This window comes from Tinamus guttatus, unplaced genomic scaffold (assembly GCF_059628265.1).
Source record: "Tinamus guttatus ecotype Peru unplaced genomic scaffold, ASM5962826v1 Tinamus_guttatus_pri_ptg000018l, whole genome shotgun sequence".
Lineage (NCBI taxonomy): Eukaryota > Metazoa > Chordata > Aves > Tinamiformes > Tinamidae > Tinamus > Tinamus guttatus.
Window position 1 is genome coordinate 2367656 of NW_028288552.1, and position 507479 is coordinate 2875134.

General features: G+C 36.4%; 2 protein-coding genes and 1 long non-coding RNA gene across 6 annotated transcripts; 1 reads left to right on the plus strand and 2 right to left on the minus strand.

Annotated features, from left to right (window-relative positions):
- Positions 1 to 173441: 173441 nt before the first annotated feature.
- LOC148596311 (uncharacterized) lies at positions 173442 to 181595 on the minus strand. Its single transcript, XR_015913303.1, has 2 exons — positions 181469 to 181595; positions 173442 to 173751 (listed from the first exon to the last, which is right to left on the minus strand). It is a non-coding gene; the product is annotated as an uncharacterized LOC148596311 (long non-coding RNA).
- A 286-nt stretch (positions 181596 to 181881) lies between these two features.
- On the plus strand, positions 181882 to 439617 carry KCND2 (potassium voltage-gated channel subfamily D member 2). 3 transcript variants are annotated; one of them, XM_088523860.1, is made up of 7 exons: positions 181882 to 181931; positions 183938 to 185111; positions 423815 to 423977; positions 431408 to 431506; positions 433080 to 433175; positions 437175 to 437422; positions 439159 to 439617. In XM_088523860.1, the coding sequence occupies exons 2-7, from the start codon at positions 183997 to 183999 to the stop codon at positions 439334 to 439336; spliced, it is 1899 nt and encodes a 632-aa protein (XP_088379986.1). In that variant the 5' UTR covers positions 181882 to 181931; positions 183938 to 183996; the 3' UTR covers positions 439337 to 439617. The 3 variants fall into 3 exon arrangements, with proteins under 3 accessions (XP_088379986.1, XP_010227018.1, XP_088379974.1); XM_010228716.2 differs by lacking the exon at positions 181882 to 181931 and adding an exon at positions 182561 to 182824; XM_088523848.1 differs by lacking the exon at positions 181882 to 181931 and having other exon boundaries at positions 183664 to 185111.
- A 7593-nt stretch (positions 439618 to 447210) lies between these two features.
- TSPAN12 (tetraspanin 12) lies at positions 447211 to 492913 on the minus strand. 2 transcript variants are annotated; one of them, XM_088523874.1, is made up of 7 exons: positions 492774 to 492913; positions 479949 to 480031; positions 479183 to 479318; positions 462632 to 462706; positions 458259 to 458366; positions 454994 to 455137; positions 447211 to 447556 (listed from the first exon to the last, which is right to left on the minus strand). In XM_088523874.1, the coding sequence occupies exons 1-7, from the start codon at positions 492837 to 492839 to the stop codon at positions 447251 to 447253; spliced, it is 918 nt and encodes a 305-aa protein (XP_088380000.1). In that variant the 5' UTR covers positions 492840 to 492913; the 3' UTR covers positions 447211 to 447250. The 2 variants fall into 2 exon arrangements, with proteins under 2 accessions (XP_088380000.1, XP_088380011.1); XM_088523885.1 differs by lacking the exon at positions 462632 to 462706.
- Positions 492914 to 507479: the final 14566 nt, after the last annotated feature.

Here is a 507479-nt window from a genome sequence, read left to right on the forward strand (position 1 = left end):
GACTATTCCCCAGTGTTTCTGTTTCATGTTTGCTTGAGGATTTCTTATCATAATCAATTATCTTATTGTTGGAGAACATGATAAATGATATCAACATGTGTCATTTGGTTTCAGGTCTCATTCACTCACAAAAGAATCAGAGTCAGATTTTTAGGTAGTACAAATAAATTTAACTCGAATATCTTTGCTAAAGCTGTTTTGTAAGGTTCCTGTATGTACTATGAAGAAAGTGTAAGTTCTATTAATGAGTTCATAATAAAGATAAAATCTATTAGCCTGCTTAAAGTTGAGGAAGCTCATGTGGAGAAGATTCGAAAGCTTATTCAGTGTTAACTAAGTCATTGCTCGCTTGTTTTTCTCCTCAGCTTTTTATTAATTGCTATTTCTACCTCTGTGCATGCATCCACAAGCACACTGGACTGTCCTGAAGGCCTTTGTGTCCTTAACCAACTTTCAGTGCCTCTACAGGACTCTATGAATGGGGTTCATCCCACATTGTTTTAGTTCATCTGCAAAGAGCTGATCATACTAGGCCCCTTTTGTGGTCAATGGAGAAAAATCAGTCCCATCAAGGATGTTAGGATGCAGTACATCTCACCCTTTTCAGACAGTTATCTTTGGTCGAAGTATTCCAAATGCTGCTCCCACTGATAAAGGAATTATGGTCACTTGCGAGATGTAAATATAGGCCTCTACTTCTAGTCAGCAGAACACTGAATGAATGTGACAGTATTTTGCATAAAATGAGAAAGTGATAAACAGATTTGTAAAAAATCACAAATCTTCCAATAATTAAAGAAACATTTTGATAATCAAATAATGACTGTAATCCAAACTACATTTATATAACTATTTGTTCTGGATGGGCGCGAAATTCGGCAATAATCATGCAGAATGAGGTGACTACATTGAGCATTTATTCAGGTGAAAGCACAAAAAGAAGCCAAGTATGGATAACTACTCATGAGGTGATACCTGCCAGCAGGATACTGGACCTGAACATGCTCTCCAGCTGGCAGATCAGAGAGAGAGAGTTGCTGACCAGCTCCCACGGAGACAGTTCAGGCCTCAGAATTAGGAGCTTCTCCTTCTCCCCCCTCCCCCCGCTCTCTCCTCACTGTCCTCTCCTTGCCCAGTGCATCCTGGCGCGTAGGGTCACTCCGACCCAGGAGGCAAGTCGGGGGACGGACAAACTCTGCGGACAAAGTTGCGCCTTCAGCCGCGCAACCCTTCCCCCCTGCCCCCGGGTGCGCAGGCGCGCACACCAGTCGGGGGTCCCAGCCCTCATTTTGAGGGTCCTGCCTTCCTCCTCTTCTTCCTCATTTGTTGTGTTTGACCCCCAAAGCTAGTTTGGAGGAAGTCTGCGGTTAAGTTGGCTACAAGCCCAGCCGAGCGGCCGGCTTCAACAGGTTTCCAGGGGGAGCTGCCTGTGAATTGGGCTGAGCAGCTGCATCCGTGCTCCTTGTTGCTCAGCCTAGGCAGGCAAACATCTTCTTTCTCAAGGTCTGGTCTCTGCTTCCCACAGGAGTTTTTTATGACTCTGCAGATCATAGAAATTTCCATCTCCAAAACACTGTTATATACCATAACTAATAGTATTTAACTAGCAAAATCTCATCAGAAAATGGATTAACCAGAAGACTGACAAGTTTCATTTGCAAAGCTACAAAGGATGAAAATAAAGGTATTTAATCTGAAGTGCCTCCGCTGGCCTTTTTAGTTGTGTATAATGAAAAATGGAGGGTATTTCAGTGAAAATATCAGATCCCAAACCATTGTGAAAACATTGGTTATAATTACCAAGAGAATGCAAAAAAAAAAAGTCTGTAAGATATGCGTGCAGTCATTTTACCTATCTAGTTTGGGTTGCTGCCTATATCCGTCTATTCAAATATTCTTAAGTTGTCTCTTAAAAATAAGTATACAATATATTTCATTGATTAACTTTGATTAACAGCAAATGTGAGGTCAGTCATTTTTTCAAAGGTAGTATTAGTCTTTTAGGCAATTTATGGTATAGAATTATACTAATAGCCCATCAAAGTTTTCAAATCTACTTATGAAAAAACAAATAAAACAGGTTCCTTTCCATCTGGCAGTTTTGAGGTTGTGTTTAGTAAGCTACAAATTCTTGAGCTATTGTTAGCCTGGAGAAGACTGAGGGGATCTGATCAATATATACAAATGCCTGAGGGGAGAATGTACGGAGGATGGGGGAGTAATGGGTATAAATTAAAACACAGAGAGTTCCATCATTATATGAGGAAGAACTTCTTTCTCTAGTCCTTCTGGCTACACTGTTCCTGATACAAGGCAGAATACTGTTGGCCTTCTTGGCCACCTGGGCACACTGCTAACTCACGTTCAGCCAGCTGTCAATCAACACCCCCAGATTCTTTTCTGCCACGCAGCTCTCCAGCCACTCTGCCCCAAGTGCTGCATGGGGTTGTTGTGACCGAAGTGCAGGACCCGGCACTTGGCCTTGTTGAACCTCATATGATTGGTCTCTATCCATCGATCCAACCTGTCCAGATCCCTCCACAGAGTCATCCTACCCTCAAGCAGATATACTCTTCCCCGCCATGGGAAGCATGGCAGCAAATTTGCTGAGAGTGCACTCAATCCCCTCATCCAGATTGTTGATAAAGATATTAAAGAGAACAGGCCCTAACACTGATTTCTGGGGAACACTGCTCATGACCAGTCACCTGCTGGATATAAGTCCACCACCAGTCTCTGGGCCTGGCCATCCAGCCAGTTTTTCATCCAGCGAAGAGTACACCTGTGTAAGACATGAGCTGCCAGGTTCTCCAGGAGAAGGCAGTGGGAAACTGTTGGAAAGGCCTTACCGAAGTCTAAGTAGGCAATACCTACAGCCTTTCCCTCATCCACTAGGCGGGTCATGTGGTCATAGAAGGAGATGCATTTGGTGGTGCAGGGCTTGCCTTTCATGAACCTATGTTGGCTGGGCCTGATCCTATATTTGTCATGCACATGCTGTGTGATCACCCTCAAGATGATCTGCTCCATAATTTTCCCTGATACTGAGGTCAGGCTGACAGCTTGTAGTTCCCCAGATTCTCCATCCAACCCTTCTTGTAGAAGGTTCAGGGTGCCAGTGTAGACACTGGCAAGTCTCCAGTCATCTGGGACCTCCCCTGTTGAGCAGGACCACTGGTAGATGATGGAGAGCTGCTTGACGAGCACTTCTACCAGCTCCCTCAAAACCCTCGTCTAGATACCATCTGGCCCCACAAACTTGTGAGAATTTCAGTGTCTGGGCCACAGAGGCAGGGCTTGTCAGGACCCATAGTCACTAGTCCACAGCCATACATTCCTCATCCCAGGGATCTGAATATCACACAACTCCTTCATCAAGCTCCAGCACCCACTAAACCCAGTGCCCGTTGCCATATGCCACACTGAGACAGAACAGGAAACAGAGACACCACAAAAATTTTAAGCAGGCCACCTGAGACACTTAACACGTCATATGACCCGAGAGACCTGTGATGTTACTGGAGCCGTCCAGTGATGCCTGTATCACCGCACCTATAAGGCAGCTGCAGAGTCAGGCTCTGCTCACTTTGCCCCATGCTTGTGTCCAGCTGGCCTGGGGGGACCAGCTGTGCCTAGGGGACCTCAAGGCTGTGCTTTAATGGACAGGGCATTCCTTTGCAGCCAGCAGCAGTTCAGCTTGGCTGAAGTGGTGGCTGCAGACCCCACTGCAGTGCTGTCCTGCACACAGGGTTCAAGGAGAGGGCCATTGAGCATTGGAGAGCCTTGAAGATTCACGGGTTGCTCCTCGTGCTGCAGCCAAGGCTTTTGTGGTGACCTGAGCAGCTCTGTGTGTGGCAGGTAGTGTGAGGAGAGCCTGCGTTCCTAGGGTAGTTTGGAGTTGCCAGCTCTTCTCTTTTTAGGGTCGCTGGGCCCATCTCTCCCTCGCGTCAGCAGAAGTAAAACTTCTGCTTCCCCTTGTTGGATGTGCGAGCATTTTGCCCAGGAGCCTCACTTGCCCAGGGGAAGACTTTCTGGAAGAAGCCTAGCACAGCAAGGCTTCAGGCGACCTTTTGCCCAGCCACCTTGCCAGTAGGGCTCCTGGGGATTTTCTCAGTGGAAAAGATTTGGGATCTTGGGAGAGCTCCAGTTGGGCAGATTCTCTCCTGCTTCTTTCTCTGCCTGCATGGTTGCTCACACATTTTGTTCCCTACTCATGATGTGTAGGACAGTCTAAAGAAACTGAGCTAGCAATCATAGGCATATTGATCTTCTCCCTGGCTGCATCATAGTTGTTACCCATTCTGTATAAAATCTTTGAAGATTTTCTATCCTGTGCTAAATTTTTGAAATTATTGGAATTTTGCTGGGCTCATTTTATTCACAGAATTCACTTCAATCTGTTTCCTGTAGCATAAAATGCTGCCACTTTTATTCAGATAAAAATATTAAAGAATATACTTCTTCGTCTTCCTGTTCTTGCTTTGAGCAGTCAAGAGTCACGCTTCCAGTTTTACTTAGTGAAACATAAAGAGCAAAATGATTTTCTCAGAGTTAAGGTGATAGCTTATTACAAAGGTGGTGCACCTGCAATTGCATCAAGCCAGAGATTAAAAGTTTCCCAGGTTAAATGTTCAAACAAATACTCAGTATAAATTACATAGCTAGTGTATATAGCTATAGTATGTAGCTAGTGATTCCCGATGTGTTTCACACAGAAAGACATTGGGGATTGTATTTTTGTAAGTATTGTAGATTTTGTGTGACTGTCTCTTTTTGTTAACTGAAATTTGTAGACAGTGTGTTCTACACCACCTTGAAAAAAAAAATTTAAAAGATGCACACCTCCCCCCCCCAAAAAAAGTGTGTATGATTTATTTTTTTGTTGTTTCAGTCAGTTTTATGGTTAGCAAAATAAGATAATGTTTTCTCAGTTGTCTTTCCAGCTTGCCTCTTTTTATTGCGTGTCACTGGGACACATGATCTGCCTGTCACTTGAACCTCAGTAAGCACCCTGGAAAAAAAATGGGTGTTCCAGCAGTGCCCTGTCTTTTCATATACTGTTGGGCTCTGAAACACATGATTAATCAGTTCACTGGGTCTGTGGCTTGCAGTTCCTTTTCTTGCAAAGTTTATCAGTGATTGTTTAGTATTAGATTTGCTATGAGAACCTTGCTGAAAGAAAAACATACCTTGCATCCATACACTTTTTCATCAAAATCAAAAATGATGGAAAAGATCCCCAAAACTGCTAAACTCATAGGTGTGTTCACATGACAAGTGTATGGCTAAACCTTGTTGCAGCAGTGCCAAAGTATTTTCTTTTCCTTGGATGCTGCTGACCGAAAGCCATCTTCTGAAAACCAGTAGGGTGTGTCCATCCTGCTGTTCTATGACATTTATGCCTACTGTCCTGCTGCAGTTAATATTGTTAAGTATTTCCTTCATGCACTGGGTGTGCTGATGAAATTAATCCAACTGAGAAGAAGCACCTGGTATTATAATTCCCATGCATATGCTGATAATTTAAATAAAATTTTATCTCAGCAGCAGCATCTCTCTCTCTCTTCAAAGAGATTACCCTCAAGTCAATGTATTTTCTTCCTTCCTTCCTTCCTTCCTTCCTTCCTTCCTTCCTTCCTTCCTTCCTTCCTTCCTTCCTTCCTTCCTTCCTTCCTTCCTTCCTTCCTTCCTTCCTTCCTTCCTTCCTTCCTTCCTTCCTTCCTTCCTTCCTTCCTTCCTTCCTTCCTTCCTTCCTTCCTTCCTTCCTTCCTTCCTTCCTTCCTTCCTTCCTTCCTTCCTCCCTTCCTCCCTTCCTCCCTTCCTCCCTTCCTCCCTTCCTCCCTTCCTCCCTTCCCCCCTTCCCCCCTTCCTCCCTTCCTCCCTTCCTCCCTTCCTTCCATATATTTTGTGCTGTTGTGACAGAGTGGGAATCCTGATCCATGAGTACTAGGTTCATGTTAGAATATATTTTCAAATATGCATTTTTTAGTAAATATTTATTTACTACATTTGGAATATCTAGCTGCAGCAGTACATTCAGAGGCTAAAATGTTTTCAGGGCTGTCTGTCTTTATCGTGTCTGACAAATTTGTGCTGCTGTATATTCTGCTATTCATATAGGTGCTATCTGCATTATTTAGAAATTCCTCATGTCATATTTTTGACTGCAATTCCATACATCATGTAACAGCTATCTAGCTTCTGATTTCAGGCTATGGGTACAGAGCTCTATATAACACTCATCAAGGAAACTGAAACGAAGGTTATCATTGTACCAAGAATTCAAGGACAGAGGGGTATTTTACCACCCTATCAGGCTACTGACAGAGTGGCTTGTCAGATAAACAGCATTTTTCCTGACTCCTGGCTGTCCAGAACAACAGTTATAGCAGAAAATGAGCACGATCACATCAAAGCAGAGGTAGCGGATCATAATGACCTTTAGCCTGTTCTTGCTTCATGCATACCTTCAATCTAAACATGAGAAGCAGAGAAGTTCCATGTTGCATCATGTCTTTGAGTTTTCCTCTTTGTAATGACTTGTTGCATCATTTATATGTGACAAGGGTCTTAGAACTTTAGATCTGGAAGAGAACTGGCAGTGACACAGTTTTTGAAATCTTTAAATTCTCTGCCAAAGGATAGGATTTGTATTGACAACAGAATTCAGAGTGGTCTTACTAGATGCTTTAAATCCGAATAATCACAAAAGTGAATGCTCATATTTTCATGCCAACTCTCAACCTCATGAGCTGCCAAAACTTACCAGATGTCTCCCTTGCTTGGCCTAAAAATTCCCTGTACACATGTCTTATCTGGAGACTTACACATCTGAAATTCACTGTAAGGAGGACTAACACATTAAAGAGACCATCAATATAGACTCCAGAGTGGAGCCAGATATCCCTTCCACAGTGCTGATTGCACAGTAGCTAATGATTTACGTAGTAAGGTTATGATGTCCCATTTGGAAGTTAGGAAAGTCCTCTGCAAAGTAGCAGGGTAAATTTGAGTCATTTCTGGTGAATATTAGAAGCGAGCTCCAAATTCCTGTTTTTGATAAGAATGCTTTAATTTTAAGGAGTTATTTAAAAATGAAGGGCCCTCCTCCTCCTATTTTAAAAGATTTACCCTGCCTATCAAGGTGACTGCTCATCTTGGCTACAAAATGATCCAAGGACTTAAAGCTCAAGTCCTGAGTCAGTCATCAAAGCTGTTATGAGATTTTGAATGTCTCAGTCACCACTGTATTTTGCATTTCCTGTTGCCCTGCTGATTGACTACCCCTTTCACATTCCCTGGATTAACTTTCCAGGGAATTTAGCTCTCTTATTGAACTGATAGGGATACATGTGCCTATCTTTCTGCAGCACTGTGAGTCATCCTGCTGGCCTGTACCCGACTGTGACACACTGTAGCATCAAAATTGGGGTTTTTAAATGATTCCTTTATTTCATTCTGTAACCCATTTACTCAAATTCATCTTTGAAATGGGTGATTTTCTCTATACTTAGTCATACAGGAAATTACTTAATCTGCATCATCTCATGATGAACCACAATGAAAGCAGAATCCCTTCAAGTCAACAATCCGTTTAAATCAGCAATGTCAAATTATGATATATTTCAGTGCCACCCCAAGACTGAAATATAAGTTTGCAGTCTTATGCCCAAGTTATGTGGATGGTAGGAAAAATAGAATTTCCTGGGATGCTCAAGAATTTCCTTTCTAGAAGTACCATTCCCATAAAAAATGGGCTCTGTTATGCTGTGGTAGGTGTCCTTAGCAGGCTGGATGTGCCATATTGCTATGGAAATGTCTCTAACATAAGGTAGCCATGCACTTCAATGAAGAAAATATGTAAGTGGAATAATACAGAATTATAAAACACTAGAGGACAAAACAATTAACTTTTGACCAAAAGACTGGAGATATCATCTCAATATAATGCAAAAAATCCTGAAATGAATCAAACTGGCATGTCCCATATCTTTAATACTCAGAATTAGAATACAGTGAAATGATTCATTCACCACTGTTGTGTGCTAAAAGTCACCCCAATTATTTTTTTCTTTTCTTTTTTTTTTTTTTTTTTTTCAGTGGTTGTCATCTTAAGATTCACATGCCAGGGTTAGTAATGCCAGATCTTAATATTCTACTCTGTCAGGCGGGTGATGTGTTTGATGACAAAATGAAGATAACATATATCGATGTTTAAGGCAACTCAGCAAGGAAAAACAAGCAAGACTTTTAAAGTCATCTGCATTCCATTTTTCCCTCTAACATGCAAGCCCTCCTGGGTGGTTTGTATTTGTTCTTTTTTTCAGGTCTTTTAAAAATTTTTTTTAGCCATTATTCATTAAATATTAAATTTAAAACATTTGATCAGGACACTCAGAACTGGCAATGAGTCAGATCTAAACATTATATCTTGCTGGTTGACCTCTGTTACTGTCATTTCTCTCTTAACTGCTAAATGAACTATGAAGATCACAGTAATGGAAAAAAGACCCTCTCAAAATAATCCATGGAAAAGGGGTATAAATCAGTGGGAAAGATATGGCCACAACAAACTTCGTATCTACATTTTAGATCAGTAAGATAAGAAACACATTCAAATAAAGTAGTCTGGAATAAGCCTTCATTTTTGCAATAGAAATCTCTGGGCTAGATGTAGCAGAAATATAATGTCTGTAAATAAAATCTGAGGAATATATGGTTTAAAGGTTATATAGAGTGAGTCGGTCATTCTTCAACAGGCAATTGTTAAGAAAAAGAAGCTATGTCATTTAACAAGCAGAAGTATAACAAAGTTTAAATTGTAGTTTAATTTTCAGATCAAGTATCTTCCATAGTTTCAAAAATTGCAATTTCCTCATATGCCTTTGAGAGCACAGTCTGGACAGCTGAGTCTGTATATTTTAATTTCCTGGCTATGGACTTACAGCAGAATTTAAAATCTCCTGAGACCATTTTGAGTTCCAGGTTATTTTAGTTTTCATAGAAAACAGGGGCTTTTTGTAGTTTTCATAGAAACAGGGCTGACCTGTCAAGCCAAACTGGGATGCTGAGTCCCTCTACCCCACTGTGCAGGGGGAAGGAGGATCAGACAGTGACATAGGAGTCAGGACTCACATTTGCCAACGTGCTTAAAAAGAACAGCAAGAAATATTCCTATCCTCCCTCTCCTAATAATCGCTACTATAAACTGGGCACTGATAAAATATTCCACAATAATTCAAAACTGTAAGAGATATAAAATATTTTGCCACTTGCATCTATTTTCTAAACAATTTTCATTTGCTTCTACTTTCCTGTGTAAGCTCTTCTACACATCCCAGTTTGAATATGGCTTATGAGTAAATCCATACAAGAAACAGATGTCATTTAAAAATTCTGTACATGCAAAGAAGTATCTTAGGGAAGATTTATCTGTCTTTGAACAACACAAAATTCCAGCACTTTAAAGTGTTTTCTTGTTCCCATCTTTTTCACAGGAATTAGAATAAAAGCACTTGTTTTCTCTCATAGTAGGCAAGCTAAGATAACACAATCATAGAATTTCACATTATAGCTCAGGCTGTTGTGCACAGGTCATTGTTACAAGAAACAAACAGCACACTTCAGAATTACTTTCCAAAGATAGACTTTACTATCCCTTTTTCATTTGGCTTCATTCTGTCCGTATGCTGAACGGAATTTTAAGGCCAAAGCAGAGCTATGTCCTTTTAAATAGACAAAAATTATAAAGAATCTAACCCATGGTGTTGAGCTATTTCTAGTGAAAATGAAAAGCTAGCAATACTGACACACTCATCTAATTATGTTGCTATTCATTCATTCATTCATTCATTCATTCATTCATTCATTCATTCATTCATATAAATAACTTGGGGCCCAATCCATGCCCTTGGACTCCTGTTCAGTAAGCTCCTGGTTTTCAACAGCCTTCAAAAACAGACTCTCTGCCAATTAAATTTCCTGCAGCAGACTGCAACAAATCTGTCTCTGCTCTAACTAGATACTCTAGCACAGTTTTAATGTATAATACATGGACAGACTTTTTTTTTTAATTAAAAAAACAAGAGAGATCTATTTTTTATTATTTGTTCTAACTTAACAAGCCATGTGGCCATATCTGAATGTACAGGAAATGGCTTCAAATGTCTAATACTGTTAGAATTATTGTTACTCATCAGTTGTCAAATGAGGAACATGAACTGCGTCAGCAACAGTAGCTTCCCTTGGCACACCTCTACTGCACCCTTAAGCAGAAACTCAATGCTAATGTGCAGAATGAAAAAGGAAGCTTTTTATGCACCTAGCTAGAGACCAGAACATGGCAGTTATTTTAGCAGCTTGAAGGCTGAACAAATTGGTCTTAATTACGTTTCTTTTTGCAGGCTGCTTCTAAGCCCTTGGTGTCTCTATACCCCGCCAGAAAAATAATGTCCTTAAAACGCAAAAGGCCAAAGAGTTCGGGTACTAATGCTGGCACCTTTTTCTGTATTCGCATCTTTTCTTTGACAAACTTTTAAACTGCATTTTTCTAAGATGTTCTTTTTCTTTCTGCTTGCAGCTATTATCCCCTCCAGCATAATAACTTAATGGTGAATTGGTAACTGTAGAAATTAGCACACTAATATCAACAATTATCAAAGCAAAGCCTATGAATATTGATACTTATACTGTGACCACTGACTTGCCCTGCTTTTTTTTTTTTTTCCATTTTTTTATTTGTTTGTTCGCTTTGGGTCAGTTGATGAGAAAGGCACAGGATGCTGGACATGAGATCTCTAGCTCAACCTCAGCTGAGTCCTAGCCATGCTTCCTCAGCTCTTGGAAGCTGATGCAGCATTTCTTAGAAGAGGAAATGATAGGGCTTTCCTAGAACCTCTCACTGAAAATCAATCCTTGTTAAATATCCCAGAGTTTACCAGGGAAGTTTCAAGCAAACCTAAAATCTTGCATGATGCAATCCTATAATGCAATGATATCTGCACAATTGCACTGCCCTTCACCTTATCTTCTCCCTCCTAGATTGCCCATGGGACTATCTTTAGTCTCAGAAGAATTAGAAAAAAATATAAGGTAAACAGGGAATTGATAACATTCATTAAAACTGCAGGTGAAAGAATTCTGTTCTGTGCCATTATCTAATTTAAATTAAAAAAAAATCTTCTTGAAGAATTAAAGTGGAACAGTTCCAGTCATCATGTTTGCCCTTTTATATCTCGACATCATCATCAAGTACCCTATCGAAGTGTTAACTGTATAAATAGGAAGTTAAAAATGATTGCTAAAATATTCAGTTAACTCTGTGACTTGAAAGGTGTAGGTACCGAGTCAGCTCTATAGTCACTCTGCTCATTATTTTAATGAAAATATCATCAGTTATCAGAAAGCATTTATATGCACATCTGCAAAGACTTCAGCTTCTGCCAAATAGTTATTTCATTTTTGCTTAGCACAAGTATAGCAAGATTTGATGATCATTACATTATTAGTAGAAAATTCATAGATTAAAATGACACCCTGTATTAAAAGTGGTCAGTTTAACCTTAGCAATTACTTTAGGGTTTTGAGCTGTGACTATTAGATTTTGATAATACCTAAATAATTCAGAAATATATAAAAATACTTGACTTTACGCATGTTAATAAAACACACATTCAAGAAAAGAACACAACCAGTTATTGTTTCAATATCAAAAATAAAAAATGTTCCAACAACATTCAGCAGTTGTTTGATTGGCAGTGATATAAAGATGCAGATAGATAAATCATTAATATTTCTCATGGCAAGATCACAAACCAGAGACTCAAATAACCCCTTTTAGATTTGAAAAATATTTTTAACACCTATATATTGTAGATACTATTATTACTACTTTTCAAGTTCTGTTTATTGCTGTGGTTACTGTAGATTTGATGTGTGAAAGGCTGAAAAAGATATGCAAGTGTAGAATACTTAGAAAATCAGGTGGAAAATGTCTTTCAAAACATCCTAGAATAAATCTGATACAAAATTAGTGTCCAAAGGAAATGAAGCCCATTGAAGCCAATAGGCAAGAAATATTTATAAACTTATTTTCGGCATGTTATTAGATTAGAGGTTAGTTTCTGTGTAAACAACTCCTCATTGCTTTACTTCTTGCTTATGTAACTTAACCCAAATATTAAATATTACACTCACAGAAATCAATGGCAATACTGATGTGTGGTTGCAGTTGTTTGGTATTTGACAATTGGAATGTCATTATTAGAAGCTAAAAAGACATCCAAAGCAAGTGTTCACTCTTATTTTTCTGTTTTAAAAAGCTGGGGATAAAAAGTTCATATTCTTATGAACAATGATTTTTAACATATTCACTCTTTCTCATCTGTTTTTTGCCTGTCTGAATTATGTTCTTTTGTGTTTTCTTCCAGATGTCATGATGTCATGATCAACTGTTGAAACCATGCATTTCAAGTTGTTATTTCAGGATATGAAAAGCAAGCAAATTTTATGTCTTTAATCATTTACATCGATGCCAGAAATCTCTGATTCTAAAAGATATTGTTGTAGACATAGAAAATATCCTATTTCTGTTCATCCAGTCAGAACATCTAGCATTTAAAACAATATTTTACATATACTACTACAAGAAAGCAAGTTCTCTAACAAAAAATATTTCCACAAATGATTTTAAGAAGTCTTTTTAATATAATAAGTTTATTTGACAAACCGTTGAGGAAGGAGATTCATTTGCACATGGAAAAGTAACCAAAAATAATGTAATTTATTAGCTGTGAAATATGATTATTTGACTTTTGGCTTTGTATACAAAGTTATGGTAGTGCTTTACCTCAAGTAATCAGTAGTAGAGCAACATGTCAGGAGCTTTGGACAAATTATTGATTTAGGAAATTCATGAATACAAAACATAATTAAAGGTAAGACCTAAAACTGCCATGTTTCCATTTGACTACACAAACAAAAGTCAATATCTACCTTCCTCATATTTTTGAATGTCTAACTATGAAGCCATGCAGCTTATCTCAACCTGAGTCATTCAACAAAAACAGAGAAATCAAGTGAATTATAGTCCTCTCTCATTGGTAAACGATGTTGGGAAATTTTCCTCTAAGCAATTTTTTTCTACCTGATCAGAAATAGTGTGTGCTGCAGTCAAAGTAAGTCAGTTGTCTGATTAAAATGGTGGATTTTCAAGCTTCTGAACAGATCATAACAAAGTAGTACACAATGGGTGCAGATAGTCAAGCTGGCATTACAAGAAACTAGCTCAGTTCTCTAGGATTTATTAGACCAGGCACAGTCCTCAAACTGAGGATTCAAGCTGAAGCAAAATAGCAATGTTATCGTGGCCTTGATCCTAAGCTAATAAACTCTGTCAAACTTGATTTGGCACCACAGAAAACCAACTCAGATATCTTGGCTCTCATCTCTAGGAAGACTCATTTGTTCAGGCAGTGGACAGGACATTATTTGTCTACCAGTATTTTTGGTACTGTGTCAGATCAGATAACCACGTTCAGTGAGGAGGGTACCGCAAGGGCTCTCAGCCTGTCTTAGTGGGCACCAGTTCAGATGTCACCACCTACAATACACCAGGACCATGCTTTCTGGATAAAGGAGACCAAGCTGCGTGTATTAAATTGCCTCTCTATTTTTTCCTAAGCAAAATCTCTGAAAATAAGGGCATTAATTCAGAGGACTGAAAATCACAGTGTTTTCTTTTTTTTTTCCTTTTTTTCCTTTTTTTCCTTTTTTTTTTTCCTTTTTTTTTTAAAAAAAAGAAAGTAATGCTGTGTCATTCTTAATAAGCATTCTGGAAATATATATGGATGTTAAAATACAAAAGCTGAAGAGATAAAAAAATTATAACACATGGTCAAAGACGAGTAGAAGATATGACAGTTAGATGGACTATATCCTCCACCTTTATTGGCATTACAGAAAAGCTTTGCAGCAACTTAGCTGCATCTTAGCTCCAGCTGAACAAACACATTTAAACCATTCATATTCAGCAAAGGGCCAGAGTTCATGTTTAATTATTAGCACTTTAACTGCTTACAGATATAATCAATGTGAAATAAGCATGTACTTAATTGCTTTGCTGAACAAAAAACAGAGTGCCTAACTGGCTCTCAAGAAACCCAAGAGGGGAAAAGTTACTCCAAACAGGATTCTTTCTTCAATGAAGAAACTTTCCCTACAACATCCACATTGCTTTTACATTTTTAAAAGCTGACATATGGTCCACAGATCTTACAAGCTTAAGTGTTACAAGCATAATTTTATAGAAATTTTATTGTTGTTGTTGTTCTTGTTATTGTTACGTTAATCCGTCTGCTATCATGGTCAAAGAAATATTTGTACTGGTTAATACTGTCATGGAAGTTCTCTTCTTTGTGCATATTTGTATATACGCTATCAAAGGAAGTTATTCTTTAAGAATATCATGAATGAGTTTGTATTTTTTCTATTTCTTTAAAAATTTTGAGATTCAAAATTGCACTTTATATGTTTAAGATTCTCTCTACAAACATGAGGAGATCATTAGAATCTGTATTTTTGAAAGCCAAGATTCTCACTAAATAATGCTACTCTTTATGTCTGTATTTCTGTTCTTCACTGTTTATACAGATTTTAAGTCTATGGCCATTACCATAACACTTGAGTAGTGCTTCTAGATAAGCTTTGGAAGAGACTAATCTTTTGTGACCTCTGGCAAGATCCCTCTGACTGATATCTTGGGCAGTCTGTCATCACTGGCTTCTCTCCCTGTTGTAACACATCAATTTGGGGTAATGACCTAGATAAACTAACTCTTTAGTAGTTTTCAACTTTTAAATGTACTATTTTCAAATTTTATTTTATCATCTGTACGCTATTATTCTTTCCTTGACAAAATAGGGAGTTCCTGTTCATAGTGAGCCCTGTACTATAAAGTCTTCATGGCATGAAGCTGTCTATCTACTGCACTGTATTCGAACAAAGTCTATGGTAGCAGTTTCAGTCTTTATTCTGGCCTACAACATCATTGTTATTACCTTAGTAATCTCAAGAAAAAAACATAAATGCATTAATTGTAGTATGTGGCACTGAGGATGGAGAAGGTTGCTTAAGGTCTCCTTAAGCTGTATTATAAAAATGCAAAGTATTTGCCTCCAAATAGGCCATGATTTTATTTTGGAAATCAGAGAATACATACCACTCCCAGGTTGCCAGGGAAGGCATACCACAGCCCTCCAAAAGGAAAGGCCAAACAAGAGCAAAACAAAGGGAGTAAAATGTGCAAATGATGCTGGATCTTGCTGCGAAGTGGGTTATCAGCAAATTCCCCCTCATTCTCATCATAATCCTGTCTAAAAAGTCTTTTATTTTGCTTCTCAAAAGACATCTTATTTATTGCAACAACACCTTGATATCTATAGATTTGGTTGATCATATTTCAAGGTAAAGGATTGCCAATTCTCAAACCGAAATACTAATCCATGAGATCGCAATATGTATTAAAAAATAATAAAAGCAAAATAGGGAATGACAAAGTCAATTACGAAGCTAACTTATCTCATGCAGTCTAGACTTTCTTGGATGTAAATCATGGTTTCAGACAGCTAACTAGTGCCAGGATAGGATGTATATTCTGCTGGGAAATTTTCTTTGTTTCTTTATGATATATTTCTTACATGGTGATGTGAAGAGAGCTTCCCCTCATGCAATAGCATAATATTTTGCCTAGTCATTTTAACAACTTACATTCATTTTTGGGGCTTAGAAATTGCCTTTCTTCTTTAACATCTTGTGTACATATGATCAAAATTTGTTATTAGATCCACTTTCTACAACCCAAGATGGAGATATTACCAGATTTCTCACAATACTGTTTTTCTTTCCTTATGAAAAAAAACCTCTCCAAATACTATTTTACTTCTTCCTCTTGTCAAACTTGATATCCTTTTCACCTCCTGTCTTTTGCCTGCATTGTTTGAGGTTTTTTGCTTGAGGTAGTGTTTTACGATTGGACTGTATCTTCATAATTTCCATTTTCTTGTAAATTTGTTCCCCTGAGATGTTGTTTACATGTCTTAGGTCCTTCCAATGTAGCTTTAAATTCAGAAGTTGCTTAGAGCTAGAGAATTTTGATTATACAAAGCTTAATTATATTGCAGAAAATCACTAGTGAGCTAATTGTCCTTCACGTCCATGAGTAGTATTCTCTGTGGAGTCTAAAGGTATTTCACCTGCATAGAGGGCAATTTTCCTCTCTAGGGACAATTCAGAATCACTTCAGCTGGTAAAGAAGGTTCTGTAAAGTTCTTGCATAAGGACATAAAACTTCAGATTTCTAACAGTTCCTAAGAAGACCTGCAACAAATAGGTTTAGAGAAAATTGAATCTTTTTGGTTTTATTTTTCCACAGATTTCATGATCATAATTCATAATGCAGTTGAAAGGGAATTACTACCATTGATGTTTAAACATGCAGGAAACATTCTCTGGCCCTGAGGTTATCTGGCATGGCATATTATCAAGTGTTCTTTTCCCCTACAACAGGATGTTCATATCCAAACTGCCTGTTGAGAGTGATCCCTGGCACATGCTGTTGCCTGAACACTGCCCAGGAATTGACCAGGAGATTGTTATTTGGCACAAATCATGTCAGGGACTGTGCTGATATTTAAATAGTACAGGCTTGAACAAGTAATTACAGGCTCACACCGTAGAACAGTTTTATTTACTCGAATAGATGTAACGAACGAAACAGCATGAGTCATCCGGTTCGACCTCTGGCAGTCACAGACAGCTTTGTCATTGAAGTTTATTTAAGAAGGATTCAGAGTTCTCCAACTGGCTTCACTCTCCAGATTGCTGTAAATCACAGAACACTTCTCAAATATCATACGGAACTTTGTAAGACCTTTAGAAGAAAAACAAGAAAATTCACATTTTATCTCCATGCTGAGGATAAATTCAACAGAAAACTGATGATTCAATGCCTATGAGTAAAAGAAAAGCATCTACAATTTGTATATCTACAACTGAGTTAATCATTGTTTCTAGCCAATTCCTGCACAGAAGATGGAGAGGAAAAAAAGCCCTTCACTTCACTCTAAATGAGATATTTCAAACAGGTTGTATAAGTAACACTTAAAATATTAATGTCCTTTCCTTTGGCCATAAAGACATTACAGAATATGGTGTAAACATGGGCATTTTTCAAGAAATAGAAAAATACCAGTTAATGGCATTTTTAGGAAACTCAAGAAAACTGAATCAATGATTTTGATTTTTCACTCAATAAGGACCACTTTCTGAGGTTCACCTTGCTGTCCCTAAACCTAGCACCTTACAAAAAGTAGAGAGACCAATACACTTGCTGGAAAAACAGGTGCCACTTTGTAGTAATTTCCTGTTTGGATAAAGTGAGGCTTCAGGAAGTTAAGTGATTTGTTTCCTTACAAATATCAACACCAAGTATTTTTGAAGTTCAAACATTTTTCATCTTGCAAACCTCAGAGAGACCATGATATCTTCCTTTAGACCTTGAAGGGTATTCTAAATTCATAAATTCAATTAACAGTTTAAATAAATATAACGAGTATGGTTTTTTTTCTACATTTTCTTAAATATCTTATATAACAGGTTCATGTACATGTTTTAATATAATAATTTGGATAAACCAAATTCAGCATAGTGTAGGAACTAAGCTATGCAATTGTGACAATATTAGAAAATGTTGACAGTGGTATTTTTAAGATGTCATCCTTTTTTCTGCTTTAAGTATACATAGGATAAGAATACATCTTTCTGTGCAGTTCCCCTTATTAAGATTAAAAATTGCTTGAAAAACGCTGTATTTTAAATCTTCTGTAAGGAAAAAGAAATATTAGCTCTATATTTTGAACTCTGCACTTCTCTATGAATGATCTGTTGTGAAAAACACTCTGCATGCAAGCTAGAGCATAAAAAGCCCTCAACTATCTAATAATGACCTTTACCAATCCCTTAGTACTCTGACACCAGCATTACTACTCATATAGGATCAATAAAGCTTTCTTTGAGTTTTTAAAAATAGGTCTTTTCTTTGGAATAGAAACTAGAAATTATTTAGGAGATAAGGAAAACTTTGCTAGCTATCTAAAAGGAGTTTCTCTTAATGCTGAAATGATGCCAAAACATATCATAGACATTTTGCAGCTTACACCCTATATTGTAGCATTTGATACTGGCCATTGCGGGAAACAGAAAGCAGAACACCTTTCTGGAGAAAGAAAGGCTACAAAAAGGATAGAGCAATATTATTGTGTTCATAAAAGTTAAGATATGAACTTGTTTGGGGGAGAGAGAGGTGCAGGGTTACAGAAAACTTAGTCAAAGAATTTTGCCAGAGGAAATCTTCTGTTAATGTGGGACTGAGCCTAAAGCAGGCCTTTTGCCTCTGCTATCTGGGATATCCACTCTGCAATTTTCAGTTTACCTTTCAGATCGATGATTTCCAAGGGCTTTTTTTTTTTTTTCCTTTGTTGCAACTAAGCATTTTGCCTGTGTCACGTTCTTCATGCTAAATTCTGTGTGTCCCTGACCTTGATAATAGCACAAGACTAAAATATAGTAAAGGCAGAATATTGATATGCAGATTTTGGAATTTGCAGCAAAGAAAGGAACACAGCCAAACTTGGATAGAAATGAGAGATAGTAACTGGTTATGTTATGTGAAATGAACTTAGGAGAAATGACAGAAAAGCTCAGACTGGAATATCCTACACTCTGTTTAGAGGGTCACTTTCTGGAAGCCAGAAATTCTGGTACTGCAGGGGGGGAATGTAACCCTCTGTGCTTTGGATAAAAGATGAGCTACTGTGTAAAAGTTGTACTAGCCTTCTTTTATTCATTCCTGCATTTATTCCATGAGTCTGGCCCTTCTTGCCAAAAAAAAAAAAAAAAGTAAATGTTTGGTGAATTTGATCCAAAATTCACCATTTTTCAGATCAGCTGAAACACTATCTTTCACTTACTAATTCATTTCCCGAACAACTTGTCCTAGCATTGTCATTGACCATTTTAAACACATTAAAGATGTCAAGCAAGGGCTTCAGTCCTTTAATCAAACATGCTAAAAAATGTGTCAATGTTATTTTAAAAGGCTTATATGAAAGTCTGAGTTATTTTTCTTTTCATTCATTTTGACTACAAAAAATAAGAGAGAAGTGCACACCTGTTTAAATCATGTATTTATGAGCACTTTCCTTCTGGGAGTTATCAGTCACTCTCAATATGAATGCCAACTGTATGACATATGCATGTGTTAAATCTCCATAACAAAAAGACTGAAAACCCAATTCAATCTAAGTGATAAAAATGTTTTTTTTTTTTTTTTTCTGCCAAAATGAAACATTAAACTTTGTAGGAGATTCCTAGATTTTTTTTTCCTAAAGAAGACATTCTGTTCCTCTACTCTTTGCTAATTATTGTATGTACTTGATTTTCTACATGGTTCTGTTATATAAAGCATTTATTAAACAGAGAATTTAAATACGCTTATAGTACATTCTTCTTATTCTCTGATCATTGTCATTTGTTGAAAACAGTATTTTCTCCTGAAAGAGAACAGTGCAGTCAACATTTAGTCTTCAAAAAATACTACAATACTAGAGTTCAAAAACTGGTAAATTATAATACTTCAATAATCTAATGACTGCCTGACAATAAAAAAATTAAGGGGATAATAATAACTTCACTGACATTTTTAGATACATTTTTAAAATTGTGTAGTGTAAACTTTTGTTTTCAGCAGAGATATTTTATTCCTCACTGAGTTCCTCCGTTTTTTCTTTTGGAGTACAAGTATGAGATATAAAAAGATAATTTCTGTAACTTGGCATTTGAACTACATTATTCGCCATTTTAAATCCGCTCACCCAACTTTCATATTTCCTTGTATTTCTGCTCCTAATTACTTTTCTAAATTTAGCACAGCACCTTTTTCATCATCACTCTGACAGAAGTGTCTGAGTTTCATTATATGTCCTGTGAGTGGTTTGGGGTGTCTTTAACTTACCAGGTAACTCTCAGACAGCACAGGGGTGATCAAAAGGGCCAGGTTCTCCTTTTTCAAAACCTTCTTTTTTACTAGAATAATTGCTATAAATAATCACACAAATGCTCAAGATTACATTTATTTATGCATCTAGACAATGTGAAATTAGTAGAGCTTGAACAAATTGGTCCTAACCAAACACTGACTAGATTTTGGAAGTTATCCACCCCACCAGGTTCTATAGGTCATCTGTTGACAAATCAGGATATGGCGGCCCAGGATCAGAATCACAAAGTGCCTGTCTCTTTCCACTGAAACTGGAGGGAGCTTAGAGCAACTTATTTCTTAACACAGGCACATGAGGTCTAACGTCAGGTAAGGCTAAGTAAAACCAGGGTATATCTTCTCTATCTTCTCTGATTCTCTACTTCCCTTAAAAATTGTTATGTTTCTTGTTTTAGGTCTGAGGTCTTTTGCAAAAAAAAAAAAAAAAAAAAAAAAAAAGAGAGAGCGAGAAAAAGATTTTCTATGCAACCCTCCATTTTAAAATATTAATTGAATGTGTAATATCAATGAGAAGAAAGCAGGATTCAAGAAGGAATGATAAAGGGACCTAGGTGCAGAAAGTCAATTGGGGTGATGTTTGCTAAATTACTAATAGCTTTTGAAAGCCTGTTCTAAAATGTAGGATTTTCATTTCCTTGTTGAACCGTTATTTTTATAGTCTCACATAGTAACAGCTACAGTAATTATAATAACAGTTATTACTGATAATAATAATTTAAAATGTAAGTCTTTCAAGCAATTTATTCTGGGCCAGTTTCTGATATCTCATCAATGACAAATGCACTTCTCTAAACCTACAAATTCTAATCACATGCTGTTTATAACAACTAACTTAAACCTCATTGTGCAAAGTCAAGTATTTTCAGAATCATCCCTCGGCAATGTATTTAAATCCTCTCATTTTCATTCAAATTATTATTTCCTTTCATTTATAAATTCTTGCTTTTTAAAAGTAAAGTTTATATAACCCAAATCACTTGAGAAGAGAGAAAAAAAAAGATTCAGATATGAATTGAAAGGGAAAAGTTGGTGTTGTAGATTTGAAAAGACTCATCACTAAGCTTAAAATTTATATTCACAATAGTTTTTCTGAAGACTTTTTTCTGACACTTTATGTTTTTATTTTTTGACTTTTCACTTAGAAATATTTTGCATTTTTACTTATGTAAATATTTGTTTATTTATTTGTAAAGTGAATTAATTCTCTCTGGCATATGCTACAGGTTTGCCTCATAACAGAACTCCTTTTAAAGTTTGAATTAACGTTCTGCTTGGAAAAGGTCTCAGAATTATTCCATCTATATTGACATGCGGAAGAAATATAAAATTTCATGCAACTGACATGTAGATGTCCAGATCCTCTGATGTCAACTGGAGCAAAATACATGCATGAAGGTAAAAGGGCTTCCAACAGTTCTCTGATCTCATTGCTTTAGGACAAAATATCCTGCAGGGCTAAAACTCAAGTAGTTGAGACTGTCTGTAGATTTGAGACTATCTGTAGACTAAGTCATGATTCTGTTTGAATAAAGCATGAGAAGGTGCCTAATATGAGATACTAAAAGTTCATCCGATCCCCTAAAGCAGAGTGGGATTAAAAAAAAATAGAATATTCTTATTCTTTTAGGCAATATAGCTTGCAAGAATAACATAATGCATTCATTGTTTAATCACAGAAATATCTGTAGTTTGAAACCTCTTTATATATATATATGCACATATGTAAAGCCACAGAACTGATTCTGTGATAATTTCTTCTAAGGTAGACACATATCTCCTTTTTCTTCCATCTGTATTTTTATTTAGATCTTCTATTTGTAATTCTGTATTTTAGATCTTCAATTTAAATTCTTAATATGACTCCATTATTAATTTAATACAGAGCTAATTATAAAGATAATGTGAAAAGGCTCTTTAATTTCCAAGGAGAATTTTCTACTTATTAACTTTATTTGAAATGAGACTGATGAAAGTCTCATGAAACTGTAGGAGTTTCTAAAATACTGCGAATTGTGCAGTTTCGTATGGAAATATAAGCTTAATTAAACTTGAAAAAAATAGCTGGAATGATTAGTAATGAATCTTATTGTAGTGGAACTGCTTGCCAGTCACCTGAGTGAATGTATAGACTTTTTTATTTAAATGATTCCACTTGTGAAATTCTGATGTATCTCTGAGAATAAAAAAGTCCTTGGAAATTCAGTGCTACCTTCATCAGTTTACAGTACTCTCCTAGCTATGGTCCAAAATAACCCAATTGTACTTACTGCAGATAATTCAACTTAGCAATTCAATGGGTACATCTCAGTATTTTACCCATGCCGTATGTGTTCTAAAACATCTGCAGGTTAATATCTCAGGAGTTAAAATAAGTTAAAGAACTTCTAGAAAGTCTGTGCACAAGCAAAATTGTTTTCCACAATTTCAAATGCCTTATTGGAACCAATGTGTGCTAGTATTGTTGTCAGTAATTTGCAAATCAATAATTCACACTCATGTACATACAAAACAACCCTTTCTTTAATGAGTCATTAGTGACAGAAGTAGCATGTTCTCTATCTATTTATAGTTTGAGATCTTACATGATGCTCCATTTTGGAAGAAATGGGTAATGTCTGACTGAAACATTATGCATAGTGGCCCAGAATTTCAACTTATCCTCAGTGCTACATTTATTCATTGTACAGCAGAACACCAACAAGTTTGATCAAGTTCCAGCTTTTACATATTGCAGTTTAGCAGATGACAAAAATTCAATGTCAGTGCATAAGAGCTCTCTAAGATTTGAAAAATTTCCAAACATAAGGCCAATTGATAGATTTTCTCTCTCAATTCATACTAACAATAGCATGAGGAAGCTTCTCTTGCACTTAAAGAGACTAAATACAGCTTTGAAAAGATACTAATGTATATGCATTGAAAATGACAGTCAAATAACATAGTAAAAGTACAACTATTGGACTGATATGAGCTGGATCTGAAGTTGGAGGAAAAACATGGACAAAAAGAATCATCTCCTTAAAATAGCAAGCTGCCTGTCAAAACGAATACAGCAAAACATTTGGTGGTTACTTTTCTTTTCTGCTCAGTTCCTTATTTAGAAGAATGAATTGTCTTGTTCTCCTTGCATTAATAGGTGCAAAAAGTCTGTGATTAAAGTAACATACAGCCTGACAAAACTGAACACCTTGAAGTCGTTAGATGGTGATGTTTCTTTGAATCTACCAAAATCAGGTTACAGTAAATGTCAATGACACAGGGAACAGTAGTCAGCTTCAGACCTCTTCATCTGAAAGGGCTGACCTCATTTCTCTATTCTTCTTCCTCCATGTTTATGAGTGGAGTTAGGAGAACCATTCTGAGTAACATACTGCAAAATGTTCATTTGGGAAAGCACTAAGAGAGTTTGTAATTATAAAACAATGCAAACAGTAAGTTTATTTATCACTTCTCCCTTTTAAAATTGAGGTCTCTTGCTTGAATTTCTCATCCATTCAGGCAATGAGATTTTCCTCTGATTTAAAAGGGATATGTCTAAAGATAACTTGACTAAATCTGAGTGCAAATAATGAAGACAAAGAGAGATTTAACAGTGAAGCAAGCATAGTTGGACACTTGGGATGAGATTTTGGTACTTCCTCAACCATAGACAGCACAAATCTGTTCAAAGACGTCTTTTGAGTCCAGAAAGATGACTCATGATATATGGTCATATTCATCACACTCTCTCATCTCCACTACAAAATGGAATGAAGATGAAGTTTTCTGTTTAGCTGCTAATCAGCACGGAACTGGCATTTCATTATTTGCTATCACAACCAGATCAGAAAAAGAGTGCATTTTACACAATTCCAAAATGTATGGATCCTTTCTTTTTTCCCTTAATTCATAATCATTGCTAATGACACGTTTGAAAAATTCCTTGTTATTCAGCAATTTGAATAAAATTTTATGAGCTCAGAACTATGAATTTAATCTCTTAAAACAATTTCCCTAGTTGTTATTATTCTGGAGACATGTTACTTTGTCTTGATAAATTGCTAAGCATTTCAAAGACTATTTGAATTTCTCTTTTTCCTAGAAACTGAAGAAAGTTACCAAATAATTTTCATGTTTTTGCTCTCTGGCTAATTTTTCCCTCTTAAATTGCATATCATCTTGTGCACTCTTTTTGGAGAAAATCACAACCTATCGTTTAGGCCAGAACTCGCTATTCTTTTTCTGACAGAACTTCACTTCCAAAGCTAAAGAGTGATGTTTTTGCAGTCATTTTATGATAATTTTATTTACCACTATTTTGACTTGATGCAGACTTGTTCTTATTTATATCTTAAAGTTTTTATTTCCTGTAAAAAAGAGGTCTTGTTACTAAGAATGATGTACAAGTTATGATCCAACAGTTATTGTAAGTAATTGTTAGTTATTCTTATTTGCTATAAAAAATAGAGTTTACTATTAGGAATAACATAAATTATATAGTACATCAACTATGTTTTTCTTCATAGTTTTTTTTTTTTTTTTTTTTTTTTTTTCTGTACTGGTAGACTCCAGAGGTTATCAACATTAGTTCCTTAGAGTAATGAGGCAATTTGCACACTTTGGTAATTTATAGTGGATGTGGTAGTAACTGTTGTAGTTCATGCACCTATTTCTTCCCATGTAGTCACACACAGATTTCTCACATTTTCATTTTCCCGGATATTTTCCAGCTTTGACCAATGCTTATGGATTTCTTTTTTTTTCTTCAAAAGACATGTTTCAGGGAACAGAAAGGAAAATAGGAAAAAGAAAAAAAAATTAAAAGCAACTAAAAAAAGTACTTGTATTATTAAAATAAAGCTTTAGGAGTGTTTCTTTTTTCATATCATAAGTAAGGAATGAAATCAATTGAGAAAATGGTCCATGTTGATGACTTATAGAGAAGAAAGAGAAAGACTCCTCTCTCAAATGCACATGGTGAAAGAAAAGTCAAGCACTGGAAGACACATCCCAAAGACCAGTTGAATCTCTCATCTGAGAGATCTTCAGTACTCAGCTGATCAAGGCAATCCAGCTTTGAGCAGTTTAGAGATGCACATACCACTTCCTCTCTTCTATTTACCCCATAGGCTAAAAAAGAAAACAACCCATGAGCTTTTCCACCAGTAACACAAAGAGCATTTTATCAGTCCTTTTTACTAGTCTTCTCTCTTTCCTTTCTAATATATTTTTGTCCATTGCAAAGCTAAATATCCTCCGCACTCCCACGACCAAAAGGGACGTAGGTTCGTACATGCATGAATTTTGAGTAAACAGTAAGTGTCAATTTTCACTATGGCCTCTACAAGTCTGAATACAGTCCCTGTCTTTCAGAACTGCCACTGAGGAAAATGGAAGAGAATCTTTAATCAAAAAGACAACCACAAACTAAAAGTGCAAATTGATTTCCAAAACTCCTAGAAACATTTCATTGCAGAAAAGGAAGACTATGATGTTTTAATATTTATTTTACAAACGTATAACAAAATGACAGAAAATAGATTTATTTTCTTTTTGCCTTTTTTATTTTATTTTCTTCTTTTTTTGGGAAGAAGAGATTCGATTTACAGAAGAGTGAGAGCAAATGAATAGTGAGACTTATCAGTAACACCACCAAGCATCCCCTGTAACACGCTTCTGAGGGTTTTCAGGACAACTATTTCACCTTGTTTGATTGTATTATAACATTAGTATTCAGCCCACATTGGAAGAAAGCGGAAAGGGCCATGTTGCAGTTTCCATTGTGCTTGTTTGTGAATTGAAGCGTAAGCTGACATCCTGTAGTAGAACCAGCAGCACAGTTCATAAACCTGCTTTTCTCAGTTTTCACCACTTTAGAATATAAATGCTTGAGGCATATTTTACTCAATAGGACTCTTGTTTTGCCCTCAATAAAATGACAACTTTCCTGTTTTTATTTGCTACCTTAAACATCATATTAATTTTAAAGTGAGTAGTGGCTTTGCAGATGTAACATTGGATAGAGAACAGCATGAACAGACACAGTATATTATAAATAGTATGCCTCAGAGAGTTGCAGTCAAAATAAGAGAATAATTAAGTGCAGAATAGTCAGTAAATATGGTAGTGTGATTCACCTTGGATACAAGAGGTGGAAGTTTAAATCTTCCGTCTTTCAGATTTAGATCAGGAATTAGGACTTGAATATTCCTAGATAAGTGTTTTAATCACCAGTTCATTGCTGATGTCTTTTTCTCCTGATCTTCCATTCAATATTCATAATATTTTCCATCAGATATGCCAAATAAAATGCTACCTTTGTCTGATTCCTGTACAGGTATGTGTATAAGGAAAATCTTGTACTTTTCCTCAGATGCAGTGTGTTCACTGAGATGCTGACTTTTAAAAGAAAGATTGTGATTTTATCAGTTCTAAAGTTTAATGAAAGCTTCTGTTGCTGAATACCAGTTCTTTATTAGATACCTGTGAATATTTTTGAATTCCTGAAGATCGTGCTGAAAGTATAAAGGTATCTCCATCAGTCCAACTCTTTTGTTTGCTGTCCTCATTTTACATTGAAGTCTGCATTCATGTTCACTTTGATAGCAGCATACCTAATTAACTTTATTCTGGTCTCAGTTACACCAGCTGAAGCACTGACTACAAATTAATTACCTCAGCATCATGGTGACATAAATGTGACTACAACTTCCTTCACCTGGTACCAAAAGCAAACCAAGTGGTTAGCAAGCAGTATGACATTATCATGCAATTGTTTCAAGTTCTTCATCATACTGAATAACTTTTTCCTTCACTGACCTGACGCCAGCATGATAAATGGAATGTGATTCTGGTTAAAAGTCACAAGTGCTTCAGCGACATTTCCCATGCCACAGTGGTGTCCTGTGCCTGGCAGCTGGGCTATGCTAGAAATGAGGCTGCTGGGCAATCCAGGTCTCCAGAAGAGGGAAAGGCTGCGACCCATATAACCAAAAAATCAAAGCCTGTATGCCTAAACTAACTCGCTGATGGGCCAGTGGAAAACCAAAGTGATCACTGTCACACCTCACTTGTGAGCTGTTCCCTGTGTGCTCCTGCCCTTGCGAAGTGCTTATAAAGAGTTTGGTGTGCTGTTTTGTCCATGCGAAGATATTATTCTAGAGTCCATAGTGTAAGAAGGACAATTCCCTATCAGGGTAAAACATTAAGCTATTTCTAAGGAGCACTGTTCCTTAGGTTCTCATGTCATCTGCGCTGTTTTTCTGCACTGGAATTAACCTTCAGAGTTTAAACCAAATCAAGATAAGCAGAATATCTGCCTTCTGCTTTTAAGTGCTATAAAGTCTTAAACACAAGAACAGAAGATGACAGCTGTGACCTACGGGTGAAAAAGTGAGTTTCCCTGATAAGTCAGAAGCAATAGAAAACTTACAATTTTTGAGTCTTAATTAGCTCATACACAATACACACACACACACAAACCAAAAAACAAACTTCTCAAAAAACAAGAAGAACTTCACGGTTCATTGTTAATACTTGTAGATGTTCTGTGCATCTGAAATGATTCATGCCTGAGCCTGTCTTCTTTTCAATACACTTTTTGATCTTATTTTTAAATTTTGAAGATGGAGAGCATAATTGGTAACATGATATGTTTTCAAGTAACTGCTTGCTTTTCTCTATTCTGTGGTTTAAAACAGAGAATACTTGAAGGCTGCTCCACAGCCTATGTCTGTAGAGAAGATGGTATTAAATCTGGCATGCAGGAAAATACTGATGAGTTGCTGATAAAACTACTTGCTCACTGGAGCAAGTAAGCTTTTAGTTTACTACTTCTTTCTGATATGATTAAGAATTATTATTTTAAAAGGTTCTTTAAAAAAAGAAGTATTTTGTAGGATAGTAAAAACAGTCATTAAGGCATCTTGCAGCTAGCTTGCCTAGTGCTCATAACATGCTGTATCATGTTGATGAATTCCTGAATAGTGTATTTTTCACTGACAATTTACACAAATAAAATTTAAATTCCATTTTCTTTGCTAGTATTTCTGTTTAGATATTTTTCCATGCTAGCTTCACAGAGATCTCTTCACTTTTACTAGTTTATACATAGAACTATCATGCATGTTAGAGAGAAACTGAAAACACAATTCATCTGATAAACTGACCTATGTCACTTCTACTTTACTATCTTATTCCAAAATAATTCTCACCTCAGCAATCTCACACCTTCACGGACACTTGAGTTTACATTGACAAAATGTTCCGAGTGTTTGCATTTCTGCTGTTCTGCATCTATTTTACAACCAAGGTCCTGAGAGCACCAAAGCATACAGGTGTCTCATCTGCTGCCATCCAGTTCTTCTCCAGTTTCCAAGGAATCCATTGGTCCCTGTATTCATCTGAAGTTATGAGAGACCCATCTTCAAGCCCATCCTAGACCCATCTTCATGACCATCATACTCCTAGATAATTTAAAGCAGGAATTTGAAATACAGTCTTATCCTGTGTGAGAGAATTGCTCAAGAAAGGGGAACTTACTTAGAGAAAAACTAGGACCCCAACAGAAGTTATAGCACTACACACGCTTGCTTGAGGTGAGAGACAGTTACTACTTCCAGGATGGTTGGTATGTGTGGAATCTACTTTTCCACAATTTCCTTGGCAACACAATCTGCCCTCCTAGCACACACTAATAAGAGTAAACGAAGAATAGAACAGAATGGAGACCATCATGACCAAACTTTGTCAGCTTCCCTGCGGAGATAATCTGATGGTGCCATGCAGACAACGAGTAAAAGGAGGGTGCAGAGGAGTGAAGGCACCGCAGCCAAACTCTGCTGGGCTCCCTGCACAGGTGGCAACCTGGTTGTACCACGCAGCTGATAAGCCACATAGTTCGATAAGATGTGTGGTGCTGGGCCAACAATGGTGGCAGATCATTCCCTTCCAATGGACTTTGCTCAAACTTCTGCTCATTCTAATCTCATTATAATACCAATACACAACCCCATCCTAGAAGTTACCAACTTCCAAGGGACGACCACGCCTCACTGAACATGCTCTCTAGATTTTCAATTAACTTGGGAGACTTTTTTAAATCAATAAATAATGAAAGTAAGTATGACTAGAGTCACTCAAGCTCCACCTAAATGTAGAAGAAAATATATAAAAGGTGAACTAAAGAGGGATATAGTAGGAAAGAAGAATGGGATGGTAAGAACAAGGAAGGAAGAATGGGGTGGCAAGAATGGAGGAATTAAGGAAGAAGGAAGAGGAGAGAGGGAAGATTCCATCGTAACTTCTGGATCAGTCAACAGGCTGAACCCTTTTTCTCCCCTCGGCTCAGGGCAGTGCCTGAGGAGACTGAAGATTGAGAGCCCTCTCCCATCTTCTGGGTGAGTGATGATTGTGTATTTGTACACTAGGCACTAGCTAAGAACCCCACACAGTAGTAGAGAATTTCCTATGCTGACATCCGAAACCTGTTTTCTAAATGTTGCATTTGAATAAATTGTGCTATTCGTGAACCCGACCACTTGTTTTGAAGACAATTGGACCTACAGTCAACAGACTGTTGGTGAATCTGGTACTGCCAGAGTCAAGCTTATAGTTGATGACACTATTTGGGAACTCGATTCACTCTTAGGAAGGCAATCGGACTTACAGTTGACAGACTGTAAATCTGATAATGCCAGAGTCGGGCATATAGCTAGCACAGTATTTGGTATCCCTATTAAGAGATGAGTCCAGCTGCCCTCAGTTCCTTTAACCTTTGAGGGTCATCTGGAATGCAAGGGGATTCATCTCTTACCAAATTTGCCCCCCCACCAAACCACACCATCCTATAAAGAGTGCTCTAACCAATGCTTCATAAGAGTTTCTGAAACAAATTCCTTTCAGTCTTTCTAAATGATATTATTCAATTTTCTATTTCTAATGTTCATCAGGACAGTCAAATACTAGCTTTACATTTTGCTACTGGCTATGAATCTGCATGTAATAATTAAAGTCTATGCCCCAAATCGACTTTCAGATTTTTATTTATGGTGAATCCTCATTTAGTACAAGGGAATGAGAACTAAAGCAGTTTCATGGGACACAAAAGCACTACAACCCCAGTTCCTGTGCAAATTCTACAAAGAAATGTTTGTGCAAGGGTCCGTTGTATTCCAGACATTCCCAGACCACTTGAATATCAGAGAAACAGTGAAAATACTGCTATTTCTTTTCCATTTCCTGTATACGCAATTACTGAATTTTAGAATGGAGTTTGTATTTGTGAAACTAGAGTGGAGACAAACATACCTGTTCAGCCTGGTCTGAGGGTGTTATTTATATTCTCCCACTCCTAGGAATTTCCTACCACTTACATTAAAAGCCTCCAAACATCACTGCTTAAAGCACTTGCTTTATAAAAAAGTGAAAAGGAAATTTCAGCAGGATATCAATTGGAATAAAGACCTTTAAATAAATAATGATATGAAATAATAGTAATTATAATAATCAAAATAATGCATTAGTCTTCAAAGTACTCAGATCTCAAGTATTTTATTGTAAGACACATTTATTGTTAAACTGAAGCTGTTGAAATTTAAGTTAGATATATGAAGGCTCTTCTCTTTAATAGATCAATACAGTAGCAAAATGAGCAGTGATTTTTTTAACCATATACATTACTAAAACAGAACCAGCAATGTAACAGAGCAAATGGGTCCTGAGGAAAACGGGCAGCGACACCCATACGTGTGATCTAGAGTAACTACAGTGTGTCTACAGGTTCTCAGGAGCCCTTTTATAAAATGGTCTGGCTTGTATTTTAGTAAAAATCGTAAAGCAAAGCTAGAGCTTGATAAATGAAAAGGAGCTTGTTTCTGATTATAATCTATTTGTAAACAGCTTAGCGAAAAGCACAGCTCACTTTCTACCAAGATGAGATATAATAAAAAGGAGAGACTTGCTTACGGCTCAGTATTTGTGCTCTTCTACTTTGTATTAAATGCCATCCTGATGCTGATAATAGGATTGGACAAATTTCTGGCTTCAGCTGTATTTATACAGAAAAAAAGTGAGCAGTACTGCTACGAAGGAGAAAAAAAAACATGCAGAAAGAAAATTTAGGGAAGACTATTTCCTAGTCTAACAGATCACAATGCTTTTCATGTGAACAGAGTATAAATGAAGATGTAAAATCACGCATGTCCTTACAAACACCCAAAGACAGGCTGACATTTCTGAGCTGTGGCATGGATTAACTTAGAACAAAGTTATTTGGGGTTATTTTCTTCTTTAGAATAACCAATGCTAACCAGGTGCCCTCTGGCTTGCAGGCAGAAAGTGGGAAGGTTATTGAATAAATAAGCTTTTCACATTGTCTCTGTTGCCAAAACATACTTTACCTCAGATCATCTGTCTTCACATTCTGGATCACACTCTAGCTCTAATTCAGAATAAGACAGAAGGTTTTCTAGTGAGGACACTTAGGCTCACTGAGGCCCAAAAATGGGCTGGCTTGCACAAAAAGCTATATTCCTACAGACAGCAACCAACTTGAGTCATGTGTGAGCACTACAGGTGTAGGCAACAGGGATGATTAAGCAAAATATGCTTTCAATGCAGATATATATAATGATGAATTAAATATTCATAACAAAGAGAAAAAAAAAGGCCGATAATAAATATCGGCTTAAACTGTTTTTTAAGGTAGTGTATTCGAAACAGAAAAAGAAATACAGTATTCATTGTTATGGAAAAAACAGTCTGGAAACTAGAATTTCTCACACCATCTTCAGACTATTTTAGATCTTTGTGCAAATATGTCTCTAAAATTTCATATCTCTTTTTAAACATTGAAACACGCAATTACAGTGCATGCTTGGTGGAAGTATCCCGTAATCATATTGGCTACAACTGTACTGCTAAACACACTTTAGCCCTAAGGCACAGCCTGACTGCACTTTTTTTGCATAATACTTTATCCTAGATTTTCTTTTAATTTCAGGTGATGACCTGTGGCTTTCACAAATTAATATTATTTTTCTCATACTTTTCCAGTTGATTGTGTAAATGGAATAGTGCTGAAAGATTGCCTAGGATAGAGGGAGCTAACTGCTTTCCATACTGTCTCTTGGTAATGGTCTTTGGCATGAATAATTTCACAAACTATGCATGAGAATGCCAATCTGTACAACCTCAAACTATTAAATCTGAGGCAGGATGGATAACCAATGTTCCAAAACTGAAACATGTTCCCTAATCTGATTTTTTTTAGGATTATAGGTTTGGTCATTGAAATTATGGGCTTAATTCTTTTCTGTCAGTAGAGTAAAGTAAAATCCAACTGCCAGAAATCAAATTTCCATCATTTCCTCGTTTAAAAAATATTATCTATAATGTTGTCCTATACTTGCAGCCAAGTCTTTCAGTCTTTTCTCAGCAAAATTCTTATTGGAATCTTCAAGCAATTAAAAAATAAGATGTAAAAAAATAGAAGGACAGACAGACAGTAAAATAATCCAGACAGTAAAATAATCCAGAGGGGCTTTAGCTAGTTACTTTTATTCACCAGTGCAAGATCTTTTCAATAACATCATCCACCACTAACTGGCACAATTCTTATAGGTATCAGCTGATGAATTAGTAAGCAGCAATTCTATAGAGAAGGCAAAGAAAAAAATAAAGTAAAATAAAATAATGCAAAAGTAAAATAAAATAGAATGCTATATTGTTGCTTGCAAGGAGTGAAAAATATGCTGGCGTTTCTACACCTTGAAAGTACAGGAGACACTCAATCTTATAAGCAGATGCAAATGAGCGCTCTTACATCCTGTATGTACAGGGGACACGCAGCCTCACAAAGAGTCACCTTAGCCCAGTGTCCAAGGTTAAGAGGAGTGAAGGGATGCAAACATCACGTTCCAGCTGGAGGAGTTGTTCTGGTATCCTTCCTGATCCCTGCCCAACTCATCACTGCTAGGTTCTGTCCTTTATATCCTTTGGAAGGAAGTACATTGCTGTGCTATGGTCATCCTCACAAGGTGGTACTTCCAGTATCTTCACGCTTTTTGGCCCCTTATCAGGTGCTTTGAAAGTCTATCAGTTCTTCAGTGAGCTGGGTCTTTCTTTGCAAATGTTAGCAAAGCGGGACCATCCTGCCTCTACAAGACTTCCCCCTTCCCTTTATTGTTGGGGAAAGCACCCAAAGTCTCACCACAGCTTTTCCGATAGGCTTTTCTGCCATCCATTTGGCAAGTCTGCAGAACTCAGCAGACTTCATGCATTTCAGCAGTTTTGTTGTTAACCTTCTACTCACCCATCAGGTACTTATCAGCTCCTTCAGGTCACTAGGATTTTGTTTGCTTGATTTAACTTTAATTCTTTCTATGTTAGTTATTGTCCAGGCAACATAAACATATGCTATAACATTGCAGTATTCCATATTTATGACTATAGAATAATTTAGTGCTAGCACTTTTCATCTTTTCACATAATCTGTTCCTCATTTCTCAATGTTTATTCTTTCTATTGATTTAATTCAGGAGAAATCCAAATGAAAATCTTCAGGCACCATCAAAATCTTTCATAGACTGCCTAACACTGATGATGACCAAGGAAGTAGATAGTAGACAGATAAACTGCACACACATTCAGAAGGATCAATGAGCTCCCCTTGCCTAGAGAAATTATTCTTACAGAAAAGAAACTGATTGCTCAAAAATGTAATTATTTCAACACCTAGTTTCTTAGAGCTCAGATTCTTTATTGCTTTTGTCAGCTATACTTTCCTTTTAGAAAAAAACCCTTGCAGATTCAATTTTTAAAGGCAATTGCTTTTCCTCTTTGCCTTTTGTCTTGCTTTTTTACATAACTACTGAACAAAAATATTGTAACTGACATCTTGTAGTGAACCATTTTTTGAGCAGGTGGAAATTGTATTAACATTTTTTATTAACAATGAATGTAATACTTAGAGTAAATTCAGTATTCATTTATTATTTTCATAATATTCTTTTTTTTTTTCTGGAGAAATCATACATAGCAATGCCTAAAGTAGAACTTAATTATTTAAATGACTCCTTAATCATACACTTCCTGAGCAAGAAACAAGCTGTGGATAATATTTTTGGATGAGCTAAATCTTTGTGATTGTGTCAGTACAATGCATTAGGTGAATAAAACAGTCAGTGTTTTAAAATGATTTGAATCTATTATCTTGCTCTCAGAACTGAAGCTAGAATCATTACATACAGTAATCTCGAGTTTAATAGCTTCATCTACAGTGGTCAGCTTGTGCTCACCTTTTTTAAAATCTGAGCACTCCTTAAACGCTCAGGATTCTTGCTTCAGAGAGGCGACTGCAAGGTCAAAATGACAGTTCTATTTTGGCCATTTTGCATTTAGAATGATTAAATTAATAGTTTACTTTTCAGGCTAAAGGAAAACTATAGATATCCTTGTAGCAAAAGGCAAGAGAAACTTTAAAATCATTAATTTCTATATTGAAGATTTCCTCTTAGATATAGACTAGAGGTAATTATCTTTCTCTTCCTGTTAGCTTTTTTTTTTTTGGTTTAAATTCCTATTATTTCATGTAAATCTCCCTTTTCCTGAGAACATCTGCCTATTGAATTGAGAACTTCATCTATTGTTCCATTCTTCAAAAACAGCTTTGTGATTCAGCAGTATTATCTAACCACAGGCTTATTACTCAATTATCTCTGTTGTTAAGTCATGGAACAGAAGTTTTTTAATCACTTGCAATATTTTTTCGAGAAATGTTAAGTGTGACTTTAGGGAAAAGTACAGGACAAAAGTACAGGAAGAACTTTACATTCTTTATAATTCAGTAAAAAATTCCTTTTATCTTAATAAAATGAACCTAAAGTTAATTGAGCCTTTTAACGATGCAAAGTGTTTTGGGTAGGTCAATGGAAATATCAGCAGTGATGCAATTAGTCAACCAATGCAGAATATCAGACATTTAAGCTCAAAACTTCCAATTTGCAGCAGACACATATAGTCCCTATAAGGCCTTACTGACTTCATTAATTGTTTATAACTTTCACTTTTATTAGAAATTAAGTAAGCTTTGTTTCTGCTTGCAAAATTTCAAGGGTGCAGTTAAGGTGTGTGGTAACACATGAAGAGTATGCCAGCAGTATCCAAGAATGGTTCCTCAGGGTGTTGAAAGTTTTAAGAGCTGTTGGATTCACATCAGACTGCAGATATCAAATCCAAGATCATGAGACCTTTATAAAGCATGCATGGTTCTGATTAATAAAATAAATCAAACTAAGTGCTGTTTTATGACCTTTACCCACTATTCAGAGAAAGTTAATGCTGTTGGCTGACAACAAGCCAATCTTTCCTGTAATGGCAGCTATTAAACCCATGAGGAATAACGTCGTTATCCAATTCCTATCAATTTATCAGATATCTTGAATAAACTGAACTAATGTCTTCCTACTTTGTTACCAGCACCCATAATAAAACATGACATTTATAAGGGTCAGTTAAGTAGTAAAATATGTTTTTTAAGCCCTAATTTCTTTGCTTTTCATTATTTGTATTCCTTTTTGATGTTAATCTAAAAGAACTCCCATGTTCTGATATTTTGTGATGTTAAAAAAAAAAAAGTGAATATCTTTTAGTATTGCATTTTCCACCATTTGAGGGATTAAGAGCACCTGATGCCTAACTCATGCAAATTATAACATTTCATTGTTCTCACAGACAGTTTTGTCAAAATTTTGCCCTGAAACAAGCTGTGGAAGGAACAGTCTAATAGCCTGCTCTTTAGGGCTGTGTCAGGACAATCCAAAGGGCCTCCACAATTTTAGATCCTTGGAGAATAAATCCTTGTCCAGCTTTCACTGATTGCAACATTTCAGTGTTAGCAAAGGTGAACTGAAGCTATTGGTGATTGGAGAGGTGTGACTTTTGAAGGATATATGAAGATTGAGATCCTAGAACTGAGTAAGAGTGTAACTTCTATAGTGTACTTCTAGATAGTAAGTCTAACATTTTTTAACATGTAGGTGAACAGAAGGAGGATAGTGTGGATACCTGGAAACTATACATAATTAGTCCTTAACATTCCCAGAGGACCGATCATGAGTTACCACTGTTCCCATGAGTAGTCATCTTATTGGCTTCTTTTGTAAGGAATTTTCTTTTCTGCTTTACCACAACACAGACATTTTGTTCTGATATTGTAATCCTTCTGAATAATTGTGCATCAACAATTGCACATCCTGCTGTAAATTTCTCCATTCTAATATATCTCAGCAAAACAGCATAATTCCTCCACAGGAAAATATATATATACATATTCTTTGGTTATATAATATATCTGGGCTTTTCCAAAGCTATAGAAGACAGGAAAAAAATCACAGGGAGTAGCTGAAGACCAATCACTTAAATTAGGCAGAGAATAAAACCTCAGGAGTTCCCTTACATTTAACACAGTCAAAATGGAATCCAGTGGGAACATAAAAGAGGCTTCAAGTATGAAGGATCCTGATGGAAATCAGTGCTATAGAGAATGTGCTGTGTCGGATCCTATTTTGCTTAAACGGTGCATGGAAGCACACATGCAATCTTCTACCCATGAAAGTCAATTGCAAAACTCTATTAATTCAATAATAGCAATACGACCAACATTAAAACATATAATTCAGCAAATACACAATTGCAATCATCTTGACTACAAGTGCACAAGTAAACTCAGTATGATTCAGCAAAATTTTAAGTTCTTGCTTAAGTCCCAAAGAAAATTTGATAACATTTATAGATACGTCTTTACACGCGGGTATCATAGCAATATTAGTTATAAGCAGACTGTAAGCAAGAAACTGAAACATATATGAGAGAAATTGTAGAGCTGGAAGTATTTGATATAAACTATTTCTTGCAACTGTTATTTATGTGAAATATCAGAAACAGAATTAATTGATATTGGTTATTTTTAACAATGGCAAGGCACAAAGCCTGAAATTTCTCAAAATGCAAGAATAATGTAAATCAAATATTTGGTCAGGTTCTTTTGGCACTAGTATAAGCAATCATCAGAACAAATAGTCTTAACATTTGTTCCCATAGGTTAAAGGGAATTATGCAATGTAAATTATTTTAATAGTTTGTCACAATGCTGGTTAACATAAATACTGTGCTGTATATAACCACTAAGGCATATTGTAATGGAACTATAAATGCAAGCACAGAATATTTTTTTCCTAAATAAATTATCATTAAAATTTAGTCAAATATGAGTTTTAGACAAGACAACTATTATAAGTATTTTAGAATAAATCTTCCAATAGATGATCCATTCTGCGAGTTTTTTCAGTTAATCATAGGGCAATGTACAGCGTGAAAGCAGCCCCACAGCTACAGTTACGAGGCACACAAACATAGATATTTTAGCTTATTAAACCACTGCATTCTACACACTGTCTGGGAAATCCATACCTGAATCAGTCATTAGTTTGTATGTGTTGTTACTCAGATAGTAACATCTTAAAAGATATCCATGCTTCTGCATTAGCCATCTGTACACTGACATAGAGGCTTGACTCAGCCCAATGTTTTAGTCTCAGTCCAGTTAACTTTAAAATGTAGTTAAAGTTGAGTAGCACCAATACATCAATTCAGCTCTACTGAACTGATGAGTACAGATGCGCAGATACATACTCAGAGTATTACTCACTCTCAGTTACCACTCTCTGCAATCAGAATTTGACATCTCTCTGTATGTGCCCTAAGTATAGCTTGCCTAGAAAGAGTCAAAGTACAGATTATACCTTATTCCTAAACTTCTGCATTTAATAGTATAAAATATTTTGCTAGAGAAATTTCTCAGGAAAGCTAAACTTTAGTCCAAAACAAAAGCCACCAGTATCCCCAACACGTACAGCTGAGTAACAAACCCAGGGAAGTATGGTGGTGTTACAATAGAAATGCTGATGCAGTGCTAACCATAGCTATGTGAACACAGCAAATTGTAATTGCTCCCATTATTAAAGACTTGAACGGTCTGCCTGTTTCACAGAATTGATTTTGCAATTTGGTTGTAACTTGTTTTTCAACTACTGTTTCAAAATGTTCCTGATTAAATGAAAAGAGAGCCCTCCCCGCTTTTTCTCTCTATGTAACACTGTATATATTTCCTATACTACAGCTTGGTCTGTTCATAATGCTGGCAATTATGCTATTGTTAATATTACAGACTGCTACTTCTTCTCTTTGATAAGGCAGTAGTTTAGTTATACTAATAATTTTCTCTTCTCCCACATTTTGAGATACAGATTCCCTGGTCACTTTTAGATAGGCGATGTTTCATTTCCATCTCTTGTACCTACTAAAAGGTGTAAAAGATCCCTCCCATTGCTTTCCCTCTAGCACCTGCTGCTTAACACAGGAATAGGCAAGTGGAGAAAAACTAGCATTTCCATGAGAGTCTATGACTCTCATGTGCATATACATGTGGTCAGATGGATCAGTAAAAGGAATGGGTCAAACTGAGCAAGAGCATCAATGCAGGGTCTGCAATGCTCTTTCAGCAATCTCACTGTGCCTAGTGTAAGGCAAATGCAGAATATTTCTCCCCTCCTTGTGCCTCAGAGAGAAAATAAATTGCATGTGTAGGACTTGTGTTCTGCCTCATGCTTTCCTCTAAGGAAATATAGCTATGTGTTTTGTAAAATCAAGTTTTCTAGCAGAGTCAAATTAGCTGCTTAATGTGTGAAAACACTAGTTCCTTTGATTTGTGAAATATCTAAGGTGGCGCATCAAGGATGACCTTTTTTCACATCAGTGAATACTCACTTAGGAGTGTGCTATGAGTTACCCAGTTTATTGCAGCAGCACTTTAGCACAAAATAAAAATGATGTGTTCTTCTCTTAAAATATTACTGCCAAATCATGTTTTGGGAGCATATTAGTTGTAAAACACTTTCAGCTCATTTCTTATGTTACAGTGATATTTTTTTCACTAGTCATAGCTCCCACCATATTATTAGAGGACATTTTTCTTTCCTGTTTATGATAGAGAGTTGATCCAACTCCATTGCACTTAATGTGCATCTGTCAGATTTAATCTGAGTAGATACATGCCCGCAAACAGCGATTCTGGTCACTGCTATCCAGCACTACACTGTAAGCAAGTGCATAATTTTCCTTCAGATAAGAGACTACCATGCAACACCACTGAAAACATGGAAGAAGAAACTAAAAAAATGAAACAGGTTGCATCAACTCTACAGCAAAATAAGTAACTATAATCTCATTAGCTAAGAATCTCACATAAGTTGTTCTTCAGTAACAGTAGATAGTTAGGAATTATTCATACATTTATCACAGAAAATCAGAGATGTCCAAAAGTTCTGGTCACCTCCCCACTCATACTCTTTATCAATGAGTAAACTGTGTCCACTATAAGGGACTTGCAGAAATGATGAAGGGATTTTCAGCTGAAGCATTTCCAGTGGAGATGTTGTTTCCATTCGAAATTTCACACATGTAAATTGCTAAATAGCTACAGAATCTTCTTTTCTTAGTTGCCTTTCACAGACATCCTGCAAGTAATAGAGTGTTACCCTGGAAGCCATGCATCACAGGCTGAAAAGTGTGGGATTCTAGATGCATTAACTTGTTTAATTTTGAAAGCCAGAGTGAATATGTAGACTTACACAGACATGCCACCATTAAAGACTATCTGAGTACTATTATCTGCTACATTTATACTCTATATGGAAGAATTCAGATTTTACTAAGACCTTAGTGAACCACCATACATTTTTAAAAATTTGACTTTGGTTAACTCAGATCATCAGTATACGTTAACATGTCTAGGAGACATAAGATCAAAACTTCATTTTATGAAGTCTCACAGGGAATGCCTGAACTGAGATAAGGGTAGAAATCTGGTTAAGTCAAAGTTTGGAAACTGGGCTCTTTTTAAATTCAAAATGGAGAACAGTTATAGAGCCTGTGACAAGGTTGTGCAGGAATTAATAGCTAATGACAAATTTTTAACAGATATGGTAATACTGTACTAGCTAGCAACAGATAAGTCGAGTAAAAGAAAAAAGTAGAGAAAGGTTTAATCAGCAAATGTTTATGTGGATAACTGTGGAGGCAATTCTTATCCGAAGGTTGATAAGAAAATGAGTGGCTCTTAAAAATCAAATTTTTGTTGTTGTTGAAAGATCCATGCAAGCCTTCTATCTTTTAAAATGAGTTTGGCTAGTCTGAGAAAGCTATATATACATTTACATATCTTATTTCTGAAAATCACTGCTCACAGATATATAAAGTTTATCATCTCTATGCTAATACTACACTTTTATTGTAACTTTGTAAAAGATCAAAATAAATCAATTTTCAAACAATACAACTTAATAGAAAAATGTAGTGCATGCAGCCATAAACCCTCCTCCTCACATAACTTCAGAACTGAAAAAGTAGTAATCTTGTACCTGATTGCAAAATACCAATGTGCCACACATTGGAAATGTAACACAAAATTATGAAATCAAAAGATCCAGAAATTGACACAAAACTTTTATATGACATGACTAATATCACAGAAATTATGTGGAAGTAATGTTCATCTGGAATAGAAAAAGTACTGTACTGTATGTTAAACTTACATGTTTTTGTCTAGAGTTCATTTGAGAGGCTAGTATTCTTTTCCATTGCAAAAGAGAAAACAATAGGGATGATATGATAGTGGTAGTCTCTATAGACCTTTCCTGCAGAAGAGGTAAATGAGGCGAGGCATATTTTTCAGCAACTATTAGAAGCAAATGAGACAAATCTTTTAGCAGTTATTCAAAAGTTAGAATTTGGTGTCAGTAAAGATATTTAACCAAATATTTGCTAGAGAAATATTACGACAGGCCATAGACTGTAAATCAAGACTAAGAACTTTTTTTTTTAGGATGTTAGAAAGGGACTGTCTAATTTAGGTTTAGTAAGGAGAGGATCATAAAGACTCTAAAAGATCAATTGTAGTGGGGGTGACAGCAATCATGAAATAATAAAGTGAATTATCTTAAGGGAGACAAAGTGTTACAAGAAAAGAATGAAAATGATGTACTTTAAGAAGACAAGATTTGACAAAAATTCAGGAAACTCATACGCCAGGTTATTTGGGAACATAATCTGGGTCATTTGGGAACATAATCTGGAAGATAAAGTAGCTAATCAGGCAGTTACTGCAAGAAACCACGCTAATTAAGGCACAATGAAAACTATCTAAGGAAAAAAGAAGATAGAAAGCATGGTTAGAGATAATTTTAACTATATCAGAGGATTTTCAGTGACCAGAAAGGCAAAGAGAAGTCATATAAAAAAGAGAATTATAGGTGATACAATTGAATAATATTATAAAGGAAGACATCATGCTTGTAAGGATAAATTCAGAAATTCCACAGTGGAAATGAATTTCAATTGTCAAGAGACATAAAATAAAATTTTAAATATAAGTAAAAGGATAGGATAGGATTCACCTGTGTGAAAAAAAAGATGAAATTAAAAGAAAACAAAAATGAAAGTCTGCTACTAACTGAAAAAGAGAAAATAACAGTTGATGCTGAAAGAGCTGAAGCTTTCAGTTCTTTCTCTAAAATCAACTTGTAAGTGTATTGTAAAAGTTGTGTTTAGCATGAAAATGGTGATGCAGGCCTTATTCTGGAAGAGGTCAAAGAATACTTTTGTGAGATAGTTGTACTCAAGCTAGAAGAGTTTAATGAAATTCACCTTACAGGGTCAATGGCACTTTGGAAAGAATTTGAACCATTAATGAGTACTTTTCAGAACACATGGAAAAAGAAAAAATGTAAAACCTATCTTCAGAACTGAAAAAAAAAAAAGAGAAGGGACAGGAAAGGTGTAAGCTAATCAGTGTAGCTGTAGTCCCAGAAAAGTACTAGAATATGTTATTAAACAATCATTACATCCAGATCATTTAAAAACGGTTAGAAGAAATATTATTTAAAGATTTATATCCTGACTTACGCTGTCAGTAAAAGCACATTTAAACTAAACTGAAGATACTTCTGAGTGGGTAAGATGTGAACACAATGTACCCTACAATAGACCATGATGGGGCACTGGAGCGAGGCAGACAATTGGATGCCAAGCACTATTTGACAGAACTTTTCTCTGAACCCTCTACAACAGGGAATACAATTATTCAGCTCTACTTAGCATTGGTTTCCTCCATTGCTATACTGCAGTCAGTTTTAGTCACCATAATTTAAGAAAAAAAATCTATATATATTAACATAAATATATATACTGTGGATGACAAGTTGACCATGAGGCAGCAGTGTGCTCTCATGGCCAAGAAGGCCAATGGGATCCTGGGGCGCGTTAAGAAGAGTGTCTCCAGCAGGTTGAGGGAGGTGATCCTGCCCCTCTACTCAGCCCTGGTGAGGCCACATCTGGAGTACTGTGTTCTGGGTCCCCCAGTACAAGAAGGACATGGAGCTATTGGAGAGAGTCCAGCGCAGGGCTGCAAAGATGATCTGGAACATCTGCCCTATGAGGAGAGACAGGGAGGGCTGGGCCTGTTCAGCCTGGAGAAGTGAAGGCTGAGAGGGGGCCTGATCAGTATTTATAAATACCTCAAGGGAGGGAGTGAATAGGATGGGGCCAGTCTCTTTTCAGTGCTGGCCACCGACAGAACTAGAGGTAATGGCCACAAACTGAAACACCAAAAGTTCCAAAAGAACTTAAGGAAACAATTCTTAACAGTGAGGGTTAAGAAGCACTGGCATACTGGAACAGGAGCACTGGAACAGGCTGCCCAGAGAGGTTGTGGAGTCTCCCTCTCAGGAGGTCTTCAAAACCCGCTTGGACGCAGTCCTGTGCCACGTGCTCTAGGTGACCCTGTATGTGCAGGGGGGTTGGACTAGATGATCTCTTGAGGTCCCTTTCAACCTTAATGATTCTATGATTCTATGATATGCATATATAAGGAGTCTAAGAGTCTGAGAGGACTAAGCATGAGAGAACTAGGAACTAAGTATTCCAAGCATGTTAAGAAATGCCTATCTTAATTCGATTTACTAGGGCAAGAAGTCGAAAGACATACAGAGGCTCCATAAAGAGCTGCCACAAAGAGGTAGTGAAGGTAAGAGGTAATAAAGAGAGCAAGAAAGGGCAAGGACAAATCAGCTCAACTTGTAGCAAGAAACTATAGATAAAGTATATGGTTTATTTATTTATTTTAGTTATACAGCAGAGGGACAGAATACTTCAGGATGCTACAAAACTACTTCATTGGTCATTTTCAAAAAAAACTTTGAAACATGTTTGTTAGGGCAATTTCACTGAAGGATGATAGCCTAGGTGATTTTGAGAAGGTTCTGTATAACCTTACATTTCTATGATTTTTATTCCATTTAATTTCATATTTTCATAAGTGGCATACATTTTATATCTAGAATACAATGGACTGAAACAGATGGTTTTATGCAATGCATTTTATGACACTGCTAACACCAATATTAGTGGCTGTTTATCACAGAGATAAAATGTTTAAAAAACAGTCTTCAGAACAGTAAATTTGAGACAACCTTCACTAAGAAATAATTATAGAATTATATAGGAATAAATTATATCCAGATTTAAAAAGGCATTTCACCAATGCCCTTTCTACATATCAGCTATTTTTGTCACATACACTGTTTGATTTGTGGTGCAAGTAGATTCAGAAATATTTTACATAGTAACTGTCTAAGTCTGATGCGAAAGAAGGCATTTTCCTGTACTGCAGGCTAAACTGTATTTTAAGAAAGTTGTTGTAGGTTTAATATTTTAGGGACTGTGTTGTCAAGAGATTAAAAAAAATATACAAAATAGCTGAGTGATTAAACAGAGGATCCTATATGAAGACTGTACAAAGACTTCTAAAAATTTCAAGTACTGCGACTCAACTATGTGACATATGTTCTTTTGTAATTATAGATCAACAGCATCACAGTGCTAAGCCAAACAGAAAAAAAAATCAAATTCCAACATGTTTCTGTCTTTAAACAAGTGTTTTAAAGCCTCCCTAAGCCCAGGCTCAAACCCATGACACAGACCAATTATATTTCTTATATCAGAGGATTATCTTCCCAATTAAAAGCAAGAGGAAAAAAAAGGTCAGGATATTTTCAGAAATCTGTTTAATTGATTAACCTGCTAGCTAGCTGCTGCATTTTTTTTTCAGTTCCTGTCAGTAAAGCTATCAACCTTTAATCACAACTCATTTATCTAAAGAGTTAGTATGTAACCGTCTTTGTAAAGATATTCTTCGTAACTGATCTCACGTACTGATAATGGCTGGCTACAACTTCATTTTGAGATCACATCACATGTATTGAAATATCAGACAAAAATTGACTTTCATGATACCAGTGGTAACAATGGCATTCTGGTAAACATAATGAAGTGCAAAAAGGTGATGTTGTAACCCTAACATGAAGACATGTATTAGGATTCCTTTTCGAAGGGGGAAAAAAAAAACGAAGCTGAGTATCTATGTGGTTAGCAGGAGTCTACACTCCCATTAAAATGTGTGGAAATTTTGGGAAGGGATTCTTGCAGTTGCCTGAATGTGGGTATCAATACCACTTTATATGTCCAAAAGTATCTTTCTTGGCCTCCAGCTGCAACTGCACAAGAGTGTGGGCTTGATATAGATCCTATGTCATTTGTTTCAGGTTTTTTAGGCAGAATAGGTATGCTGCGGCATATAAATAATGCTTAGTATTTTTGCAGTAGTATAGTGTTATAATTGCTTCTTAAAGCTCCATGTGAGCCTGGTAGTAAAACAATTATACAAGAGTAGGTTTGGCTTACTCCTTAACGGAATTTGATCCACTTCCAAAATTATTTTTCATAACTTTCTAACTTTTCAGCAAACATAGTTATTGGCTTTTGTTTGTTTGTTTTGTTTTGTTTTTGTTTGTTTGTTTGTGTTTAAGAGAGTGTCATGTGTTGAGTGTTATCTGTGATGAGAAATAAACTAATTTGTTTCACATATCCATGATCAACAGAGAACTAGAGACATAGGTGCTGTTCTGCTGTTTGACTTCAGCTACTGAACAGGGATTCATAGACTTAACAAGAAGTTTTTTTTCTGTTTTCAGATATCATAGCTACTTATGTTTTTTAAAGAGAATTTATATATGCTTATCCCTGAATGTACAAATATTGATTTCTTAGTGGCCGACTCTGTCCAGCAGTGATATCTTTAAAGTTCCCATGTTAACATTTAAATAAACTGATCAGATTTCCAAAGATTTGTGCTTGATTTGTTTAAAAGTCCTACAGCCCAGAGGGGAAGTATTGCTAGAATGCCTTTCCCTTTCTCCCCCGAATCCATCAGTTTCCCAGTTTCAATTTTTTATGTAATACATTTTTATAGAACAGAACAAATTTTAAACATGTTTCTAAAAATAATAAAAAAGAATTCCAGAATCCTAGAATCCCAGAATGGTTGAGGTTGAAAGGGACCTCTCGAGATCATCTAGTCCAACTCCCCTCCTATGTATCAGTTTGTGTTAATTGGAAAGATTGTCACACCATTCCATTGAGTAAACAAATTCTGCATGGCCAGGGATCCCCAAAACAGTCGCAAGATCCAAGAATGAAACATTTCTCCCCCTTCAAGCCTATGAGCAAAACTGAGCCACTCTCCTTCCTCTCTGCATCAACTTTCTTTGAAACTATTCATAAACGGCTAAATTATTATGAAACTTTCCAAATGTTGTTTTCTTTCAAGCTAATGTAGTAAACTAACTTTTTTTTTTCCATTTAGAAAACTTCTATTTTGTAGATCGGAGAGAGATTTAATTCTAGACAGAAATGCCGAACTTTGAAGTGGAATTGATAATGATTTATAATGTGTAAGATTCCTTACAGGTAAGCATTTTGAACATGAAACCTTGATATATGCTGATATGCTGAATAGGATGATTCACACACTTTCTAGCAAATAAATATACACATTTCCTTGCTTGACCCTCAAATTAAAAAACTTTCTTTTGAAACATTAAGCTATCATAATCAAGGAAGACTCAAATCACAGATTTTGATTACTGTACTTAATACTTTTTATTGGATCTAGTTGATCTCTGTATATCCTGTTTTTGTGATTAAATACCCTTGATCATTCATGAGCTCATGCTGAGCCATATTATCTCACACAAAGCATCACAGGGTAAAGCTATTCAGGGTCAACATTCATACACAAAGCATTTGCCCCAAATTTCCTGTATGTCCTATATGGATCTCTGGAGGCAATATATTTTCAAATCAAGACATAAAAAGCTATTTTTTTTTAACTTACTGCACTAGTAATCTGTAGAAACAAATACATTGCCTATGCTGAAAATATTTCAGTACAATGGTTTTGTCAAAGAACATGAGAAGTTCCTTATATAGCTTATAAACTATAACTTCTGGCTGAGTTTTACTTATATTTCTTCTCATTTGCCTCCACTTTGTTCCTTCTCAGCGAGACAGAAGGGAGAAGAACAGTGTCATGCAATCATTAATAGAAAGGGTGGCCTGAGATAGAAATGGACCGAAGCCCCAGGGTTACCCCTGCCCCCCGATTCTAACATTTCTGACAGGTAGCAATACAGCATCACCAGGGATGGAGTCTCTTTTTTTCCATGAGTGTGGCCTCATCAGTGATTGAGTGGACACTGAATAGCACTTTTTCCTCTCTTTCCTGGGAGTTTGAATTAATTCAGTTTTGTTGCTCTGCTTAGAAACACACTGCCTCTGTGGGAATTTAGGTAGAAAAATGTCTAAATTCTGGATTGCCATACAGTTAAAAAGGAGTTATAGGGGACCTATGTCTCCAGACCAGAATGTCTTTGGCATGTGTTAAGCACCTTAGGGTTATGGTCTAGAGAAGTTTCTGTGAGATTATGAATTCCTTCAGGTTTAGGTGCTCTTGGAGATCAAGCTTGATGTATCCCTCTTTCAAACATATGTTTTGATACACCCTAAGGCCATTCTAAGTAGAGCTCAAGTTGTCTGGATCATAGCGTTAGTGATGTTGTGCTTCAGAATGAGTAAAGTAAGGATGAATGTAATATTCCCCCATCTTATGTGTTTAGTCCATTAACTCTCGAAGAGATAGACTTTCTCTTATTCTTAATTTGTGCAGTGACAGTGACATTATAAAAAGTGAACACAAGAAGACCCAATAAAGTTGTCTGGTTTTGTACTTTATTGTTTTCATCTGGTTCCCGTGCAACAATTGAATTTATGGTGACTGCTGCTACAATTTATTTTTCCAGAAAATCAGTTGCTGTTTAGATCTTATGCCAGTTTTTACCATATGATGCTCCCAGGAGTCTGGATTGTTTTCCCAGTTTTCTGGATGGAGTGAATTATGCTTAAATGATTACATTTCTTTGATTTCATTGAGTTAGGAAGTTTCTCTTGGAGACTCACTTTTCTCACTTTGTAAAAACAAAATTTCTAGCTAAAATTAGTAAGAGGAGCACCAATTCATTTTACTATTCAGCAATTATTTTCACTGGCGCAGGAAAGAACAAAATATATTTGCATATTTTTTTCCATTTTAACATCTGAAGTGCTTAGATATGATAGTCAATATTTGCTCTGTGAACCATCTTTCTTTACCATAGATCTTTTTATAGCTTGCCTTTCTTAGACACTATTGTAGTAGTAATTTTTAATAACTTCATTTTCTAACACCATCTTCCTAAAATGACACACCTGCTCTCCATATCTGTATCCATTCGTCTTCACTAAAGTATTTTTCCTGCATGCTTTTCCTATACTATCACGAGAACACATTTTCTGTAGTGAGACTTTTTAATTTTTTAAATGGAACTCATAGTAGCCCATTATAGTTGCTCTAGAAGTTATACATCTTTATAGAATATTATGCCTTTAAAGCCCTTTTTTAAAAAAAAGCCCTATTATTTTTTTTGTAAGTAATGCAAATGGTGAAAACTATTTACTGATTTGTCCTCCAATTCAAATTCCATTTTGAATATACTTATAAATGCCCTCTTTTTCTCAGGATTCTAGCTTCTTTTTCACTAATTTAGGATTAAAATCCTCATTTTCTAATGGTAGTGAATAATGAGAAGGGAAACAGATGTTTTCTCTTTAAGTTGAAACCTCATTATCTTATAGTGAATGACCTTTGTAGAGAAGTGATGATATAACATTGACAGGCTTTCTGGTTTGCTTTGACTTGATTTGATTTTCAACCAGACACACTTCCTCATCATTATAACTGAGAAAATGCCTTTTCACTGATCATCCAAGACTCCGCAATAATATTTGGCACCGATAAATAAGCAGTTATATAGTTGTAGGAGACTATGGACAATCTGATAAAATATTTTAAAGATCAAGATAATATAATCTAGTCTTGGATTTTCAAAGTAACCTATGAAACTATCTATATTTCTAAGTCACCTTAAGCATTGAAGGTGCTGTTCCCTTTAAATTTAGAAATTTTAATTTTTAGACTTTAGGAGGTCAAACTTTTAGTCAAGTTTATAGCCTAGTTGACTAGTCAGTTGTAGTCGGCCCAAGTCATGAAGCCCCCAAACTTTCCTTTTAAAATTTATTTCACTATTAAGTAAGTAAATCAGATGAAAAATATATGTATCATTCGTCTTGGCAAAAACAAGCAAGCAAACAAGCAAACAAACAAAAAACACATTAAAAGATTGATACTAATCAACGAAAATGTTTAAACCATAAATTATTGTCTTTGGTTTTGAATTGAGGTTCCAGTAACATATCCAGATGTCAGGACAGTGCAAGCTTGCACAGAATTCTAGAGATAACATGCAATCATGGAATTTGAACATGCACTAAAACCACAGTAGGCATCAGAGGATTTCAAATCCAGGCTTTGTTCCCATCAGTGGGAACCTACAGTTCTAACTTCTGCATTCCTATTGCATTTGAATACAAATACAAATACATTAACAGCAAAATGCAAAATGGATACTAGTAAACAATTTGGAAATGTCTTTCCTTGGCTTGATTCACACAGCCCACAGCCTATATAATAGAAGACAAAAAAAAAAGACTGTATTTCTGAAGAAGAATTATTTAGCTATATTTAAACAATGTATATCTTTGTATTTCATCCAATTTACAAGCAGCTGACATTTTAATTGCAATTTAGATATTTAGTTCATATAATCTGGGAGCTGAAGCAAAGATCATAGGTTTATTTTTTTTTATTTGCACATACTCTCAATTTTTTTATACTCTCATTGAAGTAGCTGTTTCTCCAGCTTAGTCAGCTGCATTTTGCTGGTATGAATGGAATAAGGACATAAGGAATAAGAATGGCATGTAATATACTGTAGCAGTGGAATCTATTTAAACATAAGAAACAATACATTTGGCTGAGGTATTAACTAAAGGATCAAAATTAAATCTTTGAAAATCCTTACTTCTTAAAACATATTTTCTGCAATACTCATGGAATTCTGTATATAAAGATACATATAAAGTCATCCTGTAAACTCATTTTAGATCTATAATCTGAGTTTCTGAAGTGTATATAGTCCACAATATCAAGGACAAAATTTGGAGTGAAAAATATTTACATTTGCACATATGATTTCACCCATGCATGTACATATGTATAAATATGTACATAAATAGACAACTAAAAGGATTGTTTGTGATGAAAAAGCCATTTTGACCTCCTTTTTGATCTATAGTACAATATATATGACATAATGTGGACAATGCTAGAAAAATGCCCTGTACATTATAAACATATTAAAATCAGACCAATGTTATCTGTGTGCTGAAATACATTAACTCGGAAAGAATTATTTTTCTTTTCAGAATGTAGTAGCTTATTTAGAGTCATGATATTCTTACAAAAATGAAACTGAATTGCTTTACAAATGTATGTTAAAATTTTATTTTAAATAACATATTTTTGATTAAAAATAGTCCCTCTTTATGATTTATGAACCTGCCATATGTTATGAAATCATCATAAGAGAATATGGGCATGAAAATCCAAAAATGACATGGACTAATAAGGACATTTCCTTTTCTACCTGCTGTTTCTAAACAGAGGGAAATTACAAAAAAAAATGTAAACACATAAAGGTTCCCAAAATATATTGTAAATATGATAAGTAATATGTATTCTAAATTGCTTTTTAATATGAAGCTTTAAAAATCCAATCAAGGAAACTGTTATAAACACAGGTGAGGTTATGGAAAAGTTATTCCTGCTTTTCAGTCCTATGATTTGCGACTAGGCATCCAGTCACCCTCACAATATGATTTTTACCTGCCAAAGCTAAGCTCTTAATCTTTTGAATTCATTTCTATTTTTCAGTCACTGTGAGCTGTGATACTGTTAGCATCCATATTGCTAAGAGACTTCCTCCTCTGCCTTTCCTTCTTCATCTGCTCATTATCTTCAGGATTAAGTCTCCATACGCACTTTTTCATCTTTTTCTGTAATTTACTAGTCTTTTCTTGTTGGTTTGGTAGTCACTTAGTTTCTGGCTGAGGAGAGGAATGGAAATACATAACCTGACTTTTTTAAAAAATACTATTCTACCTATCTCAGATCATCTACCACATGTTTTCATCTCATGATTTTCCCTTCAACTTTTAAAACATAGCTGACATCCTCTGCTTTATATCTTACATATACCAGTAAAATAAACGCCAATGATGACTGGAACCTAAATAGCCCTCCTTCCTTTTCTCTACACACTCTACGCATACATTTGCATTTTTGCTCTTCATTTCAAATGTATGCATCACAGAAGAATTGTGGGGTGTTCATAGCCATCATTCAACTGAACAATTACACATCGCAGATGTAGGATATCACCTTTGCTTGTATACTTTACCTGTTACAATGAAGGATGAGGTGATCTTTAACAAGGTCATGTCCTCCACGATTTCTGCAGGCCTCGCTACCGCGGAACTCTGCCAAAATCCACAAGTATCATCCTGAGAATTATGACTGTGTAATTGTTCAGCCAAGCAGTCATGCCAGTAGTCAAACTGTTCCATCTCAGCATGTTTGGCTGTTGGCATGACTGCTTGGCTTAGCAATTGCACTGGTATCATGCACTGTACCATTCGCACTTTGATGTGTCATATGGAGCAAGAAAGAAATCCCACTGATTCATTCTTACTCTAATACCCAAAGACCTTAAAGTAAACAATCATATGATTGTACAAAAAAAACCCCAAAAACAAAAACAAAAAACCCCAAAACGCTCAAAATCTAAATGAAAAATCCCCAAATCCACTAAAATAGTTTTGACAGTCTAAACAGAGCGTCCTGTATACTGAAGAGACTGTCAGCTATACTTTTGTATGTGCTTTTTTAATGCATTTTGTTGACAAATTTCCTTAGCTTTATCAAGTAACTAGAAATCTAAAAATATGGTTGTTTAAGTGTCAATGTTTATCATCTCTATAATTTACAAGAAAGAAAAAATTCCAATATATTCTAGCTTTGCTGATTCACAGATTTTAATTTATGATTATGAAGAAGATGTACAACATTTAGTAGCGAATAAAGAGGACTTAATATTAAAGTAATTGCACTGTATACCATTTGGGAATACCCATAGTTGCTTATATATATAAAATACTAATATATATTTATCTTTTATATTTGATAAGGATTCCATTCTTTTTTCAATATCTCACCATCATTCTGTTCTTCACAGTTTTCATGTACTGCATTTAGAAATATGGATTTATTAAGTATATTTTTTTATTTTTAAGCACAGAAAGCTGTGCATCTAACTTCTCTTAGTGGGAATTCATGTCAGTAACACTGATATTAGACTGTTTAGTGAATAGAATGTAAAGGTTTGTGTACATGACACACTCTTTACTCAGGCAAAGTTTTTTTGAAGTCAGAGATTTGGATATGATAAGGACAACAGAATAAGAACTTCTCAAGGCAGTGAACGGTATGCAGATTTGCTTCTGGTGACTAAAGACTCAGTAGGTTCTTGGAAGAGAATGGAATTTTTTCATTTCCTTCAAAAAGATTTTGAGCAGATCTGGCTGATTATGCATTTGCATAAGCTGATATCCATTTTTAGGAGTTCTTACTATCTTTTTCTCTTTCTGCTAAGAAACATCAGCTTGAATATCTGCCCAAAGTGAAGGACATCTAAGTATTTGGCTGAACTTGAACATGTCCACAACATGATTTAATTTACAATGTACCCCTCTCATTCATGGTGGTAGGATGCATGCGGTTAAATGCATTATACCTTAGAGTCCTTCACTTCCTTGTTCACACAAGTTCATGAATAGACCCAAAGTAAGTCAAGTCCCCATGAAATCAGAGATGGAAAAAGGTGTATTTACAACCATGATTTACAGTGTACTTTCTAAAATTTTATTTTACAGTATTTTCACTTCATTTGGAAACTTTTTGTTCTTCCAACTAAAATGTTGGGTAGTGCATTTTGGATAAAATCAATAACAAATTAATGTTTATATGATACTCTTTTTTCATGGCTTTCAAAAAATGACAAAACTTCACTTCAAATTCGGGTCAGTATAAATTACATGCCTAGCTTCCAAGTCTTTTTCCTGCTAGAGCTATAAAACTATTTTAGCCAAAGGAATTACTAATGGGAAGAAAAACAGGGTACGTTACAGTTAGGAAATGAATGATAAAAAATATTGAAATGAGACAGGAAAATGTACCAAGTTTATGTCACACTTAGGTCATTCCCTTCTTACCTTCACAATTAAGCTTATTAACTCATTTTGGAACAGAATATATCTTTTTTTTTCTTCATGTACACTGCCTGGGCATTTCTCTTTCTCCAATAATACAGAGCAGAGGTTATCTTTTAACATCCAGTGAATGCTTCCAGTGGGACCAATTTCTAGAAAATGAAGGGCTTGGCTGTCAGTGGGGCATGATCCTCTCTCTCCTTCCAAAGTGTCAAATACCTAATAGCAACTTTCTTCTTTAAGTCAGACTATTCTTAAGCTTTTGCTAGTACTACAATTAGTCCTACACTTTCCTGCTGTCAAGGAAATTAATTTCTCTAGAGGAAGAGAGAATTATAATAATTATTATTACTATTATTGTATAGGTGTTTAGCAGCTGTAATAGGATTGCTGCTATTGAAAAAAATTTCAGAGACAAAAAAAAAAAAAAAAGCATTTGCTGTAGATGCGCAGAAGAGTAAAATTAAAGATCAAATATATGGTCTGAGAGCCAGACTATCCTTTCCATGGTTTGAGAGCTTTTATAAACCTTAAATTTCCCATGTTAGTTACAAATATTTAGCTGACACTCTGGGCCCAATTTATTCCTGTGGATGTCACATGAGAATTATTAGGACTTGGAAGAAAAACCTGGTTGCATTGGAGTTCCGTCAAAGCCTTGCAGTCACCACAAAAATATGTGTACACTTAAGAATATTACTTTGGAAATGCTTGTCGCTTCTTGAAAATAATTATAAATACCTTCTTCACACATTTTTCTCCATGATTGCCTAGACTTGCAGTGTGCTGGAGCACTGGAGTGTGAACCACAGTGCACAATGATAGCTGTGAGTTCTGTTTTAAATCGTGAGGGATGTTTCTGCCTTTGCTCTTAGATTATCCTCAATTTGATGCTTAAATTTCAGTAAGTCACATGAATGAATTTCCCATCAGAGAATGTAGCAAAAGAAGAGCTGGAAAAATAATGTTGCTGTAATAGCAGGGATGTAAAAGATGAGCTGAGACAGAATGATATCCTGAACAACATATTCAGATTTCTTCTTTTCCATTCTAACAATTAACACTATAATTTATGAGTACCCCTCACCACCTTTTCACTAAAATACCAGTGACATGTTTAAAATTAGCAAAGAACAAGTGACTTATGAAAAGGACCTTAACAGTGATATGCACTGAAGCCTTCTCTTTTATAAACAAATCTGTAAAGTATTCATACAGTGGGGAAAGAGGCTATTGCATTCTATGAGAGTCTATGTGACTGCAATATGCACAAATACCTATTTCTTTAATTGCTGCCCCTTTCAGATGCAGCTTGATGTATTGTTTCCAAGGGTTTAGAGTAACAGTCTTTGTACTGGTCACTACTCTGCTCATTCAGCCTGAGAGCGTTTAACTCAGCAGTGACAAAGACATTTCTGACTAAGAAATAATTTTTAACGGGAATGCAGACACATTCTGAAAGAAGTGTTCCAACTCTGTTACTCTGGTGTTTTCTCTAAATTTCAGACCTTACTCATATACTTCCCAGAGATACTAAAAGTTCAAAATAAGAGCATTTTTTCTACCTCCCATTTTAATTTGAAATGCTCTTTTTTTTTTTTTTCAGTTCTGAACTGAAATTCTACAGGAGTTTTGTTGCCTTTTCACTAACTTTTTAGAATTCTTTTCACTATAAATAAAAATTCAAGTTCCCCTATCTTGTCACTAAAATGTTGTAAAAATTAAACTGGATTCTAAACTCTCAAGCTCTTGATTTGTTTTAGATTCACAAAATATATCACATGTAAACTCAGACCTCTCTGCGCCTTTGTCACATTAGTTTTACCCTATCCCACTGCATCCTTCCTGGTAACCATTAGGCAACCAAGTGTTCCATTTATAGCTTTGTCACTATTAGATTTATGTTCTTTATAGGAGCATATATTTTCGTCCTGATGAAACTTGTCCATTTGTAAAAGGAAAGCCAGACTGTTTAACTAAATGTTTAACTAAATTTGTTTAATTTTGTATAGGATAAGGGACATGTCAGTAACAGTAGGGAGAAAAACTGTGAGAAAAGCATTCACACAGTGAGGGGATGCATTCAAACCTGCATCCAGTGAGTACAATGGAAAGACTTCATGTCTCCAGCAGAGGAAAGATTTCTCTTCAGGTTATTTATTGTTCAGAACATATCCAGATGGTTCCAGATGGTTTCCTCTGACTTTCTTATCCGTGACTTTCTATTAGGTCATCCTCAAATAGAATCACTCCTCTATTTTTAGTTCTTTAACTATTCCTTCTCACCTCTGTCTGTGGTGACAAAGGGACAAGTCTGGTGTCAGAGGAAGTAATTTGAAATTAATAGATATACTAGCTGACCCATTAACAGCCAGATCATGAGAAAATACGTAGTGCCACTGTTTGTGGTCTACACAAAGTATTCAAGCTCTTAAATGGTTTCAAGAAAAAAAAATGCCATTTGGAGATTAAATCACAGCCCAACCTACACTACTATCCATTAGACTAGAAAGTTACTTGTTAGTCATTACAAAATGGTTTTTGGTTTTCAACAATTGCAGAGCATAAGGAACAGTATTATTTTTAAGAGGGAAGTTTTTATCACAAAATATTTTCTCAAAAACTACTTAGAAAAGCAGTCTAATTCAAGCATATCTTTTGGCTTTGATAGCCACACTTAATTTACTTGATCTAATCTAATTTAATTAAATTTATGAGATATACTAGAATGAAATAATATTTGATATTCCATATTTATGGAAAAAATATTTCCAGTGCCACTATAACTAGGTCCACTAGTCATCTGAATTCATCAACAGAAGGTGTGAAGGTGTGTGAAAGCTCTAAATGCAATCTCTGTCTGTTGACCCATTTCTTTCAGAGTATGCATTCAATGAACTCTTCCTGAACTGTAAAGCCTAATATTTAGTAAAGATATGGTCTATTTTTGCTGTATTTTATTTGCTGTATTTCATTTGTTCAGATTGTCTGTTTGAATACATTTTTCCATTTATTTTATTCCCTTGTTTATCTTCTCAGAAGTTGGCAAAATCCTCTAAATGACTATTTTCTGTATTTGGTATGCTTTTTCTCAAGTTATATGTTAGCTAGGATCTGTAACCTTCATATTTGGTAGCTATCACAAAACAAACAAACAAACAAACAAACAACTTATATGCAAACTGAACATTGTGCCACCTGACCTACCTGACAGATAGTCTGAAAATTCTTTTTCTTTTCACCTGGGTTGCAGCCAGTCTACGTTAATACTGAGGAAGCATGTGAAGGTAAGGAGACAAACTCAGAGATGAATATGTGTATGCATATCTGAGTCACTGGTAAGAAACTCAGATAAACAAAAAGCTTGGTGAGACCCTCTTTTATCTTTTAAAGAAGAATTTACTAAGTAATTGAAGAATGCCTAAAATAGAAGTTATACCAGAACCAGGAGATTATATTTGAAAACTTCAGATATTTAAAAGTTAATCCTAAACTTAATCTATATTCAGTGAAAAGACACATATCTCCAGAAAGTGATTCCTCCTATCTCATCTAGGCAGTGATACATACAAGGCTCCATCCAGATTTGTTTATTGCTCTCTTTTGACAGTGTAGAAACCTCCTCTGTGAGGTCCAATTAAATATCCAGGTGGTAAAATAAAGTTAGAAGAATCATAGCCACTACAGCAATAAGCACAAGTCCAAGTCTGGCTAATATGAAGCGCACAGGAGAACTTGAAAAAAGTGTCATGGATACATAACTCCCTAAGCTTGACAGTGCCAGGAGGATTTGCTTGGAGGCATCAAAAAGGGCAGTATTAGTAGGGAAGGTACCTTTCCCCTCTCCCCATGCACTTTCATCTTCCTCCCTGTACTGAATAAAAGACATTGGTATGGAAAAAGACAAATTGACAGCTAACCTGAAAACAATAAGCTATTGCAGATTTTAAACTGATTTTTGGTGAATATGACCATATCCTACCTTATCATGACACTATTTTGTCTTCTAGCAGAGAAAGTAGTAAGTTTGCCATTTTGCCTGGAAGGATCTGTCAGCTAACGACTCCTGTAGCATATACTATCCAAGACATGGAACACTGAAATATTGGAATATATATACTTACTACTATGTTTTACTGATATTTCAAGGAAAACAAAACAAAAAAAAAAAAAACATGGATAATGAAAGATGGGTACATGGTTAGGGGAAAATACTGAAGTAACAATTTTTATTCATTTGTTTACAAGATTAAGTAAATGCATTTGAAAATGTATGTTTATATAAAACATTTGTTAGATTTGCTCGAGTAAAGAAAGTATAGAAACTCTATCATTAGGTTTTACTTTAAGCAGCAGAAGTTTGGGGTCAGAGGTGGGATGAAATAGAGTGAAGGATCTATGGTTAAACAGATTCCACTAGGTAACTAGTTGCAGGTAACTGCAACTGGAACTGAGACCTTTTTTAAGACTCACAGACTCAATGCAATTCCTGAATACCAAAGCTGATAAGACTCTTTTCTTTGTGCAGGGATTCAGAATTTTGTACTATCCAGTTAGTATAAAACTGGATTTTTTCAAGCAATATTTCTGCCATTCTTCTTTTGCTTTATACATACAAATATGAGAAGGGATTTTGTGTGGGTATAATTATATATAACAGTATTTTAATTGTATGATAACGCACACACGTCATTGATTCCATTTTGTCCCTTTAGCAGGGATTTTTGTCAGTTTGGTTAACACAAGAAGTTCTCACACCCTCTCAACTTAATTATAAGGTACTTTGTGAAGTCAGTTACCCATACGCGGTGCAGAAAGGGCTGAGACATAGAAAATCCTTATTCCCCACTACTTTGGTACTGAGGTGGGTAATATATACACCATTTCTTCTGCGGATAAAATGGCCTACACAAAATGAACATATTTTTTTTTCTGTACTATGATCATCAAAAGCCTACTAACAGCTTAGATCTGTAATCATAATTCAACTAGTAAGACCTCCTGGAACAGAAATGCTCTGGTATTCATTGAAAAGACAAGAAACGAGCAGCTTTGTAGCAGCCATGTCAAGCCCAGCAGTCCAAGATGACTCAAGCTAACTCTAAGCAATGCCACCAGCACTCAAGCACTGCAGTAGATACATCTAGATTGTTCTCATCTGGCATTGGACAAGCTCAGTGCCACACAAATGCAGCTATGCTCATTCAGATCTGAGCTGATTTTCAAAACTGGAGATGCCTATCAGCGCAGCAGTAGGATAATAAATACTGCCAGAAAGATGGTTGAAGATAGATCTAACCGGGTGTATCCAGGAGTATCTGTACGGCACAAGATTTATCTGAACAAACAAATTATTGGAGAACTGATACAATCCATGACTTATTTACATGCGGCATATTAGTTCATTAGAATAGTTTCTACTTATTTTCTCTTTCTTGAGGGTAAGAGGGGTTTCTCTTTTCTGGCTTAAAAAAAATCATTTGGGAATTATCATAAGATGGAACTTTATCATGTAACAGTAAAGAAAGATTATGCCCAGCTGTGCTTTGAATGTTACACAAATTTTGCATGTGCATAGTTTTGTGTCCCACCTGCTGCATTAATATAAACACAAAAAGAAAGTGCAAATAATGCAGAACTTCTAAAGATGAAACTATAAGAATAGATTATAGAGCATAAAACCAGAAAGAACAAAAGAGGATGCAACATTCCTTATCTGAAAAACACATACATTCAGCGTAGTAAAATAAGGTAATTAAACTGAGTGCACTGATTTCATTAAGATATATATTATGATCAATAAAACCACTTTTTTTTTCATGTAGAATAAATAGGAAGTTTATGCAAGACATAAAGACGGCAGTGTAGGTTTCAATTCATTTTTTGTTCCAAATCTGAATATTGCTAGGCAAAGAGTTTCAGAATTATCTAGCTACCACACAAAGAACATAATGTTTTTATATTAGCACATATTAATATCACTAGATGATCAAACCTTGTCCATTTTTATGGCACCATTCTGGATACAGATCAAGGTTTCCAATTTTCTTCACATTTACAGAATTTCTGAAACCTACACCTGTCTTTTCCATAAACTATATAACCAAGGATGAGTTTCTATTGCTGGTGATCTGTCTGATGAATAGTCTGCTCTTTGAAAGATGGACATCACAAAGTATATTTTAAACTTTATTTTACATAGTATTTCCCTATTGTTTCTATTTGTAATTAGTTCTCCTCTGCTTTACCATTGCTTTTTTTCTTGGGGGGAGGAGAGGCGGCAGGGGAGGTCCTTTTGATAACCGGTTTCTTTATTCCTTTCCCAAAGCATACAAAGCATAATGTCAGAGAATGATGTTATCGCGCAGTGAGATCAAGGCAATTTCTTTGTATCTAAAATATCCAAGGTATTCTTCAACTTACTTTATGATAGTCAGAAAGTTCAAAGAAACAGAAAGATCACCAAAGGAATTGATAATTATTCAAGTGATGACTTCCTAGGATACAAATGAAAGGATGTTGCAAGACTCTGATCCTTAAATCAGTGGAAAAAGAGAAGTAAATTGGGTGGTGCTTCTTTTGTTCCATAGAGGTCATATACCTATATATTTTTTGAATTACTGCTTTTCACTGCATGGTGCCGCCAGTTTTCAAAATGAGCTTGTTTTGCACGTGCAGGTGTGCTACTGATAAACCTAAGAAGTAGAAAGATGAAATCTTTGATTTTCTTTGTTAGCAAGATGCTTAAAGGCAGAGCTTTTGTTTAAATAGAAAGTAGAATTTAAAGGTGCTGGCTCAACTCTGCAATTTTTATTCATAGAAAAAGGAAATGACTAGAATGCAAACTTTTCTTGGGAATGCACCATGGCATGGATCCAACTTTCTTAATCTTAGCTTTCAAGATTTTCCTTATGTCGAAAAAAGGAGCATCTAAGCTGGTCACCAAAACTATCTTATAAAGCCAGTAGAAAAGGAGAGGATTTGAGGAAAGTTCATTTCTGGCTTGTTTGGCTTTGAAACAAATGAAAAGCACAGGGTCCTCCACAGCTTAACCTCAATGCTCTAAATCACTTCTTAGACTAGTTTCTACTTCATTGAGGATGTGGAATCCTCTGGGCTATTAGTCTCATTACAGAATATCTCCTGGGGCTTATCCATATATCACACTCTCATCCCTCTTACCTTAGCGTTCTGTCCTAAGACAGAATTTATTATCTGCTGGTGCTTTTCCCTCCACTGGGCAAAAAAAAAAAAAAAAAAAAAAAAGATCTGAGGGCAGCTACCTTAGGCTAGACATCTACCTTGTGGATGATGAGAACTTGAAAAAATCAGTCCCCCTTCACACTCACGCAATCTATACATGCTAAGGAGAGTCTGAACTGAACCTCATTTAAGCTGATAATTCAATTTCACAAGCAGATCCAGTTTATGATTTTAAATAAGAAAAATAGGACATCTGAATTTGTCTTTCAGTTAATTGCAGTATACTTTATGCTTCCACATCAGAAAATTTTACACAATTAATGCTTCAGCTTTTTCTCCTAAAATTCTACAAACCTGGAGTGAAAGAGATCTATGGAACTTGTTTATTAATTCACATGAAACTCTATTTAAATAATGTTTTTGAAGGTCATAAGAAAAAGGCACATGTTAATAGAAAATACTTATGAAATAGTAATGAAATTGCAGTAGTCAAGTATGGGGAATGCATACTTTTCTGTACGCTTTCTATGGTTCTATGATCTTTGTTTTCTCATAAGAGAAAACTCAAACTGAAGTTAAAAATCTGTCACACCTAGCTTTAATGCAGAAAGTACAGTTTATGCTATATAAAGGAGTTGAAGTTGCAGAGTTTGCCAAAAGCAAGACTTGCATATAATTTTAAAATAATTTTACTCTGTATATATGACCTCCTAGTCATTTTCAAAAGGAAATATTCCTGCTTGTATCTTTAATTTAGAGCTCACTGGTAGATATAATTCCATAATTTACCTGCTTTAATCGAGGAGAACAAGTTATTAGAACAATTGGTGCTAGTATTTATGAATGAGACCTAATTTTACTTTCTTTACAAATTAATTCATATAATTAATTTCTTAGAGCTAATGGAACTTTAAGGGTGAAACCCTAAAACTTATATCAACATGATGCATTATATTTTTAGTACTTCTGGGTTCATTAAACAGTTTATTCTTTAAACTGTCTTTTTAGTATTACATACTTAATACCATTTTGATCATCTGCCTTTGCAGATTCTACCTAAATCCAATACTCTTTAAAAGTTGCTGCTCCTGCTTGGGAGTCCATGGACTCTCTTATTTTAGTACAGCCTTAGTAAGGACACTGCCTCAGCAAGTCACTGTACACGCATCATACATTTTTTTGCATTTTACACATACATATTTATTTATTTATTTATTTTAAGATCATAACTATTTCTATGTTAGTAAGCATTAGATTAGTTCTATTAAATTCATGTGTTTGTTTTAAGTTCACTTTCACAATCTTATCCCATAAATCTGGGGATAGCCTGAGAAACCATTGAGCTCTCCTTGCATTGCAGTGGGCTGCATGTCAGGATCTCCCCTTGAGCAGGGATGCCTGCTCATTTGAGCATCTAGAGAGGGTCCAGTGTGGAGCGACCAAGATGATTAAGGGACAGGAGCATCTATCTTATGAGGAAAAACTAAGTGAGCTGGGCCTGTTTAGCCTGGAAAAGAGAAGACCGAGAGGAGATTGGATCAACACGCTCAAGTACCTGAGGGGTGATTGTAGGGAGGAGGGGGCCAGGCTCATCTCCATGATGGCTGGTGGCAGGACGAGGGGTAACGGGTGTAAGTGGAAACACAGGAAGTTCCACCTCCATACGAGGAAGAACTTCTTTCCTGTGAGGGTGACAGAGCCCTGGAACAGGCCGCCCAGAGAGGTTGTGGAGTCTCCTTCTCTGGAGATCTTCCAAACCCACCTGGATGCCACCCTGTGGCACGTGCTCTAGGTGTCCCTGCTGGAGCAGGGGAGTTCCAACCCCAAGCATTCTGTGATTCTGTGATTTTTTCAAATATCACAAGCTAGAGTTCCCTTTGGTGGAAACTCACTGTTTTAATTAGTTAAAATGAAAAATTAAGAATAATTTCATCTCTTTTCTTACCACTTCATACTCTCTATAGTGATCATTTATTTATCATTAAACTTCTGGGCAAGGGTAGGTGTTCATAAAAAAAAGTTCATTCACTTCTCATTTCTTACATAAAGTATAACCCTTCCTATGTAGGCCAAACAGGGTAATTTAATTACTTCTTAAATTTACTGCTCCCCTATTCACTTCACCTCTGTGCCCCACAGAGCAGTGTTGCCAGTTTGATATCTAGACTTCTCTACGTTTCTCTCTGTTGTTGCAGGAAACACACTTACCATGTGATCACAAAAAGTTATATCTCTAGTCACAGGAAGGGACAAATGGCTACTAAAATGAATGAGCATATCTAAAAATAAAAGCAGAGAAGAATATACACATTAAAAAACCAAACCAAAACAACAACAACAACAAAACAGGAGAGTAACAAATACATGGTTTGCATCTATTGAGAAGAAAAGAATTGTGGGACTTTCAGGTTGTCCTGCCATGATGGAAAAAGTATTTCAGGTATTATACTTATGAATTGTTTGGATTAGTTTAGATTGTATTAAATTAGATTAGATTGATAGTGCACAAAATTATTATTATTTCTTTCATTCTTATATCTATGCTGCTACAACTGGAGCTAAAGTCATGTTATGTTTTATGTTGTTTCTATCTATCTTATTTAGTTCCCATAGTCACTTATTTTACTCCTAAATCATTGTCATTACGATGAGACGAGGCAATGATTTGTTACTGTACAGATGACTCCTTAGACCTTGTCAGTTAGTGCATTTATCCTTTGTCCTTCACCAAAATTGAAAGTTCTTTCAATGCCTTGTGTTATGAAATATAAATGTTTTCCCACTGGATTTAGAAATGACGAGGATTACCTTTCCCAATATTCCAGATAAATTGTCTCAATAATTTGAACTATAATAAATTGTCTTATTTTATATTTATGACAACACAATAAATCTGCAGGATGTGACTGAAAGTACAATGCCTACAGTGGTTAATGCTTTCCTCTCCCTGTTCCCGAGGAACTGCTCACCAGTTCAGTGAGTACTTGATGTTGCACTAAGATGCAACATGGCAAAAATCATTACATATCAATGCAAAATTAATTCGTATTTGACAGTTGTTAAAGTTAGTGATAATGATTTGATCAGAATCTGTTAGAAGCACAAAGCTGTGTGGTCATGACTATTGCAGTATTGTGCAAAATCCTGTGTATCCTGGGCTGTGTTAGGAACAGCTTACCAGCAGGCCAAGGGAAGCAATACTTTGCTCTGCTCAGCCTTGGTGATGCCACACCTGGAGGACTGTGGAGAGGACTGCGTTTCCCAGGACAAGAGAGACAGGAACTTACTGGAACACTGGAACAAGTGCTGTGAAAGGTGATTAAGAGACCAGAGCTTTTTTTCATAAACGGAGAGTCTGTGAGAGTTGGGAATGCCCAGCACGTAGAGGAGAAGGCTTGGTGGGGGTGGGTCTTATCAATGTTTATAAATATCTGCTTTAAAGAAGACGGAGTGGAACCTAGGGACGGGACAAGAGGCCTCGTGCACCAGAACACATCTCAACTATTCTGTGATTCTGTGAATCATCTCTAAGTACGTGAATTTAGACTACATCATGGGAGCTATCCCAGGAAGCTTCCTAATGCTTTTCCGGATCAGCATTACATCTGTTGCACTTCCCCTTTTTTTAGAGGTGGGAAAAAATAGAAATCTTACTCTCCACCTGATGTTCAGATATCGATATTTTATAATCATAATTACATGTTAATGTAAAAAAAAAAAAGCATCTCCATTTTAGACAATCACATGTCAATCAAGAAAAAGTCCGGAGCTCATGGGGAGAAGTCACAAGGATTGTTTAGTGAGATAATGATAATGTGGGAAATGTCCTTCTTGTTCTATTCTTCTGTTCCCACAAATCTAAATTTAAAGAAAAGTATTAGGGCAGAACTTAAACTGGAAAGTCTGATGGAGATATATGAGGGTTTTTTGTATCAAGGGATAAGGACAATGGAGTGATATTCATGGGCAGTTAAGCAAGGCAGTTATGCTAGTCCCAGATTGTCTATTTTTTGCCATTGAACAAGAGCTGAAAATAAACACAATACCACCTTTCTAAATGCAAAAAGGAGATTAATTGTTTTAACCTACTACACTTTAAAAAGCATAGATTGTCAGGAAAGGTTATCATGTAGATTGTAATTTGTGGCTTCTGTTATAGGAAGGAAATCTTTTCAAAAGGTAGAATTCTATAGCCAGTTTTTATTTCTGAGAGAAAAGAAGAGAGAAGTAGGTAAGATTTTTTTTCTCCATAAAGAAGATTAAAGGACTATTCAGATAAAATCTTCTCTCATTCTCTGTCTTTGCTTTTTTTTCTGCCAGAAGAAGAAGAAAAAATAATGTAATGTAGAACAATCCTTTAAATCCTCATTATTCTTAAGATTACAAAGATTACAGGACCATACAGTATTTCCCCGAAACAGATGCATGGAAATTGCAAGGATGTATCTAAATAAGAGCTGAAATCCCTTTATCTCAAACACTGAAAGAAAAAGGGGAAAGGTCACATAGCATGAGCTGTCATCCTCTTTCTGCCATCCTCTCCTCAAAGCAGCATGGAAAAAATGAACATGTATCAGAGAGAATGTAATGAAAAGACTTCAATTAAGTCTCTTAACACAAAATATATTAATCTTTATATAACATATTCAGCTGTACTTTCTAAGGTTCTCTGTATAGAGAAGATATAAACCAAAAGCAGGTGAAAGTTAATAGCTTGCTTAGAAAAATAGATGTAGAAGGTGTACATTGCAAATACTCACTTGCTTTAAAACTCTGCTTTTTGCAGTCTTGCTTTTTGCAATTTATGACCATTTGAGATCAGTTTTTGTTTTTGTTTCACATAGCACAAAGCCTGGTAATCCACTTAGTATAGCGCAACACAATAGAATTTTTATAAAGGATAATTCAATACTGTTTCAAGTTATTTCCAAAGTTTGTTTTGAAAAAGTGATTTTGCAATCAGTTCTACCAATGTTTTCATTTGTACAACATGCTGCAACATTATTGGAGTAGTTTTCAGTAGTATTACATAAAGCAAGGAGTACAGATCGGATGATAACACTAGGTGAGTAAAGTTCTTGACCTTTAACACTGGAGCTGCGAGAGTAGAAATTAATTTGAAGGCAGTGAAGAAATGACCGTAGATTTTAAACTAGCCCATGTGCACTTTCCAATATATATGAGGGCTGACAGGCTATCCTGTTAAAAAATACCTGGCTTTGGAACATCTGGTCGCTTTCCATGTAACTCAGCTGGAAAGGTGCCAGTTGCAGGGGTTGTACTTTTAATTCGCTGCATTATGAAATAGTACAAAAGAGCTGTCCTGTTTGTTAGAGTTATCAAACAGCGATTTGTCCTTGGGATATTTTTTGTCAGCTTCTTGTTTGCAATTTAAAATTAGAGGCCCAAAATCCAAGATGTTTCAAGGAAGAACAGCTAGCATTATCTTGCTGCAGGATTTCATAACATTAGGTATGTGCACTGTACTCATGATGCCTATGTGTCTGTCCATACAATTTCTAATTCAGACAATTTCCAGACAAGGGGGTAGAAATTTGAGGGTTACAAAATTCTTATGTATTTTGTAAAAGTTTTGAGGCGAGTGGAGGATGGAGACGCCTGTCTCACCAAGGAAAAATGGGTATGAACTTGGCCTGGTGAATAATTCCAGGAAGAAAAGTAACATATATATAACTCTGAGCTAGCCATAATACAAGCTGACACTTGAACATCAAAAGATAAAAGACAAAGGTAGCCCAGCATTGCAGCAAGGGACTTATTAAGGGGACCTAAACACAGTCTGTAGGAAACCAACTGTCAGTCATTCTGCAGATCATGGAAATACTTTGCTTTAAAATATTTTTCTCCTTAAAAGTCTAAAAAATGGTTGTCATTCTTCCACTAGACTTTCTACTACCTTTTTCAGAAAAGACTTCTAATGATCAGGACTGTGTGTCTGTTACTATTCACAGTTGCTTTATATGTTTACAAAATCACTACACCAATGAGGTTAAAATGATTTCAAGATTCTAAAAATGCTGGGTATATGACAGTTGAAGTATGAAGTCAGTTTGTATTCCCCTGTGTTAAGTAACATGGTAGAGACATCAGAAATCTAAAAGTTTTTTCCTTCTCTGTATTTTTCCTTTTTTTTTTTTTTCCCAGCAATATGTTTTGCAGAAGTCCTGAAATCTGTGTTGTTTTTTTCTCATTTAGAGGTCCACTGGAAAACTACTGTTATAATAACTTAATACTAGTTATATCCTGGTAAATGTTCTATTTAGATTACACAAGACTCTATGCATACATTTCTGTATTTAACAATAAACTTCATTTTGTTTGGTGGATGCAATTTTTGTATAAAATGTTTTAATTTGGGGTATAAAATGATTTTCACTTATGTTGTTTGCTTGTTTACCAACATTCGTCACTGGGATTGGAAGTGATTATTATCAGAGAGCTAATAATAGAAGATTACTGTTACCTTTGCAATGGCAGCACCTTATTTCAGCAACTAAGCTGAAACCTAAAGACTGAGTTGTCTCAGAGAAGATTATGAGAAAGCAAAAGAACACCTGCTGAAGGATTTGAAGGATTTGAAGCCATTCAAATAATTAGTTGACTGAGGGATCCAGAGCTCTATGAAAGCAAAGACTTCACCTTGTTAGATATGAAGAGGAAGGGCTGTGCATGGACTCTGGAATTTAGAAAGGGCTTGATAAAACCTGAAGGACTTTCTGAGATCAAGTTTTAGGAGAATTTTAATTTATTTTTCGAAATGTTTGTGTACTTCCTGCATTTATCTGTGAGTAATCTGCAGTTGTAGAAATCCTTGGACTAGTCTGTTGCTACCTTGATTTCATTGCTGTCTTCTCCCTGAAAGTATTTAAGAAGTCTGAAGAATCACCATTTGCGACTCAGGCAAGAACTGCTTCCCACTATTTCTACTTTGTTGGAGAGATGGCTTTAAAAGGTTTAGAAGGATAGAGATGTAGATGGCAGAGTCCCTGTGTGCCTATAAGTTTCCAGTCTAGCCAGAGTAAGAACACGTGAGCTTCTGTGATTTAATTTTCATAAGCAAGCTGGATGAGGCATTTACTGAGATAGGGTATACTGAGGTAGTATTATTAGTCCAAATTTCTACATGGCAAATACATACCACCAATTTTTACTATAGTATTTCTTCATAAATACTATACAGATGAAATGGATAATAATCTTTCAGTAAAACACCTTTGTCTTTACTGACTCTTCAGATATATTGTATAATGTTTCTTCTACTCTTTGAAACACAGTTTATGGCTACAGTTTTATCCAGAAGTTGATTCCATCTTTTTCAAGGAATAACAGAACCCCTGTCTATGTGGATTCCTTACAGTGTTCTAGACAATTACACTCTTATGTCTTTTTCTTCAGCTGCATCATATCTACAGCTCTGCAGGAAGGAGTAAAGTGGTTATTTATTCTATTCCCTACTTATATTTAACCCTCCTTTGATAGAAATGAAACTTTGATTTGGTTTTAAGAGAATGACCAGGACAAATTCCTCTTGGGTACATGTTAAAAGTACCTGTGGAAGCAAAATGCAGAAACGTGGTAATAGAACTTAAACGATGACCATTTACCAAAAGAATACAAATTCTATGTATGGATAGCTATATCTAGCTTAACTGTATAATAGGCTCACCGAAACATATTTCCTTCTGTTGTCTTCCCAGAAATGAATATGAAACTGATACAAAGTGTTAAATTGACAGCACTGTAGTTAATTCTTTCTACCTACTAAACAAAGCATAACAACCAGGCAAGATTTCTTTATGTTTTTATTATCTTTGCTAGGTTTGGCTGTTTTTTTTTTTTCTCATTTGAAGTTAGTGAAAGCTTTTCCTTTTTATCAATAGACTCTTGATTCGATTCTCAAACACATCTGTACACACTAAGACTATTATTTCAGTTGTGTCAAAGTATAAGACTGTCAAAATAATTCCAAGTATGGAACACATAATTTTCAAACAGTAAGTTTAGTAGGTGACGGAAAGTATAATCCATAAAAAGGTAACTTGAGCCTTGCAACAGTGAGTAACAGAATAACTACTGATACTGACATTGAGAATGAGAAGTTTGTCTAAGGACACCTCCTAACATAGGTGTGAATAGAGAAAGTTTCTGGAATGACAAGTATCCTATTCTTTCCCTTTCTCAGGGAAGTCACTGAACTGTTTTAGACGTAGGAGCTCTCCCTGGAGAGCTAGCTAGCTCGCTAAGGGTAATTGGAAAGGAGTTAAAAAGAAGGAAAAGGGCTTACACTTTTTCCTCAAACTCTGTATGAAAAAGATACCTCACCTTCCAGTACTTTTGGAATGTGAATGAAAAGAGTAATATTTTTTGAACATGTTTTAAATAAGATTAAGATATATATTTTAGTTAAATAAAAATTTGAAAATATCAAAAAATTACAATTTCCAAACAGTTCAGAAGCACATCTAGTGACAAGTTCCACAGAGGATTGATGATCAGTCATTTCTCCCTCTCCATTAAATCCTCACCTGGATGGTTCTGCTGTACATTTCTTATGTCTTATTACATAGACCATTATAATTCTTATTTCCAAGGGAATATAATTAAGGTAGCATGAACAATTTTTATTTTGACTACCCTGATCGTACCTGATTAGACAAAATTAATCTTAACATACCTGATTAGACAAAATTAATCTTATCCAAAATAAGAATATATTTTTTATTTATTTTGTTTTACTTTACATTCTATTTAGAGTTGAAGAGCTGAAAAAGAGTAGAATCAGAAGTTAATACTCAAGTTGTGCTCGTATTCTCAACTGATGTTTAACTAACTCACTTGATATCCTGATAACATGATGATTCACTAGACACTGAAGGAACTAATGGATTTATCACAACTGGTTTATGCATTTATGCACCAAGAATTATATATGCAATGTACAGGAGCTCATGTATAGGCTATGCATGAACTACAAGAAGAGTTTAAGACAACTATGCTTCTTTCAACATGGCAAAAATACTCAGAGTTCAGAGATGATCCAACCTCTGCAACATACAACTATTTGAAGGGAAGTTACAAAGATGGTGGAACAAAACTCGTCTTGGTAATATCAGAAGATCAAAAAGGAGAAATGGGAAGTTGGGAGGGTTGCACTGAACATTTGGAAAAAATTTTGATGGAGAGGGTAATACAGGCCGGAACAGGTCAGCTAGATAGGCTATGCAATCTCCATCCATGGAGGTTTTCAAAAATTAAACAGTCAAAAAGCCACGACCAGCCTGATCAATAGATAAATCTTCTTTAGCTCAACTAGAAAGCATCCAATCGCCCTTCCAACCATTGTTTCTTTGATAGCTACGTATGTGTATAATTCCTTGTTAATTTTTTTTAATCCCTGTATCTGATTTTAGTATAGTTTTCACACTACAAGGAAAAGGTATGTAGCCAGTTATACTGAGAAAAGGGGAGAAAAATAATGCAAAAAAAATGTTGCCATAGAACCCTGTGGTCTGGAACTGAAGGCTATTATAAGCAAGTGCATTTTCTATGAGATTTAGTGGAAGTTACATTGTAATAAAACTATATTTACTACTCATATAGCACCAAATTTAGGTGCATTACTCTTGCTTAGCAAACCCAGCAACAGACAGATTGGTGTAAGATAAGTTATTTCACTTAAATACATATATTAACTCCATTATTTAAGCTACTGCTGAAGTCGATCTTGCATACAACATCTATCTTTTCTTCTTCAATACGGCTTCCAAAGAAGTTGTCTTTCAGTTGTGATTAAAGTCAGCATTAAGTTAGGTGAAAGCTTCATAGAATCATAAACAGATGTACAACAAACCTAGTAAATTACTGTATCCCTTTACAGCTCTAAATTTCATCATTGTCAAAGACATTTATTTGCCTTTATTTCACTGAACCTCTAGTGAGCTGTTTGAGTAAGCTGTTGAAAATTTACATACTGAAATACTCAAAAGGACCATATAGAATGTCTGAGGAACTTGCGTTTACCTTGAACTGCTTTAAATGCAATATAAAATAGCCCTTGAAATCAGAACAATTTACAGTCTGGGTTATGACATCTGTAATGATCTCAAAAACGCAAGAATTGGTTGAAGTAAGCCAACGTGTCCCTCTGAGCAAAAATATAGCTTTAAATATAAATGTGAAATATTTCAGAAGGGTACCAAAAGTAAAAAGCTATTTAGAATGAGGTAGAAAAATGGAAGATGTGTATCTAAAAGCTTCTGAAAACAGTAAATATAGTATTTGTCTTTAACGACTTTTCTGAGGGCATAACCCTAATCCTTTGCATCATATTTTCTCCTGCAATATGAGATTTTGTCATAAACATAGGAGAAGAGAGAGGCATATCTGCATGGAGAACAGAAATGGAGACCATCAGGCCAACGTTTCAAATGTTAGCAAGTGCTAACATAGCAGGTGCTCATTTACAGTGCTGAAGAGAGCTACAGTAGGTCGTTGGGCTAAGAGAAGCTTCAGTGATAAGAAAGCTGGGCAGGGAGGTGCTGGAGGGACAGACCAAAATGGCAGACAACTTCTCCCCCAATGTAAAACAAATCCCCTGTTAATGTCTATCATATAATTTCTCCTTTGGGCACATAGTCTGATGCACTAGATACCCAACCTCCTTTCTAAAATGAGTTAAACTGTGTTTGAGTTCTGGGACATTAGAAAGTCAGTAACAATTCTTAGTTCTGGTCCGTCTGTTTGTCTTCTTTAAATACATCATAACAAAATAAAATTGCTTTGAAACAGATTTACTCTATGTTATTGACAGATGAAATACAATCTAACTGTACTGTCATGAACAACAACAGAAAAAAATGTTTTTTATGGCTATATGTAACTACCTTTGATATGCCCTATGAAATAAGACTATATAAAAGTGCTGTTATTTATTGAGAATATATTTTAAGGAGATGCAGATAAACACTCAGACACCCACAGATTTTTGCAAACATTCCTACTCAGATTAATAAAGAAAATCCAATATATAACAGCAGATTTTTTTTTCAAGAAAAGATCTAACCAAAATACAGAAGCTAGTGTATGTTGTTTAAATACAATGCTGAGTAATGGCTTGAAAAATGAGCAACTAAGAGTCAAAAAATAGATTAGATACATGTACAGGGTATAAGATTGATATTGGATTTTTTGAACCAAGGAAACATAATTATAGGAGAATATATCCTGAAAAATTAGAATATTAACATATTCTGATATGACAGTAGCAACATGAAAAATAACAGAAAATGGTGTCAACTCTGACACCAATAAATATCTCTCCAGGTTAAGCCTAAATTTTGGAGGTTCATCCATAGAGCAAAATAAGATACTACATCAAATACCTGTTACATTGTTACGTACATTACAATGTTTTGGGGCAGATCTCAGGATCTTACTTTCAGTCACACAGTTTGGGTAGTTTGCATCTAAATTACCCTAGTCCAGAAGTTTTCAGCAATTCCCCCGGTAGTTTTTCCCTTGAGTCACTTTGTTCTGAATAGACAAACTTCTAAATGGATGATAGAAATCCAGAAAAAAAAAGAAAAAAAAACACAGAGCACTTTTATAGGTAGAAACTAGTCTACCAAATACACTCCATAAAGGAAGGAACCTGTTTAACTAGGCCCTTGCTAACATGAAAAGATTTATTTCTCACTGTCAATTTGAACTGACCCAAGACTGTCATTTCTGGCCTACCTCAATGACCATGTTAGCAAAAGTGTGCAAACTCTTGAAGCCCATCCCTTGCTGATTATGCCAAAGGCAAGGGCTAACAGTTTGTGGAAGGAGACATGAAACACATGGGATGGCTTCAGTTCCTTCAGACTGCTGAAATTTCACTACATATTCTCTCCCTGCGATGATGTCTATGGGTGTCAAACACCACCTTCAATGAATATACCAGCAACGGTAAGAATACCTGGTTCTCAGAGCCTTTGTTACAACATTGGTCCTCTCAGACTTCCAGATGATATTTGTGACATCCTTGGGACCGTGTGCTCAGAGCAGTACATTCATGTTGCTCTTCTCATACAATCTATTGTAATCACAGCATGTACAAATTACAGTGGCAACATAAATGATCAAAGTGACCTGGTATTTCACTTCCAGTGTGACATACTGGAGGTGTGAGGAATTTTCCTTCATCACCTGGAAAAAAATATTGGATCAAATAATATACATTGATTCAAAAACAATACATTTAAGAACATTAGAATCAGACAAATTTCCTTTGTCAAATTTCCTTTTACTTGACTTATATTAATTCTATAAAATATAGAAAACTAATGAGAATGGAGAATTGAGCAATGTATTTTTCCATCAGCACAAATCAAAGGAAAAAATAATCTTGTGTTTTCTCTTTCCATAAAAATTTACTACAAGTCATGCTGATTTATGAAGCCGAAAAATGGACTAAATGAAGAAGTGGTTCTCTCCTTCCTTGTTGCTACAAAGACATGGAAGATCTTTAAGATGCGCCTGAAGGAAATGGATTATATATTTTGCTAGAAGCCAATAACAGTTGCCTCCAAAAATTGCTGGTCTAGAAAAATAAAGAACAAGACAAAATTTAACAACTCTCTCCTAATGCAATTCCAAGGTTGAGACTTCATTATTTGAGCTACATTTGGTTCTTTTTTTTCTACTTTAAGGGACACGATGCTTAGACAAGCAATGTAATCACAATTAACTGACTTATTAAAAAGAAAAGCAATCTAAACAAGCATGCAATAAACAACATCATTTCATTACAATGCCTTCCTCTTTTTTTTTTTTTTTTTTTTTTTTTTGTAATACAAGGAGCATTTAAAAGAACTTTCATCTTTGAGAACAATTCTCCCTTTGGAAGAGATATGCTTATTAACAGATAATATTTCTGCATTAACTGATAGTATTGCACAATTTTTAGAGTGAAATGTGTTTAGTGTTGCTGAAAGCCTGATATCCATGCAATTTGTATTTTGGTGTGAGGAAGATATACCTTTAAACTACCATTAGAATGAATGTCCGTTAGCATTTGGAGTCCATAAAGCTCTCCAACTCTTGTTTAGTTGCACTCAAAACAAGCCCATTTCATGTAGTTCACGACTCCTCCGCAGTTTGAAGTGGAGGAGGTGGCAGAAGTTCTACCTTATAGCAGATGTATATGTATTGCTATATATCACTCACAGTCTCTATTAGAAAATTAATGTAGGTGAATCCATAACTGTGGTCAAGGTATTTTGTACCTAAAAAGAAAATGAGTGATATTACACACAGGTGACTGAATTTGTTAGTGAAATGGCAATTTTACATCCAGATTGGTGAGTTCTGTTGTTTGTAAGTAAGCGAAACACTATAAACACTACTCAACACTATGAAGTTAAAAAAAGTAATTTCAATGATAAACTACAATCTAGAAAACCTCTGTCCGGCTGCCATCAGCTCGATCAATATTTATTTTTCTTACTATAAAGCTCCCCAAATCCATACTCAGAACTATCTCTCTATGCACAATACATTTTCTTATCTCACACACAAACCTAATTAGAATTAAATCCACATACTAGGGTTTCAGACTCTGAGTTTCTTGAGGGTATTGACCTGTTACACATTGGCTCAACACACATAGTAAAACACAATTGCAACCAATGCATTCTACAAAAGTTGTTATTATGGCATCAACTTTTCACACATCTCCTTCATGGTTGGTTAAACCTCCTCAAGAAGCAGCAAACCCAGCAAACCCAGCTTTTCCTTCCAAGCATGAAAACTGAAAGTCCAGTCCTGTCCTATGGCTATAATAATAGCATTTAATCATCATTTCTCCTTTGCAATTTTGTGAACAAAGAAATAGATTTAAAAGTCAGTGTGCCAGAGATAGCATGAGTTGGTAAAATAGTTTAAAGTCTTGTGAAGGAATAGCGAATCCTAAATTCTTGTCTCTACACAACCTTATTTATGGATTTTGTCCAGTGACTAGTCAATGCAAAGTAAAATAATTTTAGGGACAGGAGTTGAAAAACAGGCTTTAGCTGCTCTGAAGGTTTTTATTATATCTAGCTCTTAATTCTCAGGATGAAAGTAAATATATCTCAATTCAGACATTTTTTGAAGAGTGTTCTGAGAAAGAAATTATATATAAGGAAGCTTTATGTCCACAGAGACATTTTGGAAAGCTCTTGATGTCTCTATCTGTCCTTCTAGCAGGCTAAGTTTCTGTCTGCACTATACGCTAGCAATCTATTTTCTAGTGATTACAGCACTTCTTGACTACCTTGGCATGTGCTGTATTACACTAAGCCCAGCCAGTCACCCTGCACCTGTATGAAGTGTCATATGTCTGCATCACTATATGACTGTGTCAGTTTTCCTATCCATTTCTCACTACTTTATCTTGGGACTTTGTGATTAACAATCTATAACACATACTTTTGGCTATTATTTCTTGTTTCAAATATAAGAATATTTTTTATATTGCATTCCCTGATGTATTATTCAAACTGCTTGCCTCTGAATAATCACCTGTTTTTTAAACTTTTCCTGACATTGTTAACATTTTTATTTATGATTAGCATTTTTAGTGGTGCATTGACTGTATGACAAATATATGAAAAATGCCAACATCAATTTTTAAATCATGTTTTGCTGCAGACTCTTTCCATATAGTAAATTTTAGAAAACAATTAAAATTTTGCAGTACTCTTCTCATTTCTACAACTTCCATCTTAAATAAATCTTTTCATTTTTCAAATTCCTCCTTCCTATGATCCTCTGTTAGCAGGGAATTTGTTTTGCGTCAGGTTCTGTAGAGGTCTGTTGTGAGTCCTGCTTTTTTATTAATGGCAGTGAAAAAAATGAAATAAAAATATATTGAATGAGTCTGCAGATTTAAACAGCTGTATGAATGTGGTGACCATCTGTTATTCCTAAAATAAGAAAATAAACAAACAAAAATTTAAAAAGGATCTGGGGAATTATAAATCTGTAGCTGAACTTTAATTCTTAGACAAATAATGAAAGTTTGGTAAGCCCTTGAAAGAACACAATGATATAAGTAAGAGTCTACATGGATCTGTCAGTAACCTAGAAAGTCACACCAATCTTACTTGCTTTTATGACAGAACAGAAAGCATTATGAATACAGACAGAGCAGTGGATGTCACATATCTTGATGTCAGCAAGGCTTTCGACATAGTTTTGCATAACATTTCATAAGCAAATTCAGAAAGCAGGATCTAGTTCTCAGAGAATGGGTGCAAAACTGATAGGAAAAGTACACCCAGTCAGTGATTATCAATGAGAATGGCAGGTTTCCATGGCAATTTGGTCTGATGCCTTACTTTTCAATAACACTTTTCAATATCCAAGTTTTAGATAACAAGAAATTAAGAAGAGTGAGAAATATGTTGGAGAACAGTATTAAAGAAGCAAGAATGCTAGAGAATAGGCTAGAATTCAAAATGCTCTTGACAAAAGGGTGATAGGATCTGAAAAAAAATGAATGCAGTTCAGATAAGGACAAGCACAAGATCATTTAGAAATAATGGAGAACAAGTCTGGGTATTCTGGTGGAGTAATACATAATGTGACTGAAAAAGAACAAAAAAAGGGATCACAGACTGCATTCAGGTAAGGTATTTTCAATAGAGGTAGGTAAAAAATGTTCTTTTTTAAAAGCACTGGTGATTTATTCAGTTCTGGTCACCCATATTTTTTTAAAAAAATATTTAAGCTGAAGTAGATATCATGCAAAAATGCTTCTAGGAGAATGTGGGGAACAGGATACCTAGAAATTGAAAAGTATTGTATTTTGTTTTTCCATATAAAACAAAGGGTAAGAAAAAGTATAACTGTAGAGTTAAATTGCTTCCCTATGACTCAGATCATATGCAACAACTTCAGGGAGCAACCTCCCCCACACACACCTTTTTTCAGGTAAGGGATATTGTTGGTACAAGAACATAATGAATATAAACTGCTCATAAATTAAATTATGTTGTAAATTATAACACTTTAATCATCAGAGTAGCGACACTCTGGGGGATAAAAATCCAAAATTAATAAGATGATTAATCTCTCTCTTGAAGCTAGTTATAGGAATTATGATGTTGTAGAAGCTGGGGCCGGCGTTTATGCATCAAAAGATCCCTACCAGTTCCAAATGCTTCTTCTTAAATCTAAATTAAAAACAAGCTTATACAGTATCTGATATATTTCTGCAACCAATATACACCTATTTGATCTCAGTAATGTGTATCTAGATACTCTGCCACTCCCAAGGGATGTACTTCCATGGACATGCAGTCTGGATTTAGGTCTCTCCCACACTGTTCGTGGCATAGGTGGTCTTTCCATGGGGGACAACATCCAGTGGCATATTTGTACCACCACTGTACTGACTCCAGCCACTTAAAGCTGTAACTATGCTCCTTCCAAAGCACCTTCCCATGCCAGTTCCCACATTAGCTTCCTTCCTTCTGCTTGCAAGTGCTGATTTCACCATTGCTGATCATATATGCTCCATGGGCATTAGTTAAGCAAGAAGCCAGACAGAGGAAACTACCTGTGAAATTCCTTCCCTGTGCAGGAGGCAAGTTGCTTACTGATAATAGGATGTAGGATAGGGTACTTTCTCTTGGTAGTTTTGCTGTGGAATTAGGCAAACAGATGAGAGGGTGGAAACAGTGCTGTTATTGTAAATAATGAAGAGAATTTTTATTCCTTAAAAACACAAATTTGATTTTCTTTAATTTGCCTTTTTTTTTCCCAAAGAGAAAGACATGCTATGAGTGATTTTTATTTTTTACAATTTAAAGAAAGAGGCATTGAATGTGTTTTGGATGGATAACACCTTTCTTCCGACGTTTGAGAAGAAATTTCTGAACATTACCGAATAACAAGTTTATCCATTAATATCACTTTCATATGAAAATGGATATTTACATTGCTACAGTAAAGAAAGTATTAACTGCCCATATTATATTAACATGAAAAACTTCTTACTAGACACAAAACTTACATAAGTGTAACTTGAAGATATATTCCCAAACATTTAAGAAGCCAATAGAATTCAGACAAGATTTGAGATAGCAAAAACATTTTCCTTCTACTCATGATATCTTTAGTATTAAATAGAGACTTTGAAATTATTTTCAATAAGATATTCTCTAAATATTTTACATGAACTTAAACTAAGATAATGAAAAGTGGAAGATTGTATTTATTGCTTCTGAAATGCCACTTAGACATTCTTACAGTCTTGTATATAATCTTCAAGCACTTTAAAGTGAGAGCTGAGGATTGATCAGTGTTTCATATTCACACTGTGTCATAGTAACAAAACAGATATATAATATTCATGTGTATATTTCTAAGCCATGGGATAAATGAAAATAAATATAAAGAATATCTAAACAAACTTGTTCCCAATATGCATTTGTGAAGCTCTGCAACTATGCTAAGTCTAGGTGTATAGACTATCAAATTATTTTTCTTGATATTCTGAGAATCTGCCATTTTGACTGAAAATAGAAGGCTCCAGGAAGGCCTACCATTAGGTCATTAGGACATTTTTATAGTTAAATAGGAAACTAAAATAATCACTAGAAGTTCCATTATCTTTAGAGATCATGTATATATATGTGCAATAAGAGAGAAATGGGGATATCTCTTTTTAAAATGTCAGTAAAGACAAAGGAAGTGTTGCAATATGTAACATTATAAAATATTAAATTATTTTTTTTCACATATTTATCTGCTACAGATATAGTGAACAACATGTACGCATTACAAGATTTAGTGAGGAATTCTCAGGTTTTTCAGAGCACTGTCAGAAATGATTATTTATCCTTTTGCTAGACACAAAGTACTCACATTTTGCAATCTAGTCTCTACCGCTGACTAGATCGAGCAAAAGTATTTTATAGGAATACAGTCTGGAACATCTGAGAACACTAGTTGCATTTCCCTGACAGAAATACAGTATGAATAAAATCTAGCTCCTTGCTAAAACTACAGATAATTAAAACTCCTGTTACTAATATGACCTGATGTTTAATTACTATACATTTTGTGCCAATTAGTTTAATGGAAAGCAGTTGGGAATTGATTCCTTTTTCATAAATGCAGGTATAAATCAAGAATTACTTTACTATAGACAGTGGATGTATCGCTTTCAAAATTGGTGCAAATGAGAGAAGAGTTAAGCCCAAAATAGTGTAACAAAGAAGGGTGTAGGTCTGAGGCACTGCACAGTTAAAACAGGTGGTAGACTTCAAAGGCAGGTGGTTTCAGGAATAAATCTATAGCTTAAAAAATTCTTTGATTCTCAAAACATCTGCAATATTAAGCCATTTCTGTCTTGATTCAACTCCCATTGAACCTGATGATAAGACCCCACTTAGAAGGAATTATTCTCAGATTGTTCTCTTGTTATTAGGAGCTGCGGAAGCTGGTGGCTTCAGATGTGAGGCTACTTAAGCCCCTTCTCCCAGCTTACATGTATCTTAGCACTTACATGCCTATATCTTATCTCTGAAATACCTTCCAATTTTTAACATCAGGAACTACCCAGGAACATCAGGAATTCCCCATTAGTTTTTGGAGATAGAGGAAACTCATACTATGATGATCAGTAATCGATAAGAAATATATATCAAATAGTAGTATTGTGTCTGAGTCTGCTAAATTAATGTCTGTAAAAAAAAAGGATCAAAGAGTATGAAAATGTAGTACGGCTAAATGAGCAAGTGAAGAGTCTCTAAAGCAAAGAATCCATGTAAATAATGCAAACAAATCTAAAGGAATAAAGACAAGGGAGGCTATACAAATAAGCAAAGAGGATGCAAAAAAGAAATTATGTGTAAGTCAGGAAACAAGAGAAAATCAGCATATGTAAATGACAAAGAATAGAGAACAAACAAAGTGTGTTATAAGTTATAGTAAGTTATAATTATTACAATAATGTGTTCAAATTACACAAAAATTTGACATGGTAATCAAAAATAACTCCATCGTAGAAGATACTAAAGCATATATATATAGCCAAATATAGATACATCAAAATATTGTCATTTGTTTCATGTTAAGCTACAACTGGAAAACAAATATAAGGATAACACTCCCTGCAGAGTAGAAGGATTGCTAGAACTATAATGATCAATTACTGAATCACAACCAAAAGTGAGATTTCTGTGTTTATAAGCCTGCAAACTGTTACGTAAGTCTGAAATGGGAAAATCAAAACAGTAATTAGAGTGAATTGGTAAATATCTGAGGGATAAATTCACTGGTTTGGTATTTGTAAGAAGTGGACATATGCTACTGAATATGAGCAAACTTCAGATACGCCGCTGAAGATAACTGAAATAGCTGCAAGAGCCCAAATTTTGAAACTTTCACCTTAAGAAATTGCTATACTTTAGAGATTTATCAAAGAAGAATAAAGTTAAACCCTCTTCCTTTCCTTTTGTAGAGGGCTCGTGTCACGGGACTGTAACACAAGTATGCGAAGAGGCACATGTAGAGTGAGCCGCCTACTAAGTCAAGACCGAGGAGTAGAAAACGAGACATGAAGACAGCATGGACAAGAGATGAGAAGGTGTCACTGGGCTAGTCACAAGACTACTGACAAATTGTGGCAGGCAGTTAGACACTCAGCTGTGACCCGCTAGTTCAATGAAATCAAGTCTTGTTTAAATTCTGATGTAAAAATAGAGTCTGAAATTAAGCATACAATTTAGAAAGATTCCAATCCATGCAGTTTTCCTAGTGTTTGTCTCCTTGTCTTCCTACCTACAAGCCCCCTATTCTATCTAAGCAATGTGCAGGTCACTTAATCTTCATTCAAGACTAAGTTTAGTCTTCCCTGCTGGTGAAAATGAGCTGCTAGTATATTGCATTACAGAGATGTGTATGTCAATTAACATTGTAGAATGGGTATGATAGATGAGAAATTTCAGAAATCAGCCCAATACAATGTCATTGCTCTCAATATGAAAGGAATGAGTAAAAGCTACAAAAAAAAAAGAAAAGAAAAACATTGAGAAAAAAAAAAGGAAGGAGAAACAATAAACTTTTATGAAAAAAGCATCTACATTTATTCCATAGCACTTTGTGAATCATTTACATTATAATGAGTGCTCTTTGGACCAAATCAAGAATATTTACAGGTATAACAGAGAGGAGATAAACTATGGATAGACAGTCTCACAATACGTCTCCCAGGACATCGATGGTAGGACTGATAGAACCTGCCTGCTTAACAGAAGCATTAAAGAACAGCACACTGAGCCTTTAATGCTCACACATAGCTATATGGAAGTGACTGTGAGCTATATGGAAAAGTTTTTGGAAGGGTGTGTTCCATTACTATATACCAATAGTTTCACAAGCTGCGTCATGACATAATCATTTAACCATTTTTTGTGGGTCTAAAGGCTCAAATTTTTTACCCTTCTCTCTTCCGGAAAGTACAGCTGTTTCTCAATAATGAGAAAAACTGACTTTTGAGCAAAATTCAGTTAAAAGTTCTTAATATAAATTAGGTTCTTCTTAATATAAATTAGGCACTGCAAATAGATATTTCACCTGGGAATGAAATAGAAACAATTGGCTAACACTTAGTGCAGCAGACTATAGCTGTATATGCATAGCTGTAAGAGAGATTCCAGTGCTGAATTGGCTTGATCAAATAGATTTATAAACAGAAAGTAAATTTAAAAGTAAAATAATTAATATTACAAAAGCTGGAGTGTTCTTTCTGAATGGCCTTAAAGAAACCTTAAAGCGCCTGTGCAAGGGAGAAATCGTTGGCATAGCTTAAAGTCCAATGACATTTTCTTTATTACTATTATTTTAAATTAGGTTAGTATTTCTTCAGTCTTCATGAGACTGAAATTTGTCAATTGTGGAGTTTTGAATAGCCGTATTTAGCTATTTGTCACTTTGATTTAGTAACTGGAAAACATTAAATTTTTGAGACTTCAGGCGCTTTTATGGCATCTTAATTTTGAAAAGTAAAATTTAGTAGACAGGCTCTAAAGTTTCAGTTGCTTTTCTAATTGTATTACTTTTCTAAACTGTGCAGCTGTACAAGAGGCTATCAAAAGAGTTCTTGAGCATGCAGTTAAAACTGCTTAGAATAACATTTGCCCACTGCATCTGTGGAGCGTCATTACCATTGCTAAACTCTATTAGGAGAAATATGCATTTTCAAAATTCATGGCTTGTTATGTACTGATCTAAAATCATTCCATAGGAGAGGAACATTTTTGCAGTTTATTTGAGGTAAATGTTGAAACTGCAGTTAAAATTCAGACCATATTAAGTTGGTGCCTGGCAGCAATGCTGTTGCACTATTTTGTGCACAGTAACCTGATTAATCCAGCCTTGGCAAAGTATTGAGGGGAAATTGCAGTAGGAAGCTATAATTTGTTTTAGGTTTTTTAAGTACATAAGAGATGGTATCAGCTACAAGACATGGTGAGAACAGAGCAAAGTACTTTTTGCTATCTTGTCAACTTGATTCAAGAGCAAACACTAAGCACTTCAAGTGCTTACCACAATACATAAATTTCCTTTTTGAGCAGCTTTGCACAAGTCTGTTCAGAGGGTTATCTTTAAGAAGCTTTTATGAACATTATATGGAATTGTTGGTTTTCTTGTGTAGCTGGCTGATCTCCCTAGTTTCAACTTATTGCTAAACAATGTTCAAAACTGCTCTAAAATGATGGGGTCTGACAGAGGTTAGTGAACTCTTAAAATATTGACACCCATAACATAAGTTGAAACTAAGGAGATGCAGAGGAGAAGCTTAAAGCCTCATCAGAGATGAGATGCTCTTGAAATACATAAAGTACATGAAGATTTAAAAAGGAGTGTTTTTTTTTTCTGCAAGCGTAAGTTACCAACAGAAAGGTTTATAGTCAGAAGATAGCTGACAATAACTGTTTTTTAAGTATTTGATCTAAAACGCTTTAACAATCTAGCAGAACCGAGGATGACTGCCTCAGTAACCTGACCTCTAAGGTACACAATCATGCTCGTATCATTCTTTCTCTATCATTCCGGTCGGCATGCTGGCTGGCTGAGCTACTATTGCAATACCACAGCTTCCTGTCGTATTTTGCTCTTTGTGAGTGACACAAATTCAGCAAAAGAATTGAAAGAGTGCAATCTGATAGTGTATTTTTTTAAGAAACAAAATAGAAGTTTGAATACCGAGAAAGTGGGTAAGTTATACCTGTGTTACATTCTCCCTGGACTTTTACCACTCAATAATATTGCAAAAGCATTTTTCTCAGTGTAATATCTCTTCCATTTTTTACAGGTTCTCAGGCTCAGGTGTGCTTTATGAATCACAAGTGGATGGAGACACATACGACCTGTTCAGATTAACCCCTATACCTATTATTTTCTCCCATTAATCTCAAGTTATCTCCTTACCACTGGGTTGACCCTCTGGAGCCCCTTTCTGAGACATCTGACTCTCCGCATATATTAGACACTGAGAGGCTTGATACTAAATTTTACTTTTATTTTGGGTGACTACCACAGAAGTCCTACAGCCAAGATACATGAATATTTAGGTAACTATTTATACATCTAGATCCTCCTGAAATCAGTAGGAGTTAAGATCAGGAGTATTTCCAGTTATTAAAAATCATACCGTGATGCCTCTCAGAAATTAGTATACACCTTGGAAGTTCCAAACCTATTCTGTTTTTTCATAATTCTTTCTTACTTACAAAGACTTTTAAAATTCTGCTAGTATTTTCTTCTTTCTCTGAAGTCCATCTCCTTCTTGGATCTACACGAAAGCTTATCCTATTACCTATATATTGTTTTCCCCTTTTACATCCCATCATCTAAACACATTTTAAAGTAATTATTTAGATGGGATTCCCAGTAAATCCACATTAAAAATTGTTTCCTTCTTCTCAGTTCAGCTCATTCTAAAACATATTTCACAGAATCTCACAATCACAGAATAACAGGGCTGGAAGAGACCTTTTAGGACATCTGGTCCAACCTCCCTGTACAAGCAGGGACACCTAGAGCAGGTTGCCCAGCACCACATGCGGTCAGGTTTTGTACGTCTCCATTGATGGAGACTTCAAACCCTCTCTGGACTACCTGTTCCAGTGCTCAACCACCCTAACGGTGATTTTTTTTTTTTATGTTCAGGAAGAATTTCTTGAGTTTCAGCTTGTGCCCTGTGCTTCTTGTCCTGTCCCTTGGCACCACTGAGAAGAGTCTGTCTCCATCTGAGAGAGCTTTCTCCTCCTCAGGTTGACCATCCCCAGCTCTCGCAACCTCTCCTTGTATGAGAAAAGCTCAAAGTCCCCTTTGTGGCCCTTTACAGCACTTGTTCCAGTAGGTCCATGCCTCTCTTGTCCTGGGGGACCCAGCCCTCCAGGTGTGGTGTCATCAGGGCCAAGCAGAAGGAAGGATCACTTCCCTTGACCTGGCAATAATGCTTTTCCTAATTCAAGCTGAGACCTTATTTGCTGCAAAGACACGTAGAAAGCTCATGTCCAACTTGTTGTCTAAGGACCCGCAGATCCTTCTCTGCAAAGCTGCTTTCCATCATCCTTGAGGCTGTACTAATGCGTGGAGGTCTCCAGGGACAAGACCTCCCTAAGGGACAAGACATGTTGTTTCCTTCCGCCCATTCCTCCAGCCTGTTGAGGTTGCTCTGAATGTCAATGAATGAATGCCATCTGTTGTATCAGCTGCTCATCACTGACTTGAACTCATCTGTGAATTCTATTATGGTGCCTTCAGAACTTCAAATATAGGACTGCACAAGGTTTTATTAGATTATGTGAAACTGGTTATGAATATGTTCAAATACTAAATCTGGGAGAAAAAAACAGAGATGTATAGCTGGATTTATCTTTCCCTATTGAAATTCTAAAAAATTCTGCTTGTTTCAATACATATATTAATTTGATGACAATTAGAGCAAGCTACATAAAGTTGGTGTATAACCACTCTTTAATTTGGATGTGTTAAAGAAACCTAACTTCCATCAACACTTGCTTATTTTTTAAATTCTTTACCTGAATATAATTTCCTTCTTTTAGTTAAGAATACTGAACAAAGTTAAAATTACTATCATCTAAAAAAAATCATTTTCCTACTTTTCTAGAGAAAAAGAAATTCCAAGGAGCTATAAGGACTATTACAATTTGGAAGAATCCCAAGATATGGACAAAGCTCTCCAAACATTTTGAGTAACCTATTGTGATGATTGTCAATAACACTGCATAAAATAATTTAATCTAGAAGTAATGCATGAGCAATTTTGGCCTCAAGTATAAAAGTTCTATTTTAAGAGTAGATATCAAATATGATGAGTTAAAGGGACTTGAATATGTATTTGAGTATCCTCCATCAATCCTGGCAATTACCTTCACATAACCTTACGTTATAAGATTTGAATAATGCTGGTACTGTTGCAAAATCGTATCAGCTCTTATTTTGCTATCAGGGCTGTAATTTTCCGCCATTATGCACTGGTTCAATTAGATCCCCACTACATATAATGACAGCCTCTACACAACTGAAAGGCATCGGGGAAACTAAGTGTAGGGCCCATATCCTTTGACAGTTGCATTGCAAATTGCTGATTGTTGAGCAGGGTTTGGTTTAACACTTAGCATTTGGAATTAGATTTAACTAGTGAGGGAGTATTATGCTTGGTGAAATCTGAATGAAGAACCATTTAGCCATATTTTAAAATAGAAAGTCAAGCAGTTAAGCTTTTGGAGGAATAAATTTTTCCAGACACTTCTATGTCCATATCAAAACTAAATGCAGCCCTGCCTAGTGCAGGAACCCATCCTGTTTCTGCTATACTTCTGAGTCAGACAATAGATATTCTGTAAAAAGATGCTCTTTACATCTTTCCATACAAAGAAAAAAACCCTATATCATAAATGAATGAAGTGTGAAAGCTGAATGAAAGGCAGTAAGGCATAGTCCCTTCAATCCCTAACATCATTTGCTCACTGATAGTCCCTGAAATGAACACCAGGCAAGAGAACTCTGCAGGAGTTATTTACTTACTTACAGTAAAAACACTGCTTTTGGTAGCAGAGTGACTGAGGAATCTTCCTAGGCATCTTGGAGTTCTATTCTGAATTTTCGCTGAAGCAACACAAATCAACTTCATTGCCAATAGATTTTTTGATATGATGTTAGATTTTGAGCAAATGAAACAGTTCACCTGCAATTTAATTTTTTTATGGATTCACCATTTCTATTATCTCATACACTTCCTACTCCCTCTTTTTTTTTTTTTCTCACTTACTTATTTCATCTTGTTCTATTCTCTGCCGGTATGACTCCTAAATCTGAGGGTGTTATTTGATAATCAGCTACTGAGCGGGTAGGGTTATCTTACCTTTTTGTCTCAATTTAAGAATATTGATTTTTTTTTTTAATTCTGAAAGTAAAAATTTATCGCAAAATATTACAATAAATCACATATTTAAGAATGCTGATATGCTGGTTTTTCTTCTCTTAATTCATTGCTTGGTTTAATTATGCTTGTTATGTATTTTAGGAGTCAGTTTCAATTGTCTTTTTCCCTTAAAAACAATCTATAGTTAGTATATAGAGGGCGTTAAAATAAATTCAGTAAAAATGCTCATGTTTTCTTCAAACCTCTTTCTTTTCTTAAAGCCAACTCTTCTGTGTAACTATTAACTTTTCAAACTTTTAAATAAGATCTATTGGACAATTATCACTGGTTAATTTTTAAAACACTACAAAGGAAACTGGAAGATTTGAGCTTGACCATATATATAGAAATTATCCACCTGCCTACCAAAAAGGCAACATCATATTGTTTATATAACATAAATAGGACTAATGAGTGGATTGGAGTTGCAAAGTGTTGGGCTGATGATTGCATATTTGGCTGAAGATATGTCTGGCAAATGCTCAGATGCAAAGAACAGATCTTAGCAGTTCTTGTTTGGCTTGACTGGAAATGCCTAACTGTAAAAATAAAAAGCCCATTTTTTTTTTTACAGGAAAAGAAAGGCAATGTAATATATAACCTATGATTTTTGGTCATTTTAAGTGTACCTCTTTTAAAACTAAGAGTATTTCTTCCTTAAATAAATCAAGAATGTTCATATAATTTAAAATAACTAAATAGCTAAAGAAACTATGGTATTCTGGGAGTGTTTTTCTCTTTTTCTCCTCTTGCAATGTCAATCATTCTTTTCTTGATATCGTATATATAACAATCTGAGTCAGAGATATTCAATTTATGGAGAAAGTTGCTCTCAGAATGCTACTCTCATCTCTCAGTCAAACACTGTCCTCTATTTCTGTGAAGTCAATCTTTTTTAGAAAACTGGGAGAATTAAAAAGGCCAAATGTCCTGTAAAAATATATCTATGCAGATGAAAGAACATCAGACTGATGTTTTTGCACTTAAAACCTGGCAGCTTGGTGCTTAATGAGATAACTAGGCACAAAATTTTTCTCATATTCACCACTCAAAACTTTGAAGAAAGATTTCTGGGTTAGATCCAAAAAAGGACCTGAAGTGGAGGTAAGTGATACTTAGCAATGAAATGTAAAGCAGCCATTGAAAAGCCTCTGTGTTCTTGCTATGCAGCCTCTAAAGGTTTGCTAGTTTTTCTAGGAATCTGTTTTCTGCAAGGTCCTTCTAGCCACAGAAGTGGCTCCTTTCAGAACTCCTGCTGTTCCTTTCCTACCTTGAATTATCTATAGAGGAAGCTCTCTTTCTATGGACTGTGCAAGAAATTCATGTAGGTTAATGAAATAAAGTTAGTTTTTGTGCCTAGAAGTTGTGATTTAGTAAATGCTCTGTACTCCTTACACCACCACAGTTCAGAGCTGGCTCAATCATAAATAGGTTCTATCATTATGCCGAAAAACCGGTACCTATAGCCAGAATAGGCTAACGTAAACTTAGCAGTTCAGTCTCTCCAATGATTTTCATTTCCTTTCTAGAAAGAAGTTGTACTCATCTTTTAAACAGCAGCCCAATACCTTGGAGCACCTGAATTCTATTTTCTTTTTAGTCTTTGGGCTTCTAAAAAATTCACCCATCTAGCCAGCTGCATACCTAACAACTAGACCATTTTTAAAAGATGTCATCACCATGATGTTAATTTATTTGTCTCTCTTTTCAAATAGCAAACCTTATTCCAGTCTTTGAAAGTCTAACTAAAAGCAGCTATTCACAGAGAAGGTCAGTTTCAGAAGGAACAAACTAAACTCGTTAATTCACATTCTAATTTATAGTCATTTCTGTCTCTAATTAGGCTACGAAATTGCCTACAGAAAATCCCTCTTAACCCATACTGGCTTAAAAGATAGCACAATGACCAGTCTTAACTGGACAGTCAACAGATTAAGGGTAATTAACTAACATTATTGAGGGAAGTAAAGCTAAGATAGAAATTATTAAAATTAATATTGGAGTTCCAGATTTAACATACATAGGATTTTTCTTGAAAATAATTAGTCAAACAAGCACTGAGTGCTGAGAAGAAGAATGCTTCTCGCCTAACTATATCCAAACTAGTCACCCCAGACAATGCAGAGATATAGCCATTTTTCTAATTAATTTAGTCTTCTTCAGAATATGAATGGTGTTTTGTAAATGCTTGATTTGACAATAAGAGGAGTCAGTGGAGACACTGACTATAAAGGGAATATAGCCTGTTGGCTCAGGCATAGATATTTGTATTGCAGTTGCCTGTAATAGCTCAGATGATTCCCATGCTGAGTGTACGAATGAGGTACCTTCAGCAAGTCAAACAATTCTTAAAACACCTGGAAGAAAAAGCAATGTTATAGTAAATGTACTTACAGGAATTAGAATAAAAGATATTCCTTAAGCCTTAATGGAAGATGGAAATGAATAATAGTACTTAGTTGGTCAAGGTACTCTATGTGATTGCACAAGTAGGACAGAAGTCATACAAAATTCCTTTTAAATCATCTGGTGAATTTAGTTTTCTAGAAGAGTTTAAATACATTTTTTTTTTTAAGTAGAAAGTGACCACTACCTAAGTAAAGTAAAGACAGCAAAGATGGTAAAATTAATATCATCATTAAAAACTGTGTCTTCTGACATATGCAAAAATATGCATTAACTCTCTTCGTAGAATCATGGAATGCTTAAGGTTCGAAGGGACCCCTAGTTCAACCCCCCTGCGCACACACAGGTCACCTAGAGCACGTGGCCCAGGACTTCATCCAAGCAGGTTTTCAAGATCTCCAGAGAGGGCAACCTGTTCCAGGACTCTGTCACCCTCACCGTTAAGAAATTTTTCCTTAAGTTCTTGTGGAACTTCTGATGCTTCAGTTTCCGGTGGTTTCCTCTAGTTCTGTCGGCGGCCACCACTGAAAAGAGGCCCTCCTGTTGAGATGGTTCCCATCAATCCCCGCTAACTGGTGGTCATAAAACAGAGTCCCATGGTCACAGAAGCCAAAACCCTGTTGCCAAACCCAGCAGCGCAGCCAGTTGTTAATCTGCCATATCTGCTTTCTCTTCCTTGAATCCATTCCCTTTGTTGGTAAGATAGAGGAGAACTCTACCTGGACTCCCATACCTATGACAGCCATTAATTCCTTTAATAAAGATATGTAAAATCAGTAACCTGTAAAATAACATCCTTAAGCTGGCTACTGCTCTTGGCTGCTCTTTCCAAACCGAACGCTTACCCTATGAGTATAGAGAAGGAATGAAAGAAGACATTACCCCCTCTTTCTTTAGGAGCATTGGACCCATATACAAACACAGAAATGCTATACTCTCAGTTCTGCTGCTTGCTATAATTTTGCTGCTGTTTAAAAACATTTCATATCCAAGTGCTTGCAATTTGCTAAATATTTGTTATTCTTCCATATGATTTACCCAGCACTTGACTATCTACAAATTACAGACAAAGCAGCTTTACAGTGTTAATAAGAGTTCACCCCATTTTTTTCACAGGGTCCATAGCTCTTTTCAAACTTTCCTAAGAAGAGATAGAATAGGTAAGAACATCTATATTCCAACAAATTAACAGCATTTTTACTGACTGAGATTCAGTGTTCTTTCCAGTGACATGTGGCTTCTTGTAACAGGAGAACCTAGTCTGTAACACTGAATATGGTAAATGGAGTGTAAGGAATATTTATAGTCAGCACTGAACGCTTGAGGAGTAATTTCAATGACAGTGAGTAATCATTACTATTGCAAGATACAGCAAACCATAGCAAATCTTCACTTAAATAATCATATTAATATACATATCATAATCATATCAATAACCTCTTTTATAATAAAAGCTGATATGCTTCTGCACTTCTCTTACAAGACATATTGAGGAAGTGACTAAATTTGTATATGGCATAATTTCACCAAAGTTGATTAATTTGCAGGAGGATAAGATTTTTGGAGGGATATGTCAATAATACCATGCAGAAAATGTTATTGTAGACAAGAATAAAAACTAGGAATATGAGTTTTAAAGCTGATATCATAGGTTATTTCCATTGTATGGTTAGTCTTTTTTTATCCCACTATTTTTAACAATATACAAAGCTACTGCCCCTAACAAATGAATCATGAATATTGCATGAGTACATACAAACATTGCATGACCACATGAAAAGGAGAGTCTGTACCTTCAGTTTCCTAATGTATTGCATTTTATTCTTGAATTAAAATAGCTTATTGCTTAATTGTAATGTTATTTATATTTTATTTATGGTCTTTTCAAAGGTAATTAAGGTTATTAATCATGACTACTCAAAATTTTTGTCTATGTTACTGATACAATAATAACAGCTCAATCACCTAAGGTATACTGAGATCTGGACTTGAAGTATAATCATCATTGTTTCATACTAAAGTTTAAATTTAATTTGAATGTTTAATGTAGTATTTCTCTTTAGATAAATTAAGGAGAATGGAATTTTCTGTTATGGCCTTTGGTTTTGGCATAAAATTTACTAAGTTATGCAGATAACTAAACACTTTTAAGGAAGGTTTTGCTTTAGAGATCTAGTGTTTTTTCCCCTTCCTTAGTATTTTAGCAGCTGTCATATCTCTCACAAATATGGGGACATACATATTCTACAGGTATGAAATATACATCCACAAGGATCTTGACACATTTGTGAGTTAAATACATATGTTCATAGTGAAGGGTCTATGGCAGACCTGAGTAGGAGGAGAACGGCTTGTTAACCTCTGACTATTGTGGGACAGGAGTCCTGGGACAGCTTTTCTGCAGCTGAACTAAAGTCTTTTGGAGGTAGTCTCTTCCACGTAGTAGATATGAAGGACTTCCCTCACTCGATCAGGGAAGGAAAGCTGCCTTGAGAAAGTTTCTAGTACTCTGTTTTCTCAGCACTGTTCTATTTTCTCTCTCAGATATCACAAGCGCTTCCTGTGCCTAGTGAATGAAATTGTTTCCTTTCATTTGCTCCTCTTTGTTGCCCATATTTTGTCCTTTCCCCCCCTACTGGGGAACGTATCCTTCCCCTATCACCACACTGAAGACAGAACACATATATTTTTAGTCCTTACATTATATATTAAAGCATATATTTCACATATACATGTACTTTAATGATGATAGTATATGTATGTTGCTAACTATTTGTATGCATGCACAAGGAAATCCACGCCCATACTGGCAAGATTCATACATAATTAGTAGAATCAAAAAAAAAGTGCTCTGGCATTTTTAAAATTAAACTAATGTAAGCCATGTTTGTGAATAGGATAGAGTAATAAAATCTGTCATAAAATATCTGGGCAAGGGAGAAAGATAGGATCTTCTTGCAAGAGAGTAGTAAATGTGAGCACAATATTCTAGACCATGAGTTAAAATATATTTAATATATTTGCAAACAGCTAGCCATGGGATAATGCATCCCTTAAAGAAGTGCAAGTTCATCATCAGCTTTTAGTTAAGGAATAAAAAGTCCCATGGGCTGTTCTGCAGTCTCTTAGTCTTTTCAAGTGAAGGCAAAGTCCCACTGTAATTACTGTGAGTAATTTAGATTCCAAACTACTCTTTTTTTTTTTTTCCTACATGATAAGCTCTGTAGAAAACAGATTGCTGCTTCATAAATATTAAAAATAAACTGAACTAAATTTCATTTACCAACACTTGATCCCAAAGGTCTAATCATAACTGTTTGCTATGTTTCTTTTCCTGGGATTGTCTGCAATACAAGTGTTAATTTATCAAAGGTTCATCTCAGCTGAAGAAAAAAGGATGGAAAAAAATATCCTATTGTAGTGAATAATAAAACTGCAAGGCACCGAACAGAACCAATATATTTTCTTTTAATAGTCAAAGACCAAACATTCATTGTAGGTAGCATTTTGGTTCAAAATAACATCCAGTTCAGAGAAGTAAATCAAGTTCCTTCAGTGTTTAGACTATAACTGGCTTGAAAATAATAAACTAAAATCCCTAGATATAAACAAAAGAAAGACAACACAGCTAGGCACAAACAGTCCTGAAGGTTCCTGCAGAGCATTAATTATATCATTTTTGGCACAGGTTGTGGAGGAGTCAAGGAGGAGAGGTGTGCTGCTTAGTCTGCTGCTAACAGATAAAGAGGAACTGGTGGTTACAAAAGACAGAAAAGTCAGAGTTACTGAATGCCTTCTTTGCTTCAGTCTTTACTAAGGCCAGTCCTCTGGACTCCCAGAGCCTAGAAACAAGAAAGGAAGAGTTGCCCTTGGTTGAGGAAGATCTGGTAAGAGATCACTTTTAGGCAAGCTTGTCACCCACAAATCCATGTGCCCTGATAGGATGCACCCAAGAGCTGTGGTTGCTGGCAGATGGTATTGCCACTCTCCATTATTTTTGAAAGGTCGTGGAGAACAGAGAAGGTATCTGAGGACCAGAAGAAAGCTAAGGTCACACCAGTCTTCATGGCTTCAAAGACGATCCAGGCAAGTAGAGACCAGATAGCCTCACCTCCATCCCTGGAAAGGTGATAGAACAGCTCATCCTGGATCTTTTCCCTAAGCATGTGGAGGACAACAAGGTGATCAGGAATAGTCAGAATGGATTCAACAAGAGTAAATCACACTTAAACAATCTGACAACCTTCTTTGATGGAATGAGGGGAGAGCAGGGATGTTGTCTTCCTTGACTTCAGCAAGGCTTTTGACACTGTTCTCCATAACAAATTCATGGGGAAGCTAAGGAAGTGTGAGTAAGGTGAGGAAGCAGTGAAGTGGATTGAAAACTGGCTGAATGGCAGAGCTCAGAGGAATGTAATCAGTGGCACAGAGCCTAGTTGGAAGCCTGTAGCTAGCAGTCTTCCCCAGGGGTTTGTATGGGGCCCAAATCTGTTCAATTTATTCATCAATGACTTGGATGAAGGGACAGAGTGCACCCTCATCAAGTTTGCAAGTGATACAGAACTGGAAGGCGTGGCTGATACCCCAGAGGGCTGTGCTGCCATTCAGAGGGACCTGGACAGGCTGGAGAGATGGGCAAAGAGGAACCTCATGAGGTTCAACAAGGCCAAGTGCAGGGTCCTGAACCTAAGGAGGAATAACCCCATGCACCGGTGCAGGCTGGGCATTGACCTTCTGGAGAATAGCTGTGCAGAGGAAGACCTGGAATTCTGGTGCAGGATAAGTTGATCATGAGCCAGCAATGTGCCATTATGACCAAGAAAGCCAACGGCAACCCAGGGTGCATTAGGAAGATCGTTGCCAGCAGGTTGAAGGAAGTGATCCTCCCGCTCAACTCATCCCTGGTGAGGAGAACACTACTTTTGTCCTGCCTGTTGTATAATGGGTTGAATGCGCCCTTTTTTTTGGGAGGGATTGGCTTTGATCAACTGGGAACGTATCAGGTGAGGAAGACAGGGACTAGGGATTAGGCTACAGAGTATTCTCAGTGATTAAGGAAAGAAGTGATCTGAGAGGGCTGAATAGAGTTTGATTGACTCAGTAAGTTACCACGATGTGCCAAAGAAAAAGCCAGGAAGAAGACTCCTGACTGTGCAGACATAATGAGCAGGACATAGACTCAGGAGGGAGGTGTGAATTTTCTTAATGAGAGTGATTACTTGGCTCTCTGAGAATAGCTTTAGAGCCCCCTGCAGTGGTCTTGGTGGATTTGGATTATGGAAGAGGTGTAAAAGTACTTATCAATCTGAGACATATTGCTGTTCCCTGGGCATCTAAATTGCTAGTTAGAGCTTAATTCATCGAGTCATGAGACTAACTTTTTTTGTAAATTTTAACTTGTCATCAGACAAATGGTTCTCCTGCCTGGATATTCATAGTATATAGCTCTATGCAGTTTCAAACCTTACCTAACACTTTCCTGTTGTACATTTTTTTTTATTTTGAAAAACGCCTCAGTGGAAGAAACAAAACATGAATTTCAGATTCACATCCAGCTTTAACATCTTTCTTTTTCTGAAATCACTGATATAAAATGCACTGATATTTTCTAAACTCTCTTTTCAGTCCCAGCTGAAATTCTCCATTGTCAATTTAGATGTAGAGTACCTAGGGAAATAAAGTCACACAAGCATTGAAAACCTACTGACTATAGTAAATAGTATAGCCTGATATATTTAGTGTATGATAACCCAAACTGCTAAAAAAATATAGAGCAAAGAAGAAAGTGCATTTCTAGAAGCTGATTGTCTGTGAATAAACAAGAAATAGAGAATTTAGAAAGCTAGCATCTTCTTACGTTCTTACAAGTAAGAAAATAGCAGTACTGAATGATCAGGCACAAATTTATTAAATGATAAATAGTTCTTTGTATCTTTGTTCGGTGATCCTCTAACTGTTCCGATTAAAGAAAATGAAAACAATATCTTTCAGATATTTTGAAATGAGTATAATACTTCCAATGCCATCCTGTAGAAAACATAAGTGAGATTCGAGATAATAAATAAATGTTATATATACTTACATGGGGGAGTTTTTCTTGCTCTTTGTATTGTGCTTTTCATTTTCCTCTATCATAAGACCTGGATTTTGGAAGGAGAGAAACAAGAAACTGAGATTTTTAATTAATTCTTGCGTAATCATAGGGCTCCCGCTAAAATTAGAAAATCTGAAAGGATAATGAGCTTTTGTCCATAGATTTAACTTTTATCAGTTTGTGGCACATACCTCAGTTGGAAGAAGGATATTGTTTCAGTGTAGCAGTGTTTCAGAGAGTACTTTGCTAATCTGACTTAATTCTGTTCAAATTTATGTGTAAAATATTAGGTTAAAAATACAAAGACTTAAGTATGCTCTATATAATCCACACCACCTACATACCAAGGATTGGGGAAATATAAAATCTGAGATTAAAGTAATCTGTTCACAGAAGAAAATTGACTTTCTTACACAGCAAGTTTGTGCATAGACTCTGGTAAGAGAATTATAAAATAACACGGCTATTTCATAAAACCTCAGGTATTGAGCAGAGAGCCAGATTTGTCTCATATGTGTATCCAAGAGGATGGAACCTTGCTGAACAAATGAGAAAGGAGAGGGTTATCTTTCTAGATAGTTAAAAAAATGTTAAATTGACTCTGAATTTACTGGGTTTGCTTTGTTTTTTATTTTCCCCCATCTTTTACAATAATGGAATAAGGCACAGAAGCATTATATTTTCAACTCCTTCTGTTGCAAGTGGCTTTGTTATATAAAATCTTCCTGTTATATAAAAAATGCTTATGTATTATGAAAACTACTTATGTTATATGAAAAATGTTTATTATAACTGTCAAGTTATAAAACTATCTTTTTGCAAAGTGCTTCACAATGAGTAGTTTACCATTTTGGTGTTAAAGATTACAGATTTTTAAATGTGAAAATTTATCCAGTCCTGCAGAGCTTTGCATACAAATATAAGCAAAAAAGCATTTGGAATTTTTTATGACCCCTCAAAAATAACTTTACAAGTTGACACTGGCAACAAAATCAACTAATGTCTTTGCCTAAAAATCTATATACTCTTCTGGGAGTATATTCCAACTCAGAAAGCACTCAGTCTCTAAGACTGTCCCCCATTCTAGCACTTTCTTCTTCTTTCCCTTTGTCACTTCAGCAGCTTGGAGACTTTTGATTGACTGACTGTATGCTGGAGGCAAAGACGAAACTTCCACTACTAAAGTACTGTACTCTTTCTCATCTAATTTTTCAAAACGAAAAGAAAAAAAAAAAAGAGGTTTCTTGATCACAAAAAGAGTCAGGAATTTTCAAGCTAATAAACCCAAACTGGAAACAGATTGTGCAAGTTTCTTTTAATTTGTGTTTAAAGCCTTGCTGAATCAAACAATGTCGTCATTATTGTAAGCTACATTTATGAGGTAGTTAGGTTACAATTTTCTCAGAGAATTTCCTATATGGCTAGAGAGGAATTAGCCTGACCTAATGTCACCTATCTAATTCTGTGTACTTAGCTAGGCTGTCTAAATTGGGAGTCTACTCACCTTTGGCTCCATTCACCATTAGTGCAAAGAGACATTAATTTCCAAAAAATGAGTCAGCTCATGTAAGATATGAATCATTGTGTCAAGATGTCTATTTCTCTCCACAAGGGAAGCGTTCAGTAACTAGACTTCTAATTTAACTGTCTCAGATAAGTATCTAATAGAAGGTCAGCTGAACTCAGCTCAATGGTTCGGGAACTTTAACAAAAAATGGAACATCTAGGCCTTGAAATTGGATTCTTGCAGCTGTAACATATATATGTTCATATATAAGTACAGATATACATATATGCATTTCTTTTTATAGCCTCAAACAAAATAGGCCACAATGCTGACTGCCCTTAATGTACTGCAGCTAAATAATGATGAATAAAATAACTACAAAGTCTATATAAAATATACAAATATAGTGTGGAGAAACAGGGATGCAAGAGATCACGTTAAATGTTTGGAGAGGTCTTGCCCAGCAAGTCAGACTGCCTGCTTTGGTTAAATTAAACTGTTTAGTAACAAGAGGCATAATTAAGTGGTCTTCTAATAAATTGTTGTTCAGGTCAGTATAGTGGAGTTTATAATATTAGGCACCAGTGACAATATCCTGAGTTATTTAAGACTTACCTAAATAGAAAAAAAAAAAAAAAAAAAAAAAAGTCTGCCTGGGAATACTATATATAATCCTTTCTCAGTCAGGTTCTCCTGAGGAATTCTACTTACCTCAGAGAGCAATTTCTTTGCTGAACTATTTCTTCTGATTCTGCAGAGAATCTACAATTCTTGTGGCTGCTGATGCAATTAATTACCTGTATAATTAAAAATAAAATCTCAATCTCCCAGACATTTGCTTCAAGCTACCAGCTCCTTCCAACAACCTTCATCCTACTTTCACTAAGTATTGTATTTCATTATTTTAAGGCATTAGATTTACTCCACCATATCAGACTAAAACTGAAAAGGGTAAAATTATTTAATTCCTCTAATCAATAATGGCTTTTAGTACATGAAAAATGAAACTAAGTGTCGCCATAGCATCATATCCTAAATAAATGCTAGATACAGTCCCTGAAATCTTTCTTCATATGACTGACACTTCTTTTTCTTTGCAGGAGGAGTGTGGGGGATTTTTGCATGATTAAAACTCCTCATTAATGAATTTTCCAGTTCAGTGTCTTGTATCTTATACATAAAAAGACAGCTAATATGATTGCATGCACACTTATCCTAGAAACAAGCACAGCTAACAGGAATTACTTTCATGAGGGTGCAACTGGAAGTTTTCTGTGATAGCTGTAATATGAATGGGTAGAAATTTTGATTCAGGATTATGGGAAAAAAAATTCTTTTTCACAAATTAAATACAGAGTAGAACAAGAAAACAAATATAGTTTTTAATATCTTAGTCGCTGAATCAGGTGGCTAAAAGATGTTTCTTTAGGATATTTAGCTTTTTTTCCCCATAAGATTCTCTACAGGAGCTGATGCTTGATTGCTACTTTTTTTTCTTTCACTTCAAATGCCTATAAAACATTCAAGGAGAAAATTAAAACTATAACACCCATAAGCATTCTATACACAAATGACATGTTTGTTAGATAAAACCTTCTCTTTCAGTTCAAGCACTGGTGAAGAAAAAATGTTCCTTTAGTCTTTGCAAGGGTTTCAGATTTTCTGGGTTGTGGGTTCCAACTAGTCCACTACAGAATGAAACAGAGCCGAAAGAAGGGAAAAACCTAAGGCACTAATAAACTTTTAATTGCTGCTTTATCTCAGTGCCTACTAAGTCCGAGGTGTATTGCAAGGAATTCCTTCTATTTTTGAGGCTCAACTAAAATGTAGTTCTTTTTTTCCTTTAAGTTGTATGCAGTTAAAATCATTTTCTAACTATTTCCTGGTGCAAAATAATCCCCAAAAATCATTTTACCATTATTCATTTTCTTAGCTTGTTCTTTTGTTTCCAATATCTCTAAATTCCTCCTTCAAGCTACATGAGAAGAACTGTGTGGTGTGCTGTCTTTACTCATCCGTAGAGGGAAGTGAGCAGACAGTGAGGTGGATTGAGTACTGGCTGGATGGCAGAGCTCAGAGGGTCATGATAAAGTAGGGCCAAATCTACCTGGAGGCCTGTGGCCAGTGGTCTCCCCTAGGGATCAATTCTGGACCCAGTGCTGTTCAATTTACCCATCAATGACGAGGGGACAGAGTGCACCCTGAGCAAGTTTGCAGATGATACAAAACTAGGTGGAGTGGCCGACACTCCAGAGGGCATTCAGAGGGACCTGGACAGCTTGGAGAGGAACATTATGAGGGTCAACAAGGACAAATGCAGGGTCCTGCACCTGGGGAGGAATAACCTCAGACACCAGTAGAGATTAGGGGTTGACCTGCTAGAAAGCAACTCTGTGGAGAGGGATTTGGGAATCCTCATTGACAACAGGTTAACCATGAGGCAGCAATGTGCCCTCGTGGCCAAGAAGGTCAATGGCCTGCATTAGGAGGCGTCTCCAGCAGGTGGAGGGAGGTGATCCTCCCCCTCTACTCAGCTCTGGTGAGGCTGCACATGCAGTATTGTGTGCAGTTCTGGCCTCCCAAGTGTAAGAGGGATGTGGAGCGACAAACATGATTAAGGGACTGGAGCATCTATCATATGAGGAAAGACTAAGCGAGCTGAGCCTGTTTAGCCTGGGGAAGAGTTGATAGGGAATCTGATCAATATATACAAATAGCTGAGCAGACAATATAAAGAGGATGGGGCCAAACTCTTCTCGGTGCTGACCAGTGACTGGACACGGGGTAAAGGGTATAAATTAAAACACAGGAAGTTTAATCTGCATATGAGGAAGAACTTCTTTACTGTGAGGGTGACAAAGCCCTGGAACAGGCTGCCCAGAGAGGTTATGGAGTCTCCTCCTCTGGAGATCTTCAAGACTTGTCTGGATGCCACCCTGTGCCACATGCTCTAGGTGTCCCTGCTGGAGTAGGGGGGTTAGACTACATGATCTCTCAACCATTCTGCGATTCTATGATTCTGTGATTCAGAATGTTCTTCAGCATCAAAGTTACTACCTTTTCAAAAAACATATTTCATTTTTTTCTTCTTTTCTTTTTCATGTTTCTTCGCTTATGGAGAGAAAAGCATTTGAAACTTAATAGTGAATCATTCTCTGATCTCTCATCTGCCTTGTCAGCAAAAAAAAAGTAGAAAAGGATTTGTCCCCAGATAGCTTGGACCATCATATTGGCAACACCTTTTTAGAGCAGAGACTGTGTTTGGATTATATTTCAAAGGTGTTTATAAAGACCCTTCAATTTTCAAAATTGCCAACAGTCTCAGGATCATTTTACACCCAGTATTCCTCCTTGACTCTCTAGCAAAGACAGAGCATCACCAGGTCTTGGTCCAAGCATCTGTATTTTTCTTTGTCAAGCTTGTAAATGATGCAGAGCCAAAAATATAACATTTAAAATTTTGGATTATAATGTTATTTGCAATGGAAAAAATAAAGCTAATCCTCTTAAGTGATGGCTTTCCACCTGTCGCTTATGTTTTAAATATGAAGTGTGATTTCTATATTAATCGCACACTAAAATTACCTGAAAATAGCATCAGAAATTTCTTTCAGTGCAGAATAAATGTGCTAAACCTTTGAAAGATGTGGTTAGGCATCCATACTGCAGTCATGCATCTGGATGGGCAGATGAGAATAGCTGCTGATGTTCTGGATTAATCTTTGGTATTCTATTAATTTTTGGAAATAGTAAGTCTTCAGATATCCAGGGTATTTCAATGCTGGTTTTCTTTTCAGACTGCAAAACTTCAGAATATAACATCAGAACCATTTATTTTGTGTTATGAATATCTGTTTCTGCCTATTACTTTGTTTAATTACTGTCCTGAATCACATGACTGCCCTGAGACAGATGCCGTGAAAATGAGTCAATTAATATAAATTACCATGGACCTTGCAAGTGATCTAGAATATTCGATGAGCAGACTGGTATAAAGTACCAACTGGCTTCTTTCTTACAGTTTATCTAAGGCTATTTTGAACTGTCCTTGCTGTTTATGTTTCTAGCTGAGCGATTATGTCCTTGTCCGTTGCATTGAGCAATGATTGATGCAGGAGTAACTATTTAAGCATGGCATCTGATAATTTGTAAACAGTATTAAACAATTTCAGGTTATTGACAACATAATTTAATTAGGAGATTTTATATTGCATTCATTTTTTTTTTCTCATCTTGTTTGAACAAGTAAATAAGCAAATTCTAGGGCAACTTTTTTAATGCAACTGGCTCTCTTTAAATCTCTGTTTTTCAGTGCTTAAGATCCTGTAACATATGACACAAGTAAAAATGTTCTCACTTATACTCTGTAAAATTAGAGTTAATGGATCTATTACATGTAATGTGTGAATTTGTTCTATCTTGCATAAAAGATGTGTTTTAGGGATTTTTATGTCCAGGCTCTACGTGGGCTAGGAAAATGTAAGACTTGTTAACTCTTTACAAATCTCATTCTACGCCAGTATTGGCTCTGGGTTAGTCAAGATATGACTTTGACATTACAGTACTTTCCACCTTTCCAACAAAAAAAAGACCAGTCAAGGCTGGTTGTTTACAGACCTGTCCCAGCACCCATCAGGCAGTGATCCTGTCACTGTGTCATCAGGGATTTTCTGCTCTGTTCTCTAAACAATGCAGATTTACATGAGATGATACAAATGGGATTTCAATAACAAGATTCTGAAAAAAACTCTGTTCAAAAACTCAGCTCAGCACATAGTAATCAAGAAGCAATGTATCTGAGTCATTTTCTGTCCCTTTCCTGTAGTTAGCAGGCCCTACTTTTTACAAGAAAGTAAATACCTCTGTCATCAATGGATTTTATTCCTGTGCTCTCTCTCCTGGATCTTTGGCACTTTTAGGAGATTGCTTTTCACCAGAGAAAGATCCACCTTGTTCCAGTTAATGAACTTGTGGAGGACACAAGTGAGCTACACGTGAACAACAATCACAAAAGTTGACAAGATTCAAATATCAAAAAAGGGATCAAGTGAAGTTAACTACTAGCTCTGTTTTTTCCTTTTTTTTCTTATGAATTGTGGAAAAATATTTTTGTCCCTATAGTTAAAATATATAATTTTATGATTAATTTAATTTTTATTTTAAGTGGCATTGTTAAAGTCATTGAATTTATCATACATATTTTGGTTTATCTATATTTTGGATCATCAGGATTTCTTGAAGTGAAAAATGTTGAAGAAACAAGATTCTTCTGAAAATCATTTCTCTATCTCTGTCCTTCACCTCCAATATCCTAAAACGGGGAGAATTTTACTTAATGTCTTCTCAATCAAAATGTATATGTTTTGCAAGTTATAAAGTTCTATATGTATCATTATTCCACTACAATTCTTTCTAAGGAGATAAATTTTTAATTTTCACACCAAAGATCTATATCTATCTATATGTGCCCCAGAAAAACAATTGATATCCACAGTGGTTTTATGTACTGAAACGAATGCTCACCATCACTACTCAAATTACCTCTGCATGTTTCAGAACATTTCTATCTTTCAAAGTATCATATTATTAAATCACTGTAGTTAAGTCTGCAAAAATAAAAGTTGCACTTACTTTAAGGAGGAAAAAATCCTTTGAGGTACGGTCAAATATCCATCACAAAATAATATTGAATGAGCCATAAAGTGAGCCTTTAATTAAGGCTCACATAAGGTCACTTTTTTTTTAATATCTTTTTTTTTCTGCATTATAAAAGGCAGAAGACCATGAAAAGAAACTAATATTTCAACTTGTCTTTTTTTTTTGACCTTTCATCCTGAATACAGCCTTTCACTGAAGCGAATATGAATGCCTAAGAAATACAATATTGCCAGAGATTCAGTTTGTAATAAATGTTCCATGAAAGAATTCTTCCAGCAAACAACAAAAACTTAAAAACCAAAAACAAACAAACCAAAAAAAAAACTTTAAATTCTCTAGAACCTCTAGAATCTTTCCTCTTAGCCCAAAATTCTGATGTTATCACTAAAGTCTTGCAATAATTTTTGGTTGTCTTTCAGCTAGATATGTATGTCTAATAGGGGCTTATGTTTACAATAGAAAAAATGCTTTTGATTTATTGATAGATATGTCATTCACTATTATGATTAACTGATTTGCATGAACTGATGTTTCTTAACCCTGTATTTTCTGGCTATGTTTAACATTTTTGGCTCTATTGTTAAACACTAACAGTTTCTAGCTTTTGATATTTACATAACTTTCTATGAGAGTTACTATTTGTATGATTTTTGATTTGCTCACTTCTCCAGTTTGCTTTTGAAAACCTCCCCAAATGTCTACACAATTTCAGTAAAGAGATTATTTGAGCAGTTCTGGGCTCCACAGTATAAGAGGGATGTGGAGCTGCTGGAGAGAGTCCAGCGCAGGTCTGCAAGGATGACCAGGGGCCTGGAACATCTGCCCTATGAGGAGAGACTGAGGGAGCTGGGCCTGTTCAGCCTGGAGAAGAGAAGGCTGAGAGGGGATCTGATCAGTGTCTATAAGTACCTCAAGGGAGGGAGTGAGGAGGATGATGCTGGTCTCTTTTCACTGGTGGCCACCGACAGAACTAGAGGAAACGGCCAGAAACTGAAGCATCAAAAAGTTCCACAGGAACTTAAGGAAAAATTTCTTAACAGTGAGGGTGACGGGGCACTGGAACAGGCTGCCCAGAGAGGTTGTGGAGTCTCCTTCTCTGGAGATCTTCAAAACCCGCTTGAATGCAGTCCAAGCACGTGCTGTAGGTGATCCTGTGTTTGCAGGGGGTTGGACTAGATGACCTCTAGAGGTCCCTTCCAATCTTAAGCATTCTATGATTCTATGAATCTGTTTGTAGAGCTGTATATCATTTTAACTCTACTGACTTCAGTGAATTTATGTATTTTTTGTTGTTGTTCTAATGTCACTGAGGAAACAACAATGAACAGTCTTTTTATCAGTGTTTATGGATTGTCATTAGTGTACTTAGACATCTTTAGCATTGAACCTCTTTTTGACAATTATATTTGAGTGCTATTATGTGGGTGTTTTAATGAAATGCTTGAAAAGACTTTTTGAATTAGGGAGTTTACTATTACAGTTACTATCCTTTATAGATAGTAACAGACAGTTGTAATTTTGACTTGAGACAGTATCTCAGAAAGTTTCAAATATCTAAACTGGAAGTATACCCAATTATAGACCTTTCCTATAAACCAAGAGACTATGCTAGATTGATATATACAGACATATGATCATTTCCCTGGGGAAATTCTGAGTCAGATACCTAGTACATGTTGACTTAAGCGGAGATACAATGATATGCCAGCTGCTGATCTGGGCCAAGAACTTTAAATAGCAGTCTGCATTCACTAGAACTTGTTATTCAAGGTTTTTTTAGAGTCTAGTTCATAAACAGTGCATCTCTTTAAGCATGAAGTTTGTTAATGCTGACAGGGAAGGAAAAATTAAAATGTGATTAAGATACTTTCATTTTGAGAGTTTTCTTTTCCTCCAAACAGTCTGGAGTACAGTAATGTTCACAGTTTCATTTTTGTATCTAACAGGTAGCTATTGTTACAATAATTTGTTTACTCCTTCTGGACATTTTTTAAACCTGATTTTGGTCATTTAGTTCTGAAATTATTCCTCATGCAGCTATTAAGTATTGTTCACTGGGTTCAGGTTGCTTTTTCAACCATCCTCGCTTTACAATAACTTGTAATAACAAGTTTTTGTGTTGCTATGTTTCTTTTTATTTCTTTTGGGGGCTATTTAGACCTTTTTGAATATATAAATCGATAATCATTGGCATGCAAAATGCATTAAGCACTATCTCATCATTAAGAAGGAAACTGAAAAAGAAAAACTACATTGTAATTAAACACTTTCAGATAGAGAGAAGACTTTGAGCTGAGAGGAGCTGATTAAAGTGATATTGTTTTTCTGAGACAAATTAGTGTAGTATAACTAGTTTTCATGTTGAAATAAAATTGGACCCTTGATCATCTACCTTATCAACATCTTGCTATTCCCTATTGTTTTTTCTCCTTCCTTTACAATCTGAATAAATGACATATTCCAGTTATTGCATCATATTCAAACTGTATGACTGCTTGGCTCAGTCACAGGTGATAACGTTGCCTACCTGTCCTAGCTATCTGATTTCCTGATTTTTGTTTACCAGTGGCCCATATGGGAGACCATGTTTGCCATCAGCACTTTCTATTTCATTATATTTAATTATATTCACTTTTGTCTTTTCTTTGGGTCCCTATTTTCTCTCATGTATTTCTCCAACTTGCCTTTGTTCTTTACAAATCAGTACATTAAAAGATTGCTATATTTATCACGTTTCACTGGGCCACTCAAAGGCTTCTTACTGTGAAGTATTTTGTTATTGCAGTATGAAGCAATTTGGATAAGCCTGATAAATGACAGCAGGTTTGGTTTATTAAGGTTAATAGCTTGATGATTTACAAGTAAAGACATATTAGAGTCAAAATTATTGCATTAATTGATCCATTAAACAATGTGAACTTTGAATATACTGTTTCAGAATGCCCTCAAGAGGTGTCATTACTATTCTTATTAATCACGACATAGCATTTATTTCAGATGTGCTAGCAATTTAGAAAAACTAAGTACTCCTGCTTGTAGCTGCCCAATAATTTTAAGGTTACTGTCATCCATCTGCTTCTAATGGCCAATCACAAACTGAAAGTTACCTCAGACAAAAAACAGACCAGACCAAGAGCAACACAGACTGTTGTAGCTCTCATGCCCTTGAACAATGTGAAAACCTGGGGAACTAGTGTTTGGAGGCAGTTGCCTGATCCTGTGAACCATGGTAATGCTAGTGGTGAACTGCTGCCATGGAAAGTCCTGGTCTTGGTCAGAATTGCTCCATAAAGAAGTTCCAGCTGCAATTTGTTGTTTTAGAAAGAACTAAAAGAAGAAAATGAGAAAGCAGTGGGAGGATCATCTGCATTTTATGGCATCAGAGACATCTTCTAAGTAGAACTCATTCCCAAGTGGTAGAGTTAATTAAAGTAGAGCCTTACTTTTGAAATTAATTCTTAGAAATTAGAATAAATGTTATGTAGCACTTTCTGGTATAAAGCACAGTCTCTCTAACAGTTGTTGATGGCAACTTCAGTGACTGCAAATCAGTAATTCACTAACCATTGACAATATATTGGTAAGTGACAATAATATTAAATCATTATTTTTACTTGTTCAAAAATTATATCTTCTGTTTGTCACTATTGCTATTTTCATTAATAAAACACAACAGTGAAGCCGGCTGATGAACACTCCCATCTCAAATTGTGATTCACCAGGGGTATATCAAGCTGCTGTCCTGCAATGTTGTTTACAGAAATAGGTTTTTCACAGTAATATTTTGAGTTTTTCATGGAAAAGATCAGAACAATTCAGAGGGGAAACAAAATGGTAAATGGCCCTTGAATATTTCCATACTCAGAAATACATTGTTATTCCATTTTTCACTATCATGAGCAAAGATGCCAGCTCATTCTTACTAGCTGTAAGCAGGTCAGTCTTCAGAGAACTCAGTAAAGCTGCATCTTTCTCCATTTGGATTAAGCTGATCAAATCTTCTTACATTTTAATACACAATTTCCTTCCCTCTTAGTACATGGCTGTAGAACAAGTGATTCTGCTAATTCTTTTCAAGACAATCTGGTATAAGATTACTTGCAAGTAAAGCAAACAATAATAAATTAGTTTACTTGATTAATAAATCATTTCCTAAGTAATGAGACAGTAGAATTTCAGGGGGATGGAAGATAGAGTTTAGTGAGGCAGCAAACAAAATATAATCTAATAGGAACTCTACCAATAGCTACTTTTCTTCCCTACTCTACTTTTTATTTGCTTTTAGCACTGCTGATTCTTATTTTCCTGTCTTTCCAACTCTTTTCCTGCTTTCTGGGTAATTTGTGAAAAAATCACATCAATGCACTTTTGGAAGCTGCTGCTGCTGCTACTGATGGAAAGACAGGACCTGATAACTAATTTCCCTTTAGTAGCAGATTATAAGGAAGGTTTTTACTTTAATGCAAGAGTAACTAACAAAACTCCCTGTTGAGGACTTTAGCTTAAATGTAGCTGTATCTTTGAAGAAGGGGATGTGAAGGGAGAGCTAGAATGACGGAGCAGAAGCCTCATTAGTCTTGGTTCTCCAAAGGACGTCTTGCAAAATTGGTAAAACACAAAGAAAACACTGCATGTAATTTTATATATTGTAAGAAATTGCAAGAAATGTTCTATGCTGTAGTTTTAAGAAGAGATTCAGGAAATTCCAGTGAGCTTTGTTGGGTAAACTTGTTCTATCTGTGCGTTTTGTAATCTATATTGTAATCTGTAGTCCCTGAGTATTAGTCTTGGGCACTACATTGTTTGATAAAGGAGGTAACACTCTCTGAACATCCCTTCACTGACTACAGGTCTTCAATGTAAACTAGTCCCATCTCTGAGTTTGAGCATTACATGAGGACAAATGGCATAAATGTGCAAAACAAAACAGTAGGGAACTTCAGCTGAACACATGGTTGCAAATATACATTTAATATTAATTAGTGGGGTGTTTGTGATTTCTTGCACTTCATACGGGAATCAGATTTTTTTAATATAAAGATAACACCTCCTTAGGTGCTAAACTTAATTTCTTAATGACAGCTTTGTGGGATGGGTGTACTTAGATTGTTTATGATTCTTTCTTATGAAACAAGAATTGAGCATTCTACCTTATATTGATGTGCTTTGTTTATTTCCTTGCTCAGAATTAAAAACTCATAAATGTCAACACATTCTGTCTCTGTTTATACTGCCTAATAGCCATTTGATTTTTTTTTTTTATTTATTTAAGGGTGTTAGTTAAAGAACCTAAAGTAAATACTGAATATTGAGATCCAGTGCATTTTGGATGTGGGCAAGAGAATCATATGGTCAATGTGTTGGAACACCCAGTTATACCCTATTTTATTGAAGTAGACAATTCACGAATGTGTTTGCTGTTTATTATTAGGGATGAACTCTGAGGTTAATAACTATCTGACACATCAGATAAAAGAATGCCTTTTCTTTATGCTACACGTTATTTAGTATTACAGTATTACAAATTGAAAATCTGGGTAAAAATTACTAGGAAGGATTCCATCATATCAGGAACATATGGTAACTTTGCATTAACTGAAATCTTTTGTAAATGTGACAGCAGAAGTGTATGTGGAAATGTTTTGCCGAAAATAAGATTTCAACAACTGTCAGAGTGTATATGATGGTTAACAGTGTTGATGTGCAAATGATTTGCTGAAAATTACAGACTGAATACAAGCCCTTGAATGCTCAAACTGAGAGGAAAGACAAAAGAAATGAAAACAGAACACCTGGGTTTTGCTTTACCACAATAACAACCAGTTCTTGACACAGTCCTCAACAGTGCCATTACTTCAAACTGGCAATCTACACATCACCAACACATGCAAATTCACACAGATCCTCTCTTTCAATGAAATATATCGTTGTCTTATACTTAACTTCAGCTGAGGAGAATAATTTATAAAAACTGGTGTGAAAATCCTATGTAGGAAGGACTGAATGTTTTATAAAAAGATAGTACAGATGATGGTGCTATGATGGTGCTTTACATAGGACAATGGGCTGCCTTTTTTTTTTTTTTTTTTTTTCTATGTGCCCTTATAAGCTTTATACATCTCTTCATGGGGGAAAATTCTTCAGAACAAAGATGTAAATAAGAAATGACAATTGTTAAATGCAGCAGGTAGGTGGCCTGTAGAGTAGAAATATGTTAGTGAGCATTCTTACAGTTCATTTTTATACTAGAAAAGAAAGTTATGTCACTGAGTCTGTCTATAAACACATATGATAAAAGAAGGGAAAAAGTATAACTTGTGAAAGTTGAAAATTGCAGAAAGATCAATTGAAGAAAAAGTCCAGATAGGGAAAACATGCTCTCCCTTCTATCCTTATAATGTCTTGTTCTTTCTGTTTCTCATCAGGCTGTTCTCATCACTTTTCATCACTTACAGAAGAATAAACTTCAAAAGGCTGAAGAGTGGAGTATAGTTTTCGTATTTGGCTAAATATTCAACTACTTATCCAAAACTTCAAGTTTTTTTTCCTTTGATTTTGTAAAACTGGCATAAAAATGACACGAGAAGAGCCTTCTTTTAACAAAGTTTCCAGGATTTAGACAGCCAAACCAGTCCAGAATAGAGAGTTTCAGTATTCCTTAAGTTGTTTCGCCTTTTAAAATCCAAACAGAAAATAATATTTCAGATTAAAACCCAAGTCAATCTAACTTCTAAAACTTCTTAAAAGTGTTCATTCTGCAAAGTAATTCAGAAGATTTTGTTTTACTTAAGCCCCCTTTTCTCAATACATTTTGGAGACAATCATTGAACTTCACAGTGAGGAAACCCTGCTCTGAAGTAATGTCTCGCTATTAGTACATTAGTACCAGATTGGTTTGCCTTGTGACTGAAAACTCCTGCATAATCAAGCCAATATTGATGTGTACAGTTATCGGTTACTAATTGAGTTTGTTGTTATAAATGCAAAACGCATATGTGACTGAAAAAAAAAAAGGCATCCCACACTGTTGCAGGTTGAAAGTGGTGGTGAGAGGGAAGGTGATATCAAATACTGCTAGCTATACACCCAAATCTGGCAGTATCAGATTCACGAACAGTCTGTCGACTGTATGTCCGATCGTCTTCCTAGGAACAAATTGAGTTCACAAATAGTATGATCTGATTCTGGCAGTATCAGATTCACAGTCAGTTAACAGTCTATCAGCTGTAAATCCGATCACCTTCCAAACAAGTAATCGAGTTCACAAATAGCATGATTTATTCAAATGCAACATTTACAAAGTAGGTTTCAGATGTCAGTACAGGAAATTCTCTACTACAGAGCGGAATTTTTAGCCAGCTCTGATGTACAAATGTACAATCATCACTCACTCCAGAAGATGGGAGAGGGCTCTCCCATCTTGAGGGAGATGAGAGGGTTCTCCCTCATCTCAAGGGCTCTCTGTCTCAGGTGGCACCCCAACCTGAGGGGAGGAAAGGGGCATCGCCTGTCGACTGATCCAGAAATTACCATGGAATCTTTCCTCTCACTTCTGAGTCTCCTCAGGCAGTGTCCCAACCCAAGGGGAGGAGAAGGGTTCAGCCCATTGACTGACCCAAAAGTTACGATGCATTCTTCCCTCTCCTCCTTTCCTAGGTAACTCACCTTTTATCCTTTTTCCTTACATTAAGGTGGAGCTTGAGTGACTACAATCATACTTGTTATTGATTGCTGAAAAAGTTTCTCGCTTTCATTTACAGCTATAGTCAATCAAAAATCTAGAGCGCACGCTCAGTGAGGAGTGGTTGTACCTCAGAGGTGGGTGACTTTTGGAATGGAGGTGCGTGTTGGCATTATAATGATCTTATAACGAGGAAGGTTCAAGCAGAGCTCATCCGAAAGGAGTGATTTGCCACCTTTGCTGGCTCAGCCCCAGACGTGTTATCGTATATCTCCCACTGGGCATCTTCTGTGCGGTTTCTCAGCAGCCCAGCACAGAGAGTGCAACAGAGTTTGGCCGCAGTGTCTTCACTCCACTCCATCCTCCGTTATTCCCCTTTGCAGCTGCGAGGAGGGCAGATTGTGTTGCCCAGGGAACCGTGGAGGAGCTGAGTCCGTGCGCACCAGCCATCCTGGAAGTGGCAACTCTTGTCACCCCAACCAGGCCTCTGTAATGCCAAAACTTCTCTTAGGCCCTAGTTTTTCTCTAATTTTCCCTTTTTAAGCAATTCTTCCACACAGACTACACTTGGAATTTAACTGTGAGTGATTCTTTCTTACAGATCATTTTTCCAGTGCATGAGGGTGTGTTTCAGTTTTCAAAAGAAAGGAGGTTGGCTGTGAATAATATCAGGAATTGAAAGCTGGATGTGACTGCTGTGGTTCAAGCCCTTAGAACCAGAGAGAGACAGAATGCTCATCCTGAATCTATTTTTTAGAAAGTACATTATTTAATGTTTATTCCTAATGATTGAAAATGAAATAAAAGTAAAATAACACTACCCTAATTGAGCAAAGATTAGCAGGCTAAACTTAGCAGGGTTGTATTTCATAAGACTAAATCACCATTTGTAGCTATTCCTATCCTAATCTAAAAAGGGTTACTGTCATTCATTTACATCAGAATTTTATCCACTGTGGGCAGCAGAGCATGGGAACCTGACACCTTATTTCTGCTGTTATGTAATATGAGCACTGTATATTAGAAAAAGCTCTAGGAATTGTTGTATACTCTTACACTGATGAGTATGAATGGCATCATCTTTAATGAAGTAAATTTTCTGCCAATAATTTTTATGAAGAAGCTGTTATCCTTACATGCAGTTTGATTACTTATAAGAAAAAAGAAAAAAAAAATAGCAAACAAACAAACAAACAAAAAAACCCACTTGAATGACAGAATTCTTTTCTGCCAATGCTATAATGTTATAATGACTGGTAACTATTTAAAAATCAGAATAACATCTCACTTGTGAAGTCACTCAACTTCCTAATTAAGTCTCAAATTTCTTGTTCGTTTCAGAAATTTTCGAAACATTCCTTTCTATCTTTCTATCTTTTTGACCAGCTATTTTCATCTCAACAGCTTAAAAACTATAGGGTACAACCCTACTATTAGTTAACTATTTGTTGCTTCAAATCATATTTTGGGAATAAATTTAGGCATTGGAAATGATATTCAAATGAGGCACAGAATCGAGTGCTTGAAGTTTCCTCTTCAAAAAGAATTTTTGTGATTTTTATGTTATGAAATTGTAGCTATTTGTCTGCCATGAATTCATTTCATATCAATAAGAACTTATATTGCTATAGAAATTCATTTTGAAAAAAAAAGTCTCCTCATCCTGATGAGGAGAGGGACTAGGTAGCTTAGCTCAGCTGTGTTTTTCATCAGTGTTTATGGAAGTAATAAATGAAAATAGGGCAGTTATGTAGTCACACAGGGCATTTAGATCTGAGATTTGGTTGCTGTTGACATTATGAGTAGTGGTAAAGTATTTCAGCATTTTCATTTGAATTCTGTGATTATTATGTTTAACTTAAAAAAAGGGCTACTATATCTAGACAGATGTTTTGATGATCTGTGCTTTATAAGTGGAAGTAAATCCTTTAGTTGTTGATATCAGCTATATATATCAACTTGCTGCATGATATGGTAAAATTATACTTCTAAACAATTTCTGATGTGTTGATGTTTACAGCCTAGCTGTTAGAAGTGTATGTGAAGAGATACAGGATACAAGAGAGAATTATGAATAATACACTACAAAGCCTTACAGACAGAAAAACCTGACCTGAAAAGTTAGCATCTAAATTTTCCTATTACGCAGGCTTATTTCTACATTTTTATTTGTGAAATTGATTGTGTAAATTCCCTTTCAATATTGATAAAGAATGAACATGCACCAAAGTGGCATATATAGGGACACTAAATTCTATTAGTTTTTGGTGATTAATTTCTGATGACAGCATTCTTCATGAATAAGAAAGTTGTATGTGCATTGCTTTTGCTCAGTTTTGTGTAGCAGTACTGATTATTCACATAATCCCATGAAAGCAGAAATGTTTCTGGAACATAGAAATATATCTTTAAAGTGAATTTGAACTGTAGTGATCTTAATTTGCTTTCAAAAGTGCTAAGAGCTTTGGGTTTTGACTGCACTTAAGGTGCCATATAAGATGTAACAAGAGATATGTATCTAAGAGTAGATTTCAGTGAGAAGATCAGAATGGGTCAGAACCTTTTAAGGAGGAAATGCCAAGGAAAAGCACTATGATTGACCCCATCTATCATAATTTGTTAAGCATGTTAATATATTAGTCCTTCCTAGAGGATATGTGGATAAGCTTAATGTTTAATTAGATCTGTTTTGTATAAATAAACATTTCTCTGGATCAGAGACTTAAATTTGACTCCACATATCCAAGACTTAATATATTACTACTGGAATTTGAAGGCACTCTCTTACTAATAAAAATAAATATTATTTCTACACATTAAAGTTTCTTCAGAAGTGAAAATTCATAGACACTTGCAACCAGTGTCTTCACTGTCAAGCAGTGACTTCATGTTCAGAAAGTATGCCACATTTCCTAGGCTTCTGCCAAAAATCAGTCAATGCTGAGATCTGAAATGGAATCTTCCACACTCTGGGATAACAATCAATTGATGAGGACCCTAAAAAGTTTTGTTCTTAGTTGTCTTTTTAGATATATTAAGATTGTCTAAGCCTGTGTCTAGCGCAATGTACTTCAATGTGCAGTCAACACCAATTCTGAAAATCCTGTTGTGGTTTTGCCATGGAAACTACCATCTGAAGAAGCCCAGTGGTGTTACTGTTTTCCTTCAAAGTCCATTATTTCACATGCCCACAAAAACTCGTGCATGTTTTAAGGCCTAAGGACTTTCCACATCTAAAGTGAGTCAAGAAGAGCAGGTAAACCAGTCTGTGAGTAACACTGGGGGCTGAAGAAGATGGGTGAAGTTGTCTCTTAGTTATGTGGTTCTCCAGAGTTCCCTTAGTTTTATAAAATAAAACTCTCTTATACTTCTCTTTGATAAAAGATCTTGCAATATTTTAATATTTGAATAATACAGTTACACTTAGAAGTTCCACTAAGCAAAATCAGAAACACAAAGAAAATGCAGAGATGGTCTTATCTTCTCAGCTGGGTCCCAGTTCCACAACAGGACAGGATCTGTGCAGGTACTATTTTCATAATCTCTGCTGCATTTCCTGCTCCCAATTTTTCTTTTCTATGCAAAAGAAACCCATCCGTTCAGGTGTAGAGGGAGCCACAATGTGGCCCAGTAGTCTATGAAATATGGACAGTCTGGGTATCTTATAGGTTATCTACACCTTAATACGTTGAAGGAAGAGGCTCTACTTTTTTCTAACGTAGAGTGATTTACTCTGCAAGAAGCAGTTCTGGAAGCACTTTAGTGATGATATAACGCCTTTTCTTAGAAGTTATCCCCACTAGAACTCAATAAGCTCATGGAAATCAGCTGATTTCAATATTCACTTGTAGATTAATTCCAAAAATTCATTTCTGTGAAAAAGTCTTAAATTTCTAATTCTTAATCTGATTTTCTCCAAGAGGATCCCTTAAAAAATGGCAATGGAGTCTTGTATGACTCCATTTTTCACCTGTGTAAGAATCAGTCTTTGCTCGTAGTATAGTAAATGTTGCATATTCTTCTTATTCACTGTTGCTTCTCTCTGGAAATTAAAAAAAAAAAAAAAATAGCTATTTCAGTCACAGCGCTATAGCTTGTTCAGAATTCAAAGACAGACATGCCACACCATACAACATATTGTGTGAAATTTCTATACAATACAGTCTGTTCCTTTTGCCAGGCCTGCCATAATTTTTCAGCATGGATGATGTCAAAACTAAGTTAGACAATATACTGTTTGATAAAACATCTTATTTCAAAACATAGCAAGCATATGCAGCTAAAACCACTGTAAATGGGTCTTGAGGAAGTGGCATTTTCTCCTCATGATAAGAAGGAATGAATGTTTTGATACATTTTTGGCAATGAATTCTAAAATCCAGACCAGGAGTGCTAAAAAGCTTGTCAGTTTGGGAGCTGATCCATATGCCAAGGAAGCATTAAACAAACATGTAGCTACTCACTTCAGGGATTGACCAGATATGAATAAAATTTTCACAAGGAAATCATGCCAAACTACTGAAGCGTAAGCTGAAATTTTAAATCACTTTTGACAAGGTGGAAAAGAAGATAGGGTCATAGTGCAACAGAGGTGCAGTGTGTATGATTTACTTACTGTGGACAAGTTTCCTGGCAGCAGAATATTACACAAACAGTTTTGTAGAAAAAAAAATCATTTAGAGAAATTAAAAAAAAAAAAACACCCACTGACCCACTGTGAGTGTGGCAAAGGGAATAGGTTCTTCAGAAAGGTTGTGGAGTCTCCTTTCTTGGGAATTCAAAGCTATCTGGGCAAGGTCTCGAGCAACATGCCCGAGTGACCCTGATTGAGCATGGAGGCTGGATTAAGTGATCTCCAGAGGCCCCTTCCTATCTCAACCATTTTGTTTAACAACAAAAGTTTTCTCCTCTATGTGGCCGAGACATATATTCAAACCTTTGATAGAATGTATTAGATAGATATTTGATATAATATATTAGAATATATTAGATATATCAGACTCTGATATAAGTCTGATCTAAGGATCAAACTAGTGGATGGTATAATATTTTAGTATTTCTTAAATTCAAGAAATCACAGGGGAAAAAAAAACACATTCTCCTCCAGTTGCCTTCAGTTTTCTCATTAATAGTTAAATAAGTTGTTTGGGAAGTAATATTCTACAGGGACGGATGGTGAATTAGCCCCTGCAGTCTCAGCAGAGTCTAATGGGTGGTCTGAAACTAACAGTATTCAATTCCTATTTTGCCATCTGTTCATAAGGACTGCTGCCTGTTCAGTGAGCCCCTTTGCTAAAAGAAATTTGGATGGCTAAAATGAACTGTGAATACCACCATCCAGCAGAACCTTCAATGCAGTAAATAACTGAAGATAGAAAAAGCACAAAAATTAGAGAAGTAAATTCATTTAGATTTTAGAGGATTGGTTCTATTTTCTCAAATGTTTTGTTTCATGGCAAGGACCTTAACCTTATTTACTCACTAAAACTCACAGTCCAATAAAAGTAGACATGTTTGCACACAATGAGCCCTAATTTCACAAATATGCTGTTGTTGTTTCATAAGTAATCTAAGTGATGTGTGGAAAGTTTGAAGCAACATATTACTACATATAGGTTGCTTTGAAATAGTAGTATGGTGCATTCTTGTTCTGCCTATTTTCTAAGAAATGTTTTGTTGTGTTATTCCTGGTCTCTAATAAAATAGGGAAAAATCATAATGCCAGATGTATGAATGAGCCAGTACTAAGAAAAGTGCACATTTACACTTGTATGAGAGTATAGTTACTTGCGTAAGAACTATTCTGGAAAAAAAGCATACAAATGAAAATATAGTTGCTTAAATATTTATTCAGAAAGCATAATGTGTGGAATAAAACAGGTTTTTGAAATTCAAAGAGCTAATTGCACTTAGTGTGTTGCAATATTTGACCGGCCACAGCTTTGTAGAAATATATTTTAGGTTAGTTTTGGAGGATGTAAATACAGTCAGGAAGCAAAGATAAGCAGTAAGGATAATCAGAAGCTAAGCATAACAAAAATCAAGGATATTTAGACAGATTGTTAATTATCTATCTACTTAAACATGAATTCCCTGAAGAACAGTCAGCGCTAAAGATATCCATGAGAAATGTGTCTACAGGAAGGAAAGGCTTTTTACTCTAAAAGTGTTTATTTTGATGTTCTAATTAGCCATTTAACTGTACTTTAGTTTGAAAAAATGCTACAAATTATATTGTTGTCAATAAGAAAATGTCTTTTAACACTGACCTTCATTGCTTCCATTTTTCCTTTTCTAATTAGACTCTGGGGAAACATCTATTCCAGACCAGTTTCTGCAGCAATGCTGAAGCAGAGTTAAATTGTTTTCAGTTCTTTTTACAAGATCTGAACAAGCTCTAGGCTACTATCTTGCCCTCCACTGCCCTCTTTTATTTACACTATATTTAGTTCTAGTTTATCCGTTTTTCTACTGAATTAGGAATTATATTAGCAAAGTTTTCAAAGAAAAGTGTAGGTTAGTGTTCAGCTATTGGTTATCATGGGCAAAGCTCATACTGTACTGAGCTTAAAAAAGGATTGCACAATGATCTTGCATCTGAAACATATCTGGACTCAAACTGGCCAGCACATAGCCTACAAGTATTTATGGCCATGCACCTACACTTGCAGAATGGAGTGATGAAATGTATACAGGAAAAAAATCTCAGAGGAATAAGGATGTAAAGGACTGTACTGTTCAGGTCACTAATCAAAGGCTTGAATGAGAATTTACTCTTCTTCTGTTGCCTGAGGGATTCTTGGTACCAAGCACCAGACTAGAAATGAGACAATTCCTTTGCTCACAGTTTGATGCACTTTGGAGACTGTAATTTTCTCACGTCAGAGGAATCCTTTCTCCTTCTTACCACTTCTGCTGCATTATTTGGCATATGATGGGGAGTGGTATTTTCTTAATGGTTTAATCCCATCTTTGTCAATGCTCTTTTGAAGCTGCTCTTTTATATATCTGTAAACCACAGACACCTTATTTCTAAATGGAGAAAGCATTCATATAGGCTGATCCAAAATGACAAGCTTATTTCTCATGAGTGAACAAGATTTTTTTGAGATAAAGTTCCATATTTAATACATGCAACTCACTTTTATGTTGATTTATCTGCAAAGAATCACCCAAGACTTTGCACTTTTATTTTCACGGGGATAGCAGTGAATTGCTTATGTAGATTTTTCCGTATCTAGTGATGTGGATTCTGCCGCTACCTGAGTTGTCGACTTTTAAAAATGTGGCCCTACCACTGCAAATTATAGACTTAGCAACTGCTGAAATTTCAAAGCAAAATGATATGCGTAATAACTAAGATTCTAGAAAATGAAACAAACTATGACAGCATTTAATACTATATGCAAGTGTTATGTTGATAATGCAAAATTTAACAAATAGGTTAGAGAAGGGACCTAACACATCTTGTAAGCTGGAATTTAGAAAAGGGAAGGGAAGGGAAGGGAAAGGAAGGGAAGGGAAGGGAAGGGAAGGGAAGGGAAGGGAAGGGAAGGGAAAGGAAGGGAAGGGAAGGGAAGGGAAGGGAAAGGAAGGGAAGGGAAAGGGAAGGGAAGGGAAGGGAAGGGAAGGGAAGGGAAGGGAAGGGAAGGGAAGGGAAGGGAAGGGAAGGGAAGGGAAGGGAAGGGAAGGGAAGGGAAGGGAAGGGAAGAGAAGGTAAAAAGCTACATTCCAGTGGTATGAAATGTACCTTGGCAGTCTGTGGAGAAATGGTACAGTGAGTTACTTCAGTACAGTACAATGATAATGTGAAAGCAGCAACTATAAATTCGAGTGTCTGTTGTGAAAATACAGACCAGCCTATATCCTCTAAAGGCCCTCCAAATATTATCCCTATTAGAATAGGAATGGTTTAAGGATAGGGGAGATTATGACTGTGTAGGTATAAGCCTTTATATTATATTATATTACATTATATTATATTATATTATATTATTATATAATTATTATATTATATTATTATATATTATATTATTATTATATTACATTTCCAAGTGTATTGTTTGGTAAGGTTCCTAAAGCACAAGGTAGAAGTCTGCAAAGGTTGCTACACATAAGAAAAAAAATGCAAGGAAAAATGATGAGACCACACTAATGAAGAAAAAGGAACTGCAGATGGTAATAAAAGCATGAACATTGATCACAAGAGCACAAGAACTCATGGGTATGCTCAATCTCCAGGCACTCAGCTCCCATGTAGGACTTCGTGTGCAACTTGGTTTCGGATCCTTGCCCCTCTTTATTTAGTAGCATAAAGTTAGTCTGTGCAGTTACTGTTGTAAATATAGTTTTCCAGATCCAGACTGACAGATTATTATCCAGAGTTTCTTTATCTATATCATATTATCTATATTTCAAAAATCGTATGATAATTTTGGAAAATACAGGAAGGAATGAGAGTTCTCTATTTGACTACCAATTTGCATTTTGAGAACAAGAAGTAGTGATGGTTACTACCAAGGAGTTGAACTTAAGACAAGCTCCATAACTCTAGCATTAAGGAAATGATAAATTTATCTTCTTTCTTATCATCAAGAGCCTAAGGAATATCTGCTGTGGCATTTTCTGAACTGGTACAAATCTTTTCAACATAAGGAATATCTAACTTCGTACCTTAAGCGCAATCTGAACTAAAAGGGCAATGCAGTAAGGACAACTTTCTTAAATGAACACGTAAACAAAATCTTCTGAAACAATCATTCCTTTTCCTAAAACTATTTCAAACATGGCATAACTATTTCTGAGCATCTGTTAGTTTTCTTATACGTTGTTTCTGATTTGAAATGATGATGAGTTTATGTATTCTGCAATAAAAATAATTATTTTTGATCTTTCCAGAATAACATACATTGATTAGGCAGGATTCTTGTCCCTTTTATAACCTACTGTCCTTATAATATATGAGTGACAGGACAAAGTAATCACTCAATCATATTCCCAAATCTCAGTATTGTTAGCTCTTATGAACAGTAAAATGTCAATAGTAGGTTAACTGAGTCCTCCTTTTTTTTTTTTTTTTTTTTCCTTACAAATGTTAAAAATGCTGTGAAATACTGGATATGGTAATCCTAATTTATGAACAATTTTGTAAACATTTTTTATTTCTCTATTTACTCCCCTTTGAAGGCTGCCTCTTTGGATACTCATTGTTCTTGCTACATATTCAAGATTCAAATCTACATTTTTACGGGAAAAAAATGCAATGTTTAAAAGAGAATATAACTCTTGCTACTTTTAAGTAAGAACCATGTTTCTGAACTTTGTTTCAGGGATAATAGCAGCTTACAAACTGTAGTGTTTCACTGTCCATTAAGAAAAGTATTTCACTAGTATGCAATCATAAAAAGATTATTGAATTCTTGCAAACAACATCTCTTTTTCAATTGAAAATACTAAAAATATTGAAAAAAATATTCATTATTCTGTTCTCTGTATCTTACCATAGTTTAAAATGGTTCATACTCACTCCAATGACTTGGGAGGTTATCTGCATCAAATATTCAAAGCCCTGTGCCTCTGTGCTATTTCTTCTTTTATTTGCTGTCTTCATGAATAATCCATAGGAAAGGACAAAAAGATCATAAATGAACAAATAATACAAAGGGCTCAATTGTTGGTATAATTGTCAAACACAGGTGTTTAGACAGCGTGTCAGTCCAATACACATGCATTTATGGCTTGGTACCTAAGTAAAATGTGAATTATTGACAATATTAACTAAATGATAGTGACAGTCAATAGGGCTTAACCTTATTTTCCTAAGTGGTTAAGTTCTATTCTTCTGTTCTATATTGCTTCCATATCACCCTTCAGAACAGGAGTTGAACCCATTCAGTAGTATTTTAAGCAACATGACTAGCAAATCTCCTGTAGTTTTTTTTTTTTCCTTTTTTTCTCTCTTTCCAGGTGAGGACAATATTTTCCTTTATTTGGGCTAATAATATTATGTCTTTAAGTTTTTTCATGGCAATGGATTTCTACTAAAGGAGAAAAGAAACTTACAGAAAAGTGCCTTTCCTGGAAAAAAAGGATCATGGAAAAAATATGGGAGGACACATTATTTCATTAGCAGTAAGGAACTTTATTCACATAACTTTTCCTTACTTTGTATATGACCAGGAAAAAATAATCTATATAACTATATTTTCATTTCATTAAATGTCTTCAGATTCATAAAATGTGGAGAAAGCTGCATGACTGACGACTGCCGTTAGCAATTTACTTCTGACATAAATTATAGGAATAGAGATATGCATTCCCTTCATCTTTATGCATTCGTCTTTGTAAGTTTATCTTAGGGGTTATTGTTTGTAAAAGGAATTATCTAAATGGAGTAAAAATAAACATAGTTCAATATTGTGACAACCAATAATCTGCTTATGCTGTTCCAGCATTCAGTTAAAAGAAGCCACATTAATGTTCACATGTTTTATGATCAGCCATTCCTTCTGTCAAAGGAGTACCAGCTTTAAGAACGTATGAATATACTAGTGACTTTAGAAGAGCAATAGCATAATACTTACACAAGATAAGTTCAAATACATCAGTCTAAATGTGTGTGTGTTTGTTCATGTGTGTGAGGCAAATTAAAAGGCAAGCACCTTATGTGCATCTACCCCATATTCTACAGTATTAAAAATCTAGATAGAAGTCTAGAAGTCTAAATAGAAAAAAAAAAAAAAAGTTTCTCCCAGAGGCAATTTCTTTCAGCAGAATCCACAGACAACTCAAAGACACAAGAAGTTTTCCTTTTTCCCCCTAGCATCATTTATAAATCAGAGAAAAGAAACCAAAGAGTAAAGCATCTAAATCTGAAACATCTTTATTCATCAATAAATAAATTATAACTACTTTTCTAATTTCCCCAAGAAAACAATTAAAAAGAATCTTAAAAATAAATTTTAAAAATCCTCTGTAGAAGGACAAACAAACAACAATTTTCAGGATCATTTCTGCAGCCCTTTTAAATAGGAAGGAAAAATAATGCTAGTTCACAATCTGTTGAGGCAATACTTGTAGTATTTGCATTACTAAGTAGTAATTAGTATTAGCAATTAACAGTTAGTATATTGGCCTCTCCAAAGTACCTCTATACTAATGCATGAAGCATGGATACAGACTGCTTAGGAAGGCTGCTGGGATGGGGAGAGGAAGAGTTGCCCTTTATGTGAGAGCATGATGAGACTGCATGGAGCTCTGCCTGGGGATAGGAAAAGACTCAGCTGAGAGTTTGTGAGTTAGGAAGAGTGAGCACACCAAAATGGGTGATGTTGTGGTCAATACCTGCTGCAGACCACTGATCATGAAGAAGTAGATAAGAACTTCTTCAGAAACTGGAGAAAGCCTCCACAGTCCCCCTTGTGGGGGACTTCAACAACTCCTCTGTGTGCTAGAGGGACGATGTATGCAAATCTGAAGGTTCTGGAGTGCACTGATGGCAAATTCCTGATTCAGGTGGTCGAGCAGCTGATGATAAGTTCTGCGCTTTACCTCATACTTACTAAAAAGGAAGAACTGTTTGTGGATCTGGAATAGCTTTGGCCATGAGATGGTGGAGACCCTGTAAGGAGGCAGCAGGGCAAAAATCAGGATCATGATCATGGACTTTAGGAGACCAAGGGAAATGAAGGTCAAGGGAAATGATCCTTTCCTCTGCTCAGCCCTGGTGAAGCCACACTTGGAGGGCTGGGCCTGGCTTCCCCAATATAGGAAACAGGGCCTTACTCGAGCAAGTGCTGAAAGGGGCACAAAGATGATTAAGGAACCGGAAATTTTCTCATACAAGCAGAAACTGTGGGAGCTGGGACTGGTCAATCTAAACAGGAGAAGACTCACGGGGATCTTAGCAATGCTTATGGATATCTGATATGAGACAGGGAGATGTAAAGAAGATGTTGACAGACTCTTCTCGGGGATGCCCAGGGACAGTACCAGAGACACTGGGCACAAGCTGAAACAAGGGAAATTCTCTCTCTGAACATAAGAAAGCACTTCTTCATGGTGAGGTTGGTTGAACACTGGAACAGGATGACCAGAGAGGGTTTAGAGTCTCTATCCATTGAGATATTTAAAATCTGATTGGACATGGTGCTGAAGAACCTGCACTAGCTGCCCTTGATTAAGTCAGGGGGTTAGACCAGATGGTTCCTCAAAGATCCTTTCCAATTCCAACTATTCTGTGATTCTGAGATTCTGTGAAAAAAATTTTTGGCAGAGCAGGAACAACCACATTAACGTGATTTTTTAAAAATCTTCATTTATTCTCAAGAAATATTGAAGTTTTAGAATGTTAAGGAAAATCTAATTTCTCTGATGCTGGCTGGTAAGATCTGTCAAGGAAATTTACAATAAAGAGTGAAAGACTGGATATTATTTAAAATAATTGAAAATATTAAACTTAACTTTTATTGCTGCAAACATGTTAATTAAAGGTTTTAAAATAATATTGTCTCACACAATGATTTAATGCAGAAAGAGAATAGACCTCTGTTGACACAGAATCCACATATAAAGGATTAAATGGCAGAGGTGCATATCCTATAAAGACTACTCTGATGCTTTCCTCCTTAAGGAACATGAACAATTTTAAGACATCATTCTCAGCAGCATCCTGATATTTCAGATAATGCAATATCTCAGTAGATCACTTCTGAAAACGGGACTTAGACATGTAAGTGGATGCTATTCTGAGCCTATTGTCAGCTTTCACCTCAAGGGAAATGCATCACCTCTGACCTCTTCATAGAAGATGGAGCTGGATGCAGTCAGACATTTTTGTGAAAAAAGAAACTCATTACATTTATTTTTAACATATTGCAACATGTCTTTCATACGAGAGACATATGGTTTTGCTGTGTACACATGAGCTTAACTTTGAAGCAAAAAAAACATATCACAACATAATAAAAAGAAATAAAAATATCTTTTTTTAACATAATTACTCACTGAGCTTCTGTTTATAAATCATAGAATCATAGAATCATAGAATGCTTAGGGTTGGAAGGGACCTCTAGAGATCATCTAGTCCAACCCCCCTGCATACGCAGGGACACCTAGAGCACGTGGCACAGGACTGCATCCAAGTGGGTTTTGAAGATCTCCAGAGAAGGAGACTCTACAACCTCTCTGGGCAGCCTGTTCCAGTGCTCTGTCACCCTCACTGTTAAGAAATTTTTCCTTAAGTTCCTATGGAATTTTTGATGTTTCAGTTTCCGGCCATTTCCTCTAGTCCTATCAGTGGCCACCACTGAAAAGAGACCATCCCCATCCTCTGCACTCCCTCCCTTGAGGTATTTATATACACTGATTAGATCCCCTCTCAGCCTTCTCTTCTCCAGGCTGAACAGGCCCAGCTCCCTCAGCCTCTCCTCATAGGGCAGATGTTCCAGGCCCCTGATCATCCTTGTAGCCCTGCTGGACTCTCTCCAGCAGCTCCACATCCCTCTTGTACTGTGGAGCCCAGAACTGGACACAGTACTCCAGATGCGGCCTCACCAGGGCTGAGTAGAGGGGCAGGATCACCTCCCTCGACCTGCTAGAGATGCTCTTCTTAATGCACCCCAGGATTCCATTGGCCTTCTTGGCCACGAGGGCACACTGCTGCCTCATAGTCAACTTATCATCCACCATGACACCCAGGTCTTTCTCCGCAGAGCTGCTCTCCAGAAGGTCGGTCCCCAGCCTGTACTGGTGTCTGGGGTTATTCCTCCCCAGGTGCAGGACCTTGCACTTGGCCTTGTTGAATTGCATGAGGTTTTTCACCGCCCAGTTGTCCAGTCTGTCCAAGTCCCTCTGGATGGCAGCACAGCCCTCTGGGGTATCGGCTACTCCTCCCAGTTTCGTGTCATCAGCAAACTTGCTGAGGGAGCACTCTGTGCCTTCATCCAGGTCATTGATGAATAAATTGAACAGGACTGGACCAAGGACTGACCCCTGGGGGACCCCACTAGCCACAGGCCTCCAACTAGACTCTGCACCGCTGATCACCACTCTCTGGGCCCTGCCATCCAGCCAGTTCCTAATCCATCTCACTGTCCACTCATCTATCCCACACTTCCGGAGCTTGCCCAGGAGGATGTTGTGAGGGATAGTGTCAAAAGCCTTGGTGAAGTCAAGATAGACGACATCCACCGCTTTCCCCTCGTCTATCCAGCCGGTCATTTCATCATAGAAGGCTATCAGGTTAGTCAGGCAAGATTTCCCCTTGGTGAATCCATGCTGACTACTCTTGAGCACCTTCTTGTCCTCCATGTGCCTGGATACAACAGCCAGTATGAGCCGTTCCATCACTTTTCCAGGGACGGAGGTGAGGCTGACTGGCCTGTAGTTGCCTGGGTCCTCCTTCTTGCCTTTTTTGAAGACTGGCGTGACACTGGCCTTCTTCCAGTCTTCCGGCACCTCCCCCGTTCTCCAGGATCTTTCAAAGATGATGGAGAGCGGCTTAGCTATGGCATCTGCCAGCTCCCGCAGCACTCTGGGGTGCATCCCATCAGGCCCATGGATTTGTGGGTATCGAGGTTCCTTAGGTGCTCTCTGACCCAATCTTCCTCTACCCAGGGCAAGTCTTCCTCTCCACCAGCTTCTTCTCTTGTCTCTAGGGCCTGGGGCTCTAAAGGGCTGCCCTTGGTAAACACCGAAGCAAAGAAGGCATTGAGCAACTCTGCTTTTTCTGTGTTATTTGTAACCAAGGTGCCCATCCCGTCCTCCAGCGGACCCACGTTTTCCCTGATCTTCCTTTTGCTGTTAATGTATTTGAAGAAATTTTTTTTGTTATTTTTAACGTCCCTTGCCAGCTTGCCTTCCAGACGTGCCTTAGCTTTCCTTGTCGCATCTCTGCACTCCCTAACTACGTTCCTGTATTTCTCCCAGGGGGCCTGTCCTTTTTTCCACGTTCTGTATACCGCTGCCTTCTGCTTGAGCATTGCCACAAGCTCCCGGCTCATCCACGCAGGTCGCCTGCCCCCTCTGCCTCCCTTCCTACACACAGGGATGCACTGTTGCTGGACGTGGAGGAAGTGCCGCTTGAAAACTAACCAGCTCTCTTGGGCCCCCCTTCCTTCTAGAGCACTAGCCCATGGGATTCTACCGAGGAGGTCTCTGAAGAGGCTAAAGTTGGCCCTCCTGAAGTCCATCGTCGCAAGGCTACTTACAGCCCTGCCTCCTCCTCGTTGAATCCTGAACTCCACCAACTCATGGTCACTGCAGCCGAGGGTACCCCCCACCTTAACATCTCCTACTAGGCCCTCCCTATTTGATAGCACGAGGTCCAGTAGCCCACCTCTCCTCGTCGGCTCCTCCACAACCTGCGTCAAAAAGTTATCGTCGACGCTCTGCAGGAACCTCCAGGACTGCTTATGCCTGGCTGTGTTGTCCTCCCAGTTGATGTCGGGGTAGTTGAAGTCCCCCATGAGAACCAGGGCCTGTGACCGTGAGGCAACATCCAGCTGCCTATAGAAGGCCTCATCAACCTCCTCGTCTTGGTCAGGTGGCCTGTAGCAGACACCCACCACAGTGTCTCCCACATTAGCCTGCCTTACCCACAATCCTTACCCACAAGCTCTCAACTCGCTCATCCTCGACTCCCAGGTTGAGCTCCATGCATTCCAGTTGCTCTCTCACATAAAGAGCAACTCCACCACCTCGCCTTCCTAGCCTGTCCTTCCTAAAGAGCACATAGCCTTCCATGGCAGCGCTCCAGTCGTGCGAGCTATCCCACCACGTCTCTGTGATTCCGATGAGATCATGACGCTGGGACCGCACACAGATCTCCAGTTCATCCTGCTTATTCCCCATGCTTCGCGCATTGGTATACAGGCATTTCAGGGAAGCAACAGAGGCCACAGGTTTCCCAGGAGGGGTGAAAGAGGACACTCCGGGATCATTTCCTATCCTCACTTCCCCACTACCATACTCCCGCTGGGCGCCATCTGACCTGGGCTGTGCGGTACTGCTTGCCGTGTCAGTGTGCCACTCCCCTTCCCCCTTTTTGCCTAGTTTAAAGCCCTCAAAAATATCTATTGTTCTCTCAAAACTTTGTCATTGAACTTTATTCAGAATGACAAAGACATATGTGAACTGAGACTCCAGCTGGAGAGCTACAGGATAAAGTTGCATGGTTGCATTAGAAAATATTATTGTAGGCAGACCTTCTGAAGTTGAGTACCTTTTATTAAAATTGCTCAACCCTTTCCATTATAGGGCTTTACTTTCAGTTGTTTGTGAGGTTACTGAACTTAAATTGTTTAAGGTTTTTTCATGACAGATATCTACCACAGTCTAATTTTATTTATTTATTTTTCTTGGCCATGTAAAAACATGTCCAATATTTTCCATAATGTAGGAACAGAAACTTAGAATATGGAAATGAGGAATGGATTTTTTTTTTTTGTTCTCATAAAAACTTTCCAAAATTTGTTACAGAAATCTCACATAATAATTTCCTAATAGGTGTTTTGTAATAGCTTCTTTAGAGGCTAAAATTGTCATGGAGTTCCTCCTCAGCTTAGTACCCTTTATTGAACATCTCTTCTGCTCTCAGTAACTCTGCTGAAGTACAAATACCTAGAAATAATCTACCTGGGTAGTTTTTAGTAACCAAATATAGATGCTGCAAGTTCTAAAACAGAGAGCAGGTAAGAAACAGATTTGGAAAGAAGAACCTGGACAGAAAAGACCTCAGGTCATGAAAGAATCAATTCTGAATAGAGGGCATGGGAACAATATGAACGTTAGCCAAAGGGCAGAGGTGACAGGTACTGAAGAGAAATGGAAAGCTGACAGAGAAGATAGGAAAAGGAAGGCAGGGAAATGGTAACATATGATGGAGATCACAGGGGTCACACAAAAAACTGTAGGGACAACGAAGGACTGATTTTACCTGAGCAAAGCCAATAGGATTGAGAACTGGTAATAAGTGGAAAAAATATGGAAGGAAATGCGAAATGAATTCAGATTTGGGAGAAAAAAGCACACAACAGAGGGGCTATGAAAAGGTTGATTAGGAATCAAAGAGCAGAGCAAAGAAGGACAAGCAGCTGAGGTGTTCAACGTGGCGAGGTTCGGCCAGCGCTGTGACTCCTGAAGTCTGAAAACATGGATGGAATGGACAGAAGGAAGCAACACTGCATGAGAGGATGAGTGAAAAGAGACTGGAAGTGGGGTGAAAAGCTGAGGAGAGGAGATGAAAATATGAAGACAAGAAGGCTGAGATAAAGCTTTAGGACTGTGACCTATTAAGCAAAGTCATACAGAAATGAAATTCAGCAGTGAAGTGGAACAGACAGCAACAGGTGGAACAGAACAGCTTTCTCTGTCCAAAAGCGCATTCTTCTGCACAAACTAAGTTAGAACCCATGTTTCTTGCATTTCAAATCGTCCTCTGGTGTAAACGAATACATTAAAAATCAGTTTGTCAAGGAAAGCCAAATCAAGCTACCTGAAATAGCTACAAGCTGTATCTTGTCTGCATGGAATCATGGATACAAAGGTAAGGAAACCAGCAGGTACAACAGCATGTTACTTTTGGTGTCTAGGGGGCTTTAAATAATGCTGGTAATGAAGATTCCACCATTTTGCTCGTAGTCTATTCCACTTAATAATGCTTTTCGTAAGATATTTTTATGACTCAAAATCTAAATTTTCCTTGCTGTATTTATGCACATTGATCATCAATGGACATGAAGAATGACTTCTTTCAGTAGTCATTTAACATATCTGAACATAATCATTCTGTGTCTCCTTTCTCTTTAAAGTATGCAATATAAATGCATTCAGTTAATCTTAGTAAGTCATGTTTTTCAAATCTTTATCATTCTTCTTCATGCTCTCTGGACTCTAATTGGGCCATATCTTTCTTAAAGTGCTGTGCCCATGATACTCCTGCTTTCCGAATTTTACATATTATAGAGTGCATGTTTTTGGTTATATCTCTTTATAATATTTCTCACAAGAGTATGACATTAATAGCCCATGTTCAGCTATATGATGGATCTTTTTTTTAGAACCACTTCTTAGCCAGCTCATGCCTTTCTTTTGAAATCAGATTTTTTTTCCTCAAAACTTTCTCTTTGCCTTATGAAATTAAATTCTATATTTTTTTCAAAACAGATATCCAATTCAACAAGACCAGACTGGACATTTATTCTGTCCTACACTGTACTTCCCAGTGTTCATAAGAATGATGCTTGTTTTATATCAAATTTGTTAATGAAAATACTGAACAACAAAGAGATCCAGGAGAAATTTTTGGCATAATCCTTCCACTTTGACATTTTAAAAAAATGTTATTTATTATATAAATATAGTATTCTTGTCAGTTTCATTCCAAGCTTGTAACAGTTTTTTCTAGAAAATCTTCTCTTGGTTGTTTAATAGAATATGGTTAAAGACTGTCAACAGACTATTGTTTCTCATCTGTATAACATTGCTGGCCTGGGACAGAAGCAATTAGATTAGGTTGACATGGTTTGCTCTTGGTAAGTCTGTACTGGAGATATATAGCTTTTTATTTTTATGTTTTTTTTCCCTTTCCTAATGTATGACAAGCTTTTCCTGACTCCCATTACTTCATAAACTCAAACAAGGAACATACCACTGCAATGTTGATACAAATACCATGAAAATTATTGGAATACCTACTTTCACACTTCTTTTTTCAAATGTAGAAAACACCATCAAAAATATCCATGCAGAATATTAAAGAAAAATAATAATAATAAAATATTCACAATGTAAGAATAGGCAGAAGTGAGATCCTTTGTGCTCTCCTAATTCTCCTGTCTAAGCATAATGATGCCAACTTTAATTTTAGGATAGAATTACATTGTGTGATGATGCTTCAGTATCCCTACTCTGCATGCAATCAGCGTTGTGCAGTGCAAAAATTAAGAAAGATGATCTTTAAACCCCATGTCAATTTTTGTCTTTTGATGATGTCTGCAAGAAGTAGATGCTCTTAGGATATACTACCAAGACTATCTTCTTACTATTTGTAAGAAGCAGCACAAATTTGATACCAATAAGATGAAGTTACAAGAAGCCTACAATCCCACTTGAAGTTGCAGTTGAGAAAGTGGTTTTTTTCCGCTCCTGCAAACAGTTTTTACTTTCTGCTGCTGTTTATTTCTTATCTGTGTCACGCCTAGAATATTGGGGTTCCACTTTCAGACATTATGCTTGGAAACTACGATAATTCAATATATAATTGTCACAATCAAACAGGAAACTTAAAATAGAGTTCTAAGGGATGTGTTTATCCAGATCGTTTTGGTCTTCTTTGTGACAAAAAGCTTTTCAATGTTTAAACTGATCTAGTTGTTGTATTAATACAGCAACATGAAAGTCCATGGTATGATATAGTACAAAAGAGTGACCTGTCTCCCTGCCAGCAGATGTACCTTATTTAAAAAACATTATTCTGTCTTATAAATATTCTTCTAATTAGAGGTAATGTTCAAAAGCATTAAATAATCAGCATTAGCCCTGATTTAAATAAGTATTGCTTTTACACAGACTCTTTTTCTCAAGTAATTGTATAAAAAATGAAAATCGCTTTTTTATATCTCTGTTGCTGATGCTTTTGTATTAAAAGCCTACTATACATTAACAAAGCAGAGAGAAAATGATCTGATAGATAGAATGTGGACGTGCTAACAATATTGATTTATGTTATGTTAAGTGAGGTAAAAAAATCAAAAACCCTGTTTATCAATAGCAATAGTTGTACTGAAACTGTAAGTATAACCTGGAGTTATATCTTCACTTATATTTTATGATAATTTATTTAATAGAGGTAAATTCAGCATTTTAATTACTCACATTGCATCTCACCCTCCACAGTGAACTGTTTCTGTATAAATTCCCCAAGCGGATTGTTCCTTCAGCTTCCCTTTTTGTCTTTAAATATTTGCTGAATTACCTGGATGTCCATTCTCAAAGGTGTCAGCTTTTCATGTCCACATCTTTCAGTTGATTCCTGACTGCATTCTTCATTTTTTTCTGACATCTTCTGGCTGCTGGTGTCACATTTCAGTTAGCTCTCTAGAATTCGCTCACTTTCATCAGTCATATTTTTAAATAGTCTCTTCAGCTAAAGTCCTATTATATACCTGCCTTATTCCAAAGACAATTGCTAGTTCCATATCTGTTTCCCTTTGCTTCTTAGAAACCTAGATCTCCAGACTCCAATGATGAAATAGGAACTATTTTCAAAACTTTATGGAATCTATAGCTATGACAAACACATCTGCATGACTGCAAATATATCTACTGAAACTAGATTCTCTCATGTAAAATGCACATGTAAATATGATCTTGGAATCTCTGAAGCCATATTTTCCCTGTGTTTCACCCTTACTCCATAGCAGCAGCTATTTTGGGTGTAATAGCTGCTGGTGAGTGCCGTTAAGATGACCGTTTATAGCTTAAGACAATATGTGACACCATTCATAAGATTGATAGGCCAATAGCATTACTGCTGACATGCACAGCAAAAGGCTCAGGGATGACACTGCGTTAAAGCTGTTATTTAGCACTGCCTGGATCAGCACCAGCAGTTCTCCTTACTTCTCCCTGCTCCCAAGCCTTAATTCCTGGTCATCATGAAGGTGAATAACATTTGGGATTGCAGAAGTAATTATTTTTTTCAGTTCAGCTACCCAGCTGAGGAATACCCATTGTAAACAATCTCTTGGATATTCTAAAAGACTTTTAAAATTTATCTTCCATTAAGTTAAGAAAGGAAGAAATGGTGGAGTCTAATGGAGGCTTTAAACATGAAATTGAATGTCTCCTTCTCATAAACTTGGATTTAGAGATACCAATTTTTGATGTGCAGTTCTGAATTATGTCATAATTGGGAGATAGTTTGGTATAGCTTAACATCAGTTAGCTTATGGTGGAGGAACTGAATTGAGTTCTTGTTTCTCTATGCAAAAACAGCACATTTTTTCTGCACAAGCTAAGTTAGAAATCAAGTTTCCTGAATTTCAGTTCTTCCTCTGCTGTTAACAGACCAAATTAGGTTACCTACTGCAGTGCTTGACTGCAAAGAACCATGGATGTAAAGGTAGGTGGAATTTTTTCCTATGCTAAATTAGTAAAAAGCAGGAAACACAAAAAAGTCCTTAGTAAAAACATATTTTATTAACACCATGATAGCTTCTGTTTTTTTGTGGTGCTAGCCAATGAATGTAACCTAATGAATCAAATATATACAAGCACATGGTTTGCTGACAACAAACATTTTTTTCACCTGCAACTAAGCAATAAACAGGAAGACTTACTAGAAAAAGACAACATTAAAGAAAACAAAAAATCTTTTGCTATCCCAGTATTCTCTAGTTATTTTGGCAATGGTCCAGTGTAGCTGCTATTCATTCAGCCTTTGAAGGCATTAACAGGTCTTTGTTAACTGGCAAGTATACATAGTACTTTATCAAAAAATAAATAAAAAACAGAGGAGGAGGATAGTTTGCAAAATGATAAAGGTGATAAGAAATGTTTCTAGTGTGCAGCTACATCATGGAATTGTGGAATTATGTCCCGAAATGGGACAAAATAAGATTTGGTGTTTCTTCACTGATGAAATTCCTTTTCATCAAATACATAACCAAAGTGATATAAAAAAATACATTACTGAAAAAATGCTATGCACAGTAGCTTTTTAAAACATTTTTTGCAACATTTATTTTAACTTGAGTACAACAAACACATTTCACTCTTCATGTACTGCTAGCTTTTGATGTTTTAAAGTTTTGCCTCTTTAGTCTCGGGAACTGTATCATTCTTCATTTTCTTGAAAATCAATTTAAAAGTGTCAATGAATGTAGAAGCTGGTGATATAGCAGTTACAATCAGACCTCAGAAACTTAGTCCTGAAATAAGGCAATTTGTGTGATTTCGGGGCATCTTAAATACTAAAATGAAGCATACAATGCTGTTGTAAGTCAGAAATTTGTTGTACCACCCTTTTGCAGACTTTTTTTTTTCACTCAGATGTTTTGCATATGAAAACACTTACTATGAGGGCCTGCATAGTCTTTTTTTTTTTTTTTTTCTCCATGGAATTGTGTACCACTGTTTCAATGTTTTAAATCTCTTGCAGTCTCATAATTTTCCCATTTCATTAGACAGGCTATATTCCATTCGCTGTCATCTCAAAAATTGTTCCTCGTATTTTCTGAACACCAATGAAAATTATGCAGATGCTTAAGGCTGTTCTTCTTACAGCTCTGGGGTGGAATCCAAAAATGTTTCTGCTTATTACTCCAGTAAATCAGTGAACTCCTGCAACTTCAAATGTCACCAACAGCATTCAAGAGCTTGAACCATTTTGACATGCTTATGTTCAAAAGTTAGGAAACTCATAAGATTCATCTCTTTCAACTCATTTCTTATTTTCTCAATTGACAGAAAGAAGCCAATACACCAGTTCCAAATTTTCCAATTCTAGTATGATCTGAAGAATGCTAACATTCATATATTGACTGTGCCATCTTGTGATGCAGTTCATTGACTTGAAATTTCAGGAATAAAGAGCACAGTAGCAGGCCTATGTACCTTCTGCTGCTAAATAAGACAAATTTGATGTCTATTATTTGTTTCCTTTTTTCAACAAAAGATATGAAAGGTTAATCAAGAGGCTAATAAAACTGTTAAAGGAAAGCTAGAACTCTGTGCTGTTCAACTTTTTGCTGTTAATGTGTTTTACAATGAGTCTAGATATGTGTAATTTGTATGTGAACAGTAGCTAACTATGAAACACAGCTAAAAGAACATATCTGTAGTCAATGGAAAATATATCGTATTGCACCAAAACTTTGGGGGTCAGTATTACCCATGATTTTGGTATCCAAGGCTATTTTTCTTCTTAAAGTTATTTCTAATGCTTTGCACTTAAAAAGCTTTAGCACACCAAGACTTCAATGTCTATGCTCCTCTATGTTTATGACTGCTATATATATACATATATATATATATATATACCAAAAAAGAAGGGACAATTGTCATCTGCATTCTGAATAATAGTTTTGTTTTCTGTTCTTTCTCACTCCTTTTTAGCTGGACTTGTCTGTGACTGATGTACATTGAAAGGGGAACTGCATTTGCCTTGTGCAACAGTGGCATATTTGTTACTGTTTTGTTTTTATGTAAAATCATTTCAATGGCAAACATTGCCTGGCACTTGAGGTGAGGATGTCAGATGACACACAACCCACAAGTAATCCATCTTAATATATCCTCCTCTAGAGACTGGAAAGCACTAAAGGAAATAATACTTTCTAGTAGGAAAGTAGAGCCTGGAGCCTCACCATCACTTAGGTATCAGTATAATCAAAACAACACCTAATTCTAAAAGTAGTGTATTGGTCCAAAACGCAAAAGAAAAATGCTAGTTCTATAGCACTGTATTTATCTCTATATTGAGCTAGTGTGGTATATCACTTGTGGGACCTGTATTACAGGAAAAAAAGGTTGTTCATGTTCTTTCCAACCTTTTTCTTTCTTTCTTTACAGTCATCAAAATAAGGTTAAGGGGAATTGCGACTATGTGTTTTGCTCATGGTACGTTTCAAATCCCTATTGGAAAAGATGCTACTGGTGATTTTGGCTGTTCACGATGAAAATTAAATTTCTGTTTCTTATAACAGCTTTCATCTATGACTTAAACCTTGGTCCTAAATATTTTTTTTCAAAATTTATCAGGCAGTATTCTGGACATGTAACACAAGCTGGACTTAAAATGTACATCAAGTATGCATCAGTAAACCTTAAGTTTCCCAAAGGTGTATTTAATAGTCATTGCGTGACTGCTGAGCAGAAAGTAAAGGGATTCTTGTGGTGATTGAGATGGTTGCTTGGCTATTTCATTAGTCAGAGAGAGAAAGGTCTGCTGAGTGGTAGGGAATTCTGTAAGCTTTAGTGACTGTCCTTTCCCGCTATCACCTCACCAACTCTTAAGGCAGAGGTCAGGGACACTCTCTAAACATACATTCTAGAACATTAAACTGTATTGATGTAATCCTTTCAAGGACCATGGAAACAAAACGTAATTTTCTCTGTGAATTGTAGTTTCAGAGAAGAGAAAAAGGAATGAGTTCATTCCCTAATGCACTCGTGGGTTTCACTGTAGACGCAGCCAGTCCAAACACCTCAAGGAATTCTCAAGATTTGCAATACACTGGCAAGGTCTTTTAATAGCCCAGTATCTACAACAAACCTTGGTGTTCAGTTTTGCTGTTGTAATATCCCTCAAGACCCTAAAAAATCAGCTATTCTTTTCTTTCCCTTTGTTTGGATAAGAGCTCTTCTAGTTTTTGAAAGTCAAACCTAGACATTACTATCTTTGAGTTTTTGTGTAACAGATATTGAAGTATCCCATGTAACTTAACAGATACTGAAGTATCCCATGTAACTTAACTAGAAACACACACAGCTAGATCTTGAGTGCTCTAGAGCACTGCACTGGTAAACGGGGTACCAATTCACATTCCCAGCAACCTGGTTCTAATGCTTTTACTTATAGGTACAGAATGATTTGTTGTCTCAGATAATTTATAGAAAGCATTATCTCAAGATAAAATCTAACGATAAAGCATAAAATGCACTTAAGAGCACAGATTTAACAATGAAACACAACTGAAAAGGATAAAAACACAGTACATTGGGAGGTGATAAGTAAATATGCTTCCAGATTATCTAAACTAGCTCCCATGTTTCCTTTGTCTTACTTAGGCTGCAATAACCTTTTCAAGTTTCTCCAAGAAAAAACATTGCTAAAATGTATGTATTATGGTATGGGACAACCAAATATATAGTGTTTTTATCTGAACCATAACTATTTTATTGCTGTGAAAGAGGTACAAATTTTAAATATAACACTTTCGATGGTACTTATATTGATTAAATATTTCTATGGCCCTTACAATTTGTTTTGTATAGATTGCTTCTGGGCAGTCTTTCATATTTATCTTTGTTAAACAATGGGTTTTAAACTGGAAGTTCATTAGAACTGAAGGATAATATATACCTTCATATACCTTCTAGACTATGTTTTTATTTTTACATTCCATTATATAACAGAGGGACATTGCGAATTGTTTAACATGTGATCATCTATTATTGCATATCTCTTTTAGCAGAATTGATATTTCTGCTACAGTTATTTCTCTTACTGAAGGTGTTTTATATTTGCTTTTTAACAGTCCTTTGGAACCTAGTTGTCCTGAGACTCTTTATGTACCTAAGCAAGACCAAGATTGCTTGAATATATCATCTTTTCTGAGGCACTTAGAATATTTATTTTCATTATGTAAGGTTTCACTTTTACTCCTTAGCTTTTAGTATGCAACTAATGTGAAAAATATTGCTAGTATATGATAACAATAATGCTTTTTGTTGAAGCCTGATATAAAGAGACCAGTTTTGTCCATCACTAATTAATAGTTTTCCTTCCAGAGTAGCAGATCAAGTCTTTCGTTGGTCCTTTGATTGTACCTGAGCACTAAAATTCTTGTCAAGTGGTTTTATGTAGCCTTTTCATATTCTTTTTTTATAGCTGTATCTCATTTTTTTCTATCATTTTTTTCTAATTTTATCTGCACACATTTGTGCTATTTTTAATTCATACTTAGTAACCTGACTTTAGTCCTATATTCTAGTGTATTCTAGTGTATTCTATACACTTCATACTCTTGTCTGAGATTCATGGATAGTGCATGATAGAGTCAAATTCCTGACAGACCCCTTTGCAATTCTAGTTCTGTTCAAGTCTCCAAATTACCTTCTACAATGGCTATCTTAAACAGATTATCTTTATTAGTTACAATCATATCTAGAAGAGTCTCCTACTCATTTATACCTTTCCTATAAGGAAAAAAAAAAAAAAAAAAAAAGAAAAAGAGAGAGTATCAGAATATTGGACTCTTTGCAATGTGGTATCACAGGTTCTCATTCCTGGGGGGAAAAGTCTTAAGTGGAAAGTCAAATATACTGAAGATAAACAGAAAACATTAAGAAAATTAAAGAGAATCCCAAATGTATTCACTATTTAAATGCCAAGATTTGGAGGGACCTGACATAAATCTTTTAAAGCTTAAGGTGCCAAATACTGAGTTATCAGTAGCAAATTTTAGAAAGATGTAGTAGGGTTTTGGTAGTTCTGAAGTAGGGGACAACTTACTTACTTACAAAATTAAAAACCTCTTTTAATATGCACTTATTACCCTAAGAATAAAACTCCTGGCATTTTTGTTTGCTTATTTTTAAAATAGCTGAGATGAGGTTTTAGCTTTCCAACACAGCATATGTTGCTCTATCTTTTCTAGAAGACTAAGTAGGATCATCTTAAATAGTATGAAAGCATATACTAAATCTTGAGATTTAACAGTATGATTTTACCCTTGTTGATGTATAAACACCTACAGAAACCCAAAAGACTCCCAAGAACCAGTATGTCAACAAGGTATGGAGCTATCGAATATTTTTGCATATGTAACCAAACAAACTGTGGAACTGTAATATTTTTATTGATAATAAATCCACAAATAAAACACCTGTTGTGAATTTCCTGTTCACATCCTGTGAATTTCTCTGATAATCTATTGTAGCTAAACTGAATGAGTGGAAATTTATTTCCATTCCTTGAACAGTAATGGCTTTATGGAGTTGATTTCAGTCCTGAGCTGCTGCAGGTGATCCAGGCCACCATCTCCAGGCAAGGCATTTTGTATATAGAAAGAAGTAAAATATGAAAATATTTAATAAGTTGTCTCTTTTCTTTTTAGTAAGATCTCCTAAGGGCGTTACCCAAACTGTATTAGGCTTGACAGCTTTATAACCTTACTGACATCCCTTTCCATGCACTGAAATCTGAAAGTTACAAATAAGATCATTACGAAAGGGTAGAAACAATTTCACAGAACAATGAGACAAAAGAGCAACAGTGGTTTAAAAGGGGAGATAAAAGTTTAGGCAACAAAAATTTAATGAACATTTGTATCCTAAGTAGGTAGATCTGACTTCTCTCGCAACAACCTTCCACTGCTCCCTGAGCAAGAAGAAATTCCTTTTTGCAGATGGAAAGATAAAAAGAAACTCTGTGGCTGAAATATCAAAATATTTTCATTTATCTTTCCTATATGATCTACTTTTTACTCAAGACTTTCAAATGATCAGAGGAAATTATTTAATTAATGTTATCTGCCACTGCAACATAAGAAACTAGGAGTTAAGCAACTGGACATTACACAAAAAGAAGGTAAACAAACAGGGAACAAAAGCTTGCTAAAATGGCTATCCTCTCCCTCCCTCTCTCTTCCTTCTACTCGTTCCTCTCTTCCTTCTTGTCTTCTTTCCTCTCTTCCTTTTTGCCTCTCTCTCTCTGTCTGCACCGTCTTCATGTTAGGGTCTGTAACTACCTGTCAGCAAGAATCTACGATATTTTAAAAATGATTACAGTAATGCAAGTAAAGTGAACAAATTCTCATCTATGTTAGTATCAGAAGGAAAACTCTCAGAAAACTGCATGCTATGTATAAAATGCCAATGTAATATATAATGTCCCAGGTGGAAAATAAAAATGCTGAGCTCAATTCTTGCCCTTTACTTACCTTTTATTTTTGACTACTACTACTGGGAAAGTAAGTCATAAACACTTCTGAATCTCATCTCACCTTCAGTGCACAGATAATGATGAAGTACTGAGATAGCTGGTTTCTCTATGAATGAAGAGAAAATGAAGATGCATAACAACTTATTTTATGAGCTCTGCATATTTTACAAAGGCTTTAGCTCGTATTGACTGGCAAAGAATTTACTTCTTTCAGCTCTCTTTTATTATTAATGTCTCTTGACTCTATCAACAGCTTCTTCTACTGCTAATATTAATAATGTAAACTTTCAATAAAAATTAGATTTGTTTTAATTTTCCTTGTGAAAATAAAATACTTACCCTGCTTTTCCTGTTATTATCTGTACACATTCCAGTTTAGTGTCCTGAAGTCCTTACTAAATCGTTGAGGATTTTGTTGTTGTGTTCTGTAAAAGGCTTGTGCCTTGTTGTGCTATCTACTTTTACTTCTGCTAAAGAATTCCCATTGGAGGGCCACAATTTCACACACAGTATACTATAACTTCACAAAATTTGCATGTTTTAGACTGATGTCTTTTTAACATCCTAGTCACCTACCTTAGTGCCAAACATCATATTGTTGGTTTTGCTGTTATTATTTTAGTTTATTTGGAACAGTCCAGGCTTTTCAAAAAGTAATGCATATTAAAAAAATATCTGGAGATCTTAAACTTGGACAGCCTTAATACTCTGTGGTTTGCCAAAGGCTTTAAAGTGGTGGAGGGGCTGCAGTGTGTCAAAGATTGCATTTTATACTCTTCAGGTGAAAATCTGCCTTGCTCTGCCTTTTTGAAAAATTACTAGTGCAGAAATCTTTGATGGTAGTTGGAAATGGCCTCTAATGATTCCATCCTCACTGACAGAGCCTCACCGAGCTGTAAAGTAAAAACCTGAAAGGCATGTTCTTTCCATCACAGAGCCACAGTAGAAAGAGCCAGATTTTTTTTTTTTTCAGGAATGGCTAAAGCCATCCACAGGTAGAATGGGGAAAGTTGACATCTTTGTGAACGTCCTTTATGATCAACCTAATGATTCCTCCTGGAAGAATGAGATATGAAAATGCAAAAGGGAGAAAATGCAGATAATTTGGAAAGAAAATAATGGATTTAACAAGTGTATTAAGACTAAAGAAATTGAGAGAAACTGTGGCGACAGTGCTGAGCCTGGTAGCTAACCATGCAGGAGATGAACTGAGGGCAATGGACATGGACAGGAAGAAGGCAAGACAGTTTGAAAGTAGATGAGGTACTGTCAGGAAACTGGGACTGGTTGAACAAAATGGGTTAAAAGGCTGTGTGAGGAAAAAGGAAAGAAAACACCAGGAGAGAAGGACATTGAGAAAAAGAAAAGACTGGTTCATATAGGGAAATTACATTGTTAAAAAAAAATCTGAATGAGGACCATGGAGGATGGCATGTGCAAATATCTAGGCAAAGGGACTGAACCAGGGTACCACAAACAGCTCATATGATAGCTCTCACGGCTCCATGCTTATTGGAGCAGCTCGGTAGGCTCCTTTTTTCCAGGACTATCATTAGTTCTATATAAGATTGACTCAAAGCTATGGATTGCATTTGGCATTAAGATGTCCAAATACCCTTCTTTGCAATGACCTTCCTTCAGCATTCCCACCAGTGCAACTGACTATTTTTCCTTTTTTCCACTCATATCTCCCACATCAGCATAGCCATCTGGTTAGTTGGAGAGTCGGTGTATTGTAATGGACAAATCTGGATTTTTCACCAAATCAGAACTAAGGGCTTGATCTTGTAATATTATATTTAAGCTCATTATTTGGGGGATGGCAGTAAAGGAATGTAGAGTTAGTTCTAAGTGCTAGGATAATCTATACATAGACTTTATATAATCTCTTTGTAATTATATTTGGCCTATATATATATATAAAAACAGAAGTCTCCTTGTTTGATCAGAATTCACCAGCTGATTGGGAATAATTACAACTGGATATGCCATAAAGCTGCTTTTGTTTTCAAGCCCAGAAGCTATTGGCCGATTTTAAACAGCAGCTCATCATTTAGTATCCTTTTCTCAAGATGTGGTCCTCAAGCGACTTAAAACTTATGAATAGGATTTGCTGTATCCATTAGACTGAAGAGAATGATGCTTATGCCAATCAGCTGGAACTGAAAAAAAAGAAGCATGTGCCTAAAAATCATTCTTTTTTGTCTTGCTGTGACCAAGCTGTGGCTTGCTGTGGCCAAGCTATAGCCCTGAAACATGCAGCAGGCTAAAAAGCACAGCTCCAGATGAGTTGTAGCTGACTGTCTTCACCGTACCTGACTGACTATGTGACAATTATTATCTCCATGGGAAGGACAATAACCCTCATAAAAATGTCTCACTGAATAGAAGCAGCCCCCCTAAAGTCATCAGCAGACTAGTCTAATTATGTTGCCAAAATAAGTTCAACTCCCTCCTTGGATTAGCCTTAAAAACCTTCTTTCAGATTTCAGCTGCTTCTAGAAAGACCTTTTAAAGCAAATACAGTTAATACTTTTTAAATGACAATCATGTATTTTTCCTTGTCTTGAAAATGATGGATGCACCATTGAACTACAAAACAAATAAATAAATACAGTTCCCTCTCCAACACAGACCAATATGAACACAGACCAATATGAAAATTTATACTACAGGGAACTATTTATTACACAGGAGGAAAAAGTAGGGGTTATATAAGAAATCATCCCTAACTATTGCATTAACCATTGCATTTGTTAGTATGGAATAAATGTATTAAGATCATTATCTATGTATTCTAATTCGGTGCATTTTACTGTAGCTGTAGGTAGTTCAGCTTATCCCTGCAGTTTTAATTTGATGAATTTTCACATAAGAAAGCAGAGAAAAGTTCTCATGTTTCCATACTGCTCTCATTTTATGTTTTCATATTGCTTTCATTTTTAGGTTTATGTACTTTTCTTTACTCTTACAAAATTTTTCTTGTTTGCTTTTTATATAACATATCTGAAAATTTTGACAAGACAATATGAAACTGGTTATTTATGAGAAAAGAGTTGCAATTTTCTATAGATCCTCAATTCATGTAATGAATTTAATAGAGGAAAGTGATCATTGTCTTATATCTTGTAATTAATGAAAAATTAAATTCTATCACTGGTAGATATCCACCCCAATGGCATTTTTTAGCTGAACACATAAGAATAGTTCTAACAATGTCCCAAGTGATGATGAAGAAACAGTAGTTGTCTCTGATTGGCAACTATTTTTTCTAATTTACCAAATCTTTCCAGGTTAAGCTTGGTGATTTAAATCCAAAATAATTTTAAAATGTCAACTGTGTCTACAGTCAGTACAATTAGTTTTTGTTTTTGTTTTTGGTTTTTTTTTTCTGATGTTAGTATAAAAGCTATCATTTTTTTAGTGATCAAATGTACATGTCTCATCTGTAGCTCTTCCATATTTGGTACTGCAAGATCTTGCTAAGTAATGCCATTGTTTTAAATAATGTACCTTGAAACCTAGGATGTTGTTGTTATTACCCTGACAAAGAGAGCTTCATACCATTGTGACATAAGACTGTAGCCTGGACAACTTGTTTCTGCAATGTTGTTGTTGCTATGGGAACAGATGTGGAATGGCTACTGCTGTACTATAACAAAATTAAGCATATTATGTCCTCTCTAATTGCATTCTTTAGGAGCCACTACGAAGAGAGAATATCTGCCTGGATGTCTCTCATCTATTTTCAAAATACAGTTCTGGTGGAATATTACAGAATATTCTTTAATAGATTTTTTTATCTGCTTCTTTCTCCTACAATTCTCATTACAAAGAAAAAAAAATCACTTTTCTAAAGATATCCAAATATTAATGCATTTAAAAGATGAAAAGACAAAAAGTTGGTCTTAGGGGCTTTCTGAGCCAGCAGATCTTGTTCAGTAGCTTTTGACGATTCCAAACTAGTGACCGAGGAGTATTCCTGAATAAAAGCATGCCAATTCCTCCTATGTCTTAGAATAGTTTATTGTAATAAACTGATGGCAAGTCTACAAGTAAATAATGCCCATAACTGTGATTATATCACCAGGTCTAAAGAGAATTGTCTCTTATTGGTATGTGTTACAAAAGCACCCTTTACCAATACCGACTCCCCTTTCCAATTTAGTTACTATGTGGTGGGGTACTGAGCTATTGTCTTCAAAAGAAAACTCCACTATCTTAGAGAAGAAAACAACAACAACTACCAACCCAACATTTTAAAAAGAGATGCAACACTTGTGAAGGAACAGAATAATGAAGGGAATTTCCAAGGCTCCATCCGCTAAGTTTATGCACACCATTGTTTTACAGTACTGATAATCTGTCATTTTCTATGGCATAATTCTTTCACGAATTTGTCATTTTTGTTACCTATCTCGTTCCAGGTTTCACTAAGGAAATTCTATCCGTGGAGAAAGAATTGCCTTGGAATTGTCAGAAAAAAAAAAAGGAGAAGAAAAAGGAAAAGGAAAAGAAAAAGAAAAAGAAAAAAAATTAAAAAGTTGGTGAAAAGAGTAATATTGAAGTTGGTAATTCTTGATATCTCTCAACAAGAGAAATCAGGGGATTTGTGATACTGTGCTAAACTGTACCAAATACAACTTTAAGGTAAGCAGGTCTATGCAACATAAACTTTTTCTGTGAAAATGAAGACCACTGCTTTTCAAAATATTATTAGTGTTATTGCTTTTATTATCACTGTTATTAATTATTCTTATCATTAACTATGTACCTACATGCTTTTGTATCCCTTCATTCCGGCAGGGCAGACAGCTGCTCTGACTTCTGTTGATCTTTGACAGGCAAAAAGACACCAGGTAGAAGCTATGACCACACCAAGTTTTTGGCTAAGGATAAGGAGACAGTAGGTACTATTCCAAGGCATTGGGCAAAAAAAAGTATGCTGTGATTTTACAGCTTGATTCCAAGCTCACATATAATGAACATCCAGTTCTCTGGTACCTCTAACTTCAGCAGAAACCCAGCAATTAAGCCTCCTCAAAGACTAATAAGAAGATTGGTATGGGTGTTCAGTTGATCGTCTGGACAGATGATCATCTGGATAGATTCCCTTTTTGAGGGTGGCCACCTGCATGAGTCACAAAGTAAATTCCAAATTCTGACCCAAAGCTTTAAGGAGACTCCATCAAAGTAGAAAACTAAAGAGGAGAAAACTTCTGAATTGAGGTTATCAATACATAATTCATGTCACAACAAGTTATTCAGTACAGATCCATGTTTGTTCACTTGAATTACTGCAAATTGGTAGGCCATCTACTAGAATGAGAAAAAAAAAAAGTGAAATTAGCAAAGAAAAGAAAAAAACAAGTTTGTATGTAATTGTTTTTCTGAATTGCTATATGATACATTTATATTTATTGTTTTTACTTCTTGCCTTCTGGAACAATGCAATACTCCTTTTAAAGGAAGACAGACATTTCAACTGGTATGTGACATGATTACAAAGGGACTTTTGTTAGGAGGAGGAGCTTCTAAATTCATCTTAACTGCTACTTTAGCTGCCTAAATCCAGAGCTCAGGTGCTAACATTTCATTTTCAACAATATGGACTGCCTTTAAATAAAAACTATAGATATATAGACAGACTATAGATATATCTGGATAGAGATGAAAAATTGTTTGTTCCTTTTTCCATCTAGTCACCTGGGTCAAATTCAGTAGAAATTTGTAGCACATGTGTTGGCTGTCACAGATATGTTACTTTCACAACAGGCTCTCTTGTATTTATCCATCTTTAATAGGTAAGAAAAGCACTTCTTCAATATAGAGGAGATCTTGCATGTAAAAAGGCATTCGATCTCTGCCTCCTACTCCCCATGAAAGTATGCTAAACACCAGGCTTATCTCTATTCTGCAGTTTGATGAAGGAAATTCAGACTCAGTCTCTTCTGGCTTGGTTAGCTCACTCAATAAAAAATGACTACATGTTCAATATTCAATATTTAAACATGACTTTATAACCTAGTCTACAGGGAAAGAATCTTTGATTATATACTCCACTGAATACTTAACATAGAGCAGCGGTCATTTATTGGCAAATATACTCTTCTCTTTGAAGGATTATACTGTTTACTGGGTTAGGAAATTGTTGTGTCTCTGGTCCAACAAATATGTTTTTACTTCCTTGGAAAAAAAATGCCAGTGGGCAAAGTGATGAAAACTTACCTCCTTATACTCAAGACATCATCAATGACAACATAAACAAGTTGTGAAAAATTAATGTTACTTTTATGCAGAGTGAAGATATAAACACAATCCCAAAACTTGGTGAACTACTGATCTATAACACAAACGTTTTGAAGGAACAGATGAGAACAAGAGGCACAGAAAACTGTCCTCTCATCATCTACCTGCCATATTTTGAGAAACAGGCTGGAATAAGCATCTAACATAAAAAACATTCTGAAATGTATCCCTTAATAGAGACTGGCATGTAATGTCATCGGTCCAGAACCTTTTTAACTGTTTCTTATTAGGTAGCTCAGAGACCTCTTTGAAATATGCTATCTTTTATAGATCTTAGCTTCATAAATGAGCTCCTACTTCTTTTATGGATCTTATTTCTAGGAACCTAATTTTCTCTATGCAATTTGTCTCTGACTAAGCACTTGAGTCAGGATGGAGGATTCCACTAGAGAAAAATAGTGTAAAAAGTACGTACGATGCTATTTGTTGCAAGGCTTAAATCCTTTCATGGTTCTAATCCCAGACTACTGTTCCTATGAAACAGTATGATTTACAGTAAAATGAGAATTTGAGAGAAGAGGAGGAGAATTTGTTTCTCATGTCTTCTTCATTTGTAAAATACAAGGATCAAAAAAAACCTGTTCTGAAAAACAACTATTAAAAAGACAAAGAGGATAGCTTCAAGATTTTCCCCTCATTATATAGTTTATCTCACAGGACCAGAATGCTGGTCTCGAGCAACTCAAGACCTCAGTTCTAGTGCCCACTCGCTGTCTGTATGTTAGTCTAGAGTATATATGTTCACACTGTTAGTGAAAAATATTTTTGAGTTCTGGTCATGGTATCTCAAATAATGAGCCAGATCAATGTGGTAAGTGTAGTCAGCAAAAAGCTGATGTTTATAAATGGAAACTGTTTCTTATTAGAAATCAATTACATTTTACAATGATTGCCATGCAAGAAAAAAAAAAAAAAAAAAGAGTGAAGTCTGAAATAGACCTAATATTTTTATGCATATTTTGAATTTTGATGTTTTCAGCATACATCCAGGTGATAGGGAAAGGTCTTACTTCTTTGACTGTATTGAATGATTGCAATCAGATCCACTTCTATGAAGGTAGGGCATAGTATGCTGTATGCTTTCCTTCAGAAGAATAGATTGGAGTATCATTTTTCATCTCCTTACCATCTTAATGTGTTTAGATAGGAGAATAGCATCTGTCGTATATACCTGAGTGGACTTTTCCTGCTTTTTTTTTTCCAAGAATAGACTTTTTTTTCAAAGAAAAGAGTTAAGGTGTTTGTGCATATTCTTCTGTGTTTATACAGGCAGTTAGACCTGATACGCGGATCTAGCTGTAGCACTTGTTCTGAGCCTAAGAGAAACTCTACTTCTTTCAATTGTTTCAGTTTAAGGCATTCAAGTGCCAGTGGATATTATTTAAAACAAATGTTCTTTATATATCCAATATAAAGAACAACATCAATTTGTGGAGCCATAAAAAAGAAAATGAGTGTATGCTGTCACCAGACATTATTGGTTGCTTTTATTTTACTGAAATAAATGTTTAGTTACAGTTATATTTCAAATAAAGTGGACAACCAATACTGATGTGAAATGAAACAATGGCGTTTATCCAGGTTGTTTGTTCATTTTCATTCTTTCTTCTTTTTTTTTTTCTGCTACAGTTGAAGAAGTTAATGCTGTTCTAAAATGCAGATTGCAATCATTCCTTTGATGCAGAAGCTTTGTTTGTTTTGTTTCTAACAGCTCACACGTTTTCACATCTGCGTTTTATCTTCTGTTAGAAATAATTATGCAGAAATTAATTTATAGGATCATACCAAAATAGAAAACTAAAGTAAATATTTTGACTTGCATACTGTATACTCATTTTTTTTTAAATATACATTTGTCTTTTTCTTATCACAGTGTTGAATCTGAAATCCATACCACAGATTTCGGTGATAAATACCATCTTCAGAATCTGCTTGCTCTAAGATTATTAGGCGGTGGCTATGGAGAGATCAATTGTTACTTTCTGTTGCTAGCACACAAATAGTCTAAGCAACCACATGCTTAGGAAGTATATGGAAGTCTCTAGCATTCTTTTCATATCTATGCCTCTGTCACAACTGGGAAAGGCAGCAAATGAAAAACAAACAAACAAACAAAAAAACAGTAATTGTGTCCTAGGAGCTCAGAGAGGATGTTCTTGAAAAGGTTCATCTTTCCTGCATCATAACAGATAGATTTTTTTATTTTAATTTTATTATTGGTTCTCCACTCCATATGATTATAGTGTCTCTGACTGTATCACATTTATTATATTTGTTTCTTATATAACAATCACTGCTTTAACTTCTTTGTTAACATATTTAGTCTTTGTTAACAGATGTTAGTATCACAAAGATTTTACTAAAACTAATTAATGGTAAATTAATTGGAAAACGAAAAACAAACAGATAAACCAAGAAACCAAAAAACACCCAGCTTATTTCCAGTATAGATGCACAGAATGAAACTTGAAAGACATAATGGCCTTTCAAAAAAAAAAGTGACTGCTCCAGGAAAAGAATCCACAACTGTGCTTCTGAGCTCATGACAGCAAGTACATGGTGGGATACCAAGAGGCATAACAGATAACTTGTAATGACCATTTATGCGTATCTTCTAACCAAGCTTCAGATATTTATAGTGTTTACCTCTGAATTAGTCATCCTATTACACTCAGTGGAGAGGAACTGCAAAAATGATGCTCTATTCACCCTAAACTAGACCTCCAAATCATGTCCTAGATTAGTGTCCTAGAGAAAGTTGATTTCCATGATTGCCTCATTTCCATATGATTGCCTCATATGTAGAAGTCTACATTGTACGTGCCTGAAATTAGGTGAGATATAGACTACACTGCATGCACTCCAGCACTGATTTAATATGTACTTTATTATTTGAACTGTAGTTTGTGCAGCATGAAAGCTTATTGACTTATTCAAATTAATGAAACATGGTATTTAAAATCCTGTGCAAGTGTCTGAGTAATGTTTGAGTACTTTAATCGTTCAAACTACTTGATCATTATCCCTTTTTATACACAAGAGCTTTATTTCCTTCTGCCTTAGCTTCAGATAATCACTGCACAAACTCGTTCGTATCAAATTGCCTGACACCGTCCCTCACAACATCCTCCTGGGCAAGCTCCGGAAGTGTGGGATAGATGAGCGCACAGTGAGGTGGATTAAGAATTGGCTGGATGGCAGAGATAAGAATGTGGTGATCAGCGGTGCCGAGTCTAGTTGGAGACCTGTAGCTAGTGGTGTCCCCCAGGGGTCAGTCCTTGGTCCAGTCCTGTTCAATTTATACATCAATGACCTGGATGAAGGCACAGAGTGCTCCCTCATCAAGTTTGCTCATGATACAAAACTGGGAGGAGTAGCTGATACCCCAGAGGGTTGGGTTGCCATCCAGAGGGACCTGGACAGACTGGACAACTGGGCGGTGAAAAACCTCATGCAATTCAACAAGGCCAAGTGCAAGGTCCTGCACCTGGGGAGGAATAACCCCAGACACCAGTACAGGCTGGGGACCAACCTTCTGGAGAGCAGCTCTGCGGAGAAAGACCTGGGTGTCATGGTGGATGATAAGTTGACCATGAGGCAGCAGTGTGCCCTCGTGGCCAAGAAGGCCAATGGGATCCTGGGCTGCATTAAGAAGAGCGTCTCCAGCAGGTCGAGGGAGGTGATCCTGCCCCTCTACTCAGCCCTAGTGAGGCCACATCTGGAGTATTGTGTCCAGTTCTGGGCTCCACAGTACAAGAGGGATGTGGAGCTGCTGGAGAGAGTCCAGTGCAGGGCTACAAGGATGATCAGGGGCCTGGAACATCTGCCCTGTGAGGAGAGACTGAGGGAGCTGGGCCTGTTCAGCCTGGGGAAGAGAAGGCTGAGAGGGGATCTGATCAGTGTCTATAAGTACCTCAAGGGAGGGAGTGAGGAGGATGGTGCTGGCCTCTTTTCACTGGTGGCCACAGACAGAACTAGAGGCAATGGCCACAAACTGAAGCACCAAAAGTTCCGCAAGAACTTAAGGAATTTTTTTTTAACAGTGAGGGTGACAGAGCACTGGAACAAGTTGCCAAGAGAGGTTGTGGAGTCTCCTTCTCTGGAGATCTTCAAAACCCACTTGGATGCAGTCCTGTGCCACGTGCTCTAGGTGACCCTGCGTGTGCAGGGGGGTTGGACTAGATGTCCCTTCCAACCTTAAGCATTCTATGATTCTATGATTCTATGGCAGCTTACCCACTCGAAGTCTCATGTCTGCATGTTGCATCCTGGTGCATACCTCGCAGTGTGTCCCTTCCTGTGACTTACTGGATTCTTTAGCTGTGCTTTGCTACTAGGATGACCTGATAGGTGTAGTCTGATATCAAACAGTTCAAACACGTGTGAATTCACCTCAATCTTGAAAATTTATATATCATACCAAAATATTTCTAGTGCAAAACATTCAAAAAGTCTATATAGAACATAAAAAAGGATAGAAGTGACAGTTTGTATGTGCATTGCATTATATGAGTTTTATGTAAAATTTGACTCAGCTGCCTTTACCATATTGGTATAAATTGGTACAAGTGCAGCGAGAAACATACAAATATTTTGTCTGTAATATCTTCAGCATCGTCAACTTTTCTGGAAAAGAATAAAAAGAGGAAAATAATCCCCAAGTAAAATGATTTCTGATTTTACAATGTCCTTTTCTTCTTAATTATGTAAATGTTTCAGTGCTACCTTTGACAGACTATCAGATGTTATTATTGTCATGGTGTAATGTATCTAATGAAAGGAGAATACCTTCTCAGATTCTCCTTAGGCCGTAAAGGTCTGGACAGACACACTAGGCTTATCTATTTAGTTAGCAGTTAGAAAAACATAAATAGTAATGCTTGCAGGAATGCTTTACTCCATCCACTTGCAGTGTTAGAGGAAAATAATGTAAATGTGCCAGCTCTCACAGGATTTAAAGTTGAAGAATGAAAAGCTGTACTGAAAGCAGTACAGGACTGAAGCAGTTTATGTCCTGTCATGGAACTGAAGAAGGCAGGGAGAAAAGTTAGCAGGCTCTGTGGAGCGAAGTGGGAAGGCCAGGAGCTGAGGAGTTTTGCTTGATGCTTGTGTAAACCTATTGACTTAATTTCCTGATACTGTTCTCATTCGAATTTCTGATTGTTGGATGCCCATATTAACTCTGCCCCGGTGGCAGCCTCATTGCCTAATTTAAAGATAAAAAGTATGGTAAACTTTCTCCATCTCACATATCAGACACTTTTTTCTTCAGAAAAGGACTCTCATTCTGTCTTTCTGCACACAGTGGTAATAAACAAAAGTTATTTCATTATTTCAGTTCGTGCAAGTATATTTTATACTATTCATAAACATTAAATTCATTTAAAATTGTGATGTTCTTTAATGCTTATCTCTATTATAGTATTTTAAATATTCATTCAAACATGAATTGTTTGAATTCTAAGCCTTTCACAAACAAAGCATTTTGTATGGAAAATTGTTCAGAAAGGATGTGCTGTCTCTCTCTACTGCTTTTGCCATGCATAAAAGCTACTCAAAAACGGAGTCACTCCCAAGATTTTAAACACACTGCAAAATTAACTGATTTGAACAACTTGTTTTTTTAGTAAAAATGTTACATACAAACCTATAATCGGCCAACCAATAAATGCATGTCTTATATTTCCTCATGCTTGAAGTAAGAAAGAGAGATAAAATGAAGTAAAATCCCAGCCTTAATCAATAACTAATTTCACTAAGAAGAGTAAACGGTAGTCTGGTACCTGTTTTTCAAGGTGATGTGCTTACTTTGGATAAATTGTCGCATTGAAGTTATATAACAATTGGCTGAACAGAATGAGTTAGCAAGAACAGAAGTATGATAGAGTTTCATTTATTTTGGAACTGGAAGACCATGATGAAAAGTGTAAATAATACAACCACCTTTACTGGTGGAAACACTGGAAAACAGTTTTAGATCTCAGGAAAAGGTTTCAAAAATGTTTATGATACAAAGACAGCTGAAAGATATAAATAAAAGAACAAGGAGATTATGATTGTCACTTCTTGCTTCATTAGGTTCTGATGTAGCATGTTTATATAATTAACCACTTGTACCTTCAACTAAGCAACAATACTGACAGGAGAACAAAGAGAAAATTTTCTAATTCTATTAACTATAGTAATATAGTTCCTGTCTTTATTAATAAGATATTCATAAAATAGAAGTTTTTTATTATGACAATTTAACTTCAAACACTTTATAGTGGCCTGCAGACCCTATGGCACCAGTGGATGGAAATATTCTCATTTTATTAAAGCAGAAGTTACTAATACACATTCTTGCAAAATATATATTTATACCACAAATAACTGTGCTACAAAGGATGTAGTGAAAGAACATAAATTCATCAGTGTTCCTAACCTAGTGAATGCTTCTGATGCAAAATTAGTTATGTAATGCATATAAATTGGGAAAAAAAATAAAAGAAAGGACAATGGGGGGTTCCAAATGCTGGTGAAATTAAAAATAAATATAGAGGTATAAAAAGTCCATTTTCCCATTTTCACTCTGAAATAAAACCCATGAAAATGCAGATAGCAAATTCATTTTACAATCAAAAATCTCTGCTCAAAGCCTTTCTTAGTTTCTTGTAGTTTGTACAGTATTTTTGAAAGACAAAATCAAATTGAGAAGTTGTGCCTGGGCTAAAATTAAGCAAGCTGATTTGTTTATTTATCCTGTACCTGAGACACAATGTTATCTGCTCTGATGTAAGCAACTAAAAAAAAAATGTTATACGAAATTGCTTTTCATGCCCAGAGGACTGCTGCATTCAGTGAGGCAAACCCCCGATCTGGACAAGTTCTGAAAGAAAAGAGTTAGTGAAAATATTATCAAGAATCAAGGGAAGCATCAGAGAGGTGGTTTCTGAGCTCTCACCCGCACTAGCCCCTTGCATGCTGGGTGCAGAGGCTGCAGTCCGTGTGTACGAGGCAGCACAGTGCACTCAAGTTACAGTGCTAAGCATACAGTCACAGATCCTGTGGATAACAGACCACATATATACAAGCAAATTAAATATGCCTGAGGGTGTGGAGATCGTGATTCCAGAATGGCTAACCTCTATCCTCATAAATTGCCAAGATTGAGTATCTGAAGTCAAACTGCCTAAGGGAAGCATTTCCTGCTCTCTTCTGTCTGATATGTGATACAAGGGAAATCAGACAAGGACAGTGATAGTGGAAACAGGCCAATATTTTTTCAAGGAATGTGCTGAGAGTTGACTTACATGGACAATCACATTCCCATGCCTGGAAACAGTCCTTGGTGCACTTGAATTTACTAGCAGCCAGAGAGATTGATATGAGCAGTATTACACAGAAACAGGGGCTCAGAGTCCTTAAGCAGTTCTAAGGCTTGATCTGGGAACCTGTCACAAACTTCTAAAACTGCTTCTTTAACCTAATTTAGAGCAGACTGTCATCATATAAAATATTTAATGGCAACATAGTTTTAAAATATTCCCACCTCCACATCTTGGTAGTCTGTGCCTTCTGTTGCCCAGCAGCCCAGCTGCTTACAGAGTCTTGCTCTGAACTCATCATAAATCTGACCCAGGTACTAACAAAGGAGCAGTTCTTATTTCCTCCTTATTGCAGGGTTCAGTGCAGAACTCTGGAACAGTCCAGATCGATACAGCTGTCTGATCTTAACCAGATCATGAAAATGATCTGGGTTATAGCCAAAACCGCAATACAAATGAGCAGCAAGCCATAGGACAGGACGAAGATCAAATGACAGGGGCATCAGAGGCAGGGATATCTGATTCTCATTATTACCAACATTTCTGCATCATGAAATTGCCTTCTCTGAGCTTCTTAAGTCTGTTTCATGCAAACGAAAGCTATTAACCTAAACTCTGTTTATTTTCATTTTACACTTATCTGGTTTAATTTCTCTAAAAGAAACTAGGAGCACTAGCACGACCATGAATAGCCAAAAGGCACTTCAGAAAGTTGTGTTATCTGAGTAGTTAGTTACTCTTATATACCTGCCTGCAACAAAGATGTCTGAAACAAATGGTAAAACATTAAAAGTGCTACAAATTCATTTCATGAAATTGTGTGTGTTGAGGTGGGAGACAAATATTCCGAACACTTGAAACTGATGAAAAATCCTCATCTTTGAAGTTTAGAAATCAATTGGAGCCCAGAATTTGGCATCCTCTGTGTAATACAATTCTTTCTGTGAGCAGGCCTTATTATCTTTAAAAGAGCAGAAAAGTGCCTATTTTTGTGAAGACAAGCACAATATTCAGGAAAAAATAGAATTACAGAGTTCTAGGCTTTCCTTATATAAAAGATATTTAATCTATTGTTTTTTATCTTTCAGGAGAGTGTCTGAGTAGAAGGATAATCTTTGTAAGTAAAAGCTCTACACTTGGCACCTCTGGTTGTGAGAGTCATGGGGTCCAATGTGAAGAAGATTGAGTTGAAATCTGAGGGAATATTTAGATGGAAAGGAGAAAATACACTTTTACTTCCCATCAGGATATCATTTCCAGTTCTGGTTGAGTGTTCCAGACTGTTTCCTAGCTATTTCTAAAATGATAACTTTTTTCCTAATAACAGAAAGAGGCCTGACTGTTTTTATTATACAGGCAGTCTCATCTATTTCATTTTATTATATTTTAAAATATTTTTGTTATGGTCATCCTTCTTTTGTTCCCAATGTCTTTGTTATAAGCAAAAATCATTAATATATTTCTGCTTTATGTTCCATGATCATGGATGGAGATGTTAAATGACATTGGTCCTGAGACCTTCCACTCACAGTGTGCCTCTAGCTTGCTCCATTTCTGTGTGCTCTTTGGCCTGTACCTGACTACTTTACAGTTCCTCCATTAATATTTATGTTCTCCAACTAAACTAATAGTTTATTAAGAAGTCATATAATCCCAGATAACTTACTGAATTGCAAGGGAATATATTTCTGTAGAATTACTATGCAATGCTGTTGCTCTGCAGTAGATATAATAATATGCAAAATTACAGTAGATTTACTTTATTTCTACCTCTTAGAAGATGATCTAGTATAACATTAGAAGATATGAACTTAGTCTGGTATCATTTCCTTTCAGCAAACACAATTTACATTTTTGAGTTTCATGTAAAGTACAGACCAAATCAGTAGTTAATCTTAGTATCTGCTCAAAGAACATGGTAACATTAGAGCTGTCTACAACAGCTGAGACAGCAACTCAGCTATAGCTATGGAACTGGAACAGAAAAAGCAGACATATATAATAAAATGAAGAGATAAATTCCTAATGTTTTCAGTAGTTTTATACCTGATAAATAATCTTTTCTACTGAGTAGATAATTGCCATATTATAAGTTTTTATGCTTTGGATGCCAGCTGAAGACAAGACATAAAGAAAAATTAACAAGAGGAGTAAGAAAAATGTTTATTTTATAAGAATATATATCTAAGAAAATATAGTGACATAAACTTATAAGTTTGTAAATTCATAGTTTAATACTAGCTAAAAAATTCCTTGGGATACGCACAAAGGTGCCTATGGAGGCAATGAATGGATTTACAACTGTTAAATATGTATATATATATATATAATATATATATATTTCTATATACATAAAAATATGTAAGGAAACACTTGTGAATTATATTTAAGATTTCATCAGATTTGGATGCTCGATATGAACAAAATAGCAATACTTATGACCAATGAGGGTCAAATTTATACTCTGTAGAAATCACCAATTTTTATAGCTCAGGTTTATATTAACTTTTTCTCCTTGTTCTAATTTTTTATTAATTTTTTATTTCTTTGCCTTTTTGTCTTCACCAAAAGTTTTGCTCATGATTCACTTCCATGAAGTAATGCTGAATTAATAAACATTTTAAATGAACTGAAAAGGTGTTTGCAAATCCATTGAACATAATTAAATTCAAATAATTCAAGTGTTTTTGACAAATTAAGGCACCCTAAGTGTGTGTATTTTCATCCTTTATTTCGTAACTGTTTTTCCATGTAATTTTACAAAATAATTTGAAAGCTCTGTAAACATTTGCTAATTTAAAGAAGTCATTAAAACATGAATACAATCCTTACATGCATAAAGTGAGCTTCAAACATGTGCCAATCAGCTGGTTTTCATAGCATTCTGAAATTCACAATATCAGTATGTGCACTAGCATAATGAGGTATTTTGGGGAAAACCTACATATCTTGAGGATCACTCCTGCATTTGCTTTAATTACTCCACAATTTGTCTTTAGTTTGGGAAGTAGCTTGAATTTACAAAAGTGAACAGTATGACTATATTCTGAATACTGTTTTCTTTCCAGAACATGCTAGTCTGTTTTAAGTTAAAAAAAAAAAAAAAAAAAAAAAACACTTTAGTATTTTCAGGGGTTTTTAGAGGAATCAAATCAAAGAATTAAAATACGAATGGAGTATGCTTTAGGACGTGCTTTGGCATCCTCAGATGAGATTTGAAAAAGAACATCTAATTATGATGCAGTTTTGTGCCCTATGCCATCTTTCAAATTTTTCTATGTCTTGCAGTGTGCATCTGACAGGATCTTATTTTGATATGTATATATGTGCATATACATACATATACATACATATGTATATATGCACATGTATGTGTGTGTGTGTATGTATATGTATTTATACATAAACAGAACCATACATATGTGTATATACATGTATATATGTATATTTTTGTGCATATGTTTGTTTGGACTTGAGTCCTAAGACTACCTGCAAAAGTTGATTATTATGTGTTATATGTGTTGATTATTATGTGAGTATTATAGTCACTGAAGCTCCTCAGAGTAAGTCAGCATGACACCATTCTTGTTTGTAGCATCCCACAGTGCAGATCTATATAAGATTACTCTGACTCCACAGTAGCTGCCTTGCTCTAGACAGTCACAAAACTCTGACTCTGTGCTCCTACTTTCCATTCAGCCATCAGAAATGAGAAAAAAGTCCATGAACAGTTGTTACTTCTTCCCTCCTTCAGCAATTTCACATGTGGAACCTGACAAAGTGAATCACTTTTACCCAAAATGTAAAGGACATCCATACATTTAATGATTTTCATGCAGGTATGTGTAGTAGGTTTCACAACTGAACACTAAAAAAATGAAATGCTGTTAACTGAGTTTAAAAAACATGTACTGTGTTTAAAAGAGTGTTTCTCTGGATATTAAGCAGAAGAGCTTTCATTGTTATTTCTAGACATTCAATCTGAATATTATTTCTAACCTGAGAAAATACGGAAAAATACAGCTAAATTCATCTTCCTTCTAGGACTTGAATGATATTTTGTTTTTAATTTTTTTATTGTTATTGTTTTAGTTTTTCATTAAAGTCATAGAATAACACCAAAAATATTTTCTTAAAAATATTTTTAAAATGATTTTTTTTCTTAAAATTATGTTTCAAAATACATTTTAAAATAATTTATCTTCAATATATCTCACTCTCTTTTTATTCATTAGCTAAAATAGCTAATGAATTAGCATACTCATTTTAGAAAACTGCAATTTTGGATATTAATTTACACATCATTTTGTAGAAAAACTATTTTCCAGATACAGCATTCTAACCAGCATAATCTGGTTACCTTCTGAAGCTGGTAAAAATGTGAAGAATGCTAATGATCCGGACTTGAATAACATATTATTATTATATACCATCAGGGCTATACAGCGCGCTATTCTCAAGTGTGCTCGTCTCAGAACAAATTAGCTTTCAGTATATTTCAGTATATTTTATTCAGAGAAAACAACTTTGTACAATAAAAGTCACAAATTCATGTATTAGTTTATATTATATTATATTATAATAGACTAATTACAAAGAGGTAATAAGTTAGATAAACTTTCTAGGGGACATATTCTCATTATTGGGTCAGGGAAATTAATTCCAAGTAGAGCAATTGATATAGTGGCAAGCTGTTGACAGAGATTTTGTAATTTAATTAAGAAACAGGCTATTATCAAGGTAATTTTTTAAGGTGCAGCTGTGGGTTCCTTCCTAATTATCATGTCTAAATTTATAATGACAAGAAAGCATGTTTCAACAGCTGGAGTAGTCTATTATTTCTTGTGACTTCTTTCCAGAACAGTATCACATAGGATCACTTGAAATGCTGGGACTAAAGAAAAACACAGCTTTTGTAACAGGAGTTTACACATTTGCTAAATACTATGGATATGTGGGCTTTCAAAAAGAAGTTACAAGAGAAAGAGCTGCGCATACATATGAAGCCAGGTACAGCAGACACTGTAACTCAGGTTCGAGTGCAGGCAGTTACTTGCCATTCTCAAGCCAAAAGTCCCATATCAAGTGGTCTTGATGCATGGAAGATGAACAAAACAGAACTGAAATAGCAACAGAGCATTCTCATAATAAAAAATAGTGCACAATAGAGACAAGGAGGACAATATATCTTCACAAGAGAAAAGAACAGTAAAGCTGTAGAGGACAAAGCAAGATACAAAGCAACAGCTGGAAACGATCAGCAGCCGAAAGACGGAGTGATAAATTATAAAATAGGTGTTTTTGGAACAACATATAGGCTGCCAGAAAAGCCAAAAATAACACAGCTGTCATCAGTGTATGGCACATGATGATTCCAGGTTTCAAAGGAAAAGATATGCAGGAAAAAAACATAGAGAAGTATCTTGAACTAACGGACCATATCTCACATTTAAAACTAACATGGGACAACTGCTTCAGCAGTGCCAGAACAGAACAAAAACAAATCAGACAGATGTTTATTCAAAGAAGCAGACGTGAGGATCTGGTAAAATACTGTATGAGCTCAGATAAACAATTTAAGACATTTATGTTTAGTCCTAATGTAGGTAGGAAAATAATTTTTTTCTGAGTAATTAAGAAACAAAGATAGATAGTATATCCCTTAAGTTACAGAAATAACAGAGAAGCCTGATTCATGTCCTTGATAAAAAAAAATGGCTTGGCAGAAGCTGTTTAAATAAATATTTATACGATGAGGAGGGTAGCTTAAACTGAGAACAAAAAATGATGTAATTAACAACTCCAGATGTACCATGATGTCTATATTTGGGAACCTCAGAAAACTGAAGAGAGTGTTTATACGGGAATAGATATTACTTGGGGGCAGGAACAGATCTAGCAAAAATGCTAAGCAAGCAACATTCTTTTTATCTTCTCCTCACCTCTCCTGCACAAGTCTTATACAGTGGGAGGAGGGGTAGATGTATGCATACTTGTGTATGGACTGCTTTTTGCTTCCAAAATAGATCAGGAATGGCAAAATGCTTTCTATTTTACATTCACAGAACAAAACCACTGCATGGGCAAAGATACATGTTTCACACAGCTGATTACACAATATTTCCAGTATCAGACATCAAAATATTCTGAAGATTAGTAGTATTAGCAGACCATGGAAAATTCCCTCTTGCAAACATCACCATGTTTGCAAACATCGCCATATTTGCAAGATACTACTGCATTTGTTTCCCTTTCTCCAACAAAGAAATGCTGTCAAAGGTTAAAAATGCCTCATTGTTACTTTATTTGCTTCTTTCTCATGCAATGCAGTGGTGTGGAAACCTTAACGGATTCTTGTATGCAACTTCACGATGTTTCCCAAAGGTTACGATCACCATATGAGTAGGCAAGGAGCAGATAATGCAGGAAGTGTATATGTAATCAAAGATTTATCAAGATCTATGCAAAAATAAGACATTATCTTCGTGCTAATACATTTGCAATACATTTGCATATCCATTTATTTTTGAAAGTATTATAAATATTAGGCCTATGTCATAAAAACATGAAGTTGCAACATATGGATGTTGAGGAATCAGCACATGATTCCTGAACAAAATGGGACAATTAGTATCCCTGTGCATTATGACAGCATAAAGTGTAGTCTCTATCTCCATTAGCAATAGGTACATCTCATAACCATTTTGGTTCAAGGCTCACATTGAGCAGCTAACCGTGAGCTAAGAACGTTTTCCTCTTTCATTTGTTGAATTTCATAGCTGACCACTATGCTCTTACACGTTACTAAGAACTGAAGACAGCCCTTCAGTTAGGATTCACAGCTGTTAATCTGTTCCTGGTGGTAGATAGCCAAGCCAGACATTTTTTCAGAGGTCTTCTTTTTCACTGGCTTCCTTTTATCCAATAACTGAGGAATCCAATAGCATACTACCTAGGATACCTTCAAATCCCTCCCTGATCAGGTAAATCTGAGCTAATATCCCTGCCCACTCAAAAGACTACTGCAGCAACAAGACTATGATGCTTTCCTTGCTCTGTAGAAAAGGCTTTTGTCTCTGTGAACTCTTAAAATGTAATCAGACAAGCGATTGACTCTAAGTCTTACAGTTTAGACAGGTTAGAGAAAGATTCCTGTCTCAGATAAAATGTTTGTTGTGCAGAGAAATAGATTTAAGAAATTTGAGAGACAGACCCAAAGAAACTCTCATAGTTAAATCACTCTCTTGGAAAATATGTATTCAAATGCTCTCAAGTTGAAGGAATGAGTGAAAGAGAACTGAGTGTATATCATCTGCTTCCACAGTGAATATTCTAACCAACCTTTTTTTTTTTTTTTGGCTGTACTTTATGCAGAACATAATCTGCACAGTGTGCAGTAAATGATTGCAAGATCAGACTGCAGGAAATCTAAGAGGGCTGCCTAGCCTGTGAATCCTAATGGGTACCAGTACAAGAGAACAATCGATCTACTCATTCCTATACAGAAGTGGTTGATTTTGGGAATTTACAGCAGAAACAGAACTCTTACAGCACCTTGGGAATCATTATGATATCAATAACATATAGGAAGCCATGTACTCGTGGTCTAAATTTGAGACTAAACTGGCAGATATGTTAGAAGAACTCCAGTTATTCGTAGCTGTTGCTCTTGGTATACTGAACTGGGTTTTATAACATGAATAAATAGAATTTTAAAAGAAATATTGAATTTTATAGACCACAAGCCCTCAGTTGTCACAGTTTGATGCATAACTAGCAGGTGACCTTCCACTACAGATGTAAATACTCTGAAAGAAGAAGCTACAATTTTATTTTTAAAAATGAGCACATCTCAGTCAGAATACCAGACACTGTATCAAGATCTTCAATTAAATAGTAACTAATGGAAGCTAAAAGCACAGTGGAAGTCAAAGTCTGTAATAACATTGTGAAAGCAACAATTTCAGTATTAGCCAGCTGATGCCAGTAAGTGAGATATATTCAGCTAAAGGATAGAACCAGAAACACACTCATATTTGTCATAAATATTTGCATCAAAGGGAATAAACTTATGACAGACCTGTTGTGATAAAGGCTAGATTGCACTTACCTATATGCAGTTGATTGCTTGCTCATGGAAGGAGGGCATATTTTATTAAAGAATTATGTCCCAAAAGAGATACTTCCAGAAAAATAGAGTCCAACAATCTGTTTAGCAGTCTGCACTGAGCAAGTAAATTCAGACTGTAATACAGAACTGTGAAATGTTTAATATGAAGATAAACTAATGTACAGCATAACCTGACAAATTTCACAATACGTACTTTTTGTTTATATGTTTGTTTTCTGGGTTTAAATATGCACATTTATTGCAATTGATCATTTTTCCTGATATGTGATGAGCAGTGTTTATAGACACAGCTGATACTCAGGCCATATAGAAATTAAAACTGATATCTGTGAATTATAATGGCTTTTTAATTTGATTTACTATACTCATTCTCAGTTTTAGATGCTCACAGTTTTTGCACATAGCTTTGACTATGGCTATTGTGTTAACTGAAGGGCTGCATTTTCCTAGCATTGTACTGGGGACATATAATGAGCAACACAGCCCTAGGAAGGCCTATATACTAAATCTGCAGAATGCCCATAGGATCTCCTTTACTTTCCAAGAAAACTCCTGGAAGAAGAAGATGCAGGACATATTTGCTAGAGTGATTAATTAAATATGAATTTAATTAGCTCAGTGTTCAAGGCAACACAGTGCCAGCCACACAAAACTTGGTGCTGTTCTGAAATGAGCAGAATTCAGTTTTCACAAGTCTTAAATTAAGCCTAAAAAATCAGCTCTCTCACAAAGCTAAGTTTCTACATCACAATGAAGGGTAGCAGAACTTAAGAGAGCTAAGCAGGTGCAGGTCACCAACCAATATGCAGCCAGTTACACTATTGAATTGTTAGAATAGCCCTGAAATGGCTTTTATATGTGCATATCTCACAATGTCCAAGCAACGTTCATAGAATAGGCATGGGATTGTTCCCACAGGCAGGATGCACAAGTCTGCTATGCTCTGGATGGGGAGAGAAAACTATGAATGCAAACCATGCTATGCAACTTGCTCCCATAGAAAGGTCCCTGGTCCGTTTTACTTCCTAACATACCTCTTGCCAGAAAATACTGTGGTGGGGAAATCACTCCCTTTATCAGAAACTCTCCAGAGAAACTTCAAAGCTTATACATGCACAGGAAGACTGTCAATCCTCAACAAAAAGCTTTGTGTTAGATCTTCATTTGACATGAATGGGCAGAGTCCTACTGATTTTGACTGAAGCCAGTAGTACTGTGCTGATTTCCAGGTGCTAGGGATTTGGCCCTCTGTTTCACAGTAAAGAAATATCTTCAGTTTAGGTCACAGTTTAAACAGTTCTAAGAGATTCCATTTGTCTGTGAAAAACTCTTCTAGACTGTGGTTGGTTTGTTAGTCTGCGTCCCTAGATAAAAAGGGATTACAGCTTCAAAGGCAGACAAAAGTAAATCTAAGTAAAGCTAAGTTAGAACTATAAAATATTTCATCCATTTTTTTTCCTATAAAGGGTCACTAAAAGCAGTAAATTAAATGTTGTTAATATTTTAGGGAAAATGGTTCAGAGAATTTCACTGGTTATTGGGAAACATGATGCCTTCCATATGGAGTAAAAAACAGAGAAAAGATGAAGGCTGGAGCTCTGAATAGAAGAACAAAATACACTGTTCCTTTGATAATCAGGACAGATATTTAAAAGTAACTATTTTGGTTTAAATTTTGAGATTTCTACAGTTTATACTAGGAACTTTTCTATCCCAGTCCGGGATTTTTTTTTTTTTTTTTTTTTTTTTTTTTTTTAGCTAATGACAGGAGAGGTGAAAATCATCACGATCTTCAGTTCCAGTGGCCAGTGATTAACTGTCAGGAAATACTTGACTCAGAAATTACTTTATTACTTAGGATTTTAAAAACCTCTGACATCATGAGCATGTTAGAAAATTAGTACATCTGGGCTCTCTGTGTATTGACTGTTGCTGCTATATAACTTCCCTATCATCCAACTACTCTACCATTTCTCATTTTTGTCTCTTATTCTTTCTGTCACACTTCGTCCTTTTCTATTCAAACTTATATTATTCCAAACAGATTGTTGCTTCTATGATATAAGTCTTTGGAAGGATAAGGAACTTCCAAGGAAAGCTAGCCCAAGTGAAAAAGGAAACAGATTTGCAGTCTGGGATAGGAAGAATATGTGTCTTTTCACGCACTGATAAAACACATTTTTCTGAGTAGGAATGACAAAAAAAGCATCAACAAAGCTGTCTTTACGCTGAAAAATAGCTTAAATGGGAAATTCACTCATTCTAGGCTAGCCAATAGCATAATTATCAAAGTCTTACTGGCATCTTTCTCTTTCCAGTTAAGGCAAAGTGAGTCTCAAATATCTGGGTTACCGTCAATTGAAAGTTGGAGCATCCACTTTGCCTGTCTCTCAGGATCAGGATGGATGGAGACTCTAGAGCTTTCTGGTTACAGTGCTCAGAGAATGGGGGATTTAATACTCTGTCTAACCGAATACTTAGAATTTGGACTTAATAACTGCAGCAGCCCCAAGTTGTCAGAACATACAAATTCATTGCCCGGGTTTGAATCAATCAGAAGAACTGACTGTCAGGCGTTTCCACTTGAAGTGATTTGGCTAGGGGTGTATAATCTTACATGGAGCAAGGAAGGAGGGGAAAGCTTTTGAATATCTTGAAAATGGCATGAAATTTGTTGGGAGAACATCATTCTCTTTCATCTTTATTTCTAAAAAACATACAAGTATACTTTGGAATAGAAAAAATTATTTTCACTTAGTTCTCTACAGGAGGGACAATGCAACCCTTACTGACATTCCCCCTACAAAAGTACCAGCTACATCTCTTAGGGGTTGCTCCCCTTGCAGTAGCTACCACAGACCTGCTTCACAGCATGGATAGATAGTGGGGGTTTTATATATATATATATATATATATAATCAAGAATCACCTTCATTCTGTCTAGATTGGTTAGTCAGATCAGGTTTGAACTTCTATTGATAACTGCATAAAGAAAATACATCCAAACGCTATCAGTAATCAGTGAGTTCTAACTCAGATTATCATTTTCTTAGGTAGATAAAAATCAGCTACAGGAGTTGGCTGCCTCCACTGCTAGCAGAAAACAGATGTAGTTCAATTCTTTAATGACTTATGTCCCCATCATTAGTTGAAGGACTTAGCTTAACTACACTAAAACACTACTGAAAAAATGCAAAGTCGCACAGCTACCAATGAGAATATATTTATAATGAATAAGAACAGATGCTTGTTTCAGTTATTGATCTTTCTTTGATTCCTCTATGATTAGTTTACCCTGAAGTACCTAAGAGGATTTGATGCCAAACATTTTTGTTTGTTTGTTTGTTTGTTTCCTTTACAAATAGGAAACTTGAACAGAAATCTCTTCTCTTCTGAATTATACATCTGTATAGATTATTTCAATACCTTATTTTAGCACTGTTTAACTTATGGCTAGTGAAGAGGTCAATGGTAACCTCAAAAACATGTCACATATTTAACGAGGACTCCAGTGAGCCAATATGGATGCTTGATTGAAACAGCTCAGCACTAAGTAGCTGGGAACTGATTGAGGCAGCTTAGTCCATTTAGGCCATTCACTTATAAAGGGTACTATACTCAAAAAGAGAAGCAAAGAGGATATTGCTGAACAAAAGATGAGTCACCATAAAGAGCTATGGGAAAACACAGCAGCAACCTTAAATACTTCAGGGTTTTTGTGTTCTGGGGGGGATTCTTTTTTGTCACACTGCAAGGAAGAAATAGGGCTAGAGACATTTACGTGTTTACTGTCAAGCTGGATAAATCCAAAATCCTTGCAATAAATCCCTAACTGGGAAATGAGTTCAAGTCTGAGCCTTAAATGAATTTTCCTCTCTTGTTCTGCTCCTGGGTTATGTGATATATGATAAATGTGGGGGGAAAAAGTCAGTGAAATCGAAATAAAGAGAAATAGGATAATACCAGAAGAATGAATATGTACATATAATAATAATTGAAAAAAAAGCTAAAAAAGACCTTAAAAAGCGTAGTGATATTTAGCTATGAAGTGACATCTTTGAGCTTTATACTGTCAGTTCAACAAAATATTTGCCAAAGGCCTAGTTCAAACTGCTTTGTACATTTCGTAATAGAGAGCATTTAGGATGAACAATTTTGCAAATGGACTGCAGGATGAGCTAGTGTGAGGGACATCAAAGATTGGTATGAAGTATGAAGCTCAAAGGCAGGTATGTTTTGAATTTACTTACATGTCTACTTTAGTATAGGGTACTTTAGGGTACTTTTAGGGTACTTTAATTTAAATTCATCCATTCTGTATACAGATTCACTGTGGAGATTTCAGTTAACAGGCAATTTCTGCTTTTCTGGCTGTCCTTTCCCTTTGTCTGACCTCCAGAAGAACAGCATCTAATCAGACTCATATATACCGCGCTGTGGGAACAGGCTCACTCTTCAGCACATGATGTAGCTGGTACATCCATCTGCTTTGTCACAGGAGTGAAGGACTTCAGCGTGTGGAATAAAGATTTGGAACCATTTCTCTTGCCTCATGAATGCTCAGGAAGCATTCAGAGCCAAGGCCATCTGACAGATGACTGATCCAACGTAAAAATGTGAGCAGTATTGTGCAATATGCGTTGCTGCATAGAGCTTCCATTTACTCACTGATTTAAAATGCGCTTGCAGGTAGATCATCTCATATTTCCTTTTCTAGTCAAACTATGGTTTTGGTTAACTACTAGCATCAGTATAATAAAGATTTTCAAAGTCTTCTAAATGTAAAATGCAAGTTTATATGTACAGTAATCTATATTATTAAATTATATTAAATATTTATGTTATGATTTAAATTTATAGAGAAGAAAGGGAATAAACATTGGAAGAAAACAGTCGATTGAAATTCCAGCCAAATTTTTTATGTTCATACAAATATTAAAGAAATTTCCAAAGTAAAAAGTTTTTTTTTGTTTTGTTTTGGTTTTTGGGTTTTTTTTTTTTTACTAAAATAACATTGTTGAATACTAAGGTGCAAGTTCCTGTTGACAGGAAAACAGCCAGCCAAAATATCTTATTCCATAACTGACTTAATGTGTACACTATGACATCCCTTGGCAGTTTCAAAACATGCCTGTGTTCTTCAGAGCTAATAAACTTCTATAACTGTCTATAGTATGTACAATTCTAACTATCCTGATTGACTTTTTGACTGCATTTCAGCCAATACTTCTGGTTAATAAAGAAAGAGTTTCCTTATTGCACTGAAAAAAAAATCCATACAAAATACATTTATTCAGAAACATAAATGCATGTAGGCATTCTCATAACCAAACAACACTTCTACCAAAGTATTTCATAAAACTAGTTTATTCTCTGGTCTCACCATTCTTTGTTCTAACAAAGATCACATTTTTCTCAAAAACAGGATGCTCCTGACTCTATATATTTCCTCGTATTTGGTAACATTCCTTTAGAAAATATTTGTTTTATTCTGGAATGAGTACCTATACAGATATATCTGTACACGGAGATAGAGATACCCAAGCAGACACTCTGGAAACACACTGACAAGCAGTCTGATGTCATTTTCTACATTTCCAAGACAGAGATAATGAGCTCTATTTTTGAAAGGATATGTAGTAAAAGAGCAAAATATTTTTGCCTTGACAAAATATTTTTGCCCTATATACTGTGCATGGTGTGGGACAAGTGTTTTGAGGCAATACATTAAGAAGCTTATTTTATCCCCCAAATATATGTTCCTTTGTTAAACTAATTTTAATTCAATAAAAATGCTCAGTTATGTAAGTAAAAGTTAAGATTTATTTATTAGCCAGCAAAACTTCTGTATCTTTTCACTTAAGTGTACCAAACTTACAGATTTTAGATTCTGTTCAGCTTTATGACCTCTGAAAAGTCGTGCTACTGAATCATGTTAAACTCCAATAAACAAGAAGCAAAAATGATTGATGTTGATACCCCTGGATCAAATATACATAGATGCTTTGTTGCTGGTTTATACACCTATACAGATCTTTTTATACCAGAGAAGTTGAAAGACCATTCTTCCTCTCCTTAAATCATAGAATCATAGAATGCTTAGGGTTGGAAGGGACCTCTAGAGATCATCTAGTCCAACCCCCCTGCATACGCAGGGACACCTAGAGCACGTGGCACAGGACTGCGTCCAAGCGGGTTTTGAAGATCTCCAGAGAAGGAGACTCCACAACCTCTCTGGGCAGCCTGTTCCAGTGCTCTGTCACCCTCACTGTTAAGAAATTTTTCCTTAAGTTCCTATGGAATTTTTGGTGTTTCAGTTTCCGGCCATTTCCTCTAGTCCTATCAGTGGCCACCACTGAAAAGAGACCATCCCCGTCCTCTGCACTCCCTCCCTTGAGGTACTTATAGACACTGATTAGATCCCCTCTCAGCCTTCTCTTCTCCAGGCTGAACAGGCCCAGCTCCCTCAGCCTCTCCTCATAGGGCAGATGTTCCAGGCCCCTGATCATCCTTGTAGTCCTGCGCTGGATTCTCTCCAGAAGCTCCACATCCCTCTTGTACTGTGGGGCCCAGAACTGGACACAATACTCCAGATGTGGCCTCACTAGGGCTGAGTAGAGGGGCAGGATTACCTCCCTCGACCTGCTGGAGACGCTCTTCTTAATGCACCCCAGGATCCCATTGGCCTTCTTGGCCACAAGAGCACACTGCTGCCTCATGGTCAACCTGTCGTCCAGGACACCCAGGTCCCTCTCTGCGGAGCTGCTCTCTAGAAGGTCAGTCCCCAGCCTGTACTGGTGTCTGGGGTTATTCCTCCCCAGGTGCAGAACCTTGCACTTGGCCTTGTTGAATTGCATGAGGTTTTTCACCGCCCAGTTGTCCAGTCTGTCCAGGTCCCTCTGGATGGCAACCCAACCCTCTGGGGTATCAGCCACTCCTCCCGGTTTCGTATCATCAGTAAACTTGCTGAGGGAGCACTCTGTGCCTTCATCCAGGTCATTGATGAATAAATTGAACAGGACTGGACCAACTTGTCACCAACTTTGCCAACTTGTTGGCAAATTTACTATTCCAGTCCAGAGAGCTAGAACAAGACTGTGAACAAATAAAACTGAGGAATTTGATATTCTATACAAAAAAAAAAAAAAAAAAAAAGCTAGCTCACAAGGCCCAATTCTGACTAGTCATCTGGCCAGTTTATGTCCAGGAAAGACTTTGAGGACAGGGCTGATACTTTTAAGTTTTTATGTGCAAGACAGAAAACTGGGGCAGTAATGACTGAGCTATGAAGCTGAGGGAATAAATCAGACTTAATAATTTATTTGCTGAATATAGTTTCTTTCCCTTTGAAAAGTTGTGAAAGTGTTATCTTCACAGCTGGCACACTGGGTCACTCAAGGTGAGGAACAGTCCATTAAATGCTTTGCACTTTCTTGCTAAAGCACAAATCTTTGCATGAAGAACCACCAATTGGTGTGCAGCCACTTGGATTTGGTGCTTTATGATCTGGTCTGCACTGACGTGGCCTACAGAGCACTGAGGAACTGTTCTGTCTGTGGGCAAGATGCACACGCCTGGATTTGGGGAACATAAGCATCAGCTGCATAAGATTCATAAATACTAAATGGTACTATTCTGAACAAAAGATTACAATTAGTTTAAAGATTATTAAATTATTGATTTACTCATTAATATTAGCTTCAGTCTGCCTGTAAATATGCTTGGTCTTAGTGTAGTTAGTAAGCAGTGTTCTGCAAGTATGGAATAGCTAGAGGCATTGAAGATTACTTGTTTAGACATTTATTATTTAAGCTAGTAATAAAGATAAATAGGTCTTTTGTTTGACACACTTTATAGTCTATGTGAATGTCTTGTCTAAAAAAGGCTAATTTTTTACAGTCCTTATTCTGTAATTCTTTCTGTCCATGTTTGGTCACATAAAAAGACAATTTTGAATACACCTAAAGTTAAAGATGCATAAATCACTTGCAGGATCAGTCTGTGTATTCGATGAGGAAGATGTGGAACTGCAACTGGAAAAGAAGAGCAGGAGATTACAAACAGATTATTGCAGTTAGCATAGAAGTAGCAGTCACACTTTCTTGTTTTGTTCTTTGCATGGCAGAGCAAAACTTAGAATAAATATCTTATTGTTCAATTTCAATAACTGCGTATTAGAATCCAAGCACGACTTTCAGTAGTATCATCCACTATTCAGTGGATGGAAACATTATTAGGAAACACTTTAGTAAATTATCTACAGGATTACAGAATTGTTGAGGTTGGAAGGGACCTCTAGAGATCATCTAGTCCAACCCTCCTGCTGAAGCAGGAACACCCAAAGCACGTGGCACAGGGTGGCTTCCAAGTGGGTTTCGAAGATCTCCAAAGAATTCTAGAAAAATTATTATAATTGAGTTCAAAACAAGTGAAAATTCAATGATCCATTTAAATGAATATTTGTAGATATTCCTCCTCCTTGCTTCGCTACTTTTGACTGAAAAAAAAAAAAGAGAGAAAGTTTATGTGTACTCCTTGTTTTGAAGAATAGAAGAACTGAACTTTTAGTTCAGATTTTTTAAGGGATAAAATTGATTCAGGAAAAGGAATGAGAAGAAGAGAACCATAAAAATCTAAATCAAAGATTTTCAAAGACTGGATTTTCTGAAACCCTTTCAAGTATATAATTGTAAACGTGTTTAAATGCACAGATATATTTATACGCATGCCTATACATATATATAGAGAGATATGTGTTTGTTTTACATATAAATATTTATCAACTGAAGAATAATAGAATTCTTACTGTATTCTAAAGAATCGGCTTGGAAATTTTTTTTGAGAGACAGTTTGAGAGACTTTTTTGAGGGACAGTTACAGAACAGCTGCAGTGAAGACCAAACTGTTGTTCAAGTCTTTAAATATAAAGACACAATAAGATCACAATGATCTCTTCACCAGAACATTATAAAACCAAGACAATGTCAAATGTTTATGGTAATAATATGCATATTGTTGTTCAGGCTATGAAATAATAGTAACAATAATAGCAACACCAAAAGGTTCAAATGAGAGTTTCATGTTTCATTTCATCGCTGAGGTTATTTGCTTCATCCTCAGACTATATCTGCATACTGATTTGCATGACAACTCACAAGCCCGAATAGAATGAACAATGTCTCTGATTGCTGTTTCATCCTTAAGGCAACTAGTATGAACGCCATTAGATGACAATTCTTGTTACTGACAAAATGGAGTTTGCATACTCAATCACATAAGCCAGATAGGAATTTTTATTTCAGGAAGGTAGTCCTTTATTTAATGGCTTCATTCAGATAATCAGAAGTTAATCAGAAGATACACACCTTTCACATAATATTATGTGACAGGTTTTCACAAAGTGGGTGATTGTTACCTCCTGACATATTTAAAAAGAAATGAGCACAACTGTATTTCCTTGAAGCTTGCAGAAGTTGAGTGGGGAAGGAGGGATACACTTCCCCACTAATTACACTGCTATAAATGCAAAAACTGAGGGGCATGCTTTTAATTCAAGTAAGGCATATCAGGTTTAGGAGAAGTTAGAAAATACAGTATACAACAGCAAAGGCTTTTATAAATTCTGTGATAAAAGGAGTGTTTGCATACCATACCTTCCTTCCTCTGGAGGATGGCTGCTATTTTTTACAGCAGAGATTCTTCGAGGGTGCTTTCATTAAACTGGCCTTCTGAAGGGCCTGTATTCCTCATAACTGCTCACTCACATCTGGGCACTTACTTTACCGTAGAACCTTTCTGTACCTGTCCTTCCCTTATCTCTATAGGATTATCTGCCTTTGAAGCCCATTCCTTTTCTTTTCTTCATCATTCCTCCCCAGTTATCTAAGAAAAACTGATATGGTCAGGAACTTCTTAGTAACAAAATTTTCAGTGCTTTTCTCCAAATGTTGGATATACTAAGCAACTAGCAGCTGTGGACACCAGAGATCTCTAGAAAGCTGCTTAGTTACCTTATAGCTGTGACTCTACTGTGAATATGGCAAATCACTGGTCAGCCACTGGATCTAAGAACTGAATGTAAAAATAAACTAAATCACAGCCACTTTGTCCCAAATGCAGCCAGAAACTTGCAGACACATGCACTATGCCACATTTAAAATCTCCTTTATATTTTACAGCAAAAAAAAATGATCCTCCCTGTGATCCACTAACACCTGAAGTATGAATATTTTAAATTTTGATTACGTTTTTAATTTGTTTCGTCACAAAATGTTCCTGTTTGACTAATGTTCTGTTTTGTCTTTTGTTTTAAATGAAGCTTAAATTATATAGCTTCTTTTTTTGGTCATTGTTTTTCACCATCATCATTGTTGATTTCATTAATGTCAGCACATCTCAGAAATGAGTTTTAGATGAGCTGGGTCCATTTTGCTGACAAAATTTGCAGTAGCAAAGCATAAAGCATTACAGGCTCTACAATACTGAAGACTTTTTATTATTTGCTTTCAAAAGATTTTAAAAACAAATACATAAATACAACTCAATGATCTCCCCATGCAGTGTATTGAGGGATAGGTGTGCAGTAGAAAATTAGCAGACTTTAAATAGGTTTTCGTAATTTGGCAAATACAAAGCATGCATAGTACCATATCCCTAAATTGTACAGCTGTTACAGTCACAAAACATCTCTATAATGCAAAAATACAATATATTCAAACTAGCTATATATTTTTATATATAGAAATATAAAGTATTTTAATATGAAAAAATAATTACTTTGCAGTAGGAGCTGAAGCATTTCATGACATGTGACAGTCATCTGTGTGAAATTAAATGTACATCACACTTTGTCTTTTCAGCTGCTGCATGTTGCCTAGTTTTCAGTTTGGCACTGTCTAGGTATGCAGTCACAGATGGAAAGCCAGTATGTGTGACATGCTTTTCACCTGCCATGAAATGCTGAACTCCCTCCATCACTTTGTATAAACAATTTGCAATTCATTTAGTTCTCACACAGGGCATTCCAAAACAACTTGGTAAAATGAGTACTACCAGCAATGTTGGTAAAAGCTACAAAAAAAAGAGAACTACTTCTAGAAACTCCTCTGTGCTATTATTTCTAGATCTATAACCTACAGCACAGGGTTAGGGATAAAAAATATGTATGAGATTCTGCATTTGAGTCTCTGACAAATCTAATAGAAATGTATTGACTTCTGGAACTAAATGGGGTAAATGCAAAATTTAATCTTGTCAAAGAAAATTTTACTTTCCGTTTTCTATACCATGTAAAACACAATGGTACTACATAACATCTACCGCATGACATGAAGGGATGTTGATTAAAGCTATATAATATAGAGACCTTTGCAGCACGTCAATAAAGGATTTAGGTGATGAGGTTATTTTTCCCTTTTGACTTTGTATGCTTTACAGAAGTATATTTTCATATTTGTCCTGCTCTCCCAAGAACACCATTGTTGCCATAGAGTTTACAGAGATATTGTCACCATCTCCTGTGAGTCCAAGGCTAATATTACCACATGAAAGACAGCAGTCAAAACATTACATAAGACTAAGCGAGCTGGGCCTGTTTAGCCTGGAGGAAAGAAGATTGAGAAGGGATCTGATCAGCATGTACAAGTACCTGAGAGGAGAATGTAGGGAGGATGGGGCCACGCTCTTCCAGGTGGTGGCCAGTGACAGAACAAGTTGAAACACAGGAGGTTCCACCTCCATGTAAGGAAGAACTTCTTTCCTGTGAGGGTGACAGAGCACTGGAACAGGCTGCCCAGAGAGGTTGTGGAGTCTCCTTCTCTGGAGATCTTCCAAACCCACCTGGATGCCACCCTGTGCCACGTGCTTTGGGTGTCCCTGCTGAAGCAGGGGGGTTGGACTAGATGATCTCTAGAGATCCCTTCCAACCTCAACCACTCTGTGACTCTGTGTGTGAATCTGCTTTCATGTATTATTCTTTTATGTAAAAGTATAAAAATATTAAGATAGACTATATGTATAAATGAGGTGCAATCTCTTGTTTTCTTTTATTGACAATAAAGTACATAATAATGATTTATTACATTATTAATATTAATTTTATCATTATTATTATATATTATGGCAAGCATTACCTAAAGGCTTGCTTTTTAAGTATTTAAGCCTATATGAGATACATCCCACCCTTGCAATATGCTTTTATAGGGCCTCTTCAAATCCTCTCTGGGACTAATTCTGCCGTCTTTCCTGACATTAATACTTCATGCTGCTAATATGCTTACTTAGAAGTACCACCAAATATATAGATGGCTTCTGAAGAATTGACTTTGGATTAGTAATCTTATGGAATTGTTAAAATTTATATACCTTAAATACCTGAAGCTCTGCTGAACAATAATTCAGCTGATGCACAAAATGTTAAATATCATTAGTTTTTCCTGTTGCTACTAGTAATAATATCTGTGCTTTTTTCCAATTTATATTAGTGAAACTGTTTTGTCTGTCATGTGTTTTCGCAAACAATAAAGAAGGCAATCACTTCTGTTAGATATTGGCATATCATTAATAGGAGGAAGCAGCATACGCACAAGAACAATTAGTTTTTAAAATATAAACCCAAATTGAACTAAAGACTCCACTTACTCAACTTACTTAGATCACTGTGGGAGACGTAAGTAAGCATATAAGATTACAAATTGACCTTACTTAAACAGTAGGAGAAAGGTTTTATGACAAGAAATAAGAGTTACAGGAGTATAATCAGAATTACCCTTTTTAAGGTATCATATATATTAGCATGACTGGAAAACATGAAACACTCAGCCAATACAAATGTAAATAGTAAAGTAGATAGCAGTAAATAGTGTCCTTAACATAGGCAATTTTTCACATTATCCCTCTGTAATTAATATGAAATGTACTAGATGGCTCATCAAGGTCAAAATGCCTATTCAAGAGACTTAAACATTTATGTAATTACTGGGAGGATCGAAGTCTAAAAAAATGCTAGCTTTTCCAGTAACTGATCAGCCCGGCATAAAGTTGCAAGGTATGTATATACATTCTGCTTCAAATAATTAAGCAGTGTCCAGCTGGGTACTCTATCTTGTAGGTTCCTTTCCAAAGACAATACACTGCAGTCATGTTCTTGTTTTACTTGTGTCTTTACCTGATGTAACTTGAAGTTGGGCATATGTACAATTGTTTCATTATGTTATTTTTGTTTTTCTTAGAGACATGATAGTTACATTGAACCAGTGGCAAAATAAGTGCTATTATTCAAATATAACATCAAATTTTGTTATTTAAAAAGTTGAATGCATTTAAATGAATACTACACTTGGGCTCTTCATATATGAGAAACATATTATGAGATTATATGAGTTCAGAAAACAGAAAGGCTCTACTGATCTGAAATTGTACAGTAAAAAAAAAGACATATTTTTTTTCTGCCCTTTATTATATACATAATCAAAAAAAGAGGGAGAGAAAAAAATACTTATATTAGAAAAGTGCTTATCTTATAGTAGAAAGACACATTAAATCATAAAAAGATATTAACTGTGAGTTCTACTTTTGAAATAATCACTTTTAATGACACATCAGCAAAAAAATCCAAGTAAATCTGTTTCCTTCAATGAATTTAATCAATCAATCAGATTTGCACCAGTGTAGACTAGAGTGAATACTGTTTACAATGGTAAAATCGCACCTTGTTGAATTTTCCTGATTAATATTATATGGAGAATATGATTTTTTTCTCAAATATTACACTGATTCAATTGAAACATTTAGAAAATGTATCACAGATCAGTACACTTTGATACTGACTAATAAAGTCCATCTGCACATAGGTAGCTACTATTCTGAGCTATAATTTTAACAGTGTGGCAGCATAAGAATAAATAAACAGACAATTCATCCAGGATCTTTTCCTGATGGTTCTAAGGTTAGCAGGAATGATACAAGGTTTTTAATTTAATAATTAGGACTTATTCTGATATCTTCTTGGGTGGTAAATATGACCTTGTTTTTGCAAGATGCTGAACATTCTTAGATCTCATTAATTTCATTACAAGCCAGAAGTGCACAGCATATTGCAGGAAGTGCTCATCATTACCTCAAATTTAGGTTCTTAATGCCCTGCAAGGAGAGTTTAAATTCTAGGCATATTTAAAATGGCTCATTCAGTCTCCAGTCTTTAAGACCTGGATGCATTTAAACATTTATGACAGTCACTGAAAATATGTCACTTAAAAAGTAAGAAAAGGAAAGTTGCTCAGTGGCCCCAAACACAAAGCGATATGGGAGGAAGAAGTAGAAAGTAAGTAACTGAAGAGTTTCTCTTGAATACTTTCAAAGAATAGGAGGGCTTAGGAAGTTGTGGTTTTTTTGAAAAGCACTACTGTCACAATTCTACAGATTACTAGGACTAATCCTAGTTAGCTTTTGTCTTAGGGACAGTGAGGTCCATGCCTGCCAGAGCTTTTTGAAAAAATAAAACCAAACAATTCTGTGTTAAAAGTGAGATGCAATGACAACATAATTAAACAATATCAAACAAAGCCAGACCCATATTTGTTATTCGTTACCAAGATAATACTAGCAAGGTAAGAATATTTAGTTATGCACTTGAAAACAGGGGAAAAATGTCTATTATCTAGTAAAAGATTTTATAGCTTCTTGTGACTTTTTTTTCACAATCGGACAGAGGTGGTACATGTCTGTCTCTGCCAGCTTGAGGATAATCAGAGAAATCCTCAATATGTCACAAGTTACAGCAAGTAGCAAGTTCCCATTGATAACATTTTTACTGTCATTTTTAGTGTAAGACACATTTTAAGTATCTTACTGAGCTTTAGTGGATTAGTTCACCTCAACAGCGTCAGTCCTTTACAATTAAAGGCCTTTGTTGGTTTGTTTTCCAGTGAGCAATAACTAAATAGCCCCTTGTAAATAATAATCTTGTTAGCATTACTATGATGATTAATAACCTGTACCGTGCTTGTGTTGTATCCTAAAGTTATCTTACATCCTTTTTGTGTTATGCATGCATATACATATGCTTACCTACAGGTGTATTATGCCTTTTGTTGTTGTAGTTGTTGAGATCTCCACCAGCTATAAAGTCTTAAAACTGACACTGACTGGGATCTAAATAGAGGATATGCTTCTATGAAGCCACTGTTCAAGGTCAACTGCTGATCTATAAGCACTTCCTGCTCGCAGCACCTTGAAGAGATGCCTGCAATTACTTACGACATTAGCAGCTGTGGAAAAACTGCACAAGGATTTAGTGCAGCCATTCACTTCTTGACCGCAATTCTTTGTTGAAGACCAGGGGCATGGCAACAAGGTAAGGGCAACCTTTGTTCTATTCCTTACAACTGCCTGATACAACCAGAGTTTCACCTATGTAGGAGGAAATGTGGAAGTCCACAGTAAAGAGAATGGATAAAAGTGTGTCCAAAACTCCCTTTTCCCCACAATAAACTGGCTAGAAAATCCCAGAATTAACATATCAAAATAAGACAATATAGCAATTTGTAGCTTTTCTATGTAATTGAGAAAAATTCCAAATAATTTAAAAAATGTAAATCATTTCCCATGTCAGTCTGTCTGTCAAACTCACAGTAGCTTTTGAACATCATTTTGAAAGGATGAAGCACTTAAGGACAAACAGTTCTTATAATTTTATGAAAACAGGCAGGTGGATGGAGAAGAGACACCCTATTTTTACCCCTTTAGAAACAGACTAATGAGATCATCCTTTCTCAGGTGTCAGAGACAGGAGGAAAAACAGACATCATTAATTCTGCTCCATATAGAAGTACTCATTTTTAAAAACCTTCCCATGTTTTGTTACCTTCTACTGATATAATTGCTATAACTGGGGATTGAATTGGAAGAATACGGCATGGGCCTTAAAAGAATCAGTGTCCCATCTAGACAATGCTTCCATTCTGTATAACAGATAAAATTGGATGACCAAACTCGATGTGAATATGACTAGTTTGCAGAGGCTGATGAGAGCAGACTTGAAGCCATAAGCTGACTTTGAACCATGAGATGACTCTCATTAATTCTAGGACTTCTTCTAACAGTTTTGCATTTACAGAAAAGTCTCTACTACTTGGTGTTTTACCCTTCTGCTTTCTATCGCTTAAGTGTGAATTAGATTGAATAGATTCATGATTTCTTTTTTTTTTTTTGTTCATTCATATGGTGTATGTCAAATATCTAGACTGTAATTGCTGTAGTCTTGAGGCTGTTTTATGTTGTGCTAGAGCGCAGTTCTTGCAAGTGAATGAGTAATACACAACCAGAAGGAAACTACAGTTTCTGACACTGTTAAGATTTTGTTCCTCCTGTTCCTTTAAGAAAATAGCAATTTGAGTTAAATACTTTGATGCTATTTGATTTTCAAACAATGATACTACAGCAAAATCATTATTTTAATTGGTAAATGGAAGTAGAGTGTCCTTATGAAGCAAATATGACTCCATTAAAATGTGTATTTGTTTTAAATTGGCGATAATTTTGTGCAAGGCTTCAGATTGTTTTAACAGCATAACTTATAGCTGAATAACCCATGCTGAAAAGTGCCCTTGAGATGTGAGATATTGTTCATCTGACGGTAAAATATTTAATGTAGTGATGAAGGTAAATGATGAGTAGGTCTAATGTATCTCTGTAACATATTTCTTTTGGAAACTTTTAGAGCACAAAGACCAGTAAATTTAGGGCAGTTCTCAACTGCAACCTCTTGATTTTGTGACTGCTTAGGTTCGGATACCACTAAACTCCCAACATCAAGTCTAACGTTTTTGTCAAGACTTCTTAATTTTCCAGTCTTGCACATTCTTTTATTTTTCAGGGAAGCAAAACAGTTTTTTACATGGTGAAGATAATGTTAGCTTTTTCTATTTTTATTATTTTATCTTGATATTTTTAATTAACCTCCTGCAATCATATGAGAAATGCTTCACTATAGTAGACAGAATGCACAACATTTTATTTCATCCTTTCTGCCTATTGGAAACTTGAATTCACTGCAGTAATGCCACCGAGGCAGCCACAAAAATTATTTCCTCCCAAAGTTGGAGAAGTGGCTTGCTATAAAGGACGGCTTTCTTACTGCAGTTTATGCAGTTAGAAGGCACTCATTATCATGAAAGGTTTCTATTTCCTACTCTGAACAGGGCTGAACGGGGGCTATTAGCAATTACTGGCAGAAAAAAATGCCCCTGCAGGCAGCTCTCCAGATATGCTCAGGTCTGAAGTGTTACTAGCTCCCTGCCAGGATGCCTGACCTCAGACTTCTTCCTTTCTTAAGAGCTGGCTGGACTAAGGAAGTCATTAACAATGCAAGATAATAACTTTATTCAATCACTACATTCTGAAAATTGTTCTATATTCATTTGTGCCAGTGGATGACACATTGTTTCTATTAACTATATTTTCAGACAAATTCATCTTTTTCATATAGGATTCCTATAGAGACACTGACACTCCAAATGGTGGAAGTTTTGGTGGAACAGAACCCAGTTATAAAAAAAAGGCGAGGGAGATAAGATGATTCCACCACTCCAAATCAAAATTGCATTATCTCTTTTTGGGTACCCTCAACATAAGGTACTGAACAGCATAGCAAATCTAGTAACAAAACAGTTTAGAAAGGAGGCACTGTGTAAGAGAGATGGGACTAATTAGGCAAGCAGCCATTGATCATTTCAAGGCTTTTGCAGGAACGGAAGAAAGTGGCTGACATCCAAACCCTACATTTCCTGGAATACAAAGAAAAAGGAGTATATATAAAATGATGAAGTTTGGATATAGCTTGAAAGATTGCCATGCGGTGAGTATGTTACAAAGTAGGGGGAGGGGAAGTGAACTTTTTTATTTTGTTTTGGTCAATAAATCATATTGTTATAAAATCTGTTATTTCTCCAGCTAAACAGCTCCTAAAGTGTGTAATACAGAGAAAATTCTGCTAGAAAATATTTTTGCTTCTGCTGGCAGTAAAAATACTTCTAAAAATACCATCTCCTTATAAAAAAGCCTACTATTGTTTTTTGGATATAACCCTCCAGAAATTGCCAAAATCCATTAAAAAGACAAGAGGTAAGAAAAATCAAATGAGGAACTCCTATAAAAAAAAGTATTAGTTTTACAAAATTTGTTTTGCTTATCCATGTTTTCCACAAATTTACCACAAATCCAAATATTTGTTCAATACTGTTGAATGCTAATATTGTTGCCATGATAATTACAGAACCTAACCTTTTTATACATTCTTTGAACAGAAATAGGCATCTATTCCATCTGATTTCATAAATTTACTAATCAGATATCTTTTTACAAGCATAAATATATATAAAAAGATAGTAGATCCATCTGTTACTTAGAATAAGGGAATGTCAGTTTAAAATTGAAAGCTGGAAAAAAAAAGGGAGAAGAATTTTTTTTTTCTGTGGAGTTTTTATACTTTTCAATGTGGAATCTACTGACATGCACTTTGAACTTTGTCTCAGCATATTTTAGGGGAGAAAAGTAATCCTAATGGAAAATGGAATGGCTCCATCTTTCAAAGTTTGTGCAAACATATTGTCTCCTCCAAGAGTTTTTCACCACGGCAGTGGAGTCTGTCTGAAATCAGTATGATTACACTGAAAACAGACCACTCATGTCCTTTTCATCATTAAGTCACTCCTTGTGAATCAGGTTTGTTTAGCAGGTCTTTCAATTCCCCTGGAAAAACATATTCCTAGGCAAGTTCCTTTTCCACTTAAACTGAGAGCACCATCCTATTTATCCTCTCCGGTACTATGAGATTGGAGCCCTTACTGAATAATTTCAGGCCTTAAAACAAATGGAACTCCCTAATTTTAAGTTTTGGACCATTTTGCTCATTCAGTTTAAACAAACTTTCCTCTGAGTCAGGAAGGAACATATGAAGGAAGAGACATGACTGAATCATAGATTAAGAATTTTGCAGATCCTGTCTGCCTGCTGTGATATAGCACTTATGTGTATTGGTTTTTGAGAGCCAGCTTAAATAAGGGAAATTCAATCACATTTTATGCATGTTTTACCCAACAGCTCAACCCACTTATGAGAGTAAAATTTTAGAGTAACTTATTGACTAAGTAAGTGGAGAAAAGGGGAAAATAAAGCAGCAAACTATCTAGAAAAGCATCATCCAGAAAAGAACAGGAAATGACTACAGGAAGTGGCATACTGTCATATAGTAAAATTGCCTGTATTGTGATATATTTAAATGCCACATAGTTAAATACATAGATTCATCAGAATTAAATACTTTATTACCTCACATTTTAGAATGAAAAGAGGATAAGATGCTTCTTATCCAAGAGTGCTTGTTTTTTTATTTTTTGGGAAGTGAAAGGTGAGTGCCCAATGATCCTGGAGATTGTGCGTGGGATTAGAAACGTGGCCACATGGAGAAGGAATAAATCTGGTGAGAGACATACTTTTCAAGGAAGACAGCCCACAATATTTTAATGTGGCTCGTTACACAAGCCACATATGAATATGAACTGAATATGAGCTGAAGCAATGAGTTAATTTTCCTGCTAATTTACTTTCTAAGCATGTGACCGTAAAATCAGTTAAGTGCAGGGTAGTTTGCCATTGACTTCAGCAGACTTTGGCTCAGGGTTTCAGCCTCAGGTTCATCCTGCCTGATATCAAATGTCTTCCTAAGACTATTAAACCAGGGAATACAGTTTTCCTTTTATAGCCAGAGGATACCTGCACATTACAGTCAGACTGTAGATGGGATGCATTACTCTCTGGAGTTGTTTCTGTTGACTCCAGGAAGTTAGGCTGAGCAAGCTCTTATTTGGATGCCTAAAGCTAAATAGATTGAAAGTGAGCCTAATTATATAGATGAAAAAACTATTCCTCTGATGATATATGATTTTAAAATTAGTGATATGCATTTATCTAAAGCAAAGTTTAAAAGTTTGTATTTACCATTTTACTGGTGGGTAAACTATCACTAATTTCAAGAGTAATTCCCAGTGCTTAGTATGACTAATACATAGTTATGTAGAAGCAATCTTTTCTATAATTTCCTGTGCATTAAGAAAAACATATACAATTATTAAAAGAGTACTTGTTGATTTAGTGCAGATAAAATATTTGTGATCAAACTGATCCCTTCTTTGGAAAACTGAGAAAATCTTCTTGAGATTCTTCCAAGTACCAGCTTAACCTCACCTTAAGCAGAAAAGAAACCACAGTACTTATAGCTCTGTCCTTATCTTCCATCTACTAGGTCTGTACTAAATTCATTAAAAAAGTTGTTTTCACAGAAATAAGGCACCTTAACTTTGGGCTAATTTTCAGGCTATATTAATTCTCAGACTGGTTTCATTTAAAAGAAATGATGTATGTTGTGCACTTCTCCCACAGTATGACTTAATCCTTGACCACTGGGAGGTCATTTTTTAAGGTCCAGAGATATCCATTTCTCCATATAGAAAGAAAGATGACAAGTGCAGGCACTGCAGAGCGACCTGAGCCTATTTTAGCAACCTTCAATAAAGATGACTTTTCTCTTTGAAAAAAAATATGCCCATATCAAAACCCTCTTGCTTATCTGCCTGGCTCACAGCACAAAACCCAGCTAGATTCAAACGAGACAAATCTACAAAGGCCAGGAAACTGTGGGCTATGAAAATATATTTTCTTATTAATCACATGTTTGACCAAAGCATGGTTTGTTTGACTTGTACTATAGAATCAAAGATTTTCCTCTGTGTATGAAACTCATTCTTAAGCTAGTAACTGGAGTCCTTGAGTGGAACTAGCATTATAGCAAGCATTATATCAATATTTTTCTATGTAGGAGGTCTCTCATGTTCCCTCCATTGCAGAATAAAATAAAATCCCTGCCCCTATCTAGGCTGAGCAACATTCAGGCCTACAAACAAGGACAGCGTGAAGTAAACGAGACAGATCAATTGAAAATTCTGTTAGTAGTAACCAGAGTGGCTCTGGGCTGAGACTGCTGCATTTGTAGATGACCAAGTAATTTTGGTTCCTATAAATTTAGAGAAAACCCCTTTCCATCTTTTCACCAAATATTACATAAATATGTGCTTTTTATGGAGACTATTCTTCTTAATCTTTGAGAGGGAAAATAGTTCATATCCTGAACCCAGCTGACTCTGAAGGATTTTATGCATTTGGTATTCACTGTACCAATATATCTTATTTTAAGAATGCAAGAATTGGGAAATTACCTTCTAGACTGAAAAAGGAAAGAAGTCAGAATTATAGCTGAACCTTAAGGTTGAGACTTAACATGGTGGCTCTAAATAATTGTGCTGTTCTTTCTTTCAAAATCCTATCTGTTAAGGAAAGCTTAGTCCTAAATGAATTAGGAAGAGTACAAGAATGTGCATGATTCAGTCTGTAAAGAACATTCTTGGTCTCAAATGTTCTAAATATTCCAGAAAAAAAAATACATTAATATGAGATTACGCATTATAGCTACTTAATCCTTAGAGAGTTATTTGCAGCTCATGACTTTGGAATGAATTTAGAAACAGCTCATATTAGACTGTATTGTTTCATTCCCCCTTAGTAAGAGTCTCTTCTCTTCTTACAATTACTAGGATTTATTTTCTTTGTTTAAAAATAGGACTTTTGTCTCACTTAAGTTCCAGCTATTTAATTCCTACTTCTAGTCAAAAATCCTCCCTGTCATATTACACCAGTCTCTTGGAGTCCCAGATGACCGACCTGTGATATCCCAGGAATGATTTTGACTTCAGAAGAAGAGACTATTTATTCTTACAAATACACTTTATATACTAGAATTTAACCTCTCAGAAATGTACAAAGCAAGGACAGACATTTTTCAAGGCACTAATCAGGCACAAGTTGCAAAAGTTTGAGATTCCTTGTTAGGTCTTCGCACTAGATCCAGGCTGTCCACAAAACTAAACTAAAATAAACTAAGCTAAAGATCATCTTTACAAATAGCCAGTGCTGTCAGAAAAGAAACTTTGAACTTGAACTGCTTTCAAACCTCTCTTTTAAAACAAGTATAGTATTATACTATTATTTCATCCATCCACTTATCCAAATGTATTGCTTTTTTTTTTCTTTTTCCTGAAGAAACATAGTGTTTGAAACAACAGTAAGATTTCAACAAGAATCAAAGTGATTCCTAATGAAATCCATTCTCACCTCTACAGATGAAAATAAAATCCTTTCTTGCAAGCATTGTTCTATAATAAGCTGCATATATAATCCAGCTGAGAGAACTGTTTGCTGTAATGTCAGTCAGATTAAAAAGTAAGAGTGCATATTGATTACAAAAGAATCTATAGCAGTGAAGGAAACCTCTTTTGACTATTTGTCAGGAAACAAAGTCCTCTATTATTGTCTTAGTGCTGAACTGACAGGACAATATATTGGGCTTTATTAATTGATATGGGGTTGTTGTTTTGTAACACCAAATCAAAAATTCTAATCTTTCCTTCCATATGAGAAAAGCATATCTTTATCATTGTAATATTTATTTCAAAATCTCAACCAATTTCAAAATAGTGGATTAATTTATAAGAAACACTGTATTGACTTTTAAGCTTGATTTTTTTTTTCATTGAAACTACAGAAAGCATTCTCTGTTTCATGTGATATTTTATTTCATGTGATTTGATGTATGTGATTGATTGTAGCCAATATAAGTCTTCTTTACTTTGGAACTACACTCAAACATTTTTTATTCTTTTTCTCTCCATGCTTTCAAGCATTCCTCAAGGGAGCAGCTTACAGACTATGGTATTGATGGTGTTCTTCATCTCTTTTATGAGAACTTAAACAGAAGCTAATATATATTGAAATTAAGCATACTATTGAAATTCAGAAAAGAGATAATTCCCAGGCAGCAGTATATATTTGCTCTTTTTTTTTTCTGATTTATCTTGCTTCTATGTTTTCTTTTGGATTTCTTCGTCATATGCCTAAAACTGGTTATCAGAGCAGGCTTGGCCAACAGATCTTCAAGTGTATTTACTTTAGGATTCCTCTGCAAGACCTCTGTGTTATTACTAAGATGAAACAAGTGTGTCTTAGGAGGAATAAATACCTCCCGATATCTTGATGCGAGCTCAGTGATGAAGATTCCGTGTGTTTTCAGCGTTTTAATCACAAAATACAAGGAGCTCGTTTTGCTCATCGGAGGCAGCAGAAGGGCTCCAGGCGTTATATCACCGTCTTCCCTCGAGGCCGCAGAGCTGCTCCGAGCTCATCCGATGCTGGCGAGGTGCGGAAGGCGGCGGAGCGGAGCGGGGCGGTGGGAGGCGCAGAGCCGGGACCGCGGGCAGCCAGCACGGTACGGCCCGGCCCGGCCGCGGCGGCCACCGCGCTCCTCGTCATCCACACGCCATCTAGCGACAAGAAAAGAAAAAAAAAGAAAAAAAAAAAGAAAAAAAAAAAAAAAAAAAAAGAACGAGAGCGAGAGAAAGGGGGCGGCTTCGCAAAGGAGCGGAAAGGACGGAGGGAGGAAAAGGCTCACATAGCCGTCCCAGCTCTTGGCTTTCTAAACGCGGGTAAGAGCCGTTTGGATATCGCAGCGAGCACTCCGGAGTAGCTCGCAGCGCGTGTTGAGAAGCCTCGCAACACTTCACTCCCAGGCATTTGATTTTTTTTTCTCCCCACCTTTCTCTCTTTCTTCCAGTAGGTCGTTCCCTTTCGCTGGAAAGGAGCTAGCACTTGAGAGCAATCCCCTTGATCGCTCACCTAAGCCATCTCCGCAGCCCCATCCCCACCCGAAACACCGCTAACTGTGCGCTGCGGGCGCAGGGGCTGCACGGCGCCATCCCCGCACCGACACACGGACACATGCACACGGACACGGACACATGCACACGGACACGCACATGGACACGGACACGCACATGGACGCGGACACGCGCCGGCGCTGCCGCCGCCCGCAGCCCCCTTTGTTCCGCGGGCGGAGCGCTGCCCTGCGCGCCCGCGCCGCTCCCCGCGCTCCGCCGGCGGCCGCCGCTGTGCTCCAGGGCCGCGGGCGGCGGCGGCGCGGACAGGGGCACGGGGATGGCCCGCCCGCCGCGGGGGAGGCCGCGGGGAGCCCCCCGCCCCCGGCCACGCCGCAGCCCCGCGGCAGCGGCCGCGCCTCACGGCGGCCCCGCGCCGCAGGATCCGCGCCGCGCAAGGACGCGCTCCGCCGAGTTGCCAGGCGCGATTACGTTGTTTTTTTTCCCCCCACCCACCCCTTGAACTTGTTGCTCGGCGCTCGGCGGTGGCGGAGGGGGTGGGGGTGGGGGAAAGCCTTATTATCGATGTCCCTTTGGATGCGATCAAGCTTTCTCAGGAGCAACTACTTGCCCGCCGTTCCCGGCGGGGCACGGAGATATAGCGGTAGAGCCTGTATTTCTAAAAAGTCTCTATGCAACTGAGCGCTCTCGCCATACTTTCCCAGGTAGGTGCCGCAGACCGGGCACGGCCGGAGGGATGCGAGAGCGGAGCCAGGGCGAGGGGCGCGGGGAAGGAGGCGGGAGGGGGGGGACCACCCGCGGCTGCTCGCCGAGCTGCACCGGGCCCCGTGTCGCCTCCCCGCGGCCCCCGCGGGCTCCGGGCAGCCCCTGCTCCCCTCGCTCTTCTGCTCCAGACTGCGCCTTTCGTCGCCCCCGAGGATGTCCTGCGTCCCCCGCATCCCACCCTCCGCGGGGGCCTCTGCTTCCCCCCTGTCCACCGCAGCGGGGCCCTGCTCGGTGCTATCCGCGCTCCTGATCGGCCGCTGTTCGCAGCCCCCGGCTCCCCACGCCGCGAGGGACTCGCCCCTCCGCCCGCCCCCCGCTCCGCTCGCTGCCTCCTCGCCTCTCTCCAGGCGCCCCCTCCCCTGCGCCCCTCTGCCCTTCAACGCATTTCCTGCAAGGAAAACTTGCCTTAAAGTTTAATGCCGCCGCCCGGAGCTCCTCCCCCTGCCCCGCCGGCTCCCCCGGCCTCAAACCTGGCTCGGGAGGAGCCCCCGGGGGGCAGCGATCAAGGTCAGGGAGCGGATTCGTCCCGCGGCTGCTCCAGGGCTGCGGCCGGGGGCGGGGGGCGGGCGGCGGCGGCCCTGCCTCGGCGAGCGGGCGGGCGGCGCCGGGCGGCCCCGCTGCAGCCCGCCCGGGAGGGCTCCGCCGCGGCCCGGCTCCGGCTCCGGCGGGCGGAGGAGGGGCGCGGGGCCAGGCTGCATCGCGCGTGGAGGAAAATCTCCTTCCAGGTGGCTGCGCGGATGCGCCAGGGCTGCTGCCAGCCGCGGGGGCGAGCGCTCGGGAGCGTCGCTTCCACCGAGGGGCCACGTACGGACCTCGCCTCCAGGGGATCCGGCTGCTGGGGAGCAGAAGGTGCTTTGAATATGTTGATTTCCCGGCGCCCTGATTTATTGCCCTGACTGGCTGATCAGCCCCTGGAAAGGATAGTCTCGGACGAGAAAGGGAAGGAAATAAGAAGGCAGCTCAGCTAATACGGAATCACAATAGCGTTCTGAAATTCTGTTGCCTCCAAAATGTGTGAGCATTTGTATTTTTCTTTTTTGTTTGTATTTTAGTGGCCATACCAGAAGTATCTCTAGACTGACTCACTCAGCTGTAGTAGCTGTTCAGGACCATGGCAGCAGGAGTGGCAGCATGGTTACCCTTTGCCAGGGCGGCCGCCATAGGATGGATGCCAGTGGCCACAGGTCCCATGCCAGCTGCGCCACGGCAGGAGAGGAAGCGAAGCCAGGACTCTCTGATTGTGCTGAATGTGAGTGGTATCCAGTTCCAGACATGGTTGGACACCTTAGAGCGCTACCCAGACACTCTGCTGGGCAGTTCAGAGCGGGACTTCTTCTACCACCCAGAGACCCAGCAGTACTTTTTTGACCGGGACCCTGACATTTTTCGCCACATTCTCAACTTCTACCGAACAGGGAAGCTTCATTACCCCCGCCAAGAGTGCATCTCTGCTTATGATGAGGAGCTGGCCTTCTTTGGCATCATCCCTGAGATCATTGGCGACTGCTGTTACGAGGAGTACAAGGATCGCCGACGTGAGAATGCTGAGCGCCTGCAGGATGACGCTGATCAGGATCATGCAGCTGAGAGCTCCCTGCCCTCAATGACAGCTCGGCAGAGGATGTGGCGGGCCTTTGAAAACCCACACACCAGTACACTGGCTCTGGTCTTCTACTATGTCACTGGTTTCTTCATTGCAGTCTCTGTTATTGCCAATGTGGTGGAGACAGTGCCCTGTGGGGTAAGCCCGGGCCGCATCAAGGAGCTGCCCTGTGGAGAACGCTACGCAGTGGCTTTCTTCTGTCTGGATACTGCCTGTGTCATGATCTTCACAGTTGAATATCTGTTACGCTTGCTGGCAGCCCCTAGTCGTTACAAGTTTGTGCGCAGTGTCATGAGCATCATTGACGTGGTTGCCATCATGCCGTATTACATTGGCCTGGTGATGACAGATAACGAGGATGTCAGTGGGGCTTTTGTGACACTGCGGGTCTTTCGTGTCTTCAGGATCTTTAAGTTTTCCCGCCACTCACAGGGGCTGCGCATCTTGGGTTACACCCTGAAAAGTTGTGCCTCGGAATTAGGCTTTCTCCTCTTCTCCCTCACCATGGCCATCATCATCTTCGCCACAGTCATGTACTATGCAGAGAAAGGTTCATCAGCCAGCAAGTTCACCAGCATCCCTGCTGCCTTCTGGTACACCATTGTCACCATGACAACTCTGGGGTAAGTACAGCTGGTATTTGGTTACAGCCAACATTTCAACAAGTGTGTTGCCAGGAATTGAAAATGTTCAATTTCAGAAATGTTAATAGAAAAAAAAAAAAAAAAGAGGGTAAGTTTCTCTTCTTCAACTTCATGAATACAAGTCAGCACTCCTTTTACATATGTGAATTTAAAGGGTTGATAAGGTTAAAACAGCCCAGATGCTCAAGAGGAGATAAATTAAAAATCCCAAGCAAATGTAATTCTTTTAAATATTTTTGGGTTCTTAGCTGTTTTCTCTGACAGTTTGTTTGGTTTGGATAATGAAATCAGAAGATATTCTAAATGTTTATGAGTTACTGGTGAATTTCTATTATTAGAAGAGTATACAATTTCTGAGAGGACTTGTTATAATATTGCTAAAGTAGTGATAATTATGAGAAAAAAATGCAATATTTTAATTTGACCATGCATAAAAATATGCGGACCTACCTTTTTGTTTGAATTGATGGATAGGGGGCTTCAGTATGGATTTTGGTACTATGAAGTGATTTATTTTCACAAAAGTACTTTAAAAAAGTCATAATCTTCACAGGAAAACAAAACAAAACAAACAATTACTTGTGTTATTTAAGACATTGAATAAACTATCTTTAATTTGTACAGAATTGTAACTTGGCCCCAGGTAAATAGAATGTGTCCAGCTATGCTTACTTATGACATGGTGTGGAAAAATGTTTGAGGAAGTGTGAGACACTTGTAGGACAGTTGAAGTAAATATCTGAAAACATAATTCTAATGACAACATAAATTCTTGCAGAGAATTAGGAGTTAAGAGATGCTATTTCTGGCACTAAACTCCAATAGATTTTAGTGTAAAGGTCTCTTACTGATACTAGAGTCACATTGGAGCAGTGGATTCATCAGGTTGTACCGTGTATTCATCTGTAATGCTAAGAGGGATTTAGAAAGGTTTGCTCATATGAGAAGACAATTTGTTGCCCTACTCTTCATTTTGGGCTTTATAGTTATCATCTTTGAAACTGAAAATTTGTTGATTCATTTTCCAGCTACTTAATAATTACATGTATTAATAAACAAAACTTTTCACTCTCATGAAGATCATCATTTTATTAGTCAAATGTTTTGCCAAATTTTATTGAAACTGTTGAGGTTTTTGAAACATATATAATTCTTAAACTTACCAAAATGAAAGTGTATTATGAAGCTATTATGAAAAACTTGATTTATTATGTGCAATCATGATTTAGCCAGGAAAACTGCATACAGAATATTGAACAAGATAAAGGGCCTGTATTATGCTACCATTTTTTAAAAAGGACTTTTATCTTCAGCATGATGTAACAAATGAAAATAAATATAGTACAGTGTAAATATTTTATAATACTTTATAAGGGCAAGTTATGCTAAGAAAGAATGACAAGAGCTTTGGGGATTTTAATCTGCTTTTTAGTTTGCTGGGGTTTTTTGGTTTTCACTTGCTTTTGGTAATGATAAACTAAAGAGACAAGTTAGCACAGAGACTAAGTTATGTATGATAACTAGTTCTACAGTCCTACACTTTCTGACACTATCTGATACTTTCACCACATATTTTTAATTTTTACTTGAACTGTAATGATTTAAGCAAGTTAAGTCATAAGATTTTCGATTCCCTCCTCTCCCCCCCCCCTTTTTAATAATATGCTTTTATTTATTTATTTATGAAAGATATTCTTTGGGTCAAGTCGAGTGCACTACTAGGGACTGTAGTGTTGGCAGTAGTTGTCCATGGTGCTGAACCCTCGTATTAACTAGTATAGCCACCTTACAATGGAATATGACACAGAGATGGTATTGATATGGTGTTGGTATGTTTATTCTTTCATTTTTTTTTAAAAAAAGAATATTATACCATAGTTACATGTTTTGAGGTATGTAAGTACAATTTCAAAAGTACAATTTCAAAAGTACTGATAGGATATGAATGTGAAAATCTTTTTGAATAGAGCCCCAAAACTATTTCCAAGTACGCAGACAGAAAATATTTAGGTACCCAGGGGAAGAAGAGAAGTTAAAAAGAATGAATTTGCTCAGTTTTGGAGATAGTTTGCACAAAGCAATTTTTGAGCAACTTTCACAGAGCTACAAAGTTTCAGCCTCACGAGTTCATGTATGATTTCATTCCAGATATTACAGATATCATAATTTACTGAGATTTTTCTGATCAATACACTGAATAGATGATATCCTTTTAATAATATTTTGATAACTGTGAACATATTATGCTTAAATGAATAAGAATAGTTTTACTTGAGTTAACATAATAAAACATTTGAACTCTCTTTAGTTGATGGAATCATTACAGAAAAAGAGAAGGAAGTTCCAAGGAACACCACCAAGGGCCAGTGAAAGCTGATTTCTGCTTCCTTCACTTCTGTGTCACATCCTCTTATCATTTGCTGTTGTGGAATTCCAGGGCTGTAGAACTGTTGTAAATTTATAACTTTAGTTTTTGTTGAACGAGGACTATACAACTGGGCTCTATATGAACAACTTTTTTTTCGTCTTTTTTTTTTTTTTTCTATTATGAACAAAGTTAGCTGAAATGCCTTATTTTTGAAAGGATAATAGCACACAGCAGGTTATTTGCACTATTATAAAAATACATGAAAACTAATAGTCTATGCTATGAATAATAGACTATTGGAATTTTTTGACTCTGGGTGTCATTCTCACATTTTTTAGATAGCAAGGGGATTGAGTAGTGACCTTTGCAATTTGGGGAGTTATTATCTTGGAAGCAGAGTTATATTTCTCAGTTCTGCATGATTGCTGAGCAATTAAAGCATCTTTAAAAAACATAGATTACATTTTTCTCTGTAGAGTGCCAGTGACTTCAAATATTGTTACATTTTAGCCTCCAAGGACATCCCAGCTATTAACTATTCCTGACTGCTCAATTCAAGTAATACATAACTGTACACAGAAATGTTATAAGAAAGAAATAGAATGAAAAAGAAAGAGAAGACTCCAGAACATTGGCATGTCCTCATCCAGAAAATGAGTTGTCTGATTTCAAATTTTGTATTGATATTTTTTCAGTATTAATTATATCAAAATCAAAAGTAAGATATAGAGAATGGGCAAGAGAATAAAATAGAAAGAGGTCACAAAGCAGTATGTGGAGACCCAAGATTACAACGAGGAGCAGAGAAGTTAGGGATATAAAAGCCAAGAAGCAGGGTAAGGTTAAACCTGCCAGGGAATAAAAAAGCTAAGGTTTATTGAATTGGGACTGACAGATTTACACGGGGGCCTATGAACGTCTAAAACCATAATGACACAGTTATGTCACTTTCTGCTGTCACCTCATAACGTGATAATCTAATAACTTTCCTTCTCCCTTGTCAGTAGCCAGCAAATGAGTTCAAGTAGCGGTAAAGTTTTGATGCTAATGTTTGTTCATAAATCAGGCAGAGCTCTACAGCAGCTTATATTTTATAAAGATATTGTGTCTTAAATAAGGAACACAGTGATCTTTTGTGACAAGTTCAAAAGAAAACACACTGCCATACTAAAACCTCTATATTTATGGGCTATACATTGTGTAGCTTTAGGTCATATAATACATGCGTAGATGAACATAATACCTTATGAAGGTAACATTAAGCAGAAGACTGTTTGCTTATTTGCTTTGGTTATATAAACTAGATATGTATCTTCCAAAAAATAGAAAACACCCATTCATTTTCATTATTTGTTCATGTAGCCCATAACGTAGAAGGAAACCCATTTAACAAGTATCAAATGCCCTCTGTTTATAATTAAACAGGTGACTGGCTGTGACAATAGAAAGTCTGAAATAGTGAACGGGGAATTAAGACAATAGACTTTATTCTCCTATACTTTCCATTCTCTCCTGTCATCACTACATCCCTAAGGATATTCCATCCTTTTTTCTTCTTCATTCTCCTTTCGAACCGCTACCTTCTGTAGTCCTCCTGCTTTGGAATTTGTCTGCTGGCTTGGGTCCTTTTCTCCCTTGTTCTGGACAAATGTCACATTAAGACTCTGATGGCTTTACTTCTCTTTGCCTCTTTGTTCCATATTCCTCATTCATCTTTCCTAGCTAGATCAAATTTTTCATTCATCATCATTGTCATTCAGTTGATCCGAACTTTTCTCAAAACTGTTTCTTTTCTGACCTTTGCTCAATAGACTTTTTTCCTTATGACTGTCATAAAAGTTCCACAGCATCACTTTCTTTTACCCAGATGCCATACACAGTAATTTGTTTTTCTTCTCTGACCATTATGAATGCCTCTAGTTTCTTGTGGTCTCTGCATGCTATTTTAGAGTCACCTATCTTTTCAGATCACTTTAAAAATGAGGAGTTAAATAAAATCTAACTAGAAAACAGAAACTTAGAAAACTTGATTTCATGAACAATTTAATTAATGCTTAAATATACTTTTGATGAATATCAGAATGTTACAAGAGTAAAGATAAACAGAATTGGAGTTTTTTTCTGTATTTTTGTTCACATATTGGTTCATACTTTTAGAACTGTTTCAAACAGCATTTTTCTATTTGTATAGCCCTGTATACAACCTAGTGAATATTTTATGTTTTGCTCTATTTTCTCTTCAAAACAGAGACTTTTCATCTGAATACTTAAAATAGGAAGGACAAAGTGTAATGTAACTATCTTCAGAGTTCATTACTAGATCTCCAGAGAGAATTTGATATATTGAAAAATAAGGATCATTTTGATGGCAGTGAAAAAAAAAAAAAACGTATTTTATTATTTAATAAAAATATACTCAAAATGCATTAGGCCATTGCTGGCTTGATTGAAAACAGGATCATTGTATTATCATTGAGTTCTCTGTACTGGGGACCAGAGAAAAAGAAAACTGTGAAGATATCTTAGAGGGAAAGAAGTTTACTTCACGCATTTTTGTTGAACATGAATTTTCTTACTGCAGAATGTGTATGAAGCTGATGCTTAATAAAAATATATTTTTACTTAGAATCTATTTGTTTCTTCGATGTAAATGGGTAGAATTTTGTCTTCCTGTAGTTGTTATGAATAATAATGAATAATAACAATGAGATTGGTGTGGACCAGAATGTAACATGCTTATTTAGTATAGTAGAACACAGGGGGAATAATTATGACTGGTACGTGATCTATAAATTATGACCTATCAATCACTCACCAGCTCCTCCGCCAGTGTTGTGATTATATTAAAAGATTGAATATAAGTTCAGTGATTGAATATAAGTTCAAACTGAGGGCTGAAAATCTGTACTTAACTTATGTCATTGTGCCTCAGACAAGAAGAAAAATCTGCAGTATTAAAGCTGTGTGAATCAAATAGTGTATTCAAAACAGTTCTAGTTTGAAAAAAAAAAATCTGGAAAAGGAACTCTATTCCTGAACAGAGAAACTTATAAATGCTGTGGAAATAAAATGTTTCTCCAAGATAAGCTGGTAACATTTTACAGCTTCAGGATAACAACCTCTCAGAAAAGAGGTCTGAAACAAATTCTAATAAGCTACTGCTATAACTTGTTTTTTACTCCACTGTAATCCATGGGATGACATATTTTAAATAATGGTAAAGTGAGAATAAGAGAATCTGTTTTATTAGGATTAAATTGATACACTGTTTAAAAAAGAGCATATAAATTACAAATTAAAAAAATTACATTCAGACTTTCCATATTTCATCAGTTACTTAACAATGGAGCTGACAGATGATGGGAAAGATTCTGTATATTTCTGTACCTACCATTTATTGAGCAGTAGGTGGAAGCATAATTTTTTTATGTAAGGCACAGTCTTTAAAACATTTTTTTTTCCTGAATTGGCTTTTGGAGAGTAGAGAAAAGGTTTTCAGATTCACAGACAGGACTTTAAAATGATAGCCTTGTGCTACATTTCCCTGGAACAGCAATTGCTACCATGCTTGGACTTTTACCCCTACTACAGCTTGTATACTACCTTTATTTATTAAGGTTTTGTTTGTTTGTTTGTTCTGTTTTTGTTGTTTTTATTAAGAATGATTCCCTGTTAAAAAGTCAATGGATACAAGTGGATGTATTTTTTGGCAAGAGAAAATCCGTTTGCTCCAGAGTACACAAAGTGATTTACATTATTGCCTCACAATAGATTTAAATAAATCTGAATTGATGTGAAATGCAAAATAACACCTTTAACTGGAGTTTCTGATGTGCAACAGATGTGTATATTCCATAGAAAAATGCTGAATAGATATATTTGTGCTTGTATCTGGTGTATGAAAGCTTAAATGTAAAAAAAAATGCAAGCATGAGCACCTATTAAAATTGTGTGACCAATATACAAGTCCTAAAATATTTTAGCTTCGATAAAAAGAACTTCCAACAAAATTCAGCCTTATTATAATTCAAGCAAGACTGTACTCTTCTCACAGCAGCATAGACACACTTTATGCATTAGTAGAAGGCCAATCTTAATGTCCTGAGTGAACAGTACAGCAATTCCTACCACAAGTTCAGATTCTAGCAGTTAAGTTTGCATTTACAAAAGTTGACAAAACTTTAAAAGACTGCTGTTGTGTAAATATTAAAGATACAGTGTCACTTTTCATGTGAGTAATGATATTCCTCGTGTATTTAGAAAAACTTTCCTTTTTTACATTCCTCTGCAGATTTTTGTTCCCTGCTTGCCTGCAGATCAGCATCCTGAAGATGCAAGCTTTTGAAGCTGCTGTGCAAATGTTTTTAAATTGGTCTTGATCCCACATTGATATAGAAAATAGGAGATTGCATTAAAAACTACAAAAAAAGGGCAAACATCCAAATTTCTACTTTTAAAATATTAAGGAGTGTAACATTTGTATTATTTCAGTGATTTTTCAGTTTCCAATATGTTACTGCTTCTTCATTCTGACTGGCTTACCAGCCAAGTCAGGTCACACAGAAACAGAGATCTCCTGAGTTTATTAGTTTATAGGAGTTGAATATGGCAAGAAAGATTTTTAAAGACATTTAGCTACCTAGAGATGCAGATAGTCAGGTAGCTTACGTACTACTCAGTAGGGGCTGAGGTGCTTAGAAACACAAAGACAGCACTCAAAAGCAAGTAAGCTGAGAAATATAACTGCTCGCCTTAGAAAGCATGGCCCTGTGTACACAAGAATAACCGCTAAGCTAAATAGAGAACCATTCAGAGACTCTGAGTTATGTCCTGTTTCTATCAAAATCAAATTGTCCTTAAAGATGTGTAGGTCTTATGAAAATTCAGTATGCCCTGTGTTCACATAAGACTGAAGAAGGAGATACAGACTGCTGTGTATGGCATTCTTAGGAAAGAGTACTATATAATTCAAACATCAAAAAAAAAAGTTAGGGGAGGATATAATTGTGAAAGAAACGTGAAGGATCAGGGGAAAATGTATTCTTTGGTATTCATTTTCTGTTCCTCTGTTCTTGAAACTAACAGTCCAGTATGAAAAGATATGGAAGAAAAGTGAGCTGCTAAATGCAGATATTCTTAAAACAGTGAAAATGTTTTCTGGGAACCAGATACATGATTACAAAATAATATCAGATAAAGGAGTTGATTTCTCAAATAAACAATTTTTTTTTCTGACTTTGATATATCTCATATTTGGGTTGTATACAGTCCATTCGGTAAGATGCTGGTAAGATGCACTCAGTAAGAGGAGGTAAATTCTGAGACTCAGTTTTGACTGCTGCAAATTTATCCCCTGCTCTGATGTTCTAGCAAGTATTTTTAGGTTGTCTTTACTTGCATCTTTTATGTATATGGTCAAATCTTTCATGTATATGGTCTGAAGATTATGCAAAATGTTTGAGGAGGAGTCTGTCTGCTTTTGTGGTAGTGTGATCTTTATAAGCCCTGTCTTTAGCTCTGATAATTGCATTTTGCCTTCTTCAGTGTTTCTAAATGAAACCTTCTTACACGTTACCTTGATTTTTCATGATTCTTTGTTAAAAGTTATTTTCTTGAAGTAAGCATCTTGTTTCACAAGGTCTTTGAGAAGGTGCTGTAACTTGTGAATTGGCTTTTAATTAGATGATCTCTAGCTCAACTTTATACTACCACTTGCAGTAAAGCCACAAATCAAAAACTAACATGCAAAGCAGAATGTACTAAGAAAATTTGCATATTTTTTCAATATGTAATCTAAAATAAGATTATTTGAACATTAAAACAAAAATATTATAAAAACTGTTTTTAAGTAACAACTTTGACTTTTTGATTGTTGGAGACTCAGTTTCCTTAGAGACATAGTTCTTCTCTTGGTGTGATAGACAACATAAACTTCTAGGAATTTATTTAATCAGACTAAATACTTTAGTAAATTAAAATAAAGTAAGTATATTGCACTATACTTTTAAATAACCTTGGATGTAAAATGATGGTATAATTTGTAAAGGTACTAATAATATTATCTAATATTATAATATACTGCAATGACTTTATTAATGATTACTTTGAAACAAATTATTTTGAAACACAAAACTTTTTCCTTAATTCAAAATGCACATTTAGAAACTTGTTTTTCTTATTTTATTGGCAGATTTCAAAAATATTTTGACTGATATATGTGAAACAGTCTTTCAAGTTATCACTTGCTAGCTTGGCAATTCAGGCGTTCTTTGTAAGTGGCTGAGAGTCAGGCTGCCAGGTTGTCAAGGACATAATGTAACATTATGTAATAGCTAGGATCCTGAAAGTGTCAGCATCCTAACTCACTTGCCTTCATTTAGTAAGATGAGCCAAAATACTTTTCCGTATGAGAACATGTGCAATGTGACAAGGGTCCTTAACTTTTTCTGGTTGCTGTTGATATTCCCCTTTTTTAACTAAAAAGAGGAATTTTACTACTGTGATAGAGGCTTTACTTTTAGTTTTTGCAACTTTCATCTCTTCCACTTGCAGCTAGTTAACAATTTCCTGTCCATCCTTATCAGCTATGGACAGCAACTACTGCTCTGTGCAGGGTTACTTAGGAACAAAATTGATGCTCTTTGACATGGTGGATTACAGTTGCAACATGCTGGTCCCCATATTCTCTACCTTCCCACAAAGAAGTGAAGATGCTTTCCAAATCTGAGTGAGAATTTTTTGTTTTAGCATATCTAATCAAGAGATAGCAAAAATTGCAGTTTAAGAATTATGACCTTTCTACTGAAAGTATACTAATACTCCCCAAAATGTTTTATTAACTCTTTTTAACTTTTTAAATTTACAGCTTCTTAATTTACATATCTAAGTATTTTAGATTGCTAAAATAACTGACAATTTTTAGTTTTTCTAAGCTTTTTGTTGGTTTAGTTTATTGATTTACTTGTTTATATCAGTTTACCAAATCCAATGAGAGACATGAATATCAAGGACTAGGGACCAGCAGAACTAGGCAAACGCCTGAGGAGAGCTAGAAAAGAAAAAGATGTTTCTAATATCTGATTTGTAAAAGGCATTTTTGGTGTTCTAGTGTTTATTTGATATATGCTTATTTGTATAAAATGTAAGTTTAAATGCTTCCATTGTAAAATCTACTGTGATAAAGAATTTAGTTGCCATCAAATTTAGTTGCCACTTTGTTTTGTTTCTGCGTTCTGATAACAAATTTAAAAGATACAAACTGAAGCTTCTCTATGGACAGGTGCCTTAGAACAAACCTTTTCTTGAATTTCTATCATGATTTGATGAAATAAGTGAGTATTTTTTATTTTCCAAGCAAAATGGAAAATAAAGTTCTTATCTAATTTGCATGTAAACATAATAATTGACCTGGATGTTAACTTGTGTCAAAAGGCACCGAGTTTAGAGGTAAAGATTATGAATAAAGTTCCTTGCTAAAAATGTGTAATCTGTGAGGTGTATGCTATGCCTGCAGACTATGTGCTATTTCTGGTAATTTTTGTCCTTTGGAATTATCCCTTTACCCTATATGTATTCAGATCGTTAAGGAAATGGTAACCATTGAAAAACTGCATTAAGGAACATGTTGCCGTTGATTTATTCAGCATCCAGTTTATTTCCTTTTGAGTTCCAGACTTCTGAAATTTACATCATTCATGGGAACGGCAATGTGCAGCAATGTGCATGGGTAAGAAAACAAAAACCTAGTAGCAGAAGATAGAGTTAGGAACTAGCTTTGTCTCAGGTCTCTGAGACCAGACAAGAAAGAGTGTCTGAAAGTAAGCTGCACAAATTGAGAGCAAACAAATCCAAATCCAATAGAAAGCTTTTCCTAAACAAGCCTTAATTACAGTCTCTAAATGGTCCCTTTTCAATTCCATAGGTTTGTGTGCAAGGACAAAGCAACAGAATTTATAGACCATACCTTAGGTATGGGGGCTTTTAAAGAAGACAATCAGGACATACAACTCTTTTAAAGGAGACAAGTAGGACATCGTTTTTATAAAGGAGACAATCAGGACATACCATAGAAAAGAATTATTATATAAGAATCTGGAGGTGGAACTCAACCTTGTTTCTCTGCCAGTTGCTTACTCCCATCTCTGGGAGGTATTTATAGACCCTCACTTACTCTTCCAAAAGTTAAATACTTCTGAGCAAGTCATCCTTGTCTCACTTAAGAGGCAATGAAGAGAAGCAGGCATCTGGAGGTGTTCATTTCTCTCCGCTGAGTACAAAGGAAGTTTATTATCAGCACAGACTTCAATATTTAAATTCCAGATGAACTGGATAAGATAAATCTCAACCTCAGCATCTAGCCAGCCTAATCTAGTTACTTTGCTAGAGGTTGTATAACTCTGAAAGGCACTTAACATATTCCTCATATTCCTCTCAAAGATCATGGCAGAATACATCCTTGGGATTTGATGAAAAATTCTCCTTTATCCAAAAAGTAGTGTGTCTGCTTCATTTCTTCTTTACCCAAAAAAAAAAAAAAAAGTGTCTGCTTCATTTAAACTCAAATATTCTTGTTTTGCATTTGCCCCAAAGCCACTTGTTTTGCCATTTTTTGGCCTTTCTCAAACAAGAACAACAAAAAAAATCTCAATTTGGAAAAAAATAATAAGGAGCTTTCCTGTTTTAAAATAAGCATCCAGAAAATGGAAAAAAAAATCCATCAATATTTTCTACAAGAAAGAAATTGTTCTCCAAATAGCAATAGTTTTCAAGTAATATATGGGGAGCTTGAATACAATAGCTTTCAAGAGAAGTAAACTATTCCTGTTCTTCTGAATGAGATGTCCAAAGACTGATTCATATGCTGAACTTGTTAACCATTTTGTCACTATCCATTTTTAAAGTGCCTCCAAACCTATGCTTGTCCCATAAAGGTAACCTGTCAAGCATGTTCCCACTTGCCATAACTCTAAGTGTCTTTCAAAAGGTGACAAATCTCTAGATTGCAGTTTTATGTTGCCAATGCACACCTCTGAAGCAGACTGGAAATTTGGGAGGCATACTGAAATAAAATGAGTTTCAGTATGGGCACTCTCTTTATTGCGATTTCATTTTCTTATTTAATTCAATTAAAAAATTTACAATTCTAATTTTACTTAAAGTTATCTCCAGATTGGAGCTGCAGAATCTTAAGGGTCATCAGAGAGTTTTCTGATCAAGACTCCTTCAGAGGATGTGTCTTGTTCATTTTCCTTCTGAACTTTGTCCACTTTTTTGCAAATTATTCTAAAACCTCTGGTGAGGAAATTTTGTAATTTGGTATGAAATCCTGTTATTGACAGTGACTTGGTTTTACTGATTTAATTTGTCTCCATGTTCTGATTTTTTTTCTCAAATTTGCTGGCCAATACAGTTCTGTACCAATGTGAAACAAACACATTTCCTTCAATATGTTTTACCTTTGTTGTAAGATTTGATCAAATTATGATCCCTTATGCCTTAAATGGTATATTAACATTTTTTTTCGTGAAAGAGAAATTTCAGGTAATATGATATATATTTTTTAAATTATCATGATCTCTGGACTTTTTAAATGTCTTTATTAACTTCTGTTGTATGTGTGTCTTATCTGGGCAGCTTTATCATAATTTCCAGATAAGTTCTAAATCAAGAGTACTATCCTTTGTCACTACAGAAATTTTGTTTCCTCTTTGAGTAGGATTTGAGAACACTAATTTTGATTTATTTAAAAAACAAAATGCTCCTCCCATCTGCTGACACAGCGAACGCTTTTTACAAACTTGAGGACGGATGGTGCTAAGAGGTAATATAGGCTCTTTCTTAAGCTATTTGTCTAATTCTAAATTGTCCATGGAAAAAGTTTCCATAAAAGAAATGAAACATTGATTTTTTTTTGATTTGAACTACTTTGGGATTTCACTTCAAGGCAATTTTGATTTTTCACCCATATGTGGAATAGTTTTTCTTTTTTAAGAAACAGTGACAGGGGAGAAAAATTTCATCTTATGATGAAAAATTATTTTAGGAAGCATTTATACTCCATCTTTTTTATTGACAAAAAATCAATTAGAAATAAAAATGGCAAAAATTTGTAAAAAAATCTGTAAAAAGTACTGCCAGCAGTGGATGTTCTTTACAGTATCAAAAGGTCAGAGGTTCAAGAGTCTCAAAAATGTGCAAATAGGAAAACAGCTGCTTTAAACTCACAGTTATTTCTACATCTCTATTTTGTTCAGTTATTTATATAATCAAAGGTCATAATCTACAAGGTGCTAAGAACTTATCTGAGCTTCAAAACACTTAAACTTAATAAACATTTCAATGGAAGATGAATAAATGCTACAGCACTGGAGGGTGCTAGATGCCTTGCAGGATTTAGTGCTATTCACTTGATCCAAAGCCCATTGAAATCAATTAAAGATTTGGATTTGACCTGGGAGGACTTTACATCAAGCTTCTGTATGAACATCTCTAGTAGCATATTGACTAGGACAACAGTTATTTATTTTCATTGTCTCAGACTCTAAGGCTTTAAACCGAACTTCATGAAATGTTGTCAATACAGCAGAGAAGTCTGTAAAACATGCATTGCTATACAGAGACATAGTGTAAAAAGCAAAGATAGTGTTCTATTTGTTGAAGCATAGTTTCACCATCAGTAAAATAATAAGATAACAGATTCCAACTTCTGACAGACTGATTCTGTCTGCAGATTACTGAGAGGGGACTCATTAGGGGCAGCAAATAGTATAGCATCTCCTCTGCTAATACAGAGATTGAGTCACACATCCTTCCCTGAGAACTTTACCAAAACTGGTTGTAATTAGCACTAGAGAAGGAGATTCATTCAGACTCCCTTACAGATAAAATGGGAAGAAGCTTGCATATTTTGCCCTTAGCTTGTCAAAGTCTTGTTAACTCACCAAAGCTTTCAGGCAACCTTAAAAGGATATCATACCTTAATAGCGTCAGAGAACATGACAGGCAGAGCCTGATGTAACTAATTTTGGCCTAGTATAAAAGTACTATTTAGTCTATAAAGATTTCATCTGTTGGTTGATCTGTTTACTCAGATAGTCAGGAAAAAAAATATGCCATGTAATACATCCATTATCATGCTAGTATAGAGGACTTTAAAATTGATAATTCTGCCTATATTTTGCATTTGTTCTGGTCAGCTGTATTAGGATAATGGATACTCCATAGCCTGTTCCAGTGTTTAACCAAGCTTACAGTGTAAAGTGTTTTCTTATTTTCAGATATAAGACAGTTGTGCTTATTGCTTCTTGTTCTTTCTCTGGGCACCGTTAAGAATCTTCATCCATCTTATTTCCAACCCTCAGTCAGACACACTGGTAAGATCCTACTGGAGGCTTATGTTCTCTAATCTAAACAATCTCTTACAGCTTCTCTGATGCTTCAAGCCCTTCATTGCCCTTTCATTAACTTGTCCCTGTAGATTTGTGCCCTCTTGTCCTGGAGAGCTGGATGCAACACACCAGATGTGGCCCTCTCCAGCGCTGAGGAGAGGGCAAGGCTCTCCTCTCTCAACTCATAGGCAACACTGCTCTTTATACAAGTTAAGATACCTTCCTTAAGGGTAAGGGGTCTTTGCTGCGTTATACTGAACTTGCTATCCACTGGGATGCCCAGGTCCTTTTCTGCAAAGGTGCTTTCTAGTTGGTTGGCCAATGTTGGTGCAGGAGGCTATTCCTCCCCAGGTGAAGGAAGTGCCTCCACTTAACATAAAGATGCTTCTATCTGCCCATAGATAAAGATCTGCCCATCTTTCTCTGGGCTGTCAAGGCCCCTGTGAATAGCAATACAACTATCTAGTGTATCAGCCACTCCTTTCACTTTTGTAGCATTTGCAAACTTGCTGAGGGTGCTCTCTGTCCTCTTGTTCAGGTGATTGATGAAAATGTTAAACAATTTCGTTCTCAGTATTGACCCTTGAGGAGCACCAACTGTCTTCCATCTGGACTTTTTGCCACTGATCACAACCCTCTTGAGCCTGGCTGTTCAGTGACCAGTTTTGACTTGTTCGCTTGTACCCACCATGAGTACAAGTCAAAACACAGGAAGTTCCATCTCCATGTGAAGAAGAACTTCTTTCCTATGAGGGTGACAGAGCACTGGAACAAGTTGCCCAGAGAGGTTGTGGAGTCTCCTTCTCTGGAGATCTTCCAAACCTGCCTGAATGCCACCCTGTGCCACGTGCTCTAGGTGCCCCTGCTGAAACAAGGGGATTGGACGAGATGATTTCTAGAGGTGCCTTCCAACCTTAACCATTATGTGATTCTTTGTCTGTTTATCTAGCCTATACTTCACCAGCTTGTCTATGAAAGTGTCATGGGACAGAGAAGTCAAAGACTTACTAAAATAAAAGGTAATCAGCAACCAATGCTCATACCCTGAGGCAGTCATCTCCTTCAGTAAGATTTTCAAGGCAGTGAAACAGGATTGTCCTTTTATATTCTGTGATAACTACACTTGATCTCTTTCTTGTCCTTCATGTATCTGGAAATGGTGTCCAGAATGAGCTGCTCCATCAACTTCCTAGGGTTACTAGGTGAGGCTGACCAGTTATCTTTCTTGCTTTCTTGAAGTTAGGAGTTGCATTTCCAGTCCTCAGGAACCTCTCCTAATGACCTTTCACAGATAATAATGACCTCACAATGACATCAGCTGGGTCTCTCATCTCTTGCAGGTGCATCCCATCAGGTTCTATAATTTCTACAGGAATTTGAGATGGGAGGTAAAGCCTACAAGAGCCAATGGAAAAACTTTTATTTTCTTCAGTGAGCTTTAGATTGGGATTCTACCTATGTTTTACAACATATAATTTAATGTTTCTATGTCATTGATTCATAACTTTGGAACACCTCATTCCAACGGGAACTGGAGTGTTGGACTACATGAACTTCAAATTTTGACCTGCTTTCCTTATTAGAAATGATAATGAGAGAAACAAAGACACTATTAGAACTTCTGTTTTTTAAATATTAAATGCTTCATGGACAGGTTTACCTTCTTTATGTAATCCACTCCAAAAACGTGTGTCTTGGCTGTCAGAATGGAACATATCAATGTGCAAAAAATGCAATTACTCTTCTGGATTGAGGCAAGCTCTAATAGTTAGATGCTGTGCAAGCTTCTGAGACTACATACCGTGACAATTTTGTAGGCATCTTATTAACAAATTGTAGTGCTACAGCATGCTCTGCTTTACTGATTTATTGAAGAGATAATAGGAAATAACGGGTTTCTTTGTGAAGTCATAAATAATACGATACAAGGATATTAAATGCACTGAGATGCGACAGAAAAGCTAAAACTTGTGGGGTTTAGTATTTTATGGTGCCAGTTTTCTTTTTCAAGTACATATAAAACCAACAGATATGTTTTAGCTGTTTTGCAAACAATTATCAATTTAGTGTGTTACTTCCTCGAATGTGGGCATCTGAAATCATAAACAGTACCTCAGTCTTCCTATTTTGCAGTAACACTCAGAAGTTACCAAATAATCTTTATTTTGTTTTCCCATTTAAGTCTTTCTCTATTTTTGTGATATACAGGGGAAGTCTTTTTCCATATCTAAATTCTGATACGATATACTGGTTCTAAACGTAAGAAGTCTAAAAGTTTTTGACATTCTTTCTGTGTATCATTTTTTCTGCATTATGTCTTGAAACTGTACACAAATTACACATAGATTCCACCATAGTTTCTCAGTATTTCACACACTTGATTAAAATAAAAACTGTTTTTCTTCTTTGTGTGTACACCTTTATGTTTGTGTGTTTGCGTGCATTTGTGTGCGTGGTTGAACAAGGGAGAGAAAAAAATGATTTCATTTAGCCGGTTAGCCATAATATTGAGGTCCAGGATGTGGTATCACTGTCTCCTACTGTCTTGATTCCTCTTCTCTTCACTAAGAGATCAATTGTGCTGTATATTGTGAAATTTCTTCATGGATTAAAGAAATTCTTTTCTCTAGTTTACAAGTTAGCCTTAGAAATAGTTCTGCATATCATGACCCCATGATTATTTATTGTGGGCTTGAATCAGCATTCACAGAGAAGCTAGTGAAGAAAACAGAGGCTCACAGTGATGCAGTTTATTCTAAAGTCTTCTATAACCTGCCCATCTTCATGTTTCTGAAGTCTGTATTGTTAACATGCTTCTACAAGTTGAACAAATTATTTTTCCTTGAGCAGTAGGAACTCTTTCAAGGTTGGTAGTTTAAATGTTGCTACAGAAGACAAGTGCTGAGGTCACAATTGTGTGTAATGTTGTTGCTATCCCAGTGTGAATTTTGTCTATGCAAAGTATTTTATGGTTTTATAGCATCCATTACCACAACATCAAAAGAGAAATCTCTTCTTCTGAAGCATAACCTTTTTATTGGAGAGGTTCCAAGCATTGTCATGTGGGGATGCTGACTCTTGCTGCTTGTTTCATGTAAATGGTATCATTTGCATCAGTTTTACAGCAGCGTAAATCCACTGTTTCAGCAGCTACCCTTAGTTTACAGTAATGGGAAAACAGAATGAGATCTGATCTGTCATGCTTAGGACTATCAGCAAAGTAGATTTTTAATTCTTTTTGAAACAGTGGGATGTAGAAAATAGGTGAAGCAAGTCTATTGTAATTCAAGAGATATATATCGAAAAAAATCTAATTTTCATCAACCGTTCCTATTGTTATGTGAAACATTAACTTAAATTTTTTCTTTGGGGCTAACAGTGTTATGATGACTAAAGTACATGGAGTGTTAGCTTTTCAGTGATCTAGGGAGTGGTGACAAGGAAGCAGTATAGAATACTGTACTGTGTTTGTAAAATAGTAGTTAAAGTGCCATTTAGCTCTGGAAGAAAATAGACTGTGGACACTTTTCTCATTGATTTTATAAAGCTTGTAAACACTCAGTTACAAACACAGAACAATGGAAATGAAGTTTTAGACACACTGATTTTATGACCATATGAAACAAAAAAGAGAGTATTCCTGAAGTACTTGTCCATTTTTGCTAACTGTTTTACAGGGAGTATTGTTCTAACCCTTAATTTTCCTTTTTCCCCTGAGTCTATTCTTTCCAATTCTTTTACAATATCAGTGTTTAACCTTTCATTTGTGCACACCTACAAAAAAAAAAAAAAAGGCAAAATAGCTAGCCTATACAACTTTCAGTACATCTTTATTCCCATAGGTATTTGATGTCTGTCATCAACCACAAAATGACTAAGGTTTTATATTTCACGTCATCCTTCAGGGAAAAAAGCAAAATGAATGGATCTCTTGAAATCCCTGTTCTCCAAGTGAGGCAGTTGTGAAGTTCTTTCATAAAATATTTCCCTTTTGCAAAGTTATCTCAAAATTAAATCTTGAATCTATTATTTCTGCAATAAATTAAAAATTAAGGATGCAACTTGGGGGCTTATTTCTGATTCTGTATATCAGCGCAGCTCTCGTTTGAACTGTCTGGACAGTCTCTGAGACACAGAGGCCTAAACAGATTATCAGCAATCTATCTCAATTAAGCAGCCATATGGGGATGAGGAGAATATATGGAAGTCTTTGATTGGAGTTTCAAGTAAAAGAGGTGATGGATTAGATCACTGTCATATTTGGCCACAAGAGGTTTGTGGTAGAATAATTACCTACTCATTACCCTCCATTTCATAATATTGTTAGACGATACCTCTACAACATTTCCAAATATTATGTTCCAGAAATAATATATCTAGTGTCTAAAGTTGAGAAAATTCTCATCAATTTTTCTTGACAATAATACTGGATCTATGTTCAAATGACATATAGTAGCACTAATTATCAAAAGCAGTAGATGTATGTCATTTATATCAACTATGTGATATATTTTTAATACAAATTTTGCTTCTTATTTCCTTTTGAGATAACAGTTATAAGATCTGTATAACCAGCATTACTCTGTAGCGCAATCGAATCTGAATAGTTATACATTTTACAAAAACTGAGTTAAAAAGAGATTTTTACATGGTATATTCTACTATGGCTTGCAGTACATCATAGCATCTCTTCTTCTGATTCTTTTTCAAAACAAGCAGAGGACTCTTTCTTCTTTCAACACACATGAAGCATTAAAAATGCAATAAACAATTTTCAGCCATGAACTACTTTGTTGGGAGAATTGTAAAATTATAGAGATTATTTTTAAAAGCTAAGAAAATTAAATGCTACATTAATGTTTTCTCACTTACATGTAGTATACAACTTGAGCAGCAAGTGTCTAACATTGTAATTAGATCATTCACCTCACCTGTGGGACCCCTCTGTTCTATTTGCATTCCTTGGGAAAGTTCTGATTCTCAGAGGGGATGTCCTTGTGAGTCCCTCAGGAAGGACACTGGAGACTGCTGTAACTTTTCACATTGTATAAATATTTATTAAAAGAGGCCCCTAAGTACTAAGGCTTCCTATTTCTCTCTCTAGTCACATAATTTCCTATAAAATACATAAAAGAACAGAACATTCCATCAAAAGAGCCTGACAGCCTTTATTCTAATGGGAGGAGGACACAGTCATATAATTTCACAGGTGCTTAGCTAAAAGGACGTTCACAACTTATGTTCTCAAATGGGGAGCTGCTTACTTACCACAGATACCTATTCCTTGCAAGGCAATTATGACTTTTGATGAATTTTTCTGAAATCTTTTAGTTTCCCATTTAACTGTCTTCAGAAGGCTATGTTGTTAGGTATTTTGTTCTTTCTAAGAAAAAGTATGCTATACTGTATTATATGCTATTTAGGACCCATTAAAAGTGTGCAATATAGAATTTGTTTATAGCATATATTTATATAGAGTGTATATACACTGTATGTATATGCATACAGAGTATATGCAGTGTGTGTGTGTATATATAAACACACAGAGACAAAAACAGTACATCTGTAGTACATATAATCATATAAATAAACATGCGTACAAATATACTATACATTTTTTCATCACACTATGTGTGATGAAACAACATGTATATGGGCATTCAAATATTGAAAAAATATCATCTCATTTTTCATCTATCTCATCTCATTTTTATCTATCTGAATCTTTTTTATATGTGTACAAAAACATCTCTTTCAGTGGCTTAATTATGCCATAAAATTTCGAAAGACTTCTTGCATATATGAGGATTCAAATTATAAGGGTGTCTTATTCCAGATTCAGACTTTGATACTAGTTAAATAGTAACGTCTTTACCTTTAATCTCTGACTTTTCCTTTATAATTGGCAGGGGGCCCAGAAGTTTTCTTCATCTAAGGCAAGTTCACAATTTTTAGCCTACTTTCATGCTAATTTGATCATGTAATCATAAAATTAATCAAAATCTCTCCCATTGTTTAAAACTAAAGATAATATTTTTACACAGTCATTTTAGAACATTTTGAATATGAATGAAATTGGCAATTAATGACACAAAAATAATTACAGTTAAAGTTATATCCTTCAGGCAAATGGTAAGTAAATTAGTGGCTGATCCAAAGCCCATTAAGGATCTTGTTGACTTCAGGAGTTATGGATTAGATCTCAATAAAGAATCTTCACTAGAGAAAGACCTGAGAAGATAGGAAAAGTAAGTAGGTAGCTTTAGAATTATAAATTGCATCATGGTTCATTCTTCAGCCATATTTATAATTAACTTTTGGCTAAATGTGTGGAAAAAATCTTCAAAATATTTGATAAGTGAGGATTTCTTGTTTTGCATATCTCTCTAAAGTAGTCTTGTTCTTGTGAATTTTGTATGCTGAAATGCAATTTTTTAGATTTTTTACTTCTAGTATTATGTCTTGAAGACATAATATATGTATTATTTCTTCCTGCTTTGATCTCCATTTTACTCCTTTTTATTATAATCAAAATTCAGAATTGTATAAAGGTGATGGAAATTCAGTTCTGGAAAATTCAAAATGAAAATCCTTAATGTTCCCAAATGGTGTGAAAAAGGACTAAGAAATTTCAAAAACAGAGTTCAATATCTGAATATGTGATTAAAAATTAAGATACCTGAAAAAGCTTCTTTTCATTAGGTTGTGAAAGATCCAAGGAGATTTTGAAAACTACTGATTCTCTCCTCACATCTTTGCAAGTTAAGGCTGAGACAAGGCCCAGTGTGCGGTACAGCATGGTGACCAAATGGAAGATGTCACCAGGTGGTGCTCTTGTCCGCTGTCATCCAAGTTTCTTTTTCCTTGTGTATGAGCATATGTTTAGTCTTAGGAAGACATCCAAAACCTTTAAGTTTTGGGCAACGCCTGTAGAAAGTTCCTGTTTTCCCTCAGTTTCTAATGGGAGAATATACATGAGAAGAACTAGCTTTATGGGAACTAGTCATCAGGTTTGAGGTTCTGCAAGGGGTGCACAATGCTCCATTATGTTTATTTCAAGAAGGAATCCACGTTTTACTTCAGTTAAATAAGGATAAATAAGTATTAAAGAATAGTGCTTTTTGGTTGTTTTGTTTTGTTTTTATTTGTTTGGTTGGTTGGTAGAAGGAAAAATGCAAAGCAAATTGATCTCGTTAAATATCTTCAAGGGCTGTTTGAATGATCTCTCTTTGAAACACTGTAATAAATATCCTTCCATTGAATGATCTGCAACAGGACAGAAGAAATTTCGGAATAATTTTTTTTATGTGTTAACTTTTTCAGGAATCATATGACTTCCATGATTGTCCTCAAACAGACATAGTTATGGTTAGGAAGACCTTAAATCAAAGAAAATATGGTGGAAATGTAGTCTAATGAAATGTTATGCTCATACAATAGAGTGAGAATGTATATAAGCTGAATATACATCAAACTACGTGTCAGATAAATGCAGACCAAGCTACAATGTCTAAGTGAAAAATTTAATGATTAATTTATGTATGATTTTATTCAAACATAGGAACTTTGAACATTTTGCCTGGTTCTAAATTTTCAGCCTATTCTGACACAAAATCTATGGAAAAAATAAATGTTTCACCATTTTCCCTGTCAGTTTTAAATATTATGGTTATTAATGCTTTAGTGCTTCTTCAACTGTTCTTTTCACCCAGTATTAAGGCAGTGTATAGGTTTAGAGTGTAACATTACATCATTACGAACTAAAATATGTCTCCCTTGAAATGGAAAAAAATCAGGCTTCTCTTCCTTAACTAGAACTATATGTTAATAGAGATGACCAGAAATTATGGTTCATAGAAATGTGTGTTTGGATTTTTCCTTAATTACTTTCATTTTTACTAGCTGAAACTTGACACCCTCTTTACCCCTACCCCCAAGATTTCCAGCAAGACTTTCCCCCCAAGACTTTCTGATTAGAAAGTCCCTGAAAGCTGTAGCTTCTCCCTGATTTAACCCCTTCTTTGTTTTGTTTTTGCTTTTATTATCAGAGTCAAGAATCTCAAGATATGATGAATTATATAGAAAGCTAGTTGAAAGTTATATAGAACTTATATAGAAGTTATATATTCAAGAACACATTTTCTTTTTTTTTGCCATTCTAACATTTGTTGTTTCATTGTTTGGATCTCATCGTTGCATCATTGTTTCTAGGAAAATTAGGCGCAGGTAAAACTCCTTATTTAAACTCCAGCAGTCTTTTTTCTGTTTGCTATGAAGACAGCTTCTTTCATATAAACTTGAGGTATAAGATATTTCACCATGCTGAGCACAAGCCATACAATGTTGTTTGGTGGTTTCCAGTAGCAATAGTTGCATTTATCATTGCGTTTTAGAAAAAGTATAACAGAACAAGTAAAATTTGATTCCCATCATTTTTTGGTCATTTGCCTATGTTTTGTAATTGTTTTCTTATTTGAGGGAATTTCTAACGCACACAGACATCTGTGCATTAAGGCTTATCTTTATCCCTTCTGAGATTCTGCTACATACTGTTTTCAAGCAGATGTAATTTTGGATTTGGATTGATTGAAATTGGATTCATAATTTGAACAGAGCTTTCCTGAAAGTTCAGACCAAGTTCAGTGTTTCTCCTTCAACTGGGAAGCTGATGAAATGGTCCCAAAATAGTGCAGAAAACATCCCTGTTTCAGTTCGTCTGCTGAACAGCATGATTTTCCTAAAGGAAAATATTACCTTTTCTCATAAACTGGTGTTTATTCTTTAGCACAAATAGTTTTAGAACAAAGAAAATTTGACTTCAAAAGAGCATGAGACCTTACACATTCATAAAAGTTAACCTTAGTCCTCAAATCTTGAAGCAATTCTTCATTTCTAAGAGTGGCACATTTCTAAGAATAACATCCTCTCCCTCTTTGAAAAAGGAGACCGCAAAACAAGAATCGCCCTCGTTGTTCTCCTCACCTTGTTCATTAATACCCTGAGGCAGAGATAGGGTAGGATACTCTTTTTGGAAAAAAATATCTGGGTTTAAATCTGAAAAACTGCATAGGAATCCCAGAAGGGTTTTCAAACTAATCAAGGGAATTGGAAAATTGGTCATCAATTCATTAATTTTTTCCTTTGTTCCCCACCTATTCATATTGAACTCAATGGAATATTTTACTTTCAACCCAGGTTATGTCCAATGCATGAATTTAAGAATGTGCATAGGACTTTGCAAACCAGAGAAAGCTCTGACTTTAGACAATATTGAGCACATAATTTTGTTTAAATAAATGTCAGAATATGAGACTGATACATTTCAAAAAATATCTTTTATTTGAAAAGGATGGGGAAAACCCTTTTTTTCTTATGAGGCATGGAAATGTGAGTTGCAGATGTAAACCTACTTTACATTTTTAGGCCTCATAAAAAAGTTATTATTAAATAAAGCCAATAGAAAACAGTGCAGAAGCCTAAAATATAAATGTATATCTATTTACTGATTTCTTCAATCTACTGTACCTCAAACTGGCAACTGTGTAGAAAATTTTGAAGAAACTTTACAGTTAATCAAATAGATTTCAGGACAGATGGACTACAAAAAGCATAAGCAACAATCTTGTTTTTATCTGTGGACTTGAAATTTGTGAACCTCAGATGGTTTGGTTTGCAGAAAACCGCAAAACAATTTGGTTTGCTTTAATGTTCTGAATTCAGTGTGAACAAGCATATGTCAGTATAATGACATTTATTTTTACTTGTCATAACATGACCCATTATGGAATACTTTTAGTGTCTAAATATGAAAATATTGGGAGCCAAAGTAATTTTTTAAAAATTTTGACTTGTTTCTTTGAAAGAAAGAATAGTTCAAAATGAATATTGCTACTGGGATTATATGGAAGTTTTAAAAGTTAACCTATAGTAACAAATTTCATTCTTATTTATTCAGTCATATTGTAGCTGAGCATTACAGCTCACCACTTCTGGTACTAGCTGATGGCCAAATTTGGATTCCAGAGCAGCCGTAATATTGCCATGTTAGCAAGAAACTGTTTTACATTGAGCTGTGGTCTGTCTGATCCTGCCTTTCAGATCTGTGGTTCTCAATGTGAAGGCATCAAAATTATTTCATTTCAAAATGAAATAATTTTGATGCCTTCACATTGAGAATCACAGATCATCACACACAAATTTAAAGGCAAGAACAACACTGAAAATTGATGAGATGCTGCAAACTTCCTTCCCGTCCTCTAAACTTAGAAAAAGCACAGAAAATTACTTAACATTTGTAAGTCAGTTAGAATGGCAGATTCTCAATACAGAGACAAAAGAAATGCAGGTAAGCAAAGTAATTTTAATAGTTTCTTTCGATCAAACTTCTTTCCTTTTAAAATTGATTTTGAAACTATTTTATGTGATTCTCATTGCTCATGATATTTAAACTTTCTATAACACAAAAATAGGTTATGGAAAGAAATAGGTATTTCTTATTGGCCATATATAGGTTACATACTGAAATGTGCCCAGAGCTAAACATGTCCCACATGATTGTAGGCAGAAGCTTATATTACTGCTTTGAAGTTGAGAGTATCTAAAGCACCTCTGGACCTGCTTGGCACTTATGAGCTTAAATCAGATACTCCCACACAACTACAAAAAAGTCGGATTTTCAATTTATAATGTAAAATTTTAAATGGTAGGTTTAAGACATAAAAACCTATACTTATATTGTGTTGCACTTACACTGTGTTTAAAAGTATATAATAAATCTTCTAAACTTGCAAGCTCAATAAAACATTGAGGAAAAAAGTTTTCAGAAAGCTAAAAGTTCAAAATAGAACTAAAAATTGAAACTAATGAATGAATGAAGAACTTAGAGGTTAAATATTTAACACTTTATTTTGCACTTATAATTTATAATTTAGTTGAAAACTTACTTGGTTTAATTTTTAGTGCATTTTTATGTTCTATGTTAGAACTCCTTTGGTATGAATACAGCTTGTACTAGGTCTTACATATAATGAATTATTTCAGCATTGAGTAGCTATTTTTGTAGGCACATAATAAAGGTTACTAAACAGACTAAGAAATCAAAAATGAAGACTAAATAAGAAGTTTGATTTTGAATTACATCTAACATGAAAAGAAAGCAGTGCAGTTCTCAGTTATGATTACATCTGGCACCAATATTATCTCTTATAATTTGCTTTCTAAGACTGAAGTGAAAACTTGTGTTTGGATGGATGAATAAATAATATTATCCAACTCATGAGAATACAAACACTGCTATCATGAAAGATTAAAAGGCTAATGCATCTGTGAAATGCAATTTCAAAAATTGTGAGAATACTAAGACTTGCAGTATTAAGGGTCTGGGAATAGCGTTAGGCATACAACTCTCCTGCCTTCTTGCAAAAGAATTATGCAAAAGATCCATAATAGGAGATCTAAGGTTGGTTGTGTGCAGCCTCACTTCATGGTAGTATTTCAAAGTTGAAAAATTAATTTGATGTAGGCATGTTTCTGGATTTTTTATTTGTTTGTTTTGAATCAATTTTATTCATAGAGTAAGATAAGCAAGACCATTGTGATCACTGTTTCAGACCTCCTAGCTGACATGAGGCATAGGAATATTCTGAATTATATCTGTTTTTAATTGGGAAATACTACATAAGAAATGCTTCTAATTCTATTGGAACCGTCTTCAACAAAGAGTTCCTCAAAGACTCTAAGTATCTATTGAAAAGTGTATCACTCGAGACAAAATTACAGATACTCCAACCAGAATAATTGTGATTCTTACACGTGTATTGGAAAATCACACCAGCTCTTTGCTCACAACAACTGTGAGCTATTCAGGCAATTATATTATCTCTATCCTTTTTGTTTATCTTCAGTAGTTAAGACAATAATTAAATGAAACCAGTATAAGAATGTTCATACAGTTGAGCTGGCCCTGTGAGAATATATTGTGGTTTCAGTAGACAAAACTGTGGAAGAATTCTGTCAATGTCTGGACCATAAATGCATTAAAATATCTTCTGTAATCTTATATGAGCTTTACAAAAGTTTTCAAGTAAGACAAGGAGAAAACATTTATATTGCACAAATGTGTCAAATAACAGAATATAATATGCAGTGAGGATAAGCATCACCCTTGTTAAACCAAAAAGTAGGGAGTCAGATGATATATTGTATATAAGACCGAGTAAACCAGATAATCTTTACTGAAACATTTACTCTGATATTCCCTGGAGTAATTTCTTAGTAAGGACTGCAGGACTTGTCACAGAGGGATATTTTTGAATAGGAAATGCATAATGGAATACAGAGAACTAGTAATCAATAGTAAATTCAAGATATAATCTATAGATGCTTCTATTCCTTTTAGCAAGGCATATACCCACTTTCCCAGAAATATCTGAATATTTTAATGAGATGATACAGCATTATATCTATCATGTCAAAGTACAGTACAGTAGTTACAGTCAGATTTACATTCAGCATTAAAGGAAAATAATGAAAAAGAAGGCTGAAAAAGTAGCAAAATGTGAATCAAGAATGTGATCAGGGACTGCATCGATAGAAGAATGGATCAGGATACTTGTCTGTGTAATACAGGAGTAAAACAGCAAAAAGCTCAGCTTCCTTTGTCATTTTCTCTGTCTCCTTTAGACAAGACAGGAGCTCCTCATAGGAGTTTGGCGTTTGTTCTTTTTTTTTTTGCCCCCCCTGCCTTTTCTGTTCTTTATTTCCTGCCTTTCTGAGCACTTCATGCTCATTACGTTTCATGCTTGGGAAGTTATTGTTTATTTGTTTAAGTGTTCATTATGACTGGCCAGTATTCAGAACTCTATCTCCTGCAGAGACCCTTCAGAAACCTCCACAGCTGGAGCTCATAAACACAGGCAAGATCCTAGCAAGTATTTATGTTCTGCATAAGCTGTGTTCCTCGTCTCTGAAGTATATTGTCGTAAAAGCCTCTTTGAGGAAGAAATGCCACAGGAAAATTCATCTAGACTAGCACATTTATTCTAAAAATAATAAGTAAAAAGTATGTATGTATATTTGTGGGTACCTCTGTGTCACTGTAGGTCAGGATGTCCGTCTTTCCTCACCTTACTGATCATATCCTGTTACATTTAAGAACAGAAAGTTACACAACTCAGAAAGCAGAAGGAATAACATGCTTTAAATTTGGCTTATGGATGAGAGATGAAAGCCAGTCCTTACATCTCAGACATCTGGATTGGCCATTTCACTGGTTGCCTAAACAGTTGTTGTGGCTCCTTATCTCTCCTATTATCTTACTTATTTGTGGGGTTTAAATGATTCCAAGCCCCTATACTTACACAGTTTCACTATCAGTCTTGACACTAAAAATTATTTTGAAAGACTGCCTATAAGCTCCATGATTGTTACCAGATAATAGCATTATTGTGGAGGCAGCAGTGCTGCAGAATGTACCTTTCCTTTTGGACAACAAAAGTTCTATGTGAATAAACCAGAGAGATGGTGTGTTCCTGATTGAAAGATTGAACATTAAGAAACACCAATCGTGATGATACCTTTGCCTTTAAGTTGAGATTATTGTAATTAACTAGCTAGAGTTTTAGCAGGTAAATAAGAGATGATCTTAAGAGATACTAATCTAAACCAGCTTACTTTTTTATCATTATAGCGACTACAATCAGATTTTGTCCTTGACAACTGTTTTCAAGAACTGAAGTAAGGCAATTACTAACTTATCCAGTCCTAACAATCCAATCTTGCTTGCTATTCTTCCCCAGGCAGACTTCATTGAAAGGAAACAACTATTTTCTGAAGAAATAGTGGTAATCAGCTCAAGGCCATCTAGAGTATATTGTCAGAAGTACTATCCATTGTACATTAATATGTGACTCCATTCTGGATGTCAGACTACAAGAAGATCTGTAACAGAAATGACATTGACACAATGCAGTACTTTGCCTCTAGTCATGTGGCATCCCTCCACTTCACTTCATAGAGAAGAATAGCTGCTCATATACAGCTGTCATGCAACAACAGAGTGAAGTAGTGACTGTTATTCTGTGATGAAATTAGGCTGTTCATTCTTTGCAATGGCATAAAGTTACAGGTCTGAGGAGCTAACATTTTCTGCCTGTTTTATGGTGCATGTAATTAAAGATTTCTCTGGATAAAGGACTTCCCCAAACAAATGTGCATTTTTTCCAGGCTTTTTAAATAAAGTGGGCCAGGCTTTTTTGGCATGAAGAACACCTGCTCATGGGTGTCAATTACTCTTCCTCCTTTACTGCCTTAAAAAAATGAACTATTCTATACTAAAAAAGCCTTTTAAATATAGTATTAATTAATATTTCATTGCTTTACACTGGAAAATGTATCGGCAAAAGGATTTTTTTGTTCATTGACATCTGGTTAAACAAAGCTAAGTGGAACCTTCTGACATGATCAGTGCAAGAATCTGAAAGGAAAGCTGTTCTATACAATAAACTCCATGTATTTCTGAATCTGTTCTGCTCCAGTTTGTTTCAAAAAAATATGTCTTGTGCTGTTTATTTTTTTATCTTTAAAAATAAGCTGTTGTTAAAGCATATAGGAGATATTTTTCTTCTTCTTAGAACTGACTACAATTAATTTGCCTGTGCTTATATGAGTTCTGAAGCCTTTGTGGAATGAACTGTTAGTCTGCTTACTGTGTTGATCAGTCTTGCACTTCTTTATGAATTCCACCCTAGTGAGTCATCATTTATTTCCATGCAAATACAGATATCATGACACAATGCTGAACTGAATCTAAAAACTTGTGTAAAAAACAAAAATTCTTAGCCCAATCTTAGCTTAAAGTTAGTATTCATGACACTTTTATGCATGCACTCATGCACACATGCAAAGTTGCATAAAATATTAACGCATTGCACTATGCAAAATAGCATTGCATTCTTATTTTTGTTACCATATTCTGAAACTTTCAAGAGCATGGATAAATTTTAAGCAATTAAACATCTCATGATGAGTTATTCCTATTAATCAGAGTAAGCCCAGAAGAAAATATCAAAAGCTATTTCTAAGGGAATCATTCTTATCATTTCTGTTGTGGAATTTTATACGAGGATGAGTGAACAAAGCTTGTAAATAAAAACTTGCATCAGTAGAAACAAAAATAAATTAGAAAAAAGAGGTTGCAAATCAGAACACGTTTTTTAATAAATCTCTTTATTATGCAATCTGAACAAAGTCCAACTGAAGTATTCTTGAGTTTTACTATGAAAGTAGTGAAAAAGGGTGATCATAATGCTAAGCACATTTTTTTTTTTGCTGCTAGAAAATCTGAGAAGTTCCACAGAATAAGGTCCATTGAAGCTCTATATTTTTAACTAAATAAAACATATATTTAACATACTGCAAGACAGTTGGTTTGGCTTCCTACAAAACATATGAGAGGTTACTGGTCATGCAATACTATATATCATAGATACTACATATACCAGAAATAATTATGAATATTTTTATATATTCCAGTGTTTGTTTTGGCAGTTTTTAAAATGATACATTTGGGGATGGAAATTCAGTTATTTGTTTTGTTACTTGTCATTTTCATCACTGAGTCTGTGAATTTCACATAAATTCTTACATGAAGTTAAATGTTTGAGTAGTCTTCATTGAATTAAAGATTCAGTTTATCTGCAAATATGTCCACTCATTAATAAATACTAGTCTGTTGCAGTTTAAATAAAAATAGCAAAATCAAATATATATATAAAAAACAGTAGGATCATGAAAATACAGCTAATATTGGTCTCTGAAAGATTAAAATCCCTTGACAGGCTTATGTAACTGTCCAGAATTTCAGTGTAGAATATTCTTAATGAGAAAAATAACTCACTGAAATAACTGAAGTCCTTATCACTCGTTATTAAGTGTGGATGTAACATGCGTCATCCTCTTTACACTGACAATCCAGGAAGGTACACTAGCTTGACCTAGTGTAAAACACAAGACATAGCACTCATACATTTTTAGATTGTTCATGATCAGGGTGTACACTACTGTCACTTTCCAACTTTTGTCATATACCACATTATATGCTGATGGCTGAACTGCAATATAGATAAGCTCCAAGTGACTCCTACATACCAATGGCATACATGCCATTGTGATATGCCTTCTTCTGGTATATTTTTCATATATTACATCCTCCAGTTCAGCAGACATAGTAAATGTATGGATTTTAGCAGCCTTGGCATAATACTTTTTCTGCTGCTGCAGGAGGTTTTGAAAGCCCTGCTGAATAGCACTGATATGGCAAATGTGACCAAACCATGCCAATTTGCTTTTATGGCTACAAAGAACTTTGAGGGAAATGGTCATTCAAATTCAAGGATATAGAGTTAGCTAATCTGGAATACCCCTTCTGTAGGCACTCTTCATGTTCATTCTATAAGCAAACATACATGGGGGGACCTTTCCTTCAACTCAGTTTAGTCTTGCCTCTTTGAAGTTTCAGTATGGCATTTGGCTCAATGGCAATACTGATGGTTATTTGGAGTCTGAATCTTTATATAATATTAAAACTATACTAAATATATACAATAGATCCCAGGTCTACACAGCTTACTTCACTGGTCAAAGTCACTAACTACAGATACCTACATGTATACATTTAAATTTAGTTTAATTTAGGTCAATATTATCCCAGGTCCCAGTGCTCTATCCCAGTTAGAGCACTTTAAACCCAGGTCAAGGTAGGACAAGAAAAAGAACAGATAGCTCTCAATTCAGTTTTCTAAATGCAGGCCTATATTGCTGTGTAAGACATTCTTGGTATTCCAAGACTTTCACACAAGACTAACAGGAAAGCATTGAGATATATATATATTTATATAAGCACTGTAATGACTCAATCATGAGGAGAATTAAAAGGAACTTGTGAAATTTTAGTGAGCCTATATACACATTCTAATGCGTTTGTGTTTAAATCTGCAGTCACCAACTTGTGTCATCAATATTTTACACGGAAGGAATTTATTTGAATTTTCAGTGTTAAGGTGTATTCTCCCTATCTCATATGAAATGAGACTAAATGGACTTGATTTCTATTATCAAAGTCCAAAATTGGAAACAATACCACTTTTATTTCAGCACTTCATAAGCTTACTTTCCATGGAGACATCCTCTCTGAAGCTGACGTTTTCTGATATTATTTATTGGTTATTCGTAGTGGGATTTCTGGACTGACAGTAATGATAGAACATTACTTTCCTTTGGCTAACAAGAAACTTGCTTTTTATTCTAGCCGTTCAACCTTAGAAAATAACTGCATACTCTTTTTTTTTTTGTATTATGCAGAGAGTGATTTGAATCATTTTCTATGTAGATATTAATTCTTGCATGTGAAATTATTTGCACTTGGTTTTCAAAACTGTTTTAGAAACTTGAATCAGAATAGATTTAGGAAAGAACTTTTCACATTGGGTAAAATCTTAGTAGTGCTTAAATCATTGGAAGTTTTGCTTCAGTGGGGCTAGAATTAAATGCTCTGAGTATTAGCATATAATAATATATTCCTCCTATTCCTTTCCAAAAAGCTGAGTCAAAAGGAAACAACAGCCTCCTTACCTAGGCCTGCAAACTAATATATCTTACTATCACTTTCTATCAATAACCTATGTGTTTAGTGTTAGTTTAATAGAATTATTTGTGATATTATTAATTACACAACTTCCCTACAGTCTTGGATGTACTTTAGAGATTTTGTTCTGTATGGATCACAGGGTTAAGAAACCAAAAAAAAATTCATGGTCTCTTTTTTAAAGAGCTTATGACCATATTGAACAAGAGAAATAGACAGTAGGAGGCAGATGTATATCCATTTTATAAAGCAGAATTTCTGGCTTACAGGGGAAGCTGCTTGCTGGCGTTTGCAGAATTTGTGGCAGGCCTGGGCACTGAATACAAAATCCGGCCCCTGTTCCCTGCTGTCTGGTGTCTTCTTGTAATCATGTATATGGTGAAAGTGCAGGTTCCATTTGGTCCAGGTTTCTGAATTGAATGTGGAGAATTCTTAAATCTGAAGAAATAATCAGAAGGTGTCTTATTTGAAAAAAAGCCTGCTTGATCTTTAATTAAAAAAAAAAAGAAAAAAAGAAGGAAAGAATATAAACCTCGTGCTATTTCGTATTTTTAAAGCATTTATTTTAAAACATTGTTTTACTAATTAGAAAAAAAAAAAAAAAAAAAAAAACTTGATAATCTTGTGATATGAAGCCCGGGGAAAGATAAATGTTAAATATTGTTGTAAGTGGAAGAAGACTCTAGCAGGCTTTTCTCAAGATTTTCTTTTAAGTATGGTACCTAGACCTTCATGGTCCTATGAGGCAGTGATTGATTTTTCACTCTCGTTACTTATTAAAGGAGTCTAAAGATGGTTCTCCCTTGCCCTTACCCTGAAATGCACAAGAATTTTCTTCATTTGTGGAAAAAATGCCATATAAGAACAAAATTTGCATTACTTTTTCAGTTAGTTTTTAGGCCTTGACAACTGTTAACTCCAGCAGACATTAGACTTATTCAATACCTTATATTACTGATTCCTCAGATATCACCTTACATGTACATTTTGCCGACAGCATAATATGCATAATATCAATAAACCATTCTCAGCTGAAAAAAACTGTAAAAGCAAACATACCTGACAAGACATTTTTTGTTAAAGTTGAAATAAAATCTTTTTTCATTTTTCTGCAGATATAGCATGCTTACCTTCAAACTATTTTTTTTTAAATCTTCATAAGTGAAATAATATATGTATAGCATTTTTTTTCTGTGTAGTTTCCATGAAATATCCACTTTGCATTTTGAAGATGGAAGTGATATTCGTTTGTTCTATCTGTCATACAGGTTATGCTACTCTTTTTTCTCTAACACAAAATAGCCACTCTTGGTTCTATAATGTTTATAAAGTATTGTTTATCGATAACATTTGAATGGGTAACATTAGTGCTTCTGGAGTAAGTCACTTAAGTGCTATGGCACATGATCAAGAATTGTAAATAAAGCATATTCTAAGGAAGATTTTCTGTTTAATTGCTGTTTAATACACACTTCCTACACAAGTGGATAAGGATAACTTTCCTTTTCTTTATGTACAAATAATCTGTATATTTTCAAATGTGAACAGCTGAGGATACCAAAGTTTGAACAATCACAGAAGAACTGATTGAGGTTAAGAAACAAGAAACATTGGAAGACAAGTCATTGTACAAGGCTATTCATAAAGAACAGGTAAATTACTGGTTTGTATATCCTCTTATCAACCTAAGACACATAATATTTCCAAAACTTCTGTAAAAATATTTCTAAACAGTAAGGACAGATATCTCTCAGAGGAAAAATCATATGTATTTCATTTTTCTGTTGTTTGTAGATTACCCTTAACGTGTATCTTTTCTCTTCCCTGAGCTTTAAACATCTGTGTTCTCTTTGTGAGAATATCTGTTTTTATCCATTTTATCATATCTGTTGCAGCTTTGAGTAGGAGGTATAGCCTATTTTCCATGATCTGTTTTGAAATGCACATCTTGTTTTTGTGCCATCTTTGAAATTCCCAAGCCCACTTATCTTTAGATGAAAGGAAATTGTTCATTTACGCAATAAGATATTATATTGAATATATTTGGGGATGGTAATTGCACATTTTCTTTGCACATTTTTGTCTTTGAAGACAAAAGACTGAAGGCCAATAAACTAATATTCCAATAAAAAGCTAATAGTATTCTGGCCACTCTAAATACATTTCTTTTATCTTGAACAGAAGTTTTTCTTTCTTCACAGAATTGAATCAAAATTAAATCAGAGCTGATATGGGAAAGAGCATTTCCAATCAAGCCGCAGAGTTCTCACTTTGTGAGTTTCTTTGCATCTGAACAAAACTGAGATCCTTTTGTTTTCTGAATTCTAAGGTAACTACCTCAGAAACATCCAAAGCAATGTGTCTGGAATGAATCATGTTCCCCAGACCAGTCACTGCTAGGAATGACAAAATATTGGAAAATATTTTCCTGAGAATCCTGAGAGTCCAGACATGTTCCTTGGATGCACTTGCTTTTCTGAGTAGGTCCTTCCCATGGCCATGTTCCCTGAATACACAATAGTCCTTGAACTGGTGAGCCTGTAACAGACATTTCTGTCAGACTCCATGGGCTATCTTGCTATGTAGTAGACATAAATATGCCTAACCCAAGAGATCTGCAGTGAAACACTTCAGGCTCAATCAATTTCTATTCCATTCCAACAACAACAACAAAAAACACTTTTTCAACTTCAAACTTAATCACCACCACTTTGTGGTACTTTTTGCTTGGTGATCTTTGTCCTGCAAAGGTGACTGCAGCTGCTGATGACCTATTTCCACTTGTGCTAACACAAATTGCTGATGCAGCTGAAAAAACCCCTAGAAGACATGGTTTACATTGCTTCTTTTTACCCTTTTCTAAGAGTGAGTCAAATTACACTAATACAAAGACTACAGTCTTCATTGCTTGATCCATGCATGCTATAAAATAGTGCAATTGCATGGATAATGGAAACCCACTATGGAAATCCATGATAGGAATCCTAATTCCAAATGTAGGCACTAGAAAGACAGGCTGATTAAAGTTACAAGGGTAAATAGGTAAGCTTAAAACTAAAGTCTGGGCAGTTTCTCCACCTAGAAAAAATACTGATGTATGAGTTGGCAATGTATACGAAGCTGAATACAGAATCTTTATAATCAGAAGTGTCAGGCAATGTAATACCAACCAGAGCTATTAGCCCTGCTTAAACTGCCCAGATCAGCCAGCTGTAAATAGCTGCAGCTGTCACTGAAGTTAACAGGAGCTGAATCCACTTATGGAAGGAGTGGATTAGGTTCCCACGGATAAAGCAATATTTACTCCTGCCTTTTTTTTTTCTCCTAGCTGAAAGAGCAAAAGGAGCAATAAGCTTTCTAAAATAATGATGACTGTGATAGAGTAAGATGAAAGCAGTGATGTTCAGAGGTAAATATGATGAAAGGTGAAAATATACTACAATATGAAAAGAGTAACTGAGCCACACAAATCATTGGAATTCATATCATAGGAGAGTCACTACTTCTATATATGCATGAATAATCCATCAAAGAAAACTAGAAGTTTTACCAGAACTACTCTGTGAGAATCCCAAGGCTTTAACTGACCATCAGCTCTTTAGTATCTAAACACTACAGATGCATCAAAAGAGACACTTAGCATTCACTTCAGTGCCATTATTTGATATACCTCACTTCTGATATAGATGAGTTTTCCATATAGTTGTACTCAAAAAGTCATATGTATACATTTAAGGCGGAAAAAGAGACATTCATTTTAGAGGCACTATTAACTTTCAATTTGCATTTCTGAATCAGTGAATACCTATGTCAGCTGTACTGTAACTTTTCCCCTAGTTTAAGAGTATAGAGTCCTAGAATGGTCCTTGATTCTAACTGAGGGATACATGTGAAATGGCATTTGCATGCTAATGCAGTGTTGCCTCCCATCCTATATAAGAGCAGTACAAAGAGTATCCACATATTCCTGTTTTATTGCAATTAAGTGTACTGAGAATTTGAAAAAAAAAAAAGTAAAAAAGGGGAAAAAATACAAATGTCCCTCTCAGAAAGATTCATTAGAAAACCTGTTCCCCTAAATTTCTTAAAAATGGTCATGGATAGGGACATGCTCCACTCTTTCCTAAACTAAATGAGTAAGGCTCAAATTTGTCTCATCTGCCATGGAGTATTTAACCGATGTGTTCAAATTAGCGTTTGCCTTATGCTGCTCACATAGTCAATGGAGAGAAACAGAAGCAGCTTGAAATATACTTTCTCTCTTTTGAATGAAGAGGGATGGTAAAATGACCGAGCTACTAATGTAAATGCCTAGAATAAATAAATGACTAAGGTTAAGGATTAAATGATTAATGGAGAGATTAATGGTGGTGCAGTTTCCTGGTTCTCATAAAAACAGAATTTTATGCCATTAAATTTTTTTTTTTTTGCTTGTTTTAGGACAAAGAAAGGGTGAGAAGGATTATATTTCCCTCTCTTTAAGACAACATTTTTATGGAGTTCTGTAGATTACATACCATCTACAGGCATTATGATGTACCTGTTTCTAAGACAGGATAAGATAAGGTTGTTATCTTATGCTGTCAAGCATGTCAGAATTTGTCATTTACAATGCAAAATGCAAAAATACAAAAATTTTTTGCAATGAAAAAAAGAAATACTATCATCATGGCTATCAAAAATATGATATCCATAAATATATTTAATTAGCATTATTTTAAAGCTTTGGGTTTTCAATAAGTGATTTTTTTAAGAAACAGTATGATTTTAGAATGGTCAAAAATTACTAAGCCCTTTCCTTTGGAACACTTTCAGTAACTTACAAAGTTGACATGCAGTAAGAGACAAAAAGAAATTTGAATACATTTTGACATGTTCATATACAATTGAGAGAAATACAGAAGTATAACATAAATAAGAATATTTCTTATTTAAAATATGTTACTGACTTTGCTAGTCGAGTTCTTAAACCATTAAATTTTTATATTGCCACAAAATTGAATATATTGTATTGTCATATATTTGATACTGAGATGCTTCCAGTGGTTCTCATTCAGTCCTCTGCTTTCAAGAATGCAAAATAGGGAAAAATAATAATAATTATTCCTCTAAGCATTTAAGCAAGCATTCTTGATCTCTTGCTCTATGGCACTGAAGAGTTTTATGGGAATGCACATGCATATATCTTTTCTGAATGTGCATGTGTGTGTGTATATATACATGTAAATGTAGCAGTTTCTGTATGTTTATATTTATATCTAATAAAAATATTCATTAATATGATTTACACTTTGACCCTACAATATTCATCATACTACCCATTAGGTTTACATAGCAAGAAGACTGCAAGATTAGAATAATAAGATACCAATGTTCCCATTTAGAGAAAACACATTCAAAAAGTAAGTGAATGTCATTAAAACAGACTTATAATATTGATTTAATAATGAAAATATTTCTTCAGTTTCTATATTTAAACCCATGAAGCCATTTAGCATTTCTGTCAGACTGTAGCTATTTTATTCTTTTTCTTAGTAGATTTCAATTGTTATCTAGCTTAAAAATATCTCCTCTCCTTATACTATTTTACCCAAATCTGATGAGAAAACATTTTCATCTCCATAAATCAAATTCCTTGTCATGAATGAGAGCACTCTCCTAGTAGAGGGAAATGAGAATTTAGCACTGTTGTTTTATTTATCACTCAGAGGTTTAGGTCTTCATGCTACCAGCTCAGATGTTGAAACAGATTAACAAAAGAGTGACAAAAGTTGTAAGGAAGGTTATTAAAGCAGCCATATCATTTTACGGTCACAGATTTCAGAAGAGTTTTATATTCATAGTATAGACTGGAAGACGCTAAAATTTTAGCTGTATTGTTGCAAAGGTTATGAAGTTCCCTGTTGAAACCATGTAAGAAGACTTTTACTGTGTGTTTTTTTTTTTTTAAGTAATTGCTTAGCTTTAAAAAAACGTCTGTTTTAATGAGAATATTGATGAGCAAAGAGCTATAACCCACAAGACAGAGGGCTCTTGCTAAGAAATACGATGACAAGCTGTGAATAGTGCTGATTGATTGATTAAAATATACCTTGGATGCAGACAAAAGATGCTGCCAACGCAGAGAGCCCTAGTGTACTCTAAGGTGTGTATTAATCAATACCTCCATGTTTGACTTAGATTACTATTTTGCGTTTTTATATCAAGATTTTTATATTTAAACAAGAAACTACCTTTTAAGCTAGAAGTAGACCCAAGAGACACTTTTATAGATAAGAAATGCTTTGACAGAATTGTTTTTTTAAATACTTAATTAACTATTTGTTAATTTTGTATCTTTTTTGTATCTATCATATATTTATGTATCTTTTTTATATCTGAGCATATTTTGTTTTTCCAGTCACCATTTATTTGGAGCACCAATAGCATAAGAAATAAACTCAATAAGTAAAATAACTCCAAATTTAGCCAGGGTCTTCTTATTTTTCTCACTACATGAAGAAATTAGGTTGGGTGAAGCATAACTGTCCATAAACTGTAAATTTCAAAAACTATAAGGAATAGGAGAATTTAATCTCTACCCATCTCACTGAGGCTATCACAAAGCTCAGTTAATGAATGCAAAGTACTTACCAACTAGGCTTACACTTTTGTCCCATGACACATCTTTAGGATTTCTTGTTAAGGTATATTAAGTATACTTTAAAGTACTTGTTGCCATTCCTTAAACTTGCCAGAGAATTTTGCCAAATTTTATCAAAGCATGTTTTTTTCAGAATAGTTTTTTATAGGAAATACCCTTTCCAGATTGTAAAGACATGGTTAATAATAACATAGAAAGATATTGTGTGGGAAGACAGTATCCCAAGCTGCTTGAGACATTGCTCATTTGCTTTGATCATTTGCCTTTAATCATTGCAGATTTACTGCTAATACTCATGGGCTTAATTCTCCATTTTAGCATTAAGATCTTGAAGTTATTTTTTTTTTGTCCCTCAAAGACTGAAAACCATGATGTTTTTGAAGGAGAAGAGCTAGATAAATACAAAATACAGAGACTTTTTTCTCCCTGTATTCTACCAGAAGTCTTTTTTCCTCTACTTCTTTTCTTCTTTCCCCTTCAACACTGTCAGACAGCATGCCCAGGCTGCTTCCTACTATCATCACATCTTTTCTGTCATGCAGTCAGACATGCCTGAGTATATACATCTCTTGCCATCTGACATAACTGCATGTGTCCATTCACATAATCCAATATGTGAGTCTCACAAATCTGGAATTAGAAAAGACATGTAGGAGGAACCTTCTGCATGCCAGTTTGGTGTCTTCCATAAATTAGCATCCAGATAGGCACTTTTATTGTGCCAAAGCTCTGAGCGAACAGATTTATTTCTATTAGAATTTCATCTAATAGATATAAATTAGAGACTGTAAGTTCCTCCACACCTAATACAAGGAAATTACCATTGCCACAAATCATCCCAAATTCAGGATAGATTCCATCTTTCTAGTAGAGTCATGCATTGCTCAGGCTTTACCAGCTAGATAAAATGAAGAATAGAAGTAATTATTATGTGTAGCATAAAGTTAATATAACATCCATGTCTTAGGTAGGAAAAAGAAGAAGGAAAAAAAAAGAGTTTATGACTACTACATTGTGTTTTCAAGGTGAGAGGGCACAAGCATCAAAAAAGAACCTTGCTTATTTTCATATTTTCGTGCCTGTAAGCCGGGAAGAATCCTAAACATTGCAATGTGATAATCTGTCTTGAGTTCATAAAACAACGGGGGGATGTGGGCTAACAGAAACCCTATGTATAATGCGCAGAATGAGGAGAGTATGTGCATCATTTCAGGTTCATTAGTGATCATGCTGAGGCTCTGACTCAATAACCTGCTATTATTTTTAACTAACTCAAAGAGATACAGTCTCATTAAATTAGTTTTAAATATCTTTCAGTTGAAAAAAATGGATGAAACATATCACTTCTGGTTCCACTCTAGCAACTAGACAGACACTAGAGCAAGAAAACAGTTCTTACTTTCCTACCCTGTTAAGGAGAAATGGACTAAAATCAGCTTCAGAAACTACATATGCTTCTGACACTTCTTGATGATTCTTTGAAGCTTGACAGTTAGAAGTTTAAAAATATTTTCTCTGCTCTATTGCTGTTTGAAAGACACCTGCAATAAGGGAAGTCTGACTAGAAAGTGTGTCATGACTCTTCTTTTCCAAAGCAAGCTGTGCAGATGTACACTTGTGCCCAGAGAGTCCTGTTGCAGTTAGAAGGGTTGTCTGCTGCAGTAGCTTTTGTTACAAGTACCAAAAAAAGACTATATTCTCTCTTTTTCTTGCTCATGGCTTCATTATGATTAAAAAAAAATGTAGAGGGATACAAAAGAGGCATTGCAAGGCTCAGTTTCAGCTCACTAGAAGGTTTAGCTAGATAATGCTAGAACTCTTCTAAAGATAACCTAACCTGCAGACAAGCAAACAGAATACATGCAGCTTTGAAGTACTGGGAGGCAGATAATGCACATCTGAGCCATTCCAGTTTGGTTCACAGGGTGAAATAAAGTTCTCCTCCTCCTCTTTTTCTCCTCTTCCTGCTCCTTCTACACTGAGCCACGTCGGGGGTTTGAGCACAGATCTGATTGTATGGCTCTCATGCTGCTTTCAGGGAGCGGAAGGATGGCAAAACTAAGGGCTTCCTTCCTCAATCACATCAGAAAGCCCAGTCTGTCATCACAAAAGCATGAGAACATCTAATAGAAGCCCTGTCAATTTGCATTCCACATGTTGCTTCAGAAAGCAAAGGTATTCAAGTAACTAAATAATGTGCCATATTTTGCCAGTAGAATTCAGGCTAGCTGGGATGTTTTGGATGTAAAAAATATGAATTGGAATGACAGTAGTTGCATTTATCAGACTGAACAAAATTACACTGTTGAAAATCTACTATTTAATGAAAAGCAAATACCTTTGAAAAATGCTAGATATTAAATTGAATCAATATGTAACCAATGCTAATAATAAGACTGATGTTCGACAACTCTTATCTCCAAAGATATCTACAAGAAAACCGAAATACGTGGGAACTGTGGTAAGATTAAAGGTAGAGTTCTGCCTTGAAAAATGTGTTATAGAAACCTGAACAGTCAGGTAGGGGGACCAGCTAAATGACAGCTTCCACCCAATATTGTTCCGAGAGAAGAGAACTTATGAACCAGAAAAGCACACAATGAATGTAATGCGGGGTTCCTGCTAGGCCATATTTGCACAGTTAGACATATTTGACCACATGAGAATGACTCTAATACGGATGTTAGTCTAAGTTTCAATTTATGTCCATGATGGGAATCAGTAGGTGCCATCACAGTTGACAATATCTCTTTAAATAAGACAAAAAAAAATCTTGGTAAGCAATTTTAGTATTCTATTATGAAATATTGATCCATACAAATCAGGATCTGTAACTTCACTGTATTTAATGTTTTCAATGTTTCCATAAATATAGCATGTCCTTATACTTTCAAAAATTAATTTTAGCAAATGTACAAATACATAACTATCTAAAGAAGGAGGAAAATTACTTTTCCTTTGGAAATAGCTTTTTTATATTGGATGATAAATTTATATACATACCCTGAAATTTTCTAATGCTCAGTACCAGCTGAAATATTCCAGCCTTTGGTTTGGCTACAGTGAGCAGACTGTTTCTTATATTTTATTTTAATTAAAACTTTCTGTTATGAAACACGTATGTCCATGTTTTTCTGTACACACTAAAAAAAAATGATTCTGTATTTCTTGCTCTAAATTCTCTTATGTGTAAGCTTTGAACCATCTAAAATTGCATGAACTGAAACAAAATCGATTACTGTAACTAGAAAACTGAATATTGATTTAGAGATAAATATAGCTACATTTTATTGCTAAAACTGTTGGGAAGATTAATTGGCACACTGGGGAGGCATCAATATTGGATCTCTTAAAGAAGATAGATACGATAAAATGTTGCTTGACAAGGTTGTCAAAAAGAAGGTAAAATGTTTGTGAAAGCTGTATTTAAGGCCAGACTATTCAGTTTTCCTGTGTGTTGATTTTGAGTCCTTCTGGTAGAATTCTTTCAGGAATATTCACTCAATATGTCATAATTTCAAAGGAAATTCTCTTTATTATGGACTTTAATTATATACAACATACTCTGGTTTAATAAATACATATTTATTATGTATTGGGCTGCAATAATTTTCTTCATGTTAGGAGCATCTTTATATAAAGAGATTAGATTAGATTAGATGTAACTGTTTTTATAGATGAATTTTTTATTGAAACCACTGCAAAATTTTAATGTGTATTGACCCCTGGGTTAGAACAAACTAGAAAGTGACACTTGGTCCCCAATCACCTTCATTTGCAGCACATCCAAAAGAAAATGGAAGGAAGTGCCTCCAAAATACAATACAGGACCCCCAAAGCATACTTCAATACTACTAACTCCTTTTAGTAAAATTAATAAACAGAATAAGTCGTTGACTTTCTCTTCCATGATGCAATCAGCCTATATAAAATTATTGCAAAATTTTGCAGTGGTTTCAATAAAAAATTCATCTATAAAAACAGTTACATCTAATCTAATCTAATCTCTTTATATAAAGATGCTCCTAACATGAAGAAAAGATTGAAGCTGGAACAAAAAAAAACAAGGTAGGACACTGACAGTTCAGGTCAGAACTTGTAATTCTTACATAACCTGCTTTGCATACATTTTTTGTAGTTTTATCATTATGTAACAGGAGTATTAAATCAGAAATAGACATGATGGACAACACCTAGGAGCATCATTGTAGGATCTCTGTAAAAATATTCATGAGAATGAATGCTGATGGAGATCTTTGTCTTGGTGTCTGCTTTTCCCCTCAGGCTTCAAAACGCTAACAAAAGTGATATCCCAGTTTAGTATATCATGGTGTGAGGTAAGGAGAGATCAAATTCCATCTCTTTACAAAATTTCTAAAGTCTCACTGAAATTTCTTCAAATTTTGAATTGTGTAAACAAAACATGTATGCATTGACAGCAAGAGATGATAAGCTCTACTCTGCTGCGAAATGGGCCCATTCATTTGCTGAATAAACCAGAGTAAGAAAAAAAAAGTGTCAACTCACTTCTTCTGGCTCATCTGTTGTCTACATATCCACAGTGAAAGTAGGATGATGTAGAAAAGAGGGAAAGGAAACAGCTTTTCTAGCTCTCCAACTGCCAGGGACTGTATCACGCTAAGAGTATCACCTGCTAGTGAGATGTTTTTCACTCCTCTCTACCACCTGGTTGAGAGGAGGAGATGAAACAATATAGATCACTAAGTGAAAACCTGTAAAATATTGTTCTCACTTTGAACATGTGCAGAGCATCAGGGAATTAGGCTTTATTTTAAGAAACTGAAGGAATTTTGTGTGAAAGGACTCTGTCGTTAAGTCTGGTGATAATTATATGCCGAATATATAAATTGTATTTCTAGAGCAACTTTTTGTCATTTCCATTGTAAATATGTCCAACTATGAAGTCTAGCTTACTGCAGAGAATTAGTATGTAATGACATACAGTATGCTGTGCAACATCTGGCTGCACACATCACATTTCACTCAGTAGCAGTAAGATAAATGGCATGTTTTTTTTTTTTTTTTTTCTAAGTATATTGAGGGATCGTAGCGTTTCTTCATCTGTTTTAAAGCATATTACTATTGAATGCCCAGGTACAAGTTTCAGCTATTCAACTATTAGTTTATCACTGAAGCAATACAAAGTCTTTTCAGTTATACAGCTATCAAAGCTACATACTCAGATTGCAGAGGCGATCACATGCTACATTAATGATTATATTATATGTTTCCCTATGAATTTAAAAGGGGGAGTATTTTTTAAGAGAGTACAATATGGTCATTTCCTTAACAACACTTGTTCTTATAGTAGATTGAACAGCCTATTCTTTGGAGTATATTCCTACAGCACTGGCATGGAAAAGAGAACCTCTTGCCTCTAACATATTGTTAAGTCTTGCTGTTATAGATGTGGACCAGTTATTGTTGCCAGGGCTCTTTGGAAATCTTTGAGGCTAATGGCTAAGCTTTCAGTTCACTTCCCAGTACAGACTAAGCACACAGGAATATACAAACACAATGAACATGATTGTGAGCAGCCTTGGCAGGAGATGAGATATAAATGTGAAAATGAAATGGGCATGAGAACACAGGACACAAAAACATTTTTCTTGAGCATTACAGTGCAGCAACTGTTGTGTGGCATTTTGTGTAGAAGTAGCTAGATTCTCAAAGACAGGTTTCTAATCAGTATCCTGATCAGCATTCTAATCATGCATTTCAAGCACCATTCTCTGCCCAATCAACATTTTCTCTTGGAAAGTTCTTTAACTTTCTTCTCCTTCCTTCCTTGACCTGAATATGGAGGGTTTTTTTAATGTATACAAAGTAGTGCACATTTGCACTTTAAAACCCCCTTAATTCCAATCTCCAACTTTATATGGCAAAAAAATATTGAAGATACAGTTCTAAATCACATTTTCCCTATTTTTATGAACTGGAACATAATAAAAATAATATTAATAATAATTCTTACCCATTTTGTTGTCAAAATTCCTTACTATTTGCCATATGCTTTAAAAACGTGAAATATTATTTACTGTAATTGAGATTTTAGTATAAAAAAGTTTGAGGAGCAGAACATTTACTATTTTATTCTTCTTTTATTAATTTTTTGACTGTAAATAGATTTCGCTGTACTTGATTTGTGTTCTTTCTCTTGTGCACAAAAATATTGTTTTCAATGCTTTTCTACAATGATACTGTAATACTGAATCAAGCATTCTTACTTCATGATATTTGTTTTTCTTGGTCTCCCATTGCTTACATTTTCTTGTTTCTCAAAATATACATGCCTTATATTTCAGGTCTGGCAAGTACTGCCAAGGTCAAAATCCCTTCATATAAGAGAGTGAATCCTTTCAAACCAATAGTTCGAGTATGAAAACCAAGGAATTAACAGATATACCTTCATGCCTGATCCCTGGTTCCTTTTAAGTTGTAGATGAGACATGACACTGAATTCAACAGGAGCAAAGTCTGAACTTTCATCATTATCAAACTCAGCATCTAATAACACTTCACTCTGATTTGATGGTGAATGGTCTAACGTGTAACTGCAAAATACTCTCCTAATTAGTTATCTTTAAAATTTTGCCTGTAGCACATTGCATTCAGCAGCTTCATGGAGTGTAAAAGATGCCACATGACTGGATAGTGTCTTGAGAGTTACTTTTTTCTAATACTAAAAAAAAATGCAACAGCTTGTGAGGGTCAATCTTTTAAAGTAGATGCTTCACTGGATGCAATTATTAATCATTTCCCTTCAGGAAAAATATTAAATTAAGTATTAAAGTACAGATCTAAACAGTGTTAGGAGTCCAGAGCTACTGAGTTCACAGTTTCAGCTATATTTCAGTGTAGGATAATTGACCTTCCATGATGCAAATGTGGAGCTGGCACTGACTGATACAAAATGACTCATCCTGTCTCAGTACTTTATCTCCTTACCTTTATTTATTTAGGGTCCAACCTCAACTGATATGGAGATCTTTCTGAGTATGCTTGGGGTACAGTCCTTAGTATGCTCCATTTTTAGTAAGCATATAGTCTGCACGATGATTTTCTCTAATATGACAGCTTCCTAGTAAAGATAGATGAAAATTGAGATAAATCATATGGTTGAGACCTTTTTATAATTTAACAACCCTCTGAGCCAGCTGAATTTACTGAGATATAAAACCCCATTTGTAAGCTATGGCTAAGATGATTTTCACAGGTAAACAAGAAAAATCCTCAAACTCTATCAATCAGGCTCACAAACAACAACAAAAGGGATCTTAGCATAAATCTTTTTCAAGCTGTTATGATGCTGACAAGAACCTCTAATGGTCACTGTACAGTTTTATTATTTATGTGCTGTAATTATTTTTAATGATGTGATTCCAAAGCAATACTAAATTCTGGAAGCCTTCTCAAAGTATCATGCTGATAACATCTAGGATGGGAAAGATGCCGCTAGTTTGCTGATAGGAAGGGGCAGACATGATAAGCAGTTGCACCTGAGAATCAAAGCTGGAGCAGTTGGTAGGACCTGAGAAGAGTAGCTCTCCTTTTTCCTACCTAAGATGTAGAGTCTTTGCATGTGTATGTATATAAAAAATGCACATGCACATGTCTATATAAAGTATGTATATATGTATGTACACAGCAGCATGTGTTTATTGTTGTTGAACTATCCTGAGAACTAGAGCTGCTTTGCTTTCCTGTTACTATCGCAATATGCTATCAAGTATTTACTCTATTCTGTATCCCAGGAAGCGTTTCACAAGGGAAGGAGTGTTGCTGAAGGAGAGTGATTTTGAAATGTGTGATTAAGAAAGAAAGACTGCTCTGGTGGGAAAGATTATGTCCTATGTGATCAGAGATCTGAGTTTGATTCATTATTCTTTCACAGGGCAGCTAAACTTAGACAAGTCAGTTATTCTTACCTTGCAGCAGTTGTGATTGGGCAAACAAATGCTTCATGTGAAAAAACCTCCTCTTATCCCAAATTGTAAGAGAAATCTAAAAATATCTGATCTTGTACATTCACTTTTTTTTTTCTTTTTTCGTTGATTCAAAGGTTTAATTCTAATGACTGATGTGGATTTTCCCTATACACGAATCTCCAGTATTCCATGGGCAAAAATAAAAACATGTGATTTAGATTCTTATCATCAAAAAAGATCTCCATGATGCTTTAAAAAGGAATGACTGCAAAAGGGAAGAGGCTGAAAGTAGAAACAGCTCAGGATCTTTGTTTCTTTAGTTTAGAGATTATCTTTCAAAACTTTTTTGATATCTAGGTCCTTACCTTCTTAGTGAAAACACATTCTAATGTAATCTTACAATACAGAAAGTGGGAACTGAAGGAGGTGAAAATAATACAACACACATCACAATATATCATCTGCTTCCACATCTCCTTCTATACAATAGCCAGTGGCAAAAGCACTTAAATTCAACATGAGACATTAGATTCTGCTCTCACAATTTTAGAGAGAGCAGGGCCTTCAGCCTCAATGTCCCACATTTATACCTGGGCTACAAAGGAGTGGAATCTCTGAGGTAATTATGCAAAATAGGAGAGTCCTAAGAAATGATCCTCTTTAGATCAACAACTTGAAAATGTTTTATCCATAGGTTAGCTTCACTGACAAGTAAATATTTGAGCATTCTGGGCTATTTTTGACTCTCATGTAACTATTCAATCTGAGGAACCTTTTCCTTTTCCTACAAGGAACCTTTTCAGTGAAAGCTAAAGCATACGAGTATACCCAAGCAAAAAGTTTCAGTTTTGGTAACTGACATTTTCATATGCTGAACTATTCTGTTCAGAAATATGTGTGAACAAATATAACCATTTTAAGTTTCTTAGATGTTAAATATTCCTGTCTTTCTCAGGAAAAAAATAGAAATGATAATCTACTATTCGTGGTATCTTCTGTACATTTTTAACTTGGCTTTGTTCCCCCATTACTGTCATAATTATTTGACTTTTCTTTAAACTTTTTAGAAGCCTTTGGTAAATCCCTGAATATATAACTCAAACTGTATTCTTTTACTCATTTGTGCCTTGTACAAGAAATGGTACCAAAATTTTCAGCAAAAGGTAGCTTGCTTTTAGATAACTAAATATTTTCAGCTGACAGTCTCTGTTAGGACAAAGTCAGAAACATACCACCAAATATCTCTGTCAAAAACTGTAGTCGTGTGGAAGAGCTCGCTCCCTCAGAATAAGTGACACTATGAAGCTGCATAATCCAGTATTATCAGAGTCAGCTGAGGATTCCAGATTTTTTTTTCTTATACAGAGGCTGTATGCAACTCCGAGAGAAGGGATAGATGTTTCTCCCTGAATACTGCTAGCTTTTAGCTGTAAATTCAGGGCAACTGCTTTCATCTTTTACACATCCACATCAACATTCATGCTGCTTCCTGCAGCTTCTTGCTCTACTCCTTCCCTCACTCTCTTGTCTGGTATTTTTCACAAGACACAACTCCAGAGGGAAAATAGGAACGAGTTCCTAGTACTGAAGCACACTGCTTTCCCTGAGCAAGTTGCTCCAAAGTCTCCATTCCTGGGGGGAATGATTTATAGGAAACTGTGCAACTTGACCTTCATACCTGGAGACTCTCTTTTCCTTCTCAGCTTGTGTTAGCTTCTGCAATGCATCTATTTATTACCTTTTCTAACTGAATTTATTTTAAACTAATCAAGAGGTGCTTATTGCTGTTTGAGAGCACAATGGAATATATCTGAACCCAGCTTCTGATTTAAAAGTATAAAAAGCACAAAATTAGTTATAGTGTAAAATGTATTGGGAGAGCTTGCTGGGAAAGTTAGCCCTATTTAATTTTACTCACACTTCGACTTGAGTTCATATTTTGTGTTCTTGCCTTGAAAGACCCTCACAGTTTTGCCCCAAGCCATCTCTCTTATCCTTATCCCCTACTGTGTTCCTCCTCTTTATGCCTCCAACACCTGTCTCAATGCTTCATTTGTCCCAGATAACCCTCCCCAGGCTTTTTTTCATGCCTGTACATTCAAGCTTGCATTTCATTGCCAACTCACGATCCTGGTTTCATTAAAGTCCCTTAACCAAAACTGAAATAAATACTTTATTATTATTATTATTTTGGATTCAAAATAAACGAATCAAATAAAAATACACACACCAATATTCTGAAGTGGTAAATGCTTTGGCTTGAGTCAAATCTGACTTGTCCAAGAACATGATCAGGTAGATAAAACTTTAGAACTTGGGAGTTGTTCCTTCCCACAAAAATCACCACCATGTATAAAAATTCTGCTACATTGCCCAGTCAGTAGATGTCACATCAATACTTGAAGTATTTTATTGTTTTATATTGGTATCTCTTTGATATTATTTCTATGATTCTTACAAAAAAAGGTGTCATAGAAGTCTAGTGAAGTTACTGTGCAGTGAAAACATCCATTTATATTAATGGTTCATGAACACAGCACTAATCAGTACTAGATTCTGCCATAGAGAAAGTTGATAGAGAAGTTAAAACTCCTCCTAGAACATATTTTATATGGTCTTAAGTTCGGTATTAAAAAGAGTCTGGCAAAGCAGTAATCTGCACTCCTCATTTCGCTAGAGTTAGATGCTCTGTTTTTGTTCCCTATAAAGTAGCCTAGTGCTCATCAACAATGAACCTGTATATCCTCCATATCCAGATGTGGATAGCATCTCTCACATGTCATCTGATGTCTGATCCTAACCCGAGGGTGAAGGGGAGATAGAGGGCAATGCAGTGCCCTATTTCAGTTTGTTTGAGTAACTCAAAAGAAAGAAAAGAAAATGCAAACAAATACAAAACTTTCTCTACCCACATTTATACCAGCTGCTGAATTTGAGCTAATGATGGAGGTTGGGTCTCCTTACCCCCTTTTTACCCACTAGAGGAGACCAGCAACAACAACACACAAAGAGCAGTTGTCTATCTGCTCAGGGTCCAAAAGGACTGGTGCAGCTCAGGTCACTTCATAGCCCATAATGCTTCTTAACACTTCATAGGGTGCAGTGCAAGGGCAACAAGCTAGTCTTTAAATATTTTATTTGTATGTGAATTATACAAATACAATATCATGGCATTTAAAGGCATGCTTTGCTGAACATCTGCCCTAAACTCTATTCACTCTAAGATGTGAAAGTGGACACATAATACTTAACCACTAAAAGATTGGAAAATGCTCACTGAATTTCACTAAGGTGATCTCTCTTGTCTTTTAATACATTAAGCAGAATGCTAAATAAAAAAGGTAGGCACCAGAAAGCTTTCTTTCCTAATTCTTTGACAGACCTATTTTTTTTCTCCAGTATTCTATTAAACAAAATGACAAACAAAAAAAAAAACAGATAATATAACTGCTAAACTTAGCACTGTCAGGCAGTACAAGATCAGAGCTGTATGTTGTGTTCCAGACTTGGAATTATCATCGAAGTCTTTTAACCAGCTCACTGCTTAAAACAGAAGATTCAAGAGGGAAATTGCTATTCTTTCTTTGCTTTTTAAAGTTAATTAGCCTACTGGACATTAAAATTTTATTATAAATTTTCTCTCAGGATGAGGTATAGTTAGTCTTTCAATTTTGAAAAAAAAAAAGAAAAAAAAAAACAATATTTCTAGAAGCCCTTCAAATTACCAGATTAGGATGACACATCGTTTTTTTAGACACTCGGGAAAGTTCAGAATTTTCCTGTTGTTTGCTGGTATTCCTTTAGGGATTTAGAGGAATGCTCACAGCTATTCCCGTTTCATCAGTTATTTTCTATCTTAATTTAATTTATATGTTTGAAGATTTCTTCTTCCTTTTATACAATATTCCTTTCACTCATTCTTCCATATATCCTTATTTCAGCTGATGATCATGATCATGAGAAAGGCAAGACAGTGCTGAAATCAGCGAAGCTGAGGGAAAGTTTTGTGCAGTTCCCTCACTAAAAACAGAAAGAAGAAAATGAAGACTGCCAAAGAAAATAAACAAGAATTTTGCATTTTTAAAGTAACATGCTTTGTTAAATTTCACTATTGAAACACATGTATATAGATGAATCTTAATATAAATGATGTGACCTGGATTGGCTTCAAAGGCACCTAGAAATTCTATAATTCTTCAATTCTCTGTAGTGCTGGCAGAAACTGAACAGCACAACCGCCAAACACAAATTCATTAGGAACATTCAGTCTGGGTCCTGCTGAAGTCAACTGGCAAAGAACAATTTTCACTTTCTCAGAGCACGAATGAAAGCCTTTTCAGTCTTTAAGAAAAAACAATCCCAAACAAAGGTTGCTAGTAGAAACAGTGCATATTCTATGTGAGGTTTAAATGGAACTATGACTCTAACAAAAATTTCAGAACTGTACATCTTAAGTGACAGAAATGCTTAGCATGTTGTTCAAGGCTTCCTCTTTTGAATATTTATATATAGGGGAAAGTGCATTATTCTACTATAGGTGTTCTGTGAATAGGAGTTTAACTGATTCCTCTTTTAATTTATATTCTACTCATTTATTTTATTTTCATGTACATCCTTATCTCTATACTTGTAAACTCTTAAGAAGATTACAAGTTTAAACATTATTTTTGTTTTAATTAAAAACAATGAACTTTTAGTTGTCACATTTGTGCCTTGTGTTCAGCTCTTCTCCTCTTTTACAACGCCCAGCAACTGGAATTCAGTTCAGTTCAGTAGAGCCTTTCTTTTTTAAAAAAAGAAATGAGGCTGAGGCTGTCAAATTCACCTTGGGAAAGTGAGTGCCTCACTATTTTAGAATATGAGTAGGAAGTGGACAATCAGAATCTCACTGAGAAGGTGAAATTTCTCAAAACCATGAGGGAAAAAAAAAAAAAGTTTCAGTAATAGTTCCATTAACCAGCTAGGATTTGATATTTTCTTACTACTTCACAGAAAAAAAAATAGGCCATATAGCAATATTTCAGCTACCTACAGCATTTTCTAAAACTTGAAATTCTCTGTTTTCTTTTTTAGTGGGGATGCACATAAGAAGAATGTTCACCATTCTCATGATTTTGCATAACTGAGAATAAAGTTGTTATATGTTCACTTTAGGAATCAGGTTTACATGTTTCTAAAGGTAATAGGAAAATTTACATATAAGCAGTTACACTAAAAACATTTTAGACTTCAAACAAGAAGGAAATGGTACATATGAACTGGAACACAGTAGGAAATTTTCAATTTCAGTTTTATGTTACTCCTTTATCAATATTCTGAGGAACAGATGGCAATGAAATTATAAAATGACGCTACACATATCATGTTGCAAACACCGTGAGGACTGGAACATGCAGCAGAATATTGCTAATTTCCACAATGGTAATATATGTATTCTATAATCCTCAAAAAAAGGCTCATCACTTTTGCTCCTTTTCTGGTAAACACTAAAAGCACAGTTAAATGGTGAAGTTTAATTCCTTTTTTTAAATGTGCTTTTATTGAGTTCCTTCTATTTTTTATTCATGATATATTACGGGGTCATAGAGATGGATACAAGATTTAGAGTCTGCTTTTAAAGTCTCCTGGAAGAGTTGAAGTTGGAAGGCACCACTGCTTAGTCTGACTTCCAAGATCTCTCCCAAGATCTAATCAAAGTTAACTAGAGCAGGTGACCCTAGACTGTATCCAGTTGGATGGAGACCCTAAAATATCCCTGGGCAAGTGTTCCAGGGTTCCAAACCCTTAAGCTTTTTCTTATGCTTAAATTTCTTTTATTTCACTTTGTGACCATTGAATCTTGCCCTTTTTTAGATACCACTGTGAAAAGTTTAGCACAGTCTTCTTTACATCTGCATATCAGATAGTTACACAAAAATAAGATTATTTTGAAACTTTCCTTTCTCAAATTAAACAATCCCAGCTCTCTCAGACTCTTCTTTTATGTCAAATGCTTGAAGTCTTTAGCTGCCTTTGTCACCCTGTACTGTGAAGCCAGGATACTCCCCAATACTCCAGATATAGTCTCATCACCGGTTAGGAGAGGGGAACAATCATTTCCCTTGACCTAGTGGCAACAGGCTGTTGGCCTTTGGCCTTTGCTGCAAGGGTTCATTGATGGCCCATAAACTACTTGACCATCTGGACACCCAGGTCTTTTCTGCTTTTCTGCAGAGCTGCTATACTCCAGCTGCAAAGCTGGGGATAGCTCCCCAGTCTGTGTTGATGCGTAGAAACATTCCTCCTCATATCATTACATTGTCATTTCATTTTATTGTATTTCATACAATGAAATGCCCTCCTTTTCTCCTGCCTGTCAAGATGCCTCTGAATGGCAATGCAACCATCTAGCATATCAGCCACTTCCACCCAGTTTTGTAGCATTTGCAAACATGCCAAGAGTGCACTCTGTCCTTGTCCAGGTGATTAATAAAATGTTAAACAGTATCAACCTTGGTATTGATCCTTGGGGGACACGTCTGTCTTCCATCTGGACTTTTTGCCACTGATCACAACCCTCTGACCCTGGCTGTTCAGTGGTCAATTTTTACTTATCTAGTCACTTGTCCACATTTTCCCTAGCCTTCCATTTGCTACTCATACTCGTAGAGCCTTTCTTGTTCACTTGCCTTACCAGTTTCAATTTCAGGTGGGCTCTGGCCCATCAGTCAGGGGCATGCTCAGTGCCTCTGTACTCCTCCTGTAAGAACCTGCTTCTTCCTCTTGTACAGTGCCTTCTTTGTTTGAGTTTTGTCAGGAGGTCCTAGAACCACGCAGGCCTCCTGCCACCCATGCTTGATTTCCTGTTGTTTGAGAGGACCATTCTTGATCTTAGAGGAAAGAATACTTGAGTATCAGCCAGCTCTCTTTCAACCCCTCTATCCTCCAGGGCTCCATCACAAGGGATTATTGAAGCAGATACCTTAAGCAGGTTCCTGCTGCTCTGGAGGGGCAAATTCCCCTCCTGTTTCCCTTATCCTTCCTAACAAGCCCGTATCTGTCTCTGACAGGAACCTCACTGAGTGAGCTATCCCAGCATTTCTCTCTGATCCCAAAGAGATCATAACCCTGCAACTGCATGCAGACATCTAATTTCTCCTGCTTATTATCCATGGTGTGTGCATTAGTGTACAGGCATCCAGCAGGCACCCAGTCGTGTTGATTTCCTGGACGAGCTAGATAGACGAGCTTTCTCCACAAAGATGTTCTGCAGGCACTTCCATAATTACATGTATTTGCTTGAGATAAAGCCCTTTCATCTCTCTTTTGATAATTATGAATTCCCTCCTGTTCACATCATTCTGCAAACTTTTCTTGCCAACTGGGTCTACCACCTCTTCACCTGATCATCACATCAGTGATCACTTAATCAAGTCTTCATCTCCCTCTCCCATCATTCCTAGGCTTTATTCCTTTTAATTCTTAATTGTACAGTTCCCATTGAAAATGTTAACACAGGTATTCCAAAGACATTTTACCACTTGCTTGTCTTCAAGCATGAGTTGGTGCACAAGGTAATACTCTCTACTTTGCAAACTGCACTTTGCAATTCACATGAGACATCAGACACACTGATTTTCTCCCTCAACTTTCTGTTTTTCTCTATCTAATAACCCAAAACAGAAGCAGAAAGATGTTAAGTGAAATATGAAATGGTCCAAACTCTTATACAGGAGCTCTTATACATTGTTTAGTAGTCTTATACTACCTTTACTATGGACAATCACTAATGTCTTGTAAAAAGTATAGCTTTTCTTAGCTATAATTTAGATGTGTATGTAGACTTAAAATATATATAGACAGAATGTTGGATTTCTCCAAGTTATTTTTAAAATGTTCTCCCACACCAGCCAAGTCTTCTTTATGTTAGTTTGCTTGAATAAGACCATTATTTTATTGTACTGTTTGCCCTTCATTTGTCTCCAGGATCCCAGACCTAGGCCTACATAGCTTCTTAAAACAAAATACCAGGTTTACTAAGGCAAGTATATCATTTTGTCAGCTTTGCCAATATAACTTAAGAAGCAATCAAATCACACATTTTGGTAACTTCATGCTGAACTGAATCACAGTCACAGCTTTCTGCTTTCCATTCCGTGCAATCTACTTCCCTCATCCCTGTCATTCCTTATTTTGTATCTCCATTTCATTCCTCATCCTCTGACTGATCTTTTGCCCGTACTTCTTGTTCAGTGTATTCTCTGTCAACCTCTCTTTTCATCTGGTCTTTCTTCCCTCCTCATTCTGCTTTAACCCTACATTTTCAGAGACAGCATAGTTAGCAAATAGGTCTCAGCTCAAATTCACATAATTACTGAATCACAGAACGGTTGAGGTTGGAAGGGACCTCTAGAGACCATCTAGTCCAACCCCTCTGCTCAAGCACCTAGAGCATGTTTCACCGGATTGCAACAAGGCAGATTTTGAATATCTTCAAAGAAGGAAACTCCACCCTCTGGACAACCTGTTCCAGTGCTCAATCACCCTAACAGTGAAGAAGTTCTTCCTCATATGGATATGAAATTTCCTGTGTTTCAATTTGTATCCTTTCTGTTCTATTGCAGGCCACCACAGAGAGTTTGGCCCCATCCTCTCTAAACCCTCCCCTCAGATATTTATACATGTTGATAAGATCTCCTCTCGGCTAGACAGGCCTACCTCTCTTAGGCTTTCCTCATAAGATGCTTCAGTCCCTTAATCATCTTTGTAGCTCTGCGCTGGACCCTCTCTTTTCTCTTTGTAAAAGTAACTAAGAAGAGGTGCAGAGTTAGCTATTTCAGCTATTTCAGTAGCTACTATGGCTACTCTATTTCCATGCACTTACTGTAATCATCTTAGCAAATGTCTCACATACACAGTTTTAGTCAATACAACACGTCCCCAAAATTTAGGTGCTATTTTGCTCTATATTTCTTGAAATCAAGGAAAGACGGTTCCTGGGTGGATCTGCATGTTACCATTCCTTACAATGTTCTGTACATATGGGAGAGTGCATTTATCATTGAAGTACAACATTGTCCATTCTAACAAGATTTCAGCTGGAAATTTGTTCTGTCTCACAGTAGTTTCATTCCCAAATGGGAATTTTCCATCTTTTCAGTCCTTTCACTACTGAAGTTGTTTAAAATATATAGTCAGAAACACAATCTTTTTCTCTAGCCAAAGGGGAGAATTTTTCTCCATGGTTCTCAAAACTGCAGATATATTTAAATCCCAGTTTGTCAGTGAAATAAAATATGACTCTTTTTCTCCCCTGCCCTCTTATGCACCACACTGTTTTATATAAAACACCAGCAACCAACATGATTCTATTCTATGCCCAATTTGCAACCCATTCTATACAAAGTGATTTTCTGCACAAAAAGCAAGGAATGAAAGATGAAACTCTGTGCCCAGATTATTTATTCTCAGAAGATGACAGATTGTTCAAAAGGCTTTCAGGAAATGGATGTTAGAAGAGAAACAATTATGTCATCTTTCCTAGAATGGCTGAACTTGATGTTGCAAGATTTAGAAGTTAGGGCTAGATTGTGAGCTGATACAAATCATTATAAATCTTCCTTAGTCAAAGCTGTTCTGAGATAAGGATCACCATCCATACTATTTGGCAGGATAAAAATGAGCTATCACATTAGGTCAGTCTTTTTAGTTTTGTAAATGTAAAGTCTTAGATGCACAGAGAGTTTTATCACAAGTTACACTAACCAGTGCCTTACGAAAGCCACTATCAAGGTGATGTGCCTACTCAAAACTTAACAACATATTTATAAATTCTCTTGAATATAGAAAATGCCAGAAAAAAAAACAAAGGAAAATAAGTCAATGCATTTTCACCTTGGTGTAGTGTCATAGGAAAGAATTAAAACAAAGTTAATCTTAAAATGAATTCAACCCAGCCTATCAATTAATCAAGTGTAGCATTGAATAGGCTCTTTACCTCACACAGTATATCCTATTTCTTGTGAGATTCTAAAATTAAATGCCCAATCATGTATTTTCAATAACAAACAAGTGGAATAAAGGCAAATCCTTGAATTGGGATTGAGATGTGAAAGCGAGTCTTATTCTGGAAGAAAACCCAGGGTACCTAAAGGGCTCTTTTTGTACTCCTTTATTTTCCCTCTTTTTGTTCCCCTATTGCAGTAACCTCACATCCTTTCCTCTCATTAACTGTGTCATTTCCTCCCTCTAGTGCTTGTGTAAAGCAAATCAGGGACTTGAGAAAAACCTGAGCCCAAACTTCTCTGAGTACTCCACCTTCCCAAACTAGGGACATCCTTATGCTTTAGTACCCCTTCCATCCTACTGCATTCTTCACCTCTCTTTAAACAAAACACTAAATTATTTTCTGTTCTTTTCTCATCTCATCTACAACACTGTCTGTGATATTCTCTTTGTTCCCTTCATCTCCTTTCCACGTTGTTGCCTAAAAGCTTGGAAATCGGTTTAAACTCATTACTATGTGGGATGATGACTGCTGACCGTCATGGGAAACATGTCTCACACAGGAGCAAGTTATATTAGATCAATTCTTTTAGACCAAATGCCTTGTCTGCGTACTTTAGTTCACAACTCAATTGAGATTTATTCAATCTCCTAATGAAAAAAGGCTTAAGTTATTTTATGCGAAGGCTTTTTAGTAACAGAAAACTCATAACAGGCTCAGTCACACAGTAATTTTATCCCTTGTGGTTACAAAGCTCCTGGAATTTCTCAGACTATTTGGACCTAAGATCAGCAGTTTTCTTCTAATCTGCATCTTTGGTCATAATGTCTCTTGCAAATTCATTCACTAGCATGACTTCAGGATGCACTTCTGTCACCAATAAGAAGAAAGGTCATTTTAAAAGCATATCAGTAGCACTATCAGGATATGAACATTCGTATTTTCGTATGTTCATCACTATCAGGATGTGAACATTCATTGTATGAATGAACTTTATGATACGAGCGATACTACATCCCTTTCTTTTATTTTTGTATCAGTGTACTTATATTTTAAGCTCTTTGGAACAGGCTGCGATAAATGTTTCAAAAGCATCGAGAGAAAAAGTTGCATTTTTTCAAGGTAACATAGACAGAGAGCTCATTTATTTCCATTGGCATTTGACTTTCATTGACATTTGCTAACATTCTGAGTTCACAATCCCTCAAGAGACTAAAGTACCAAGAATAACATCACTTAGGTACACATAATACACAGCTATTGCTTCATTCCCTTTTGTTGAAATTATTTTACCTTGTGTAACCTAAGGAGGTATCATAGACATCATCGATACTCATTGGAGCAGAGCCTTCTAGGTGACTACATTAATGGTCAACCCATTCTCACAAAGAATCACTAAGCATTTTCTATGAAAACGAACAGATTTGAGAGGAAGGATTAGGGCCAGAGATACACGTGTGGAGCTCAAGGCATTAACTATAACGAGCCATATTGCAAAAGCAGTGAACACACTGCAGATTGGAAGTATGAGAAGCCAAGTACATCATATGTTGAAAGAATTTCAGAAATTTCATGGCTTCATAATGGGCTATTTTTGTCACTACTGAAACATGTTCTTCTAAGGTAATGTGTCTTAATAATTTTTTAATTGTCAGAACTGTGTGGCTTACTGCACATAACACATTCACTTCTGTAGCAGTTCACTCTCCATTGCCTAGCAAAATTTTTTATAGGACAGCAAGATAAAACTGCTTACTGAAGATGAAAAAGAGGTAAACTTTTAACCTGAATATGCTCCCCAATTCCCTGGCATTGTAATTCTGCAACATTAAAATACATATTATTAATATCACCCCATTTCACTTGCTTGTTTTGCTAGAAGAAAGCTATGGTTTAAGAGCCTGATTTTAAAATCAACAAAAGTAAAAAAATGGAAATAATTCATAAAATTTATTTGAAGTATGAAAGTATGAAAGTATATGAAGTATGAAGTATGAAGTTTTTTTTGTTTTAATTCTAGAACTGAAAGTAAGAATGTGCCACTGCTATTCAGCATTTCATTTGCATCTGGATTTTATGACAGAAATAAGAAAATAAAATGTTTAATCCATAAACCTAAAATTACTAGCATAAGTTTTATCTAATGCCTGAAGGTTTTATTTCTAGAGCTAAAACATTGAAAGCTACATTTTTTTGTTGTAACAAGCTTTATACTGCAATATTCTGCAGTACTGCAGAATCCAGAATTATATCAAATTGGCCACCTAAACTGTTATATAGAGATAATATTCTATTAATATTGCCTCATCATGGGATGTTTTGAATTAGTGTTTATATATTAAAAATAGATTCTAAATAGAACATTGACTAGTGACTGAAGTTGCAATGGAAAAAAAGCAGGCTTTTCATGTGCACTCCAAAAAAAAAAAAAAAACCCTAAAATCATAAACAGTTATTTTCTCTACCTAGTAATTATACAGGCAAATCTTTTATTTATAAAAGTGTTCTATCCTTGAGTCCTTGAAGTGCTACATAAATGTTCAAAATAAAATCGTTGGAAAGAGGCCAGATGAAAAAGACAAAATGTCCATCAGAGCTAGAGCACACAAGAAGGATGCACTCTAAACTAATATTGCTCTAAATTCAAAAACTGAAGTTGCACCCAGGAGTACAGTTCTCCTTTATGGACCTGTTTGTGTTTTTGTTGTTGTTGTTTTTTAGCTTCTTTAGGGTTTTTTTTTAGCTTCTTTTACAATAAGCTCCCACTAGTTCTAAAGCAAAAATGCAAATTGTCAGGAGAAAATCATATTAAAAAGTTTATATTAACTTTTTCTTATTATTAAAAGAAAATTGAGTGTAAGTAAACTAGGTGTTGGGGACAAATTATACAGAAATTCTAGACAAGAAGCCATCACTGTGCTTTGAGAATGATTGTTTGGAGGCCTGGGGGTTGTTTGTTTGTTTGTTTGTTTTCTAACTACCTGAAAAAGAAGGTAATAAAAAATCAGAGGCATTTGGGAAGCTTACACTTACATTTAGTTCTATGCAAATCTTCAAGACCATTAAGTTATCTTTATACTAGTTACATTGCTGATAACTTACCTCATACTTGAGCCATTTCTTGCATTGCATAAACCAAGTATGATTCACAATTCAGTATATTTCTTTGGGATCATGTTTGTTAATGACTATTGGCCCAGGTGATTCACAGTCTTTACTCAAGAATGTGTCTTTTAGAATGGGAGTGTGAAACCAGGGGAGTGATTTTCCCTACAATAGAGTTTTTGAACTCTCTTGGGCAAATCTCTCAACTGTAATTTTCCCAAAGAAATCATATCATCTAGAGTCTATTTGCTGAAAGTGATATTTCATCCACTTTTTTTTTAAATGTAGTGCACTCAGTACTGCATTACATGGCTAGCTGCTGGTGATATTTGATATATTTGGATAAGCACAACATCACCACACTATCATCTAACTATGCCATGAAATTCTGAGCCTAGCAAAAACCACGTTAAGAGTTAGAGGCCTCAGAGTTCCGTGGAAAACAGCTTCAGCTATCTGGAATAAATGCAAATAAAAAAGGAGGAGGAATGCATGTAGCCAAGTCCTCTTTTCTCCAAACTAACTACCCATTGGATAAGAGGAAATTGCCTCAAGTTGTACGGGAGGCTTAAGTTAGGTATTAGGAAAAAAAATCTACATGAAAAGAGTAGAAAAACTTTGGAACAGGCTGCCCAGGGAAGTGCCAGAGTCACTATCCCTGCTAGTGTTCAAGAAGCGTGTAGATGAGGCTGTTAGGGACATGGTTTAAAGGACATGGTGGTGATGGGTTTACGGTTGGACTTGATGATCTCAAAGGTCTTTTCCATCCCTAGTGATTCAATGATTCAGATGCGCCTGTCTCCTCTGAACATCTTCAGAGAGCACCCTGTTCTTGAGTTAGGTGCTATCAGCAACCTAGCATCTGCAAGAAAGTTTTTGCAGGACTTGTAGGAGTGCTTACTGCCTTTCTAGATTAGCAGGGAGACATCAGCAGTTGTCTGAGTGGAACAGCTGAAACAGACACTACTAATAATGGTAATAATGTGGTTTTGAGAACATTTGTAACATCTGGACAAGAGGCTGGACAAAGGAAGCACATCTCAGAATCCAGTCCTTAAGATAAGATTTCATTAAATGTCAGTGGGACTTAGGTTCTAGTGGCAGAGATTTAAAAGTAAAAAGAATCTCCCCCTGATTTTCTTTGGATTAGGGGAATTGGTTTTCTTAGAGAATTTAAGCTTTAGCTGCAGCAAGACTCTAGCTGGAGACAAGATGACTTTGTAAAAATCTTAACCTGCTTTGCTTTTATTTTTACTTGTATTTTATCATTACTAATAAAGATCACTTAATAAAAATATATGTTTAGGAATCCACAATCAAATAAAAATATAAAAATCTTTTATGAGTCAATGTTTGTAATTAAATTCCGTTTAAAGATATTAATTATTAAATCCTTGGATTATTAAATTCAAAGGATTAATGATAACTGCTATGGGTAACTGTGTCATCCTATGTAGAATGCCTTTTCTGTCACTTTCTCTGTTACTTATATCATCAAAGAGCAGCTCTTTATTTGGAATTGTCTTTTAACTTTTAAAATTATACGATCACATCTCTTTTCTTTGAAATGCAGATTATCTACCATTATCAAAGTTTAGTTAACATATAACAGTATGACCCACTTATAAATCTTTAAGCATTGTTATTGTTGGCCTAAGACCAAGAAAACAAAAACGTGTTTCCATAGTGCTTCCTTTAGGAAATTTCCATGGAACTGACAAAAGAGTAACTGAAAAGTAGTGGAACTAAATTTTGTGTGTGGTAAGATTACCTCTTCTATGATGTTATTTGCCAGGCTTAACTATGGGCTACTGTGTGAAAATCCAGTTAACAAGCTTTTTGCCTTCAGAAGATTGTGCAGAGTTAATTAAATCACTTTCCTCTTTTTAATTGTACATGTACTGGAATTATTTGCAAATATTAGTGAATCATTTTGCCTTTAATGTTTGAGCCTATGCAACATATTCAAGGATTAACCTGCAATATATATATATATACATATATATATATGGATGGTATTCACTTAATCAAAATAAGATGTAAATTCTGACCAAATGCAACATTTGTAGGAGACACAGTTTCTTATACTAAACTTTCATATTAAATAATCTGTATATCTGCTATATTTTACCATATGTGTAGGATGTAGTTACACAGTTTTCAGATACTTCTCTGTATTGAATAGAATGGAAGGAATGTGTGTATTTTTTTGTTGTTTTGCTCTATGTATATTTTATATGACGTTAATCTCCATAATATAAAAGTATATTGTAAGACTACTTAAGTAGTCTTAATATACTTAAAGTATATTGTAAGACTATTTAAACTTAGATATGTATCATTTATAACATAAGTATAGTTCATTACTTCTCAAATTCTCTTTCAAGAAAGGCAGTTGTTTTCTGTCTAACCAGGACTTTTTACATTATAATAATCCATACGCTTGACCGTGTCTTCATGTCAATCCACGTCTTTCATACAGAAAACTTTACCCTTTGCATTTTTACCTTTCATATGATTTTATTTACTTTACTTTTTTTAGAAATTTTTGAACATTCATTTTGTCTGGAAACTACTACAGTCCTAAATTGCTGAGTAATCTAGTAGTATGTTGTGATCTACATAGATACATATATAACCAAGTTATCAGAGAAGCATCAGTCTAGAACCACACTGTGCTAAGCACTTTGTCCATAATTGTGTTCATCATTAGGGGAGATACCAACTGAAAACAGAGGGAACATTTGTCTCTATTTTACTTATTTCCCAGGTTACGCATGTTGGATAAACCCAATGCTGCCCTTTCTTAGATGCTTGGTGAAAGTCTGCTAAGTAATCTCACAGGTGCTCTTGACAAAAGCAAGAGAATCAATCCTCTTCCTCCCCCGAGAAGCTCTCCCAAAAGCCTTGGTGGATATTAGGTCATAAAATGGAAAGGACTTGAAAGAATTTAATAGGTTATATTGCAACTTATGACAAGAGGAATGAAATAAATAAGATTATAGAAAATTACAAACTGCAGGAAGATGAAAATTGTATACCCTACTATAACCTTAGTTTGACTTTATTCGAGACAATATAATCCCAAAAGTTAGTAAATAACTCAAATCTTTACTCGTCTAAATTATGCAAAGTAAAATGATTATGCAACCATCTAGCATGGGACTAGACCTTAATACAGAAAGAATATCTCCAAAATTATCATCATGTTCTAATAAAATATGTCTTCATAGAAATGCAGATTTTTATTAAAAATTATTTTCAGTCCTGCACACTTAACAAAATTAGCCTTATAGTACTGTATTTCAATTATTAACAAAAGTTATCCTTATAATATTATATTTCTATTATTAATGTTCAGGATCGATTTGAAACATGCAGAATTCCAGAGTTAAAGAGAAAAAAAATCACAGAAATTGTAAATCTGCATGCTTTACTGCGATAATTGCCTTTAATCAGTTTTGCATAAAAAGCAGTTTGGCTAACCATCTGTGGTAGTTGTATGTTCTAATCAGGACTGCAATTTTGCATGGTTAGGAGCTATTTATGATTTTAAAATCAGTTCTTCTCTTTTGCTTTATAATGTTCAAAAAATAATGTTTCTTTCAGCAAAAACATAAAAAAAAGATTTAGGGTTCACAATATACTATAGCACAATAGTACTGAAATAATTTAGTCATCTAACATGTAAACAGAATGCTAAGCACGGAAAAGTAATTCAGAGTAATAGAAAAAACACAAATTCAACCAAATAAATTGAGTAATAGTTATTCTTTTAACCTCTTTTACAGGTCCAAAGTCAAATTTCTTTTCTTTTTCATAACAATTCTGTTTGCAATAAAGAACCCAAGAATTAATGAGTTAGTGTCTCCCTGTCACTCTAAAGATCAAATCTAGTTTCAGCCTTTCATATCCTTAGAAACCTTGAAGTTAATTTTCACCTATCCCAAAATAGAAATTGCGACAGAAGTTTTTATCAAAGCCATCTCCATACAAGCAGACAGAACCAAACAGGAGTTCTTATGCCTGCAACTCAGGTTGAAGTAGCAGCTGCATGGCTTTTCAGCCTATACCCCCCACCTGTGTAAAAAGAGCTTTAAATAACTTAGCAATATACAATTCCAGGATATACTTAAGCAGTGCTATTTGGGTTTTATCTAGAGGTTCATCTCATTTAATTTTCATTGTTGTCGATAATAGAGGTGGGTGTAGATACTTGAGGCAAGTCATATAAGCATTCCAATACTGATAAAGAAAGAAGGTACCTCCTGAGCGTCGATACTCACCTTATCACCTTCTGGAATTGTCTGTGTCTCTTACTTGACTACAAAGGGAACATAGGTTTCTGCTGTTGATGAAACATTCAGATTTAAGATTATTAAAATGATGTGAAACCGGTCCAGCCCTTAGGGTCTGATAACCTCTTGTGGTGTTGCTCAGTAAGCTTTATATTGTAATCTGTTGTGGAGAAGTTCAATAAGAGCAATGGTCTCGTATCACCTTGTTTCCTATTTAGCAACCAGCATTTAAGTTTTGTGAATTACTGAGTATTGAACTTATGAAAACACAATGAAGTTATAATAAGCTGTGAAGACTCATTTCTTCAAGCATGCATTCAAACATCCATTAAACCAGAAGATGAAAACAAAATGAACAGATGGCCGATTTAAATCTTAATTGTTTTAATTTTATATCAGTGTTCTGAAAAAAAAAGTTCAGAATGTGGGAGTCAGAGACCAGTGGAGGTAAGAATTCTTGCCTTGTTCATCTGTTTTGCAATGGTTATTACTGCTGTACATAACACAGAAACAAATACCCTCAAGTATGATGTGTAACCAGATTTTAATGCTGGCCTTTCCATTTGAAAAGGTTAAGATTCATCAAAAAGATTTAATACATAGTACAGGCTTTTTTTAGATTTTTCCCTGAGTCCTTTAAAATGTGTTGGTGTTACCTATATTCTGTGTATTTGATTTGGACTGCAGCGTAAAGGACCTTTTAGTAATGAAAAAAAAATCTCTATTATACTCAGTCCTTTCATTTCTGTATACACTCATTCACAATTTCTGACAGAGTTTGAAAATGAGGCATTCATTGATCATATTTTTTCCCAAAAAAACAGTGCAAAGGGATTGAGGAACATCACAGTGTTTAGTCCAAGCTCCACTAAATGCTAACATGTTGTTTTGTTGAGGGATGTAACTTATTTGGTTAAGGGATTTTGCTACCTGAATTTGAGCACATCTTTGAGTATGGCATGTAAGTTTTGTCTACAGTGTACAATAAAACATTATGCACACAGCCACATATTAGAACTGCCTAGTGCAATTACCTCCATGCTACACAAACAAATAACTAACCAGCCCTGAGCTTCAAGACAAGTTAACTCTGTGGTACTGGTGTGTGCTGAAGCAGCACAGGACTGTCACTTTCTTGCACTTCTGTATGGTGCCATACTGAGCCACAGTCTTGCACAGTTTTTGGTCAAGCAGACTTTGCATGGTGTTGTGCATTGAAACATGAAAGAAAAATTAGAAATGTGGAAAAACTTAAATCTCATTCTAAATTAGGCACCTGTGTGGTTCAAAATTTACCATTCATGTGGTTCTATAAAAGCCTCTGATCCATTTGGGCAGATAATTGAATCACCTCCTTTTTAAAACTTCAGCACACACAAGAGAGGAGAAAATTGTGATTGCATTTCCTTATTGCTCTCGTTATGATCATCCAGCAATGGGATTTACAGACTCAAAGACTTCCTCCACCTTTATTTCTGTTTCCAGGTTGAGAAAAAAAAAAAAGTCTCTCCTTTAGCACAGGGAAATGCAGTGTTTCTAAAACTAGAGAAAGAGTGAATGCCAAGAATGTACATCTTCTGAGATGTTATGCTAAATCTGCTGTTAAGCACAGTAAAATCCAACTCAAATGCTCTTCTATCCAGGCAATTCTTTTTCCTTTTTTTTTTTTTTCCTTCTCAGTGACTGTGCTAGTTGATTGGTGTTTTGATAAACATGTGAACTTTTTAATAAATCTGGTATATTAAGAGGTCCTTTAGAGATGGAAAGGGTGATATAATCATAGTTGTAATATTACATTTCTCTGCAGTAAATGGTTCATGTCTTCCACTTTAATCTCTGCAGAAAATTTATGTCACTTTAAGTGAACAGCTCATTTGTAGCTGAAAGTGAAATAAAGCTGAAATAAATGACTAGTAAATTGTAATAGTCATTTAAAGAAAGTAAGGCAGACTTTTCTACATGCAAAATATTTAGTTCCATTACTATTCATAAGTTTCAGCACCATGGGGTTAAATGCTTTGCTAGAGGACAAAGAAGAGTCGAGCCAGGTTTATTTCATTGTAAACTGTATCATCTATGGTGTGATCCAGATGCATGATGGCAATATAGATTTGGGGATGCCCTAGTATTCATTATTCTGGTCAAGGACTCCTCTTGGTGTCACTCAGTTTTGTAGACTGTTAGTAGTACAACTGAGGCAAAACTGCAGTGGGAATAAGTGGTAAAAACTAATTTGCCTGATAATAAAAAGATGGACTCAAATGGATCTAAAGATCACCTGCAGCAAAATCTAGCTGTATTCCAGGGCATTGACCTCTGTAGTTCTAACTTGAAATGCCATTCTGAAGAGCTTGGTATATAAAAGCTCCACCAAGGCAACCGTTCAAGATATTCCTAAAGATACACTGATCTCCTGTGGACATCTGAAGCTGCAAAATTTATTTAAAAATGAGTAGCCAGGTCTACTGTTGATTATTAATCTATAGTGATTTTTTTTTATTCCTAATGTAGGTCAAGTATATTCACTGTGCTGTCCTAGTTGTCATAGTCCTTAATTAAATATAAATACCTGGAAAATATGGTCCCATCAGACTCCATGACAAAACTCTATTGATGTCAGTGAATCAGAACTTTGTGCTGCAGTCATTCAATTCCCTGCAGAGGTTTGGTTTAGCATGAAAAAGAAATATAGAGTGAGACCACAGAACAAAGTCATACATCAAATGATTTGCATTTGTCCCTCACACTCTGGAAGTCAGGCAAACAAATGATGAATTAAAATAAACAAACATTTAATGTAATATTACAGCCAAAACCCAGAGCTTTTTTGTTAGAAAAATTATTGAACAACTAAATGGTTTACTGTTCATGTCTGCTTGTCCACTTGTGTCCTGCTCCCAAATATCACTTCTGCACACTTCCATGTTAAGATATTAATTTTGTACCTGAAGTCCATAGATATGTTTTTTGATTGTGATCCAGTGCATCTCTTTAGCACTGAAACTATGATATGAAGAAAGAGAATTTTCTGCAATGAATTAGTGACTGTGCAAATTTAATAAGGATTCATTAAATACAAAACTTAACATGCAGTACTGGTGTTTTTAATTTCTCTATTTCTATACATTGAATCACAGAAGACTTTATATTGTTAGCTCACTATGGATCGGGTACTCAAAAATTAATTGTAAGAACAGCTTTTCAGTGTCTGAAAGCTACCTTGTAGATAAAAAGTACCGTAAGTGGCAAAACTAATGAACTCTGTTTTCCTATTTCTCTGTGCCTCATTCTTGCATTTTCTAACATCTTAAGCTCTAATCTCTAATTGAAGCTCTTTCTGTTTGGGGGCATTCATTTCTCTCCTGCATGGAATTTCTTGTGCCTAATTAGAGCTCAGCTCACACTCCAGTCACTTCCTCAATGGATATATTATTAATAGGCTGTTCACTTTTGGACAGTAGTCAATTAGCAGTTTTTAAGAACTTATTATATTTGATACTATCACATGTAGTATAATTTGGCCAATGTTAGGAATTGACAGATAGACTCAATATTTTTACAAGAAATGCCATTTCTTGAGAAAACTGTCATAGATATATAAAATTGAGAACGATGTGGAAATATCAGAAAGATTAGCATTTTATGCAGTGTTTGTCTAACTTGTCATTAATCTGAAAAACAAGTTTATGATACGCTTATCCAAAATGAGCAATCTCAACCTTTTGATTTGTTGGCCAGGGCATGTTGGCATGATGTCTACCTCAATGGTCCAATTGGTTTGCTGGCCTGAGAATCATGGATACCCTCTGATTTCATGCCATAACTTTGTCACATGCTTCAAATTGATTCCAATCACATATTTAAGACAACAGATGCATTCGGGTATGGGGCATCCCACCACACTCTAGCTCTGGCTCTGCCTATTGCCATAGTTGTGACAAAGCAAATGTAGTCTTCCACTAGACTTGAGGTTGCCCTCAAAAGATGCTGAAATCAGTGAGTCTACCGAAGCCACTAATTCCCTGCTATGAAATATTTAGATGTGTTCCAAATTACAGCTGATGCATTTCTGTATCTTTTCTACTTTTTCTTCCTTCGAGAAGCAGACTTTTTCAGATACTAAGGAAAATATTCAATATTTTTAAATATGCTTTGTATCTCACTGATATCTTAAAGTATGTAGGATGTAGGATGTAAGAATGTAGGAAAGCGGAGCTGAAAATACAATTATCATTTGAAGAATAATCTGAGCCTGGCCTTTTAAAAGGAAAAAAACAATACAGTTACTACCCACATCTCTCTACAACTGAATACATTTACAAAGCATATAGAACATAGCTCTGAATAAATTTATCACAAACTCTATTTTCCTACCATTTCCATGTTTATTTAAAATATGTACAACAAAAAATTGAAGGGCACCTGGTTTACTTTCCAAGGCATGTACACATTTCCTGAATGATTATAAAAGCCAGAAGTATTCAGGAGTAAGAAAGATCCTAAATGGCAAATCAAAGTTGGTAAATGAAAAATGGCAAATGGCAAATAAAATCAAAGGAAACTATGCAACAGACAGTTATCTCCAATTACCCTTATATACAAAAAATCATTAAACTTCTGATGCAAATTCTTAAATCTCCTTGAAAATTCAAAGTTGTATCCACAGCCTACTTACATAAAGAAATGAAAAATAAAGCACTTTCCTTATATTTTACAGGCACCGGTTTGCAAATAATTCATTTTTATTTCCTCCTTTTTTAAAAAAAAAACACTTTTGCACATGAGTTTTCTCCTCCAAAATGAGAAAAGATCACAAGTAATTCCAATTAAGTTATATTTTTGGAAAATAATATGTTATTAAGTTGATTTTATATAATCAGTAGATTATGGATTCAGAAACATTTTTCTCACCTTCACCTACCTGAGAGATAAATAAAGACAAATAGTTGCTTCTTTACAAAGGGAGAAATAAAATACAGAATAGAGAAGCATATTCCAGATTTGATGCTGAGCTTGTTTATCTCCTGATCTGCTACATCAGGCAATTATTTTTCAATTTTCTGTATATACAAAAATAAATCAAAAAGCAAGAAAAAAAAAAGAAAGAAGAATTACAATAGTGACTTTATTCTTGGCAAGTACCAGAAGTGGGAGGGAAGGACAGGATATACAGGCGTCTGAGAAACTGGCAGTCTATTTCTTATCCTACCCATTATAACGTATCTTCTGTAGAGCAGGAGAAACCATTCCTTTCAAGTGTAGCAACTGGGAAAAAGTGAATTCTGCGTAGGCACTCCCCCTCCATGCCGTTAATCACTTTATCCACTGAACAAAGGTTTTACACTTAGTGACCAAATGTTTGCTGTGCAGGGAGACCAGCACAAGCAATAGCTTGACATGTCTATCTCAGCTGCAGTGGTATGCAAGACTTGTCCAGCCTGTTAAGTCTGATGTAGCAACAGCCTTTATCATGCATAACTACTACTTAGGATAATGCACATAACATTTTTTTAAAAAATGGACACATGAAGCATCATTAACATTTCCTTTATTTGATTCAGTACTTATTGACCCTTTTCTTCTTTATAATCATGAAAACCACCTTTCTGCAGGGAGTCAACTTATATTAGTGTAATACAGCTTGAAGATGCAAATCAGACTTGTTTTCCATTTCTGGGAAATGACCTTTTTTTTTTTTTCTTCTCTAAATGAGTAGGAAAGGTTTTACACATTGATCCAAACTTCTGTAAATCTCACCTTTCAATAATACTGTATTTTAAAAATAGTCCTAATCTAAAAGGAATTGATGCAGAGCTGCCCATCTAAACTATGCACAATGCAAAAATAATTCTTTACTACAAAGCGCTATCATTCATCTCCCTTTGGTTATAACGGGCCCCAATTAGAGAGATGTCTGAAACCCTCTTCAGTTCCAGGGAGATAAATCATGCATGTGCAAAAGACTCTACCTCAAGTGTAAAGAAGAACAGTCCAGCTAAATCCATCATATAACATGACAGATTTTTTATGTAGGCTTTATGTGCAAGGAGATAACTACTACTTTTCTGGATTGGTGAACATCTGGAAAAGAAGAAGGTCACCACAGGTACATGGGAAAGAACAATCTTATATGTCTTTCATATAACACAGGTTTCAGCTGAGGAACATTACATAGGACTTCTGAACCTCAGCACCAGTAAGATAGAATAGGTTTGGGGGCTGCAGCCTGGCCCTTTTGGGCATAACTTTAAGTGTTATTGTCCATATCATCAGCAACTTCTGGCTGTTTCCAATATCCTCATTTGGGCTATTCATGTGAACAAAGTAAGCAGGCTCTCACCCTAAATTGATTAGTTTGCACCTTCAAGGTAATTAGCTCCTTATGTTCCTTTGCTAGAGGCAATTTACATTACATTCCAAGCAGCTACACGTTGTCTTCCCTTCTGTCAATACACTCCTTTGGTTACTGTGGAAGGTAAATTGTGCTCTAGAATTATTGTTTCTCTGCTCTGTACAGAAATAGGTTAATGAAAGGATGCTTTTAGGTGCATAAACAAGAGGTGTCTGAAGGCAACTAAGTATATCTATGAATTTGTTTGCTCCTGCCTATGTTGTCATTCTTCTAATTCCACAGACTACCTACTATGCTGGTAATAGCAGAGAAACAATACAAAAACTAGGTCAGTAAATATTAGGAATTCATTTTAGAATTTAGGACTTAATAATTTAGGACCTTGCTTCTGCTATCTTTCAACTTTGATTAAAAAATTACAAACTCAGTTACATAGCTTGTACATTTATTCTATTATATCCTCTGAAAGTATTCTATTGTATTCTCTAAAGGACTCTTACTTTATATTCTTCCAGATATTGAATGGTAAAAATTATTAGCAGGGTTATTAGAAAAACTGTTGTGCTCTTGTTTTCATGATGCAGAAATGGAGAAGTCTATTACGCTGCAAATAGATGGAGAAGGGCAGCTTTGTTTGCTTTCATGGTAAATAGCATGAGTAGGTCTCCTATAGATTCATAAAGCTAGCTTTTGAGTGTTAGCAATATTATAAGAGCTACTAGTTTACAATTTCTGAAAAATTACATTTAGGATCAAATTATGGGTGTCTTTTAAATTGTTATGATTTAATAAGATAAGCTATCTCAAAAAGAAGTCATCCTCATTGGGAATCGTAATACCAGTACATTAAAGGCAAGGTCACTTTTCTGTAATGATAATCACATAAATCCCTCAAATGTGACTGTTACAGTAAGTAAGGTATTTTATGGATCTTACGACCTTTATTTGTATTAGCATTATAACTAAAAAGGCATTAAAATATAAGACCATGAAAAGGTTGTTTTTTTTCTCTTCTTATTTTATCATTTTAAGGTTTATTTTTTGGTTGAATAATGAATACAATAAAATCACTGTAAAATACACCTTACAGTATATTTTCTTCATAAAATTGTCTCTCATAACAGAATCCACTAAGGAACAGAATTCCTAGAATTTGATTTTGTAATGCAAGAAACCTTTGTTTTCTTTAGTCATATTTTAATATATAAAAAAGGAAGATAACAGATAATGTTTACACAAGTATTATTACCTAAAGGACATTGTTTCACCAATAATTTGTTAATTTCTCCCCCAGTATTTCTAAGGAAAAACACTTAATTTCCTGATTGAATTTATTCCCATATCATGCCAAATGAACATAATGCACCTACTGCTAAAAACATTTTGAAAAGACCTTGCATCCTTCTATTCGTAAGGGTTTTTGTTATGGAAGCTGCTATAAAAACAGCATGAAAGCATAACCATATTGTATGAAATGACTAGAGAGATTTCTTTTTCCAAGATTACTTTTGTTGACATGGATAGGTAACTGTAGGTGCTCTTCAAAATCCTTTAAGATTTTAGAAAGAGCAAAAACCATTTAAATCATAATTTCGCACAAATTTTCTAGTACATTTTGGAGAAAAACACTCCAGATTTTTCAGAGAACAGATAGTCCAGAAGATGATAAAATGTTTTGACAGTAGAAGTTTAAAAGGGAAATGTAGGAAAATTACAGAAGACTCTCACCTAAACACTGGTGTAGAAAAATTACTGCACATTTTTGTATTTTGTCTTCTAGACACAAAAATATTTTTTTATCTTGAGTGAAAAATGGGTGAAACTATACAGTGCACATTTCTTTTTCTTTTTTTTTTCTTTTTTCTTTTTGTTCTGGTTGTGACAATATTCTCTAGAGGGTCACAGTTGTGATTTTTATTTTTTACAGTACATGCCAAGAAGATTGCTAGACAGCAAGAAGAAAACACAAGGTCTAGGCTTCATTGGTGCAATTGAGAAAGAAGTGCTCTTGAAATCAACGGATTTCCAACACTTCACACTATCTAAGAAACTGGCCCTCAATTCCTAATACTCAGGGAGTTCATAGCAGAAGACTGACAGAGCATAACATATTTTCATATATTCTCATAACAAATATCCCTACAGACTAGCAGAAACCAAAGACTATAACAATATTGTATCAGAGTTTACTACATAGTTAAATCAGAGTTACTACATAGTTAATGATCCTGGGAGCTGAAAGAAAATGTCATGATGGGTTTTAAGGTTTTTCTCACAAAAGCAAATTTCTCTTGCCCAGGACTTGCAAAAGATTCTTTAGTTAATTTAGTTTAATTATTTTTTCTTGAGATATAGGATTTTTTTCTATTGTTTTCAGTCTTTTTCTCTTGTTTCTTTGTAGCTTTATTTTATGCCTTATCTTTATCTCACTTCCTCTCTACACGTTTGTCTCTTTCCTCCTAATATCTGAGACTAACTAGAAGGGGTCAGTTGGCAGAGGAAGCATGCCAAGACTGCAGAGTGTTTTTCAAATACGATCCAGAGCTCAGTGTCTCTCATATCTGATATAGCTATTATAACTTCCTTTGTTTCTTCCTTATATGCAAAAATATATAGTGGTCATTTGTTATATTATTAATTTTTAGACATCATTTTAGATTATGCTTTCTCAGCAAGGTCCAGCACAAGTTTTTGCTATAAATACAAAGAATAAATCAGAGGTTCTAGCTGCTTATCCTCATAGTAGAACAAACAATAAGGCATAGAGCTTTTCCGCACTGTCCCCAAGATGAGGGGAACAACAGATGAGTTTTCAGGCTTGTAAGGTCATAAATCACCTAAATAGAAAACAAGAATTATGTTTTTTCTGATTTATCATATTGTTGTTTATTATAGATACCCTTTCATCCAACCTTTCATAGCACTATATCATGCTCATCTATGTAAGATCACTTGCTTGATCTCTGTTAGACATCTTACATATCTTGGCTCTACTTACATGTACTTCCCCAATTTTGTCATTCCCACAACTCATTCCCTGTCTCATCTCCTGTCTACTGCTACAGGATTTCCTTTTTACCAGTCTCAATTCAGGTTGAGTAATATCTTTCCCAAAACAGACTTTCAAATACCAAAAACGTGTGCCAGAGTGGATGTGTTAGCCAATGACAAATTCAGCCTTTCTGATCTTACCTGTCTTTGAAGTCAATACTAAATTATTTGTTATTCATGCAAATCACCTGTCACAACCTGTTTTCTTGCTTCTGTTTTTGTAGCTTTGTTTTCTCCTATGGATTGTTGAGCTATTTTGCTGGAGTAAAATTTACTTAGAACACTCATTTCATTTCTGATTATGTAGACATCTGAGGAAGATATAAAATTTCAAGTTGATTGCTTCATTTTATTTCAAGTTATTGATAAACAGAATTTCTCCATTTCTTGTTGGAATGGTTCCATAAAAAAATACTAAATGATTTCAAGTTGAAACAGAATTTCCGATTAAAAACTGATATATGACGCATTAAATCACATTAGACATGAGATAGATTGAATCTTAAAACAAATATTTAAATTAAATTTTAAACACTGAGGAAATTGATAGCTTTTGTATTTGTCAAGCTTGTTACTAAGAGATAATAGAAATACGCCTGTTTCTCCACAAACTGTATGGTAATAGTAATTTTAGTCACTATAAAATGAAAAAGTAAAATTAAAGTCTTCCTCTCTGAAAAAAAAATAAGCAGCAACATTCTTAATGTCAAAAAATGACTTCTTAAAAAGTAACCTACCAATAATTTGATAGCTTAATAATAATTAACAGTAATAATTAAGGCATCAATAATTGCATTCACTAAAACATAGTCCATTATTTAAAACTTTTATGTGTTCTGTAAGTAAGTCATTCAAAAAGTCACTGAAAATAGATTAATGTCAAAATATCACTTTAAAAAGTCAAAGAGAATTTCATGGAATGTTAACAGTGAGAGCAAACTTTTTTGGTTGTCATTGTTTGTTTGTTCTAAAAAAACTCTGTGAATGCTGCAAAACTAGGACAAATAAGTTTCTATAAATAGCTATCAGTCTCAGTGAAGCACAGCAACTTAATCCTCATTTGAAGCTATTCTGAGTACAAAGTTGGGTTGGAGGACATGACACTTGTGCTTGCTTCTCACAGTTCTCCCATCATACTGTTTTCACTCTAAGCATTTTCTTGTTCTCCACTTTGCTCCTACTCTCCTAATCCTTCTTCTCTGGTTCTTTAGTTTTTCTCACACTTAGATTTCTACTTTCCTTCCTCTGATGCTCAGCAGAATAGCTTTCCCCTTGAGTTTTCATTTTTCTCATCTTCTGAGAGGTAGGTCTATTGTCCTTAGCCTCCTTAAGAGAAGCACATAGAGAAAACTCCTTTTTTAAAGGCTAGTCATATCTCTCAGATTTGCTGAATATTCTTGAATAAAGTAAAATTTGTTAAGGCAGAATCACTAGTGTTTCTCTTTTATGATAGGACAGGTCTTTTATGGCACATAGGAACAAAAAAAGAGGAAAATAAATGAGTATATAGGATAGAGAATATAGGAGCAAAGCATATATAATAGTATAGAACATATATAATCTTTTATAATCATGTTAGATCAAACAGAGCTTCTTTATGACATATAAGAACAAAACATATTACCAGGTGTTTTCCAGCTTCGACCATTCTGTGATTCTGTGGTACATATAAATATATACGATACAGATTATAGCAGCATAGCCTATATAATAATATAGCACATAGAAACAAAAATTAAACATGTGATTTGGTGCCATTATGTCAAAAAGTTGTCCTTGATCAATATGTCTCTCATTTAATATCTCTAAATTATTTCATAGTTGGCAGAGTTTATTCTCAAAATAGACCTGACCAGAGTCCGCAGTTCAGACCTCATGAACACTCAGATATCTCTCAGAGCTTAATAACTCCTAGAATTTTAGTCTCTAGGGACTTTAGAATGATTCATTATTCTTTTTCACAATCACCTACTCAGCACCCTGAGGTAAGCTGTTGATATGTCTAATATCATACACAGAGGCAGTGTCAAAACTAGGATTCAAATTGTTTCCTGGTCAGATTTTTGATCCCTTCTGGCAGAGAGACTGGCAGTCTCAAAGACAGTTACTTGAAGTGACCATATCTCCACTGGTTGCTCAGCAAAAGTGATTGCTATAAGCATCCTACCAGATTTAGATAAACAGCTGAGCAGCCCTAATGGGATTAGTGGTAGCCCACAGCTACCTGGCACTGCATGTAAAGGCAGGGTGGATTTATTGTCATATTGCAAAATCTGGCTGGATACAATTTCTGTGCTGCCTTTTGATATCTTGCACTGATGTTCTTTTCTGAGGAATTCTTCAAGGCCAAGCACCCTTGAGAGTTCCCAGCTAGACATGGCAATACAGGGACTCTGCAGGTTGTCCTATGGTCAGAGATTGCACCATAGAGCACGTGAATTTTGTGCACGATTGCACTCACCTGCCCACTGCAGTGGAGACATAACTAACACCACCACAAATAATATAGATTTCTTTAACAGACTATTGTGCAGGAGTCCAGATCTGTATTTGGTTGCTTTTACATGCATCTAGAGCAGTAGATACCAACCTACAAACTTATCTGCATCACAGATAAGCCCTGGAATAGAAGATCAGCCTGCTTTGTTAGCTTGGAGCCCAGGCTATTGTACTTAGGGAGCACAAATGTTTAATCAATAGCAGATTTTTTTTTCCTGTATTTGTTCTTCAGTTTTACCTGTTTTTCCCTCATAGGAAACAGGCTGTAATTTGTATGGTACACTGGAAACATGACCTTGGTTCCTTATGTGTATTGATTAAGACCACAAGATCACTGACTATTTGAACTTTAGTAGGTCATTTCAGTATTAAGTCAATTTTAAACAGTTTTAATTTGATTTCTGTATAAATAACACATCACCAGACAATTTTTTTTTTCTTTCTGTCAGTTCAGTTTAGCCATACAGGACAGGTTGCAATTAGCTCATATGCACTGTGGAGCTCTAGGGGCACAGATGACATATGCAAACAATCTTTCTTTACCCACCCTCACCTTTTATAGCTGCATAAAGCTGGTTCTGCACATGAACTTCATACACTCTGCACTACCTTCTCCTCCCCTACCCTCTGAATATCTACTGGTGTATGAAGGGAAGCTATAGTTTTGCCTTCCATGTGCATCATGTAGTAGTGGTGGACTAATACTGGTTGGGCTGAAAACTCAATTATACAAGAAGGTATAGGAGCACAATCAGTCTTGGAAGGAAGAGACTTGACATGGACAGGGACATTGGTCTGATGTACAAAAATCCTGTTCGTCCTGCTGAGAAGCATTATTATAGTGATTCTGTAGTGGGTCAACATAGTTGCCTTCAGAATACACATGCAGGAGTAGGCTGAATAAGGAAGCAGGATTATTAATGCCCTTGACATCCTTGCATTGCTTGAAAGGGAGTGAGTGGCTGAGTTGAGCCTGGTGCCTTAGTATATTTTAAGACTGAGAGAGAGAAATTTGAGAGGAGAAAGGGGGAAGAAAACTGCTTCTAAATGTCTTTGCCCTGCCAAATACACAGGCATTCCAGAAGAACATGAGTCCCATAAACAGCCCTCTGGATTTTAGTGGGGCCACTGATGCTCAAAATTAAACAGGTCATTAAGGACATTTTAGAGTGTGTCCTATAGGAGTGACCTAAGAAGCACCATTTCCTACTGTATGTTGGTATTGCTCGCTTCCTCACTGTGTGTGCCTTCTGATACTGTACTGCAGATAAAATGCTTTCTGTGAAGCATTGATGTAATTCAGCCTCATAAAAGAACAGCCTATAAGAAAACAGCAGAATGATTTTATGTCACATAGAAGTGATATATGACAACCTCATCAGTCAATAATTTAACTTTCATTTACACCACCATTTTGCAGGAACTGTGAGGAATTTAAGCTTTAAAAATAAACTTAAAGGATGCTGTATCATATCATTAAAGCTGTCACTAAACTTTTGCTAAAATCATGCCTTTTTGTTATGTCTTTTTGAGTATACAAGGTGTATAAAGCAATGAACAGTAGATTAATAAAAGAAATAAAGAAAACCACAACAAAAAGAAGAGAGAGTGTTTATGTAAGGGAACTCTATACATCCCCTGAATTGGCCAGGTATCTAAGATACTGATCTGTGTCAGAATGTATGGGCTGACCTTGATCATTAGGTGAAGCTGAAATGGAAAATTGAACTGCAGCTCCATGATCACAGGGGCAGTCAAAGGTTATCTGACTCTGGAACTGTCTACCCATATTCCCTACTAGCCGTTAGCTGCTTTAAATCATCTACCTGCACTGCTGCAAAAACTGCACAGACTTTTATGAAAAAAATATGTTTTCTTTTGGTCACATCTTGCTTATTACTTAAATGATGAAGGGAAATAAAGTGTTTTGGACATTGAAGATGCTTTAATCATTTTACAAACAAGGTATACCTGAGTACATACTATATCAGATTCCCACTCAGAAGTAAATGCACCATGCCAACCAGACTTCAGACAAATAGTGACAGGATGAAGGTTTGGGGTTTGTGTTTTCTTTAGCTTCCTGCACTGATCATACCCTTAGTCACAAGATGAAAGCAAATCAAAAGCAGCTCTTTCCACAAAACTTTGAGATAGTTTAGATAGTCTGATTTATTTTCATCAGGCTGAATTGCTTCTCAAGAATATCCCAGGAATGGTCTGATTTGCTAATTGGAGAGAAAGGATTCTGACAATTAAAAATAAAACCTTTTGAAATCATATCTGCCCTAAGTGTAGGCAGTCTGTTCATCTAGGGAGCATACCCATTATATAGTTGCAGACATGTCAATAAAGAAAATAGAGATATATGGTATCCTTGTGTTTTCAGCGTTCCTGCCTTTTACCTTTACAGACTGTCAGTAATTTATCCCTTTGTGCGTCAAAAGGACTTGCATCTTTATAAACTGAAACCACACACACACACACATCGTTACACTTCTTTTTTTCTCGCATCCTATTTATATCCCTTGGATTCTTTGAAGTAAAAGGTCTGATCTTTTATTATATCAAGCATCAATGCATCTCCTATATTTAACACCCCGAAAAAAGCTATTTGCACAGGTGCATCCAGAAACACTCTGGCATGTAGCTATTGTTATCTGTTCTAGTTTCCCTCTAAATTATACAGCACTGCTTCATGAAGTAACTTGAATGTTTTTGTTTCTTATTTCTTTTCAGGTGAATTTAAGGAGATTCTTTAACATTAGAAGTGTGCTAACATTTCCTGTGTATCTTGATTAGAGCTGATTTTTTTTCATGTTCCAGCTTGCCCAGTCTGCTGCATTTTGTGTAATTCAATAATGTGTGCATAGCAATTGCAAAATTACTCTCAAAGTGTAAATGTTTGTATCTGTTGATAGCTATCAATAAATTATACTTTAATAACTCAGATCCCTATAGCACATGGAGGAAAGAGGCAGTCATCTCTGTAATTCTTGTACAAAATTCAAAACTCTTTGAAGTCAATAGTAGTCAAAGGTAGTTTCAGAAAAGAGGTCACAGCCTATCAGTCACCAGTATGAAATGAAAGCAGTTATATGTTTGTTTTGTCTCTGTATATATATATACATATATATATATACACAAATATTTATTTAATAATTCTAAACTTCTAAGCAATAGCAGGTAGGATTTTCTGTCACATGGAGATTTTACTTCATGAAGATGTACAAACTTCAAAGAGCTGGACTTTCAAAATATCTGAAGCTGGCTTGTATAGTTGCACAAAGAAAAAACATCAATTAGCATAAGAAATCAGGTCTGTAATTTCATTGTGGTACAGATGTGATTTCACAATATGCATTTTTCGAAACCGAAATAGCTAAGCATCAATACTAATTCTGAAGTAGCCACTAAGTTCACTGTGGGTTTTTTTGGTTTGTATTTGCCAAAAGATAAATGCTATAGTTAAATCACAGGATGAGGGAAACTATTTTCTGTTTCAACAGTAACTAAAGACGAGGTTAAACAACAGTTACTGAAGTAAAAGATTGTCAAACTAGCATCTGTGAATAACTTCCCTCTAAGTACCTTGAAGTCAAGGAGCGCTTCGGATTATTACAGCTGATTTTTGATCATTCTCAGAATAAGTAAGGAAGTAGAAGAAGAAAGGAAGTAAATAAATATTACACCATTCTTTAAGAAAAGGAGATTAACTCTACTGGAAATTATAAGTCTGTCATCCTGACATTAGCCCCAGAAAACATAATGAAACAGTGGCTACGGGCTCAGTTAAAGGGAAATCTAATGAGAATCAACCAGGTATATGGATAATGGTTCTTTTCAAACACAATATGTTTTTAGTAAGAAAATAATTTCTGCTGACAAAGAAATATGGTCCCTGTATTATATTTAAATTACTCTGTGAGTAATTTAACATTGTTAATTATTTTGTTTTGAAAAGTTGAGCAATACAAATTTACCATAAATTTAAGGGGATTAAGTACTACATAGATGACGTCATGGCTCAAAATCAATATGCAGAATAAAACTTTTGATACTCTGAAGAAGTTAGTCCTGTCTTATTTTAATTAATAATTATTAGAAAAATATAAAACTAAGTTTCCATTTGTCAAAGAATTTAGTATACTTATAAATAACAAACAGTAACTGTCATAGAAGGATCTGGATACTTGATCTTAGAAAGATCCTAATGTATAGAAAGATACCAGCATGCTAATTGAAGATAAAACATATGTATTTGATTATGGAAAAATGTAGCCTGTGATGGGTGTGATTACAGAATGGGGCTGTCTAGGAAGATGAGTTATGAAAAATGATGAATATCAAGTGAATAAAGCTGAACACGAGTGCCAGTTGACAAAACACAGTAAAAAAAAAAAAATGTTCCCCTGGTGCTCAAGCATGTGTCAAGCATAGATAAAGTCATTCCATTATTTCAACTGTAGTGTTGATTCCTCTCCCAGAGGTTCTATGTTCTTCTGATGTCAACAATGAACATAATGATACACGAAACAGAACAGAGAAATTGAAACTGAAAAACAAACCATAAATTAAAAAGAATGCAGAAACTGCATATTTAGCTTATTGAAGAAAAAATCAAGGAAGGTTGTTCATTGCCTATACTGACATAGTGAGTGAAGAGTAAAGACTATAATTTAACAGGCAGAATCTCCACTGTTTACATTGGAAGTTATAAAAACAATCTTCATTTTTACCATATTTGAAAGGCTGGGTGTTGGATGCTCTACTAGAATTACTTTTCGAATCAGGAATAGGGTTTTTTGTTTGTTTGTTTGTTTTCAGAAATATATGTATTTTTGATTATTACATGTATTCCCAGGAGTTCTGCAATCTGTTTTATACAAGCAGTAATGATTGCAGAGTGGTAATGATTGGCTTTAGAATCTAAGAATTTATAAAAACCTACCTTTTGCACAAAATACCATTATAGAAATCAATTTCAAGACCCAGCATCTAAAAGACCAGAAGGGTTTACTAAAGGATAGATAGGGATTAACTACTTATATTACTGAACACCGATAAGGAAAGAAAAAATATATTTTGAGTAGTTTAGTTCCTTGATGATCTCCTCACCTTTTGAGAAAGCTTGTATATCTTAAACTTTTTATTGTTCTGTTTCTGAGACTAGAACAATAAAAAGCAAAAATATCTAATTTATTTTCTAAAAGTCACTTTATTCTGAGAAATTGAGGACACAGAATCTAGATCCTCTTCAGAAGAGTGAATCATCACAGATTAGCATAGTTTAGAAACATAGTGCTACTTTATTAGAAGTATTCAGAAATTCATTTTTGGAAAATATGTAATAACACATAACACGAATAAAGCTGACTTACATTAAAATCATATTTTAATTTTTGATTAATTTTTATTTTAATTTTTGAAATTATTCCTTTCTATGATTTTCTATATGCTAAAATAATTTAAAAGTTATTTATATATGGATCTCAGAATACTTTACAAAAACATTCTCAAATATTATAGACATGCATTATTATCATCTCATTTTAAGGACATATATAGGGATAACAAGTGCAAGAGAAACTAAGTAGCTTTGTTGAAATTGTGGAGGAAGGCAATGACAAAAATAGGAATAAATAATCTTGTGTGTGATGCTGATGTGTGAACTGTTTCTGCTGATTGAATGTGCTATAGAAATAGCCAGTGCAACAGGGAATCCGTGGCTCCACAAGCTCTTCACAGATTTAGCTATTTGCTTTTACTCCTTCTGCTTAGCCAGAATGCAAGCCATTAGTTTCTTAGTTTAGTCCAAAAATGGATACACCAATTATGGACCTGTTCCTAGTTGAATTTTATTTTCCCTCTTCTAAGAAGAATCAAATTGGTTCTGGTGGTTATAGTCATTCTATAAGGCCTTCAATTCAACTAAAGATGTTCTATAACAGCAGTTCCTAAACATTGTAGTTGAAATCTACTTATAAAACGATAATTTCAAATGAATCCAAATAACAGGCCTCCAAAAATCTAGGAGAAATATTGCATTTAACTTAGGCTCATAATTCCTTTTGTAGTTGCTATGTCCCTCCTATGTCTGTGTATTTTTTTTGTGGAAATGAATGGCATAAGTAAACCTTTGAAACACTATTTATACAGTAGAAAATAATAACATAATCTACAGTAAATGCTCCAGTTTAACAGGAGAACATTATAAGTAGGCTGAATTGCACACTGTAATGAAAATTTAAAAACAGCAAGAATAAAAATATTTTTATTATACAAATGTTAGCTTAATTATTATATGAGTAATGGTATGGGTTTTAGATTTAAAAATTGAAAACAGTCTGTACTGCTGATGACAAAAGAGAGAGACAGTAACGATACTGTTAAAATGTGAATAAAAATAGCTGACATCCTTATTTGCTGTTGTTTTAATTCAAAAAAATATTTCATGATGATAAGTGAAGTCAAAATTGTAATCTTGCTAATAATGGCAAGAGATGCAGCAGGTATTTAGAAGCTAAAAATTCTAGAAATTTTTGTCTGGCCAATAAACCCTTTTTGCATTTAGCTTCCTGACAGTTTTAATGACAGATCCCTGGTGTCAGCTGGAGTAGTGTCTTCTCTTACTATACCTGTCAGCAGGAAGCAAGTAGTTCCAAAATTTACTAACAGCAGCATGATCGACATGACACCATAATGAAAGCTGGAGGAGTATAAGAATAATATATCAGACCAGAAAGTATTATTAATGCCATGGGTCTTAATGGTATATATCACTTTTCTAACACTTGTCTCACAGAATGCAGCCGAGTGCTTTGTTCCTCTAAGGACTGCTCATGCAACAGTGCAATCTTTTGATTCAAACCCTTACAAGCATGTTTAGAATGGCTTGCAGAATAAAGCACATTGATTAAATAGTTCGAAGTACTGTAGAGGGAAATGATGTGTAATCCCTGTTCTTGTAATAACCCTGTCTGAGATCAGGCAAGGCAGAGCACAGCAGTGGACAGAACTGCTTTATCATTTAAGGCCTGATCCTAGGAGGCAGAGAGGCTCTCTTGAAATTCTCAGTGAAGTTAAGAGCAGTGAGCATCTCTCAGGAGCAGGTTTTTGCTTGCCAAATATAGACTTACAGCTTTTTTGTTCAGGAGATTTATATTAAGCTGCACTATGTTCTATATATAGCTGCTGTTACTTTATATGGTTTGTTCTCAGAGGGGGGTAGTCACACTATCTAACTTTAGGATCTAACTTAGGCACCTAAATTAGGACTCTGGGCTCCATATATAGTCAGAGGAGACTCCAAAAGGCAATTTAGTTAACCCTAAATATCCACTGTTTTGATAAGGTGAAGAGCAACTAAAATAAATCATGGTAGAGAATCTCTCTATCAGTGTTAAAAAGACTGTAGTAAAATAATGTGTTAGAGTAAACATAAACATTTTAAACTTCCTGATGTTAAAAATTAGCTCTTCCTTGCAACAGAAAGATGATCAAAATATAAAAAAAGTGATAAATACCTGCATAGACAGCTAACTTATTTAAAGAAAGGCTGTAGTGGAATCCTAGAATCATAAAATCATTATGGTTGGAAAAGACCTTCAAGATCTTCTAGTCCAACTGTAAACCCATCATATCTATTTTATTTATATGTATATACATAAGTGATATTTAATATTCTTTAGCGTTTACTTTTTGCTCACTTTTAAACTGCCACTTTTTATGCCAGGAAATGAAGTTAAAATCAATTGAGTAATATTTTCATTCCTTTTAGCGATGTTGCTGGGCCTTTGAGGGCCACCACTTCTCATTTTTTTTAATATTTCCTCACGTGTGTGGCTTTAAAAGTGTCTTGTACACACTTTTAAACAAACTACACTGGAGTCAATGAGAACTTCCAGTGCCTCTAAAAATGAGTCCATTTTTATCCAAACTTTTAGGCCATGGGAGCTCAAGCTGCACGTCTTTTTATGCGCCTGTAGTTTATAATAAGCAGTGATCGTGGCCCTGTGGCATGTGTGACAGCATTAGCACCCAGTGTTGTTGTCAACAGCAGAGAAACAAAGCCCGGGGCCTTACCTGGGGCTGGCACTGCTGCTGCTCCTGCTCCTGGCGGGTGGCAAGCGGCAGGACATGACTGGGGGAGCAGGAACAGGCAATCACACAGAATCACAGAATGGTTAAGGTTGGAAGGGACCTCTGGAGATCACCTCGTCCAACCCCCCCGAATAAGGGATGAGAGGGAATTTGGGTGCCAAATTGGGGAAGACAGTGGCAGAAGAAATTAAAAAGAGTTCATATAAGTCCTATAAGTCACAAAGTGGAGTAAAATGCAATTTTCTACCATGTTGTAAAAGTTCTTATTAGCCTTGTTTCAGCTTCCTTGCATAAATGGCAGAGGATATTGTTTATCTAACCACTAGCTGCTCAAGGAAAGTTTCAGGCCAAATGGTAAGGTGCCTGGTGAGTTTAAGTGGCCTGGTTCCCATGTATCCCTACTGCCTCCAATTTCTAAAGGCAGAAATTAAAAAATCATGAGGTAAATTCCTTACCTCCCAAAGATAAAAATTTGAAAGATTAGGAGCATCTCTAGTATCCTGGTGATAACAACCCAGCAAAATAAATGATACAAATAAACACACAGAAAGGATATGAGCTAAGACAGTGTTCCTATACAACCCTTGAGTATTTGACTTTCCAAACACAATAACAATATCGTGAGGCAGCTTGAGGTCCTTTTGTTTCACTCAGGTTTTAAAAATAAAGTTTTTTTTTTTTTTAATTTTAATGTGGAAGCATACATATTCTAGATGACTTTGAATGTATCCAGGAAAAGGCCTCTTTGCTCAAGTTAACAGAAAGCAGAAGTAGTAATTTTCAGTTGGGTTAGCTGCTAGTAGCAGAAAAGTAAGAAAAGGGTTTCACATCTATTTGCTAACTGCACAGGAATGGTAGCATTGGTAAATCTAGATTCTCTAATAGAAACAGAAAGGTGATACTGCCTCAGTATGGATCTACCAGCACCAGAACTGTTACACTTGAACTCTCCCTCACCAAACCTCTATCCCAGCCCGTTCCATAGTGTATATTCTTTTCCAGACTATTCATCCTGATGAAGTCCAGGCAGTCAGCTTAGACAACACCTCTCTGTTCTCTTCCTCAAGTTCTGAGAAGCTGTTCTTGAATTATTCTCTTTACCAAACACCATGCTTACAAAAAGACACAAGTGATCTCTCCCTCTTAGGTTTTCTTCCAAAACAATCATTCTGAAGCAAACATACAGTGTAAAAACCTGTATTTTGATAATAATACCGGAGAGTATTCACAGTTTTTTTTGTAGGTGACAACTCTTTCAAAACGTTTACTGACCATACATTCAAGCAATATGACAACTCCTGACTTTGTCCTTTTAATATTAACTTTTTTAATTGTTTCTATATCTGAAAAATTAATTTCAGTGTGAATGGGCAAAGGTGCTGTGTTTTCCTATTTTCTTTCTTTAATCCTATTTACTGTGCATTGCTAGAATCCTAAATTTCAAAAGCCTGTTCCTCCAGATGAATCCCATTTGGCTTGTAATGGTTTCTCTGGATATTTTGGCAATGGTAACTTGTTAGTTTTTGTAGGTCAAGCTGCACTGAATGGGGAATTGAGTATTTTAATGTACTTGAAATAACAAGTAGTAAAAGTACACTTACAGTATTACTTCAGTTGGTTTCAAATGCTATAGTGATGTGAATACTTGATGAAAAAACATCTGCATAAATACGCACATACAACCTTCAGGATTTCCTTTTGCTGCATTTTAGAAATACATAATTCATAAAAATATGAGATAATGAAATGTTACCTTAAATCTGGTGTTTATATAGTTTATTTTGCTGGACTGCTATCATCAAGATAGATACTCTGTGTTCTAACTGTACCAGAAACACGTATCTATAACTGCAGCTTTGTAAATTTCCTATTTTAAATTTATACTGTGACAATCAATTAAAAGTATCAGAGCATCTGGACAAGCCTAAATTGCAACTGTACAAGAAAGCTTAAAATCATCCAACTTCCATCAGACAGTTACAAAAATTACTTGTCATCTTATGACTAATTTCTCTTTCCAGAGGTAGATTGTGACATATATTAAATGGAAAATGGAATAGGAGTATTCAATACATTTTCACTATAATATTTTAAATCTCAAGAAACAATCTCATGGGAAATGCTGTGTGATACAAGGAATATAAGTTGCATTGAACCCTTATGGGCTTCTTTCATAGTTTTGTAGATACTGAAAAAGAGCAAAGAGGGCACACACATTTGCTGTCTGTTTTCATTTTTCAATCACAGATGTGCTGTTGGATGCATTTGTTTTCTAAAAAATAAACGGGTTTGACACATCTGGCTGTCCCCCAATGAACTTCCCTTAAACAAAGGGAAAGGAGTCAAAGCCACAATGAGATATGCTACTACTAATCCCATTTTAATTACTGCAAAACTTGGAAGGAATGTGATGGCAGGGAGTACTATAAAATGTTAATACAGATGGATCCCACTGAAATTCCTTCAGAATCAACAGGCAACACTGACTTGCACAAACTCCCATCACTTTCAATACACTTCTTGAATAAACATTGGTAAAGTACTTAGTAGTTCCTAGATCTATTCAGATTTCTGACATTTTAAATTTGAATCAGAAAGGCATCAAATATACCCAGGATTTTATCTGCAGATTTTCAGGCTGGAAGGGCCCCTTGGATGTCCTATTCAATAAAGTAGGGAAATATTTCTGCCTGGTAATTTCTGCAACCCGCTTCTTGTAATTGAGATACTGTGATTGCAATGATAGAATATACGTTCTTTACTGCATCTGTACTTGCAAACACACAGGGGAAAGGAGGGTCCCCTTACTTGATGGAATTGGTGTACTCAATTAAATTTCCTTTTTTATTTCCTTAGGATGCAAATCTGATTTCTGTATTATCAGAATACTAGTGATCGTTGAGAAAAGAATGGTTTTGAAGTGTTCAACCCTCCACTTACTTACATATTCTAAGAATTTATATGGCCCAATTTCTCTCAGTGATCCTGATTTCTAGGGAGAGTCTTCCCACTCATCAACTATTACGTAAATCTCCCTGGTTAATCACCACCTGACATTCTGCCTTGGCAGAGCTGATGCCTTTGCTCAGCAAAATGTCTATAACCCTCCTTCTCTTCATCACTTTGTTTGGACAACTTTTATCAGGAACAAAGGCATTCTGCAAGAGGGATATGCACATCCAAAGTGTATAAAGCAGATATTTATTGGTTAGTATAGACTGTACCGACTGAACTAAGAAGAAAGCATAACTGTTAATATTTTCATCATCCCTGATAAGGCAGGCAATGAGTCTTTGCTTGCCAGAGTGCCACTCATCAGGTGAATTGTCTACAAGGAAGAATTGTCTGCATTCTTCCTTGGAACATGCTGGTCCTCGATGTTGTTGACTTGCCATCTTCCAAATCTTTTTTTTTTTTTTTCCCTTATAGATTTACATCTTTTCATGTCAGTATTTTTCTCCTGGGATCTTTGAGATGCCAACTATCCCTGTCTTAAAAAATTTCACCTCTGTCCATCATCTCACTGCTCTTTTCTAGCCTAGCACTTTTCCAAGCTCTTTCTCATGGCTTATTAATTTTCTCAGATGTTTGAAACAAGATTATACAAACATATCACAGTAAAAGGAGGGTTTGAATCATGGAAAGCTGTGAGAAGATGCCTAGAAAACAGTCATGTGCCAGTGGTAGAGGGCTAATAGCAATATTTAGTGAGGAATACTTCCATGTTTTTGAGTTGAAAGGATGAAGACCTATTTATTCCTGTCTGAATAATAATCAGACATGGATAAAATTAAAATGACCAAAACTTCAGCTCTGTCATGGCTGAACTTTAAGATGAAAGTGTAAACAGGAGGAAAAAAAGTCAAACCACCTCAAATCTTCCCCCCAAAACAGTGACTATTCCTTCAGCACGTCAAGTATCCCAGAGACTTCCATTTTCTCTCAAAATCACCCCCAAAGAATTTATCTATCACACTTTCAAGCCTCTTCTGCCTGGGAGATTACAAGACCATCTGCTCAGGTTTAGACAGCACAGTAGTTAAAATGCTGGCATCTTTTTTTCCTCCAGCACTTTCATGACTGTTGCCATTGAAGGAGGTGAATAAGAGATAGCACCTCTACGTGTGTGAGGTGAGAGGAGGAATGCTGAAAACAGACAACATGTTAACGAGTAGGAGAATGTGTAGATGGAGATGAAGCATAGATCTAGATGCTGTAGCAGAATGTGAAGTGAAAAGGAAAGCAAAATACTCCATCCAAAAATGAAAGGAAATGTGAATTCTGTAGGGAAAATAAATAGAAAAATGGAATAGGTCAAAAGAAAGAAAGGAAATGGACTGACTGCCCAAATGGTGTGGTTGTGCCAAGGGTTGCTCTGAGGGGGCCCAGAGGAATGAGCATGTTTATCCAGAAGAACTGTGATGTCCAAAGTGATATGGTCACAGATCCTGTAGAAAGGTTAGGTTAGAAAAAACAGGAAAAAAATATATATGTATAAGATTTGTATTATACCATCAATATAATTCCAGAAGAGTAGTCTTCCTATGCAGCACAACTAAAGAAAAAGAAATATAACTTTAAATATGTAGGTAGAAGCATACACACATCAGTGATTTAAATCATCAACATATATATACAGAAGGCAAAATTCATACGAGGCAAACCAGATGCCACTTGCCTCAGTCCAGTTTCCACAGGATGACTGGAAATATGTGTTGGAAAAATTCTGAGGGTTAACAAAAAAAAGCTTCTATTTGAATATTCAAAAATAGTATTTCATGGCTCTTGTAATCCACAGTGCAGTTCAGTTTTCTTGTATGTAGACATTCATTAGAAATACATCAGTATATTCTAAAGAGGCTTTGTGGCATAACAGTAAAGGGTTTGCTTTTATTTTGAAACTTATTTGTGGTGCTTCAAATCTTTCCTAAGGCAATTTCCTTTTTCTGAATACACAGTACACTAACCTATTAGTCTCGAGTCCTGTTTCTTTCCTTTTGCACTAAACTTGATGATGAGGCTGTAATTCTCCTTTGTTTCTAAGAGAAACAAAAAGTTAAAATAAAGAGGTTACCCTAAATAAAGTCTTCTACCTTTATGCAGAAACCAAGGAGAGAATCTGGAAAACAGTTTATCTGACTAATATCATACACATACACACACTCACACACACATAAACATTAGACAAATTACTTTGTTGTTTCTAGGTATGTGTAGTCAAAATGTGTAAACTGAAAGATGCTCTGCTTCCATAATGAGTTCCTATGCAGAAAAATCTTAGATTTTATCTATCCAATGCTGTGATCAAACTGATCTTTGCATGAGTTAATATGTGTGTATTGAACCGTAGAGTACTGCTTCATTTAGGTGGCCACTTTAAGCTTCATGACTGTATTTTTATGTTAAATAGCAGTTAATTCATAATCCACATGTATTGTGTGATTTGCTCATTCTTTAGCGATAATGAAAGTTATTAGAGATTTCACTATATTATTTTAGTAAAGAAACAATATATAACATGACACTTCTAACACAGTAAACTCAGAAAATCCTACTGAAAGCAGTTGCCATAAGACAGGAGTGTTGAGAACTAGATTTAAAATTTTATGCCCTCCTTAGAAAAAGAACAAGCAAGCAAACAAAAATAGGAAATATATAAAAAAAGGAAATAATAATGTTGTTGTACATTAATAATCACATTACTTTTCCTGCCTTTCTCTTTTAAATCTGATCCTATTACAATCTTTTGATAACCATAAGTGGATATTCATGCCTAAGAACTGCTCCTTCTTTACAATTCCTGTTTTATAAAAACAATAATTTATTGAACTAGTTTTCTATAAGTATGCTATGTACATATAGTTTATAATTATTTATATGAGAGGATATTTATATGAGAATTATTATATGAGAATAGAAGCTTCCTGAAACAGCCACCAGTATTAGGACTATTAGAAAGATGACAGAATTGAAAGGCTAGATGGCATAAACAAGAAAAGATTTTTCTAAGCAATGTGTCATTAACATCTAGTGGCATAAATTATCAACTGGTTTCCATGTAATGCCAAATTCATGAATGTGATTTTTATAATTTATAACATTTAAGAAATGGTTCCATTTTATTGTTCCACCAATTCCATATCTATCTTTTTTTCTGTAGGATGAGAGCCATCTTTAGCAAAGATATCTGCTCCTTTTGTCAGATAATTATTACTGAAATCTAATTGCACTTAAACATAACTGACAGTAAAGTTTTTATTCTGTCATTTTGTCATGGTGCTTGAGGCTAGTTAGAAAAAGCAAGTTTTTGGAAAGGATAGGCAACAATTTAGTGACAAGCCATAAGCTGAACCATGGTCAGCATCGTGATGGCACTCTTGCGTTGTTTGTTCCATTGAAATCAGAACAGTGATGGAAGCAAATTGCTTTTGCACATTTGGATAAAACCAAGGAAATAATAATGGTAGTGTGTGGATATTTGTTAAATTGCATATTAGTCTTCTGATTCTAAAATATTTGCCAGACATTCGGACAACACCAAAAAACTTTCATTCAGCTTCTGTTTGTTTTTCTAATCTAATGGCAATTTCCCTAATTGGAAAAAAAAAAAAAAGAGTCCATTTTCTTTACATATCTTCTTAGATATAGGTACTATTATCATGGGACAAGTTTTTGCCACCTCTAGAGAAGATGTCTTAAATGCACTTATGGTGGGTTACACTGAATAATGAAAGGTGAATAGTTCAGTGATTATTTGTTATTTTGAGTACTAGAAATCACAACTCCACAACTCACACTTTGTATGACATAATGTTGGCTTTGGTCACTAATGTACTAAATGATTTCTCTTTTTTGGAAGGAGACTTGCTGTCTCGGTTTTCACTGCTCTTTCCTTTCTGCCCTTCCTTACAGAGTGCAGACAGGTTCGACTGTTAAAGGTATTCTCGGTTTCTTCAAATGTAAACTGTATTTGGCTATGATAGTTTTTTTCCAAATCCTTTTTAAAGGAAGAAAAAAAAAGGGATTACCCAAATGTCATCTTGTTAATATAAAAAGATCAAAAAATCTCTTAGTATAAAGAGATCAAAGCCTAAACTTGAGCCTAATTTTTTTTTACCGAAGTATTGAAATAGAGGAAGGGGCAAGAGAACCTGAACTATCCAGCCTGAAGGTCTGATTTCTTCATAACCCATTGATTAATTTTTTTTTCTGTATAAAGGAATTCATTAGATGAAACTGTTATCCGGTGAGGGTAAATGCATTTTTATGAAACCATCATTGAAGCCTAACTAGTTCATTAGGGTATGACCGTGCATAGAGTAATAGCCTGTTGGAGAATCAGTATTAAATTTTGAAAGCCTGCAGAAGACACCCAGAGATTGAAATTATGTGAATTTTAATAGCCTTTCTCTGGAACTAAAGTATCTTAAACAATGCAGACACATGATAATCCCTGCACTAAATTAATGCAAACTCTTAAAACACACAAAAAACAAACTTTGAAAATATATAGGTACCTCTAGACTTATTAGAGAAATAAGAAGTTGCATTCCCCAAGTTCTGAACCCCCACCACTTCCACCTAATTCATTATTAGGAAAAATGGCTGAAGTCAAATTCTGACAAACTAAAGCTGTTAAGCAATTTCTTCCTGCTTCATATTGCAGTTCTATTTTACCATAAAATCATAGCTACCTCTTGCCAACACATCACACCCTATCATAACTCTACACAGCATGAGAGAACTGCAATTTCCAGCAACTGGCTATCACCTGCTGCACTTCGCCAAGCATATACCACTGTAGCATGTCCCTGGCTGACTGCCAAAGCACTTCAGCACTCCCCAACACTCTGTGTCCAGCTCGTAACTCAGCATACTAGTATCAGGACACCATAATGGACATCACTGTGAAGAAGGATTTAGCACAGCTGTAGAGCTATGCACCTGACACTCTCATACTGATACATCACTGTATAAAACCAGTAATGCAAGAGAGGAAATGGAATTGCTTGGTCAGATCAAAGTACAGCCAATTAGCCCACATCTTCTCCAAAGCCTCTGTATCAATCATACTACATTTCAAATTGGCTTTTGGAAGCTGAAAATGTAATGCAACGTTTTAACTATGAAATGCAAAACCAGGATAAAATTTTCAAGTCAAAGTCTGTCCTGCCTTATACTCATGTAATACTACTGAATTCACTGTGCATAGCTATTGGTGTGCTGATTTCACCTAAAAATTCCATGTCATTATATATCCCTCCATATGAGCTACAGTGTCAGGCTCTGTGGGAGGAGACAAAATGCACGGCAAAGTCTGGTATCTCAGCTAGATCTGCGATGAATAGGAAGTCTGTTAGGGGAAAAATAAAAAAAAGGTTATTTTAGATTTCTCTCTACATAAGAATTGAAAGAAAGGATTGTCAGGCAGGGAAAGTTGAATACCATTCAAGCAAGGGTATTAGCCAGTATGGCTTAACTAAGCAATTGGCACCCAGATTACTGGTTCTACAACTTCAATATAGTCAGATTCCTCTCTCTCACATAAGCAGCTCCCACCTCTCTTTGGCACAGGTACCGTGTTTTATGGTCTTCAAAACCCATCACATTAGTTGATTTTTGTAGGACAAACTAGCTTAACTAGCTTTTTGCTCTATCTTTTTTTTTTGCGGGGGGAGGAGCAGAATGGTTCTTGCATCTTTCTGAAAGCAGATATAGAGACTCTGGGAAATCGATCGAGTAAGGTACAGTCCACAAGGTGACATCATTCTTTCATACATAGACTTGTTTCCTGGCATCCATAATTAAAAATAGAGTTACGGAAGTCATCCTCCTAAGAGGAATGAAAAGGGGAAAATTTCTATGATGACTGCAAACTTTGCAGAAGGAGAAGCTGGTGTGGCCCTCAAAATTCTTACCTGAAAACAAGGATGAGGAATGAAAAGCGATATGTCCCTCTTCTTGTGCAGTGTTATACAAATATATTTATTATGTCTCTATATCTTTTGACACACATAGCTTGCTTCTCAGTGGATAGAACGAATGGAAGGAGGGAGAGAGGAGGAATACCTGCAGACTCACCTTAGCCCTTCCAGTTAATCTCTGCTGGAGCAGAGGAGGATTAGTAGGTCTTCTACAAAGTAGGGTTAAGGATGGATTCATGCTGTGTATGCTATTCATATCATTTTCAGGTGAATTAGAGTAAGTTGTTTTCAGCAAACCATATGCCTGGCTTCTTGTCTTTCTACTCACACATTAAAGAAAATCCTTCCCTTTCTCAGAACTGTGTCATGTTGTGCTCCAGCTGCTTCAAACCTCAGGACGTGATTAAAAGCTAGAAACCTGTTTGGATAGAGAACAACATTTTCCAGTACCACACCCTGAAGAGGTACATGCTATAAGGCTTAGTGAACAGTTAGGAGCCAGGTAGTCTATATAAGACTAAAAGCATAAGCATAATAAGACTTACTTATTGTAAGTAAGCGTTCAATATAGAGAAAGTCAGTTTTTCCTGCTGGAAGCATCCAGGTCATGATTCACTGAAGCATTTAAAAGGCTATTTAACTCAAAGTTTAGGCTTATATCCCATTAGTGAACAGACTTTAGGAGACTTCAGCTTTCATGAACAAATAAATCTCATAATATAATCTTGTGATTTACCTAACATATACGCTAGAAGTAATTTACTTTGAATTAGGGCACAAAATGGATGCTTTAGCAATTGCTGTTGTAATATGATATTTTGCAATGAACACAGCTTTTCCCAAACTTGTAACATGACTTTTCTTTCTTTAAATTTGTGTTTATGAAATTTTCCGGTAGTTTGAATGAAGAAAATGTCCAAATAAAATCCTGTATCGTATATAGAAATAGCAGCTTATAAAACTATCAAAATTGTCTTTCTTTATTTTGCCTTTCCTATAATATTTTCTACATTTTACTTTAGAAAGATCTTACCTTGCAAAATGCTGATGGGAATCTGTATAAGTTTAGACCTCATGTCTTATTTCAGATAGGACTTGAAGTTAGAATAAATGGAGTAATTATGGTTGTCTCTCTACATTTTGTAAGCAGTTAAACATTTGCTTAAGAACGATATTCAGTGTTGAAATCTAAAGGAATTAGGAAATCAATCATCCAGAAAATGATTGGAGGTGATACACATTTAGCCTCACTCTGCAGTGTTACCCTTTTTGATTTTCAAGCTGTTAAAAAAAGAAAAGCAATAAGCTGTGTCTCTTTTGCTGTTACTGATGCTCAGACTTTCAGATGGTATTTAAACAGATAGACTAACAGCTAAAATAGCAGCAAGACAGATTATATCCCCTTAATGGTCAAGATAATTACTCAAGATAAATACTATGTGATCATAGTTACATATCCTAAAGTAACCTCTCTAATTGTCTTCTATTTTCTGAGTGGAAAGGTTGAAAGGAAATAACGTGTTTGTTAAGGAAAGCTAAAAAGGATCATTTTGAAATAAAAGCTTTCTACTTGCATGGCAATTAATCCTAAAATTTTACCTCAGTGGTGCAGAGATATAGAGTTCTGAAGTCTTATAGAAAATAATTTCTCTGTCTGTCAAGTGGCAAGGAAATAGTGCTGATATTTGGGAAGATGACAATTGTAACGAAATAAGGCACTGTGCATAAATTATGAACACTCCCAAATCCTCCAGGTATTTGCTTTCAAGCTGAAGTGAAAGAGATCTTGACACAGGACATCCTGATTGATTCCCTTCCTTGGTAAACAGTCTTTTGTGTCCAAAAACAAATAAAGTAATGAGAAAATAAAACTTATAAGAAAAAATAAGTAGCATCCTTATTAATCCCACTTTTTGATATCAGTAATATGATGCCTGACTAACTCACAGTTTATATATGATAATCCCTGTCATAATCATGGAATATTTAGATATAAGAACAAAAGAAGTACAGTGAATTAGTATTAATATAGTTGGATAAATGATTTGATTTTCAGAAATATAAATGTCTGTTAAATATAATGTCTGGTCATAATGATAGAGAAAATCTAAATATCTATTATTGTTCCTTATTTTCATGCAGCTGATGTGGCTTCCATGTAAGAAAATTAGCTTGTAGTAATCAATATTGATATATATGTTTCGTAGGAAGCATATGACATAACCAAGTAAATAGTCATTTAAATAGCGCACTTATTAACAGAAGGGATTTTTTTTATTAAAAAATGCAGTAGAAATGCTTTGTTTTCTTAATATGTTTTTAATGAAAATATCTCCAGTAAAACAATGTAAGTATGAATAATAATCCTTATAGCTACAGGTGTTTGATTTTGAACAAGTGCATAATTAGGCTAGTTTGAGTAGATCTTCCATTATAAGTGTCACAGGTATTTCTCCTGGGAATGTGCTATTTAATACAATAATAAATGAGCAGAAAAAAAGTGGAAGGTGAAAGGGGCAGTACAGTGCTACTCATATTTTAAACTATTCAAGATAGATAAACCCACAGCTGATTACGAAGAGCTACAGACCAATTCCCGAACATCCATTGACTGGTCAATAAAAAGATAGAAGCAGCCTGACAATAGCAGGTGCAAACTGAACACACAAAGGAACCACTGCCATCCAGCCCTTACTGATCATTATACAGTCATGGGCTTAAAATTAATTTTTACTACTTAGAAAAAAAATGTATCACAATGTATAATTTTCTAAAAATATAGGTGCTTGGAAGTCACTAATGCCAAAGTATAATATTGCTATTGATTTGGAGAATTTTGAGAGCTAAATATGAAATATCATATAAAAGCATAGTGCATCTATAACTTGAATACTGCAGAAAGCTCTATATTTCAAAATTAAAATGAAAATATGACTTTTTATTTGAAATCGTTAATACATTTCACAGAAGATTTCACTAGTTTGGTATGATGTTGTGAACAGGAAACAGGAAGGCTGTGAAGAAGTTTTGGAACTCACATAAACAGGGCACTACAAAGATAAAGTTCTTTAGTAGTACTGTAAGGGGACATCAATAAGTATTATCAGAGAAAGGAACAGATTTAGAATGTAGAAAGACAGAATAGATTATGATTCTTCATCTTGAAAAAAAGAAATAATAGTTTTCTTTCATAGGAAAGAAAGAAAAGGAGGTAAAGGAGAAACTTTTCAGAATCTCTCGCATCATAAGAATTCTGAAATGTCTGAATAACATTATCGAGAAATAAATTAAAATTGAACAGAAAAAGGTGTCTTTTTCATCCACTGCATTATATAAATTGTGTGATTAGGAGACTGGTCGTATAGCAGTCATATGCTGAAACAGTAATTAGGTTAATGGCGATTACGCCTTAAGTTGATTATTAAACACAATAATTTGTGCCTCAGGCTGTGCCAAAGGTACACATTGCTGGAAACCAAAAAGATTCATCAGAAGGAAGCTCTATTCATAGGCTATTCTTATACTGTGCATCTGTCCTTTTACTTAAGCTGCTACTCTTCTTGGCAGCTATCAGGTTGGTGGGCTAAGCCAATCTTTGATCTCACCCATTATGACTATTCAAATACTGTTTGGGCCTCCTTATAGTGATATATTCCAAGGAACTTTGGAGGTACACCCGTTAATTCACATTTCATACTCTTGTTTTTCAAAATAACAATTGATTCTAGCACTGTAGAGGACTAGATACATATACAATAGAGTAAGGGCTTGTTTTATTGTTATGTTCTGTGAGTTTCCGCAGGGCTGTTAGAGCCAAAAAAAAAAAATCAAATTACTCTTAGAGAAGCAGGAACTTTGATGGTGTTCTCCAAGACCTATTGGTCACCATTCTGGTTGTCTTTTTCAAGTTCAACATAAAAAAGCTGCCTTTAAATGCAGTCTTTGTTGAATATAAGACACTTACTTTCTTATGTGGAACCTGTTGCTGCTAAATCCCTCTACTCAATGAGAATTTTCCATGCAAATTGGTCAGAACAAATAATTTTCCTTCCTACTTTTATGCTTCTGAAACTTCACATTTAATCTATCCTTGCTTTAGTTGAGGGCTTGTGGCCTTTCAGTCAAGTGCTTATATTCCAATTAATCTATTTCCAGTCGATCTATTTTTGATTCCAAATAGTAGAGTTGACTCACCTTATCAAACTGATGACCAGAAAGTTTGTACTTTTTGCCTTCCAACAAGTGGGAACAGCGCTTTATAGTAGCCGCCATGCTTGTTAGAAATACCTTATTTGCGTTTTTACTGCAAATGCATTCAACAAGAACAAGAGGTTGGTAATCTCCAATTTTGTTGATAACCTTCATATATTTGTGTGCTACTCATGTTGCAGCTGCTCAGTCTGTAAGACAGCTAGAGGTCAGGCAACCAAGGATCCTTGTCTGCCCTCTACTGCCTGGGTAAATAGGCAAAAATGCAGTATATTTCTTCTAGAAGAGAGTTAAATGTCATCACTTAAGTGTCCAAACCAAAGTATTATTGGACTCTGACAGAAAATGGAGTTGGTGACTCTTTGTTCCAATGTAGGGAAATTCTATTCTTGAATCAGTCACATCATCTCCAAATGCCACAGAAAGGAATGTATCACTTTTTGTAGTTAAACTATAGATTTTCTCCAATTTTATCCCTCCATGATCAGAATTGCATAACTTTCTGCAATGGATTTTTACAGCGCTTATATGATTTCTTGAGTATAACACTGCTCTATGAAGTCCTAAGGAAAGATTCTGCTATAGTTTGTAGTTGTCTAAGAACCTCTTTTCTACTATCCTCTTGAAAACTACCCAGAGTGAAAATACTTACTGGCTGTCAAAGTAGAAAGGTTTCTCAATCAGAAAGTTGTCTTTCTAAAGTCGCTTTACAACTGTCACACTTTTATCTTCATTCAGCATCTGTTTGGGGAAACTAGAGATGTTTGGAAGGGATCTTTACTTTCAAACACAGCGAAGACTCATGATTTCCTTTTTCACCATCTCTCCTTAAACAAACATGCTTTTCCCCAGGAAATTCTGTTACTTCCCCCAATGGCTGAAAATGCTTGGGGATGACTTTCAAAGAACAAGTGTGACTCAAACAGTGTTTATTTTAAGCATAACTTATTTATAGATCAATATGGATGGAATTCATTTCACTAATTTCAGACATCTATAACATGAATGTTTAGTTTTAATACTTGCCAGGGTATTTCTTTGGCAATCCCTCCAACCTGTTTTAGTCACTACTCTAGGATGAAATGAATAGGGCCCCAGAGGAAACATTACTCTTCACTGCCTAAAAAAGGAGTTTGGACGGCTAGCTTTGTTATAGATATCTGCACTGTAAACATAGACAGTTTGGTGGGAAGGATGCTATCTTGTATATCTAAATGAATTAATTTTTTGTGGTCTGGTAAGACGAAGCAAATGATTTAAGTAAATAGTTAATTTTATCAATGAAACATGGCAACTGCTGTCTGCAGTAGACATATCAGTCACAAACCATGCCTGAATAAAAGAATTGCTGCTAGCATGCAAGTTTGTATCGCTCCAAAATTGAACCTGTGCACAGAGTGTTTTGTTCATTCTGCTAAGGTCTCACACCTTAACGTTTTTAAATTAGATCTATGATTTTGATGATGTTAGAAAAGTTTAAAACTTTTCAATTAGTACTTCCTATTTTTTAAAAATAATACGTCCGCACTTGAATTTGATGAAGATGCTGTACATATTATTTCACTGCATCTAACCATTTTCCTTTCCTGTTACTTTGAATGTGTTTCTCCCTTCTTGTAGGAAACTCTGGCCCCATAAAACTGATAAGAAGTTTGCCATTTACTTTAGAAAATCTCTAACTTTGCTATAGATTATAGGTTTCATCATATCTATATGAAATCTTCACATGGTACATATCTCTGCACTTCCAGAGATGACATAAGTAGGATTTTTTAGCTGTAGATGTATATGGTGTTCAGAAGTAAAAATTAATAGCATTTACTATTAATTGACACCCACATTTGCAAAGTATGTTCAAAATTATGTAAGTACTGGGTAAAGAGATAGTTGGCAGTAGTAAAAGTGACACATTTAGATTCCTAAAAGAAGATTGAGAGATAACTTAGAGACAAGATGGTAGATTTCTTCACATGAAGAAGAAACTGTTGTCTGTTAAAGACCCATTTAATGTGCTAAAAGACCTAATAGGAACTGGAATATGGTAAAACTGAGTAGGAAACTGGACACAAAATTGCAAGAGGGAGTTTAACTAATTACTGGGAAAAACTGTAAGAAAGTACTGGAGCTTCAGTGGCCAGATGTCTTCAAATCTAGTTTGAATTCTTTTTTTAAATATATTCCTAACTAGAAGTAACCTGTACTTCAATGAAGCTTAAATCACTGGCCTCAGCACCTAGTAATTTGATTAAACATAGTAGTATGTAACATATAAAGTGATCAAGGTGTCCTTTTTTGGCTGTAAATTCTGTGACCATACGAATGGAAAGGATGGGACTGCACAGTCATATCATAATTCTTCAAGCACTCTAATAATTAACTTAGCAAAGTAGGTAGCATATGTGCTGTAATTGAATTATATTCTAATTCAGAGAAATAACACACCTATTTCAACCTCATCTACTAGAAATATTAATGAAAATGTTAGTAGAAAATATTTTAGGGAAGTTCAATGTTTATATGAGACAAGGTATGGGAGTAGATGCTCTTTCTTCAACAAAAATTCTTTGATATTAACAACAAATAGACTCTTCTCTCTTTCAGTCTAGTATCATTTGATTCATAAAGCAGCTATAGTTGTAAAAAATGAATAAATAGGAAATGCTGGATTTCTGTCTGACTTATCAGTTTTGTAATCCCAGTGATTATTATCAAGGGGTACATCCAGGAAATCAGTGCAGACTTTAATTCTGGATATATAAATATTCTGAGAATTTAAAAAGATCTTTCATGATCCTTTTAATGTAGCATAGAAATCTGATATTGCTAACAAATAGTCATTCTATTAAGTAAATTCTCATAATAATATTATTACAAAGAAGATCAGGCTATTATGGCATTGTTGATTCTGTTCTTGATTCTCTACTTTCACTGTAGCGATGCCATAATTTAAGCTGTCTTTTTTTGCTGATTCAGTTTTTAATGCTTCTGTAGGGTTCAAGAAGAAAAAGCTTAATTTTAGTACCCAAGAGTTACACTATAATTTCCGTTTGGAATTTGACTTCTGAAGTGGAATACTACAAAAAAAACCACATTGATTTCACTTTCTGTATGACTGTACTTGAATACAGCAAGCTGAACCTGAGAACATTAATACTGAACCTGAGAACAGTAATGAAAGCAGCAAAAAAATCTAGACAAATAGCCTGTTAAATATATACCTTTGAATCCCCACAAGCAGAGGAGAAAATTGAACCTTTATGTGTCTCAAGGGATGCCCTAATCCAGAAATGTGCATAGGAGTCATCAAAAATACAAGAAATCTTAGGAGAGATTTGGTGTTCTGTAAGGTACCACACTACACATAAAGACATAATAGTCAGTGAAACATCAGCTTCAAAATATGTCCTTAACTGCATCGCCTTTGCCAAAAAAAAAAAAAAAAAAAAAAAAAAAAACCAACAGGATGAAGTCTTTTTGGAAAAGTCAAAGTTAAAATAGTCATATATTATATCTTTAATAGAAAAAATGTATTCCACTATTCATTAGGCAAAAAATAACAGAGACAGTAATGTGGATTTGATTTCACCATTGAACATTTGGCAAAATGCTGTCTCTTCTGGTTTGTCATAAAAGTAATAGTTTTATTTTCTAGTTATCCTCTCATTTAACCTCCACTAAATAATATTTCTAATCACATGTTGTCCATTTTTAGACATATGATATGCTTTTCCACACTCTTATCTCAGAAATTTTATAGTACAGGTAAATATGTCAGGATACTTGCTCCAAGTTAAGATACTAGAATTTGAGACCACCAGATTCAAACACAAAGCTATAACTCTGCAACAAATGAGTCAGACTTGGTTGATCATTTTATTATTGCATGAAACTTCAAATTATGGAATAACTGGAAAATGTGAATAATCTTAATGAATAAATTATGCAAGATGGATGTTTTATTGTATTACTCAATATTTATATATGTAGCTTCCTTTATCCGGTCAGAACAGGTCCACAGCTTTCGGATGGGTATGTTCTTCAATATTTTAAACATACTTTGTATTATTTAAGTTCTGTTGTTATTAAGTTGAGAGGAGTGCCTTGAGGACCAAATAATGAGCTTTGAAGCATAGTAAAATATACAAGTGTGAAGATAATATATGAGCCATTTCCTTTTTAGAGAAGCACACCTCTGGAATGCTTTTCTGCAGATGGTGATGATAGTTTGACCTAGCTATAGATGACAGCAGACTCAGAACTGAATTCACACCCAAACTGATGTATCATATTCTACAGTTCTATAATTATCTGCATGCAAATGTATATGAGAAGAAAATAAAGTCCTTTGTTTAGAGAATACTACACTTTTTTATTCAGCTTTGACCCATTCTGCACTCACTGAGCAAATCAGTTAGATGTTAAGCAAGAGCAGAGCACAGGAGTAAATGAATTATAATTTCTCATTTGTGGAGCTCCGCATTTCAACTCTGTCATGCCACTGTTATGAAGTGGACATAGTTATTAATCTTCAAATAATTTATCAGATGTGTGTTTCATACTAAAACCCATTTAACTGCTTTATAATCACATTGTGGTTTCATTATTTCACCAATAGGATATGTTTCAATTCAGTTCTGTTAACAGCTCCTGTAGAATCAGACACAATTTCTCTCTTTCTCTCTCTCTCCTTTTGTTTTTTCAAGTATTTGAGTTGTAAAAGCTTACGGGCCCAGTATAGTTCCTACCAAAGTTATGGCAGTCTTTCAGTCAGGCTTTTTCATTAGTTACCTAATGCGAACAATAAATTTGACCACTTCAGTCATTATTTACAGGTTATATTGATACATCAAAGGCAGTTTTCATACATAGCATGAAAGTGTTTCATGGAGTTTAAATAATATTAGTTAAATAAAGCAGTATTAGATGTTATAGATATAGCCAGAGAATAAAACAAAAAGTATACAAATAAGGGAAAACCCTTGCAAATAAACATACATCACACAGGAATTTCTTATTTCATGAATATGTCTGTGGCATGCATTTAATGGTTAAATATGTTTGTAAATGATAGCTCAGTATCTATCATTACTTCTATAATATTTTTTTTCAGTCAAAGATATTAGAATTTCATAAATTTGAATATGAATATTAATACTCAATATAAATATAAATAGCTATAGCTGTTTTTTTTACTGTATTTTGAAAAAAGATGTATAGAACACTGGATAATAGAAAGAGAAACAGTCAACAAACAAAGTAAGACATGACTTTGGAAATATCAGCAAGCCAAATTCTATTCCCACATTCTATCAGAGACCATTGACTTTCCATTCATCCTATGGAGCTCTGGATTAGAAAGACAAAATCAAATTGTTGAGCACAGCATTTGTCCATAGACTCATTTCAGGTCATTTCAGGTGAGTTCTGAGTTATGTATATTGTGTTTATATACTTCTAATCTTTATTTTCCAAATGGCAATGCTGTACATAGAATAGGAAGAGGGAAAAGCACACAAGCTTGAAAGAAACAGCTAGGCATTAATTTTTAATTAGATTTGTCCAGATAAAACAGTAGGCCACTTTATTAATTTTGTTATTCCATTTAATATATATGTCCTCCATCTTGGTATAAGGTAAATTCTCTCTCTCTAATTAGCACTGTTGAAGGATCAATACAGCACTTCAAAGTATTATCTGTTGTCAGTCTACTTGCCATACTCTTGAAGAAATAAATCATTATTTTTCTTTTACAATGTGATTCAAAACAAGATAAAGGTATGGGATCTTGGCAGATGGACAAATTATCCATATTAATTGTCTTGACTGGAATATAAATTATGGCATTTAAAAAATATATGTATTTACCAGGAAATAAAATACTTTGCCAAATTAGTCCTCTCAAAACAGATTAAATCAGAAGATGGACAGCAGATTCTCCAGATTCTCAAAATGCTTTGTGTGCTCATTGACATAACAGTAGACGTTGAACTTAAATTAACCCAACCTATCCCCATTCTCTTTTGCATTCTTTTTCAAATGGTATCTAGAATTTAGGCCATAGTTACCTGAATTTCATTTGTTGTTAACTGGGAATAAAAAGATTCACAGCTCTCATTTGTACAATAAAGCTCTGTGGTTCTACAATGTAAAAAGAACATCTGAGACATAAAACACAAAATCTTATTCTGTTAAAGAGAATGAGAGCTTTTCCATTTATTCCTCAAAAGTCAGAATGTCAACCAGTGATGACTATGGAAAGCAGGTAGGTCACACATATGTCCATGTAATGGACCACGTCATTAGGGAGTATTGTCGGGTTTTTCCCTCTTCAGATTTGCATGGTTCATCTCCCCTCTCAGTTTTAATTGAAATGCCTTTGTAGCAGCACCTGTAGTAATTGGTGGAGGAGAAACATTGTAGAAAAGTATTTAATAAATTAATGTCTCTGCTTTCTACAGAATGGCCTGTTTATTTTTAAGAAAAGGGAAAGGGAAACATTCCCTTCAAATATTTCACAGACTTCTAGGCTCTTCTTTACAATTCAGGACATGAACACCAATACAAAAGCACTGTTTGAAAGACTCTTAGATAGATTAATTGGATATTTGATCATTGATTTGTGGCACTGGTCTTTCCCCACCTGCAATGATAACAGACAGAAGGATTTTTTAAGTTCAAGTATCTTCATCAACAAAAATGTGACATATATGTAGTCAGCTTGGTTATTTATATATAAACGTATAAGCATTTTAATCATTGTAAGCATTTCTATGATTTAATGTCAGAGGTTTGAAAATGAAATATTAGTGACTATGCTACCAATATTTTTGGTGTAAAAACTTTAATTCAGTTCATTTATCTCTGTATTTCCCTATCACCAAACTTCCTGTAAGATCTTCAAAACATTGTCTGCTTCCAGGCATGCTTAAGTTGACTGTTTCTTCACACTATACCACTTTTTTGCCTTCTACTCAGAGTTTTATTTCCATTTTTCACCTTGTGCACTCAATATGTTTTCCTCAAGGGAATCAGAGTGCTAGATTAATTATGTTTATTGGTCATGCATCTGACACAATTATGTCTAGTTAGCAAATTTGTTTACTTGTAATCCATAGTTTCCAGATATAGTATAATTCACATGATGAGCAGCGTGTATCACCATGTCTCCTAAATGTTTTACCTTTATATTCAATGTCAGTGAACTGTGTGCTAGTGCTTAAGAACAAATCACTTTCTCCAGCTAATCCCTTCACGACATTGAACAAACCACTATCAACACTAGCTAAAGCAATACACCTCAAATGTTAAACTCAAGTTCAGGAGTTAGCCTGGGTTCCCTACTCTCTCCTCCTTTTCTGAATTTGCTATACAAATGTTCGAGACCTATGATTAAAATGAGAATATAATTTTATTTAAGTAGCATTATGAACAGTATTGCTTAATGCATTTTGGATAATTAATCAGTATATTCTAGGCAGAATAATAAGATTGAGAATAACTAGAGTCATATGTGGTAATCAGTAGTAGTTAATGCATAATTAATTGTACAATTCAGTACATTTTTTTTTTCTGAGGATAGATCGTATGTTATGAGTTTTGGATCCTATGGGTAAATCCAAGATCTTGAAAGGCACCAGAAATTAGGAAAAAACTCCTTTAATGGGAATATTTGTTATTCAAAGCTATATTCAGTGATACAAATAATTAGAACCTTATTTTCCTAAAAATATTTCCTGATGCATGAGTATATGTCAGGGTATCACACCGATGTACTTCTGCACGCTTTTTATGTGACTCTGGGCAAGTTTCTTTGAGCAAGAGAATGTTACCTATCCTAGTACAGGTTTGGGCTTGGATAGCCACACCATTCCATGGGAAGCACTCACAGTAACATCCAGTTATATACTGATATACTTTACAGCACATGATATGGTCAGTTAAATGTTTCAGATTGGATATCCAGTGATATTTTTCAGTAAGAATGGTTTATTTCTGCATGCGGTATTTTGGCAAATATTTGAAGAAAAAGGTCAGATTTTAACCAATCTACTTATTAATGTGTGATGTTCCCATCTCCTATTGACTTAGTCTTCCCTTTTTTCATAGCTACATGCCCAAAAGAGTAAACAAGGAATAATTATTTGAGTCATCAATTCTATTTTCTCTATATATATAAAACACCATTCTCTCATTGAGTACAAAGCAACTGAGTAACTAAAAACAACTGAAATTGAACTCCTCTATCCAACCCAGATGCACCATTTAAGTTGCAGTTGCAGTCTACAGGCACGGTCATGGTGGTACACTTCAGCCTTTTTGCAATGAGTGTGATCAGGAATGAAATAATAATTCAATTCAGTTTTGCTTGAATTGTTAAAGTTGCAGCTGTTCCAGTTATGGTATTTGTAAAGATTGTTCGTCATGATAACTTTCACCATTCCAATGTCACTAAGTGTGATCCATAAGATCACAATATCACTGTATAAGTGCTTTCTAGTAAAGACTTTTCAAAAACATCATACAATCTGATTTCACACAGGGACTTCGGTGTCAAAAACTTGAAATTGCCATTCTTTTTCTAGCATTGTATTACATCGTCTGTTGTCTTACACTGTAAAAGAATGAGAAAAAAAAAGTTAAGAAAGTAATAATGTTTTACATTTAGAACACATAAGAAATCCTGCTGCGATTTGTGTCTGTTCTCTCTCTGCTGTGAGCTTGAAGCCATGCAGTTACTCTTTGTTTCAATATGTCACTCTGTCACTGCAGCACAGGCACAGGTCACAGCAATCAGTGTGTGCAGCCACTGAACTGTGGAAACGTTCATTCATGACTGTGGCCTGTAGTGCTGCAGCCACTCTTTTTTTTAACAAGCTAAATCTTCAAATGCCCTCTTGCTTTCCAACTCAATCAAAGCTTCAGGGATAAGCAACTGTTGAATGTAGCAGATTCCCAAGTAGATGCTAGGTTTTCTTTTCCCAGTTCCTTGCCTTGAACAAGAATATGCTTCTTTTTAAAAGAATTCTAGCCATATGTTCAGTAATTTACCTTTTAATTTCATTGACATGCTTACTCCAGAGAGAGCAATATATATTGACATTTAGCATCTAGTTACTTCCTTATTGATGGCAGGGCCAGTTGGCAGATATTACTCCCCTAAGAAATGCTAAACAAATACTGTGAAACTTATTCATGAGCATTTATTTGAATTAAAGAGAAAAAAAAATGACTGTGTCTGTGGCCCTGGTGGATTCTCTTTCTAGCAAACAATCTTAAAAACGGCATGTTCACTGAAGGGCTCAGCTGAGCTGCTCATACATATTCAAGAAAATGTTTAAGCATATGCTTAACTTTGAATGTCAAATTGTATTGAATTTCAGAGAGATTGAATCATGTGCTTAAAATTCTGCATGTTATTATTTACACCAAGAAACTTGCTATAGGGTTTTCTGAGTTAAAAACATATATATTAAAATCATACACACTGGACAGCTATCAAAGATCAATGGAGTCATAGAAACTTGTACAGTCAGATGACTTGCATTTTTCATAAAATCTTCTCATTACTGTATTTTTTCCTTATAAGCAGGCTTTTCAATTGCAAGAGTTGGCATAAAATCATAATGTTTTATCTTAATCTACTTCTCAAATGTATTGTTATTCCTTCACAAATGATAAGAACTTTTATGAATTTTATGAGCAGAAGAACAGCTGAATAATATATTTCTTTAGAAAGTATATACTAAAGTAGAGAGGCCATTGGATTTTTTTTTTTTTTTTTTTTTTTTTTGCTGTCTTGTTCAGTCTGTAGTCAGGAGAGTCCTTAGGTGACCTAATCATCTTCCAGGAATTCCTGTTTCTTTCATTAGAAACAGAAAACTTGAAGAACATAGGTTCTTAATTTCATTCAGATAGGATGAATCTTAACCTTATAATATGGATTAAAATGGGACTTTGGCAATATCATAGAATCATAGAATGCTTAAGGTTGGAAAGTACCTCTAGAGGTCATCTAGTCCAACCCCCCTGCACACGCAGGGTCACCTAGAGCACGTGGCACAGGACTGCATCCAAGCGGGTTTTGAAGATCTCCAGAGAAGAAGACCCTATGGCTTTTTTTTTTTTTAATCAAAATTATATTCCTTGACCTTTAGCAACCATTTAAGATTCCAACAAAAAATTTCGACACTTTTAAATGGAATTCACAGGCATAGACAAATAAGTTTAGTTTCCTACAAGACTGTGTATGCTTCCAGATAGAGTTTTTTTTTTGTAATGTCCTTGAAACTCAATTTTTCATTCCCCAGAAGAAACTATTTAAAATATTATCCAATCTGTCTGTCTTTGATGATGATTTGATGAACTCTGCTCTTCCACAGTTTTGATTATGTTTATATTATCTACCCTAATATACTGTTCTGTCTTGACTTTGATAGTCTGCTGTAATATGAAGATGTCACCAGTAGTTTACAACTCTTTAAAGTTGCTAGACAACATAATTCATCTTCAGCTGTTATAATAAACACTTGATAATGATCTTCTTTCCCTAATTGCTCTATTTATAGTTCCACTCCTTCTCTTTTGAATTTCCTTCTTGTGATAATCTGTTTTCCTTAATGGATTTATAGAAAGAAATAGAGCGAGTACTTCCTTCTCCTATCCTGGAGCTTTGATGAATTACTGCTTTTTATGCACCTATTTGGGGAGTATGGGTTGGGGTAAGTTTTTTTCTTCTTATATGTATATTCATTAAATTAATTCAGGCTTCATCCATCAAATTGTGCCATACAAAATAGATCACTCAGTTCAGTTAGAATCTCTAAGTATTCCAGAAATGATGATGATTATTATAATAACAATGCTATTTTTTACAACAGTTCATGTCATCATTGTCATCATCATTGCTACTGCAAAAATTAAATCACTATACTTGTCAAAAGAATTGTATCATTTTCTTGATTTAACAGTGTTTTGGTGTTCTACAGAGAAGACAGAAAAAGACATGCAAACCTCATGCAAACCCTGAAATTTATAAATGCATTCTCCTTGTTCAAAATTACAAATTGCTATAAAAAAAAACACAAAGAGAACCTGAAATTCTTGCCATTCATTAAAGTATTTTCTTCAGCTGCATGAACTAATGGCAAGTCCTTTAGCAGTTTATTTAGTAATGTCTGCGCTTCTTTCTCCCATAGCCATTTGAAAGTAGAAAATGTTACATCATGTTGACAAGTTGTCGATTAGAGTTAAATGTTGCTAGCAAATGCCACTGAGTGCCCTAATTAAAACTACCACAGCTCTTTCAAAAGTTAACAATATCTGTCTTTAGAAGTACATGTTAATATCACTCAGTACAGAAAAAATAAAGAAAGTGCAAAACTGGGTATGTGTTTTGTGTGTATTAAATTCCACAGGAAGAAAGTTGAAATAATTTTAAAATGTAATCAATGATTTGGAATAGATAAAACATATTTTGGAATAGATAAAACTGGAACAGTTTTCCCTTCTTTTAAACTAGTAGGGACAATATGTCTCACAAGTGATCACACATTCTATTGCACATACTACCAAACAAGCTTGTGAAGTGGGTGATCATCTTAAGAATGGCTGGGGAAACAGTTTTCTGTGCTATGTATGCAATAACTTAAGTCATGCTACTTACCATGGTCCCAAATGAGCATCACAACATTTTTACTGGAACAATCTGTAAGATTTTAAGGCAGAGAAATAACTTAATGAACAGATAGTCATTTTCCCTCCTTTTCAATAATCTAGATTCAATAGTACCCTTTGTTGTCCATAAGAGGAGGAGAATGCATTTTTAAGTTACCAAAGTCTTATCTCTAATAGAACACAGCCCATCTCCTAGCTGTATTGAGACTGAGGTCTATCCATCATGATAGCATTATCACGCCTGAAGTAAAAAATGATTGTTCCCTCTACAGTGGAAATTTCCAAATAATTTGTGAAATCTGGGTCCATCAAATATAGTAACTACTAAGCTTTCAGAAAAGCTTGGTTATTTTTAGTCTGGCAAAAGGAAGACAATCCCTTGGTGGAAGGAGTCAGTTTGGGCAACATACAAGCATAAGTGAAACTGGGTATACAGATGCCCAGGAGCCCTAGTGACATGCACCCAGTGTATACTAAAGAAGCTGGCAGATGTCAATGCAGGGCCACTCTTAAAGAATTTTGAAAGGTCCTGATGAGCAGGAGAGGTACCTGAGGACTAGAAGGATGACATGCGACAAATATCGCTCTGATCTTCAAAAAGGATAAGGAGGAGTGCTTCAGTCCTGGGCTCCACGGCACAACACAGATACTGAGTTACTGCAGTGAGTCCAGGAAAGGGCTGCTGAGGTGATAAGAGGCTGGAGCATTTGTCATATAAGGAAAGGCTGAGAGAGCTGGGACTGTTTAGCTTGGAGAAGAGACGCTCTTATCAATGTGAATAAATATCTGAAGGGAGGGTGTAAAGAGGAGAGGGCCAGACTCTTCTCAGTTGTGCCCAGGGAGAGAACAAGAAGCACAGGGCACAAAGTGAAACACACAAAGTTCTGTCTGAATCTGAGGAAGACTTTTTTTAGTTCTGTGGTGGTGTCTGAGCACTGGAACAAGTTGCTCAGTGAGGTTAGAGAGTCTTCATCCTTGGTGATATTCAAAAGCCTTCTGGACATGGTGATTAGATGATCTTCAGAGGCATCTCCCATCATCAGCCATTCTGTGTTTCTGTGACTTTTTTATGCTTTTCTATTAATAACTAAGTTCCAGAGTTGACTTATGATCTGCTTGAAATACTCATCTCTCTCATCCCAAACTAAAAATAGGGTAGAGAATCTGACAGGGGGAAAATGCACCACAAAGAACTGTAAATTACATTACACCTAACTGCGGTGTAATATTTGTGAGTTTGTTGTATGTTGGTATGTGGGATCCTTAGACATCTGGTGGAATAAGAGTTAATTACTTTTGAAATATTGATCAGGCACTTATCTTAATTGCATCCTTACTTTTGTGTTGTTGTTAGATTCTGAAAATAGAACATTCCAAGTAAGATAGCAAGAGATGGAAAGACAAGACAGAGATCAAATAGGATGATTCTTTATTCACAACATATGCTGACAAAGATGATGATAACCTTCAGTTTTTTAGGTATAGAACACTGTACCCAAGTTTTTTTAAAAAAAAAAAATCTCTGAGCTGTACTTTCTAGGTCCTTCGTGAACTGGTCCTTGAAGAGGAGACCTGTCTCAGGCTCCACACTCACAAGTTTCTATCAGCAGTGTTAACTTCCAATGTGAAATAAAAATAGATCATCCATATCTCCCTGGAAAAGTTTTTGACCTTAGCACAAAGGTGCTAAACAACCTTTCAGCTTTGATCTGGGGGAATATTTAAGAATCTTTTTAAGTTTAGCTCTGATTTATGGAGCAAGCTTTAGGGAGCTTTAAAAGGAAATTTTCCTGAGTCAGTACTTTAGTATGAGAGTTCTCTTTGGGGTAGAACATGAAAAGAGAGGAGAAAAGAACTAGAGAAATTGTGTGTATTCATTGCAGACACATGAAGAATAAATATCCAACTGTTCTTTCTGTTTTACTGCCAGGTTGCTTCTAATTTCATGTTGTTTTTATTTTGATAATCATTTGTCAGCTTCAGTCAATGTATTGCCTTCTATTTTGGCAATTGCTATAATGATATAATCAGCATAAATAGACAGAGTAATCATTAGAATGTTTGAATTGTATGAAACTTTATGTAAATCATATACTATAAAATCTTCAATGGCTAAAAAAAATGTAATTGGATTGTTTCAGTATGTTTCTTTCAAAATTATACTGTAAATTTTCCACAGTACAGTTCAGTGCTCATGCCTGCACTGCAGGTTGTGGCAGAAAAGCCAGCTAAGTACAGTTCTTTTCAAACAATATCCAGCAGCTTCTAGAAGTATGAGATGAAGGGACTTCTCCCAACTGCTTTGAACATGTAAATGTATATACCTGCATCGAAAAAATTAAACTGAAATATACAGAGACAGATCCTTAAACTCAGTTTTAGCAAACATATAAAGATATGTTTTTCATAAGTGCCAACTTGGTATTGTATTAACATCCGCTTGTTACTGAAACAGAACATTAGATAGAGACAAATAGACAAATACATATGTGTGCAGGAACATAAGATATTAGAAAATAGGACTAGAAGTCAAAACTGCTTGATGGAGATCCTCCAACTGTTTTATTCAAAATAGACACATCATATCTATTATTAAATCTTTTATATGTCTCGATGCATGAAAAAGAGGAAGTCATCTCTATATTGTGCTAGACCAAAAGTACTGCAGAAAGTAGTTACTTAGAGTAAGACCTGGTCTATAAAACAGTAGACAGATCAAAACAATTATTTGTCATTTCTTTAGTCGGCTTTGCTGAAAATTCTCTAATGAAGACTGCAGTGATAGCACCATGCAAGATTTAGGGTCACTATTAGTGAACCATGTTATATGAGCAAAGGATATATGTTAGAAAAATTGTGGATATTCTGAAAACTTTCCTTAAAATGTTTCTCAGAATTCTGGTACTTGACTGTGCACTCTTGGATAGGAACTATCAGATCTGTCTAAAAGGGTGCTGACCTCTGAAATTCTTTTCTGAACTGTGGCTGTTGATCATTTTTTATTGTTTGGATTATAAGATGTTGCACTATTATCTATTCAAGGTCTCTTTCAATTACTGTATTCATAGTGAGTGGCACTTCTTCCTAAGCAGCACCTGACAACATATCCTCAGCCATACTAGCTCATGCAAGACATTCCATTCACCCAAGTAAATTATGCTACCTAAGCATACAATAATAAGCACTACAATATTCACTTTACCTAATAATTCTCACCTATGGAGATATAGAAAAGGGTGAAAAACATTTACATTTACTAAACCTTGAAACTCTGAAACAGAAAAAGAGACCTGTAAATCAGTGGGAGTTTGATTATTTTAGACATGACATTTGAGTAAAATTATACCTTCTTTTCCATCTGTTTTTTTTTCCTTTTCTCTTAAAACTTTCTGTGATTTAAAGTCTTTCTTCCAGTTGAATATGAGTTTTGAATTAGACTTTACAAGAGTAATATAACACTGAAATTCTTACACAGGTTACGAGCCATTTTAGATATGAAGAAAAATAAGAGGAACATTATTCTCAGATTTCATATTTTTATTTCTGAACAGACTGCAGGACTGCAATTTTTTACCATTTTGCAGCTGTGTTAGTGGTATTACTTCATTATTCTGAGTATCCTCAGTCGTGGAGGAAGAAAATGATAGGGAATATTAAGGTTTACCCTTTTTAATGTGTATTCAATGTTTGAGAAGTGTTAGGATTAACCTTAAAACATGTTATGAGTTTGTGTAATGCTAAGGTTGTCACTTGCAATGGGCCTAGCCATGCTCTCTGCTGCACTTTCGGTTCTGTTGACAGCCTGGGAAGGATAGAGGATCTTGTGACAAGAAGGATGCAGACACACCCAGCTTCATTTAGAGGTTGAACATTCTTCATTTAGAGTCCAACATTTGATATTTAGCTCTACTTTGTAAGGTTATTTCAACTCATTTGTTCTTAATAAGTAACTAGTAAATAGAGTGCACTGTAGGCATCAGTAATCATGCTAAGCGTGTGAAGGAGTAGGGTTGCATTTAACACAATAGACAGTATTTTAAAATTAAGAAGAGATGCTTTATGTTCACCCTCTCTTCTCACATAACAGGTGTACTGGTCCCACTCATTTCTGAGGTAAGCTGCAGAAAAAATAACGGATAATTTTCAAGAGCAGATGTCAGTATGTTAATATTGGGGCTTCCTTTCTTCATATAGCTCATAAGAAAAAATCCTGATCACCATTTTGTATCTTGGAATTGATCCTTGTTGCTTCTGTTTGGTCTAGACTCTAGCCAGTCTTGTCACACACAACTTCTGGACCTCTGTTTCCCTGCTTGGCCTCTTGGAAACAGGAATGAGATGTGGCCTTCTTCATTCCTTCCTGACAGACTGTCTCTGATCATCACCTAAAAAGAGAGTAAAGGCACCATCATTCTGTTCTGTCTTAATATATGACCTAACTTAAATTTCTGGAAAGTGCAGAATATGGAACATGGAAAAGGTTCTGTTAATCCATGTCTTCTGTAACATCAAGGATTCAGCTGACTACCATTATCATGAGAATATTTCTGACTGTTGATGTCTATTTATTTGTATGTTTTTAGCTTTCCGTTGTTCCTGAGCCACTGACATTTTACACATAATCACCCTAAGGTACATATGAACTTATTACTGAGACTTTGCCTCTCCTTCCCAGACTTTCCTTTACAAGAGGCATGTGAGGCCTGATCCCGCACCAGAGGACAGCGTGGGTGCACAGGGACTTCTTTTGTGTCTGGCCGTTTGGTTTAGACTAATCATCACTGCATTTTTGCTCCCAAGGAGGACTCATTCATAAACAATCTGCAGATGTAGGCCTGTTTTCCCTCTGATCAGCAGTGTGCAAGACTCTACAAACAAGTTTTTTAAAAGTGCTATGGCATCTATCTCCCACTGATTTTGATGAGAGTAAAATGTCAAAATACCTTGAAAAATCTTGTTATAAATGACTTAGTAAAATCCAATTTTCCAAAGTGACTTAAGCAGATTTAGGAGCCTGAGAACTCAAATACAGAATTAGGTTACTCCGCTTAACATGTTGCCATTCAGCTTAGCTTGAACTTCAAGCATTTAAGGCTACACTAAACAAATTGCCACCATTTAAGACTGAGTGCACAAACGTTTAACATTGCTCAGCTAATTCAGAATATCTTGCTAAATCACAGTAGCATGAAAATGTTCCTGGATAATTTTTCTATTTGAAAATCAATGGAGTCTGGTATTTTGATAAAATAACGATTTTCTATGGTTAGTAATTTATTCCATGTCAGCTATTTAGTGTTGACTTCCCTGTCTTTATTCCATCCTCGTGGAGCAAGAAGGCAGAACATCTGCTCCTCTGTTGTGCCTTGTATTCATATGAGGCCCATGTGTTTACACAAATAGTTGTAATGCCTTTAGCTCATGCTAAAATTAAGTATGCATCACAACATTGAGGTTCTTAACTAATTTGTGTAGGTACATCTTGAATGTCAAAGGAAATTTCTGTTATGATCGACTACAACTTGTGCACATATAAGTTGGTATTAAATTAATTGCAGTGGTAACAATGAAACAGTGCTGTTCACTGTGAACTAACTGCATGTTTTCTCAGCTTGTCAAACACATGCATTTCATACTGTAATAGGTATAGTGAAAGTAGTTCCCAACCTAGCAAGTTAGGATTTGAAGTAAGAACAGGAAAATGTTCACACTAAATATCCATGCATTCTGGCATCTTATCTCTAATAGTGACTTGCACTATTATGGAAGAGTACTCTGCTATTTCCCATAGGATATCATCAAAAATTCCAGCAATCTGAGTCTCAGAAACTTGTTCTAGTAGCAATATTTTAATTTTTAATAGTCCTTATTACATTTTTATTTCTGAATCTACAATATTGCATGGCAATGAATTTATCAGCATTCCATCTGGAAAAACAGCAGCAATAAAATGTTTAAATTTATTTTGACTCACCAGAAAATTATATTTGAAATCCTCCAGCTATACTACCTGATTTAAATCCCTGGGGTCCAGCTTTACAAAGTTGTTTAGATATCTAAGTCCCACATAAGAATGAGGCTTAGGATTATACATTTTCTTCCAAAATAATACCTATTTAGTGTTAATAGCCTAGCAGTAAGTGACTTTCCCCAAGGTTACAGAGGGAGGCTGTGGTAGGAAAAAAGAACAGCATCTATGTTTTCCTGATTTTTGGCTTTTGACACAGCCAGCCTTCTCTTGTATATATGTTTCAACTATTTGGAATTCCTAATCTGAATCAAGTTGACTGGCAGGGAATAATTCTTTGCTACTTTAGGATAGATAAGATATAATATTATGAGAGAAACACTGCAGCTAAAACTGAAGTGTTCCAGAACACCTCTCATACATCAGGAGCCCAGGTGTTACTGTTTGGCTTGTATATATGCTTTATGTGTATTTTTTTCCTGTTATTCACAGTAATCACTGTATGTGCATTTTATTTACAGATCACTGAGCAGATGCTGTTTCTCCAAAATACTGTTGTCCTATTTGTTAACAGTAATATTTTTCAGCAATTCACAAACTCGGTTGTAAATTATTGTCATATGCTTAGGTGTCATAAGGAAATATGAGGTTTATTGCAATCCTGTGTTACGTGCCTGCAGTCATCTAAACCTACCTTAGTTCCCTTAACTTTTTTAAAAAAAACACTTTTGACTTCCTTTTTATGTGATAATTTTTAACTTTTTTACATTATGGCTAACGGTAATAAGTTGTTCCTCCCAATCAGATAATTGTTCCTTAGATGTACACTAGAACTTTCCTTCCTTTTCTTTCTCCTTGCATCTTCTTTTCCAGTTATTATCTGCAACTTTATAATTCTTCCAAAGAGTCAACACCTCTTTCCCCAAGACAAAATCAGACAATAAAACTTCATTGAATTAAAAAAAAAAATTCAAAGATAACTACTGCATTCACCAATGTCTCTTTGTTTTCTATAAATTTGTACATTAGTGACAGGATCAGGTGACCTGCAGTTTCTGTAATAGGCACAATATGTTGGGAGGAAAAGAGTTCATCTGTATGTTGCATCTTTAGGGCATAAGTCATGCTCTAAATGCCTTCTATTGGAATGTTTTTTGCTTTTATTTATTTATTTATTTTTCTCATTGTCATTGCTTTTTCACCTGTTGAAATAATTCTCCATCTACATGGTATTTCTGTTGGATGATTTCTCTTGTAAAGCAGTTTTACATAAAGCCATTTCTTAGCAATTGTTTTATAATGAAGTTGTTACAAAAATATTTTTTCCATAAGTTTTATTGTTTTTTTTTCTCTTGACATTTAAGGAAGATAAACAAGAGAAATCTATGAAAGACTTTTGTTCCATTTGCTTTTAGTATTATTTTTAACACCTAATGCAGAATAGGACATTTAAAGAGAAAAAAAATAACAAGCAATGGACAGAGAATCCTCATATATTGAAATAAACATAAAAAAACACTGTAAAAGCTGTCTTGTACTCAGATGAAGGCAACAGAAATTCTTAAAAGAAAATGTGTGCAATGAATTGCCCTCAATGCCGTTTTTTTTCTATTATTAATACTTTCACTAGCATATTATATGCTGATGCAGTGGTTTTGAGCTGAAGGTTTTTTTTTTTTTTTTTAACATATTTCCCTTACTGAGGTACCCAGAAATGATGCACAGATGCTTTTGTCAATACGCTGCATCCATCTGTCCCAGAACTGTTTTCAAATTTTAAATCTTCTTTCAGAGCACTGTGGCAAAATTCCTGGCAATGTTATAGACCAGCATTTATGAATTCTTTCTGTGTAGAAGTATTAGCTCTCTAGGTGTTATCAGCAAATAACAAACTTTTCATTAAAGGTGCCTTTGATACATTGTATGTTAAAGAAAAAAGCTTGCTTACTCTGGCAAATTTTTAAACCAATTTTGTTTTTTTCCTTTCATTCATCCGTCTCTGTATTTTGACATACTGTCTTTCCATGAAGGCTCCCAGAGCTGAGATGACCTTGCCAAAGACCAAGAGGTGTGTCTGGAAGAATTATAATTTCTTGGAAGACGATTTATGTGATTACTGTGTGAAAGAACACTTATTCTGAAGTGATTGATGGCAACACTGGCAGTATTGACTGATCATTAGAAATATTTATATGACAGGTCCTCTAAGGTGGTGATAGACTTGTAGGAAAGATTAAATGGATATCAAGACAAAAATGTTTGCTGTGTGTATAGAACCAGAGCTTGTGCTTCTTTTATAACAATTTTAATTACTTTTTATATGTTTGCTTTGCTTCACAGATGCAAACATACCAGATTGTCCATCAGATAACATGTCGACCTCACTGAATTAATAGTGCAGATGTCTCCACATAATTGTAAAGCAGTTAAATTTCATTTTTTGTAATTAATATTATCAATTGTGCTAGTAAAAAAAAACTTAGAGATTTAATATATTCATAAAAAGGTAGGAAAGATAAAAATACTGCACATATTGCCCAACTATTTATAAAGGTTTGCAACACAAATGGACTTTAAGAGAATAAAATATATGCATGCTTTATTTGTGACTGTGGCGTATTTTTAGACATTGAAGTTGTCTACTGTATTATTTACCAGTGTGTGTTGACACATTAATGAGTAACCTTTAGTAAGTGATATGCCAGTATTTTCAGCTATTTATAGTCATTAAAAATAGATGGTCATTAAGGTGGTAATTTAAATACAAATAGACCTGGCATTATTCTCAGTTTCACTAAGCAGAGTAACTCCATTAAAGACACCGATTCGGTAGCATTACTTTTGATTTACTTAGGTGCAAGTGAAAGCAAAATCTGTCTTCCTATATATACGATAAACAAAGATACACATACATACAAAAACATCCACCATCCCTATTTATACATGTATAGTGACAGTTTGTACATAGCATGAGAATCATCATGACTTGTCACAGTACATTTTATTAATTTCATTTATGAGAAAAATAGTGAATATATTTAAATACTGAGTATATATAAACTTTTTCTTCTTTCTTGATGATGCTGTGCTGTGAAAATGTTTTTAATTAAAAAATATGCTTTAAAAATCACCCCAAAATATTTCATGAAAAATACAGTTGCAGTACTTCTAATAGGTTGCATGCAGCACAAAGTCTGAAGCCCTGTGTGCTCATTAGAATGTACTGATTCCATTGTTTTCATGTGCTGAAGTAAAGAATGAGCTACAGTTTCAGATCATATCTTAGCATATTTACATATTGCCATGATCACCAAAACATTTAGATATTGTAACTCATCCTGTAACAACAAAAAAAAAATCTATTTATGGTATATATCTAAATTTATCAGGTCTGTCCCTCATGTTACATTTTATGGGAGTTAATTATTAGTTGTTTTAAATTATACATCATGGCCTTTGTCCTGGAGAGTATCCAAAAAGTAGATCATCTTGGTATGCAATTTAATGAAACAGCTTCCAGGCATTATGCCATCCTCAAAACCATGTGAAACAATTGTCATTAAAATTAGGAAAATATTAGCATGTATATTTAAATTGTGAATAATGGGAGATAAATTTTTGATGCTGTTCCACAGAGTCCTATTAATCTGATGAAATTTGGGGCTTCGTTTGGCTTTTAATATAATTCCTAACCATCTTTAAATTAAAAGTCTGAGAAGGGTTGGGTGTTGCTACTGTTGAGAGAACGCACAATGACTTTTTATCTTTCTGAATCTTTTTAAAGTTCAAGTGTAGATGTACAAAGGCTTGCCCTGCTTCTTTGGAAGCATCCGTTAGGCAGAATTTGTGCTCAGAAGAATATTATTTCCCAGCTGAGTGAGTCTAACACTTTAGATGAAAAAAATCTGGCCCAGATTGTAATTCAGACTGATGATATCAGTGAAGGACTTTTGGGAAAAGGGAATATTCTTGAGCTGCTAGGTCGTGCTGAAATCTATGCAGCTGCTTTTGTTTCCACAGTCATTTGTGCAGAATAGAATAAGTACAGAATAACTGTACTATAGTATTGGTACTGGAGGCACCTTGCAAATGCAATCAGCTAAGTATGAAGACTGTAAATGTCTATGTAGATACAGGTAGATATAGCATAACTATAGATTAGCTTAAGCCTCTCAGGGACTATTTATGACTTTGCAACAATATTTTCATACGTCTTTCTTTAATTCTATCACTTGAAGAAATAGCCATGCAAAAAAACCCAAAAAAACAAAAAAGAGAAAAACAACTTGATTCTACAAATATGTGAAAAAACAACCTGATTCTACAAATATGGGAAAAAAGGCTTGCATATTTATGAACTTGAACCTGAAGAAAAAAATATTTGGAATTTACAAAAGGAGAAATAAATCCTGATCCAGAAAACTATGTAGAACTCCTGAAATCTGCAGGTTCAAATTAAACAAGTATATTGTCAAATGCATAATGCAAACATATCAAAGATTACATCTTACAACACATGGAAGAGATCTGAGACAAACTTTTGTATAAACACATATATAGTTAAAACTTACAAAGGACAAGAATATGTTATGATGTCATGAATATCTAAGCAGAAGCTTCATTTTAAAAAGCTCTATTACTTATGTTAAACTTCATTTAATAGACTTGCTAGTAGGAAAAAACTGTTTTTCTGGCTTATGCAGTACTCTGGTATAGTCCATTATGACCTGTCTAGGGAGAATCATGAAAACTTGCCATAGATGTCTCACTGAAACATATTTCAATATGAAATCCAAGGACTAAGTTTCTAGAGAATAAGGTCACATTCCAGCAAAATATAAATCTATTCATTAAAACTGAGTGCCTCTAGTTCTGTTTGTTTGTGTAAGTTTATGCAACTTAAAAACTTTGACATATTTTCTGTTATTTTTTCTTACTAAATTTTAGCTGAGATTTAAAAACTTCAATGATTGTTCTTATGTGTTCAAATAATATTCTAAAAAAAAAATCAAAAATTCAATGCCAACCTGTCAAGACTGCTAAATTTCTCTGTGGTCAATATATTTTACAGACAACATAAGCTGCATTTAGACCCTCACTAATGAGTAACATCTTTCTATCTTAAAAAAAAAAACGTTGAGAATTAACACAATAGTTTCTGTATATACAAAGAACACTCCTCCTAAATTAAAGGTAGGTCATTGTCCTAAGGGTTCATGGTAGTTTAAATTAATAGTTTTTACTTAATTACAATTAGCCTTTCATGAGCTGAGGCTCATTTGTGTTAGTAGTCAAACGTTGATTTTAATTTAGAAAATTCATTGCAAATAAATTGTGTTCTCTTGATTTAGGTAATTATACTCACTTAGTGCATTAATGGCAAAGACTGCTCAGGCTTTTTAAAAACATTCTAGCTCTCTGTAGAACAGTTATTAAAAGGAGTGGAGAGTATGCAGTTCTTTTTGATCACTTTAATGAACCTCAGTGTTTTTATTGTCTGTTTACTTATATGCAAACTGTGGCACAACTGTGTATTAGCTACTAATTAGAGTTTTATTCAAATGAAAAGCACATAAGAGTAACTTATGTTATAATTAAGATTTTGAAATACATTGTTTCTAATAGCTATCAAATATAAAACAAATTCTTTTTAATTACTCTTAATATGTACAGGCCATATTCCAGAGATTTTGCTTTTAGCTGTTTTCATATTTACACAGGCTTATGTTTTGTCAAAAAGACAAAGTAGAAAGCCTTTGTTCACAACCTTTGCCAGCCCATGGGCAGCAGAAGCAAGAGAGAAATGCTGTGATAATGTGAAATTTGTGTCTCGCATTGATCTCAGTTTTAACATTTACATTTTTAACATTAACATTTTAACTTATTAACATTTTTACATTTTAACATTAACATTTACATTAAAGCAAACACGTCAGCTTCTAATAAACCTCTCAGGCAATGTATGGCCAGTGGCTGCAGCCAATGACCATTGTTGTTACAGCGTTATACTTCAATGGACCATTCTTTCAACCCTTTTATTTAGTGTTTTCACAGGGAACAGCATTCTAATGTCCTTGAGAAAGTTCTTAAATGCTCTTATCATAATTCTGTTGTCCATACAATTCCATTGCTTCCAGCAATAGTTCAACTGCATAGCACAGGCAACGGTACTTTCACTACTGTGTTGACTATACAGTCCATGATACAGTTCTTCATGTGGGAAAGAGAAAAGTAATAGGGAAAAAAAAATCACGTGAGAAACAATTTTCAGTCCAAAGAATAAAGACATGTATGTATAATATAAAAGCACACACAAAACAACATGAATGCAAAAAAAAACATGTGCAGGAAAGTACCCTACTAGTCTGGAAGTTGAAAGGAATATGAGCAAGTATCATAGGAACCGATTGTGTCAATAAACAAAAATCATGGACAGAACCTAAATATCACCCAAAACCTGTGAGAAAAGGAAAAGGAAAAAAAAAAAAAGGAAAAGAAAGAAAAAAAGAGCACATAAATTTTAGGAGAATCTTTTAGCTTAAAGCTTATACTGAAGTTCAAGTGCAAAAAAAAATCTACCCATATATCTAGATATTAGAAATAAATCTTGAAGCATCCTATCTCTTTTAGGCTAATCAGATGCATCTTATAAATAATGCTTGGCTAGTTGAAAGAAGGTCTTTATCTACTGGAGGGAACAAATGATAGAGAAACTGAACCCAAGAAACAGACGAGAGATTAAAAAATAGGCTTAAATCTCTGCTTTATACTGCTCCAACCTTTTTCACTGCACTTCCTTGATGCCATTCAGTCCTTGAAAACAGTGTTCTCTCCTCTGATGCAGTAAATGTTATCAACACTATCGGATACTAATCCATATGGTAACGATATTCTCCAGTGAAACGTACTCTGCAAGAACTAAATATCATTATTATCTTCAAGTGCTAAAGCTACATGGAGTTATTGCTATTCAGAAGAGTATTAATTTCTGCCTAGATTTCCCTTTAGACTCATTGACTGAAGCATGCTACTCACAGTGGCTCCTTTCCAGATTTCTGCAGCCAGAAATACTGCCGCAGATCCAGAGATATGAGCTAGCCAGACAAATCCCGTTAGCTGAATGACTGTGTGCTCCATCACCAATGTGTTTTTCAAGAATTTAAAATAATACATGTAAATGTTCTACAGATAAAAACACCCTATGTGTTTTTATTTATGTTTTTTTTCTGTTTGATACTTGTCCATTGACAATTTCAGCACTTTTTTTCAGCAGATGACCTACATTAATTGAGGGCATGGTTGTTAATTAGATGTATTAATTTGAAAAGTAATAGCTTTAGTCTCTGCACTGACATTAGTGGGAATAATGCTCTGGCTTAACTTTGCTCAAATACCTTTAATAACACTCTATGCGGCTTTAACAAACATATTTTTTCTTTTCCATCTCTGCAGAACCTTTGCTTATGCCAGCACTTGTACCCAAAGGTTTTCAAAAGAGGGATTTTTTGGATGCTGCTTTTTTTTTCTGTTTGCACAGTGAGACTGTTGAATAGTGGAATATGCCATCTCCTCATCAAGCTCCTGCCTCATAACCTTGAACTAAGGCCTAATTATTACACGGTCACAGTTTTCATGTTGTTTTCTTTGGTCTATCCACCAATAATCCTACATCAAAAATGATGCAGAGAAATCTACATCTTTCATCACAGAAGCTCCCTGTCCCTGCACAGAGTGCACTGTAATTGGATTAATATTTTCTTTGTTCCCTTTACTTGTAGCTTTATTAATGCCAGTGGATTCAGTGGACTGCTTTCCATTGACTTGTGTGTGTTTTGCATTATACTACATAGGGCCAGTGATTTACCATGGGTGACAGCACCATATACTGGTAACTTGAAAGTCTTTCTTACACCAAACTCAATTGTTCTAATGAAACACCTTCTGTTTTTAACAGCTTCTGGTCTCATAGATATTCATGTACCTTTTCTACAAAGCAGCATATAAAGGGAGTTTGTTCGTGCAGGTACTTAGCAATGCCTGGTCCGTATCCTTCCCCAAAGCCAACACCTAAATATAAAGGGGAAGGTGGGAAGCAACAAGAGGCAGAGGACAGCAGCAGCTGGAGGAGAAAATGAATTATATGGCAGAATCGAAGCTAGCAGTACACTGGGCACAGTAGCAGATGTGCAGAATGCTAATGCTTTATATTCTCTGGCAGTTTCAGCTCTGACTGGCTCTCTTAAATTTCCCCAGGACTCACTACCCAAGTTTCACTATAGAGTACTTGACTGTAATCTGGGGAATCCATAACCAGAGTGCATATTGAGTTTAGTGCAATCAGCTCTCAGGGCCCACCCCTGCTCTTAGCACAATGTTGGCAAACAAAGATGTTTCTCTATCACGTCTAGTATGCCAACATGGCATTAATTCTGTCTAACCTTCAGAAATCAGAAAAGGTAGCAATTATACCCTTAAAAAGTGACTTTTGAATTGACTAATTAATCATTCATCGCCCATGGCACTAATAAGTCATTAGTTGTGTAGTGGCTCATTATAAGGTGCAATATGTAGAAAGGCTCATTTATGCAACTCCTTGCTGAATACTGATTAGGTTATTTATAGATAATACGTGCTGGTTATGATCAATTATGACTAACATCATCGGGAATGTTTTTTTCTGTAACAAGGTTAAGACTGAAAGCATCTCTACAATTATAGTATTGTAAAAGAAGCTGTTAATACATTATCAATTTCAGTACCATATTCTTTAGAGAAAAAGATCTATTGTGTTGCTACTTTGAAATTTGTTCCCCTTTACTCTATAGTTTTTTTTTTCAATTGCTCTTGGGTCTACTTGAGTTATTCATGCTTCCTGAAGCAGCTCAGCAATATAAGAACTAAAGCAAAATACGTGTTGTAAACAGACTTTAATATATGAAGGCAGTTGAGCGGCATTATTTTGGCTTTATATACTAATTTTCTAAAGGCTTCAGAAATACAATTTGAAGTCAAAGATATTGAATATATTAACCTGTGTTTTCAAAACTCTATCTGAAGATAAAAGATACATAATTATCACAAAAAGAGAGAAAAGAAGATGAGAGCAGATATGCTATGTGTCAATGTCCCTTTGATTTTTGCCTCAAGAACAGAATTTACAATCAAACAAATGAAAACATACATTTCGCTCTAAAAAAGCGTAAGTCAAGTATAAAGAAAAAAGGCACAATTCCTCTTATTTTAAAATACAACAATAGATTTTATCCCAAGATACATATAGAAATCATCTGTATCACTACCAGATTAGATAATCTCTAAGGAAAGTATGTAGCACATAGAATAATTACTTCAGTCAAAAGACCTAAACCTATTACGAAAAGGAAAGCTGCAAGAAAGGAGGGGAAGAAAAAGGCAGTCTGAAGGGATTACAGTTCTAATAGAACAAAGAAGAGAAAAAGCAATTTTTCTTGTAGGAAGCAGCTTGGAAAATTGGAAAAAAAAATCCATAAAACAGGTAGGAGGAACAGTGATCGGTACAGAAGTGGTATGCAACAGCTCTGAACAGGGCAGCAGATTATGGAGAAACCAAGAATCATAGAATCATAGAATCATAGAATGCTTAGGGTTGGAAGGGACCTCTAGAGATCATCTAGTCCAACCCCCCTGCATACGCAGGGACACCTAGAGCACGTGGCACAGGACTGCATCCAAGCGGGTTTTGAAGATCTCCAGAGAAGGAGACTCTACAACCTCTCTGGGCAGCCTGTTCCAGTGCTCTGTCACCCTCACTGTTAAGAAATTTTTCCTTAAGTTCCTATGGAATTTTTGATGTTTCAGTTTCCGGCCATTTCCTCTAGTCCTATCAGTGGCCACCACTGAAAAGAGACCATGACCGTCCTCTGCACTCCCTAATAAGTCTGGGACTGCTTCCTCCTCTTTTCATTCAGGATTTGCTCTGGCATTTGGAGAGATCTGAGTCTGAAGAACAGCCTACAATTTGCTAGTATTAATCTGTGCAGCCAAGGAGAGGAGAAGTTTATGGTACCCCTCCTGCTGAAGGAAGAAGATGTTGCAGATTCAAGGAAAGACTTCCCAGGGGCGGCAGAGGAGTGTTTTACATGGTTTTGGATATTTCCTATCCCAGAAGTGCTGTGAATTTGCTTGCTGTCTCAGGAGGAGACATAACTGTAAAAACTGTAAAATCAAATTATTTTTAAATAAATTTGGCAGACACTGACAGTTCTTTGCACCTTTCCATCAAAATAAAGCTGTATTCAGGGATTATAACTCCACAAATAAGGAGATGGATGTGGCTCATTGCTCTTTTTCCACCACTCCAAACATCTCACCGTGGGTGATCTGGATAGATAACCCTTACAGGATGAGAATGACCTGTTTGGGGCTAGGGAGTTCACAGTCTAAAAGACCAGGTAAATAAATCAGACTGCTGCTGAGTAAAACACATTCTGCTAGCCATATTCTCCCTCTTCAGAGCAGTGAGCAAACAAATCGCAATTTGCAATGTCAACATTACTTTACAGGGAGTTCTTACATGCCCTGTGACTCTTCTAATATGCACTCAGGACAGCCCTTGACAGTTTTATTTGGTGGTCTCAGAAATATAAGGTAAAAGGCCCCAGCTTCTGTGAATCAATGCCCTACCATTTGCTTAGAAGCATCAAAGCACTCCATGCCATAGAAGAATTAGCTGAAAACTTTATTAACAAGGGTTTACTGTGGCTGGGGCCCAGCAAACTGTAGAACACATGCTTAAATGTATCTAAGAAAAGAGAAAGCCTTAAGCATGGAAGAAACATCTAACAGGAGAATAATCCAGCTAAAATCAAACCCAAAAATCACATTTATGATATAAATGTGCTTAGCACCAGCTTGATAAGGACCTAAGTTTCTTTCTGGGTTATTGCAGTAAAAGGGAAGATGTAGTCCAAATTAAATAATTATGTGGTATTCAGCCATATATCCCTGTCTGCTTGCTTGCAGATCCTTTGATAGGAGAGAGTTTAGCCTTTTTTTTTTTAAACTATGTGAGAATTCATAGCAGATAGACATAGCAGAACAAAATCTTCAATAGCATGTATACAAAATAAATAATTCCAAAGCATTTTTTAAAAATCAAAGAAAAAATATTTTCTAATCTGGTTAAATTAGACTCAGTTGAAACCTATTCACTCAACTTCATAAGTGTTTAAAATAGTGATTGTGCAATACTTGTGTGATCAAAGTTAATGTAATATTTATGCAATCAAAGTTAATGTTAAGGCATGTGATGATTTTACCTGATGAGAAGTGAGCAGAAATGATAAACTAACATAATTATTAAGGATCACAATATTTGCATGGAGAATTTTTTTTTTTTTTTGCAGAAGTAATAATTTGTCTCATTATCTCCAAGAGTGTTTCACATATTTTATGAGAAAACTTCCACATGCCATCCTATGATTTGACCTTTTTTGAGTGATTTTTGAAACGTCAACAGCAGGAGAGGTTGATTTTAATTTTAATGGATTTTTTTTTTAATACTTGGACAATTAAACCATCTCCAATGACTTGTACTCAAATCTAAAGTCTAGTTCTTGGTCATTGATTTAAGTAGGAAAATAATTTCTTAGTTGTCCTCTTGTCTTTTCAGTTCAATTCTGTTGATTCATTTTATAGAGTTGCCTTGTGTGAGAGAAAACACAAACAGGCAAAAAGCTTCAGGAAGTTGCCTATTTCCTGAGACATGAGCGGTCCATGGGGCAACTTCTCCCTCAGCTCTGGCTAAGCTCTAGCTCAGCACTTGAGAGGAACTTGAGAAACAGTCAGGGAGGGCTCTGCTTCCCTCTGTCACGACCTGGCTCAGGCGTCTCCCATCACAAAGCAAACCAAGGACGAATACCACCATTGCAGCTTTGCATGTGTGCTGAAAGAGAGGCGCTTTTCACATATTATTCTTTCTCTTGCACTCACATACCAGTGAAACATAATCAGGCTTTGGATGTTTTTAAGATGCAAGTGAAAGGGAAAACATAAAAATGAAAGCTCAAATAATCCAAAACTTTGCAAAGATTTGCACTTAACACCTGCACTCAAAGTTTAGCATATCAGAAAAGAAAGGGTTTGCCTTTGCAAGACACTTGCAAATCATTTATACCTTCTCAATTACTGACTGTAGAAGAACACTTTTAATTTTCCTCATTATTCCTTTTAACTATGCTCTAGTTCCTTCTAATGTTTCTTTGGATTGTTCCCAAAGGTCTACTTATTCAAAATCCTGGATATCTTCCACCTGCACTAAAATTAGTTAGAGCTGAGGACTCTTAAAACCCTGCCAAAGATCAAAGAAATATTTTTTTCACAAAACATCTCAGTTATTGTGAGCTTAATCATTCAGTATAAAGAGGATGTCCTCATAATTCCCCATCACAATTACTAATGGTGCATCAGGATCTATGAAGAAAAGTAGAAACTTTAGGACAGTGACATCCCTCAAAAATATGGACAGTTGAAATACATTCCTGATTTTATGCTTAATTAATGGATCATTAACATCTTAATTCCAATGAAGATGGCCTCATAAATGTTGCTATACTTACACACAGATATCTCATAATTGTAAGGATGAAATGGGCATCTTAAATTTGGTGGAGTTTGTTGATGGGTTTTAGATAGATATATAAGCACATATTCAACCACAACATTGATGGTGTATGTTGCAATTTGTGCTGATGATACTATCAGTAAACCTTCTGCACATACATTTATAACAATGCCATATGTATATGAGGGTATTATACTGACACCAGCTCTACTGTGCTCAGACAATAAAAAATAATGAAAGGCTGTTCTAGAACTCTGTAATTTATGAATAGCACAGTTATTTCGGGAGATAATCTTTGTCCTCGCACAAATTATTTATTTTGTGCCCACTTAGAGTGTACCCTTTGAAATTAAATTGAAATTATGGAATGCCTTAAAGCCTGACTGTCATGTACCAGCTGTCTCAGTCAGCTGGCTCGTCAGTCAATACAGACTGCAAATCACAACTATATTTGACCCTGATTGGGAGGCTATTTTGGGAATTGTGTCAGGACAATGAACAAGTTGTACTGAAGGGATCACATCCTTTCTAAATGGTGAATTGAAAATCACGGCTGTGCAATGTTGGTATGTTTGTTGAAAAAGTATGATACTCCAAGTCACAAAACTGCCATAGCCAACCTGTATCCTATTTTTTCTCTCCAAAACTCCCATCCTGCTGTTTTTCTTTTTCCTCACCCTCCCGTAGTGACCCTGTGCAGTCAGGACCTTTTTATTTTGTCCGTCTTCCAACAAAATTGCTGCCTTTTCCAGCTGTGTTGAAGCACTCTTGCTGGCCAGCCACTGTGCTACAGCATGCCCACCAGACACTACTCTGACTTCTCAATCTTTTAAGTGTTTGAATTTTTTTCTTCTTGTTAGCTCAAAGCTTTTGGCAAATAATAATTATTTTTTAATTATTTCTGAAGAAATATTGCAACATATAGTATGTTGTTGTGTTCCACATTGCTGTTGCTTTTTAATATCATATTTAGAAGCCTGAAGATTTCAGTGCTTGTTCTTTTCCATTGACTGATATTATCAAATACCTGCTGATGTTCATTTGTAGATCTCTAGCAAGTGCTCTAGCCTCACTAGATCTTACTTGAAGAAATGCATTGGGATTTTTTTCACACTCTCTTTTTTTACAGATGATTTTTCCTATCTCCTCCTTAGTGACTTTCACTAATCCACACATCATTTTGTGGCTGGGGCACTTGTCTGAGCTAACTAAACACCGTGTCTCTGTATTTTCTTTCATTAACTAAGAAAATTCCCATAAATATCTGCCAGCCTTGCTCATTGATCCCCAATTGCGTAAAAATTCATGCTACCTAGGTTATCTTGTTAATAAGGCAAACAGAAGGAGAATACTTTTGGGCTTTTTAAATGCTCTGATAGTTCTTTCTTTTTCTGTGCTTATCTGAGGAAAATCTCCTTGTGCCCTGAAGTAAGTGTATGATTTTCTTTTGATAATGGAAACTTGTTTATAGAAAGTATTTACTAAGAAAACGACTCTACTTAAGAATTTTCACCTTCAGAGCTCTATTCAAAATTTAGGATTAACCACATACTGTGAGGGAAGATTTTGAAAAATAGCATAATATATGTTTTTTGATCTGTATTTTCTCTAGGAGGGGAAGAGGAAGAAAGAGTAAAGCATTATTCCCTGCACAAAGGTTTTTTTTTTTTTCCCCTAGTTTCAAGAATGTACTGAATGTCCACTCCACATCTCTCTCAGAAAGTTGCTTGTTCATGGCACTTTCCCAAACTGCTTTCCTCATTGCTGAACTTGAAATGCTCTCTCACCTTGGCATGGTTTCAACTATGTCAGTTAAATCACGAAGAGGGAAGTCAGGCCAACAGCAAAATCACCTTTCCTAGAGAGATATGGTACTGACCCAAAAATAATACTGAGCAGCTAGAACATCTCTAGCTTCATGCATTGTGGTTTTAAGAAAGGAAGAATGATGTAGTGGTATCTATGCATATTTATTCATTACCATGATTCCTTCTGTCATGGGGTGTGCTTACTAGAAAGATTTAAATATAGAAAAGGGAAAACAATACTATAGTATCTGAAATGCTCTCCTTCCTACTTTGTAATACTTACAGAGCAACTTTTAATAACTGAAAAATATAATTCTTTTATTACTAATAATGCACTTCATATGGAAAACAGATTACTAGCAGTGGAAATTTTACTTGGATTATTTTATCTATGCATTTTCATACTTTGGGGTATACACATATTAATAACAATAATGATTTTATCTACAGAAAGACAGATATCTCAGCTCTTTATTAATGATTTTTTTCAGCAGAGATTCAGAACAAGTAGAGGAAAAACATGATTTTTTATTGAAGATTTGCTTAAAATTTTTAAAGATTGCATTAAATGTATTTTAGGTGATTTTTTAACGTTTTAAAATTATTTTCGTTGTCAGTAGGTCATAGCTAGTATGTATACAAAATGTATGGCAATGACTATAAATCTTAAATTTGGTAGACTAAAGGACAGAAGTGGGGTATCAGAGAGAGAAATTTGTCTGTTAAAAACAAAGAAATAAAGCAAACAAGCAAAAAAGACTCATTTTGTTCTTTTGGAGTCAGATAGTATTAATCATATTAATTTCAAAAGCATTCCTTTTTGGCCTAACTTTGTTTCCAGTGACATCATTTAACAATTTAAAAATTGTTTTCTATAAATCTGCTCATTACTCAGTGATTTTGAAAACTTCGCCTAGAGCACAAAAGAAGGAAAAGTGTCATTACAAAGTCAAAACTCTATATGATTTGATTATTTTTTTATTTGTACTTCCTAAAAGCCTACAGCTGAAATCACCCTGCAATCAAAATGTGCATTTCTCCATTTCTTAAATTATTATCCTACCCCGAAATTGTACTAACTGAATGTAAATTTGGGAGCCTGAGTGTCCTTGTTGTCAGCAATTAGTATAGCAAAAGATGATATCATCAAGTTCATACAGAGCTGTGTGTACATCTCACTCACATAAATACTTAACAAACTGTTCTTGTCTTTTGAGCTCCGCAATGGACAGAAGGGTGGACGGTTAATTCTTTCGTAAAGGTGATTTCTCTAGAGGTTGTACTTTTGAATGTAGAAACTGAGAGATAATATAGCTGATAACACTTGTGTGTTAGCTTTGTGCCTTGTCACTGTGTTGATTTGCATGTACCCAGCCGGCAAAGGAGATTCTTTAATTTTCTGTTAAACTTCATTTTTGTCAGGACAATGTAATACATTCTAATTGCAATGTGCATGATTTGATAAACATGCTGCTTTGGGATTTCCATCTCACCAGTTGAAATGAAATGTGTACCTGTTCTGTATATTCATGCAGTTTAATTTGAACTTGAATAGTAGGAATATATTTAATAGTCCACTTCAATCATTCTATGTCGTTATGTATTACAAAAGATCTCAGAATTTGTCAAATACATTCATTAAACATGACACTTGCAAGGACAGAGTAGTCTTTTTCTTGTACTAACACTCCATTGGGAACAGCATATTTCATGGTGAATTTTTCCTGATGAAGTGATAGCAGTGTTGAGATACTTTAAAATATTTTTCAAGTTTTTTTTGCAGTGCTCATAATGATTGGAGGCTAATGCAAATCTCACCACCCATAAAAGTGAACTTTTGATGAGAGGAAATTAACTGATTCAGTATAGTTAGCAATAAAATTTTAAAAGTCTTTTAGATGCTGATTCCAAAATTCTTCAGTTAAAGAGTATTTAACATACTTCCCTCTAATTTTCCTACATTTCTGTACTCTCCAACTTGCATATTTGGAATTTCACCTTCTTTGGAAAAAAAAAAAGATATTTCTATATAGGCTATGACTTTGCTTTGTTTCTGGCAAAGAATGTCTGTGTAGTGTATAGTATGTCTAGCATACATTGTATAATAAAAATGACTATTAATAGACACTTTGATAAAATATTTGCACATGTTCCCAATCCTGCTTCATGATTTGTAGAATATTTTCACTGACATTTTTTTTCTTTAGTCACTCATAATAAAATATTATTAGTAGACAAAATCCTTCAATACAAGTTCGGTAAAAGCTTGTTGCATAATCCTTAAGATGTCTGGCATTTCAGAAATCATCTCTCAGTGGGGGATACATATTTGCATGCCTTTATGATGCTCTGTATTGGTTCAGTGTGACATGATAGTATTTATGGCATACAGCCTTCAAAAGACTGATTTTGTATGGTTGCCTGTCATAGTATTTAATGTCACTCTAGTTGCCAAACCGTACCTGAGAGATAGAAGATAAATGAAAGAAATGAGCAGGAATAATGAGGAAAGAAATAAAACAGTAAAGAAAAAATTCCGTAGGAAGACTTGCAATAGCTGACATACTTTCCTCAGAACCTATATTTAGCTACCAGTCTGGGTTTATAGACAAAACTGCATCTGTTTAACATCCTTGAAAATTCAAGACTTGCTTGTGAGCATCTTGATTCACCCTGGTGATTAATAAAACATTTTAAAAAATCAGCCTATCTGAGTATGTAATCGGACAAATTCAGGACTACTGAGGAATGTGTATCCTTCTATAAAAGTTAATAATTTGAGGTATCTGGAGGCCAAGAATAATGTTTAACAAAACACACTTAGTTTTGATGGCTTTTGCCTTAGTACAGGCATTTCTTAATTGTATGGGAAAAAATATTAATAACTAAGGATAAGAACTAATCAAGTAATATATTAATTAATTTTGTTCCATTTCCCATGGTAATATCCCCAGTTCATTTATATTTGATTTACATGAAGTATAAATGGACCTTAAGGGCTGTATTAATTAAATAATGTGAGAAACTCCAAAAAAAGCAAAAACGACAAAAATAAGTTCTTTATAATTGCAACTAAGGAGTGACTACAATTCAGTCTTTATTAATTTAGTTCATAATACCAGGTTTCAGTACTTTTTGGCGCCAGCAGAGCAACAGAGTAGGTAGGCACATAAATTCAAAATTTCGATCCTTTGTTATGCCCCCTGTGATCTTACTCCTAAAGTATTTTGGGCTCTATGAAGATTCTCCAAATGCCTTTACTTATCATGCTGAGTAGGTGATGGAACTACTGACTGACTTGATCCCCTAATCTCCAAACCTGAAACGGATGATCCCCATGGTTCTCCCACCAGGGTTCGCCAGCGATCATCAGGAGGACTTCCATATTTACTCTACATCCTGCCTCTTGAAACCATCATCCTCATAGATGGTATATCTGCTTAGTAAGTGAACTACCTTATCTCAAATATTTTCTCAGTCCAGACAAGGAAAAGGGCCCAAGCAAGACTTTCCAAATCTAGGAAAGTCCTCAGCCAATGCATTCAAAAGTCATTAGGGACTGGCAGACTTTCAATTTTCCTTTGAAAAACACTATACATTATACTAATTAAATAGCCTTTTGCAGTATTTTATGGAAGGTGTGATCCAGAAGACAGTCTGAGGACTGAGATAAGTGAAAGAACACCAAGTCTGTGGCCCCAGTGGGATTTACATTTTGGCAGTAACATAGCTTAAACAGCCATGTGTAGGTCCAGGCAGTGGCTAACAAGGATCTTTGTTAGTAGAAACTTATATGCCAGAGCTCAAGGGACATTTTAAGGTATGTACATTTAGCTGTCTAAGTGACATTTAGAATCTAAGATGCTGTGCAAATCTTAGCCGTAAAGCTCTCATTTTTAACTGAATCCATTTTCTTGTGTCAATGTGAAGTTGTTCAGGCTTACAGATGGCTAATAAACGAAGCTACTTAAGTGTGTATATACTAAAGTCTTGTCCATTCTCTCTAAAACTCAGTAAACCCTGCTAAAAACTTCCCTGTGACTAAAGGAATTGTCAGTTTAAATTAGCACTGTTTCTTGTCTCCTTTAACCAAGAATGTCTGCTCCCTCTAGAATTAGGTGCTCATGACGGAGGTACACAAAGGAAATTGCTCTATTTAACTCCTTGGTGTTGCTTTGTACAATTCACTTCTCAACAGAACAAGAAAACAGTCTTGGCAGTTGCCATCTCAGCGATAAAACAGTCCCATAATATTTCTTCTTCTTTTGAAGGAGAACATTCACAACAAAAGTTGTAAGGGCTTTCCTGGAAATGAGATTTCCCAAAGGTGTTTCATGCCATTATTCACATCAGCTTTATTTGGTGATTTCCTCAAAATAGAAACTTGACTTATGGTCCCAGTTAAATTCATCTTATATGAGATACAGCTAATCCATCAGACTATAACCACCTTTTTGGAGAAATAATTGTCTAATTTGTGTTTAGTTTATATCAATTTTGGAAAGTAAAAAAAAAAAAAAAAGTAACATTAAGAGAAAATAATCAGTGCTTTACTGATTACTTGAGAATGATTACACTTGAGAAAAGCAATCTCTGAGCTACTGATGGTTTTGTTTTGAATCATGCAATCATGTAATTACACTTGAAGAAGTATAAGGTGCCATATTGCTAGAAACATTATACCAACATCTTCATGTAGGACTGTGCTATGTCTATGCTGTCAAAGAAGACCAGAAACTGTGCCCATCCTGAGGACGTCTTAGACCAGTTTACATCCTGATTTCTTTTTTTCCATTTTTCGAAGTGGAGTTATATGGAGCATGGTATTCCCCTGAGCTGTAGCCAGGAGCTGTCTGAGTAAGTTCTCACTGGCACAGCCCAGAACTGAATCAAGAACCATGGAAGCAAATAAATGATATGGATTGCCCTGTCCGTGTTCAACGGTGCATGTTTCTCGCTTTTAATTTTAGACTGAGTTTGACTTTTCCAGCCACCAGTCAGCGGAAATGAATTCTATAAAATCTTACAAATTTCATAAACCTCAACCAAAATCTAATGTTATGGAAGGAAAATGGTGAAACAAACTACTCAGTCTATTGGAAATTTGTGTCTGGAAAAATTCTCATCTTGCTGTTTTGTGAATAAGCCTTTATAACCTGCTGTCATTATTTGTAATTACCTCAGAAATTAGGCTCAACCAGAAGCAAAGAAAGAATAAAATTCAGAATATAAATTCATATTAATTTCAGTGTTGTATATATACATGTATATATATTTGAATTAATTAGTGTGTTAAATGAGTATATTAATATTCACTCTACATATACAATTTTAAAGATGTGAGATCATGTCTAGAATCTTATGGTACTAAAGCATTGGCACTACTCCCTCTTTCTACCATTAATTTCCTTATTAATATTTCATATTTATATATTGCAGTTTCTTGCACTCATAATTTAATTTTGCAGATATGGTTACTCTTACTAAAAATTTTCCTTTCATTTATAATCACTTCTGCTAACTAAAATAATTATCATACAGCACATGTTCTTATATTCTTAACATTAATTTGAAAAACGTGAAACTCTCCAAAAAGTCCTCAAAAACATGTTTTTAATTAAGAGATAATGTGAATGGAAAAGAAAGTCGTCTTTGGTTAATGGTCTCCAGCTGCCACATTAATGCTGAGGCAAAAGAAAGACATTTATTTTCAAAGTGGGAAACATCGATCTTATGACAGTGCTCTAATACAATGACTTCATTTCTTGTACGTCAAAAAATGATGTAGAATTAACCATTTTATTAGATGAATTGTGATGCAAAAAAGTAGCAGATAATCAGTGCAATAGTAATTATTTACTACAACCTAAATAGATAAACAAAAAACAGAAACTTAGGCCTTAATTATCCAATCAGGTACTAGAATAAATGTTAAAGTAGGTCACAAAATATTCACAAATAGGTTTTTTTACCATAATGGTAAGTGAAAATGATTGTGAAATAAGAGATGACAATATCTGTTCTCCCTCTCCCATTGCAAAGTCATTCAGCTTCATCGTTGCAGTATAAAAGACCTGTTTTGAGTTTAAGGATTAATTTAATGTGTAATAGGTAATTTACATATCTGGCTTCCACAATACTCACCTGAGCTGTCTGTTTCAGTTTCTTATACATCAATGGGGCAGTCAAAGTATCAATATGATGATTACAGAAATAAATTATTTTAGATGAATTGTTGGCTTAAACCGTTAACTTTTGTAACATGGTATTATACAGTCACCAAACAGTTTAATATTGCAACATGTTTTAGAGTTTAACAATATATTACAGACTAGAAGCTGAGTTTTCACAAGAGCAAAATATATGTAACTTACTTCTGTTTCAGTTACTGTTCCCTTCACTTCTGTAAAAGGATTATTTTTTATGAAGTGGATAGGAGGTTTTTCCAATGTCCAATTTTTGAGCTTTTAGAGTATACTCAGATTTAATCTTCATTTTTTTTTTTCCAAAACCACAACACTCAGGCACCTTAGAAATAGGGGGCTACTTTCCTCCGGTCTTACTGTTGCCAGAAGAGAGAAATTGGCTCCTCAAGAGGCCAAACTGAAAGGGAGAGATAATAAAAACGATCTGAATCTTGCTCAGGATCATCTATTTATCCTGTGTTCTACTGAGAAAGCTTCTTAAATAAAGTCAAAAACACAAGATAGTATTATTTAAGACTTGGCTTTCATATATTTGACTTTTGGAGCTTTCCACATTATCACTTGATTCTAGGAGCTTCAGTAGCTACAACAAATTCTGAATTGACAGCACTCCCAGTAGGCCACCCCAAGCTTTCCCTCTAGAGATGTTGCTGTTCGCAAAACTTTGCAAAGTATAGATCTTGCAATTTTTGCCCTTTTATCTCATCAGAAGGGTGAGATAATCTGATACACTGAAAACTGATTACCATTACATTGTCAGACCATGCTTCTATTTCTTCAAGACATTCTTACTGGGTTGTTAATATTCACTGTGAAGTTTGGCAATTAGCCTGATTTTCTGCATAACAATTGGTGTCAGAGTTGAATATCAGGTCCTCAAAAAGAGCATATATGGAAAAGTTCCTTTTAATTGGACTAAAAAAAAGTAAGGTGTTCTCAGATCAGTTGTAGTAGTGGCTTTAAGAGGATGAAATAGAGTGCTTTTCTTGTGATACTCATTTTATGAACATGTCTTAAGTCAACATTTATTTTTATGAGGCTTTTCTGTTACAGTTTCTCTAAAGTAAATTTTACTCAGAAAAATGTTTTTGGCCTGCAACACAGACATAATCTTGGATTTTTTATAGAAAAGAAAACAAACAAAAATAAAGCATGCAAAATAAAAAAAAGAGTTAAAACTGCAGAAAAAGAATAGATAAAACTGTTTTTAAAGAAATTTGCTTGTTAGAAAAAAGTGCATATGAAGTTGAGTAACTTTATAATGTATAAATAATCATTCCTTTCCAAAATAACAGGCAAAAAATAAAGACAAGAAAGCAACAGAAATTTAAATTAAATTAGTTTAATAAAACATTTCTGTTGTTAATAAACAAACATTAATAAACATATTGTAATAAACAGATGTTAATAAAACATCTTCTTAGTGCAGACAGTATGAAACCCTGCTTCCACGGAGCTCAAGCAGAGGTTTGCCTCCAAGTACCATAAAGCTGAAATTTAAATTCTGATCACAAGGCAGACATTCTTTTGTTGATGTGTAGCAACTCAAATGTTAAAGAGAATACAATGATGTAAACTGGAGACTTTCATTTCCCTACACCTTCAAGTCCTGCATCTAAAAGTCTCTGTGATTTTTTCCCAGAAACACGCATGGAGGTGGTGTGTGGAAGGCCCAGACCATCTGAATGACCTTCAGTTGACCAGAGTCCCATCCATTTTCCCACTGATTTTCCTTCCTTCCTTCCTTCCTTCCTTCCTTCCTTCCTTCCTTCCTTCCTTCCTTCCTTCCTTCCTTCCTTCCTTCCTTCCTTCCTTCCTTCCTTCCTTCCTTCCTTCCTTCCTTCCTTCCTTCCTTCCTTCCTTCCTTCCTTCCTTCCTTTCTTTTCTTTCCTTCCTTCCTTCCTTCCTTCCTTCCTTCCTTCCTTCCTTCCTTCCTTCCTTCCTTCCTTCCTTCCTTCCTTCCTTCCTTCCTTCCTTCCTTCCTTCCTTTTCTTTCTTTCCTTCCTTCCTTCCTTCCTTCCTTCCTTCCTTGCTTCCTTCCTTGCTTCCTTTTCTTTCCTTCCTTCCCTCCCTCCCTCCCTCCCTCCCTCTGTGGATAGCTGTATGGTGCTTGAGATGTAGTATGGTGCTTTCCCCCAGGCATTCTCCACAAATTGTGCTATAAGGGAGGACTCTGAATCACTTAAAACCTTTGTTTCTACATATCACTTATGTGATGTAAGATCTGCAGTATTTTTAGTATCAGAATTAGTGATCTTAGACTATTTTTAAAGTTGATGGAGAGAAAAAATCATTTGCTGCTTGAAATATGTCTGTTCAGATGTCTGCATTATGGATTATGCCGCGCATCTCTCAGTGACTCTGCAAAAGACAAAACATTTCCATGTGTGCACCTGCAATTAAACAGATTTATCTTACACTTTCTGGCACACTATTCAGTCTTCATTGCTTCATCCTCTACCATTTACCACAATCAGATTCATTTAATATTAATTCAATAAGGTAAATATTACAGAAGTCTGCTCCTGGAATCCTTAACTAAAGTAAATGCATTAGATGCAGCCCAATGAGGTCAAAACAAATGGTATTTAAATATTTTCTGATGATCTTTGATATAGAAATATTGATTTTAGGAACGATCTGATTACAGGATAACTTTTCAGTTCTCCCACCATCGTCTCCATCCTTCCCCTCAAAAAAACAAACACACATTATTCTGAAAAAGATCATATAAAATGACTGCAAATGATAAGTCTACTGTCCAAATGAGCATTGAACTATATTGTCCAGCTCTAGAGAAAAAACATTGTTGGAATAAAAGGCAAAATTAAGGTGAAAAAAGCCTATTATGCATTAGGTTTAAATGCTTTTTTTTTCATACAACGTGATTAGACTTGAATATCTGATCTTCTTATATTAGGAAAATCATAACGTGACTGATGGAAAGAGAATTGTTTACTACGCCCCCACGTCCTCCTCGCCCAAGATACTTTCTTGGGTTTTCAGAATTATCTTCTGCCCCAAAGCACACTCCTAAATCATTCAATGTTGATATAGAAAGGGCTAGTTTTGCTTCTGGGATAATGCTGCAAAATGCTTTTTACATAAAAACTTGTAACAGAATAATCCACCTGAAGAATTTAAGTCTTTTTCACTTTAAAAACGACACTTAAATGCTTGCTAGCTGCTCTACGGACAGTTGCAATGACTAAGTAATTGTGTATTTCAGAACATTGTATGCTTGTTTTAAAGCTTCATCAAATGAACTGTTAAACTTTAAGGAATTCATATGAAATAATATGTTGAAAAAATAAATAAAGATTAATTTCTGGACACACTGAGAGAACCAAAGTGTAAACAAACCCATAAAAACTTGAAGGTAGCATTTCTTATGGTTGTAGATGCATTTTAAACCAGTGTTTTCCTTTCTTTTGTATTCTTATTGTTTGTTTTAATGGCATTCAGGAAAAGAAAAATTTCCATTTACTTTGAAAAGTAAATACAACTGTGTATGTTTAAAAAAAATGCCACAGGAGAAAAAAATACATCTACTCCCTCTATTCCATCTAGGACTTGCTCTACAAGAGGCAGGATAGTGTGGAAAAACAACATATGATTATGTACCCAAAAGAACGCACAATAACGTATGAATAAGACATAATGGCAACAGACACATCTATGGTTGCAACATATCAGTAAAAGTTCTTGTTTTGGGGTGATTTTTTTAAATATGTTTCTCTTCCAGAGTTTTGATACTTCCTTTCAAGTTTTGTAGTTCTCTCCCTACATAGCTTCTGGATGAAGACCAAGCGAGCATTGTCAACCATTGCTGATGTCACCTCTGTAATGTCCCCAACAGTGTTTTTTCTTTCTATTTCATTTATTCTTCTTTCTGGTAGTTTGGTGTCTACAAGATTATACAGAGCAGTTTTAAATTGGTAGCATGCTGCTAACTGAAGAGTATAGCAAATTAGTGTAAATTAAGGGCTTTAACACAATGTGCACTACAAAGCTCTTAGCAAACTATCTGTGGACTTAAGAAAAAATAAACTGAATTCCACAGTACCACCGCAAAATTCACTATCGAAATCAAGTACAATTGTATCCTAGGAGCAGGAAATGTCAAAGACTAAACTCCAGGTTCTTATACATTCCATCACTAACACCACATTTATCATTAATGTGAAAGCATCCTTCAGAATGTATTCAAAAAGAATAACTTTGCTAATTACTTAATACTGAATAAGGGTAGGAACTATGAGCTGGATAAGGGAATTACACCTTACGGAAAGAAATAGAAGTGTAATGTGAAAAAAAAAAGAGGAAAATACTGGGGAAAAGACTAGAGAATAAAAGAAGAGTGAGAGATAAGAAGTAACAGAAAAGGAAAATGGATAATGAAAAGGAGGCAGAAAAAAAGCATGTCCTATGGACGCTTTTGCATTAATGCAAAGCAATTGTACTTACCTGTAGCTGAATCTTAGAAGCTAGTGTTTTCTTTGTCTGTGTCTTTTGTATTAACACAATATGAAATAATACACATAATATTTTAGGATATTTTTTTTCTCAACCTTAACGCATCTAAAGTTTTCCAAATATTTCTCAGCAAAGGCACAGACAATACAATGTGTGGAGATGTATCAATGTTTAATGATATGCCCTGCATTGCGCAGAGAAAGTTCTCCATTTAAAATCTGATACACAACCATATTTGCGTAGTTGTCTCTACTCATTACTTCTCACAGCTAGACATCAGCGATTTCTATTCATGAGAATTCAGACCTCTTAGATTCAGCTTAGAACCTTGCTGCTGCTTAGTTATAGTCTCAGTAACATCTCTTCGCTTCTGACAACTGTCTTCAGAGGCTGAGCATGGTGGTCCCAGCACACATTCATGAGATAAGAGAGATAGTTCCTCCATCTGCAGCACTGCCACTGCCAATATTTCAAGTGTCAGCACAATTGGATTTGTACTTTCCAAATAGACTTTCCAAATACTTCTATAACAATATAATGATTTGCCCAATGTGTCAAGAGCTGTCCTCACTGGCAGCAAATAGCACTGCCAGAAGAACAACTCTCCTTCATTTCCATTACGCTGAAATAGATTGGGTCAACTCATAACTGTGATTAACAGGACTATCAGGCTTTAAAATGAAGATGCAAAAGATCTTAGACAATCTAAAATAATCTTAAATATTTGAATGGGGAAGAAAAGTGAGCATATCACATGTAACTTCATAGAGATGAATAATTCTCCAGAAACTATTGAAATGAGGTTTTTGAAAGGTACTCTGTACTGTTCAAGGTAGGAAATTCAACCCCTTGCACTGTTCCTACAGGGAAAAAACAAAACCAAACAAAACAAAACAGCTACTGGATAATAAATGTTTCAAATGGCTCACATATCCTAGTACAAATATGAGTGAATGGGTGAACTCTGAACCAATGTAGGTCACACATTCCTATGATCTGTTGTCTAAGGATCTTATTAGGGGGATAAAACCCACTAGATTCAGCCCTTTCATATTAAAAAGATATATAGAAAGGCAGGGACATTCATTGTGTAGGTAAACATCACTAGGGCACCAATGAGTTGCTCTCATCAGCTAGGCTGATATTTACGTTTCTTCCTTATCTCGTTTGTTAGGAAAACACAAACAAAACCAAAACCAAACAAACAAACAAAACCCTTCCTCAAAGGAAGTTTTGCCACTGAGTGAAGTAGTTCACATTCACAGAAACATGTCACACCATAACAGACCATTTTCAAAGTGCTACAGAAATGTAATCCAGTCTGAATGGTCCACGCTCTTATGAATAGAAAAACACAGGAGTAATAAATATTATTCTGACTGATTCCAATAAATCCTTTTATACAGTATTTTGTACACACACACACTCTGCAACCTGCAGGTTGTACCTGCAACCATAAATCATACGGAAAACAAAATATCAAAGTTTTTCATATGTTTGTTTTTACTATGGGTACTTTAATATTCTCACACCTGAAAAGGCAGATCCAGACTTATTTGAAGCACACCGTGAATGTGTTAGAGCCTTTAAAAATTACCTAAAGAGTCCTTCTAAACAAAAAGATACAGTCATTATATATATGTATAAAAAAAAAAAACCACGCCACTTCACACCTCTTATTTCTGAAATCTGTTATAACTTGGAATGGATCTTACTAGGCAGCAGATTTTTTTTCCTTCCTTTGAAATGGCTAAATACTCTTTAGTGGATCTTAAGCTAGAAATGGTAATTCATATAAATCAGGAATCTTTAAAGAGTAGATATTCATCATGAATCTATTACGAATGGAATTCCCAGCCTGTGGCTGATCTACTCACCTAAAATGCTGTAATAATCAAAGGAAAGAAACAAGTGCATTTGAAGCATGACACTTGGCATCCTAGGGATATATCATATATCCTCTCAAAGAAGTTAGATGAAATGTATCCATGAAATGACATCCTAAGATGTCATCATATTTTAAGAATATCGTTTTCTCTTCATTGACTAAATAAAGATCCTAGGGTGGCTAACTCAGCAGACATATACGCTTTAGATGTATTAATCCAGACTAGATGAATCCCATCATACATCATTTTAGGTAGCTGGACTACAAATATTTTTACTGGACTATCACACTGCCACCAACAGACATTAAGTATACAGCTATAGCATATAATGAGACAGACAAAAGAAGACAGTCCCTGACCTAGAGAACAGAGACAGAAAAATAGAACAGCTAGGTGACTGAGACAGAGAGGAACTAAACTCTTCACAGTGAGGAATTTCTTTTGTGTAGTCGCATATTATTTAGAACAGTGTGGCCCCCTGAACGATGTTCTTAGGTGCTAGTGTAATATTTAGGAAAAAATGATGATAATTTCCAAAAGGCACAGAAAGAATCAACCTTTGTTTCCTAAACTTTAACCGTGGACTTACTTAACCTGTTTTATTTTTCTACAGTACTTTCTAGGACAGCAGTCTAAGTACTTCATATGCTGTATGAAGCAGTCTACTGCTTCATACAATAACTCTGTGAATTACTTTTGCAAAGAAAACTTTAGGATATGTGGATGAAGACGGTATTTTAAAGCATCTTCTGGAAACATGAGGGGCAAATATTTCTTATATTTTTCACAGCAGAAGATAATTCTGTTACTATGCTTTTCAGATTTCTTGTCCTATCAAGATTTACATGCTTTACTTAATATTTAGTTTAAATTGAAACAAGTTGCATTTTCAAAAATGTTTCAAGCTGCATTTGAGAGGAACACACTTCTGAAAATATAAACAAACACATTTTTGAAAACATAAAGTGTATTTACAAAAAAAATCAGCATGTTAATGCTTGATATTAACTGTATAGCAGAAACAAGAGTAGTCAGTTCTGGAGTGATATTCTGAATTATGCCATAAATGATTTTTGATTGTTCTTCTGAAAATCTATTTTTCTAATTTGCTCATGATTGCATCCCTCTATTTATAAATCGCAACCAATCACTAATATCTTTGAAAATAATCTTCAAATTCAAAAGTTCAAAAGTCCAATGAAAAGTTTTCCACTGCAAATGGAATATAACCCTTTTAAAAACAACTCAAATATAATCAGCTAATTCTTATGGAAGTATTTCTATGTGTTGCAGGTACAAAACATTGTCATTTTGCTCCATAAGAGGCATATTTTTTAAGATTCTTGTAGTCATTAGCATTTCAAACCAACAGAATCTTTGATATCTTGCCCTCTCTCCCTACTCTTTCCATAGTGATGACATGCAAAAGAAAGCAGAGCACTGGACAACTGAGACTTTTTCTAAGCATAATCGTGTCTCATCAATGTTGTTGCTAGCATTTTCCTTCTGAAAGGCTGACTCTAAACTCACATGGAATGAAGAGGTTCCAAAACTGCAAAAGACACAAGTCATAAATAATAATGTGTGGTGGCTTTTTCTACTAGTTGATTTGGATGTAATTATGCTAATGGTGAGAAACAGACTGGGATGAAGAAGGGCAGGGAGGGAGAGGCAGAAGGGACAACTTGCACAAGAACGAGCCAATTCATTCTGTCTGTATGATCTGAGAAAATAACATGCCATGGGGGCTCAAATCCCCTTCTCTTTAGAGGAACAAATCAGACAGCTGGAAGGATAATTTATACCAGTTTTTCTTTAAGTAGTACATCAGATTTCTTTGTCACGCTCAAATTAAGTTCCCACTATAGTGTTTTGGCATTAAAAATAGTAGTGTCATGATAGTCATTTCTCCTATGGAGCAACAAAACAGCTAGAGGCATTTTGAGTGGGTGAGCAGAAGTACAGTATAATAAAACATTTAATGATATTTTCTGAAAAAAAAATGCTGCAAATGTTAAAATTTAAAAAACAGACAAACCCTTAACTGTCCTTTGTTTTGAAGCCAGTTACAGGGAACATAGATTGCCAGTTTAGCATCCAGATGTTTTCCCTGTTAATCAGGGATGGATGTTTTGAGACAATCTCTTTAGTGAATGTTTGGAGATTTAAAATCTCAAACTGACCTGCTTACCACCTCAGTCTGGTTACTTTCCCAACATGTAATTGAGGAATTACTTTTTCAGATTTTCTTTTTGTTTACTGGCTATTAGAAAAATATGCTTTGTACTTTGATATCTTATATATTTGGGTTTTGTGGTAAATCCAAAAAGGCTATTTCATGGACTTCATGGAAAAGATGTTGCAGAAACAATTAATTTTAATATCAAAATATTTTGAAGTAATTTTACCTACATTTGTTTATTATATGTGTTTCTTTAGCTTCATTAAAAAAAAAAAAAAAAAAAAAAAAAGGTCTGTTGTTGTCCTTAGCTGACCTTTAGGAAAGGAATAAAAGATAATGATCATTTTTTACTGTCTGTCTGGCAGTAAAACTGATCATGAAAAATTACATTAAAAAAGTATCCTTCTGTTTTGTGCCCTTTCCATCACATAAACTTGCATAAAAATATAGGCTGTGTGATATGCCTTAAAGCTAATAGTGAACCAAAACAGACAAAATATCTGAAAGTTAAGTCTTCCTCAAGGACAGCTCCTCTTCTTGATAAAGAGTTTTGCTCTTGAATTCAGTTGGGCTTATATTGACTTCAGTTGGGCATCATTTGCAACTGATGTAGAATTCTGTGTTATAAAAGCTACTATTCTCAAGGTCAGTAAAGTCTGGATTTTCAGGGCACCCAAATTAACATTTGAAATGATACATAGGAAAACTCAGCATTTCTGCTACTTAATTTGATGAGAAATATCCAATCAGTGAATGAGAAAGGAGACATTTTAAAATCGGGCTGCTGATGGAGCAAGTTTTCATTTATGGTATTTTTATAACTCTGTTTTTGGGCTTATTCTTTTCTATTTCTGGGTTCTAATATGTTCAGTAATAATTTCACAGTCACATAAGAAATTCCATACAAGAATCTTTTTTTTTTTTATGAATTAATTAATGTCACATCTTACTAACACCAAAAATGAAAGCAGAAATCCAGCAAGTTGAAGATATTTACTTTGTTTCAACATATGAAGGTACAGGACTCAGAATCACACACTTTAATTTTCATGCCTTTGAAGAGCGCTATAAAGATAAGTGTTTTTATAGACCTCTTTTATTTACAGAGTTCATGAAACTGGCTATTTTTAAATGTTATTTCTTAAGCTAGAAACTTCTGAACATCTCCATTTTGTTGTCTTTTTTATAACTGACTTAAATCAGTGGTATTAAAATTAACTACAAAAAATGTAAATGTTTGGACTTGCACACAAAACACAATTTTGCATAGTATCTTTTCTTTCCAAGCTCTAGATATTTGGATGTGGCTTTCCAAAGTCTGTTTATATTGTGTGTAGATACATACTTCAGAAGATAGTCATAGAAACAATTAAAAATCATTTTCTTAATAGAAATTTTAATAGATAAACATGAACTACCGTTACAACACTGCTTCAGTCCCAGTTATTTTCAATTAATTATTTTCATATAAAAAATACTATCTGCACGTTTCTATGTTGTACTCTACATACAGAGTTTGTCACATAATCCTGAATGTGGTGCTTACTACAATACTTTCCAATTTAGAGTAATTAATTTTTCACCATAATGCAGTTACATTATGGCTACATCACTGCTGCTGTCACTGTACCCTATTCTACCCTTTACCTTCCTTTTCTTACATTAATCATAACAGTTGCTTGGGATTCTTCTGCCAACTTCTATATTGGGTCCTGTGTGATAATGGTGATTTAACATGCTGCTCAGCATTACTGAAGGATTCTTGCTCCAGTACATCAACCCTTAAAAGGGTCATAGAAGGGTATATGGAACAAATGTCTTGTCTACATTAGGCATGTTTTAAAAAAAATGCAAGAACTAAAAAATTATTATGTATCTGTTTAGGACTTCTCTCCCGACAAAGGGGAACAGAAAGCGAGCTGTACGTTGTTAGTAGTTTTTTGAAGGACATTTTTTCTTGTTCTTGCTCAAATAACAACCTTCAATGACAACAAAATCACAATAACCAGTCTGCAAGCGAGAGCTTAATAATGTGTATTGTGCTGTGATTTCTAACCTGTCATGGCCTAGATTAGTTTTAAGAATGTATTAAAGTAAATTACAATAGCAGCCCTGAGAACATTTTTCTATTTTGTTGCATTATAACACTGTTAACTTGTTTTAATTGGTCTTAGAATTCTGTTGACATAAAATAATTCAATTTGTTATGCTGCCTTTTGCAATATACGCTAAATTGCTTTGTGCCTTTTTATATTTAAGCACAGTATGTTATATAGTGAATATGTGAAATACTGTTTACAACTTAATAAGCAAAAGCTCTATATTAGACACGCACACACACTGCCTGTGCCCCAAGAGTGTCGCACATATTATGAATGATTCAAGATCAGTAAATACATATTTTGTGCTGAGATTCTGAGCAATTTATGGCAAACTATAAAGCAACACCTATAATGAAAGCTCCAGCCTAACCATTACTTTCTGCCCAAATCAAATTGTAACATAATTTAAACAGAAAACTGGTGGAAGGTATTCCGCTGAATTTCCATTAGATCACTATGCTGTCACTGGAAGGTATGTCTGGCAGGCAACTTCCTAAACAGCCCTTGCTGTAATGTCACAATTTAAGACATTCAAAGAGAAGCCGAGTTACAAAACATTTTCTCTTGCACATGTGTGGTAAAAGTAGCTTTGGGATTTCCCTAGGCTATAAATATATCTGTAAGAGAGCTAGGATGGCAGAGCACCAGTAAATTTTGCCTCCCTAGTTTCAATGTGCTGGAATGTGCCACGACTTTTATTGAAATTGGTACTAGAATATTAAAATGAAACCTTTCAGATTTTCACTACACCTAAATAGAATTGATCCATTTTAAAATTGATAGCAACAAGTAAAATATTAGTAAGAAAATGAAAATTTACTGAAGATCTGAGGTTATTTTTGCATTTTATGAAATCAGATATTTCCTTTGCAGCAGAAACTGTTGCTAAGAACTGTATATTTTTAAAGAAAAAAAAAACCTTCAAAAACATCTAATTTTTTCAGTGCTTTTTTTTCAAGCAAATAATGTTTTAGAAAATATGAACTAATCCTTTTTTCTTCTTCTTTTTTCTTTTTTTTTTGGTCAGCCAAAAATATCTGCCCTTTTCATGCCCTACTGTGTACATTGGTGCACTTTGGGTCCTTATGCAATGTAGGCAGGTCTCAAATTCCTGGCAAGATAAGGAAGGTGGAAGAGCAATTCCTATGCAGGATCACAGCTGAGCAGATCTAAGACCCTAGATCTCAGGAATGGAGGAAAAGTTACCAAAGGCTCTGGAGTCATCTGTTTCAGGATCTCTTTTGTCACCAGTTTCTGGGAGAAACATTCAAGAATTAATTGAATGGAGACAGCTGCCAATTCTTCAAAACTGCTGTCCTCCCAGGAACAGATCCCATTTCAATGATGAAGGGGCTGCCAGGCTCAAAGCTCACATACTCACTGCTGCGATGAGCTGCTACATCCGTACTGAAATCCTGGAGCCTACTGAGCCAAAGCATAGAGCTCAAAGGTTTAATGTACAGAGTAAACACAGCCAAAAACTTATTTTTAAAGGAAGCTATGAGGATCAGTCTTTCAAACTGAGTAGAAAAATCTCCTACATTCAGAGACAAGATATAATAAAAGCACCATGTTATGATGAACACTGCTAGGAGAGTAAGTTGCTATAATTTTACATCTCAAATTGAACACAGAATCTTTTTAGTAGCTTGATCTTGTGAAATATGAGGTAAGATGCCAGGGATGCTGGTGTGTTACTTGAACATAGCAGGTATGTTGTGAAGACAAAAGTTGTCACAAAGATCAAATGTTTCCATGAGTCAATTTTTGGCATTTCAGGATCTTCAGATAACTTTTATAATATTTAAAATATTCTGAAATGTGTGGTATTTAGAGGAATTCTTGTTGTTTCAAAGGGATTAATTATCAAATATGTTGTTTTCCCTCAAGCCTATTTCAGTTCAGGGTGTTCTTCAGAGACCTGGGAGAACTTACTAGTGAAGTTTATATATAACTGCAATCACATTCTCCAGATGCTTCTTTAGGGAGATGATGGGACAGTTTCAGAGAAACAGGTGTATTCTCTGAGGATTAAGCAGTGTATTTTAAAGAGAATAAGTTCAGTGTATCTCAGTGCTCTTTTGGGCCTTTTTCAGACAGAGGAAACAATACGGAAAAGTGTGTAGAACTAGTCATACAAAGTGTGCGGAAGGGCTTCATAGGAGCACTGTTCTTGACCAGATTTTGCTTTGATGACTAAAGAGCATGTCTGTGAATTTCAGGGAAATTAAAAGAAGAGCTTTGACATTTATCTATACTGCCCCATTGTGAGCTCAGGCAGTTTTGAGATGAAGGTTATATAGATCCAGTGCAAACAGTGACTGTAACATGACCTTTCACCAACAATGAAATCTACAGAGCTAGCAAAAGGAGAAATCATAACGATGAAGGATCACCTTCTCCATCTTATTCTTGTTATTATAGGTGCTTTGTGAATTATTGGCAACCAAACTTTTTTGGTATCAAAAAATATATAGAGAAGGCATGCAATTTCCAGACCTGTGATTCTTCAAAGCAAAAAAGAGATGAAATACCTCCTGTTGCTTTCAGCAAATTATTCTAATTCAGCTCTTGGTTGCGCCTCAAAATCTCTAAATACCATGTTCAAGATTACAGTAGTCAATTAAGAAACAGTCATTAAAAATAAACATGTGCCGAAGGCTTGCTTGGGGTACAGCATGGATTTATGAAGAACAACTCATGCTTAACTAACTTTTATGATGATATGAATGTCTTGGTAGATGAGGGGAGAGCAGAAGATGTTACCTACTCTGACTTTAGTGAGGCTTTTGATGTTATACTCCAAAGCCCTTTCATAGAGAAGTTTGAGACAGATCCACAGGCAGTAAGGTGAACTCAGACCTGCCTGTCTTAGAGGGTTGTTATCAGCAGTGCGAAGTCCACTTGGAGACCAATCAGTAGTGGTATCCAGAAATCAACACTGAGAACAACACCATTAATGATCTGATAATAGGACTGAATGAACTCTCAGTAAGTTTGCAGATGCTATAAAACTTGGAGGAATGGCTGATGGATTGCATTGCCATCCAGAGGGGCCTTGGCAGACAGGAGAAATGGACAGAGAGGACCCTCATGAAGGCAAAGTCCTGCACCTGGATAGGAATAACCTCTTGCACTGCTACAGGCTGGGGGTTGACCAGCAGAAAAGGGTCTTTATGGACAGCAAAGGAGCTTTGCTTTCCTTGTGTTAAAGAATGCTGTCAATAACCTGGGCTGCATCAGGAAGGGTGTCACCAGCAGATTAAAGGACGTGATCCTCCTCAGTCCTGGTGATGCCACACCTGGAGTCCAGTGCTGGGCTTCCCAATATGAGAAAGTTATGAATTCACTAGAATGGGTCTAGTGAAAGGCCATAAAAATGATTAAGGAATAGAGCCTCTCTCATATGAGGTCAGGGAGCTGGAACTGATCAGTCTGGAAAAAAGCTGAGGGTGGATCTTATCAATATTGCTCGGAGAGATTGTGGAAACTCCAACCTATGACATATTCTAAACCATACTGGACATGGCCCTGAGCTGCCTGTTCTAGCTGACCCGGTTTGAGGGGAAGGGGGAGGTAGACAACATGATTTCCAGAGGTCCCTTCAAACAACCATTCTGCAATCCTGTGATACTGAGAATATAGTAATTAAACTCTGTTTGTTTCTTATATATGCAGTGCCAATTCTGCTAACATCTCAGAACAGATTCTAGTAACATATTTCTGAAAAGTATAATGAAAAAGTCAAATTAATTTTAAAAAAAGCACATGGACTTTATTTTTTTTCTCTGTTTAATATCAAAAGCAACCACATATTATTTTGTGATTTTAAGACAAAGAATTATTTAGGAGAAAAAAAAGAGTGCAAAGTACATCTCAAACTGCTGAATATTTTGTTTTTAGCCAGAACAACATGGACAATTGTGCTGGCTGAATATAGAGGAAAACAGTTTAGATCATAAGAACTTTACAGTAAAATTTTATTACAAAAAGTTTTCTGACAGTGAGGCCAGGTGCTATGAAGTGATTTACACTTGTCACAAAGCCTTCAAATGAATTTTTCTTTGGGCTTTTTACTCTTCCTATCTGATGTATCTGGATTACTGCTAGCAGGACATTGCATTGATATCACTTGAAATATTTCACATTGATTATTCAGTTCAAAATAGAAAAATTGTTAATGAAATATTTCATTTTAAGGAATGATACAGTAAAAGTGAAACACTCTACTCACAACTATTGGGAAATTATAAAATGCCACTAGGACATTTAGTTCAATCCTGAACTTCCTGAGGTAGGTGTAAATTAAGAGGTTTCACTGCCAGTGAAGCTACACAAATTTAAAACTGTTATGAGTTGCTTCAAGATTAGACTTATAATCATTAACAGCAATATGCTAAAGCTAATGATGATATTCCTTCTGACATATGGTAGTCTACAGTCTCTTATTCAGCTTTTCCAGATATCCTCTATCACTAGATATGATAAAACACAAAGAAGACTCTAGGAATAGTAATATATGAAAAGGTCATCCTGATTCCTTCCTGCACAGAAGAGCATTTTTTTAAATGAAATATACCTGTTACAGAATATCCTTTTTATATTGGCACACATATAATTTCTATTATACTGTTCTAGTATACTGTTTTATTCATTTCATTGAGGTAATATTTGAGCAAAATAGTTTTTCTGCATGATGGGAGGCATTAGATTTCTCTTTGTTTACATTTTTCTGCCTTCACATAAAGAATCGTATTCAATATATTCAACACTAAATCTCATTAAATCCAACCAAAAACTTGAAAAAAGCAATTCCTTCCTTATTTAAAGCAATTTCAAAAGTATTAGAGTAATTCTTGCTTGAACAGCAAGCATTAATGACATTTAAATTTTGATGTAATCTGAGTCTGAATAATACCTTGTATTTTTAGTCTGCATTCAAATCAAGAATCTATACACCTTTTCCTGATACATGTCTGGAAATGTGAGAATTATACAGCAAAAATGCAGGCATCCCTGCAACATGCTGGGCATTCTCTGGGACTTGTGAAAAGCATGGGGTTATGTAACTAAATATCCATTCCCATCATCTTTGTGTGATGGAAGAAAAGAACAGAATAAGAAAATGTAGATCACCAAAACAGCATATGTAGCCCAAGCACAAAAAAAGGATATTCCTTATCTATTTCAGAAAATGCTCTGAATGTATTTTTCTCCAGCCTGTGGGACACAGGTAACCCTATATTAATGTACAATGTCTTTCCAGAAGTAATATCTAAATGACATCAGCAGGTATCTCGTGGGGAAGTGTGTGTGCCTCTAGTTCTCTTCAAAGGAGGCCAAACTGCCATAGCTGGGACAGAAAGCAGGAAACGAGTGGTTTATATGTCAGTGTAGACTCTACTCCTTATTTCTAAAAGCATTTCTGTTATCAAGAAGTTGGTCTGCATATTCTGTCAAAGACTAAGGATCCCCCTTTTCCCAATGAAAGTCAGGCTCCCATGTCTCTCACCATGTGTTCATGAAAACTTATCTTTCTTTTTCTTAGCCTGCTAGCCCTCATGTTGATGACAAATCTTTTTGTAAGAATGACTGATCAGAATTTAGTGTTCAGTTACCAAACTTAGTCTATTGTTTCCTATTGACTTAGTATTTTTTCTGCCATCTAAAAATAAAATGAATAACATGCAAAATTCTTTCTATTAATTAGACCAGTGGTAGGAAAGTTCGTAGTCTACTTAAAAAGAGCAAACAGTGGCATGACTTTTCAGTTTATGAAAAGGTCTTATTTCAGGCACAAAGGATGAATTGAGAAGGGTTATATGTGTTATTTCTCAATTTGAAGAAACTTCTAAGAACAAGCAATAGCACTAACTAAACTGATTAAAACAATTCGTTTGAATCAAATAGTAGTGGTTGCTCAGTAGCAAGACTCAAGGCTTTAATTTTACCTTTGAAAATGACATTTTTTTTCTCTGACTTTTTTTTTTTAAGATTAAGTGGTCCACTGAGTGTAACTTTCTGTATAAGAAAAGAGTAGGAACTGATAAGTTTGATTATCCTGCAAATGGGACAGCCATAGGACTTACAAACTTGTCTTACAGACACAATTATAGTTTAACTCTTGTTCCAGGTTGCTGCAGCTGTTCTGTGAGTGTGATGAGGGTTCGTTTTCCCTTCGAGTTAGTCTTTCTGCAAGAAGAGAATTGTGTGTTGCAGAGCCTTTGCAGAGCCTTTTGGCTTTCTTTGTCAGGTTGCTTTCACTTGTCCTCAGGGAGTTTGGGTGGAGGTGTGAGGATTTTTTTTTTTTTTTCTGGAGAACAATGAAAATTACAGCTGTAGACAACCCAGAGGATTTTAACCTCTGCAATTTTAAATGTCAGGCTGAGTTAGTTTCTGCACACTCATCTCTCCAGGCATTTATCTGCAGTATTTTTAGGGTTATCTACATATAGCTAGATCATGGCTAATTCTTCTTGTTGTCCATCCCATAGCATTCCAGACTGTAATAAGCAAGTGATTTTGCTACTTTCATATACTCTTGCCTATAATTCCAAACTGTGTTTTGATACACATTCCCAGACCTACACATTTATTCTGAAATGATGATTTTAAGCCTCTTGTCTTTAGTTTACTTTTATTTGATGGGTTATTAGAATTACACTAACTAGAAATTTTAATATCACCATTGTTGTTCTCCCTTTTCTTTATTATTTATTTTCTTTATTCTTTTGGTCTAGGCAGGGCCAAAAAGGTAGTTTTATGTTACTTAAGTTTCTGTTATAGTATTAGTCACAATATTTTTATTAAAATGCATAATTCTTCTATATTATATTATGCTGTTTATACTTTTATGTCTTTTAAGGCACAATATTATTTCCCCAGAAATCTTAATATCTTCTTTTGTGACTATTTATTTAATCAGAAGGGGAAGTGACTACTAAAAATTCGATATTTTTGCTTTAGATTAAGCCAAGCATGTTAAAATAACACACTTTTAACATGTTAAAATAGAAAGCACTTAAGGTAAGCATCAAAGTGGATATCCTGTATACAAATGATGACGTATGGATATCCGTGAAAGATGAAGTTCACTAATACTTTCTGTGGATATCAGAAATGCAGACATTCCATGATTCCCATCATCATGATCTCATTGGAATCACAGAGACATGATGGGATAGCTCGCACGACTGGAGTGCTGCCATGGAAGGCTATGTGCTCTTTAGGAAGGACAGGTTGGGAAGGTGGGATGGTGGAGTTGCCCTTTATGTGAGAGAGTGACTAGAATGCATGGACCTCAACCTGGGAGTGGACGATGAGCGAGTTGAGAGCTTGTGGGTAAGGGTTAAAGGGCAGTCTAATGTGAGAGACACTGTGGTGCGTGTCTGCTACAGGCCACCTGACCAGGATGAGGAAGTTGATGAGGCCTTCTATAGTCAGCTGGATGTTGCCTCATGGTCACAGGCCCTGGTTCTCATGGGAGACTTTAACTACCCTGACATCAAGGAAGGACAATACAGCCAGGCACAAACGGTCCTGGAGGTTCCTGTGTTGATGATAACTTTTTGACGCAGGTTGTGGAGGAGCCGACGAGGAGAGGCGGGCCACTGGACCTCGTGCTAACAAATAGAGAGGGACTTGTTGGAGATGTGAAGGTTGGGGGTAGCCTCGGCTGCAATGACCATGAGTTGGCGGAGTTCAGGATCCAACGAGGAGGAGGCAGGACTGTAAGTAGCCTTGCAACCATGGACTTCAGGAGGGCCAACTTTAGCCTCTTGGCTAAAGAGACCTCCTTGGAAGAATCCCATGGGCTAGAGCCCTAGAAGGAAGGGGGGCCCAAGAAAGCTGGTTCGTTTTCAAGCAGCACTTCCTCCACGCCCAGCAACAGTGCATCCCTGTGTGTAGGAAGGCAGGCAGAGGGGACAGGAGACCTGCGTGGATGAGCAGGGAGCTTGTGACAATGCTCAAGCAGAAGGCGGTGGTATACAGAATGTGGAAAAAAGGATAGGTCCCCTGGGAGAAATACAGGAACATAGTCAGGGAATGCAGAGATGTGACAAGGAAAGCTACGGCACGTTTGGAACGCAATCTGGCAAGCGATGTTAAAAATAACAGGAAAAACTTTTTCAAATATAATAATAGCAAAAGGAAGATCAGGGAAAACGTGGGACTCTGGCTAATGGGGTGGGTACTGTGGTTCCGAATAACACAGGAAAAGCAGAGTTGCTGAATGCCTTCTTTGCTTCCTTGTTTACCAAGGGCAGCCCTTTAGAGTCCCAGGCCCTAGAGACAAGAGAAGAAGCCTGGAGAGAGGAAGACCTGCCCTGGGTAGAGGAAGATTGGGTCAGAGAGCACCTATGGAAACTAGATACCCGCAAATCCGTGGGCCCTGACGGATGCACCCCAGAGTTCTGCATGAGCTGGTGGATGTCATAGCTAAGCTGCTCTCCATCAGCTTTGAAACAACCTGAAGAACAGGGAAGGTTCAGGAGGACTGGAAGAAATCCAATGTCACACCAGTCTTCAAAAAAAGCAAGGAGGACCAGGCAACTACAGGCCAGTGAGCCTCACCTCCATCCCCAGAAAAGTGATGGAATGGCTCATACTGGCCGTTGTTTCCAGGCACGTGGAGGGCAAGAAGGTGCTCAAGAGTAGTCAGCATGGATTCACCAAGGGAAAATCTTGCTTGACTAACCTGATAGCCTTCTATGATGGAATGACTAGCTGGATAGATGAGGGGAGAGCGGTGGATGTCATCTATCTTGACTTCACCAAGGCTTTTGACACCTTCCCTCACAACATCCTCCTGAGCAAGCTCTGGAAGTGTGGGATAGATGAGTGGACAGTGAGGTGGATTAGGAATTGGCTGGATGGCAGAGTTCAGAGGGTGGTGATCAGTGGCACAGAGTGTAGTTGGAGGCCTGTGGTTAGCGGTGTCCCCCAGGAGTCAGTCCTTGGTCCAGTCCTGTTCAATTTATTCATCAATGACCTGGATGAAGGCACAGAGTGCTCCCTCAGCAAGTTTGCTGCTGATACCAAACTGGGAGGAGTATCCGATAGCCCAGAGGGCTGCGCTGCCATCCAGAGGGACCTGGACAGACTGGATAACTGGGCAGTGAGAAATCTTATGAAATTCAACAAGGCCAAGTGCAAGGTTCTGCACCTGGGAAGGAATAACCCCAGACACCAGGACAGGCTGGGGACTGACCTGGAGAGCAGCTCTGCGGAGAAAGACCTGGGTGTCATGGTGGACGACAAGTTGACCATGAGGCAGCAGTGTGCCCTCGTGGCCAAGAAGGCCAATGGGATCCTGGGGTGCATTAAGAAGTGTCTCCAGCAGGTCGAGGGAGGTGATCCTGCCCCTCTACTCAGCCCTAGTGAGGCTGCATCTGGAGTATTGTGTCCAGTTCTGGGCTCCACAGTACAAGAGGGATGTGGAGCTGCTGGAGAGAGTCCAGCGCAGGGCCACAAGGATGATCAGGGGCCTGGAACATCTGCCCTATGAGGAGAGGCTGAGGGAGCTGGGCCTGTTCAGCCTGGAGAAGAGAAGGCTGAGAGGGGATCTGATCAGTGAATATAAGTACCTCAAGGGAGGGAGTGCAGAGGATGATGCTGGTCTCTTTTCACTGGTGGCCACCAACAGAACTAGGCCACAAACTGAAGCACCAAAAGTTCCACAGGAACTTAAGGAAAATTTTTTTAACAGTGAGGGTGACAGAGCACTGGGACAGGTAGCCAAGAGAGGTTGTGGAGTCTCCTTCTCCGGAGATCTTCAGACTCCACCTGGATGCAATCCTGTGCCACATGCTTTAGGTGACCCTGTGTGTGCAGGGGGGTTGGACTAGATGACCTCTAGAGGTCCCTTCCAACCTTAAGCGTTCTATGATTCTATGAATTTGTCATATGTTAGTGTTTTAATATGAACATCATCTCTATACATTGCTCCTGAATAAAATTTGTTATTTTTTCCCCATCTTCTACTTCAACAGAATATAAAATAGGCTTAAAAACATCTGCCAGTCATCCAAAACTCCAGCTAGCTTTTAGCATTAGTTAAAGTAGTAGTGTTTTTATTATTCAAGTTTGCAAGACGTGTTTTACATGAAACTTTGCCTTAGAAGATAGTATATCTTGGCATTAAAGTCCAAGGTTTCACTTTTTATTTAAAGAAGTTCCAGAAAGCAAGTGCAACCGAGATAAATGTCATCAATAATTAACATCTAAAACCCTCCATAGCTCAGATGCAAATGTATCACCATGCATTTAGAGAATTCTATTTAGGAGGCAAAAGCAACTCACCATTCCGGCTTAAAAGAAATCTTTCACAAAACAATTACATTTTAGCATCCTGTCTAGGAAGATTAGATAACACACTCAAAACTAGAATTGCCCATTTATATGATACAAATGCTTCACTCCATGTAATTATACAACCATGCTGTAGTGTTTGAAACAGTGATTCCATCTAGTGATGGGTTAGATTACATAAAAATGCTTGTTTCAAAAATGAATCACTTTTAAATTTCCCTGATGAACTAGGTACTGTAAAGAAAATGTAACAATTGTGGTTTTGCAGTTTGAACTGTGGAATTTGAGCCTCCAGGCAGATATATGCCATTGCATGGGAGGTGTGTCAAGATAGGTTAGAGCAGTTTTCAGCCGGGAAATAAAGGACTGGTGCCTGTGACCTGTAATGATTTTGCAGTTATTTCACACTGAGACCTTTAAGGCAAAAAGAGGCTATGAAAAAGCACAGAAAATATCTCTTCTTCCAGCATTCAGTTTTGAAATTGTTCATAGATACAAAATAATTAACAAGTACTTTTATCTTTAGGAGATGCTTCTTTTTTGATACTTGACCTAAAATATCAGTGCTCTTTTTTCTTTTCTTTTTTTTTTTTTTCCTCTTTCTTTGCTAAGAAGGTATGCTTCTTTGTTCCTCTCTGGTAACTACAGCATTTATGGAGATTTATGGAATAGCTATAGGCTATAGTCCAGAGCTGGTGGGTTTGCTGTCTTGCTCAGGAGTATACCCATCTATTTCTTAGAGCCTATGGTCCTGTGTTCTTTGTCAGAAAGAAATTCCACAAAACAATCTGAAAAACACTTTAATATATGTAGAGAAAACCACTTGCCATTGGACATGGCTTATACAAATTGACCTGTGACAATCATTTCTATTTTTTTTTTCTTAGATAAGGTACCAGGGGTGCACAAAGAAGTATAGCTTTCCTAGAGACAAGCACAATAAACAAATGTCACTTTATTTTCAGGTATCCAGATGTTGGGTTTGTCTTGGGCTTTTTGTGTTTTTGTTTATTTTTTGTTACTTTAGATGGGGTGCAGATAACATTTGGTAGCTCTGTTTCAGTAGATGTCTATCTGTCTTTCAGGACAAAAATCTCCTTTTGAGGAGAAACAACTAATATTGTTAGGAAGAGTGCTGAAGGCTGATCACTACATATATTAGATGTAACTCAACAACTCATGTCATATAAAAGTGGTATCTTCGTAGTACTAAGTATTCTTGCGTTCATATACTCAATTAGCAAATTAAAAGAGCACGACAGGCTAAGTGTGGACATGTATTTAATTCAGTTTTCCTTACAGCACTCATTTAGAACTCTAGGGCAGATTTTCAGCAAAATACTTAGCAGATTAAATCATTCCTTACTCTTATGAGATTCACTTACATTGAGATGAAGAATTCAGGGAAACATAGTCTAGGCATAAAATGTATCAAGCACCAATTTCCCTCAAAGTCCTGAAGAGCCACAGCTAGGAATACAAAATAGAGGTCTTGCTTTTTCTGAGCAGAATGTTCAGCAGTCTAGAACTATTTGGAATTTGGGAAATAAGTTACATCATGCCTAAAACTATGATGTCAATCATGTTCCTGCAGATATACAGGAACTCCTCTCAGTTTACCTAGGAGGGGAGGGTGTTATCATTTCCACACCTTTCCAGCTCTATATTAAAGACAAGTTTAATATTTTCTCCTACATAACATAGAGGCCTCAGTGTTCATAGTGCTAGTTTTCATAAATAGGCCAGAATCTATTTCTTCAAAATTCTACGGATGTGGACTTTGGGCAAACAAGTCCTAGATATTCAAATTCTGCAGCTTACCTGTGTTCCTTATTGAGTGTCTGCTGCTAAAACAACTATCCACAGAACACTCGCCTGTGATGAATGATGAACCTAATAACATCAGTGCCTTGAAGCCAGCTACACTTGTTTTCAGTGGAAAGGCTCTTACTGATTTTGAGAGAATTTTAGCCTGGCCTTATTGATGCAGGAGGAAAGACTGTCTAGGGAAACCCTATACATCATGGTTTCACAATACAATTGTCTGGATAAGTCATTGAAAACTTCAGCTTACTAATTTTGGATAACAAATTCATCCAGATTCTCCTGCTGCTTCAGTATCCCCATATGCTATCTTGAATGTGCAAGCTTCCTTTAGGAGTAAATGATGTCACAAACTCGTCTGCATGCAATGTCTTTATTCTAAATGAATATTTTTGGAAAAAAAAAAAAAAAAGTAGGAAGGCAGTAAGGCCAACAGACCAGCAGAGAAGGCAGCTGTCTGTTTAGCCTGTGCTGAAGGAAATGGAGATAGAGTTCCAAATAGTCCATTTTGTATTGCAATCACTGCTTGCGTAGCCTGCTGATGCTCCTGCTGTTGCCACTGAGAAGGTTAAAGCACATAGGTAGGAAATGCTTGCCACTCCTTTATTATGTAGCAAAGAATCAGGCAAGCCCTCCACACAGCCAGTCTCTGTAGGACTATGTGACCAGTGCCGCTTCGCCTGCCTCCCCTCACCAGTCCTGCAGCAGCAGTGCAGGAATGCAGGCAGGGGACTAAGGTTTGCTGTAGCAGGAGAAAGGAGGGAGAGATGGCTAGAACTGGACAGGACCTTTGGAAAGCTGTACGTACCTGTGTGAGGATGTCAAAAGGCGGTCTCTGAGACCCCAAAAGTAGCACTATGCTGCAGGGATGTGTGAGGAAGAAAAGATGGGAGAAAAAATAAAGAAAGAAATAGAGAAAGATCATGATCCAAACACAAGACTTCCTTGAATACTTTAAAGACACAGTTCCCTTGAACTCTTCAAAATCTTCCAGACCCTGATTTCTTCTAACCATATGTAGTTCTGTTTTCCTTTCATCCCCTACCTGTTTCATATCCCAAATGTCTCCACAACACTGACAAAAGCCAGATGCACCTACTGGGCCAGCAGGCCCTCTCCCTTCCCCAGCCCAGCCTCACTCAGCACCTTGCAGCCTCTCCCCTCACTGCCAGAAAACCAGGCTGACACCTCCCACATCCCTCCTAACACTTCCCCTCCCTCCTTGCCCAGAAGAGCTGTCTACAAGAATAAGGACACCTACTCTTCTGAGCAACAATTTTAAATGCTGCCTGTGTTCCCGTAAAACTTTGAGCTGCCCCAGCTCCTCCATCTGTTCAGGTCACCTACCTTCTCCTGCATCCTCCCACCTGGAGAAGTTCCCCTGCAGAGCAGCCTGCTGGGCACAGCTCAGCTCTCTGCACACTACCCTGAGATCAGAGCTGTGATGTGCAGCAGCCCAAACAGTTTCTTACTGCCACATGGTGCTGCAGGCCAGAGAAATTGCTTGTCAGGCAGCATCTGGCTCACAAGTACATTCTTTGTTGAACAAACAGCAATCATGTGCATTTGCTCACTGCTAGATTAACATTTTGTATTAAATAGTAATTTAACCCTCATATAAAAGGCAGACTCTCCCGAAATGCTGCCAAGACATTTTATTTTTTCAGAGACTGTTGTCTTTTTAATGCAGTTTGTTTAGCAAGAATAGTCATTTAATACACTGACATAGGTATCTGTACCCCTCACCTCTTTGACGCACCCTTTGACTCAGATAAATGAAGATCATTTTTCTGCTTGGTGGTATTTATAATCAGAATTGTAAAGCACTATTTAGAAATATCACCATCATAACCTAGGCATATTCCCCCTCAGCACAAAGCTCAAATGAAGCAATAATAGCTCTGTCTGTTAAGTCCTGAGATTTCTGTCTTTGAATTCTGATTATATTTTCAGTGCTAAGTATACTGTGAAAGTGGTAGAAAATCAGCCCCCTTAGGAAAAAAAGGAACTTGAAACGGCAAATGGGCAACAGGCAGATAAATCTTAGTAGCCATACTTGTCCCTCTGTATAGGAAAACAGCTACTTAAACTCCTGAAAGAATGAATCAGGATGTTATCTTAGGTGGTAATGTGACTTTTACTACCTACCTTTGCAGTAAAGTTGCCCAAATACGGTGATCAAAAAAAACTTCTGTTTGCGTAGGCTAAATAGAAGCGTTAGGATAGCAGAGGGATTCTCCCCAGAGTGCGTGTTGCCAACACACTTGATCCAAGTCAGAATTGTGGCCCCCTGAGCAAATTTCTCATCCCACTAAAGCACAGGCGAATTCCATCTCAAACCCACAGGGCCCAGCCGTGCTTCCCATGCAAATTACTCCATATGGGCACTGGAGGCCACTGTGGTGCTGAGCACAAGATCAGTCTACAGGAGGACTTTCTCACCAGAGAGCATGGAGATGGGATCCACTCTGCTAAAGAAGCGCATGGAGGAAAGCGGTGCCAAGCGGAGGAAGCAGAAGGTGCAGGAATCACAGAGGAAAACAGGCAAGAGTGAGGAGAGTTCATGGGGAGATGTTACAGTCAGAGACGGGGAAGTGTGGAAGCAGAGGCTGAGAAAATGGTCATCAGTAAAGGGAGAGAGGAACAGAAGGTCTGCAGGAAGAAACAGACACACTGCCACTTCCTGTGCTAAGGAGAGTGAAAGCAAAAGAAGAGGTAATAGCAGGCATTCAAAAGGGTGAATAGGAGGTGTCTGCTGAGGTGGATCTGAGAAGTGAAACATTATTCAGGTGATGTCCTGGATGAGGTGAGCTTGGAGATCTGCTCATATTTTCCACTTCCTTCTTCCTTCAGTGGAGAACAGCAGCATTTCCAGGTAAATCCTACAGCCTCATTATCTCACCCCTCACCTGAAGCAGATGGTCATGGTGCAGCTTTTTCTTTTTTAGTGAGCAGTAAAGATTGGAAGGAGTGTGGAAAAAAAATCTCATCCCCAGTAATCTCATATATAACTTCTCCATCCTGCCAATAAATAGTATGCACTCCTGCTGTGTTTTTCACTCTTACACCCCACAGCACCACTTACCTCAGGCCTCATTTCCTCCAATGGGCAGGGAGCATCACTTCATGAAGAAAACAAGGGCACATAGTCCAATCAACTCCTTGCTAAAGGGTCCCAGTTTATGCCTCCTGGCAGTGGCCCCTGCTTGAAAACTAATCCCAAATATACACCAAAATAAACATCAAACCCCAAATAAGCATGAAAAATGTAAGTTCTTGCTTAGGTAAAATAGGAAAAGAAAATAAAAAGAAGATAAAAAGAACCCCAGTCAGAGTGTACCAGGAATCTGATTTTTTTTTTCTGAGATGTCATGTTTATTTATGAAGTTTGTCTTGCATGTGAAAACCAATGGGATGGCACAGCAGCCCTTCCTTCCTGGTTTTCATCTTTTGGAGTTGATCTGGGGAACTGGTAACCTGCTTAGTTGTCTGGGATAGTCGACCTAGGGAGTCCACTGAGGCTGTTTCTTCCAAGTGTATCCCTTTGATCACTTTCTTTTTCCTGATTTTATGCCTGAATTGGTCCACATTGCTGCTCAATGCAAATGTAATAAATGTGTGCTCTTCTCCACACCCTGTTCAGGGGATTTCTCCTAGATTGCACTCCTGCTGTGTTTTTCACTTAGCACTTCTGGCCAGCACAATTCTCTGACCTTAAACGGCTTTCCTGTGAGATCACTGCTTTCAAGACTGTTACAAAATATTATAAATCATATACCATAAAAAGCCTTCATTGTACTATATCTTCTCAGGCCCACAGGATTCAGGTTGTTTTTAACTCTTCAAAGAAACCACATGCCATCCATGACGAAGGTGGCAGGTTGCTTTGGATGAACCTGTTTATTCTCAGTTTTATGGAACACCTCCCCACTCTATGTGCTAGGGAATATATAGGAAAACAATAATGTTGCAAAACCAAATACTCAAAACATCTTTGCTTTCTGCCCTGCAAATGTACATGTTTGAAATTTATTTTAAGAAAAACTTCATTAATGCATGGACTAGTGTTAAGTTGTCCCGTGAGTCCTTAAGCACTCTCACTGCAAAGAAATAGCAAAGCTTAATCCTCTGAAAGACAAACAGTATAAAAGTCAACACGAATGTCAAGAATCAGTAACACAACCTCTTTACACAACGCTCGACATGCATTCTTTACTCCCATAGATGCTTAAGATCAAACTGCAGGATATGTCTAATACTAGAGTATATTTAGATTCTATCAAGTATAACACACAAAGCTATCTACAGTTTGCTTATAGTTAAACCTACTTGCACAAAGCAGCTTATCTTTAGGAAACCGTTACCTCTTCTTTACTCTGGTGCTGATGATTTATCCTGAAAAAAAACAGTACAAGGAAGATGAAGCCCTAGACACCACTGCTGAGTATGCCATTTGCATCTTGACACTCTCTGTGGCCAGAAGTTACCATATCTGCTTATTTCAGAACCAAATATCAAATCAATACCAAAAGTCAGTTATCACCAAAACTGCTTACTTGTTTCAGTGTTTTTCCATTTTTTAAAGACTCTTTCTCTCTAAACATATATAAATATATTTGGATAAATATACTGTCTGTATGCTGATACTCTCACAAAAAGAAAATTTGTGTTTGCATATATTTATACATTCGTATATTATGTTTTATTTCAATTAAAATACACATTTAAAAGTGACTACCATATTATATATGGCTTTAGTAATAGCTAGTTTAGTATTCTGTCCACACACCAACAAATAATCAACATGAGATTAAATTAAAATCCGAACAATAACTCCTGCATGTGCAAGAGGAAGTCAGTGCCTGGTTTTGCAAGATGTGGATTTGGCCTGTGTATGAACTCAGCACGTTTAAAGCATATTGATTTTTTTTTTCTTCAAGGTGGGCTCTATCCAGTCCCTATTAATGTCAGTGGGCACCTTTTCACTGACTTCAGTAGGATTTTAGAAGAAATTTTTAATCTTCCTGATTTTAGTATGAATGAGTAGGAATGTTGAACCTTTATGTTTTCCCAGCTCTTTGATATGAAGTGTTTTGTTCCCTTGGAGTTAATATATTATTTACAGAGTACATTTAAGTCAGAGCTAAAATAAATGCTATTTTCTGATATGCGAACTCAGTTTGACTGCTCAATGGCACAAAAACGTATTCAGCAAAGTGCAAATCTAGTCTAGATTTTGCAACAAAGTGTTTTCTGCAAAAAAAGGCTGTTTCATTACAAGAAAAAAAATGAAATAAAGCATTTGTTTATTTATTTATTATGAGTCCTTTTAGAGACTAGGGAACAAACAATTTTAAGATTTGGAAGCTTTTAATTAAATAAAAAACCCCAAGTTGTTATGACTAACCCAATTTTAAGATGGTGGAAACTCTGAACACACGTTTCCAATTATACCAATCCACACATCTATTTAAAACTTTAAAATATTTCTTTACGTGCAAAGCTATTTAGATGAATAGTAAATCTAAAAAAGTGTTCATCCTAATTGAAAATATCAAGAACTGGATTTAATCATCCGTTCAGTTACATGCAGGATTCCAACCAGATCTCCAATTGATAGCTCTGACATACAGGGCAATAAAAGTTAAACAATTGCATTTTAATGATTTATTCTCAAGTTGATATTCAGAGCTTCAGCTGTGTGACTGCCATTAATGTTAATAGGGGTTACACAGTTAAAGCCAATTTAATCAAGTTAAGAACATACTCCTGAGTTAAAAACCTGTCATATGACAGAACATGCATTTTTGTTGAACTAATGAGATTTTTGGTTGCAGTAGAAATAAACTGTGTCCTAATACAAGAAAAAAAAAAAGAGAATATGTGACAGATAGAAGACTGTTATTGCAAGGAATGAATGTCTACCATATTCAGCACCTTCTCTCCATTTTGTTCACAAACGTGCACTCGATAGGGAAAAGGGACTTTAAAACTAACTTGTCAGGCCAAGCTTAAAATCAATAAGCCTGATGTGCCAAAAATAAAAGCATTCACATATTGTCCAGAGGACAAATTCTCCCTGGGTCTGTGAATGTGGCAGACTGTCACACAGCTTCTGAGAGGTCAAGACTCCAGGACAAGAGGGACAGAAGCTCTAAGTTATAAGGCAAAATGAGAAATAGGGGTCAAAAACATGAGGTCATGTCAGCGCTGGGAGGCTTGGAAGGCCTGCAGAGCATCAGCAACAAGGAAGAGCTGGTAAAATGTATAAGAACAACCGTATGAAAGTGTAGGGAGGGGAGGAACTTGCTAGCACAAAGTAGCTGTGTGTGGAAGCTTGGTTATTCCAGCTTGCTCAAGCAAGATGCAGAGGGCCACCATCAGGAATGTTATTTAATAAAGTGCAAACCTTCTTCTGAAGAAAAAAAGCAGGAGAATAATTTAGTGGCCATGAGGACTAGCACAGACAGTACATGAGGCTCACAGACATCTCTGCTGGGCTTCAGTGCTGAGAGCAGATCTGAACTGGCAGGGCAAGAAGGATTTATTCTAGGTAGACCATCTGCTTCTTTTACCTTTATTTGAACAAGGAGGAGCTATGTGAAAAACTAACAAGTTGGAGGAAAAAAAAATGAGGAAGAAAAGGTTAGAGGTACTTCTGCATCTCTTTTTTTTCTGTAAAGTGTAAGTTCCCCTGAGAGCTTGCCGCAGAGTTTGCTAGGGAAGCAAGTCCTTCATGGACTGATGACACCAGGGACAGGGTTAATTGGCCCAGAGTTTTAATGGAAGCAAGAAATTTGGTGATTGTTTATTGTAAAAGTGCACATTGAACAACAGAATCACTTGAGGGACAGGGGGATTTCTCTGATTGAAAAATGAGAATGATATTGGCTGCTATGGGAGAATGAGCAGACAACAGTTTGGGAACAGCAGGTGCAGAGACAGCCAAGAAATACAGTTCTCCCAGTGGAAATACAGGTAACTGTTCATCAGGGGTCTTCACAAACCAGAAGTCGAAGTAAATTAGGTGTTGTCAGTTCCTAAAGGCAATGAGAAATAGCATTATAATTTCTAATATCTGTTAAAATGAGGAAATGTGTGCACAGAGGAATGAGATGAATTTCTAGTGCTGGTGCTGGTACCATGTGGTGCAGGAAGGGACACGCAGAAGAGTTGTGCCTATTCTTCATCACCCAGCAAGTAACAGTCGGCAGCATGGGGAGAAAGAGCTGTTGTCAGGCCCCTGTAAGGCAGTGGGGCTTACAGGATAAGGCTGGCAGGCATTGCAGAAATTATGGACAGACCTCAGTGACATACCATTTAAACTACCTTTGGGGAAAGATGGCACCAAGAGATGGTCTTTTTCTTTTCCTGTATTGCATTTTGGATCCAAATTACATTTGTAACAAATACATGCTATCAAATAAAAGAAAAAATCAGATGTATTGAACAATCAGTCCTGGATCTTTCTGGACACAGATTCAAGGAATTTATTTTCAGCTCCAGATTACAGTAACAGCTTCCAAATATATCTGTATATGGATGTGGCTTCTAAAATGTTAATGCTGCAAATTCTAAAACATTTCAAAGCAGGAAGTGTGTAAGATGCCTGATAGTGTGGTCCTGGGCCAATAATTTAACTAATCCAATTTAAGCAAACCAACAATCTAACCATAATATCAAAGAATCTTCTAATTTAACGTTATACCACTCCTTTTGCCTAAAGAAAAAAAGAAAAGGATATGTAATGTTCCATAACCTCTCTTGGTATAATAAACTATGAAGTTAACAGAAAAATGAGTGAATTGTCTTGTAGAGTAAGAACCTCTTACAGCATCATTCATCCTTTAATTCATAAATCCCTTTACTGTATCTTACAGCTGGTTGAATGTATTCACATGAATTTTAAGTAATGCTAAGCATTAACAGTCCAGGTTCACTTTAGAAGATTGTAGATTATAAATAGGCTATAGAAGATTAAAATGCAAGCTCATTTGATAGCTTTACTCTTGAAAAAAAATGACAAAGGCTTAAGAGATTTTCAGACTAATTAGAAAAAAGAAATGGGGTGGGGGAATTTCTGACAGGGTCACAGAACTTCCCTAGGGATTCAGTTGGTTACTTGCATTCTTGAAATGCACCCTTCCACCTCCCCACGACAGAAGAAAAAAAAAAAAAAAAAGAGCATATAATCCTTTTCCACAAGAGGAATATCCAGACTTGTAAGCGCATTGTCTTTAAATGTAGCAGTGATAAATGACTTCAACCTCAAACACTGCAGCACGGTTGACTACACTGGAAACATCAACCTGGCGGCAGTAGCTGAACAAGGAATTTATCAAGAATCTTCCCAGAGAAATCTTCCAACAGTTGTGTTTTAAAGCTAAATATCATTTAACTTAACCAGGCATCTTTAACCCTGTGAGCTGCTGACTAAGGCCTAAAGTGGCAGGTGCAGCTATCAGCTGTACAACCCTTACACTGGTGAAGGAACAAGCTGTGTTCTACCTCTATAGCTTTCACCTGTGTCTACATATAAAATATTGCAAGAGAAAAAGTCTTCTCCTCATCCTGCTGTTTGCATCCTCATCCCAACATTCTGTATTTTACTAGCTAATGCTGTAGTTCCTCGTGTTTTAGCTTGTCCTGGTGGCACATGCAGTACCGTATCAGATTTTCACTAGTTTATTTGCATATGTGTCCACTGCAGGCCAGTATCTAAGTTAGAATCATGTCCCTAATTGCTGACAGTAAGAAGAATCTGTTATTCGTTCCTAGCACTCCAACACAGAGCATCTCTTGGCTTTGTGCATCTACTTGGCACTTACAATTCGAAATCTTCCTTTAGTTGGTATACATACAAATACAGACATCTAATGTGTATTTTGGAAGAGGGTTTAGGTCTCATTTAGTCTGATTAGCGCTTGTAAGAAAAATTGAACTGTACCATTACTTGGTGAAAAGGAAATGTTTTACAACACCCTTCTGGCAGGACCCCAAGCAGAGACTACAGAACCAGCATTCCAGCATGTGTGAAAAGCTGAGTGAGCTTCTGCCAGCTCCCCTGTACCAGCCCACAGCCCAGGGCCGTCAATCAGGGTCCACTGTGGAGGACCACAGAGTGGCTGCAATGGCCCTCAGAGAGGCTTCTCGTTGCCTTTTCAGAAAACCCTGCAAAGTTTAGGCCTGAGTAGTAGCTAAAGTACTTGTCCATAACTATGGGCATCAGGTCATGCTGTTACAGCTGGAGCACTGCTGCAATTGCTTTTGTTCCATCAAAGTAATTTGGAGAGAGGAATATCATCCTTCGGTCGTGAAGGCAGATAATAAGCATAAGAAATAAGATGCCACTAAATGGAGTATTCCTCACTGCAGTGTGCAGAAAGGCAAACATGTAGACACATTAATTTTTTTTAATTGTCAGACCCAAGAAGTAAATCTTCAAAAGCGTGGATTGTATCTGAGACAGTAATCGCTCACTCTCCTCTCACTGTTTTAATGTTAGCCTAAAGAAAATTGTGCAATAACACAGCAGGTGTTAAACATAACAACATTCAACACTAGAAAACCTTTGGCTGATAACTAAATTTGGAGGAAATTGATGGAAAGGTTCTAACTGCTCTTATGAATATCTGGATGATAATAAAGATTGCTAGGCTCTTTCCTCCCTCTTAGTTTAGGCAAATGAGTGTCTGGGACCTGACCCAAATATTCTTTTTCATTTCTGGAGATGACTTGGAACTTGTCTGGGAATGAAGATATGCCAAAACACCCTGAGACATTCATTTTTAATGCTCAGATTCTTCTCTGTTAAGTAATTCAGTTTATATAATAGAGATCAGTAATTATTAGACCTCAGTAAGAAGCTTTCTACTTTCATTTGAAATTTCCTCCGTGCCCCTTGTAGCATTTAGGCCAGTACTGTTATTTCTAAGCCTGGAAGCCTGGCCTTTTGGATTGTTTTGTGGAATTGATTAACACCCTCAACTGGACTGATTTTCAATTTACTAGTGTGAATAGGAGTCTTTCCACTGAGTTAAGCCCTGCAAAACCTCTCAGTCTGTCTGCACAGCATCCAGCTGTCTCCTGCCTTCTGTGTTTTTGCAATGAAGAAAATATGTCTGGAAGTATCTTAATATAAAAAGAGAAACTCTATTTCTTTATAATACTCTGTTTTCCTTTTCCTTTTCTCACTTGTCTCAAAGATCATTTAGGATCATTTGGAAGTAGAGGTATCCTATTTCCTTATCAAAAAGTGTTCCTCTAAATTTACATTACTACAGAATGGTCCTAATAAATACATATGTGTTGTTTAAAATTGTATTGTGTGAAGTGGTGCAAGAAGTACACATAAAAAATAAATAAAGGATATATTGTCTCAAAAATCTGTTAGAAACGTACTGATTCTATATTTTTGCCTCAAGCAGTCATTAGACTTACTTCACTGCAATTTAATTTGTAGGGAGCTGGATATGTTTTTCAAGCTTCGGGAATTTACAGATGACTTCTCATGTGTAACATATGTTTAACAATTTACATGCTAACCTTTAATGTACTGAAACACATGTTGATCTGCCTGGAGGATATGATTTTAGTACAACAAATGCACTTCAGAGAAACAGCAAAGGAGACAAACAGTCAGACACTTGCACATGAGAATCCTGATAATTGATTCTATCTTGGCATGATTAAGCATTGGCTGACTTCGTATTTCCTTCAGAGACTGTTGTTGACATTTACAGCATACAGTGTTATCTAGCATCTTCCTGGCTGGTGCTCTAGGCTGCTCCAGCTGTCCCTGGGAGAGCTTTAGAAAAGAAAGACAGACTGCCTATGGATTCGAAGGATTTTCCAAATGGGCTGCAGACTTCATTAGCTTTTAATTTCACACAGGCTTATAAATGTCCTTTCAAAGGGAAATCAGCAGACTGTGGAGGTAAATTGATTTTCAAAAATAGGTAGGCAGAGTTACAGTTATGTAGCAAAACTGACTAATTAGCAGGTGGGCAATGTTACCTTACAATAAAAATTTGCTGTGAAATTAACACCTTTTATTCTGTATTTTGTGCTGTGACTTGAATTTCTGTTATGCTGTCTCTGTCTCTCAAGATCTTACACATGCCTTTGAGTAGCCTGTACATTGCGTCTTGGTCTACAAAATAAAATTTTTATCATTCCGTGCATTGTTTTCTGATGGTCAATAACCATGAAAATGCCCTAATTTAGCCTTTTTTTTTCTTTTCTCTCTCTCTCTCTCTCTCTTTTTTTTTTTTTTTTTTTTTTGTCGTGTTGTTGGGAAGTGCATTAGTCCAGTTACTACAGTTGCTACCCGTAGGACTGAACGGGGAATTGTGAGCCAGTCTCCACAGTACAGAATGAGAAAGTTGTATATACTTCAAGATATACTTTGTTGAAACAGAAAAATTACCTGTTCAGCCCCCAGGGCAGTGAGGCTACCTGATGCCTCGGTGAGTGTTGCTTAGCACTTGAGGCACAGAATGAAGAAAAAGTAAACAACGCTGAATAGACTGCAGAAGGAATAAGCACAGCAGAAACTATTTCATCTGCACTGTAGTGATGTGCTTAACATAGCTGCTTCTCAGTTCTCCAGCTCATTTAGGAAAGAAACTACTGCACAAAAAATAGCACTGGAGAGCCAAGCTCTTGTTATTTTTCTGTTAGCAAGTAAAAATGGAGTTAGAAAGCCAAAAGAAGGGATTTAGAGAAGGAAAGGTAATTACTCATGATTAGCCAAATTGTACCAGTGTGTATATATTTATGTATATTTCTGTATTTATACCAAATTTATTCCGTGTGTGTGTGTATATATGTGTGAATATGTACACATATCGTAATTAGGAAGAGAATTGTTCCGCCTCTGATAAAGCTCATCTTCCAGGGGGAACATGTTCTTTTTAACTGTATTTCAGCATATTCGGTGTAGAATAGGCTAACTTTTGCTGATGAGGAACTGTGACAGAAATGTGGATTCTCACAAGGCATGCGGAGGTATATGCAGAAGAGTATGTGCAGGCAGACCTAGTCAAGCACTGCTTTTGGCTCAGAAGGTGTCATTACAGCTCACTGTGATAATCATGGCTAAAACACAGAGCTGTGAAGCAAAGACTATGTCCTTCAGCATGACACCAGATAATTCATCCCCAGCATGGGACAATGAGCAACATCTGCAGATGCGGAGTGCACAATAGAAGCTGCAGGTGGTTACCTGACTGGTATTCAGCATCTCCTCTCAGGATTTCTTAAATTTTACCCCGATCTGAGCTCCCAAGAGGAAGCAGAAAGCAAGGCGATATAATTATACCAGCAAAATAAGGCTATATAATGGAGCCACTTTTTTACCCATGATATTTTCAATATAACTGCCTCTGTACAAATAATATTAAGCAAGCTTTGTGTGCAGCCTGCAGATATGTGTTGAAATAGATTGAAATGCAGAGAGGGAGTTTGCTCAGCCATCAAAGTGCTCCAGAAATCTTAATAGAGGGGTCAAGTACTGATCAGGCATTGCCATCTTAGAACTTTTCCTCTTTTATACTTAGTTTTTTTTTCCTATTTCTGATGTAGTTTTATTGACTTTGTTTAGATCTGTGCCTAATGGTCTATCCCTGGCTCATTCTCATTAGAATTTCCTATGCCAGCCCCCTATAATGTTATACCATGCGTGATGGCAATGTTGTTTAATAAGCCACACAGTGTGAGTGTTTGGATACTGTGGAAAGCTGGTTGCTGCTGCGAAAAGAAGTAACCTGACTGGTATGCCTTTATAAATCATTATCATCTTCCTTTTTGATGCTTGGGAATGAAAAGAACTTACGGAACATATAAACAATCTGAACAAAATATAGGAAATAGATAAACAAAAAGGAATAAGATCAGAAAGCATAAAGATAAGGAAACTAAATTATCATATAGCCAAAAATGCACAAACTCAAAGGATTTTGACTATTAGTAGGCTTCTTCAAAGGCTAAGGAGATATAAATGAAAACTAACTTTTCCTGGTTATTTTTAACACATGGAGAGTAGACGGAACAACAAAAAAAGAAGGTCTATGACTAAGTAAGTCTATTAAAATGACCAGAGAAACTAGAAATGGAAAATACCTGGAATCATCTAGTATATAGCTCTGTTATTTCTGCCTTTTTTTTCTGTACATGCATATATTATGCATTTTTTTAACATCTATTTTGGATTTAAATAGATTCTCACAAGGCCAGGTAGATAATAGGTAGATACCTGAGGAAAATATGCAGCACCAATTAGAATTCACTAGCCAATTGGTTTGTATCTGATAGCCTGCAAATTCGTAATACACAGTAGACATTTTAAATCTTGTGTAACAGGAAGATGGAATAACACAGGAATAGAAGTTTAGAATAGAAAACCTTTAACTTTTATTTGTGGGAATACAAGAATTCCACATCTCAATTCTCATAAAATGTGAGAATTTCCATAAACGATGTCAAAGTTGTGATGAAATATGGTCCTTATATTAGTAGTTAAAGTTTAATTCTTGATAGTTTGTTCACTTTATAGGCAATCATATAAACTGAAGTCAACAAAACATTTAAAAGCTGAATCTAATTATTAAATGGTGCTATTCAGTATCAAAATTCTTTACATTTCTAAAGACTTTAGCAATATAGCATAAGAGATTGTGTGGCTTCATCTAAATTCAGTCAATAAATTTTGTATTTCTTTTCTCATTTTCTAAAGAGATGTTTAAAAAAATGGAAAATGTAATTTGTCAAGAGCACAACTATACAAGAAAATAGAAGAGGTGTATAAACTAAACTTTTTTTGTAACTATTCAATTTGAATAGATTTTGAGCTTGTCCTAGAATACTTAATAAGCATATAAATGTATTGTACAAAAAGTAAAAATTTAATTAATATTGTAACACTGTTTTTATTCTAGCAATATTCTTGAAAAATTAAGACTAAATATTTAATAAGATTTTGCTTTGACCATAGGTATTAGAACATAAATATATTTCTGTTAGGAATATACTTTTGTGTAACTGTTGCAATGGTATGTATGATTTTCTTAACAGCCAGCACTAGTAGAACTGTAAGAATCTACAATTTTTGTTCAAGTGTTTAACTACAAGGATAAAGTTTGTTTCTAATTCTTTTGGGGCTGTGAATCAAAGTTTCATATTTCTTTTTTTGAGTGGAGGTACCCTATTTTACCTCATTTACATGGGATGTTTCCATGACTTTTTTGATTCAGGGGCTGATGACTCTCAGGATTCATCAGGTGTCTGGTAGTCAGGTGGTTCTTCATCTGAGGCTTAGAGAAGATATTTTCGCGGAAGAGTCCAGACTGCACCTTTAAGGAACACTGGGTGTTTTGATTATCAAGCCCACTACTTGGTTATATCATAATATCATAAGATATTATCCTCCACCTTAAAAGTAGGAAAGGTAGAGCTTTGGATTTGTTTTCTATTCTTCTGTTTAGAAATGTCTTCTGATGATTAAAAGCATCACTTTCAAACAAAATTTATTCACGGGCAGTATGTACTCATTTGTTCTTGTGCCTGCATTGTCCTTTGGTTTAAATAATTCTTTGCTGTCTCCAGTGTTTACCCTAGTATATTTTTTTTAGCAGCGCAGCATATTCTCCCTCAAACACGTTTTGACTGCAGCAAACAATAAGGTGCTGTCTCCTGCTATTTATGAGTTTCTGTGCTCAACTTATCATTCTAAATATCCCGGCTCTATTTTTGTTTCAGTTTGAATTAATCTTTTTTGACATTGGTGACCAGAACTGTACACATGGCCTTGCCAAAATTATTTATAATGGCAGTGGTACATCCAACTTTCTGCTGGACTTACTCATTTAAGCCACTCAGGGACAATGCCTCTGCATTCACAAACATGAATCGCTCTTGATAGTGGTATATTTAGTGATGCCCTAGACCTTTTTTCTCTTCATCATCCCTAGTTGATGAAGTGCTAGATTTTGGCAGATTCTTGTTATTGGTCCTAAATTGCCTGTCATTGCATTTCATATTGGTGGTTTTGACCTGTCAGCATACAGGTCTAGACATTGTATTCCTGTGGTGTTCCAGTTTTCTCGACAATTTTTCAACTTTTCGTCACAGTCAGCTACAGCTACAATCATGAATTTGGCATATAAGTTTCCATTTAAAAAGTGACCTAGCTCAGTTCTGTAAAGATGGATACCTAATGGGGTTTTCAAACTGTGATGTTACCCTCTGACCATCTTAAAACATCTAAGGGCCTACCTTGAGGATAGTGCAGGTGTCTTATATTATTTTAGATGTGCTCTTCCAACTTATAGGAACTATTTTATATTGTAAGGTATCTTACAGTCTTTATTCAGTTCTTCCTGCATTTCTGTCTGGAAAGATGTACAAAATTCCTCTCCTCCCAAGCAGTCCTGCATCATGCATATACTCCTCAGGTCTCAGCTCATCTTGCTGTCTTCTGTCTTCCTATTCTGAGAAGCCTGGGTATTCTTTATGCGTCCTATGGACAGTTCATCTGGGACCAAGGATTCCATTAGACAACCAAGCATTTAGATGTTAGATATTGCAGTTACATTACTAAACATATATGTATTTCATAAATGTTATGAGATTGGGAAATCTTAACAGGAAAATCAGTGTAAAGCGGAAACCAGGAGTATGCTAGTTAAAATATGCATTAAGTATGTTAAATTAAAAAATAAGAGAGAGCATGGGATTACTTAACCTTTTATCATAGGATATCATCCTATCAAATCACAAGAAACAAGGGAGAGATAAACAGGAAGGATGCGTTGCCTTTTAAATTAGTGGAAGAACAGGAAAGGGGATATTGTAAAGCCATTCCAGGGCATCCTGGCCCAGGGTACTCTCCTGCCTCCTAATCAGCCAGTCTCTTAGGCTAGTTAGGAGAGCAGAAGAACAATCTTCATGGTAGAGCATGATTGTAAGAAGAAGATCTTATATTATTTCTCTCTTTTTTTTTTCTTTTTTTTTTCTCAGTGTCTTTGTTCTCTTGCTATAAAACTGTGTTGGAAAATACCATAGAGTTTTCTCATGAGCATCTGATCATAACAATTCTTAGAAATATTTTACTGGACCATTATCTAAGTGCCTTGTGTGTGAATTTATTTCTTGAGTGTTTCACAAGGTAACAGGGCTTACTTCCAATGAACTGCACAGCTCAGTGCTTTAGGAGCTAGTTACACTTAAATCTGTGAAGAAAATAGGAAAACTAGAGTTAGAAAAATAATATTGCCACTGTCTCAGTCCCATTGAAAGTTCATGGAAGTTAAGCTTCTTAAACCCCTTAGGTTCTAACAGAAATTCCACCCTAGAACTCACTAATACTTTGACCTATGCACATGAATCATGTAGGCTCTGTTTTAAATGTTTATCTTATGTGCAACTTTTAAGGGATTGCTTTGATTTGGTGCTCTAAATTCTCTGTTCCTTCATTCAATTTCGTACTCATCAGGAAGGCTCTAATGGAGTCATAACTGAGGCATGTTGTAATTAACTTCTTCTGGCCTTCTTTAAAGTCATCTTTACGGTTAGGAACTTTTTTAATGCAAAATCTTACTCAACAGACCTGCTGCTTTTAGTCAAAGGATTTCATTCACATTTGTCCCTTTGGCAAAAATTTATTGTCTATCAGCGCAGAGTCAATACAACTATGAAACAGTGCACTGATTTTAGTCTGGCAGGAAAATCATCTGCAGAATCATTAAACAGCAAATTCTTTAGTACAGTTTATATGTGAGCAAATAAGAAAACAGTTCTGGATTTGTTTTTCAAACAATTAAGTTGAAAATCTTTCATCCTTGTGTTTACAGAATGTCATGTAGAAATTGCCACTTTCTAGAACATGGCAGTACCTCAGTACATTTATATTAAAAACATCTGAAGAATTAATCATTCAATGGAACTGTTACTCTTCCTAAAAGCCGTAGTTATTGTGCTAGCATGTAAAAAACTTATTAATAAGTTTTAAGTTCATGATAATCATCATTTCTAGGACATTTTTTCAAAATCCATGTTTTTATTTCACTGCACTAAATAGCAAATAAGCAGGATGGATCTCCTCCCTCCTCTCTGAGAATGCAGAGAAAATTGAACCATATGTAAAGAAGCAAAATAATGGAAAACAAATTACATTGTTTTGTCTTTTCCCCCAAAGAACTAAAGTGATTTTTATCAGCCTGACTTGCACAATTAATGGCAAGATTTCTTTAAGTAGCTTTATTTAATTTGACAAAATTTAGGAAAAATGCATACTATAGAATCAATATGTATCATACTGACTTCTCAACTTATGGTACCTTATGGTAGTTAGAAGGTTGAAGTCTAAAGCAAATGGAGACACCAGAGGATTCTGTCTCCCTTGTGTCAGAATTGCTTTAAGCCAATAAATCGGCTTTGTTAAGGATCAGAAGGCTCCATATTCACAAGTCTCTTATACCAGCTCCATGAGGTGACAAATCTGTTTTGGGGGCATGATAAAGCTCTGTGACACTTAAAATTAGCAAGGACTCCTTTGTTCTTAGCTTTTATGTAAAAACAAAAAATCATTTAAAGTATTTTAAATGGAAACGTCCTTTAGCAGTTGTGATTTGCACAACATGTAAGGAAGGTGGTAAGATAATTCTGATGTGAGTGATATTTCCTGGCAAGGAGATAATAATTGTATTCAATTTTAAGAGTTCACTTGGCTCATGTCCTCAGAAGTCATGGAACTCAACTGTGGTGTTCTTAAAATAGCCAGGCACATCTAAATTGTTTACAGATCTCTGCACTTTAATTTAACTGTAACATACAGTCCTGAGTAATCTGTATTACGTATCTGAAAGCTGATTCCTTGAAGAGCCAAGAGATTGTTATTTTTGAATGCTAATTGGCACTTTCCTCATTTGATAGATTCTTGTCTACCAAGAAAATTTCTGCCAATCTGATACGCACTGAATCCATCAAGTATTGTCCTGTTTGTATCATATTGTCCTGTAGCTCACTTGGACATATTTTTTTAAATGTTAAGATAATAATATGTAGATGTCTGTCTCCTTAAAAAAAATGCTGAAAGTAAATTGTTCCATTTTCACAACTCGTATCACAAACCAAAAAAAAATGCTGAACAGATTTACAGATTTATGCATTATTAATTACATTTACGCAGATTGCACAGTAAGACCTTCTAGAAGGACAAAAAACAGCAAAGACTTTAAGAGCTTTGTCAACTACTACAAACTCAATATCAAAACCACTTTTAAATTATAGAAGGGAGATTTCCCTTTTGAGTAAAATGAAGTCCAGCTTTTAAAGACTCATAATGTTTAAAGAGTTCAAAAGAAGTACAAATGTTCAAGTGTATATGTGTTCCTCATTCATTTATGAATGGTCAGAAAGACTTTTTGCCAGTTCTATGTGTGTATGTGCATAGACCTATGCATATATGGGTTTGCTTCTGCTTATAGGTGTATTTTAATATGTAGCTGTATTTAGGTGTATTTATAAGAAAAGCTATTGGCTGAGTTTCTGAAATATGGATATACATAATAACCACTTATCAAATTAGCATCACAGTGACTACTTCTCAGACTTATACATGTTTACTTCAAGCAGGGAAAAGATCGTAACTGTTAACAACCCACAGTGGATATGCAAAAAGCATTTTCTCAGAAAAGATAATTTTGGGAGAGGTAGTCTTAAAGGAGCCTTTGTTTTTCTTCTCTAATTGCCCTATCAAATATCTCAGCTTGAGCCATCCTACCTACTTGCTGAGAATAATGATCCTAGTTGTCTCTGTAACTTGCTTCATTTATTTGTTACTAACATATTCCTTTAGTGGCAACTGCGGGAAGTTTTGTTTAGACCCAAAGGCCAATGTTCCCACTGTAGGGAACTGTGAGACTCTTGATTCATACTTGATTGGATTGCTGTGTCACAGGAACAGGAAATGGATTACTGTTAAAAGAAGAGACCAGAGCTGTGTCAAATATATTTAAATGGCAAGAACATTTATTTTGTATTATCATTGTTGCTTTGGGTACAATTTGAGAAAGTAAATTTCTAAGAGTACTGTAAGCCTAGGAGGCACTGGAAAATCAGTTTTCTGTGTGCTTCAAAAGAACCCTCAAAAGAATTTAAGAAATTAATCCCAGCTTCCCTGAAATGATCTACAGAAGGTTGTCATTAAGATAACTTATGATTTGTTGAAATGCACAAATATCTGCCAAACCAATATAAAAGTCTTTGAGGGGGAACATTAAGGGATTCCGCTTGTAGCAAAATATTAAATTCTTGGCACAAAGGAAAGCAGAAGAGAGTCATTTCACAGCTGCATTTGTCAGGCTTTGGTTTCAGCTTACACTAGTTGTAACTAAGCACGCAACCTGCAGGAACAAGCTTAGAGATTTTCTGCTATAGACCTTTGAAGTTGTCCTCTTCATTTCATAGTCAGACTTTCTGTACAAGTGCGCTTGTGCACACCCACAGACACACACACAGACACACACACACTTCCCAGCTGTGGCCCAACCAGTTGTTTGTGTTATTTCTGCAAACCACTAGTTCATATTTTTTAACGTCTTGCAGAACACAGGGCTGGACAGATTTCAGCATTCCACAGTCTATTTGTCTATCCCATAAAAGCAAAATGAAGATTAACTATATTTAAAATACTTCTTAAAGGTTTTCCCCTAGCTTGTTCTTTGATTTTGCCACACATCTCCTCTTCTGTAGTATGCCCAAAGCAAGATTAATTTTTTAATTCATTTTCCTTTAATGTTAGATCTCGAACACGAAATGGCCTGAAGTTCAAGAAGTACAAAATTAGCAGTGGGGCAGACCTGGATGTGAGAAATCTCTTGGGTATCTTGCTGTATACACCCAACAAGTGTAACTATATCCTGAGAATGAAGGATTCCTCTAAGCCATAAAGATGAATTTTCTCTGTAATTGTACTATTTTGCATCTTGATAGTCTGGGAAACTTTTCTTAAAGATAGACTACCAGGCTCTAATTCCTTGGTCTGACCGAGCTATACAGCCTGAACTGATAAAGGCAGAGAATGCAAGATGACTTTACACCATGTTTATACTGCTCAGATCTTGAGGTCAATGAAGACTAGGCAAATGTGTACCAAATATGTATAGGTGATACTACACCAAATGTAACTTAGTACAACCATAAGAATAATTACATATAATATCTGTATGCTTTTAGCACTAATTTCTCTAATTCTTGGGAGTGATAAATACCAGATTCTCTTTTGTCACATCTATCTGTTTGTGCTAGTGCTTCTAGTATATAAAGGCATAATACAGGACATATGTGCCCTGAAATCATACCCCTGAGCAAAATAAAGTTTCAGGAGATGTATCACTTGTCCTTAGTGAATCATCAGAGCAGGAAGGTTGGGAAGGGATGCCACAAACCCTTCAGAATCTGCCACATTTATACCTGCTCTGTTATAAACACTGGGTACAAGAAGAGAAAAGAAGATATGTGACTGCAGAGTGATGCCAGTGAAATGATTATTATGTATGACTAAGCCTGTCTGAGGAATATGTTCCCCTTGGGTAAAATTTGGTCAAGTTTATAGCATGCAAAGGAAATCTGCATCCTTCCCAGCTCCTGCTCAGAGACTTGTAAACCAGTAATATTGACCGTTAGTGAGTAAAGGAGATTAATTTTGGGTTCTCATTAGTCCTGCCTCCTGCTTTATTTCTTGTTTTTCATGTTTGACTCCCTTTCCCTCCTCACACACCTACAGAAGCCTTGATGAGGGATATGTACCCGTTTTACATAAAACTACGCATCTACCCTGCCTGGCACTTGGCCACAGCTGCAAATGGTAGCCGCATCAGTCACATCCATCAGGCTGAGAAATAAAAACCTCCTGGAGTCAATTTGGTGGCTGGGAAAGGAGAAATCCCCCTGTTTCCAAAGTTCAACTAATTCAGTATTTCTTAACACGCACCACCAACTTACAAATCAGGCAGATCATATATAGACAAAAATGTAATGCCAGAGAAATGGGATTACTCTGGGAAGATCCATGCTGTAGAAATAGAAGTAGAAACAGAAAAATAAGTGTGGGGTGTGTGTGCATGTGTCCAAGTCCCAGAAGACAATATAGCAAATATAATTAACACATTGCTTGATTTAGACAAATATTCTACAGGAATATGCAGTAAAATTTGCAGATCTGACAGCAGCAGTCCTCTGGTGGAATAATGTGGAGGAGGATCATTTGAAGTAATGAATGAGAAACTGGAATGTTTCTTGCTTTCAAATGGAGGAGCCTGCACACTCAAAAGGCCACAGTTTCAAAACTACAGTCATCTACATGTGCTGCTCCCCTATAAAACATTTTCATAACTAAAATTAATTTATTAATTTGTGACAAATGCAGAATATCTTCCAAATTGCCTTAGTGAGTTATATATTTTAACGATATTAATCATGTTCTCTGATGAGGAGAAATCTACTTACGAAGAGCATTAATTCCTGGAATGTGTGTACAACTTTTTGTTTCAGATTGATAACTCCTATCATCTTCCTCTCTTTAAATGTATCCAGATAAATATGGTTTAATAAGTAATTTATTTCACATGAATATATATCTGAATTTGAAGCTATTTACGTGTATCATTGCACAAAACCTGATTTCCCCAGCATTGAGGGACTGCTATTTTCAATAAAAAGCTCCTGAGTGCTAGTGTAGAGATATTTTATACTTTTACACAATTCAATGAAGAGAAATAACTGCAAGAACAGCTGGTGAAGATTAATTTTATATATAGGAAAGTAGTATTGAGCGCATATTGAGCAGTGAAAGTAACAGGAATGTTTGGCAAAGAGTCATATACCCAAGTTATTTGAGAAGGAAACAAATAGAAAAAAAAGTTAACAGCTTTGGGCTGGTGATGCTTTGCTTTGGTTGTGAATTATAGAATGAAAATAGATGGAAGTGATTCTGTTTCTTTTTTTTTTTCCTGATGTTACTATCTGTTAATGAAATATGGTATCTTCCTCAGCTATGCGTTGCTGCCTTTGGGTTCATTTAGCTCACCAAGAGGATGTCTTGCAAGATAACCTCAACTGAGAGATTTAGATCAGACATAAGAAGAAACTTTTTGCTCATGAGCACAGTCAAGAAGTGAAATAAGTTACCCAGGGAGGATGTGTAGTCTCCATCCTTGAAGTTTTTCAAGACTAGGCTAGAAAAAGCCCTGAAAACTCACTCTGGCCTCGTAACCGAGACTGCTTTGAGCAATCTGAATGTGAATTGCTTCCTCTCCCCTGAGCCAACAAAAGCTGAGTTGTCCAATGTACTAAATCTGTCTGCTCTAGCTCGGACAATAATTTTTGTCGCACAACAAAACAGTTACTAAGTGTATGTCTATGATATTTCATACTAGCAAGAATTATAGGATCCTATATGGAATACTGTTTATCATGACAGTATATGAAATGTTTAATTCTGCCCAGAGATTAAGTGCCTCTAGGAAACATGGCAGCAAAGCTTTAGTGGCACATTAGGAAATTAATTCAGCAACAGAGACTCTCCAACTCTCATTTCAGAAGAAAAGCACCACTCAGCACCATTCACGACTAGTTTCCATCACACTGAACTAAAGAAGCTTGGAAAAAAGAAATACCAAGTCAATTTGTTAAACTCAGTCTGATGGATTGTTTCCTACTTATGCTTTCAAGCAGCAAAAGGGAGAAATTTGGAAAGTGCACTGAAGAATTCAGTGCAGCCTCATATCTTGCAAACCAAACATAATGATTTTGGATGAAGCAAAATTACTTTGCCTGTACTGAAAAAAAAAAAAAAAAGGAAAAAGATTCTTTTTTCCTTTTGAATAGATGTTTTCCTAGCTTTCTGTTATTGGATACTATTTGCATATTTTTAATGTTTATTTGACACCCATCTTTGAACCCCTCCTAAATGCTGCTCAGTTTTCATGTCAAAAAAAAATGGTAGACAATATTTGCAGATTTTTTTTGTCATCTATTGACTTCAAAAGAGAAGAGCAAAAATGGGAAAAAAAAAAAAAAAAAAAGCAACTCTCGCAAACTGGAATAGTGGTCATTCATCCAAAGCTAATGCAAAGCGTATTTCACATCTCAGTGATTTTCACCCTTTACTACCTATGCAAGAAATAATAAAGGAAACATTCTGTATTGATGGAAGTTGATGAAAACAGATACAAGTGTTGATATGAACAATTTAAAGAAATAATTAACAAAAACTTCTCAGAATAAAAAGAGATATTTATTAGTAGAATGAGCAGGAAGAGAACTACTGTAATAATAGTTTCTTGTTTTACCTTTTTAACTTTCTAAGAAAAAAAAAAGAATGTATTATTAACTTTTATCACAGGTAGAGACAGTTATTCCCATATCTACATTCTTGTGATGACAAGTTCATTATTACTTTTAAAATGAATTGAGGATGGAAATAAAAATAACACTAACATTCAGTTCTCCACTTTTCACATTTGGAATCCATCTGACAAAGCATTTTTATATGATTTCCAATCTTCTCTGGCTCATTGGTAATACTTCTAGCTTTTGGAGAATAAATTATTAACATATTTATTTTTCATTTGACTATCACAATAAAATAAAGGCATAACTTCTCTGTTCCTACTGCTCTGCATTGAAAAAGCAAATTTTGTAATGATATCAGTCTTATTAAGTATTGATTGTTGTATCATCTCTAATGCAGTTAAAAGGAAAAGTGAGTCCCAAAATACACTAGATTTTTCTTCTTTTTTTTTTTTCCCAGTTGTTTCCGTTGGTACAGCAAAACAAATATAAAACTGTGCTCTTCAGAAAAAATGAGTGTGTTTGTTAGATATGATGTGTGAAAACTGTCATTAGGAGTTTGTATAATGAGTTTGTAAAGTCATGCAATACACAGGTCTTGGACCTGTAGAAAATGTTAATGTCTTCTTTTAGAAAGGCCAAGGAAAATCATTGCTTAGCAGTATCATTGTTAAAGACATGGTTTCTCTGTTTTCCTTCTATTTTTTTTCAAATCTTTCCTGAAACAGGACTGAATCATGATGTGCTGGCCCTAAATAGGAGGAGATAAAATGGCAATCTGAGATTTATATTTGAGTTCTTTTGGCACACTTTGTTAATAATATAAATTCAGTGATGTAGGTTAATTACATTGGCATGCAAAGCAAAGGGTAGATGTGTTTAAATATATCTTCAGAAAACACAAATAGAATATTTGAGTATCTTATTCACACAGGAGAATAATGACTCAGGTGGTTTAGAAAACATATCATCTTTCTACCTTTAGACTTTGTAATGTAACATATTTGCAATCAGTTGAAAAAAAAAGACAGAAAAAGATACCTATACTTCTTTCATGATACTAAACAACAACAACATGGAACCTTACATATAAAAATTCATATCATAGTCTCCATCATAAGGTATGATCTTAAAATTCGTGTCTTATCATATTTAGAATTGATGAAATAAGAAGAAATGAAACTGAAGAATGATCAAGGTTATAGAGTTTTTGATGCTCATGCATGAGCTCATGCTCATGCTACATGCTCATTGGCATATTTCGGTCTAAATATACAAAAAGTCCATTGATTTTAGATACCTCCATTCTTATTAGCTCTTTGTTTTAATAAGCTAGGTCTTACATTTTAATAAGATCCTACAAAGGTCCTATAATCAAAAGAAAGTTGCCTTACTGTGATTCAGATTTTCTCGGAAATGGATACATATCTGACCTCCATGCTGAAAGAAAACTGCAATGATGTGGCTTGTTTAGAAATAGGGACTTTAATTGGTTTTCACAGTGCTGCTATTCTGCTTTCAAATAATAGAAAATGTACTTTGACATTGTGCTTTGCACTGCTGCACTCAGCCTAAACTGAGACTTTTAAGTGTGTATCTAAATTATTGTAAGGAATGCTATGGTGTTAAGCTCCTAGAAAAGAATGTCTAATTAGTATACAGCAGCTACCTACATACATGATGATATTGACATTTATTTTATCACTTCTGAGATTACCTGTAGTTATTTTAATGAGTTTTTAAACACTTTCTAACTTGGAAAAAGCACAAAAAGTAACAAAAGCAGAATAACCTTAAATTGAGTGTCGAGTTCTATAGTGACAAGAAAACCTCTGGCATGCTATCTGATCAGGAGCTGAATAAATCTTTAGCAGCTTTAAAGAAAAAACACCGCTGGCACATTCTGTTCTAGAGAACACTCCCACTCTCTTGCATGCACTTATCAATAGTATCATAATCATCTTGATAATTATATTTTCTATAAGAGGAACTAGACAGGTATCAGATCTTTGCTTTCTTTTCACAGTATAATACCAATTTCATTAAGTCCATTTTTAGCTCACAGAAAGCAAAAGAATTTGTCATTCTGGACCTAATTTTCAGATTGTAAGACCATATACTAAATTTCAAGAGATTTGAAAAGAGTCTACTTTGTGTCAAAGATGCTCTTTGTTCCTTTGAATGCTCTAGAAAGGAATGTTTCTGTGTGTGTGTGTGTTTAATCTGATTCCATAGCTTTAATTGACAAAAATATGATTTTGATATAAACAGACATCTTAGAGCTATGCTAACAATTGCCTTTTTTGAATAGAAATTCAATCCAGCATGATTGTCTCTCTACAGAGATAGTCTCTACAAACTATCTTACTCAGAAAGCTTTCTTATAGCACACGTGTGTCCATCCAGTTCCACTTTCTTTGCTATTCTACAGTGATTTGATATTTGAATGATATGACTTCTGGATCTTCTGTTGCAGAAACTAGAGCATACGCTGTACTGTACTATTTCTTTAAATCTGTAAAACTTTCAAGTTATTGTGAGTTATTATAAAAGTTTCTCGGTTTTGTTCTTCATTTTGTTTAGTTTACTGCATTCTCTGAAAATAAGTTTTAATTATTATTCTACATTTTGTTTTTCCACTGAGCATCTTTTTTGCGTCATCAGAGAAAAACTAGAGACTAGTATTTGCTATGATATATATGGACTAGTATTTGCTATGGTATAAATAAAAATACGAAAAATTCAAAGAATCACTGAATAGTTGAGGTCAGAAGGGATCTCTAGATATCATATATTCAAGCACTCCTGCTTAAGCCAGAATTAACTAGAGCAGGTTGCACAGATCATTTTCCAGTAGAGCTTTGAATATCCCCAAAGATGGAGACTAAACCGTTTCAGCTACCAAGAGACTATATTCCAAATTTGCTTCTGACTTTTTATCCATGGGCTGGCAAAAAAATGGACAAAACTTGACTCTTTAAACTGATAAAAGAAATATGGAGAACAAGCAGTAAGGATTGTGGATCTGTTCATATCCTCATGTTAAGTAACTATCTATTCAGTTGCAAAGCAGTTAAGAGACAGCAGTAATCCCACACATATGTGGAAAGGGGAGGGAATGTGTATGTGTTCATTTATGAAAGATTTCTAAGTTCTAGTCCTGTGAAAGCCTCATTGAATAAACTGCTGTTTTAAGATTTAATATTGTGTGCCCAGGAACTGTTAATATTGTTCTAAAACCTCTTGTCAACAAAAAACATTCCTCCTCCTAAACCAGTCAAATGTCTATCTTGCTATAGATCTGTATCATTTCCCCCTTAAAGGCTTAGGTCATTGATTTTGATCTTTTGCGTCTACAAAGACTACCTAGATGGCTTTTCTAGCAGAAGTACACCAGTCCTATCAGTAACATCCCAACATTTGAAGGAAAGTTTCATCCTGAGTGCTGCATTTTGCATATGCAGTCTCACAAGTCTGCTTATGGGACTGGACACTAAAGGTAATATGGTGTGCAGGAAAATAAGAGTTCTAAAACATGGATGACTTTTTAAGTGAATTTGGACTTTTTAATTTGGAAATTGAACCATTGAAATTGTGCTAGTTATGTAGATTGTCTTTCCAAAAGAAATCCAGTAGTTTTTGGACAATTTCAAAGTAAAAATTTTATATCCTTTTCTCTTTTTTAAAGTATATTAATATGCAAATGAAACTTTTCAGAGGCAGACTTTTAATATAATCTCATATGGCAGAATTTTAAATTAGGTGTGTATGACTGGTAATTTTATGAGAGTGCTGCTACCTACATCTGCTAACTAAATCTGTAAATTAGAAAATCTTTTGGCTTAGTGATCACAACAGCCTTAAGCAGTTGCCATTAAACAAGATTATATGTATTGCTAACAACTGTTTCTAAAGCTGTTAACAGAAAGACAGTGCATAGTCTAATACCTTAAAGTTCATCTTGGAATGTGATCAGGGGAATATTTTTGATACATTTTCACTCCAATAGTGTTAAAACAAATGTAGGGCACTATAAAATGATGTTTATGAATGTTTAAATAATGATTTTGTGAACTTTATCTACTGAGCCATTCCCTATTCAAGGCTATTTACTGTGATGTTAATACTTTTTCAACATAGTTAAGAATTTTTATTTTTTATTTTTAATATTACCTCTGTTTCTAAACTGCAGAGCTTTAAATAGGGAGTAGATGAGCTTTAGCCGGGAACTTACTGACATTTGAAGCAGAATAAATTGGATGGTACTTGGTATAAGTATTATCTGCAAGGTAGGGTATAAAAAGTGATATAATGAAGAACAATTATTTTTAATGTATGTATATTTATGCATACATTTGAGGGTTGTTTAAGCTGAATACTAGAGAAACACCTTAAAATATCTGTTTCTTCCTAGATCCAAAGTGAAGAAACTGCTGCCAATTAGGCGTTTCTACTAACTTACATTAAATAAATAAATATGTCCTGTCATAGTTGTTAGCATGAAATTCTTTAGCTTTAGCTGCTAATGGTAGGTTATATGTCTTCACAAAGTCAGAATTTTGAGAGGTTTAATACTGAGAGGTATGGGACCACAGCCTGGCCCAGGATGACAGTTCCTGCTATCAGATATTTAGAGTCAGTTTAACAAGCTACTTGAAGAATCTCCTTGCTAGAAATCCCCTAGGAGAGCACAGCAAGAACATGATGGGGAAAAAGCAGAATAGCTGACCTGCTGCTGCTATGGCACTGCAAACATCCGGCTCAGCCAATTTAATTGCTGGGCTCTTACAGCTCCTGAAGTTGTTAAGCACTTCAGAGATGTCCTATAAGGTTTTTTTGATCAGTCAGGTCTTCAAATTCCTGTCTCAAGGCCAAGAAAAATAGAAAGAAGGGAAATAAACATACCAATTAAGAAAGTATTTGTCCATATTTGGTTGGATTTGTTTTTCATAGGACCTCAAGAACAAAATTTCCCAAAGCTTTCAAAGGAGGTGTGGTCCAAAATAGGAAGTACGAGCCAAAGCTGTACTCTTAGGTATATATGCCTCGTAACCTACACTCCAGGGCTCAAATTTTACTCTACCCTAGGGAATCTTTTTCAAGCACAGAAGACTGTGTTGTTTTCTGATTGACAGACCAAGATTTAGGTGGGGGCAAAGCCCAAGTGTCTCGGAGGTCCACAGAAATATGTTGAGTATCATGACTGTGGGGAAGGATTACAACTGTCTCTTTCAATATCTTGATGACTTTAGCATCCCCATCTACTCTTTCTTTCTTTACCTGTGGTCTTGCAGGCTGAGAATTCATGACTCTCGGTGTTACATCTGCAGTTTCTAGGACTAACGGAGCAAACCTGCTGAACTTGGCACATAGCAGCTTAGAGGTAAATTCCAAAGTCATTAATGATTTCAGAATATGCTACAATAAAAGCAGGAGGCCAAAGTTTTACTTTCTTTGTTCTTTTTTAACCAGAGATTACAGCTGGTTTTCTAGTGTATTTTTAAATCCTCATCCAGTGATTGACCTGACTCCTAATTTCTTTGGAGCTATAATCACTACTAAACACAGTACTGATTTTTTGCAGGTACTAAGCATCCAACAGCTTCCTTTGGCATCTAGGAATGTTGAGTCCATAATAAGAAAGAGAAAATCCACAAAGTATTCAGAAGTCTAAATGTCAATTGAAATATATCAATGACAGCTCAAGCATCTAAACAGAAGTCGACAGAAAGAGTTTCCCAGCTAATGTGAATCAAAAAGTTAGTTCTGTCTGTGAGATTTTGCAAAACCAAGAAAGGGATGCCAAAGCATGACATTTAATCTGAAGTAGGTCTGCATATTCTTTGAATATTTAGAAAACACTGACTGAATTTCTCTTCTCTTCTTTGATGCATGCATTGAATGCCATCAAGAGCAAATTACATTTGTGTGTACTTCACACACAGAGATATACATATGTATGTATGTATATCTATGCATGTATGTATGTATTCGGCAATGGAGGTTAACAACTGAACAAAAAATCCAGTCTAGATAACCAGGTATTTTTACTAATAAGTTGTTATGATTTAAAAGTAAAGGTTGCCAAGATAATTTTATTCTTGTTGAAGTTTTTTTTCACCATGGTTTAACTCATCTTTCTTTTAAGCTGATCCAGTGTACTCATATCTAATATCACTCATCCCTGCTGAAACTGTGAATGGAGCTGCAGCAGAGATAAATTTAATCTACCAAGTATATGCTCCTTTTTTTTTCTCAGTTACTCATGTTCTTCTTACAAATCTATGGATAAATTTAATTTCAGCTAGGTAGCAGTGGGTAGAAACTGGGAAACACTTCAGTCAAGGGAATTGCCTTTGTCGGCCTTGACCAGACTTTAGATTAGTAAATCATACTGTGCTTCACAGTAAGTACTTTGTACATAGTAATCTTTTTTTTTATTATTTTAACGCCTCTGAAGCAAAAGATCCCCATATAAGAAAATAGGGAAGCTAATGTGAACCCATTCTTATCTCTAATCTGAAACTATCATGTGTCATTCCACTTTTCACAAATCAAATATAAAATATGAATATTGTAAATGTGATTTCTTAATAACATGCATGGCTTTATAAGATTGATTGTTCAGTAGTATTTCTGTTTTTCTCTTTTAGTCCTTTCAGTCTACGTTGTGGAATTTATTGATGGAAAGTCTAGTAATATAGTGAGCTTTCAATGTAATTTATTATCCTTCTTAGGCTACATATAAATAACCTAAATAAAACTTTGGCATCAACATCAAAGCACTAAAATATTTCTTCTGTTCTGTCGAGCTATTCCATATTTCATGTGTTTGATGTTAATATGAATGTGATATTCAAACTTAATAAATGTATATCAAAGAGAAAAGTAAATGTCAATAAGCTTCATTGAACACTTTCGTTAAATGCTTTGTTCTATAAAAAGACATCTTAAAGTTAAGAGATGCTGTAAATCCTCTATGCCACCATTACGTAATTGTGTATGTTGCAAAGATTTAAGATCCTCTATAGAATATGCTAAAGAATTAAGTTATTCCAGTATATTAATAAAATCTTTAACGTGTTAGTATTGCCCTTATCACTGAAGGCTTTTTCAGCTATCTGCTTCTGTCATCCTTAAATTGCACATGCTTTGTATGCACAATGAACAAAGATATCCTAGAGAAGGGACATATTGCTTTTTCTATTTTGTTAAAACCAAAAGTTCATTAATTAAAAACTTTTCTACCTCTTTTTACTATTTTCAGGTAACTGGTTAGCTAAGAACTGTAGTAATAAAAGCACATTATTTTCTCCGTATAAAAGTTCTGTACGCTACACATAACCTGTGTTTAACAAATATTTTTATTCACACAGTCTGTATGAAAGAAACCTAACTTCTAACAGTGCATATAATAACTCCGTCTGGGACTAGCACTCAGGTTTCCATCAGCCTATCTTCCCAGAGAGAGAAGAGCAACAGACATGGATTATACCATTAAACGCCTTATACCAGATTGAGATTACTAGAGGGACGACATGGTCGTTCCTGCAGCCCATCCCTCCAGGGTTCATTCCCGAGTCTTTTAGCAGGAGAGCATCTGGAAGGGACTGACTGCTCCTTTCACAGAGGCAGCACAAGGCCCCTCCAAACTTGGGTGCCTCTGACTGAAAAGCACTGTGGTCATGGCAGCTGGAGGAATGCTTTATTTCATGCTTTGGGAAGGACTATAAATAGTAATAGTTCAATAACTCCCTGGCTGCTGGGAAACCCTTGGTGAATCTAAGTTTCTCTCAGCAATAAAGGCATGAGTTACATTCAGAACCAGCATACACATACATCAACGCAGGTTCCCTTGGCATAACCTTAGTGCGGCACTGCAGTACATCAGCCTAGATAAATCCAGCGCAGCAAATGTTTGAAATCACCAGCAGCTGGGGGTTTCTAGAACAAGAACGCTGGAGAACAGTCCCTCTGCTGAAAGCCAGCAATGCTGTGGCTGTAGCTTTGAAGCCGTGTTATGCATTACTTCCTCCTGTGCACTTGTACAGGCATGGAAAAGCCAAAATCAGGAAACTCTTGAGTATGAGTCTCTATTTTATAAATAGGTAAATTGCTTTGGCTTTACCAGCGCAACTGTCTATGTAAATGGCATTTATCACATATTCTCACATTTCCCTATTAATCATTTGTTTTAAAGCTAAAATTCATAATGTTTTTCCTTGGCTATTGAAATTCTAATCCTTTGAATCAAAGTAGAGCACTAAAAGATGCCTTTACACTGCCAGATGCACCTGACTAGGTCCCAGAACACTTCTGCTAATCTCCACGGATTTGTGCATGAGTGGATTGGCATGATTAGCTGCTCTTTTTAATTGCCAGAGAAGGAATTTTAAATTCAGAATTAGCAACAATACAATAATTAGATTTTAATCCATGTGAATTTAGTTGTTATGAAACTTTAGGTCAAATATTAAGAAAGACTTTAACACTTAAATCACAATTCAGGTGAACTTTAGGTGCCTGAGAAGACAATTGTGATTTTGAAAAATTCCCACCACCTCAGGCCTAAAAGCTGCCCAGACCTCTAAACAAGGTTTCTTTTCCTCAGAGATCCACAGATCCCTGTGGAGCTGCCTCTGCAAATCTCCAAGTGCACTTCAGTCCTGACAGGACTTGGCAGCTCAATGCTCTTCTCATATCTCTGCCAACTGGAACCCAGAAATCAGGTATCCTGTTGCCTCCCTCCATGACAGTGTCCCAGGAACTGGGTGAACTCCCCCTTTCAAACATCAGCTTAATAGTCACTTCCTTGTAGAACATGACTGAGATATATTCTTGCCCTCCTCAACTCCAGTCACTTATAAAACAGCCTAATGGCTGGTATACTCACAGATTTATAATAGAGGAACCATTAGCTCCCACCTTCCATTTGACAGGTTGCACTCCCATCTTGCAGGAAGGGAAATGCCAGCAGTGGTGTTGTCAGCCCTTTCTTTGTAACGAGTGCAGGGGTTAGACTCGTCTAGTCTAGTCCCAGATTCACAAAATTTTTGTGACTCGAGAAAAAGTGTATAAATGACTCTTGGGTCTATGATGTTAAAATTAGGTTGTGTTGTCTCATACTCCTTTTCTAATTTTAGTCTATAAACCTCCTCTCCTGGATATTCCATGTGGTTCCCTTGGCACGTCATAACATTAACAAATACATCTGGGCCAACTTTTTCAATCATTGGTTGATGACTTGCTGCGTTAGGTGGTCAGGTTGAAACATAGCACTTGGACCTGGTTATTAGAAGCTGTTCTGAACATTTCTCAAAACAACAACAAAAAATATGTCTGAATTTCTGACTGTATCACTAATTTTCCATTCTCTTCAGAGTTTACCTTGACTGGAATGTGTGAACTCCCAGAATCCCCAAAGTCAGTAGCAATCTTGCCATTGATTTCAAATTGTCATATAAATCTTTTTCATACTGCATATTCACAGCTTATGAAATCCGATAGAAAGCTTAGGAAACAGCAGGTGCCTATTCAGCATTCTCAAACTTTCTGTTCCAGTACTGTATACTAAAATTTGATTCCATTCTGATATCAGACTTCAAAGAGAAGGAAACTAATTAGTGAAAACCAGTGAAACCTGACAAGTGAGATGGAATAAGGACACCAGTCTTCATAGCCCCAAAATATAAGCAGCAAAGCCATTTAACCTATTTTCTCTGTAAAGCTGTCACTACTTGCATTTTAAAATGTTTGCCTACCACTTTCTGTTAACTTTAAACTAACTGGCTTTCTGATTTAGCAGATTGCCTTGAAGCCTGCTACTGGCTTTATAGTAAGCTTGATCTTTTATTAGCTACTGTGTTTTGTGATGTTCATTATACATTCACTTACATTTACATTTTTAGCTTTCAGAAGTACATTCATATTAGCATTCTTTTGTTACCACAGACAGAATAATTAACATAGAATATTTGATCTCATTAATAAAATTCATGTTCAGTCTTTCGTGTCAAAGCTAATAAAAATAAGCAATTAAAAAAACAGTAATACACTACTGTCTTGATATATTTGAGATACTTTGATTGGTGTATCCTTTTGTGTTGCTTTATGTTCATTTTCCCAGAAATGCATTGTTACCCTTATGGTTATGCTAATGTACTTTTTTATTCTATGGGAGATTTTAAATTGGAACTGATAATACGAATGTAAAAGTGATAAAACTATGTTCTAAAGTTAAAAACAATATCTTTTTTCACACGTTTTTAGTCCCGTGAAATTTTGCATAGTCAACGGGCCAAATTTCTTCTACAAAGAGCTAGGGGAATATACTAAGCCAAATCTGTTGTTGTTTTTGTTTTTTTGTTTGTTTGTTTGTTTGTTTGTTTTTTCTATAAATCAGTGCAATGATATAAAATATACAAACCATGCCTCTCTTCTATGAGAGGGATTGCCTTTCAATGGAAATATGAGACTAGCTCATTGGCAGCTGAAGATTAATTCCAAAAGGGAAAAAGCACAGCGTCATCCCCCACTTGTTAGGGTGTTTGGATAAGCACATAATCTAAGGTCAGACAAGACAGGTGAGGAAATATTTGTTGTACATACAAGCTAAAGGCAAATAGAGAAGCGAAATACTCTTTGCATGATTAATCAACAGAGACTGAGGATACTTCAGGTGCCAGTGGATATAAGCAGAGTTTGCCGAGGACAGAGGTTCTCTCTAAGGGTGAGGGTATACTTAGTGGCTGCTGTTGTGTATGACACCAGCGCTCCCCGCAGCATTACTCACTGACCCAAGTGGAAACCATTACTATCACTACTGGGCAAGACATATATATGTACCACAGCTGGCTCTAGCTAAATCCAGCAGGCTAAGCTACAGTGGCAGGTGTTTGGGTGAGCTGCCAGGAGGAGCTCGTGTGTGCTCTGGCTCCTCTGCTCTGCAGGCAGTAACCTCTGGCAGCTACAGGGGAAATAACAGCAGCTATCAGAGTTATTTCAGCAGTGGATGTTTGCCTAAGGCCTGACACGTTTAGTGTTTGTTTAAATGCTCTTTTGGATGTATTTTCTATATTTCAAATTCTCACTCAAAATGGCATTAAGAAAAATATAACTTTTAATGAGGGGAAATCATTCAGTTGATACAATTTCCAGAGTTTGCCTATGTGAGGAACTGCCCCTGCAGGAGAGCAGTTCCAAGAGCAAACTAATGCTGCTGGAAATTATTGGCTGGGATTGCCAGGATGTCTGGCTTCAGCCAGCACCACTGGTGGCCACTCACTGGAGGGAAATAACAGGTGAAAGGGCACCCCGGAGGTTGTAAGAAATGACTGCAGACACAACTAGAATTAAAAGCTGAAGATAATCTTTGTTATACGCCGCAGCTCTCTGTCTGGGGTTTGGAAAGCTTAACCGAATATGGATGGAAATGGAATCACATTTTTCTATTTGTTCTTGACTGGGAAATAAAAGACTTTCAACCTGCTGGAAGGAAAGGTCTGAACTTTATTAAGCAAAAGATTTTGATAAAGGTGTCCCATATATAGGCAAGAAAACAGGCTATTCTCATGTTATATCAGTCTGAGCTGTTTAGAAAATACCCATTTCACTGCTAAATGTAAGGAATAATACAAAAAGGAGAGCCCTGCAGGGAAGACTCCCTGGGGCTACAAATTCCTCAAACTAACTGCTATGTAAATTGAATGAGACATCTCTGCTTTCTGAGAGAGACTCTGCCACAGCTCATGGTCTTATATTAAACTTTCTGATTTGACAGACCTTGTTAAAGCTAAAGTAGAGTTTCACAACAAAAATGCTTCTGACAATGTTTGTTATTAACATAGATTTTCAAAGAGACATTTTATTATTAACATAGATTTTCAAAGAGACATTTTATTATTTAGCTAGAACCTTTTGGTCTAAAGTGTGGCAGTCAAAAGGCTGACAACTGTTGCAAACAGTTAAATTTTTTAAATTTAACTCCCTGTCCCACTCCTACCATTAGAAAAAAAATCAAAGCCAAACAAATGCAAAAAAGAAAAGATGTTACCTTGGGGACGTAGCTTACTGGCAAAGAATACCTGACTCCACTTGAAACTGTAGAAAGATATAACTGTGGAACAGTATGCAGGGGTGTGTGTGTGTGTGTGTGTGTGTGTAATGTAAAAGAGTGCAACATTTTTCTTTTGTGTTTAACCTGTAGGAAACATTACCTTCCTTATAAATTTTATCATATGTTTGTACATGGCTGAAAGATATCTCAGCTCTACGCTGGGACTAAGCTTAGTTACACAGTTCACTGCTTCACTAGTCAGATTGTCACACGGATATCGAAGGAAGGTACATTTATGGCTGTGATTAAATGCTAGGGAATGGTTCAGCTTGGCCAAACGCTGCTTCTGTTTTCTGGTTCCAAATTCTCCTCATTTTGTGCCAGAAAGCAACTTCTAATTGTTTAGCAGATAACTCCTGGTAGATAGGCACATTTCTAGATTTTCTTTTTTTTCTTTTCTTTTTTTTTTTTTTAAGCAGGTATTGAATTCTGCTGTTACTAACCAGACCAAGCATGCATTTAGAGCAGGAGCATTCCATGTGTTTACACTTGGCCTAATTCTCTTTTGGATTTGTTATCACAGATCCAAACACATCAGATGTTGTCAGATGTTTACTCTAGAAGAAATTGCAATATATAGTACTGCAGCTAAAATTACTTTAGCGGCCACGTTTTAAGTTTTATAGGACACACTTTTTTGACTGTTGTAGACAATCACTTTTTTTCATGAGAAATTATGAACATTTATCAGTGATAATTTTTCTAAATAAGGCTTAACAATTGCTTTCTGATGAACAGTCGTTTTAGTCCAAAATGGAGCTATAAAGACCTATAGCTAGTCTCTAAATTAACTTGAATCTAGACAAAAATACTAGCCAAAAGTATTGAGTGGAAATTTTTAAAAAATCAAGAATTGTTTTTCAACATTTCTTTAAAAAATCTTTTTCGTTTCAAAAGACATTGTAGTTGACCTATTTTTTAAAAGAATAAAGATTTTTAAGAGCATTAAATACCTCAAATGCTGAATACATGAAATACTTTAACAGCTTTTTTTTCAGTTTTACTCCAAATTAAATGATTCTTTTTCTTCTTAGTCAGGATTTCCAGAGATAATGTCTCATTTCAGTAAAAAAAAAAAAAAACTAGTTTTTACCTTCCAGGCAAATACATCTACTTTTATAACTGGTCCTATTTCTAACTGTAACTTTAGCAACTGTCTCTGCAGATGTATTTTCTTCCTTTTTAAGTGCTAGTAACCAAAACCATATCTATCTGAGATATTTCCATGCGTTTATGGGGAAAGCTGTCTGTGTTTTTATCCCTGCAGTAGGAGTGCTTTAAAGTTTGCTATATTCCTTTTTCCTTCCAGCCTGTCACTGAACTGCAATTACTTTACTCCAACAGGGCACAGTCAGCCTTTTAAAACAAAAGAAACCAAACAAGAAAGCAAGAAAACAAAAAGGAATCATTCCTATCTTTGATAGCACAAATGAGTCATCATAATCAAAGTAAAAACTTCTGTAAAAAGAATGTGTGCAAGCCTCTGGATCTACACGACACTAGTAATTTATACACCACCTCTAATTCAGAGTCGCCTTCCAAATTATACCTTAGAAAAATATAATTATTATGCTGCTGCAATAAACATCTTCCCTGACATGGTAGAAGCAGTGCTAATACTAAGGTATTTCTTAAAGGAGCATATACTTCCTGCAGAAATTCTTCACATGTATGCAGATCCTAAAAGAAATTGATACAAATAAGAGAGAGGAACTAGGTTCTCTGTCATCATTTGTTGTGTTAAATTTTGGCCAGTAGCATATTTAATGAATTAAAATTATGTTCAAGAAAGGAAATTGTGCCCCTACTGTGTTACAAATGTATGTTGATGAAATGGAACACCAGCATTAAAAGAGACAACGCTCTGGTTAGTTAGATATGTGCCCAACGCATTGATCCAGATATTACTCAAACTGCTCCAAAATGCAGTCACTTTTACAAGTTCTGTGAACAGAGCAGCCAATTAGAACCCATGTTTAGTCCAGAGGTTTAATTTTGCTTAATGAGGTGGGTGGGATATGTTGGTATGATCCTACAATAAATTAATTAGACAATAGATTGCTCACAGGTTGCCCATTATCACATCTAATCATTAAAGGTAAGCGGAGTTCAAACCCAAGTTCTTCCCCTTACTTAAAGTCACAGAGTTAAAATTCCCCCTAGACTTACATTCAGGAGGTCCTTGTCTCGTTTAGTTTCCTACCCAGCCTCTGCCAAAACTTTTGTTTATAGAGTCTACAGACACACGAGTGTGCACACAAAGTCCTGCCTACAGTGTGAGTCTGCCCCCCAGGTGAAAACCAAATTCAAGCCGTCATGTTAAGATGAGAATAGAGATATTTTGGGGGGGGAATAGCTCAGTATATTAGGTGTATAATATCTGTGCCAGCAGTGCTGAATGTAGCTCTCCAGTTTTTACTGGGCTCCTGGCAAAAGACTCGTGAGCTCTATTCCAGTTGAATACAGCTGACCTTAGCTGTATTTTAATCCTTTAAATGGCTATACTTATTCCATACAGCTTTCTCAGAGACAACTTCCATTCTTAAGCCTCCTCTGAGCTTATTTATTTTCCTTTTTGGTAGTTGGTGGGTCTTTTTGGTTTTGCTGCTATTATACTTAAATCTATGCTATTAAATATCTTCCACTGATATACAGCTCATTCCTAGATCTGTATTATGTTAACTGCAGGGTGTTACAACCTGGCCAAAAGTAACCTCTATTTAAATGACACATGGCGTCTTTATCAGCAATCATTTTTATGACCTTTTTACAACCACAGTCAGTTAAAAGTTCACAGAAGATCATATGTATTATTCCAGATCCTATTCCAGGAATTGTTTGTAGTTATTTCAAAAAATATTTATCTCCTATCAGACTTCTGATAAGCCAAAAGCACCTTTCTGTAATTAGCATTATCACTTTTTTTTTTTTTTTTTTTTTTTTTTTTTTTTTCTGCTGGTACTCTATTAGCAATGAAATCAAGGCCAATACTGAAGGACCTACTGTTCAAAACTGCAGTAAGTAAGAATCTTTACCTCCTAGAATCTAGTAGTATAAATCAGAAATGTATTTAAGTGTGTATGAAGCTTTTCTTCAGAAAACCACTTAGGCAAATACTTTAAGTTAAACTCATGTATGAGTTTCATGTATGCATACCTATGTAGGAATAATTTCTGGATTAAATTTCTCTGTTATTATACCACATATATACTAAAATTTGCTTGCATTGTTGGAATGATCCCTTGAAAATTTTCCAGTGTTCTATGTCTTTCTGACTAAAAGGTACATACATTTGAGATGATAGTATTATATAGAACAGGTGATATCTGCTATGTTTCTTAATGCTACGAAAAACACTGATGATTAACAGCACAGACTGTAAAGTACTGATCAATTCACTTATGCTTATTTATCTCTTCAGCTTCTTGATGAATAAAGTTGTACAAGTATAGCTTTGATCCTCTTTTTTTATCAGTCACAAAGGGTTGTTTTTATTGTCAGTTGGTAAACACAGTAGTTTTCTGTTTTTATGTCTTTATCTCCTGGTCCAGGTTCATCACCTGACAAAATGGATCCCTTTCAATGAGGATTTAATTACTTTGTATTAATCTTTCCATGACATAATTCTTCTGAAGAACTTTTACTGCACATTTATATTTTATGTGGTTAAAGATTTGCATTTAATAGCTTTAGAAAGCCAGGCTTGTGGTTATCCTAATTAATAATAATGATATAGTGTGGATTTTACAGCAAATTAACTATCCAACAACAATGCTGAACAACAATAACATAAAAACATTACAGCGTGTCCTTGATTCCAAAACTAACTTACAGTGAAGAAATAGAGTGCAGAACACAGGACATTAAATAATTCCTCTATAAGTGAAGCTTCCTCTTCATTTACAAATTAACATCAGAAATATCTATCTTGATTAAAATTACAGTATGCATTAGAGAATACAGAGGAGGGAAAGAAGGAAGAACAATGTTATTCATTTGCTGGTTTTTATTTCTAAAAATATTGACCATATCACTTAAAGTGATATATAAAGTGCTTTGTAATATATACCCACAAAGAACTGTATTTTTCACTTTTCTGAAAAGAACTTGCAGCACTTTGTAATCATTAGACTGACTTCACAGCACTTCTGAGGGTTAGATGAGTCTTATGTTGACCAAAAAACTTAAGTATAACAGAATTAGGTGTGTCCAGAACTATCATCTATTGTGTTCAGCACTATTTAGACTTCTAAATACTAGGAGTTGAAGAGTTACAGCATTTTGTATTCAAGCTCTTAAAAGAAATGACAGACTTGAAATGCCGGCATCACCTTAATTCTAACTGACAGGAAGGGCAGAGATGTCTAGAGCATAACTAATGTTTCCCTCGTCTCCCCTCCGTCTTCTCTGGGGAGCAAATGGCAGACATGACTGAGGTCCTGACTTACAGGAAGGGAATCAACGAACAGCGAACAGTTAAACCTTAGCTGCCACAAGCAGGGCAAGGGGGTGATCTCACAAATCTTTGAAGAGCAAGGGCCCAGGATCATGACACCAGACAGATTCTCTCATTTATTGTCTCAGATTCTCTCTCCTGATTTCCATTGCTCCTTATCTCCTAATCCTTAGTGTTAACTCTTTACCCCCAAATTCCCTCATTTTTCCCTTCTTCCCTTCATCTTTTTTTTCCCACTATCTGAAATCTCTCTTTATTCTTGTTCCAACACTTCTATCCTTTAACCCCTTTCAAAAAAATAATCTGAAAATACATAAGAGTTCTTCTGAGTCTTCCCTCTAGTCATATTACATACTTGCCCTACACCTTCAAAAAATGACATAGGTAGAAAATGGCACTTTTGACTTACTTACTGGCAACAATCAATCTATCTGACACACAAATTGCTTTCCTAGACTATGTTTTAACATCAAGCATGAAGGGTTATTAGGTCACAGGAACATTATAGAGTTGTGTATAAATTTAAAAAGTTAAAATAGAGCAATTTTTGGTTCCCATGAAGTGGTTTAAGAAGTCACAACTGGAGGTACTGTCATATTGTATCTACAAAAGAAATTATAATATTGGCAACAAAACCAACATAATTATTTTTCCAATGAGAACTTGAAAGTTTCTGCCATGTAGCTGCCACAATGGGCTCTGTAAAAAATAATATTATTGTCTCAGTTTTATAAACTGCTAAAGTAGTCCAATTAGGTAACCATCTCAGTAAGGAGCACATCAGACTATTGGAAACATTTCCTTTCTAAAGAACAAAATGAAAATGCAATTGTTTTTAGTGTCTGCTCAGTGTTGTGCACATCATCAGTCAGTCTGAACACAGAGGATGCTACTGGGGAGGCAAGAAAGGACTCCTAGTTCATCCTGTTTGATTCTCTTTTGTTTACTAGTCAGAAAGAGCTGGAAAATATCTGACTTTTCCCTGCTATAAGGCGGGGGATGAAGTGTGCTTTGAAGATATACAACCTCAAAGGCAATGCCTTGGTAATTACCTGAGAATTCCCCAAAGAATGAATCTATACGCTTCCCTTTAACACCCCTTGTGGAAAGATGTATGTTCCCCTGGCTGACGGCCAGGCCCAGTCCCAGGATGGAGGTCAAATCATTGCATTGCCTAATCTCTGTCCTTGTTAAAAATCAGTCTCAGCTCTCCTCTGACAAAAGAAAGTGCTGTTCTGAGTGCTGTTTAAGAGGTAATGATCAAGTGGATGTGGTAGAGGTTTCTCTTCCCATTAAAGAAGGAGTTCTTATATTAAGTACTTTGATTTAAGATCTAAGTGCATCTCTAAACATTTTAAATATAAGTACTTTCTTTTCATATATAAAAAGTATAAGAGGAGGTTACGGATACTGCAGTCTATGGGACAGCTTAGGGAATGCAGCTTGCCCATTTTCAGAAAGATTTAGCTTTCAGATTGAAGTACAAAGTGATGACCCTCAAATCTCATATTAGTATTGAGAGCTTGGCTCCACTGAAACCCAAAGCAAAAATTCCTACTGACATGAGTGAAGCCAACATTTAATCTCACCCTCAGTGCTGACTAGAATCTCTTGCCAAATTCCTAATGAACTGCACTGAATTTATTCTCTTTTTTTCTTCCCTGAATCTGTACTTAAATGACATACTTCTAGCCATGATTTATCCCTCTCCTTAAAATAGGAATATGACAGTATTTTTAGTTATAACTCACTCTCTGAGCAACTGGTAGATAGATGCAGGCTCTAATTACTTCATATATACACTTCTGATACACGACTAGTGATCTCAATATTTTTAAACACACTTGGTCAAATATATACTTTGAAATTCTTGTTTTGTTTACTACAACAGTGTAGAACTCTGCTTTACATGAAATATCAAAGCACTTTTTGCTATTCTAAATTGATGAAACTCCTCATTAACTAATTTTATTATTACTGAATTATTTGCCAGTGTAACTCTGGGAGAAACACAAAAGATTTAAGTCATAAAGCTTTCTTCATAATGTTTTAACAGCTTTTGTTCCTTCAGGGCATGTGGAAAAGGTGTTGCATATTCATGCAACTTTGTTGCCAATAAAGCTGAAATAAAATTAGTTAAAAACCCAGGGAATTCAGAATTTTTATGGAATGCTTTTACTATTCAAAAAATACTACAGTAATCCATTTCCGTTCCTATTTATATTAATTGACTAACAGATTGTTTCATAAGGGATCTTTTAAAGATTTATTTCTCCAAAAATATTCCAAAGCCAAGATGAAGGCAGATGGAATAAGCTATAATTGCATGCTGCTCTGTAGTTTAAAAACATTCAGTTGTCAGAGATAGAGGAGTAATATAACCCCCAAATCTGCAAAGGCCCCATTGTACTGAAGTGAGGAAAAGGTTGTAGTGGGCTAAGCGGGGTTTTGTACTGTGGCTCAGTAACTTGCTCCAGATCACCCAAGCAGTTGGCAGAAGAAGGACATACTGAGGCAGGATTCTTTTTTTTTTAATACAAATTCTCATCTTTAGGTTCCCTCTGCACTAGACAGAAAAAGAGACTCCTTTCAAGGACTGAGTTCAAGGCCCCAGTTTCCTGCTCTGATTCTTTTGGCTTCTTAAGATGGGGCTAGTATGACTTCTCTCTCTCTCTCTCTCTCTCTCTGAGAGATTTACTTGCCTGTCGGATATTTGAGCAGAAAATTAGCATGGGCCATTTAAGGAGAAAAGAACATTCCTTGCTCAGAATATGTTACTATACAGTGTCTTACTCCCTCAAAAACTTACTCATATTAATTACTGGTTATTCTTAGCGACTTCAGTGGTACTACCCATGCCATGCTGTCATGAAGTTGTCTGAACCTTCACTATGTCATGCAAGGAGTAAGTCTCGTTTTCTCCATTCACAGAGTGGAGTGAATGGAATACATTTAATTTGAATTTTGTAAATATTTAATAAAACCTCTCCATTCTACTTGTTTCTGCCTACTCATCTGTCTGTTTTTCTCTCCTAACTATCTATCAATGATGGAAGAGCAAAAGCAGACAGTGCTGAGAGATGGTTGGGTGACAGTCTTGCAGGAAAGGTACACTCATGGTAGAGCTTAGGAGAGTATAAAAGACTGTTGAGTTGTATGTTGTATGTTGTAAGAGTAACTTATCCCTAAGGCTGTTGCCAGCACAGAAAAAACAGAAGGTAGTGATTGATCTTCTAATCTAGGGACAAGCAAAAGAAACTTAAACATGAGACAAATTAGAAAAGAAAAATATGTTGTTCCTTGATAAGGTCTATGCCATGGATAGTCTTTCCTTCTTTGTAGATCAGCTCTATGAAAATGCCGTAATTTTGGTTTTGCTTGACATTTTTTATGCCCATTTTTAATTTTCAAAATGCTTCTTGCTCACAAAATGTGTTCGTAGAAACAGCTGACAAACACTTTGATTTCCAGGAGTTTCTCATGCAAATGCTATACTTACTTGAAAATCAATTTATTTCTTTGAATAAGCTGGATTCCTTTGGGGTTTCTCTTAGCTTAAAAAATTATGTATATCTTAAAAGACTTGTGTATATTAAGCGAGTATTTTTTCATAAGTTCTGTCTTTGTTGATTATATAACAAACTGTGAGGATAACCTGCAAGTTAAAGTAAACTATCATAGTTACATAAATTTTATACTATGCGTATACATAATAAATTTTTATTCATTTAAGTCTTCATAAATGATTGCTAGTCAAATAAATGGAGAAATGTGTTTCCTTGACAAAGTATAATATGCACTTTAGCGAAGAATTCAAGACTTGTATAATAAAAATCAGCCCCAAAATACACTTATTTTAAAACATATTAACCAAAAAATAATTTTCAGCAATAATTTGACCTTTAGGGTATTTCTTTTTAAAAGAATATCCTTATGCTGAGAAAGCAAAGACCAAAACAGAATGAAAAACAGTGCAGTACACAGAAGCATTCTCAAATGAATACCTGGTGAAGAAGTGGATGTGATCAGAATTTATTTTCTGTGCATCAAGGTTATCCATTTAACTGGTGTCTCTTTTACTATCTAAGAGCATGCATTTTCAAGTCTAGAGGATTTCACACATGAATGGTAGTAACATATTCTGTAATTATCCTTCATTCTGTGTCTTTGTCACAGTTTGTAGCACCGCAGTTTTTCATCATTAAAATGAATGGGCAAGGATTTAAAACACGTTTTGCACATAACAGTTTTTCCCAGAATTCATACAATACATGGGACTATCTTTTAATCAAGCGAGCATCTTTTCAGACATGGAAGAGGAAAAAGTCATTAATAATGCTATTATTAATAACTGTGTTGAAAAGAATCATAAACAACAAAAATCTCTTTCAGAAAGATTTTTGGTCTTTTTCAAACTGCATACTTTGTTTCTAGTGGGCAAATAGCTAAGATATATAATACATATATTTTCGGATATATATTATCAGATATATTCAGATATATATTCTGAAAATTGAGGTAGTTCTTAGTAAATCATAATCAAAATGCTGCTAATGATTTTGATCTTCTCACTGACTAGTGGTCCATGGAACAGATATAAAGTAACTTCCATAATGATTGATAAGCATTTAATAATCTTTGGTAAATGGCATTTTCTACATGCCATTAGAACCTTAATAGATCTAGCAAATCAATGAAAATATAGTGCCAATTTCATCGCCTTAAAAATTATAGTGCTTTCAGAAACATATGATGGTATGAGTACCACATCATTGCATTTTATTTTCCATGTATAGTCATTTCTCTGTTATTTCTCTGTAAAGCATGATCAGCTTCTTGTAAAAATATTTTATAGCAGCTCAAGGTTTCAAAACATCTGCTTAACAGAGAATCTTTAACTTTTACTACCCATTCTTTACAGAGGATGTACAGACATACCTGTAAAGCTGTTCTTGTGAGTCACATGTAGAGTCACTTCAAGATAAAATAGCAAGGATGAGCAAGACTAGAATTTCATATTGCATGGTTGCAAGTTTCAGGTTTGTTATTTTGCTTATTTCCCACTTTTTCAGTATTTCATCTGCTGAACATAAGTAGCAGATCAATGTTTATGTGTGATGTTGGCCTCATTCTGAATCTGCATCTGTGAGGCTGCTGAAGGGCTCAGTGGCTCCCTGGTATCAGGAGATGCTGGTGGGGTAGGGCCGGGCCAGGAGAGGGTCGGGGCAGATTGGGGGTCCACGGGGGCCCATGTCTGTGCAGGGACATGGAGCTGAAGGTGGCACCATGGTGGTGCCTCAGAGCAGTGACTGATGGCCCTGACGGGGCTGAGATGGGGCCAGGATTGGGCAGGGGAAGCCAGGGTGGGGGGAAACGGAAGAGCTGGGGGGATCTGCAGGGCCTGGCAGCCCCAAGGTTATCTTCCTGACTGAATTTCCAAATTTATTACAACAAAGAGGAAAATCAGTCCCTGTAATCCCAGTTTAGCAAAGGCAATCATGCTCAGCTTTAACTGTTTCACTATACGTAATAATGTAGAGTTTGATTTTCAGTAACTTAAGGGGTAGCAGAGCAATAAATTAAGCTGAAATGTCCAAGTTTCATATCAGCTTATGTGTTTAAAATCAGAAGCAAGTGGGCAGTAAAGAACCTTTGTAGATTCGACATATTCTCATACTCCAACAAAACTTTAATACAAGTATCATTTCAAGCATATGCTCAATTGTTTTCATCATTTAACGTCTTCCTTTATCTTAAATCTACCAGTAAAGGCTCCATGACCTACACAAAAACAGCCTAACAAATGTGCCAGAAGTTGGGTTTTCACAGCTTCCCTGTAACTGCTTCTGGAACAAGCGCAGTTCTGGGACAGCATTCTTCCAGCTGACCAGGGACATTTTCTTGTCTGATTAAAAAGACTATAATAAAGAGGGAGAAGATAAAAGGTCTTATCATGGTGGACTTTGGTTGGGGGATGGTACCTACTCAGACTGCTTTTTCTGAAATGAAACAAAGAAATGATGTTTTTCGTCAAGGCTACACTATAAGCAGTGGCAGTAGATAAAGCTGTCCTGGTAATAGAAGACTGTACCGTTTACCAAGAATCTTAGGATGGGGCTGTGCTGCATGTAAGCATCAGTCTTGTCTCAGTAAATTGAAAGGGACATAAAGGAATGTAACGATTTTAGGACACATTCTTTCTTTTGCTGCGGGTCACTAAGACAACCGCTCCTAGAGGCTAACACTGCACTGGCAATGCTTTACCCTTTCCAGCCCTCATCCTAAAGAAAAAAAAACATAAAGTGTAAAATTTGAGGCACTACATGAAAATGTAGAAAAGGCAAATAGGTCTTAATGATTTCCTACCCTATTCCTTTTAGGTAACTGATGAAAATTAGGAAGAAAAACATTGCTATAACTTATCTGCAAACTGAATAGATTTTAAGAAATAGATAATAAGGTAAATGGGCTTTGAGAGACTAAATGACTAAGACTAAATGTATTCCAACATCAGCACCAACATACAGCTTTTGGGTTTTAGCAGTGATGTAGAACCTGAATGTAGAGCAGCATCATTTTAATTATCCCAAACATAAAAGTATCTCAAATATTTATTTTAATTCTTCAAGTTTTTAATAAAATGAATAATAACATTTTTCAAATATCAGCATTATGTAATTGTAATTTGGTGGAATGAATTATTGGGTACTTTCAGTTCAGTATTAGTTACAAGTCATAGTCTCCTTATGACATTGGCATCAGGTGTGAATAAATATCAGTTTGTTCCCAATTTTTACATTTTTAAGAACATTATGTAGATTATACATGTGTTTTCCGTTAGTATTCCCCTTTCACCCTAACTCTGGGGAAGACATTTCTGCATAGGTTGCAGCATATTCTGTACTTGTTCTGTAAATAGCAACAGACAGCAAAGCTGTCATTCTGAGGTCATTTTGGAATTATAAATTCACCTAAAAAGAAAATAAACCATAAAAGTAGCTCCAGGGCAATCAGCTATGTTCCCCTCGTTACCAAAGTATTCAGGATCATGATGAACTCTTTGGGAAGTGACTTGATGCACCTCTTGGAGTTCAATAAGACATTTTTTTTTTCAGTTCCAGAGTGCCTTAAGTCTGAAAACTAAGCTGCATGAAAAAACAAAGTGTGCTTGTAAACTAATGAAATACACAGAGTGGGCAATTAAGGCAAGGAGAGCCATAAGGAAAGCACTTACAGAGGAGCCTTTCTCAGCTCCCATTTTTACCTGTGCAATCCATGTTAACTCTAACAAATTAGAGAATTGCAAGAGTCTGATGAGAGAACAATTTGTCATGCTAGGTAAGCAAGAGACTGACTGTTCCTGAGAGTGCTTCTTCCTTTGCATAAGTACTCATTAAGGAGAAAGCAAGGGCTGTTTCTAGAAAAGTGCATCAAGGCTCTCAAAGAAAGTGTTTTTGCAGAGCTGTTCTGAACAACACACAGTACGTGAAATGATGTGGGACTCCTGTCTTCTTCCGGATGTCCTTTTTTGGTCTACATTGTTCTTATAATTGGTACTATTTTACTTCATGGTGCAATTCATAGCCATAATTACATGTGTGTCCTAGGAGATCTGTAACACCCTTCAATTCACAGTCTCAGGGAGAGCTTTCAGTTCCTTTTTGTTTAGTGGAGAAAGAGATATTTTCAAAAATCTGTAATGTGTTGCAGTTCAGCATTTTTGGTAGTATTCATGTATTTTAAGAAACACAGTTTGCAGTAAGTAATACTTTCTGATCTTTATTATGCCACCATCAAGTCCATGGAAAGTGTGGAACTACGCCAGCATGAATCAGATTCATCGGTTTTTAATTTTATCAAGTAAATAGGAACCAATTAACCTTTTCTGTGACATACTTCTAATAATATCTCCTTTACTTATTTAAGAGATTTCTTTTTAGCATGTAATTGTAGTTGTGCTGTGTTTTTACAGACCATAGTATTTTTCTTCATAATTTATAGTGTTAGTGGATAATCAAATGAACTCCCTGTATTTCTGCAGTTTTCATGGGGATTTTTTTTCCTTTTTTTATTTTTTTACTAAAAAAAGACTTTTTTTTTACTAAAAATAAAAGCTTATTGATACTAAAGCTCCTTGTCCATTCTTGCAAAGCATTTTTTTAAAGTATTTTTTTCCCAGAAAAGGTTTACTTTATAATCCGTTAAGTGTTTAGGAACGTTTCTTCCACTTTAATAGAAAGAAAACGTGTTCTAAAGTAGTTCAGATGAGTTAAGCAATAGAAATAACATATATCCTGGTTAATAGCTGTCTTATTTTCATCAGGATGCTGATGCATATCTATTTGCCTTGGTAGTTAGGCCATTATATATTTTACATAGAGGCATTTCCTCTCTTTTTTTCTGAATGTTTGAAAGGTTCACAGATGCTGAAGTCTTATAACGAAGGTCTTCTAAAAAAGATTCTGCCAGTTTAGAACTCTCACAACTGGAATCCTCTAGAAAAAAATTCTTGAAACAAAATATCTTGAACCATTCATTGCTCCTCGATTTCAAACGTCAAAGCCTACCCGGATGCGGTAGAAAACCAGGATTCATTTGGTTCCATCTTTGCTCCTAATGGCATCAATCTTGTTCAGGTATAAGAGGTGATGAGCAGGCAGGGAACTGGTGTCCAGCTAAATTGTATCTTATTCTGCATGGAGCGGTTTGTCTAAAATGGACATAAGACGCCTATAATAAAAATGTTAACTGGCTCTACTAAACATATAAGTTTAGAAAGAAAATGTAATATGAAATGCACCCCACTGTCTTTAAGATAACATGTTAAGTCAATTTATTGCATCATTCAGAAGTATTATCAATAAGTCTTATGTTAGTGTCCATGGAAAAAATCTACATACATTAAACAAGTTCCACCTAAACCTTGTGAGAGCATAATAATTAATTTGTGAGATATTTTTGTTGTACTGTCAGTGCAATAGATGCTTTTCATGATTGGAGAAAGTCTCCCATCATCTCTATTTACTGATAACAATCCTTATCTGGGAGTACACATGGATGCTGTCAGTATTTATTTAAACTTCATTACAATTCCTGCATATTAGCTTTGAAACTGTTATCGCAATCTGACTTCACCTGAAGAACGGTTGAAGTTTACAATCAAATTGACATAAATACAGTTCATTTACACATAATATGTAACTCTCGTGACTTTTCTGGCAAACATAATATTTGGATATATATTTTTCTCTAATTATTTTTGCAATGATTCCATCATCCAATTGTCTTTTGAAAACATCTGAACCTTAGATGCTGAACCTTCGATGTTCACCAATAGGAAAATATTTGTGATTAGATTTGAGAAGTCTACAAAAATCTTAAGCTGTGAGTGAGCTTTCAAACTAAAGATACTGAAGATATAGCCAAGCAAATCTATATATATTCTCCCTTTTTATCCTGTGCACATTCTGTCTAATAAAGTCAATCAACATTTCTCTACTGTCATATTTTATATAGCCAGTTGTTGTTTCGTATAGTTTTCCAGGTACTTTTTTCTAGAAACAGAAATCAGCAATATGCAGCCAGATATTTTCTGCCCTAAATTGCTTTATTCATCCTGCATAGTAAACAGATCACAGATGTCAGAGAAGAACACCTGTCTGACTCTTCAGCTGCAACACTAACCCCAGTTCTAAACAAGTGGCTCTGCTTCAAGACAAGATTTTAGCTAAAAAATCAGAGAGCAGTTTCCTTTGATCTACCCAAAAGAAACTGTATAACAAAACAAGTAATGATATTATGTTTCTTCCAAAGTATTCTTTCCCCATCTGTTCTTTGTAAAGCACTTTTTGTAAAATGGCACCAGTCTACATCTTCTACTGTCCTTCTCTTCCACATGCAGATATATTTTATTTTTATCTGATGAAACTCATTCCATCTCTTACTAGTTTATTGGAATTCTTTACTGCTTAGCCTTCATCTCATCTGCTCTATTTTTCTGTCTCCTCATTGCCGCTTAGTTCATCCAGTTTCTCATTTCCAAGTCCCAGCTGTCTCAGTCAGTTTGCAAGAGGCATCAGCATCCTCTGGCATCCTTTAATTATTGGGCTGAAAGTAGGCATGAAATCTCTGGACCAAACTGAGCAGTATTTCAACTGATAAACTGGGGCTTGAATAGGATTTTGCTGTGGATTTAGAGCTATGCCACACTACTGGAATCATACCTCTTTTACAGTGGCATAAGCAAGTACCAACTCAGATTCATCATTAATAAGTATAGCTCATAGCTTTGTTCTTGCCTGGGAATATATAATGTAGCCCAGAGAAAAAGAAACATAAGAAAGGCAGTTACATTCTCTCTCTGCTGCTGGCATCTTCCCAGTTTTAGATTAAAGAAATAGAAATACTTTTTGATTTTCACTATATACATGAGACTTAGGTCAAGCTAATAATTCCCACATTTTCCAACCTTTCTTTCATATCCCTTCCTAAACTTATCATGCTATCTTGGTAACAGCAATATTTAAAATCTTTATATGGGAATTAGAAAGGATAACAAGTTGTGATATAGTGAGTATATTCATAAAATTCCCTTTAAGTGATTCTACTATTTCAAGGAATATAAATGCACAGAGATACTTTCAACGGATACTAACAATTTCAGTTTGTCACCAAGCAAAGACAAAATACTTTTATTGTGAAAACCTATGCTTTAAATGTCAAGGATTAGTTTTCCCCTTGTAGAACAAGGTTGTAAAAAGCATGTGATCAAGACCTGATCTTTAATTTCAGTTATGATTTACACTTCCTGCAGGAAGGAAGGATAAATTGTCTCTCTGTTAACTGCCTTTCATTTTAAATTGTTAGCAGTTACTAATCCTAGGGAAATCATACTCCAAACCTGCTTTTATGAAAAACGACCAAATTATTTCTTTTTTAATTTCTCTGTGTACAGCAAAAACACAATACAGTAAACTGGAAAAGGATTTGATTTTTAAAGAAATGAATGAGAGGAAAAAAAATCCACTCTGAACAAGGTAAAATAGATTGTCTCCCGTAAAATGCAAATGTGAAAATCTTTGGGAGATAGATTCAGGCTTTGATGGGATTTTTGCATAAATAGTATGGAAGGTTCCACTAAACAACAGTTATTTTTCAAGCCTTTCCAGAAGAATTAAAGAAAAAAATAGTACTTAAACACATTTTATACTGGAATTCAGTGAGATGGAGTTTCATACATAATAGATCTGCTAAGGAAACAATACCTATTTTTTTATTTTAATAGAAACATAAGCCTCAGCATGGAAATGAACTAGAAAGAGCTAAAGTCCTTCTGGCATTTGGCAAGCTCCAAAATGCTTCCTGCTACTGGTTGTTTCAATAACTTTTTTCAAATGACTCTTTAAAATCAGTTTAATGTCTAGCAGTAACATCACAATTTTGCAAGCATGTTAAATTCACACACACCAGTGCTACACATGAAAATGGCAGTCCTGCCCTTGCCCTACTCCTAACCCTTCTTTTCCATTTCGTTACCACTGTGTCCACTATTGCACTAGTGTTTGGACAGTCATGAGCAAACTGGTTGGTAATCTGGTTTAAGATAACTCTGAAAATTAAATGTTGGAGCCCCAATACTTTCATCTGAGGACTTAGAGCCTAAGGCAGGAATTTTCCTCATTTAGGAAACTGCAGTGCCAGAAGAGTGGGAGAATATAGAGGCTGAAACACAACAGATATTATAGAAATCTTGGAAATATGTGTAAATAGAAGTGCTCCAGTAAGGTAGCACTGATTTGAAAGGTGGTGCCACTGGGTCCCAGCTGGAGCCAGCACCTCCCGTCAGTCCTGAGCTGATTTTCGTGTGACTGTTGAAGTTCCTTTACATGAACTCCAGGCTCTGAGGGCTCATGAGCTCATGATAAGAGGTCCAAAACCAGGAGCACTGAGCAATATCCCACACACATCCAGGCAGATCAGCAGGAGGCACACCGTGCTGGCTGAGCTTACTGGTTGTCCTGGCTGTACCAGGGTAAATAGGTCTGTCAGGGGTGTCCATGCACTTTGGTACCCCCTGGTCCCCCTGTCAGCATCACCATGCACCCTGTAAGACTAATGCAGCAGTCGCTGCCCAGCCCTGAACTTGCATGAATAATCCTGCCAGAGCTGAGCTGGCCTCCCCCAGAGCCTCTGCATCTGCAGCACAATTAATCTGTCAGCTGAATAAACCGTCCGTGGATAACGGAGCCCTGGCTGTACGCAGGAGAAAATGAACATATACAGCACGCTCCATATCGTGGTACTGTAAGGACAAGTAATGATTAACAGGCAGTCTTCTTGTCACTATAATTTACAAATATACTTGGTTAACATTAAAGTCAATCATAACTGCAAGTCGTGGGCAGAAATTGTTTCTCTAAGCTTCAATTATAGTGCAGAGTAGTTAATCAGCTGTGTAACAGGGTAGGAAAATTCAGACTAACGTTGTGTACCAAGCACACTTGGTTTCGGAGCAGACATAACAGTCTTGCTTGCAGTAAATGGCAAAGGAGTTTCGGCATTCCTGGGGAAAACCTTTGCTACAAGCCCTGCAAAGCTGCATGCAAAATCACCCTCGGGACCAGAGCCCACTTTCCTCCATGGATATCAGTGAGTTGGCTGTACCAACTGCATCTTGGAGGGTAACGGTGGAGTAAGTTTGTCTAAAATACAAAATCACCTGCATACATTGGCCAAAACTGGGTCTAAACCTGTTCGTGGAAGAGGAGTTACCAAACAAGACTTGTCCCAAGCCTACCAGCAGGTGCCTTTGCGGCTAGCATTAAAAAAAAAAAAAAAAAGATCTGATGGTAAACACACGTTCAGGGCTATTTAGGTATGAACAAGAAAAGCACCTGCTGTGTTTCAAAGAATAATGGGCTAAGTAAGGCAGGGGGTAAATGCTGTTGTCTGTTATCTATATGACATGCTAATAACAGGGAAGGTTTCAGAGGAACACTTACAAAAACTAGAGGAGGCTTGAAAGAAATTGCGAAGATGTGGTTCTCAAGTTAACAAAGATAAGTGTGCTCATTTTTGTAGGATTTTTTTTCCTTCTCTCTTTGGCCAAAAGCAGGTAACACAGCATATTGGTTGAAAATTTAGCCTAATTATTTAGGGAAAAAAAAAATCTGGAATAAACAGAATATGGATAGACCTCCTAAGAGCTCTCTGTGGTTGAATTTTGGGGCTGTGCAAGGGGGAATTGTCAGATGGGGGGGGATGAAGTGGGCTTTTCAATTGGCACATTGCGGGGGTTTTGTTTTTAATAAATGGGTTGTTGATTTTATTTCTTTTAAGAGCGAGAGCTGCTTCGGATGTTAGGTATCCAAATGATATCCCTGAATATCCTATTGCTTTGATATGAATATGGAAGATTCCATCCAAATATATCACATTTACTGTCTTGAATATGTTGTGTCAAGGAAAAATGTGAAACAGAAGAATTTTTTTTTTTTTTTTTGAGGAAACAAAAAAGAAGCTGAGTAGTTTCACATGCATTTTAATGACACTTTATCCAAAAAAAACAAAATCCTCTCTTACAGGAACTGATCTGTAACTTCAGAAACCTGTACATCTGGGATAGAAAATGGTACATCTCCTGCAATTTTACCACGAAGTAGGAGAAATTGCTAAAAAAAAAAAAAAAAAAGACTAGGCCTTATTAAATATTACCAAGAAAAAGTTATTTTCAGCTCATAGCACAGATCACAGTTGGTAACAATATTTCATACAAAGTTACACATTCTCTATCTGATGACAGAGAAGAGCCTAGATCCTTTACCAGATCATTTTAAAGATCATCTGAAAAAAATATGCTTACCTGGAGTCTATGTCCCAGCTATCATTTGTTCAAGGCAAATGTTCATAGACAAAGAAATGCTTCACTTCCTTCCTAAATGATCATGTTACAACAGCTATCAAGAAATAGCTTTGAAAACAGGAAAAGCCCCAGTAGTGGTTAAGAAAATTACTTCTACATTTTTCTGACTAACTTCATCACACACTAAAAAGGAAACAATTCTAATTCCAGATACTGGACTTTGGAATATGCTTGTCAAGGACTAAACACAATAAAAACAAAATAGCTGTGAAATGTATGCAAAATATGTGTAAATGGGAAATAAGAATGGAGAGGAAGATCAGAAATTTCTCAGCCATGAAAACTTAAGGTCTATGATAACAGCCCTTGCTTTTAACACCTGCAAAAATACTTAGAGATGTTTTGTGCTTTTATATATGAGGTCTTGTATATAATAAGGTCTTATATATGAGATAAGAGGACCTCATTTGAGAGAATAGTCTATGATTGACTTTTGAGAATTTTCAGACATCTTACAACTTTGAATGAGTTAACAGAATAATTTGGACAGATGCACAAATAAGGCTAGATAAAAAATATATGGGGAATCCCACAAGGTGACCGCTTAGGTTTTATGTAAGCAAGAAGATTTGTCCTGCCACCCTCTGTTCCTTCAAAATTGGTGTTCTAAACTGGATTTCCTTAAAACAGACAACTAAGAGCACTTGGAAAAGGCCAGTGAACAGTGTAAATCTCTGCTTTATGCCTTTGATTCCACAGTGACAGTGAGCAGGGTGAAAGAAACAGATGGAGAAAAAGTTCGGGGATTGGGTATTACAATATACTTAGGAGAAAGAGGAGATAACAAAGAAATGGAATGGCCAACTCTTATCAGTAAAAGCTTAGTTATAGGGCATAAATCTTGAAATGAATTGAAATGATCAGAGTTTTCATTGACCTGGGAAAGAAAATATAATACCAGAAAAAAAAAAAAAGAGAGAGAGAAAGAGAGAGAGAAAAGGAAATAGAGAGAGAATAAAAAATAGGGAGAGAATAAAAAAGAACCAGAGTGCTTTCTCCAGGTGAAATTCTAATGAAAATGCTGAGAACTTGCTGCCCCATCTGCCTTCCTCAACCATGTGACACTAATCACAGAACATTTTCAGTACATCACAGGACCAACCCCATGCTTTGTTTTAGTTTTGTATCACACTTTTTCTTTAAAAAAATTACAAGTAAGATTGTGCACTGATTTTTTATATATAACGTTATGGTATCACAACTCTCTATTTCCTTTTTGCAGAGTAAAGTGCTCTAAGTAAGTGTGCAATTGAGAAGGCTTCAGTTCCAGCCATGATTTAAGCCTCCTGCAGTATGGCAGGCTATGTTGTTCCTCCCTGTTGCTTTCCATTTTCTTGACAGCATTTTTCAGATGAAAAATAATGTTCTGTATCTGCCTTTAGGAAGGACTGCTGAAACCTTACATTTCTTATCCTCACACATGGCAAAAACACAATACAAAGCTAGAAGGAATACACAACTGCATTTTCTGCAGCTCCTATGGAAAAATCACAAACCCATTTTAATTAAAATTAAATGAGTCTTTAAAATATCCTTGCAATTCACAATCAAGGCCAAGGCTAAAAGTCTGATATGTAGTCCTGCAGCCCTGGAAAGCAGCTGTAGCCTCACTGCTCTTAGTGAGTCCGTCTTTTCTAGCAGAGTTAGAAAGGAATAAATTTCATCCGAGATTCCAGAAGAATCTTCCATATCGCTCTTCACAACTTCCTTATAACCATAAGTGGTAGCAGGACAATCCCATCTCGCAATGGAACAAATTGCATTCCTCTCCCAAACACAGAAATGGACAGGTCAAGGCAGGGGAAAAATATCTTACACATCCTTGTATTCACCTCACTGAACCTCAGCTGTTGTCTACAGGAACAATTTTCAGAAAGAAGTGCCTGCCTGTAATTCAACAGCAATTGATCATTTCTTTCTTTTTCTTTTTTTTTTTTTTCTTCCCATAGAAACAGTTCCTGGTGCAAGCAGGCAGGCTAACATATTCATTCCTTGCACAGAGGAAAACACGCTCTCAGCGGTGCTCAGGTAGGCAGGCAACCAGGCATGAAACCGAAAACACTCAGCCGTAGACAAAACAAGTGCCAGCAAATGCAGCCTCAAGTTACTGAAAGAAGAGATTGAGGGGCAAAGAAACAAAGATCCCTGATCAACTCTTTTTTTTTTTATATATATATATATATTCTCAAATTGTTTCCAAAAAAAACAGAAAGATTATTGAATTATCTCAGCACCAACTACTTTTTCCTTCCCAGAAGGAAGGGACTGCAGCCTAATTACACAGCACTGTGGCCTCTCTCCCTCCAACACGTGTGCAGCCAGGTGGGCTGCATGTCTCGCCTGTGAAGATGGGAGTTAGCACAGGGAACATAATGACCTGGACCTCTTCAGAATCAAGATGCCTCACAAAGGCAGTGGAATGAAAGCATCTTTATCACCTGAACATTCATTTAAAAGGAACAATAGGGCTTTCTTCTCTTAGCAGAGGGGGATGATGGCAATATCTAGATGATGAGAGCTAGAATGGCTCAAAAGAAAAGAACAGCAGTGAAAGGGACTTTTGCACTGCCAGCCTGGGGTCATTTCCACCCTCAGTATGTGCAATTTTATTGCTGCTGAGTCTTAGTCCTAACTGGTAGCAGCTTTTGGAGAGGAAGAAGAGGAGGATGAATCTTTAATTTTTGAACTCTCTCTGCTGCGTGGCAGCAGGGGGCATGACTTGCTTTATAACTCCAATTTCCCCAAGAATCCATCCCTGTTGAAAGGAACTATGGAAATAGTTATAGGGACATCTTGGGCAGCCTTTCACATACCTGAATTTTGGTGTTAAAGAAAGAGTAAGAAATACCTACTCATAGGCAGAAAAGCATAATATAAAAGCCTCTGCCAAATTAATTTGTTCATCAACAGATTACACATTTTACTTCATGTCCTTAGAGCTCGGTTCTCCTCAGAGTGATATATGTTTTTCTTTCAAGGAAATACACTGTTTAACATTAACACTTGCTCAGTTTATCAGTTTAAAGAAGGTATTACTTTTGGTATGCAAACATATTTTTGGACTTGAAGCTTCTGCTGAAATATATAAAATACATATTATCTTTTCTTTCATTTTTTCTTTTTCTTCTGTCTTGTTACTAAATTATTTTTTATATTTCCTAGACTTTGAGTGTCCCTCTGTTTGTTTTTTTTTTAATTATTTATTTTTGAAACGGGAAGAATAATAACTATATTGCTCCTTTCCTCTCAAGCCCAGAGATAAAACAGCTTGTTTCTATTTATTTGCTTGTGTTTGTACGTATGTATGCGATAAGGGGCAAATGGGTATCTTGTGCATGTGTAAACAAATTACTGAGGGAAAACAAGCTGTTATCTTTTGTTCTGAAAGCTCTTATAATAATGTGAGTATTCTTATCTTGCGAAGAAGAGGGCATGATAATGTCTATTATCCTCTGTAAGTTTTGTTTCCTGTACACACAAGCCTGGTGTTGTTCTAGTGAAACCCTGTTACAGGAGGGCAGCTAGCAGGGGCATGATGTTTCTCTGCAGGCAGGTTTTAAAATTTAGAAATTTATTTGGGCCTCCTGATGAGAACAGGAAACTGAGAAACAAGGCTTATGGGTTCTCTGGGCTTATAGCCCAGAGAAAACAAAGTTTATGCCACCCCATAAAGCACCCTATAGGCAGTGCTCAAGACACCGTGCTGTACACTAGCACATTTCTCCTCATGTACCTGTGGGTAATATACTGTCTGATCAGTAGCTGACAGCTTATAGGATACACATACATGTCTATTATTTAGTGAGAGTTAATTATAGACCCTACAGAGACAGGGTTTTCATGTGTGTTTGTGTGTGTGTGTGTGTGTGTGTGTGTGTGTGTGTGCACGATGACTGGCCATCATCACATGAGGTGCTAAAAATCTTTTCTGCTAGACAGTTAAGGCAAGGCTTAAACCCACTGAAAATGACCCTGGCTCTTGTCTTTTCTTCCAGGTCTAATTTTTTGTGTGAATTGAATTGGCCTTTAAAAAAAATATACTTCAGTTCTTCTTTCATACTGCCTCAGACATGGTCTATCAGGTCACTCTGTGTGTGGGTGTGGGCCAACCTGCATGCCTGGGCTTCATTCTGCAAGGCACGGAAGCAACAAAAAGATAAGCAGTTCCGAAATGCTAAGTTTGTTACTTAGCCAACTGCTTTAGTCATGCTGTATAAGACTGAAAAGAAGCTAGCCCGCTCTTCTGAAGCAAATATCTAGTCTGCTTTTTGTTCATCTGAACTCTCTCAGTGAACCTTACAGCAATAGCAATCCAGGTAAAAAATTAGCAGAACACAATAGCAAGCATCAATATGCAGACCAATTTCCATCACCTGCTGTAGCTGAGGTAGTTCAAACAGAGAAATAACTACTGCTTCAGGACTCTGATGGAGTCCTGAAGTGACCAGGAGTCCACAGTTCTTCAAGAGCCCTACCACAGTACAGCATAAAGGCAAGGGACCAAGTCAGAGCCACAAGCTTTATTCACCTGATACTAGGAACCTTGGTTTTTGCCAGGTTCCAGATGAGCCAGGTCAGGGCTTATCACCTGTTCCCAGGTTCCTGTCCCCTAGCATTACCTGAACATATTCCAGAGGGCTTGTTTTAAGTCTTATTGGCTCACTGCTGTACAAACACAACTCTATCATATCCCTATCCAAAGTGGCATTACAAGCAGAATATAGCTACATTCAGGTGCTACTGGGCCTAGGGTCTTTTAACACCTGACATAAATCCTAATTCACCTACCAAAAATGAAAGACTGGCTCCAGTGTTCAAAAATAGCTTGGCAAAACATTTTGCAAACACTTGCAATTTCCAGTAGTGCAGAGATTCTTCAGCAAAAACACATTAAAGACCTAAGATATACAATCTAAGTAAATTTAGTTGTAAAAATGTTTTGAGCTACACTGAAGTTGAAGAAGGTGGCTTACAATTAAATGAGAAGCAAAATCAATGGGAATTGAGTAAGCCATTTAAAAAGACAGTCCTGATTTGAGTAGCATGTCACATCATCTCCTTTATTTTAGAATCTCACTAGGAAAGTAGCCTGAAGCAAGAAAAAAACAGGGCAACAATTGAGCAATGCTATTAGCCCAATCAGTATTTCCATAGCCTCTGGCTACTAAACACAAATTGTTCTTAATCTTAGGGTGGAGTGGAGGAGAAACTCATGGTAATGACACTGAGCAGAAATAAGGATATCATATTGATGCTAATTGGGTTTGTTACCTGTTCGTTTTTTTTTAGGGTTAGGATTTCTAGGGAAAAAAAAACACTTTATAGTCTTGAAAGTTTTTGTTATTATTTGTGCCATATACCTAGAGGGCATAACCAAGTGCTCCATGTACACACTGTAAATACAAAACAGTCCCTTCCTGTGGAGTCAGATATCTTATATATTGCAGTAATTCAGTGTGTAAGAGAGGTCAAAAAAGAGAGGAGAAAGAGAAGTGCAAAGGACTGTGTTCAGATTACATATCCCGTGGTACTTCAACTCAAGAAATTGCTGAGAATCCACCTGCTGTTAAGAGGTTCATTACACAATTATAGAACCACAGGAAAAAATATATATATATTACCCTGGGAGTCATCTGGCCCAGCCTGCTCTAAACAAAGCTGACTGTGATGTTAGATCACATTGCTCAGCGCCTTGTTCAGTCAAGTTCTGCATGTCTCCAAAACACCGCAGCCACTCTTGCAACCTATTCCAGTGTCCAACCACCCTCACTGTAAGGATTTTTTCCTTATATTAAATTAGAACTTCACTCCCAAAAAGTTAGGTTCATATCTCTGTGCCTTTGAGGAGAGTCTGGCTGCATCTTCTATATCATCACCCATTAGGCCTGTCACAGACTCCCGTCACACATCATGTGCTCCAGCACCCTAAACATCTTGGTGGCCCTATGAAGTTCAACACTGGAAGCAGTATGCCAGACACAGTCTTGCAAGTTCTGAATAGAGGGAAATAATATCTTCCCTCATCCTGATAGATAAATTCTTAGTAATCACAGAATGTTTGAGTCATAGAATGGTAGAGATTGGAAGGGATCTCTGGATCATCTAGTCCAGTGCTGTCAGACCCCAATATGTGGATTGCAAAGATGCCCTTCTGATCCATGTTCAACTTGTCTGCTGGTCAATTCTTTAAAAAGAGACCTTGTCAGTAAACACCAAAGCAGAAGGAATTCAATATCTCAGCCTTAATCATGGTCTTTGTAAGATTAATGCTTGTCCCCTTCAGCAGCAGGGCACATTTTCCTTAGTCATCCTTTTTTTTTGCCAATATATTGATAGAGTAAAATAGAGTTTGGTACTACTTCTATATTGCCTGTTATTAATACTTCATTCGGGTGATATTGGGTGGGCTGTTCCATTACTTAACATGCCATAGTGGACTGTGTTAATGTAGCCCAAAGTGTTTAAGAAGCCCAGCTTGACACAGCAAGCCAGAGTCTGCAGTAGCACTCAATTCACACCCTCACCACAAGCTATTTCTCCACTTTGGAATTTCATACGACTTTTCTGTGACATGCTTTTTTGCATTTAGTAGACTGAAAATGCTAAGCTGAAGATATATATAAGGGTACCTAAACCAATGTAACCTGCAGCCTCACCTTCTGCCCATACTTGTGTCTTGCATGCTCTGCAGATCCAGCAGTCTTTGTTCCATTCCTTAATCAGAATGGCCAGCACCTCTCCATTCATACTGGGTGTGACATTAAGCCCTTGCAGAGCTCCAAGAGTCTCATCTGGTATCTTTCAGCACTCATCAGTTTTTCATTTTTCAAGCGGTGGCTTTAGGTTGTTTTTATAAAAGAGTAGAAGATACAGAGACTATCCTCTCAGATCATGAAAGTAATGTCTTTGCATAATATTTTCAGCCCAGAATAATCCTTCCAAACGCTTAAGATATGGCATTTCTTTCCACTAAAGTACTGTTTGCTAGAGGAAATCATTTGAGCTGAGCATTGATGAGCAGACAGGCTGCTACTGTAATAGATGTGTTTAATGTTTTATTCTCTTTTAAATATAAGTTTAGCAGTAGAGGAATAATAAGAAGGTGCTTTAACTTTTGGACAACACATTACTGCCTTCTTATATATCATTTTCTGTCGACTTTGCTAACATCAACTTGCAGAAACATTACTACTTTTTTCTGCCTCAGTAAGCAAACCAGTCCTGAATTTAGCTGCTCTCTGTGGGTAGGGGTTGTTTATTCAGGCTAGTGGAGATTAGAGAACTCCACTCTAGAGATTTGAAATGCTCGACAAGATACCTCACAAGAGAGAGATTCCAGTCTAATGTTTTAAATAGGCTTGAAGAGTTTCTCTATAATATTTGGCACGTATTAATATAAAAATCAAGCATGATCTGATTTACAGATAATCCTTTAGAGCAGTATCATAAAAAATGTATGAGCAGGTAAAATGAAAGCGAAATGGCAAAAGCATATGTATCTTAATAGACCAAGTACAAGAAACACAGAAGTTTATATTCCACTGCTTAAGGAAGAGTAATAATATTTGCAATTTGCAACTGCAATTAAAAAATAAAAAGTAGAAAATATTTAGGTTAGAAATGACCTGTCAGTCAGAACAGTAAACCAAAAATAGTCATATGCATCATTTCTAGTAACAAACAATAGATGCACACTTTAGATTTTTTAAGAGAAAGCAAATAACATCTTTTACTAGACTCCTTGAAAGCTTGGCCAATGATGTTTAATATACATACACTTTCACATATGTAAATATACAGGCATTGACAGGTAAGCACTGGCAAATGAAGACAAAAAAGGACATGGAAAAGAGAAAAAGAAAGGTTTTACTTTCCTGAATATGTACATATATTTTGACAGGAAATGTGATTGATTTTGACAATAGGAGAGGGAGTCTAAGGAACTTCTAAAGAGCACTACTCTTTGAGCTTCTTTAACATTGTTTCTGAGAACATAAGTGTCCGGGCTGAGATTCATCTCTTCTACTTCTTAGCTCTCCTCAGTTAAAGCACGTAGGTTTACCTGGGCTTTCAGATGCTGAGGAGAAGGTTACTTTATAGCCTTTGGAGATTATTCAACTATCTGTTGTCAGCATTGAGAGTTCTCCAATTCACTTTTCTCAGGTAGATGTCCAAAGCTAGGGTGAGATTAATTCTTGAAAGTCTATAAACAGTACCTTATCTGTTCTACCATACTTAGAGACATGCATTTCCATTACAGAAAAAAATCCTTAGATATCAAGGAAACAATTTGATACACTTTTTATTCATATTTTTCTTCATTTCTCCTTTGTGGTCTATATCCTGTCTCCGTATTCCCTGTGAAGCTCTTTGGAGTATAAACATGGCCTTCATCTCAATCTACAATCACTCTGTTAGCATTGCACTAATAACAGATCGTCATCATCAATATTAGGAAACTTATATGCTATTTTATTTGAACGACTATAGATGACACTGGCTCGGTTGAAGACATTTTTTTGCCCCATTTTCTGTGCACTGGCCCATTAATAGGACTTCAGTGATATAAATGAAGCTAGAATTTAGTCTGCAGTGTTCATTTAAGCTGTGTTACAGTGAAGTATTTGTTTCACTAGATTGAAGTTGTCTTCATTAGAGAACCCTGTTTTAGGTTCCCTGTCACTTTGACTTCAAAATCTGACTTCTTTTAAAGTCAGAATTAAAGGAGATTCTACCTCCCAGGGTTTAAAGAACAGTCTTTAAATTAACTTGCAATTGTTGATCATTATAAAATTACCCTCCTATTAAATTTCCATCAAGACAAATCTCTTAGAGTACTCAAAAACTTCTTTTGCATTTAAATCCTGGAAACACATGCGTAGATATTTTTTGAGTGAAACAGGTTGCTTTCATTAGTTTTAGCCATAATCCACCTCCTGATGAATTAAAAGAGTATTATGGGCCCAATCATACTCTTGCTAGTTCTTTGGGTAAAATCAGTGTGTGTAAGCATGAGCATGTTGCCTTTATGTTGGCTTCAGCTGGGAAAATACCCCTCTCTTTCTCCTTAAGCTTCTTTTGCCCTCCTCAAATAATGCTGCAGATAGCCTTCAGACATGTATTTTTAGGGTATTTATCCTAGAAATAGGACAAAAATATAGTAGTATACTTCCATGATTGCTACCTTGAGACCCTGAGAGACTGGAATACAAAAACACCATTCATGACTGGGTAAAAGCAGAATTTTTACTCCAATAGAACAAAACTATTTGTCTGTAAAAGGAAATGAGAAATATTATAATGAAGTCTCTACCTTCTGAGTGGGTTTTTTTATGGTGCCACTCTGGCTGTTGGCGAGTACTACTCTGCAGCCCTAATGCATTTCTTGCATAACGGCTCAGCTGAGTAAAAGGGCCTAGATATAATGCAGTACATGATGTCCACAATTTCAGCAATTTTATGGGAATAGAATAAAATAAATATCAATGTAATTATATCTGACATGTTCAAAAGACATTTGGAAAGAACAATAATGTCTATTATACCTGTTATCTTACGTCACATTTTGATTTATTTTCCAAGGAATACATTATACACGTTTTTAAACTTCTAAGGACTTTTTGAGGATTAAGTAAATCTGCTCAATCCTTTAGTTACAAGCTAGAATGCATCAATTACTTCAGCTGTCACAAAGTTTTATTGTCTTCAGTGTTTTTCCGGTACTATTTAGGGCTTAGTCCTCTTACTGCAGCAAATACTTATGCTAAGAGGAATTCAGTACCACTGTCGTTCATACACTCATACACTTTGATGAAGTTCCTGTCTTAGAAAATCTAAAAGCATTCACTGTTTTGTTTTGGTTTTGTTTTTAAAAAATGTATAATTATGTTAGAAAGACAGGACGGAAGCAGATGAGCTGAATCACTAAGAGCAGAGCCTTCCAGTCACCAGTAGCCACAACCTGAGTGTTGTGTTAAGCAGGAGTAAACCTTCACCATCTCCTCATGAAATATCTCCATCACAAAGTAGTAAACATATTGGAGGCAAATCTGCCCAGTCCCATGTCTGTTCTGCCTACCCTCCATGTTGCTGGGATGAAATTCAGTTCTGGCTTGGATCCTATACCAACATAAAATTGAGCTGAAGACAATAATTTTTTTGAAGAGGTGACCAACATACTCACCTGTTTTAATGATCTAACCTTCCTGCATTTGAACTCCCACCGGAATACAGAGGACCACACACACATGGCTGCCCTCACAGGCATATCTATAATCATTGTTGAAGTTAAAACCATTATTTCTTTGAGCACTTCTTTTTTCTTTCCTTATGCCCTTCGTTCTTCACTCTCTTTGTGAGGTTATCCTCATTTTATGCATATAGTGACATATAGATCTATATGAAGGCAGAATCCCAAAGCTTTCAGGTTATAAGCTTCAATATAGTATAAGCTTCCTATAAGCTTCAATTTGAGACTGAATGACTGGACATTTGTTCTTGTGCATAAGACGATCAGAGATTATCAAAAAGATGTAACATTTTTAGGCTGGGAAGAAAAGGAATAAAGCAGAATAATATGAAATCAGAAGCAAAAAGAAAAAATAAGGAAAAAAATAGGCGCTTAGCTATGTTGTGATTATAGGCACAGACAGGAATTACTGATTTATTTCTAAGAAGTTTCTACTAATTTGGTCTTTTATGTTCTTCTAACAATTGACCTCCTGTGGATTTTTTCTCCATTTGTTACCATTCCTTCTAAACAGAAGCAGGGCAGTGATATTCCTTCATGCCTATATTATATAATATGGATAAGAGAAAGTGAAGATTTTCTAGCTTCTAAGGCAAATGCATACAGTGGTTAATACAGATGAGCATATTAGAGAGAAGAAGACTTGGAGAGGGGACTTTAGTTGCTATCTGATACATGAGCTTGTGCTGGCATAGCTACGTATATAAGAAACTCCTAATATTTACAGTCAAAATTTGCCCTACTTTGAAAGCAATGAAAAATGGTTTATTGACTGTATAGTCATCTAACATCCAGAACTGATCTATGCTCTCCAGCACAAGTCGCTCTGAGATCTCATGGCTTAAGTTTACAAGCAGGGTGATGGATGATCTATAACACACTAGAGAAAAAGCTTGTAAAGAGAAACACAGTCACAATCATAAGACCAAGTCCTTATTCAACCTCAGCATGTGTCCATTCAAATGCTTGAAATATTTTACTCTTATTATCATAATTATTGTTAGTTCATTTTTGTAGTGATAAAAGGATTCTTAAGTATAGAGAAAGAAGTCAAGTATGTTTTGGCCAACTGCTGTGAATTTTGGCTTGGTTAGTTTACAATACTCTGTGCCTTGCATGCAACTGTCACTTATTCTAATGTTCTCTTTTTCCCCATTTGATTTAAATAATATGTTCCTGTAGGAAGAAGGGTGCTGAAAGTACAGCTGTAGAGAGATAGATGAGTATTGAAAAGAGATCAAGGAAAACCTTTGATGTGATACTTGATGAAGTTAAGCAGGGTGCAGAAAACTAGTGCAAATGTGAGAGTATAGTGTATTCTGTAAAAGGATGAGAGAAAATGGGGAGATCTATCACAAGAGATAAATTAATAGGAATTACGTAGATTACCTCACTAAGTAATGATGTGCCTTATTCTCACAAGAGACAGCATTACAACTGACATCAGTACGGTCTTTGTCACAATCAGAAGCAGGATGTAAGCCACATCATAAATATCAGATTCAAGAAATTTCACTGAAGTTAGTTAACCTGCTACTGAAAGTGTAACAACCAGAATGTGGTTCTCATCAGAAGTTATATTTCACCTGAATAAAGTGTACTTGAACAAAATTAAATTAAAAATGCAACTCTGATTTTTGGACTATAATAATCAACTATTTTAAACCCCTGGCCTAATTTCCAGTTTGAGAGGCCTCTCCATCATGAGAGAGTATTTCCCACCTCCCACAGGAGTGTAGAAGTAATTTCTAGAGATGTGTGTGAATATGGTACAACATTCAAAGCAGGAACATGCTGCATACATGTAACTTTTATGCCTCTTCTAACATGGAACAGCTCAGATTCACAGATCATAGAGTGACTGAGGTTGAAAGGGAGCTTTGGAAATCATCTGTTCCGATACCCCTGCTCAAACAAGGTCACCCAGCACATGTTGCCCAAGACTGTATCCAGACATCTTTTGAACATGTCCAAGGATGAAGACTCCACAACTGCTCTAGGCAACCTGTTCAAATGCTCAGTCACTATCACAGCAGGAAAAAGGGTCCTTCAGTGCACCACTGAGAAGAACTTTGTCCTGTCTTCTTTACACATTCCCATCAGATATTTATATATATTGACAAGATCCCCCATAAATCCTCATTTCTCTCAGCTAAACAACAGCCCCAACTTTCTGTCTTTCCTCATACAAGATATGCCTGGGTTCCTTGATCACCTCAGTAGCCCTTCACTGAACTCACTATGGTAGCTCCATATTTCTCTTCTACTGCGGAGACTAAAGTGAAAACAGTACTCCAGGGTGGCTTCAGCTGGACTGAATAGAGGGAAAAGATCACCTCCCTTGACCTGCTGGTGATGTTCTGCCTAATGCAACCCAAGATACCTTTGGCCTTCTTTGCCATAAGGTCACATTGCTCATGATCAACTTCTTGTCCACCCTGACCCCCAGGTTCTTCTCTGCTAGTCTGCTCTACAGATCATCAGCTTTCAGGCTGCGCTGGTGTAGGGGGTTGTTTTTCCCTACGAGTAGGATTTGGCACTTCCCTTCATTGAACTTCATGAGTTCCTGTCAGTTGATATCTTCAGCCTGTTCAAGTTCCTCAGAATGACAGCACAGCCATCTGGTGTATTAGGCACTCCTCTCAGTTCTGTACCATCAGGAATCTTGCTGAGAGCTCAGTCAGCCCATCATCTACCACTAGACAAAGCTCCATGCATTCCTGCTGCTCTCTGGCAAAACGGCCAGCTCCCTCTCCTGCCTTCCTGGCCTGTCTTTCCTAAATATCCTGTGTCTATCTTTCACAGTATTCCAGTTGTCTGAGCTATACCTGCTTGTGTTCATGAGACCATAGCCCTTCAGATGCATACAGATGTCTAATTCCTCTTGCTTATTCCTTGAGTTACATGCATTTTTTTTCACAGGCACTGCAGAAAGGCACCCAAGCATGCTGATTTCCTAGACAGCATGCAAGAGCTTTCCCAACGGTGTTGTCTTCAAGGCGCTTCCTTGCCCGTATGCAGATGCTTGAGGTGCTCCACTTAAATTCTGTTTTACTCATTGTGTTCCATGTAAATATATCCCTCTGCAGTCATTATTAGTGCAAAATTCTCCTTCAAAGCCTGAGTTTTAAAAGCCAGGGTTTCAGTTCTTCATCCATTCCCTAGATATACAGCTCTGTACACAGCTGAAAATCAGTGGGTACCCAGGGGGTAGTTGTCTGACAGGCCAGAACCAGCTCATGGACCAGCAATCTGAGTACTCTGAGGTACATCATTTTTTTGCACCAGGACTGCAGCAGATGCTGACTCTCTTCTCGCCGTATGACAGCTCCATCCCCAAAGCTGCACATTATTATAATGTGAGCCAAAACAAGGAATATTTATAATAAGAGGAGAGTCAAAAATAGGAAGGAAATCAATGTTAAACATGCAGAAAACAACAAATCTGACAGTAGAAAAAAACACAAGACTTGCTATATAAAGGTGTCTAAAAAGAGATTTATACTCAGTAAGAAGCAAAACTAATTTAAAATGCATAAAAAGGAGAGGTTTTGGCAATCCTCATTAAATTGTGCCTGTTGCCGCAGAGATAAAAGAAACACAGTTTGAAGCAAAAGGTTGAGTAGAAATTTAAAATCCGTGGACAAATTTTTCAGTGAATGGCACAGGCAAAATTAAGCATGAGAGCTATCAGATAGTGAGGAAAACTCCTAGCTGATTCTGACAAATAAAAACATGAATACATCAAACACAGTTATACTGTATTATACTATTAAGACAGGTAGAGACTGTTAGAATATTTTTGCATGTTGTTGGAGACCTTGATGAGTCAAGATGTAGAAAAGGGGCTTAGAAAATAATCTTTCTGGGATGGCCAGGAGTGTTGGTCAAGAAGAGCTGTACATCCCTAGTTATTGTTTAAATCAAGAGGGCCAAAAACACTGTCTGCAAGGTCAAGATAAATTATCTGCAATGTATTGCTTTTACAGTGTTTTTAATTAAAAATATGATTCTAAAGGTTCACAATAGTTCAAAGAAAGCTGGTATGTGGTTCAAAATGCTCAGGAATCATTGGTTTAGGAAATCCACTTCTCCATATATAAGGAGAAGAAGCACTTCTTTCTAGCACAGGGACACAGGGTTTATTACTAGAACAGCAACTTTTTCTGTGTTAGTACACTGGCCTCTGATACATCACAGCATTTCTATGAGTGTGACACAACCTTTGAAAGGGGAGAGAACTAATGGAGGCATAATATTAATGATTCAGAAAGTCTCATGTCACAACCCTGAACGTTGTTTTATCTAATTATTAGGCATAATGGCATGCACATAGGCTGTGCCAAATGATAATGGGAGGATTAGCACCTAAAAATGGAGTTTTCCGCTGGGAGAGGTCACTATAAGCCAATTGGTGAGAAAAAAAAAAAAAAAAAAAAAAGGCCAGAGCAGTGTTATAGGACAGAAGTTCTATTTCCTCAGAGATTTCAGAATCTAGAACCATGTTTCGAGGAGAGCAAAATCTTCTGTGTATAAATACTGAACCATCATTTTAAGAAGTGTTTTACTTTCAAAATCTGAAGAGCAGAACGGATTCGATAGACTTTTATTTCAAAAGTCGTGTTCCCTTTGAATGCTAGCCTCTATGTCTAGAGTAGTCAAACTGACTTTGAGAGAGCTGGGCTCTTAAAGCTTTTCTGCATGAAGGATTTTGCCCTCCAAGAAAGCTCCAAAGCTCTTTCAGTTTTTCTATATCTAAAGTTTTTCTATATCCTAATTCAAAAACAAAAACAAATTATTTCAAATAAATTGTAAAATATATATATATACAAAACAACCTGTAGTAATTCATTTAAAATTGTTCATTTAGATTGTCTTAATAGAACAATTAGATATTATTCTAATAGATAATCTGTCTAATCTAGATATTAGATTGTAAACGTTACAATGTAAATTGTTCTTTAAAATGCTACCATACTTCAGGTTTTTCTGAATGTTTGAGCATTCAATGGAACATGGGCTATACAGGGAGATACCAAGAAAATCCCTTCCCAGCGTTCCTGATGGCATTATTCTTTGAGCAGAAGAAACCTACTTGACCTTCCAAAGGCTACTTTTTGCTATCAGGCATCTGATATATTGTCCAAAAAGTTCCAGTCTTACTTTAATGAACATTGAAACTTTATACAATTTTTATTGAAAAAATGCCATGGGAAGGGTGTATAGCATCTCAAAAGTACCACTTCTGCAAGATCCACAAGAAACTTAAAGGGTTAACAATGACCTCATGCTCTAAAATTTTGCTTTTGAAATAATTTTGTCCAGAAGTTTATTATAGATGATACAGAGAGATACTTTTGTTAAATGATAAAAAACACATGGAAAATTTATTTCTCTCTTACTTATGAAAAAAAAATGGTAGTGGTCAGCATTATTAAGCATTATGCCTGAATAACTAAAAGGATTGGTAGTGAGCTATGGACCCTTTCAATTATGGGACATGAATTCAAATATGAATGGGGTTAGTAGTGGCAGAAAGTCATTACCATGTCACTGCAGTTTGCTAATGCCTAGAGATTCATTGGTGGCTTCCATCCAGTTACTAGCATACAAGGGGCTGAATTACAAAATGCACTATAAAAACTGGCAGGAGTAGGCAAACTCATTTCTACTCTCTATAACATGCTTTGTAACATTTTCGTGTTCAAGATTACCTGTTAAAAGCTACGTCGAGACTCAAAGTCATTGTGGCAAAGCATTCATTGACAAAGTCCATCCTACACTGCCTGATGAGCAGTCTTAGCCTAACTCATGTTAGAGTCTCCTAACTATTGATCCAAGACTTCTCATGTATACTAATTCCAAAATTCCCTGTTTCAATTATGTTAATATGCAACATCAGGTTTTTACAGTCTACAAAGACAGTGTCTGACCATGGGCAGGATAAGGTCCATGGTCTTTTGGAGCATACACACGGGCTTTTGGTTTCTTTGCAAGAAGGGAGATATAAATATGTTCAGCTGAAATGAATTTCTCTGCCAAGAAACTTTAAGAGGATTAAGCTCTAGCACCCTCGCTCTTTCAAGGTTTGGGATGACTTAGCACTGATGGAAAGTTGAATTGTGAAGAGCCTTGAATAAACTCAGGCCTTTGCTTTTGTTTTACTAGACTTGCAAAATGTGAATTGTTTCACTTTTCTTGTATGTGACCAAGCTCAGAAATGCCTGAAAGTTAGGAGAAAAAAAATAATTAAAAAAAATAAAAAAGGAAAAGACAATCAGATCAAGGTGGAAAAAAGCAAATATTCAGTCACTGCTACTGACTGAAAAAGCACCTTTTTCAGTCACTAGACTAAAGAGACTTTAGTCACTAAAGTGACTAAAAGATACTCATAGATATCTTGTCTCAAACACTTTCTAAATAGAAAGGCAGGAAAAAAACATATAAAACAGGACAGGAAAGTGCTGAATTTCAGAGGCAAACTAAGAGTAGAAATTCTCAGAAAAATTACTGCTGTAACCACCAGCTAGGAAAGGACACTAAGATGTTGGGTTTTGGTAAGTCTTCTAATGCACAAAATTTCACATTACTGGCTTAAAAGGAAGGTTCTTAATCTTATCTAAGTACACATATGTATGTGTATATTTATATAAAAATGTACTTTTCTACAGATACTTTTGGATATAATCTACAATTTTTGGATATAATTGATTTAGACTTAGGAGAAAATTTTTAAACCGTAGTATAGAATATTTGGCAGGGATCCATAGAGAGTTAGCCGAGTAAAAGTATCATACTGATAAAAAACATCCTCTGGTTTTCACAATTTTGCCTGAAGGAACATAAAAATAGTCCTGGTCCATCAGTGCTAGTGTTAGCAAGCAAAAAATCAGCTTGGTCTAGCTGCCCAGTGCTGTACATAAATAAAATGTCCTGTATTCAAGGAGGTGAAAATCTTTGAAGTAAAACAAATAACAGGGAGAAGGTTGGTGAAAGTGAAGTTCTACGTGTTTTTAAAGAGAAGAAAATAAATCTGTTTATTACTTCAAGAACAACTATTGCAATATTTGTCCATACAAAACACTGTTATTATAATATATTAAACTCCAGTGCTAACTATATTGGGATATTTTTAAGCTCCAAGTCATGCAAAAGGCTGCACACAGACGTTTTGCATACCTGGTACTCCTTAGTACTGTTGTGGAAAGCAGGACAAGGAGTTCCAAGTTTGCTGAAAGTCATCCCTATTTCTTTGAATGCCAGTTAGAGCACTGAACAGCATTAACGCCAGCAGTGGATAAAACCTTGGTCACTGTGATATTTAGCCGGACACAGGAGCAGCTGGATTTGATTCCTAAATGAAATCAGCTCTCTGCTCTTAGTTCAGTGCCCAGTAGCTGTCACAAAAATGGCATGGCTGTCTTTGTAAACAGCACAGTGCATTTCGAATGTTTATGCATCTTACACTTGGAGCAGTGTGATCTGACGACTAGTATATAGCCAAGAAAAATTTAGGAATGGACTGGCAAATCAAAGCTTTGTTTTGATTTTGTTGCTATTCAACGTATATATTGCATGTGAAAAGAAATCTTCAGGCAAAAGGCAAAAATAATTACATAAAATTACATAAAATGTCCAGCAATATTTCTGGGACAAAACATGAGCAATGAACACAGACTATATCTAATTACACCACTAATCTGAAAATGCTGCCCTCATCTGCAGTGAGGCAAGGCAGCACAACAAAAAAAAATACCCTCAGACTTCAGAAAAGCTCCCCTTGATTAGCTGAACCCTAATTTTTGTCATTACTATTTCACTAGGCAATGTGTTCCCAGGAGAAGGCAGAAAAGTGTGATTTTTGCATTCTCCCTTGTGCTCCTGTGGTATGTGAGGTGAATGAGGAGCATGCATCAGAGCCAGGGAAGGGACATGGGCTGCGTGTAGCAGCTGCTCTTTGGAGTTGTGTCTAGGTAGAATGGGCATCAAACCTTAATCCATTCTGCAAGGAAGTAACTGAGCCTGGAACTGGAGTCTCTTTACAGACAACTTTGAATAAAACTCACATCACTCTCATTTGCTACCTGTGCAATGTGGAGAGGCTCTGACCAGAATCACATTTTGAGTCATTGGGCATCTTTTGTGCCTAATTTTTAGTGTGAAGAGTGGCTAGAGAATGTGGCTTTTTAATGTGAAGAGTGGTATTCTTGAGTGCAGGGCTTATTTATATCCTGATGTTGTTCATGTTACTTACAGTTAATGTCTCAAATAAAAAAGAAAGAACAAAGGAAAAAAATATTGAAAAAAAATCATAAAACAAAAGCAAACAAAAAAAAATGAGAAAGAAAGCATTTCTTTTAACCTAACAACCTAAATATTGTTACAATGATCTAGGAGTGCACTTTCTGTCTGTGGTTAGCATGAATGATGAGTGGAATTCCAGGGAGCCATGCCATCTTAGAGACTGTTTTTATTGAGATTATGTCATGACAGTCATGAAAATTTGCCCGAAGACCAGCAGCTCTGTTCCTTGTGTCAGTGATAAGAGATCTGAGAAGTAGGACAAATGTTACCAATTTCCAACAAGAAAGCTTTGGACAGAGAAATAACATCAGTTATAGCAGTGGTTCATTGTCCAAGCTGGCACTAGGAAAAAAAAAAAAAAAAACTATTCTGAACTTGTCTGTATTTCTGCTTTGAGCACTGTGTGCAGTTATGTTCCCCTTTTCTTGTAAATAATATAAAAGAATTGGAGAAGGTTCAGCAAAGGGCAAAAGGCATGACCACATATAGGGAATTGTTTCTGTAATAGCAGATTGGGACTTGTCAGTCTGAACAAAAAATAGGGTAGATATGTGTGGACTTGTGAGCAGAATGAAGAGAGTAGCTGGAGATTGCGTACACACTGCTTCTTCAAACAGAAGTACTGGTGGGCATCATCCAAAGACACAAAAGGAGGGTCAAAAGGAGACTGAACAGTCAAAAGGAGACTGTGCTGTCGAACAGACCTGTGAATACCAAACCATCCTGAGAATGCTAAAAGTGTGCTTGGATTCAGGGGGACAAAATAAAGTCCATGGAAGTACAGGCCCCTAAGGTAGAAAAACTATAGAAAACTTATAAATGTCTCAAGAAATTGCAAAATATTAATGGTTGGATGCTGAAAGAACATTCAAAAATATTTGTCAATATTTGTTTACCTTATTCTTTCTACTTCCTATATATTTGATTAAGGTTCAGTTCTGCAGATTAAGTACTGGATAACTGAAGCTTTGGTCTGACTTATTATGGGTATTTTTACACTAATTACCAAATTTTGAAAGAGGTTCATCCTGTGATGCTCATCCTATGTAAATATGTGCATATTTGTGTCTTGACTAAATTTGGGTCTTGACTAAATAAAGCCATTGGTTTTTAGCTACAAAGACCCTGGAACATTTTTTTTCTTAGAAAAGTAAGAAACTGGGAATTACATGGAAAGTGCAGAGAAAGAGAGATTGTCCACGAATCATTTATATATGATATATATATTTTTTCCTTTGAGCTACAGTTGGCTTCATAGAATAAAATGGAAAAGGGAATATCTACAGCAGGCCCCAATAGATGCAAAATATCTGAGTGATAGAAGAAAATTGTATTCTTGTAGCTCCTGTAATTGTTTGTATTATCTTATGAATAATTAACCAGCAAGCATTTATTCTCTGCTTATCACCATCTATCTCAAAGTCTTGAAATATATACAACAAAATAATATATACATTCAGTCATTTTTATTTATCTCTTTCTCTGCACTGCACTATCTTAATTGAATGAAAACAAAGAGTTAGCTTTGACTTATTTTTCCAAATCTAGCACTGGATCATTTTATATTCACATGCAATATTATCTTAAAAATGGAATTAGCTCCTAAACAGCAGCTTAGATTCTCTTTAAATTATAAATGTACAGGTTGCATCCTGAGGCCAACGTAAGTGAAATGCACCTGCTTATTTAGAGTTCTACTTAAAGTTATTACCGATAATATTTTCAATTATCTGTTGTTGGATACAGTGCAGAAATAAATAACTAATTAGTGTCAGCTTGCCAGCATTTAGTCACCAAGGAGCTTGGAAGCTCTAGGGAACAGCTTTATAGCAATTTACAGCAACCTACCCCCTCCCTTAGACAAGGACACTGTTTTGCAATTGTCGTATATAATATGATGCCTTTATAAAACTGCTTTATATTTTGCAGTTCTTCTACTGTCAAAACATTTCTGTTCGGCGCTGAGAGCTTTTTTGCAACTGGTCTCAAAATTAAAGTATTTAAGTCATATTTGCTCCCTCATAGCATATCTGGTAAGTAGGTGCCAGCAGTGCCCCACACCTGGCACATGCAGCACACAGTGGGGCAAGAGCAGCTGCACTTGCCACAGAAACCCCTCACCACGAGGCAGGCTATGGGAAAGGTCCCTTTGCCTGCAAACTCTTTAGAAAAAACAGCCTCTTTTCTCCCAGAAGTGTGGAAATGGCCAGTGCATTGTAGGCATCACAGGGATGTAGGGAGTAAAGTTTAGGGAGGACAGTTTGTGAATTTTACATCAAGGATGGTTTCCTAGTTACATCCTTTTTCTCATTCATGAAAACTATATGGAAAGTATCTATTCAAAAATGTTGCCTTTTCCTAAGAACAAACTTGCTCAAATTATTATTTTTTTGCCTGAACTGAAAAAAAAAAATAGAAATGCCAGAAGGATTTCTGTGTAACTGTTAATGTAGCTTTCAGGAGGCAGCTGCACCATAGCTCTGGTAATTTGAATAGCCACCATAAAACATTAACTAGACATCATACTTCTGTGATGCTCTGCAGCAGTTCAGGAGCAGTTAGAATATTTTTTTCACTATGGAGCAAGGGAGGGATGACAGCAAGCATTTTTTAACATTTCATATTGAACGTTTTATTCTACGGCACATGAAAGCACAATGAATTGGATGATCTGAATCCCTATGCTGACGGCCAGCAAGCAGAGCATCGCTATTGTCTTTTTGTCTTTTAACCTTCGCAAGGAAAAATTCCCTTTTTCTGACCTCTAAATACCAAAACTTGCCTTTAAATCTGTTTAAGCCTCTTGGCTGAAAGCCTTGGTGCACTCACAAAAAAAGCCCTGGATTCCTTTTAGACACCTTGTATTTTGGAAAGTGCTAACTCAGCTGGGTGCAGGGGCAAAAAAACCCCCTGCTATTATACAGCAAAACAGGTTTGACTGTTTTACACTACAGCCTAGGAAGGACGACGGACACTGCTCACCTTGAGAAGTGGATGTGTTTTTCATCATTCATGAGTGATTATTCTGACTAGTGCTTGGAGCAGCACTAAGGGACTCCAGAGGGGACCACGTCCATCGCTACTCAGCAGAAGAGAAGAGAGGGCCTTTCAAAGCAGTTAATGCAGTGAGAAAAAAAATGGTTGTAATTCCATACAGAATCTCCCTAGTTTGGAATAAAATTTGGAATAATGCCTATAATGTGCTGCTTCTCATACCCACAGAAATATTTTGTTCTACTAGAAATTACTTTTCTATGATCGTTAAGCTACTTTAAAAGCTAGATAAGGATTCATCATGATTATTGTTAGTGTCAGAGAGGCTAGGAACCACTTTCTCTGGCTGACTGTGCCTGACTGTGCCTGGCTGCATATATAGGGTGATGAGCAGTGGCGTGAACTTCCTTGGGGGTCTCTATAAGGCAGCTCTGGGGCTCTCCACGTGCTTCTGCAGAGCAGGACGTTCCTGTCAGCCAAGGGGAGGGACAAGGGGCAGATCCGTCATCCCCCACGGAAGGTAACACAGCAACGTGGTCATCACCAGCTTGGTGAAGAGGTGACGAGGCAGGACAACTTTCCCAGACATGCAAAGCATGACCAGGAAAACTAGCTGGCCTGAATTAAAATTCTCCTACCATCCTGTTAATGAACTCCAGTATAAAAAGCTTGAACTCTGCTGTCCTCCATTTGTGAAAAAATGGCCAGGACATTGTTTAATTGTTTAATTTTTACAGATTTTGTACTCCTATCATTGTATTGAATTGTACATTGCATTATTGGTCAGAAATTCCCTTTCTTCTAAAATGAATACTGCCAAGCTAATTTTAATGACCTCTCATTTATTTTACAAGTCCGTTATTTTGTGGTATTTTTTACATGTTTGAAAATGTGAATATTACTAGCTTTTCCTTTTTAGCGAACAAGATGGAAACAGGTAACAGACCTCTATCGGCATGGGACTTTAAAGAGAATGTAAATGAATTCAAAGGAAGAAAGAGAGCACATGTATTTGTAACATATACATTAAAAAAAAAAAAGGCATTTATATTTATTTTTAATGGTGTTTATGCCCTCTAGTGGTAGAAAACGTTATTACAGCTATATTTGCGGAGTACTGACTTTTTTTCTTTAATGTATGCTTCAGTATCAACTGTGTCATCTTTATGGAAGTGCTGCCTTTATTCCTACTATGTATGTCCTATAAAATGTGATTTTGGCTTTGGGGTCCTTTTTAGGATATTATATTTGAAGTAATATGCATTTTCTTAGCTCAACACACATACACATGGTGCATGCACACACACATGCTGCTAAGCAAAAACATCTGTGAGTCATTATTTTACTTTCAAAAATACACTTGCTTCATATTTGAAAAAAATATATTTTTCTGATCAAAGATACAAATAGAATTGAAATGAGCATCATTGCCCCTCACATTCATTTAGAATATTAAAGAAAAGTCCATCAATGTTCATATGAAGAAGAATGGTCAAAAAAAACCCTGACTTGATTCGATTATAATTCAGACCAATATCTGAGGTCTTCTGCCTTAGATTCATCAAAACAAAAGTCTTCATTAGATTTAGGAATAATTAAAAATCCCACAATGCCGCGCATATGGTCTCTGTTGTCTGAGATTTCGTGACATTAGATATATTCCATTCATTAGTCAGGATAGCAAAATCACTTCAGTAGGTGGATATCAATGGATGAATTTTGATGACCTCATAGGTCACAAAATGTAAACACAAATACATTCATATTTCCAAGGTCCTGTAACAGCCTAGCCTTTTGTGTGCTTTACAAGCTGCCTTTCCCCCAAATCTGTCATGCAAAGCTATAAGAAGTCCTGCCCATGTTCCTCAGACCGGTATTCTGAAAGATCCAGTGTTCTTTTCCTTCTCTCGCAGTGAGAAGTCAAACATGACCCTGTTGAATGCTAAAAAAAAACACACCTGTCATTAAATCCCTCCTCTTGCAGGTCCCTGTTAGTGAACATAGGCCACCTACTCGCAGAATGAAAGCAGTACCACCACTGGCAAGCCTGGCTTGTCCTTGTTCCGGAAAAACAAGGCACTGCTTTGATCATGTAGTTTCTGACTTGTGATTTGATTGACACGTCTCCTTTTCATTTGCCTTTCCTGGTTAATGAAACAGATTATATGCCATTGATAAGAGGGACTGGTGTTAAAACACCTTTTCTTCACTCACCCGCAACATGCAATATTGTGATGTCACCTTTGATGTTACAAAATTAGATTGTCAGTACAAATAATACAGACCCAAACACTAACCTGAACTTAGCCCACAAGAATAGACAAATGTGGAACTCACTATAAAGCTATAAAAAGACTTCAGCTGGAAGAAAACAGGCAGAGGAGAATAAGCTTGTGGTTACAGTCTAAGTAACAAGGAGACAACTAGGGCAGGCATAAAACCTTGAAATAGGTCTCTTTTGAAAAGTTACTCTGTGAAAATTGCTTAATGAGATTTCATATTTATTGTGTCTCCATGACAGAAGAGATCAGATTTTCTGCAGAAATCAAAATTTGTTTTAGAGATCAAGTATAATTCTTCCACTTTGAAATGAAAGCACTGCCAAGCTACCCTTGCCATCTGAAAATGGAGTTACATTCTTTTCTTGTTCAGACTTTCCTAGGATGAGAGTAATAATAGATGGGTAAAGAGAGAAGTTTTTCTTTCATTTTATGCTACCAGCTCCACTGATGGTAGCAAATACGTTTCTCAGTCTGTGCAGGAACCCTAATTTATTGATAGCCTTATTTTTTCTGATCTTAATCTCATTTAAACTTTTCCATCACAGTGTTCATCAACAGGACAATATCTAATGATATTAGAGTTCTTAATAATAGGAAGGATGTTATTCACACTAAACAATGGACAAAAACGAATCACATTTGGGAACTGACATGTTTTAAAGCTTATTCAAGATGAAATGGAAAAATGATCAAACACACGTTGTTTCAGAGAAAGCAATAAAAAATTATGGAAAGTATCCACCTGTCACTTTGAAAACATGGAGAAAAATATACTTCATATACTAAACAACTCTATTTTTTTTGGTTTTTTTTCATAGTACTGTAATACTGTGAAAAGACATCTCTCTATTTCACTAGGTAGTTCCAAACTCATACATACTGAAACATTAAAATGGATCAGCTATTAGTTCCTATCATCACTTCTAAAACATCAGTCTGTGGTAGGTTCATATAATTATAATGCCACATTGTCAATAGGATGAAATATATCCCTGAGCAACTTCAAAGTAAATGAATTAGAAATGTCTTCTGCCTACAGTAGCCATTGGTGACAATTCAACGTTATATGGATTCATCAGTTTTGTATTGGAAGTGATAATTTTAGGTATATAAATATAGGTTTAGGACTAATACAAGAAATGTGTTCTAGTAGTGCTAGGTGTGTGTAAATATTGCATTAAGTTGTAGTAGTATCAGGTGTATGTAAACATATATTGTCTTTTAAATGGCTTGTTGATGATATATTTTGCTTTTATTTTAAGAAAAGGCTCAGATCGTATCAGAATAGATTAAGTAGAATAGTAGCTGTTATTGTAAAACAATAACAACTACTGGAGATTTGATCCTAGGACTTATCCTACCCTAAGCAAGAATCATGTCACCCAGCACACTACGTAACAAGTGTTCACAGCCAAGTTGTCACTGGCGTTGGGCAGCCACTTCCATCAAGCCAGCCACATGCACTTCCCCTTGCTCTTCTCCAACCCTAAGCTCAGGGCTAGGTTTGCCTCTTGGCCTGAAATCTGAGCGTTGAGAGTCCCACTCATCAAAGGGACCCTGAAAAGTTATGTATGCATTTCCCTGCCCAAAGAAAGAACAGTTGGGCATGAGCCATTCCCAACTGTTTCTAGTCAGCTCTGTGTTGAGGAAGCAACAAAATTATCTAGCTGGTGCAGTGAAAATGTTAATATGATGGGAAGTATGAATTCTAGTATTTTTCTAATTTTACACATGCTGTAATTGAGACCATCTATATGAATTTTTTATAAGATGGATTTTATTTCATAATGTCTTTTTATCCATTTCTGCATGTCACAAAATCAGCAATTAACAGTATTTGAATTTTGAATAAGTGGAGGATGTTACTAGTGCAAATATTGATGTGTTTTTTTCCATTAATATTTTGCACTAGGATATGCCTTGTAAAGCAATGGAATGTGCAGGGGGTTTTTGTTGTTGTTTTGATTTTTTTGTAATGTAACCCCGGTCAATACTCGAAGACTTGACCATCTTTATTATTTCTGCCTGGATTGTCACATTTTGAATCTTGCCATTAAACAAACACCTCTTATGTTACACAACTCGAACAATTCATCTTCCTGTTGATACATGACGTCTCATTGCTAGAAGTTGTTGTCAAACTCCTTACAGTTTCTCAGTAGTCTGATATACTTGTCTCTTTAGTTCTCTTCCTAGAGATTAGGTGCAGAATGTGTGCTTTAAAGATGCTGCCAATCTTCTCTACTATCTTTCTAATTCCTACTGAACAAACAGGTTTAATTTTCATGATATCACTTTCTAAATGGTGCAGTTATATTCCTTACCTTATCTTATGTTAAACAGCTTGTAAATTCTTTGCAGTTGAGAATGTGTCATCATTAAATGATTTATAAACTCTTGAAATAGAGATTGTGTCACCTCTCTGTTCACAAGCATACTAGATAAAATTACATGATACACCAATATTTAATAATAACTTAAAATCCATTGAAGTTAAAAGCAGAAAGGTACTTGAAGTAATTTAACTTTTTATTAAACTCTGTAGTATGTAATTACATACTTGTTCTGTAGAGTACGGCAGTCTGCAGACTGCAGAACAGATACTTCCTGATAAACTGTCATTGGAATGCCTCTATATGCTACTCAGCATCACTGTGTTCCTTCTAGCTGTACAGAGAAATATCCAAGGTCATAAAAAGGCAGTAGGTTCAAGCTCTGGTAATTCTGAACACTGTTAGGATTTGTAGATAGAACTCTTTTGGTTGCTTACTTGGGTCTTGAGTTTGTTGGGGAATTTTTTTGAGTCAGTGAAAAAAATATTTGATCCTTCAAATCATAGAAAAGTTGGTTGGAAGGAATTGCAGGAATTCAGCTAGCCTGACTTCCCACTCAAAGAAGGACTCCCAATAACACTACACCAGGTTAGCCATGTCTAGGCAAGTTTTGAAAATCTCTAAGGATAGAAATTCCACTATCTTTTAGTCCTGTTCCAATTATGTGCTGCTTTCCTAAATTAAAGTACTCACTAAATGGTGAAGCAATAGATTATTCAGCTTGATATCTAACTTACCAAGTGGTCTCCCTAGGATCTTGCCAGAGTCACTGAAAAGTGATGAGTTCTTCTAAAGAGTAAAAAGCTCAGGGACTTTTCTTCATTAGTACATTTTTACATTAGTACAGACTCTCTGTGTCTCTGCCTGAGAAGACTAGAGAAGGTAAAATAAAGACACAGTCAGTCTGATGGACAGAATACCCACCATTAGCTTGAAACGAAAAATGCGTGTGTACATAGCACTGGGCATGCAGTATATGTGTGGACAGGTGTATAAGGTATTATTTACCTATATAAGCATAAAGGATTATTTGCAAGATGAGTTTATGTAATTAGTACAACTTGAAATTCAACACTTCAGAAGAGTTTTATCTTTTCTAACATTTTGTTTCCTTTTACCTAGGTATGGCGACATGGTGCCGAAGACAATAGCTGGCAAGATTTTTGGTTCAATATGCTCTCTGAGTGGGGTCTTGGTCATTGCTTTGCCTGTTCCTGTAATTGTCTCCAACTTCAGCCGTATCTACCACCAGAACCAACGAGCAGACAAGCGCAGGGCACAAAAGGTGAACTCCTATCTCTCTCTTCCTCTTGTGTTGTTGAGCAGTAGATAAAAGATAATATTTTAGATGCTGTGTGTCCTGAAAATGTATATTTTTAACAAAACTATTATATGCATACGCTACATGACTAGTGTCAGCCTCAGATGTAGATGTTATAATGTTTTAATGAAGAAAATGGTTCATTTTTCTTCTACCTCAAAAGCACACCTCCGTTATGATGGTACTTCATTGTACTTGCAGAGTCAGACTAGATCCAGCATTTTCAGACAATAGCTGCAGCCTCATCTACTGAAGATATTTTCTGTATTTTTTCAGACAGACTTTCTTTCCTCCAGAGATTTCTGAGGAAAAACAAAATCTAATCATTATTTCTAATGTCTGTCTTAACTGTCTGTTTCACTTAGTCCATGTGTTTAACTACCAGATTCAATCTCCAGGGGATCTGATTATGGGGGACCTTGTTTCCTCACCTCAGTTTTGATTAAAATACTTCAGAAAAAGAGCTTAATCAGGAAAAGACAAAAGCAAAAGTCTATTTCTTTGACTTAGTGAGTATCTCACTAGGAGGATATCAAGTCCTGTGACAACATACTTTCCCTCCCTGCCCCATCTGGGCAAGGTGACGAGCTAGGAAGAACTGTATGGAACCTAGGAAGAACAGAAAAGATGCAGCCAAACCTCAGCACTCACCTTTCCTTGCCAAAATACCAACCACTGCCCACTTCGCCCAGCCCTCTAGTGGGAAACAGGTCAGATAGCACCTGAACCCCTGATAATGGTGGGACTTGGGATACAGCAGACATTACTAGGGTCAAGGTGTCATGCCACTTGATTTGTGTGTGTGGTTCCATGGCCTCTCTTTACCGTTAAGGTGACCTTGATTCTGTCTAAACTTCAGGAATTCTTCATCCCTCTGTGAGCTCAGATCCTGTCTCTCCAGCAATGAGCAGGCTATGACCGTGGAAGACGCACATAGACAAGGGGCACACAACTCACAACAGGGTGTCTACTCATACTGGCGAAGCGCTTGGACTGGATGAGCAAAATGATTGTGTTTTCTTTCTGGCGACCTTTTTGACCAGATTCCTCCATACAGAGGAACAGAAATAAATGTATAGAATGAAACCATTCCTGCAGTGCTTTAGAATCAGGCCTTCAGGGGTACATGGCCAAGAAATTCAGAAATAGGCCTGAGCTGAAGATATTGTACTCCCACCCACAAGATAGCCACATCTTGGAAGGATGCTGACAGATGAGAAAAGTCACCATAACAAAAATTGCCAATAACACAGAAATGCAGTGCCTTTCTTGTTGCAGACACTTGAAATTCTAATGTCAAATAAAGGTTGCTTCAATGATACAGACATGATATCTCACCTATTCACTAGTTCTACATATCCTTTTTGCATTTTATTTTGTCCCATGTGTTAGCAGATAACTGTATTTTCCTGCCTCCTGCAACTGAAAAATTCAGAAAATACACTACTTTTACACCACATTCTTTTGTACAGAATTTTTTCAATTCTGTTTATGTAATCGCAGAAGAGAACAAAAGAATAGTATCCATCAAAAACAACACAGTGCTTCTTTACATTGCCTCCAAGTACTGTGATAGCCATGGATAACGGATCTGTTTGATCCCAGCAATCAATGTGTCTGAGCTTTTATAATAACTGGAAAGAAGGGAACCAGACAGAAACTCTCTTGCTGCATGTTGTAAAACCATATTTTATAAGTCTGTTTGCACTTACAGTGAGAACAAGATGGACACTAAAAAATTTCTTGCAAAAATTAGATCTGCAGAGGGTCTCATAGTCTTCCTGCATAAAACTGACTGAGCTAATAACTGACTTTTTCTCATCCCAGAACAGTGAGTTCATCATACATTAAAAACTGGAATATGAAGTGATGAAATCAGTCTTACAAGGTGTCTTTTCCTGTATTTCTCAAAGCAATGCACAGTTAGGATGAAAGATAACCATGTTTATGCTTGGAGAAAATGGCTTTGATTTCTGCTTAACTTGTCACTGGATATGTCTGCTCCATAGATATCTCCTATTGCAAACTTAACTTTCTATCTCCATCTAAAACGAGTTACAGGATGAAGTAATTGGAAATGATTTGTGAAATGATTAAAAAAGTCAATGTTAATGAAAAAAAAGTCCATGAGAAGGACCTCTTGGCTCAGTCCATATGTAGCAATGTGTAGCTGTATAAGAATATTCAAACAAAAAGATCAAATCCTTGAAGTTCTAAGTTCCTGCCTCTTTGAAGACAATGCTTGGAAGACAGAGATTTTTATTTATAATATATCTCATTTCGAGTATATTTTAAAAGATGGTCCTTCTTCCAATCATGGAATTACGTTGCCATAAAAGGAATACTGTAGTATGTCTACGGACATCAGCATAAAGAACAGTCATCTATGCTTATTTTATCATTCAGTAAGGTAAAATGATTTGACCTACTCTGTCAATAAATAAATCACCCCAAGTAGACATGGAAATTAACATTCAGGAAAGAATTAATTATGCTTTTTAGTGTTGCTATGATCCTTCCTCAAGCGGATATATCACAATGGAGAAGACTATCCTGAAAAAACCTGTTTCCAGAGTTTTCCTCAGCTAGTCCACTGGGTAGCTACATACATACATACATGCATACATACTACCCACTTGGACTGGGCTTTTGGTCACAAAATAGCATCTTGGCTGCAGAGTCCGATCCCACATATTGCAACACTTTTGACATGATAATCTTGTCCCTGAATGGAGCATCTCTTGCTGGATTTACTCCCTGTTTTCCATCCAGCCATTTTTTCTGCATATTTTGGAGACAGGAGTCTTCTATCCTCTTGGTCAAGAAATCCTAAGGACAAATGCATCTGTTCATTATTGTTCATTTCCTGATAACTGGAGGACCCTTAATTTCAGTTGCCCAAGCACTATCTCCCTAGAATGAGTTTTCATGGTGCCTCAAGAGATTTAGGTCAAACATTCAAACAACTATCAGCTCCAAAACCTGACTTAATGCATAAAATTAATCTTTCATGTGATTATGACCTTTTACCCATATAGAAAGTATATCCTTAAGATTGACTGATCTCTGGTTTTGTTGGGGATTTTTTTTTCTGGTGAGGGGGGATATGTTTTGTTATATTTTACTTACTGATTGTACTTGAGGTATTCGTCAGGATAAACTAAATAGGATATTAAGCTCATTTGGGCTGCAGAAATATAATTAACAGAATTTAGTCAAGATTTTTGAATGCAACACAAAAAGCATGTAAAGCTTGTGTTTACAAAGCAATAATGTGAATATATTGTGAGAAAGACAATAAGAACTTTATTTAATTTCACATCCATTCATGTACAAACAGCACTTTCTACTGCAAGTTGGCATATTATAAATTATTGTCAGCTAACCTAAATTAAATTATTTGCAATTACTGAAAATTAGCAGAACAAAGCCTGAAATGTGGGAGTGATTTTTCACTTGAAAGCAAACATATAGGATGAACTTATGAAAGACCAAACCAAACCAAACCAATTTACCAATGTAAACTCAATGTGACTAATATTTAGACCATTTTGTCCATGGCTCTAAGAGTCACACAAAGACTGTGAAAGAATTTTTGTCTTTTATTTTTAGAAAATTACATAAAAAATCAACAAACATCAGGTAAGTAACTAACACATTTTCAGTGTCATATGAAGGAAGTTAAGTAGCCTGGGGAGGAGCAGCAGAAGGGAATAGGGGCTACTAGGTACTAAACCATAGAGACAAGCTTCTTGCATAACAAACTGAAGAGAGGCTCCTGCCAAAACTGATTCCTGGAAGCTCACAAAGCTTTGTCTTGAGATGAAGAAACCTATCTCTTACCACAGCTAGACTGCTGAAGGAATCTTGAGTGCCGAAAGTTAGATTGTATAAATGCCCCCTGTTTGCGCACGTTCATACATTTGTCGCTATTTAAAACCTTGTTAATGAATGTGAATGTTTTTCTTTTTATCTGATAGAATTAGTAGTAACTGACCACCAGTTGTTTTCCTTTTTAAGGTTTTTGTCATAAACAAACATGAATATGAGGTTTTTTTTGTGTTGCTGCAACCTGCAATTGCAGACAAGACCCCACCTCTAACTAAATTTGAAGTTAGAAAAAAAAATAAAGCATTTAAAAGAGTTGTGCAGTAAAAATGCAAGAACTTGAAATAATCTTTAATTTTTCGAGAAGATTCCAGATGGGATGTTCATGCATGATCATTCCATCAGGATAACTAAAAGAGCTTTATTTCAGCTGTATTGTTTTTTTTTCCTAGAAGCAGTAAAAAATACTGAAACCAAGTTCTAACAAACATCCAATGGCTTAGAGCAAAGAAGACAACATACTGCAGAAGAATTCATCCTTTCTTCTTCTGCAGGCTATCACATGAAAGGAGAAAGCGTGGACTTTTCAGTGAAAGGGGCAGTTATCCCTCATATTCTGTTGGACATGAAAGAAAATGCAGTTCACAGACAAAAGAAAGACACTATTCTTGTGTAATCACAGTGCTCCTGATGTCTTCACATCATTTTTGTGTCCTTCATGGGAGTTCAATCCCCAGTGCACAGCCTTTAAAATCTTGTAGCCAACACAAGGTTTTAATGATTCCTTGATTGGAAATATGGGGAGTTGCTGGACAACATACACTAAACCAGTTTAAACCAGGTGGAAGCACTAAAGAAGAATTTTGTCATATAACAGATTTGTGAATAGTTCCAGTATTTTCTGAAAGCTGAAGTATAAGTCGAGAAGCCGCAATATCTGGTTCCTGCCTTAATAATAGATCTATTGTCCTCCCTGTGGTAAATGATGTAAATTCGTGCCATCTTAATGAGTCCCAGCTAGAAAGATGTAAGCTATTAGTTTCCACCTCACAAAAGCTTTCTAAGACTCAGTAAATTCATATTCACAAAGCAATTTGAAATTTTCATATGGAAAGTACAGCTTAGCATTATACTCTTATAGCACATCTATTAAGATAGTCTGATGAACTGATTTATTTTTTATATTTATTAAATTGTGCTGCACTATAATTATTACTTCTGCCATTAGAAGAGAGAATGAATATGAATGGCTAAAAGAAAAAAGCATAACTAATGTATGTAAAATGTTTGCTCATTAAATTTAATGAATTTTCCTACATAAAAGCACACTGAAAACATTGGAGCTAAAGAAATTTTTGTGACTGAAGTCAGTTATTTATGGGACTCTATATTGCCTCCTTCGACAGCCTTTCTAAAGCATCTTGAGTTTCTAATGCTAATCAGTATTGTCCAGAGAAATTTTTAATATATTTATAAACATAACCCTGTATATATATTTTGTCTTATGACTGAATTCTGTGGTGCTGTTAAAGCTCTTCTCCTAACCTTCATCATTTCCTATTAGAGTTGCTTCTGTGGAGTTTCACACTGAATATAATGTGTTTTCTGTCAGCCTTAGGGAGTTTTAATTTTTGGTCCTGAACACTTGGTCCTGACCATTCCATTGGCCTCAGATGCCCCCATCAAAGAGCACTGCTGAGCCCGGGGCTCGGAGCTGTGAGCCATTTTCCAGCTCTGCAGGACTCCCCTTCTGCAGGTGCATTGAGTAGCTCCCTGCAGGATGCAGGACTGCCTGGGTGCTGTCCAGCTGGGAGTCATCAGAAAGAAAGCCATGACTGAAAGAGCTATTTATTCCCAATGCAGTCTCCAGGGTCCCCACAAGAGTAGAGTGACAGAGCGTGTGTCAGGGGAGCCGCAGTTGTTATTTCAGTGGTAACAGGAGAAGGGGAAATGGGAACTTAGCTGCGCAGCTGCAGAGTGCAGGGGATATAAACAATAACCAGGACAGTTCATTCCTTATCGCTATGATAGTTATTTTACAATTCTAGCTGGAAAGGCTATGTACGCTGAGGAAGACGGGAAAGCAAAATGTTAATCTAATATGGTTGATATAGCAAAAAAAAAAAAATAAAAATAAAAAAAGATGCTCTTGAGTATCTTGACTTTAACAATGCAAATATGCACAGTATTATCCTATCTTCTTTTGGAACAATTAAATGATAATAAATATACAACATATAGGTCAGATTCTATATATGTTTGCTTTTAAGTGTCATGACTTTCTTGGCTCCTTGTTGAGGACACTCTTTTGCACTGTGAGTGCAAAGAAGCGTGGTGTTGAGTCATTCCTCATAGTCAGTTAATTATTAATCATGCCAGAGAGATTTGCTGGCTGCAGTAACCAGCCTGCTTCTCTCTATGATTAGTGCTCAGGGATTCTCAATCATTCCATCATGAAAATTAATGCCACAAAAATTGGGGGTAGGGAGGAGAAATGTGTTCCCTTCATTTTCTGAAAATATCAGCTGAGTAACTATCAGGTATAATATCCTAATTATTATATCAACTCTTTTTTTTCCAAGTTTTCCACTCGTCTCTCCTATTATGCCTCAGTAGAAGTCATTCAGCTCCAGTTGCTGCTTTGCACTTGACATTAAGAATCAAAAGCTACCACAGACTCTCTCTGATGTACAAGGAACAGCTAAAAAAGTTTTTAAACCAAGGTGCCATTCTAGAAATCCTATACATTTTTGTTTTCCATAATGTTGGTCTAGAGTAGAGAGGATTATTTTCCCCTTCATATCCTACCTTAATGCTGGCTTCTAACTGCTCTATAGAATTCAGGAATTAAAAGCATTCTTCGCTTACAAGTCACCATCTCCTCTGAGATGGAAGCCACCTACGCAAACAAGAAACCTCACCTGAGAAATCTCTAATCTCATCTCTATCTCTTCCAGCAATTTGATGCTGACATTCTCCAGAAAAAAAAAAAAAATGAGATTATGGTCAGATGTGACAGTTATGTGACCAGATATGACCAATAGTGGCAAGTATTAAGTCTGATTATGAAAGCAAACATGAAGAAGTAAAAAGGCTTTTAAAAGGCCAGGCAGATGTTCAGGAGCTTAGACAGAAGCTGGTGTGCAAAGATCTATCATGCTCCCTTATGCAAACAATCAGAATGCTCTGAGAAACCTTGGAAGCTCACAGAAGTTGAAACATTACATTTTTCTGATCCATTTTTCCTCTTTAGAGGGATTATCACTGCAAGAGCAGTTGAGATGGAAGCCGTGTTCCTGATCCATGAGGGACAACAGCACAATTGCAGCCACACACAGAAAAGAGGCACTTCCATGCTGATCTGTTATCCCTTCTCCAAAATCACTGTTCATACTAGCTGATGTAAATGAATAAAAAACTTCAGTGCCATTTGTATTTTAAATGGAAAAACAACTATGATTTGCTCCACCTAGAGGACAATATAATCCATCCTATCCTTTCAGTTTCAGATAAACAGCATAATGCAGGTATCGGTGACAATATTCCTTTTTGTCTCCTTTATGCAGAAAGCCAGACTTGCTCGAATTCGTGCAGCAAAGAGTGGGAGTGCTAATGCCTACATGCAGAGCAAACGAAATGGCTTACTGAGTAACCAGTTGCAGCAGGTAATATTTTTATATAATCCACTTCCACAGTAACAGCTTAATAATAGTACAGCAGTACTTTATTCTATTTATCACCAGGACAAGTTAACTTGGGTCTTTAGCCAGTATTATCTTCAGATTAAGGAAGAATGAATTGGACAATTATTATTGTTATTAAAGGAAGCTGGTGAATATTGATGATGAGATATTAAAAAATGAGGGAAGTGGCTAAAGAGAAATGCTGGATTCAAATGTAACCCACATTACTAGGGGGAGATCCCATGACAGATTTCATTAAGACAGGATGCAGTGTTTGTGTTTTAGAGACATAAGCAGCTTTCACCTCGTTTGGCTTGGCGCAGCTAAAATGCGGGTGACAAAGTCTGGGTATCCCCCTCCCATCATCTCTGAGAGAAAAAGGTAACTCCAGAGCACCATGGGCAGACTTTGCAGAGAAAGAAATGTTCCCTGGAAAGAACCTGCTTCTCTCTGAAGAGAGTCACAGTGATTAGTTCAAATGTTGGTGTCTCTATCAGAGATATTTAATGTCACCCAGGCACCTTCCCCCTATGGGCGCCCCAGATGCAGAGTTGGGAGCTTGAAACTGGGAATGGGGTCCCCCAACAATCCCACAGTTCCACAAGATGCCTGGAGACAGCGTCGTGACCACTCAGAGCTAGGTGGGAGTAGGACTGAAGACAGTGTTTCTTAATCCCTCCACTTTATGTGATTTAGGCAGTTTGCTAAGGAGTACAGGGAAGCTTCCATTTCTCTATTTCCTTTCTGTTTAAAAAGTGTTAAAAATCTTAACATATAGCCAGAAGGGGAGGAAGTGGCTGCCCAGTTTGCATGAAAGCCTGTTAACCAGAACACCCATCTCCTCCTCTGCTTGAAAAATTCGAATCCTCCAACTAAAGAGATACCAAATAGCTTAATTGCCATGCAGATTTCAAACATCCTAATGTTGAACTGCAAACTTTCCTATTATGCCACTTCCTCCCTTATTTAGTTTGCTACTTTCCATTGAACAATTATGAAAGCGATTAATAAACAGTGGAGGCTTTCTACTTAATTCTTTATTCTGTGTCAGTAACATCTGCTCTACGCTTTCCGAACTCAGCAGATTGGGATCACTGACATGAATTTTTGTGTAAGCAGCAATACCACAAATTCTTCAGCACTGTGAAATGATCCCAGGAGGGCAACTACATTTAATTTCCTTCAAATGAGGCACATTCTCAGGAAAAAAAAAGCATCTCCCTGTCACTTATATTTATGATATCTTAAAGTATGCATTGATTCAACATTCAAAGCTTGCATGTTGATTGCACTCATGAATTGCACTAATCCGTCTATACACAAAAGACCCAAGAAGGAAATATCTAAAAGGAGTGCAAAGGAAGGACAGAAAATATTTTGATTAAAAAATGAACAAGCAAAGGAGTAATCATGTCCAAAATAATTGGGGTTATACCATGTAGATGAAGTATTGCAGTTATGCTACAGTACACAATCCAGATTAGTTCTGATCAAATATTTGGATAAGAGCCCTCTTGTTCAGAAATGAGAATAATACAGTTCTATGTATTAACAGCCCTCCAGTGAAGAAGAACAGGCCTTTGTTAGCAAATCTGGCTCTTCCTTTGAAACACAGCACCACCACCTGCTTCACTGCCTGGAAAAAACCACGGTAAGAAAATGGAATTTAGGGGAAAAGATTTCTAACATCACTCTAATTCTGGATGTTTTCAGTGTTTATTCTAATTTACAAACCTTTACATGACAGATGTTAGCTAGGAAGAAAGTCTATTTTACCTTATTTCAAATCATTATATCCAATGCATGGAAATAGCAGAGAGGGATCCTGGATGAGAGCCTCATTTAGGGTAAAAAAATACTGGCATCAGTGAAATGACATGAGTATAGCCCAGCTGCAGATGTGACCTTCAGTATGGTATTTCATATGCTACATAATATATCTTTTGCATTTTTCTGCAGCACAGTTTATAGGCACAATTTGTAGTCCTCACACATGTAAAACCCTGCAGCCAAAGCAAGCTTTAGACTGAGCAAATGATGGGCAAATTCATATAAAGGGAGGTGCTGCATTTCTAGAAAGGGAGGTGTTTACCATGACATGAGCGTGATTCTGGCTGAAGTGACTGCAATAAATGATCCTTGGGCATCTTATTTTGAAACTTCAACCACTTAATCTAGATGCAGGTCAAAGATTCAAAGTCCTTCGGCTTCAGTTTAGGCACTGCCATGCCTGTAGAAATCAGTGATGTAATTTATAACAGCCCAAATACACGTATCTAGATTTGAAACTGTCTATTAACCAAAAGGACTACTTATCATATGCACTCTGCCTTTTGTCTTGGTAATCACCTGGGTAATCACATAGCTATGAAGGATAGTAAATTGCAGCAAAGTTATGATTCAGCAATAATTAATGTTCTCCAGTATAATTCTGGACAGATAATGTCACTACAATAACACTAATGATCCCTAATTTTACACTTTTTTCCTCTTTTATCATTCCCTAAGGAAGGTATAAGCTTAAAGACTAGTTATGTTGAATTTAATATTTATAGATTTAGGAAATGAGCATGCTAAAATTATGTCCATTTTTTAATATTTTTGAGGGATTATTTTGCCATGAAGAATTTGTCCTGTGTTTGTCAACATCCATTAAACTGCCATTTACATCTAGTTTTATAGGTTCCAGATGCATCTAAAAATTATATGATATTGGCCATCAACACTACTTTGCTGTTGCAAATTCTTGACAAATGGTACAACCTTGATGCCAAATTAGTAGGTGCTGAACATCTGGATTATGAGGCATTAGCATAATTTTGTCCATTTTTATGCATAATTACTGAAACAAGGCAAAACAAAACAAAAAAAGAAACAAACAAATTAAAAAAAGAGTTTCTCAACTCTGGATCTGAGTTCTGCTCAACTCTGCAACTGATCAATCTGGCCAGATACAAACACCTACAATAAACTTCTCCTATCCATTCCTTAATACTCATGGCAGTTCTAGAATTGTGTAACAGGGAATCAATTATTTTATTCTCAGAGGCCAAATCAAAGGTTTCAGTTACTTCATGGCTTCCTTCCCCAGTTCTACCCCACCCCACATTCTCAGTTCCTCCTTTAAACCATCATTTAAAGACATAATTAGATAGACATAAAAGATTTTAAAAAATGCACCTCAGTAAAAAAGCCTGCTCTAAAACTTCTCTTTTGTTTTTGAGTACACAGCAGAACGTCTTGCTACATTGTTGTACCTTTATATTCAGGTTTTAGATATTCATTAAAAGACACAGTAATGCTTCTGTTATATATGATAGAGGTCATTGCAGAAGTCTTACTGCTACTGCTTGAAAAGATGAAAAAATTTTCCCCCTACAGACATTACTAAATTAAAATACAGTGTAGGTATATGTATAATTTACTATTTTCATTTTGACAGCACTTGCTTTTAAGCAAAATGGCCCAGTTGCTATGTCATTTAGATACTGACGTGTCATCTCACAGGGACTTAGGTTTCCTTCATGCTGACTTTTGGAATATTCATTTATGATCTAATGTGCTGCAGCACAAAATGTCTTGTTTCCTATTCACAGTATAATGTAGTTCCTTTGTCTAGATTCAGACTGGGCACTTTATGAATATTTTTGAGACTTTTTGTACTAGAACTAGTAATAACAATTTGCCTGAAATCGTTCCACAGTTGATTACAAACTTATTTTAAAACCCACTAGGGTTTTAAAGTCACCATAGTTCTTGTCAAACTCATAGAAATCATAATAAAAAAAAGCTAGTCATTTGGTGGGAGCTGGATTCAACCCTAAAACTTTCAAATTTCCTCTACTAATAGTAAAACTCTTTCTTTTTCTCTTTTTTTTTTTCAAATCATCCTGTTTTAATGATTAAAAAAAAAACAAACAAGTATTATCTCATTCCTAAATTTGCATATAACCTATGTCCTGTTTTTCTTGGCTGCTAAATCCTGCATCTGGCACTGATGTCTGTAAAACACTTGAACACAAAAATGTATATAGAAACTCCAAGCTGTGTACTGGCTACTGCCTGGTCAGATCATTCATTCCAAACTTTTAGGCAGAAATTAGAAAATTTGTGGATCCCCAGCTTGTGGGATCTGGCAAGTTGATAGTTCCCACTATAGTAACATGAGCAATTCTTCCTTCCTTTATCTTTTGAACTATCATTTTGTGTGAGCATCAATCAAAAGTGTTTTTCATCTTGTCAAGTAATTTAAACTCTGTAGGATAAGATGTCTTCTCAAAATACAGTGCAGGTCACAGATGAAATTCTGTGAAAATTACATTAGTAATAAAAATAAATAAAAATTTATATTTTTCAGGATAATTTTAGCTGATACAAGAACAGTTAATTAGTAAACACTGTCCAATATATTAATTTAAGCCACTATATATTTCAAAATGTTTCCAGTCTATGTTCAAAGTTCACTCAACAACCCTCTTTAATGGATGCTACTAATTGAATTTTTGTTGCTTGCTTCATAATAGTTTTAGGAAGCACAAAATTATGTTCAATCAAAAAACTAACAAAATTCTTGGCAAACACACTAGAAACTATTGAGTATAATCTAAAGATAGCTATTAGGTTATTTTTCTCCCTGAACTTTATGTCCACTGTGTGAACACATTTAGAATCTTGTTGTGTGTCTGCCTTATAAAAAATTGTATTTTCAAGCAAGCTCTTTCTTTCCTTATCACTTGGAATCAGCATTCTTCACCACTGCTCAGTTCCGCACAAAATTGTCTGAGCAAAGAAGAACAAAAGAAATGAAAATAATAATATGTCTATGAAAATATTTCAATTTCTAGCAAACATTTGGCTACAATTGTTTACTTTGCTCACAGATTTGATGTTTGCACCATAATTCTCATGGAAAACATGAGGTTGCACATACAATGACTGCTTAACAGCTACGTGACCTTTCCATTAACATACCATTCTTTAGGTGAGAAAACTAGTTTCCTATATTCTAATATGTGAGAATGCAACAGGCATTGAAGTGAATGCAGAAAACTTGAAGTGAACAAGACTGTAAAATAGCCAGTAGCAAGTTACTTAAACTATTCTCAGAGTTTGCACATAGATTCCCGGAGAAATTGGGGAGATTTTTAAAAAGGAGGCTTTCTCAAATAATACATAAATATTTTAGCCTGCTGAACATCTGAGTGTCTACTTTATAATTACCATAAATATGCTTATTTTATTTTTTTTATTTTTTTTATTTTTATTTATTTATTTATTTATTTTACTATAAGCCACATTCCTATTTCTCATTTCCTGGCATGTGAAGCAATTGTGGAAATCATGGCTTTCTGTGAAGAGCTCCCTAATCATCCACTGAGTTAAAATAAACCGGCTATTGACTGTAATTTTGATTCAGCTCTATGATAACCTGTAAGCAGTCAGAGAGGGTTTTTTCCTGTGCTTACATTTTTATTGGTATTCAGCCCAGGCTAACACGGGCTAAACACTAGATGCTTAAGACTAAGCTATCCAACTTTCTCAGTCTATTCATCTGTGTCAGCTTAAGCCTTTAAATATTCATTATTAATATGTTCACTCTAATTATCTTTGTGCGTGTGCTCTGTCCCTGTGCTGGATTCCTCTGGACTAGAATCATGAGTTTGTGGATGAACAAGTCTATGAAGAGAGCTGCATGGAGGTTTCCACAGTCAATAGACCCCCAAGCCAGAGCCCCTCTCTCTCATCTCAACAAGGCGTTACCAGCACCTGCTGCTCACGAAGACACAAAAAGACTTACCGCATCCCAAACACCACCCTCACCGGCAGCCGTCAAGGCAGTGTACAAGAGCTCAGCACCATCCAGATCCGATGCGTGGAGAGAACACCTCTGTCCAACAGGTATCTTCTGTGTGCTGGTACTCCCAGAGCTGACCCACCCTTGTTCGTTAGAGAAGAGATGTAGACGTTTTGCGGCCTCCATGGGCAGGTAGTGAAGCTACAGGTCAAAGCAAAATAGCTGTCCAAAAACATAGATTGGTACTGAAACATCCTGTAAATGTAACTTAATTTGATCCAGGTTTAATCCGATCTAACAGAATCCTCTATGTCTCTCCTTTGTTCTCTCCTCCCCACAAACTCCAGGCAATATTTGCAGGGAAGAGCTTCTAGAGCTCTCAAATGAAAGAGAGACCCAATCACTACAGGCCACAATGAGCACATTATAACAGAGAAGTAGAAAGCAATCCACCTCAGATGTACAAGATGATCAAGAAGGCAGCAAGTTCTGTCACTGCCATTTCTATTAATTTGGTTCAGAAACAAAGACAGAATGAGAGATTCTGTCTTTGACAGAATATGAGATTTCCTCATATTTTCACAGAAAAGGAAAATAAAACTAGACTCTCAGTCCTAAGTGCTGTTGACATATAGCAAAAGAATCTTCTCTATGAAAATATGAAATAGATGGAAAGAATATATTTCCTGGTTTGAAAAGTTATTAAAGAAGTGAAGAAAGTGCTGTTCAAGAGGCTGTAATGACTGAACATCTTTGTACTCTCAGAAGCAAGCCTTTTGGCTTTCAGGTATATCTGAGCATCACCTCTGAAAACATAGCAAAGATCTCAGGAGACTCAGAAGTGTTTTCTATTGAAGTCAAATATGTCTTCATTAAAAAGAAGTGTTTTCAGCACTAGTTGCTATAGAGATTCAGTCTTGTGACATTTTGAGTAGCTTACTGTGAATAGTTATTAAGTTTGGATTTCACTTCCATGAGCGATTCAGCAGCTTGTGACTGCTGAAGTTTTTCTGCTGTTGTGTAACGGAACCACTGCAATCTATGTCTTATATTTCCAGGAAATATTTCTGGACCCACTGCTTCTGTGCTAGAGGACTTCCCTACATCACACTTCCAATCATAGAGTCCATAAAAACACAAAGCACATGCTCTAGGCTAAAAATAAGCAAAAAGTTTAAGCACAAAACATAAAACCCAATCTTATCTCAACAGAGCTTGACTTTTAGAAGTTTGTCATAATGCTGAGGCACTGGTCTATGCCCCCATAGCGTTAAGACAGAGCAAGCCAATGGGCATGTTATTTCAACCTCAACCAATTCACACAACACTGGGTCTTATTGTCGGGGATGCTCAACATACAAACAGTTCTTAAAAAAAAAATCATGGCATAGAAGTCAATTGGAGACTGAGATTGTCCCTCACCTTTTTACGCTTTTCCACATAACACATCCCTTGACTATTGTAAGCTTAATTTCTACAGTGAGGATCTCAAATACCTCCACTACTCAGAAACATTTAGCTGGTGAGGCTCTTTTAGAAATACTAAACGATTTTAGAAATACTAAACTGAACCCTTTTAGAAATACTGCTGGAGGGAGGGGGGCTGCCCGTGGAGCAAACCGCAAGACCATCTGCTGCAGGGGCACCTCGCGTGAAGGTTGGGAATGCGTGGGGGGCTGGCGACCACTGCACGCCTTCGGGCTCCAGTAATGACCATGCTGGTGGCACCAGGCCTTCCACCAGCCCAGCGTGAAGGTGACCAGCTGGGGTAGGGCACGCTGCATCTGGCACGCTGTTGATAATCCGGACTTTCTTCATGGATTTTTATTTCTTCCTCCAGCCGATCCAGCTTAAATGCCAAAGTGGAGGAGTGTGTTAAACTAAACTGTGAGCAGCCTTACGTCACTACAGCAATAATTAGCATCCCGACACCTCCGGTCACCACACCTGAAGGAGATGATAGGCCAGAGTCTCCTGAGTACTCAGGAGGAAACATTGTCAGAGTATCTGCTTTATAAAATAAGGAATTATTTGTAAATCAGGAAAAAAAAGAAAAAAGAAAAAAAAAAAAAAAGACCATTGCAAGTTGAGCTCTAGCAGTGAGCAAGTTGTCTGGAAGAAGGAAAGAGCTGACAACGACAAGGCCCCCTCGACGCGTGCGCCAGCAGCCACCCATCGAGACGTACAGAAGAAAACCACCCTGGTGTCGGAGCGCGTTACCCCGAATGGAGTTTCTACACCGTGTGTGAACAGATAATGCAGTGGAAGCTTCTGCAACCGTTCTGACTTACTATATGAGCACAATGAAATGTCCCCATTGATGCTTCTTCTTATCATGAGAGCTCTTTTTAGAAAAAAAGAAAAAACACACAACATAAAAAATAGAAACAAACGTGTTCCTGCTGAATGCAAAACAAGAAACATTTTGATAACATGTCTTTTTTTTTCCTGTTAATAAACCACAAACTTGTTGAGAAACTATGAAAAAAATGAAAGAAAAATGCTCATATGAAAGAAGTTTGTACTGACTTAAAGAAATACAACCATAATGCATGCTGAAATTATTTGGAGCTGTGATCTCAGTTTATTTATGTTGTTTTTCAGATTAGGCATGATAAAATATTACTGTAGAAAGGGGCATTTCTGTGCACTTACAACATGCTGATTGTTAATGTTCCATGGTAGTTGTACAAATAACATCCCTTTGAAAAATGCAGTATTTCTTACTCAAACACTCATTAGTGAACTGAAGGTGTTCAGTTAGTTCAATATTTATTATTGTTTTATCTTGCTTCCTAGGTACTGTTACAACTGCAATAAGTCATTGTACACCTGTTGTATCAGGAATCAGGATTTTTTTAATAGATAATTTACACAAGTTCATCTGCACTATAAACTTCTACTGGCAAAATTTAAATAATCTTAGAACCAAACTGTGCACCACAAACGTACTATTCAGTCATATTCTTTTTGTCAGTGGTCCTTTACTTCCATGACAGTACCCTGTCCATTCCAACACTGCTGCACTATTTGGGTTTTCAAGGTCACCGATGAATCAACATGATCCTTCATTCTCTAAATACCTTGCCTACTTTTGTACTTGCAGAACAAGCCTCTTGCCCTTATGTACTGTTACAGTAGCATTTGAATTAAACTCTTTTTTTCTTCTTTTATTTTCCCCCCTTTGTGATTAACCAGCACCTATTTCCAGGCTTCCTTTGATAACACATTGCACTAGCCAGCATATTGGCTATGTTGGAAGACATCGAAAAATAATTGCTAAGTTCTTTTTGTAAGTAGCAGTAAATTCACATCCTAAAACTTGAGAATTTGTATTGTGTTGAGATACTTTCTTACCTAATAACACTGATAATATAGTGGTTGGAGTCCAAAAGCCACAAAAGTATAAAGGCTCTACACATTAAGGTTTTTCGGTTTCATTTTCAAGACATTATTAATGTTAACAGAAAACTTTCTGATAAAAAAGTCACATTTCTTTATGAAGGAACAGTAAGAAGATACATTGCAATGCTTCCTATATACATGAAATACCATACATCATATACATCCGATATACATGAAACATATGCATATCGATACACACATCTAAATACACCGAATCGGAAATAATTGCATGTCTGCAAATAAAAATATGCGTACAAATCAAAAGGCTCAGTGCGTTAGAGTCCATTGTCATAAATGATTAACATAATCTGAGTAGTGTATGCTTCAATACAGCATTTATCATTCTACTGATCTTAAAATTTACAGTAAAAGAAACCACCCACTAAAACTGAAACTTGTTGGTTAGATACTTTTTACCGCACAAAAATCCTGATATTTCTATCTACTTGTCAGATTTTGATCAACAGAGGATGGAACATGCCACAGTATATTCACCAAAGTACTAATATTGCTACACATGCAAATTAAGCTTCAATTAAAAATAGCATATAATGTAACGTATTGTTCTTTTTGTTTACTTATTCAGAAACTTGCAATTAACCCCCTCCCTTTTTTTGTGTGTGAAAATTAGACTAATTAAAGGAATTAAACTGCTAAATTTCTTCCAAAATTTCAGAAATAGTACAAGCACAGATTGTCTTCTGACATTCAAGATGCTCATTTTGAGTAACTCTGCTGAAGTCAATTACGTTTCTCTCCTCTCTTTTACCCAGTTATAAAATTGCACTAAATCTGCTGAAGCTGGTGGGTTATGTAAGTTTTACTGCAGTGTACAAAAGAGGCAGAGGGGATCTAAAGCTTTTGCTTCCATCCTACATTTGCCCGTAATACTCTGAAAAAGAGATATAGCTTGATCCCCTCTGTCAAAGAAAATGTTGATTTAAAAACTGCCTTGCTATTAACAATCTGTAAAAACTTCATGTCACATGCTACTGGAGTAGTTATATCAGGAAAATAATGCAAAAAGGTTGCTACTAAAATCCATTTGGGACTGACTGCATACAGCCCAGGAAACCTCCTGACTCCATCAGATCAGGCATCTCCTAAGAAATCCGGCCTCCTTATTCTTTTTCATACGGACTAAAACACTTGCATTACAGCAATACACTTGCAAAACACTTATACCCCTGAACCAACTTGTACTTTCATTGCTAAAATACAGCTTAAAGAATAATTTAATATGATTTTGCAGAATGCCAGTCCTGTCTTCTATTTCCATGTCACATGCAAAATCATTAATTTATTCTGAATTTGGGAAATACACATTATTTTGGTGTTTTAGGTGATTTAAATGCTGTTTTGGTAGTGAATGACTGTTGATGACTGTGTAAAATGCATCTGTACTGTACATGAAATGTAATTATTTCTGTGTATCATACAAAGAAACAAAGGTTGTTGTTTTTGACAATTTTGTTTGACAGTCATATATCGTATTTCAGAAGGCAGCATAATACATGTGTTATGCTGAATAAATAGACATTTGAGGAATATTTAAATAAAACATCTGCATGCTTGAACGGGTCAATCTGGTTTTGCAATAACTTATTCATGGACTTTTTTTTTTTTTTTTTCCCCTCCTAACAAGATTCAAGGAACACTAAATTCGAAGGCAGCAAATGTCCCTGGTGCTAACTGCCAGGAATCTGGGAGCATTAAATTACTCCCAGCAAAGTGAACTCTACCTCCTTATCTGCATTTTTTAAAAAATAAAAGACCCTGTGTTCCGAATACATCCAGACGCTGACCACTGTACTGAATGTCCTAGACCACAGTACCACTTCAGATCTGACAGCATCTTCCCTCCATAGTATCACTGCATCGGTGAGATCAAAATTCTTTCGTAGCATCGTACCTGTTGTTATAACAGATAACCCCCTGTGCGTGACTTACAGAAGACACTAACAACATGGACCATGCTGATTTATCCGTCACGTACACTGCCTTCCTGGCACGCACGACAGCTACCTTTGTCAGGATCACACTTTTAGACTGATACATGAGGGAAAAAGCCTTCTAATATAAGTAAAATCTGTCTGTGAACCATCCTTGAGCATTTTTAAAAACAATGGTTGTCCTCTATTTACAGGATATCAACCAAAAGCATACGCTTACATTTTGAGGCTTTAGATACAATCATTGTAAAACACGCTCACCCTCAAGAGAACATTTTCACAGTGGAGAAGATAATATGGATTCACACCTGTTCTCTGATAACTTTCAAAGACGATGACATTCAAAGCTGAAACTAGTCTGGAGAAGAATGGATTGCTAAAAATCACAGGACCATAGAAATTTGGGCAGGGAGGGTGCTTAAGAGGTCGCATGCTCTCTTCTCTTGCACCTGGGGCCAACATTTTATTTTCCCATCCAATACAGAAACATTTGAAGATTTTTAGGTGTTCTGGAATAGCAATCAAATATAATTACTCAATGAAAATGATACTGGATTTGTAAATGTATAAATAGGCACTGTAAAGGAGCCATCAAGAAAGAACAATATCAACACACTTAGAACTGATGCAGTCTGTAAGATAAACCCAGAGTACCTAGCCAGCTTAGTTTCTTAACTGTCTTCATTATTTATACAGGACTCATTATTAATGTACCTATGTGCAGGAAAACATTGAAAGCAGGGCAGCCTTGAAAAAAAGCAAATAGCTGCACGCAAAATCCCGAGCCATTTAAGACATTCCAATATTTTTTAAAGAAATGCAGTCAATCATGGGTGAGTCTTAAAGTTTTAGACAAAATCTCATTTCCATATAGCAATTCACATGAATTAAACATCATGTCCTAGCGGTAAAAGTTTCAAAAACTATTTGAAAATCCCAGCCTGTATCATAATATAACTGTATAGTCACTCTTACCAACGGCCTCTTTTTTACTACTTATTCTTTATATATGCTCTTAGATTTATGGGGTGCTTTTACACAATAAACTATGTTACAGAGAGGAGAAAACATAATGCTGCTTCCTTCAGAAACTTTTGCTTTATGACTTGCTGGCAGATGAAGTGATACCTTGTCCAAGGACCAAAAATAGTAGAGATTATCTTCTAAAAGTATCCTTATACTCCTGAATCATTCCTGCATGATGCCAAACTTAATGATCCACTGTTACGGAAACAGTTCCATTGATTCAATCCTGATTTACTGGGCTGAATGGGAATGCCTGATGTAGGGCTGGGGTTGACCCATTATCTAACACAGATGCTGTCCCCTACACTAAGTGAAGGTCTGTGAAAGGCATTAAAAAGCAGCTTCGTAGCTGCTTGTCACAACAAGAAAGATGTGTTTCATTACCGCTGCACTGAAGAAAGAATATACCATCATTCTCCTCCGGGTACTCCCTGTGAGACTTGCAGAAAAAAGAAAGAAAAGGATGAAGCAGCTTTCGCTGCTGCAAGTATCTCTAAATGCTCCCCTTGCCAAGCAGCCACTCTCCTACTTGAATCGCAAAGTCCTACAGGAAAAGGATACACTTACTGCAGCTTAGTCAGTCAACCGAGGACTTTGAGTAAGCCTTAGAAAAACAGGACAAAATAGTTTGAGCTCAGTTAAATAAAAAGCATGAAGGAGTTCCAAAACTATATATATTTGAACTCTATATACTATATATTTGAAACTTTGATGGACAAAGGGTCTTAGATACTCAAAAGAGGAGAGACACCCAAAAGCCTCATCCTCACTACTCAGAATACCTACCAGCAAACTTTACCAGGAAAGAAACTATCTTCCAGCATTTCTGATGTATGTTTTTTAACCCAAATTAAACCAACCTCGATCTGAATGCAGACTGGCTCATGATCAGATAAGGTTACCCTGAGTACAGAAGTTCACTATCCTGCAGGTCCACAAACATCGGTCTGTAAAGTGTGTCCTATATTAAATGTGCCAAAACAATACTAGCATAAGGGACCCCCGACCAAATCATGTTTTGAGAAGCACTACCTGAAATCTCTACTCTTTCTCAGCATGGTGTGGGAGGGAGCATGGTGCGTTTGTCAGCTCCTGGACTTAGAATCTCCTGATATAGCAGTGATCTGATGAATCCCCTTCATCATTTGAAGACAACGAGAACCAATGAGCTTATTTATTGAAAAAACTGAATAGCTCACAAAGACACGCAGAAACCCTTGCCTGTCCTTGCCTATGTTCTTCCAGGGTGCCCTAACAAATACTGCCTATATTCTAATCAAGGATTTTTATTTTTACCAATCTGGCAACCCCCATAGGACCACACAGATATATTCACCTTCTGCCCACCTGTTAAACCTAGGATGGCTCCAATGAAGCTCCACCCTACGAATGCCCTCTTCACAGCACATTGTACAAATATCTGGGTTGAAGGTAAGATTTCTTATTAGTGCAATTGTCATGATTATAAATTCACAGAACACGCATGTTTAGCAAAGAATTTTCCCCAAATGGGCTTAGGGCTTGCAGATGACTCCTGTTAGTTATAGTGTTAAATCTGAATTTTATAGAGAAATCTAGTTAGCCATGACACCGACTTGTAAAACCACCACCACAGGTGCCACAACCAGAAGACAACCCGCAATGGAAGCATCCGCAAGAAAAGAGCAAGAAGCTCTTTTGTGAGCAAGTGGCTCAAACTGTTGTGTGGCATCAGAGCAGCGCTTCTAAAGCTGGGATACATGCAGGCTTTCCTGGTTACAGGCTCACCTTTTCTACCTAGGACCACTGCCATAGCTGCAGAAATGCTGCCCAGGCTACACAGAAGGAAGGATGGAAGTCTGCTGTACATGTAAAGTGAGGCTAGACACAACAGAGCTGTTGAACGCTGCATGAGAATATATTTTTGAGAAGGAAATTCCAGAAGAAAAAAAAGGACTTTTTTTTTTGTAAAAGTACAAAAACAGAAGGCTAATCTTGCTTGCAACAGTACCTGTGAAATAATTACACCCACATGGAGACTGCTAAAAGAAACAAACAAAAGCCCACACAATTGAAGAACTGAATTTCATGATTCTTTGGTAACTTTCTTAGAAGTAATAGAAAAGAAATTGAAATTCACAGTTCACTTCTCCATGACAGATTAAGTGGAATAGGTAAAAACATGTCAAATTAACTCACATTAGGAGGAGTCCCCTGCTTCCACCCAAAGCATTCACATTTCAGATCTTTACAATAAAAAAGCCATTATGGAATTTAAGACAACAGTAATTTTATTGTCTACCAAATCACACTTTTCTGCTTTTTTCCTTTTACAAATTCCAAAACAAGTGGAAAGTATTTTTAAAATGCAATATTATGTAAAAACCCTTTTGCAAGAAACTACTGTACTCAGTGGAGCAAATACATATTTCAGGAGGATGGCCATTGTAAAAATAATCCTATGAAAAAAACTTGTTCATAAAAATACAGTAAAATGCACTTTTTCCACCTCAATAAATATATCTTAACGCTGTTTCCATGTGACATTTTAAGTCACTGAAGATCTCTTACTGAAGAACAAGCCCAAGTATAATTTCCCTTCCTCTACTTTTACAGTTATTGCAATAGCATCCAGAACAACAGGCACTTTTCCTGCAGTCTTTTTTTTTTCTATTTTGAGGCGAAACCTGGATAGAAAAATGGATGTATCTACTAAAACGTGCTACTCTCTATACTGATCCCTAGTTTGGAAAGAATGCTTTTTTTTTTCTTTAATAATAATGAATAGTCCACAGAACACACTGTTTCAAAGAAGAATTTTCTACAGTTACTCAGAGAATTAGTCTATTGTCCAGAGTCAGTTTTGTTTTTAATCTGTTTAATAAATTTAAACTTAAAAATTAAACAGTTAGATAAAAATAGAAGTTTTAGAACATCTTTAACAGCAATAGCTAAGATAAAGATTTTGTTAGAAAAAGAATCTTGCTTTTTTTAAAAACAAATCTTGTAATTTTTTTAAATCCAAGTATTTACTTGAATTGCAGTTCTGCTATCCATGCACACACAAAACACACATTTATATACACGTAGATCCCTGATTATTTTAAGACATTTTCCAAATGGCTTAGTAAAAATGTCGAAGTCTATTTTAGCTGAAGTCAGATTCCAAGTTTGGCCAAAGCACAGTCCTTTCCTCCTTTTCAGTGATACTTTGGAGTATGTCATTAGTTCTGTTCATCTACCTGCAGATACTACTTCGTGCATCGCACACCTTGCGAAAATAAGTTAAACACTACTGTGCCCAGGGAATGAATGACTTCTAAAAATGTACAGCCATCCCTGGTCACGGTTGTCCAAAGAGACTGAGAACAGACATCTTTGCTCATCTTTCTTTCTTGGCTGCTTTTTTCTCATTAGCCATTTTCTGAAGCACAGGAAGACTGGTATACTCAGTGTGCTTGATGGAACAGAATAAAAATGCCACCAAAAAGGAAAAAAAAAAAAAAAGAAAGAAAAAAAAAAGAAAGAGAGATTTAAACCCTTTGTGACTTCTTTGATCCACTGCATCACTTATAGCTCTTCCATTTCGAAGTGTGTATTGAAGCTGTTTGCCATGGACGCATGCTCAAAGATCCGCGTCAGGCTTGGTTTCAGCAGCTCCACCGAATGACAGGAGAGGTGCTGTGCGGTGTCGCTCTTCAGGGACATGATCTGGTCGGCCCCCGGATCCCGCCTGTCATAGTACAGAGCCCACAGCAAGGTAATAGTGAGGATCATGGCCAGAATCTGCGTTACTCCAATGGAGATCCCCAGAAATCGCAGCACTTGCAATTGCTTCGTTCCCCTCAGAAACGTGTACATTTTTTTACCGCAGCCCTATAAAGCAAAATAGAAAAGAGAAATATTTACTCAACACTACTTGACCTGATGAGTTCCCAAATTTAGCTCATCCTAGCTAGTATCAGCTCCTCAAGATTTCTCTTGTCCCCTTCAAACAATATTTTGTAACTTTTTTGCCTACTTCTTTATCGCTGTCATCTCAAACTCAATGCAATCTTTATTCTTTTATATACTTACAAAAATCCTGCATATAACAAGATCCAACAGATCTATGGTACACCCTTCTATTCAAAATCTTTCAGAATTCTTTCAGATGAGTTCTTATCACCTTCACTGACTTTTAAACTCAACTATTTAGCCAAAGTTTAAAAGGCTTTAAATCCTCTTAATCATTGTATTTATTTCCTTAATTTGCAGACCTTTAGGTCTATTGATTATTTTCATGTGTAGTGTTTTTTTTTTCCTAAAAAGAAAACCCCAATCCTAAGATAAAACAATATTTTAAGAAAGATCTATAGACCTATATAACCTCATAATGTTTCTTTACACCTTTTATTTTTAGTGTTTTATCTAGACTCATTATATGCTGGTTTTATTAGTTCAGCAGAAAGTCCCTATGGAGTAGAAAAATCCCTACATCCCAGACTGTGTGAGCATGGAATATTTGTTAATGAAGGGCTCCTGACAAATGTCCAGGATGCAAAGAATATGAACATTTTTACTAAAGAAAAAAAAGTAGCAAGACTGTATCAAAGTAGCATTATTCCTCTTACTGGCAGCATTTCCTCAATAGAAAAGCACATTCATTTACAATTGACACCCTGAAAGCACCCCCTAACTATTCCAACACTATACACTAAAAATTAACCAAATTCATTTGTGCTCTAAATGTAGAAATTTCTCTGTGTTCTTTTTTTTTGCAATAGCTTTGTATTAAGAACCATTTTTATCTTGCATCTTGTGCAGCACTAAGAAATTTAATGCCATTGCACAGTAATTTCTCAATGCCTTTGAAAAGTTTTATGGCTATTTGCTCAGAGAAAAGAAAAAAATGAATCCAAGTCATTGTGACTGGGAGGCAACAAGGAAGCCGGTATTATGGAAAATTACAGGAAATGTCCCCGTTTAAAAAATAACTTAGTTTAACGGAATTCGACGCTTTTTGCCCCTCCTACATAGCATCACAGGATACTGCAGTGACACCAAGGAACCACTGGCAGTGGAAGCTCTCCACGACAAGGGAGGTCACAGTTCCGATGTGACACAAATACCAAAATTCTAGGCGTGGTAGTTTGAAAATCTCCCATTGAAAAATCCTGCCCCCTGCCCCTCTACGAGTTTCACTCCGCTCTGTCCCCACGTTTTCCCTCTGGCTGTTATGCCAGTGGTGAATGTTCAGATACCTGAGCTTGAAAAATCACATCACAGCATTTTTGCCTTATTTTGTTCCACTAACCCTTGTGAGAGCAGCTGTAACTAGGCGCCTGCACCACGTTCTGCACAAACGCAGGCAGGGGGCTGGGCCCTGTTCCAAAGGGCTACAGTCTGTGCGCTGTATTTGGAAGATGCTCACATACATCATCTCTCCGACCCATAGTGCAGGTGCAAACCCAAAGTAATTACTCTCGCCGGAAAAGGTCTGGTGGATATAAATTATGCTGCATTTCTAGAAATGGAAATTTAGAAAGAGTGGTTGCTCTTCGAGTACTCAGCACTTTCCGAACTGTCAGCACATGGCTCCACAGCTTGCCCACATGGCCAACTCGTTACTGCACAAGGCGCTCCAGGAGAGCTCCTAAGCCCTTGTAAAGCAGCAAGGATCCACGAGAAGAGACTGGCTCTGCAAACTGGGGCACAACAGAGGCAACTATACTGCTTGCTGCTCATAGGTGCCATCCTTCAGTCTTGAAAAGAATAAAGCTTTGAAAAGTGGACCTCCAGCTCCTTTAACAAATGCTTATTCCCTATGCTAAACTTTACAGGACAGAAATTAAAGGTACATGCAGACACCAATGAAAAATTCCGAGCAATAATCTGGACAGGAAAATGATAAGGATTACAAAAAGGCATCAGTCTCAGCTTCAGGCATCAGGAACCCACCAAGAAGGGCACTATTTTTCAAATGTCACTTCCATGCTTCCTTACTACATATTTCTTGTAGCCTTTTTATGACAAGTAAGTAGCTGATCAAAGTGACAGAAACTGAAGTCAGGACATGACAGAGTGCACATTTTGATCACAGCAAAATTCGCAATACTCAACACTGTTTCAAATGAAAGTCCTGAATATATCAAGAATATATCAATTTATTCTTACCTTGCACACAATATTTTCGCTAAAAGCAACAGATTCTCATTTAGGATCTAAACGAAATTAATGTACTATATAATGATTGTGTAAGTTAATGTCTTCGCAGTATTCATCATACCAGTGTATGATTCCTTAGATATTAACAGAGTTTACCCATAGAATAAGATCCAAATTTTGATTCTTTTAAAATCAGGAAAGAAAACCAAAACAATGTAGCAAAAGCTACTAAACTAAACTTAATGAGGAATAAAAAATATCTTGTTGGCATCTCTTTTTTTTTTTCTTGAACTCAAAGATGTTGTTGCAATTATATTGCTTTCAAAACTTGCTTTTAATTATACAGAAATCATATGCTTTTTAATACTTTTGATAATTCTAAGGGATTAAGGTACCTGCTGGTCACAATTTAGAAAAGCTCAATCTCAGCAGTATTCAAATTTAGTTCCATCTGTTGCCTAGAGGAAACATCCATTAACAGACATCTATAACATTAATGCCTACACTTCCTGTAGTACAGACACATAACTAAGACAAATTACGCCTGATCTGTATAGACTGCCTCCCTCCACTTAATGATGTTCTTACAATTCTGCTCTAATGCACATTCAAAATCAACTTCAAAAATGAGAAATAGCCAACCATTTCTGTTATTTTCACATTCATACATTTTATTTCTGCTAGTTGGTAGCCTGCAATTAAAGAGTGTATAAATATACACTCTTGTAGCATCATATCTTATATAAGGCACTAAAAGCTTTAACACCATCAACAGATCTGCTCCTTATGTATAGTCAAAAATATATTAGAAAACAATAGAAAAGGATATGTAAAATTCAATTCTGATTTTTCTAAAGATGGCAACTCCTACCATTTTTTTAATTAGTCTACAAGTCCTAATTTTAATACTGGTAGAAATGCCCTTGTGCTCAGACCTCCTATGTCACACTGGCATCTTATACATGTCTTGTGACCACTATCTTTCGAAAGCTAATGTATTTTATGAAGTGCAAATAAAAGCAGTCCACAAAGATTAATTTATTTTAAAAAAGCTTTCAAAATCCAGCTAGTACAACAAGATTCCTTTCAAATGATAGTCTGAGACAGACCTATAAATAAGCCATTCCTCTTACAACAAAAATAGTATCTATAGACAATTATGACTTAGAATAATGAAAGCTCAGAGATTCCAATGGAAAATTACTGCAAACCTGCAACAAATCAACTGTGTCAATCTCAGCCAACAAACCAAATTTCAGTTTTCTGAAGTACTGGAAAGAATTTTTTTTAAGTACTAGAGAGGACTTGCGAGGAATTTACATAAGCCAACTTTAGCCTAGCAAGACTAATCTCTAGACTCCACTTGAACCAGACAGTGACAGACTATGTGTGCTTGTTTTGAAACATTTTCTAAAGAAGCTTTTCTTATTTTTTTTCTCCAAAGCTAAAGTCAGACAGACTAGTCTTGCAAGTTTGTTTAGTGTGGTATTCATAAATTCTACAGCAAGCATACTGTACAAGCTTGTAAAACAAACTTGCACGCAAGCACCATAGGAAAAAAAAGAAACTGCCAAATGAATATTGTTCATACCTCACAGAAACCAACACGGTATTTTTGTGGCTGGTGAAACAGTTCCTCTTTGGAACTGATTCTGCACTAAACAACAACAACGAAAAAAATTACTAGGAGCTGAATCATTTTAACATGTTCTGGGGCATGGTGGAGGAAGAACTTCAGATTACTCTCCAGGTATCTTTGAGGAAAAATACACAGGCAGCTTTCCTATCAAGTGAGTAATTGTACAGTTTTTTGCTTTACTAAATCATCATCTTCGGCTATCAGTTTTCTCCAAGTAGAAGCCAATGGAATCGCAAACATGAAGTGGGTAGAGATCTGCTTTCCTGGCATATGGCTATGGAATAAAGGGTTAGCAGAAAGAAGAGATATTTATCTGTAGTTTTCTCAAGATCAAGTCATGCCAGCGGCGTGACCTGATAAATATTGCTCCCCAAGTATGCACTTACTGAGGTAAAAATTAGGTTATTAGGTTTCTATTGAGTGAGGATGGCTTATGTACTCTCATCTCCTCGTATAAGCAGGAGAGATACTTAGGGCAGATGACGACCTTCTTTAGTTTCCATAAATTTGCTCTGCAGTCTCTAAGGCAGAGCTGGAGGGTGGTTCATGGGATCACTGGCATGGCATCACAAAATATATACATACATATAAATATATATATACATATATATATATATATATATAATATTGTAGGGTAGAGTACTTTCTTCAAATAGATGCCAATGCCTGGCAGGTGCTAGGAGTGAGTGGTCTGGCTGTACCATTCAGAGATGACACTTCTCTGTGGTATAACCAGTGCTGCATGCCTTGCCATCACGTGAGAGAAGTTCTCCAGTTATCTGACTGAAAGAAAACAACTTGTGCAATGGTCTTTATGACTCCCTACCACAGCCTGGCCTGCTGAGGCACCTGCCTTTTGGCAGCTCCGTCCTCTCTAGCTGAGGATGGATGCCTGCAAGTCCATACCAGATCAAATCATTTCTACTCTATCTGGCAGATTACTCTGTGTCAATGACATCACTTCTGCATATTGAACTACAGGGCCAGCTACTAAAATAAAATATACTTACAAGCAGCCTACAGGCAAACACTTAGGAGGCTCAGAAAAGTGATCTCTGAAAATCACAGGCTCAGGAAAAGAGAGGTAGCATAACATTTGAAACTATTGCTTTAGTACTAGTCTGTGGTAAAAGGAATGGAATCCTTCCCCCCCCGCCTCTAGGAGTACATAAGTACACAAACATTTTCAGGAATTTTTAATAGCAAGAACAGTGAATTCTTCAGTCACATCTTCTGTAAGATGACAAACAAGACATGGTTGGAACAGTCTCCCAAGTAGCTCTGAAGTTGCCAGTACAACAGAAAAAACAAAAGTGGGACTGACACATCTCTTGATTTCAGGGCCATTCTACTACAGTGCATAAATCATTGCTTCCATTCATTCCACTGAGGCTCTTCTAGCAGTAATTTTACTTTCCCAGATTCAGGAACTTTTTTTTTTTTTTTTTTTTTTTTTCCCCCTACCTTGCTCTAAATTTCTAAGGCTGTTTGACTTTTCCGTCCTGCTAAAAATTCAGCCCCACAACAGGGGATCTATTTAGGTCTATCATTTGTGATGAGAAAACCACATGAGCCTCAGGCTACATGTTCTCTTCTTCACCAGCTGAAAAGCACTGCTTTGGGTAGCAATTACATCTGAGGGGGCAGGTGCATGTGCATGATGAGATTCGCATTTACATGGTTAATCTCTCTTACACAGCATTCTGTAAAGCTGTAGTTTTCAGAATTCCAGAATTCTTAGCATTTCTGATTATTTAAGGAAACTAATTTACCTGTGTTTTTTCCTCATATTTGAGAACGTATTTTCAGCTTGACTGATCCAGCTGTTACCACTTGTATGCAAGTTCAGCACCGTGACAAAACATGGACTTAATTCACTGTTAAAACTTTTGCACACGAGCCTCATCAGAACTTCTAATACCAAAGAACACACAAAATGTTGTAGAGAGTTTGCTTTTTATGTTTATTTGCAGTTTTAACCTTTTCTCAGAGATAAATACAGTAGAACAGTAACTCTTAAAAGCCACTCTAACATACACCACCACGTTACAAAACTATTTTTGAATATCCCATACATTTTCTGATCTAGAAACATAGCAGAATTTAGCAAAACTCCTAAGATTCACAAGAAGTTTCAAATACTCTAAATGCCGTTATTCCTTGGAAAAGAGTTGTTATTCCTGTTATTCCTTGAAAAACAGTTGATATTCCTGTTATTCCGATCACAATATATCACATTCATCCAGCATGCTTAAGAACAAAAACATAATTTGAACTACACTGAACTGTTTGTTTGTTTTTAACTAGGGGAATACTCTTTTCCCAATTCTACCACACTGGATCCATCAACCACGCGGTCACTTCACACACTATGTAGCTGAGCTATAGAATTTCATGATGCAAGATCTACTAGATACTAGAAAGAAACCAAAAAGTTCCAAAAATAACCAGATTTTTTTTTCCCTAAGAGAAAACCCAAAACATTAGCTCTTGTTCAGGAGTTCCCGGATCTGCAAAAAGGACCAAGGCCAAGACATCATCCTGGGAAGTTCTATAATACATTCCTACCCTTTTCCAGACATTGTGGTTATTTTGACCGTTGGTCATTCTGATACTACATGCACAATTAAAAGTCTTCAGATGTCTGTCAGCATCAAAACAATCATAATGGGCGTAAAATAGTGTGCAAAGCAGACTTTAGACAAAGTTTTCACAGCAATGGTTAAGGGTTTTAGTAGAGAACACATTTTCTTGCTTTTAGTTTTCACCCTACAAACAACAGTGATTTGCTATAGCTATCTCCTTAGCTGCTTAGGATTCAAATAGGTCCTCTCTTGGTTTTAAGGCTTTTTGAAGTTAAGTTTGATAACGTAATAAGAGAGAAAGAACATTTTCCCCCAGAGCTTCTAAGCGTGCTCATGGTGCGGTAACTGGAACACCTGCCTCCTCACAAAACCCTGTTAACAAGAGGGTTCCTTTCTCTCTGTAGCCCTCATTAGCAAAGGACAGCAGAATTGCTCCTAGTTTGGTAAGTGTGAGACTGGGCAACGTACAAACGAATCATGCATCTTCCTATTCTGACCTGAATATTGAGGGAATGTGGCCACTTTAATACTGGCAAGACCACACCACTAGTCAAGTAACGAAGAGGTCACCAAATTCTTAACCCTTGAGATGATACCAGACTTCTGGCTTCAGTTTAGTTACATGAGAACTGGAAACAGCTCGATTTTCACATTTGCAATTGCAAGCATTAAATATCCTCTCTCATCTTTGATTTACTGCAGCCCTTCAGAAAAAAAAAATGCATCAAGAGATCTGAGAATCAGAGTATCTTTCTCAATACACACTCTCCTAATTTTCAACGTGCACCTCCAGATGATTTTCTAGTTGGGAACAGGGTGCACAGGGTGTACTTCAGAGGGGCTATCTCTGAAGGTCTTTATTAGTAAATGATGAGTTTTGAACATAACTGTCTCCAGAACACTGCACAAAGCCTTCAGAAATACCCATGCTTTTCTTCTTACCTCCTGATAAAGGTCACTGAGATCCTCTTGATGAGCTTGCTTCGAACATCCTGGAAACTCCCTGACACAACAGGAGTCAGGAGGCCAATCCATCTCTGTCATTTCCAGCCAGTCTGTGAAGTATACCACCCCACAACATTTAAACTGCAAAGGAAGGATTAGCCAGGATCAACAATAATGCCATTTCTTCATAAGAGAAGGTCAAAACAGAATAGGTTTTCATTAAAAATTTCCAGAATATTCAAAGAGGACCAAAAACGCCCATTAGAACTTCCACACATTGTTCAGCTGTGCCTGGACATAAGAAGTGACTGAAGAAAAGAATGAAGACATAAGGAACACAGGATCCAACGCACACATCAGAAGTCAATATTACTCTATCCTTTGGATCTCTACTACTCCCTTATATTACAATCCACAGAAATTCTCCTATCCTATAATCCTGCACCATTATTTCAAGGGATGCATGCTAATCTAATGTGAAAAGACAACAACAAAAAGCTACATACTTGGCTTCAGCAACTGTCAAGAGAAGATTAAGGTCTTAGAAAGGAGTATTCCTGCAAGGCTGAAATAGACTATGAACAAATGTATTAAAGAGAAATAAATGAGAACAAGAATACAACAGAGACGCAGGGAGACGAAAGGGAGGGAAAAAAATAGTGAGCAAAAAAGAACAGAAGTCATAAATCCTGAAAAGAAAAAAAAAATAGAAAACTGGAAGAGAGTATCACAGTACAATAAATGTTACAACAGAATCAATCATAAATATAGGAACACTAGCTGCAAAGCAGATGAGCCATAATTGGCTATAAAACCCACCAAGAGTAACAACCTGTCTTCATTCCTGAAAAGCACACCAAGAGATTTAAAGCCAAATGACCACCCTATCATATTCCTAGCTGCATCCACACCAGAGAGAGCTCAAGCAGCTATGCCAGATTTTTTTCCTGAAAGGGATAGGGAGGCAATACGTCTGAAAAAAAGGTCTTCCTGCAGGAACAAAGCAGTGTTGCCTGTCCAAACGTCCCCTGGTATCAGCCTCGGGGTTCATAACTCATCCCCTGGTTCCCCTGACCTGTGCACTTCACAGTGTGTGCCTCACCTGCCCACGTCCCTGGCACAGCCCAACACATCCCTGCTCAAACACCAGGTCTGCACACACCAGGTCTCACACTGCCACTCCTCTTACAAATCTCACCTCTTCCTTCTTTTAATTTTTGCCATGGGTCAAATGTATCTCTGTTTTTTTTGTTTGTTTGTTTTTTGTTTTGTTCTTTATAGAGTCCAAATTCTCATCAAGTTACAATACAGGAATATCAAGCTTTTATTCCCCATTATAACTGTAAAGACAACTTCATTAAAGACAACCTCATTTTTTTTAATTACTGATTTTTTCCATTTTTTTCCTTCATGATTTCAATTAGCACCTCCTACCTTTATTTGCGTAGTCATAATTTCGATATTAGACAAGCAGGAGGGCAACTGAGTGTGTGCGTGTGTGTGTGGTGGGGTGCGGTGTGAGACATTTCCAGGTAGGCTGGATATTAAAAATATATGTCAGGATCACAGGTCCAGTATTTGAGTTATAAGTAGACAAAATAAAAATGACAAAGGCTGGTAAAACAGCCTGCCCAATTAAATTCATACTTTCCCAAAAATCATTCCTCTGCTCATCAATGGAACATAAGAAATTTAACGTACGCAAGTACTTTCCCCCACCCTGTCCTAGAAGGGATGGGCAGTGGTTTCTTTGGCCAGTGGTTTCTTTAGCAAAGTAGTTCAAGTTTTGTTATTAACACGCACTTCAAATCCAGATCTGTCTCAGGAGCAGTGTCCCAGTCTGATTTATCAAGCCATTAATATGTCATTACAATAACCAGAAGCATAAAAGGCAAGTTTTTAATCAACCTATATTTAAACCAAGATACAAGGGCAGCTCTAGCCAAGAAAATCAAGACCACTTGATTATATTACCTCAGGTAGAGAACAGACATAGACCTTCCAAATATGAAGAATTACTGGGTTTCGCATAGCACTTAAAGAGTCAGGGAAAATAAAAGGTTTCAGCTCATGAGGTCCTCACTCTTTCTTTCAAGGTTTTAATATAAATACAGACTAACCAAGTGTCGCCAGGAAATGTTTAAATAAACAGGAAATCTGTGCAACAATGATAGTTTTCAACATTTCAACAAGCACAGCACAATGACAGGCATTTAGAGAGTTCTCTTCCTGCACGTGAGTTATATTTGGAGTTAATGGGTTTTACCTTGGGCAATTTCATGTTTTTGTAACATAGTACTTCATTCTTTAAAAACAGTTCCGAATTTCAGCAGGCCACAGGGCAAAGCTGTGAATACATAAGTCAGCTTTTTGGTTTATTCTTTTCCCTGGTCAAAGGAAATAACATTCCCTGATTACTTTCTGAAGCCACAGCCAAAAAGCCTGTTTCGGCATCTTCTTCGAAGCTTCCTTTCCCATTCACTTGGGCATAGCACCATATCTTAGATATGGCAGCTCTGCTACAGGAAACTAACAAAGCATACAGGAATGAGAGCACAGTTTAATACTAAAATAGCATACAAAAATGTTCATTTTATCCACAATTTTTAATTCTATACATGATATTCTTAATGCAATAATATAGACTGTTGGTGTCCTATCATCACCGGCAAAGGAAAATAAAATGGTAATAATGTAATTGCATTTTATTTATTTGGGAATTATTAGTGACATATGCAAACAAAGATCGTTAATACGCTTTAAATATGTGCTTTAATTAGTCTCTAACTAGATACAGACATTCTGTCTCTTGAATTGAACTGCTAGATCCTCCAATAATACTAAAATTTATATGTCTACTTGACTGCATGTAAATCAGCTATTTAGGCTGTCATGACGAAATACTACTTCACTTCCAACAACTGTATGTACAATATGTATTTTTTGAGGTGTAATCTTTAAAGAAAAAGATTAGAGAGGAAGAGGGATGCACATGCACTTACCAGCATTAGCTGGCATGTTCTAGGAATAATAGATGTAAGTTTTAAGAAAAGGAGGGACCTTCAAAGTCATAAAGATGTATGGAATTCTCAGATCTCACAAAAGCTGAAGAGAGAGACATCAAGCAGTCTAACAGATATCATCACTACTTAGGCTTTCATTAAACTTGCATTTCTTTTTCACTAAAATATAAATTTTTCCCTTAACAGATAAATACCACTTACTGAAGAGACACTAGTTCTCAAACTAGCTGTCTTCTTACCTCCCTCTGAAAGAAATTCCAAGCATGGGTAAGCCACTGGTATCTAGGTAGACCATAATTGGTCATCCTGGCTTTCAGAGTGATCATATCAGACCACTGCACAGGAACCTGAAACAAAGAATGAAAAGCAATTCATCCAGTAGAACTCAGTTCATAAACACCTTGGTTGCCTTCTGGCTCCAAAACCATTATTTTTACCTATTCAGAGATCTATTACAGGGTGATGAGTAAAATATCTACATATTCCAACTACAGAGAGTAAGTGCTTTTGTTCCTAAAACTTCATGAATGCTTATTCAAGCAGCAGGAAAAATTTATCATCAGACTTGCTTACAGATAAACATACACTGGGAAAAGGGCTGTTTTGTTCTTCAAAGATTCAGAGATTTGGGGGTAAAATTTGATTCATCATTAGACTTGTTTCAGCATGTAACTTGTACTCCAGAACAGAAAAGCTCCATCCAGGTGAGCAGGGATGGAGTTCATCTGCCCCAGTTTAGAAATATGGCCTGTAGCTAAGTGAAGATAATCACTCAAACTGCCTTTGGTCAAACAAACAAACAAACAAACAAAAAATAGAGCACGAATCATTCCCTTAAAGTCTCAAATCCACTTATTTGTCTAAGGTTACAAACTCAGATTTAAACATCTCATTTTTAAATATATAAAGTTGGGATGAATTCTGCTTGGAAGAGTCTTTTCACTGGCTTGAAGGCCTTGACTGTCCAGCACACAGGTAACCTGAATGTGTCCTATTTCAGTATCTTCCTCAAGAACAGTAGAAAGTGTTAAAGTGTGTTTTTTTTTTCCTCTCTAAATATGGCTACTCCAGAATAAGGAGCTGGCTCTCTCTTGTGTCAAACCTATGACCCTCAGTTAGGAATGTGTTAGAAACAATGTAAGCAGGGGCTGTGGCACTGGGCATGCCACGCAGTTAAGAGTGAAGATAAGAAACTGGCTTCTGTTCAAGCAGGGCAACTTTCAGTCTGACAAACTAAAACAAGGAGTTAACACTTTATATTTACCCTTCTAGGCACGCATACCATTCCTGATGAATTTCGCCTTGTACTCATCAGCTTTTAGTAGTCATGGTGAAAGAAATCACTATTGCAATATCAGCTTTCACTTGGAGGCTGGGGGAGCCAAGTGACTCTAACAGCTAGAGCTTAGCTATCCAATTCAATCTGGAACTAACAGTAACAACATTCTGTGTATGCAATAAATGTAATTTAAGTAAACAAATTATCACAATAATTGCCAAGGAGCTTGGTCCTTGTTGTGCTAGATGCTCTACAAAAACTCAGGCACGATGCCTGCCTGAATGACCTCTCAAACCAAGTAAGAATATTTAATATTTCACTCCTGCTGGGTAAGTTATACTGCAATTTTCATCTACTGGTAAAACCTCGTATATCATATTAATAACAACTGAGAAATTTAACACAGCTCCTACATAGCAGAACTTCTATATCCTATACTTTATGGCTTTGACCTCACAATCGCCAACATGAAAAATATATGTTAATAGTACAGTACTAAAAATATTTAAGAAAACGGTATCACAGACTATTCCTACTTCAAACATTTACATTCATCGCTATGATAAAATGATTTGCTTTTGTACTCAACGCACTTCTCTTTACACCGCGTTGAAAGCTAGCACTTTGCTTTCTTTGGATAACACTCGATATCACTGCACTTCAGCTTGTATTTGCTAGACTTCTTTTTTATTATCTTATTTGAGTTGAATAAGGGCCAAGGTTATGCACGTAACACAAGGCGTCCACCTTTTCTATGAAAACAATGAAAGCAGAAAAAAAAAAATCAACGCAAAAAAGTGAGAGAAGGAAATTAAAAGCAGAGCATGGCAAATTAAAATCCACTGTGAAAAGATTATTTGAATTCTGGAGCTAAGAAGGGATGTTAGTATCTGCATCTTTGTCTACTACAGTGTCACGGTGTCAAACTGAATACTTCAGATCACCTACCAAGTAACCTCCTGTCAACGCACGCATGTATTATTGTGCACTAATACATGATCTTCTGCAAAGCTGTGTTTGCTGTTCAGACCAGCTATTAATTCGCTGCTCCTTTTCCAGTAAGTATCTAGATTTGACCAGTACTCAAGCAAGCTGAAAATCCACACTGGCTTTTCAGTCCTGCGGGTGGGACGGATTAGTCACGAGGCACGCTCTTCATGCTGAGAGCTATCAAGAGCTGGAAGGAAAATTGTTTATACAGGGACTCTTACTGCAGACTTGTCCATACGCCAAAGAGAGCTCATGTTGGACTAGCAGAGGTGGTTTTGCCACAGTGACATTTTTGACAACATCACACGCCCACATACACTAATGCTAACAGATTCTCTGAAGTCTGCAAGGGGTTCCTGTGATTTCATGCTACATCGAAACCAACACGACAGCAAGTCACCCTGAGGTATTAAAGGGAGTCTTCTTAGCTCTAGCTGGTAGGATAGGATAAAGCTCTTTGGAAGTGATCTCTGCTCTTCCAGACTGACACATTTCCTACTGGTCTCAAAACACTCCAGTGAGTAGCAAACCTTAGCAAGCAGGAAAGCTCAGGCTTTCGCATCTCACTACCCCAGGAATGTTAGTGTTATGACAGAGATGCAGTTGAACAAAAAGGAAACTAGATGGAAAAATAAAACCTGAAAAAGATTCAGTACATCATGGGAAAGGAAAAGTGTAAGAGCAGTGAGAAGAAAAAGAGAGAATCAACATTCAGAACAGTTATTTTGTTGTTCTATTTGCATTCTCATGTTCATACTCTTGAACTCCTGGAACATAGAGGAAGAACTGAAGGAGTCTGGAATACCTGGGTTGACTGTCACCCACTGCGTGACATAAGGCTATTCTGGCTTTATCAGCCTAGCTCTGGGTTTCAGTGGCATAGGAAGTAAATCATAGAATGCTCAAGGTTGGAAGCGACCTCTAGAGGTCCTCTAGTCCAACCCCCCTGCACACGCGGGGTCACCTAGAGCACGTGGCACAGGACTGCGTCCAAGCGGGTCTTGAAGATCTCCAGAGACTCCACAACCTCTCTGGGAAGCCTGTTCCAGTGCTCTGTCACCCTCACTGTTAAATTTTTCCTTAAGTTCATGTGGAACTTTTGGTGCTTCATTTTGTGGCCATTAAGCTTTAACCATGCTAGACCATACCATAACTTCAGGTTTTCTAATTAAATAGTCAAGTCTGGAGAAGGCATATTCCAGTGCACTGTAGCTTATGTTATATCATGCAGCTTCCACTGACAGGAATTCTGTGGAATGATGGATGTTAGTGAACTGTTATTTTTGGCAAAACCTGTGGAGAGTGGTGCCCATAGGATGAAGCATACCTCTAGTCTGCACTGCCAATTTTAAAATGCATCAGTGTAAGCTGACATTTAAAGTAAAAAGATAGCCTTAATCACAGTTATATTAAAGCACTCTTCCAGAATCTGTATAGCAAGGGAATCAGTTCTAATAAAAAATGCTGCTAAGTTTCCTCAATCTGCCAAAAATTCCTTTAGTCTCAGTACAATGCAAATATCAAGAAGGCTCCCTCCCATCTTACTTCAATGTAATTGCTACACATTGGCTGCTCTTTAAAAGAACATTATACTGGGCATATCTTGGCAAGTCAGAGAAAATATCTGCCCTTCTGCTCATAAATATGTGCCAAGCTGAATAAAAACATAACGATACAGCATCCAGCAGAACAAAATGTCACTTTACTTTCTGTTCAACACTTACTAGTTTTCTTTTATGACGGCTACAAGTCTTCAGCTTGAAAATTAAAGGTTGGTTCAGTTATAAAAGCTAGAGATAAAACCTTTTCACAAGTTTACAGAAAAGTGTTTTATAACTAAGACATGCTTTGTGTAAAGCCAGCACTCACTTAGCGTTTTTGGAGACAGTGTGAAGATTTCAGCAGATAGCAAGTCGTCTATTGAAAGAACCCACTGTCTGTTTGCAAAACTGTAGAGTTACAGCTCTTTAAAAACATGAAAAACTTCCAGAACAAAATCCTTTCAACTTCTCACAACTCAAAACACAGATCTTAAACCTGTACTTCTTTCTTAATCAAACTTCCACTGACTTCCCTAAGAATCTGCCTAAACAGGAATTAACCAAAAGTAAAGCTCTTAAATAAATCAGGATCTGCAGGATTTGACTTTCAAATATAAATGGGATGGAAAAAAAACTCAGATAGAACCTTTCAGATATACATGCCCACAGAAAATAATCTCTGTTTAGAAAAAGGCAATCACATGGAGTTAGACTGTCAGAATAAAGCAATTAGAAAACTGCCAGCTGAAGGAAATCTTTGTGTTCTTCTGCTGAAAAAATGTAGCCTCCTTTTCTGACTCACCGTTATTTCCTGCTCATAGGTCCAAACACCACAGGCCAGTTCAACACAGAATATTACAAGCAAGCTTCCAAAGTACTGCAGAAAACAGAATGGCATTAGTTATTTTTGATATTCAAGTTAATTTGGGAAAAAAAAGACAAAAATTAAAATACATCTCAAAATATTATTAACAAAACACAAATACTTGAAAACATGGCTGAAGAAATAGAATCTGAAATATATTTTGCAACCAAAATATTACTGATTCATGAAACAAACTTTCCAAAAGCTTAAAACATGTGACATAGAACACTGTGACATTCCTTACTGACTTAACATGAAGCATATGAAACATTACCATGGGGAATACAAATTAATCGTCTTGCGGCTAACAAAACAGGGTTAGCATGCCATATTACACTAAAACAATCCTAAAGAGATTTAAAAATTTCTCACATATGTGAAAAAAAATATATACGGTTTTGAGCTCCTTTCGTTTAAGTAACATAAGCACAGAGTATGTTACTGATCAGAAGGGGGAAGGAGAGAGAAAAATAAAATAAAATAAAAAGAAAAAACAACAATAACAACAGAAACAAAATGACCCCCTCCCCAAATAGACACAAAAAAACCCACAAAGATAGACAAGACAAAAAATAAATAAATAAAAGAAACACAATGTCCTTGAAAGCTGTATTTTTCCAGAGTGATTTAAGCAGTTAAGGTCAGGTACAAACACTTACCGAGACAGACTACAACACTTTTGTCTATAACAATACCTAACCTTTAAATTATTTAGAAATAGAAAGCATTTGCATAAAGAAAAAGCTGGTGAACATTCAGAAAAGCTAGAAGCTGTGATTAGGAAGAGCAAAACTAACCTCCATGTAACAATAATAAACTATTTTTGAATTGCAGGACAAAGCAGCTTGGAAATTAAATGCTTTAAATGTTGCCCTACAGTTGAGTCACTTATTGAGTCTTTATTTAAGGCAAAAGCCCAATTCCACTCATTCTTGACTCCAAACTTCCCTCTGTATCAATGAACTGATCTCGCCTTTCTCCTCAGTGCACAAGGCTGTAACACACAAGCCGCATGAATTTTATTTGGTATTAGAAAGCAATGAACGTACGATTTTAAGTTTCTCCAGGAAACTGTTATTTCTAGTATTTCTGACTTCCTGTTTTTACTAGGTTTCTTCTTCTCATCTATTCGGTGGCCAAAAGCAGAGATAAAGCCTTTAGGACAGAGGGCTCCGGCTCCAGAAGTCTGTGGCTGCCCCACGTTAGCTTCTCCATCAACTTCTTGGAGAGATGCTGAGCTAGAATACTTACTCAAGGAAACACCACCCCAGTGTAAAGCAGAGCAAAACAAACAACTGATTTCCTTAGTAAAGCACATTCCAAAAGGCTGCAAATGTGGTCATTTTGTTCTGGAATGCATTTAGGAAAGGTATAAAACCCAGAAGCATGTAAGGTAACTGAAATATTTTTTTTTGCTATTAATAGTTACAATAGAGAATATAAAACCACAAGCGTTATGACTTAAGGTTCACCTATATGGCATAATCTTCATTCAACAAACCTTGAACTGTTGAGTTCACAGCAAATATTGCAGTTAATGAACAGTGTCCTGTATTTACTATTCCTACTACTTCTTGCTGATCAAATCCAACTCCCTGAAATATAACCATAGATGCAAATAGTCAAATTAAAAATAATCATGTGAAAGACCTTGTGTGAATTTTCAAGAGAAACTTGTACTTGTTTCCTCTCCTACTGTAGAGCTGCTTTCAAAGAGAGTGTTGAAAGAAGTCTGTTTTACCAGCCTCCACTGTATCACATTGCATATTCAGTCATTAAAGCTGGATAAAACACCTCTCAGCCTCACAAACCAACTCTACAGGCTCATGCAGAGCTCCAAGACAGGCCTTCAATGACCAACATATTTGTCTTCCAAATGTACAAAAAGAGCAGCAAATTTGAGTTATATCTTGTAAAAATAATGATGTTTTGGGTTTCCAACAAAATAAACTCCCAAGCTTCTAGATAATAAACCCACCATTACTGTGGTGCCCATAATTTATTCAAATAGTTCTTTATAAAAATTGTGGAAAAAAACAGACAAACAAAATAAAAACCACAAATATATCTACTTTACAAAGTCTTCTCTTAGAAAGGTGGAAAAAAGATCACCTGTTTTAGCTCTTTTAATTGATATGAAAGTCTTTAAGGATATGATGGGTAATACTAACATTTTTGAGAATAAGAGCAACTAGATACTTATATGAAAAATGACTTGAGTTCTCAGCTGTCAAAGGAAATTTTAGGACTTTCATACTGCGATAGAAGAGGAAATCTGGGACTGCCTGATATCCCCAACCTCATGCAAAACTCACCATAATGAAAGGGGGAGTACAGGTGGTATACTTTAAGAAAACTCTTAATTTACAGCTCCTTTTCATGTTTCATTGGTTTACAAATCTTTGTATTCGACACTTTCATTGCATATAGTTATAAAAGTTTCTGGTAGTGGTTGCAGACACAAGAGCCAAAAATATGATTTTTCTACAGTGCTGAATAGAGTCTGAGATGAACACCGTTGAGCCAGACTCACTCAAGAAACATTTCTGAGTTTGAGCAGTTCCAACTCTGGCTTCCTCTGGACACAGCAGAAGACTGCAGAATCAAGGCTTCTGATTGCCTTGGAAAATAAAAACAAAACTTATTCTGCTCATAAGGAAAAAAAAAAAAAGAACAAAAAAGAACTTACACATATGAAATAATATTTTAGGAATTGAGCAATTGCAGTCACACAAAACTCTTTCATAGATGAGCTTCAGTTTCACTCTGTCATTATAGGGGAATGTTTAATTATTTCTAATGGTTTCCAAAACAAATAATTTTTAGAGAAACTGGGTGAAAAAAAATGAAGTCAGTTTTTAAATTTATTATCCCTAGTTTCCATCTTGAAAACACAGAAATTTTTATTGGCTTCGCTGACAAAAATGGTCCCGACATAAATTCCCCAAAGAGTCTGAATGCTAAATGCATCTTCCTGTATGTGCAAACTTCTACTTTTTACCAGATACAGTGATATGAAACCAGGTTTATTATTGCTTTGTTCCTCTTATGGGCTCAGTGACTGCATTCTGAAAGCAGGATAACAATATCACTGCACTTTACACTTTTCCTTAAGTTCCTGAGGAACTTTCAGTGCTCAGTTTGTGGCTGTTTCCTCTAGTCCTATCGCTGGCCACAGCTGAAAAGAGACTGGTCCCATCCTCTTCACTCCCTCCCTTGAGGTACTTATAGACACTGATCAGGCCCCCTCTCAGCCTTCTCTTCTCCAGGCTGAACAGGCCCAGCTCCCTCAGCCTCTCCTCGTAGGGCAGATGTTCCAGGCCCCTGATCATCCTCGTAGCCCTGCGCTGGACTCTCCAGCATTTCCACGTCCCAGCTGGGCACAATACTCCAGATGCGGCCTCACCAGGGCTGAGTAGAGGGGCAGGATCACCTCCCTCGACCTGCTGGAGACGCTCTTCTTAATGCGCCCCAGGATCCCATTGGCCTTCTTGGCCACGAGGGCACACTGCTGCCTCACGGTCAACTTGTCATCCCCCATGACACCCAGGTCCCTCTCTGCAGAGCTGCTCTCCAGAAGGTCAGTCCCCAGCCTGTACTGGTGTCTGGGGTTATTCCTCCCCAGGTGCAGGACCTTGCACTTGGCCTTGTTGAACTGCATGAGATTTTTCACCGCCCAGCTGTCCAGTCTGTCCAGGTCCCTCTGGATGGCAGCGCAGCCCTCTGGGGTATCAGCTACTCCTCCCAGTTTGGTATCATCAGCAAACTTGCTGAGGGAGCACTCTGTGCCTTCATCCAGGTCATTGATGAATAAATTGAACAGGACTGGACCAAGGACTGACCCCTGTGGGACCCCACTAGCTACAGGCCTCCAACTAGACTGCACTGCTGATCACCACCCTCTGAGCTCTGCCATTCAGCTTTATTTCAACTGCAAGTGAAAAAACAGAAAAGAATTGCAAACAGAAATAAAAGTCCTCCTTGAGAAAATCACCTGCAGAAAGATGGGGAAAGACAAGAGGACGATGCATCAAGGAAAAGCATTGGAAGCACCAGGTTTGTTCCTTGAGTAACTACTTGTGCCCTCTTTGCTGCAGCAGTCTTCACGCAGCACAGGTGTAAATGTGACTGTTGCCTGCATCCTCATTTCCTGATCCAAAACTTCTGATGGAGAACACACACACACACACACACACACCAAAAGCAAGGAAAACCATTACAGTGAATTCTCAGTCATTGCAGAGTCCATAGGAGATCACATTCAGCTACCACAAGTTTAATAGCCTCCAGAAACAGTCCTCTTGCAAAAGTCAGAATCAGACAGCCCTAAGCCAACCACTGTAAGGAACTCATATACCATAAAACAAAAAAGGACAGAGCAAGGGTAGTGGAAAATATGAAATGGAAAGCCAGGGCTGAAATTCAGCCACAGAAGTGAAGAAATAATCCTCAAGTAGTAATCAAGGATAGAAGCAGAAAATAACAACAACAACACCAAAAATACAGGCTAGCATTTCAATTACAAGCTGAGTGCTAGTTAGATGATTATAAGGATGGTTATAAGGTGGCTACTTATCTGCATAGTAGCCACCAGAACCTGACAGATCACTAGAAAGATGCATGATATTTGAAAATTTATATAAAAGAATCATCAGAATAAACGAAAATTATATTGAAAATATCTGTCTTTATTGGCTAAATAGGACCAACATTTTTGGTTGGAATAAAATGCCTGCACTTATCAGCCACCTCACTTAAAAGGGTACAAGCTCTGTATAGGTCTGTGCCGACATTGGCAGCTCCAGCTCCCAGAATTCTGCTCGTAAATAAGGGCTCCTTAAAAAGACTCCTATATGCCCAAAACATCTCCCTCTCTCCATGTAAGGCTAAAAAATAAAATGCAAAACAATTTTTTCCCTGTTGTGGCAGGTTTTTGCTATTCTATTTATTCTACCAAGCTAAATGAATGACAAACACCACAGAATGCATAATAAGATCATATTTCTTTCCTGCTCATACAGTCATTTACATACAAACATCAAAAACAGCACAAAATCACAGTCATCAAATCTCAGATATTTTGCACTAGCTTGAAAAGTGTTTTTCCCAACAATTTTTATTCTGCTCAGAGAGAAATGCTAAGCAGGACCCATGAAGTACCATTCAGCATCAAATCTCTCTCATGGCTTTCTACCCTGCCGAGTACAGGACTTTTACTTCAATTGTGTGCAACCACAGAACATGATATAAAGCATAAAGCGTGATGTTTTATGCAGAGATGTAACACAAGACTCTCGCTGTAGTTCATGATATTTTTTCTTGTTTGTCTTGAATATACCACATGATGCCTGTAATAAATCACTTAATATTATGATTTGTCTACACTTTTCAGGCAGCACCTGAAAAGAACTGGTGAAAAATACCCTTCTTTAGGCATCACTAGCACAGCAGAGAACACCATGAAAAACACTGAACTTCAGAAAATAGAGCACATTGACTGGGTTTTTTATAAAAATTCTTCCTTGCCTCCCACTCCAGCTCCCATTTAAATAACCTTACTCCGAGGTATTTCCAAGAACAAAGAATATTTCAAAGATTTTTTAACAGAGGAAATGTGACTCTGCGTGTGCAGGGGGGTTGGACTAGATGACCTCTAGAGGTCCCTTCCAACCTTAAGCATTCTATGATTAGATTCTGATTTGAATTAGCAAAGGAAAAGTCATCTAAAACTGACGTACGCAGCAGTGGTCTCCTTCGGCGCACGAGCCAGGGCAGTGTAAATACCCTAACACCCTATTTTCAGCCCGTGATGACTCCACTGGCACAGATACAAAAGCCCCATGACTGTCCCCTGAGGATGCCCTTCCCAACTGGAGCATAGGTGTTATGCCAGAAATGAAGCCACAAGCAGGAGCAGTTGCCCAGTGAAGAATCTGATGGGTTCTTACCAACTAATGTGACTATCTGTTTTTTCGTGCCAAGCAGCCCGGGCAGGTAGGAGTAGCTGTGCAAACCCAGGGGTGTTTCTGAAGCCACACCACATCATCCTTCATTCTGCCATAGCTGGGTTCAGTATTTTCTTTCTCTTCCTCCAGTGACCTATGGAATGCTGCTCATCAGCATTCCACTGTGTTAACCTGTGAATCGGTGAGCTATTAGCCCATGCACAAGCAGAACCAAAGAACTGGCTGCATCCCCACGCTCACTAAGGCCACGCTAATAGCAGGGGTCACTGGTGAGATCATTGTGTTTGCAGACAGGAACTGTGACTTGGAAGCAAGAATTTAGGAAAACTCAAGAAAATGCAAATTGGGTTTTGTGGCAATCTATGTTTCACCAGAATTGGAAAGGCACAAATTCATCACACCTCTTTTTCTCCCTCAAACCTCACTTTTGCTCTGCACATTGCATCATGCTCCTTTTACTGGGATTACGGCTCTCATTCATTTTTCTGACAACTTTCTAACCATCTTAGAAAAAAAATAAAGTGATTTTATAGTCTACTAAGATTCTTTCCAAGAGGACAAAAATATTCAACCATACAACATGCTCAAAGTATTGGGGGGTTCTTAAGTCCATTTATAGATACTGAGAGAGCAAGAGAGCACTCCAGATACAAAAACAAACGGCACTAGACAGGGACTAACACCTACAACACATTGAACAAAAGTGAGAATGTGATGGGTGCGAAAGCAGCATAAATCCTTCCATTTTTGAAAAAAAAAAAAGGTGCTTTTATTGAAGAATCAATTTACTTATTAATTTCTGCTCTGTATTTCATTTCACATTTTTTTTTCCAAGCTTTGTCTCTCTCCTCCTTTTCCTTTTCTCCCAGAAGATAGACATTTTTTTTTCTTCCTTCCAAACTCAAGAAAAACCACAGCCCTCACGTCAGTCCAAACAAAATTAGCTGACCAGCAAGTCCAGCCTCTTCAGACTTCCGGTCGTGCTCGCGCCACCTTTTGGGGCACAGTGGTCCACATGGAAAGACAGGCAAAGAAAGATCTGTGGGAGAAGGGCATGGGCTGAAGGAGATTCCAAGGGTAAGCAGCTGCCGAATGAAACCTTGCAGGAAACTCAAAAAGACCAGGGTAAATGGTATGTGAAACGGATGCCAAGAGATTTTAAGAGGGTTATGCACAGCATTTCCCAATGGCTAACAGCCTGAGAGTGTCAGCTTGGTTCTGCTGAGATACAAGCTATCCAGACATCTGTCTGCACCCTAAGAAATGTCAGATGGCCACCAACAGAATATGCTTGATTACCAGTGGGAGCCAGGCTCTTTCCATGAAAAAAACTAATAAAAAGTCCGTCCTCACTCACTAAGTTACAAGCCACAGTTCCCTTAGCTTAAAACTAATGAGGCTATTTTAATGATTAATCCAGCTACACTTTTAAAAAATGGAGCAAATACTCATTAAACAGAGTCAGCCCAGCAGCATGGAAAACTCAAATCCTCTGTTTATCTACTCCCACAGCGCTGACTTTCCCTTTATCCTGCTTCCCCCCCTCCCCTTCTCCTTCCCCGGCTCCCGCAGCCCTGCCCTGAAGGGATTAACAGTTCATTTGTCATTCTGATTTAAAATTTGGTTTACTTGCTTGACAACAGATTTCTGAGCGAGATGCAGTCACAAGGCAGCAAGGAAACAGCCTGAAACCACCAACTCACAACGTTAGCTTCTGAATGCCAACCAGTTCTGCAAAATAAATACATTCCACAGCAAAATGACCCAATGTCTATTATTTCAGATTTCAATTTCTCAGTTCAACAATTTTTTAATCAATCTGTAGAAAGTTTCTTAAGCCCTGTGACCTTCACAACAGGCCCTTAGTTCTACGCAAGCCATTATCACTCCTTCAGATATTCCATATAACTAATTTGTTATAACTAATTACAACTAATTTTCTGAATCAAAAATGGTGTTTTTTTCCACTGAAATAAGCATTTAAATTTAGAGCACATACTCAAGTTCTTTTGACTCACGCCTTTACCACCTGATTTTTTTTTAAATAAATAGCAAGAACTTTGATCGTGACCTTCATTTATCTGAAATATTAATGATCTGCTTAAGATTTTTTCTTTAACACCTAATCTTTGCTTACATGAGGAAGCAGGTATTATTTTGGAAAGAAGCAAATGAACCCTTCAGACAATTATTAGGATTTATTTGCCCAAGGCTCAACTACTGCAAGTCAGTGAATTCCAAGGAAAAAGGGTCACTACAAGGTCAGGGTAAAGTGCTGAATGGGATGTAAGTAGAGATATGCATTAGACAATAATTTCCTCAGGGCTTAGAATATTCCCTTTCCCCTTCTTTTCCCTGTATTTCATAGGATTTATATTGAAAGCAAAATCTTCCCGTTCTGCACAGATTTTCAAAACACAGTCCCTTTATCTCTCCATGCCCTCTTTATTTTCTAGCAAGTGTGTAAACACTACAAAAATGCCTCTTTGGCCAAGAAAATCTTTTTTTCCCTTGTAGAATTCACGGCTAATATATACAATATCTCTGCCTCAGCATGACCCAAAAGACTACACATAGTCACCGTTTTGAGTCAAAAACTGCTCTTCTCGGGTAAAAAGAACCCACGCCTGTATTCATACAGTAAAGTGTGTCTTCAGTGAAAAGGGCAAGACCAGATAGGAAAAAAATATATATAAATTCACCTGGTGAGACATTTACTCTACATTCGGTGCTCAGACACCATCTCAGCAGTTTCCCACCTCCCTCTTCTCAACCAAGGGCACTTTCCTTATTCTTACTCCCATATCATGCCCAGCTCTCTGCTCTCAGTACTCAAAGAACCCTGTACAAGTCACCTTGTCCCTGCCCTTCTGTATATTCCTGGTACCCGCTTCCCTCATTCCACTTCTTCAGCCTTTCTGTTATCACCTCCCTCCCCATCAAACAGCAAACATCACTCGAGAGCCCTTTCCACCCTGGTAATGTTTCAGCTATTTCTATAGCCCAGAGCATCAATGACATTCAAGGACTTGGCGAGCAGAAAGAGTATCAACAGCATAACAAGCAGGAATAGAGGGAAAACAGGATCAAAGAAGATAAAAGCACCAAGACTTGCTCCAATAGTTTTGAATCAAGAGACCAGGCAGAGACGCTTAATAAAAGCAATAGTCAGGAAATATATCCCGCAGTCCAGTCAAAGTGTCTGCCCTTATCGGGTGAGCCTGAAAGTACAGCTAAAAGGGAAAAAGCGGTCACAAATTCAGGCATTAGGCTTCATGCTGAAAACATACTGGAACTACAGAATGGCCACATTCAACAGCTGCTTCCCTTTTGCTTAGCACTATATTTGCTTCCAAAACTATGAGCGAGTAGCTCGTTACTCTTGCAGAAAAGCACAAAAAAGCCCACTCTGATGGACAGTACCATAATCACGCAGTCAGACCTCGCTGTCACAAATCAAAGCTATTTTCCCAAATAGCCTCCTGGTTGTTGGACAGTTCTTTTTACTCTGAGTGGTTGGTAACTGCATATAATAACACCGCGCTGGCTCTGCCCTTATATTACACGACCATGTGCACGAAGCAGCTGCTGCGCGCGGGGGTGAAGGAAAGATCATCACTGCAAGCACAGCAAACACATCTGGACCCAAGCCAAGCATTTACAGGAAGAGCCGGACACTCCCACCAGCTCAATTCCCATCTTGCTCCCCCCACGCAGCTCAAACATGCAGCTGCCCCTGCTTGCTGTTCATTCAACAGGCAGTTCTCTGCATCTCCAAATGCCTCCCAGCAACACATTACACTACACAGCGAGTGCTCCTCATCTGCAAGCTTCCTCTTCCAGCAAAGGAAATGATGTGCAGCTTCAAAGCACTGCCTTTGAAAAAATTTTCTAAGTACATACACAGTGCTGTGTATTTATGCTGGAAAAGGCAAGGTCAACACAATACAGCTCATGGGCATAAGGACAGGGAGATAGAGAGGCTGGCTCTGAATGCTGCTACTAGCCTAGTCCATTCTGCTGTGCTGGGGAGTCCTGCAGAATGACCAGCCTCCTGCAAATCCAAGCTTTACTCTGTGGTAGGATTGTGCAAAATTAATTAGTGTCACTAGCACTGTTCTGAAACTCAACAGTTTATCTGAACTAGGAGTATATAACTGAGTAGATAGGAAGTTTACCATCTGTTTACCCTTCTGCATGTCAATGTAGAAGCATGTCTGATAACCATTAGCACAAACATCTCAAACAGTTCAACGTTAGAGTAAAGTTTACAAATGTGCAAAGCTTTTTTTTTTAAAAAAAAAAAAAGCTTTAGTCCTATATTTACTGTCTGCAGAAAGTTACTAATATCTGAAACTAAAAATCTGCAATCTCTATGTGTACTTCCTCTTACCAGTGTAACCTGACACAAACAGCTTTTTAAAGTAACATAAAAACCCTTCCTTACCCACTGATCATCTGAATCTCAGTTTTAGCACAGTTGCAGCTTTTCAAAATCTGTACTACAATATAAAAGAAATTCTCCCATTTAAATTCATCTTTCAAAACAGGCTAACCTGTCTTGGTCAGATACACAGGCACAAAAAAGCCATTACTTCAGGTTCAAAAAACAAACAAACAAACAAACAAAGTATGTATTTAAAAGCCATTCAGAGGCCTGTACAAGCTCTTTCTCCTCTTAGTCACACCGCAAGCTTTCATAAGCAAGCTGCTGAGAGAAGGAAAAAGACCTGAAAATGATGAAATCCTGTCTAACTTTAAACTGTATGGGCTTTAAACTAAGTATGCCTGTCCATTATTGCTTTGCTTTCACTGGTCGGTAGTTTAATAATGAAATACTTCTGGTCAGTAAATAGCACAGTTCCAGTGCCAAATGTTTACACAAGGTAATGGAGCAGCTGTGACTCTGGTGAGACATGGGTCACAATGGATATCCTGCAGAATTACAGAAATACCTGTGGTCACAAAAGGAAAACAAAAAAAGGAGAGAAGACAAAAAATTAACTATTGAGAGACTCTCATACTGATTCATGTTGATTGTGGCTGCAAAACAGCTCTTGTCGTGAGTGTCCTGCAGCTGGCATTTCACACGGATGAGCTACAGCAGCTACAGCTGATATCTAGCAGTGCAGCAAACAACCCCTCACAGCACCGAAGCATCCACACGGATTTATACAGCGTATGGGTGTAGAAGAATCCAGCCCAAAACACTGATGTCAGTCAGCGGTTCCCAAACATTTTTGAGATGGATCTTAAAGAAACTACTTTCAACAGCAGTGAATCTAGCTGGGTGAAAACTACTGACATGAAGCAGTCACAGTCATCTTATGTTTCCCATATGTCCTCAGCTTACATTTTTCACATAATATAAAAAATTTCCCCTTCTTTTAAGACTTTTTTTTTGCTTCTCTATAATCAGTTTAGCTTTATAATTGCTAATCTTATAATGTTTCAACTTGGTCTATCAAGTTTCTATTTATAATCAGGTTCCCTGCCCCCACTAACAGGGTCTAAACACCAATTAGCACCAGACTATACTTATTTCTCTGCCAACTTTGTCATCTAAATAACAACAACAAAAATTGCTAAAAAAAAAAAAAAAAAAAAAAAAATTACCCAACTGACTATCAACTGTTGCTAACAGTTTTTCCCCTTTGGGAAAACTTGTCCAGACAAATTTGAATCTGTGCTGTGTGAACGCTGTAATTATGGAAAATTCATAGTTATAAATGTCTGAATTTGCAATGAAAACCCAGCCAGGAAAATCTTTTCCACTGGGAGTTTCATGCACTTCTATGTCAAGCAACTGAGAGTTTACTCTTGTCTTAAGAAATGAGAACTTCAAGAAATCTTCACACCCCTAAGGTTACAATTGCAAGAATACATTCATGGTGGGTTTTGTTGTTGTTTTGAGAAAATACAGAGATATGGAATGTTATTTTAAAAAACGTATTTGAAAAGTTAAACAATCTTGTTTAACAAACTGTAACAAACACTGCAAAACCTGGACTTCCATTTCTCCTCCTTGAACTGCTATAGCTTTTATGAGAGTCCTCTGCAGGAGTCCAGATCTTCCTGTTTAAGCTGGTATCACTGCCAACTTCTCTAAAGAACAGTGACCCAGGATCCCATCTTATTCTCAGACACTTTTCCCCTGAAAACTCTGATTTCCACATCCTCTACCCCAAATGCTATGTGCACAGCTTTTAAACAGCTCTTTTGCTTTACCAGCCTTTCCCCAAATCAGCAATAAAACCTCTCCAATAAATGACTGGTGCAACTGTACCCCTGGCCAGGAGGATGAGAACGAAGCGCCAAGCTGAGCAGAAGGTCCAAGGAACCTCCCGGGCAGCTGCTACGGCTGGTAGCTCCCCCGGGACCAGACCAGGGCCAGGAGGATTCAAGCTGAAAAGCACGTCCAGCATCGCCAGGGAGTTCTGCTAGCAAACAAGGACGCTTTTAAAGAAAGATTACAATCTCAGTGACAGAAAAGAACGATTTCAGTATTACACACACATCCTATGGAAAGATGATATGAAGGTTAAATATTAAGGAAAAGTCTCTGGGCAAAATATTCTTTCCCAAGATTTTTAGGCGTATACACAGAACCACTGGAATTATTTAAGGTGGCTTAGTTTTACATTGTGTCAGATGCACTGAATTTGCCTGTTAAACAGTTTCCTACTTAGAAGGAAATTATTGTAAACTAAAAATTTATTTGGGCAATACAACTTTATTTCTGAAACAACATCCTTTCTAAAGGCAATTTTCTAGATACAAAAGACATTTAGGGATTGAATTTCCTCTGTGCCTCTGAACAACTCTTCTCTGCACTTCATGCTATAAGAGCACAAAGCAGAAGATTTTCATTTCATCAGGAACACAAAAGTCATCTTAAAGCGAATTATAAGTTAATTCAAAATAAACTGCAAAGACTAGAGAATTAATGATACCCTGATGTATATCAGAGGGCATCTCAATTTAATAAACAAAACATTGACAAAATAACAGGACACTTAAGACCCCAGTCTTTTTTTTTTTTTTTTTTTGATCTTTCTAATACAGTTAGATTCAGCTCTAAATCTTTACCCAACTGCTTTTCACTGTATGCCAGCTCACATTATAAAATGAATACACGTCTAGAAATCTCATGGAAGTCTTAGCCAGTGAAAGGCATGCTGAAATCTCCAGGAATCAGGCTCTTTACAGATACCCTGTTTCTGCTTTGCCTCCGTTTCAGAAACCTCTCAGGTATTCTCCTCTGAAATGGGACATCTGTCACTGGTGGTGGCACAGGCTTGCAAGTGCACAATGTGCTTCCTAGCAAGGTTTTTAGAGCTCGTGTCTGGCATGCAGAGTCACCAAGCTGGAAAGAGACCATATTGCAGCACTATAAAAGTGCATGAGATACGGCCTTAGTTGTAGTAGAACATAAGGCAGGAGCCAACTGTGAAAGTCTCGCGCTCGACATGCAACACGCAACAACTCTCAGGCACTCTCTTCATAAATTTACTAGTTCTACAACTTTAATAACTCCACATTCAGACCCTGGGGAGTAAGAAATATACAAGCTGTATTTTATACTGCCAAGTAAAATGACTAGACGTAGTTCACATCTATTTTTTTACATTAGAGAGTCATATTATAAAAAATTGTATTTTTAATTTTCCATAGTTTTCTCTAGAGGATTAGAGCAGCAAGCTGCAGAAATTCTGAGTATTAAATATCACGATGAAAAAAGTCATTTATCATACGGACAACAGCCAAACCTACCTTTAGTAGAAGATTCATCCTAATACTTAAGCAGTCAACACTAAAAAAATCGAAAAGCAACAACCACCACCAGAAAGACAGTCTCACAACAATTCTTGGGAAACCTTCTGAATTTGAAATAGTTACTTCTATGCAAGGGCTTGGGTCATTTGCAAAAAAAAAAAAAAAATCAAAACAAACAAACACAGAAACTTATGCTGCATATGGATGCATTACAGATTTTGTGGATTTTGTGGATTTTTGTGGATTTACAGCTTTGGTTGAATCCAGTTGTAATTTTATTATATAATATGAATATAAGTATGCATTCAGTTGTATTAAAAATAGGCATGGCCCTTATGCTTTGTTAAATCTTCCAAAAATCTATGTTAAATTAATAACCCTGAATTAACATGCTGTAAGAAACATCAAGATTTGGTTCAAAATATCTTTGGATGTCGTCATTATAGCTGTTCTTGTACTTCAACAGGAAAAGTATAATCATGATTGAAGAGGCTGTTAATGTTCTTCATGAAAGTTCTTTGCTTCTCTTTAGTTTATCTGGTTTTACAAAGGCTCATTCTGTTGATCCATAACACTCTGATTAGTCTGACGAATGAAGCACTGACTTATGTCTGCATATTTCTGCAGTATAGCAGGACTGGATTCATTTAACAATTAATCAAAGTCAGTGACACACTTAGGAAGGTATCATTTAGATTTTGCTTATCTCTTCGGTTAGCGAGGGCAAACTCTCAGACTCCTGGGAATGAAATATTGCAAGTTAAACTACAGAAATGACTTGTCTTGATTTAGGGTAATTTGAGTGCTTAAACACACATAAAAATAAATTTACTTCCAGATGGCATTAAAAACTATACATGTTTTCTTCATTTCACCAGCAGTTTAAATAACAGAAGGCCAACAACACTTAACCTTTTTTAGTCTTTATTTCAGTTAGTTATGATCTTTCTTTCTAAAGGCTTATACCAAAACCTATAACTTACATTTGTTTTCAGTTAATTTGTAATGTTGGTCAAAATCACATTGTTCCTTTTGTCTTTTAATTCACTTTAAAAGCTATGATCACTATAAGATTACTTTCATAATGCTTTTGATTTTATAACATTTCAATAAAAAGAGGACTTAATATCTTTTAACATATTTTAATAGATTCATTATTTATACAAACTAATTTACAAGATTCTTTCCTTTCAAAATATGTAAATAACATTATTAAATAATTATATAGTATGAAATTGCAGGAATTGTTAGTTTAATGCAAATATCTGTGTTTTTATGTAAAATCTTAGAATTTGCTCCTGCTAAATGTAAGATTACAATTTAAGCCCAAAAAGAAAAAGATGTACTACTATTATATTGCTAAAATCATATTTAAATGAATTAAATGAATTCTTCTTAACTATATAACTTTGAAACTATAATCTTGGTACTGTATGGTAGGCTTAACAAATATTCAAAAGGACTTAACAGATACTCAAAAGGAGAAACAGCATTTGCCATCATGCAATTAGGAAATACTTGTAACTACAGACCCGCAACTGAATCTCAAATAAAGATTAGTCAAGACTTCTCAAGAAAGCTATTTTAATATAAAACCCCCATATACTTTTCTCACTGTTCTAGAAGCAAGTGGAATAATTTCTGTTAGACAAAAGAAAGGGCTGCAAAAATCACAGACAACTTCTCACTTTAGTTGAGAATCTAGAGTGAAAACTTGTGAGGTCTCCTGTAATTTAGTCTGAACAGACCCACAGTAAAATGCAATGGGAGAATCTCTGGGAGAACCTATCACACACTGTGGGGAAAATATAGCATAATCTCAACTATTCCTGCAAAAGACTCCACCTGGATAATCTCAAGAATTACAGGATTTTCAACTGTCCATCTTATCCTGCTGGAATTACAGTATTCATAAATCTGATGAACCTCTTTCACACACATTGCTCCCACCCTCTCCGTGTTGTACACTCCTTGGAATCCCACTAATCCTCACGTTAAAAAGACTGAAGCCCAACCCCTCCAAGGGCTGCCAGACTGATTTCTCGGACACGTATGGGTACACAGTACTCCCCAATTTCTGTGGTTGCCAAGAGTCTAGTAATTTTTAAAGCATTTTTCTATAAAATCTATGCTGCACAGACCCAAACTCACTGACCTCCAGATGAAGGTAAAGGTATCTAGCTCCCTGTATAGTCAAAGCCTCATCACATTCAGACTGTCCATGAAGCCCCGTGGCAGGGAAGCTACTGCACTTCAGTTGCTCTTGACTTAGTTATGCAGCCTCCAAATAAAGAAGAAAGGTGGCTACTTGAGATTCATTTTTAAATTTGCTTACAATGAACTGCAAATGCAAAATTCCAGATTCAAGTAAGAGAGCACGCTGTTGCTTTACACCTGTAATCAACAGTATGGATAAAGCAAAGCCTGGGTTACCTGGCTATTAACAGTCAAGAGGCAGGACGGCAGCAAAGGAGTCTACTCACATTCCTATAATTATTAGTACTTAAGAGTTTGAGGTTTTCTTCCTTCAGCAATTCCTCAACTACTAACTAAACAAGACTTTCTACAAATGAGACATTGCTTGTCTTTCAGTCCTAACATAAGGTATTCTAGGCAATATGCTTTGCAACCATAACACAAAGACTTAAATAAAAGGCAGAATGTATCCAGTGCCAGGGCAACAAGCTTTTTTTTCATTGTCTAATTAACACAGAAATTAGGTGTTTCTAAAGGTCATGAAACATACCCAGATAAGAAGCAGCAGATTTCTTTTCACTGTCCCACAGTAGCCCAGCATTCCAACTATGATAAGGAAACAGCAAACAGCGATCATGACTGGATGGACCACAGGAAAATATGTCAAAATGAGAGCCTCCTCCACCCTGAAGCAAATCAAAACCAAAATCAAAAAAGTATAATCACACAGAAAAATTACACAGTAAAAATTACACAGTATAAAAAATGTAGCCTAGTCATTAAAAGGGGTAGATTAGCGATGTACTGTGCAAGTTTCATGGAAATCACTTCTATATGGCTCTAAAACCAAATGCTCTTTTCAGGTAGCAAAAGGCAAAGCTGGAAATCTCTGTGGGGCAAAGGCCCAAATTCTCCTGTCCAACAGTTGCACAGGATGCAGCACAATGAGGCTCTATTCCATGACTAGAGCTCCTAAAAGCACTGCAGTAATACAACTAACAACATTCTTAAATCTCTGGACTGAATAAAGTATGCAAACTATTCAGTAATATGATTACCTGTCAGCCAATGGCCAAAAATTGATCTCTGTCAGGAAAGACAGGATTAAATTAGTTTGCCTTTCTCTTTTGGGAAATTTCAACTTTTGCTAAAAGAATTTTACAAAAATTGTAAAAATATACTTTTTGACACACACATACAAAAAAAATAAAAACAGTATCATAGCTCCAGAAACCTTAATCACTAAACATGCTACATAAAATTAATTACATATACAACAATCATTTAGCTACACACATTAGTAGGTTTAAGCTTACCTTGTTTCTGCAGTTAAAGTGAGAACATTATTCAAGTAGTCTCTCATCCAAGCAGAAACACCTAATACACTGATGGACATCAACTAAAAAGAAAAAGTGAAGTTACTTTTTCATGTGTGTTTAAAAAAGGCAAGATTATTCATCACATAAGCACAGGATCAATCATCAGCAACAGCTGTCATACAATCATTTATCTGAACAGAATATTCTTCCCAAAAATTGTGCTCGTATTTGCTTAGGATTGGTTTGTCACCTAAGGATTTGGGGAGCCAATGGCAATTATCCTGTCTTCCATTATGGGTAATTAATGCCTGAAATACTTCCCATCTCCCCCCGTGGAGTCATACCAACACTGTCTCAATTCCTGCCACTGTGCAACCAGGCACAGAGACAACAGGGGGAAGATTCATGCTACTAGGACCAGTGACTCCAGCAGAGCTCCCAGACAACATCCACCTGTCTGCACGAAACCATGAAGCCACCTGCAGGCACACAATGTGCAAAGGGAAATCTGGAGCCCTAGAAAGGATGCAACAGCACTGACATTCTGACACGTAGGAGAGGAGGTAGATCCTGTGGGTAAGTCCAGGAGAACCACATTTTCTCTCTGATTGTGCCAAAGGCTGACTTTGTGGCCTTGAACATATCATGAACTCTGTGTCTTCCTGAACTGTAAAGTAACAATAAAACTTGTTTCCCATTTCATTTAGATAAAAAAAAACCCTCTATGAAGTGTTCGGATGCCCAAATTCACTGTACGTCAAAACGGAGGTGCCCAACCACATAGTGCCATCTAGCACTAGCATTTGTCTAACTCCCAGGCACTTGAGCTACATGAAACAAATACCCTTGCCAGAGTACCTGTGGGTACTGTGCCCACAGCAAATAAAATCCTGAGATAGAGCCTACCTAGAACTGCCACCTCCTTGGCAGAGCTGGGTTTCTGTCACCTCATACCTTTCTTACATGTCAGCCCATCTGGGAGCTTCAAGAAGAGGTTTTTGCCCCTAATCTTCCTGAGAAACCAAGCCTGAATGGCATGGTTGGAGCATCTCTACCACATGACACTGTCATCCCCCTGCACACTTTCTGCTGGCCCTCAAAACACTCCATTTCCTCCTGCACGTGCTGAACGGATGGAGTCCTGCTCGCCAGCACAGGAAGGCAGAGTTACAGGTTTGAAGTCCTTCTGGAGAAGGAGGAAACCACTAAGTCTCTCTACAAAGTGGAACAAAGTTAAGGTTACTAAATATCACCATCTATTTCCCAAACCATTTCAGAGAATACAGCTGGCTTATTATACCCAAAGGGAGTCTTTAGGCACAGAAGGCATGAATATCAACCTCATGCAGGCACTTAGCTCTGACCTGCAGCTCTCAGGCTGAGCCTGGCAAACACAGGATTGCAGAAGTATCACTAGCTTCAGCTTTTCCAGCTGACTAGCTCAGCTCAGGGAGGGATTGCTCAGCAATACTTCCTAATACTTACTATTCCTCTCATATATCTGTATAAAAGTATGCTAGGAAACCTCTGCATTGTTTTAACAGCTTCTAAGTTCCACGGAAGCACTAGTCTGCTCTTGCCCAGTTGTCAGTCCAAAATTTACCCAAATTTTGCTTCCTCTGCCTTAGTTCAGGAAGCAGGCACTCCCAGAACAGTGTTTCTGCTACATCAACACACAGAGAATTTGGATGAGTGGTAGCACCTCCTCTGAAGAGGATTTTCACTATCCCTTCAATGGCATTAGGTAGCTTCCCACACACTCCCATGCTGCCCCGAAGTTATGCATACAAACTAGTTAAACCTGGCTCAAAACTAACATTTTAGAAGCGTTCCCGTGTGTCTCTATCGGCTTCTTGGAATGCCTGGCTTTGCCGGCAGCACGCTCGCAGCAGGGTATTGCTGCCTTTAGGATTTCATTAGCATTGGTGGCTACTGAACTACTTCTCAAAATCCATGCATAAGCACTGAATGCTGCCTTGGTCCTGCACAGTGCCAGGAGGAGGTCTGGGTGCTCAGTTTGCTGCCTGCATATTGCTAAGAAGTTAGTGCAGACTAGAACTCTATTCCATAAATGCATGTAAGGGCACATTGCCTTTAAGTTATGTGGGATCTATTTTGGTTGGTGAACCAGTAGGAGTAAAGAGAATTTGCTGTTCTATTTAACTGATAATTCAGGAAGATCTCTTCCACTCTCTTTAACTTACAGTAAAATACTTGAAGTTAAGATAAATTTGACTACTGTGCTTTACAGAAACAGTGCTCAAAAAGAGGACAGAGTCCAGCCAAACAAAAGCACTCCTTGCCAACTTTCAGGAAAAGTCAAAAGGTCCTGCTAAGACAGCAGCATCAGAAATAAATTTCACTTGCTAAACAACGTTCTTTCTTCCGTATTAAACTGGTAGACTGCCCAGTCCCAGCTCTCTGCTGGGAGCTCACAGGCAGCCTCTGCGCTGCTTCTGCACTGTGCGTGTAGCACTATGTTCCCACCAAAGGAGCAGCAATGGATGCTCTGGAAGGAAGGAAAGTTGCTCCTTCAGACAAGGCAAGATGCAACAGGGGAGAAAAAGACAGTGTGCAAATTCTGAAGAAGCTCCCATATTAAAATAAATAAATAAATAAAGCAGCACGTGGGAAAACAAAGCATGATAATGAATAATTCAATAATACTCTATTTTACTACATACAAACACAACAAGTTTAGTAGCTTTTAGCCACAAAAAAGGTAGCACTGTGAAAAAAAGACATTCATCTCCTCCAGATGAGCAAAAGCAAGCTTCCAGACAAGCAAACTGTGAGTGCTGAAGGGCATGTTTGCAAAACCAGTGAGTCCTGGGCAGTGACCGGCACTTATTCTAGCAACAAAAGATTGTTATCAAGCATTAGCTCACATCCATCCAACCTGACTTGTCTGCCCCTCCACTCCTTAGCCACAAGGGAATAACAACAAAAACGAGACACAAGCACACCCAAATTCCACAGTCTCCAATCTCCCTGTCACTATGCTGCTGAGCAGCAGCAAACCTGCAGCTGGCATCGCTGCAGCTACACGGATTAGCTTCCTCAGTGCAACCCAGCACGGGTGCTCAGAAGGCAACAACAGCTCTTCCAGAAAGCCTGGAGCACATCCCGACCCTACCAGCAAAGGGCACGTACATCTCTGCAGTTCACTGCAAAGTGATTTTCATGGATTCAGAGGAAGCGGCAAGGTCCCAGTTAGGGTTTTCACAGGTTTGCTTGGAGGAAGGACAAAAGGAAGCCTTAAAAATTAGCAGGCACCACTTCAGCTCTTGTTTCAGGACAAATCTATATATAAAACATTGAGCACTTAAAAAGCTCTATCAAACAATCAGCATGAGTTTAGCTCTAAAAGGTCACAAGTTTACAAGAAGCAAAGCTACCAAAGTGATTTTTTTTCCACTTTAGCATTCACATCACTTCAGTAAAATGCCTGCATCCAAACTTCTCTGATGACGCCCAGCCTGCTATGCTGTAAACATGACATGACAGCAGGCAGTAAAACACTCCTGCTACAGCCGGCCGCACAAGTCACTGCGTGTTCCCTTCTACCCTGTCACGACACAGGAGACAGCAACAAACTGAAGGGTTTATAAAATTGCATGCTCTATTTTAATTATATTTTCATCTTGACTAAACAAAGGTTGTAAAGTATATTTTTAAATAAGCTCTCCAAAATCAACATGCATGCCATACATTAGTATACAAAACTTCTTTTCCACTTTTTTATACTTTGAGAATGCTTTCACAACAACCATAAAAGCTATATCCAACAACTTCCTCAAAATATTAAAGTGGCCATTTCAAAGCACAATTTAAATCATGCGACAAAAACAAAAAGATATATATATATTTATTCATTAAGAATATATTTTAAGTCTTTATTGTTACTCCCCTACTCAGAGTCTTTGAGGCCATCTCAAAAATAAATCTGTGTTTTCAATTAATAAATGACCATGAATTTCTAAATTCAGTGAAGCAAGACTAATTGTTCTAGGTAGCTGTTCATTGCTGTCACTATCATCGTCTTGTTTTCATTGAAACATCCTAACATCTTCACTTTGCTCAAATTTGAGAAGGTGTTTTAATCATTAAACCTAAAGAAAGATCAAAAATAAATACCTCCCACATTAAAAATCACATGCAGTTCTTTTTTATCAAAATAAATGAGGCTAAGAACTTCAGGTTCTAGTATCCATACAAAAGGTTGCATAACAGCGCTATATAAGAACTTACATTCCAGAAAGAGGCCTACAACTCCAGTGAAATTACTTCAAAGATAGAGTAAAACTCTGCATGAGAGAAGCTGACAAAGTGTCCTTTAATTTTTAGCAGAGAAATAACCCTTGAGAATGTTTCCATCTAAAATTGATTTGGGCTATTTGAGCTGTGGCTTACCAAAAACAAAAAAATAAATCACTACAAGGTCATGAACAGAGCATGTTGCAATGTTTCCACAATTAAATAAATTCACTACCCAGATCCCTGAACAAACACAGATGCCTGAGTTCACTGGACAAACATGGACAACTGCGGGTTTTTTTTTGTGAGGAAGGGGTTTGGAGTGGGGGAGATATCTTGCTTTTTGCTCGCAAAAGCATAAAAATATTTATGGAGAATGGACTACAAAAGAATAATTCACCTCTTCCCAACAAGGCACCTTTTTTCTGTGGTACTTTTTAACCTCATCCAGGGTCATACCTTAGTCCCCCGCCACTCGCAAGCAGCCCAAGCAGGGACCTATTTGCACTTTGCTTCCAGGTTTGCTTGCACAGCTGCAGGCGAGGGAACAACCCGACCCGCGGCACCGGCTGGAACTTGCACACTCTGCAGCAAGGCAACTGCCTGAGCACTGGCTAAACGGGTCACCCTCCCAGAGAGTTCGCCAGGGACTGACCATAAACGGAGCCTGCAGTAGCTCAAATAAAAAAAAAAAAAAAAAAAAAAAAAAAAAAAACTGTGAAATCAGAGCTCAAATGTACAAACAGGTTTACACGAAGTTAATTCAACAGCATGTTCTTCTCAATGTCATACTTGTTCCAAGTAGCATAGAAGCGCAAAAGGAAGCGAGGGCAGAGAAAGTGTGGAAACTATATATTTCTGTACTCATCCTCTGTGACTACCTGCTCACTGTACTTGATACTCCTTAGGTCAAGCTTCATGACACTTTTCCTCAAAACAGGAAATAACCTTCTCATTGTAAAGAAAAAATCTCTCTGGAAAGCCAAAGGTATGTGTGGCTGTTTGTGGGTAATGTGCAGCAGTGCAGAGCCCTCAGATTCTCAAAAGGATGTAAAATTTCCAAAGTAGAGAAAGAGTTTCTGTAGTTAGTGAATAATTAGGAAAATAATTTCAATAGAAAGAGAAACCGAACAAAAGATAATATCTATGATATAGATAGACCTCTCCATTTCTGCTGGAGGTCATGGGTTATAAGCATCTGGTTTGAAACATTTTTTCCCTTAAACTATTGGTTCAAGTCTTCTCAGCCCTAATTCGTGCCTTTGTCCTCAAGGTGGTTACAATGAGTTCCATACCGTTAATTGGGAGGATCCCCCAAAAAACATCTGTGATTCCACTGACTTCCAAATGCTAGTTAAGGAACGTGTTATTATCGCTTCTAACAAACGGGTGGGTTTGGGAATTATTTTTTTTTCTAACCGGCACCACGCTAAGCCACTCTGTTTTTCAGGGCTGCTTTGCAGGGCCTGCTTTACCACTTCACTCATGATAGTCCATTGGGCTGACCCCATGAAGATCCGCGGGATGAAATGTGCTGTAGAGGTAGATGCGAAGTTGAGCTATGGCCAAACTCTGCTTTACTGTGTTAAGACATACCCTGGTTATGTATTGCTTGCTTCCACCTTCCCCATTCCAGCAGCAGACCTTCATAAACCAAACTTGATCAGTCTTTTCTCTGCTGGCAGCTTCCTTTACCTTTTACACATTCACTTCCTTTTATTCTCCCTCACCCACTTCAAATACATTCCTGCGAGACCTTTCTCACAAACAAAAAGACTAAGGTGTAATCTAAAAGAAAACAAAGAAGTTACTTAAAAAAAAAAACAAATCTGATTAGTTGCTTTTCTAGATTTCAAAGTCCTCAGGCTGATGCTTTTGAATGTGAGTTAGGCTTTGTGTGCTGCTATAATGTAATGATGTTATATAAATAATGCAGCCTACAGAAATCAGAAAGTAAAAGGTTTCTCAAGATCAGTATTAAAAGCATTGCTAGTTCTTTAAAACTCCTATAACTTGTTCTGCTAAAAGCATTCCATTAAATGACACTGTATTCCCATAAAAGCTGGAGTTTCTTTCTAATATGGCTTGTAGATATTTTCCTTATACAAGAGTACTAAGAAAATGGATTTTAATTACTCATGTCTATAGTAAGTAACTAAAGGCAGAGTGTATTGGCCTAGGATAACCTCCATGCTTCTACTGCTGCAGGTTCCCAACAACATTAATTCTGACAGATATTATTATTCATTTAAATTGTTTTAAAATTTGGCCCTAACTTTACTCATGCTAGATATCCTAAAATCCCATCGATACAGGTGATATTTGGACAGCAGAAGAAATATAACTCTAGTAGCTTCCTCGTAAGATAGGACAGATCAACAGCATGGTCATAATAAATATGGAAAATGAAGCAAAAAATGCAATGCATATATTTAAGCTTGGAAAAAAAGAAGGAAACCTGCTATTTCCAATTATCCTTGGATCCTTCCTTGGGCAACACTAATGTTTCCCTACTGTGTTTTCACAGATGAAACATACCCAAAACTAGAAGATTTAAGAATGTGCAAGATGCTTCATAACAATAGGAAGACTAACTGGAAATTTCCTATTCTTTCATTTTACCTGATTTTTTTTCAGCAAACCCAAATTTAAGATCACAGAATCATAGAATGCTTCAGGTTGGAAGGGAACTCCAGAGGTCATCTAGTCCAACCCCCCTGCACACGCAGGGTCACCTAGAGCACGTGGCACAGGGTGGCATCCAGGCGGGTTTTGAAGATCTCCAGAGAAGGAAAATCCACAACCTCTCTGGGCAGCCTGTTCCAGGGCTCTGTCACCCTCACTGTTAAAAAAATTTTCCTTAAGTTCCTGTGGAACTTTTGATGTTTCAGTTTGTGGTCATTTCCTCTAGTTCTGTCAGTGGCCACCACTGAAAAGAGGCCAGCACCATCCTCCTCACTGCCTCCCTTGAGGTACTTATACGCTCTGATCAGGTCCCCTCTCAGCCTTCTCTTCTCCAGGCTGAACAGGCCCAGCTCCCTCAGCCTCTCCTCATAGGACAGATGTTCCAGGCCCCTGATCATCCTTGTAGCCCTGCGCTGGACTCTCTCCAGCAGCTCCACATCCCTCTTGTACTGTGGAGCCCAGAACTGGACACAATACTCCAGATGTGGCCTCACCAGGGCTGAGTAGAGGGGCAGGATCACCTCCCTCAACCTGCTGGAGATGCTATTCTTAATGCAGCCCAGGATCTCATTGGCCTTCTTGGCCATGAGGACACACTGCTGCCTCATGGTCAACTTGTCGTCCACCATGACACCCAGGTCCTTCTCTGCAGAGCTGCTCTCCAGAAGGTCGGTCCCCAGCCTGTACTGGTGTCTGGGGTTATTCCTCCCCAATAACACATAACAATTGTACACATAACAATTTCTGCTACCTGTCAGGAGCATTTACTAGCTGTGATCACCCAGTCCATATTAGATGCCGTTGCTACATCCTAAGATCTGAGGTGACGGAAAGCTTATGCCCTGCTCAACAGAAACAGTATAACCCTAGGCAGAGAGACACCCTCACAAGGTGAGGGATGAAGCAACATCCCTGACTTGGCTGGAGCACCCAGGGACACTGTGAATCATCTGTTAGAAGAGGCTTAACACATACGATATAGTCACCTGCAACTTAGTATTTTGATTTGCACAATCCACTCTGGTAGAGTTTTCCTCAGTTATACAGGACATACAAGAATAGCTGTTCCTTCTTCCCACATCAGAGGCTCACCAACAAGAAAGTAAGCTGATACAGTTTTCTAATGACAAAAAAAGAGTTATATATTTTTCTGCAAGTTAATTATATTTCGCTTTTTTAAAAAAATAAAAGTTGACAAGGCAATTGTTCAGCTTGTATTGGTATCGATACCTAGCTATTTTGGCTATGATTTTCCAGAGTACACAAGCTACCAAGAAAAATGAAACAGGCCTGTGCATCACAAGGATACTTCTTTGCTTAATTCCCTACTACTGCAAGCACTGAAATTTCCCCATACTCAGCATTATTTTCTAGTGCATGTTCTAATACACTTATAACAGCTACTGCCCCTCAATTAGCTCTTGTGTTACACCTGAGCCACTGTAACAGGTTAACTGTGTTCTGTGGCTGAAGTCTTTCTGTAAGACAAAGTTACGGACTTCTTGACATGTCCTGGGGAGGACATACACCCTATTTGGTTTCTTAGTCTGCATGAACTGGAGCACTGACAATAGATTAATTCACCTTTTAAAAGAAATTGTTTTTCAAGATCTTCCACAGGTTGCAGTTCCAGAAGCACCAAAGCTTTCACAAAACCTCTATAAAGGTTGCCCAGATGCTTTCTGAAGCAGTAAAATTTATTGGTCCATTATCAAAACAGGATGAATCACTAAAACAGATACTATTCCAGTCGATTACTTACATGTAAGCAACCTTCAGGCCAGAAGTGCTTTTCTAGCAGAACAGACACCAATTTCTCTCACACACAGCCCTACCACTCCACAACACAGCTCATTAGCTAAGTCGAGTAAAAACAGTTTCTGCCTTCCCAAAGACAAAGCCTGCAATTGTACACTTATGAGTAATATTCTGGAGAAGCTACAGGGATCACAGCATAGTGAGTGATAAACTTCTGTGCTTTCTTTGACGCTGACAGCAGCCAAAATATGAGGACATCAGCGTGTTATGGCAACCATCCACATCTCGAGTTTTCCAGCCAGATGGATGGGCAGTATTAGCCAGCTTCGTTTAACACCTTCTTAAGGAGCTTCATGTGCACTAGCCTGCCCTCATCAGGCAGGTAAGGAATGCTGAATGCCATTAGAAATGTGCTGGAACATGCACGTATGACACACACAAACCAGTTAAATATGCCCCCTTTAAAACTAGATAACCAGCAGATACAGTGGTTACAGGCTCTGACAGTTTTTGTCAGGGCTTCAGAAGTAAAGATTTCAGCAGAGTTGAGGCTATTTTTTTCCAGATTGAAGAAGCAGAAAATCCTTTTTGTGCAATATATGATTAGCCTGATGAGATCTTCCAGTGGACAACACCACAATGAGAGACACAGAGAACGTCCTTCTATTCTGGCTAGGATCCTCAAAACATGATTTGAAAATGCCAACATCTCTTTCAGCTGATTGTTTATAGATCACATGCAAGCAGCTTTCAGGATAGAAACCTCAAAAAGTTTAACAAACACTAGCCAACAGAGACGTTCATACATCCTCAATGTCTTCAGTCAAGTACTGACAGCTGGGATAGCAGTTGGACATATTATCAACAGCCCTGAACTTGTCAGGAGGCAATGAATGAAAGGAAGCAGGAGAAAGGGGGAAAAACAAAAACAAAAAACAGACATAAGAACAAGCTTTAAGAGAATTAAACATACACTTCCTATACCGCGAGGCTTGTACACTCACTAGAATCACAGAGTCATTGCTCTAATGTATTTTAGGCATTCTGCAGTAGTGTTTTACCTGCTAAGACAGAACCTAACATATTCGCAGTTCATGAGGAATGTGGCTGCACATTTTCAAGTGGTTGATCTAATCTACACTTCCTGCCATCCAGTCCATAATCTGAGCTGGTATTTATCAAAGTAAGCGCTAACATAAGCAAAGGAAAGCTAAAGCTTCCCAAGTGGGAAGAGGAGTAAAAGCAAGGGGAAAATGCGATTTCCCACATCCCCACGCCAGCGGGCAACCACCTGTTGGTAAGGGACCGTTTCACGAGAATATTCCGGCCAGTGAGGTGAAGTTCTTGTATTTAGAAAAGTCAGTGGTAAAAGCTCTGCTGAGCCCAACAGGAGAAAGTTCAAACCCTGAAGGAGAATGAGATAGGGGAGATTTCCCAGGATGATACAGGCTACAATAAGCAGCTAGTAGCAGATTTGTCTTTAGCTGTGAAATACACATCTGAGCAAGACTAGATAAGAAAGTGATAACGGTATTATGTACACACTCCTCTCCTCCAAACAAATGTCACTTAATTTTAATACATTTAGCAGCCCACCCACCGTTCATCCTGTTTCTTACCAGACTCCCTTTCCTTTTTGCTTCAAGCTGCTGAACAGTTGCACGCATCTGGTTTTTTAAAAGTAAACTATCAACTCCAAAGAGATTGGCCAGTTTTACCATTTTATTTCCAGCTCCTTTAACTATATATATACAGTGCTGAAGACAGCATTATTGTCTGCAGCATCTCTGGTACAACTTATTTGCTTTTACTGGCATAATTTAATATTTAATTACATATTCACACACTTTGGCTTTATATACATTTCATTTAGCTGCTTGGGTGCATTTGCCTGGGTCCTGTCCTCAGCCAGCAGGACTGAGCATAGACATTTTTGTATATTCTTGATTTGAAGATGAGAATGAGAAGTTACCATTTTCTTCCCTAGGACTTCTTTTTATAGCTCAATGTGCTTAAAAGATCCCCTTTCCTATACAAATGACTAGGAAAGGTTACACTTCCCAGTTAAGTGTGTCAGGAGACACCATTATTTAAAAAAAATAGAAATAAAAGTAAACCTGAAGAATGAGCAACAATTTACATCCATAAATGCTTTAAATAAATTATTGAAAAACATGAATTTGTGGACAAAACAGCAGCATCACCACATTATAGATATTGCTACTACTGTTGTTTTACTGCCAGGCTCACAAATGGTCTATAGCTCTGTGCTCTGCAGCAGAAAAAGAAGCAAAATAACGAAAAGTCAGAAGGAGGCCTCTGGCATGGAAAAGAACTTAAAACTCTAGCAAAGAGGGCAAACAGTTAAATCACCTGGGTGAGACAACAGGCACCTCTCCCTGCTTTTCTGATGTTTTCCTCTTCAGCCTGTTTCCTGCTTACTGCCTCCTCCTTTATCCAGCCTTAACCTCTTTAAATTTATGATCCACATCCAGTCTTGTCTCCCTAGAGAGGAACTGGGACACAACCCACTAGTCCTTTCCAAAGATAAGAGCAGAGTTTCCTACAGACACGGAGAAGCTCAGGACTGACAAACAGAGCACTCTGTTCAAGAGTCAAGGCCCTCATCACCGCACAATGGATCAAGTGACACAGTGTCACTTGAGGGGCTATAACCTTGCTATGTATAACCTGGGTACCACTTAAACAGCTGCTGCAGCTACGGAAAGCTGCAGCTGAATATTAAATTTGATGAATACAGAAAGCATTGGACAGGGAGGGAAGTGGACAACAGGAGTAAATTGGAAGGGGACAAAGGCAGCGGTGAGTTAGGATGTTGGTGGGCACTGACAAGAACAGCTCATGGCAAAAACCACAGGAAATCCAGAGAAAGAACAACCAAGTGCATTTTCATCATGTGGGCATCCATTCACTCCATTATAACAGCACATGAGTAAGTCACGAGTTGGGCTGGTAAACTTAATCTAATCAAAGGAAATACAGCTCCTTAGATGTTGTATAATACCCAGTGAAATGCGCATATCATGTGAGAAATGATTCCACATCCTTTTAGGAAACAAAAGACTTTCTCATCAGCTGTTACCAGGCCTTATTCCCTACCAAACAGCTAACAAAACACTGTAGATATAAAACACTTTTTGAGGTATTTTACATCCTTGCTAAACATAACATATAAAGTTACATACTTTCAACAGAATCTCTCCCAGATGTGAGACCACTTGCACTATACAAAAAGTGTTGTTGTGCACCAAGGGCTGTTTTCCTCTCTCATATAAAAAAAAAAAAATCCACATAGTTCCCTGTATTCACGTGATTTCACCTTAAACCCTTTATAAATTATTGTTAATCCCACCCATGTGTTAATCCCATCCACACATCATGCCTCAAAAGCCTCCAGCATCTCACAGGTTGTGAAAGGGCACCACATGCCTGTTACCCATGCGTTCTCCTATAGTTATGCAACATAAACCTCAATTATGCGGTGCAGCAGATGTCACCTGGTGCAAGTGACTGAGGGCTGCGAGGAACCTCCTTGTGTCTGGGGCAGTGAAAGTTTAGGGTCAGTGATCACAGCCACTCCTGCTGGAGAGCCTCTAACCCGGCCACTCTAAATGCAGCTTTGGATAAAACGCTGAAAGAAAAAGGAATCACCGCAGGCCTCATTGGAGTGGGCTGGGATGGGCCACCAAAGGCACTAGAAAGGCCTGGGGAAGGTCTTTGCAGAGCACCTAATGCTCAGGTACCTGCGGGAGCACAGGGTTCAGGTCAGGCTACGGGACACTTCAGAACTCTTTCAGTAAAGAAGCCACGACGCCCTTGAAAATCCCCCTCCCCGCATACTCACGGACATACTTGCAACACTTCAAATCTAATTATACTTGCAACTACTTTTCAAGCCCTTTTTTTTTTTTTTTTTTAATGATGGGAATGAGGACTGCATGGCACGAGGGGCGCATCGAGGTCACCACAGCAGCCAACTCCAGCAGACGCAGCGGGTTGCGCCCCGCACGGCTCCGCCGTGTCCCTGGGCACGACACCGCGTGCCCCGGGCCAGGAGGTGCCACCTGCCCGCGGCGGGGACCCGCAGGCTCCCGGACTCACCCAGAAGAGCAGGTTGAGGGCGTAGAGCAGGCAGCGCAGGCACCTCACCGAGTCCTCCCTGGCCATGGCGAGCGGCGGCCGCGCGCGGCGCCATCCTCCTCTCAGCACATGGTCCGCGCCGAGGCCGGCCCGCGGGCGCCCTGCGGGGAGACGCGAGCGGCCCAGGCGGCGCCGTGTCCGCGCAGGTGGCGCCGGGGCCCCCGCGGAGCCGCCCGGGTCACCCGCGCGCCCCGCGCCGCGCGCTCAGGACACGCGGGTGCACGCGCACCAGGACACGCACATACACGCACACGCACATAAACACACATATATATGTGCATATAAAGTCACCCGGAGCTCCCTCCGCCTCCGGCACGAGGCGAGGGGCTGAGGAAGGCGCCCAGCGCCCGCCCGGGGGACGCGCTGCCCCGCCACGGAGGGAGGGACGGAGGGAGGAGGCGGGGGACAGCGGCCACTTACCGCCCGGCGCCCCGTCACTCACTTGCTCCGGCGGGGCCTCATGGGGGCGGGGAGGTGCCGCGCGGAGCCGAGCGCCGCAGACGGGACGGGACGGGACGGGACGGGACGGGAAAACCCGCGGCCGCCTCCGCGCCCAGCCCGCGGCTCCGCGCAGCCAGGCGGCCGCCAGCTGCACGGGCGCCGCCAGCGCGCATGCGCCGCGCTCCGCACCGCCCGCCCCGCGGCTCCCAGCGGCGCCGCCGGGGCCGCGGGGCCCGGCCGGGCTGGGCCGAGCTGGGCGCGCGGGTCGGGGCGCCCCTGCGCTGGGGCGGGAGGGCGAGCGAGCACCGGCGGCCCCGCCGGGAGCGCGCACCGGGGGGCTGGAAGGGGCGGCCCCGCCGGGAGCGCCGCCAGGTGCCGTCGGGAGGAGCCCGCGCTTCTTCCGCGGGGCGCGAGGCCGCTGTGCGGTTTGGGCCGCCGGTGCCCCGAGCCCCGAGGGAGCGTCCCCAGAAAGGCGCCCCCAGCCCCTCTGAAGGCAGGTCCCAGGCCCAGGCTGGGGTGCTCCCGTCGTGTTTGGTCCCAGGGCACTCCTGCGTTGGGGCGTGAAAGAGCTGAGCAAGGTTAGAAATGCAACCCCGTCAAAGAAAGGTTTTGATTTTTTTTTCAGGAAATGATTTTGAAACTTACTGAAAAAAATAATTTTAAAAAGTCAGTGAAAACAGTACGGAGAAGGAAAAAAGGATGTAATGAATTACATCTAGTTTTTCTGAGGCCAAAGAAAAATCTATTTCTTGAAGCACCAGAAGTGTAACCCAAGCAAACACATCTTGAAACATCTGTACGCCTGGTACTGAGGATGCTGGTGCCATGTCAGCTTAAAACATTCACAATTACACTTTGTAATTACCTCAAAATAATTGGGGGCAGACGAACCAGAATCTGCATACATAGTTACCCTTGCATATACGCTTGCAGACTTAAATGATTTTGTGCCAAATTTATACAAGGGAAATTGACTAGTAAAGTTAAAAATAGAAATGATATATCAGATAATTGTTTTTCTTTGAATTTTGATAAGCTGAGAGCTTAACTCTGACTTTTTCCTCTTTTCTGGAATCAAGACCCCATCTAAAAAGTGCAACATGCCACATCTTTAATCTTCAGTGAATGTTAACTAATTCCTTGTTCAGTTCTATGCCTGAAAACTGAACTAGGATTGATATTTTTAAAAGGTGACACTGTGCATTCATTAGGGTGTTTACATACCATTCATTCCTTCTAAAACTGACTACTTTGCATGAACACAGTCAGCGAGATGGATCTTGTACGGGTATCGTGTTTTTGGTGAGCCAGTGGCAGTTTGCAGTACAGAGCGTTGGTCTGCAGTTTGGCTTCACTTTTGGTTGAAGAAAATATTGTCCATTATAAAGCAAATTAAAATAATTTAAAACAGTGTTTATGTTCATTATTCCTTGAAAGAGAACAAATTACCTGAGCCACAAGGTTTTATAAAAAATGCACTCCAAAAATATTCCATTATCTCAGACCTGGTTATTGTTCTTTAAATATGCCTAAAATGTCAAGTTAGAAGTTCCATTATTTGGATCTTTTTTTTTGTCTTCGCACTGAATTATTTCACGTACATAAGGAACTTGAAGCAAAGGGAAACACTAGTTTCTTAGTCTTTTGTATACAATTCAAAAATGTATATATCTGAGCTACTATTTTTGATGTATTTGTCATAAGAGGTGCTCTGAGACTAACTCTGATTCCTTTTTAAATTCCATTACTACAACTCCATTGCAAATATATAGAGGAAGAAAAAATTGTTTTAAGAAATTTTCCATTCTTTTGATGTTTGCTGAACAATTACATTGTCAAGAAGAGATTTTACCCAAAACATAAACCAGGTCCCATTTATGAATGTCTGCCAAACTCTACATGGTCCAGCGAAAAGTCCCTTAGGATTACTGCTTTCTATGAGACCGTCAAACTTTGTGAAATTTCCACAATGTCAGCACTGGGAAAGGAATACACAAAATGTTCCCATGCATGCAAAACAGTAACTAAACCAAAGTGTTAAATGATCATTTGAAAAAATCAGGGAAGTTACTATGTTATTTCGTTAGTTTTTGGTTTTTTTTTTTTTGGCTTTTCCTTTAGTTCCTTCAGATTTTAAGCCATGTGGAAGGAGGCTATTTTTACGAACAGAAATCTAACAGGGAAGCTTTTTCTTTTTATAATTTTTGAAATAGTTTTTGAAATAAGATGCTGCAATTTACAAGTGTGGAAACAGTTGAAACCTTGTTAGTTGGCACTGTCTGGTTGGATTCTCTAAGGCTTATAAAGTACAAATTCTGAGGCTTTTTCAATGAAGAGAATAACTTTCTAGTGTGAATTCTCCAGAGTTAAACAAAGACTTGATTATATGTTCTTTTTTCAATTAATGGCAGAGGAGAAAGAGGGGGATGAAGTTACAGATAACTAATAATTTCTCTTTGCTCTGATTATTTTTTCTTGATTGTTTGTTTAACACTTGGAGACGTAATCTCTATAAGCTAGCTCCTCTGTGAAAGGTGCTTGCAGTAGGCCAGCAGGTTCTAAAGCCACCAGAAGAGGATGGACTGACAGACATAGTCTGCATGAATACATACAATATGATCTCATACACCCTGCTTCATCAAGAAACCCAAGGAGTAGATATTCAGACACACACCCAGCTTGGGTATCTTTACTATCTAAAGATACTTTAGTATTTAAACTTCACGAGTAGGCTTATCAAGTGGAGTACATGTGTATAAAGCTATGATTGGTAATTACCTGCTATTAAATGGAAGAAACTTTGTCACTAAAAGAGCAATGAGCTAAAGTAATGGCCTTTTATATGCCACTATAACATTTAAAGTTACTCAGATGAGTACTGAACTGAGGAACACACATGTGGATATGGTTTGGCATATATATTATTTTGATTTGCTTGTTGTGTCTGTTCAACTCAGGTCAACTCAACTTTCATTACATGCCTTGCCAGGGCTGGGCTGGGCAGGCAAGCCCTGTAGTGGGTGTCTGTCAGAAGTAAGTAGTTTATGTGACCAACAGTCCGGACACAGATCACAGAGGATGGATTTCGGAAGCTGACTGGTGGTTCGCTGTGTCTGAGGTAGGCATCTTGCCAGTTCTTCTTGCTTTCTTGGTGTGTTACTTGATTTTAATGGTGTCTGCGTAACTTGGTCCTGTCTGTTTGGTTTAAATCTTCCTCAGCGTCAATCCCCATCTGGCTGCTTCTTAGCCTGGACTCAAATTTAGATAACCTATAGAGTCTCCTGACCTTTCCTCTTTGTGTTCCAGATTTCTTCCATCCATATTTTCCTTTCTCTCTTGCTCTTGGTACTGTGCTTAATTTCTATGGCTCTAGGGCCTGGTTTGTCCTGGTTTAAAACTTGCTTGCTGCCTGGTTTTAGTGTTTAGACACTGTTTATGATTATCTGCCCAGTGATTATCACCCTTCTCCCAATATCAAAAATCCTCTCTCTCTGTTAACTACAAAGATCTCATTTGCACAAATATCATCTGCAAATCTGGGGGTGTACTAGCTGGCTCAAGAATAACTTGTCTCTTAATTGCATGTGTAGAGCAAGGCCCAGGGTTGCTTAAAAACCATGAGGTAAAACTATCCTTTTTTTTTTTTTTTTTTTCTTAAAATGACATCAAAAGGCTACAGCATCTTCCAATTTCAAAAGCTTATTTGTTTGCTTGTTTGAATATGAAAATAATAGTCTGGAATAATATAATGCCTGAAATAGATAAAGCGCAGAAGATTAAAAGATGAAAATCATGGTCTTGAAAACAAATTTTGGTCTGGTCCAATGGGCTCTTGAAGATGGATGCCTTCTAGTTCAGCAGCTTTTCAGGGTTTCCTAAATTGAAGCAGCACCTCCTCAGGGTTTTTTGTTTGCTTCTTTGTTTCTTTGTTTTTGGGAGGAGGAAGAGGGGAGGAGATCTGAGTTATTTGGTAAATTTTCCTTCTTTCCATCATTTCCGAGGCTTCACTGCAGATCTGCTGCCCTTTCTTCTCAAGAATCTTGTTCAAGCTCGGACTAGATTAGCCCTGAGCAACCGGCTCTCCCCTCAGCTGGCCCTGCTTTGAACAGGAGGGTGGACTACACACCTCCTGAGGTCCCTCCCAGCCTGAATTACCCTGTAATCCCCCTTTGCTACCTCTTCCTCTCTACCTCTGTCTGGCCTGGCCATCAGTTCCTCCAGAATCTCCTCTGAGTTGCTCTTCAGCTGAGGAGAAGAGCAACTTTTTTCTCACCAGGTTCTGCCTCACATAGAGGACTTCACAAGCAGCTGCAGCAAGGCAGACAGCCTTCCTCTTCACTGCCAGCAAAACTCTTTATATATATATATATATATATATATAATCTGTACGTCATAATCTTTGAGCAAGCAGCCATAGTTACAACTTCCCTGTGTTTAACTTTCTCTGTGAAGGTGAATATGTACATGAAGTATGGATGAACATGGATTTTGCAGAGTCAGAGCATCTAGAACAAGAGAAATGTGGAGGGAAATTATAATACACATTAAAGTATGAAAATAGCATATCATATAACAAATAGAAAATTCAAATTTGGTCTCAATTCTATCTAAGTGGGAAAGAAAAACTCACATTATTTCAGTCTTTATTTACATTATGTATATTTAGAAATGCATTTAAATCCCCAAGCACATGGAAAAATGGCCTGGGAACCAAATTCATCTGGAAAAATATGTCCTTGATACCAAAATTAATGTGTTAGAAATATCAGACTGATGAATCTGAAAGCCAGAAATAGATGAATCTCATTCTGCCATCCCTACTTCTACACTCTCGAGAGGTGCTCCAAAAATAGACAATGAAAATCCTTACTAGGGAAGTATATCAGCTCATTAGAGGTTAACAGCTTGTTAGGAGAGCCTGTGGAAATTCATCCCATTACAGAAAACATGCTCAGCCTGCCAGTGGGAGGTAGAGGGCTAACAAAGCTAATCACAGAAAGTATGTCAGCAGGTAGTGCTGTGGTGTAACTGTGAAGGTCCTAGAAGGCAGCAAGAAGGCATCATTTAGTCAGAGATGTATATCACTGAGCCTAGAAAGAGGAGTGCTGCATGGAGCTCCGAAGCTGAGTGCACCTCAAGGACCTAAGTAATATACTCAAATTGCTTTAGTCCTGCCATAAAATGAACTTCTTTGCTATAGTTCCTAGAATCTTTCCCAGTGCTTGTTTTTCCTTCTCTTATTCTTCTCTCCTAAGAATGGATTCTCAGTTTAGCAGAAAGGTCTTGCTTGTGCTACAAAACATAGAGTGAAAAAAATGTTGTATTGCTTTTTTTGTGACTTTTTCCTCAATATATAGTGCTTGTAGTCACACAGTTTTTTTCTGAAGAGTTTTGCCATACATGCAGTAGCTAGGAGTTCAACATTTATAGCAGCTCCAGAAATTGGAAAAGGCACACCAATCTTCAGAGTACCGTTTATTGTAGACTGCACCTCCTTTTCAGTTATAGCACTGGTTGTTACAGTAGCAAAAAGCACGATGTAGTATCTGTGAAAAATGTGGCAATCAGAACTCAACTCTTGCTTTTATTTATCTCCTTTTGCTGAGACTGAAGGAAACAGAATTAGCAGAGACTTTTTATTACAAGCCAAATCTGGTGTTGCAAAGCACTGGAAAAGTACTCCAGGATGTTATCAATTCCCTCACAGACTTATAGGGAGGAGACATACATGAAGTCTTCCCTTTCCATATGTTTCACCTTCTTTTTTCTCTTCATGCTTCCTTTTATCTATACTTGTGTAGATTACTTGTCTGAGATAACAGAAGTCTCAGTATCATTAAACAGAAGCCTTCTGATGACAAAAAGTGGGGCTACATGGTGTGAATTGCCCTAACACAAATGGTGCTCCAGTGTCCTTGGAAAGGTCTTATTCCGGGCTCACAATTCCTTCAAAAATGTGTTGCTGAAACTTTCATGGAGGGACTTGAAAGAGAGGCAGGAAAACACAGGATACATAAACAACAGAAGATGAGTAGATATTCAAAGACATCAAGAAAGGATGAGAAAAGAGAATGTTGCAAACTGAGGAATGCTAGAGGGATGCTCAGGCTTGAGAAGGAAAACAATATGAGGATATCTGAACTATATATTATTTAAGTCATTTGAACTATATGTTCAGTATTAATTACTATTGCTGCAAGGCCTAGTGGGAAGGGTAAAATAAAGATATTTTAAACTGAAGTCCTTCAGAAATGAAAAACAAGTTATCTGGCTGCATTTTTTCTTCATTCTAATAAACTTATTTTTTCTGTATTATATGTTTCTTCCTGTGACTTTTTAGCACTGTTGCACAATAATTGAATATGTATGGGAAGAGGGTGCATGCCTGTCAAGAAATTTTGTATCTAAGCTGAAAATTTAAGTCTGTTGGAAAGACTTTTGGAAAAGGGTGTCTCTCATCACCATTTATTTTAATGAATATCTGGAATTGTTAAGTGGCAGGTTTTAATTGCTTTGAGCTAATGTAAGAAAAAAATGAACATATTTCAGTGTTTAAGTTAAGTCTGCTTTTCTCCTCAGAATGCTGAGATGGGAGTTACTACCATATTTTTCCTTCATATTGCAATTAATCTCACATTGCTGAAACATGAAGAATTCTTTAGGTAAGAGTATAGGCTAGGATCAGGAGAACCAGCAGTTAACTAGAAGCAAGAATCAGAAGTGATCTTTCATGGATAGGAGATGATTGTAACTTCCTGACCATTTGTCTATCTGCTTCCTATGTATTATCTAAGCTAGGCTGCTTGTGCCCTAAATCTTGGCTGTTTCTCTATATTAGTTTTTTATAGGTACTGCTCAGTAGTGTTGGCTGGGATCTTCCCTTGAAGAGTCTCTGCTTGCTGCAAGACAAACAGCAATACTTTATAAATATGTACAGCAGAATCATCCATTGTAGAATTCCCTCTGAACACAAAATCTCATTATTTTCACAAGTACTTATAATTCTCAAGTATTTGCAATTATAAAAGTTGGCAGATGAGAATGCATGGCATTTATTTGTTAAAATTCTATGATAAAGAGGCTTCTATAGTACCTTCCATGAATGTAGCCCATTTTTCAAGTGGGTGAATTGGCTGCTCATCATGTAAACAATGGGCTATTGAAATGTTGAGGTATTGTTTCCATGGGCCCAAAGCAAGGGTGGGGGGGAGTGCTGGATTCTCGATGCAGACACAGGCACTAAGAAGCTGCCTGCCCCTCGGTGGTGGTGGTGATCAGCATTGCTTGCCCCAACCCCTGTTGAACTGACATGACTGAGCACTGTCTAATCAATCAGATGGGACAAGCAGAAGCAGGATTCAGAAATGCTATACAACTTTAGGATAACATCCTAGCAATGTCACAGTGATTATAAATAGCCTTTGTAACCGTTTCTGAAAAAGATGATAGGAACTCAAGTGCCATAAAGCTCAATTTTGTTTGACAGTGAGACAGCATTATTGAAGAGAATTGTCTGCTCTGATTTATCACATCAGTGACTTGGAGACTTACCTACTATCATTCATCCATGACTTTTCATGGAATGTGTTTAAATGACATTACAGTCCTGGTGGATTGTTTATCAAAGAGCTCTTACATCAGTAGTACAGCGTTAGGATGCTCTTGATAACTATTATGTGACTTAGTTTAAAATATCTTCTCTGTTTGCATCACACTACTATGTATAGGTTATCGCCTCTTCTTTTTCAGGATCAAAGGAAATCTTCCTGAAACCTTATTTCAGAAAACCATTAAATCTCTATTTGTAAATTAAGCATTTGTTTCACAGCACCAGCAGGCGTCCTTGAACTGCTATACCAAAAGCTTGGCAGGACATGTCCTAAATGCACTCAAGGCTCCACTGAATCATGAAAATGTGACTTGTCTATTAAATGTCCTGGGAACAACTTACTGTGGCCAATAAAACAGTAGAAAAAATGCACACATGGTATTTCTAGAGCTGAAACACAAATCTAATTATGCTCCCATCAAATGGCTTATTTGAGACTCTGAAAAATATTGCTGCATTGATTACTATACAAAACAAAGTTTACTTTATAGATTAATAAGCTGGCTTAATATCCATAGTTCTTACTGTATATAAATATTAAGTGCTACTTCATGCACTTTGTTGTATAGAGATTAATTGCTAAGGTTTTTATGTAATATACGCCTATATTGCTGCTACTTTTGTAATAAGACCTGACTCTAACATAATTTTTAGCCTCTAATTTCTGTTTCTTTTTATGAATGAAAAAGAAATCAGTTTTCCAAGCTAGAATTCATTTTCAAGTTTAACAGCAGTTTAATATCCAGACTAGAATCCATATGTCATAATAATTGAAAAATATTTTATTCAACCCAGCAATACATTAAAAATGGAAGCAGAGCAAATTATAGACACAGCAGTATTTCATACACAAAATTGATTAAACTACAATACTAATAAACTTTCATTTGGGGGACACTACATCTTAAACTCGTAAGAACTTACTGAATTTGTGAGAGATGAGCAAAAGGCTTTTTTGTCTGTATCACATTATGACAACAGTTTCTTTGTAGAAATTTAATATTAAGGCTTGCCACATTATCAAACTACTGTGTCCAGCTACTGAATGGCAGTTCTTCCTCCCTTGGTTTCTCCCTTACCAGTTTCTATTGCCTATCATGGCAGCTCTCATTGCAGAAAGTTCTATATTGCTTCTTCTTAAAAATAACTATATAAGCTATATAAATCAGCATCCTAATTAATGGCTATCTTTACAGTCAGGATAAAATTTTCTTGTTTTTGGACCTTTCTGTTTATACTGACATATCAGCTAACAAGTCTACTCTCTTGTTGGAATCTAACCCCATCTACATTTGATGTTTAAAGAAGTTAATTGTAGCCCAGAGGAGAATATATATATATATTTTTAAGAAAGAAAGCTGCACTGGCAACATATTTTGAAAAAAAAAAAAAAAAAGAAAGAAAGCAGAGATAAATGGTTGGATGGAAGTAGAAAATGAAGACTAGAATAAGCAGACCAGAATGAGACTTTTTATTGTTTTAGGTACAAAGGATTTCTGACTTTGACCACTCGTTTGCGCTCATCCGTCCTCCTGGCTATAAAATCTTTTCATGGTTTTAAGTTTTGGATGCATTCCTATTTTTACCAAAATGGCCAGAAATTGACCAAAATTCAGTTTAGCTTTGTCTTTACTAAATGCTGATCCACATTACCCATCCACCATCCACACTAACCTTCTCCAGCCACTGTTATTTCCTACATGCTTACTGGCTATATGTTGGGCTTTCATGGCTACCTGTGGCTTTGCAGTGCTCTTCTTGACAATCTCCTCTAACTTCTACATGTGTTATTCATGTGTTATTACTTCTTGTGTTAGTCATCTATCCTGCTCTTTCCCCTTTCATCCTCCCATCCTCCAGACATCGAGCACTAACAACAGGAATCTTCTCTTATTTTGCATGGCAGGAATTCTGCTAGACAAATCTTAGGATTACTTTGAGGTCTCCTCTGTAGGCTTTTTCACTCTTCCTTTAGTTCTCATACTGATATTTTCCTTAGGTATTCTGTCTTTACTTTTTCACATTGTTATGTAATTCCTTCACCTCTCTTGCAATAATTCCTCAGTAAAACTTTCCTTCTATCACCCCTCAAAAATTCCTCCCTTACTGTATCTTTCTCCTTACACACAGAATCACAGAATCACAGAATGGTTAAGGTTGGAAGGCACCTCTAGAGGCTCCAGCAGGGACACCTAGAGTACGTGGCACAGGGTGGCATCCAGGCGGGTTTGGAAGATCTCCAGAGAAGGAGACTCCACAACCTCTCTGGGCAGCCTGTTCCAGGGCTCTGTCACGCTCACAGGAAAAAAGTTCTTCCTCCCATGGAGATGGAACTTCCTGTGTTTTAATTTGTACCCATTACCCCTTGTCCTGTCACTGACCACCACAGAGAAGAGTTTGTCCCCATCTTCTTTACATTCTCCCCTCAAGTACTTATTTATATTGATCTGCTCTGATCTTCTCCAGGCCTCAGATCTTTTATCAAACTAACCGTACTCCTTAATTCCATGAAAGAATGTGCAGCACCAGCAATGGACGTATTGTGACCAGCACTACCTCTGTAGTGCTTAAAGTGTGAAAGTGTCTATTCGGAGATATTTCCTGACAACATCTTCTAAAGATATTCAGATGTATTTCTATAAAGTGCATATATGCTTTGTCATCACCTGTCTTTTTTATACACATAATAATAGGAACACAAGCAAGGAATTTAATCCTAAAATGTGAGTCTGAATGACCAAATATTCGCAATGTCTTAAAAGTTGTGAAAGCGGAGTGTATCATCCGTCAACATACCAAGATGTTGTTTCATATTCGCTGCGTGATGAACAGAGAAAAATACTTGGAATACATGGAAAAATAAAAGATGATTAAGATAAAGCTATTCTGAAGCCTGATTTTGCTATTCAACAGTGTCGTTCCCATGGTAACTCCCGCATCACATGGCACCTGTGTTACAAGATGCAAAGAGATTTCTTAAAGGCCAAACTTCCGCTTCTGGTATCAGTATAGAGGAAATATTCTATGTCCATTACAAACATAGGACTTGCCATAATTCAACTGGAACTTAAGGTGTACTTTATAAACAAAGCAGTAGACACAAATGGAAACAAATATTTAAAGTAAACAAAGATTGTATCAGGATGAAGGGGAACAGCGGGTTAAAGGGACAGCTGGCATGCGTTACCCGATACGGGAGTTCTGCTCTGTGTTACTATTTTGTTGCTGCTGTGGCAAGGCAGCAGGCGATAGCTACTAATAATTCACTGAATACGGCACATGTATAGCCCAGCTGTATCCATGCATTCAGTCTTTCTGTAAATACAGTCTCTGCAAAATCCCTTTAAAACGGAAGAGCAAATCTGATAGGGTTCTACACAAATTACTTTAAAACTTATTGAATATATTCACGGATGTGACTTTTTTGAAATTACCCTACAGATTTACATAAAGATTTATATATATTTATATATTAAGCAATTTATATATTGCTTCCTAATGAAAGCTGTAGGATAAGTTAAAATATACAAAGTTATAGCTTTCCATTAAATTCCATTAAATTTATGATCTCCTATTGGTCCTTTTTTTTTTCCAGCTCTAATGCATTACCTTGAACCACACATATACCTTCATGGAAATTAGCCATTCTCTTCTTTCCCTATCCCTTTCAAATTCTGAATCTTTAAATACATATCATATCAATTTAAAAGAGATAATGTAAGGAAAGATAGTGGAAAATAGTATTATAGCCAAGATGTGAACAATATTAACAAAATAACTATTTAGAGAGTTATTTTATATACACACACACACACACACACACATATATGTGTGTGTATATATATATATGCATTCATACACATATACATGACACGTATGGGATGGATATGTGTTTGGAGGGGAGATTATTAAAATTCAAAACAGAGTAAGTGATTAAAGCTGAATCTTCAGCAGATTACAACATTTCTATTTGGTCCCAAATACTTTCTAAAATAATATATTGGTGCCAAACTATTTTTTATAACATATTAAATCTTAATAGTGCATAAACAACAGTATCTCTGAGGCAGAAAGCAGACACAGAGCACCTCCAGACTACACTTTAATCATATGTGATACTAGATATGAAGGCTTTTGGCTCTGGCTATCACTAATTTTGCAGGGCCCTGTCAAGTCCTACCTCTGAAGACCTACCGGGCTCACAGTTTCATTCTCTTTAGCAGCTTAACGTGATCATATATCTTGCTGCTTATGTTATACATTTAACAAAATGTTTCTATATTTTTGAAAACAAAGATTAAATTTGCTTTATGTAATTAACTGCATAATTGCAGTTAATTGAAAATGGACAAGGAAGATCATTCAGAATAGACAGATACTTGCATGGGTACATTCTGTATTAACATCAATACATTCTGTATTTCAGTGCTAGCATGATAATTTAATCTTCCTTTTTTTTTTTTTTTCCCGAGCTTTTTCCAAACACTGTCCCACTTGGCATAGAAACCTCCAGTTCTCTGCTGGAAACCAAATATTTTTCTTTCCAGGGGCAGACATTTTTTAGTCAAGTTCAAGTAAGTGGTCCACAAGGGAGTCGTCTCTGTTGTCCAAGCTATCAAGATACATTTATGAGCCAGCATCAGTAAATAAAGAAGGAAAGCTACATCTGTCCTCCAGCACTTGAGGTCACTGAACAATTCCAGAACCATAAGTCACCAATTTAATGGAATTTCCCATTTGAATGATTAGGGCAAATTAGACCATATCATAAGCCAAAATGTTGGATTTTCAGGGCATTCCCACACAAAAAATGCCATGAATCTTTTTTTGTTTGTTTGTTTCTGTCTGACATCTCTTACATAAATTTTCTGTAATTCTGTGGAAGTGCATAGAGAGGTTAAGAGAGAAAAATTCTTTGAATATGAAATACTGTGTGTCTCTTAATGAACTCTGTAGCCTACAGTGAGCCATATACATAGTATGAAACTAAAAAGAGACAAGGGCAGTTTTAGAATTAATTCACTGTCTAAAACAGAGATACAGGAGGAGCAAGAGGCGCTAGGAGTTGGCCTGTGAGGAAGCAGCAGGGCCTGCTGACAAGAGGCTGGCCTTGCTGGGAAGTAATTCCCATGGGAAGGCAGGAAGTATTCCACTTTCCAAGGCACTGAGAGTTAACCGTGAACACTGCCAGCCACGTGGGCAGCTAGAGATGAGGAAATAAAAGTAGAAAAATGAGTGCTTCTTGGTGGGAAGAGTGTGTTTATCTCCTCTCTGCTGATTAAACTGCTGGAAAGGTCTCTGACAACTGAGACCAAGCGCCTATGACAAGTGCAAGGACCTAAGGTCAGCTGGCATAGCAGGCACAGCTTGGGTCTGTACAACCTAAATCTCTTCGTCCCCCAGAATACCAGAGTAATCCCATACTTCTTGGTGGAAATGGCCCTTGCCATGCACTAGTTCCTATACAGGGGAGGGCATAGTTCGGGATATGCTAGCTGGCATGGGCCAAAACTGTCCCAGGAAATGTGGTAACAGTTAAACTGTACATATGAATTTGTTGCTTATTTCTGAACCCATTTTGTTCACTGGTACTGACAGCCACTGTTTGAAAATGCTTGTGTACTGACCTGGATCCTCTGTTTGGCAGTCAGGAAATGGAACTTCCAGGGGAAGAAATCAGAACACCATGCTGCACGACAGCATGACCCCTGCTCCTTGGCTGACATTTCTGGCTATCAGCCCACAACGTCCCTGCTAAGAAAACGTTGACTGTTGTTGAGCAGAAAAAGAGAGGAAAATTCCATGGAGAGTCCTCCAAAGTCATTGAGGAAGACAGGGCTTCCAATGCGACCAAAAGAAAAAAAAAAAAAAAAAAAGTGAGTGAGACTGTCTATCCTTTAACTCCTGCTCTGGCTTATTTTGCCATTGGAAAACGTAACACAGTCCGCATTTTTTCTAACTTGGGAAATCATCAAATGCCTTGTCGGGCTGATATACACACTTCTTCCGTTTTCATCTCTATCTTATGACCCTCAGCCTGACTCTTTTCAAGATTCAAGGCTGACAAGATCCAGCAGTACAGGCAGAGAGGGGAAATGGTTAACTCTTCTGTCTCAAAGCACAACATTTATACCCAGAAACCTCTTCAAACAAGACTCTTTAACATGTCTCTGAGTTATGATATCCTTAAGCTCATTCCACTCTGTGGGGCTACATACAGAGGATCATACTGCATGAGAAGATAAGAGTTATTTTAGCTAAATAAATGTATAAGTGTTTATCAGCCACTGCATGTCACTACACAGAAAATAAATGCATTGCTCTGAGATTTAATGTTTATTCAAATATAAGACCATACAAATTTTAAAAATGCAATTATAAAATACTATAATCTATTTAGTAAATTACCCGCTGTAATTTTAGCTCTAGACAATAATGACAAATTACAGCTTTCATTTCAAGGATATGAGATGCATTACATAATGCAGATCTATAGTGTTCAGAACCATTAATCATCATCATCTTGTGGCAGCACTATTTGTGTTAATCCTGTTTGCAAAGGAAGAGACCTGCTAAGACACACCATTTTGGGTTTCTCACATTCCAGGAGACATTCT

Bases quoted from the DNA above. Each gene is read 5' to 3' on its own strand.
- TSPAN12 (XM_088523874.1), bottom strand. From the start codon at position 492,839: ATGGCCAGGGAGGACTCGGTGAGGTGCCTGCGCTGCCTGCTCTACGCC. The intron at 479,319-479,948 runs GTAAGCTTAAAC...GATTTGCTTCAG, and splicing joins ACTTTAACTGCAGAAACAAG to GGTGGAGGAGGCTCTCATTT. The intron at 455,138-458,258 runs GTAAGAAGACAG...CTTCCTTTGCAG, and splicing joins GGAATTTCTTTCAGAGGGAG to TTTAAATGTTGTGGGGTGGT.
- KCND2 (XM_088523860.1), top strand. From the start codon at position 183,997: ATGGCAGCAGGAGTGGCAGCATGGTTACCCTTTGCCAGGGCGGCCGCC. The intron at 423,978-431,407 runs GTGAACTCCTAT...TCCTTTATGCAG, and splicing joins ACAAGCGCAGGGCACAAAAG to AAAGCCAGACTTGCTCGAAT. The intron at 433,176-437,174 runs GTAAGAAAATGG...CCTCTGGACTAG, and splicing joins ACTGCCTGGAAAAAACCACG to AATCATGAGTTTGTGGATGA.